The following is a 576,716-nucleotide window of genomic DNA, read 5'->3' on the forward strand; positions in this document are numbered from 1 at the left end:
CAGATGCAATGCAATGCCCCAAAAAATGAATCCAATTGCTACTCAGTGACAGCAGTGGATTTTAACTTCGAAATCGTTCACACCCGGAAAAAAATCCTTTTCAGAATTCCAGTTTCTCTTTTTTTTTGCGTTTTCCTGTGCAATTTGTCCGCTGCGTGTGTAAAGGCGGGTTCCTGTTTCCCCGGAGTGCGCTGGCCCCCTGCTCTGTATTCAGTCGCGCTCAGTCTCCTCCATAGTGTTTAAATGTGGCTGAGCCCACAGTGATTCGGCGCTGATTCGCCCAAGGATCAGCTCTGCGGGGACGATGCACGGCCCCGGCTACTGTCAATCACATCAAAACCAGCCAGTCAAGCAATCTTCTCCATTCCTATTGACCAATAGCGCAACATCTTGACCAATCACCGTGCAAACTGCTGATTCATTCACCAATGACCCTCATCCTTATCTGCGAATGTTGACCAATCGCAGGTAAGTGATTTTTAACGTTCACCAATTATCTGCAAGTTGTAGCGATACACGAGGCAGTCGTTTTGATAACTGGTTATCTCACGGTATATTCTGATAGGTCCATTCTCTTAAACCCTGCAGGAACGTCTCTCTATTAAAGAAATTCATTCAGATATCCAAAACGGAATCTAATTTTTCATTTGAATAATTTTAGACAATTATATTTCAAAGTAAACCCTTTTTTGCACTTTTTGTTTATAAAAATAAGTCATTCATTTTTTATTCTAAGTCAAGGAGTCTGTAAAATGCTAGTGCCTGACTTTAATGGCATTGCCAGTTAAAAAAGCAAAGTAAAACTTGATACTTACGGCTGAGCGACATTAGCTAGGTGAATGCAACGAAACAATTACGTTACAACAAAACTAAAGCATTATTGGAATAAAATATTTACAAAAATATTCTAAGAAACGACTACATGCAATATTGTTAATAATAAACTGTCGATTTGTATGCCACATTAAATTATAGGATGTTGAGTATTTTGATTAATCACTTCCCGCATTTAATAACCTTCTGTAGCACTTTAGCCAAAGAATCAGTTTTATAGTCAGTTAACAGGTGTCATTGTCATTTCGGTTGAATGTAAGGAAAATACACTAATAATTTGCTACGTATGTAACAGTGATAGAGTATAAAGTTACTTAGGAAACATCAACACCGAAGTCTGGGAATTATGAATAAGTCACCCCGTGATGAATTAATCGTGCATTGTAATTCCATCTTTATTATTTAAAATAAAAATTTAATGGTCATTCGCACATACTTAATTGTGATGTAGGTTAGTCTTACTCTGAAATGCACTTTTATTGTAGAATTTCCATCTGCAGGAGACTATCTGGGAGTTGTTCTTTTCCTGTTCTTGCACACATCTAGATAGACATGGTAGTTGTATTACACTTACATTTGCACTTACTTACATGGTGCACTTTTTATTGGAAGCTAATACACTTTGTGTGGAAACTACTGAAACATTTTGATCAAACTTGTCTTAATCAATAAGTACAATGCCGCCAATATTTCATAAATTATTGCATTTGTTAATTGGACATTTCAAATATTAGCACAAGCCCATCGATGCATGGAAAGCATGCTATTTATGTATGTATCTGCCAGTCAAAATTATGGAAGCAAGTCACTCTGGAGATCACCAGAAAATTTCAAGGGTTTCATAGTAATAGTCAGCAAATAAAAATATTTTAAAATATAATTTATATTTTAAATCAAAGTTAATTTGGGTTTGGCGGGCGGCTTTAATATTGGCATAAAAATCTGTCTATATATAAGATAATGGTGTTTAAAGTAACTCTTCATATAAATACGCTACGATATTACTCTAAGAGAAATGTCACCGGTACCAACCACGACCTGCTGGATAAGTTATTTTCTCATTCAAATATTTTCACAAATCTAATGCACCTGCGTAATCATAAACGAGATTTTTAATTCGTATTTTGTTTTAATTCAACGCTCCAGTTCTGTGGAGCATAATAATAAAAAAAACGAGAGAGTCAGCAAGGAGAGTGAATTGCATGGGGTTTTGGAAACTTTCAATTGAACTGGAGGAAGGTGGGAAAATGTTTGGCGCCTGGCTGTTGCTGAGCTGAGCGTGCGATAACCGGACGTACCCTTTCAAACAGGAATAAAATGTATTTGGTGTGACATTGCAATCCCTTTGCAGGTTCAGTGTATTTCCTTTATCTAGTTCAGCGTTCCTGAACCTAAGTCTTGAATAATTTTGATATTCTGGTGCGCCCTTCCCCCATTTTAGTGGTTTTGCTGAAGCAGTGTGTTATTACCTGCGGCTGTGCATAAATGATTTTCAAGATATGACTTTGTTTTCACATAAGCAAGCTCGCATTTTCCTCTCCAACAGCTACATAACGCCAAGCATGATGTGTTAGTGAACACAGTAAATATTTCGACAGGAGAGTGTCAATATAAACTTCTCTGAGGTTATATTTTTTCGAAGGTCTGTAAGCTTTTTTGCTATGATACAAGTAGTTGTGTTATTTCTAAATGTGAATGAGGCTTCATCCGAGGCCTTGTCAACTAGGCCAGCTTTCAAATGGGTCAAATTGGGACTACAAAAGGGCATTTATGCCTTTTTTTTCCCTGGACATTGAAACTCGGAAGATTTGGAATTGAGTCGCCAGCTCTTCATGCAAGGAATGGAAGAAAGCAGTCCGTTCCTCTCAGTAATTTTGAAACGCCTTGGTGTTACAAGCCATTAATGGTACCACCATCCAAGTAAAGCATTTAACGCCCTTCATAAAATTCTGCCTGCTATCAAAAGAGAACAAATCGAGACTAGCTGTTTTTTTTCTATTCCAGTTCGTAGCTGCTTGTATTGCTGCAGCTATGAAGAAACAGAGGCTCAATTTATGAGCATTTTAGCCCAACGCTCAAATTATTTGGCCAACGGGTACAGAGAGAATAGGCGGCAGGATGAAGAACTTCCTCGCTTGAATGCCTTTGGGTCTAGTCAAACCCTCTGTCTATAACTCCAGAAATTCAATGGGAGAGTTCCTCTGAGTCCGCATTTCCTTTTAGAGCCCGTCTGCCAGTATCGCGGGACGAAATTATCTAATTCGAGGGACAAACTAAATTTTGATTGAGATTTTTTTTACCATTTGTACTTGGAATAGGCAATGTGAGCGTGTTAGATTGTTGGTAATCTCGTCCCGACTTCAGTGGCAATGAATACCAGCTGCCTGTGTAGCTCTGAAAATTTTTATACCTCCACAGAATCCGCATTTTATAAGGCAAAGTGTCAAACTATTTTTCTAACATTTTCAACTGTCAAAAAAGATATTTAAAAAACCCCTATAATTGTCAGTTTAAATGATCAGACTAACTAATTTACATGGTGTTCAAGTAAATCGTCCGAGCTCTCTAAAGTACACAATAGTCTCTAGCTAGTAGCCTTTTCTAATTAGTGATTCAAACCTATAACTTCCGACATAAAAGCATCCCGAATAATATCATACGAGTGTTGAATCTTTGATAGCATAAAATTCAGAGGAATACAGCATTCTTCATTTTACGGGTTCAAATTTATCTCTTCAGATACCGCTCAAATTGGAAGTATTTTGGGAAACTCTTTGCATGATTTCATGGTAAAACAATAAATTACTCATCCCAGAACACGAGCTAAATACCCCAAATGCCTTACACAAAATTTAATTGATCGAGAAATATTCAATTCTAAGTGTCATCGAAGCAGCAGCAAAGAAATGCATCTGCCTGAAGTATATATATATTTTGTGGAGACGCAAAAGCAGCGGCAGCAAAAAAGGAGAGGTGGGGACAATCCTTTGTACTGCGGGAGGCCAATTAACGCCTATCGCGATGCTGGTTTAGCGGCAGATTTGGTGTGCCCCAGTATATGCACAGAATACCTGCCACGAATGATAGATAGATCACAAAGCACAACCAATGCCGCCAATGAGGAAATATTACAGTCCGTAACTACAAACTTTGTATATGTGCCTTGGCGTTTAGGACTGGCTCTGATTGTCAAAGGTCAGGGGCATGAGCTTATGTAAAGATCCCCATGCTCTTGAGGAGTTGAGTTTTTTATTTGTTTTCAGGATAAGGGGGTTGCTGACAAAACAAATTATTCCTCGAATAGAATAGCATTCTGGGTTAATAGGCAATTCGGGGGAGCGTTGCAGAGCTGCCCCATCCGCTCCACCTTGTTGAGTTCACATATAGACCGTACGGGAAGTGGAACTTGTTTATATCTTTAAAAAGGAAGTAATGAAGCAATTGCACATTATGACACGGACTGTTACCGAACACTTCTAATGATTGTTTATTACGAGAAATAAAAATTCTATTTTTAAAACAAGTGACAACTTTCTCCTGCCTTGGTTCCAGAAACGTGACTCCTGGTCACAGAATTATGAGCTTATAAAATAGGAGAAGGAGTTGTTACTGGGTTATTCCAGTCTAGTCCAGCATTCAATAAAATGGCTATACATCTGTCTCAATTCCACCTTCCCGCCCTCTCCCACATGCTTCGATACCACTTATGTCCGACTACTATTTCCCCACAAACCTACGGTAATCAAGAACTACAGAGCTGAAAAATCCACAGCAGACCAGATAGCATCTGTGGATAAAGAAACAGTTAACAGGATCAGGACGGCAGCTTGAAAGTCGTTGACCTCAAACGTTAGCTGATTCTTTCATCACAGATACTGCGTACTTCTGCAAAATTTCTATTGTGTCTTTGCGTGGAAGGGAGGCATTTTTGTTTTGTGTTTGCAATCCGGAAAAGCAGCAACGAGGCTCAGAACTCCAGCTGAATGAGGGGCTGTCAGATCGGCTCTCCTTTCCGAATGTCCACCCAAGACATATTTTACTCAACACTATTAATGATCCTTGGTTTACGTAGTGTATGGAGCTATCGCAGTCAACTTTCATCTTCATTCTGTCCCAATGGTAACCGTGTGCATTCACTGCTGAGTATGGATCAAATCGGAAGCATCTGAGGCCAGAAATATATAGCAAAATGTTAGCACCATGCGAGAAGTCACGTCAGCCTTGGTGGTAAAGTGCAACGTAACTTGGAAGTCAAATTGGCCATCTGGTTCCAAAAGCAAAAACTGAGCGTTTGGCTGAGACAGATTAGGCACAGAGGATGAACTATTTGCAAAAGTGCTTGCAATTCTTCTGGGGACATTTTAACTTTAGAAACTTTGCATTGGATTTTAATGCTGACATTTAACTTTCTCTCCCTCTCTCTCTCTCTCTCTCTCTCTTTATATATATAGGAGTGCCGCGCGTTACAATCTGCCAAACAGTTCTGAAAGATAATGCAGTGAGCAAATTGGTTTAAGAGAATATTTCTCGCTAGGATTTTCTGTGCGCGGAATATTTGAAACTCGAACCCACGCATTCCACGTAGGAGAACATCACCATCCTTAATTGAACATGGTCTTTTTCAATTTAATCCGCACCCTAATATAGCTCAAGCTCCCGTGTGAGGGAGACATGTCTTGCGACACTTCCGTTTCCAGTTTAGATGCACGGATCAAGACGGTACTCTCGACTTTTTCTTTACACTCCAGTGTAATCGCTGACACTGGGGGAGGGAGCGGGGTGAGAACGATGGGGAAGAATACAGCGTTTATGCAAAGTCGTACATTGGAACCTTCGACAGAGGGCACCAACATTCACCGACTACAGTTTGTCACTTTCTCTTCCCCGGCGCCACTTCCCTTCCTCGTGTTTCTCTACAGAGACATTCCATTCCTTCTGTCCTTGGGCACAATTTGCACTAGTTTTCTGTATCGATTCTATTACTCCCGCATAGTTTTAACATCCCCAGTTCATCCCAAATCATTGTTTTAATTGCATTTAACTGTTTGTTGTAGAAACGCTACTCGTTAGTATCTGGGGATGGTTTCTCTGACAGCAACCCAGTCGCTTCGCCACCTTCACTTAATAGCCTGAAGATTAGTGGCAATGACAGTGAGATCAGAGGAATGTTGCTGTTGTGGGCTAAGCAAAGGAGACATAATGTTGATCTTAATAATTTGTCATAATTTAAGATTATGAACATTTATGATCCTAAACGTTGAGCCAATCAATAATCAAATTGAGCACTACGCTGAAGTAATACATTAAATTTAGGCAACTATCCATAGAACACCACAAACCAAAATCTCTTAGCTTAAGTTTCCTTCCTAAATCAGCACATCCCGACATGTTGATGCAATTTTAATTAAACACAGATTGCATAGTGATGTAACCCGCATCCCAGGTCTACAGTGAATAGACGGAATCTAATCAAACACATGAGAACTTTTTTTCCGAAATTTTTCTGTACGAAAACACTTTGTGCAAAATTAATCGAGATGCGACATTTTCAATAACAAAACGCCAATTTAAAATGGGGATGCAGTGATAGTTGTGACGTTTAGGACAAAATTAACTCGCTATAACAACCAGGAATAGTTTGTAAAGAAATATTGCTAGTAAATAGGTTGGGGGCATTAATGAGTTCTTCCCTGTTATTAGGTATGGCGGTGATTCAAAACGAAGTTAAGGTTTTGATGATGGTCACGCACATTGCTTTCTTGGTTTATTTATTTGCATATTTCGCTATATCTGGAAAAAAAATCAAAATGATGCAGGAATTATCTTTAAGCAGTTGTCCTTTCAACTTTACCAGCGAAAATGACAAAAATCATTTTGAAAGGTAATGATTGGTTATTCACCTTTGACGGTGTCACTTGCCCTGAATTCACTCAGATCTACACGAAATGCAGGACGCGAATGACCAGTTGTATCAATCACCTTTATATAACCTTGTTGGCACTGTACTTTATAGGCCTGATGTTAGATCTCTGATGCGCTTTTCACTATTTACAATATTTCATATTAGGATTCAGTAGAACAGGTAAAGGGGATGAATTATAGAAAGAATTGTGACGAAATCTATCGATTCTTTGTGGATGATATAGATAGTACTTCGAAAGGTCTAGCTAACTCTTATGTTGTCTTGCAGACTGACAAGTGACTGACACTTGCCACCTCAAAAATCTAATCTTCGTACGTCAAGAAACATATATGACCATTGATTTAAAGGAGACATTGCAGAAGGAGCTGGGACCATGGTCAAAAAATGTGATTTTTGTCCGGACAGGGAGATATAGGCCTCGCTGGAAACTCCAAATGACGGTGTTTCCCTACAGCTTGTAACATCTGAATCTGCCCATGGTTAAACAGCAAAGAGAAAACTGCAGTATGCAGTACTCACTCTTTCTTTCATGCATCCTCCCTAGTCTGCTGGTTTTAGCTATAAAGGAGCAGAACGTAACCTTGTTCTCTTCAAGAAGTGAGGGTTAGCTTATTGCGCTTCTGTTGGAAGGAACCGCTGCTCATTTCTTTGGCACGTTTTCTGTTTTTTTTTTATTTTTGGTGCGGGGAGGGGTGAGTCAGAAAGGATAGTTCTGTGCTAAGTGGGCTTCATTTCACTGAATAGCTTTTCTCCTTGCGTCCTCTGGGGGACATTCCTGCTTCAGGTTTTCTGGGCCGGAAATCTGGCAGTCGACGGCCCACTGAGTCTAGTTTGACAGAACTGTGAGGGGTGTGTGTGTGTGTGTGTGTGTGTGTGTGTGTGTGTGTGTGTGGTGTGTGTGTGTGTGTGTGTGTGGTGTGTGTGTGGTGTGTGTGTGTGTGTGTCTGTGTGTGTGTGTGTGTGTGTGTGTGTGTGTGTGTGTGTGTGTGTGTGTGTGTGTGTGTGTGTGTCTGTGTGTGTGTGTGTGTGTGTGTGGTGTGTGTGTGTGTGTGTCTGTCTGTGTGTGTCTGTGTTTGTGTCTCTGTGTGTCTGTGTGTGTGTGGTGTGTGTGTGTCTGTGTGTGTGTGGTGTGTGTGTGTGTGTCTGTGTTTGTGTCTGTGTGTGTGTCTGTGTGTGTGTGTCTGTGTTTGTGTCTGTGTGTGTGTGTGTGTCTGTGTGTGTCTGTGTTTGTGTCTGTGTGTGTGTCTGTGTGTGTGTGTGTGTGTGTCTGTGTTGTGTGTGTCTGTGTGTCTGTGTTTGTGTCTCCGTGTGTGTGTGTGAGTGTGTGTGTGTGTCTCTGTGTGTGGTGTGTGTGTGTGTGTGTGTGTGTGTGTTTGCCTGTGTTTGTGTGTCTGTCTGTCTGTCTGTCTGTGTGTGTTTGTGTGTTTTCGCCGCAAATTCTCTAATAGGTATTGATCTCCAGTGTTTCGTGTAGGAATCTCAATTTTAAAGCAAGACCTGTCCCACGACATTAAACCAGACTAGGTTCATTCAAAGGCCATTTAGCTAGTTAAGTGTACACTTTCGGCATCTACTTCGATTTCAACATGTAGAAATCATGTTAACTATTTCCCAAGGATATCCTATTTGTTTAACTAAGGAACGAGTTCCATAAAGGAACATAATTATTCCATCCTAACTACTAACTTTATTTCCGATTTTTGTATATTACTATAAATAGATCATTTAATGCAGTTTCTCTGCAAGCTAACACCCTCTTTGTCTGTGAGCACAAATAGTGCAATGCCAGATACCCAGTTAGAGTTTATTTAATCTGCGATTATGCACGCGGATGTTGTAAAATTCATCATCAAAAGGACAACTAATTAACTAAAAGGCAGCACCTTAAAACAGGCCCGACCACACCGAACACGCGTGACTCGCACGTGCTGATACAAAGGCTTTCGACACTGTCATCTGTCAGCCAGAAAGCTGAAAGTAAACAATGATATAGATTATTTCACGGGTCACAGACAGGAAAAGCAGCTAATGTCCTAGAATGGCACAAATTCATTCCTGTGTCAGGCACGGCAACTAGTGCCCTTTATGATCGATAACTGGGCAGGATCCTTTGGAAAGTTGAACTGGGGAAGGGTGGCGGGGTCAGTCAGGGGGTGAAGGGGGCAGAATCCCAGATCCTGTTGCTTTGTTTTCGGTGATTCCACGTGAACCATGCGACAGATTTCAAATTAATACGCTGCGTAGTTGAGGTCAACATGTGGGGTGTTTGCCTTTATATTCAAACATTTTGGATCCAGCCTGTGAATCGTCCATTCTATGTCTTTTATTTTAACGCATTGTCATTGAAAGGAAGAGCAGTGCGTCCTGTTAAAAGAGCTCCCCGTAAATCATCTGACTACAGACAGCCTTGTGTTATTTTAAATAGAGGAAGTAGTGATGGGCAAACTGCGATTATAGGAATGCCATCGGTTAACGGCTTGGACTTCCTGCATTAAGAATTGGAGCTCGCGATTGAGTTTCTTTGAATTACTCGAACCTCCCGACATAAACTATCGCCTATTATCGGGAGTAAATATTGAAAAGACGCGAGGGCAGTGGGAGGCCGAGAGAGTGAATGGTAGAAGGCTGAGGGAAGATTCCCCAACCTGAACCATGACAAGTCAAGTAATGGACGTTTGGCCTTGACCCACAGAATGATGAAGAAACCTGTTGAATTTATGTTTAAATGAGAGAAAAACGGGTCATGAGATTCTCTATTTGCCATTTCACACGGTGACACATGCCCTGTTATTTATTGCTATGTACGCTGTAACTTCCTCATAGTTCACGGCAATAAGATCTCGGCGTCCGTTTTGTTTTGGCTCGGGTCTTTTAAAGCAATTGATATTGGTAACGATTTAACGCTATTCAATGGAGATGGCGTCGTCTTTTAGAATCAGTTGGGTCCACAGATGAGTTGGCATTTCGAAGGTAAAAACATTCTATTCTTTTACAGTTTAAACACAGGAGAAACAGCTCACAGATTTAACTTTCCGGTTTCAATATACGTGCAGCCCAATTTCCTAGACCTGTACTATACCAAGGCACGGGGGTTCGAACAGTTCCGTGGAAATAGCTTCTTACACATCAATATTTGCATTTCATTGTAATAGGAAATACCCACAAGCCATAAACGATGGGTTTACCGGAGGAAACGGGGATCGGCTAAGTACCGCGTTGACAAATTGATTCGAGGGCCGTGAAGGAACGTGATTTACCCCAAGGGTTCAGTACGCTATGGTGTTATGACGAAAGTTATTGGCAAATCCATTCACTTAGCCGAAAGCACACGGTTAGAAAGCTCGAATTGGCAGCTGCGTGGTTTAAAATTGCAGATGCAACTTTTAGAATTATTCAAACCACGAATATTGGCCAAAGAAAGTATGAACAAATGAAAATCCAACAGGCAATTTAATTCAGTATAATTTTCCTATAGAGGCACCCGTCTGTACAAAACAGGGGCGTGGATCTGAATGATCACAGGTCTTTAGAGGGAGACGGGCCCATAGATCTTCAGAGAAAAGGCTAAAGCATTCTTCAAGGACGGTTTAGTATTTTTTTCGAGTTTTGTCCTTTTGAGACGCTGCGACTTAAATGTTTATGCTAAAATTGATCTTCACATTTGAACGGAACCGGTTAGTTGTTAGCAAAGCCCTACGCCTTGATTTCACGTTTCGAGTTTTTGTTTTAGAAAGAATGTCGGTACTAACTAACTTAAGGACGGAATGGGGAAGTAGATATTCACCCACGGTCAGTCACAGCGATTCCCTAATAATCTCCCAAAGAGAATCAGAACGAGCAAATTCCATTCCCTCCCCACGCGATGAATTAATAGAACTGTACACAGATTCGAAAGAAGAATGCACAAAGCAAATAAGACAATGACGGGGCGCCGTATCAGCCATTAGACACACCGTAGCTATTTTTAAGTTGCGAAACAGCACAAAATAGAACTCGATAAACATTCTCAATCAACCAGCGCACATGGTCATACACACAATCGAGAGCTCAGCCCCATCCTTTCGCACTTGAAAGCAGCAGTTTGTGCCAATTGCAGTTTTTTTTATTCCTGGCACTTTCGGTTGCAGACCCGAATCCTACAGTTCTCTCTTGCACAGCGTGGCAACCAACATATCGTAAATATTCAACAAACAATTAATTTTGTTTTAAAATATAGTTAACTGATTGGACTTCAGAAACGACCTTGACTTAACCGCACTCGGAATCCCCCACAAAGGGTAAAAAAATGCAAAGCTCATTTTTGATGGGGAAACTAATCTGAATCCATTGTAAACCAGACGCCTTCTAAAAAGCATATGTTTTGTCAGCGCCGTCACCGTAATCCATAATATACTTCCCCTTTGCTACTGTTAAATGTCCATTTTAAGTTTTCGTAGAACATTAAATTTACTTTAAATGGTTTCCAAGACTTGAATGTATCTTAATGACTTAAGCGTATCTTGATCATTTTACTTTTTAAAAACAAATTGTCTTAAGTCTTCATAGTTTTTTAAACTACTGAGTACTATTTAAATGCACAAATAAACACTCGACTGTTGACAATGCAGCCACTTCGTGCTTTCAAATTACTTGTACATTTCACAGAAAGATCCATAAACCTACCGGATCGGATACTCCGGAGGGCGCTGCCGCTTTTTTCCATACTGGTTATGGTATTTCGAATCCTTTATGAAAAAAAAACTGGAAGAAAAGTTTCTCTTTTTCGCTGTGTGTGTGTGTGTGTGTGTGTGTGTGTGTGTGTGTGTTTTGTCGGCTCCGGATAATTTGACTCTTCCGCTACCCCGTCGCGTCTTTGGTGCTGTCCATTGATCCGAAACTAAACGTTTTAGGTGGAGAAAAGGCTCTGAACAAACCGTGAAATGATTAAGGAACTAAAAGAGCTCGCTACATGTGAGATCATGTCCTGTTCGCTTAAAAAAAAATCGCCAAGTCCCTCGACACAGCGTAAAGAAAGTAAAAGTCTCACATCTGCCGGACAAATCACTCCCACCTATGGCACTCGGTAACTTTTGGGTTGTCTCTTTCACCTCCTGAATCCACCCTATAGACAATGCCTGGCATTTGCAAATACTTGCACCAGAGGATCAGTAGGGACAGGGGTTCTGAAACAGCGCATCACACGCCGATCAAAGCATCACTAACATTCTGAATAATCAAAGCCTTTTCTCACCGCTTCACTCTCTGCCTACCCCCCTTCCTCAATTTACCACAAAAACACACACATACACACATCAGATGATTTCATATACAGTCAGGAGCAGAACTTTGCACTCCCAAGGCGAAACCCTAACCAGAAGCAATGCCGTACAGTGCACAGTTCGGTCAGGTTTCGGTTTTCTTCTTAAATACGACGCCACTGTTTACAAATTGTATCGAATTGTCTGGTAATGGGAGGGGGCACATTACCAAACGTCTGCTCATCCTCCAACCCCCATGCTCGTACGGTCACGGGAAATCGATTTTTTTTCCTAATATAAAATAATATTTGCACCCGTTATTACTACATTTTATAATAAACTACTATCTAATTCCTGCACCCACGGTTAGACATTGGAGAAGCGAACGCACTCGGCCATATTTCTGCCTGCAGCACAAACTGAAAAGGATTCAAAGTTGGAGTACGGAAAATATACAATTGTTAGCTCGGGAGTCATGCACTTGTTCCACAAGCAGTTCAGCCGTTCGGTTACTGCCGCACTTGATCTTTTACTGGTGACCGCAATACAACTTTAAGGAAGTTCTAAATACTGATTCATTAATGTCAATAGGAATGTCTCGCTGCAGTTCAAATACCAACAACTGCCCGTGAATTTACACGTCTATCTCCTATACAATAAATTCATTTTGGGCGTGTTTACATCGTACTGCAAAAACGCAAATGAGTTAATTAAAAAAATTCAAGTTACTGAAAGTCGGGTCGCTTTAACGACACTTGGAACTTTGATTTTACATACATAACACCAGAAAAACGCCAATTCAAACTCATCATGTACAGTATAAAGGCAATACTCAGACCACGCGTCCTAGCTGGGTATAACCTCATGGGAAAGATCAGAGCCTGATTTACAGCAACACCAGATTTCGATCCACATTAATTACTCTTAAAATGTTTATTTTATTATTTTACAGGACTAGAATAACCAGTAGAAGTGTTTATGATCAAAAAGACAATTTATGTCACAACCCTAACGATTTCAGCCCGAAACATGGATTATCGGTTTTGCAAAGATGTGCCGCACTTTCGCTTTTATGAGTTTCTGAAATACACTCAGATCAGAGATCCAATCAAGGAATATAAAGTGCCCAAATGTTATAGCAGTACATACAATTTAACCTAAGGGAATTAAGGTATCGCCAATATTTCGTCCTGTAATGAGAATATATTAAGATCTAAAATAAAATATTTCAGATGATTGTCTTAATCGTATATTTAAATATTCATTCATGGACTAAAACAGGTGGATTTCCACAGGATCGACGATCAAATCCTGATTATCTGAAATGTTTTTGCAAGAAAATTAATATTATCATGCAATCAAAAATAGTTATTGGACAATTAGCACAGGATTGAGCTGTTTGCAAGTGTGTGAAACAACTAAGTATTAACTGTAAAAATAGATGCAACAAATTAAAGAACATGCACACATTCACTGGATGTTTTGCAGAAGACTAATTTTGAAATGCTGATAAATGGGAAGCTTTATCTAAACTCACAATGTTAGAAATTGAAAATTTTCATTCTAAAAACATTAAAAGAATTTATATGCGATTTTGTTTAAGAGCGCAATTCAACTCAGAGTAACCTTAACAATAATGCTAACAGCTGAAGATCGCTAGTAGTTTGTTTTTGGGTAAGAGATAATTTAATGAAAGGAAGTGGATCGGGATGGTTGTTTACTTAAAGTTATACTGGAGCCCTCACAGCTAACTCGTAACATAAAAATTAAATGATCAAGCCTCATACTATGTTAAATGTGAAACAAATGCCACGTGTTTCTCCACAGTAAGACAGAGTACAAATAGATCCTGACCTTGAACAGTTTTAGACTTTTGGTTCTATTCGGGACACACGTTATTTACCGAGTAAACACATAGACTACCTCATTTTTTACAAACGCATTTTATACATGTATAAATATAATTACTATTATGACTTATTTAATTCCAAAATTCACATAGTTATTTTTAAAATTTGACATTCGGTATGTGAGTGCCATGTTTCTTCTTTGATTGTGATCACCTGTTTTAGCCAAATATTCAAAATGTTGCCGTATAAATATCTGGAATGTGATTGATAATAAGTCGTGTATAATTAGCCCGCATCGCATTAAAATGAATTGTGTATAATGACGCCCAAACTGATATCGGCTTGTAATAATTATATGAAACTATTGCCATCCCTGCTCCTTTCTATTCATTAAAATATATAGCGTGAAGCAGGATCATAACTAACCTTCATTTATCATTGTATTAATATAATTGGTTTCATTTATCATACCGGGTGTTCTATTATCTAAATATATTAAGTTTTATCCGTTTTTATATTCCTTAAGGGCAGCAGATTACGGTTTACAACTTTCATATTCTTGAAGTTCTTTTCACAACTTTCAACTGATGTCGGTGAGAATAATCCAAATTGTCTACATCTGACATCTGAGTGTTCGACGCTGGCTGTATTATTATTATCGTGTTCGATAAAGCCATGTGTATTTATCAGCAATCCAGGTTACAGTATTTCTTCGCTGGTGTGGTCTTAGTTTTCAATTCGTTACTAAGATCGCAGCTAGCAATGAAAGGATATGGAAGTATATGTAGCTGTTAATCCTTTCGATTATTTCGGTGTGTTCATATTTTGTCAGTGTCACCATTGGTAAAGTGAAAAAAAATCAAAATAACCAAGTATATTAAAAATTTACTCCAATGTGATGGCCTTTGTTGATTCAGAAAACGGATGATTGATAAAACTAAACTGGGCTTTAAGATTTCAGGATAGTTCATTTAGCATACAGGCAATCAAAGGGAAAATGTGACCAATCTGTATGAGTCTTTAAAATCCCAAATTCTGGGATAGACAAAGGTTGTTTTGCAGTTCAGCAACCTGATTTGCCACATTTATCCTCAGCTACTTCTCAAAATTGCATCAATGCCTGTTCTAGCACTTCCAGAGGACTTCTAGAAATATCACCCATCCACTGATTTAGGCACTGATGTGACCTTTGACCTGCTGCAGTGTTTCCAATGGAGTTTTTTTCCCCGTAGGTGTTATGAACGGAAACAGAGATGATGAATATAAGTGGAATATATAGATTTACATCGTCCTGGAAAGGGATCAATGAACCGAGGTCAGCCGAAGACACAACTTGAATAACCTCTTGCACTTAGTCAATAAGTAAACAGGGAAAATGGCAGTCTCATTGATGATTCTCAGTGCAGTGAAAGCAAATGGGCAGAATATACTGCCCAGGTTATTTTAATGTGAATACCCTTTGCAATTATAGATACTGGAATGTCTCTATTTTATTCTAGAAACAAGTACTGTATGTGTTTTTTTTTAAAGCTATAGAAATCTGAGCCGCCATGAAATATATAAACAGAACGAGTAGTAATTTGCAGTTTATCGCTCAACTATTTTGTTTTGGTCAAAATTTAAATGCCACATGGACAGATGTTCACATTGAATTTTCTATATTCGATGTATTTATTTCTACTGGTCCGGAAGGCTTTCACCTACACAACATATTTAGGTGTATGTACGTCTCAAAAGTACGATCAAAATTTTGTACCGGTCATCATTTCGCACCTTTAGCGATCAGAACTCAAAGTTGCAAGGAAAATTAGTCTTTGTATTAGAGCTCGGAACGTCTCAAAATCTACTATACCATATTCCAACGCTTGAAGATAGAATTTATTTTTTTTTATTGTTATATCAGAAGCAGCAAATTTAGCCATCCTGTTGCTTAGCCTCAAGTGACCTAGCGCAGGGGATCGCCTCGAGGAGATATTCAGCGTTCAGAATTCGTTATGTGGCAATCAATGACGAAGTCAACTCAAATGTTCATGTTTGAATTTGTTCCTTCTCCTTGATGACATTAATTAACACATACACATCGACTAGTCACTAATCTGCTGTATACGATATGTAACGGGATTGAAAAGTGAATTGCCAATCATAAACAGCTCCAAAATATAGCACAGTGTTGCGAGACAACTAAATTGTCTCTGTTAAAACCATCAATTCAAATGTAAATATAATGTGTTTTTAAAAAGGGTTTCCCTGTCCATCAAAGTTAAAAAAGGCCAACTGACAGCAGATCAAAATGCAAAAAAAATATAATTGCAGATGCAGATGTTTCTGTAAGAATTATTCGGACTTAGAAAGCAATACTACAGAAACTTAATAGGAAAAATCATATGAATTACCTTCTTGGGCAAATAATAAAATTTAAAAATAATTATCAAGTAGACAAGGAGACGAGCGTTCAGATCAAGGCATTTGATTAAATCGCGATCTGCCAATTAACTAACCATCAAAAGAAATCGTGCGAGGAACTAAAAAGAAAAAACTCATATTCTACACCGTAGCTGGAATAACGGACAATTAGTGTTAGTTCTGCGATATAAGTTTATATAATAAATACGGAAATAAACCTGACCGTCCCAAAATCATGAAAAGCCGAATCCTGTTCAGGGTGGAAAGTAAATTCACAATAAGAGGTCGTTCGAAACTTTGTCAAACTGGGCTTTCCTTTCTTTCCTCCTCATAAGAATCTCATAACCTCCGCTCAGTATCTCCCTACAGTGAGAATGGCCAAGTTGTTGAAAGTGAAGGCTCTTCTGTCCTTATGTGCAATCGTCACACTGTCAAATTATAATCCCAAATATAGTACTCAACTTTTTTTTATTTCTTCTTCTGTGACTGTCTTTTATTATGCTGATCCCTCAAGTTTTCTTTTACGGAAGTATCACCTTTCCATTAAATTAATGTTCTAATAGATGTTCAAGAACATTTACCAACCCAATACAGAAAAAGAGATGGTATATGAAATGCAGAGAAAGCCTCACATTTATATAGCACCTTTCACCTTCCTTTTCATCGCCATTCCCCTCGCCCAGCACTTTATAGCTAATTAAACGTTTTGTTTAACGAGTTAATACTGTGTAGGAAACCCGCCAGGTATTTTATTTTTGCTTTCGCCAATAGACAGCTATTATTTCTATTCGTTGTGATGTTGGTTGGAGAATAAATGCTGGCCGGGCACCGAGGAGAACTCCCCAGCCCTTTCTAACAAAAGGTATTATGGCATCTTTAATGTCTATTAGTAAGTCTCGGTGCCTCCGTTCACTGTATCGTCTGGGAGAAGCCACATCTAACAGTGCCACTTTTTCTCAGGGCTTCGATGCTCAAATACTCCCAAGTGCAAAAAAAATGCAAGATCTGGAATGCAGAAATAAGCAAAGAGCGAAAGGTGTGCTCTAACCTCTACTTTTTTTTGGCAAAACGCTAATTGAGTCGGACTTTCTTCAACACAATTTAAACTAATCTGACATTTAATTTATTAGAATACTGAATACTGATCGCGAAAGGAATCTCAAAGATTTTGTCGGGGTGGGACATATTGGCTTTCTGTTTTTCAAATATTTTCTCCACTTTTCCACTCTGCCATGAGTTATGATGATAAAAAAAACTAGGTCGGTTAGTGATTCCTAAGCCATTCCGAACCAACTGCTGGCAGATACTCAAACGTGACTTTCCTCTGATATTTTCTCTCTCCCTCCTTTCGTGCTGTCCAAATGACAAGTCCGACCTTCACTGTTTTGTGCAGCGTTAACGCCATGGGAATGGCGTTCTCGAATGACAGACGGACACTTCAGGACATTGATATTAATAATCCATCATGCCGTCTTCAGTTTCAATATGATAATATCTTAATAAAATGCAACGGAAATGAACAAAGGCAATATTTTCTTGGGGTCAGCACTAAAATCGTTAATATTCGCACATGTATACACAGATGACCAATGTCTATGCCCTTTACAAAATTCAAATAAACAAACATTGTGAAATCTTACCGACAAGGAATTTCAGTGGACTGTGCTATGATCTCATTCCAAGCCTGTAAGCTTCAATGAACACAGAAAGTATATTTCACAAATATTTATTATGTAACCGATTTGAATTGATTTGGGGGGAAAATGTTTTGTTAACTTCGAAGCATATTCCGTGCACGATTTGGCATATGTCACAAATGGCTGGAAAACTAAATCAAATAGTTCCAATGGTTGACTTTTGACCTGTGGGTGAAACGCATTTTTTGGCATTCTGTATTAAGACATACATAAACTTGATAAAATATAAAATTGACCGCAATTTACTATTCATCAAATTGCCATTAAAGAAGGACTATTTCTGTTTTACACACGAATGAAAGAGAACAAATAGCATTGGATGTGACAACAATCTTAACAAACTTGTTCAATTGTTTTCGTTTCTCTCCATTCTTCCCTTGGAAATAACCGTGATGTAGTGGGCTTCACTGGGTGATTGACAATCCGACAAGTAGCGAACTGAACACTCCTCATGCTACCGGATCCGCCTTTACAGCAGCCAGAGGGGTGGTTCGTCCTTTCCAGTGGGAAGGTTTACGAACTCTAACAGTCCACATCATAAGAAGCGTGCAAGGTGGGGGATTACCCAAATCCACTAATCAGAAGTATCCCACTGATTATAATGCAGCACTGCTCTCTTCTCACAGAGACCGCACCTTCAAGTTAAAGTCGGCGTCGAGTTTATTGTCAAATGCACAGGTACAGGTACATGTATACACAGGTGCAATGTACAACTTAACCGCAGCAGCATCACAGGCACGAAGCATCAGATGCTCAACACTCACAAACAAAACATTAATTGACCACATAAATTGGACAAGCAGAAACGCATTTAAAACAAAACTAAACCATCGCTTAGAGTTGTGCAGGTTGGTTCAAGAACGCTTCTAACTCAAGTGGAAATCAACGTTCAATCAAGAGGTCAGATGCTGCTGCAAACACTAGTCAAGATTGTGCTGTATAAATACCTGTATGGTTTGCTGAAGAAAAAGACAACATGTTAACTCAATATAATTGTAAAATCGTTCATCTTCCTATGTTTCCCTTTTCCTCATTCAACTTCTTAAATATAATTTCGCCCACTGGAGACACGTGTCGCCAGTGGGCGAAATTATATTTAAAAAGTTGAATTTGGATTTGGCCATGCTGTTCCATGGATCCACTGTATAAGAATAGCAATTATGTAGAGAGAGAAACAAAATATCCACAAACACTTTGCGTCCATGCTCAACTACCACTGCAAAATATTGTTAACGAAAGTACAGAAGAAGGAAGGGGGAAAACAAGTGGAGAGGTCTGGTAAAGAGTGGAAGTTTAAATAACAAAAGGAATCAAGGTAGAAGGCAAAAGAATGTTAAGGACATCCAAAGGAAGAAAAGGTGATCCAAGAGATACCTTAAGTGGTAGAGCTGTGAAAAATAATCCCTTATGATGCCATTTGCATTTTAAATTACAGATTCCATCTGCAAACTAATCTTATGTCTTTCATCCTCAAGGATATAGGGGTGTTTATTTTTAAAATAATTGAAATGCTAAGTTTACTGTTGTAATAGAGGGCAGGATTCAGGCAAAAGGGTGCTCAGGAGAGCTGTCAAGAATCATCTTTTTAGCAACCATCACAAAAAGCAAAATATTGCTAATGACAGAAATAAAATTAAATTTAAAAAGTTGCTGGAAATAGTAGGTCAGGCAGGGTCAGTGGACAGAAAAAAAAGGTAATATTTCAGGTTGATGACCTAATGTAAGAATATAATTTTGTTAGGATCTGGAACTATAGTTGGTTGATGTATCTAATAATTTGTATCTTTTCACTGTTTTTTCAAGAAACTCTTGCCTTATTGCTTGTGGCCATTTCTCTTACAGCCTGGTCCTCTATGCTGGAGGAGAAATACTTATGCACAAGTGGATCTAGGGATTCATCCAGGCCTCTCCTGAAATATTACATCCATTCAGGGCATGTTCACAGTGCAGAATGGATTTATGAGCACAGTAGAAGGGATGTGGAGAGACTAGAGAAGGTGGGGTGTTCACTTAATTTAACAGATGTGTTTAAAATCTAGAAGATTGTATTAGATTAAATGAGGAGAAACGGTTTCCAGTAGCAGATGGTTAGATAAACCAAATGGTACAGTATAAGAAATTGACAAGAAGCAGAGTAAAGGAGGAGGAACATTACAAATGGAACCTGATAAATATTGTAAAGAAGAAATGTTACAGGACCATTAAGAATGGGGAGGGCAGTGGGACTAATTGGATAGACCTTTCAAAGAGCAGTCAAAGGTGTCATGTTTCAAATTAGTTCTTTCTGTATTATGTAGTTGGAGAGATGAAAGTTTCAGTTTTAAACAAAGAAACAAAGAGAAGCCAGGGTTCTTTTTAACAAGATAACCTTTAGAAAGAGATTGGATAACACAGTCAAAATTTAAAGAGACACTGATAAAATAAATAAGGAGTAGCTATTTCAACTGTAATTGTATAAATAATTAGCCCATTCATAAAATGAAAAAAAAATGGAATTTAACTTCTCATTACAAAGAGTTGCAATGAATGCAAGGACAACTAGTTTCAGCTGTGCAACTATAAATGTATTTCAAATAGAGTCATACAGTCATAGAAACTACAGCACAGAAATAGGCCCTTTGGCCCATCTACTCCATGCTGAACCATATAAAATGCCTCGTTCCATTGATCTGCATCCAGACCATCGCCTTCCATTCCCCTACCATCCATGTACCTATCCAAACTTCTATTAAGTGTTAACACAAAATAATCTTAAGTGTTGAAGTCCAAATCACACCCACCACTTCCACTAGCAACCCTCCACATGGTTCCACACTCTCACCACCCTCTGAGTGAAGAGGTTTCCCCTCATGTTCCCATTAAACATTTCACCGTTTGCCCTTAACTCATGACCTCTATTTGTAGTCTCACCCAACCTCAGTGGAAAAAGCCTGCTTGCATTTACCCTATCTATATCTCCTCATCATTTTGCATACCTCTATCAAATCTCCCCTCAATCTCCTACGTTCTAGGGAATAAAGTTCTAACCTATTCAATCTTTCCTTATAAATCAGGTCCTCCAGGCCCAGCAAAATCCTTGTAAATTTTCTCTGCATTTTATCAATCTCATTTACATCATTCCTGTAGGTGAGTGACCAAAACTGCACACAATACTCCAAGTTAGGCCTCACCAACATCTTATTCAATTTCAACATAACATCCTAACTTCTGTACTCAAAACTTTGATCTATGAAGGCCAATGTGCTAAAAGCTTTATTTACAACCCTATATACCTGTGATGCCACTTTCAACAAATTATGGACTGTATTTCCAGAAACCTCTGTTCTACCACACTCCTCAGTGCCCTACCACTCACTGTATAAGACTTACCCTGGTTGATCCTCCCAAAGTGCAAAACCAAACACTTGCCTACATTAAATTCCATCTACCATTTTTCCATCTGGTGCAGATCCTGCAGCAAGCTTTGATAGTCTTCCTTGCTGGTCCATTACACCCCCAATCTTGGTGTCATCCACAAATTTGCTGATCCAGTTAGCCACATTATCATCTTGATTGTTGATATAGATGATAAACAACAACAGACCCAGCACTGATCCCTGCGGTACTTCAGAAGTCACAGGGCTCCAGTCAGAGAGGCAGTCAACTACTATCACTCTCTGACTTCTCCCGTATAGCCAATGTCTGATCCAATTTACCACCTCATTTTGAATGCCAAGTGACGGAACCTTCTTGACCAACCTCCCACACAGGACCTTGTCAAATGACTTGCTGATGTCCATGTAGACAACATCCACTGCCTCTCCTTCATCAACTTTCCTGGTTACTTCCTTGAAAAACTCTATAAGATTGGCTAGACATGATTTACCACATGCTAAGTCATGCTGACTATCCTTAACCAAACTCTGTCTATCCAAATGCTCATATATCTGGTCCCTTAGAATACCTTCCAATAGCTTTTCCACTACTGATGTTAGGCTCACCAGCCTATACTTTCCCAGTTTATTCCTAGAGCCTTTCTTAAACAGCAGAACAACATTATCTATCCTCCAATCCTCTGATATCTCACCTGTTGCTAAGGATGAATTAAATATCTCTGCTAGGACTTCTCCAACTTCTGCATTTTCCTCCCACGGGGTCCAATGGAATGCCTTGTCAAGCCCTGGGAATTTGTTTACCCTGATTGACCTCAGGACAGAAAACATTTCCTCCTGTGTAATCTGTATAGAGTCCATGACATCGCTGCTGCTTTGCCTCACTTCTATAGACTCTGTGCCCGTTTCCCGAGGAAATACAAAAAATCCATTTCAGATCTGCCCCATCTTCTTTTAGCTCTACTCATAGATTACCATACTGATCTTACAGAGGACTAACTTTGCCCCTTGCAATCCTTTTGCTCTTAACATATCTGTAAACATCCTTCATCTTGTCTGCTACAGCAACCTTCTAACTTCTTTTAGAAATCTTGATTTTTTTTCTCATGTTCTCTTGTATTTATTATACTCAAGTATCTCATTTGCTCCTGCCTGCTATGCTCCCCTTTTTTTCTTTACCAGGGCCTCAATATTTCTCAAAAACCAAGGTTATTGTTACATACCTCAAGGAGATCTTGTGACTTTCTTGTGAGAATGATGTAATGGTCTTTTGGAGGTCACCTGATGTAATTTTCCTGCCGATGTGAGGTCACGTGATGACATGTTCACCACGGGTATAAAAGGGAAGACCTCTGGTGACGCAGTTAGTTTTTTCCAGCTAGAACGTTCATCAGTGTCTCCATTCCGTTGTGTATTTGTTTTATGACACAGTTTCATTTTTACAATGGAGTGTTATGTTTTATTGGAAGGTACAATAGTGCTGGACTGGAAATTTCTGCTAGATTTGTTGATGTACCTTTTCAGTAGTATTGGAGAGTGAAGACTTTATCGAAGTACAGGAACTCAAGGATTAAGAGAAGTTGGTAATGTTTGGCAGTTTAACAAAGGATCGACTTTATTGAATCTTTGTTGAAGAAGTAGCGACCTGCAACGAAAATAACTCCTGCCAAAAGAGAAGGTAGTTCATGCAGGATTTGCTCTCTAGAAATTAAGGTCAGTTGTTTTAAGCCATTAATTTCCTTCATCGTGAATCCTTTGGACAGAACCAGCAGGAAAGTCACGTCTATGAAGAAATCCTTCTCCAGAGAAGTCTCTCCCAATTGAATGTATAAATCGGTTGGACTTTTGAATTTACTATTTTAAGAACTGTATTTGACTTTACCGCTTTAAGAACTGTTTTCGTATTTATCGCTTTAAGAACCAGTACCGAGTGACGGGTTGTTGAACGGTCGCATAGCAGTTAACTTCTGGCTAAGGTTTTTGCTTTTTTTAATTGTTTATCCATGTTTAATAAATGTTTGGTTGTTTTTATATAACCTGTCTCGATTGATATTCATTGTTGTCGGTTACATAATATTCTCTAAACCTGTCGTCCTTGCCTTTTATTCTGACAGGCACATATAAACTTTGTACTCTCAAAATTTCATTTTTGAAGGCCTCCCACTTACCAACTACAACTTTGGAAGGAAACAAAATATCCTAATCCACATTTGCCAGACCCTTTCTGATACCATCAAAGTTAGCCTTTCTCCAATTTAGAATCTCAACTCAAGGACCAGATTTATCCTTTTCCATAATTACCTCGAACTAATGGCATTATGATCAAAGTGTTTCCCTACACAAACATCTGTCACCTGCCCTGTCTCATTCCCTAATAGATCAAGTTAGGACTTCTATGTACTGATTAAGGAAACTTTCTTCAACACATTTGACAAACTCTATTCCATCTAGTCCTTTTACAGTATGGGAGTTCCAGTTAATATGTGGAAAGTTAAAATTACTTACTATCACAAACTCATGTTTCTTGCAACAGTCTGCGATCTCTCTACAAATTTGCTCCTCTAAATCCTGTATACTGTTGGGTGGTCTATGATATATCTTTCTTATTCCTCACTTCCACCTATAACGCTGCACTGGATGAATTCTCCAGTCTGTCCTGACTGAGCACTGCCATGACATTTGACCTGACTAGTATCGCCACCCCATCTCCTTTAACCCCTCCCACTCTGTCATGTCTAAAACAACAAAAACCCAGAGTATTGAGTTGGCAGTCCTCCAATAGCCTGCAACCTAGTCTCACTAATGGCTATAATAACATAGTTCCGTGTGTTGATCTATGATGTGAGCCCATCTGCCCTTCCTACAATACTTATTGTATTGAAATATATGCAACTCAGAACATTAGTCACCTTTTGATTCCTGACTTTGTTTGAGGTCTTAACAACATCTGTCTCCACAACCTCTCCACTATCTGTTCTGGCACTGGTTCACATCCCCCTGCATCTCTAGTTTAACCCCCCCCCCCACCGTACAGTAGAAACAAATGATGAGAGAGCAATACAAATAGCACTAATGTTGAGCATTTGCAGCCAAAGATGAATTTCTCCTCTAGGAATCCATAAATACTTATCCAAATCTGAGAGAACTTTAAAAAACGGTGAATTGCTCAAAATGATCTTTTGCAATATTCCAGGGAAGGGTAGTGTCAGGATTAAGCAACTGACTTTTCCGAGGTAGCATAGCCTCAAAGGACTAAATGATCTCCCCCTATGCCATAAAATTCAAATTCTTGCCACTTACAGGTATTCTTTATCATTAGAAGATGTTTGCATTCTTGTGAATAGGTAGAAAGTTTGCTAAAGGCTACTCTTTCTTTCTTTATGACAGTCAACTTAATAGTAACCTGAATAACATTTGACAGCCATTTGCAGTCTTATGGAGAGTGATCTCAACAAGTAGCAGAATAAATATAAACATTCTTTGCTATTGCTATTGCTATGGCAGTGACATCAAATTGATTAAAATCAAAGATGGAAGTAAAAGTACAAGGTCACAACAGTTTATATAGTCAAGAATTTTTTTGAACTTAGATTAAAGTCAAAGTAAAAGATGAATTGATGTCGAATGCACAAGTACAAGGTCGGCAGGGGTATAGGAACCAGAGTGTGAGGTCAGGTGATGGAGCAGATGGTGCAAAGGTAGATGAAATCTGCAGAAAGACTGTGAGGAAGGATAGGCAGTGGACAGAGCATAAATGCATTCTGCTGGATGGGTTGAAATGTGGTTATTTTAATGAGAGAAATATGAAGAAAAGAAGGAGATGAACAAAACATGGATTTGTGCATGGAATTATGATGTTGTGGTTATTACAGAGACTTGGCTGTTGCAAGGGCAGGATTGGCTGCTTGATGTTTCAGGGTTTAGGTGGTTCAGAGGGAGGTAAAAGAGTTATGGGAGGGGGGAGTGGCATTGCTAATTTCACAGCTGCAGAAAGGAAGGATGTCATGGAGGGATCATTGACAAGTTAGTGTGGGTGGAAGGCAAAAACAGGAACATAGAACAGTACAGTACAAGTCCTTTGACCCATGATGTTGTGCCAGTTCTTTAACATATCCCAAGATTAACCTAACTCTTCCCACTCACATATCCCTCCATTTTGCTTTCAGCCATATGCCTATCTAAGAGTCTTTTAAATATTCCTAATTTATCTGCCTATACCAACACCACTGGCAGCACATTCCACGCACCTTCAAATCTCTGTGTTAAAAACCTACCTCTGATATCCCCCCTATACTTTCTTCCCAACACCTTAAAGTTATGCCATCTTTGTTTTAGCCATTTCTGCTTTGGAATAAGTATCTGACTGTCCACTTGATCTAAACCCTTTATCATCTTGTATATCTCTATCAAGTTACCTCTCATCTTCCTTTGCTCCAAGGAGAAAAGCCCTATCTCACTCAACATATCCACCTAAAACATGCTTTCTAATCTGGGTATCATCCTGGTTAATCTCCTCTGCACCCTTTCTAAAGCTTCCACATCCTTCCTATAATGAGGAGACCAGAACTGAACACAGTATTCCAAGTGTGGTGTAACCAGAGTTTTATAGAGCTGCTAACATTATCTTGTGGCTTTTGAACTCATTCCCCGGACTAATGAAGGCCAACACACCTTACGTCTTCTTATCTATTCTAACAATTGGCACTGCATCTTTGAGGGACCTATCGACGTGAACTCCAAGATCCCTCTGCCCCTCCACACTGCTAAGAATCCTTCTATTAACCTTGATTTCTGCCTTCAGGTTCTATCTTCCAAAGAGAACTCCATCTGTCACTTCTCAGCCTAACTCTGCATCCTATCAATGTCCATTGTCACCTTCAACAACCTTCTAAATTATCCACAGCACCTCCAACCTTCCTGTCATCTGCACATTTACAAATCGACTCCTCCATTTTGTCATCTAAGTCATTTATAAAAATCACAAGGAGGGTCCCAGACCAGATTTGCATAAGAACATAAGAAATAGGAGCATGAGTGGCCATCTGGCCCGTCAAGCCTGCTCCGCCATTCAATAAGATCATGGCTTATCTGGCCATGGACTCATCTCTACCTACCTGCCTTTTCCCCATAACCCTCAATTCTCCTACTGTGCAAAAATCTATACAACCTTGTCTTAAGTATATTTACTGAGGTAGTCTCCACTACTTCAACGGGCAGAGAATTCCACAGATTCACCAGTTTCTGGGGAAAGTAGTTCCTCCTCATCTCGGTCTTAAATCTACTCCCCTGTATCTTGAGCTACGTCCCCTAGTTCTAGTCTCACCTACCAGCTTTGTTACATCTATCCCTTTCATACTTTTATATGATTCTATAAGATCTCTCATTCTTCCTTCAGAATACCACTGGCCACCAACCTCCAGGTCGGTGTTCCTCTGACTTCTGTAGGCAAGCCAATTCTGAATCCATGCAGCTAAATTTCTCCAGATCCTGTGCCTCCTGGGAGGACCAATCGCTCTATTGGAAGTATTTTACAGACCTCCTAATAACCACTGGGATACTAAAGAAGATAAGTAGGCAGATTTAGGAAAGTTGCAAAAATAGCAGGGCTGTTGTCGTGGTGACTTTAACTTCCCTAATACTGATGAGGATGTTCTTCATGCAAACGATTAAATGTGGAACCACAGTAGTGTGGCACTATTACAGCTCAGTGCCTCAGAGTTTGGATGTCAATTCTGATGTCCTTTGTAAGCGAGTTTGTATGTTCCTACCCATGTGCACCAAAGGCGTGCAGGTTAGCAAGTTAATTGGTCATTGTCCTATGATTAGGTGCGAATTAAATTGATGGGTTGCTGCGCGGTGCAGCTTGAAGCACCAGAAGGGCCTGCTCCACACTGTATTTCTAAATAAAATTTAATTGAATAAAAAATTTGTTCGAGGTGTCCACAATGGACGCCTGACACAGTACGTGGACAGGCAATTAGAGGAGAGGCCATACAGGATCTAGTTAGGCAATGAATCTGGTCGGGTGACAGATCTCTCAGTAGCGAGCATTTTGGAGATAGTGACAACTACTCCCTCACCTTTAGCATAGGCATGGACAAGGAAAAGAGCTGGTGATACGGGAAGTATTGAATTGGATGTGGACTAATTAAGATGGTATTAGACAGAAACTTGGGAGCATAAATTGGAAACAGAGGCTCTCAGGGAAATGCACAATAGAAGTGTGGAGGATGTTTAGGGACTACTTACATGGGGTTCTGGATAGGTTTGTCTCACTGAGACAGCGAAAGGATGGTCGAATGAAGGAACTGTGGTTGACAAGAGAAGTAGAATATTTAGTCAAGAGGAAGAAAGTAGCATTCTTAAGGCTCAGGAAGCAAAAGTTGGACAAAGCTCTTGAGAATTAAAAGGTAGCTAGAAAGGACCTAGCCGGCTGGTGGTATAGTGGCATCAGCGCCAGACTTCGGAGCAAAGGCTCCCAAGTTCGAATCCAGCGGCTCCCTTACACGCTTTCCATCCATGCTGGGTTGAGCATCAAGCTAGCAACTCAGCCTTGTAAAAATGAGAAAGCCTGCTAAAAAATCGCCGTCATGATGGTGTCCCAATGACTCCACTCGGAGTTAAGGGCTTTCTTCTTCCTCTACTAGGAAGGACCTTAAGAAGGAATCTAGGGGAGGTAGAAGTGGACATAAGATGGCTTGTAAAGAAGGATTGAGGAAAATCCCAAGGCATTCTACATACACATGAAGGACAGGAGGATAACTAGAATGAGGGTCAGAATAGTCAGGGATAAAGAGAGTTACGCGTGCCCGTAGGAAGAGAAGGTGGGGATTTCTTTGCTTCACTGTTTACCAGGGAGATGGACATTGACTGTGTAGAGCAGAGTAGGTCAGTGTAGTACAGGCTAACGTGCTGGAGCATGTTGCAGTTAAGAAAGAAGCAGTGTTAGAGATTCTGAAAAACATTAGGGTAGATGAGTCCCTGGGAAAAAAATGGTTACTAGGGGAATCTAGAAAAGAGGTTGCTGAGACATAGACGATAATGTTTATGTCTTTCCTGACCATACGAGTGGTACAAGAGGACTGGAGGATGGCAAATCTTGTTCTGGTGTTCAAGAAAGATAATAGGGATAATCCTGGGAATTATAGAGCAGTGGGTCTTATATCAGCAGTGGGCAAACCATTGGAGAGGATCTTTAGGGACAGGATTGATGAGCATTTAGAGAAACATAGTCTTATTAGCGATAGCATGTCTTTGCAAGGGGCAGGTTGTGTCTCACAAGAAGGCAGCAAAAGAATGGCAGAGCAGTGAATCAGAAACACAGGAGATTCTGCAGATTCTAGAGATCCAGTGCAACACAGACAAAATGCTGGAGGAACTCAGCAAGTCAGGTAGCATCTATGGAGAAGAACAGACTGTTGAAGTTTTGGGCAAAGACCCTTCAGCGGGACAGGAAAGGAAGAGAGAATAAGCCCAATAAAGAAGGTGAGCAAAAGGGAAGGAGTACAAGCTGGCAGGTGATCACTGGATGTGGTGTATATGGATTTTAGAAAGGCATTTGACAAAGTTCCCCATGCTAGCCTCATCCAGAATGATGTGAGCCATGGGATCCATGGAAGTTTGACTGAGTGGGTTTGAAACTGGCTTGCCCACAAAAGGTAGAGGTTGGTAGTAGATGGAGTGTATTCAGTGACTAGTCGTGTTCTGTGGGGATCTATTCCGGGACCCTTGCTTTTTGTGATTTTATAAATGATTTGGATGAGCAAGTGGAGGGGTGGATTGGTAAGTATACTGATGACATCAAGGTTTGAGGTGTTGTGGATAGGGAAGAATGTTATCATAGATTACAATGGGACACAGACAGGATGTAGAGTTGGGTGGAGAAGCGGCAGATGGAGTTCCATCTGGAAAAGTGTGAACTGATACACCCTGGAAGATTGAACTTTAAGTCGAAGTACAAAAGTGAACTGTACAGGGAAGAGAAAAAGATAAAAAGTCAAGTTTTAGTTTCAAAAAGGCCACCAATCTGCATGTTGTTAATGAAAAATCTGATAATGATACGAGTGACACAGGGCTGATTCGCCTTGAGGTTTACAATGTGAAAACTAACAAGAGACAAGCAATATGGCTCACACCAGAAGTAAATGGCAAATCACAGATACTGATCTGAAGCCTGCAGACATCCAACTAAGAATTTATACTGTCTAAGAACTTAGACAACATAGCTCCTGTTGGAATGACATTTATAACAGTGAATTACAACAACTAACAAGCCACATTGAACTTGTATGTTGTAAAAACAGAAGAGCCAACTTTGTGGGGCCATGACTGGCTGATACAACTACAACTTAATTGGAGATCCATCTGCCAATTGCTTGCCACATTCCTGCAAAAGTTAACTGACAGTGGATTAGAAAAAGGTACTGGATGATGCCACAGCAGTGTTCAAGAATGGCATTAGAAAACTCAAACATATCAAGAGTAAAAGAGTATTAAATGAAAGTGCCGGACCCATGTTTTACAAAGCTGGTCTGTTATTTATACGGCAAACAACAGGAATTCTGCAGATGCTGGAAATTCAAGCAACACACATAAAAGTTGCTGGTGAACGCAGCAGGCCAGGCAGCATCTCTAGGAAGAGGTACAGTCGACGTTTCAGGCCGAGACCCTTCGTCAGAACTAACTGAAGGAAGTTAGTAAGAGATTTGAAAGTGGGAGGGGGAGGGGGATATCCAAAATGATAGGAGAAGACAGGAGGGGGAGGGATGGAGCCAAGAGCTGGACAGGTGATTGGTAAAGGGGATACGAGAGGATCATGGGACAAGAGGCCCAGGGAGAAAGACAAGGCAGGGGGGAACCCAGAGGATTGGCAAGGGGTATAGTCAGAGGGACAGAGGGAGAAAAAGAAGAGTGAGAGAAAGAATGTGTGTATAAAAATAAATAACAGATGGGGTATGAGGGGGAGGTGGGGCATTAGTGGAAGTTAGAGAAGTCAATGTTCATGCCATCAGGTTGGAGGCTAAGGAGAGAACTGGACCACTTTCCTACACAGTGGAGATTTCGTCTGATGTCACCTGGAGACGACACGTCGATCAGTTGAGGAGAACAAAGTCAATTGTTAGAGAAGAAAGGTGTCCAGAGCTGTCAGAACCACTTCCTGCAGTCCCAGAGTCAATCCCTACAGCCACCACGGAGGAGGATCCAGAACCTGAGATTGTTTCACAGCCACAAGTCTCACCTGCGAAACAGAGTGACCCCAACACCCCATCAGGAAGGACATTGTCCTACAAGAGTAAGAAAGCCTTGACAGCGATTAAATCTTTAGGCCTGAATGGGCAATTTAAAATTTACTATGTTGTGGATGTCTACATATTAGATGTATCATATAGTATGTGTGTGTGCGCGCGCATGCGCGCGCGTGTCTGTGTCTGCGTGCGTGCGTGTGTGTGCATGCGTGTGTGTGTGCGTGCGTGTGTGTGTGTGTGCGTGCGTGCGCGTGCGTGCGCGTGCGTGTGTGTGTGTGTGTGTATGTGCATGTGTGTGTGTGTGTGTGGTGTGCGTGCGTGCGTGCGCGTGCGTGCGTGCGTGCGTGCGCGTGCGTGCGCGTGCGTGTGTGTGTGTATGTGCATGTGTGTGTGTGTGTGTGTGAGAGATTAACTCTATATCGAGTTGGAGTTGATAGCTAAGTAGGTAGGAATGTAGTGTTTTCAAAATTTCAGTAATATTGTAAACATATTGTTTGATTAAGCATTCTCTGTTTGTTTACGTAATTCATTATGGGTTATAAGTGAGAAGGAGGTGAATGCCATACATCATTATGCCATCATGTTATATGTGAGTGCGCTACTAAATACTAAGTAGATATAATGAATACTGAGTAGACAAATATCCCAGCTCCTGTGCTTTTCTTTCAATTAGTTTCTAGAGTTACAAAACATAATGATATTGTGCTCAGTTCTGGTCACCTCATTACAGGAAGGATATGGAAGAGAGGGTGGAGAAGAAGATTATCATGCTGCTGCTGAGATTAGAGAACACGTCCCATGAGGAAAGGCTGAGTGAGCTTGGGTCTTTCATTTTGGAGCTATGGAGGATGAGCAGTGACTTGATGAGAGGCATTGATAGAGTGGACAACCAACACCTTTTTTTCCGAGTATCAATTGCTACTACCAGAAGGCATCAGTTTAAGGTATAAGAAGGAAGGTTTCGCAGAAACGTCGGAAGTAGTTCCTTAACACAGAGAGTGGTGGGTGTCTGGAATACACTGCGGGAGAGGGTGGTGGAGGCTGATATAGTCATGAGCTTCAAAAGACACATGGATATAAGAAAAATGGCGGGTTCTGTCCAAAAGTGGAGGGCTATGTAGAAGGGAAGGTGTAGATTGTTTGTGAGTATGTTTATATTGGTTGGGCGAACGTCGTGGGTGGAAGAGCCCATACTGTACAGTACTGTTTTATGTTCTATGTACATATATGCACAGGTGCAATGAATAACTTGCAGCAGTATTACAGGCAGATTCATAAACAAAACAAAAAATAAACATTAATTAAACACAATTTTTATAAGAATAAAATACAATTGGAGTACAGAACACCAAGTCCATTTTAGTGTAAAATGTTCAAAATGGTCATGCTAAACTTTAATGTTCTCGTGCCAATTGGTTCAAGAGCCAAATGAGAGAAGTAACTGGTCTTAAACTTGGTGATGTGAAGCTTCAGGTTTCTGTACCTCTTGCCTGATGGTAGCTAAGAAAAGTTGGTATGTTTGAGATGGTGGGATCCTTGATGATTCACGTTGCATTACTAAGGCAGCACATCCTTTACGTACAACTGATGGTGCGGAGAGATGTGTTGCAATGTATTAAGGGCCTTATGATGCATCAAATAATTATGACATCTTATACAAATAAGATTCAATGACAGTTAAACTCAACAAACGTATCTTGCTTTCTTCATTGCCACTTGATTTTACAGAAAATTAGACCAGTTAAACTCTTATAATCTTTTACCAAGGAAGGGTAAATATACTTGGCAAATGAATAGGTAGTATATACATTGTTGTATTAATTGTATCTATGTGTGTTACATGTGTGTGATAACCACATCCATATTCTTAACATACTAGGTTAAGTACACCTGTATTTAAATTTAAATACAATAGTCCTTAACTTATAAGTTAAGAAATATGAATAAGAAAATTATATTTCAAAATCAAAATTTTAAAAAAATCTTAGAAGTTTTCTTGCAAAATTAATGTAGTTTAAAGGGACCATTAACTCCATCAAGTCTATGTTGGTGAAGTTACTAAACTAAAATCTTAGAAGTTTTCTTGCAAAATTAATATAGTTTAAAGGGGCCATTAACTCCATCAAGTCTCTGTTGGTGGAGTTACTAAACTCATAATTCCCACACCCCATACCGCTCAGTTTTACCTCCTCCCCAAGATCCACAAGCCTGACTGTCCCGGCAGACCCATAGTTTCTGCCTGCTCCTGCCCCACCGAACTTGTATCTGCCTACCTAGACTCCATTTTGTCACCCATAGGTCAGTCTCTCCCCACCTACATCCGGGATACATCCCATGCCCTCCATCTCTTCAATAACTTCCAGTTCCCCGGTCCCAACTGCTTCATTTTCACTGTGGATGTCCAATCCCTATACACCTCCATTCTCCATGAAGAAGGCCTCAAAGCCCTCCGCTACTTTCTGGATAATAGACCTCACCAGTTCCCCACCACCACTACCCTCCTCCGGTTGGCGGAACCGGTTCTCACACTCAATAACTTCTCTTTTGGCTCTTCCCACTTTCTTCAGACTAAGGGTGTAGCTATGGGAACTCCCATGGGCCCTAGCCATGCCTGCCCCTTCGTTGGTTATGTGGAACGGTCTGTGCTCCAAACCTATTCTGGTACTGCTCCCCAACTTTTCCTTTGCTACAATGCCGACTACATTGGTGCTGCTTCCTGCACCTATGCTGAGCTCATCAATTTCATCGACTTTACTTCTAACTTCCACCTAGCCCTCAAATTCACTTGGTCTGTCTCGGACACTTCTCTCCCCTTTCTCAATCTCTCAGTCTCCATCTCTGGAGACAGACTGTCAACTGACATCTTCTACAAGCCCACTGACTCTCATAACTACCTCGACTATACCTCTTCCCACCCCGCCACATGCAAAAATGCTATTCCCTATTCCCAGTTCTTCCGTCTCTGCCGCATCTGCTCCCAGGATGAGGCTTTCTGTTCCAGGACATCTCAAATGTCCTCTTTCTTTAAGAATCGTGGTTTCCCTTCTGCTGTCATCAATGATGCCCTCACCCACATCTCCTCCATTTCCCACACTTCGGCCCTCACCCCATCCTCCCACCACCACAACAGGGACAGAGTTCCCCTTGTCCTCACCTACCACCTCACTAGCCTCCGGATCCAACACATTATCCTCTGCAACTTCCGCCACCTTCAACAGAACCCCAACGCCAAGCACATCTTTCCCTCTCCACCCCTCTCCGCCTTCCGCAGGGATCGGTCCCTCCGCGACTCCCTGGTCCACACGTCCCTCCCCACGGATCTCCCACCTGGCACTTATCCCTGTAAGCGCAAGTGCTACACCTGTCCCTACACCTCCTCTCTTGCCACCATTCAGGGCCCTAAACAGTACTTCCAGGTGAGGCAACACTTCACTTGTGAGTCTGTTGGGGTCATCTATTGCATCCGGTGCTCCCGGTGCGGCCTCCTCTACATCGGTGAAACCCGACGCAGATTGGGGGACCGCTTCATTGAGCACCTCCGCTCCATCCGCCAAAACAGACAGGATCTCCCGGTAGCCACCCACTTCAACTCTGCTTCCCACTCCCATTCAGGTATGTCCATACATGGCCTCCTCTACTGCCATGATGAGGCTGAACTCAGGTTGGAGGAGCAACACCTCATATACCGTCTAGGTAGTCTCCAGCCCCTTGGTATGAACATAGAATTCTCCAACTTCTGGTAATTCCCTCCCCCTCCCTTCCTCTACCCCTATGTCACTCTGCCCCCTCCCCCAGCTGCCTACCACCTCCCTCATGGTTCCGCCTCCTTCTACTACCCATTGTGTTTTCCCCTATTCTTTCTTCACCTTTCCTGCCTATCCCCTCCCTGCCTCCCTTCCCCCACCCCTTTATCTTTCCCCTTACTGGTTTTTCACCTGGAACCTACCAGCCTTCTCCTTCCCACCCTCCCCCCACCTTCCTTATAGAGCCTCTGCCTCTTCGCCCTACAGACCTGACGAAGGGTTCCGGCCCGAAACGTCGACTGATCATTTCTACGGATGCTGCCCGACCTGCTGAGTTCCTCCAGCATGTTGTGAGTGAAGTCTATGTTGGTGCTTTACAAGAAAATCTAATACTAAACTGTGATCCATTTTCTTTACTTTTTCTGCATTTTTTATTGTTACAGTAATCAACTTTTGCATTCAAAGATGGATTTATTTACATCTCTCAACTCCATATAGGAAATCATTTGATATTCCAATATTCTTCTAACCCTCCTTACTCTCTAATTTGGTGATTTTATATTCTTCATCACTGTCTCCTCAAAACCGAGTCTATAATGCTTCTCCTTGAAAGTCTTTCGAATTGAAAAAAGCTCCATTATCTTCTCTATTCTAGTGGAAATGGTCCCATTACTTTAAATTCCCATTAATTTAGTTCTGTATTTTTTTTCATAGGACTGATCACTGCCAAAGGAAGCTAACAGAAAATATGTCTAAGTTTTGTCATGACAACACCACACATGATAGATTCATTGTTTTAGCAAAAAATAGTTCGTGAATTATCAATAGACTTAGAGTACATATTTATACTTATACTTTATTGTCGCCAAATAATTCATACTAGAGCGTACAGTCATCACAGCGATATTTGCTTCTGCTCTTCGTGCTCCCTGGAGTACAAATCGATAGTAAATATTAAAAATTTAAATTATAAATCATAAATAGAGAATAGAAAAGGGAAAGTAAGGTAGTGCAAAAAAACTGAGAGGCAGGTCCGTATATTTGGAGGGTACGGCCCAGATCCGGGTCAGGATCCATTCGGCAGTCTTATCACAGTTGGAAAGAAGCTGTTCTCAAATCTGGCCGTACGAGTCTTCAAACTCCTGAGCCTTCTCCCGGAGGGAAGAGGGATTAAAAGTGTGTTGGCTGGGTGGCTCGTGTCCTTGATTATCCTGGCAGCACTGCTCCAACAGCGTGCGGTGTAAAGTGAAATTTACACTTGGGATTTAATTTTGAGGAAACTTGTGACTTCATGAAAGGAGCTTAAACAGTTGTATTAAGGTGTGGCACTGTATACAAAATACTGATGGAAAAATTAAGGCAATTCAGAGGAAACCAGCAATAGGCTGGAACTGGAAAACAGCAAGGCCGAATTGCAGTGAGATAGAGCAAGGACAAAATGGATATGTAAAGGAACTTTAAAAGGTGAGAACTTGGTGATTAAATGGCTGGAGAGAAAGAAAGGGTTAGCATTAGAACTCAAAGTGGAAGAAGAGATGAAAGCAAATAACAGCATTGGAGAATGCAGAAGGGCAAATCAAAATCATGAATCACAATGAGTTTGCAAAAAAGAACAAGGATGGTGAAGGAAATTTATCAATGGGTGTGGGTGGGACTGGGAAGTACGTGGAAGTGAGTAAATAATGGGATTTAAAAGAAAACAGAATACCAATTTTCAGATGTTGGACTCATGCTAGGTGGAAGCTGAGAGATCACTGAGGACACTTTTTCAGTCTAATCCTGAATGAGATGTTCATTGAGGGAAATTGTAGAGCCAGCATGGTAGTGTAGTGGTTAGCAGTGACCTGGGTTCAATTCCCACTGCTGCCTGTAAGTTTGTACATTCTCCCTGTGACTGCATGGGCTTCCTCCCACAGTCCAAAGACATACTAGATGGTCATTGTAAATTGTCCCATGATTAGGCTAGAATTAAATTGGGGTTTGCTGGGTGGCACAGCTCAAAGGGCTAGAAGGGGTCTACTCCACGTTGTATTACAATAAATAGATAAATAAATAAATGCAAAACAAGTGGAGTTGCTAATAAGCTAAAGGTGATGTTTGCTTCTTAGCTGGTCAAATGATATAATCTGTGATGTCAAAGTGTAAAGCCAGTGGGTATAGTCTTAAAATAAGGCAAAACTATATTACACCTCCCAGACCATATCCCAACAGTCAGTTAACTATTTCTCAGTTGTAGTCACTAATAATGCTTTGTAGAGAAATGGACTCAACTTGCACACAACCCTTATCAGCAAATGACAATGTGGATCTGAAACTGGATTTGTGATCTGAAACAGAAGGTGACAGACAAGGATTGTTTTGCAAACGGTAGTTTGTCATCTGCAATGTATTGCAGGGATCAGTGCTGGGAATATTAATGTTATATATATTGATTACCTGGGATGTGAATGTCAGAGGTACAATTAACAAGTCTCCCGTAGGCATGGAATTGGGAATATTGTGAATAGTGACTAGGATAGCCCTTGTTCATGGAATACATTGAAACATTTGTAAGATAGGCAGAGTAATGGCAGGTAGGATTTAATCCTGAAACGTGTGTCCTGATGCATTTTTGGAGGATGTATATGATACATAGTTTGAATGGTAGCACCTTAGGGAGCAGTGGGAACAGAGGGACCTAGAAGGATCTGTCCAAAAATACTCCAAGGCAGCAGCACACGTAGATAAGGTGTGGGATTCTTGCCTTCATTTTGTGAGATATAGAGTTATAAGAGCATGGACAGTATTGGGGAATTTTATAAACCATTAGTGATCCATGGTTTATTGTATGCAATTCGAGTGGCCCTTCTGCAGGGAGGAGTTGATTGTACTGGAGTAGGTGCACCAGGATGTAATTTTCTGCTCTGATTAAAGACAAACCATTCCATGGAGTGGTTAATGCGGGAGAGATGTTCTAATTCAGTTATACAAAATCATATACGGTATTGTTCAGTAGTTATGAGAAATGTTCCCTTTAGCAAAGTTGGTTAAAACCAGAGACGTATGCGAAATTAATAGAAAATTTGAACCGTTTTTTTTCATCCTGAGCATGGTTAAAACCTAGAATGAGCTGCTTTCAGGAACCAAAAGTATTCTCATGTATTTAAGAACTATTGAGATAAGCATTTAAAACATGACGGAACAAGGGCTCGAAATTGGATTAGTTTAGATAGGTACCTAATGGCTTGCACGGACAGTGTGCGTTGAAAAACTAGTTTATGTGCTGACAATAGACTTTATGTTAAAATTGTCCTTCCATTTAATTGTACAATGAATGTACGCGACACGTATCTACACGATTGCACAACCAAGGAATATTTCATGGTTGGCTAGCTGCCTTAGAGACTGGCGGAAGCTCTTCTTGCCGGCACAAACGTCGGCGAGCACCATGGTCGGCCAGCTAGGATGGCAGCGTGAGTGATGGTAGAACTGCCGAGCGGCTTGTTCCTGATGTAAACAGGTTAGTGTCAGCCGTATAAACCATTCTTCAGACATTAGGTTGTTCCTCGCAGAGCGATGGCGCACGTAAAGCCGAAGAGAAAACGTGGGTGTCACAAATGTTGGGCCACGTGGGGAGTTTGCGCCGGTGTTAATGCTCGGGCCTGGCCCCCCAACTCCAACCCCTTCAGCGCAGCACGTGGGGGTTGGCCACGTTCCCGCGCGAGCGCCCCCCGCCCCCACGGCGCGCGCTCCGAGCCGCTGGGGACAGAGGCGCGCGCACGCTGGTGGCGCGTCCCTGAGTTGTGAGTAAAGATGCTGTCAGCCCGGAGTTGCTGCGAAGTTCATTGCAGATATGCACCTGGTTCGGGACATCACACAAAATCAGAGTTAGTTTTATTGTCACTGAATTGTACAGTGTAACATCATGTGTGGTCAGTGATGGGGAGGCTTGTGCCGATGATGGAACTGGCCGAGTCTATAACCCCCGTGAAGCCTCTGATGATCCTGTGCAGCGGTGCTTTCATACCAGATGGTGATGTAACCAGTCATAATGTACATCTGTAGAAATCTATCGTCTTTGGTAGCATACAAAACCTCCTCAGACTTCTAATGAAGCCTGGCCTCTGGTGTGCCCTTGTCGTGAGTGCATTGTTGTGCTGGGCCCAGGGTACATCATTTGGACGCTGACGCTCAGCGTCTTCAAACTGATCACCCTTTCCACTTCTGACCTCAGTGAGGATTGGTGTGTGGTGTCCAAACTTCCCCTTCCTCAAGTCCACATTCAATTCCTTGGTAATCACAGTTAGATGTTTCCCTTCTTGGGAAGAAGAATATATTCAATGGGATGGATTGCAAGAAGATTCTAAAGGGTTCAGGTTGCATTTTATAGCCAGATCTGACTTCAAATCCTCCATCAGGATTGGATTGGATCTTTTGGTTTGGAAGAAAGAGACCCTTTGTGTCTGTTGCACTAGGGTCACAATCAGGTTTAATGTCGCTGGCATATGCTGTGAAATTTGTTAAATTTGCGCAGCAGTACAATGATAATATAGAATAAAACTGATTTTCAATAAGTATGTATATTAACTAGGTAATTAAATAAGCAGTGCAAAAAAATGAAATAAAAAGTATTGGAAGTGTTCATGGGTTCAATATCCATTCAGAAATTGAATGACAGGGGCGAAAAAGCTACTGGTATTCCTGAATCATTGAGTGCGTGCTGCATTCAATAAGGTTATAATTGATTACCTCATAATTTCAGCAAGGTCTTTCTACTTTTGTACTCAAATCTTCTTGCGATAATGGTTATGGCTCCATTTTCCATTTCAGTTGCCTGGTATACCCAAATAATTTTGAGAGATTCTTCTATAAGGGCAGTCTGCTTTGAGCAACACCATATTTCAGTCTCTCACCATTTAAAATTAAATGCCCTGGCTTTCATTTTTTAAAATCAATGTAGATGACCTTGTGTTTGTCCACGTTGGACTCCATTTGCTGTGCTATTACTCAGTCATTTAACTTGTACTGACATAAAGTCCAAGCTTCAAGCTGAAAGGGGCCAATTTTAAAGGAGATTTTCATGGCAAGTTTTTCACACAGAGTAGTAGATGCCTAGAATCTGCTGCTAGGGGAACTAGTGGAGACAGATGATGTTTATTTAAGAGAAATTTCAGTAGGCCCACGACTAAGCAGGGAGTTGAGGGATATATATCATGTGCAACTGTCCAGATTAAATTGGCATTATGGTTGTTACAGACATCAGGGCCTGAGGGATTTTTTCCTGTGCTATACTGTTCTATGTTCATCTATAAACCTGACAACAAACGTATAACTTGCCTTTTGAGCAACACACATCAAAGTTGCTGGTGAACGCAGCAGGCCAAGCAGCATCTATAGGAAGAGGCGCAGTCGACGTTTCAGGCCGAGACCCTTCGTCCTGACGAAGGGTCTCGGCCTGAAACGTCGACTGCGCCTCTTCCTATAGATGCTGCTTGGCCTGCTGCGTTCACCAGCAACTTTGATGTGTGTTGCTTGAATTTCCAGCATCTGCAGAATTCCTGTTGTTAACATGCCTTTTGAATTAGACAGGCTTGTTCTAGGTGCTCTTGAGGTCGAGAGGAAATCATAAACCAATCCGTGGCTGCTGTGCTTTGTACCATTTGATCAAATGCTGAGATAAAATGGTACTATAAGTTGTACAACTGTCTCTCTCCTCCAGCAACTCCAGTTTGACTTCCGCCACTTGGGCTGTGTGTGGAGTTTGTGAGTTCTCCTGTGACCATGTGCATTTCTTCTGCATGCTTTGGTTTTCTCCCACATCTCGAAGGTATGCTGATTAATTGGTGTAAGCTAATACAAGAGCATTGGCAGAGAAGTGTTGTTAATGGGCATGTGTAAGAGCATGGGTCATAGTTTCTGATAAAGGAGTGGATAAAATGGGTGGATATTTCTGCATGGATGTCCAAGATGATACTGGGCTGATGGCACAGATGATTTGGACTGTGAAGTTAACAAAGTTAGAGGTATATTAAATGATGGTGCAGTGTGTTGGTGCTATTGACTCATCTGTTGATGGTTGTAATGTGTAATTTGTGACCAAGGCCATCCAAATGTAAAGGGATATGCTTGGCCTTGACTTTTTGTCACTGAGTTAAGAACTTGCTTTATATCACCTGAGTTTGAGTGGTTTCCTCATTGGTGCCTGAAGTTTGCCTTTGGAACCTTCACATCATGATTCAAAGTTCAAAGTAAAATTTATTATCAGAGTACATACATGTCACCACATACAACACTGAGGTTCTTTTTCCAGTGGGCATACCTAGCAAATCTATAGAATAGTAACTGTAAACAGGATCAATGAACAACAAACTCTGCAAATGCAAATATAAATAAATAGCGATAAATAACGAGCATGAAATAACAAGATAAAGAGTCCTTGAGGTGAGACCATCGGCTGTGGGAACACCAGAAATAAAATGAGTGTAGTTATTTGTTCAGGAGCCTGATGGTTGAGGGGTAGTAACTGTTCTTGAACCTGGTGGTGCGAGTCCTGAGGCTCTTGTACCTTCTACCTGCATGGCCTGAGTGGTGAGGATCTCTGATAGATGCTGCTTTCTACAGCAATATTTCATGTAGATGTGCTCAATGGTAGGATTTTCTGCTCCAAGGCATTGGTGTTTCCCATACCAGGCCATCATGCAGCCAGTCAGCACACTTTCCACTCTGGATTTGATGTACGCTAACGTTAAGGATGCACACAGCTCCTCTCCCCTCCCCTAATTGGGAAGATCAGATCACAACCTGGTGCATCTAAAACCCTGCTACATGCCTCTGGTGAAGAGTAAACCTGCAACCTCGAGGACAGTGAGGAAATGGTCGGAGGAGGCTTATGAGGCGCTCCAGGGTTGTTTTGAGGTGACAGACTGGCAGACACTCTGTGAGCCACATTGAGAGGATATTGATGGGCTCACAGAGTGCATCACTGATTGCATCAACTTCTGTGTGGACTGCAATGTTCCGACAAGAACTGTCCTTTGTTATTCAAATAACAAGCCATGGGTGACAAAGGACATTAAGGACATCATGAACACTAAAAAGAAGGCGTTTTGAGACGGAAATAGGGAGGAGCTGAGGGCAATATAGAGGGACCTGAAAGCCAGGATCAGGGAGGCTAAAGACAGGTACAGGAGGAAGCTTGAGTGGAAACTCCAGCAGAACAACATGAGAGAGGTCTGGAGTGGGATGAGGACCATCACTGGGTTCCGGCAAACTAGCAACAGAGGAGCTGAAGGCAGTGTGGACAGGGCCAATAAACTTAACCTGTTCTTTAACAGATTTGACATTGTGGCCCCTGCCCATCCCCCACATGAGCCATCTGTTGTCGTCCCCCAACCAACACATATTCCACTCTCCCCTCCTACCCCTCCTCACAGTCCCCCACCCTGCTCTCATGACTATACCCCTTCCCCACACAAAACCACCACGGTGGGCTTCACAGCTGAACAGGTGAGAAGATAGCTGAAATGTCTCAACCCAAGCAAGGCTGCAGGACCGGATGGTGTCAGTACCAGGGTGCTCAAAGCCTGTGCCCCTCAGTTATGTGGAGTACTTCGCCATGTCTTCAACCTGAGCCTGAGGCTCCGGAGGGTTCCTGTGCTATGGAAGACATCCTGCCTCATCCCTGTGCCGAAAACGCCGCGCCCCAGCGGCCTCAATGACTACAGACCGGTGGCATTGACTTCCCACATCATGAAGACCCTGGAGAGACTTGTTCTGGAGCTGCTCCGGCCTATGGTCAGGCCACACTTTGCTCCCCTCCAGTTCGCCTACCAGCCGTGACTAGGAGTTGAGGATGCCATCGTCTACCTGCTGAACCGTGTCTACGCCCACCTGGACAAGCCAGCGAGCACTATGAGGGTCATGTTTTTTTACTTCTCCAGTGCGTTCAACACCATCCGCCCTGCTCTGCTGGGGGAGAAGCTGACAGCGATGCAGGTGGATGCTTCCCTGGTATCATGGATTCTTGATTACCTGACTGGCAGACCACAGTACGTGTGCTTGCAACACTGGGTGTCCGACAGAGTGATCAGCAGCACTGGGGCTCCATAGGGGACTGTCTTGTCTCCCTTTCTCTTCATCATTTACACCTCAGACTTCAACTACTGCACAGAGTCTTGTCATCTTCAGAAGTTTTCTGATGACTCTGCCACAGTTGGATGCATCAGCAAGAGAGATGAGGCTGAGTACAGGGCTACGGTAGGAAAGTTTGTCACATGGTGTGAGCAGAATTATCTGCAACTTAATGTGAAAAAGGCTAAGGAGCTGGTGGTAGACCTGAGGAGAGCTAAGGTACTGGTGACCCCTGTTTCCATCCAGCGGGTCAGTGTGGACATGGTGGAGGATTACAAGTACCTGTGGATATGAATTGACAATAAACTGGACTGGTCAAAGAACACTGAGGCTGTCTACAAGAAGGGTCAGAGCTGTCTCTATTTCCTGAGGAGACTGAGGTCCTTTAACACATCTGCTGGACGATGCTGAGGATGTTCTACGAGTCTGTGGTGGCCAGTGCGATTATGCTTGCTGTTGTGTGCTGGGGCAGCAGGCTGAGGGTAGCAGACACCAACAGAATCAACAAACTCATTCATAAGGCCAATGATGTTGTGGGGATGGAACTGGACTCTCTGATGGTGGTGTCTGAAAAGAGGATGCTGTCCAAGTTGCATGCCATCTTGGATAATGTCTCTCATCCACTACATAATGTACTGGTTGGGCACAGGATTACATTCAGCCAGAGACTCATTCCACTGAGATGCAACACAGAGCGTCATAGGAAGTCATTCCTGCCTGTGGCCATCAAACTTTACAACTCCTCCCTTGGAGGGTCAGACACCCTGAGCCAATAGGCTGGTCCTGGACTTAATTCCTGGCATAATTTACATATTACTATTTAATTATTATGGTTTTATTACTATTTAATTATTTGTGGTGCAACTATAATGAAAACCCGGGATCAATAAAGTATGACTATGACTATGACTGTACATCTTTAGAGGTCTGTCAAGGTTTTTGATGACATGCCAAATCTCCGCAGACTTCTGAGGAATTGGAGGAGCTGTTGTGCTTTCTTTGCAATTATTTTTGTATGCTGTCTCCAGGACAGGTCCTCTGAGATAATGGTATCTAGGAATTTAAAGTTTCTGACCCTCTCCACCTCTGAGCCTCTGATGAGGACTGACTCATGGACCTCTGGTTTCCCTCTCCTGAAGTCTACAGTCAGTTCCTTGGTCTTACTGACATTGAGTGAGAGGTTGTTGTTATTACACCACTCAACCAAATTTTCAATCTCCCTCCTGTATGCTGATTCATCATCGCCTTTGTTACAGCCCACAACAGTGGTGTCATCAGCAAACTTGTATATGGTGTTGGAACTGTACTTAGCCACACAGTTGTAGGTTTAAAACGAAAAGAGCAGGGGGCTAGCCACACATCCCTGTGGTGCACCTGTGCTGATGGAGCTTGTGGAGGAGATGTTTTTGCCAATCTGAACTTACTGGGGCTTTACAAGTGAGGACATCTGGGATCCAATTGTATAAGGTGGTATTGGCCCAGGTCTTGGAGTTTACTGATTAGTTTTGAGGTGTTATTAAATGCTGAGCTGTAATCGATAAAGAGCATCCTGATGTATGCATCTTTGCTGCCCAGGTGTTCCAGGGTTATGTGAAGAGCAAATGAAATGGCATCTGCTGTGGACTAGTTGTTTTGGTAGGCATCCAAGTCTTCACTCAGGCAGGAGCTGATATGTTTCAACACCAGCCCGTCAAAACACTTAATCTCTGTAGATATAAGTGCCACTGGGCGATAGTCATTTAGCCAGGTTACCATGCTCTTCTCGGGCGCTGGTATGACTGAAGCCTGCTTGAAACAGGTGGGTACCACACATTACCGGAGTGAGAGGTTGAAGATATCTGTGAACACACCAGCCAGTTAGTCAACACAGTTCTTCAGTACTCGGCTAGATACTCCATCTGGACTAGATGCTTTCCTTGGATTTTCTCTCTTGAAGGCAAGGAAATCATGCCATCTTCAGATACTGAGACCAAAGGATCATCAGGAGATATAGGGGTGTGCAATGGTTCCTCCCTGTTCTGGTGGTCAACAGGAGCAGAGAAGGCATTGAACTCGTCTGGAAGCAAAGTTCTGCTGTCCCTTATGTCACTAGATTTAAATTTGTAGGATGTTATGGCGTTCAAACCCTCCCACAGCTGTCAAGCATCCCTCGTTGATTCCAGTCTAGTCCAGAATCTCCACATCGCCCATGAGGTGGCTTTCTGGAGATCATACCTGCACCTCTTGTAACATTCTTGATCTCTAGACTTGAATGCTTCTGATCTGGCCCTCAGCAAATTCTGGATTTCATGGTTCATCCGGACATCTGATTGGGGTAAACCCTGAAAGATTTCGTAGAGACACACTCATCTACAGCTGTTTTAATAAAGTCTGTTACGACCCTGGTGTAGTCATTCAGATCCTCAGATGGATGCTTGAACACAGCCCAGTACACTGAATCAAGACGATCGTGTAATCGTTCCTCTGTCTCCTGTGACCACCTCTTAGTTGTCCTGATCTTTGGAGCCTTGCTCTTTAGGCTCTGTCTGTATGCAGGTAGCAAGAGTACAGCCAAATGCCAAAATGTGGTCTCAGGAAAGAATAATAGGCATTCCTTATCGTAGTGTAGCAGTGGTCTAGTGTGTTAGGATCTCTGGTGCAACATGTTATGTGCTGGTGATAACTGGGCAGGTGTTTCTTCAAACTGGCCTGGTTAAAATCACTGTCTGTAATTTGAAGTGCATTGGGATGGGCTGTTCCTTGCCTGCAGACGACGTCATGCAGTTTCATGAGTGCTTGCTTATAATGAGCCACTGGTGGTATATAAACTGTGATCAGGATCACAGATGACAAAAACTCCTATGCTAAGAAAGAGGCTGTGTTAAGAAAGAGGATGTGTTGAAACTTTTGAAAAACATTAAGATAGATAAGTCCGGGGGGCAAGGGAAAAGTTACCACAGGAAACAAGGGAAAAGATTGCTGCACCTTTGGCAGTACTCATGTGTCCTCATAGTGCCAGAGTATTGGAGGGTGGCAAATATTGTTCTTTTGTTCAAGAAAGGTGATGGGCATAGCCCTGTGAATTATAGACCAGTGACACGTAAGTCAGTGGTGACCAAGCTATGGGAGACGATTTTTAGAGACAGTATTTATGAACATTTGGAGAAACATAGTCTGATTAGGGATAATCATCATGGCTTTGTGAGAGTCAGGTGATGCCACATGAGCCTCGTTGAACTCTTTGACGAAGTAAGAAAACATAATGATGAAGGCAGAGCAGTGGATGTGACATAATATGGATTTTTGTTAGGCATTTGACAAGAATCCCCATGGTAGGTTCATTCAGAAAGTTAGGATGTATGGGATCCTGGGAAACTTGGCGGTGTGGATTCAGAATTGGCTTGCCCACAGAAGGTAGAGGATGATAGTCGATGCAACATATTCTGCCTGGAGGTCGGTGATCAGTGGTGCTCCACAGGGATCTGTTCTGGGATCCCTATTCTTTGTGATTTTTATAATAGGCTTGGATGAGGAAATGGAAGGGTGGATTAATGAGTTTGCAGATGACATGAAGGTTTGGTGGTATTGTGGATAGTGTAGAAGGTTGTCAAGGGTTACAGTGGGACATTAATAGGATTCAGAGCTGTGCCAAGACATGGCAGATAGAGTTCAGTCCTGAAAAATATGAAGTGATTCACTTTGGAAGGTCGCATTTGAAGGCAGGATAAAGGGTTAATGGCAGAATTCTGTGGAGGAGCAGAGGGATCTTGTGTTCACATCCATAGACCCCTCAAAGTTGCCACACAAGTTGATATAGGGTGGTTAAGAAGGTGAATTGTGTGTTGGCCTTCATTAGTCGGGATTGAATTCGAGCTGTGAGGTAATGTTGTTCTATAAAACTCTGGTTAAACCACACATAGCTATAGAGTAACGTAGTATGGAAACAGGCCTTTTGGCCCAACTTGTCCAGATTTGGAGGATTGTGTTCAGTTCTGGTGGCCTTATTATAGGAAGGATGTGGAAGCTTTAGGGTGCAGAGGAAATTTACTAGAATGCTGCCTGGATTAGAGGATAGGTTGAGTGAGCTAGGGCTTTTCTGTTTGGACAGAAGAAGAATGAGAGGTGACTTGACAGAGGGGTACAAGATGATAAAGCTGAATAGATCAAGTTAAGTTTTTCCAGGACAGATATGGCTAATACGAGCTGGCTTAATTTAGTGCTTGGTGGAAGATCGGGGCGGCGGGGGGGGGGGGGGGAAATGTCAGAGGCATTTTTTTTTTTACTGAGCTCCACATGCATGGAATTACTACCAGGGCTGTTAGTAAAAGCAGATACTTTAGGGACGTTTGAGAGACTTTTAGATAGTCACATGGATGAAAGAGAAATGGAGGGTTATGTGGGAGGGAGGAGTTTGATTGATCTTGGAGTAGGTTAAAGGGTCAGCATAACATTGTGAGCTGAAGGGCCTGTACTGTGCTGTACTTTTCTATATTCCATGCTATTCCGTCCTGAGTGGATTTTGTTATAGTCTTCACTACTACGTCCTCTGCTCGTGACATTTCATAGGGGTGGAAGGATTGAAATGAAGACTCTCTGAGCAAGTTCTTCATGCCAGATCCACAAGTCTTCATTGAAGTGTGGTGTATGAATCAACATTTTATAACAATTTCATAAGGACATTGAAGGTGTCCCAAGCCAATATATTAATAGTGAGATTGCAGGCCTGATTCAGTTAGCTGCAAGAGCAGCCTTTGAAATTTTGATTAAATGAGTTCTGTTGTTTTTGGTCTTTACATGACCACTGCAGACCATCATGAGCAAAACACCGCAAGGCATTTCTCAGGATTGTTATTCAATGAGTTTAACTAAAGCCAGTTGGGAATATTTAGGGTAAATGACTAACAGCTTGGTAAAAGAATTAAGAGATAGCTTTAAAAAAGGAGCGGGGTTGTAAGGTGTGGGGAGAAATTTCCCTGCCATAGCAGCTGAGATCTCCCAGTGGCCAGCTGTTTTAATTTCATTCCTAATCCAATACCAACATGTCTGTCCAAATCTCCTCTGCCAGATTGAAGGTAAATGCAAATTAGAAAAATAGCACCACTAATTTCATCCAGGCAAATTTCCAACTTGATGGCATGAAAATCAAGTTCTTAAACTTACAGTAACTTTGCAACTTCACCTACAGCCCAGATTCGGCTGGCCAGCATCACATCACTGTACCATCTCCTTCTTCTCCCCCACCATCTCCACGTCCCCATCATCCACACACTTCTCCCACCTCCCTCCCTTTATTCTGTGCTCCACCATCTCCTGAAAGATTCCATCCTCTTCACCGCTTGTCACTTTCACCTATTACCTCCCAGCTTCTGACATCATTTCCACTTCTCCCTTTCTCATTTGCTTATCACCCCTCCCACTCCAACTGAATCCACCTATCACCTGCCAGCTCTTGCTCCACCTTTTTATACTTGCTCTTCACAAACCTTTTCTCCGCAGTCCAGATGAACAGTCTCAACCTGAAATGTCAACTGCATATTTCCCTCCTTAGATGCTGCCTGACTTACTATGTTCTTTCTCTTTGTTGCTCCAGAGTTATGGCATCTGCAGTGTCTTGTGTATCCATCTGAAATACCCTTTCTCACTTGAAGTCTTTTTCTAGTGTTTTGATATCATGTTCAAATCATCCTTCCACAATTATATCTCCCCCACTAATCCCTGTTCAATATGTCAGTGTAACTTTTGGTTCGGCTAGCAGCTTAATCTAGGGGATGGTAGACGCCCACCCCCCCCCCCCAGCCCGTCCAAACTTAAGAAATCTCGTTTGGGTGGATGCTGCATGATGTTTCCCCTGTTACAAGTCAGAACCACAAAATAACAAACAGTACACAATACGCGATTAAACAATTGAGCTTTATAATTCTTAATTTGACTATATGGTGAGTAAAGAAACAAAAAAAAGATAAAGACCTATTCTCATGAAACATTCTAATGTGCAAACGTTGGAGCTCACTGATAAGCCGTTCGTCCACCACCAACCTCCTCCGATCGTCACTGACGTTTGGACCCTTGCTCCAAGTCCAGTCCGTCCGACGGTCTACCAACTCTCCATCCACGTCTTCTCTCCTCATCCCACCCCCTGGCAAAAAAACACGAATTCCCGGCTCCCAGACGCACAAGAAAGAACAACATCCTGCTCATTGGCTAACATGCCCTGTTATCTCTAGTCATAACCCAAACATTGCTGCTACAGAGAAACCATTACCTCAACAGTGGAACATTACAGAGAGGCCATTACATTAGCAGTGAAACCTTACGGCATGTTACATCAGTTTCTATTTTCTGAGTAGGGGAACTGTTGAAGACAGAAGTCCAGTTTATTTCACATACGTCGTGACATTTGTTGTTTTGCAGCAGCAGTACATTGTAATGTGTAGTAATAAAAGCTATAAATTAAATAAGTACATATGCTACCATGCAAAAGTCTTGGTCTTAGGCACATATATACAGCAGTATGCAAAAGTTTGGGCGCCCCTGGTCAAAATTTCTGTTACTGTGAAGAGTTAAGTGAGTAGAAGATGAACTGATCTCCAAAAGTCAAAGTTAAAGATGAAACATTCTTTTCAACATTTTAAGCAAGATTATTATTTTTGTCTTGTACAATTTTAGAGTGGGGGAAAAAGGAAAGGAGCCTCATGCAAAAGTTTGGGCACCCCAGGAGATATGAGCTCTCAGATAACTTTTACCAAGGTCTCAGACCTTAATTAGCTTGTTAGGGCTATGGCTTGTTCACAGTCATCGTTAGGAAAGGCCAGGTGATGCAAATTTCAGAGCTTTCTAAATACCCTGACTCCTCAAACCTTGTCCCAACAATCAGCAGCCATGGGCTCCTCTAAGCAGCGGCCTAGCACTTTGAAAATTAAAATAAATGATGCCCATAAAGCAGGAGAAGGCTATAAGAAGATAGCAAAGTGTTTTCAAGTAGCCATTTTCTCAGTTCGTAATGTAATTAAAAATGACAGTTAACAGGAACGGTGGAGATCTAGTTGATGTCTGGAAGACCAAGAAAACTTTCCGAGAGAACTGCTCGTAGGATTGCTAGAAAGGCAAATCAAAACCCCCGTTTGACTGCAAAAGACTTTCAGGAAGATTTAGCAGACTCTGGAGTGGTGGTGCACTGTTCTACTGTGCAGCAACACTTGCACAAATATGACCTTCATGGAAGAGTCATCAGAAGAAAACCTTTCCTGCATCCTCACCACAAAATTCAGTGTCAGAAGTTTGCAAAGGAACTTCTAAACAAGCCTGATGCATTTTGGAAACAAGTCCTGTGGACTGATGAAGTTAAAATAGAACTTTTTGGCTACAATGAGCAAAGGTATGTTTGGAGAAAAAAGGGTGCAGAATTTCATGAAAAGAACACCTCTCCAACTGTTAAGCATGGGGGTGGATCGATTCATGCTTTGGGTTTGTGTTGCAGCCAACATTTCACTGGTAGAAGGAAGAATAAATTCAATTAAATACTGTACCAGCAAATTCTGGAAGCACACATCACACTGTCTGTAAAAAAGCTGAAGATGAAAAGAGGATGGCTTCTACAACAGGATAATGATCCTAAACACACCTCAAAATCCACAATGGACAACCTCAAGAGGCGCAAGCTGAAGGTTTTGCCATGGCCCTCATAGTTCCCTGACCGAAACATCATCAAAAATCTGTGGATAGACCTCAAAAGAGCAGTGCATGCAAGACAGCCCAAGAATCTCACAGAACGAAAAGCCTTTCACAAGGAAGAATGGGTGAATATCCCCCAAACAAGAATTACAAGACTCTTAGCTGGCTACAGAAAGCGTTTACAAGCTGTGATACTTGCCAAAGGGGGTGTTACTAAGTACTGACCATAAGGGTGCCCAAACTTTTACTTTGGGTTCTTTTCAGTTTTTGTTATTTTGAAACTGTAAAAGATAGAAATAAAAAAGTAATCTGCTTAAAATATTAAAGAAATGTGTCATCTTTAACTTTATGCCTTTTGGAAATCAGGTCATCTTTTACTTGCTTAGCTATTCATAGTAACAGAGATTTTGACTGGGGTGCCCAAACTTTTGCATGCCACTGTATAGCTAGGTTGCCGAAGGCTTTTGCACAGTGCTGTATATTATGTCTTTCCAGTTACCAAATAACACTGAACACTACTGAGTAAGAGCCTTTTTGCCCGCACCTCATGAGTTCCATGCCTGCCACGACGTTGGGCTCTTCTTCTGTTGCCTCTGACTCTGAGTCCACTTCTTTGACAAGGATTGCACTCCCTGAGCTGATGACCTCTTCTCCCATCTTCAACCCTCCTCCTCTTCTTAGACACTCCATTCTAGTTCTCTGCCAGCTCTGAATCTTTTCCTCTCTAATTGTCGATAAGACATCAACCGTCTTGATTTCAACACTCCTCTCTCCTCCTCAAATCTGATCCATAGAACCATAGAAACTACAGCACAGAAACAGGCCTTTTGGCCCTTCTTGGCTGTGCCAAACCATTTTCTGCCTAGTTCCACCGAGCCGCACACGGACCATATCCCTCCATACACCTCCCATCCATGTATCTGTCCAATTTATTCTTAAGTGTTAAAAAAGAACCCGCATTTACCACCTCGTCTGGCTGCTCATTCCATACTCCCACCACTCTCTGTGTGAAGAAGCCCCCCCTAATGTTCCCTTTAAACTTTTCCCCCCTCACCCTTAACCCATGTCCTCTTTTTTTTCTCCCCTTGCCTCAGTGGAAAAAGCCTGCTTGCATTCACTCTATCTATACCCATCATAATTTTATCTACCTCTATCAAATCTGCCCTCATTCTTCTACGCTTCAGGGAATAAAGTCCTAACCTATTCAACCTTTCTCTGTAACTGAGTTTCTTAAGTCCCGGCAACATCCTTGTAAACCTTCTCTGCACTCTTTCAACCTTATTTATATCCTTCCTGTAATTTGGTGACCAAAACTGAACACAATACTCCAGATTCGGCCTCACCAATGCCTTATACAACCTCATCATAACATTCCAGCTCTTATACTCAATACTTCGATTAATAAAGGCCAATGTACCAAAAGCTCTCTTTACGACCCTATCTACCTGTGACGCCACTTTTAGGGAATTTTGTATCTGTATTCCCAGATCCCTCTGTTCCACTGCACTCCTCAGTGCCTTACCATTAACCTGTATGTTCTACCTTGGTTTGTCCTTCCAACGTGCAATACCTCACACTTGTCTGTATTAAACTCCATCTGCCATTTTTCAGCCCATTTTTCCAGCTGGTCCAAGTCTACCTCTCCATGTATACCTAGCGACTGAATTTTCCTAACTAACCTCCCATGCGGGACCTTGTCAAAGGCCTTACTAAAGTCCATGTAGACAACATCCACTGCCTTCCCTTCATCCACTTTCCTGGTAACCTCCTCGAAAAACTCCAATAGATTGGTCAAACATGACCTACCACGCACAAAGCCATGTTGACTCTCCCTAATAAGTCCCTGTCTATCCAAATGCTTGTAGACTCTGTCTCTTAGTATTCCCTCCAATAACTTACCTACTACTGACGTTAAACTTACCGGCCTATAATTTCCTGGATTACTTTTCGATCCTTTTTTAAACAACGGATCAACATGAGCCACTCTCCAATCCTCCAGCACCTCAACCTGTAGACAGCGACATTTTAAATATTTGTGCCAGGGTCCCTGCAATTTCAACACTAGTCTCCTTCAAGGTCCGAGGGAACACCCTGTCAGGTCCCGGGGATTTATCCACTTTAACTTTCCTCAAGACAGCAAGGACCTCCTCCTTTTTGATCTGTACAGTTTCCATGATCTCACTACTTGTTTCCCTTAATTCCATAGACTTCATGCCAGTTTCCTTAGTAAATACAGATGCAAAAAACCTATTTAAGATCTCCCCCATTTCCTTTGGTTTCGCACATAGCCGACCAGTCTGATCTTCAAGAGGACCAATTTTATCCCTTACAATCCTTTTGGTCTTAATATACCTGTAAAAGCTCTTTGGATTATCCTTCGCTTTGACTGCCAAGGCAACCTCATGTCTTTTTTTAGCCCTCCTGATTTCTTTCTTAAGTATTTTCTTGCACTTCTTATACTCCTCAAGCACCTTATTTACTCCCTGCTTCCTATACATGTCATACAACTCCCTCTTCTTCTTTATCAGAATTGCAATATCCCTTGAGAACTAAGGTTCCTTATTCCTATTCACTTTGCCTTTAATCCTGACAGGAACATACAAATTCTGCACTCTCAAAATTTCTCCTTTGAAGGCTTCCCACCTACCGATCACATTCTTGCCAGAGAACAACCTGTCCCAATCCATGCTTTTTAGATCCTTTCTCATTTCTTCAAATTTGGCCTTCTTCCAGTTAAGAACCTCAACCCTAGGACCAGATCTGTCCTTGTCCATGATCAAGTTGAAACTAATGGTGTTATGATCACTGGAACCAAAGTGCTCCCCTACACAGACTTCTGTCACTTGTCCTAACTCTTTTCCTAACAGGAGATCCAATATTGCATTCCCTCTAGTTGGTCCCTCTATATATTGATTTAGAAAACTTTCCTGAACACATTTTACAAACTCAAAACCATCTAGACCCCTAACAGTGTGGGAGTCCCAATCAATATATGGAAAATTAAAATCCCCTACCACCACAACTTTATGTTTCCTGCAGTTGCCCGCTATCTCTCTGCAGATTTGCTCTTCCAAGTCTCGTTGACTATTGGGTGGTCTGTAATACAATCCCACTAATGTGGCCATACCTTTCCTGTTTCTCAGCTCCACCCATAAGGACTCAGTAGACATGCCCTCTAATCTGTCCTGCCTGAGCACTGCTGTAATATTTTCCCTAACAAGCAATGCTACTCCCCCACCTTTCATTCCTCTGCCTGGAACACATCTGAAACATCGGAACCCTGGAATATTAAGCTGCCAGTTCTGCCCCTCCTGTAGCCAAGTTTCACTAATTGCTATAATGTCATAATTCCACGTGTCAATCCACGCCCTCAACTCATCCGCCTTCCCCGCAATACTCCTAGCATTGAAATATATACACCTCAGAAGATTTTTACCACCACTCAACCTTTCTATTAGCGGATTTGCTTGAACTTTTAACATCATTTATTTTCACCCCAGCCACACTGTCAGCTCTGGCACTCTGGTTCCCATCCCCCTGCAAATCTAGTTGAAAGCCTCCCCAATAGCACTAACAAACCTCCCTGAAAGGATATTGGTACCCCTGTAGTTCAAGTGTAACCTGTCTCTCTTGTGCAGGTCCCACCTGCCCCAGAAGAGGTCCCAATAATCCTGAAATCTGAAACCCTGCCCCCTACACCAGTTCCTCAGCCACTTGTTCATCCTCCAGAGCATCCTATTCCTCCCCTCACTGGCATGTAGCACAGCAATCCTGAGATTACCACCCTCGAGGTCCTGCTTTTCAACTTCCTACCAAGCTCTCTATACTCACTCTCCAGGACCTCCTCACTCTTCCTTGCTATGTCATTGGTACCGATGTGCACCACGACATCTGGCTGATCACCCTCCCACTTCAGAATGTCATGCAATCGATCAGAGACATCCTTGATCCTGGCACCTGGGAGGCAACAAACCATCCTGGATTCTCTGTCACGACCACAGAACCTCCTATCTGCACCTCTAACTATCGAGTCCCCTATCACTACCACTGTCCTCTTTTTTTTCCCCCCTCCCTTCTGCACTGCAGAGCCAGACTCAGTGCCAGAGATCCGGCTACTGCAGCTTGTCCCAGGTAAGTCATCCCCCCCCCCAACAGTATCCAATGTGGTATACTTGTTGTTGAGGGGAATGGCTACAGGGGAACCCTGCTCTGCCTGCCCTTTCCTCTTCCCTTGCCTGACAGTGACCCAATTTCCCGTCCTCTGCTCCTTTGGCATAACTACCTCCCTGTAGCTACTATCTATAATCTCCTCATTCTCCCGAATGATCCGCAGGTCATCCAGCTCCTGCTCCAGTTCCCTAACGCGGTTTGTCAGCAGCTGCAGCTGGATGCACTTCTTGCAGTTGTCGTTGTCAGGGACATTGGAGGGCTCCCTGACTTCCCACATCCTGCAAGAGGAGCATTCCAACATCCTGCCTGGCATTCCCTCTGCACTGAATAATCTGAACAAAAAACTTACCGGAACCTACCCTGGCCTCTGCCTGTTCTCACCGAAGCCTGTTGAGCCAAAGCCGTCCCACTCTGACTCAGTCCACTCCGATGATGGCCGCTGTATATGGTGTTCTGCTTTTTAAACCTTGGCGTGCTATGTCACGCGCCTGCACAGATGAACTCCCTTCCAAATGAACTGCCCTCCACACTCTCTACACCAATCCCAACCTTACTATCAAACCCACAGACAAAGGGGGTGTTGTAGTTTCGCGCACTGACCTCTACTTTGCTGAGACTAGGTGGCAACTCTCGGACACCTCCTCATATCCACCCCTTGGGAAGGATCCCACTCTACATCATTAGAAAACTGTCTCCAACACCATTACTGACCTCATCCACTCTAGAGAACTTCCAACCATAGAACCATAGAACACTGCAGCACAGAAACAGGCCTTTTGGCCCTTTGTGGCTGTGCCGAACCATTTTTCTGCCTAGTCCTACTGACCTGCACCCGGACCATATACCTCCATACACTTCTCCTCCATGTACCTGTCCAAGTTTTTCTTAAATTTAAAAGTGAGCCCACATTTACCACTTCATCTGGCAGTTCATTCCACACTCCCATCACTCTCTGTGTGAAGAAGACCCCCCCCCCATGTTCCCTTTAAACTTTTCCCCCTTCACCCTTAACCCATGTCCTCTGTTTTTTTTCCCACCTAGCCTCAGTGGAAAAAGCCTGCTTGCATTCACTCTATCTATACCCATCATAATTTTATAACCCTCTATCAAATCTCCCCTCATTCTTCTACACTCCAGGGAATAAGTCCTAACCTATTCAACCTTTCTCTGTAACTCAGCTTCTCAAGTCCCGGCAACATCCTGGTAAACCTTCTCTGCGCTCTCTCAACCTTATTAATATCCTTCCTGTAATTTGGTGACCAAAACTGCACAGAATATTCCAGATTCAGCCTCACCAATGCCTTGTACAACCTCACCATAACATTACAATTCTTATACTCAATATATTCGGAGAAGGAAGTCTGAGAATCGGAGCGGGAGTGCAGAGGAAGCCATTTTTGAATTTTTCTTTTTTTTTTCCATCGGCGTTCAGAGAGGCGGGACTGCGCAGGCGTGTGTCGTCAGGCAGTGAAGCGCGGAAGATTTAAAAGGAACACAGACTCATACAGCGGGCAGCGTAGTTTGCGGGTGGCAGAGTGAGCCGGGAACAGAGTGAAGGCTTAAGGGCTTCGGCTCAACGGGCTTAGACAGAAACGGGCGAGGGTTTGGTATTCATTTTTTGTTGTTATTTGAGGAGAGGGGAAGTATGAGTGTGAGGGCAGCTTGTTGTTCTCGGTGCCAGATGTGGGAGGTCATGGAGTCTCCAGGCCTCCCGGATGTCCATATCTGCGCCAGGTGCGGCGAAATGCAGCTCCTAAGAGACCGCGTTAGGGAACTGGAGCTGCAGCTCGATGACCTTTGTTTTGTCAGGGAGAGTGAGGAGTTGATAGAGAGGAGTTACAGGCAGGTGGTCACACCGGGGTCACAGGAGTCAGACAAGTGGGTCACGGCTAGGAGGGGGAAGAGGAAGAGTCAGGTAATAGAGAGTACCCCAGTGGCTGTGACCCTTGACAATAGGTACTCGTGTCTGAGTACTGTTGGGGGGACAGCTTACCCGGGGGAAGCGACAGTGGCCGTGCCTCCGGCACATGGTCCGGCCCTGTAGCTCAGAAGGGTAGGGAAAGGAAGAGGAGGGCAGTAGTAATAGGGGACTTGATAGTAAGGGGGTCAGATAGGCGATTCTGTGGATGCAGTCCGGAGACCTGGATGGTAGTTTGCCTCCCTGGAGCCAGGGTCTGGGATATTACTGATCGCGCCCAAGATATCCTGAAGTGGGAGGGTGAGGAGCCAGAGGTCGTGGTACATATAGGTACCAACGACATAGGTGGGAAAAGGGGAGAGGTCCTGAAAGGAGAATATAGGGAGTTAGGAAGGGAGTTGAGATAAAGGACTGCAAAGGTAGTAATCTCGGGATTACTGCCTGTGCGAACCGACAGTGAGAGTAAGTATGCAGTGAGGTGGAGGATAAATGCGTGGCTGAGGGATTGGAGCAGGGATCAGGGATTCAAGTTTTTGGATCATTGGGACCTCTTTTGGTGCAGGTGTGACCTGTACAAAAGGGACGGGTTACACTTGAATCCTAGGGGGACCAATATCCTGGCGGGGAGATTTGCGAGGGCGACTGAGGTGACTTTAAACTAGAATGGTTGAGGGGTGGGAATCAAATTAAAGCGACTAGGAGAGAGGAGGTTAGTTCACAACAGGGGGCTGGGAACAAATGCAGAGAGACAGAGGGGTGTAAAATGAGGGTAGAAACAAAAAGTAGTAAGGTGAAAAGTAAAAGTGGCAGGCCGGCAAATCCAGGGCAAAAATCAAAAAGGGCCACTTTTCAACATAATTGTATAAGGTCTAAGAGTGTTGTAAAAGCAAGCCTGAAGGCTTTGTGTGTCAATGCAAGGAGCATTCGTAACAAGGTGGATGAATTAAAAGTGCAGATTGTTATTAATGAATATGATATAGTTGGGATCACAGAGACATGGCTCCAGGGTGACCAAGGATGGGAGCTCAACATTCAGGGATATTCAATATTCAGGAGGGATAGACATGAAAGAAATGGAGGTGGGGGTAGCATTGCTGGTTAGAGAGGAGATTAACACAATAGAAAGGAAGGACATTAGCCGGGAAGATGTGGAATCGATATGGGTAGAGCTGCATAACACTAAGGGGCAGAAGACGCTGGTGGGAGTTATGTACAGGCCACCTAACAGTAGTAGTGAGGTTGGGGATGGCATTAAACAGGAAATTAGAAATGCGTGCAATAAAGGAACAGCAGTTATAATGGGTGACTTCAATCTACATATAGGTTGGGTGAACCAAATTGGTAAGGGTGCTGAGGAAGAGGATTTCTTGGAATGTATGCGGGATGGTTTTTTGAACCAACATGTCGAGGAACCAACCAGAGAGCAGGCCATTCTAGACTGAGTATTGAGCAATGAGGAAGGGTTAATTAGCAATCTTGTCGTGAGACGCCCCTTTGGTAAGAGTGACCATAGTATGGTGGAATTCTTCATTAAGATGGAGAGTGACATAGTTAATTCAGAAACAAAGGTTCTGACCTTAAAGAAGGGTAACTTTGAAGGTATGAGACGTGAATTACCTAAGATAGACTGACAAATGATACTTAAAGGGTTGACGGTGGATATGCAATGGGAAGCATTTAAAGATTGCATGGATGAACTACAACAATTGTTCATCCCAATTTGGCAGAAGAATAAACCAGGGAAGGTAGTGGCTGACAAGGGAAATTAGGGACGGTATCAATTCCAAAGAAGAAACATACAAATTAGCCAGAAAAAGCGGCTCACCTGAGGACTGGGAGAAATTCAGAGTCCAGCAGAGGAGGACAAAGGGCTTAATTAGGAAAGGGAAAAAAGATTATGAGAGAAAACTGGCAGGGAACATAAAAACTGACTGTAAAAGCTTTTATAGATACTTGAAAAGAAAAAGATTGGTTAAGACAAATGTAGGTCCCTTACAGTCAGAAACAGGTGAATTGATCATGGGGAACAAGGACATGGCAGACCAATTGAATAACTACTTTGGTTCTGTCTTCACTGAGGAGGACATAAATAATCTTACGGAAATAGGAAGGGACCGAGGGTCTAGTGAGATGGAGGAACTGAGGGAAATACTTGTTAGTAGGGAAGTGGTGTTACATAAATTGAAGGGATTAAAGGCAGATAAATCCCCAGGGCCAGATGGTCTGCATCCCAGAGTGCTTAAGGAAGTAGCCCAAGAAATAGTGGATGCACTAGTGATAATTTTTCAAAACTCTTTAGATTCTGGACTAGTTCCTGAGGATTGGAGGGTGGCTAATGTAACCCCCCTTTTTAAAAAAGGAGGGAGAGAGAAACCGGGGAATTATAGACCGGTTAGCCTAACATAGGTGGTGGGGAAAATGCTAGAGTCAGTTATCAAAGATGTGATAACAGCACATTTGGAAAGCAATGAAATGATCGGACAAAGTCAGCATGGATTTGTGAAAGGAAAATCATGTCTGACGAATCTCATAGAATTTTTTGAGGATGTAACTAGTGGAGTGGATAGGGGAGAACCAGTGGATGTGGTATATTTGGATTTTCAAAAGGCTTTTGACAAGGTCCCACACAGGAGATTAGTGTGTAAACTTAAAGCACACGGTATTGGAGGTATGGTATTGAGGATAAAGAATTGGTTGGTAGACAGGAAGCAAAAAGTGGGAATAAACGGGACCTTTTCAGAATGGCAGACAGTGACTAGTGGGGTATCACAAGGCTCAGTGCTGGGACCCCAGTTGTTTACAATATATATTAATGACTTAGACGAGGGAATTAAATGCAGCATCTCCAAGTTTGCGGATGACACGAAGCTGGGTAGCCGTGTTAGCTGTGAGGAGGATGCAGGGTGACTTGGATAGGTTAGGTGAGTGGGCAAATTCATGGCAGATGCAATTTAATGTGGATAAATGTGAGGTTATCCACTTTGGTGGCAAAAACAGGAAAACAGATTATTATCTGAATGGTGGCCGATTAGGAAAAGGGGAGGTGCAACGAGACCTGGGTGTCATTATACACCAGTCATTGAAAGTGGGCATGCAGGTACAGCAGGCGGTGAAAAAGGCGAACGGTATGCTGGCATTCATAGCAAGAGGATTCGAGTACAGGAGCAGGGAGATACTACTGCAGTTGTACAAGGCCTTGGTGAGACCACACCTGGAGTATTGTGTGCAGTTTTGGTCCCCTAGTCTGAGGAAAGGCATCCTTGCCATAGAGGGAGTACAAAGAAGGTTCACCAGATTGATTCCTGGGATGGCAGGACTTTCATATGATGAAAGACTGGATCGACTAGGCTTATACTCGCGGAATTTAGAAGATTGAGGGGGCATCTTATTGAAACGTATAAAATCCTAAAGAGTTTGGACAGACTAGATGCAGGAGGATTGTTCCTAACGTTGGGGAAGTCCATAACGAGGGGTCACAGTCTGAGGATAAAGGGGAAGCCTTTTAGGACTGAGATGAGGAAAAGCTTCTTCACACAGAGAGTGGTGAATCTGTGGAATTCTCTGCCACAGGAAACAGTTGAGGCAGTTAAATATGCTTTGCGCATTTGGTTTCAATTCAGAAAATTTTTTGATCTTAATCAATTCGGATTAGCGATTCCTATTTTAGGTAACATATTTTTTCCTCCCTCTTTTACGGATCGCGCTTTTCAAACTTGGAAGACTGAGGGTATTTTACGGTTTTTGGATTTATTTTTAGATGGTTCCCTTATGTCTTTTGAACAATTATCTAATAAATATAACTTATCAAGAATACATTTTTTTAGATATTTACAAGTTAGAAATTTCCTAAGTACTATACTTTCTTCCTTTCCAATGCTTCCTCCTACATATATTTTAGATTCGATAATTAACCTTAATCCATGTCAGAAAGGTGCATCGGCTATGATTTATAATATTATTATGAAACTTAGGAAAGCTCCATTTGATAAGATTAGGGTAGATTGGGAACAGGAATTGGGGCTTACCATTTCTGTGGATGATTGGGGGCAGATTTTACAATTAGTTAATACTTCCTCTATTTGTGCTAAACATTCCCTAATTCAATTTAAAGTGGTTCATAGAGCACATATGTCCAAAGATAAGTTAGCGCGTTTTTACTCGCATATTAATCCTTTTTGTGATAGATGTTCGGGGCAGATAGCCTCTTTAACTCATATGTTTTGGTCTTGCCCTACTTTGGAAACTTTTTGGAGAGATATTTTTAATATTATTTCTAAGGTATTAAATATAGATATCTCTCCTCACCCTATTACTGCTATCTTTGGACTACCTAAAATCTCTAGTAATCTTTCCCCTTCAGCCCGTAGAATGATTGCATTTCTTACTTTAATGGCGAAAAGATGTATTTTACAACATTGGAAAGAGCTTAAGCTCCAACTACCTTTTTTTGGTTCTCTCAGACGATTTTATGTTTGAATCTGGAGAAAATTAGAAGTAACCTTTATGATTCTTCATTTAAATTTGAACAGATTTGGGGACCTTTTATTCGATATTTTCATTTAATGTAATATATACCCTTCTTGTTTTTTTTTCACTGTTTTTAATGGAGGTCGGGATTGAGGACGTGATTTTAAGTTTAACTCTGTTTGGTTTCAAGTTAGCCCATTGCTTTGCTTTGCTTTTAGTTAGTTGCACGGTGGGTTTTTTTTTGGTTTTTTTTTTCTTTTTTTTCTATTGATATATATAAAATTTAGTATACTATTATGTTATCTTGGTTTCTTATGTTTAAATTACATTGTTTGTAGTATTTTTTTTGGTATTGATACCTTCTGGAATTTTATTATAGTTTAACATTGTATTAATGTTTATATGGCTTACCTTTTTGTATACTTATTCAATAAAAAGATTTAAAAAGGGAACAGTTGAGGCCAGTTCATTGGCTATATTTAAGTGGGAGTTAGATATGGCCCTTGTGGCTAAAGGGATCGGGGGTATGGAGAGAAGGCAGGTACAGGGTTCTGAGTTGGATGATCAGCCGTGATCATACTGAATGACGATGCAGGCTCGAAGGGCCGAATGGCCTACTCCTGCACCTATTTTCTATGTTTCTATACTCAATACTATGATTAATAAAGGCCAATGTACCAAAAGCTCTCTTTATGACCCTATCTACCTGTGACGCCACTTTTAGGGAATTTTGTATCTGTATTCCCAGATCCCTCTGCTACTGAACTCCTCAGTGCCTTACCATTTACCTTGTATGTTCTACCTTGGTTTGTCCTTCCAAAGTGTAATACTTCACTTTGTATTAAAACTGTATTAAAACTCCATCTGCCATTTTTCCGCCCATTTTTCCAGCTGGTCCAAATCCCTCTACAAGCTTTGAAAACCTTCCTCACTGTCCACTACACCTCCAGGCTTTGTATCATCAACAAATTTGCTGATCCAATTTACCACATTATCATCCAGATCATTGGTATAGATGACAAATAACAATGGACCCAGCACTGATCCCTGTGGCACACCACTATTACCAAACTCATAGTTCCCTTACCCCACACTGCCGCTTCTACCTCCTACCCAAGATCCACAAACCAGACTGTCTGGGTAAGCCTATTGTCTCTGCCTGATCCTGCCCTATTGAACTGGAGTCCTCATATCTTGATTTCATTCTATCGCCTTAGTTCAGTCCCTTCCCACCTACATCCGCGACACTTCTCATCCCCTTGATCTCAGCAACTTTTAATTCCCTGGCTGTGACTGCTTCATCTTTACCATGGACGTTCAGTCCCTATACACTTCCTCCCCCATCGAGAAGACCTCAAAGCTCTGGGCTTCTTTCTTGACAAAAGAACCTCCACCACCCTTCTCCGTCTGGCACAACTGGTCATCACCCTGAACAATTGTTCCTTCTGCTCCTCCCATTTTCTCCAAACTCAAGTTGTAGCCATGGATATTCACATGGACCCAAGCTATGCCTGCCTCTTCAGTGGCTAAGTAGAACAGTCTATACTTGAAGCCTTCCCTGGCTATACTCCACTACTCTCTCTCCACTACATTGATGACTGCATTCGTGCTACTTCATGCACCCATGCTGCACAAGGCAATTTTATCAACTTTGCCTCTATCTTCCACACTGCCCTTAGTTTTATTTGGCTCGTCTCTAGCACCTCGCTTCCCTTTCTTGATCTCTGTCCACGTCTCTGGTCTACCCACATCTTTTATAAACTTATTGATTTCCGTGGTTATCTCGAGTACGCTCTTCCCACTCTATCTCCTGTAAAAACAGGGTTCCCCCCTCTCTCTACTATTTATGTTACCCTCATCCCCATCTCCTCCATTTCACATACATCTGTGCTCACCCCATTGTCCCACCACCATAATAGAGAGAGTCCTTGGCCTTGCCCATCAGCCTCTGCATTAAACACACTATCCTCTGCAACTTCTGCCATCTCTAAAGGGATCCTACCCCTAAACATATCTTTACCTTCCTCCGCCTCCTCCCCCCCCCACTTTCCCTGAGGATTGCTCCCTCTACAATTCCCGTGACAATTTGTCCCTCCTGGTACTGGCACTTTCCCTGCAATTGGCCTAAGTGCTACACCTGCTGATACACCTATCTCTTTCTCACCTCCATTTAGAGTCCCAAATAGTCCTTCCTGGTTGAAGGAACACTTCACCTGCAAATCTGCTGGGGTTGTCAATTGTGTCCAGTGCTCCCGATGAGACCCCCTCTACATGGTGAAATCCTTTGTAAATCGGGGGACTGCTTTGCCAAGGACCTCCGCAACATCTGCCACAAACAGGACTTCCTGATGGCCGAACGTTTTAGTTCTGATTCCCATTCCGTTCCGATGTGTTAATCCATGGGTGGAGGAGCAACATTTTATTTTCCATCTGGGTACCCTACAACCTGAACAAATTCCCCCCCTCACCTGTATTTCCTACTCTGACCTTTTACTACTTCTCATTTGTCTATTACTTCCCCTGGGTCCCCTCCTTCTCTTTCTCCTATTGACCACACTCTCCTTCAGATTCTTTTTTCTCCACCCTTGACCTTTCCCAACCACCTGGCTTCACTTATCACCTTCTAGCTAGACTCTTTCCCCTCCCCCCATCTTTTTATTCAGGCATTTTCCTCCTTCTCAGTCCGAAACATCGGTTGCTTACTCTTCTCCATAGATGCTACCTGACCTGCTGAGTTCCTCCAGCATTATGTGTGTGTTACAAAGCTAAGTACTCTTATTTCTGTTTCCCAACAACTTTCCTATTTTAACCAATAGTATGTGAAAAAGTCTTAGGCACCCTAGCTATATAATATGTGCTTAAAACTTTTGCATAGTATATATATAACAAAATTAAATAAGTAGTGCAAAAGGAGGGGGGGGGGAATACTGAGGAAGTGTTCATGGGTTCATTGTCTGTTCAGAAATCTGACGGTAGAGGGGAAGGAACTGTTCCTGAAACTTTGAGTGTCTCTCTTCAGGTTCCTGTATCACCAACTTGATGGTAGCAGTGAGAAGAGGGCACGTCCTGGGTGATGGGAATCCTTCATGACGGATGCTACTCCTTTGAGTTATCGTCTTTTAAATGTGTTTTAGGTGCTAGGGAAACCAGTGTCCATGCTGAAGCTGGCTGAGTTTACAAATTTCTGCAGCTCCTGTACAATGGTCACTCCTTGCTAGACGGTTATGCAACCAGTTAGAATGCTCTTCACGGTACATCTGAGGAAATTTGCAATTGTCTTTGGTTCTCCACAAACGCCTCATGAAATATAGCCGCTGTCGTGCCTTCTTTGTAATTGCATCAATATATTGGGCCCAGGATAGATCCTCAGAGGTGTTGATGCCCTGAAATTTGAAGCTGTTCACCCATTCCTCTTCTGATCCCTTGATGAGGACAGGTGTGTGTTCCCTCGACTTACTCTATCTGGAGTTCACAATCAATTTTTGTATTACTGATGTTGAGTGCAAGGTTCTGCTTTGAAACCACTCAACTAGCTGATCTATTTTACTCCTGTACTCCGTCTCGTTACCATCTGAAACTGCCAAAGGTAGCTGTGCCATCGGCAAAATTAGATGTTGTTTGTGGACCTATTGTGGTGATAGGCAAATTGCAGTGGGTCCCAGTCTTTCTTTAGGCAGGAGTTGATTCTAGCATTGACCAACCTCTCAAAACACTTTATTGCAGTAGACATGAGTAATTGAGGCAGATCACCCTGCTCTTCTTGGGCACTGGTATGATTGTTGCCCTTTTGAAGCAGGTGGGAACCTCCAGCTGCAGCAGGGAGAGATCTGAAGATGTCCATGAACACTCCTGCCAGTTGGTTGGCACAGGTTTTCAGAGCCCTACCAGGTGCACAAGCAGGGGCTGACACCTTGCAAGAGTTCACCCTCTTAAAAGATGTCTGAAGTTGGCCTCAGAGACAGAAATTACAGGTCACTGGATACTGCGGCGATTCTCAAAGATGCAGTTTTACTCTCTCTTTCAAAGCATGCATAAATGCCATTGAGCTCATCTGGGAGCCATTGATGTTAGGTTTCGCTTTATAGGAAGTAATGGCCTGCAAACCTTGTCATCGCTGATGTGCATCTGATTTCATCTCTTAACCTCAATCAAAATTGTTTTTTTAGCTCTTAAGATAACCTTCCGTAGGTCATATCTGGACTTGTATAGTTCTGGATCACTGGTCTTAAATGCCACAGATCTCGCCCTCAGCAGGCTATGAATCTCCTGGTACATCCATGGCTTTAAATTGGATATGTCAAGTATTCTGGAAGGCACTCAGTCATCCACACAGCTCTTGATGAAGTCAGTGACAACTATAGCAAGTTCATTCAGACTCAAAGATGAAACCCTGAATATTGGCTAGTCCCACAATTCAAAGCAGTCCTGTAAGCACTCCTTCGCCTCCACCATATTTTCTTGGTCCTCACCTCTGGTGCTGCGGTCTTTAGTCCCTGCCTATATTCTGGGAGTAGAAGTAGAGCCAGGTGATTGTTCTTTCCAAAGTGTGGGTATGGGATTGCATTGTAAGCATTCATGATATGGTATATTACTGCTTAAGTGTGTTGGCTCCTCTAGTTACACAAGTGATATGTTGGTGGTAGTTGTTCAGAGATTTCTTCAAGCTGGCCTGGTTGAAATCCCCCCACAATGGTAGGGAAGGTATCAAGGTGTGCTATCTTATGCTTGTTGATTATGGGGCTTAGCTCCTCCTGTGCCTGCCTAACGTTGGCCTGAGGTAGAATGTACACTGCTACCAGGATGATGGTGGAAAACTCCCTTGGCAGATAAAAAGGATGAAATTAGATTATGAGGACACGCAGTCCCCTTTTATTGTCATTTAGTAATGCATGCATTAAGAAATGATACAATGTTTTTCTAGAATGATATCACAAACACATGACAGACCGACTTAAAAACTAACAAAAACCGAATAATTATAACATATAGTTACAACAGTGCAAAACAATACCGTAATTTGATAAGAGCAGACCATGGCACGGTAAAAGTCTCAAAGTCTCTCGAAAGTCCCATCATCTCACGCAGATGGTAAACCTCCAGCGCCGCCAACTTGCCGATGCAGCATACTGGAAGCATCCGACCACAGTCCGACTCCGAGTCCATCCAAAAACTCCGAGCCTCCAGCCAGCTCTCCGACACCAAGCACCATCTCTGCCGAGTGCTTTGACCCTGGCCCCGGTAACAGGCAATAGGCAAAGCCGAGGATTTGGGGCCTTCGTCTCCGGAGATTCTCGATCGCGCAATAGCAGCGGCAGCGAAGCAGGCATTTTAGAAGTTACTCCAGGCGTTCCTCCGTGCTTCTCACGGCTGTCTCCATCAAATCCGGATTGTGCATGGCCCCCTAATTAACACATAATCGATATTTGGAATGGCCGTGCGCGCTGTGTCGCGCCGCCATGTTTGACTGCTAGATGTTCCAGCTTGGGTGACCAGGACTGAGATAGGACTGCCAGGTAGTGCGCCATGATGAGTTAATTATAAAGCATATTCCACCCTCTCTGCCTTTAAAGGACTGAGATGTTCTGTCTTTACTGTGAATGGAGAAGGTATCGAGCTGCAGTGTTGCATCCTAAATGGCAAGAGATAGCCATGTTTCCATGAAGCAAAGTATATGGCAGTCCCCGATGACCCTCTGGCACAGTAATTTTGCTCTGAGGTCTTTAGTTTTATTTTCCAGGGACTACATTCATCAGCTGGATAGTAGGGAGTGGGGGGAGGGAGTTTAAAGGTTCTGTGTTTCAATCTTACTTGCATCTCAGCACCCTTTTCCTCGCTTCATTTTTTTAAAAAGGAAACTGCACTCGTGACCTGAGCCAGCAGTCTGCAATCCATTGATTTTGAATATCGATAGATTTTTCAAAACATCTTAAAACGATGTTGTTTACTGAAGTACCAAAGGCTGTGACTGGATTTCAGCTGTAGTAGGGAATAATTGAACAGGAATATTTGATGATTCCCATCGGAGCTTCATGCATTGTTTAGCCCTTATCGGTGCCATCTTGGCTCATCTTGATTTTTCTGTTGGTTTACTTAAAAAAAAAAATCAGCTTTCTTTTAGTTACTTTCTGAGAAATATTTAGGAGATCTTGAGCTTTATCATTGGGGAAAATGGATTTTGTGCAGGAATTTCCATCGTCCAAAGTTAATGGACCAGAATTTCTGTCAATGATGAGATGCCTGTGCTCACAGTTGAATTAGATTGATTTGGGAGAAGCGGATTTGAATTCAAGAAACATCGGCACCGGTATTGGGTGTATTCTTTGTAATTGCATCAATATGTTGGGCCAAGAATAAATCTTCAGATTTTGGCACCCATGAACTTGAAGCTGTTTACCTTTTCCACTGCTAACTCCTTGATGAGAACTGCTGTGTGTTCTCCTGATTTCCCCTTCCTGAAGTCCACAGTCATTTCCTTGATTTTACTGATGTTGAGTGCAAGGCTGTTATTGTGACACTTCTCAACCAGCTGATCTGTCTCACCTCTGAAAGCTTCCTCATTACCACCTGAGATTCTCCCAACACCAGTTATGTCATCGACGATTTTGTAGATGGTGTTTGAACTGTGCATTGCCACACAGTCATGAGTAGTGGACTAAGCACACATCCTCTGTTGATTGACAGCACAGAGGAGATGATATTTCTGATATACAATGAGTGTGGTCTCAATGAGGAAGTCAGTGATCCAGTTTCAGAGGGAGGCACATAGGTCCAGGTTTTAAAACATGGATTAGTACTGAAGGAATGATGCTGTTAATTGCTAATGAATAAATAGCAGACTGATGCAGGTATTGCTGTTGTTCAGGTGATCCTGAGCCAAGTGGAGAGCCAGTGAGATTACATCTGCTGTAGCAAGTTGCAGTGGGTCCAGGTCCTTGCCCAGGCAGGAGTTAATTCTAGCTATGATCAACCTCTCAAGGCACTTCAGTACAGTTGATCTGTGTGCATCTGGGCAACAGACATTGAGGCAGCTCACTCTGCTCTTCTTGGGCACTGGTATGATTGATGCTCCTTTAAAGCAGGTGGGAACCTCTGATTACAGCAGTGAGAGATTGAAGGTGTCCTTGAACATTCCAGCCAGATCTTTGGTACAGGTTTTCAGTGCCCTGCCAGCTACGGTATTGGGGCCTGATGCCTTCAGAGGGTTCGTGAAAGATGTTCTGACGTTGGCCTCTGAGACAGATATCACAGGACTGCCAGATGCTGCAGGGATTTGCACAGGTATAATGTTATTCTCCCTTTCAAAGCATACATAAAAATTGTTCAGCTTATTGGGGAGTGAAGCATCACAGCCATTTACGATGTTTGGTTTGCCTTATAGGAATCAATGGCCTGCAAACCCTACCATAGCTGACGTGCATCTGATTTCACCTCAAACCTCACTAGGAGTTGTTTTTTTGTTCTTAAATTGACTTCCATAAGTCGCACCTGGATTTCTTGTAGAGTTCTGGGTTACCAATATTGACTGTTACAGATCTAGCCCTCAGCAGGCAGCGAATCTCGTGATTTATCCACAGCTTACTTTGCAAGATGGCGCTGGTGAATCATGGCAATGTTCTGCGGACTACATACAATACCTCTAAATATGCTTCTTTTAGATTACTCTCACTGTAATCTGCAGCATGCAATTTCCCTTTAAGCAATATATTTTTAAATCAACCTAATGAACTACAGATTCACAGACTTCTGAAGGATTCGGTGGACTTAACTCTCAAAGAAGCAGCTATGTCACCTTTAAGCTGACGAAGGTTCATCACTATGGCCAGGAGAGGGGACTCTAAGCCAGGCTGAAACGTAAGGGAATGGGCCCCCCTCTACCCTGTATCTTGTTAACAAATGTGCAGTCGCTGGAGAACAAAATTGAGGACCTGAGGGCAAGATTGCTGTATCGGAGGAAATGAGAGATTGTTGTATTATATATGAAATTGAGACATGGCTTACTCCCAGTCAAAGACTTCTCGATTCACAGGATGGACCAAACTGCTGATTTGGAAAAGGCAAAAGGTGGAGATGTGTGTTTCATGATAAACTCTTGGTGGTGTTCTGATGTGCTGGGACTATAGCCAGGTGATTAGGCTTGCCAAAGTGTGGGTGTGGAATGGCACAATAAGTATTCTTGATGGCGGTGTAACAGTGGTCAAGCGTGTTTGCTTCTCTGGTTCCACAAGTGACTTGTTGGTATTATTCGTTGAGAGATGCTTTCAAGCTGGCCTGTTTTAATTTCCCCCCGCAAAGATTGGGAAGATATCAGGGTGATCTATCTCCTGACTGCTATTCATGGTGTTCAGCTCCTTTAGTGCCAGTCTGATGATGGTCATGGGTGGAATGTACACTGCAACCAGGATAACAGTAGAAAACTTCCTTGGCAGGTAGATGGACGATGCTTGACTGCCAAAAGTTCCAGGTCAGGGGAGCAGGACTGAGGTACACCCACCATGTCTGTACACCATGATGAGTTAATCATGAAATGAACATAGCTGCTTTTGCTGAGCTGAGCACTTGTATTCCCAGCTCCCTCTGTTCCACAGTACTCATCAGAATAGGAATGGCAGGAGGTTCTGGGAGTAATTCAGAAGATGCAAGATCACGCCATCCTAAAGAAGAAGCATTCTTAAAGAGAAGATGAGGCAACCATGGTTGGCCTGCATAAAAGCAAAAGAGAGGGCATAAAGTATTGCAAAAACTAGCAGGAAACTAGAGGCAGTTTAAAACAAAAGCAATGAGGAGAAAAGATGAAATGTAAAAGATGAAATGCTTATCATATAAAAGAGGATACCAAAAGCTTTTTCAGATATACAATGAGTAAAAGACAGGCAAAAGTAGACATTGAACTGCAGAAGTAGTAATGGAGAGCAAAGAAATGGCAGATGAACTGAATAAGTATTTTACATCAGTATTCAAAGTAGAAGACACCAGCAATATGCTAGAAACTTGAGAGAATGGGGGGGGGGTGTAGGAATGAGTCACTGAGTCAGAGTGATACAGCAGGGATGAGTCATTGAGTCAGAGTGATATAGCAGGGATGAGTCACTGTCAGAGTGATACAGCAGGGATGAGTCACTGAGTCAGAGTGATACAGCAGGGATGAGTCACTGAGTCAGAGTGATACAGCAGGGATGAGTCACTGAGTCAGAGTGATACGGCAGGGATGGATCACTGAGTGAGAGTGATACAGCAGGGATGAGTCACTGAGTCAGAGTGATACAGCAGGGATGAGTCACTGAGTGAGAGTGATACAGCAGGGATGAGTCACTGAGTGAGAGTGATACAGCAGGGATGAGTCACTGAGTCAGAGTGATACAGCAGGGATGAGTCACTGAGTGAGAGTGATACAGCAGGGATGAGTCACTGAGTCAGAGTGATACAGCAGGGATGAGTCACTGAGTCAGAGTGATACAGCAGGGATGAGTCACTGAGTCAGAGTGATACAGCAGGGATGAGTCACTGAGTCAGAGTGATACGGCAGGGATGGATCACTGAGTGAGAGTGATACAGCAGGGATGAGTCACTGAGTCAGAGTGATACAGCAGGGATGAGTCACTGAGTCAGAGTGATACAGCAGGGATGAGTCACTGAGTCAGAGTGATACAGCAGGGATGAGTCACTGAGTGAGAGTGATACAGCAGGGATGAGTCACTGAGTGAGAGTGATACAGCAGGGATGAGTCACTGAGTGAGAGTGATACAGCAGGGATGAGTCACTGAGTCAGTGATACAGCAGGGATGAGTCACTGAGTCAGAGTGATACAGCAGGGATGTCACTGAGTCAGTGATACAGCAGAGATGAGTCACTGAGTCAGAGTGATACAGCAGGGATTAGTCACTGAGTCAGAGTGATACAGCAGGGATGAGTCACTGAGTCAGAGTGATACAGCAGGGATGCGTCACTGAGTCAGAGTGATACAGCAGGAATGAGTCACTGAGGCTACATCCACACTATCCCGGATAATTTTGAAAACGAAGCTTTTTCTGTTCGTTTTGACCTTCCGTCCACCCTGAAACGGCATATTCATCCCCCGAAAACGGAGATTTTCAGAAACCGTCTCCAGAGTGAATAAATCTGAAAACGCCTAATATCCGTTGCAATGTGTACGGGGTAACCGGAGCTTTTTAAAACCGCTGTCATGACGTGCCGGAACAGATGGCGACAGCGCGGCATTTCATTGTTTTCTTCTTCTTCTTCTTCTTCTTCTTATTATTATTACTTTATTGTCGCCAAACAATTGATACTAGAGCATACAATCATCACAGTGATATTTGATTCTGCGCTTTGCAGAACCTAACAATTTCAGAACAGAAGGCAACAAGACTGAAGCCAGAAGAGTTAGAAATGTACTCACCAAATACTTTGATCCATAGCTTACCGAATAAATAAGTATACTCACTTTGCCCTGTTTTCTGTCCTTGCTTGTATGAAGGTGGTTTACCTATTTATGCAAGTACTTCCCTGACAATAGATGTGTAACAACCTAATGTTACATTGTATGGAATTACAAGGTTACACTGATGCAGACATGTTTTATACATTTAACAAGGTGCTTTATTAATGCAACAGAGTTAGTCAGTTTTTCAATGTTCGTCGTCAGCCGGGTCATACTGTCTGTGAACTCCCTGTCGGTTGCCTCCATACGCTCCAGTATTTGTTTTTTTTTAGTTTTAAGTCCTCCTGCGCGAAAGCCAAGAGCAATTCCTTTTAAGTTTTTCTACTCTGTAACTGGACAAATGTGCACCAAGTATACTGTTTCCCCTTCGCTTGTTTTCTGTGTGTCCTGCGCATGCTCATTAGGAGGAGATTCGCCCAAATATCTGTCTAATGTGGACAGAGATATTTTGAAGAACGCTTAGTGTGGATGCCTGCCGTTTTTACTTGAAACTGGCGTTTTCAAAATTATCCGGCGGAGTGTGGACGTGGTATGAGTCAGCGTGATAAAGCAGGACTGAGTCACTGAGTCAGAGTGATACACAGTGGAAACGGGGCCTTCAGCCCAACTGGTCTATGTCAAGCATAACATCCTTCCTGCTGGTCCCAGTTGTCCGCATTTGGTCCATGACCCTCCAAACCCTTTCTGTAAATCTACCTATACAAATGCCTCTTCAGTATTGCAATTGTACCCGCCTCAACCACTTCCTATCACAGCTCATTCGAGGTACTCCCTAACCTAGTGTGAAGAAGTTACCCTTCAGGTCTCTTAGATCTCTTCCCTCTTGTAGATGTGCTTTATAGTTTTGGACTCCCCAACCATTCATCTTAAACTTCTTTGAGGTCACCTGTCGTTCTCCTGTACTACAAGGAATACAGTCGAGCATGGTCATTCTCTCCCTGTAACTCAGCCTTAATTCAGGCAGAATCTTTGTACCCCTCCAGCTTGACAATGTTCCTGTCCAGGGTAACCAGAACTTTACACAATACTCCAATTGCAATCTTACCTACAACTTCTATAACTGCAACATTATGTCTATACTCTTAAACTCAGTGCCCTGAGTGATGAAGGGCAGCATGCTGATTGCCTTCTTCACCAAACTGCACTCCCAGATGCCTCTGTTCCACAACACTCCTCAGTACCCTGCCATTCACTGTATAAGTCCTACCTTAATTTGAATGTCCAAAATGCATCATTTCACACTTATTTAAGTTGAAAATCACTTGTAGTTCCTCAGCCCATCTCCCTAACTGATCAAGATCTCTTTATAATTCATTGTAACCTGCTTCACTATCAACAAAATCCCCCAATTTAGTATCATCAGCAAACTTATTAATCGTGTCATGTGCATTCACATCCAAAATATTTACTTAAATAGTGAATGACAGGATATCCTCAACACTGATTCCTGAGGTAGTCCACAAGTCACAGACCTCCAGTCAGAGAATTGTGCTTCAGCCATCACCCTTTACTGCTTATCATTGAATCAATTCTGAATACACCTTGCTAGGTCCCCCAAATCTCATCCCAATCGACCTGCCTTGTCAAGCACTTTATTAAAATTCATATAGGCAACATCTTCAAAAGGTTCCATAAGATTGATTAGATATAACCTCCTATGCACAAAACCATGCTAACATGTTGATTAGTGCTGATCAGACCTTGTTTATCCAAGTGGTGAAGGATATTATCCCTTAGAATTCTCTTCAGTAAATTCCCTACAGCCGAAGTCAGGCTCTTCGGCCTGTAGTTCCCTGCCCTTGAACAAGTTTAGCTGCTGAGTGAAGTCAGCTTGGCTTCTTTAGAGGGAGCTCTTGCCTGACAAATCTGTCGGAATTCTTTAAGGAAGTACGAACAGAATAGATGGCCTATGACAAAGTAGCGCACGTAATGAATAACCTCTTCTCAGGCTTCCAGCCAAGTGCAGGCATCGGTTTTAGCCGACATTTCGATGACAAACTCTGCCATCTTCATCAGGGATGAAGGTCAGGCATGTCTAGTCCAGTGCTATACGTACCCCTGTTGTATGTCCCTCCTTGTTGTTTAGTCCTCATCCAATTGGATTTTTGCTGTCCCACCTTGTTTACAATCGAATTCCAGTTCTTACTTGGAGCAAGACATTCATATTTGGTAAAATTCTTTTCCTCGACTTTTATTTCAATGGCTTCCTTCATTAGGCAGTCCAAGCAGTCATTGGCGTGGCACAGTAGTTTTGTGCTGTCGAAATCAATCCTGTGGCCATTGCTTATGCAATGTTCTGTTACCGCTGATTTCTCCGGGTAACCCAAATAGATATACCTCCTATGCTCATTGATGCGGGTTTCCCTGTATAGCCAAATATATGCTGCTCTGCAGTCACAGGGAATCCTGTAAATGCCAGCTGTCATCTTTGACCCACATAAGCTGGGATTTGAGCTTCCTTATGGGTTTGTGGATGGTATTAATCCAGTATTTCTTCAGGATCCCGCGATCCTTCCAGAAACCTTTAACATACAGGGAAGGCAGGCAGTAGTGACAGATTCCTCCTCGTTTTTGGGTTTCCAGGTTTTTTCGTCTTCCCTTTTAAGGGCCAGATTGATTTCCTTCACCTTGTAGCCATTCTGTAGGAATGTCGTGTGTAATCATCTTATTTCATCATGAAAATACAGGATTAATACCATCCACAAACCTGTAAGGAAGTTCAAATCTCAGCTTATGTGGGTCAAAGATGACAGCTGGCATTTACAGGATTCCCTGTAAATGTGGAGCAGTGTATATTGGCCTTACAGTGAAAACCTGCATCACTGAGTATAGGATATGTATCTGGGTTACCAAGAGAAATTGGCAGTAGCAGAATATTGCATACACAATGGCCATAGGATTGACTTTGATGGCACAACACTACCGTGCTGCGCCAATGGCTTTTGGGACTGTCTGGTGAAAGGAAGCCATTGAAATTTCTGGAGAATAAGAATTTTTAACAAAAACCAAGGTCTCGTTCTAAGTCAGAACTGGAATACGATTGTAAACAAGGTGGAACAGCAGAAACCTGATTGGTTAAGGACTAACCAATCAGGATGGATGGATGACATGGATATGTATACCATCAAACTAGACTTGCCTCAGCATCATCCCTGATGAAGATGGCAGAGTATGTCATCGAAACGTTGGTTAAAATTGATACCTGTACCCAGCTGGAAGCCCGAGAAGAGTTTATTAGTCTATATGCTGAGAAAGCACTGGATCTTTTTAACACACACAAGACTGCTGAACAAAATAGAAGCCATTGAATTATGGGAAAGGTACTAGCATGAATAGAAAACAAGTGGAAGGCAAAGAGTGAGAAAAAAAGATCCTTTTCTGGTTGGCTGGTGCTCCCCAGGGATCAGTGTTGGGCTCTCTACTTCTTATGTTATGTTTTAATGATCTGGATGATGGAATTTATGGTTTTGTGGCCAAGTTTACAGGTGATATAAAGATAGGTGGAGGGGCAAGAAGTGTTGAGGTAGCAGGAAAGTATGCAGAAGGACTTGGATGAGTTGGGAGAATGGGCATAGAAGTGACAGATGGAATAGAGTGTATGGTCATGCACTGGTAGAAGGAAAAAGGCTTGGCTTATTTTCTAAATGGGGAATGAATTCAGAAATCGGAGGTGCAAAGGGACTTGGGAGTCATTGCAGGATTCCCTAAAGGTCAGTAGTAAGTTAGGCAACTGCAGGGTTAGCATTCATTTTGCGAGGACTGGAATATACAAACAAGGATATAATGCTGAGGATTAATAAGGCATTGGTCAGACCACATTTGGAGTTTTGTGGGCAGTTTTAGGCCCCATATCTCTGAAAAGATATTTTGGGCATATTTTAAGCAGTGGTTAATAGGTTCTTTATTAGTAAGGGTGTGAAAGATTATGGGAAGAAGGCAGAGAATACTAAATCAGCCATGATCGAATATTGAAGAAGACTCGATGGACCAAATTGCTTATTTCTGCTCAATATTTATTTATTTATCATGTGCACATTGATACAATAGTAAAATGCACTATTTGCGTTAACAGCCAACAGACCCAAGAGTGTGTTGATGACGCCAACATAACATGCCCATAATGCTCAGCAGAATAACACAGAACACAATGAGCAACAAAACAACAACAGCAATACAAGCCCCGTTTCCCCCCTCCTGCCCACATACATACACAGTTCCCTCAGGACTGGCTGTCTTCTTTAGCCTCCAGACTGCAGCGGAGGAGGACTCTGCTCAGAAACATCGGGCTTCAACTTTCCCAGTGGATTTGCAGAGATTTGCAAACTTGGGACTCTGGCTAACAGGCCTCGATTTCCAGACATCCGATTTGATCCTTGGGCTTTGATCCTCAGCATGGACCCCATGCCCTGGACTAAGCCTTGAATTCCTCTCACCGATTTGTAAACCCAGGGTGCCATCAGACCTTGTTCCTCCTGCCTACATGGAACACTGTATCCAGAACCTTAATGTTGCAAGCTACAGTTTCATCTGCATGCCATCAGCTGTGGATATCAGAGTTAAGGGCACCCAGAAGAAATTTTGTTTGCAAAACACTTGGGGGTGGGGGGGGAGATTAAATATCTGTCGAATTTTATAAAAAGGTATGAATAATTCTGAATATCCTGATCTGCCCTTGCTCATCCATTCTCACTCTTTATGTAAACAGATAAATGATCATTAAGAGATGGAGTCAGAACTGTAAGGTTTCATTTATTTTAAAACTTTGACCATTTGTGGAACCTAAAATATGTCTCTATGACATAATTGTTGGGAATGACATGCATAAAACTGGCAGAAATTAAATTACATGAAAGATAGCATTCATCATTACGCATGACATTGAACTGAATGGATTTGGAACATAGAGCAGCTTAAAACCAGAGCTTCCTTCTAATTTGTTTTAATGAAGGATGAGAGGAGATCTTATAGGAACATATAAAATTATGAAAGGGATAGATAAGGTATAGGCAGGTAAGTTGTTTCCACTGGTAGGTGAGACTAGAACTAGTCTCAAAGATTTGGGGGAGTAAATTTAGTTTAAGAAGAGAGGAACTGCTTTTCCCAAAGAGAAGTGAATCTGTGGAATTCTCTGCCCAATGAAACAATGGAGGCTACCTCAGTAAATATATTTAAGACAAGGTTGGATAGATTTTTGCATAGTTGGGGAATTAAGGCTTATGGGGAGAAGGCAGGTATGTGGAGATGAGTCCACGGTCAGATCAGCCATGATCTTATTGAATGGTGGAGCATGCTCAATGGGCCAGGTGGCTTACTGCTCCTATTTCTTATGTTCTTATGAAGGATCTTTTTGCTGCTGATTGTTCAATTCCATTTGCAGCTCAGCAAATAAGACAGTCCTTGCATGCGGAAGGCTTGTACAAAATTGAGTTGTCTATGATGAATGGTAAATGAGAGTTGCTGTAGCACTGTGCTATGCTTGACCATTACTGTGACCATCAGTGTTTCCAATGCTGAGTCTTTCTAAATCTGTTTTGCTTGACAGGGTGGGGGGTATATTGGGATGGGTGAGTAGTGGGAGAAGAGGGAACTCGGTATGGTCAGAGTTAATTAGAAAATTAATTGAATAAGTCACATAACTACTACGGCTACAAAAAGTTAAAATTTGGATTTCCAATGCTAAGTGTCTTGTCTTCCGATTTCTCCAGAGTCTTTCCGGTATTTGAGATATAAATCAGGAATGTAATGCTTTCTGCTTGCTGAAATAACTGCATCACCAATGCTTTCAAAGGTTGGCTTCCTTCAGGACAAAGCGGCATTGACAACTCAGCCACCAACCCAAAGATGCATTCAAAGCACAGCACGTCTCGGTTTCGTTACATCTATAAAGTGCACTGCAGAATCTTACTTAGGGTACTTGTATTTCCAGAACTCACGATGTCTGTACAGAAAAAGTACAGGGGCAGCAGACCCATTGGAAATGCTATCAGCAACAAGTTCTTCTCCAAGAAGCACGTTATTCAAACTGGCTTACTGTCTTTGATAGATATAAATCCTGGAACACCTTATGGAGTTGTAGGGGTATCTTTACCAAAAGAACTGCAGTACTTCAAAAAGATGGTTCATCTCCAGCATTGTTAAGAATTGACAGTAAAGGCTGATCTTCCCAGGAATGCTTACATTTTAAAATTGAGTTTTTGTGATGTGCAATGCATTGGTTGTTTTCATTCGTCATCTGAAATGGTTATGCCATTAATTTGTCTAGTTTCCACCTGAGGATATTAAAGGAAATAGCTGCAAGAATGCATTAATTAATTATAATTGTTCAAAATGTATTAATTTCAGTTATCAAAAGTAGTAGGAATTGTTTCAGATCATTAATTCCTTAGAACTATTAAATATAGATTAAAAAATGCTATGTAGAATACATTACTGAGCTACATGAACCTTGTGTTGATAGTGTAACTCTCGCTTCAGCTAGCGGTTTAATATAGGGGAAGATAGCCCCCGGCCTGGCCAAACTTAAGAAATCTTGTTTGGGTGGATGCTGCGCGGTGTCCCCAGTTACAAATCAGTACCACGAAATAACAAACAGTACACAATATGCGATTAAACGACTGAGCTTTATAATCCTTAATTTGACTATATGGTTAGTAAAAACAAAAGGGCCGCATTCTCATGAAACAGTCTATTGCACAAGATTGGAGCTCACTGATAAGCTGTTCGTCCACCATTGACCTCCTCCGATTGTTGCTGATCTTCGGACCCTTGCTCCAAGTCTACTCCGTCCGGTGGTCTACCAACTCTCTCCATTCGCGTCTTCTCTCCTCATCTCTCCATGGCAAAAGACCGCGAATTCCCGGCTCCCAGACACACAAGAAAGAACAACATCCTGCTCATTGGCTAGCATGTCCCGTTATCTCTAGTCATAACCCAAACATTGCTGCTACAGAGAAACCATTACCTCAGCAGTGGAACATGACAGAGAAGCCATTACATTAGCAGTGAAACCTTACAGCGTGTTACAATAATGAGAAAGTGTTTTGGAATACTTGAGAATAGTATGTGATTAGGGAGTAATGGCTTGCTTGACATAAGTAAAATCGCTGAAGTGGAGACACAAAAGACTGTAGATGCTGGAATCTGAAGTGAAAAACAATGCAGGAGGAACTCTGTAGGTCAAACAGCATCAATGGAGGCAAAGAGGTGGTTGATGTTTTGGGTCATACTGCTGACTTGTACTGAGTATAGAGGGAAGATAGCTAGTATAAAGATGTGAGAGGGAGGGATGAGCTAGGCAAAGTGAAGTTTGATTGGGGAGGGGATGGGGTTCAGAGGGAAGGTGATAAATGGAACCAGATAGAGAGGAGATGGTAGACAAATGGAACAAGATGGAGGAACGCAGAGGAAGGGTAGGTCGGGGTAGATTGGTATGTGAGTCATGGCAGCAGGAATTATGTCATTGTGTTTGGATTACCAAAGGGGACTATGGGGTTTTGTTCTTCTAGTTTACATTTTACCTGTGGCTATGGAGAAGGCAGAGGACAGACTGATCTTTACAGGAAGGGAATTGGAGTAATATGCAACCATAAGCTCGATGTCTATTGCAGACAGATCGCAGTGGTTCTTAAAATGATCAGTTTGCTTGTGCTTCATCTTGCTGATGTGGCCTTCTCTGCATCGAGAGCACTGAATGTAGCACATAAGGTTGGTGGAGGTGCAGCAGGCAAAGTCTAAGGAGATGCATGTGAATTTCTACCTCACTTGAAAGAGGTATTTAGGTCCCTGGATCGTGGTGAGGGAGACATGTAGTTCACCTTGACTTTCCCCTGCAACTATAGGAGGTGTAAAACTTGTAACTTCTCCTCTAACTTAATCTTACTATCCCCACCATACCACTACTTCCATTCCCCCAATCTGTTTCCATCTGCCCTTCATCCTTGTCTGGTTCCACATAACCTTTGAGCCTTTCTCTGGCTTTCCCTCCCCATAGCCTGGCTTAATCTGCCCATTTCTTCTTGTTCTGTTTATTTCCACTTATCATCTACCAGCTTGTATCTTAACTCTACCCTTCCCCTTTCCTGACTCTGCCTGCCCATCATCTCCCACCACAGTTGATTTCCGCAATATCTGCCAATGTAATTATGACCCTTTGTTCTCTCACATCCACATACAGCCTATCTTTCCTCTACACTCTCAGTCTTGATGCAGAAAATGACTGAAGTTTTGAATCAAAAATTTGAGGTTTTGAGTTCAACACATAGTTTCTTTTTAATCACTTGGTCGCTGAAAAAAATTACATTGATATCTTTTGGAAGAATCATAAGATTAAATGCTTGTTATCTTTTTGTAAGAGGTCTTAAATATTTTGAAAATGCCACCTTCTTATGGAACTTGCTGAAAAATGTGCAATGGTGAACAGTGAATTATCTTAAACTGGTTATTTTTTTGCTTGTATTTTGTACAGGATAACTTCGTTTTTTTCACAATGTTTTGTTATGATGACTTGGAAGCCTATGAAGATGACCTGTATCGTGATGAGTCTTCCAGTGAAGCAGAAGTTGATAGCGAAGTGGAGTTCCAGTTATACAGTCAAGTACACTATGCAAACAATATTACTGAAATGGATGAAAAGAGGAATACAGATAATGTAAATCTGGATACCACTTCAGTAAAAGATGATGAAAAGCAGTCAGCAAGAACCAGAAGACAAAATGTTTCCTCTGATGGTGATTTCATATTCATTTCAGATAGCTCTGATGTCATCATTTTGTCAGACTCTGAAGACGATGATAGTATTTATACACACAAGGATGCTAAATCCACAGAATGTTACTTTAAGCAAGGAAAAAATCTATCTTTAGGAGAGAATGCACCAAGATCAGGCACCGGTACAAATAACTCAACACCAGATGTGAATAGATCAAATGAAATGCAGAAATTGTATCAGTTGAAGGGCAGAACTTGTCCACAGATCCAAGAGAGTGGAAGTTCTGGAGCAGAGAGTGATGATGAAGAGATAAAAAGTTGGACAATTCTGGGAATTGATGGGGAGGAAAATGATGAAGACAATATCCAGCTCAATGTTATTAACTTTGAAGCACTGAAGACGAAAGGAGGTAATAAGTTTTTTTTAACAGCATGTCAGAATGTATAATTGAATGCAAGCAATGTTTCTAACCAGTTATACTAAGAATTCTACAAATCAACAGTTGAAATTGCGAGAGGAAAGATTTTGCGCTGGTGAGAATTCAAAAGTAAGCATTGATTTTTATGATGTTAAACTAAATATAATAATGAAACCATTTCTACATCAGTAACCACATGAAATGTAAAAACTAAAAATGTACAATACTATTAATGTGTTAATTGAGATAATCAGTGGAGTATGTTTAAAAACATTATTTTTAAGGTCATTTTGTTAAGTTGGACTAGATGTAGAAATGCTGTAGTAAACCAAAGTATGTGGATATAAATAGAATGTCTTGAAATAGTCACCTGTAGCTCAGTTCAATAATACCATTCTTGCTTTGAACCATGCCTCATTCAAGGACTTGAGTATAAATCAGTAAACCAAAATACTACAGATTCTGTAATTGTGAAAACAGGAATTGATGAATGTGCTCAGTAGTTATGTGCTTGACCAATCTGCTGTCCATACTCTATTCATTTAGCAGATCTGATTGGTGATTTCATAAAGTATATTTGTTGGGGGTGAGGGTAGAAATCAAAGGCAGCAGGAACTAAAACATAGGCTTGCTTCATTCTAATATCAGCATAGATGAAGGGTCTTGACCCGAAAAGTCAATCCTCCATTTCCCTGTACATATACTACCTGACTTGCTAAGTTTCTCTAGCCATTTGTTTTTTTTTCTTGCTCTGGATTCCAGTAACTGTAGTCTGTTGTGTCTCCCTGTCCTTCCTGTTGTACGACAACTAGAATGGTATGCAGTAATACCCATAAAAAATGCTGGTGAACGCAGCAGGCCAGGCAGCATCTATAGGAAGAGGTACAGTCGACGTTTTGGGCCGAGACCCATCGTCAGGACAGCAATAGAGAGATCCAGAGTTGGGTGTCTATGAAGAGGAGGAGGGTTGAAGATGGGAGAAGGGGTCATTGGTGGGGGTGGGAGTCCTTGCTGAAGAAGTAGGCTCGAAGACGGAGCCGGCAGAAGAAGAGTTCAGTGTCATGGCGAACGCGGAACTCGCTGAGGTGTGGGCGAAGGGAGACGAAGTTGAGGCCATTACTGAGGACAGAGCGCTCTGCCTCAGACAGTTGAAGGTCGGAGGGGATGGTAAAGATCCGGCATGGATGAGAGCTGGGATCAGAGGTGGGAGGGGGAGGGAGGCTGGTGGTGTCAGTGGAGAGGGAAGGGTTGGGGTGAGAGGAAGATGGAGCCTCTGAGGGCCCAGGAGTTGACCGTGGGATCTGAGGGAGACGGGGTTGCAGAGTGGTGGTGGAGGAAGGGGAGATGGGAGTCACAATAGCTGCACATGAAGACCCGGCCTGGAGTCGCAGTTGGTGGTTGTGCAATCGCTTTGAAGGTGTCCATGGTTGTTGCTGGAGTCCGGGTTTTGAATATGCCCTGAGGTGTTGGAGCCGGCGAGATCAATGGCAGAGGCCGCAATCTGAAGTTCATGCTTGCTAGCGTCCGGGCCAGCAGGCTCTGGGGTCTGCAGATGTAAGATCTTGCGATCCTTGCCTAACATGACAAAGTCAAAAAAATGACGATTGCAGGCATGGATCCGACGAAAGATGAAATAACGGGCAGGTCCATTACAGACAGCGAAGAAAGTGTCCCGAAGGTGTGGAAGGGTCTGGGATAGGGACATCAAGTACCTCCTCATGGCGGAGAAGGTCCTGACGAAGGGTCTCGGCCTGAAATGTTAACTGTACCTCTTCCTATAGATGCTGCCTGGCCTGCTGCGTTCACCAGCATTTTTTATGTGTGTTGCTTGAAATTGCAGCATCTGCAGATTTCCTTGTGTTTATGGTATGCAGTACTCCAGTTGTGGCCAAATCAGTGTTTCGTAACATTGTGCGCATTTTTTCTATGCCCTGGCTAATGATGACAATCATGCTGTATTTCACCTTATCTATCTGCATTGGCATTGTTGCATGGAGGTTCCTCTGTTCCTCGATACTCTTGGGCAGGGGTCCCCAACCTTTTTGGCACCGCGGACCGGTTTAATATTGACAATATCCTTGCAGACTGGCCGATGGCGGTGGGTGTTAATCACGACCGGAATATAGGTGAAACTGTAAGTCACCTATAAGTGACTAATAATACACTCAATTTCATTTCTAAAAGGGCTTATCTAATGAATTTAATATTAAACACACAGTGCATATTTTCCTCCCATGAATATAGTGATAAGTCAATTATAAGTCACTTATAACTCAATAGCATCATAATATTTTAAGTAACGTTTGGATGTTAAATACACAGCACATATTTTCCTTGTATGAACATATAAGATCATTGCAACACACCAATATTGCTGAATCAGTGGGAGCCCTGGGCTTGTTTCCCTGCAAAAAGACGGTGCCATTGAGGGGTGATGGGAGACAGCAATACTCGAAGGGGGTTCCTTATGTCCAGTCTATTCTGCAATTTAGTTTTCATTGCATTCATTACAGAAAATGCTGCTTCACAGAGATATGTTGGAAATGGAAGCAATGTTTTTAGTGCTTTTGTGGCTATCTCAGGATATTCAGCCTTGACTTTGATCCAGCATGCTGGCAGAGATGTTATGTCAAACATACTTTTCAGCCCGCCGTCATTTGCAAGCTCGAGTAGTTGATCTTCTTCCTGCGCTGATATGGATGATTCACCGGGGACATTCACAAATGGGTCATGGACCCATTCCTTTGCACGTCCTGGGTCATTTGCGGTTGGGAAGTAACGCTCGAAATCTGTTGACAGCCAAGATAGGTGATCGCACACCAGCTGTGAGAAAGACAGTGCAGCCTCAGTCTCTCCCAAAATCCCAACTAATGTTGGGAACATGACAGATATGATCCTGTCCACTGGCCATCCCCACATTTCCAGTTTGGCTTTGAAAGCAGACACTTTATCCGCCAACTTGAAGACAGTTGTGTCACTTCCCTGAAGTGACAAATTGAGTTCATTGAGCAGATTAAAGATGTCACACAGATAAGTGAGTTTTGCTATCCACTCCTCATCACTGAAGTGTGCTGCCAGTGGTGACTTTTTTTCCTGAAAGAAATCTTTGTAGCGATTAGACAGCTTGTCTCCACATATCACACACGGGGCTTGGAGTGTGCGAGTCACGGGTCGCAATAGAGCTATATTTTATGTACGACTTGTATTTTCTGTTGAAAGAAGCTCTTTTGTTTTGGCAGTCTCTGCCTCAGCTGCCTCTGCGTTATCATCATCGTTAGGCCTTTTATGTCCTCTTCCACCTCTTCCAAAGAAACTCTCAAGCGACGTTTGTTTTTTACTCATACCGACTGATGACCGCGTGGGTAATGACCTCACGTGCGTAATGACCTCGCCTGCGCTCACGCTCAACACTGGGCATGACAGGGAATGAGGAAAGGTGCAGCTGACCCATATCGATTCATATCGCCAAATCATATTGTTTCTTCGTGGCCCGGTAGCACATGCTTCGCGGCTCGGTGGTTGGGGACCACTGCTCTTGGGGATCCTACCAATTACCAATATCTTAATCTTATTAGTTTTCCAAATACGTGTCATCTTAAATTTGTCAGGTTGTTCTATCTGTTGTTGCTCTGTCTTTCTACCTAATTTATCAATATCATCCTGCAGCCTAAGATTACCTTCCTCAGTATCGACACCAAATTTTGTGTCATATGTGAACTGCTAGGAAATGAAACAGAAAATCCACTGTGCAAAGGGATGGGAACATAATCATGATGTTATGGAGAGGAATAGTTGATGGGTGTGCCAATGCCTATCAAATGCTTTTATTCTGTATTCCAACTGATCTGAAGAACACATTGGTGTACTGTCGTGATGCACTTAATAGAGGGCTGTGTAGAAGCACACATTTCACTTGATGTAGAGTACAGACTATTTGCCAGATATTCCAGTGCATTAAGTATTTGCTTCTGTATATGTTATATTTCTGCAGCTTGGTCCATCAAAATGGCTCAGAAATACAGAGGGGAGGGCAAATAGCCAGAATTCTGAAGTTAGTTTCAGGCAATGATGCAGAGTATGTGGAAGGGCATAATCGACAGTGTATTTTGTGATAATTATCATACTTCAATGACAATTAGAATAGTTTGAGAAAAGAAATTGATGGCGTAGGGTTGGATTGGCAGTGTTGCTGATGTTAAGGAGCATAGTCTTAAGCTACAGGATATTGAGGAGTGTTTAAGATGGGTAGAACATTGGCGGAAGGAATTTAATCCTAGTAATATCAGGTGGTTAATTAGCTGGTGGTGTAGTGCCATCAACTCTGGACTTTGAGGTGAGTTTGTTCTGGGTTCGAGTCCAGCCCGCTCCTTGCATGCTTTCCATCCGTGCTGGGTTGAGCATCAAGCTAGCAACTCATCCTCATTAAAAACAGACAAAATACTGCCCAAAGTTGCCGCCTGATGCACCATAAAGTGCGTGGAGGAATATCAGGTATAAGGTGGAACCCTTTGGGAAGAGTAATAAGGGTAGCACATACACTGTGAATAGTAGGGCAAAGGAAGCATTCCTAATTGATAAGTGTATGTGCATGTCAGTTTTAATGATTTACTGTATATACAAGGACACTTGGGTCTGTATGAACACCAATGCTTTTTAATCACCCACCATTTAAAAGAATTCTTGGATGACGTCTCATTTTGCCAACTTGTCTTATATCTTTTGGGTCCTAGCCCATTAATTTAGCTTCTTTTAGTGCTCATTTGAAGCTTCTCAGCATTCTCTTTGCACTGTTATCCAGCTTTGTATTATCTGAAAACTTGAATATATATGATTTGTTCCCCTCATCCAAATTGGGCGTGCAAATAAGGTGTAATGAACCTTTTGTAATACATTATTTCATTTTTGTAATTTAGTACTCAGTTGTGGAAACTACATTTTAGGAAGGGTATTGACTGTGATGAAGAAGTGGAAACTATTACCAGAAAGGGATTGGGCTGAAGAACTTAAGTTCTATAGAGCTATTTTAATGAAACTTTAATTATGGGATGACAAATCCTTGATTTAAAAAATAGTAAGGACCATTTGCAGATGGCCTAGTTATAGTCTTCTGTAGTTCTTTAGATTCAATAGGCATTTCAAATATGTTGCTCCACTACTTAAGAAGAGAAAAGAAGAAAACCAGGGTATTACAGAGTAATTTAGACCATCAGACAGAAGAGCAGAACTAGGCCTTTTGGCCCAACAAGTCTGCTTCGCCAGTTCATCATGGCTGATCCATTTCCCTCTCAACCACATTCTCTTGCTTTCTCTCCGTAACATTTCATGCCCTGACTGATCATGAACCTATCGACCTCTGCCTTAACTACTTCCAATGATCTGGCCTCCACATCAGACTGTGGCAGTGAATCCCACAGATTCACTACCCTCTGGCTAAAGAAATTTCTTTCCATCTCCATTCTAAGTGGACGTGTCTCTATTCTGAGGCTGTGCCCTCTAGTCCTAGACTCCTCCAACCTTAGGAAACATCCTCTCCACATTCACCCTATGTAGGCCTTTCAACATTCGATAGATTTCAATGAGCTCTCCCCACCTCATTCTTCTAAATTCCAGCGAGTAAAGCCTCAGAGCCATCAGTCGCTCCTCGTATGATAAGCCTTTCATTCCTGGATTCATTCTCGTGAATGTCCTCTGAACCCTCTCCAACGACAGCACGCCTTTCTTAAAATAAGGGGCCCAAAACTGCTTATAATACTCCAAGTGAGGCCTCACTCCAAGTACCTTATAAAGCCTCAGCATTACATCCTTGCTTTTATATTCTAGTCCTCAAGAAGTGAATGCGAACATTGCATTTGCTTTCCTCACTACCGAGTCAAACTGCAAATTAACCTACAGGGAATTTTGCACAAAGGCTCCCATGTCCCCTTGCACCTTGGATTTTTGAGTTTTCTCCTCTTTTAGAAAATAGTCTATGTTTTCATTTCTTCTACCAAAGTGCATGACTATACACTTCCCAACACTACTGTATTCCATTTGCCATTTCTTTGCCTTCTGCAGCCTCCTTGCTTCCTCAACACTACCTACCCTTCCACCTACCTTTGTATCATCTGCAAACTTGGCTGCAAAGCCATCAATTCCATCATCCAAATCATTGACAGACAGCATAAAAAGAAGCGGTCTCATCACTGACATCTGTGGAGCACCATCTGTCACCGGCAGCCATTCAAAAAAGGCTCCCTTTATTCCCATTCTTTTTCTCCTGCCAATCAGCCAATGCTCTATCCATGCTAGTATCTTTCTTGTAATAGCATGGTTTCTTGTTAAACAACCTCATGTGTGGCACCTTGTCAAAGGCCTTCTGAAACTCCCAAGTACACAACATCCACTGGTTCTCCTTTGTCTGTCCTGTTTGCTATTTCTTCAAAGAATTCTAACAGATTTGTCAGGCAAGATTTTCCCTTAAAGAAACCATGCTGACTTTGGCCTATTTTATCATGTGCCTCCAATTACCCCAAAACCACATCCTTAACAATTGATTCCAACATCTTCCCAACCACTGAGGTCAGACTAACTGCCCTACAATTTCCTTTCTTTGCAGTTAAGGGGCTGAGAATGACTGGGCATGGGGAGAGAGGACACAAGTGTGTCTCATGGACTTGGTGAGTGAGTGAGTGAGTGAGTCTACTCATTGCTCCCAGCTCTGCTTGGTTTGACGCAGTGCCTGATTGTTGTAGTTCTGGTAGGGTGTAGAGGTGACTGGCAGCCTGCTCCCACCTTCCCGAAGGTGCCCACTGGCCTGCAGTAGCTGGCAATTCCATGCTGACAGTATCTCAAAAGGTCATTCGTATGTATCGGTCTATAACTTGAGGAGGGTGTGTACTCAGAGCTGGTGATAACAGTATGAAATTCCCCTCTGCAAATAGCAATTAATGCAAAGTTTATTATCTTACATCAGAAGTGGATAGACAGAGAATAACCAGAGGTATTATGGGTTAAGATATATGGAGCTGGGTCACAGATCTGTTATGATTGCATTAAATGACAGAACGGTGTCAAGGCTAAATGTCTTAATATATTTTTAGGAGTTTAGAAATATGAAGTGTATTGATATTAGTGCTTGGCAGAAAAGAGAATGGAATTAATCAAATAGTTCTTTCAAAGAGTTAGCACAAATACAGTGGGTAGAATGAAAACACAAGAGACTTCAGGTGCTGGGATATGAAGCAACAAACAATGTGCTATAGGTCACACTGCATCTGTGGGAGAAAAGGAATTGTTGACGTCTTGGGTTGAAATCTTGTTTCGGGGCTGAGAATGGAGAGGCATAAAGAAGAGAAAGGGAGTAATGAGACAGGATTACAAGATGAATTGGACTGAGGTGGGATGTAAGATGACAGGTAAGATGATAGGCATAGCAGGTAAAAACTGCAGTTGGAAGACTGGCAGGTGAATGATAAATGGAAACAGGCAGATATGGGGGTGGGGACAGGGGACTGTGCAGATGGGGGACAGCTGCTGGAGGGCGATAAACAGGAACACAAAGCGCAACCAGTACTGGATTTGGATAAGCAAAGGGGATGTGGGAATGTGTAGAAAAGGATCCAAAATTTGGGAGACTAGAGGATCAGAAGGTGGTCATGAAAGGGAAGGGGGCTACCTAAAATCGGAGAACTCAATATTTGTACGATTGGATTGTGGACCACCCAGACAGCATATAAGGTATTGTTCCTCCAATTTGCCTTAGGCTTCATCATGGCAGTAGAGAAGGCCAAGGATGAACAGTGTGGGTATGGGGAGGGGAGTTGAAATGGTTCTGCAACTGGGAGGTCGGAACGGCCATTGTGGAATGAGCAAAGGTGTTCTGTGAGAAGGTTGCAAAGTCTGCATTTGATGTCACTGATGTAGTAGACAAGTTTGAAGGAGATGCATGTGAACCATTATCTCACTTCACCTGTGAGTTGGCTGGGGTGATATACTGCGTCCGGTGCTCCCGATGTGGTCTTTTATATATTGGCGAGACCTGACGCAGACTGGGAGACCGCTTTGCTGAACACCTACGCTCTGTCCGCCAGAGAAAGCAGGATCTCCCAGTGGCCACACGTTTTAATTCCACATCCCATTCCCATTCGGACATGTCTATCCACGGCCTCCTCTACTGTAAAGATGAAGCCACACTCAGGTTGGAGGAACAACACCTTATATTCCGTCTGGGTAGCCTCATGGATGGCATGAACATCGACTTCTCTAACTTCCGCTAATGCTCCAACTCCCCCTCGTACCCCATCTGTTACTTATTTTTATACACACATTCTTTCTCTCACTCTCCTTTTTCTCCCTCTGTCCCTCTGAATATACCCCTTGCCCATCCTCTGGGTCCCCCCCACCTCCTTGTCTTTCTTCCCGGACCTCCTGTCCCATGATCCTCTCGTATCCCTTTTGCCAATCACCTGTCCAGCTCTTGGCTCCATCCCTCCCCCTCCTGTCTTCTCCTATCATTTTGGATCTCCCCCTCCCCCTCCGACTTTCAAATCCCTTACTCACTCTTCCTTCAGTTAGTCCTGACGAAGGGTCTCGGCCTGAAACGTCGACTGTACCTCTTCCTAGAGATGCTGCCTGGCCTGCTGCGTTCACCAGCAACTTTTATGTGTGTTGCTCTCACCTGGAAGAACTGTTTAGGACCCAGTATGGTGGTGAGGGAGGAAGTGTTACATCTATTGTGAAGGCAGGGGATACTGTCAGGGGTGAGGGAAGGTTGGGTGAGGAACGATGAGTGGACCAGGAAGTCATGGAAGGAGTGATCTCTGCATAGGGCAGAAAGGGGTGGGGAGGAGAAGATGTGGGATTTTATTGCAGCTGGCAGAAATGTCAAACAATGATTGCCAGATATGGAGACTCATAACGTGAAAACTAAGGACCAGGGGACCTCTATCTCTATTCTGTGTGGGAGGAGATTGAGTGAGAGTAGAAGTACAAGAAAGGTAGGAGATGTGAGATTGGGCTGCATTGACAACAGCAGAAAGGAAGCCATGCTTCCTGAAGGGACATTCCAGGTTTCCTAGCATGGAAAACCTCAACTTGAGAGCAGATGTGGTGAAGCCAAATAAACTGGGAGAAAGAATGGCATCCTTGCAAAAGACAGGCTGGGAAAAGTTTCTCTCCTGAGATGGAGACTGAAATCTAGAAAAAAGAGAGGTATCAGAAATGATCCACTTTATTTGGAGAGCAGGGTGGAAGTTGATGGCAAAGGTGATAAAATTGATGAGTTCTGCAAACAGGTACAAGAAGCAGTTCGAATGTGGTCATCAGCGTAATGGAGGAAGTGTTGGGGAGTAGTACCACAGAAGGTTTGGAATAGGGACTGTTTCATTTAGCAACAGAAAGGCAGGCGTGGCTGGGGCCCATGTGAGTGCCTGTTGTGACTGTGATTCAACTCACCGGAGAGACACTGAAGCAGGTGATTCAATATAATTTCAATAGTTACAATGACATTGCTTACTTTTCTATACTTAGGGTTGACAAATGATTCTTTGCGATATGTATTTACAATGGAAGTGCATTGTAATTGATAAGACACCTCTGAAGGTTCAAACGTCTTTGCTGAGGGAAACTAATTAATACCAATATTCTAAAAACGTGACGACAGAGAGATAATACTTTATACTTTTTACTTTATTGTCGCCAAGCAATTGGTACTAGAACGTACAATCATCACAGCGACATTTGATTTTGAGCTTCACACTCCCTGGATTACAAATATTAAATATTAAAATATTAAAAATAGTTAAAATTAGTAAATATTAAAAATTTAAATTATAAATCTTAAATAGGAAATAGAAAAATGGGAAGTAAGGTAGTGCAAAAAAACCGAGAGGCAGGTCCGGATATTTGGAGGGTACGGCCCAGACCCGGGTCAGGATCCGTTCAGCAATCTTATCACAGTTGGGAAGAAGATGTTTCCAAATCTGGCCGTACAAGTCTTCAAGCTCCTGAACCTTGTCCCAGAGGGAAGAGGGGAGGAAAAGTCTGTTGGCTGGGTGGGTCATGTCCTTGATTATCCTGGCAGCACTGCTCCGACAGCGTGCGGTGTAAAGTGAGTCCACGGATGGAAGATTGGCTTGTGTGATGTGCTGCGCTGTGTACACGATCTTCTGCAGCTTCTTTGGGTCTTGGACAGGACAACTTCCATGCCAGGTTGTGATGCACCCTAGAAGAATGCTTTCTACGGTGCATCTATAAAAATTAGTGAGTGTTTTAGGGGACAGGCCAAATTTCTTTAGTTTTCTCAGGAAGTAAAGGCACTGGTGGGCCTTCTTGGCAGTGGACTCTGCTTGGTTGGACCAAGTCAGGTCATTTGTGATATTGACCCCGAGGAACTTAAAGTCTTTGACCTGTTCCACTTGCGCACCACCGATGTACATGGGGTCGTGTGGTCTGCTACTCCTTCTGAAGTCAACAACCAATTCCTTCGTCTTGCTGACGTTGACGGATGGGTTATTGTCTTCGCACCATGCCACCAGGTTCTTAATTTCCTCTCTGTGCTCAAACTCATCATTACCCGAGATACGGCCTACAATTGTTGTGTCATCAGCAAACTTGTATATTGAGTTTGATGGAAACTTGGCTACACAATCATGGGTGTACAGTGAGTACAGCAGGGGCTGAGTACACAGCCTTGTGGGGCACCAGTGCTCAGAGTGATTGTAGAGGAGAGCTTGTTCCCTATTTTTACAGCCTGGGTCCTGTCTGTGAGGAAGTTGAAGATCGAGCTACAGATCTGAGTGCTGAGGCCCAGGTTCCGGAGCTTAGGAATCGGTTTATTTGGAATGATGGTATTTAAGGCAGAGCTATAGTCAATGAAAAGGAGCCTTACATATGCGTCTTTATTCTCTAGGTGTTCTAAGGAGGAATGTAGGGCCAGAGAGATGGCATCTGCTGTTGACCTGTTGTTCCGGTAGGCGAATTGAAAAGCGTCGAGTGTGGTTGATGTGTGCCATAACCAATCTCTCGAAGCACTTCATAGCAATTGATGTCAGAGCCACAGTTGGATAGTCATTCAGGCATGCCACCTTCCTCTTCTTCGGCACTGGGATTATCGTTGCCTTCTTAAAACACAAGGGGATCTTAGACTGAAGCAAGGAGCAATTGAAGATGTCAGCAAACACTCCAGCTAGCTCGCTTGCACAGGCCAGAGAACCCGTCCTGGGATGCCATCTGGGCCTGTCGCCTTCCTTGGATTTATCTTCAGGAAGGCCCTTCTAACGTCCTCCTCGGTGACGATGAATCTCGATGCCACCAGGTCCGGTTCATCCAGAGGGAGCGGGACACTCCTCTTCTGTTCGAATCTTGCATGGAATACGTTAAGTTCGTCAGGAAGAGAAGCGCCACAGTTATTAATATTCCCAGCCTTTTCTTTGCGCCCAGTGATCTCATTTAGACCCTGCCATTGTCTACTGGCATCCCTTTAGTTAGCCTGGACTTCCAACTTGGCTCGATATTGCCTCTTGGTGCCCTTAATAGCTTTCCGGAGTTCACACTTGGATTCCGTGTAGCGACTGGTATCCCTGGACCTAAAAGCCGCAGCTCTAGCCTTTAAAAGGGGCTTGACCTCATAATTCATCCAAGGTTTCTGGTTAGGGAATACCCGGATCGTCTTGCGAGACACACAGTCCTCTGTGCGTTTCCAAATAAAGTCCGTGACAGCTGAGGCGTACTCATCGAGGTTAGCTGCTGAGTTCTTGAATACTGACCAGTCCACCGATTCAAAGCAGTCACGGAGGACCTCATCCGTTTCCTCCGTCCAACGCGACACTACTTTTGACACTGTGACCTCCCACTTCAGTTTCTGTTTTTAAGCCGGGAGGAGGAGTACGGCCTGATGGTCCGATTTTCCGAAGTGAGGTCGTGGGACGGAACGGTAGGCATCCTTGACTGCTGTGTAGCAGTGGTCAAATATATTCGGGCCTCTAGTGGGGCAGGAGATATGGTGGTATAACTTTGGCAGCGCCTTTCTGAGGTTGGCCTGGTTAAAGTCCCTGGCTGGCCTGGTGCTCGCAGTGTGGGTGCTCCCGGTTTGGCCTGCTGTATATCGGTGAGACCCAATGTATATTGGGAGACTGCTTCGCTGAGCACCTAGGCTCCGCCTGCCAGCAGAAGCCGGATCTCCCAATAGCCACCAATTTTAATTCCTCTTCTCATTTCCACTCCGAATTGCCAATCCATGGCCTCCTCTACTGTCGCAATGGGGACATACTCAGGTAGGAGGAACAACACCTTATATTCTGTCTGGGTAGCCTCCAACCTGATGGCATACGCATCTATTTCTAGAACTTTGGTAATCCCCCCCTTTCACCATTCCCCATCCCCTGTTTCCTCCCTCTCCTTATATCCTTGCCTGCCCATCGCCTCCCTCTGGTGCTCCTTCCCCCTTTTCTTTCTTCAGTGGACTTCTGTCCTTTCCTATCAGAGTCCCCTTCTCCAGCCCTGTATCTCTTTCACCAATCAACTTCCCAGCTCTTTACTCCACTCCTTCCCCTATGGATTTCACTTATTATCTTGTGTTTCTGCTTCCCCTCCCCCCACCTTTAAAATCTAATCCTTATCTTTTTTCCTCCAGTCCTCTTGAAGTGTCTTGGCCTGAAATGTTGACTGTACAGTACTCTTTTAACCATAGATGCTGCCTGGCCTGCTGAGTTCCTACAACATTTTGTGTGTGAAGCTAAGAGATAGTACCAGTCTGGCCTGCAAGCCTCCTTGAACTTGTTTACAAAGGTGCAAATTATTTAAACCCTTTACTCAAACCCCATGATGCATAGCAATTAGCACAACCCCATTGCTTTAACCTTTGGCTGATGCATATGCAAGCATCTGATGGTTACCATTTTGCCCCAACCGTATCTTTTGTGCTACACAGAGAGTATTGCTTATTTGCAAAGATGTGCTTTTAACTTCAGTTCACTGCTGGCAATTTACAGTTTACATTAAGAACTAAAGACTGGTTCTTGCTTGAATTAGCATCTGCTATATTTACATAATTCCAGAAAACTCACTAACATTGCCCATAGCTGCATCTCTGATTTGTAGAAAGTGAGAGGAGTCAGAAAGGAAGTTACTTTAAGGTAAGATTAAGTTCTGTGGGCAGATGAGAGTGTCGGTGGAGGAGAATATATTTTAAAATTGCAGGTGCAGGAAATCTGAAAATAAAACAAAATGTGCTAGATCTGCTAACTCTTCCCAGCATCTATGGAAAGAGAAATGATTACCATTTCAGATCCTTTGTCAGCATAGGGAAAGAGAAAACATTAGTTGTCAGTAGCAGAGAAGGTGGATGGAGATGGGTAGAACAAAGACAATAGCTCTCATGGGGTAACATTAAATGACTATGTTGCTTTGTCTATGTTACAAGTTCTAATAAGGCTCTGGGATGTGCCCACCAGGGCTGGCTGTATTCACTGATGGAGTGGGATGGGGTGGTGGTTGGAAATAAGCCAAAATGAAGGAGGCAGAAATGGCCAGTTTTGATATACATACACACATCAAAGTAAAATGGACTTCTAATTACTGCATTATCATTTAATGTCTTTCTGTCAGAAATATTCCACTTGTTTTGCCATCCTTCCCCATCATCTCTGCCACTGAAAACTGACTCGCTTCCTGCTTTTCCAGTTTTAATGAAGGGTCCTGGATATTAAATATTAACTGTTTCTCTGTCCACAGATGCAGTCGGGCTCACTGAATGTTTCCATCATTTTCTGATTTTTGCAATCAGTAAAGCTACTGTGTTTCATTTTATGATTAATTATGGTTGTAAATGTTGGTGTTTGTCATTTTATTGCTCGAAAGATGTTACTACTGAAAATTGCCTTTTCAAAAATGCAGAATCTTAATGAGAAAGTCTTAAAATTAATATTACTTTTAAAAAAATCTGATTTACTCTTCTCTTAAAGCAAAAAGTAAAATATGATTTTATGTTGAATCATGTTTGTATCCTGGTAAATTTTTAGACAAAGAAATCCCTTGGCTTCCCTGTTTAACACAATTTCCAAATCCCTGAAGAGGGCGCCACATTGTTTTAGATAGCTAATGACTCCAAGTTGTCACTCAAATGCCCACCAAAGTCTGGATACAAATACTGTTCTTTGCTGCTGACCACAAAATTCTGGCCTTCCCTATTTTAAAAATTCATATGCTTTGATGTAAAGCATTACAAATATTTGCTTTAATTATCATTGTACCAAATTCTGTAACAATTGTAAGAAGAAAGAAGTTAATTTTTAGAGATAATAAATTTGCCTGCCACCAGGAGAGAGAAGTCTAAGGCTAATTCTGAAGCTGCAACAGTACTTGTAACAAAGTATATTTGGCTATCAACTATTCTGTAGACTAAAGTAAAATTGTAGTTTTAGCTGGACTGCCAAAACTCTAAAACAAAATGAACAAATTGGAATTGTACGTTGGAGGCCATTTTTTTTGGAACATGAGTAAGCATCTCAGTTTCCTATACAGTTAAAAGTGCATCCATTTGATCCTTTTAGTAATGACTGCAGAATGGTTGTTCTTTCTGTGCTTATCCAGATCAAAGTTGTTACTAACCACAAATACAAATTTAATGAATTTCTAGAACGCGATCAAACTTTTCTAAATCAAAAGTAAGTTAATCTAAATAAATGTGAATCAGTCTTTAGCCTACTAAATAGACATTTCTTGAATAAGATTGCATATTAAGTGCTAATTCATGCTTAATGCTGGGTGTTTGTAGTGATTACTTGAAAACAAACGAAAACTACTGAGAGACTTGGCCAGGATACTCAACACTGTATGACACACTTCCAAATAACAAATTTCCAAATTGAAAAAGATAGGTTCGATCCTTTATTACAAAACCAGCAAAGACGAGTGATCTTGTGGTGATTTAAAAAAAACTAATGAAGATAAATTAGCAATAGAACAGTCTAACTTGCTGTCTGATAGCAATATTAGTGTTTGAATAGCATAACCAAATGTTCTAACATTGTTCCAATTAGCAATCTAGTTAGCAAAATAACAAAGTTAGTGTAACTGGTAAGTGTATTTAAGTGGTCAACATAAAAATATAATTTCCTGTAGCTCAAACCCTTTGCCAAACAACTAACTAACCCCAAGCGTGAATACATAACTATACTCATTTGCTTCTACCACACCCCAACCCACATGACAGATTTCCATAGTAAACGTGTCACAAAATACAATACAGTCAGAAAATAGAAGAATTATTGTCATTGCCATTAGTCATGAAATGTGTTGTTTTGTGGCAGCAGTACTGTGCAGGCGTAACAAATTACTGTCAAGTTAAAAATTTTTTTTAAAGTGCGAGAGGAATAGCATGGACCATTCAAAAACTGATGGCAGAGGGTGTGAAGCTTTTCCTAAAATGTTAAGTATGGGCCTTGTACTGCATTTTGAGTGCAAATTCACGTTGAGTTGTGTATGGCTGAAGCAAGGTAATGTAGCATCCTTGTACATTGAGCTCACTCTTCTGGTTGGCCCTTCAAAAGTAAAAAATGACTTACCTTATGCAATCTTCTGAGTGGTTTGACTGTGCAGCCAGCTTACTCAAGTGGCTGGCACTAAGCATCACCATAGGCTTGATACCCATTCCTCTTCAACCTTTTCCATTTCTTCAAACGTGTACAGCTGGGACACTTTGTTCTTTTGCATTCAAAGGTAATAATACAAATTGTACTACTGGTGCTACAAATGCTGAAAGGTATATGGAAAATATACTCTCTGTTTAAAAAAAAATCTACTATAAATCAAGGAGAGTATGAAAATAAAGATTGCACATTATTTTGCATGTTCTGAGCTGACAATAATACATTGCAAAATTTGATGAAGTAATGTTGGATTCCTTCATTGAAATGAAGAGAATATGGAAGTTGTTGCACTGTTACTTGAAATGTCCAAACAATGTTAAAGATTTTTTTCAATAAATAGCGATTTGTTATGCACAACACCCAGATATTTTCTTTTTTGAAAACAAAACAATTATCACTTATTGATCTACAAACGTACAAACAATGAATAACAGTAATGGAAGGTATCTTCAACAGTTCTGCATTAGATTATTGCTGAATTTTGTTCTGTGAGATGAATTTCAATTTGGGTTTCAATTGTGAGATGAATTGACTTAAGTAATCATTACAATTTTGGTCCAAGTGTTGAATTCATAAACTGAAGTGAAAGTGATAGTCCTCGATAGCAAAGCTGTATTATACCATATAGTGTCAAGAAGCCCAATAAGGAGTTAGTGAGGACTCAAACTGAAAATGCTCTGATGGTCAAAGTCTTACCTAGATTCTGGATGGTGATAGTGAATCATCATAGCCTCATAACATTTCTGCAAGGATTACTTAGAGTTGGGTCATGGATCAAATCATTGAATGAGGTAACAAATGGAAACATTTACTAATATACAATTGTTTTTACAGCTCCTTGCAGCAAGAGTTTGCCCAGCATTTAAGCAAGGTTTGAAAGATATCAAAGAATTTTGTTCTGCATGAGTGCTTGTCAATGAAATCTCCAACAAAATTAGTTAACTCTATTCAATTTCATTGCCATCATTGAATCACCACAGTTAAATATTTATGTGGCTGGCCCAGTTAAGTTTCTGGTCATTGAGAACTACCAGGTTGGGTTTATTTTTGGGCAAGTGACTTTCTGCCTTCCTAAAGCCTTTCCATGATTTAAAATGCACAAGTTATGGGATGGAATGCTCTCCTTTTGTTGGATATGTCCAACTCTAGCAGTACCTAGTAAGCTCAATTATATGGGAGAAAGATAATGCATCTTTCTTAACACTCTGCTTGATAAAACCTGTTTGAAAGCAACTCCTATTCCTGTGACCTCAACCACTTTGACTGTCATCACTTGCAGGAGTTCTTCAATTGCACACATCGTGAAATATGCGAATGTATTGCTTACACTATTTTTTTGGTTTAAAGTTAGGAACTTCCAGACTAAGAGCATTTTGAGAGTACCTTGAATCCCAGCACACTAGTGATTCAAGAACTGTAGACAATGGTCAATAAATGCTTCTTTGCCAGAGAGAAGCATAGGATAAGTAGACAGAATCTTTTTCCCAGGGGAAAAATGTCCAATAATAGAAAGCAAATATTTTGGGTGAGAGAGGGAATGTTTTAAAGACACGTGATACTGACGAAGGGTCTCGGCCTGAAACGTCGACTGCGCCTCTTCCTATAGATGCTGCCTGGCCTGCTGCGTTCACCAGCAACTTTGATGTGTGTACTCTTTTTCCATAGATCTGCATAGCATGCTGAGTTCCTCCAGCATTTTGTGTGCAGCATCTGCAGATTTTCTCTTGTTTGTGTGTGGTGCAAGTTTTTTAAAAATATACATGAATAGTTTGAAAGTTGAGTTAAAACTTTGTGCTGTATTTGTTTGAGGACTTAATAAATAACAAGAGTTGTAAAAGGATTTAAAGATCTTGAAATTTAGAAGTGTTCTAAATTATCTTAAAACTTTGATTTAATTTAAAAAGTCCAAAGCAAATAAGCAGTTGTAATTCGATGTGTGCCGAATCAATAAAATTATATAGAGAATATACTGGATTCACTCTGAATATGAATGATTTTGTCACACAATAGCAGAAAAAATAAGTTCAATTGTATCAGTGCCAAAGGAAGGAACGTACCAGAGGAGAACATTTTAATTTGCAGTATGTTAACATTGAAACGTGTAATTTTATGTGGACAAGTTCAAAAAATGTATTTATTTAATGTATCCTAAAGTGACTTGACTTGCACTACAGCCTGAATTGTCAGTTAATTCAAATGTCACATTCGATTATGGGAAAAGGAAAACTTAAGGTGTCATTTAACAGCTGCACATTTGGGAAAATGTTTTCAACAAAATAACTTGTTCAAAGCCAAATTCAAGTATGGCATAAGTGTGCTGTATGATTGAATTTTATTAAACAGCCTTTGATAAATTTAATCAGATATTTAAGGAACTGCTGGAGCATGTATGGATTATTTCTTCAGGACTTCCATGTGTATGACATGCATTCTAAGGGACATCACATCTTGTGTAATCTTTGAGTTTCTCTTGCCAGCAGACAGGATTTATTAAGTGGTTTATGGTGGTGAAGTCTGGGATACTCTCTGTAAGATAGAATTCTGTGAATGTGGCAAAGTTGAGCTTTTGCTTGAATTGTCTGTCCTAATTTGAAGCCAGTCATCATGTTCATATGGACGACTGCAAGGTAGATCAGGCTAGGGGCAACTTTGCCGTGATTGGATGTGGTACATAGTCTAAGATCGTTCGTCATCTGGTTTTATGTATTAGTGTGCTTTAGTTTTTTCAAAAAAAAACCAATCTGAATGGCTTTGCTAAGCTGTTTCTGAGGGTACTTGGTATCAACCACATAGCTGTAGGTCTAGAATAGGATACACTAGATAAATCCAACAGATTTCCTTGCCTGAAGGTCATTAATGAATTAGATGGAGTTTATGACATTTTGATAGTTTAATTGTCGCCATTACTGCAACTAGTGGTTTTAAAATTCCAGATTATTTAATTAACTAAATTTAAATTCTCTGGCTGTTGTAGTGGGATTTGAGCTAATTTGAACTACCAGTTAGATTGCTTGAGATGTTGTTCATGTTCAGCTGAAAGGGTACACATGGGAACTGTTAACGTGTCTTGTCTCAATATTTATCCTGATTGGTGTGTTGGATGCTTATGGCATTTTATATCTTGCTACACTTTTGGTCCTTGCTTCTGCTCCTTTTCTGGTCTTTAGGGAAAAATGTGAGGTTTGTGGGGTGCTCTTATTGCAAAAAAATGCCTCATTAAAATCATATATGCATGAGGATGTCCTTGTTTGGCAAACAAAAGAGAAAATTATTTGGGTTTTTGTTTACAGAGTTGCTGATCAAAAGCCAGTTGAAATTCCTGTGCAAGAAAAAATAGATGATTGCCAATATGATTGCGAGCATTTAAATTTCTCCACAAGAAAGCTGTCAACTTTCTGGAAAAGCGAACTTTTTTGGGGGATTTTGATTGGGTGGCCTAATATTGGGCAGGATAAAGGAGATAATTTGTTTTTAATCTGCATTTGTTTTTGAGCATTTCTTAAAGTTAAATGAAGGTAAGAAAAAGCTTTACTACTTAAGAATGAACTGAAACCCTTAATAATTATGTGAAGTTTTCTGTATCATATACAGTAGAGGTTGGAGTTCTGCTCTTGTACATTTCTGGCTATTACAGGTATCTCCTGCTTTTCGAACGTTCGCTTTACGACACCTCACTGTTACGAAAGACCTACATTAGTACCCTATTTTCGCTTTCAGAAGGTGTTTTCACTGTTACGAAAAAAAATCCAGCGCGCGATAAAAGGCAGCGCGCCCCGAGCAGCCGCTTTCCCCTGGATTCTCACCGGCGTTGCTTAAACACGTGCCTGTGAGCAGCCGTTTGCAAGATGAGTTCTATGGTATCGGAAGAGCCTGAAAGAGCTCGTAAGGGTGTTACACTTATGGTAAAACTGGACATAATTAAGCATTTTGATCGTAGTGAACGAAGTAAGGACAACGTGGGGTTGGCTTGTGGAAGTTGACGAAGATGATGTTGAAGAGGTTTTGGCATCCCATCACCAAGAACTGACAGATGAAGAGCTGATGCAATTGGAAGAAAAAAGGATAACGATCGAAACCGAATGAGTAATGATAAAGTACGGCTTTAATTTTGAAAAGGTACGTTGGTTTAGGAGATATTTGCAGGATGGTTTGAGTCCTTATTAAAGAACTGTGTGATAGAAAAATACGCGAGGCTCAGCAGTCAAGCAAGCCTTCCACATCAGCCACAGCAGATGACGAACCTCAACCTTCGACATCGAGGCGGGCAGTCATAGGAGAAGATGAGCTGCCTGTTCTAATGGAAACAGGCGACGAGATGACACCCCAGTGTCCCACCACCCCAACCCCCAGGCCACGGACAGATACCGATTCGCGGAGAATGCAAAGGTAGCCGGGAGGCACACAGCACATCTTTAAGAAAAAAGCCGAAATAAACATGCTAATTAATTAGGTGCCGCCGACACGTAATTGTCGGCCCAGATCAGAGACGACGCAATCGGAAATCGGCTCTGATCTGGGCCGACAATTACGGGCAGCACCTAATTAATTAGCACGTTTGTTTTGGCTTTTTTCTTAAAGATGTGCTGTGTACCCCCCGGCTACTGCTGGACCCCTGCGTTCTTCGCGGCAATGTATCGCTCAGCGGCCTGGAGGGTGGGGGGGGGGCCACTGCACCACCCAAATTCCGACGACTCAGTCCAACACACTATCATCAGTGTGCTCGGCGCTGTCCCGATTCCCGTAAGTGATACTACACTGTGCATGCATTAGTTCTACTTTATATCGGCTGTGTATTTTTACGTGTTATTTGATATGATTTGGAAGCTTCATAGTTTAAAGGTTACCGGAGAGCGCTAGCGCGTGTTTTTACCAACAGCGCTTGCGTGAGATTTTCTGCCGACGGCGCTTGCGTGAGACTTTCGCCCCGGAGAACAGTTCAGTAATGATTGTGGAAAAGTATTTCTACTTTATATAGGCTGTGTATTTATCATATCATTCCTGCTTTTAGTATATGTTACTGTTATTTTAGGTTTTATGTGTTATTTGGCATGATTTGGTAGGTAATTTTTGGGTCTGCGAACACTCACAAAATTTTCCCATATAAATAAATGGTAATTGCTTCTTTGCTTTACAACATTTCGGCTTACGAACTGTTTCATCGGAACGTTCTACCTTCGGATGGCAGGGGAAACCTGTACATGATATTAACTAGAGCAGAAACAAACAAAATAATTTGTTCGCAAATTTAATATGATAGAAATGCAGGTAATCAGGTCTATTGCAAAGGACTTCTGATTGTTCTGTACTCAATTTATTTGTTTGCTGATATATACAAAAGAGACATTAAAGCAACTCAACAAAAGGAACTTCATTTTTCAAGTTTTTAAATTATTGTAAAATTGATAATAATTAATATTTTGAAGTCTCATTGGGATAATTATCCAAAGCTGAAGTATATTGGTGATTGTTCATAGCTGTTGCATTAGTATAGCTATTAGAACATAGAACAGAACAGCACAGGAACAGGCCATTCGGCCCACAGTGTTGTACTGAACCAGCTAAAAAGCAATCAAAAATACCCAAACACTAATATTCCTATCTACACAATGTCTATATCCCTCCATCTTTCTTACACTCATGTGCCCATCCAAACATCTCTTAAAAGCCTCTAATGTATGCTATGCTATGCTAGATGTCCTTGCAAAAAAAGGGAGACTTTGAAATTCTGCTGTTTACATATCCAACACTTCTAAGTGTTTCCATGTGTAAAACAAAAGAATTTAAAAAACTAAATCATTAAAAAGTAAGTTTAGAACTAAAATATGAATTCTCTCAATATGCAGAATCGAGGTCACATGCATATATTAGATTACAACAATATGTCTGTCTTCATGGATTAATTTGCTGATATAAAGATAAAATTAATTCTGTCGTAGTTCCCATTAAAGTGTAACGTGTGATCTATTATTGATTAATTGATTTAATAACTTTAGAATAAACTGAAGAGATTCCTGATCTATATTGTGGATTCCTCTTTTTCACTTATTTATTAAGTACTTTTAAAGTGTAGATATTTCATGGACTACTATGAAATGAGTATGTGGTAATAATATTAATATTTGCATTGCAAACACCTGTTTTGTAACCTCAAGCATTGATGATTTTACTTAATTCATCTACGTATTAGCATATGGCTAAGTATTCTCTGCAGCACGAGTAAACAAAAAGGCATTGATAAATGTTAAAAAATTAATAGATCTTTGAAACAAGTAATTTTTCTTCTGACCAGTATTCAACCTACTATTATTCTGCTGCTGTATGATACCATGACTAACTAGAATGGAAGTGTTGGCTTATTTTGATTGTTTTTCAGCAAGTGTGTATTTCAGTATTTGATCCAGAGTGTTTTCACTTGTTGCATTGGGATATACAATTCCTTTTCTCTGTTTTGTTTTTGTTGTTTGAACCGGTTTAAGTTAAAGTTTGCAAGTATTGCTGCATCTATCCATGTTTAACAATCTGTTCACTGAAGAATTTGCTCTCCGCAAGGCAAATTGTATGTTGTGAGTTTCATTCTCGAATGCTAGGGGGAGTGTACAAAAAGTGACTAATATTCTCTGGCTTTGTATAATTTGTGCCTCCTGCTGTCCGATTGTTATTAGGGCATGGAGAATTGAACAGTCCAGACTAGTCCCACCTCCTGATTGGGGAAAAAAGATACATAGCAACAAGAGGTGCAATGAAGGTTAACAAGGAAAAAAGGATAATTAATGCAAAATATTTTAGAATGCACCACTGTGAACTTAGAATAAAGAATTTCTCTCCAGTGCATGTTCACATCTTTGGTTAGTTACTTTATCATGTAGATCAAGTAATATTTTGATATATGTTATTCATCAAAGGGATAATTACTTAACTTTCAGTGTGATCTGAGGTTGACTAAATTGCATTGATTACATCACAGCAAATAACTTTTTTCAGTGAAGATAACATTACACAACAATTGGATAAATTATTCTGGCTGTTAATAACAACATGGGTCCTCTGGCAGCTTGCTAAAAGAGGTAAAAATCAAACACCTTTGCTTTTAAGTATATTTGTTTTTAAATCTAGAATCATAGACTCCCTGGGAATGACTTCAAGGCTTTCCTGTCATGTTTCAATTTATCATGTATGCAATTAGATGTAACTATTCAGTAATCAACATGGGGTATCACATGGGGTGCAAACCCTCGATTGCAGGAATATAGATGGTTTGAAAATGAGCAAATAGATTGTAATTTTCTACTCCTTCATTCTCCCAACCTATGCAATGTTAAAGAGCAAATCCCTCTTGCATGTATTTAAGTGCAAGTTTTTAAACTGACCTTCACAGAAATAGTTCTGTTAATTGTTAATCAAGCCCTTTGGCAATAGTGAAGTAAATGTAAAGATTTGACTAAAATCTGGAGCTTCAGCTGTCTCTTTCATCTTTTTAAGATTGTTCAGTCCATTGTAGAGTGGGTTTATAGTAATTTAAATTCCCTATGGCTTTAGTTTGCTGACTAGTTTTCTGCAAGATTGCTCATGCTTACGTGGTCATATATGTTCTGCTACTTGCATTCCTTTTTTTGTCCCTTTCTAGCTTTATCGTTTATTTGGAACTTCATTTTAACTTAATGCCCTTGCACCTTCACATAGTCAGCAACATTTTTCATGTAGATTTTTCATATTACTTCTAAGGTGAGGTAAGACAGTCTTACCATGGAATTTTATAATCTATAATTACTTACTGTTTTTGATTTTCAAATGACAAATGTTACTTCCCTTTTAATGCCAAGAAATCTTCTACTTAACTGATGTGGTGAGGTTGGAGAAAGTTTGAACATCTGATGAGACCATTTGACTTGCATGGTAGTTGCCTTGTTGCCGTTGTTTTATTACATTGGTACAGTGACTATGACCCCTTCATTTTAAAAATGGTATGTAGGAACAATCTGTATTTCTTGCGAGAATTGAAAACTGCTCAAAAGATTGATTCAATTATTTTATTTAACGTTATAGATTCTTTATAGAGTTTACACTTTAGAAAATTAAAATACAGGATTTTTAATAAGGCTGTGCTTTCTGATTTTGTTCATCAGCATTTTGTTTTGCTGTGGGATATATCTGAACATGAGAAAATGCAATTCCAAAATTAAATGTTAGTTTACTTTTGCACTTAAAACATACATTGACACAATAAGACTTGCTAATTTAGTTAATTATCAACACTTTTACTTATACTTGTATTTGGGATTTTCAATTCATAAGCATACTTTATGCTGACTTAATCCTTGCTATTACAGCAACTCCTCCCCCCCCCCCCCCCAACCCAGCTTTGCCCAAGCCCAAAGTTTCTTTCAAGTTTGGCTCACTGAAGTGAGCACTGATTATGGATGAGTGTTCCCACTCTTTGCAGGGCTTTCTCAACCAACTGTAAAACTCGTGTCATGACAACCACTTGGGTCATTTGTGTCTATCTCAAAAAACTTGAAACCCGTAATTAATTAAGCAAGTGAGACGTGGAAGTCCTGTTAGTTTCCTGACTTTCAATTGTATCAGTTTTAGTTATCAAGGACTCCTATAAGGTAAGGCATAGAAGTTTGTTCAGATTGATTCAAGACAATCCTGAAAATGCCTTTTATTTCTTAACAAGGGTGAACCACTACAAATATTTTACAAGCAGATCCATGTTGTGTAACTCTAGTCTAAGCTCAATTAAAATTTCAGTTGAGAGCTTTATAATTTTGAATTAATCTAACAATATAACATTGTACACACTAGTGCTGTATATTGATCAGACTGTAAATGTTTTGTCAGATTTCTCTTCCTTTTTATCCTAAGCTTTGATGAATTTTGCTAAATTCCCCATTAAGTATTGTTTAAATTAAAATGAACACACATTTTTGAGAATGTCATCATAATTTTTATATACTGCTTAAAAATTAGTCTTGCAAACAAGTTGTTTCTCATTTGCCAAATTTCTTATGAAATACGAACTGCGTCTATTACATTGAAAGAATAAAAATATTTAAAATATGTTTATTTTTGGGTGTAAGATTTTCACCATGAAGTGTTTTCATGTCAAAATGAAGAGTTTAATTTGGTGTTCTAAATGGTTTAACAAGTGAGAGTGAGATGGCAACTGATACCTTTCATCTTCACCTATATTCACTTATTCTTGTTCTGTTTCTTTAAGAAGTTGAAATGTATATATTAAATTTCTTTTCAATAGAATTTTTAAAATGATATAGTATCTGTTATGGGTTAATTTGTATTAAAATCCATGAGGTTAACTGTCTGATTTATTATTTGAACTTGACCTTGTTTGAGAGCTGGTGCATGTTGAGTGAGAGTTCTCACTTCTGCTATTGACATCATTATGTCATTTTCAGTGATTGGCATTTAGTATGCAATAAATAATATTTTGCACTTGGTGCATATAAATTGTGGATAGTCAGATCTTTTTCGTTCGGCTGTCAATTTTCTGAATATGCAAATTTTAAAATGTGCCCTAATCTGCTTTATAGTGAAGGGATCCATTTTTAAGACTGTTCTAAAATCTTTTAACAGACTATTCTTACTGCAGAGAGTCAATTAAATGATGGGACATTAGCTTAGGTAGAGAGCTTTGTTAAAACATCTGTGGAGATTGTTGTCTGATTAAAAAAATTCTTCAGTTTCAGGTTTCTGTGTACTTTAATCAAAATCTCTAATCAGAATTAAGTGTCAGATTTCTTCATTTAAAAAAAAATCATTGTTTCAGACTATTCAGAATTTGTTTTGAAACTAGTCATCTTATATGAAAACTCTCCTTGGTTAAATTCTGCTGTGAGGTGGTCCAAGTCTTTAATACTTCAAATGTGGGCCAGGTACCTTGCCCACAGAACAAGCACCTATCTAGGTTCAGTGTTATTAGTAGACACATTTCTGTTTAGAAAGTATTTTTAAACCAAATCCGGAGAGAAAAAGATGAATAAATATTTAGCTAAGGAAATTTCAATTTATGTTGTTATTTATATTTCTGTATGTTACGTAATACATTATGCATCAATGTAAATAAATTTCATTTGTGATGTTCTGAACCGAATCCATCACTTGGGCACCTTGAAGTTACTGTTAGATCGCTAGCTTCCTGTGTGCATTTATCTAGCTGATGCTTCTGTTACAACTTATTACTTTTTTCAGACTATTTTTCAACCTAATAACAGCAAAATGTAAAATTAAACTTTTATTTAGAAAATTCAGATGTTCTTCAACAAGGCAAAGATTCTGGGACAATGAGGAAATTATAGTTGGAGTTTAATCATGCTTTACGTTCTAAACATATTACAGTGTATGCTGTATTGAAGTTGCAAAGACAGTATTTAATCAGATAATTGCTGAATCCAATGATAATAAAAATGTAAAGTCCAGGTAGGGTTTATAATTATTGAACATTTAATCAGTGAATCAACACAACAGCACTTTTACTCTATTTTGAATGGTGCATTTTTTTTAGAAAGCTGTACAGAGCAATCCAATTTTCTCAACAAAAATTACATGTACTATCCCTTTCCTCTTCAGGCATCATAATATTTATGCTAAATTATTGCATTCATTTATATCAAACTTTTGTGATGGGTCTTTACAGGTTAAATTATGCAGCAGGAAGATTGTTTTGTATAAAGGAGATAACAGTTGAATACAAGTCATTTCTGAGCTATGAAAGTGAGATTGTACATGGATGGGTCAGGTGAGGGTTTCTTTTTTTATGGGATTACTTCAACAAGAAATTCATGGTGTCTTTAAGTAATAGAGATATGGAATATTTTGTTTTAGTGTGGGCAAGTGCTCCTGAGCTTGAAAAAAACGAAGCAAATGTACTATAAATGGAAGATTTCTGGCCATTGTGCCTCGGACAGTGTCAGGTCCGTGATTGTAGACCTCGGATCCTTCTTGCTGAATCTTTTTATAATTATCCGTTTCAAATACTTAACCAATTCAGTTTTAATTTGCAGTTTGGCACTGGCACAGTAACAACATGTTCGGGCATCCCATATTCCTAAACGGTTGTGTAGAAGAAACAGATCATCTTCCAAACTCCAGTTGTGGTGTAATTAGAGATGACTGATACTTGTTGTCACCACAGGCTGTGCTATTAGACAAAAATAATATAAAATAATAAAGATCTTTTTCCAGAACTTGTGTGAAGGCTGCTACATATGTGTAGTAGTGCTGGGAGTGTGGATGGTAAGGAATTTCTGTGAAGAGTTTTAATTTTAAGCTTGTTTTAAGAAAGCTTTATTAACTGTCATCCTACAAAGCTAAGTGAACATGTTTTCACAAAATTAGAATTAAAAATTACTTTTAAATATAGTTTTAAAGCTATTTGACCAAATTTAAATAGCTGCTTTTCATATTGGTCTAAACGTGTACATGACAACAAAGCTAAAGCAGAGCAACGGACAATATGATCTATTAGTTGCTCTTGTGCTTATTTTTATGGTACTGCAGAAAACAATTTTTTTGGTTTTAAATGCAAGATAAAAGCATATTTTTCTGATTTTGGATCATAATTATACACAGAGAAGTTAATTGGAACAGTTAATGCCTATTCTTCAGTATTTATATTTGCCACTTAGTGAATGCAACTAGGAGAAACTTAACTTCAAATAGCAGCCTTAAAATAAAGTAGGAAAAAAAGATTTTTAAAAATCATTTCTATCAGGCTTGAATAAAACTATTTGTAATCAGCCAAGTAAAATATTTTAAATGAAAGGGGAATTCTTCATGCTTATTCTGCGTTGCCTCATTTTAGATTATAACTTTATTAAATTCCAGTTTTGTTTAGTGCTGCGACATATTCCCATTTACTTAGTATGTTTTCTCTGATTTGCTGAATGATTATACAAAAAGTTAAACACTAGGGTAGTGGGCAGAACAAAAATGATTTTTATCCACCTGTAAGTGATAAGGTTGGTGAAGCTCCCAGTAAATATAAGCGACCTCACATGTAGTGCTCTGCTATTGATTCTAACTCACTACCTTTACAGAGGAATGAATTTGAAATATCAACAGGTGAATGAATTATTTCATACTTCATTGCAGATGAGATGAACAGGACCGTAAATGTACAATTTTGGCACTGGTGTTCTGTGATTTCTGATTGCATTGCACTCAGAAGTATTATGTTAACATTTTAGCCCTTTGCTGTTTTGGCAAATCTACAAATTACCTATGGTTGCTGAGGAACTGATGGAAATTGAGTATTAGGTATAGTATTCTGTCAGGTGATGGCTGGAGTTCTGTGGAGTTGACTAATGAAAATTAGAATTGTCTCATTAATTAATGGGTTGCTGTTAATTTACTGCAAAATAAAGATCAGTAATCTTGTAGACTAGTATCTCCAATGTCCTTGAGCTCAATTTTCCAATTTTTGATGTTGAAGCTTAGAACTACGTTCAAGCCTTGTTTGTTATTTCCATTGTGTACTGTTTTTGACTGAAGGATGACATAACCAATTTGCGCAATGCCTTCACCATTTTGATGGTGATATTGTACTGTATACCAAAGAAGTGGGAAGGACCGGACAGCATTGATGTTCAAATCTTCTCCCTTGGGGGAGTACCTGGCATTTTAGAACTTTTTGAAGCAGTAGACAGAGATAAAAATTTCAGAACAGCTTGTGTTTTCATTAATTGATCTAAATGTTTATTGTGCTTACTTGCATCTTGGATTCAACAAATAAAGAAGCCACTAGAAAGAATTGCTAGTTGTAGGGTGAGGGAGTGGTGGTGGGGGAAGGGCTAATTTGCTTAACCTTGCTGGTGATGCGTATATGGAAGGAAACATTAGCAAAATAATATTATTTATGGATAGAGAATAGACGTTACGACTAGAAAAGCAAAGAATAAATCTGCAGTCTGGAATGGTCTGAAAGAATGAGTTCCTTGATGAGTTTTTTGAAAAGTAAAACTGTGCTGATTAACATCATAAAATTAAGAGATTCACCAGCAAATTAAAGAATGAAAACCAGCTGAAAGGATGGCGCAATTGCTCTGATATTAGCTTGTGTGGAAAAATGATAACTAATGCCCAGCACACTAGCCCATTTGTTATCAATGGACTATAATCTTTGGGGCTAGTCATGACGCAGGGTAATTGGTGCTTTCAGAATTCTGAATATTACAAACATTGTCTGAACGAAGTTAATTGTTACGTTGCTACGTTATTTATAAATGTGAAATTTGAGGATTATAAATTGGCTGGATTGGCAAGCTGAAAACTTTCACCCTATCAGTCTTTTTAAAGATCAGGAATGAATATAATGATTCATAGATTTCATGAAAAGCTACCTTGTGTCTTGTTTTCAAAAATAGAGGCAGGGTTGTCAATTCATATCCAGTAGCTAGGGAAATGGGGGATACTACTTTTCTACAACCTGAGAGAAGACCACCAATTATGCTCCTGATTGCAATAATTGCTGTATAGTGCAAACAGAGTTCTTTACATCACTTCATAAAACATTTCCACATTTGAGATAATAAAGATCCTTAAACTATTCTCATTTTAAAATGTAGAGCTTAAATTAATGCTTCTATTGGGGATGAGTACATAACACATTCAGGACTGATGTTACTTATGAGCTCTTGGAGCGCTCTTAGCAGGAACTAACTGTTCTTAGAAATGTTTTTATCTTGCTGTAATATGTATCATCTACAATACCCGCAGATGTTTTGACATTAGTTGAATTGAAAATGCACTTAGGAAGCCTTTAAATGTTTTATTGATCAGCATATTCAACAGCTGAAGGATTTTATCATAAGTGAAGTTGATTTTTATTAGATGAGTACCAATAAATTATTTCCAAACTGGGTGTCAGGCCCACAGTCGTCGTTATTTTCTCACGCATGAAATTCAAACAGAATTTGGGCTGACTGCCTGGCCATCTGCTGTAACAGTGTTAGTAAAGCAATATGTTATGAAGATGCTTATATGATTGGTCTCTTAATGTATGTATGACAAAATTGAGTTGAATTTTACTTTATGTTAGTGAGGTACATGAGTTAGTTACCATGCATTCAAATATCATATGTTTTGTAACATATGTTTGTTTATACAATATTTTGATTAGTCCTTGAATAAATTGGAGGAGAATAAATTAATTTTCATTAATTAACCTGTCTCAGCTATTTAATAATCCTTGCCGCATTTCATTGAAAATAATTGGTTAACTGCCATAACTATATTATAATTTGTTCAATAATATAAGTATTTTACTTTCTGTTATTATCAAATATTGAAATTATAACAAATCAAAATAGTTCTTGTGAAAGAGATTTATTTGAAGACACCTGCAAATAATTTAGAACCTTGAATAATGTGGCATAGGAAAAGACTGTTCAGCCCAAAATGTCTCTGCTGAACATGATGCCAAATGAAACTCATAGCTGCTGTGTAAACTATGCCCCAGTTACACCATTGCTATCAATTTTTAATAGCAATTCAGGTAAAGAATTGTCATTTTGTTATTTTGTGCTGTTGGAAGTAATATGGTTGGGAGATGTGTAAAATGTACGCCATGGATTGATTACAGTATAAATGCTATTTAGTGTCTACGTTGCTTTTTTTTTAGGTGGGCTTGTAATCAGAGATCTGTGAAAATTACTGCAGTTTTAAAACACACAGCATACTGATTTTCTCAAATTTTGATACCAAGTAGGAACATTGTAGACAACATTAGGTTTTTGCAGAATGCTCCATTGGCTTTTATTTACTTCACCGGGCAATGTAAAGTTGCATCTAATGATCTAAGCTGCTTCTATCTTCTGATAGCTGTTCAGATTGGCAGAGTTGGCGAATAATAAGATAGTCATGCCTTATCTTTGAAAACCGGAAAGATGCGTATATTCTAAAAACCTCTCAGACTGAATGTGGTTTGAATTTTCTAAGTCTGCCTTCCAAAAAGTATTTCTTTTACCGTACAATTGTAGAGGAGTATTTACCATGTGCAGAACAATAATTGCCTTTGTTTTTTGTCAATATTTAGATTATTGTACAATACTATTAACTGCATAATTCATGACTATAAAAATCAAAATACCTCTGTTTTGCCTTTTAAAGAGATCACATTTTGACTGCTTTATTCCTTATATTACAAGATGAAAAAAATCATTTAAAAAGTTTAAATATCTTCATCCTTTTTTATAGTTCGCTCTTTGTGAAATTTTAATCTGAAAACAATTGAGTCAAAAATAAACAGTCATGAATTTTATAGTAATTATGTGAGTTTTCTTGTGTGCAAGCATTTTTATTTGGGAATAATGAAGAAGCAATAAAACATTAATGTTGAACTACTTGATTTCAATTTCATAATTTTTTTTACTTCCTCTCCATCCCCAAAACCAGTGGGGGGGGGGCGGCGTTAAAAGAGATAACACAGGTACTTAATGAGTTGTTCAGTTTTTCAAATTAAGGTTTTGTTGGTTTGGAGCACTAAATGGTGCTGAATAGTCAGGTAATTCCCATCAGAAAGAACTAGAAAGTCTATGAGCAAGTAGTATGGTGCAGTCTTGTGCAACGTCTAGAGATTTGCTTTAAATATTCATTGCCAGAGTACTGGTAGCAGCTTGCTCTGTTGGATGGTAATGTTCTAGCTGGAGATTTTTCTCCTATTTAGAATGATTTAAAGTTGATTCTAACTGTTTTAAGCGTGCTGAGAGAATTAACTGAGGTCTTTAATTGCCCAAGTATGTTCTGTTTCAAAAAAGTCACTAAAATTATTGCTAAGCAAATATTAAGCCACATTTTTTCCATGATTCTTATTTCCAAAATAAGAGTGATGAATTTGTTCATCCTTAGTACATGGAGATAGGCATGCAAGAAAAAGAGCTCATTTGGAGGAATCAGTTATTTTAACTCTAATTGCACAAACAGAATTTTTTCCCACAGAATCATAGTTTGCCAAAGACAATAGAAATTGATTGTATCTTTATTCTAATTAATCATAAGTACATTTCGTAGTCATAAGTGCACTTCCAGAAGATTAGAAGGCAGATTGATGCACATGCTACATTAAGATTTGAAATTTTTAGAAAGATGTGCTTTCCAAACGTGTTTATTCTGGGCTTGTATCTGCTGCATGTTGCATTGTAAGTAGTATTGGAATTGTATATTAATACTGAAATGACAAGCAAGAGGTGTTGTTGATCAGAGCATAACAATGTATAAAAAGCCTCCTGGTACCAGAAATTCAAGCAAGGTATGCTAGCCCACAATTCTCCTCTTTTAAAATATATTAATTTTCAGAAAAGTTGAAAAGCACTCCGTCAGATAATCACAATCAAAATTTATAAAACTTGTTTTATGTATGTCAGTTTAAAAAAAAAAGTTTAATTGACTTTTACAATCATTTTGAAAAGAGGCATTCTGGAATCTAAGATTGATCTGCTATCTGTAAGTAAATGCCAGTGTGTCACCTTGGTAACTCCGAAATGCTTTCTTTTGATTTTCACTGAACTTGATGGGCAACTTCCTTTCTTTCAACTTGAGTTACTTTTGAAAATGAACATGCTGGGAACTGCCAGTCTGTTCGACTAATCCATGAATAATCATTTATCACCTCACATATTTCTTTTATTGCCGCAGAATTTTCTCTGGTTACCTGTGTGCTAAAAATAATTCTTATAAAGCCTTTGGACTGAATATTGAAGTAGTTTCTTTAAAGTGGATCTAAGAATAACCTTTGTTGATAGGAAAAGTACTGTGCAAGTGCTAATATTTGAAATTTGTGTAATTAAAATTGACTGATAAAATGATGGTAAGGTTGTATATATTAACCATATTAACTCAAATAATTTAACTTCTGTTGTCTATTGAAGTGTAATTTAGCTTATTCTGAATATTTTGAACTATTAATTACACTTTCATAGTGAAAATATTCTGAATGATTCAAAATAGTCAGAATTTGCTAAAGATGGGCATTGCACAATAAATGCTGTGTATAGAACTTGTTTCCTTTCTTACTCCACCGTGTCACATCACAAATGTGAATTGGAAATGAGACTATAGTTAAGGAAAAGATGAATGTTTCCCTTTAAAAAAACTTAGGTTTGGAAAAAGCAGCCCGTTATTTGAAATTTATAGTACTTAATTCTACCAGTTAATGTTATAACATATTAATTTCAGTTGCAGTGTGAAAGAAATATGTGAACCTAATGAGAAAGTCAACATTCAGTTCCATTTGATCTAATAAAAATAATGCAAATGGTAGTTGTGTGACTGAAAGCAAATGTACTGATCTAATGTAATACTGAAATGCAGGTTTGATATACCTCATGCTGGGATTCAGCTATGTCACATTGGGAAGATGCTGAATGGAACGTTGGTGATTTTCTAGGGCAGAAGAATTGAATTTGAAAGGAAAATCATTCCACCTGTGTTACTTAAGTAGCATTTACAATAACCTCAGCTAGAAAAAGTGAAGATAGACCGCAGTTTTCAATCTTGACAAGTCAGCAAGTGTTTCTTATTAATGATGTACCTAGCCTTCATGTTGTAATTTTGGCCATCAAAACTAGGCTGTCACAACTTCATTGCTTTTTCACTTTTCAGTGAGATGCATGGGCTTGGTGCAGTGATATCTTCTCAACATCAGAAGGAGTCTCAGATCCCTATGTTAAGTAATTTGTAGTCTGTTTCCTATCTTTGAAAGAAGTTGGGAGACTGCACTGAAACGTGCTCCACTGAAGATAATGGTGGAAAGCCAGTAAAGAACATATTGATCTTTTCCCACAATGCAGGAAAGCGTTCAGAGATTTCTTTCTGCAACCAAATGTCTTGATATGATTTTTTGAACCGCAGCTTAAGCTCTAAGTCATTTTGTAGTGAGATCAGTTCTCTCCATTCTTCCTGTTAATTTCTCATTACAGATGTCCGGGAATAGATTTTTTTTTAACGCAAACTGGAATTTGGATTGAGTGAAAATCTTGAAATTTCTCTGCCATATCTTTATGCAGCTCACCCAGGTGGGCACAAAAAATTTGAAGATCATCATGTGGTATTCTTTTTTTCTCTTCCGACTCAGAGAGGGATGGAAATTGGAAAAGGCTATGACAGCCAATTCTGCACCTGGACTAGGTTAACTTGGACAGAAATGTGGAGACGATTGATTTTATTTTGATAAAATTCACATCATTTCCTTGTAATTGATTTTCATTAAACTTTGCAAATAATTCTGACAAATAAGCAATGTCATGCCTAGTATTCTTGCGTTGATTACTGAATGATGTATTTAAGTCTTCAAAGAGTTTTATCACAGTTTCAAAAAGCACATAAGAGCATTTGAGGCAGTTTCTTTTTGCGAACCATCTGACTTCTGTGTGCAGCATCAAGCATTCAAACTATTCCATCATTCTCAATACAAAGCTCTCGAAATAATTGAGGGCCTGGGACTTGATCTTATTCACCACTGTGATAAAGTATTTAATGATTTGTCTTGGTTTTTTTTTGAGGCACGATTGTGAATTATACAGTGAATGTAAATATGTTAGCTACAGATTTTTTTTAAAGAAATTAATAACACCACAGTGGTGTTCTGTCATTTATGGTGCCCCATCTGTTGTATAAGCGAGAATGTTGGTAAGTGGAATAACCTTCCCTTTGAAAAATTGCTCAACAACCTGAAATATTGACTCCCCCTCTGTATCCATACTGCCCCTGCAGTGTGAGTATACAAAGCTACGCAGTGAGTTAAGCACCTTCTCAAAAATCACCAGAGATGGAAGCTTCCTTCAGAGTTTTGATGAGATCTTACTTGTGAAATTGCAGAAAGTTGCGTAAAATACATAATATATTCTATACAGAATCACCACGTGCCTGAATATACTAATACTGTCAATTATTCTTGCAATTGGTGTTAAGCAAGGTAATACATGCACACAACACTCCATAATTATGCCATGTAAACAAGAGTAAACTTGTGGCCCAACAATATCTTAATAGTGATAAGCAATAATATTTCCTTCAAAATATATCTACTAAATGTTTACCAATATTAACAAAACAATACTCACAGATATTGCTGTTCTAAGGGCAAATAAAGAGAGGGCGGAGATGGATGTCTTTCCATGTACTTCTTGTTGAATCCAAATTAACCCATGCAGAAAATTATATAAAAACAGCTTACAAATAGGAAGTGATATTCATACAAAAGAAACTGTATACGAAACAAATTGTGCCTCTTGAAGCCAGAACACTCCCTGTCTAGCATCCATAGGATGTCAAACTTAACTATGGAACCTAAAAGTCAAATGATTATTTCATTAAACCTTTGGTAAAAGAAGGATAGGCTCAAAGAGTAGTCTTGAAAACAGTCATACTGCACTGTCTTTAACTCTTCTCACTTCAAAATATCCCTAGTGGGATTCAGCCAGAATTACTAGGCCAGTTAATCAGAAGGAGTGGCGAACTGAGCATCTTGGAGCCCTCTTGTGGTATGACCAGCCAAGTTGAGATCAGTAAGAACATAGTTCCATTGGCTCTTCTGGGTTGACCACCTGATATGTTGGATCCTGTTACGTACAGAAACATGGAACATCCTTGCTTCATTAAATATATAACTGAGCACAACCTTGCTGTTGATAAAGAATCTGATATCTCATGCTGTGCCCAGCCCATCGGTTATCGTCTCTGCCATCTCAACTGCTAGAACAACTGCAGTGAGTGTGGTGAGATCTGGTCTGGGAGCAAGCTTTACTTTGCCCAGGACGAAACTAACTTCACTGTCTCCTGCAGCGTCTGTGAACTTCAGCTAAGCCACAGCAGTAATAGCTTTAGTTGACATGTCACAGAAGGTGCAGACCTCTTTTTTTTTGAAGTTCAAAGTTCTAAATGATATTTATTATCAGAGTACATACATGTCACCACATACAACCATGGGGTTCTTTTTCTTGTGACATAGCAAGTCTATAGCATAGTAACTGTAAACAGGATCAATGAACAACCAACTCTGCAAATGCAAATATAAATAAATAGCAATAAATAATGAGAGCATGGAATAACAAGATAAAGAGTCCTTAAAGTGAGACCATCAATTGTGGGAACACTAGAAATAAAATGAGTGTAGTTATCCCCATTTGTTCAAGAGCCTGATGGTTGAGGGCTAGTAACTGTTCTTGAGCCTAGTGGAGTGAGTCCGGAGGCTCTTGTACCTTCTACATGATGGCAGCAGCAAGAAAAGAGCATGGCCTGGGTGGTGACGATCTTTGATAATGGATGCTGCTTTTCAACGGCAACATTTCATATAGATGTGCTCCGTGGTTGGGAAGGTTTTACCTGTGATGTATTGGGCTGAATCCACTACCTTCTGTAGGATTTTCCACTCAAAGGCATGGGTGTTCCCATACCAGGCTGCAATGCAGCCAGTCAGCACACTTTCCACTACACATCTGTAGAAGTTTGTTGAGGCTTTTGATGACATGTTGAATTTCTACAGACTCCTAAAGAAGTAGAGGCACTGAAATGCTTTCTTTGCAGTTATATTTCTATGATATCACTTGATAGCTGTAGATAATGGAATTGTTGTGTAAGTTCTTGGAATTTTCAAGCCTTTAAATTCCTGAAGGGAAGAACACTACTGCTACTGTTCATGTTCGTCTATAGAGAGTGGGACAACACATCCATAAGTGTCCGAGTCAACTCTGTTAACGTGAAGCGTCCCTGTATACCGACTGAAGCACCAAATCCAAAAGGGTCAAATAGGCTGTTAGTAGTTGATAGCACACCATGATGTGTAAATGTTCTTTTGGTATTAGCGACCTGAAAAGTAAGGGTGTTGGTAACAAGATCCCATCCAAGGCTCATAATATGCTGCACAGGAGGGAGGTCCTGCCCGAGATCAAGATTCTATAGACCTTTGGCTAGATCTTCAGATGGGAAACATTCCATGACCTCAGCACTGTTGAATGCAGTCTTATGCAATCTGAGATTAGACTGTGCCAACATGTCTTGTGCTGCTTTCAGCAGGCTGACTGTGTCTTCTGCGCAAGAATATGTTTTGAGACCATCATCAACATAACAATGCCCCTCCGTGTACCTTGGTGCTTCTGTCCCGAATTCCTTCTGTCCCTTGATTACAGTTCTCTTAAGGTCATTGGTTGCCATGGATGACGAGGGGCAGTTTCCAAATATATGAACTCTCAAGCGACAGTCCAGGTTCTCATTGTCCATTTGGTGGTCATGAAACTATAAGAGTCTGAGGTTGTCTTGGTGATACTCTCCCAGTAGGAAGCTGTGGAACATTTGTTTGATGTCTGCCATCACTCCGACAGACTCAGTTCTGAAGCACTTGAGACCCTGGGCAGATTGTTATTGAGGAATGAGCATGTCGTTCAGTGATATGCCTTTGAAATGCGCACTTGAATTAAAGACAATTCATATTAGTGTAGGTTTCTGGGAATAATAAACATCAAAGTTAGTCAAATTTGTGCAGGTTTCTGGGAGTGATAAACATCAAAGTTGGTCAAGTATTTATTTGTTAGGATCTGGAGACAGTGTTAACTCAGTATGATTGTTCCTGAAGAATCTGTCCTTGAACTCCACATAATGATCTTTCATTTCAGGTTTCCTTCTCAATGAGTCTCTGAGGGACATGAGTCACCTAAGGGCCTGCGCTCTGTTGTTTGGCAGGAATTGTCATGGAGGTCAGAAAGGAAGGTACACTACCTAATTGTCTTGTCTTTGACTCATCTTTGCTAAACTTTTCCTTTGTGATTTGAAGGAAGACCTTATTTCTGATGGAAGGTGCAGCTTATAATTATCTTCTGAGTGATAGAAGATAAGCTTGCCCAAGTCTAGTTGAGCAGAGGTATGTCAGGGTTCTTGGGTTTGCTTATCTATAATCTTCTCTTTCGTACAGGTTCTACTCTCACAGTGTCTGAAGTGTCTTGTGTGCCTGTTCTCCAGGACATTAGTTGTAATTGTGCTGGGCTGATGAGCACCATTGAGATAGATTTTACCCACTATGACCCAACCGAGGTTCAGTCGTTCTGCATAAGGTCCATTGTGCCAACCATCGCGCTATTTGTGTACTTTATATGCATGGATGGTGTCTCTGCCAGGCAACAAGAGAACCAAGTAGTGGACTGTTGTCAGCTATGGGCTTGAGATGTGAATGACCACATGCAGCTTCAGAAGTTGGGAACATGGTCGCATGGTTGGGAACAATGAGGGTTGACAAATCTACTGGCTCTTATTCGGGAAATTTCTAATGTTCCAGAACATGTCCTTAGAGTGTATGGGGAAAACAGAACCTTGAATACTGAAGGTGTCAAAGAATGTTGACTTTCCCTATGGCACATTGCTTTGATCATCCAGTAATCACATATGCCTTTATTTTTTTTTTGCTCAGGATGTCCTTTTTAGGTGCTGCCTAGACATGCTTTTGAGCAGGATTTGCCTTGGAACTTTTTCCTGCATGCCTCTGTGTGTGAGGAACTAGCTACACCTCCAGTCCAATGGCAGTCTTTGAAGTCTAGTTACAGTATCTTTTACTTTACTGCCCTTGCAGTGCAGTTGTACAAAGCTACGCAGTGAGTTTAATGCCTTCTTAAAAATCACCTGAGACAGAAATTTCCTTCAGGGTTTTTAATGAGATCTTACTTACTGCGGAACTGCAGAAAATTAAGTAAAATAGAAACCCGATAGGAGTTTATTTGTCATATATGCCAGGAAAGCACTAAATCCTTTTTCACTTACCTCTATGGGGAGGAAGTTCACCACAATATTCGTCACTATGAATTATTACGTAAAAAGAAGGTGAGGCTTCTTTGTTCTTTAGACTTCTTTCTGTGATACCAGGGCAAGGATATCATCGAGGCATCATCCCTGATGAAGATGGTAGAGTTTGTCATCGAAACATTGGTTAAAATCGATACCTGCACCTGGCTGGAAGCCTGAGAAGAGTTTATTTGTCATATATGCCATGAAAGCATTGGATCCTATTTTTAAGTAAAATACATATTAAATTCAAAACAGAATCACCACGTGCCTGAATATACTAATACTGTTGATTATTCTCACAGACAATGTTAACCAAGGTAATACACACGTAGCCTTCCATGACTATGCCATGTAAACAAGAGTAAACTCGTGGCCCAATGATATCTTAATTGTGATGAGTGATAAACATAATATTTCCTTCAAAATATATCTACGAAATGTTTACCAATATTAACAAAACTTGAGACTCACAGATATTGCTGTTTTAAGGGCAAGTTAAGAGAGGATGGAGATGTATGTTTTTACACCATGTGGTTCTAGTTGAATCCAAACTAACACAATGCAGGGAATGATATAAAAACAGCTTACATACAGGAAGTGATGTTCATTTAAAAAACCTGCACCTCTAGAAGCTGGAACAGTATCTGTTTCTAGTCCCCTTGCAAATAACAACTCTTGAAGCAAGCTTTCATCTTTTATGAAGCCAGCATAACGAAGAAGCAAAGGTTTGTTGCCTAGCAAAGTTGACTGATTCAACTGTAGAGCATATTCTGTTGTTCTATGTTGCACAATATGTCTTCACACTTTCAGACATTTCATCTATCTGGCTTTGAACATAGTTGTTGCTGAGAGGAATTGTTTTAATTATTTGGTGTGATGACTTATGCAAAACTGTACTCAGAACCTCCATTACTGCTGGCAGAATCAGTTCTTCAATTGTATGAGTCTTTTCAGATTTAGCAATGAGCAATGAAATGTATGAAACAAACAAACCATCACTGTTTTATTGTGGAGTGCTGGCAAACTTGTTTTGCAGTGTTTCTCATTTCTGAAAGTTTTCACGAAGTGATTGCAAATAAGCCAAGCTCTTGTTTGCTGTATTAGAGTATATTCTGTTCAAATGGTCAAGGAGCCTGGACAGTTTCATTGTCTCACTTGAAGGAGGTTGCTGTTGGTTGCTTCGTAGCGATATCTCGGTTGGACTGTGGGCCAGAGAAATGTGGTCAAGACCAGTCATAAGGGCAGTTTCTGAACTTTACCCATTGCCTGACATATCCTAATTCACAGGAATTGTATCACTGCGTGATTAGAGTATGGGTATGGTACTACATGACACTGTACTGCAGTAGCGAACAGCGAAAGTAAAACTCACTCCTAGCTCCATAGAGAAAAGGACTCAATGAAATAAGACAGGAATCAACCACCAGAATTACTTAACAATATACGGTATGAGTGTTTTGACAAAGTGCGTGAGAGAGAGTGACGATAAAAATGATTTCTTCTAGTGCAGATTTCTCATGGAGCATTGACTCCAACTTGGACCCAGTGACGCACTGCCTCCAGTGGAGTGCACCAACTCCATTGCCTCTCTTCTGGGCAGCTGTAAATAGGCGACATTGTAGCTTGAGTCCTAGTCTCTGCTACGACTGATGCCACTCAGCTCTCCCGCCGTCCACACCTGCCATCTGGCAATAAGCCACTGAATTAGACTTGCAGCATTCTACATTAACACCTTGCAGGGTGAGAGCCATTTGAAAATTGCAAGGCTCCTGCCTTGCAAGATGTTGCTCTCTCACTTGCTACTATACTTCAAAACAGTGACTCACTCCTGACTAGGCTTACAGCTTTCAAATGGCTCCCACCCTACAAGATGTCGCTCTCTCTCACTCGCTTTGTCAAAATGCTCATATGGCATATTGTTAAGTAATTCTGGTGGTTGATTCCTGTCTTGTTTCATTGAGTCCTTTTTTCCTATGGAGATAGGAGTGAGTTTTATTTAAGTCAATAAACAAAAAGAGGTGTAAGCAGAGCAGCCACAGTTTGAATGGGCCAGTGTTGGAGTGGTCCAGCTTTGGCTCAACAGGCTTGGCTCCAAATAAGTTTCTAGTGTTTTTTTTTCTGTTGGTACATAGCTACTGTACTGAGAATGGTTCCAGAGTTAGTGGTATGTTCTTTGTATGAGATGTGGGAACTTCGGGAGACCTCCAGTCTCCAAGATAACTACATCTGCACAAAGTACACACAGCTGCAGCTCCTTAGAAACCATGTTAAAGAATGGGAGCTGCAGATCAATGACCTTAGGTTCATACGGGAGAATGAGGTGATAGTTAGGAGCTACAGGGAGGTAATCACCCCTCAGTCGCAGGAGGCAGGTACCTAGATGACTGTAAGGAGAGGGGCTGTCAGCCAGTGCAGAGTACCCCTGATGCCATTCCACAATAAAAAGTAAACCATTTTTGATACTGTTGGGGGATGACCAACCAGGGAGAAGCCGCAGTGAGCACTGAGTTTGGATCTGTTGCTCAGAAGAGAAAGGGGGGAGATTAGGCGAGTTGTAGTGTTAGGGGACTCGTTGGTTAGCGGAACAGAAAGGAGGGACTGTGGTCGAGAAAGAGAATCATGGATGGTTTGTTGGTCCTGGGTGCCAGCGTCAGGGACATTTTGATTTAGTCCACAGCATTGTTAATTGGAAGGGTAAGCAGCTAGAGGTTGTGCTCGGATTGCTACCCATGCCACATGCTTGTGATGCCAGAAATAGGAAGATCATACAGTTTTACACATGGCTAAAGAGATGGGCAGGAAGGGAGGACTTCAGATTTTTGGATCATTGGGCTCACTTCCAGGGAAGGTGGGAGCTGTACAGAATGGACAGTTTGCATCTGAACTGGAGGGGGGACTAATATCCTAGCAGGAAGGTTTGCTGGTGTTGCACAGGGGAGGGGTTAAACTCAAATTGCAGGGGGATGGGAGATAGAGTGCTAGAGCAGATAGAGTGATTAGGGAGAGAGGTGTTGTTAAACCTATATATGAGATCAGAATTCAGAAGGTTGAGCATAGTCGGACTAATGGTCTGAGCTGCATATATTTTAATGCAAGGAGTATTGTAGGAAAGACTTGGAGTGTGGATCAGCATATCAAATTAAGACATTACAGCCATAATTGAGATTTGGTTGCAGGAGGGGCAGGACTGGCAGGTCAATGTTCTGATGTTCCATTGTTTTAGACATGAAGGGATGGAAGGGATTTAGTGGAAGGGATTAAAATGGGAGAGGTGGCATTACTAGTCACGGAAAATGTCATGGCATTGCTCGATGAGGACAGACTGGAGAGTTTTTGTAGTAAAACTACAGGCTGTTGTAAGATAGTAGGTGATTTTAACTTACCACATATTGACTGGGACTTCCAAACTGTAAAAGGGCTGGTTGGAAAAGAGTTTGTCAAATGTGTTCAGGAAGGTTTCCTTAATCAGTACATAAAAGTCCTAATTAGAGAGAGTGTGATACTAAGTCAGCAAATTTACTAACCTATCCTTCCACTTTCCTCATCCAGGTCATTTATAAAAATCATGAAAAGAAGGGGTCCCAGAACACATCCCTGAAGCATACCACTGTTCACCGACCTCCATGCAGAATATGACCTGTCTACAACCACACTTTGCCTTCTGTGGGCAGGCCAGTTCTGGATCCACAAAGCAAAGTCCTCTTGGATCCCATGCCTGTTTACTTTCTCAATAAGCCTTGCATGGGGTACCTTACCAAATTGCTGAAATCCATGTACACTGCATCTACTGCTCTACCTTCATCAATGTCCCCTTCTGGCTCTCCTAATTTCATTCTTAAGCTCCTTCCCGCTGGCCTTAGAATCTTCTTGATCTCTATCATTACCTAGTTTTTTGAACCTTTCATAAGCTCTTTTCTTCTTGACTAGATTTTCAATAGCCTTTGTACACCATTGTTCCTGTTACCCTACCACCCTTTCCGTCTCATTGGAACGTACCTATGCAGAACGCCACACAAATATCCCCTGAACATTTGCCACATTCCTGCCGTACATTTCCCTGAGAACATCTGTTCCCAATTTATGCTTCCAAGTTCCTGACTGATAGCTTCATATTCCCTCTTACTCCAATTAAACGATGTCCTAACTTGTCTGTTCCTATCCCTCTCCAGTACTATGGTAAAGGAGATAGAATTGTGATCACTGTCTCCGAAATGCTCTCCCACTGAGAGACCTGACACCTGACCAGGTTTATTTCGCAGTACCAGATACAGCCTCTCCTCTTGTAGGCTTATCTCCTCTTGTGTCAATATCTACATATTGTGTCTGAACACACCTCATAAACTCCACCCCATCTGAACCCCTTGCTCGAGGGAGATGCCAGTTAATATTTGGGAAATTAAATCTCCTGCAATGAGAACCTGTTATTATTACACCTTTCCAGAATCTGTCTCCCTATCTGCTCCTCGATATCCCTGTTACTAGTGGGTGGTCTATAAAAAACTCCCAGTAGAGTTATTGACCTCTTCCTGTTCCTAACTTCCACCCACAGAAACTCCATAGACAATCCCTCCATGAATTCCTCCTTTTCTGCAGCCGTGACACTATCTCTGATCAGCAGTGCTAAGCCCCCATGTCTTTTATTTCCCTCCCTGTCTTTTCTGAAATGTCTCAAGCCTGGCACTCTAAGTAGCCATCCCTGCCCCTGAGCCATCCAAGTCTCTGTAATGGCGACAACATCATAGCTCCAAGTACTGATCTTCCTCTAAGCTCATCCGCATTGTTCATAATACTCCTTGCATTAAAATAGACACATCTCAAACCATCGGTCTGTGCACATCCCTTCTCTATCACCTGCCTATCCTCCCTCTCACACTGTCTACAAGCTTTCTTGAGCTGTGAGCCAACCGTCTCTTCCTCCATCTCTTCAGTTTGATTCCCATCCCCCAGCAATTCTAGTTTAAACTCTCCCCAATAGCCTTAGCAAACCTCCCTGCCAGGATATTGGTCCCCCTCGGATTCAAGTGCAACCCTCCTTTTTGTACAGGTCACACCTGCCCAAAAAGAGATCCCAATGATCCAGAAATCTGAATCCCTGCCCCCCAGTCCCTCAGCCATGCATTTATTCTCCAACGTACTCTATTCCTGTACTCACTGTCGCGTGGCACAGGCAGTAATCCCGAGATTACTACCTTTGAGGTCCTGCTTCTCAACTAACTTCCTTCCTAACTCCCTGTAGTCTGTGTTCAGGACCTCCTCCCTTTTCCTAACTATGTCGTTGGTACCAATATGTACCACACCCTCTGGCTTTTCTCCTTCCCACTTCAGGATATCGTGGATGCGATCAGAAACATCCTGGACCCTGGGAGGCAAACTACTATCTGTGTTTCTTTCCTGCATCCATATAATCGTCTGTCTGACCCCCTAACTATAGAGTCCCCTATTAGTACTGCCATCTTCCTTTCCCTACCCTTCTGAGCTTCAGGGCCGGACTCTTTGCCAGAGGCGCAGCCACTGTCACTTCCCCCAGGTAGGTCGTTTTCGCCCCCCCCCCCCCAACAACACTCAAATAGGATGAGTGGATGAGTTATTGTTAAGGGGAACAGCCACAGGGGTACTCTCTAGTATCTGACTCTTCCCCTTCCCTGTCTTGACTGTTACCCACTTAACTGTCTCCCGAGACCCCAGTGTCACTACTTGCCTATAGCTCCACACTTTCCCTGACCTCCACACTTTCCCTGACCAGATGAAGGTCATCGAGCTGTATCTCCTGTTTCCTAACGCAGTCCCTAAGGAGCTGCAGCTCGATGCACCTGGCGCAGATGTGGCCTTCTGGGAGTCTGGGAGTCTCCCAGACATCCCACATCCGACACCCAGTACAGAACACCGGCCTCACAGACATACTTCCTATTCCTATTCTTCACAAGTAACTTACTTCACCTGGACCCGTTATCGCCGAAACCTTTTACTCTGACTCTCTCAACTCCGTCGCCCGCTCCTCTGTTGCCTGCTCTATAAAGCTGTTTTCTTTTTAAATTCTTCATGCCGGTCTGACTCACTGACAGCCATGCGCCTGCGCAGCCATGCCTCGATCAAACTGCTGAAGAAAAAATTTGTTAATTTTGTGAAAAAAATGGGAATTACAGTAAGTATATATGTACATTAAATAGTTAAGATAAGTAGTGCAGGAACAGGAATTTTTAAAGAAGTAGTGAGGTAGTATTCATGAGTTCAATGTTCATTTGGAAATTGGATGGCAGAGGGGAAGAAGCTGTTCCTGAATATCTGAGTGTGTGCCTTCAGTACTTCATCCCTGATGGTAACTATAAGAAGGGGACATGTCCTAGGTGGTGGAGGGTCCTTGATGAAAGAAGCTACTTTTCTGAGACACAACTCCTTAAAGTTGTCTTAGTACCCATGCTGCAGCTTACTACAGTCCTGTGCAGTAGTTCTCTCTCCCCATACCATATGGTGATTCAGCCAGTCAGAATGCGCTCATGGTACATCTGTAGAAGTTTTTGAGTGTTTAAGATGACAAACCAAATTTCCTCAAACTCCTGATGAAGTATAGCCACTGCCTTGCCTTCTTTATAGCTCCAACAATATGTTGGAATCAGGTTAGGTCCTCAGAGATTTTGACACCCAGGAACTTGAAATTGCTTACTCTCTCCACTTGTGATTCCTCTATGAGGATTGGTTTGTGTTCCTTCGTCTTACTCTTCCTGGAATCCACTTTCAGCTCTTTGGTCTTACTGACATTGAATGCAAGATTGTTATTGTGACACCACTCAACTTACTTTTGTACGCCCTCTCGTCACCATCTGAGATTCTGCCAACAATGGTTGTATCATCAGCAAATTTATAGATGGCATTTGTGCTATGTCTAGCCACACAATCATGGGTATAGGGAGAGTAGTCTATGAACAGCATCCTGACATTGGTATTGGTATTGTCCAGGTGATCCAAGGTTGCATGGAGCGCCATTGAGATCACGCCCACTGTAGACCTATGCGGTTGGTGATAGGCAAATTGCAGTGTGTCCAGGTCCTTGCTGGGGCAGGAGCTGATTCTAGCCATGACTAAGCTCTCAAAGCATTTCATCACCATTGATGTGAGTGCTACTGAAATGAAAAGAGTATCAGGACACTTAAGAAGGAAATCAGGAGGGCTAAAAGAAGACATGAGTTCGCTCTAACAGACAGTGTGAAGGAGAATCCTAAGGGTTTCTACAGATATATTAAGGGTAAAAAGATTGCAAGAGATAAACTTGGTCCTCTGGATGATTTGAGTGGTAACCTATGCATAGGACCAAAAGAGATGGCGGGGGGGGGAGATCTTAAATGGTTTTTTGCACTTGCATTTATGTGGAAGACGGACACAGGGTGTAAAGAAGTGAGGAAATGCAGCAGCATGATCATGTACCCTATAGAGATTACAAATTAGGGTGGATAAATAACCCAAGGCCTGAAAAGACGTTCTCTCAGACCCCCGTGGGAGGCTAGTGTAGTAATTGCAGGGACTCTAGCTATGATATTTACAATGCCCTTAGCCACAGAAGGATTGGAAGAAAGCTCATGTTGCCTTGTTTAAGGAAGTCTCCTAGGACAAGCCAGGAAATCATAGGCCTGTGAGCCTGACATCAGTAGTGGGGAAGTTATTGGAAAGTATTCTAAGGGACGGAATATAAAAATATTTAGATTGACAGGGACTGAGTAGGGATAATTGTCATGGCTTTGTGCGTGGTAAGTTGTGTCAGACCAATCTTGTAGAGTTTTTTTTTGAGGAAGTTACCAGGAAAGTTTTTGAAGACAAGGCAGTGGATATTGTCTACATCGACCTTAGCAAGGCCGTTGACAAGGTTCCGCATGGGAGATTGGTCAAGAAGGTTCAGTCGCAAGGCGCTCAAGATGAGGATTAGATATTGGCTTCGTGGAAGAAGCCAGAGAGTGGCCTCTCTAACTGGAGGCCTGGGACTAGTGGTGTGCTGCAGGGATCAGTGTGGGGTCTGTTGAATCTCATCTATATCAATGATCTGGATGATAATGTGGTAAACTGAATCAGCAAATTTGTGAATGACATCAAGATTGGGGGTGTAGTGGATAGCGAGGAAGACTATCAAAGCTTTTAGCGGGATCTGGACTAGCTGGAAAAATAGGCAGAAGAGTGGTGGATGGTACTTTATGCAGACAAATGTAGGTGTTGCAATTTGGGAGGACCTATCAGGGTAGGTCTTAGAAACGTTTGTACATGGTGAGAGTTATAAAAACATAGAAACATAGAAAATAGGTGCAGGAGTAGGCCATTCGGCCATTATGGCACGGAGGAGTGCAGTAGAACAGAGAAACCTGGGAGCAGAGATCCATAATTTCTTGGAAGAGGTGTCACAGGTAGATAGGGTCCTAAAGAAAGCTTTTGGCATGTTGGCCTACATAAATCAATGTATTGAGTATAGGAGTTGGGAGTCTATTATTTTGACTTGGATGAAGATCAGGCCACATTTTATGAGTAATTAATGTAGAAAATCAGGTAATTGCAAGGGATTCACAGACTTTTTCTTGCAACTGTGTGTCTGTTTCATTCACTATATTGGGATCTACCTATGTGTGAACTCTTTACAACTCATGTTCTCAATATTGTTTCTTCTTTGCAGATTTGTCTTCTTTTGGACGTTGGTTGTTTGTCAGTCTTCATTTATGTTTGTAGTTTTTCATAAATTTTATTGTGCTGTATTTCTTTATTTTTCTGTAAATGCCTGCAAGAAAATGAATTTCGAGTTACTATATGGTAATATATACATACTTTGATAATAAATTTTAATTTGATCTCTGAACTCTGCTGCAGATCCTTCTCTACAAACATTTTGTAGTGTTAAGGAGTTACCTTCGCCAATAGTACAAAGTTCAACGTAAATTTATTCTCAAAGTACATGTATGTCACCATATGTAACCCTGAGAAACATTTTCTTGCGGGCATACTCAATAAATCCATAATAGAATAATAACTATAACAGAATCATTGAAAGTTTGCACCAACCAGTTTGCAAACAGCATCAAACTGTGCAAATGCAAAATAAATAAATAGATACAGAGATAAATATCGAGAACACAAAATGCATCCATATGTTGGGAACATTTCAAAGATGGGGCAAGTGAAGTTGAGTGAAGTTATCCCCTTTGGTTCAAGAGCCTGATGGTTGAGGGGTAATAACTATTGCTTACCTTGTGGTGTGAGTCCTGAAGCTCCTGTACCTTCTTCCTAATGGCAGTGGTGACAAGGGAATATATCCTGGGTGGTGGGAGTCTCTGATGATGGATGGTGCTTTCCTAGGACAGCGTTTAGTGTCAATGTACTCAGTGCTAGGGAAGGCTTTCCTTCTGCTGGTCCGGGCCATATCTATTAATTTTTGTACGATTTTCCGTTCAAGGGCATTGCTGTTTCCATACCAGCCTGTAATGCAACCAGTCAATATACTCTCCAACACACATCTATAGAAGTTTGTCAAATTTTTAGATGTCATGCTGAATCTTGCAAGCTTCTGAGGAAGTAGAGGCACTTTTGTGCTTTCTTCGTAATTGTATTTATGCGCCGTGCGCCAGGACAGGTCCTCTGAAATGAAGCTGAGTAATCAGCCATTGGATAATGTAGCATGGTGGAGACCTTTATAGACCTAGTGACCTGGGTTAATTCCTAACCTTGGATGTTGTCTATATAAAATGTATGTATTCTTAACCATGAACACATGGGGTTTCTCTAGGTGCTCTTGTTTCCCCATTTTCCAAAGATATGCTAGTGAGTTACCTGGCTTTTGTAAATTGTCCTTTATTGTAGGTTAATTGCAAACATAGTCAAGAGTTGTCATATGTTAGAGATGAACTTGCAGTGGTACAGGGAAAAAAGGAGGGGGTCAATGAGATTGTTCTGTTTGGAACTACCATAGACTTGATGGACCAATGAACTCACGTTGTCATCAGTATATAAAATAATTAGATCTGTCAATGCTGATGCAGAACTAGGCACCACTTCTTTGCTGGAAAGGATGGACTCTAGGCTCTATGTGCCTCTGCATGTCATCCATCTTGTGTCTTATTTCTCCTGGTGTTTTATGACTCAGTTGGTTAAGTGTATCCCTCCTTGTCACCTCTCCATACCACAGCCATACAGTATACCTTTACCTTTGTCTAGCTCCTATAGATTCTGGCTCTAACAATCCCTACTTTTTTGCTTATACATTACCTCCAGAGAGAGGGCTTTTACAACTTACCACTTTTCCTTCACTGTTTTTTAACTGGTGATGATATCTTTAAGGTGCCTTTCTGTACCATTTGTTATGTACTGAACATAACCAGAAAAATTTAGTAAACAAGGGGGAAAAAAAAATCACAATTGCTATTTATTTTGTTATAATTTGACATGCCAGCTGATCTTCATTGATGATGATATCACCTCAATGATTTTTAATTTATTAAAAACTATTATCTTTTCTGTACCTTGTGAAATGCCTAAGCATTAATTTTTGATACATGAGAGGATCTGTTGTTTCCTGTTGGAAGTATCTTCTTTGTCGTCGTCGTGGCTATCCCTCAAGGTTGAGGATGATGGTCTTCGTTCTGAGGTGGCCCACAGAGCGAAGACGCCTGTGTGTATTTGTTTAACGTGTACTTGATGTTGCACTCCAAGAAGCACATGATACTTGACAAATCAACCAACTGATTTCAATGGCATGGAAACCATGACGATCGGAGCTGATGGATTTGTTGCAGCCTTCATCCGCCTTCACAGCCGTTGAGTATGAAGTAACGTGGTCCGTCTGTTCCACCGTTGTCTTGGTTGGATTGTTCTTTGTCAGGGACCTCACCCTCGACCTTACCGCTATGGGTGACCCTACCAGGAGCATAGAGCTCCAGACGGCATTGCTCTCGGGATCACAGAACCACACAAGCTTCTCCACCACGACGGGTGACAATCCACGGAGAAGCTTCTTTGTGGACTTACTACTGTAGTACTAATAGTTAATATGTGCTAGTGAACACAACAATTGCACGTATCATGTTTTTTTTTCCAGTGTATATGAAAATATAACCAGTCTGAGGGAGTTCCATTAGTCAGGATGTCAGACAATTTCCAACTGTTTAATTAATTTAGTGAATGATTCCATTGTTATATATTCTGTTAATGTATTGACAGGTCCTAATTAAAAAAATATATTGCAGGAATTTGACAATGCTGCTGCAAAGTGCCATCTAAAGTTGTTACAACTTTTAGTTTTGGTTTACGTTCTTTCACCAAAGGCAAAAATGACATTTTTTGCTACTTGAAGAAAGTATTTGCTCTCCAAATTTCGAATTTAATATCAAAGTATGTATATGTTACTGTATACTACCTTGATTCATTTTCTTGCAGGAATTTTCAGGAAAATAAAGGATATAAGCAAAGACTGACGACCAATGTGCAAATAAAAAAAAATACTGAGAACACGAGTTGTAGAGTGCTTGAAAATGAGACTGTAGGTTGTGGAATCGGTTCAGAGTTGTGGTGAGTGATGTTATCCATGCTGGTTCAGGAGCCTAATGGTTGTAGGGTAATTACTGTTCCTGAACACGGTGATGTGGGATTTGAGACTCCTGTACCTTCAGCTTGATATTAGTAACGAGATGTAGTGGGAAGTTCCAACAACTTTTTTTCTTCCCACCCCTTACCCTCTCCCTCCCAATCCAGTCTTCACCTCCTATGGACTTCTATTTTTATTCTGATTATAAAGAATAATCTTGTATGAAATGCCCTTTATCCAGCTGCCCAATAATTTGAGCAGGTCCACTTGTACCATCAGTGAGAGCAGTAGTTACTGATGAGGTGCTTTTTTGCAGAGACCAATGAAACTCCATATAGTTTTGATTTCTAAATATCATTTGGACGTTCACTGAAAGCATGAGCCAAAACTGTAAAATGATACTTTTCGAACATAGAAAAATCTGTTCTGCACAGAATCAGTTTACCTCCCAAACTGCATAAATCTGAAAACTGTGGTACTTTTTTTTTGTGTTTTTTGGTGTTTCTAAGGGATGTATTGGTTAAGTTGCATATTCTCTCAGTGAATGTACTGTGGAGCTGTTGATAGCTGCAGAGCAGTTGTTTGGAACAAAAATATTCCTGGCAACCCTAAGTTTAATGGAATGCGGAGAAAGGATGTGAACATTTTGCATTGAAAGCGCACCGATGTTAATGCTTTCTACAGATTAGCTATGAAATTAACATAAATTTGTTTAAAAGATTTAATCCCAAATGGACGAGCAATGTCAATGTAAAACAATCTGTTTAAAAAAAAACAAAATAGAATACTTTTGAACTATATTATGTTTGCTCTTGGATTATTACTTCTGATGGGAGGCTAGATGGAAAATTGGAAAAATTATACATAATTGTATTTGTTGTAGTGTAATCTGTGTAGAGCCAACAGGAATTTGAAAGTCTGCAGTCTTATTGTATGGCTTTTGGTTGAAATTGGCATTTGAAATGCTGTGTCATTTATGGGTGCTCCAGTCCATACATACAAATGAGAGCTGGGAATCTGCAGAGTGAGTCAGTTGCTGCATGGTTGCAGCCATGTAGGAACTCTGTTTGTGGCTGTATGTCTAACTTGTAAACTAACCAAGTTACAAACACAATCCACTACTGCGAGCCTCTTCCGGTGATGCCTACACTGAAGAAGTTTAAATCTTCTCTTTGACGGGAGTTCAGTGAAACCATCTCTCACTGCTCCCCATCTGTAATTTCTTCGGCTCTTCAACCTTTTGACCACATTTTGACTCAGACTCGCTATCACAGCTGTATATCCTTTCTTGGAACGTGCCTCCGTCGCCAACTTACTCCAGTTGGCTTTAGGATTCGTTTCCGAGCCTCTCAATTTGGACCTTCTGAGGATCCCAGGTACTCACATTTTATTGACTCTGCCTCTTGTCGCTTCTCCCCACCTTCAGGACACTTTCTTCGCCATCTGTAGTGGTCCTACTTGTTATTTCATCCTCCGTCGGATCCATGCCTGTAATCGCCGTTTTTTTGACTTTGTCATTTTATGCAAAGATTGCAAGATCCTACATCTGCAGACCCCAGAGCCTGCTGGCCTTGAAGCTAGCAAGCAAGAACTTCAGATTGCGGCCTCTGCCATTGATCTCACCGGCTCCAACACCTCAGGGCATATTCAAAACCCGGACTCCAGCAACGACCATGGACACCTTCAAAGCGATTGCACAACCACCAACTGCGACTCCAGCTTTGAACTCCAGGCTGGGTCTTTATGTGCTGCTATTGTGACTCCCGTGTCCCTTTTCCCCCATCACCACTCTGCAACCCCGTCTCCCTCAAATCCCACTGTCAGCTCCTGAGTGCGGCTTCATCTTTACAGTAGAGGAGGCCGTGGATAGACATGTCAGAATGGGAATGGGATGTGGAATTAAAATGTGTGGCCACTGGGAGATCCTGCTTTCTCTGGCAGACAGAGCGTAGGTGTTCAGCAAAACGATCTCCCAGTCTGCGTCGGGTCTCGCCAATATATAGAAGGCCACATCGCGAGCACCGGACACAGGTGAAGTGTCGCCTCACCTGGAAGGACTGTTTGGGGCCCTGAATGGTGGTAAGGGAGGAAGTGTAAGGGCATGTGTAGCACTTGTTCCGCTTACAAGGATAAGTGCCAGGAGGGAGATCAGTGGGGAGGGATGGGGGGGACGAATGGACAAGGGAGTCACGTAGGGAGCGATCCCTGTGGAAAGCAGAGAGGGGGGGAGGGAAAGATGTGCTTAGTGGTGGGATCCTGTTGGAGGTGGCATTCTTTCTCTCTCTCTCCTTTTTCTCCCTCTGTCCCTCTGACTATACCCCTTGTCCATCCTCTGGGTTTCCGCCCCCCCCCACCACCTTTTCCTTCTCTCTGGGCCTCCTGTCCCATGATCCTGTCAAATCCTTTTTGCCAATCACCTGTCCAGCTCTTGGCTCCATCCCTCCCCCCCTGTCTTCTCCTATCATTTTGGATCTCCCCCCTCCCCCTCCAACTTTCAAATCTCTTACTCACTCTTCCTTCTGTTAGTCCTGACGAAGGGTCTCGGCCCGAAACGTCGACTGTACCTCTTCCTAGAGATGCTGCCTGGCCTGCTGCGTTCACCAGCAACTTTGATGTGTGTTGCTTGAATTTCCAGCATCTGCAGAATTCTTCATATTTGAGAATTTGCTACAGAATGTTGTGCTGAGGTGTATGGTGTTATTCACAGAAACCTTTAAATGCTGTTTCATAAACCACAGATTGAAGAATATGGCCTTATTTTTAAATGTTTTTGACAGGAAGGCAGTTCATGTTCATAATTTTAAGGCCATTTCTTTAATTTGCTGAAGAATATTTATGACTTGGTGCACATCTAAAATCTCATTTTCAAGGCATTTTTCAGTAAGGGTATTTCATTAGAGCGATGATTTTCCTTGAAGGGGGTTGCAAAACTGCATAACTAATGAAGGAGTGGTGAATTGCTGACAGCATCATAACAGTGCATGCGTGTATTGCGGGTGTCAGATGGGTGATTCTTTAATTAGGGTAACTTTTCTGTCCCTGGGGTAGATTTTCATTTTAAAATAGTTTTTAGAAAAACAAGTACTGTAGTTTTAAAAATTAGGTAATAGTAACTCTAAACATTTTTCAGTGTGTTTCATAAATAACGCTTTCTTAATTTTTTTTAAGTGAGTTTAAAATCTTGAATGTGCCAGAATCTCATTATTTTGGGCTTGTCCCCTACCCAGACTCTGTAACTTTGTGTTCAAAATAAAGTAATAATAAGTATTAAATTCATGAAACTTTTGGTTTGCATTTTCTCACAAGAACCTTTAATCTCACATTCATGTGGGTTATTTTTATACAATTTGTACATTTTTTTAATGATAAAAACGCTGTTCCCAACTCTTCTGTCATTACCAACATGCAACATATTTTTGAGACCAATCAAATTTTTTCAAACAACTGCTTATGTGGTTGCCATGGAAATGAGAAGTGATAGGGGAAGGTGTGGCTGTCATGGCAGAAGACTGACATTTTGATGTCCAGAAATGTGAGTAATTTAAAGATTTATACCTCCTGATCTGAGAGTATGTTTATTAAATGTCACTACCAAATGAGTTACTATTTGAGCGCTTTAACTGAGAAAAAAAAACCAGTTTATTTCTGTATATTTAAACAAGCTTGTTGTCCAGTTGAGTTAGCATGTGCGAGACTTAGCCAACTTTTTCTTTAAAAAGTGAGAAATGTCATTGCTATCACGTGTCATTATCATTGCACATCTGGCTGTGATGGTAAAGACAGTGGTGGCACAGCCAGCTCATTAGCTTATCAACTTCACTTCTATTAAAGTATAATTATAAGATGTAAGTATAATTTAAAATTACAGTGAATTTAATTAAATTCAGCAATTTTCCACTTGAGTATTATGGTTGAGCACACCCTGAAATAAACTTGTGTGATTTTTGTTTGAAGTTGTCAAGATGGTCCCAAAATCATCATCAGACTGATCAAAAAAATGCAGAGACACAATTAAAGAAGACCCAGTGAAATATCAACAGTACCTTGAAAGAGAAAATGGGAGATATAAAAAAAGAAAGATATAAAAAAAGAAAGGAGACAGGAAAACTTAAGATCATCTCACAATTACCACAGCAGAAACAAGGACTGAAAAGACAACAGTGGAGAGTTAATCAAACAAACAAAAGGGCAGCTGACAAGAAAAGAGAGGCAATATGAAGTTTTATAGCAAGGAATACACAGCCAGAATCTCCAGTAGGCCAGCAACAATAACAGAGTGATCACCATCTTTCTGAGGCTTTACCTATACATTCTGACAGGTCTAGTTGACTGGGAAATGCCTCACAGGAGAGGCCGGAGAAAAGTGAGAGCAAACAGAGCTTAAAGTATACCGTGATCTCCCTGAAGCTAATGTATAGCTTGATGATGCTTTGAAAAAGATGAAGAAGTACTAGAAAACATACGACAGGCTCTCCCAGAAGCTGAAGTGAACACTTTAGGATCCCCAAAAATGGTGAAGAAACAAATGCGTCTAAGTCCCAAGGCCCTAAGGAAAACACTGCACATCCACAATGTGGTGCTCGCTGAGTGTAACCCACAGGCAGTGGTCATTCATGGAGGTAAGCCAAATACACCCCAGGGAGAATTACCCGTGCATCTGCACCTACCAGAGATGGACCCACAGCCAACAGCCTTATTGCCAGTTTCAGAGGTCACAGATCAACTCATGGGACAGTGGTGTGTTGTCCAGTATGACTAGGATATATATCTTGGTATCATTCATGATGTAGATGCAAAACGTTGTTGCTTTGGCAAAACAATCAGCTGAATTGGGAAATTTACTTCTTTTGGCGTATAAGGATCTTCTCTGGTATTCGCCACAAGATCTACTGGGCCATGTCCCAGAGCCCCAACCAGTGACAAAAAGACACGTGATGCTTCCTGTGAATGTGTGGGAAAATGTGTGCTCCCTCAAGGACATTTGATTAATGAACTAATGGAGACTACAAGAAGGTGCTCTAAGTTTCAAGTGTTGCGTTTTTTCAGAGTTGTTCAGATTTCTGTGAGTGTTTCAGAAGTGTTACTGATTTAAAAAAAATGTGTGTAGAGGGTTGAGTAAATGTTTTGTCAGTGTTAAAAAGTGTTCTCTCTTATGGACAGTTGAAAAATAACGATCTCCATAATCTGTTAAAAATTTGAATGCTGCTTATTCCAGAGTTGGGGAGGGTTGGCAGATGTTTTATAAGCATTATTGCTTTTTTTAACAAGGCCTAGTTTAGCTGGGCTGCCTATGTTCATGTTTCACATGGATGTTTTTAACTGCCTAGCTGCCTACCTTGAAAACTGTGATCTTCAATGGAATTTTGATAAATAGTGCAGACTGTAAGGAGTTGCTTTTAATTGTAAGTGTTGCTTCTTGTAGTTGGACAGATGTTTTGTCAAGTTAATGTTAAACTAAAACCATTGTTTGTCAATGTCAAAAATATTTTGTCATTACATCACAGTGCATACTTCAATGGGAAGTAAAGTTTTGTTTAGTAATATTGGTCTGAACACATTTGCTGGAGTCAGTGCTTTGATGCCAAAATCGGCATTCTGTCAAAAAGGGTTAAAATTCCAATAGTCTAATTAATAAACATATGTTTCATTGTTTAGCCAAGAAAAATATTGACACACATAAGAAAATGTGTCTCAAAAATAAATTCTGAATGTACTTAAAAATGAGTTGAACTACATTTAGTAAAGGGCGTGTTTTTAATTTGCAGGATTGATTTTGAAATCTTTGTATGTCATTTCAATTTTAAATTAAATTCAGTATTTTGATGGTGTGATGGTAATGACACTGATCTGTGAAACTCTGCAAAAACGTCTTAAAATATAAGAGTTCTCTTAAAGGTTGATTAATGCCAAGATCCGGTCTTCATTCCAGAGCCTAAAGTAAAGGTTATAACATAAACAAAACAGAGTTTCAAGAAATTCCATTTTTCAGCATTTCAAGTAGTCAAAAGTGCCCCTTATTGAAGAATCACCCAGATATTGATGATGGTTTCAAGATATAATGATATAAGAGAACAGTTTGCCATCATCACTGTGCAAATTTCAGGCTCAATTTTGAATGTACTCTTCTGATTTGGAAATGTTCTGGACAAATAATGACAAACTATTCTTTAGCCATTTTAATTACACAACAATGGTAAAAACAGAAAGAATCTTGAATTTCCAGCATCTGCAGATTTCCTCGTGTCTGCGTTTTTAAAGAATATTGCCCTCTATGTTTTACTCGGAGTCTTGAATTTGTGCTATTCTTGGACACCTGAGTCAGTTTGCTAAAATGCTGGTTTGTTCTGTTCAGCTGCTGTCCAGTTGACTAACGGAATGGCCCCTGTGGAATTAGAGGAGGAAACAGTAGCAGATGAATTTATCATCTGTGTAGGTGGTAGATTGAAAGGGCTTTATTACCTACAGTAAAAACATTTACAGAGTGTTGTGGCATTAGATGCCTCCAATTAGTGTGTGTGACTGCATGGGTGAAATTTGTTTGTTACAAAAGATACTGCCTTGAGTCTCATGTTGGTATATTAAAAACAACAGTGTATTTTGGTATGTACTTTGTATCACTTGGAAATGAGTGGTTCATATGGACATCCTATCCCTGTAGCTATCCAGGGAAAACATAATTGTGAATAGCTAATCACCCACCTTGTCTCCTTTCTTACCTCTTTCCCAGAATTCTCTTTTCTTTTTTCTCGGCACCTCACACACCATAAATTCCTGGTTTGGTGATAATAGGCAGTCTGATTTAAGTAATGTGGTTATAGAATTAAATGAATGGGAGGTACAGATAAGGGAATCAAAATAAAAAGTCAGGCTACAAAATACAGTACATGGAAATATTTGCAAATTACAAATGATGAAATACTGTAAAGTAATATAATTATTGCATATGATATTACTTTATCAAAATGGCAGCAAATGTCATTCTCAACGAACTTTAGCTATATACGTAATTATACAGAAAGTTAGCTACCTGAGTTTGAATTCAGATATGGATTGTTTTAAGAATAAGCACCTTTCATTATAGATCAACTATCTGGAAGTATGACCTTCTGAATATTATTTGCATAATAAAGCATGGTGCATTATATCCACAGGAATCAATTTTCCAGAAGTGTGTTTTGATCAATATATCACTATGGATGTTGAATATGAAATTTAGTGAAAATAATTAAAACAGAACACAAAAACAACAGATGTCATATGTTTAAGATGTAGAATAAAGATGGTTGTTGCGGTACTAATGTTCAGTTTATGTTGTGATGACAGCTGTTCTGACAGAGGGGCTTTGCAAGGAAGTAAGAGTATGTTTATAAATAGACCCTCGTTTGCATGCTGGAAAACTGTCACATTCATATACAATTAACAGGTAACATTCTTTTTGCAGAACCACTATAAATAGAGATTGAATAACAATCCTTTCAGAAGATTAGTAGTATTCAAGTAACAAGAGAGCATAAATATAAATAGCAGAATGATAATGCTAGATTTCTTGTGTGGTGTATTTTGCCAAGCAAAAGTTCCACTAATTTAATCATTAGCAGTTTTGGATTTCAACCAAAGTTTCAACTAGCTGTGAGCAATTAAAATGTTTTTAAAATTATCACAGTCATGTTGAATTTATTGGTGCTCGATATTATGAGACATCTTTTCTGATGCAGTAGCTACTATTGGTCTCAGATAGCATTAATTCTGAATCCCAAAAGCAATCAAGCGGCTAAGCTGAGAATTTTCTCTCAAAAATGAAGTAGCTGTTTGAATGTGCAAGATCTTGCTACTCAAATGGCTGAACTGATAAAATGTGCAGTACTGGGCAACTGATGTTTTCATACTGAGCAAGATGCTTATGTGAATAGAGGCCTATGATTTGGGTGAATTTGGATTCTGTACTCTATTTACAGTTTAGCTTATTTTGTGTACTGAGTTGGTATGGTTTAGTCAACTATAAAGATAAATATTTTTCTGTAGCTTATGTATTTTAAAACTATTTGAAATATCAGTAGAGAACAAATCTATAAAATTTGCTGAAATAAAAACAAATGGATAGATCTTGAGGCTGTATGACAATTGACCAATAACCTGTTTTATATCCTGTTAGATATTTTTAATATATATTTAAGTAGCCATGTTTTACACTGGTCTCCTGGCTCTGAATTTTCCTTGTATGCTGTCATGCAAAGTCAGTGTTATTCACTCTACTCCAGAGTCATCAGAGAGAATTTTTAACCTCAAGTAATGATCAGGAGTCAGTTAATAGCTGAAATACATGATTTTTATTTAAAAGTAATGATGAATTTAATAGCTACATTTGGATGCAAAATATGCGACATTAACACATTTTTTCCTTTGGATTTCATTGATCTTTACAATTATCTCCAGAACAGTTTCAGAATTTGGCCAGAAAAACAAATGGGACAATGAACCACAGTCTGAGGGCTATTTTAAAGATGTGATTTTCCTCTTTGAATAAAAGCTCAGTTATTGTACCTCTGGTCTTTGGCACTGTGTACTTTGATTCACTTGAATTTTAAGCCAGGTTATAGCATTCTTGATAACCATGAACTCACTATTGGTCAGTAGGCATTCATCCACAATCCCTGTCATTATTTGGTTTGCATCCCAACTCTTGACTTCAGAACCTAAGGATGATGGTTTCCTGCAGAAAGTCTGAAGGTGGAAATAGAGGCAATAAAGAAATATCAGGTTGAAATTAGGTGAATGAGCATTAGGATCTGTGACAATCCACTATTTGTGGCATTGCCAGATGGCATAAACACTTCTGACAAGTCATACTGTGCAATCTCAATGACAAAGAGTATTACATTGCTTCTGGACTGAAAAATATTATTGAACAGAGTTAGGTTGTGTTGGTCCTACCTATTGAGCAACTTGCTTTTGTATTCTCAATCCCCGTGTAAGGAGGAACAATGTGGTTCAGAACTGAGAACTTCATAATCTGATGCACATTGACAAAAATTCATCATTACATTTTTCCAGTGGTCAGATTGCTATGTACAGACGTGGATGTAACACAGCTTGCCTTAAAGTTTTTCAAAAATGAATCTTTTTCAGAATAGTAAAGTCAGGATGGTAAATGGTTATGTTTGCCAATACATTGGAAGTGACAGACCATTGCCATCTGTCGTAGAGATTGGTTTGAGCATGTGTGCAGAAGCAAAGTGTGGAGAACAGTCCCTGTTAATAGAAGATAATATGCATAATATAACAGTGCATGTGTAGATTTTCTGCATTTTTGATCTATGCAAATTAGAGAGAGCCTTTCTCAGGCTGAGATTTTCATACTGGATAGAGCCAAGTACAGTTGCAACCCACATTTAAGTGGCATAAAGATCAGATTTTATGAGTAATTAATGCAGAAAACAAGGCAATTACAAAGCGTTCACAAACTTTTTCTTGCAACTGTATCTACAACCTTGTAAAAGTCTTTGTAACTGCTGGACCATTGGAGTTGGCTTTGAAATTCTCTGCTTCCTTTCATTATTTTGGTTTTCACTTTTGTTGTTGAACATCTCATTGTCTGCTGCACATAAATGCATATGAAGCTTAGAATATATTTGCCTAGGCTGGAGGGGATGTAAACTTGCATATAATGGAGAAAGTCAGAGTGTGTGAGCATGTTTGACAAACCAGGTGATGAATGTGGTAGACATAAGCACTTGTCCTGACCTGAATTCCAGCATCTACTGTCTCACAAGGCTCCGATCTTTCAGTTGACTTGATGCAGGTGCACACACAAACTCTTTGGCTGTACTATCACAGCATATCAGCTACTTCCATATATTAAAAATATCCCAATGTTTTCAGATAATATATTTCTTTTAATGTTAGGTGAATTATGTTAGAACAGATGATCGAAATCTTGGTTGAAGGTCTTTAGTGAGCAATTCTACAATTATCAAGATTTTTTTTGGCAGTTTTCAGTACTAACTGTATTTAACCCTTCAGGGTAAGATAAATGCTAACAGCTGGGCAGTAAAATGTGGCAAGATTCTTGTCTAAAGCACACAGAGCATAAGAGCCATTTTAGTACCAAGGAGCCATTTAGAGAACACCATTGTTGTTCATTATCACAGCTTCTGTTGTCTGGATCACTGTGGCTGGCCCCTGTCAAACTCAAAATAAAATGCTGTAATTACTCAGCAGGTCAAGCAGATAACAGGAGGCTAAAAAGAAACAAGAGTTAATGTTTCGGGTCATTGACCTTCCCTACAGTATTCCCTTCAATACTCAGCTGAGTATGTATGAGCGTTTACACTGATACACTGCACACCTGATTGTTGTGAGAGGATGTTTTTTCATACCACCTAAGCAAGAACTTGAGATGGCAGGGAGCTGAGGGGCATAAATTTATTTATTTTATTGAGATACAGCGCAGAGTAAACCCTTCCAGGCCTTCAAACCGCACCACCCAGCAGCCCCTGATTTAACCCTAGCCTAATCACGGGACAATGTACAATAATCGGTACGTCTTTGGACTGTGGGAAGAATTCCTCACATTCTACAGGAAGGACGTACAGACTCCTTACAGATGACATCAGAATTGAACTCGGAATTCTGTTGCACTAACCGCTACGCTAATGTGGTGCCCCAGCTCCGAACTCCAGAATGCCCCGAGCTGTAATAGCATTGTGCTGTCCACTACACTAACTATGACACCCATGTATATAAGGAAGAGAAGGAGAAAGTTGATAAATAAAAGGAGGGAACAGTGCAGTTTATGGAGTTTACCAACTTCTACATGATTGAGTAAATTTTATTGGTACTAACAATCCCACACCACCCCACTCACCAGCAATCCCACACCCATTACTAATCATCACAGTTATTGTCTAGATCAAGGGTTCCCAGTATTTTTTTATGCCATAGACCCCTATCATTAACTGAGGGGTCTGTGATCACTAGGTTGGGAACCCCTGGTCCAGATGAAACTAATGAAAATTTTAAAAAAATCAGTGCACACTTAAATCCAATTTGTAAACTAAATCATTTGTATAATGCATATAAAAATAAACTATTCACCTGTATTCTTTAGCCTCTGTAAGTGTGGTGACTTCAGTAAGATGGTGTTCATCTGTTTTGAAGAGTGCAGATAGCTTTGGAGCTACACACACACACACACACACACACACACACACACACACACGCTGAAAAAACTCAACAGGCCAAGCAGCATCTATGGAAAAGAGTAAATATTCGAAATTTTGGGCCGAGACGTTGAGTGTTTACTCTTTTCCATTGATGCTGCCTGGCCTACTGAGATCCTCCAGCATTTTGTGTGTGTGATGTTTAGATTTCCAGCATCTGCAGATTTTCTCTTGTTTGAGATAGCTTTGGAGGGTAGCTTAGAGAAGTTTGGGCCTGGAAACTTTCCTTTAGACTGCATGATTGTGCTTTGGGATAGCTGGGGTACTGAGAGCAACAAGGTTGAGAGGATCCTAAGGAAGCACACTGTGGACTACCTCCTGGGGATGTAGAGCAGCAAACGCATTAGAACACAGCACAGTACAGCACAAAGCAGGCCCTTTGGTTCACGATGTGTGTGCAGACCCTGATGCTAATCCAAACAAATCCTATTAGCCTGCTAATGGTTTATATTGCTCTTCCCTGCCTGTTTATGTAAATACTCCTTAACTATTGTAATTTTGTCCTGTTTTCATCATTTCTCCTGGCAGTATGTTCCAGACACTTTTCACTTTCAGTGTAAAATTTTTTTTAATAAACTTGTTTAGTAAATCTCCTTTAAAATTTCACTCCCCTCCCCCCTGCCCCCACCTTGTAGCTATGCCCACTTGTATTTGACACTCACATCCTGGGAAAAAGACTCTGACTGCCTACCATGTCTGTGCCTCTTGTAATTTACATGCTTCCCAGGTCACCCCTCAGCCTCTGATGCTCCAGAGGCTGCAACCTCTACTTACAGCTAATCCAGATTTGTCCAAGTTTGTGCAACCTAATGGCTTATTGATCTGTTGAACTGTTGCAGTCTAAAGCAATGCACAAGTTTCACTTTGGTGAGGGGATTTATGAATGTACACCAGTAGTTCTGCAGAGAACTTCAAAAGGATAAGCTTAAGAAGAAGGATAATGGTTTGGTGTACTGGAAAGCATTTGCTCAAGGTCAAGGAGCATGACAGTTTCTGACAGTGAACTGGCACATGGCATTGGATAGAATTTAGAGATCATGATTTACATCAGCACACCCACTGCTGTTCTTGTTACAGTTATAAAATAAAATTATCTGGATATGGGATCCATCAGCAAACTTGGCAGTTATCGCTTTTGCAGAGAGATCACCACCACTTTCTATCATCTATCTGCAGAAGCTGTTCTCACAATTTTTTTATATAGGAAATAACACTGAGTGTCATATCGGGGGATTTGATTTGGAGCAGTCCTTGAGAAAGATTATATTTCTATGTAGCACGCCTTTGTCTTCAGTACTTCAAATTTGATCAAAGAAGTGTAACTAGATTCTGTATTGCATCCTCAGGTTGCAACCTATTTCAGCCATAGGCCCTGGGAATCAGGATGCATATATAAGTTGATGGATGGGTGCTTTTGATTTCCTCAAGGATGTTGAATATTATTGCAAGTGCACCCATATGGAAAGTGAAGAATATTCTATCACCCTTGCAACTCATCACATGGATGTTGGAGCAGATATGTAAGTTGGGAGATGTGTCCCCTGTGGTGCAATGCACAGTAGTTCTGCAGTATTCAAAGGACATACATGGATTATTGGTGATTTCCATGGTGCTTATGGTTTAAAATGCGATTGGAATATCATTAGATATCTTGGGTACATAGGCATTCAGTTGCAGATGTTTGTTGCCTGGCATGAATATTGAATGGCCAATAACGCAAGAGCAATGAATAAACTATTTAAATTATATTTTAAAATGCATCAATGAAAATAATAATTACATAAACATTGCTGAAGGAAAGATGAATGTTAGCCTGGAACCAATCAATGTTACAATATTCTTTAGTGATAGTTTGAATCCAGCTGCATTGCCCTGCTGTTGTGGCCACTGATGAATGGAATCTAAATCAGAGCTTATCTGTTCCTTAGACCCATTGACCAGGAGTCGACCATTCGGATTCTTAAGTATGTATTGGCATTCAGTTAGGTCAGGAGTTCCCATCCTGGGGTCCACAGACCCCCTCAGTTAATGGTAGGAGTCCATGGCATAAAAAATGTTTGGGAATCTCTGAGTTAGATTATTTTGATCTGCTTAACCTGCCTTTGTTTCCATGGCCAATATTATCAACCTTTTGGAGAGTGTTGAAAATTTCAACAATCTGTAATTTCAGCATAAAGCTTTATGATGTCCCATGAGCATGCCCAACATGCACTTTAAAACTGTTTCCTTGTTCTAGATTAATTCACCAGAGTATGTAGTTTTTCCTTAAGTATTCCTTTTAATCAGTATTTTTTTGAATGCAGTTGGATCATCCATCAATATTCAAAACCTGCCATACAGACCAAATATCTTAATAATTTAATTTATTAGGTTTTGTTGTCAATCTGGTGTCTGTGTAATACCTCTTCCTAGGTTAATGTATCTTTCCTGAGGTGCCTGCTTGACAATTGAGTGGGACTGTGCTCAACTGAACTGAAGCATAACCTTACACTCTTGGTTTGTATCTCAAGGCATTTGTAATATAAGAATTCCATCAACTTCTTTGATTGCTTTTTGTACCTGTTGATTAGCTTCAGTGATTATCCAATTATCATTGCTCCTCTTAACTCAGAGTTTCTCTTCATTTAAGATATTCCTGAGATCACACTTCTAAAGAAATGGAGAGTGACCAGCTATTTACATTCCGTAGCATAAATTGAAGAGATGTAAAATACAGTGCCTTGAAAAAGTATTCAGCCCCCACAACTATTTTCATATTTTACTGTCTCATTTTCTAATTTAAAATATGTTGAAATTGGATTTTTGAGCTAATCTACAAAGCATTGTGCATTGTGTCAAATCAAAAGAAAAATTCCAAAACATGTCAACAATTTACAAAAAAAAACCAAAACTGTGAGGCTGAAAAAGTATTTATCTGCTTTGTGATTACTCTGCTAACTTGCCTCAGGTGCGATGTTACCTTACTAACACACCCAATTTGATGATGAAGAAAATTGGAGAATCACCTGCTTTCAATGAATACATAAGAATAAATACTCCCTCTCTCTGTGAAGTCCAGCAGTATGTTACTGTAGATTTTCAACAGACCAAACCAAAAGGAAGACACAAGAGCATTCAGGGCAAGTCAGGAAAATGATAATAGAGAAGTACAGATCTGGGAAGGGGTACAAAACCATCTTAAAGGCACTGAACATACCTTGGTGCTCAGTGCAGTCCATTGTGAAAAAGTGGAAAAAGTATGCAACTACAGCCACATTGCCTGGGTCAGGCTGCCCCTGTAAACTTAGTCGCCAAAGATGGACATCACTTGTTAGGGACTACTCTGCGGAAAAATTAGTTTAGTCAGAAGGTGGTAAATCTATAGAATTTGTTGCCACGAACAGCTGTGGAGGCCAAGTCATTGGGTGCATTTAAGGCAGAGATAGATAGATTCTTGATTAGCCAGGGCATCAATGTGTATGGGGAGAAGGCAGGGGGGTGGGGATGACTAGAAGAATTGGATCAGTCCATAATTTAATGGCGGAGCAAACTCGATAGACTGAATTGCCTACTTCTACTCCTATATCTTACGGTGATGACAACAGTCACTCTGAATGAGCTGCAGAAGTTAGTGGCAGAAACTGCAGATAAAGTTCATGGCTTCACAATCTTTAAGACCTTGCACAAAAGGGGTATTTATGGAACAGTAGCATGGTAGAAGCCCTAGCTAAAAAAGACACATCCTTTTCTGTAAAGACTTTGCAGAACATTGCTTAGAAGATACTGTAAAAATGTGGAATAAGGTCTTGTGGTTGGATAAGACTAAAGATAGATTGATAGATATTTTATTGATCCCAAAGGAAATTACAATGTCACGGTAGCATTACAAGTGCACAGATATAAATGTTAGAAGAGAAGTAGAAAGAATAAAAAATAAGTTACGACAAACAGTCTTAACAAGAGGGAGTCATCACTTCCCCTGCTGTAGGTTGACTCATTATATATAGAGCCTGGATACATAGAAATCTTGGATTAAAAACCTGCTAGCCTCTGGAGAAAGGTTAAACTCGGGAGGAGGTTTGTCCTTCAGCAGGACAATGACTTAAAACACACTGTCAGAGCAACTATGGAGTGGCCTCAAATTAAGAAAATTGATGTCCTCAAGTGGCCCAGTCAGAGTCCTGACTTTAACCCAATGGAATATCTCTGGCAAGACCTCACAGCTGCTGTCCACCACTGCTCCCCATCTAACCTGGAACAACTTGAACAATTTTGCAAGATGGAATGGGCAGATCTTGCTGCATCACGTTGTGGAAGCTAACAGTCTTATCCAAAAAGACTACTGACGGTAATAGCTGCAAAAGGTGGTTCAATTAAGTACTGAGCAAAGGAATGAATAATTTTGAACTGTTGACATTTCAGGTTTTGGATTTTTAGTTTTTCATGCTTTACAATTTTCGCTGTATTTTGGGCTCTACTCTGTAAAAAGGAGTATGTAATAAAAATTCTCAGTTAAATTGATCAAAATCCCTGTTGTAATACTCATTTATGTGAACTAAGTTTTGGGGGCTGAATACTTTTATAAGGCGCTACATATTATAAGGAACACTCCAATCTCCTTATTCATTTTAACTGAAGACCTTGTTATTTGGGCCATCAGTATATAGCAAAAAATCTATTGCATTAATAATATGAAATATTGTTTAGAAGTAATCTAAAAATGTAATATTTTCAATAACAATCCAACTTGTTAGCAATATTCCAAAAATCAACAAATAAAACAAAATCAGTTGACATTCTTTGTTAAAAATACAAGATTATAAATAGATTATACCCCATGATAGGTTAGTAGTCCAGGTGGCTGCTGAAGTCATATTGGAACTGATATCCAGGAAAGAGTCTCTTATCTTGCAAGAACTAATTGCTGTTAATGGACATCATAACAAGATGCACATGGGATTTTAGTTTCACTTCCTTTAAAACTGCAAAAGAGGAAGTCATTTTTTGAAACATATCAAAATTCATGCTATGTAGAATTGCAGTTGCTTATTTAAAGCTAACTTCATTTGAATTCTTATTTCTTAAAGATAATTTATCATTGCTTGTATTTGGTCTTGGCCCTGACAGTAGTTTTATTTGTTGCATCTCTAAAAGCAATAGAAGTTATTTCTTTTATAAAGTAACCTACCTCATTCCCCATCCATTCCAAATTGTTTCACAGGCAGTAGATTTTAAAAGTTCAAAACATGGACACAGCTGGTACCTTATGTCCTTTCCTGGTTGCTATGATTTGACACATCCCGATGGGATTGGCAGAGTGAACCAACGAAGGGGCTGTAAGAAGTCAACTACACAATGTAAAACTGGAGATGTATGTTGTGAATATTTAACCACTACCTAAGCTTTTAAATGTAGAGTCATTAATCCCCTGCCTTAAAATTTCTTAGGTTCCTTAACCTTAACTTCAGTTCTGAGTTAAGGAACTCAACCTTAAGTCCCTTAAGGTTGTCAAAGCTGGAGGAGGTCATGGGGATAAGCTCCCATTACCTATTAAATGCTCCCAAATCTGCATCTCAAATAGCCTCTGACAACCAAATCCAGCTCCTGGCCTTCACGTGTGGCTTAGCTACTGAGCCCAGTGGAGCCGTTTCTAATGACAGGAGAGGGGGCAAAGGCATGATACTGGCACCTTAAGGCAAATAGGGCTCTTCAGCTCGTCTAGCAGAAGGAAAACTCTGATCTCGGCTGCTTTTCGGCTACACCCACTCATGGGGAAGGCCACGGAAGTAAACCCTGATGAAACACCCAGACCTGGAGCCCCTAAAGCAGTCCTATGTTAAGTTCAATACTGACTGGCAACTCCTGCGACATCAATGGTGGCAAACTGTATTTGGTCTCGACTATTCCTTTGGATTCATCAGCTGCGTGAAGAGGGGGAGCCTGCTGCATGGGCAACAGCCTGCTCTCCATATCATACTGCCCTGTCTTGTGCATCACATAGATAGCTAGGATGCAACATCCATGGTCGACCTCAACTTTTGCAGTTGGTACTGTAACGTGGATCTACTAATTAAATTAGATAGCCCAGCCTTAACTCTGGTCACCTCTGGGTGTTACCATTTGTTCTATTTGTAGTTACTATTAATTGATCTGTCGATGTTAAGAATTGAAAAGTTTACCATGGAATTATTCACAGTATGTTGTTACATAACTTGTAAGCTACAAATCAACATAAGATTTCCTATAGTATTGGTTATATTGTCAATGAGTAATGAAACATTTATTGATCTTATAATACAAATTTGATATCAGGGTTTTCACCCAAATGTTCCAGTGCAAAGTGATTATGTGCAACAAGATCTCTCAAACAGAAAACTTAGCATAATATTACTTTTAATGGATAGGACAGCATCACTTTTCCCTGTAATGGAGTCATAGCCTGGGATATGCAACAGATCTGGAGTAAAGGCTGATTTATACTAGTGTCTCAAATGTACGCCGTTGGTACTGCGTACCTTATGCCGTAGGGTGATGTGCACCTCCCCAAAAATGTAACTCGTGCATCGCAGCGATGCAGACTGCAACAACTGTGATTGGTCCGCTTGGTAGCATCGCATTTCCTCATATGCATTTCCGGTTGCTTTTCTCCGCCATGTCTGTACACTGATGCAAAATAAATGGTTGGAGACGGTGAACCAAATCGTCAAATCTACCTGCCAACATCCGAAAATATTTGAAATGCATTTCTTCGTCCATGTCTCTCACGAAGAAACTCAACACAGTGGCATAGAAACCCCACCGCCAACTAGCGTTTTGGCAGTGAATTGCAGAGCGACGCAGACACAACTACGCATGCTTGCTATGGCGTAGGGCTACGCAAAAGTATAAATCAGGCCTATGGCATAGCCCGTTCGCACAAGTATAAATCAGCCTTAAGGCTTACGTGCCCAGTGTCTTAATTTAAATGCAGGAATGCATTTGCAAATGCTTATGATGTTGTAAGTCTGCAAACTTTCAAGTTTTTCCACTCTTTTTCTGCTCCTTGAGTTTCCTCTACTTTTCTCTTTCCAAGTATTTTCATAAGAACATAAGAAATAGGAGCAGGAGTAGGCCATCTGGCCCGTCACACCTACTCTCCCATTCAATAAGCTCATGGCTGATTTGGCCATGGACTCATCTCCACCTACCTTTTCCCCATAACCTTTTAATTCCCTTACTATGCAAAAATCTATCCAACCTTTTCTTAAATATATTTACTGAGGTAGCCTCTGGTGCTTCGGTGCTTCTTTGGGCAGAGAATTCCACAGATTCACCACTCTCTGGGAAAAGCAGTTCCTCCTCATCTCCGTCCTAATCTTGAAGCTATGCCCCCTAGTTCACTTTTCACTTTACATTGTAATCTTTTATCTGAGAATAATTAATAAAAATGTTGTTTCTGCATGACCATTGAGCTTCTCTTGGTTGTAACCAGCTGGGAATATTGCACAAGAAAATATGGATAATAGGATTTAATAGAACAATATAGAAGGCAATAGCTTTGTAGATAGTTGCTAAAGTCTCTGTATTTTCTTTAATCTTTAGTGGGATGACATTCTATGTAATTGAATAAGGTTCATTACAGTTACAATTTATACTCTGAGAATGGCCTGATTTAATTTGAAAGTGATGCAGTAGTTTGTTAAAGTTTACCTAGCCAACAATTTGCAAATGCTTATGAGGCTGTAAGTCTCCATAATGAAACTGACTAATTTCAGTTCCATAATATGACTTTGCTTTGTTGGAATGTCAGTCCATTGGTCACAGACCACAGTCAAAATAACACACTTCCACCACTGCTTTCTTCTATGAGCAGACTAATTCTGAATCCAAACTGCCAGGTCATATGAATCCCATGCATCTTAATCTTCTGGATCAGCCTAGTACAAGGGATCTTGTCAAATGCCTTACATTAGCATTTCTCCATCCAGGCAACATCTGGGAGCTGGGGGAGAAGGAGGAAGTGCTGATGCTCCAGGTTGGAAAACCGGATTAAAGGATTGCTTGTTGGATTGTGTAATCTATCTCTCCTTGTGGTTTGCAGAGAGAATTTCATTTTACTCTGCATCTTCACTTGTTTGCTCTTTCAGCTACTCTAGCTTTTCTGTTACTATTTTCAATGTTTACTAAAATTCCAAACCATTGTTGTCCACAAATTCAGAAATTTTGCACAGCCATATCCAAAAATGGACGCACAGTTTATCATCAGTCTGACAACCAAATGTTTCCTTCTACTTCCTCCTGCCTGTAAGCTAATATTCTAGCCAAGTTGTGATTAACCCTTCTATTTCAGGACACCAGTGTTGCTAACAAACCTTTCTTTGGGATTTTATCAGTTGGCTTCTGAAGATCTATGTAGGCTTCATTTATTTCATTCCCTTTATTGACCTTCTGTATTCCTCCCATGATAAAAAAAATTCGAAGTCCAACACAATTTGCTTGCCTTCCTTCATCAATTCAAATGAATGCTTTCCATGATTATTGTTTCCCCATAATCTAGTTTAAATTAACTGAGCCATGGTTGCTGGGCATGCTTGGCATTGGACAACAGCTGAAGGGCTATAGTTCATACAAAAGAAAAGTCTTCTATATTGATCTGACTTTCAGTCCTTTCCACTTACTAATTACAATTCATTTTAATAACTAATTTTCATATTGAGTTTAACTAAATTATTGTTACTTATCCTATTTGCTTTATTCAGTTATTTTTTTCATCTCCATTTCTCAAAACAAAGGCAAGGGAAACCTTGCTGGAAACCTGAATAAGTTCTGAGTATTTTCAGTATTTTGCACTTTCGTTGCTCTTTTTATAATCAAATCCATCCCCTTTCCATTTATATCATCATCTCTCTTAACTCTGCAAATCTTTCTCACTTATCTCATTTCAGTGTGCTCTCTTTGTGCTGTGGTACTTCCCTTCCAAACTTTATCTTGTCTCCTCTTACTACTTAACCCTGTCACTTTTAAATGCAACCTTGTAGAATTAATTTAATCTAAGATATTTTTTAAAAACTCAAAATTAGGCAGCTGAAGTTTCCAAAGTTCTAGTTTTGAAAAGATGATTTCCTGAACACTTGGTATGCAAACGGTATTTTCTGGTTGACTTATTTTTGATGCTAGTTCTTCTGATTTGTAACCATGTACTTGAATAGTATTTGTTATGGAAGGATGATAATAGCTTCACATCAGTTCACAAATGTGAGAAGTCTAATCTGCAGTAATGCAGAATAAAGACACTAAAAGAAACACCAATAAAATAAATTGATCCAATTAATTAGAAGGAAATAGAAGAAATAGATTTTTTTAGTTCTTTACATTAAATGTTTACAAGTGCAGAACAGCATCCCAGTGTCTCCCCTTGATGCATATACAACTCTGGAAGAGAAATGGGAACAAATGGGAACATATTATGAAGATGCTCATTTTATAATTGAATTATTTACCATTGCTGCATATCTGGTGAATCCACTCTGGAGTGACCTCTAGTGGCATCAACACTTACTTTATCCCACAGATGGGCTGCATTTGTGTTTTAAACATTTTACCTATGCTTTTTAACAGTTAGTTGAAAGAGCCTTGTCACATCACATAGGATGTACGTCACAGAAAAAGTCATACACAGAAAAATTCAGTCTATGATGGGTTAATAGTTCACTCATGCCTTCTACTTTTTTTTTCTTATTTAATAGTGTAATCCTCTATTCTTCCAGATTCTTCTTAAATGGATCGACATTTCCATGTTTCAGCCTGTCTCTGATTCTCACTGCTTTGGATAAAGAGCTACTCCTGAACTCCCTAAGGGATTATATCAAGCATCTGCAGGCAGCTAAAGCAAGATTATTTTTTTCCCCTGCCCCTCCCTTCCTAGGGTGCCAATGATTATGCACCTGCTATTTTCACTGCACCCTTTGAAGAAGAAACTCTGTTTCCTTCAGCTTCCCTTCATCCATATGAGAGAAGGGACGTTTGATTTGTCTCCTGTCCTCCTTCTCAGTGTGTGTATCCTATGGACTGAGATCATTGCATACCTGGCATTGCACTTCATTATAGGAAAAGTCTTGAAACAATTGTCCTCACATTATTGCTGCTTATATGTTAAATTTTATTGATGTGTCATTTGCTATTCCACTTCCACCCCTTTGACAAGCTCCTTAAATTAAAATCAATTTAATGGGAGAGGGGAAAATCATCATCCTTGATCAGGATAATTTGGTAAAATTGGCATGTTTGCATTCACCAAGTTTCGCTCTAAATTGTCTAGCATTACAACTTGAAAACTTAACACCTGTCCTATATGAATATTGAATGCAGTGCTGCATCACAGCAGAAGCCCCAAATGATCCTGTCTGTATAAATATTCAGCATAGCTTATATTAGATTTTCCCCTCTTCTTTTGACCCTACAGGAGCTGGAGTACATCAATAGATCTTTGAAGTTTTTTATATCATTCACTGCGGTCAGTTCAAAGATTTATATCTTGATCAGCCCCCCTAATATTTTGCAAACTTCAAACTAAATATTTACAATTACAGTTTATTGAATTTCTTTTCATATATTAACCTTTGAAATCTAGTTATTAATCTGATGAGCAGATACCAAGCACGGTACAATTGTTATTTTAACTTTCCTGAAGTATGCCATCCAGAACTGAGAAATTTAATCCAGTGGAAGTCCTAACCAGGCTTTCAATAACAGTTTAATTTCTTCTTTGTATACCAGCTTCCTAGGTATAAGACCTCTAGGCTTTTTGGTTATTTTCTATGTCAGGGACATTTTAATGATACCTGCCTGGATTCCAGTAACATTGCAGCCTTCTGTTTTAACTTCATACCTCTTAGAAAGTGTTCTGTTTTGTTTTTTGATTTAAAGTGGGTTAATACAGATTTGACTACATTTGACTATATGTTAACACTAGTCTAATGCTTCACTTGTAAAGCATTTTTAGAGAACATTTCAACTAGTTAAATCCAAACTTCCAGGATAAAATTCCAGAAAAAAATCCAATTAATCTGTAAACCTTTTACAATAGAATCAAATGTCCCTCTGTGTCCTTGAAATACCCCTACTTTGTATGAAGTCTGCACCACAGTCACTGATGGAGATTTTGGCTTCAAATTAATACATGCTGTTGTTCCATTTGTAGTGCATGCAGGAGTTTGTAACTGATGGCCAACACATTTTGCATCCTCTATGTCCTATCAGAAATGCTACACTTTACCAGTTCTTCCCTTAATCTAGGATCTGATATGAAGAGGAAAATTGTAGTTAGTTAACTTTTCATTGCCTGGTGTATTCCTGACTAATTTATTTGGAAGTCTTGAACTATCTGTTTGTTAATAAGTCCTTTTGTGGTTGCATTATTTGTTTGGGATCTGATTCCTCATTCCTTATGCTCAAAGTTTTTACTTTCTCACTGTTTAAAAATACCGTTTTCCCATTCTTTCTACCAAAATAAATAATGTGACATTTTCACATGTTATGCAGGTCATTTGCCATTAAGTAAAGGAATTTTCAAATGTTTACAAGAGAATTGTTCAATTATTGTGAGGCATATTTTGGCTCCTGAGTATTAGTAATATTTGCATTACTTCTTTGCATGATACTTAATCTTTTTTTTTGCTAAAACATTGGATTTAACCAATTTCCCCCGGGATCAATAAAGTATGACTATGACTATGTCTTTTTTACTTTGAAGTGCTTAATCTGGTTTGTTGTCATCATCTTAATAATTAATGACCTCTTTTCTCATCTGGTAGGTTGTTTGATTTTTCTACAGTTCATTTCTCTAAACAGACTAATGTTTACCATCAATCATGTCTTTACCTGAAATGATACTATTCTTGACATGTCTCTTGAAATCCATTTTTTTTTGTTTCTGTCTTCTCATTTTGCTAACAACTTCTTCAGTTCCTCATTTACCCCTACTATATAGATTAAGCCAACTGGCTTTTACGTAGCATGGGATTACATGGGAGATTTAATAATTGTACATAAAATGGTACTTTTGGAATATGTCCATCATATCTCTAAAATTCATACCTCAAGAACATAATAACTGATATTATAAACACTCATGCTTAATTAATTAAATGTTCATAAAACATTATGAAAATCACCATTGGGAAAAGTTCCAATCATAACAAGTAAAGAATTATGTTAGCAAGTTGCTACCAATCTAAGGGGGCAGAACCAATAAAATCACTCAGACTAATTCTTCAGTATCATTCGGGCCAGTTTTTGTTTAAGTTAGTTATGGAAAGCTAAGGGTAGAGAATAGCCTAATGCATTCTATTTAGTTCTTGTCATTGGCAAGTTTCAATCAGACATGCATTTTTGATACCTGTTACTTTTAGTTTTGATACTGCCTTTTCAGATGCTTCATCAATTTTTTCTGTTAATTTCATTTCATCTGCCTCAGTACTTGCCTGTGGTTGAAATATTCTAATACCTCTTGAGAAAGTCTATTTAAAATTTTCAGTTTTTTAAAATCTTGATAATCTTTAGTGTATGTCCCATTTTTCAATCAACAGAAACAACTTTCTGTAATTTTGAGAATCTCCATTGTTAGACTGAAAAATGCCACTGATTCTTGGTACTGTTTAATGAGTTTGCTATATCCTTTTCATTACCTTTAAAGTCAGCTGTGCCATTCAGTCAGATTACAGTTGACCAGTACCAAATCTCACTTTGTTCTATCACTGCTCCTTATTGCTGAACATCTTTACCAGTTAATAATTGTTGATTTCAGTTTTAGGATAAGTCTTCAATCTTTTGGGGTTAGAGAGTTTTTTGAATGGGGAAAATTGGCTTCTGATTATACTTGCATATTTCCTAAATTTATGTTTGCTTGTTCATCCTCACATGGAGAAAATTGTTTTCTACATGCCTTCCATATCGGTGCACTTCCAATGTTACTGTGACACTGTAATTTCCTTTGGGATCAATAAAATATCTATCTCTCTATCTTATCAAATCCTCTTAATATTTAGGCAACTCAATTAGCACACCTTCACTTTTTATGCTTTATGGAATAGAAACAAATTTACGTAACTAACGCTGACTGAAGTATTAAGTGTGCTGTTTTAAATATAATCTGATTCACTCATGGTTGATATTGGAGTTTTTGCTGTGTTTACAAAACTGCATGGCAGTACTAACTCAGTAGACTGTGGTGCGTTACTGATTTAACTGGTGTACTGTATTAACAGAACTATTATTCTCATTGGCAGACTGTATTGATACTGAGTGAAATATTTTAATGTAATATTGGACCCAACTATAGCATTGATTATAATGGCATTTTGTAAAGGTGATTAGACTCTAGTCTCTGGAATGCTGTTTGACATAATGTATAGTGTTAATGATCTAGTTACTGTATTTTGAAGTTTTTTTTTACTTATGAGAATTCCACAAACTGAACAACAAAATTATATTTACCTGTATATGTTATTTTACTTTTGAAATTAAAGCAAAGTACACTGAAAGTATTCAGAAAGTCTCAGACTGCATTTGCTAAGAGAAAATTAAATTAATGTATAGTCACTGAAATAATCGTTCAGATTTTATGCCAGTAATGATGAGGCAGTTTGATATTGTTGTGCTGTGAAATTGACAACAATTTTGGTCTTCTTGTGCTCCTAAAGCTTGACACAAAAATCCCAAATTGTTGATGATCCTGTGAATCTTCATAGGCTGCACCGTTTGCAACCATCTTGAGTTTTTTTAATAGCCTACTAAATGATACTTCCATTAATTTTAACATTTTTAAAATAGATTTTGGAAAAATGTTAGTTTGTAAAATATTTATATTTGAGAGCTTAATTGTTACTTCAGTGACATGCCTGTTCAGACCTAGCATCATGCTTTCCAATATTTGAGCAATTTTTGTGATGGGCTTTCCATATGGTTATGTGGTTTAATTACATCAGGGCTGTTGGTTTGGATACCACAGGGGAATTTGATCTGATGCTGGGGGTCTGGTGATGGGGGGAGAGTGGGTTTTTTCAAGGTCATTGGGATTATCACTGCCTGATCACTGATCCATATTCTTGGCTTTTAACCCTGTTTCACTCTCCGTAGATGCTGCTTTCTGTATATTTTAAAGATCTTTTGCTTTAATTCATGCTAGCAGCATTCATCAGTTTTTTGTTCCATTCTGGAAAAGTGTTGCCCCTCATTTCATTTGTAGTTGTTGGATTAGCTATCTTTCACTGTCAACTAAATGTAAATAACATGCAAAACAGCAGATACAAGTCACAGAATGAGTTTGAAACTTGGCACAATGCAGAGCATGCTTGCTTTGTACCACATTTTCCATTTTAACCATTTCAGTACCGTATCTCTACCATTTATGCATTGAATGCAATGTGTATTGGTTAAATGGCATCGCACAACTTGAACCCTAGTATCTGAACTTTCCAGGACTAGAGAAGCAGGTAATTGGAAACAAGTTTCACTCTATTTCGTGCACCATCCTGACCTGGACAAACATACTGCAATTCTTTCATTGTCAAAAGGTCACAGTCCAGGGCAACCTAAGTAGCAGCACCGTGTGAATAACCTCCCAACATGGATGAAATGGTTCAAGATGACAGCTGACTGTTTCCAGGAAATTAGGGATGGTCCATCATGGCAGTGATGCCAATATCCTGTATATAAATTTTTAATATTCAAGTGTATGCAAATATGTTAGACACTTTCTGTAGCTATATTGACATAATTTGAGTAGTGTTGTAACTAATACAATTTTTTATGTAACTGCATTTATATACCTCAGCAGATAAGAAAGCTAGAATATCTCCTCCTCTTCCCAAATCTTTTCACTGAAACTGTTCATCCACAAGATCGGCCACTCACCAAATGTATTTGGAGACTCTGGTCCTCTATCCTTACAAAACACTTAACCCTAATGTAAACGTCATTTCTTTTAGGATTATTGATTAGGTTATTCATTACCTTATGCAAATAGATAGGTCATCTAAACCAAAGTTTGATGTTTGGGCATCATTAGGTCAATTAAGATGTCCCATTTCCGCAATTTTCATCCACCCTCCTGGTATTTACATTTTTCTTATTTTAAGTGATAAGAAAATATGGAAGATATGACAGACGCCCTTTCAGCCTTAAGTTACATTTTGTTTGTCTAGAAAAATTTGGGCTAGTCAGGTAACACTTAAGTCTGAGTACATGTTTCTGAATATTTTTTCTGGAATACTTAAACTTTTTTTTTTACCTCTAGTTCAATTTCAAACACTTTTAGGATAGTTTTGAGTCCACAATAACAATTATGTAGGGCTGTATGGTTTGCAAAATTTATCAATCAGCTCATGTGGTTCAAAATTAGGTGCATGCCAGTTTCATTTATAGTCTATCTTACTTTAACATTTGGCAGAGCATCGGCTTATTATTTACAAAATAAATGTTTAAACATCCAAGTGTCATAGCATCAGATATATTGATTTGAGCAATAAAACCTTGTCTTTTATTTAGGGTTGGAAAATATTTTTTAAAAATCATATGGAGATTTTAAAAGTTCTGTTCTTTGATCATGGATATTTGAGTTGATGCAAGAAGTATTTCCTATTTGTAAGGATGGTTTGGGAAGAGGGAGCTCTAAGGATAGTCACTGGTCCTGAATAGTTGAGGCTGGATGATTTATCTTGTCCTGCCCTGGAACATCTTGGCCTAGAAATGTTCATGGATTGATATAGCTTTGCCTACAGCCCCAGTGACTGTTACATTATTTAGCTTGCTGCTGCTAATTTGCTACTGAACTGGTGTTACAAATCTTCCACTGTGTGATCCAGAGTGGGTGAAGGATTACATGCTAACAGAGGCATGGGTTTAAGAACTAATATTAGGGATAGGGGAGGTTGAGGGCTGGTTCATGCCTTGGTGTGGTATAATGTAGCATTGCATAGTGGGTATAAGACAGAAGAGGGAGATTTTTTGTGATTATAGGACCGGAGTATGGGAGGTTTGACAATTTGATTAGCAGTTGGTCAGCGATCAGAATGCAGGCCGGGAGAGTCTAGTGGAGTCAGAAGGTGACGACAGTGAATTGGTGGATTACATGGCAGGTTCTAGTCCTTGCACTGTGGTCACAGTCACTTGGAATTCAGCCTGTGGTTGTTATGGTTTTTCTCAAACAACCATGAAGAAGCTCAATGCAATTCACACCCAAGCAGTCCAATTAACTGCAATCCTATGTAAAGCATGGCATTGCTGCTGAATGGCCCCTGATTGACTTAATCAGCACACCTGTCAATTTGCTGGATTGATCAGATGGTAATTGGCGGAATTAGATGTCTTTGACGTTTAAGAATAACAAATTTCCCAGTGTGCAAGGTAGAAGCCAGTATAATATCTGTGTTAAACCAGCTTGGCTAATTCCGAACATAATTTTTCAGGAATATATAGCCAGAAAATTGTTGGGGCTTTTGTGTTTGCTGCGATGTTACTGGCTCATACTCAGCCATTCATTTAAACTACATAGAGAAAATCAAATTAACTGAAGACACTGGGTATTTCAGAGGAGACTGCGATAAATCATCTAATCTGGAATAAAGATGAATGCAAACATTTAAGCCTAACTGTTCTGCTATTTCTGAGAGTGGTAGTATTTCTGGTACCACTTGGTCCTGTTAAAACTGTAAAAATGTCAACTATTCACGATTGAAGGTAGCACCACTGCAGTGCTTTGACATTGGTTAGTTTCGAGATGCTTGACTCTGTTTACAGCAGGTGCTGTTGTCATTTTGTATACATGTATGCAGTCCTGTGTTATACTTTTTAGTTATGACTGCTGCTGCTTTGTTTACGATACTGTATGTGTAGTTAATCAAGACTCTATCTAAATAGTTTTTCCAAAAATATCCCTCAAGAAATAGATTTGAGTATTGTTTCCTTCTCTTTTAATGTTTATAACACTACTTTCTCTGTTTCAGTTTCCAGTTTGAACACTTCTTACTATAATTTACTGGCTTATATTTACCCTTGCTGGTGTCATTAGTTATATTAATATATGCAATTAACACAAAAGCAAATTAATATGTATTTAAAAAAACTAGAATATTTACGGACACCCTCACTAACACACATCTTCTCTCACTCTCACTTTTTTGTTAGCTTGATTTTGGATACCAGTATGGCAGTTGCCCTCTCTGTTGAATTGTGTGGTGCCCATGCCTGATTTATGAGGTTTCTTGGTGACAAAATATTTCCTGAAATTGTTCTAAATCCTCAGCTTGCTCTGCCCCTTCTTCCACTTTCTGCTGATGCCATTGGGTTAAAATAAGCTGCCTCTGCAGTGACTGGTGATTAAGTGGTGCTTCCATGGCTGTAAAATAATATCAAAATGCTGAATTTTTGCACTGAAAAATATTCTGAATTTTTTTAAGAAAATAATTAAAAGCTATAAAATTTCCATAGCTTTTAAATCTTTTCAAAATCAAACCCCTGAACTATTTAATTAAACTCAATCAGATGCAATGTAAGTTATTAGTATTCTATTATTATTTGTGCAATTAAAACTACAATTAGTTTGGGATATTGTAAATTACAGTTGTGATTTTTTTTATAATCACTCAACAACCCTAATCTAAATGGAAGTTAATTTCCCAATTACATGTACATTCCGCAAGTCTTTTAATATCCTCCCCTATTTTACCATAGTTGTCTTCTGAATTAACTGCAAGCCTCTGTTTGTTGTCATCTACATATTTTGCCTCTGATTCTTAAATTAGCATGCATAAACAACTTTGATTTAAGGATGGAAACAAGTCACAGGGCTGTTCCTTTAATTAGAGTAGCAGCACATAATGCAGACTTGAGGATGCTAGGAATTTTTGAAAAATTCCTCTGAAGGAGAACAAAGTACAAAAATATTGATCAAATTTGGATAATTTCCTGTTTACTGTTGCACATATTAAAATGAATCCATTGAAGAAACAACGTGAATGAATTGAAGATGCAAGTACAGTAATCCTTTTGGTAATTTCTAAATTCGCATAACATCTTTTAAAAATATCCTGGACTGTATGGCATTGTTGTGAAAGCAAACTGTTGTTTCTGATCTTTTAATAATTGGGAATGAACAGTTTCTGCAAAAAAGAAACAGTTTATGTTTCAAGCAACACACATAAAAGTTGCTGGTGAACGCAGCAGGCCTGGCAGCATCTCTAGGAAGAGGTGCAGTCGACGTTTCAGGCCGAGACCCTTCGTCAGTTTATGTTTCAGATTGATTCTTTTGCCCGTTACGCCACTGGTTTTTAAGGCAGTAATGAAGGTCCCCCATCTCTGGCAGCGTTCACAGCTTCCTTCATCGTGTCAGTAGCTTCCTCTTGGTTTACCGTCAGTCACGCAAGTCCTGTCGGAGACTCAAAAATACCATCACACTCAGATGAAGAAGGATTCTTCATTGAAGTTTCCATTACAGTTTTGTTTGACCAGGCAGGGTTGTTAGCCCTGAGCTAAACCCCTGAACCTGGAGGATCAGTGGACCACTCTTAGTCTGGCCTTTACCCTTTGACCTCTTTGGCATGAGTGACCCTACTAGGAGCCAAGGCATAAAACCTGACTCCAGCCAACTTAGCTCTCTGGGTCATTGAGGCACACAAGCTTCCAAACCACGACAAGGTTGTGGTTCTCTTGGATGTTCTATACATTTAGAATACCTTTAATTTTTTTTTCATTTGAAAATGTAACGTGGTGTATTTCAAGACATTAATATACAAAAGCCTCAACAGGTTGTTATTGAAGTTTGTCAAACTTCTTGGCCACTAACTGATAAACCTAGGAATCCTTAGTTCAAAGTAACACTCACAAAATGCTGGTGGAACTCAGCAAGTCTGGCTGCATCTATGGAAAGGAATAAAGAGTCAATGTTTCACTTTGATTTAACGATGGAAAGAAGTCACAGGGCTGTTCCTTTAATTAGAGAGCTGCACGTAATGTAGACTTGAGGAGGTTAGGAATTTAAAATATACCTTGGGGAAGGAGAACAAAGAAGGAAAATATTGATCATGTTTGGAATATTTCCTGTTCACTATTACACATAATAAAATGAATCCATTGAAAAAAAAACATGAATGAATTCAGGACACAAGTAATCCTTTTGGTAATTTCTAAATTTGCATAAAGCCTCCTAAAAATAATCTTGACTATGGCATTGCTGCAAAAGCTAGCTGTTGTTCCTGATTTTAAAAAAATGGGAATGGACAGTATCTGCAAAGAGGGAAACAGTCTTTGTTTCAGGTTGATGGTCTTTGCTCATTCTGCTTGGATCACCTCACCATACTGTATGTGGAGTAAATACACATTACCCATACGCCTTTTTGGGTTTAATTCTATTTACTAATTTTTTCCCAGATGATTAGATGTAATACTCTATGATGGACTATCCAACTGTGGTTCAGCATTGGGCATTTTGGTGCACCAGGTAACGTTTGCTGCACCCTGGAAAGCTAGAAACTAGAAATATAATGGACCACCTCTGCAATTTACCCATCGCCACAATAGGTCTACTGCAAATGTGATCTCTATGTTTCTGGTACCAAATTGTATTGGTCTGTGCCATTCCTTTGGGTTCATTAGATGTGTGGAGAGGGGGAACTTACTCTTTATATCATACTGCCCAGGCTTGAGAGCAAGGATGCAATATCCATGGTCAACTCTGATCGATGGAGACCAAAGACGAAGAAGAGTTTGTTTTTATGCAGTTATTACTGTAAGTGCTCTCTGTTCTGTTGACGTGTACACAGAGAATTATTGATTGCTATGTTGTTACTACCAGTTATTACTACAGATCATCTACAGATTATCTGACATTGATTAACTGACCTTCCTTTGTTGGTATTTATTGACTGGCACTTTTTTCAGTTTTCTTGAGCTGTATTTATGCCTCAGCTAACTTTGATTTTGGAAAGTATTGAGAAAGCAAAGATGCCAAAGCAAAAATTGCACCCAATAATGATTATTGTATGTAATCTTCATTCTTTTTCTCCCCCAAGTATTTAGGCTGCACAACTAACCAGCTTTCTTTTAAAATTTTAATGTCTTGAATTATAGTATGATGTGGCAGGGAGCAAAGAAAATTCAAAGAGAAATTTTTATATTTTATGGACTTTGAAAATTATTTGAATACTTGATCATATCAAATAGAGTTAAATTCTATTCATGCTTTTCTGCTGTAAGAGTTTATCATGTACACATGCTGCGGTGAAAATATTATCTATTTTCTATTTATTTATTTGTTTATTGAGATATAGTGCAGAATAGGCCCTTCCAGCCCTTGTGCAAGTAAACTAGGTCAGCATTCTATTGAAGAAATTCTGTTGTCTTTTGTTGATATTGTTTTATATTGCATGCCAGACCACTTATTACAACTTCATCAACTGGATTTGTGCAGCTTAAGTGTTTGATCATGCAAGTAAATCAAAAATAATCTTGCAAATTCTGACAGTGTTGGTTTCTCGCAATCATTAAAAATATCTTTAGCGATCTACAATTTTGTTATTATGGGAATGTTGGCTTTTAATGATAAGTAGTATATGCTGAATTAAAATTTTAATCATCATTTAGTTATCTAAATGACTTGAAGACCTATGAAAAGTCAGCTGGATTCTTTTTTACAAATTGTATAAAGATAAATGACATTATGGTGAATTCTACTTAATGACAAATTTTTAATTTTCAGAACACAGTCATTTCTTGGTAGTGACTAAAGAGCTAATTACATGAAGATCTGTACAAAAATAACTCCTCATTTTGAAAGATAATAGAAAAGAAATGTTGTCGATTAATGAAACTATTTATCTTTTTAAAATATTCTATCTTTCTTGATGAAAGCAGAGCTCCCCAAGGAAAATATTCATAAAATGAAATTAAAGTCGCAACTTAATAGGCTATTAAAATTGTTGAGCACATATTGCTTTGGTTTGCTGTAACTGTAAATTTAAATTAAAGGTTTGCAGTGTTTCTGAGCAGTGCATGTGGTTTTATGATGTTAAAATTGAGAGTGTGCATACATCTTGGTCAAAAGATAATTTTGAATTTGACTCTGATGGTGGCGTTAAAAAAGAATGAGCTGAAAGGAGAGCATTGACAGCAAACACAGCATGTTTGCTCATTCTCATTAGAGCAGTGCTGTTCACAAGGTTTTTCTTTTGTCAAATCTTTGGGTACTTTGTTGTAACACTCTTAGTCTGTGCCCTTTAGTGATTCTTTGTTGACTGGTACATCTATTTGATGGACCTAGTGACCCCCACTTTCAGCCTCAAAGCATTCAGTCTAATTTATGAAAACATAGTCTGATACTCATTTTTATCAAGTCATTCTTTAGCGAGCAGGACAAAAACTCTGCTGACTGCAAACTTTTTCTCTGTAAAGATTTCTACTTTATAATTGCATATTGCATTGCTGAAACACATTTCCCTTTGATAAAATCAATTAAATTTTTAATCTATTTTCTTGGTGTATGAATTGTTAGTTTTTATTGTTACCAGTTTTATAGAAATCTTGGTCAAGTTGCTGTGATAATTGAAATAAAGCTGAGTAATAGTAAGCGGCATCTTCAACAATATAAATTAAATTTGAAAATGATACTTAATTGTTTATTAGTGTGTTATTCAGACCATTTGGCATTATTATTCCATTTCAGCACTCTTATAGGAGAACACTTTGAACGATGTAGGGAGAGATATGATTAACATGAAAAATAATTGAAATTCAGCTACCTTTAATATGACTACACACACCAGCCAAGTGGTCTTGTAGATACTTTCGCCAAGAACCTGGCCTATTTTTTTTCCCAAGTCCTACTATGTGTTTAAAAATATGTCATCAGTAGGTGGTGAACCTTTGAATCTGCATTAATGTTATATAAATGTATGACATTTGATCTCTTTTGATAACTGTGGTGCTCATGCATTCAAATGGATATTTACCCTTGTCACACCATTTGCATACTGTGCTGAGAGTTAGGCACTCTGAAGTCACTAATTGCTATTATTTTGCATAATTCTATTAAAATCCATGATGGTAACTACAATGATTTTACATTAAAAGATATTTGAATAATTTGTATGTTTTCTTAGTTTTTACTTATTTTGGTATGAACTTATTTGTTTCAAACATGGAATGTACCTTTTTTCTCCAGTCCTGCTGAAGGGTCTTAGCCCAAAAGGCCGACTGTACTTTTTTCTATAGATGCTCCCTGGTCTGCTGAGTTCCTCCAGCATTTTGTGTGTGTTGCTCGGATTTCCAGTATCTCCAGATTTTCTCTTGTTTATGATTGTATCAAACACAGTAATGTTTCTCATATGCTCAATATTATTGCAGTTGAAATTCTTTTGCCCATTTATATCCCTGAAGTTGAGAATGTATCAAATTTTATTAAACTCTGCAATTCTCAAATAATTAATTTTCCTTATCAAAGCTATTTAGCAAAACTGAGTCTTCTGTTCTGTCTTCCATTTATGATAACTGTTGATTTTAAATGCATTACCTTTCTAATGAATGTATTTCATTTTTAAACTAGTAAATAGAAAAAAATTGTTCTATTTTGACCCACACTTGTAAGTGAAGTGCTAGATAATTATGTTGCCTCTGATACTATAGTAATTTTTTAAAAGTTATGATGCATTATATGATCAGTCCAACTCTCTGCTGGGCCATGAAAAGGAAAAAAAAATCAATAGTGTTAAGTTGCTTGTGCTTCTGTACAGGTGAAGCTTATGGCCTTACGACAGTTGAACGTAGTAATAATATTATATATTCTTATAATATAAGAATATTATTATATACTCTTCGTATTCAAGTAGGTATTATAAAGGGTATTTTAAGGGATTTGGTGGTACAGCATTGGAATATACCTTCCAAATAAATCTAAACTACCTTCTATTCTGTCCTACGTGGTATCTGGCATGACTATATTGATTTAATTTGCAAGCAACAGTGTCGGAAATGGTAAACTGTGAAAAAACGTAATTAAAGTACAAGTAAATCTCCAGCTGTACTTTGGCATCACTTCCCTCAAACCCTTTGCTGCCTCTTAACTTCAAACAAGTCACTTCCAAAGCCAGTATAAATATATAATAGAATGTCACTACCCTGGACAGTACCTTTTGCATTGTTACAGGTGACAGAGGCTTTTCCAACAACATGACAAATATTTGTAGGTTAGAATGGTAGAGATTTTTAGATCATCAGGTACCTATTCCAAGATACATCTTCATTGAAAACAGTTTTGAGCACTAAAGTGTTACTAGCCCCATTATTTTTATATTGAATGATCTTTGTGTCATTCCTTCCCAAATTGCATGGCTATCATTGAAGCCCAACTAAAAAACTTCAAATAAATAAATGCAGTGAATTTTGGTTAAGTGGGCCATTGGTTAACCGGGTCAGCCATTTATTTGGGACAACTCTTAACAAACAAAAACTAATCGAGAAAATAGCCAGGATTCCCTTTGTTTATTGGGATACTGTGCAGGAGACTGTTGCCAAACAGTTTCTAACTATCAAACAACACACATCAAAGTTGCTGGTGAACGCAGCAGGCCAAGCAGCATCTATAGGAAGAGGCGCAGTCGACGTTTCAGGCCGAGACCCTTCGTCAGGACTAACTATCGTTAGTTTCTAACTATCGTCAGTCGCATGCATGTTGTGTGGCCATTAGACACTACACCATACTTAGAGTCAGCAGTTTCTAAAAGTTGTTTGTTGCTTGTATTCATCTTCAAAAAGCAGCGATTTTTGTCATTGATAGTTGGTGAGAAATAAGCAGTAAGACAATTCAAAACTGTTTTGCTGACTGTGGTTTCGAGTATTCAGGCTTGGAGTTTCCAGAAATAGCCAGAAGGGAAAATGAAAAGATTTCACTACTTCAACAAGTTAGGAATTGACAATCATCTTAAATGTTACAATAAAAATAAAGATTTGGAAGATGCAACTGTCGATAGTACTGCATGAAGGTAGTCCATTATCTACACTAGGTGCCTGCGCTAATTTTGTTTGTTTACAATCTATCATAAGAATATGGCAACATACACTGGATGAACTATTATGAACTAATACACACTTTTATAATACTGTGGTAGTACTTACAGTGTTCTTATTTGTTCTGTATTTCATTTAAATATGTAGTTTGCTACTCAGTTAAGCAATAGTATGTCTTTTTTTTAATACCTTTTTAATTTTTCCATTAAACTGCGGCTAATTGGGGTAACTGCTTAATTGGGTCAAAATGTATTGGTCCCAATTAACTGGACTCCGCTGTATGTAACGAAGTTTGGAACATTAAGCCCTAAGGGTAATGGTCAGCTGTCTTTTAGGGACTGGTATGTTCTCCATTAATATTGGTAAGCTTTTTATCTGCAATTCCTTTATTTTAATGTCTTAGATTGAAGTGCATAGGGACCTGGAAATATACCAAATTATAGTTTTTTTCCTGTTTCTTAACATATTAAAACATATTAGGTGTATTTTTGTTTGTAGTTCTTGCACTTTATTTGAATATTTAGAACAGGGGTTCCCAGCCTTGTTTACGCCATGGATCCCTACCATTAACAGGTTAGGAACCCCTGATTTAGAGACATTGTCATGGAGATGTTCAACACAGAAATGGACCCTTTGTAGCCATACTATTCATGCTGAACTGTTTGCCTTTTACACAGTTTCCATTTCCATGCAGTGGGTCTGTATGCCTTGTCTATTAAAGTGGCAGTCAACATGTCTCTTAAACATAGTGATCAGAATCTGACTGTACAACCGCTCTGGCAGTGAGTTCCAGATATTAACTACAATGTGTAAAAGAGAACTTCCCACTCAATTATCCTTTAAAATTTCTTCCTCTCACCTTAAACCTATGTCCTCTTGTATTTGATACCACAACTATGGGGAAAAAGTTTCTGAGCATCTACTCTATCAATGCCCATTACAAATGTTTATACCTCTATCAGTTTAACTCCTTTGCTCCAGGGAAAACAAAGCCACCTTATTCAATCTCTCTCCACAATAAAAGTGCGTTAATTGAGGCAATATCATGGTGGATCTCAACTGTGCAATCTCACAACCACAGCCTTCCTAATGTGTGGTGTTTTGTAAAATTGCAACGTACTGTCTGCTGCTTGTGCCACGTACCAGTGAGGGTGAGAATAGGATGATTTGACAGGTGAATGTGTGGCTGATCGACTTGTGCGGGGGTAGAGGTTTAGATTTATGGATCATTGGGATCTCTTCTGGGGAAGGTATGACCTAAACAAAAAGGGCAGGTTAGACCTGAACCAGAGGGGGTCCAATATCCTTGTGGGCAGGTTGGCTAGACTTGTTCTGGAGGGTTTAAACTGATTTGGCAGGGGGATGGCAAATGGAGTGGTGATGCTGAGTTTGGTGACAAGTAGTACAAGTAGAGGCAATGTGTAGTGAGAGTTCTAGCAAGGAGAGGCAAAATTGCAGTCAACAGAATGAGTTGCAAAGTAAAAGATGGACAAAATCAAAAAGGTTGAATACTGGATTGAAGGTTTTATGTGTGAATGTGTGCAGTATACGGAATAAGGTAGATGAACTTGCAGCACAGTTGCAGATCGGCAGATATGATGTTGTAGGCATCACTGAATCATGGCTGAAATTAGATTATAGCTGGGAGCTTGATGTCCAAGGATACATATTGTATTGAAAAGATAGGCAGGAAGACAGAGGGGATGGTGTGGCTTTGTTGATTAAAAAATGTAATTAAATCATTAGAAAGGGGTGACATATGGTCAGAAGCTGTTGAATCATCGTGGATAGAGCTAAGGAACTGTAAGGGTAAAAAGACCCTGATGGGAGTTGTACACAGGCATCCATACAGTAAGAAGGATGTGGGCTACAAGTTACAATGGGAGATAGAAAATGCATACCAAAAGGGCAATATTAGAATGGTCATGGGGGATTTCAATACGCAAGTAGATTGGGAAAATCAGGTTGGTTCAGTATTCTAAAAGGAAGAATTTCTAGAATGCCTACGAGATGGCATTTTAGAGCAGTTCGTAGTTGAGCCCACTAGGGGATCAGCTATTCTGGATTGGGTGTTGAGCAATGAACTGGAATTGATTAGAGAGCTTAAGGTAAAAGAACCCTTAGGGGTAATGTGATCATAATATGATCAAATTCACCCTGAAATTTGAGAAGGAGAAGCTAAAATCAGATGTATTAGTATTACAATGGAATAAAGGAAATAACAGAGGCATGAGAAAGGAGTTGTCCAGAATTAATTGGAAAAGAACACTGGCAGGGATGACAGCAGAGCAGCAATGGCTGGAATTTTTGGAAGCAATCTGGAAGGTATAGGATATATACAACCCAAAGAGGTGTATTATAAAGGCAGGATGATACAACCGTGACCAGCAAGGGAAGTCAAAGCCAACATAAAAGCCAAAGAGAGGGCATATAATAGAGAGAAAAAAAAGTGGGAAGTTAGAGGATTGAAACGCAAACAACAGGAATTCTGCAGATGCTGGAAATTCAAGCAACACTCATCAAAGTTGCTGGTGAACGCAGCAGGCCAAGCAGCATCTGTAGGAGGAGGTGCAGTCGACGTTTCAGGCCGAGACCCTTCGTCAGTCCTGACGAAGGGTCTCGGCCTGAAACATCGACTACACCTCTTCCTACAGATGCTGCTTGGCCTGCTGCGTTCACCAGCAACTTTGATGTGTGTAGTTAGAGGATTGGGAAGCTTTTAAAAACCAACAGAAGGCAACTGAAAAAGGTAATAAAGATGGAATATGAAAGTAAGTTGGTCAATGATATTAAAGAGGATGTCAAAAGTTTCTTCAAATACATAAAGAGTGAAAGAGAGTCAAGAGTGGATATTGGACCACTGGAAAATGATGCTGGAAAGGTAATAATGGGGGACAAGGAAATGGCAGATGAACTGAATAAGTATTTTGCATCCGTCTTCACTGTGGAAGACACTAGCAGTATGGTGGATTCCATGTGTCAGGGGGCATGAAGTGTATGAAGTTACCATAACTAGGGAGAAGGTTCTTGGGAAACTGAAAGGTTTGAAGGTAGATAGTCACTTGGACCAGATGGTGTATACCCAAGGGTACTGAAAGAGGTGACTGAAGAGATTGTGGAGGCATTAGTAATGATTGTTCAAGAATCACTAGATTCTGGAATTCCGGAAGACTGGAAAATTTCAAATACCACTCCACTCTTCAAGAAGGGAAATAGGCAGAAGAAAGAAATTATAGGCCAGTTAGTCTGACCTCAGTGGTTAGGAAGATGTGAGAATCGATTATTAAGGATGAGGTCTCGGGATACTTGGAGGCATATGATAAAATAGGCTGTAGTCAGCATGGTTTCCTCAAGGGAAAGTCTTGATGAAAAATCTGTTGGAATTTTTTGAAGAAATAACAAGCATGATAGACAATGGAGATTCAGTTGATGTTGTGCACTTGGATTTTCAGAAGGCCTTTGACAAGATGCCACACAAGATGCTGCTTAACTAGCTGTCAGCCCATGGTATTACAGGAAAGAATCTAGCATGGACAAAGCAGTGGCTGATTGGCAGCAGGCAAAGAGTGGGAATAAAGGGAGCCTTTTCTGGCTAGTTGCCGGTGACTAATGGTGTTCCACAGTGATCTGTGTTGGGACCAATTCTTTTTATGTTCTATGCCATGATTTCGATGAAGGAATTGATGGCTTTGTTGCAAAGTTTACAGATGATATAAAGATATGTGGAGGGGCAGATAGTTTTGAGGAAGTAGAGAGGCTACAGAAGGACTTAGATTAGGAGACTGGGCAAAGAAGTGGCACATGGAATTCAGGGTCAGGAAGTATATGGTCATGTACTTTGGGAGAAGAAATTAAAGGGTTGACTATTTTCTAAATGGAGAGAAAATACAAAAATCTGAGCTGCAAAGGGATTTGGGAATCCTTGTGCACGATTCCTTAAAGGTTAATTTGCAGGTTGAGTCTGTGGTGAGGAAGGCAAATGCGATGTTAGAGAGGATTGGAATATAAAAGCAAGAATGTAATGTTGAGGCCTTATAAGGCACTGGTGAGGCCTCACTTGGAGTACCATGAGCAGTTTTTGGCTCTTATCTTAGAAAGGATGTGCTGAAGCTAGAGAAGGTTCAAAGGAGGATTAAACTGTGTGTCATATGAAGACCATTTGATGGCTCTGGGTCTGTATTCACTGAAATTCAGAAGAATGAGGGGTGCCCTAATTGAAACCCATTGAGTGGTGAAAGGCCTTGATCGAGTGGATGTGGAGAGGATGTTTCCTATGGTGGGCATGTCAAAGACAAAAGTATACAGCCTCAGAATAGAGGGGCGTCCTTTTGGAATGGAAATGAGGAATATCTTTAGCCAGTGGGTTGTGAATGTGTGGAATTTGTTGCCACAGACACCTGTGGAGGCCAAGTCTTTATGTATATTTAGGGAAGAAGTTGATAGATTCTTGATTGGTCAGGGCATGAAGGGATACGGGGGAAGGCGGGAGATTGAGGCTGAGAGGAAAAATGGATCAGCCATAATGAAATAGCGGAGCAGACTCAATGGGCCAAATGGCCTAATTCTGCTTCTATAACTTATGGTCTTGTACCATCCCATCTTTTAAATTCTATACCTGAGTAATGAAGGCAAATATGTCATATGTCTTCCTTACCAGATTATCAGCTTGTGTTGCCACTTCTGGGGAACCATGGACTGAACCCACAAGGTTTTTCTGTTTATCAGCGTTCTTTCATGCCCTACAATTTTAGGTATATGACCTACCCCAGAATAGTTATTTGGCTTCCCTTTGACTTGCCTTTTATTTGTCAGGATTCCAAGTTCCATCTGGCAACATTCTGTCAAATTCTTCATTTGACATTAATTGTATAGACAATCTTCCTCACTCTCTGCAACATCACCAACTGTTATATCATCTGCAGACTTACTGACCATACCTCCTACATTCCCATTCAAGTTGTTAATGTGTATCATAAACAGCAATGGTCCCAGAACCAATCCCTGAGGTTTACCACTGATTATAGCTTTTTAATCAGAAAAGCCTCCTTCAGCTGTTATCCTCTGCGTCTATCAGCAAACAGATTTGGATCTGGTTAGCTAGCTTGCCTTGGATCCTGTCCATCATAACCCTCTGGGCCAGCATACTAATGGCGCCTTATCAAACACTTTATTAAAATCCAGGTAGACAGTGCCCATTGCTCTGACTTTATGCATCTTCTTGGATACCACCTCAAAAACTCAAATTAATGAGGTAGGATTTTTCTTGACCAAAAACATGTTTGCTATCCTGATCAGCTTTCACTTTTCTATATGTATTTAAATACCATCCCTTTGAATTTTGTCTTAGAAAATTAATGTACAACTCACTGGCCTTACCAGGCCTATCCCTGCTGTCCTTCCTAAATATTAACTGTACTGCAACCTATTGTGACATCTCATCTCAGCCGAGGTTAACAAAAATGCAAGATTCTTGTCAGCACCCCAACTATATCCATTTTTGCATCCTATAGCAATGGGATTGATCTCATCTAGTCCTGGGGATTTATTAATCCTTGAATGTTCCATAACATCCAATGTCTGGGTTATATTCATAATTCTCCCTAAGCGCACCATCTTTCATTGAGGCACAACCGACTGCAGTTGCTGGAATTTGGAGCAACAAATAATGTATTAGGGAAACAATTTCTGGAATCTCACAGATGCTGCATGACTTGCTGAGTTCCTCCAGCACATTGTTTGTCACCATCTTCTATGTTCTCCTTTGGAGTAGAGTTGAGAAGTATTCATTTAGGACCTTGTCTGCATCTCCTGGTTCTGCATTTAGGTTAATCCTTTGGTTCCTAAGGGTACTCAGTCTTTTCCTGGTTACCCTCGTTGTTTCTGGTATACTTATGAAGTGTCTTGGACATTGCCAAGTATACTTCATGGCCCTTTTTGTCCTACTAATTTCTTTCTCAAGTTCTCTTCTACACTCTATTTCTTGAGAGTCCCTCAATCCCAGTTATCTATATCTTCTATGTGTTTCCACTTTTCAAGATCAAACCTTTAATATCCTTCATCATCCAAATCTTGAGATATTTAAACTTCACCTTTACCAAAGCGTATTGGCTTCCATTTGTCAGCTGTCATTTTATCTGAACGTGTTCTACTTTCACCATATCCTGTAGCATGCTATTGAAATTAGCCTTTCGCCAATCCAAACTTTAACTTACCCAAAGTGTTCCTCCACCAGCTGCCTAGTGTCATTTCTAAGATAATTTGGACTCCTATTTATTGATAATAGCCCTGCCTTCAACACCATAATTTCAAGCAATCTCATCTCCAAACTCCTGACCCTAGATCTACAACCTACTGTGCATCATGATCCTTCCTGATGTACAGATTACAGTCAGTAATGATAAGCAACAACATCTCCCCCATAGTTACAATACCAGTGCCTCGCAAGGCTGCATCCTCTGCCCCTTACTGTATTTCCTATGCACTGATGACTGGGTGGCCAAATTCTGCTCTAAGTCAATTTCTAAATTTGTAGATACCACCATTGTAGTGCTGGATCTCAAAATATCTGCTGTCAACAAACATTTTCATTGTAACCATTTCTTTTCTACACTCATTGCATTGCCTAACTCTATGTTTCTTCAATTAAAATAAACATTTTAATTAATTTTTTCAATGTACAAATAATTCCATTTTAGTTTTTATTGTTACCAATTTTATAGATAAACCTGGTCAAGTTACTATGGCAATTGCAGTTTTTATTGAAAAAATACCAAGTGGCAGCTTCAACAATATAGAATAGTAAGCTAAGTTTTAAAGAGTAAATTCTGTCCCCAAGAATTTTCTCCAATAAGTTCACTACCACTGATAATAGATTCATGGGTCTATAATTTCTCGGTGACTTTTGAAACAAAGAAACAACATTGGCTATTCTCCAGTCCTCTGGGACCTCTCCTGTAGCTAAAGAGGGTACAGAAATGTCTGTAAGGGCCCTAGCAATTGCCTCTCTTTTACCCTCAGAATATCAGCATCTCCCTCCCTGATTTCACTGTCCTCCATGATCTTCTCAGCAAAAACACATGCGATGTACTCATTTAGTATCTCATCCAGTTCCTCTGACTTCAGGTATAAATTCCTCTCTGTCCTTGAGTATTCATACCCTCTTCCTAACTACCTTCGTGTTTGTAATGTATGTGTAAAATGTCTTGTGATTCTCCTTAATCCTACTTTCCAAGATCCTTAATCCTACTTTCAAGGCCAATTTATCCCTCCTGATTTCCTGTTAAATTCTATCCTGCTTCCTTTATATTTCTCAATGGTCTGCCCAATTTCAGCTTCCTAAACATTATATATGCTTCCTCTTTCATTTTTGACTAAATTTATGATGTGTCTCATCATCAAAGATTCCCTTGTTTTTTTGCCTGACAGGAGCATATCGGTCCTGTATTTTGACCAGCACCCTTTAAAAACACCCATAAACAACTTAGCCCTTTCGTCTGAGCTCCTAGCTTATCCTTATCCAACTCTATATTAAAGCTTACAGAGTTATGATCCAATATTCTTCCCCCTTCCCCCCCCCCCCCGAAACTGATCACTGGGCCGGATAAAATAAAAGATTAGGGAGTCACAGAAAGAACTGTCTTTTCAGAATGCTGATAAAAGGGGTTGGGGTGGAGTAGTGTGTGTCCAATGGTGGAATCCTGAAGGTAACAGAAATTGGTGAAGATCCATTAAATGTAGGGGCCGGTGGAGTGGAAGCTGGGGATACAAAGGGAACTCCATCCTTCTGGCTGGAAGGTGAGAACCAAAGTGCAGGAAATAGATGTGATAGAGAGCCACATCAACTCTGATAGCTGGAAAGCTATAGTTATGATAAAGTGAAGTCATCTTCAAGGCACTGGTTTGGCAAGTCTTGTCATTTGAGCAGATACGACAAACAGATGGAAAAACTGTAGAATGAAAGAGAGTTGTTACAAGAAAGAGAGTGGGAAGAGGTTCATTGGAGATGCCTATGGACGTTGATGGTCTTACATTGGATTGGAAGTGTCAGGAAGGTGAGAGTCCAATTTGAAACTCATGAAAATACCAGCTGCAGTATTTACCAGCATTGATGATGAAATTTGCTAGTTCTGTATGAGTTCTAGGAGCAGCACTGGTACAGTCATCAACTAACGGAAAAATAGTCGAGGTAGGAGGCCTGAATATGATTGAAACAAAGGTTGTTCTATGTATCCGATAAAGACAAGCTAAACTTGGACACATGCAAACTCCCTTTGCTAAGTAAAAGACTTGAAGACATTGAGTGGTATTGAAAGAGATAAAGGTTAACTTTATTTGCCACGTGCATCGAAACTACAAAAGTGCTAGGCAGTAACCTTCTCCAGTATAAAAAATTCTTACCATGACTATGTGGATTTCCTCCAGGTGCTCTGGTTGTTACCAACTAAAGACATGCAGGTTAGTCTTTGGAAATAATGCATTCTAAATTTTTCACACGTCACCCTTTAGACTTTAATTGGTTGTTGTTGAAGTCTTAATAAATGTAGACACAAATTTCCTTTTTAATTGAAGATTTACAGATCCATTGAATGTGGTCCATGGATCTCAATTTTATCATTGTTTCTTTATGCCACATTCAGTCAAATCCATTATTGAAGGATCTTTATGTTCTCCTCACTCATCTTGTTTTCAGGTTAGCTCTTTCATCCGTGTTTTGAGCATGGTGGAACCCAAACAACTTTACAGTGAACAAATTATTCACTTGAATATGTTGATAAATAGAACTGTCAATTATACTTCAATAATCAGATTTGTCCTACTTTTTAAGGCCATGAAGTTTTTGGCAATTTCCCACTCTGTCTGGAGGGTGGTGTTGTTGAAGCAATACTAGAATAGCTTTGCTAAAGGTAATTCTGAATCTGTCTGATTTAACCAATTAACTTTGTGGAGCATGGCAATGTAAATATGGGATTTTACCACCAAAAAGACTATGCATATGGTCATTTCCACCAATGAGGTCACACAAAATATGATATACTGCTGAGAATGACATGAAGTAGGTTCATCTCTTTGAACAAAAATATGAAATAAAAATAGCTGCTGGAAGTCAAAAATGAAAACAGAATGCGAGGAGCATTCAGACGAGCAGCAGCATCTACAGAAGGAGAAACAGGATTAACATTTGGGGTTGAAGATCTCCTTCAGAACTATTTTTTAACCTCATTTTCTTTTCATGTGTGCTGCCTGACCACTGAGTGTTCCCAGTATTTTTTTGTTTTTTGTTCACTTTATCTATTTTATTAGTTCTATCATCACCTACTATGGATCCAGCATGAAGCTTTATTCTTTTGGACCTGGCCAGCTCAGTATACTGTAACATCCATCTTGGTGATGGATGTTAAAGTCCTTCATTCAGAATACACCAAGGTTATTCAACAACAAAAACAGAGTAAAATCTACAATTTCCAGAAAGTGTTACTTCATTTTACCATAGGAAATAGAATTCTTGATCCTGTTTTGTCTAGTTATCTCATGAAGAGATGCCAGTAATACTGGAGCTAAGTGAAAATGTTAATTTGATAGACAATACAGGGTTTGTTCATAATGGCTCAGTGTATGTAACATCAAGAAACACAAGGATGAACCTTGTATTGGAAAAAAATCTTGTTGCTAAATAGAGGATAATTAGTTTTGTAAATTTCTTTAGTTTATTTTTACATTATAGACATTAACTTAGGTCGAGTATACTAACATGAATTGGGATGCTGTTCCAGACTTATGATTGCTTAAAGTTTTCTTGCCCAATTTGAAATGGAGAGTGGAGAGAGATGGTTATGGAATTGGAAAAAACTAGTGGAGATGTAGAGTTGGCTGTTAAGAACATACGTAAGGGAATAGAGTCTCATGTTATCAAAATATGAATCAGGAGATGCATGTAAACGTAGATAACTTTGGCACCAGCGAGCAATGCTACCAAGGGCAACATCCTCAAGATGGACCACAAAACTGCTTCTTTCAGTTCTCTTACATCATCTTTTTCTTTCTGGTTCAGTTGGAGACTGGGATCGACAGTCTGATGGTGTGTTTTTGGGCTGTCTCCCAGGAGGTTTCTGGGAAGCGAGTGGCCTCCTCGAGCCCAAGAAACCTGTAGACAGGTGGCAAGCCTATGATTGACTGAATTTCTCGCTGATTAAAGCATCGAGGAAGATTAAAAACATTAGGACAAGAGCGGAAGGCAAGTGGGTGTTCAGCGACATCCACCAGCCTCTTGCTCGCTGCTCCCTGCGCTTGAATGACCTCTCTGTTCCTCGATACTGTCAGAGGATGGTGCTGGAGCAAGGTATAATCAACACAATTTGTGGATTACACTGTAGTTCACATTATGATGTGTTTTCTGGTTTCTTTTTCTTTTGCTATTCTGAGCAGCTTTGAATCGGGGCAGCCTGCAGATAATGAACACTGAGCTGATCTGAATATGGATTTATTTTTGTGTTTTATATTCTGTGTTTTCACTCATTCTGTTTTTGTTGCTGTTTGCATGTGTGGGGGTGATGTTTTTCTTTGAACGGGTTTCATGGCTTTCTTTGTTTTGTTGCTGTCTGTGGGAAGATGAATCTCAGGATTGTATACTGCATACATACTTTGAATCCTTTGAAAACAGCATTTGGGATACCTTTAGGTACATCGGAAATGATTGTATGGAGGTGGCCAGGGAAACCATTGCTTGAAAATCTGCTGATGATGATAGGATTTGCATTAGACAAAGCTATCCTAAGACGTTGGACCTTGGAAAATTGAATTGAACTGACTTTATTTCTTACATCCTTCACATACGTGAGGAGTAAAATTCTTTATGTTACGTCTATGTCTCAATGTGCATGTGCTATTTATAGTAATTTGTAATAAAAAAGTACGTACAACAGGACAGTCAATATAGCATAGAAATACAATTGTATCAGAGTGAATTAATCAGTCTGATGGCCTGGTGGAAGAAGCTGTCCTGGAGCCTGTTGGTCCTGGCTTTTATGCTGCGGTACCATTTCCCGGATGTTAGTAGCTGGAACAGTTTGTGGTTGGGGTGACTTGGGTCCTCAATGATCCTTCAGGCCCTTTTTACGCACCTGTCTTTGTAAGTGTCCTGAATCATGGGAAGTTCACATCTACAGATGCGCTGGGCTGTCTGCACCACTCTGCAGAGTCCTGCGATTGAGGGAGGTACAGTTCCCATACCAGGCAGTGATCCAGCCAGTCAGGTTGCTCTCAATTGTGCCCCTGTAGAAAGTCCATAGGATTTGGGGACTCATGCCAAACTACTTCAAACATCTGAGAAAGAAGTGCTGCGGTGCTTTTTTTCATTTCACAGCTGGCATGTACCGACCATGTGAGATCTGGTGATGTGTATGCCGAGGAACTTAAAGCTGTTCACCCTCTCAACCCCAGATCCATTCATGTCAATAGGGGTTAGCCTGTTTCCATTCCTCCAGTAATCCACAACCAGTTCCTTTGTTTTTGTGACATTGAGGGAGTGGTTGTTTTCTTGACAGCACTGTATCAGGATGATGACGAGTTCTCTGGAGGCTGCCTCATTATTATTTGAGATTAGACAGTGTAGTGTCATCAGCAAATTTAATTAACAGGTTGGAGCTGTGGATGGTGACACAGTCATGGGTATACAGAAAGTGAAGGAGGGGGCTTAGGACACAGCCCTGAGGGGCACCTGTGTTGAGAGTCAGAGGGGCAAAGGTGAGGGAGCCCACTCTTACCACCTGCGGGCGATCTGACAGGAAGTCCAGGATCCAGCTGCACAAGGCAGGGTGAAGCCCGAGGTCTCTGAGCTTCTTGTCGAGCCTGGAGGGAATTATGGTGTTGAATACTGAACTGTAGTCCAAGAACAACATTCTCACGTAAGCATCCCTCTTCAGATGTGTAAGGACAGTGTGTAGAGCTGTGGCTGTTGCACCATCTGTCAATCAGTTGTGTCGGTAGGTGAATTGTAGGGGGTCCAGTATGGGTGATAGCGTGCTGTAGATGTAGTCCTGATCAGCCCCTCGAAGGATTTGCTTATTATTGAGGTGAGTGCGACAGGACGCCAGTCATTCAGACATGTTACCTCGTTCTTCTTAGGTACTGGAACAATGGTGGATGTTTTGAAGCAGGAGGGCACTCTACACTGGGAGAGGGAGAGATTAAAATTGTCTGCAAACACACCTGCCAGTTGTGCCGCGCACACGCTGAGCACTCAACCCGGTCCCGCAGCCTTGCAGCTCTCCACCCGTTGGAAACACCCGCGTAATTCAGCCTTAGAGTTGACCAAGCTGCAGGTTGTTTCTGCAACTCTTCTTGGGGGCTCTGTGTTGGCAACATTGAACCAAGTGTAAAAAAGACTTAGCTTATCAGGGAGAGAGGCAGCGATGTTGGCAGCACCATTGCACTTAGTTTTGAAGTCTGCGATGGTGTGCAGACCTTGCCATTAGCTGTGTGTGTTGTTGGTGGAGAGATGTGTCTGGATCTTGTCCCTGTGTTGTTGTTTCGCTGCTTTGATGATTTTGTGTAGATCGTAGCTGTATTTTTTGAGTTCCGGTTGGTTACCAGCAATGTAAGCTTTCTCTCGCATGATAAGTGCTGCTCACAAGGAACTGTTGATGCATGGTTTCTGGTTTGGATAGACCCTGACCGATTTCTGGGGACAACATCCTTGATGCACTGTCCAATGTAGCTTGTGACCCCATCTGTGAACTCGGAGACATCCTCATCACAAAAGACATTCCGGTCGATGTCATCAAAGCAGTCCTGTAGCATGGAGACTAATTAGTCAGACCAACAGTGGACAGTTTTAACAATGGCCGCCTCTTGTTTCAGCTTCTGCCTGTACATTGGCAGCAGCAAGATGGAGGAGTGATCCGACTTTTCAAACAGCAGGTGGAGGAGTGCTTGTAAGCATTGTGGAAGGGGGAGTAGCGGTGGTCAAGTATGCTATCTCCCCATTTGCTCACCTGTACGTGTTGACAAAACTTTGGCGAGACTTTAGTCGGTGACACTCTATTAAAGTCTCCGGCGACGATAAAGGTGGCCTCTGGGTGTGCAGTCTCAAAGGTGCTGATGGTCTCGTACAGAGGTGGGTGGGTGGATTGTTGGCTGGATCCCATTGAAAACAGAGGACTGATTAAAGAGTATGTTGTATAATTATCAGAATTGCACAGATTAGTGTTGGAACAGGGCAGTTTCAAAGCTCTGAGCTGCTGGAAAAATGAACAAAGATTTTACACAGGGAACTGGAGAAATGAGGATCCTGAATTTGGGGGATAAACAATAAATTTAAGCTCATTGGACGTAAGATACTAATATAGAAAAGAATTACAAAAGTTAGGTACAAAACTTTTAAATGCTGTGTATAATTTTTCACCTTTCATTGTTGAAAGGAACATCAAGTTCCCTTATTGTGGTGGTGAGGTGTTTCCTTTTTAAAATCTTATTATTGAAGATGTTATTTTTGATATAATTTGCAGCAAAATTATTTTAAAATATGTTTTCTTAATTTCTTATTAAATACTTTAAGTTGGAATTGGGATTTCAGTTCCTTCTGCATTAACTAGCTTCAGTAATAAAATTCATTGTACCATGCCTTTATTGAAAAGACTGCATTGAAACTTTTTTTGCCTCGGTGGGTATCTAAGCTAAAAATTGAACATGATTCTCTGTTCTTTCGACTTACTAATTTCTCATACCCACTGCTCATATCAAACTGTTCTGGTTTTACTTTTGCAACTAATTTCAGTTTTTCCACCAGTGGCAGTTTTGACCTGATACTTTGATACTAATACTTTTGATTTAATACTCTATTGCAAATGCAAAGGCTCGAAGTTGGGTTTGGATTTATCCAGTTACCTTGTTGCTCCCTCTGTATAAACAAACAAACAAACAATCAAACACACATACATACACACACACACACACACACACACACACACACATACACACATACACACACACACACACACACACACACACACACATACACATACACACATACACACACACACACACACACACACACACACACACACACACACACTTACGAATTCTTTTGGTAGGTTGTGATAAGTGCACTGTGATTACTTCAGGTATTTGTATTTAGGCCATAAAAATTATCTCTATTTTTATAAGATGATATGACATTTTCCAATATGCAAAATGTTTTAATTACTAAAATCTATAATTTCCAAGCAAACACTTTATTACTTAAAGATGGTTGGGAATAATTTTTAGGAAAAATTTGATTTCAACAGAAATTATTATTAAATACGACACAAAATTAATCTTAACAATTTCACTAATATTCATCTTGATTAACGTAATGGTGAAAGCCTCCACTGGCCTTCCTTTTTCTGGATGAATGCGACAGGAAGCAAATTAGCCAAGGTTCCCTTCAAATTATAGCTTATCTTTAGACAGCACCTGCTGGAGTAGACACTAGATAATGCATTATTGAAGTTTATAATTCTTTTCTTTAAAGAATCCATGTGTAGTGCTAATTGCACATGGTATACTGTAACAGTAATTCATCCGATAGAGTCCATGAGCTGAAATGTTTGTTAATCTTATTTTGCCTTAATTTGAAAGGAATAAATTCTAATTATTTCTGACATGTGTACATCCACACAAAATGATGCTGTGTGTAAAAAAAAAAGAAACTATCCAGTATACAACAAATTCAAAGATAATGATCCATTCATTGTGACTGGAATAAATAACAAAATAATGTGATCATTATTGATGATCCTTCTTCAAGATAATGGATGAAGAAGTAAAGGAACGTTTAGAATTATGATAAACAATTATAATGTAACTATTGATTTTGTGTTTTGAGGATAACTTTATTTCCCCCAGGTAACTTTTATTTAGATCTGCAGAAACTCCCTGGTGCTCTTTCACAAATATGAGAACTTCACACCCAGATGATTTCAGGCACATATTTTGTGGTAAGGTACAAACGTTTGTAAATATCCAGCCAATGTTCACACAGCAAATTAGATAAATGTATTCCATCCATTTATTAAATTGAACATGAGTGCTTGCCAAGAAATAATTATGTGTAAGAAGTTCCACAGATTTGTTTGAACCATCTCAAAAGTTAGGTGGGACCTCAATGTAACTTCATATCTAAAATGCAGCACCCTCAAGTCTCTCCTTGAGGCATGGACCCACAACCTCTGACACACATATGTAGGTGGTACAACAGAGCCAGTCTGACATTTACTTTTGGAGTATCCTAGGGAAAAATCAAATTGATCAGATATGAAGTTAATATCTTGAAACTTAAATTGGGTTGTTGAGCTGCTATCAGCACTTCATTTCATTTCATTTCACATCATCTCATCCCTCATCCATTCCTACTCCTCTCTTCAAAAAAAAAATCCAAATGCCTCATTAAAAATAGATCTGAGTTTATTGTTTTTTGGAACTTGTTTCTTAGTTTTAAGAATTACTGCCTAGTTGACTGATTGAAACAGGTATGCATTGTATTCTTGAAGGAACTGGGTAAAACAATATTGTTCTATGCCACTGCATTTTGCTTCACATCTTTTGTTATGTATTAGTTTCCTAATCCTTGTGTTCAAATGTATCAGACACCACCTTTCTTGGGTGCAGTTAGCCCACTCTTCCGCTTTCTTTGTCAAAAGTTGCCTTAATAGGAGAAGTCAACAGGGAGGACAGAAATGCATTGAAAGTTCCATTTAGTCAGGGTCAGAGAGGTGGTGTTCGGAGTGACAGGCCCACAGGCAGGCCGTTCTTTGAAGCATGCCGACGCAGATGGTCCCCAAGCGTTTAGCTAGCTGAAGAGAAAGAAATCCAGAGAAAGCTATTGTACAGCAGCATTGTTACAGTTGAGGAGGGTTGCCAGGGGTAACTGTAGTGTATCAGTATTGTGTGATCACTAGTGTGTACCATCCCAAAAGCCTGGCTTGTGAAGTAGATTGCATTGTTTTCACTTTTTCTGTGTAAAACACAAAGCAAAACTGCTTTGTGTGTGTGTGTGCGCGCGCACGCGCGCACACACACGCACACTTTATCTACATAATATATAAATGGTCTTCTGGAATCATTTAAATCACATTTTTAAGAATGTACATGCTCAAGCACTTGATTAAGATTTGAATAAAAGTAAAGCAATACTGTGCCACGCAAAATCTGCCCTTTGCTTAACCTCATGATAAAATGCAAACAGAATACAGCAAAAACACAATGAAGGTTTTGACATTGTAAGATTTTATTGAAACATGCATGCATATTGCAATGGAACTGGGTAATTGTGCACTTTGAAACCCTTGCTTAATGAAGGAGGTGAAACAGTGCTCTATAATTATAATTTACTTTAGTGAAGTGATTATTTTCTTGCAAGTTTGCTCCGCTCTTGAAGTTGTCAGTTTCTTGGTGTAATTCTGTTCCATTAGAGCACCTTAAGTGGCATAGACAATGACTATCGCCTTCTCTTTGATTGTCTGATGCAGAGACAAATAACGTCACAGTTGAGTCCGATTCTGTCCTTTCTCTTTGTAAATGTATTCATATGTCCAGCTACAGACATTGAATTGAGATTAAGAGCAGGTAATCAGTCTTTTTTTCTCCATTAACTTAGGGTCGTTGCAAACACTTGCAGCATGCCTGTTATTATCCTATTAGAAATCAGTCTACACTTTGACCAACTCATTGCATACACTCCCTATTGATGGAACTGTCATGAATTTAGTGCATCTTACATAAATATTTTGAATTGAGTATTAAACAGGGGTTCTATAGGGTTCAGATGGCCAGTGTTTTACTTTGAGTTGGTTCCTATCATCCCTCTTTAAAACCCTTCTGTGGATTTTAATTCAGGATTTGTCTTCTACTTGCTGTTATAATTCCAGCATATACATGAAATAGGCTTCATTTCTCTAATACTTTGTAAATCTGTTTCTAGCTTCATAAAAATTTCAGTACTGAAATTGGTTGTTTGACCCTTGCACCCATCCAAATGTAGCACTAATCCCATTCCTTGCATGTTCCCTGATTTTCTTTACATTCTTTCTTTTTAATTACTTACACAGTTACATTTCAAAAGCTACAATACTCCCTGTTTTAATTATTAGGTAAGTAGTCTATATTTTAGTAACCCAGGTGAGATTAAAAATGATTGCATCGTTATACTGGTCTGTGTTTTCTTTCTGATATTCACCCAATCTAAAAACTATTTATCTTCTCAAAACATTTAAAATACTGAAAACCCTTGATGATTAAAAGCTATATTGTTCTTGCAGGAAAAAAATGATAACTCTCCGTTGTAAAATGCAGCCCCACTGGTTGGATCAATTATGTATCTATGGAAGGAAAATACAGACATCCAATTTACAATAATTAGGAGTTGGTTATTTCGGATTAGAAATTCTCTTCATTTTCTTGGGATTTTGAAACAAATCTAGTCTAGTACTTTGTACTTGACTGAAGTGATTCCATTTAGTAAGTTGAAGTTGCATATTTACATTCCATTGAGCTTATGTGGATTAATCTTAGAACTCAGCGTATATCTTGAGCAAAGTTCATTCTTAACAGTAATTCAGAAATTGTCTGTTTAAACTGTTAAGATGTAATTGCAACTTCATCCCAAGGAGGAGTTGTTGATCCACTAAGATGGTCTAGGCCTAGGGCTATATTAATAGGGCACATAGGAACATATAATGGGAGTACATAAAATGACAGAATGTGTTACATATTTAGAAATGGAAACAATTACATTTGTCCAGGTGTAAGTCTTGTAACTCCATTTTACTTTGAGTACGCTTGGTTTTGATCCTCTGTACAATGCGATGTTTAATCTTTCTACTTGTCCCTCTGTCTCCCTTTGATCAGTCTCTGTGTCTCTCTATCAGTCTGTCTGTATCTATCTATCTATCTGTCTATCTATCTATATGCTATCTATTTATAGACCTATATACCTATATTCTACCTCTACGTTTTTATGACAATGTAGATTGTAGCCAATCAGTTTTCCTGCTACTTTTACCTGAAGTGAGACTTCACATTAAAACTAAGAGTGACTTTGCAATTTAAGCGTTCGTGTATCTATGTACGTAGGCAGACTGACCATTCCACATACGAATTGTTCTGTTGATGTTCATTGAAGAAGATGCTCTGTTTTTCAAATGTAATATTAATTTTTAAGAGCAAGCCCACCCGGTCACTTCACTGTTTCGAAGTCACTATACGTTTTGGACATGATTGTACAATTCTGATGCCAAGGATATGTGATGTTTTGAAAAAGTGACAGGGAAAGTGGGAACTATATACTAATAGTTCTTTTCAATCTATTACCAAATGATAGAGGAAAAAAGTTGTTTGGAAATAAGATTTAATTTAGTTAAAATTAAAGGCTTAATTACTAAAAACCATGAATTAAAAAAAATTAACTAAGTCAGTTTATTTCTAAGGCATGTCACAACAGACAATTTACAAAGGCCTTAGTCATGTAATTAGAGCACATTAGAAAACTAAATTAATTCACTACACTTGTAGTTCCTTTGCTTAACTAACTTTTTCTGAGAAAACATAATATTACTTTTGTAAATAATTTAAAGAAAAGACTTGATTTTTACTGCATTTAGAAATCCTCAAATCTAGATGCTGGTCAAAGTGTTACATTTCAGACTAATTTATGTGGATCCAAAGTGAACATTGTCCCTGTTTACACAGTGCACTACATTGTCTTTTACACAGAGTCAGTGAATTGAATCAAATCCAAGCTGTGTGACCCTGACTCAGGAAATTACCCATGTGCATGTGTCATTGAGAAGTGCTAGGGGATTATTGCATTGTACCAAGAGGGTGGTATCGTCTTCATCTTTTTTTTAACGGAACCTCCTGTAAAGGAGCTTGTTATGTGATTGTCAGGTATGGTTGTGAGTGGACAAACCCATTCTCCTTAACAGAATTGTAGAAAAATGGATCATCAAAAGTAGTGTGTAGTTTACAATGAGGTAGGTACTAGGAGAGAAGTGATCTGATATTTTAAAATTGAGTGATATTTGGATTTTATTCCAATGAAACTGTGAATTTTCTCTTGCTTTTATAACATTTTGTGAAATGGGGCCACTAAGAGTTGAGCAATACTGCAAGATATTTCAGCATAGGTTAATAAAAATCCATTATCTAATAATCTCTAATAATCTGTGTTAAATTGTATGAAGTCTACTTCCAAACGCTGAAAATGTAATATGAGCACCTAGTATTTTACTGTAAAGAATGGGCCACAGTCCAGGAATGGATTTTGGCAATCTTGTATTAGCAAGACCTGTGGCAACTTCTTTATTGTGTTAGACTGAAGTCATTGCAAACGAAAGAAGTTGAGGGAGAGAAAAAGGGAAAATCCAGCATATAGTGAGCTGTATTCTACTCTTTAACCACTTTTTCGTGAATCGTGAATCTTGAATATGAGCAGAATTAAAATGTATGAGGCTGTAAGGAAATGTAATGACCATTACTGGTTAAACAATGCAGCAAATTGTTCTTTAGCATGGTACCGGTGAGTTTTGAATATAGTATTTACCATTTGATCAATTGCTTGTTTCAACCAAAACCTGAGTAATGAAGGCTATGATTATGGTTAGGTGCGAGGGAATTTCTTATATAGTTATTTCAGTACAAAATTTGGGCATGATCTGAGAACAGGAAGATGGCATATGGCACAAGATACAAATCATGAAAGAAGAGTATATGAAACATGGAAACTCATCTCTTTGTAAAATTAACAGTTGTAAAAAAGGTAATAATCCAGTAATAGAAGAAATGTGTTATAAAACTAAATCCAGCTGGGTAATATTCTTTCATCAACTGCATGATTCATTATTATTCCATATATAAGTGTACAGTAATGGTTAATAGAAACTTTTGTTAGGCATATATGTTATAAGCACACAAAGCTGTTTGATTTTAAAACTCAGTTGAAATATTCACTCCAAGCAGTACTATGTGCTATTAAAATCTTGAACTAAGATGATTGACAACAAGTGGTGGGGAGAACTTTGGTTTTGCTTACCATTTTTACTGACTATGATATGAAGCAGATATTTTGATATATAGATTTTTTTTACTTATTCTTAGCTACTGTTTTCTTTAATCACAGAAGAGTAATTATTAAGCGTAAAATTTCACAAGAGTATCTATTAATAATTTGGAGGGGGAGGAAGATTTTGTTGTTCATCACATATTGATATCTGGTCATGCCATGACAATAGGCAGTGATTCTTTAATTGTTATGTATGCAGTGGTTTTTGAAGTCTGATTCAATGTGCTTCATTAAGGATTAGTTCTGTAAAGAGTATTAGAACCATGAAACCTCACCTGCTGCAGTCATACTGGACACAAGATTTTCAAAACACTAATAGTTGGTACTTAGTTTCTGATAAGCATGTACTGTTATGTTAATTTTAGAAGCTTGTATGGCTGAGAAAGAGCTTCACTCCATGCTCATGTAGGCACATTTAGTTTTCTGAGAATATCTCTGTAGGGTTAAGAAGATGGGTGTAAGCAAGCTTTACAGAAACATGGAACAGGACAGATCAGATTTAACAGTTTTCAAAAACTATATTTTTAGAGCTCTTTACCCTATTATCATTATTTATTATGTAAAAAAATTGAAAATGCTGGAAATGTACCATTCAGTCTTGATTTTATGCATGCTGAACATTTCCACTCCATTTATTTACAGCATTCACATTTTTTTTCCTAATTCAAAGAACTCTGCACAAAATCCAGGCTGACGTTTCTGTGGAGTGAATAGGGAGTTGAAGGAGGATCACATGATACCATATTAGAGAAGACCAAAAGGTTGTCACCTATGTCATGACCACTATTAATGTCTCAGTCGATATCACAAAAGTATAAATTATCTAATCATCCTCTCATTTCTCGTTGCAGATGTTTGTGTGCTTTGCTGCCTCATTCCCTACATTATTCCCAATTATAAGTTTTGCCCTTAAATGCTTTAAAGCTAATTGAGGCCACATTTAAAAGTTGCTGGTGAACGCAGCAGGCCAGGCAGCATCTCTAGGAAGAGGTACAGTTGACGTTTCAGGCAGAGACCCTTCGTCAGGACTAACTGAAAAAAGAGCTAGTAAGAGATTTGCTCTCACGCCATCCTCCCGCCACCCCACTAGGAATAGGGTTCCCCTTCTCCTCACCTACCACCCCACAAAAAAAGGTCAAATCTCTTACTAGCTCTTCTTTCAGTTAGTCCTGATGAAGGGTCTCGGCCTGAAACGTCAACTGTACCTCTTCCTAGAGATGCTGCCTGGCCTGCTGCGTTCACCAGCAACATTTATGTGTGTTGCTTGAAATTCCAGCATCTGCAGATTTGCTCGTGTTTGAGGCCACATTTGGTCCCTTGTAAGTTAAACTCTTGATTTTTATTAATTGGTCAGAACTCTTAAAGTGGTCTGGTGACTGTTTTTTTACACCTTTACCATGAAGGCCAATTAAAACACAGATAATGCAGTCCAGTAAGGGAGCTATACCCTGAAAACTTTTAAAGAAGCACATAATGAAAAATGTCATAATGATTTTGTTATCCTTGATGTATATGTATTCAGTGGTGGAGGTGAGCGGGGGGTGGTTTGGTGAGCAGTTCCGTTACAGAAATAAACTCAGATGTTGTGGCATGCTGATGCATGTTATCTAAAGTTTGATCAATATATTTAAATTATTTTGTCATTATGGATGATAGATTGCAAACCATAGTTTCAAATAGTGAAATTGTGATCTGAATGCAGTACTGTAAATACAATAACATTAGATCATCCTAGGGTTAAAAGGTTCTTGAATTTGAAGAAATTGCCAAATCTACTACTATTTAGGAGCTTTTGGTTGGATATTTTTTTGAATATGATTTAGAATGGTTTAAGTTTATCCTGCTGTGCAGAAAATCAAATCATTTTCCAATTCTTAGCAAATGCCATTCAGAAAATTGGATCAAGCGCCACCATAGTCTTCCTAAATTGTTTAAGCTGACATCAAAAGAAGTATTAGGTGGATAACCATGATATATATCAGTTCCATTTGGCTTAATAAAGAGCAAAGCATAATGCACAGTAACTGTAAAACAAACTGTGACCAACTAGATTTATACCTTAAAATCAAACTTGGGTAGTCATCAGAATTGACTGTTTCTGAAGCACATGAAGATACATTATCATTTTGAGGCTTTGGAGCACAGAGTTTAATCTATTAGTGCAATATTTTTTGACTATATTAAAATAGAATTAAGATCATAACTTTCTACTGACATAACACTTAATGTATTACTTAAAATTGTAGAGGAGCTTTGTAGAATTCATAATAAGAACGCTGTCATTTTCTAGTCAATTTTCTGTAATTTTCTAGATACTACTCGTAAAAATGTCCTGAAAGTAGTTTGGAAGCAAATAATATGATATTTAGTGTTTTTTTTGGCAGTTTATTTCAAAAAATATGTACATAAATGTAAATTAAACAGTCATAGAAAAATATTGAAATGAAGCTAAAATTGCATTATTTCCGATTTTGATGCCATTTTTAATACTGCTGATGTTTAGATATTTGACACTTTCAAGGTAACTTGCACAACAGCCATTACTGCTGCAAATCATTAAATATTTACCATGCAAATAAGTATATCAAGAAAAATGTAAAATGATACTGTGTACACAATGCATGTGTGTTGCAGTATTGGTTTTTTGATGCATTCAATGTCACTTAACATTGGTTTAGCATTTGAAGAATTAAGGTGAATATAATGGCCTTGAAAGATTTTTTACAATCTCTAGTAAATATGAACAACTGCAAAAGGTCAGAGTGTAAATTAAACTTCATAAATTTCTTTAATGATCAATAACAATCCAAATTATGTAAAGATTAAAACATAGTATCTTGTTCTTTACTCCAGAGATTTTGTGATTGACAGTAGGTATTGTACAGTGCTTAAACATTCGGACACAGGCCGCATATATTGAGTACAGTAAAGCATTTTGCTGCATGCATCACTACAGAGGCAGAAAATTGCAGGAGCTATATATTAACTGTGCATTAAACATAATAATGGTACTGATTGAAACCTACTAAAAATATGAATGGTGGGCAAAAGTGTACAGGACCTTTGAAATAATTTATCAGCAAAATATAGTTGCACTGCATATCCATTTAAAATGAAATATTTTTACATTTGGAGATAAAAACACTTTTGCCAGTATAGGCCACCCCTGAGTAATGGACAGGTTCTGTTTTTACGGATGTCCATAAGTCAGTTTTGTAGGAAGATACATAAAAATCACTCAGAATGGTAATCATGCCTCAAAAGTATTGTAATGAATGGCATTAAATTGACATAAGAATAATAAGAACAATTACAATAAGTGGAGAGAATGGGGAAACTAGTACTGTGCTCTTGGAAGCTAAGTAGATAGATATGATGGACTTTGAATTTAATAATATTGTGGGAGCTGATTTGTATGTAAGAGTTGCCATAAATCAGCTGTTCATAACCCAGAGATGGTCTGTAGTTGCTCTAATGTAGATTTTTCTTTCTTTTTCATCTCAGCGTGTTCACCTTATTACATTCAATGATGTACGGTTCTGCACATTGAGTACTAGAAAGTACAACTTTAGTTTTGGTCTTCTGCACTTTTTTGAACTGATACCATTCACAGTCTTACAAATTATCCTTGCATACTGAAGATCTTCATGATCATATTAGGTAAAACACTGCAAAATTATTAATTAAATAATCAACTATAAAGATAGCAAGTACAGTATTTGATAAACAGACTGCATGATGCCTTCATAACAAAAGGGATGATATAATGTTAGAGTTGCAAATTCGTGCATGTGTTACAAGAATCCTGAGAAGCAGCACTGCAACTGGAGTTAGGCATTGTTGCTCTGCATATTTACCCAACGGACCAGAGAAATAGTTGAATGCTAATCCTCTTTGTCTTTTTATTTATGTTTGATTCTAATAATACAAGTATAGGCGCTAGTAAATGCATTATATGTAAAGGGTATGTAATATGTAAATTTTATATTGAAATCCTCCATTATAAAATAAACCCTATGCAGCCCAATGTTCCATCATGTCCTTAACAAAAATAAAGTGAGTTCAAGAAAAGGAGCAAGGTCATTCCAGTAAAGAGCATTAGGAGCATCTAACAGGGCCTGAACCTAGAAAAGGTGGGGCCAAAACAAATAAAGGCCATTTCTAAACAGAAACTGCGAAATGAAATGAATACGAGAGGAAGAAATCATTGGTGAGGATATTAGTTTATATGGTAATGCAAAATATGGGTCACAAAATATATCTGGATAATAATAATTTGCTGCTAACATTTAAATAGGTTTGCCACATTTTGGAAATCTGAGCTGTTTCTTAGTAAATGTTATCTGATAGTATTAAAACCTGCATCGGTTTACTGTCTTGAATCATATAGAATTTAAGTTAAAATTTAAAATATATTACTTTTAAAATTTACAGGCAAATATTGTATTAATTATATCTAGCTGTTACACGGATATGCTCCCTGTGTTACTTTAGAAGAAGGCAAATGCTAAAGCGTTGTTCAATTTCTATGATGTCTTGCGAGGCTAGGCTGAATATTTTGCGTCCTGAGCCACCTCAATCCACGTATCACTTACTTTTGTTTAAATACTGCTTCCCCCCCCTCTTTTGTCACTCAGTGGTGAGAATTGGTGGAAGTATACATTTACTATTATGTTTTTAATAATTCTCTTTTGGTGAAAATACTTGAGATTCAATACGTAGAGATTTGTGGTACTTTGTTAATCAACCTGTTTTAAGGGAAACTGGATTAATATCAGGACTCAGTCATAATCATTTTTTCATCCTTTTGTAGCAATTTAGGCTGGGAAAAGAAAGTTATACTGTTTTGCAAGAAAATACTGATATAGCTAGATGGATATGTTAGAGCTTTTTATTAGTAAATTTGTTTTTAATGTAGTTTTTAATTCAAGACTGATTTTGTGTGTAAAAGTTTATTGGAACACATTTGATGGTTGCTATTTACTTACATGGCATGAATAAAATAGCTGCAAATGGTCATTCTTCTGTTGAGGTGAGTACACCCATTAGAGAGCTATATCTAAATGAAAATTAAAGTTATTTAATATGCAATTTTATAGTTCCAGGGTGTAATAAGTGTACAAATTTGCAATGCCAGTGTCAATGCATGTTTCCATTCTTTTTCTACCTCACCATTTTTTGCAAACCCTAGCATATTATTAAAACATGATTATGTGATGGAAATTTTAGTAATTGCTGCATTTGCTGTATTGATGATAAATTTGCAATAACATTGCCAAATCGGTTAAAAAGACGATATAAATTACTCTCTTAATAATTTAACTTCACCAACTTCTAATGTTTGCCAGATGTCTCAGCAATTTAGGACCTTCCAGATATTTGAAATGGATGTATGGGTGCTGTTTATCACCCCATTCATCCTTGCAGCTTTATCAGCTGAAAATCGTAGAAATTCTGACTGCAGAAATCATTTGCTTTTGCTTTAGTTAACTCATACAACTCAGTATTTTCTACTGCACCTTTTAATGTTTTTCTAATTAATTATTATTGATGTTTGTGTTCCCAAGATATGTGTTTACTTAACTTTGTGAATTGTTTCTGATTACTGAAATTCTGTCTTCTGTATTTCATTTGAAATCTGCTGATTTGCAGGATAACTAGAAATTAACATTTTTATTAGAGAGTATGGTACAATAGTAATTCAGTTAATGTGATTAAGTTTATCCAATTAGTTAGACTTTACAATGCTGTGAGAGTTCAAACTTACAAGATATCTTTTAATATTACATGCCAGACATCCCACCTCTCCCGGAACTTCTGGGAGTTTCCTGCATATAAATAATGGCTCCCTGATACCCGCAAATTATATACAATATCACGGAAATCAATTTTTTTGAGAACGAGCGAGAGTGAAAGCAAGAGAGAGCGTGAGAGCGACCACGAGAGAGAGAGAGAGAGAGACCGCGTTTCAAAAAAATATAAAACGTACGTCACCCCAGACTACACTAAAGTGTACCCCTGCCTAATAGGGGTCACAATAATGACAGTGTTGCTCGCTGTACTGTTTCCAACAGTGACTTTTCTATTGCCCATGGTGGGTTAAGACTGTAAAAGACATGTTGAGGTGAGTTTAACAGGTGTCATTCATTCATTAGCATAGCTAACGTTATTTAAACTAGCTGGCTAGCTGCTAAGGAGCTACTCTATTGCAGACATCCCACCTCTCCCGGAAGTCTCCCGCAAATTGATGGTGCTACCTCCCTGAAATGAGTTCTTGCAGGGTGGGATGTCTGACATGCATAAAAATACTCCAGTCTTCTGTTTTAAATTAGTACCATAGTTTACTCTGTAGTCTTAGCTTCTGAAAAACATTGCAGATTCTGTGAATGTTGATGTATTGAGATAAGTATCAATGTTCATTTTTAAACTATGCTGAACACTGGACGGGACAAATCCTGCTAATTTTCAATCAAATTACAAACTTCTTATTAAAACTTGTTTTTGTTTTTCAGATAACCTTGATTCTCAATGGTTCCTCTGTGAAAAGGATCTACAGGTAGGATTTTCTAAAACAAGGGCATTATGGAATACAATGGCCTTTATCTCTTTAATGAAAAATCCTCTGAACTTTGTTAAACTTCTTAACTGAGGTAAAACTCATATAAATTTACCAAGTAAAGTTTTAACCTAGTATTCTTGAGTGCAAGGATGGGTTTTGTTGGATTTGACTTGTATTAAGTGCAAAGCAGTGATCTGAACTACCATTTTGAACTAACATTCTCACTAACTAGATACAAAAGAATTCTTAAACATGGTTAAAGCCTACAATAGTGAATTTGCATAGTGCTGAAGGCTAATCCATTCAAGTTACTATTACATTTTAAATCTGTTTGCCCTTGAGTTTTTAGTAGGATAATTTATTTTAAAGATTCAACACAAGCAACACACACAAAATGCTGGAAGAACTCAGCAGGTCAGGCAGCATCTATGGAGAGGAATAAATAGTTGCGCCGAGCTGAGACCCTTTATTAGGACTCATAAAGCATGTTTAATATAATATTAATGAGTTAGATTGAAATGTAGTGCGTGCCATAGGGAGATCTACAGTTGTTATGGAAATTGGCCAGCTGGTTAATGGTGAAAAAGATAGTTGTATATTATAGAAAGGTATAGATGGTGTATATATAGCGGTTGGTGGGGTAAAAATACGTTCCAGCGCTCCCTCCCTCCGCTAGCCTGCAGGTCACCCTCGGGCAAGGTGTAACAGCTGCTTAGCCCTCCCCCACTGATCAGGATGACATGAAGCCATGGGATCAGGTGCTGGGTGGTTGTATAAGCAGCTGATGCATATCACAAATCCTGGTTATGTGACCACTGACACCAGGCAGACAATCTCTGAAGAGTTTTGATAATAGCTGGTGTCACCTGTCTTGTAAAGACACTGCCCAAAAGAACGCAATGCCAAACCATTTCTGTAGAAAAATTTGCCAAGAACAATCATGGGTAAGACTGTAATCGCCCACATCATACAACATGGCCCATAATGATGATGATAGACGGTCTGGTCAATTGAACAGAAAAATGGCAAGTGGAACGTAAACAAGATAAGTGTGAAGTAATGCATTTAGGAAGATGCAAAAAGGCAAGGGAATCCAGAGTAAATGTTAGGATATTCAATGGTGTGGAGAGACAGAAGGACCTTGAACTGTGTATAACTACAGACCCTTGAAGGTGTCAGGATGTCAATGTGTTGGTTAAAAAGCAAAACACAATGTACTTCAAATTATTTTGATATGAATGTCTACACACTAGCTGCAGCCTTAACTGCTTGTTACATCTATATGTTTGCTTTCAGTGATTGATGTACAAGGGCACCAAATCTCTTTGTACATTATAATATATAGTCTTTCAATTTTTAGTACCAAAATGACTTACCTAATATTCATCCATATTACACATCATCTGCTGTTTTTTCTGCCCACTTGCTCAGTCTTGAAGCTATTTTGCATCTTCCTCACAATTCGTAATGTCACCCACTACATTATTGAAATATTATATTTTGTTACCTCAGCAATATTGTTATTGTATGCAATATATATTGACGCTCAAGCAATGATACCTAACATACCTGACTAGTTAGGTATCACCCAAAATAACTATTTCTTTCTATCCCCGTTTCCTGTTCATTAAACATTTTTCAATACATTCTGATACATTTGCTCCCTTAGCATACACATTAATTTTGTGACTAACCTTTCACATTGGCCTTTATCAAATGATTTCTGAAAATCCATATCCATCTATTGATTGTCCCTTATTTAGTTTTACAATTGTATTCTTAAAAAAAACTCCAGTAGGTTCATCAAACAAGATTTCTGTTTCAGAAATTCATGTTGACCTGTCTAATCCTGTTGATGTGTCCTGTAACCTAGTTTATAATAACCTACTGTGGTATCTCAGTTTCTAGCTGTTTTATTTTCTAGTTTTCCTTTCTATTTCTCTTTTACTATTTCATTGATAGATTGAACTAAGTACAATCACAACTATTTGGCAAGCAACTCTTTCATAGAAATAGCTGGACAAGTGGATAAAAGGACAGGAAAATGCCTACAGTAATAGTGCATGAAAGGGCTGAAGAGATGAGTACAGTATTAGTAAGCCTTTTACTGACAGGTGCTGAAAAAAATCCACATTCTGATCATTTTTATTCTTAAGCAATAATTTGTATTCCCTTCTAAGCATAAATTGTTATTTTTGCAATATTTTAGTAGGTACTTAATGTGCATTAACACCCTATTCCAAGCTATACTGAAGGCATTTGTCTTTTTAAGTTATTCAACAGCAAGTTACAGAAACAAACTGCACAAATAATATTTCCATAACTGCTTGATGTGCAGGTCTGAAGTGTGAATCATTAATAATATGAGCGCAGGTCAGTTTGTTTGGTCGGTATTGAATTATTTATATATTTTGAATTGTATATGTAGAATTATATCTGAAGCTTTAGCTCCCCCAGTGGTCTAGTGGATTAAAGTACTGCTAAGGAAAATATGCCACGAAGGTGGCAAGTTAAATCCTTGATTATTGATTAATTACAGATTGTGGGCAGGAAGACATTTAAATCTCCACAATTAGTCTCAGTACATTAGATTAGAAACCCTATTTCATATTCCTGATTATCGTATAAAGGATTTTTGTGCCTTTTGGGGAAGAGGTGCTATTCTGGTATGTTAATGAGTTAAGGAAATAGTAGTAATAAATTGACACACAGCAAGTCAGCCCAGATCTATGGAATGAATATTGTATATCATATGGGGCCCTAAAAAAGTGCAGCTGCAAGAAGTGTACACTCGGACAGATCACACGGCTAGCAGGTGGTTTTATTGAGAATCCGCAGTAGACGTCAGACCTCTCACTTCTTAAATTAAGGAGCTGATGGGGCATTTACACTTCATATCTAACTTACATAAAGCAGTGCCATCCTAAGGGGTATCAGCCTTAATTTAAAAAGTAAATGAAAATTTTAAAACTTCTTTACATATTTATATTTTAGTTAATGATTAGTTTAATACATTTCAAAACAATGTTAATTATTGAAATAAATAGTTGTCCAAAACTTTTAAAATGCAAAATAGGTCTTTGTCAGGCCAGTACTGGCAGTGTAGTGTAGCTTCAGGAAACGTTTTATTTTTGACCTGCAGCCTCATCTGCTCACACCCTTTAACTTGGAACTGTGCTGTTGTGCAAAGAAATTAAATGATAACACAAAGCAATTTTTCCTTTATTTCTTTTCAGAAGCCATCTGTGGATTATCGCAATCGTTATTATGCACAAAGTTTCAAGAATGTGGACTGCAGAAACTGTGGCAAGAAAGGACACCTATCCAAAAACTGCCCAGCTCCTAAGGTAGTTTGTTAACATTTAAGCAACACACATCAAAGTTGCTGGTGAACGCAGCAGGCCAGGCAGCACCTCTAGGAAGAGGTACAGTCGACGTTTCAGGCCGAGACCCTTTGACTTCTCTAACTTCCGCTAATGCCCCACCTCCCCGTCATACCCCATCCGTTATTTATTTTTATACACACATTCTTTCTCTCTCTCTCCTTTTTCTCCCTCTGTCCCTCTGACTATACCCCTTGCCCATCCTCTGGGTTCTCCCCCCCCACCTTGTCTTTCTCCCCGGACCTCCTGTCCCATGATCCTCTCGTATCCCCTTTTGCCTATCACCTGTCCAGCTCTTGGCTCCATCCCTCCCCCTCCTGTCTTCTCCTATCATTTTGGATCTCCCCCTCCCCCTCCCACTTTCAAATCTCTTACTCACTCTTCCTTCAGTTAGTCCTGATGAAGGGTCTTGGCCTGAAACGTCGACTGTACCTCTTCCTAGAGATGCTGCCTGGCCTGCTGCATTCACCAGCAACTTTGATGTGTGTTGTTAACATTTAATGCAGTTCTTTCTACTATTTCAAACATATGCTGTTAAATATACAATTTGATTCTTTTTGCTTGTTCATTCCAGTAAACCATTCATTTTATGCTTTGTCCGTGACTTTTACCAATTCCACCTTTGTGTGCTGAGAGATTCTGTTGGTTAAAGATGAAGGCCCAAACTGTAATGGGCCAATTTACTGTGTTGACTAAATTGCTTTTTAATAGAGGACATCCAGTTTAGTCCATGTGTGCTTTCTGGATCTTTGGCCAGTTATACGGAACATAAATAATCCCATTGCACTGTTTGAAGTTGAGTGGGATCCTCTTCTACTATACCGACCAATTTTTATCTCTCAAACAACATTAAAACAAATCAGTTCTCATTTATCCCATTAATATTTGTGGGAGCTATTGGTGTACAAAGAAGAGATAGGAAAGAAAAGCTCTTGGCAACATGCTACATCCAGTGGTGTTCAAAGAACAACCCTCCAACCTAAAACTCAGTGAGGAATACTGTGCAAGACACCTGTGCTTCAGTAAGGGCACCTTCACTGATAGCTGTGCACTGCTGCAACCTCACTACAGGCTAGGATTGCCTTACCTCTGACTATCGGTATGACGGTTGAGGTATTTGCAACATCTCACAGTTTGTCCGTCATCCGCAATTACATAACAGACCTTCTCTGTTCAGGGTTGACTGTATTTCATTCTTCGTTGCCAAAATCTAGCAGGCTGGGAGAGGATGTGAATTTGTGAGGAATAAATACTTGTTTTCCATTTGCGTCAGATGACAATAACTCAAACACATAATTTTGCAGTAGTTGTCAGCGATGGGTTGTACTGCAATGTAGGAGATCGGGGAGAGTGACATGATAGAGGTATATAAGATCAAGAGGGGCATAGATAGGATATGCAGTCTACGACCCTAGCTAAGTAGCCACAATGTACAGGCATTACCTTTAGCAAGCAGTGGTGTTGCCTCAGAACTTCAGGGACCCAGGCTGCTACTTGTGTGGAGACTGCATGTTCCCACTATTTAGGTTTTTTCAAGGTATTTGGTCCCCCCCCCCCATGTTCTAAACACATTTAGAAATGTTGATTGCCTGCTGCAAATTGTCAATAAATGAAGTTAATGGCAGAAAAATTAATCAAAGTGGAATTCATAGACATCTTGAGAGAATAAGTTGCAGGGTTCAGGGAAATAAAAGGTAGGGATTGGGACTACTGAAATTGCTCCTCTGTGAGGCAAATGGCCTCCTTTTAATATATCCTTTCAAATAAATCCTTTCTAAGCCGAACAATATGTGGGGTGCAGCCTAGCAGTTACAGCGACACCTTTACAGCTCAAGGTGTTGGAGTTCAGAGTTCAGTTCCAGTGCTGTCTACAACGCATTTGTTCATTCACCCCGTGACCACACCGGTTTCCCCTGGCTGCTCCACTTTGCTCTCAGTCCAAAGATGTACTGATTAATAGGTGAATAGGTCGTTGTAAATTGTCCTCCGATTAGGCTAGGGTTAAATGGGTTGCTAGGTAGCGCAGCTCAGTGGCTGGAAGGGCCAGTCCCGCATTGTATCTTAAAATGAAATAAAAATGTATGTGTGTTTTTAGAGGGGTCAGTTGATTGCTCTGTTTCCAATCAGAAATACATTTACTAGAACAATGTTGACTAGCACGTCTTTGCTTGAGTTGTGTATAGATGTGTATTTTTAGTTAAGTAAGATATTTTGTGAAAAGAAAGACATACTTGTAACTCTTAACTTGTATTTGCCCTTCCTATCTTTTAGGGTTTGTTCCAAAGTAATTTACAACCCATGAAGTGCTTTTCGAAATGTGGCCAGAGCAGTAATTTTTGAACCCAGTTTATGCACAGTAACATGATAATCTAATTTTAATTATACTAATTGGAGAAAAAAATATTGTGCAGAATGATTTCCTGGCTTCTCCTCAGAATTGTCCAGTAGAAGATTAAGATAAACTTCCTTGTACTGACTGAAGTTAGAATGTTGGAACTTGCTGTCTCAAGAAACTGATTTAAAGTAATAAAAACAAAGGTATACTTGACAGGATTAGATAGAACAAAACTGATACTGATGAGAAAAAACAGCATTGGCTTGTCACAGTTTCTTTTCTGTGCTATAATCTAATCAGTCAGGTAGAGGAATAGTTGACTTTATTGATGTAGCTTACTGTAACAGCTATGGAATATGTGATAAATTCTGTGGTAAATACTTAATTATATTTCAGAACTTATAAGAACGTGAACTAAGAAAGGAATACTATGCCACCCCTTCAAATCTTAGTCTCTTCTCCATCTCTGCATGTTATATTTCTGGATTCCTTCAAGAGCCAATTTGTTAGCCCAGGTCTTGAACTTATTTAAGACTGACTATCCATAGTGCTCTACGTTTGAGAATTTCAAAATATCTCAATTATCTGACTGATTTGCTCCTCATCTTAAAGGGCTATCCCTCATCCTAAGAATACACCCCCCCCCCAAACTCCTAATTGGAGATATCCAATCAGGGCAGTCGCTTTTCAGCATCAATCACATCAGCCTTTCAATATCCTGAACATCATTAATCTGACCTGCCTCTCCTTGTGGAACAACATTAATTCTCTTTCCTTTCCGGGCTCTTTGCTGCTTAGTTTATAAAGATAGCAATGTTATGAGTGCACTACTGTAAATTCTATCTGGTTGACCTTTTATAGGACCATAAGGACATAGCAGCAGAATTAGACCAATACTTTCCAAATTTTACTTTCTGTGTGTACATTTATGCTATTAGAAGGGAAAAGTGAAAGGACTTGCATGAGTCAATGTTAAGATTGCCATGGAGATTTTTTTCCAAGTTGACATGTGCAAAACAAATTGCTTTCAATGGCAGTAAAATTTATCTTCGGCTGAGCTACGCCATTTCATTGATTAAAAACAACTATGTTTATGGTAGATAGTTAGGTATCACATTGACCATTTATGCTGAAGTTTTAGATTAAGTTAAATGATTGAAAGCTTTAAAATTCAGGATTCAATGTTAACTATGGTATGTGATTCCTGCCTTAAGCTGGAGTCTTGGAATATGAATGGAATCCAAAATACAGTCAAACATTATTTTATATAGGTTACTGATTTAGGAAGGGAGTGTCCTTAAAACATCATATTGATCTATTATTAAATATTAAGGAAACAAGTGAAATGGGTTTAGTACAGTAAAGTAGCAGAGAGGTAAAAGAAATCACAATCATGTTGAATGGCAGAGTCAGCAACAGCAACCAACTAGCCATCCTTTTCCAATTTTTAGAAAAAAGTGTAAGAGCATTGATTTATGTACAAATAATAAATGACATATGTGAAGAGTTCCAAGGCCTGTGGTTAGTAACTGGAGGGATGCCTACAAGACGTAGGCAAACTTCAATTGATAATTAAGTAATTAAACTAGGAGAGTGAAATGACTCATTTAAGGTTAAATAGATGGACTAGTAGTGGTATGTAGTTTTAAATACGTGATATTGTGACTATTATTATAACATACCTGTAAACTAGAAACCAAATATGCACGTTACAAGGAAAGATGAGGAATATAGGAGACAATTTTGGCAATGAAGGCTTACACAGAAAATATGATCACTAGTGTGTAGAATCTGGGCCACGTTGATGGGAATGTAGAGAGCATAGGTTACAGGGGAAATGAATGTGGAATTGCATTGACCTGTGAGTTGAAATTAGCAGTGTCTGGGGAAGGAGGGAAATTCTAAAGAAGTACTTACCAGAGTTATGTGAGCAATAGATTCTTCGTGTGAAGAATTAAGAAATAGCAAAGGAATTATGTCTGTAGTGGCAGTTATGCACAGGGCATATCATGATAAGTATGTAATGGGCACATCTAGAAAAGCAGATTAGATAAGCATGCAATAAAAGGCAGTCTTTTTTAAGATTTGTATTAGCTATTATTTGTATTAGGATAAACAGAATCTCTTCTAAGAGGAAAATGTGTTTTCAGCATAGTTTTCTGGGACTCTTTGTACTAAAACAATAGAGCAGACTGTTTTATGAACATGTACAAGCTCAAATCTGTGACGTTGAAAAAATAAAATGACAAAAACAGAATTTTTAGATGCAAGTAAAACTGACATCTCTGGGACAAAACTTCTCAGAGTAAACTTGTCAAACATGTCAATGAGTAAAAGGACAAAAGTTCATAGATGGGGCATAAGATCATTCCTTTAAATTATTAGAATCTGTATTTAAAAAGTACGGACACTGTACACTTTGAAGAAGTAAAGCTAATTGGATTACCAATATGGGTTTATAAAGGCGGCGTTTAGTGAGCCAGGTAGCAAAAGTGGAATATGTGAATGGTGGTCTTCCACAACAAGGTCCCAGCAATACACTGTACTTTATAATAGGATAGAAAGCTTCAGGTCCAAGTTTGCTAGTGACACAAAGATGAATGACATTATAAGTGGGTAGAGTGAATGATAAACTTCCAATTTAAAAAAAACTATTATAACATGAATGGGAAAATTTAAGCAGATGGAGTTCATTATAGGCAGATATTTTTCTGGATAGTGAAAAGGTAGAAGTTCAAAGAGATTAAGGATTGGAGCTCAAAGATCATTAAAATATCAATGGTAGAATGAGGAAATAATTTGAAACCTTGTATAGAGGAATGCTGCCCATTGCAACGAAAAAGATTGCTGGAGGATCTCAGTAGGTCAGGCAGCATCCACAGAAATGAATAGATAGCTGATGTTTCGAGCCGAGACCCTTCCTTGCACATGGATGAGTAGGGACATGTATCAATTTTTATCATTACCAATTTTTATTGATGCACCGCAGAAAGCAGTCTATCTGGATGCATAGTGGTTTGTTATGGCAACTGCTCTGTGCGGTTGAAAGGTTACAGAATGATTCGGTCAACATTGTCAAGATATCCAGACAAACTGATGGGCTAAGTAGAAAGAATTTACATTCTTTGGTAACTGTTGGAGTAGAGGACAGGGTCTTCCAGAAGTGAAGTTAACAAATAGTTCTGTGTGCAAAGGAAAAACTATACTGCTTTTATCTACAGATGGCATTCAATAATACATCTCAGGTTAATGTTAAAACTCGAGAGGGGTTACAGATCAGTTATCTCATGGGACTAAATCGCCAACTGCTTTTCCTTTAGATGAGCCTTAAATTTTGTTGTCCAGAGTTGTTTTTGAGAATGCTATGACAAATTGAGGAGGTAAAGATATTCAATGATATGATAAATAAATGGAAATAACCGACCCCTTCTGGTTTTGCCTACAATATTATTCACCATGCCTACATAAACTCCTGAAATGACAGTTGTATCAGAAAAAAATTGACATTGTGACTTTATACAGATTCTGAGCAAATGTTAGTCATTATGGTTAGCTTTCATTTGTTCTTTCCTCTTAAACCTGTAAAATCCCAGTGGAGAATGAACAATAGTTTGCTGTTAAGCACTTGCCCTATCAACCCCCTCCCCCAATATTAGTCCTGAGGTAGCTTCTCAAATCACTTTATAAACTGTGCCCCAGCCAATGAAAAAGGATGGTCGGCAGGAGCTTCAAGTCCACTTGCTGGTAATTCAAAGCTTCCTATTTTAAATGGACTTGCAGGATTAATAAAGGCTAAATGTAGTTTTGCTTTCTGCCAACAACATTCTAAATGTATCAGACTGCACAATAATTGTTTGACAGGGAATGGGAGATGGTGTGAAAGAATTAAAGGGGCACCAATTAAGATGAGAGTGATAATGAAAGATCACATTAAAATTATATAGTATGCCTATGAATTTTGCATGTCTGTGTACCAGTCGGAATAATGAAGGAGTAGGTTGGCACAGTTCTCTACGGTTCAAATTTTTCTATTGATAAACCAATTCCTGTAATTGGTTAAGGCACATAGTAGCTCTGGTGTATGAGTGCTAAAAATCCAATCATAAGGTAATAATAGAATTATCTGAAAATAGTTCCAGCTGAAAGACTTCTAACACCATACAATATCCTAAAGCACCCTAAGGAGCAAGGTCTTACTCAGTGTTCTAGCTGTAAGCTCACTTTAATAGTTTGCAAGCAAAATTTAACGTTAATGACAATACTTGTATGTGTAATGAAATTTTTTGGGAATATTGAAGAGATTCAAGATTGTTTCATGTCATTTCCTTTGCACAAATAAATGACAAACAAAATAATTGTTACTCCGGATCCGATGCAGCACAAAAAGCAACACAAAAGGTAAATAAAACACACATAATAAATATAAATGCATACATATCTATACATAGATCAATTGTATGTGCATAAAGTAATGGTAGGCTGTACATAAAGTAATTAATGGGACATAATAAAGTAGTGGTGGAGTTAGTGGGTGGAGGTGTTGATCATACTTGTAGCTTGGGGAAAGTAACTGTTTTTTAAATCTGCTATGTATGTGTAGCCTCCTTCCTGATGGGAGCAGGGTATGTGGGATCCTTCATGATGTTATTAGTCGGCACCTTTCTGTATGTATGTCCTCAATGGCGGGTAGGCTGTGCCAGTGATACGCTGGGCAGTTTTGATTTCCTGTCCATTGCAGTGCTGTTTCCATACCAAGCAGTGATGCAGCTTGTTAGGATGCTCTCTACTGTACATCTGTAGAATGGTGTGAGTATGGATGTGCAAAATCCAGTTCTTTTCAACCTCCTCAGAAAGTAGAGATGTTAGTGATCTTTCTTGACTGTGTAGGATGTGTTCAGTGACCATGAGAGGTTGTGTGTGATATGCAGTCCCAGGAGTTTGAAACTGCTTACAGTTTCCACTATCGTGTTGTCAATGTAAAGAGAGGTGTGAGTGGTGCAAGTTTTCCTGAAGTCTATAACCATCTCCTTTGTCTTGTTGACATGAAGGAAAGGGTTATTTGCCTAGCACCAAGCCTCCAGCTCTTCCACCTCTTCTCTCTAGGCAGTCTCATCGCTGTTGGTGTTGAGGCCCACCACTGTCATGTCATCAGTCCTTGTTTTTCTAGGTGTGTCAGGGCCAGTCGCATGCCAAATGCTGTGGCAACTGACATAGAGTTGGTTCTGTCAGTGAGTGTATTGGTGAGTGTCCAATGTGGCAGGAATGGAGTTTCTGATGTGTGCCATTATCAGCAGGTCAAAGCATTTCGTGATGATTGGTGTCAGTGCCACGTGGGCATAATCATTTGGATCTGAAAGTGTAGAGTTCTTTGGTTCAGGGATGATGGTGGCTGATTTGAAGTAAGTGGGGGCAGAAGCCTGGAAGTGTTGAAGATGTCCATGCAGACGTCAGTGAGCTGTGGTGCACGTTTCCTGAGTACTTGGTCTGGAATGTTGTCTGGCCCACCTACCTTATGGGGGTTGACTTCCTCCAGGGTCCTTCTCACATTTCCTGCTCTATTAGGCAGTGGCTGTGCACCTGGGAGGGGCCAGTTTTCATGGCCAGCATTGTGTTGCATACCTCAAAGTATGCATAAGAGTTGTAAGAGCATCAGGAAGAGAGGAGTCATGGTACAGTTGATGCTGTTTTTCCTTGTGTGGCCAGTAATGCCCTTGATGCCCAGCCACATACACTGATGATCAGATAGGTATTCCTGAATTTTTTGTGCGTAGGCCATCTTTGTTGTCTTGATGCCTAAGATGAGGTTTTCCTGACTGTTCAGAGAGCTGACTTGAAGGCGACATCCCAGGCTTTTAGTTGGGAGCGCACCTCTGCGTTCAGCCAGGGCCTCTGGTTGGACCGTGAGATGACCATTCGTGAGGTACTTTCAGATGCTTTGAGATTGTTAGTTTGTCAGTGATCAATAGCACACTATTTTATCTTGTGCAGTCCACGGTGCACAGTCTACTGCTGAAAGGTCACTTCCCAGCACATCGGTGTGGCCTAGGTTATCTTAGCACAAGTTGCTTGCTAAACTAGAAGGACAATCTTGACAGCTAGTGAGCTCCCACACTTAAATTTTTACTCTTTTAAGGCTTTCTTCAATATTCAGAGACATTCAGAGTTAATTAAGGGCCAATTTTGATCTTCAAAAAACTTAAAATATCCTGATGCTACTCTTATTCTTCTGACTCACTCCTTCCTCAGAAATCAGTGGGTTACAGTAGCCTATTGTTTGCTCTTTTGAATAATTTTCTTTCTTTCTTCCTGCTTTTTCCAGCTGTCTTAGGTGTACACTTTCCCACTGTCATTCTTTTGGAAGTCTTGTCCTATTTCCTTAGTAATTTGCTTAACTTCTTTCTATCCTTTTCTTTCTTTGATAAAGAAGATTTACATGCTGTAGCTGCACCAGTATCCATTCTACTTGAGTAACTTGGAATTTTTTTTTCAAACAAACTTAATTAGAGCCAAACAACAGGAATTCTGCAGATGCTGGAAATTCAAGCAACATACATCAAAGTTGCTGGTGAACGCAGCAGGCCAAGCAGCATCTATAGGAAGAGGTGCAGTCGACGTTTCAGGCCGAGACCCTCCTTCAGTTAGTCCTGACGAAGGGTCTCGGCCTGAAACGTCGACTGCACCTCTTCCTATAGATGCTGCTTGGCCTGCTGCGTTCACCAGCAACTTTGATGTATGTTAATTAGAGCCAGTTAACTTCTGTTAATGGAAATACACTTATTGAAATTAAAGTCCAGGTTTTTATTTGGAATTGAGAAAAACATTGAGGGAATTTGTGGATAGGGAATTTTAAAGTTGCAATTTTCTTAAAAATTTACTGACAAGGTAGTTTCCAATATTAGGTTTCTCACTTGTCAGCAGGTCACATTTACAAGCTTTCTTTGTGTCGGAAGAATGCAGCTTGGAAAGGGGCTGGTGGGAGGGGGGTCGATTTTGTTGGGATGGTTGAATGTGCAATCGGCTGAGATGCATACCAGGGAAAGAGGGATATGGCAGCATGAGTTGGAGATACTGGAACATAGGAGTGAGGATTGGAACTGAGGGGCAGCAAACAATTCAGAACCACGGGGCCTTTTAATTGTTGTGACAAATAAACATGACTTTGTGGTGTGTTAGCCGCTTGTTATCTCTGAAAAGAAAATGCTTCTATTGACCTTCAAGTACACACAAAATCCATGTCCTGAAAATTGAGTTCAAGGGGGATAGCACTTTTCTTAAAAGGTCTGTTGACTAGTCTCTTCTGAGATTTCATTGGTGTTGTACACACCTCTTGTATGACCTGAAAATTGGTGGATTAGGATGGAGAATGCAAGTTAAAAATGAATTTCTTCCTTGGGAGTTGCAAATATTGTTGCTTTCCCACCCCTGAGCATGCATCTTAAAATGCAACCACAAAATGATTAGAGCTGTCAATATAATATGTGATCTGTGGGACCCATTTCTAAAGCTTTGTGGGCATTATTGGCTCTGTCTCAGCTCACTTTCAGTTTTGTCAATGATTTTTAATTGCCTTAAAGTTGGCCATTCAAGATGCCCAATTTTTATATTTGTATATTTTTCTAGTCCTGAATTATTTGCCAATTCATATTGCCCCCTTTATCCTCATTTCTCTGAGAAATGTTTTTCTTTTGAAAATCAGGGCAATGCTCATACACCATTGTTCCAGTCTTTCAGTGATTCTTTTTTTTCCTTTCCACATATTTTCATGGTAATTCTATGTCATAAAACTCCATATCCTAAGTCATAGCATAGGAGCTGTTCCAGTTAAATATATTATTCATCTGTTTGCAGATATAAAATGAAATAATCGCTTATATCAACAATAAAGCTTTAATCCCATTATTTGCCATTTTGGCAAAACGCAAAACAATAGGCTGTACCGGTGAAAGATAATTCTTAAAAGAGCCCATGGTTTAAATTTATTGAATATACTTTTTAAGTTTATAGCATTTTATTTGCATTTATATAGTCTAAATTTATAAACACAAAATTACATTGTTCCTTGTCTTTGACATTTTTACATCTATATTTATGTTTGAATTTTCAAGAACAGTCACCAAGTAACTCAAACTAAAGCTAAAGGAAATGAATGGTGAATGGCAGTTCTCAGCTCTGATGTCTGTTTACAGAGTAGTATTTTATCATCTGTTTTATTTAATTTGTTAAACGTGGTAATTTCTTTTCCTTACAGAAATTGCCTTCTTGCTGTCTGTGTGGAGTTAGAGGTCACCTTCAGCGATGTTGCCCAGAGAGATATTGTACAAACTGCAATATGCCTGGTCATTGGTTTAAGAACTGCATTGAAAGGGCATACTGGAAAAAACAGTGTCATCGTTGTAGTATGACCGGACACTATGCTGATGTAAGTATTTTAATTCAATTAAGACACAAAGATTGACGATGGTACAGCTATTTAAAATGAGATGAGAAAATATAGTTATGAAATCAGTTTGGTCATATATCTTTGTTATAGTTGTGTTCTTTTTGTTTACTAATTGCAATATTTTTAAAATTCCGACCTGCTGTTCATGGGGAATGCTTTGATGCAACATTCAGATTTATTCTTCCACATTGCAATGCTTTTAAAAATATGAACACGGGTATAGCACAAAATAACTTTAAAGGTATTTAGATTTTAAGGGTATGGGTTGATTAGATGTTTTGCAGCACTGAAGTGTAAAACAAATTCACTGATTCCCATAGAGCAACTTCCAGAGGGCTTGACCTTGCTGTGTTGAGCTGACTTACAGCATGCAGTGGGGCATTCTGAACAAAAAGCAAGCTGACAAAACACCAGAGATTGCAGTAAAAATAGAAATGTAAGTTGTCTACAGTGATTGTAGTCCTGGTGCCATGCCACAGATCAGTTAGTGCTGCAAGACTTTTTCTGAGTGGAACGGATGTAGCTGCAGGGTCCCAAGTCTCCTGGGCAAGTCGCTCACTCATTAGGACCTGCCATTACCAATACCAATGTTATGCATGTATGTGACGTGCATTCTGTTATTGTAAGCTCTGCATGTCAGTGTGCCGTTTCCTGACACTCACTTATGTCACTCTTTATTCAGAAAGGAAGAAGCTTTTGATAATTTGACAAGACAAGCTCTTAAACGATCTAGGTCATGGCCTTCACTGTCTGTGATTGTGAACATATTTTCTGAAAGCCCTGTCAGTCATCACAGCAATGTTTTCTTCCACAGTCCTACTGGCAAATTAGAATTTTTGCTAATTTATCTATTTGCAGTTACAAGTAATAAAGTTCGCTTGTTTGTATATGAATTTAGGAATTTCCTTTTCCTGCAAGTCACAAAACAGTGGGTTAAGATTTCCTCTGTTCTTTTCCCAGCAGGATTTTGTATAAAGGTCCTCTAGTACAAGACAGACGACTGTCTAAGGATAGCTGGATGAAGGAAAGGCCATTTAGTGCTGTTTTGTGTTTGTTCATTGTTGTGGAAATATGCGAACTGGTGGCAAGGGCCCTGTCTATTGAGCACTCAAGTCTCTGTCAGCTGTCGGGGCCTGTTCAAAATTGTGTTTTTTATTTTCTTTGATGTTCACATTTGAGAGAAGGGAAGTAGGAATTAAACAGCAGATGAAAAGGCTGTATTTTATTTTTTTTAAGAATTGTAATTCATACCTAATGAATTATACAGAGAAAATGTGAGCTGAGGCAAAAAGGAATTTTTCTGCAGAGATATCTTAAAAACTTTCAAATGTACTCATCCTGCCGAAGATACAAAAATAAATACTTAGCACACACCAAAAGAACAGAAAATGCAAATTGAGTGAACACAGTTGTGTTTAACTGTAAGGGAAAAAAATAAGGGAGAATTGACAAAATCAACAATTTTGTGTTTATATAAAGACAATATTTAGATGGAAAGCAGATGAAGCACCCCTTATTTATCTCAGGTATGATCTGCTGTCACTGTACAAGAAAATGGAAGGAAATTTTGATCGTGATTCAAGTGTTACATACTATTTAAATTAACCTCCAGCAAGTCAGTATGTCCTTTATTACTTTGTTTTTTTATTCTAGCTTCACTTGTAAGGCCAGCATTTATTATCCTTCTGTTAATAGCTAATGATAATGAATACAGTTAGAGGGTAGTTTAACCAATGCATCTTCTTCAAAGCCGGCCTGCAGTAAAGACAAATCCATGGTTTTTTAAAATGGGTTCCATTTACAATAAGGATAACATATGTATATTCTGCATTTTTGTAGTGAAGCAGATGATGTCATGTTGAATGTCTGAAATGCACTAAACAGAAGGTTTACTTCATTTTTTGAAAAATTTGAATAATTTCATCATTCAATTCATAAATCTATGTTAAAGATTAAAATTGGGATGAAAGTCAAATAGTATTTTGGGAAATCTGTTGATCTATTTCTCATAGAAATGGAAATATTTTCTATTTTATGATCAGAGAAAACCAGATCAACTTCTGAAATCACGAAGCAAAGTTCAATATAGTAATTGATTCAATGTAAATTAAAGCTTTTGTTCCTGTCTAATTAGGGTATAGGTGTTCCCCTAGAGGATTCATTTTTCTTATCCATTGTTGCTTTTAAAAAAACAAAATTTGAAGTTTTGTTGTAAGAAATTTAAAATGAATTTTATCAGCAATGTCTTACTAAAGGAGTTCCTAATCTCCATACATGTTCTACATTTTGCACAATAAGTGGATGCTGTTTCGATCAGGAGTAAAATTGAATGCTTCAAATAATCCTTTGGAATATTTGAGTTTAATAATGTAAAATATCGTTTAAGTAATTTGTTTTTACTTAAGCAGTTAACTTAAAATAGTTTCAAAATACACTAGGTCATTCCATTAGTTTGAAGATACACAGAATTCTTAATGAAACACTCATTTTTAGGATCTTTAAACTATTTTTAATGACTTGTTGCTGTTCATTAGAAGGTTACTACTTGTTATCCTTTTGATGGGATTCAGAGCAAAGTTCACTGCAAGTATTATATTTGTCTGTATCTGATGGTCATTTGACCAGTATTGACAGTTTTTTTAATTTTCCCTTTGTCTAGACACTCCACTAAATATATCAAAGAACTCCTGTTAATTTCCATAGACTACCTTAGATCCTTGATATATTAACAATTGTTACCAGAAATGATATTAAACTGTTAACTGCACAGAAATGTTTGCATTTCTAAAGCTCCAATGAAATCTTTTTCTGTCAGACCATTTTCAAATAAAGATCAGTGGCTGTTTATTAGACAAAAACATCTGCCCTGATAAACTGGTGTATCTGTTGCCCTGAGCTGATGGTATTTTTCCCCTTTTTCTTATAGGCTTGTCCTGAAATCTGGAGACAGTACCACTTAACGGTAACCTTTTTTAATACCACATCCTCATTTTAATTTCACTGTCATTAAAATATGTGACAGTATTTTCAGTTTTAACCATTTTTTCAGTTTTTACGGGCAAAGTTAGTGATTTTATATTTATATGCTATGACTTGGTGTTAAAGTAGTTATAATATTGTGAGAATGAATGGCATTACGCTGATGGAGCAGCAACCATGTGTATTTTTTTCAGGCAATGACTATTTGAGGTGAACCCATAGACTAAAATGGACATACGTTAGGACCGCTCATTATATAACAAGGTGGCATGTGTGTCTATGATGTATCTTTGATTTGGGATGAAATTAATTTTATCTTGTGTTAAGAGAAAATTCCTTCTTGCATGTACACATATTTTCAATTGGATTGTTCAAGAACTCAATTCTGCCTGTGGTTCTTTTACCATACTAGAGTACGTGCCTTGGTGATACACCTATTTTCTGTCCCTTATTTTATTCAGCATGTCATAACTTGTATGATCTATGTTTAATGGTATTCAAATGACTATGCTAAAGGGTTAAAGGGAAGGAATTATGTTTATTCTATGTCCATGTTAACTTCTATGGCCCGAATTATGGATTTTATTTTATGTTATTTATTGGCTGACTGAACTTAATTGTTGCAAGTGAATAAAGAGTCTTGGCCTAGGTCAAAACAGTAATATCCCAAAGCAAAGTAAGCCCTATAATGAAGTTTCTTCGCAAAATTGTTTCTCATCAAAACAACCATGCCTTTTATTCATGCAAAATGTGAAGAATTGTTTTTGTTTTTTAAATTTAAACCTACTTAATTTAATAACTATTACAATTAAATCATATGGAGGAAGTAGCAAAAATGTATTTCATCTATATGCAAAATCATTTCAAACCAACATGATACTTTTAAGAATTCGAATTCTGGTATACTTCGTCTTGAAGGGTTTCCTGAAACTTAACTTGATCTAAGATTTTAAATAATGAAGGTTGATTGGTTACATTAATGGTTTGGCTGATAAAGCAAGAAAGCACAGTGAAGGAATAACCAGACCAGTAGAAATTATGTGTTAATTGTATTTTTTTACTGTAGCATACAAACTAAACTAGTCCATAAATGTTGAAAAATGTTTAATATATCTATACATTCATTTTTATGAAAAGGGATTTTTAATGTGTTGTTTTGATGTTTTTAATTGAGGCAGATTTATAGAGCTTTAATGTTCAGGGAAAATACAAATAATGAAATGCATCCTTTTATTGGAGATGGTGAAGTCTGAGGTGTTGATCACATCTTCTACACATAGAATTAATGGCATAGTCAATACCTCATGACTTGAAACTGATTTGTAGTAGATACACTGTAAATGCCTACTGCAAAAGTAATGCGTTAAAATAATTGGGAATTGGTTAGATTTGTCTTAGTGACTGACCTTTAACACTGATTCCTGTGATTTTTGTTTTAGCCCAGGATCTATCCTGCTAATCTATTAGCATCCTAGCAGCAGCAGGTAAATTAGACCCTCAAGTAAGCCCTCCAATCTCTCTTAAAGATGGCAATTTAAATGACTAGTATTTAAGCAAAACAAAAAAAAAAAATTGAGAGCCTGCAGCATATTAGATAAAAGAGAGAATAGCATGGTTAAGCTCCCATAATAAGTAAGATCCTCCTACTGGACATGTTTACATACTAAAGCTTACTGAAAACCAGGGTCTGAATTAACATTCTGAAAGCATAGAGGTCTTCCACAGATTCTGATGTCTGTACTTCCGGATATTTACTATAAATTTAAAGTATAAACAACAGATTTTTAGTAGAATTCATAGTTCTAGATCTTATGAATAGATAGAACTTACACAGTTTCTGACAAGTCTGTATTTCTATTGATTTAATGTAAATGTAAAATATAAACAATAGACTATTAGTGGAATTCAGAATTCCAGATCTTATGAATAGATCCACAATATTTTGCTCTGAATAAACAGAAACAACTGATATTTGTATTTGTGTAAACATGGGTTATCAATTCTCAGAGAACTCAGTTTTTTCTTTATCTTACCTTTATTGAAATACTGAACTGCAACTTATCTATTTTTGTACTCTAAATTAATTTTGTTTTCTGAAGCTATATTTAAACAGGTGATGTGTAAAATTCCTATATGAAATTCATTAACTTCAATTGTTAAACATATTAATATTGTTTTCTGTATTCAGTGTCAGACCATGTGAATTTGATTTTCTTCCTTTCTCTAAGTTAAGCAGTCAACCAGAATGTTTATTCAATGGTTTATTTAAAATGTTACTGTGGTATCAATAATTGCGTAAGAAGGTGCATTAAGATTACATTTTTTTCACAAACAAATGTTAAATAGTTGTACACAATGTATTTCAACATTTGCATGGTATCCAAGCTTTATGAGTTCAATTTGCTACTGTGAACTTGGTCTGTTTTAATTCCAGCCAATTACTACAAATCAATAGAAAACAAAAGTAAAAATGGCTGTAAGTAAATGCTGATTTGCACATTACAGTATTAACCCATATTTTAACTTGTTTCATAAGGTATTTTGTGCAACACTATCCATTAGAAACACATTTCATTCAACATTAATGTTAAACTATTTTCACATAAAACAGAGATTTTCATGAATTACTTCCACATTATCCAGTTTACATAAATGTGCCTAATCCATATGAGCATGTTGCATTGCTGAAACTATATGATAAAAATTGCCACAGAGCTTTTTTCTCTCAGAAAGCAAAAGGAACAGCTTTTTTCGGGAGGAAATTCAGAATTTCCATGACCCATTATGTGACAAAGTCCTCTCACTCAATGTCAGCAGGGCCAAGGAGCTGATTATTGACATCAGGAGGACAATACCAGAAGTCCATTTGCTAGTCCTCGTCAGAAGATTGAAGATAGAGAGTGGCAACAACTTTAAACTCCTTGGTGTTATCATTTCAAAGGACCTGTCCTGAGTCCAGCACAGAAGTGAAATTACGAAGAAAGCACGACAGCGCCTTTGCTTTCTTGGAGGTTTGCGAAGATTCGGCATGACATCTAATACTTTGACAAACTTCTGTAAGTGTGCAGTGGAGAGTATATTGACTGGTTGCATTACAGCCTGGTATGGAAACACCAATGCCCTTGAATGGAAAATCCTGCACAAAGTAGCAGATACAGTCCAGTCCATCATGCGTAAAGTCTTCCCCTCAGTTGAGCATATCTAGGTGGAGCGCCGTCACAGAAAAGCAGCATCCATCATCAGGAACCCCCATTTCTCACTGCTGCCATCAGGAAGAACGTACCGGAGCCTCATGACTCAGTGCCAGATTTATGAACTGTTATTACCCCTCAACCATCAGGCTTTGGAACCAGTGGAATAACTTCACTCAACTTCACTTGACCCATCACTGAGCTGTTCCCACAACCTATGGACTTGCTTTCAAGCACATTTCATCTCATGTTCTCAATATTTATTGCTTATTTATTTATTATTTTCTCTCCCTTTTGTATTTGCGCAGTTTGTGGTCTTTTTGCATACTGGTTGTTTGTCCGCCTTGTTGGGTGTGGTCTTTTGTTTATTCTATTATGGTTCTTTGGTTTACTGAGTATGCCCACAAGAAAACAAACCTCAGGGTTGTATATGGTGATGTATATGATCTTTGATAAAGCAAACTCAAAGTTCAAAGTAAATTTATTATCGCCTTGGTGTGTACACAATCTTAGAGCATAAAGCATAGGAGCAGAAATAGGCTATTTTTCCCATCATCTGACCCACCATTCAATCATGGCTGTTTTATTATTCCTTTTAACCCTATTCTTCTGCCTTCTCCCCCTAACTTTTGACACCCTTACCAATCAAGAAACTCTCAACCTCTGCTTTAAATAGACCCATTGTCTTGGCCTTCACAGACGTCTGTTGCAACAAATTCCACAGATTCACCACCCTCTGACTAAGACTATTGATCTATTTATTTATTGAGATGTGCAGCTTTGTAACAGCCTGTTTCTGGCCCAATGAGTATGTGCCACCCTATTACACCCATGTGACTAATTAACCTCTGGGAGGAAACTGGAGCACCTGGAGAAAACTCACTTGATCACAGAGTGAACATACAAACTTCTTAAGGTCATAGGTGGGGATTGAACCTGGGTCACTGGCACTGTAATAGCTTTACGCTAATTGCTATCACCCTTTAACCTTGGTGTCCATATCTAAGGCAATCTTCATGTTGGGTGTTAACAAGACTTTATAAATAAGGATTACTTTCTTGTGACTTGTTGATTTTGAAAAGGGTAGAAAATGTTAAAAGTTAACTCATGAGATACAAAATTAACTGGCTTCTGCAGCTGAGGTAAAATCTGACTTCAGGTTATGTTGAAGAAAGTCTCAATGCTTAGATTAAGATTAATGTAGCTGTTGGAGGCATGCATTGTATGTGGTACTTTCATATGCAGTCAGATTTCACTCCAGTGACATCAATATGTGCAGTGTGTGCCTTGTTGTTTTATGCATATGTGTTATGTACAATGATGTGACTGTAAGTACAGAATTTGTTTTTGTATGGCAGATAAAAGCACTGAAGTTCTACAGCATTTATGTGCATCATAATTATGTAAAATAATCTAAAATCCTTAGAAGGGGCACAGAAGAGGCATACCAAAATACACTGTGGGATGGGAGACATCACTTAGGAGGTGAGGTTGGAAAATAAGACCTATTCTCATAGGAAGAAGGCAGGTTAAAATTTAACCTGATGACAGAAGTTTTGATAGTGGGGAGAGGATAGTAGTTTTGAACAGCTATTTGACAATGATTAGTTATAGAATTACAATAAAAGAGATGTGGCTTAAGCATAACTGCTCTTTTGAAGAGCCAGCAGGCGGACTAAGGGTTGAATAGCTTCCTTCAGTCCTTGACTTCCTGTGATTCCATGATGTGTTAACATGAATTACAAGAAGGCACAACATTCCATTATCCCTTATTTTTTCTATTTGCTTACTAGCTTTTGGTAATTTCTGTGCATGGTTCTTTTCAGTCTTTCAAAGCTCCTTATTTCTTTCTTGAGTAAATATTTCAATATCTCTTTCAGAACAAGTCAATGACATTCTGTTGCACCTGTCCCAGCATATCCAGTTCATAGCATCTAAGTATGTTTCGTTATAAATTCCCACTTCTTTTCCATACACTTAGAATACCATCTTTTCTTTTTTGAAAATATAACATGGTGTAATTCAAGACATTAATATCCAAAAGTCTCAACAGTTTGTTGTTGATTTATCCAACTTCTTGGCCACTGTAACTGATAAACCTGGGAATCCGTAGTTCAAAGTAACACTCACAAAATGCTGGCAGGACTCAGCAGATTCAGCAGCATCTATGGAAATGAATAAAGAGACAAAGTTTCACAGATATAGTCTGTAAAAGAGTGGTGTGGTCCTGTTATGAAGTGCCTTCGACTGCTTATGCCTTTCCATAGATGCTGCCTGACCTGCTGAGTTCCTACACAACTTTCTGTGTGTTTCTCTGGATTTCCAGCATCTGTAGAATCTGTTGCACTTACGATCTGTAGTTCAGTGTTTCTCTTTTGTTCTTTCAGATTGTATGAGTGACATCTGCAGTTTTCCAAAAATCTAATGAGTATGGGAAATTATAGCTAATATATCTGCAATCTGTTTATTTCCACTTGAAGTAATGAAAGAACCAAGGTGTAAAGATCAGCCATCTTAAGTCTCATTATATTCTCCATGATCACGTTTTCATGTTCTATTAAGTTACTCTTCTCGACATATTTGAGGTAGTGTTATTTTAATATCATCCTAACTCGCACATTCCAAAGACATAATGGCTGGTGGATAAATTGCTCACTGTAAATTTCCCCTGTAGTGTAAGTGAGTAGAAAAACCTGGGAATTAAAGGAATTGCGGGAGCATATAGATGGGATTACTGTAAGATTGTTGTAAATGGGAATTTGTTGGTGTGCTGAAGTGTCTGTGTCTGTCTGTACTGTATATCTCCATGATTCTGTTGACAGAGCATCGACTAATTTTTTTTACTGTACTTTTTAACATAAAAGCTGCACTAGTGTTCTATGCTGGCACTTCAGGCTAGCACAAGAATGAATGCTTCATAATTTAGATATTCTCTGCCACCTGCTGGAGAAAAGATTCCTTGCATTCAGGCAAAGAAATTTCGAGGCTTTGTTGACGTCTTGTCTGAACCAATTCCAAATATGTCCTTTAAAGATCATTTTTGTTCATTGTTTCTGTAATAATTGAAGATATGCATTACTAAATGGCGTCTGTGTTACATATATTATCTTTAAATTCTTATTGTTTGTATGCATCAAATGCTGCTCATTTTTAGATGAATATTTTATCTTTCATATTCTGAACCTCGTGTAATTGTAACCCTGTTGTTAGGTTACAATGAATGTGGTGTAGTTTTGTTCGTCTTGTTTGCTTTCTGAAGATTAACCTGATTACATTAGAGCTAATATTGCTTCCAAGTAAATATCTGTCAACAGTGAGAAGCGACCTTTAGTCTTGGGCCTGTAAGTAAAACTCTTTTGATTTCCCTTTAATAAAAGTAATATAGAGCAGTTAGATTGATATCACCAGTGTTAGAATCATGGATTTGCTTTTTTTCTATAGAAATAGAATGCAATCAGATAAAACTGGGGCTCATTACAATAACCTGTAAGGGTCAATACAGTCATAGGTCACCCTTCCCTTAAAGAGATAGTGCCTTCTGTATTATGTCTCAGCTTTCTGGGATGGTCTTGAACCCACAATCTTTTAAATGAGTACAAGGACTAACATTAGAGCATGCTCCTTAAAGTTCCATCCTTAAATCACTTACTATTTTTTCCTCTACCTCTTTATAAACCTCATCACCACTTCAAAGCTTTTAGTCAACTTTGTAATCTTTACTTATTGGTCAAGAATCCACTTTCCTAAGAATTTCTTCTTATCCTTTATGTTAAAACTGGAACATAACTGCAAGATGTTGCTGTTGTTGTTGTGACAAAGTGCACATCAGAGTGTGGTGACTTAAATTGATATAATCATTAAAATTATTTGAACTACGGACTTTGTAGATCTACAGTAGAATTAAGAATTAAGGTTTTCATGGGATTTAAGTAAAGGATGTATTCTGACTCCAGGTTGCTAGATCTTTTATATGTGTGTTGGAAAGTTGGTTTATATTTGCAATCAGAAGTTATTTTCACGGAAATAGACGATCCCATCACTTTGATAAAAATGAGTAGGAAAATAATGCTCATGCCTTTGGCAATTTTGACTTCTCCATCGGGAGGAGAAGATGGCAGCGCACCGTGCATGCGCAATTCTCCGGTGAAAAATGATGTCGTATCTGTTAAATAGGGGCCGTGGACAATTCTGATTTGATGGAGAATGGACGTGAAAGCACAGAGGAACATCTGGAGAAATTTCTGAAACGCCCGTCCGCTGCTGTCGTTACTGTGTGGTCGGGAATCTTTCGGAGGGTAGGCCTCAAAATCCCTGGCCTTGCCTGCTTTTGGCGACCGAGGAGGAGGTCGAATCATTCAGACAGAGATGGCGTTCAGTACTCGGTGTCCGAGAGCTGATCAGAGTTCGGATGACTCAGAGTCGGATTGTGGTCGGCATGGCGGGGAGAGTTTTTCTTCCTTCTCCCGTCTGTGTGAGATGTGGGACATTTGAGAAACTTTGAACTTTACTGTGCTCACGGACTTTCTTCATCAAGTTATGGTATTGTTACACTGTTTGTAACTATATGTATAATTATGTGGTTTTGTCAGTTTTTTCAGTCTTGGTTTGTCCTGTGTTTTCTGATATCACACCAGAGGAAATAATGTATCATTTCTTAATGCATGCATTACTAAATGACAATAAAAGGGGTCTATGTGTCTTCATAATCTAATTATTGGTAGGACCATGTGCTGAAGGAGATGCATATCCTCGGAGCCGAATGGGATATACCCCAGGTTACTATGAGAAGCAAGAGAAGAGGTTGCTGTGCCTTTGACAATGATCTTTGCATCCTCACCTGCCACAGGTGTAGTACTAGTTGATTGGAGGGTGGCAAATGTTATTCTTTTGTTCAAGAAAGGGAGTAGGGATAATCCTGAGAATTGTAGACCAGAGAGTTTTACTTCAGTAGTGAGCAAATTATTGGACAAGATTCTTAGAGACAGGATTTATAAGCAGTTGGAAAAGCATGATCTGATTAGGGACGGTCTGCATGGCTTTGTGAGGGGCTGGTCATGCCTCATGTGCCTGCTTGAATTCTTTGAGGATGTGGCAAAGCATATTGATGAAGGTAGAGCAGTGGGTGTGGTGCATATGGATATTAAAAAGACAATTTGATACGGTTCCCCATGGTAGGCTTATTCATAAAATTAGGAAAGCCTGGCTGTGTGGATTCAGAATTAGGCTTGCCCACAGAAGGCAAGGTGGTTGTAGATGTAGCAGATTCTTCCTGGAGGTCAGTGATAAGTAGTGTTTCGCAGGAATCTGTTCTGGGACTCCTGATCTTAGTGATTTTTGTAAATGACCTGGATGAGGAAGTGGAAGGGTGAGTTAGTAAGTTTGCAGATGACACAAAGGTTGGTGGAGTTACAGATAGTGTAGAAGGTTGTTGTAGGCTACAACAGGACATCAACAGGATGCAGATCTGGGCTGAGAAGTGCTAGATGGAATTCAACCTGGAAAAGTGTGAAGTGATTCACTTTGGAAGGTTGAATGTGAAGGTCGAATTCAGGGTTAATTGTAAGATTCTTAGTAGTGTTATGGAACAGAGTGATTTTGGGGTCCATGTCCATAGATCCCTCAAAGTTGTCCCGCAAGTTGATGGGGTTGTTAAGAAGTTGAATGGTATGTTGGCCTTCATTAGTTGGGAGATTGAGTTCAAGTTGCAGCTCTGTAAAACCCTGTTTAGACTACAGTTGAAATTTTGTGTTCAATTCTGGTCACCTCATTATAGGAAGAATGTAGAAGCTTTAGAGAGGGTGCAGAAGAGATTTACCATGGTGCTTCCTGGATTAGGGAGCATGCCTTATGAGGATAGTTAGAGCAAACTCTGGAGCTTTTCTTTTTGGAGTGAAGAGGTAATTTGATAGAGGTACACAAGATGATAGAGGCATAGATTGAGTGGATAGACAGAGACGTTTTCCTAGGGTGGCAATGGCTAATACAAGGAGGCATAGTTTTAAGGTGCTTAGAAGAAAGTATAGTGGGGGACGTCAGATCTTGTGGTAGTTTGCTTTCTTTTCCTTTTGGAGTTTTGCCTGAACATATACAATGATGGTGCTTAGGCTCAATCTGTATTTGGGTGTTTGAAGATATTATAATTGTACTGTTGTAAATATACTGTGGTCTGATAATTATATTCTAATAGTATAGTATTTGTGCTTCTCAGTGGGATTAGATATTTGAGTATGTTCTTCACAGTTTTTTTTTGTTTATCTAAATACTTGTTCAGGTGCTAGTGAGGCCTACTCTGCTGTCAGTACACAGTGCTCCAGAAGTGTTATATGGAAACTAGATAGACGGATGATGAGAGCATTTTGGTTTAGCAACTTCCAGGAAGCTAGTTGTGGTTATGTGATTCTTGTGTACAAACAATAAATTAACTATTTCATAAAGACGCTATTGCAAATAATTACATTGACCACTTGATTGTTTTCTGGAAGTCCCTCACAGAAGGTGTAAGATGAAAGCTGCTGCCTTTATGTATGAGAGTATTTTCAAGGAAGAAGAAAATTACCTTGCAGCTGACAATACTTCCAACATTCAATGTTACAGTGAATAATGAACATTGTGACCTCTGGTGGCAAAGTCTTGAGTCTTGACACTTCACACTGATAAATTTCTGTTTTCAGCTGAGTGCAATAAGTGAGGCTGAAGAAGATTCCTATCGTGAGTGGAAGTTGCCACAGTTGTTACTCCGTGACTAGTCTTCTTTAATTTCTGACTACTAGCTTGCTGTGAAGTAGGCAACCCCTAAAAGCAACCATTTAGGTGAAGGAGTTGGATTGAGACAGAAGTTGTATATTGAGTGAGCAGCCAGTTGAATAGCATGCAAGCAGTCCATTATAGTTAGCTTCATGAGGTATGAGGAATTAAAAATGTGCTGCTCTTTCATTACCTTTCGCTGCAGTAAGAAATTGACTCTGTATAAAGAGCAATCTATTGATTGATTGAATGTGTGAGCATGGTGTGTAAATAGACAAGATCAGTTAAGAAGATGCAGTGGTTCTATTTTAAAGCCTGAGCATAGGAGAATCTGTCCTAGAATTGTCCTCAATCAACACCTGAGAACGTAGAACCATAAGAGCTGTACAGCACAGAAGTACAGCCCTTCAGCCCCAATCATCCATGCTGAACAGGATACCTATCTATGCTAATCCAATTTGTCTGCATTAGGCACGTATCCCTTTAGAGTCATAGAGTTACACAAGTTAATACTATTTGCCAGCATTTGACCCATAACTTTCTAAAGCTTTTCTATCCATGTGCCTGTCCAACTGTTTATTAAACATTGCAGCTGTATCTGTCTCTACCACATCCTCTGCCAGATCATTCCATATAACTACTACCCTCAGTGTGCGAAAATTAGCCCCATGATCTCCTTTCAATTACTCTTTTCTCACTTTAAACCTATACCCTGTAGTTTTAGACATACCAACCTTGGGAAAAAGACTGTCTGCACTTCAAAATCTTATAAACTTCTCTATAAAGTCACCACCAAGCCCCTGACATCATCATCATCAGGTGTCATGCCCAGTTTGAGCTTTGACTGCCATGGCCCACACCCTCCAGTTTCAGGTCACGTGGATCAATTCATTGGTATTCATTTCCAATTCTTTGGCTGCTGTCTCCAACATCATTTGTCTTTGCCTTCCTTTTGCTTTCTTCCCTTCAATCTTTCCCATAATTACCGTCCATTCTAACTCTTCTTTCTTAGTCACATGTCCAATGAAGTTACGTTGCCTTCTCATGATCTCATACATTATTATTTCTCTTTTTGTACTTGCTCTGTTCATGACATCCTCGTTAAATATTCGTTTCGTCCATGATATTCTGTTCATGACATCCTCGTTAGATATTCATTTCATCCATGATATTCTTTGCATCCTCCTCAAAAACCACATCTCTGCTGCTTCAATTTGTTTCCTCATGTTACTAGATATTGTCCAACATTCTGATCCATATAACATAACTGGATTTTTATAGGCATCCGTTAGTCTCATGAGACCATGGATTTGCACCTTAGAAGGTTTACAGGGCGCAGACCTGGGCAAGGTTGTATGGAAGACCAGCAGTTGCCCATGCTGCAAGTCTCCCTTCTCCACACCACCGATGTTGTCCAAGGGAAGGGCATTAGGACCCATGTAGCTTGGCACCAGTGTCATCGTTGAGCAATGTGTGGTTAAATGCCTTGCTCAAGGACACACATGCTGCCTCAGCCAAGGCTCAAAATAGCGACCTTCAAATCACTAGACGAATGCCTTAACCACTTGGCCACACGCCAACACAACCTAGCTGGATAAACATAACATTTCAGTACTCTGAGGCGGGTTGTCATGCCTAGTTTAGTATTGGTCAGTATACTCTTCATTCTCATAAAGGTGTCTTTTGCCATCCCTATTCTTCTTTTGATGTCCATGTCGCACCTGCCATCTGATGTCACCCAGCTTCCTAAGTAGCAAAAGTTCTGTAATTGTTTTATGTCTTCCCCTTTTATACTCAGCTGCAGATAGGATTCTCCTTCTTTTTGGATATCACCATACATTTTGTCTTTTTGCAGTTGATAGATAGATCCATTTTTGCACTTTCTTCACAACTATATCAATTAAGTTTTGTAGTTCTTCCTCCGTACTTGCAATTAACACAGTGTCATCCGCATATCTGAAATTATTGATGTTTTCACTGCCAGCTTTGATTCCCAAGATGTCTCTTATTTTTTGTAATATTGTTTCGCTGTACACATTAAACTAATCAGGGGAGAAAACACACCCTTGTCTAACGCTTCTCTTGATTTTCGTAAACTGACTCACTTCTCCATCTATTCTTACAGCGGCCGTTTGTTCCCAGTACAGATTTCTGATTAGGCAGAGCTCTTTCAAATCTAGATCTAGAGTTTTCTGTAATATTTCAAATAACTTATTGTGCTTCACTTTATCAAATGCTTTTGTGTAGTCAATAAAACAAACAAACAAATCTTTTTGCACTTGAACAGCTCGTTCTAATAGTATCCTTAACATCGATATTGCGTTTCTTGTACCTTTGTCTTTCACAAAACCACATTGTTCTTTACCTATTTCAGCTTGTATCTTACTTTTAGCTCTTGTCATCAAAATTCTTAGAAGTACCTTAGTGATAGGACTCGTTAAATTTATGGTCCTATGTAATTCACATTCTATTTCTCCAGGTTTCTTAGGAAGAGTGATAAATACTGATTTTTTTCATCTCTTCTGGTATTATTCCAATCTCATAAATGTCATTGATTAAATCAGTAAGTTTTTCAATTCCATAATCTTCAAGAGCGATAATTTGTTCTATTACTAATTCATCAGGACCTGCTGCCTTTCCTTTCTTCATCTTATTTATTGCATTATGAACTTCAGATTTTAAAATACTTGGACCTTCAATGTTCTTCTTAATTTCTGGTTTTTCACCTCGATCATCTTCAAATAATTCCTGAATATACTCAGTCCATCTGTTCATAATCTCATCTTTTTCCATTACAATAATACCGTCCTTTGCTTTCAGACATCCACCTGAAGAACAGAGGGGCTTTTTACCAGTGATATTCTTGATTTGTTCATGCACCCTTTTTGGATCAGTAATAGGGATTCTTTCTAGTTGTTCACATTCCTGGTTTAACCATTCTTCTTTGGCTTTTTGACATAAGCTTTTAACTTTCAGAATTTTGTTTATTATCACTGATCTACAGTATGTCATGACATTTGTTGTTTTGTGGCAGCAATACAGTGCAAGACATATGTAATAAATAGTGCGAAAGAGGTATCGTGAAGTAATGTTTATAGACCATTCAGAAATCCAGTGGTAGAGGGGAAGAGCTGTTCCAAAAATGTTGTTGATCTCCAAGCTCATGTACCTGTTCCCTGATGGTAGTAACAAGAAGCGGACTTGTCCCAGATGGTGAGGATCCTTAATGATAATCAAACTCAGCCTATCCTATTTCACCAGAACTGTACATGGTATTCCATGTGTGACTGAACAGAGTTTTGTAAGCCTGCAACATGTTGTTATACTCTATGCCTTGGCCTTTAAAGACAAGTATATCAAGTGCCTACAGCCCATTTCTAAAACACAAAGGAGAAAGGATTTCCTAAACACAGGTACAATTCCTATAAACTAAAAAGACATACCAACAATGCAGACAAACGAATTTCCCATTGCAGAAGCCAAAGCCAGAAGAATAGATTTTAGTTCAGCACATCTCTTTCATGTTCCTTGATGTTCCTTATCCTATTCCTAACAAGCCAGAACTGCTTTCTATATTTAAACCCTCTTTCTTTGCCACTGGGTAATTCCACATCTGTACGATATTTTCTCACATACCCTTTTTCCACAAAAGATCTAAAAGCATCTTGAAGATATAGTTCCCACCTTTCCACAATTAATGCTGTAAAGCTAACTTCCTTGACTACATAAAACTCCCAATGTTAATAGATCAGTTATTTGATATACTAAATGATATTATCCATCTGGTTTGAAAGCTTCCTCGAACTAAGCAACTTAGCTTTGTCTGTTTTGAAACAACCCAAGTTAAATAACCTATTCTCTCATACTGCACTCTTGAGCTGCAATAAAGCAAGTGTTGTGGGCTATATCTTACTTTCCACAGACAGAATGTCTGCTATATACAGAGCTTGTTTACAAAGCTGTATTTTGAAACTTAAAACTGATTACTGCTTGCCATTTACATTTTAAAAACTGAAGACTGGCTCCCATTTAGAACTAGAAGCTAAACAAAGCAATATGAATTGAAAGCAATACACATAAAAGTTGCTGGTGAACGCAGGCAGCATCTATAGGAAGAGGTACAGTCGATGTTTTGGGCCAAGACCCTTCGTCAGGACTAACTGAAAGAAGAGCTAGTAAGAGATTTGAAAGTGGGAGGGGGAGGGGAGATCCAAAATGATAGGAGAAGACAGGAGGGGGAGGGATGGAGCCAAGAGCTGGACAGTTGATTGGCAAAAGGGATATAAGAGAATCATGGGATAGGAGGCCTAGGGAGAAAGAAAGAGGGAGGGGGGAAGCCCAGAGGATGGGCAATAACGGATGAGGTACGAGGAGGAGGTGGGGCATTAATGGAAGTTAGAGAAGTCAATGTTCATGCCATCAGGTTGGAGGCTACCCAGACGGATATAAGGTGTTGTTCCTCCAACCTGAGTGTGGCTTCATCTTGACAGTAGAGGAGGCCGTGGATAGACATAGCAGAATGGGAATGGGACATGCAATTAAAATGTGTGGCCACTGGGAGATCCTGCTTTCTCTGGCGGACAGAGCGTAGGTGTTCAGTGAAACGGTCTCCCAGTCTGCGTCGGGTCTCGCCAATATATAGAAGGCCGCATTGGGAGCACCAGATGCAGTATATCACCCCAGCCGACTCACAGGTGAAGTGTCGCCTCACCTGGAAGGACTGTCTGGGACTCTGAATGGTGGTGAGGGAGGAAGTGTAAGGGCATGTGTAACACTTGTTCCGCTTACAAGGATAAGTGCCGGGAGGGAGATCGGTGGGAAGAGATGGGGGGGACGAATGGACAAGGGAGTCGGGTAGGGAGCGATCCCTGTGGAAAGCAGAGAGGGGCGGGGGGGGGAGAGAGAATTGAATTGACAGTTTTCTTTCAAGTGTCAGGTGCTGTCTTTAGAAAGTGTGCTTGGCAAAACATGAGCTAGGATGCAAATATCCATCACAACTATGGAATAATATATATACATGACTACTTGCTTTTCCGTATATAAGTAATGCTCTGTTTGATTAAAAAAAATCTCTGTTTATGCAGCACTTGTACATATTCCAAATATGCAACATTTCATGGCCTTTGATTTGTGCACCCAGCTGTGCATAAAGGAAATATAGCAATTATTTGGCAAATAGGAAGCCACTTTTGATCCCCATATATAAACAGTGTAGTGACTTACCAGTTAATTTATGTTGGTAATGTTAACTGTTTAATGTTGGTCAGCACAGCAGAAGAACTTGGCTTGTGTTTTTTTGACTAATTTCATCTAAAGGATCTTTGCTGTCTACCTGAGCAGGAAAGTATTTAACCAGATTATCTGAGAGTTGGGTTTTGCTCTGAAATATAGCTTGTCCCATGACCTCCTGAATGAAATGTGAGAGTCCCAGCTGAGTAGTGACTCTCTCACTAGCTTGACTGGATGGTCTTCTCTACCAGTGGATAAGAGGGAAATTAACCAATATGTAGATTAGTTTACCGCTTATCCACTTGTACTGAGCATAACTTAAGTGAAACCAAGGGAAACTCTGTATTAGAGGTGGCATATTCATTCCTATTTACTCCAAATACTCATGTTTGAAAAATGCCTTGGATGTTGCCTCGGTTAGAGATTATTAGTTATAAGGAGAGCATGAACAAACATATTTTCTCTGGATCGTTCATTAGCAGCTGATAAAGGTTTATAAAGTTATGAAAGACTTGGATAGGGGAGTTAGCCAGAATGCTTTTCCAGTGGGTAGTAAAGTCAAATACTTGAGGACATACCTTTAAAGTGAGAGGGGAAAAGTTCAAAGAATGTGTATCAGGTGATTTTATTTACAAAATAAGTGGTAGTGGATGGAATAAGCTGCCCTGGGTGGTGTTTGAGATATTTAAGAGTGGAGAGATATGGATCATGTGCAGGAAGATAGGTTCAGTTGAATTTGTCATCATCAGCACAGTCAACATGGTCGGAAGTGCCTGTTGCTGTGTTGCACTGCCTATTTTCTGTGTAAAGGCCAATGCCTCCCTTCTTAACTTGGTTCTGATGAAAAGAATAAACAGTGTCCTTACAGATCTAATATATGAGGAAGAAGGGCTTGGGGAGAATATAGTCTTGAAGTTCCAGAACAAAGCAGAAAAATAATCTAACAGCAATGATATATTAGGCACTGCTGGTTAAAAGAAAACTAGGGAATGTGAAAGAATGAACCAAGAAAGAGAAATATTTTTGATCCAAGGTTCTTTTTAAGTCAATAAAGAGGCATAAAATCTGTTGCTCCAGAGTAAGCACTAAGAGAACAAAGGAATTGGAAACATAGAATAGCAAAGTATAATAGCTAAGAACAAAGAACAGAAATAGACTAAGGATGGCAGGCCAAAATGCTTAGCTCTTCTTGTATCATAAATAAGAGACTTTCCATTCAGATTTGTAGATTGAGTTAGCCAATCAGATAGCGCCTATTCAAATAGTGTGATACCAAAAGAGCTTCCAGAATAATACAAAGAATATAAATGCTAGAGGCACAATGAATAATTGCATTTATGTGCTGTGAACACATGGAAACACAATGAGCATATTGTGCAGGCAATTACATAAAATACAAGCAGGCATGAGAAGTTAAACTGCAAAGGAAATAACAATTATATGTTCTAATCCAACATTTCCCCCTTTTGATTCTAAATCGCACATTTAAAATTATTACATCTGAAAATTCAGAGGCAGAAAAATGTGGTGTCTATGTTAACTGTAAAATGATCAAAAATTACCTATTATGGAAATATCAAAGGATATTTAGGGGATTATGTCACAGTTTGATAGATTACTAGGCACACGTATGAACTACTCCATTAATAATCACCCTTGTACAGGTAAAAAATTGTAAATTATGATAAACCATATCTGAACAGATATTAGTACTCATTGTAAGTAGGGCAAAAATATAACAATAGCAACTAATATTAGAATAAACTTCATAATATCCAGTAGCTGTCGACTCTGTTGGAAGTCTTCTAGCTGCTTAGTGATTTGCTTATTGTAGCCCAGAACCTTGGGCACTGAGTCAGCAGAAGTCTTCTAGCTTATCTTCATCGGGTACCACTTTAGCCCACTTGCAGTGGCTAGTGTGTATCCACTTACTTTTACCTTCTTCTTTTGCCAGTGAGTTAGTAACTAACGGGACTTGATAAGGACCTTTCCATCGAGCTTCCAGTAGCTTCTTTTGCAGTTTCTTAATCACAGACCATTCAGGAATCACTCGCCAGGAAAGAGTGTGTCCTCTCTCTGTTGGATCACTCCAAGCAGCAGAAACCTGTTGAAAATAGACTGGACAGCTTGAGTTAACTTCACACAATCGTTAGCGAAACTCTCTTCTATAATATGTATATCAGCCTCTCTGAGATCAGGAGCTCCTGGCAGTGACATAGGATGGATGCTCTTACCACCTCAAATGAACTTAATTTGGTTTTCTTGTATAGGGTTACTCTGAGGCCTCACATGACCATAGGAAGAGCCACAAGCCATGACACGCCTTCCTCATGATACTTCCAGTCAATATGGCGGGAGCAAACAATGATTCTTCAGGCGACATCTTTCAGATAGCAAATTTCTCCAATTATTTCACTTTTTCTAAGCCCCCTGCTTGTTCTTTTTGTCTTGTTTGTGTTCCGGAAACTGTGGGAGCCTGTGACGTACAGTTTGGAACCTGATCAAAGGATGGAGCACTCTGCTGTGTCCGGAGAGCTGCCTCGTGGAAATCAGAGACAGATGGGGTTGGGCGGGGCGGGGAGGTCACGCAAAAAGGACTGAGAGCACGAGCTGCCTTGTGGAAAAGACCAGAGACAAGGCACAGGGTTTTGAATGACTCCACCTTAAAGTGGCGAGGGTGATTGAAGCAGCAAGGTGAATGAGGAGGGGATCAGCGATGGGGCGATGATGGTCAGCTGTAATTGGACCCAGGTCGGCAGTCACTCTTTACAGAAGGACTGAGTTCATGCAGCTGCTCTCCTCAGTGCAGACAAAAGATGTTAACAAGATTCTGCGATTTATGTGATTATTGGACTGTACTTTATATTGGTTTTCCTTCAGTTTCTCAGTGTTCTCTTTCTTGTGGCCAATTGGCAGTTGGGTGATCTGTTAATTTTTTGTGTGGGGGGGTTGGGGGTTTTGATGCTATTGCCACTGTTCTTTTCTGAAGTTGAGGGATTCAGGGATTGCTATCATTGCTGTGTTTTTCTCTGCAGTGAGGGAGTCATGGATTGTTGTTGCTGGGGTTTTTTCTGCGAATGAGAGGTTGGGATTGTTACTATTGCTTGCGGGAGGGGGGAGGACTGAGGGATTTTGGGATCTGCGAGTTTTGTTTTTTTTTTCGTGCCAGGGAAGGGGTAAGCTGATGTCTTTTTTTTCATTGACTACCATGGTCTTTCAGTATTTCATGGCTATCTGGAGACGACTAATATCAGAGTTGTAACACACATAAAAATTGCTGGTGAACGCAGCAGGCCAGGCAGCATCTCTAGGAAGAGGTACAGTTGACATTTCGGGCTGAGACCCTTTGTCAGGACTAACTGAAAGAAGAGCTAGTAAGAGATTTGAAAGTGGGAGGGGGGAGGGGGAGGGGGAGATCCAAAATGATAGAGGAAGACAGGAGGGATAGAGCCAAGAGCTAGACAGGTGATTGGAAAAAGGGATATGAGAGGATCATGGGACAGGAGGCCCAGGGAGAAAGAAAGGGGGAGGGGGGAATCTCAGAGGATGGACAAGAGGTAGAGTGCGAGGGACAGAGGGAGAAAAAGGAGAGAGAGAGAGAAAAAAATATATATATATATAAATATATATAAGTAAATAACTGATGGGGTACAAAGGGGAGGTGGGGCATTAACGGAAGTTAGAGAAGTCAGTGTTCATGCCATCAGGTTGGAGGCTACCCAGACAGAATATAAGGTGTTGTTCCTCCAACCTGAGTGTGGCTTCATCTTGACAGTAAAGGAGGCCGTAGATAGACATATCAGAATGGGAATGGGACGTGGAATTAAAATGTGTGGCCACTGGGAGATCCTGCTTTCCCTGGCGGACAGAGTGTAGGTGTTCAGCAAAATGGTCTCCCAGCCTGCGTTGGGTGTCACCAATAAATAGAAGGCCACATCGGGAGGACCAGACGCAGTATATCACCCCAGCCAACTCACAGGTGAAGTGTCGCCTCACTTGGAAGGACTGTCTGGGACCCTGAATGGTGGTGAGAGAGGAAGTGTAAGGGTATGTGTAGCACTTGTTCCGCTTACAAGGATAAGTTCCGGGAGGGAGATCGGTGGGAAGGGATGGGGGGGACGAATGGACAAGGGAGTCGCGTAGGGAGAGATCCCTGCGGAAAGCAGAGGGAGGGAGGGAGGGAAAGATGTGCTTAGTGGCGGGATCCCATTGGAGGTGGCGGAAGTTACGGAGAATTATATGTTGGACCCAGAGGCTGGTGGGGTGGTAGGTGAGGACAAGGGGAACCCTATTCCTAGTGGGGTGGCGGGAGGATGGGGTGAGATCAGACGTGTGTGAAATGGGAGAGATGCATTTGAGAGCAGGGTTGATGGTGGAGGAAGGGAAGCCCCTTTCTTTACAAAAGGAGGACATCTCCTTCGTCCTGGATCAGGTTGGAGAAACAACACCTTATATTCCGTCTGGGTAGCCTCCAACCTGATGGCATGAACATTGACTTCTCTAACTTCTGCTTTTGCCCCTCCTCCCTCTCCTACCCCATCTTTTATCTCTCTCTCTCTCTCTCTCTCTGTCTCTGTCTCTGTCTCTCTCTCTCTCTCTGTCTGTCTCTCTCTCTCTCTCTCTCTCTCTGTCTCTCTCTCTCTCTCTCTCTCTCTCTCCTTTTTCTCCCTCTGTCCCTCTGATTATACTCCTTGCCCATCCTCAAGGCTTCCCACCCCCTTTCTTTCTCCCTAGGCCTCCCGTCCCATGATCCTCTCATATCCCTTTTACCAATCAACTGTCCAGCTCTTGGCTCTATCCCTCCCCCTCCTGTCTTCTCCTATCATTTCGGATCTCCCCCTCTCCCTCACACTTTCAAATCTCTTACTAGCTCTTCTTTCAGTTAGTCCTGATGAAGGGTCTCGGCCTGAAACGTCGAATGTACCTTTTCCTATAGATGCTGCCTGGCCTGCTGCATTCACCAGCAATTTCTATGTGTGTTGCTTGAAATTCCAGCATCTGCAGATTTGCTTGTGTTTGCGTTTTTAAATATCGGAGTTGTATTGAACATGCATACTTTGACAATAAAATGAACCTTTGAACCTTTTTAGCCATTGATTGATAGTTCCATTCATCCATTCAACTTGTCCTGATGACTCTGGGTGATATGAATGTGAAAAGACCATTCAATGTTCATCAGTCAACATAATTCCTGACAAACACTCCTAGTGAAGTGTGTTCCTTGGTCAGAGTGGATGTGACATGGCAATCCCCATCCAGGAATATAGTATTTGATCACAGTTTCTGCTGTGTAAGTGGCAATGGCTTTCCTTGCTGGATTAGCTTCAACCCATCTTGAAAACTTGTCCACGTTTGCCAGTATTGTACGCCTGAGTATCATTGACACTGTGGTAAAGTAATGTAATCCACTTGTAAATGTAAAAATAGATCAGATGAGGCAGGAGCTCTTAATTGTGGTAGCTTGATCACTGCTCCAGGAATAGTTCTCTGGCATGTTATGCATCTTTCAAGAGTTTGTCAAGCTTGCGCCCTGAACTTCCACCACCATTAGACAAATCTGTAATTCATCTTTTCCTAGGAAATATATCTGCTGGGCCAGATAAAGAAGCAACATAGTTGGAGTTACTCATCTGTGATTAGTGCCATATCTCTACCCTTCATCACTTTTTAACTTCTCACAATTATCCATCCAGGACCAGTTTTCCTGGTTAGACCATAGGGCTTCCATCTTGTGAATATCTTGTATGTTCATCTGTGATACAGAGACCAACTTCACTTCCATATTTCAGTTGTCATGTTCACTGCATTTGTTCTCCATACTGATTTAATTCTTTGATCTTTTTAACATCTTTTACTACTTTTATTTTTTTCCTCCTGCCCATGCTGCCCTTTGTGCAATTTCATCCATGAATGCATTTCCGTTGTAATCATTGTGGATTGGCTTTTACATTTTAATATAACAACTTCTGATAGCAACTATGTGACATTCATGAATTAGTGTACTAGTTGGCCATTCTTGATTGGGGTTCCTCCAGCTATAAGAAATCCCCTTCGTCTCCATAAGTTTCCAAAATTCTAAACAACCCCAAAAGCATATCAAGAATCAATGTAGATATTAGCTTATCTTCCTTCTGCCAATTTACAGACTTCAATCATAGCTTTCAGTTCTGCCTGTTGTGCAGAGGAACCAGACGCACTTCAGTTTCAGAAACAACAGCCGATCCAGCCATTCAAATTCCTCTCTCAATCTCTGAGAAACCATCCGTGTATAGAATCAGATATAGATTCAGTAGTGTGTTTCCTTCTAATAACTTGCATCTTCATGGCAGGTTATTGTTCTTGCACAGTCATGATCATCATAGTCTTCCATGTTCAATGGTAAAGGTGTAGTTGGATTCACTGGACCCATTCAAAGACTACTTGGACCATGGAGTAGCTGTTACTTGAGAGGCCCTAATCATAAAATGTACTGAGTGTGGACATTTAGAATTTGATCAAGTACAATGCTAGAAACAGATATGACTGCTAGATTGGTTCCCTGTACTGCTTGTAAACATGGGTCCTATTCTAATGCTACATTACCCAACTTAACAGGAGGTTGTCAGCCTCCATGTTGAGTTAATCTGCCATCATATAGCTATGTCTTTCATTGACATACAGAGTAAATGGTTTACCTGTATCATGGATTCCTAATACAGGTGCTGTACACAGTGTTCCCTTTAAAGTTTCAAACACTTTCAGTTGTTCTTCATTAAGAGTCACAGGGTTGTCTGAAAAATTACTATCCTTCAGCAAATTGTTCAGTAGTTGGTCAATTTCAGCATACAAATTGACCAATGCTCTGTTGTAGTTATCGTAGTTAACACAAATCCAGAAATGATCATAGTTGCTGGACTGTTATAGGTAGTTTTGCTGACTTAACAACTTTTGCACGATCCTTAGTGATTTCCCACTTACCTTGAGAAATTTTCTGTCCCAAGTAAATTACTACTTGTTGCAATTGTGTCTTATTTAGATTTGCTTTGAGACCCTTGCAGGATAGATAATTGAGCAAATAAAGCATATCATATTCATGCTGGTCTGCAGCTTTGGATGCAATCAGGACATCATCCACATATTTTTGTATGATAGTCAAATCAATGGCTGGTAAGTCCCTCAAATGTGGTCTCAAGGTCATGTGATAGATCTTTTTCTAGATAGATCTATAGATATAGACAGGTTCTTAGGGTCTTACTATATTTAAAGTAGTGGTTGATAGGTTCTTAGTGAGGCTGTCAAAGGTTACAGGGAAAATATAGGAGAATGAGATTGAGAGGGATAATACATCAGCTGTAACAAAATGGTGGATCAGACCCAATGGGCCAAATTGCCTAATTCTGCTCCTATGTCTTATTGTCACCTGATGGTGAGTCTGTTGTGGTGCGCTTGTGGTAGCCTCATCCACTGGTATTGTTGCCATCAACTGTGAAAGCCAACCATGATTGACACTCAGTCACCAGTGATATGGACCAGAATCTACTGGCCGTATCAATAACTGCAAACCACTTAAGTGATGGCTATTGACAAATTGCCCCCCACCCCAGTGGTATATCCATCACCACATATGTGGTGGATCTGTGACTAGAGGGGTAAGCTTGTCTGTCAATACATTACTTAGCAACCTGGCAATCTACTGTCAGTCTCCAGGCACTGTTCATTTTCTTAACAGGCCAGATTGGACTTTATGACGACAGTGAGTATTAAAGAAGAATCCCTTGCTCCTCCAGCTGGTTAGCAATAGGTTAAATACCTTCTGTAGATGTTCTAGTCAGAGGATATTGCTTAGTACAAGGTGGAATTTTATCAGTAAACTCAACAGGATTCATTTCCAGCAGACCACAGTCATTTTTGTCTTTCGACCATATGAAATGTTTGATTAATTCAGATTTGGCAAACTGCATGAGATTCTAAAAGACTTTACCTTCCACACACTTAAGAGTAGAGTTTAAAATTAAAGACATTCATTCCGAGAAGAGTTTGTGAGAATTTTATTTCTTGTTGGTGAGGATAAAATTGTACAACAACAAATTGCTTTTGATTAGTGCAATTCTTTGTCCTCCTGCACTATATGCATACAGTGGCATGCAAAAGTTTGGGCACCCTGGTCAAAATTTCTGTTACTGTGAATAGCTAAGCGAGTAAAAGATGAACTGATTTCCAAAAGGCATAAAGCTAAAGATGACACATTTCTTTAATATTTTAAGCAAGAAACCTTTTTTATTTCCATCTTTTACAGTTTCAAAATAACAAAAAAGGAAAAGGGCCCGAAGCAAATGTTTGGGCACTCTGCATGGCAGTACTTAGTAAGACCCCCTTTGGCAAGTATCACAGTTTGTAAACGCTTTTTGTAGCCAGCTAAGAGTCTTTCAGTTCTGGTTTGGGGGATTTTCACCCATTCTTCCTTGCAAAAGGCTTCTAGTTCTGTGAGATTCTTGGGCCGTCTTGTATACACTGCTCTTTTGAGGTCTATCCACAGATTCTCGATGATGTTTAGGTCAGGGGACTGTGAGGGCCATGGCAAAACCTTCAGCTTGCACCTCTTTAGGTAGTCCATTGTGGATTTTGAGGTGTGTTTAGGTTCATTATCCTGTTGTAGAAGCCATCCTCTTTTCATCTTCGGCTTTTTTACAGACAGTGTGATGTTTGCTTCCAGAATCTGCTGGTATTAAATTTAATTCATTCTTCCCTCTACCAGTAAATGTTCCCCGTGCCACTGGCTGCAACACAAGCCCAAAGCATGATCAATCCGCCCCTGTGCTTAACAGTTGAAGAGGTGTTCTTTTCATGAAATTCTGCACCCTTTTTTTTCCAAACATACCTTTGCTCATTGCGGCCAAAAGGTTCTATTTTAACTTCATCAGTCCACAGGACTTGTTTCCGAAATGCATCAGGCTTGTTTAGATGTTCCTTTGAACCTTTTGAATAGAACTTTTTGGCCGCAATGAGCAAAGGTACATTTGCAACATCTGGTTTCAAGCCATCCATAAAAGTTCACTTCAAGGGACCATATGCAGAGTTTTCTATGTTATCTTTTAAGTCTGGAACTTTTGAATAGTTTAACCACACTGTCCTGTAGGGTTCTTCATATTATGAAACATACTCAGAAATCTTTTGCTTGCCATTTCCCACTTTCCTCCAATCAGTCCGCATTGGGGTCTTTTCTTCCAGCCACGTCTTAGTAGCATTCTAACCACCATGTGAATTTTGTTTACCATCTCCCGTGCTGCTGTCAGCTCTACAACTCAACTGTCTGGTTTGCTGAGAAGACTATATAGTAGTTAAAATTTGGATGCCGTCATATGGATGCACTTTGGATATGCCATTAATATGTTGAAATTCAGTCAAGATCCTTAAACTTCTTTTTATAGGAGGTGGAATTTCCTTGGCCCGCTTATTAATCTTTTCTACTTCAGGTGGTGGATGGTAAATCACCTATATCTATTTGTAGGTTCCATCTCCATGCTAACATGTCTTCACTCTCTTTGATCTTTTTATAGCTGCCGATCCTGTCGTTTCATCACTGTCATTCTCGTTTGGGTTGTTGGAGGTTGCTGTAGAGTCCGTGTCATGTCCAGGCTGTAATTTCTTGGGGTTCTCATGATAGTGCTGTCTCAGGGAAATTTTCAATATAGGGAGTGTTTTCCAGGAAGAAGCATCAGAAGAATCACTGGCAAGACCACCAACCTGAAGCTCCTGCTGTGCTTTCTCATATCATATCACTTCATTTTGAAGTTCTATATACAGTACTTTGATTCAATTACACTTACCATGTTTTTTCACTTAACAGTTAATACAGAAATTTGCTTAGTCTTATTGTCTATATCATAGTATTTTTATAATTTATCACATATTTCTTTCTCTTTTCCTAATTGGTCAATTAATTCATTTACTTGCCTAGTTAACTCATAAATTCAGTTCCCAAGCTGACCGTATGTAGTTTAAGCTGTTCTTCTAATACAGCGCAATTGTACCTTCTTAACTGTGATAAAACTGCCATTGCTCAGGTGGTCTTTTTTAAAATTTTGCTTGAAGTCATTTTCTGGACCTTATCCCATACTTTTCAAGTATAATTTAAAAGCCATGTCAACATCAATGGTATATCTTGTCTGGATTTCTCATTAACTTTACCAAACTGAAATGTCTTATTCAAGTAAGAGCTCAAACCCTCGGTCATCCGTTTACAAGTAACTGGAGATTCTGTAATTGGCTTCACAACTTAGGTTATTGTCTTAATTCAATCGCGTGTAGCACTTGTACATACTTTGACCACAATCTGAAATATTAATAGATTGCAGCTGACCTGCAACCAAAGTATTGTTCCGTTCACCACTGGCTTGAATGGCCGAGCATGACATTAATTTTAGTACTCTGTTGTTTTTACAGATCTGGTTTTTTTTTTCAGAGTAGTAACTACAGTGGTTTCCTCACTCCCACACTTACACCAGATGGTGAATTGAAGCAAAACTAGGTGTTTTTGTTTCTCAGACAATTTGAAATTGAGGATGCTTTTAAGTTTAGGCGCCGAAAATTTCCACTTTGTCTGGGATTCTTCTGAGTTCTTAAACCTTTGCACCTATCCTGTTGTCTATGCCAGATTGCTGGATTCTGATGTTTTTGGTTCAAAGTTCTTTCAGAAGTCAAGAAAGAAGCATAAAACTTATTGCTTCACAATCATTTTATTAAGAGCTAAGAAAACAAAAGAATCTCTGTTAGTAACGGAGGTCTGTTAGCCAGGAATAAAGAACAGAAATGACTGAAGATGGTGGGCCGATGTGCTCAGCTCTTCTTGTACCATAGATATGAGACATTCCATTCAAATTTGTAGATAAGAGTTAACCAATCAAATAGACTCTTTTCAAATAATCCGATACTAAAGAAGCTTCCATTATAATACAAAGAATGTAACCACTATGGGGCATACTGAACAATTGCATATACATACTATGACCACTAGGAAACATACTGAACAGTTAGATGTATATAGGTAGTTATATAAAATACAAGCAGGCGTAAAAAGGAAGTAACAGTTATACACTCAAATCCAACAATCCTGATGGCTATTATTGAGCCATTACTTACTGTTAAATCTGGCGAATAAATATACCAGATTATAAAATAGCAGGACAAACAGATAGTGAAAATGGCAGATGTGGGTAACTTATAATTAATGAAATATTATCAATGATAAAAAAAAGTTAGTTGGCAGCAGGACTCTTGATAGAACCAATCCATAGAATATAATTTAAAATTTAAGTGAGCAGTGCTCTAGTACCACAGATGAAGTGACAAAATATACACATGCAGGAGTTAATAAATAAATCTAATTTTAAATCTTCAGGTAAGCTCATGTGTGAAACTTCTAGAATGTGTTTAAGATGGCTTCTGCAGCAATGCGCCGTAAAAGAAGCGAGCCAAATTAGATTTAGTAAAAAGCGTTAAGCCAGATTTTGTTAACAGCCCAAAGCACTATAACCATTTAACTCATCATTGAATCCAATTCAATGCAATGTACAAAATGGAGAAGTTTTAAATGATTTACTAAGATTCCAAGTTTGGCTGCAAGGTGAGAGCTCCAAATAAAGCCAGCTATGGATTATGAGATGAGAGGCAACATAAACCTAAGAGAGAGAAGGCATTAAAAAGGTAAAAACTTACAAAGGCATGATCTAATCTGTACAAATTCTTGGTGGTTCTTTCCCTGATCAACTGAAAATTCTGTAAGTGTTCAGCTACTTTATCCTTTAATTGAATCGGGTAATTTCCAAACAACAAATGTTAAGTTAACTGATTTAAAGTTCTCAGTTGCTCCTCAGTCACATTTCTAAAATAGATGCTGTGACATACACAGAAATCCAATCTTAAGAGCCACGTTCAAAATCAAGATAACTTTGGAAATTATAGTGAGGGGATCTCAACTAAATGTTCTAGGATAGCCTAATGACTCAACTAGATGCACATACTAGTAGGCCAACAGCCATTTCAACTATCAGCTCTTGGCTTAAAAATATATTTCCCTTTACCCTTCCACTTTTATTTTGGGTTGAAACAAAATATATTTTGAGTTGAAGTGGAAGGGTAGAGTTAAATCTTAATAGTGGTGATAAGCCTAATTTAGCATATGTTAAAGCAGATCAGTGGGAAAATCGGAGATCATTTTTTGGGTGAATGAATGGGAAAAGAGAAGAATTGTGACCATCTTTATGAAAAGTTTGAGCACCATGTCTTTTAGAGAAATAGTTTCTGGAAAATGAACAAAGTTCTGATTGGCAGGACACACAGGGATCTGAATAAAGCCTGCAATAGTCACCATGTTTAAAACTACTTAGATGACAAGGTAAAAGACCTCATGGTTGTATATTTTAAGATGGAACAGTAGGTGACAGCTAAATGTAAGTGAATGAATGAGTGAAAACCTGGAGGACAGGAAATGGAAGTTATGCAAAGCCTTAAAATGGCCTTTGGTCAGTGCAATGTATTTAAATTATAAAGCAAAACTACACGATCTGAGATTGTAATGGGTAAGATCGTGCAGATCTTTAGTTTGAATTTTTCAATGTGTCGAGGAAACCGAAAGGAAATATTATCAGCCGGAGTAAGCCACTTGGAATGGCTCCACCATTTAACACTACCGTGCCTGATCTGATTGTAACCTCAAATCCGCATGTAGTTCTTCCGACCTTTGCTAACGTTTCACCCTCTATCTTACCAAGTATTTATTTATCCCTGCCTTGAAAATGATCAATTTTACCTCCAGCATCTGACTTTGGTCAGCCCATGGCCAACTAATATTTGTCTTAAATTATTTTGTCCCTTATTTTTAAATAGAGACCTTTCGACCCAGCTTCTCCATTAGAGGAATCAATCTCTCCATCTCCACACACCAGACATAAACCTAGTTATCCAACTTTTCCTTGAAAAACAACTTGTTCATGCTGAGTCTGGTAAGCCTCCAAACTGCTCCCATGTATTAACATTCTATCTAAAATAGGACTAATTCTGCCTACACACATAAAAGTTGCTGGTGAACGCAGCAGTCCAGGCAGCATCCCTAGGAAGAGGTACAGTCGACATTTCGGGCCGAGACCCTTCGTCAGGACTAACTGAAGGAAGAGCTAGTAAGAGATTTGGGAGGGGGAGGGGGAGATCCAAAATGATAGGAGAAGACAGGAGGGAGAGGGATGGAGCCAAGAGCTGGGCAGGTGATTGGCAAAAGGGATATGAGAGGAAAATGGGACAGGAGGCCTAGGGAGAAAGACGGGGGGGGGGTTGCTTGCAGTCCTACAGATATAGACTCAACAGTAATCTGTACAACTGAGCATGATCTCACTACTTTTTCCTACTTCTGTTTTAGTTTTCTTCACAGTAAACATTCTACAGGCAACCCTTTCTTATGGGTTGGGTAGGAGTGTTTGCATGCCAAGAAAATAGTCGATATTCTGATTTTCCAGAATGTGAAGCCATATTATCTGCAAGTATGTGAAGAAACACAAATTGGAAAAAATGTGTTGGCTTATTTACTTTTTTTCCACATAGACCCGGGGTTAGATTTATTATCACTGACTTGGATGATGAGAAACATGTTGTTTTGTGACAGCAGTACAGTTACAAACACAAAATTATTATAAATTACAAAATCATGCAAAGAGGAGAAATAATAAGCTCTTGTACATATGTTTATGTGCTGTTCCTGTACATCCTTTTCAATGGTAGTAATGAAAAGAGGGCATGTTCTGGATGGTGAGAGTCCTTTGTGATGGATGCTGTCAGATATCTTCAGTGGTGGAGAAAGTTGTGCCCATGATGGGCATTGGATCCTCCACACGAGGCTGTGATGCAACCAATCAGAATGCCCTTCACCATACATCTAAAGAGGTTTGTAAAAGTCTTTGGCGACATCAAATCTATTCAAACTCCCAATGAAGTAGAGCCATGATCATGCCTTCTTCATAATTGCATCAACGTTTTCAGCTCAGGATAGATCACCTTAGGTGTTGACGCCCAGGAACTTGAAGCTGCTCACCCTTTCCACCACTGACTCCTCAATGAGAACTGGTGTGTGTTCTTCTGACTTCCCCCTTCCTGAAGTTCACAATCAATTCTTTAGTCTTGCTGAAGTTGAGTTGGAGGTATTGCTGCAACACCACTCAACCGGCCAATCTATCTCAGTCCTGCACACTTCCTCAACCATTTGAGGCTTACTAACAACAGAAGTGTCATGGCAAATTTATGGATGGTGGTTGAGCTGTACTTAGCCATACAGTCATGATTATAGAGAGAGTAGAGTAGTGGGCTGACAACACATTCTCGAGGTCCACCTGTGTTGATTGTCAGCAAGGAGAACACTGAATTATTCCATAACTTAAATGTTTGGGTTATGATTTGTGAGCATTGTAAGGGTAAATTTCCGTAACCCAAATGGATGTAACTTTCCTAACCACTTACTATCTCTGCACAGTAACTTTTGAAAATATTTCATTAAGACACCCAGAGCCGCCACCACAGAATTCTGAAATCTCTCACCATTTAGGCAACATGGTTTGATTTTACATTCCTTACTAAAATGTCCAATTTCAAAATTTTTCACATTCTTCATTTGCCAGATCTTTACTTCTACGCATAGACTGTCAAGAATCCAGTTGTGGCCTCCTTATGTCTTCTCCACAATTTCCTTTCCTTTTTACTTTTTTGCGTCATCAGTAAACTTAGTAGCCATACCTTCAAGCCTTCAACCAAGTATAAGTTGTAAAAAGTTGACATCCTTATGACATACCTTAGCAACTTGAAAATAGAACCATTTATGCCAACTCTATTTTCTTGTTATCCAATCAAATTTTTTTCTCACACCATGAAATTTAATTTTCCACAATAAACCTTTAAATACTTTTAATATGGCAGCTTTTTGGATGCCTTTTGGAAATGTCCATTCCCATTTTTCCATGGAACCTGTTACCTCAGGAAATTTAATGAATTGGTCAAGTATGATTTCCTCTTCATAAAACTAATTTTTGACTTTGCCTAATTACTTTTGGTTTTTTTCAGGTCCCATGCTATAAATTATTTCTTAAAAACTTACAGCATTTTCCTGGGACAAATGTTAAGCTAACTTGTCCTGCTTTTGATCTTCCTCCCATCTTGAGCAATTGTCAATAGAATTTTTTTTTAAATGTGATTATCTGGCTGATGGTGGATTTGAAAGGTGTCGATTAATCAGCTGTGCTGATTAACCCCATGATCAGCCTGGGGCTCCCTAAGTCCTGTTCCAATGTCAGCTCTGTTGTACTTCTTACCAGAACATGAGACTGAAAAGCCAGGTAACCAGGCCTTTAGTGTGCTTGCCTGGGCAAGAAGCAAGACCATTTGGTACCAAGGACACATGGTGCCATCAAAGACTACCTATCAAATGGAAGCATTAGTAATGATCTTTCAACAATCAGTAGATTTTGTAATGGTTTCAGAGGACGAGAAAATTGCAAATGTCACTCCACTTTTTAAGAAAAGACAGGAAATTACAGGCGATTTAGCCTGACTTCAGTGGTAGGGAAATAGTTGGAGTCCATTATTAAGGATGAGGTTTTGGGGTACTTGGAAGCACATGATAAACTAGACCAAAGTTAGCATGGTTTCCTTAAGGGGAAATCTTGCCTGACAAATCTGTTGGAGTTCTTTGAAAAAATAACAGGCAGGATAGACAGAGGAGAGCCAATAGATGCTGTTTTCTTGGATTTTCAGAAGGCCTTTGACAAGGTGCTGCTCACAAGGCTGCTAAACAAGATAAGAGCCCATGGTATTACAGGAAGGATACTTCCATGGATAGAAGAATGGTTGACTGACAGGAGGCTGAGAGTGGAAATAAAGGGGGCCTTTTCTGGTTTGCTGCTGGTGTTCCACGAGGGTCGTTGTTGGGTCCGCTTCTTTTCATGTTACATGTCAGTGATTTGGATGATGGAATTGACAGGTTTGTGGCCAAGTTTGTGGGCAATACAGAGGTAGGTGCCGGGGCAGGTAGTATTGAGGAAGCATGGGTCTGCAGGACTTAGACGGATTAGAAGAATGGGCAAAGAAGTGGCAGGTGGAAGACTGTGTAGGGAAGTGTATGTTCATGCACTTTGGTAGAAGGAATAAAACCATAGAGTATTTTCTAAAGATGGAGACAATTCAGAACTCTGAGGTGCAAAGGGGCTTGGGAGTCCTCATGCAGGATTCCCTAAAGATTAACTTGCAGGTTGAGTTGGTGGTAAGGAAGGCAAATGCAATGTTAGCATTCACCTTGAGAGGACTAGAATATAAAAGCAAGAATCTAATACAAGGCCTATATAAGGCACTTGGGAGTATTGTGACATAAAAGGTACCACAGATGCTGGAAATCTAGAGTAATACACACAGTGTGCTGGAGGAGCACAGTAGGTCAGGCAGCATCTATGGATGGGAATAAACAGTTGATGTTTCGGACCCAGACCGACATTTCTGCAGTCCTGATGAAGGGTCTTGGCCCAAAAAGTTGGCTGCTTATTCCCATCGATAGATGCTGCCTGACCTGCTGAGTTCTGGCACATTGTGTGTATTGCTGGAATATTGTGAGCAGTTTCGAGCTCTTTAAATAAGAAAGAATGTGCTGGTGTTAGAGAGGGTCCAGAGGAGGTTCACGAGAATGATCCTGGGAATGGAAGAGTTAGCATATGAGCAGTGTTTGATGGCTCTAGGCCTGTACTTACCCAAGTTTAGAAGAAGGAGGGGGGGGGAGGATCTCATTGAAACCTGTTGAATATTGAAAGGCATAGACAGAGTGGATGTGGGGAGGATGTTTCCTATATTGGGTGAGTCTAAGACCAGAGGGCACAGCCTCTGAATAGAGGGATGTCAATTTAGAACCGAGATAAGAAGGAATTTCTTTAGTCAGAGATTGGTGAATCTGTGGAATTCATTGCCCCAAACAACTAGAAGCTAAGTCATTCGGTATATTTGAAGTGGAGGTTGATGGGTTCCTTATCAGTAAGCATGTCAAAGGTTACAAGGAGAAGGCAGGAGAATGATGTTAAGAGGGATAATAAATCAGACATTATGGAATGATGGAGCAGACACAATGGGCCAAATGGCCTAATTTGCTCCTATATCTTTTGATAATAGTCAAGTAGGGGAGAGTTGCTCAGATGCACCATTAATTGTCATTTGCAGAATCATGGTTCCTAAGTATCGCAATGGGAAAGGGAAATTTATCATTAACTATTTGGATGTCTAGCCTTGTTAAATGTCTAAATGTTCAGCTTTATTTAGTGTTCTATCTTATAACAGCAACAAACGAGAATTAAGAAATAGGCCAACAGTAATGACTAGTTGTGGATCTGTAATTTAAGTTTTTGCTTTCCTTTTAAACTTCTTAATATCTGAATTATTTACTTTATTGGGTTGCACTGAGATATAATTTTTTATATTCGTCATGCTGAGATTTATTTCAGGAAATGCAATCCATGGGAGTTTTTACTATTTTAATTATCTTTTAATTACTGATTAATGATACTTCAATAGCTGTGAAGTTGGTCTGTACAAATAAAATGTGTGTAGAAGTTTCACGTCTCCTATAGAATTATTTAATATTTTTTCTTCATCTTCTGCTTTATCTTTTTGTGGTATTAGAACACTTCGTTCATTTAAAGCACAAAATAAACCTTCTGCTACTTATTTCAAGTGAATTCTGTCAGAGTCATCCACTTGTCCATCATTGTTTGTGGTCAAAACAGTGAAAAATATTCTGTCAGTGATCCAGAGTGTTTGAATGACTGTGCCTTCCCCGACAATCAGCAGAGTTGCTGAGAAATATTCCTGAGAGGATTATTTAACCTTTCAATTTAGAGGGCACAAAGCCACAGTGATTAATGAACTTTCTGATTGCAGCCGATAAGAGGATCTATTTCTTTATTTCCTACAAAAGGATTCCTTCCACACTCTGATATTACTATAATCTTAAACATAAAATGTGGCAAACAGATTAAAAAAAAGCACTAAAGAGTTTATCTCACCAGCAAACTGAAGCAGCAAATTAAAATTGGTAATGAAAGCAGCCTTGAAAGTGGCTGAGCTGCTGTATGTGGTTTTAAATGCATCCTGTATTTGAAGAGACTTATTCCTTCTCTGCCTGGTAATGACTGCTTTGGTGCACAGTCAGACCAGGCTTCTGTTATCCAAAAATTAGTTGTGTTATCTGGATGACTGCAGACACATATGCATTCCCTTTTCTTACTGCATGGGCAGACAAGGTCGATAGCATTACAAAGTATTTGTGGCAGTGCTTGTTTCAGTTTTCATAGCTGCCAGTTTCTGGCCAGATTTGAATTACAAAGGAAGAAGCTGGCATGGAAATTGAAGAGGGTTATCGGTGGTCTGTAGCCTCAGAGTAATGTGCTTATTTATGCAGTCCATCTGCTCCCGTAAGTCTGAAAAGGAATCACAAGCCCAATGTAAGGCCACAAAGACCAAGATGTATTTAGGAAGATAAATCTTTTTAATATTATAGAAATAGACCCTTTTTAATCTATTAAGGAGTGCTCTGAAAAGTTGCTTATATTTTTGTGTGTGTTTAAGTGTGTGTCTTGTCAATTGAAAATTACAACTTGAAAGTAAAATACCAAAGTGTGTACACTGTAGTGATACTTGCAGGACTTGGTAAATTTATAACTTCAAATTCATGAATTATTTGCTGAGGAGATGATTGAGTATGTCAGCTGAAGTTACGTTAATTGAATATGGATATTTTTTACATATCTATAATACAATACTTTATTTGTTAGGTTGCCGGCTGGTGGCGTAGTGGCATCAGCGCCGGACTTTGGAGCGAAGGCTCCCGAGTTCGAATCCAGCCGGCTCCCTTGCACGCTTTCCATCTGTGCTAGGTTGAGTGTCGAGCTAGCAACTCGGCCTCGTAAAAATAAGAAAGCCTGCTAAAAAAAAAACGCCATCATGATGGCGTCCCGATGACTCCACTCGGAGTTAAGGGCTTTCTTCTTACTATTATTATTTGTTAGGTTACTTATTATCTAGAGGGGTAGCAAGCTCTTCAGTTTGACAAACTCCAACACCAAATGACATCTTCCATATTCATCCTGTTGCTGAGGGTACAGACTATATATTAAAGCAGATGTCATTATGGTACTGCAGTTAGTGTGACTATTGCATGAGTGCTTGAATATTTAAATCATGTTACCACTTCTTTGACCCTTAAAGGGTCAACAATTGTTTTGTTCCTACCATTTATTCTGCCTTTAAAAATAAAATTGATGGACACAATATTTTTAAATGCACAAGGATGAGGTGTCCGAAATTTCAGTTGCAGTGACTAGTGAGGTACTGCAAGGCTCGGTGCTGGGACCGCAGCTATTTACAATATACAATAATGATTTAGATGAAGGGATTAAAAGTAACATTAGCAAATTTGCAGATGACACAAAGCTGGGTGACAGTGTGAAATGTGAGGAGGATGTTATGAGAATGCAGGGTGACTTGGGCAGGTTGGGTGAATGGGCAGATGCATGGCAGATGCAGTTTAATGTGGATAAATGTGAGGTTATCCACTTTGGTGGCAAGAACAGGAAGGCAGATTACTATTTGAATGGTGTCAAGTTAGGAAAAGGGGAAGTACAACGAGATCTAGGTGTCCTTGTACATCAGTCACTGAAAGTAAGTATACAGGTACAGCAGGCAGTGAAGAAAGCTGTTGGCCTTCATAACAAGGGGAGTTGAGTATAGGAGCAAAGAGGTCCTTCTGCAGTTATACTGGGCCCTGGTGAGACCACACCTGGAGATTGTGTGCAGTTTTGGTCTCCAAATTTGAGGAAGGATATTTCTTGCTATTGGGGGAGTGCGTTGAGGTTCACGAGGTTAATTCCCAGGATGGTGGGACTGTCATATGTTGAAAGATTGGAGCGACTGGGCTTGTATACACTAGAACTTAGAAGGATGAGAGGGGATCCGATTGAAACATATAAGATTATTAAGGGATTGGACACGCTAGAGGCAGGAAACATGTTCCCAATGTTGGGGGAGTCCAGAACCAGAGGCCACAGTTTAAGAATAAGGGGTAGCCCATTTAGAATGGAGTTGAGGAAAAACTTTTTCACCCAGAGAGTTGTAGATCTGTGGAATGCTCTGCCTCAGAAGGTAGTGGAGGCCAATTCCCTGGATGCTTTCAAGAAAAAGTTATATAGAGCTCTTAAAGATAGTGGAGTCGGGATATGGGGAGAAGGCAGGAACGGGGTACTGATTGTGGATAATCAGCCATGATCACAGTGAATGGCGGTGCTGGCTTGAGGGGCCGAATGGCCTACTCCTGCACCTATTGTCTATTATTTCATTTATTTAGTGATACAGCACGGTGTAGGCCCTTTTGACCCTTCGAACCATGTTACCTTAGCAACCCCACAACCCTGATTAACCCTAGCCTAATCATGGGGCAATTTACAATGACCAGTTAACCTACTGGTGTGTCTTTGGATTGTGGGAGGAAACCAGAGCACCTGGGGAAAAGCCACATACTCCATGAGGAGGACTTACAGAATGGCACCGGAATTGAACTCTAGACCAGAGCACCTGGGGAAAAGCCACAAATTCCACGAGGAGGACTTACAGAATGGCACCAGAATTGAACTCTAGACTGTGGAACCCTCTGAGCGGTGACAGTGTGCTAACCACTCCACACTACCATGGTGCCCAAGGTGCCATATATTCACAGCCGATTCAGTACATTCAAATGGATTATCTTTTTTTGGAGTTTTAGCACCTTATCACCTTTTTGGACTCTACCATCGCCTTATTTTGGACAGAAGTGTGAACAGAAACTACTTATTAGCATTACAAAATTAAAGCAGGCAAAAAAAAAATCTGAGATTACCAAGAACTCAACAAGGTAAGTCTACTGCATATTTTGCTGAAAGGAGATTGTTAATTAGGTGGGAAGGTAGTCTGGCTGTGTTACCATTCTGTTAGGATAATTAAAAATTGAAAGTTGGGAATGTTGATACCTGCTTTAAGATTTCTTTTTAATTTGGACAACTGACACATCCTAAATGCAACATTATCAACACACACACGCAAGCACGCACGAATGCACACACACGTACAGACGCACCTTGATTTAATCAAGATTGCATTTCTAATTCACATTCTCTACACCCTAGTTAACACACATACACTCATAAACATCACAATTTGCAGAATACACAGGTACACAATTAAAGTCAATTTAACACTCCCTTTCAACTCTAATCATTCAAATCAATCAAAAGGGCAATCTGTCATACTTACTTTCTTATTGCTTTTATCCAAGTAATATCAAGAGTTCAACAATAAAGTTCTGAGATTATTTAGAATGATGGTGTGAGCAGGGCGATTTGAAGGAGATGGAAACTCCAACTTCTATCTTTAGAAGATAGAATTTTATGCTGATATTTATGAAGCATAATGTCACAAGCCATATTGAGTTCAACAAACCAGGTTAAGTGGGACTTTACAAGGTTATAATAGTCAGATGAAAGATTCTGTATCTCCTGCACAATGCTCTGTGCCTACGCTGTCGAAATAACAATGTAAAGCTTTTATTGTTTATTATAGATATGAAAGATACGTGGTAAGCAGAGAGAGCAATGAGTACTCAATACATATTCACAAACTTTGTACGGTATCACAGAAAGATCCAGTTGCTTTTTTTCCCCAAATCATGTTGTGGGACCTTCTATATATTTGTTCTGACAAATTATACTCCAGTTTGTTATCTCATCAAAAGGTTTCTAATACCACTTGCTGTGCTGGTCTGTTAACCTGGATTATATGCTCATCTAATAATATTTGAACTCAAAACATTTTACTAGTGGTGAGGGTCTTGCCACTGAAGAGCTTGACATAAAAATACATTGTACACTTCATATAAATGCCTTGTATGGTAGTTTTAATGTAAGTCTGGGTCTAATCTTGGATCTTCATGTACCAAGTGTAGAAGCTTTACTGCAGCAAGAAAAATTGGTTCATGCTGATCTGTAACATAATTTTTGCTTGGGATCTTTTCTGATTTTGATGTACTTCAGGTGTCATATTTGTGTTTTAATACAGCCTCACACAAGGCAGTAGGGGTCTGTATCTTGTGCTCCTTTATTGGAAAGAAAGAGAATTAAACTGAAATTTTTTTTCTAATTTTTATTTTTCTTAAAAAGATTTTTACTCATATGACTCAAGATTTTTGATTTTACTTTTTTTAGAGCTAATTAATCTTATTAAATGTCGTATTTGTTGATTCCTTCAATGGAGCAGGCTGTGAAATTATGTCTTCGTTTTAAAGAGAGCAAAAGGATCCAGGGACCAAATATATCATTTAAAGCTATTATGGCTAATATAAGCACAAGGCAAAAGAAACAAAAGACAGATAATGGGGACAAAGAACTAAGGCTTTCCTTGCCCAAAGGCCACTCATCCATAGAAATATAACAAATACAACTAATTCAACACAGGCCAAGATTTGATGAGGTCTTCTTCCAAGACTGAAGCAGTAGTTTCACGATTCATTCAGCCAAGAGCTAAATATACTTCCAGAGCGCTATAGCCTTCTGTGCAAATATTTAATGTCACTCAGAAAAGCTGGTTGTTACTAGTTGTACATTATAAGGTACTTGTAGAACTTGTGACTACACTAACATTTTCAGCATTCCATGCTCTTGAATAGTAACTCAATAGTAAAAAGAAGTAACAATAGCAAAATGAACTAGTTTATTTGAGCTGGTAAGCAATTAAAGTGACCTTTGATCCGAAGCCAAGGAAAAAGATTGTCAGTATATTCAAATACCTAGGCAACAATTCTGTTTGCTGGTATGGCAAACACACAGCAGCTTTCTAATTAGCTCCCACTCTTGTGTATTAGATTACTTTAACTGTATTTTGCAAGAGTAGACTGGGTTCAAACAGTTGAGCTGAATTTGTGGAATTACTGTTTGATTGCTATCATACAAGACAAAATCCCCAAAGAACTCAGAATAATAGAGATAGGGAATACAAGATACCTAAAGCTATACATTTTGAAATAATTCTTCACACAACTTTATCAACCACTACCTTGGCCTGCCAAGCTGGATCTGTCATATAACTGAACCTACGGTTATACAGTAGTCACTCCTAAATTGCAGATGGCAGTACCTGGGTGACTGCCAGGAGAGAGAAAGGAAATTGGCAGCTAGTGCAGAGCAGCCCTGTGCCATTCCCCTCAAGTACTGTATACCACTTTGGATACTGTTGAAAGGGATGAGCTATCGCAGCACCCAGGTCGCTGGCACGGTAGCTCAGAAGAGAAGCAGAGTGGGGGCAGGGGAGAAGAGGACTGCAGAAGTATAGAGGATTCCATAGTTAAAGGAGTAGATACGAGATTTTGTGAACATGAAAGAGATACCTGGATGTATGTCGCATCCCAGGTGCCAGGGTCGGATTGGGTCCACTGCATTCTAAAAGGGGAGGGTGAGCAGCTAGAGGTCTTGGTACATATTGTCGCCAATGATGTATGTAGGAAAGGGGAGGAGGTCCTGAAGACAGAATTTGAGGAGTTAGGTAGAAAGTTGAAAAGTGGGACCTCCATGGTAGGAATCTCTGGAAAGCTGCCTGTGCCACTTGGCAAGGTAGAAAGCTGAAAAGCGGGACCTCCAGGGTAGTAATCTCTGGATTGCTGCTTGTGCCATGCGCCGGTGAGGGTAAGAATAGGATGATTTGGCAGATAAATGCATGGCTGAGGAACTGGTGCAGGGGGCTGGACTTCAGATTTCTGGATCATTGGGATCTCTTCTGGGGAAGTTATGACCTGTACAAAAGGGACACGTTATACCTGAACCCAAGAAGGACCAATATACTTGCAGGCAGGTTTGCTAGAGCTGTTGGGGATGGTTTAAGTTAACTTGGCAAAAGGATGGAAACCAGAGTGATTGGGCTGTGCATGGGGCAGTTGATATACAACCAGAGGCAGCGTATAATGAGACTGTCATGATGGACAGACTGATAATAGGGCAAAATTGCAGTTAGTGGGATGAATCGAAAACAGTGACAAATGCAGGACTGAAAGCGTTATATTTGAATGTACGCAGCGTACAAAATAAGGTAGATGATCTTGTAGTGCATTTATAGATTGGCAGGTATGGTGTTGTGGGCATCACTGAGTCGTGGCAGAAAGGAGATTATAGTTGGAAGCTTAACATCCAAGGATATACTACGAGTACAGGTCCAGAGCCATCAAATTCTCCTCTCACAATAACCCTTACATTCTTGGAATCAGTTTCATGAACTTCCAATGTCAGCACATCCTTTCTTGGAAGGGTGTGCTGACAATGCTCCAAGAGAGGCCTCACCAGTGCCTTATAAAGCCTCAGCATTACATCCTGCCTTTATATCCTAGTCATCTTGAAATGAATGCTAGCATTCCATTTGCCTTCCTTATCACCGACTCAAACTGTAAATTAACCTTTAGGGAATTCTGCATGAGGACTCCCAAGTCCCTTTGTGCCTCAAATTATGAATTGTTTCATAGAAACATAGAAACATAGAAAATAGGTGCAGGAGTAGGCCATTTGGCCCTTCGAGCCTGCACCGCCATTTATTATGATCATGGCTGATCATCCAACTCAGAACCCTGCCCCAGCCTTCCCTCCATACCCCCTGACCCCCGTAACCACAAGGGCCATATCTAGCTCCCTCTTAAATATAGCCAATGAACTGGCCTCAACTGTTTCCTGTGGCAGAGAATTCCACAGATTCACCACTCTCTGTGTGAAGAAGTTTTTCCTAATCTCGGTCCTAAAAGGCTTCCCCTCTATCCTCAAACTGTGGCCCCTCGTTTCCCCATCTACAGTATTATTCCTTCTACCAAGGTGTATGACCGTACACTTCCCGACACTATATTCCATCTGCCACTTCTTTGCCAATTCTTCTAATCTGTTTAAGTCCTTCTGCAGCTTCCCTGATTCCTCACTTACTACCTGCTCCTCTACCTATCTTTGTTTCATTTGCAAACTTGGCCACAAAGCCATCAGTTTCATCATTGACATATAACATAAAAAGTATCGGTCCCAACACCAACCCCTGAAGAATCCCACTAGGCACCAACAGCCAACCAGAAAAGGCTCCTTTTATTCCCTCTCTGTGCCTCCTGCCAATCAGCCAGTCCTCTATCCATGCTAGTATCTTTCCTGTAATACCATGGGCTCTTCTCTTGTTCAGCAGCCTCACGTGCAACACTTAGGCTATGTCCACACTAGACTGGATAATTTTGAAAATGCCGTTTTTGAGTAAAAACGACAGGTGTCCACACTAGGCGTTTTTCAAAATATCTCTGTCCACATTAAAACGGATATTTGGGCAAATCTACTCCTACTAGGTATGCGCAGACACATCTACAGAAAACAAGTGAAGAGGAAACAGTGTAATATTTACGTTTCTGTGGCGGTGTTGTGCTATTTCCATTGGTCAAAAACTAGAGTACCAACAAACAACAGTGAAAGAAAAAATTTTCAACAATGTCCTCGAGGAATACAAAGAAAATCTCCGCTGGAAAAAGCAGACCGGACTTCTTTGTTTAGACAGACAATGAAGTCGAGCTGTTTCTGCGAGTTACAAACGACTACAAAGTCAGCAAAGCAGTGGAGAACGTGGAGATGTTTAACTCCAAACAAGCTATTAATGTAGACAGTAAAGTAAACAACACACGCGTGAAGCCGTCCTATGCCCAAGATCATCAAGAGAATAGAATCTTCTGCCGCCAGACCTGCGCACTATTTCTGATATTAATATTTTTAAAGATAGACTCAATCAAATCGATTTAGGGAATCTAGTCAAAAGAGCTCACTTTACAATTTAACTCTCACGCCGTTCACACCGACTGCGCAAAATCAGAAAAAGCATTTTTGTTGTGGTGTTGTCATGACAGCATTTTAAAATCTCTCCGTTTACCCCGTCCACACTACAACACGCAACAATCGTTTTCAAGTGTACACACTCTAGAGAGTGTTTTAGAAAAAGTCCATTTTCGGGGGATGAAAACGCCGTTTCAGTGTGGATGGAGGGTCAAAACGAAGAGAAAAAGCTTTGTTTTCAAAATTATCTGGCGTAGTGTGGACGTAGCCTTAGTCAAAGGCCTTCTGAAAATCCAAGTACATGACATCCTCAGATTCTCCTTTTTCCCTCCTGCTTGATATTTCCTCAAAGAATTCAACAGATTTGCTGGGAAAGATTTTCCCTTAAGGAAATCATGCTGAGTTTGGCCTTTTTTATCATGTGTCTCCAAGTACCCTGAGATCTCATCCTTAACAATTGACTCCAACATCTTCCCAACCACTGAGGTCAGCCTGACTAGCCTATAATTTCCTTTCTCTGCCTCCCCCCCCCCACCCCATCCGAAGAGTAGAGTGACATTTACAATTTTCCAGTCCTTTGGAAACATGCCAGAATCTAGTGATTCTTGAAAGATCAATACTAATACCTCCATAATTACTTCAACTACCTCTTTCAGAAATCAAGGGTATAATCTATTTGGCCTAGTTGACATATCTACCTTCAGACCTTTTAGCTTCCCAAGCATCATCTCCTTAGTAATAGCAACTGCATCACTTCTGTGGCCTGACACTCTTCCGGCATACTGCTGGTGTCTTCCACAGTGAAGACTGATGCAAAATGCATATTCAGTTCATTCATTTCCTTGTTTACCATAATTACCTATCCAGTTGTATAATAGTGTGTCAAATGTCCCTGCTCCAAGTTCTGCTGCAGGCAAAGTATCTTCTGTATCTAATACCTCCTCCACCTGCATTAAAACAGAGGCTGATTTAGCTGAATTAATCACACATCTACTGTTATTGAAGAACAAACATGCACTAGGAGAGCAAGAGGAGCAGAAGGAAGAGCAGCTACAGAAAAGGAAGCTTAAGTTGTAGGAAAAAAGTTGCCGTACAGATGGCCAAAGTTAATGTGCTGAGAGTTTCAAGTGAAGTAAGTGCTCCAGTAGGACAGTCCTATGGTGAGAGTTCCCATATTGCTAAGACACAGAGAAAACCCAACACACTCAATGTCAATGTTGATTAATTTATTCCTCAGCTGTCTGTGAAACATGTTAGACCCCCCCCCCCAAGAGGTAGTTCAGGGTGTTCATCACATTTTATCTTTGCCTGAAAGGGAGATTCAAATCTTTGGGGGCAATCCATTGCAGTTTCATGCATTCACAAGGGCTTTTGAAAATAGTGTTGAAGTTAAGACTGATTGCCATGGTGACTGCCTCTAATTCCTTGAATATTACACTGGGGGTCATTCTAGAGAGCATGTCAGAAGTTGTCAGCATGTCAACCCTAAGGAAGGATATTTAAAGGCTAAGGCTCTACGACAGGAACATTTTGGTACTGAACAAAAAATTACATCCACCTACATGCAAGAGGCTCTTTCTTGAGTGCCTATCAAATCTGAAGATGTGAAATCTCTTCAAGGCTAGTCTTTTTTCTTAGACACTGTTGTAATACCATGGGAAAAATGTAGTACATGCGAGAACTGGACATGCCTGCCAGTATGTCAGTTCTCGTAAAGAAATTGTCCTATATGCTTCGGGATAAATGGAGAATGGTGGTCTGTGAACTGCGAGAAAGACACAACTGTGAGACTACTTTCCCTGACATTGCTGATTTTATTGAAAGGAAAGTCAAGATTACGTCACACCTGGTGTATGGGAATATACAGGATGCTACATCACCGGCAATAAGAAAAGCTGTGAACAAAACTAAGTCACAACTTCATTCTAAGGCTAAAGGAAGGAGCTTTGCCACAGATGTTGTCTCTGTGAGAAGTAAAGCTAAAACCAAACCTGGAACTAATGAAAGGGAAATGGCCTCATCAGCCAAGGGGGTTTGCCTGTTTTGCAAGAGTGAACATACATTGGATTCATGCCCTAGGCTGGAGAAAAGGGCTCATGGTGAGAAGGTAGCCTAAAGGAAAATGGTTCCTGCTTTGGTTGTTTTTGTACAGCACACATCAGCAAGGATTGCAGAAAGCATCTTTCACGCAAAGTATGCAGTGGCAAACATCCCAACATACTTCATATTCACTCTCATGAAAAGGATACAGAATCAAAACAAACCGTGAAAGAATCAGGTGCAGCAGTGAGAAGTGCCCTGGTGTGTAATGGCCTTCTAGGGGATGGCAATCATGATTGTAAACTTCCCATAGTTCCAATAAAAGTGAAGTCTAAAAAGGGTTAAAAGATGGTGGTTACTTACACTTTCCAAGATAAAGGAAGTACAGCAGTGTTATTTACTGTGGGCCTCATGAACAAGCTCAACCTCACAGGAAAAAGGAGACATATTCTCTAATACACCATGGATCAAGAGAAGGTGATGAGTAGCTACATTGTTTCAGGATTGAAAATAGCCTGCTTAGATCGTGAAAACTATTGTGAATTACCTAACATCCATAAACAGGAAAGTATGCCTGACTACAAAGGGAACATTCCACGGCAGAAGGATCCCTAGGGATGGTCTCACATGAAACCTGTCCATTTGCCAGAGATTGATTTAGAAATTGAGCTGCTGATAGGGACAAATGTGCATAAAGCATTGGAGCCATTACAAGTGATTCACGGTATTAATGATCGACCCGATGCAATTAGAACAATGTTGGGTTGGACTGTGAATGGACCACTGAAAGGAGACCATGGTGTTGGAAGAAACTGTACTCAGCCTGAGCTGACAGTAAACAAGATCTCAGTTTTGAACTTGGATTAGCAAAGCAGTCTTTCCTGAATGCAGATAGTATGGACAACCTGGTTTGTCAAGTTCATGGAGTTGGTTATAAATTCTACAAAATTGGTGGATGGCCACTACCAGATTAGTTTACCTTTGAGAAAGAAGGAGGTTAACATGCCTAATAATAGGAAGATTGCTGAACAGTGTGCTCTAAATCTAAGGAATAGGTTTAAGGAAGATTTGACATTTCACACTGACTACACAGCTTTCATGAAGAATGTCATCTCCAAAGGTTATATTTAAAAAAAAGAGTCAGTAGAGGATCTGGAATGTAGTCATTGGAAAGTCTGGTATATTCCATGTCCATGGTGTTTACCAGCTCAGAAAAGAGAAATTTGTGTTGTGTTTGACTGTGGAGTGAATTTTCAGGGAATATCATTTAATACTCAGCTCTTACAGGGACCAGATCTTACTAGCCCACAGATGTGAATCATAGCCAGATTCAGAAAAGAACCAGTAGTGATCATGGCAGATGGTGAATCAATGTTTCATCAGGTTAAAGTACCAATGGAAGATGCAGATCTGCTGTGGTTTCTCTGGTGGCCTGATGGTGACCTCAGCCAAGGTATGGTGGACTTTAGAATGGTGGTACACCTCTTTGGAGCAACTTCATCACCAAGCTGTGCCAACTTTGCTCTTAGGAAATGCGCAGGAGACATTGAAGAACAGTTTAGTCACAAGATGGTGGATAAGATTTTGCCTTGCTTCTATGTTGACGACTGCCTTGTTTCGTCTGAGGAAGAAGCGATGTCTCTCTATCGTGACCTTGTATCCATTTGTGCTAAAGGAAGTTTTCAACTAAAGTGGATAAGTAACAAACGTAGTGTGCTAGCTGTAATTCCCAAAGAACAAAGAGCGAAAGACATTGGATTTGGATCAAGATATTCCTTCAGTGCAGAGAGTACTGGGTGAACAAGATCTCAGTTTTGAGATCTTGTCCATTCAGTCTGATATTTTCAAGTTGAAGATCACGACCCAAGATAGACTACTCACAAGAAAGGGGGATCCTCTCCACAGTTAGTTTCTTGTATGATTCCTTAGCAGTCTTTAGTCTGGTTGTCTTATCTGCTAAGAAGATCCTACAAGGTCCATGTAAGAAAGGATTTGGCTGGGATGACACTATACCAATATCAGTTGCTCGTGAGTGGATAAGCTGGCTGGAAGAACTGTGTCAGTTGGAAGACTTCAAGGTTGTTAGATGTTTGAAACCCTTGGAGTTTAGAGAAGTTCCTGGTGCACTGTTACACCACTTTACAGGCGCAAGCTGTGGAGCGGTGACGTCCCTATTATTGCAGGACACACGTTCTCAAGTGAACAGTGCTTTTATTATGGGAACGTCTGCAACAGTTCCGTTCAAGTCAGTTTCCCTATTATTGCAGGACACATGTTCTCAAGTGAACAGTGCTTTTATCATGGGAACATCTGCAACAGTTCCATTCAAGTCAGTTTCCATCGCTCTGATGGAGCTTAGCACTGCTACAATGGTAAGATATATGGACAAATTGCGGAGGAAGAAGTTGCACATGCAGCATCAGGGCTCAGTGTTTTGGACTGATAGTACTTCTGTGTTAAAGTATAACAAGAGTGAAATTTACGGATTCCAAACCTTCATTGCTAACAGAGTTTCAGCAATTCTTAAGGTCTCACAAGCATCTCAATGGAGGTCTGTGAACACTTCAAGCAACCCTATAGATGTGGCCTCTAGAGAGTTGAAAGTGAAGTCTTTGCTGAAGAATAAGACACAGGTGTCAGGGCCTCAGTATCTTCTTCAGCCTGAAGGTGGAAGGCCTGTGAATGCCAATTATTCTGGAGAACTTCTGCTAGATGATCCGGAAGTCAAGAGGAGTGTTACAATAAATGTCATGCAGATTGAAGAGGAGGTGGACATGGTAACACATCACTTCTCATCTTGGACCAGTTTGAGGAAGACAGTGGCCTGGATTCTAGGACTTAAGATCCTGCCCTTGTTTCTTAATCGGAAGAGGAAGCAATTGAATATCGTTCCTGCTCGAACTGACTTGAGTGAAGAACTACAAGGGTATTCCTTAGGGAGAGAGACTGAGAAAGCCGAAGGTCATATTGGCCAAGGTAGTCTCTCAGCTCAAAAAGGATGAAATGGAGGTTGTTGGTTTTTGCCAAAAATATTTTCAGATGAATTCTCAAATTTGCAAAGGGGAGCTATTGTGAAAAGGAGTAGCCATATCTTCAAGCTCAATCCAGTACTTAAAGATGGTTTCTTGGGAGTTGTTCGACTGCTTAGTAGGGCAGCCATGTCTGAAAAGTCTAAACATTTTGTTATACTGGCAAAGGATTTTCATATCTCAGACATTATTCTAAGGCATGTACAGTACATCAGGGGGTAAGACACAGTGGGTGTGACCACGTTATCCAGTTTGTGTCAAAAATACTGGATTCCCAGTGCTAGTACAGATATAAGAAGATTCCTGATTAAGTGTGTTGTTTGTCGACAGTTGCCTGTAGTTCCAGGCTGCCAGCACATGGCAGATCTATCTCCGGATGGGGTCTGTCCAGGTGAACCGCCGTTTACATGTGTAGGGGTGGACTACTTTGGACCTTTGGAGATGAAGAGCAGAAGGACTTCAGTGAAGAGGTCTAGATCCATATTTACCTCTGTAGCTATGTGAACTGTTCATATTGAAGCAACATCTTCTTTAGACACATATTCCTTTGTTAATGCATTTTGACACTTTATCGTGTGAACTCCGCTCTGATATTGCAACAAGCTTTGTTGGAGCTGAGCATGCATTGAGAGAAGCCAGTGAAAAATTGAATCATTCACAGATCAGTGATGTCCTGTTCAAAAAGAAATTAAGTGGATTTTTAACCCCCCCCCCCCCGGCTGGTTCATATCATGGAGCTACATGGGAGAGATTGATCATGTCTCTGTGAAAAGTTTTCAATTGCACCCTGAAGATACAAAATCCTGACGGAGGGTTTCCACACAGTTCTTTGTGAAGTAGAGGCTATTCAAAGTTCAAAGTACATTTATTATTAAAGTTTGTATACATTATACAACCTTGAGATTCGTCTCCTTACAGGCAGCCACAAACAAAGAAACACAAAAGAACCCATTGCAAAAGTCTGTCAAACACCCTAATTGCAGAGAAAAAAACAACAAATCGTGCAGACAATAAAAACAAGCAAAGAGCATTCCAAGCTGATGTCCGTGAAAGGGAGTCCATCCACAGCCTCAGTTCAGCACAGAGCCGAGTAAACACTGTGGAGCAGCAAGCTGAACACCAGCCTGTCCCTCATCTCAGTGGCTGTTGAATTACTAAAGCCTCATCTAATCCCAATGACTTGGAAGCATTGACACCAAACTGTCTCTTGCTTCTGAAGACCTCACCATCCTTAGAACCAGGAGAGCTCCAATATGCAGGTAGATTGGGAAAATCAGGTTGCTGCTGCATTCCTGGAGGGGCAATGTCTAGAGTGCCTACAAGATGGCTTTTTAGAGCAGCTCATGTTTGAGCCTACGAGAAGATCAACCATTCTGGATTGGGTGTTGTGTGATGAACCGAAATTGATTAGAGAGCTTAAGGTAGAAGAACCTTTAGGAGAAAGTGATCATAATATGATTGAAAAACGCAAAACACGAGGAAATCTGCAGATGCTGGAATTTCAAGCAACACACATAAAAGTTGCTGGTGAATGCAGCAGGCCAGGCAGCATCTCTAGGAAGAGGTATAGTCGACGTTTCGGGCCGAGACCCTTCGTCAGGACTAACTGAAAGAAGAGATAGTAAGAGATTTGAGAGAGGGAGGGGGAGATCCAAAATGATAGGAGAAGACAGGAGGTGGAAGGGATGGAGCCAAGAGCTGGAAAGTTGATTGGCAAAGGGGATATGAAAGGATCATGGGACAGGAGGCCTAGGGAGAAAGAAAGGGAGAGGGGGGAATCCCAGAGGATGGGCAAGGAGTTTCGTGAGAGGGACAGAGGGAGAAAAAAGAGAGAGAGAAAAAAAAATATATATATATATATATATAATAAATAAATAACGGATGGGGTACGAAGGGGAGGTGGGGCATTAACAGAAGTTAGAGAAGTCAATGTTCATACCATCAGGTTGGAGGCTACTCAGACGAAATATAAGGTGTTGTTCCTCCAACCTGAGTGTGGCTTCATCTTGACAGTAGAGGAGGCCGTGGATAGACTTATCAGAATGAGAATGGGACGTGGAATTAAAATGTGTGGCCACTGGGAGATCCTGCTTTCTCTGGTAGACAGAGCATAGGTGTCCAGTGAAACAGTCTCCCAGCCTGCTTTGGGTCTCGCCAATATATAGAAGGCCGCATCTGGAGCACCGGATGCAGTATATCACCCCAGCCGTCTCACAGGTGAAGTATCACCTCACCTGGAAGGACTGTCTGGGGCCCTGAATGGTGGTGAGGGAGGAAGTGTAAGGGCATGTGTAACACTTGTTCCGCTTACAAGGATAAGTGCCAGGAGGGAGATGGGTGGGAAGGGCTAACCCTCCTCTTCATGGACACCCTGGTCTGGTCTTCTGCCTGCTCTGGATCTCTTTATTGCTAACAACCCCATCTCCCTCACATTCCATCATCTGCTCCTAGGCCCTCGGAGGCTCCTTCTTCCTCTCACCCCAACCTTCCCCTCTCCACTGACACCACCACCCTCCCTCCCCCTCCCCCCTCTGATCCCACTTCTCATCTATGCCAGATCTTTACCATCCCCTCCAGCCTTCAACTCTCTGAGGCAGAGCACTTTGTCCTCAGTAAGGGCCTCACCTTTGTCCCTCTTTGCCCACATCTCAGTGAGTTCCGAGTTCGCCATGACGCTGAACTCTTCTTCTGCTGGCTCCGTCTTCGAGCCTATTTCTTCGGCAAGGACTCTCCCACCCCCACCGATGACCCCTTCTCCCGTCTTCAACCCTCCTCCTCTTCATGGACACCCCTCTCTGGTCTTCTGCCTGCTCTGGATCTCTTTATCGCTAACTGCCGACGGGACATCAACCGTCTCGACTTCACCGCACCTTGTCCCCATTCCAATCTCACTCCTTCGGAACGCTCTGCTCTCCACTCCCTCCGCACTAATCCTAACCTTATTATTAAACCTGCCGATAAGGGGGGTGCTGTTGTAGTCTGGCGTACTGACCTCTACCTTGCCGAGGCACAGCGTCAACTCGCGGATACCTCCTCTTATTTACCCCTCGATCATGACCCCACTAAGGAGCACCAGGCCATTGTCTCCCACACTATCACCAGCTTTATCCGCTCAGGGGATCTCCCATCCAACCTTATAGTTCCCACATCGCACTTCCCGTTTCTACCTCCTACCCAAGATCCACAAACCTGCCTGTCCATGTAGACCCATTGTCTCAGCTTGCTCCTGCCCCACCGAACTCATTTCTGCATACCTCAATACTGTTTTATCCCCCCTTGTTCAATCCCTTCCTACCTATGTTCGTGACACTTCTCACGCTCTGAAATTTTTCGATGATTTTAAGTTCCCTGGCTGCCACCGCTTTTATTTTCACCATGGATGTCCAGTCCCTATATACTTCCATCCCCAATCAGGAAGGTCTCAAAGCTCTTCGCTTCTTTTTGGATTCCAGACCTAACCAGTTCCCCTCTACCACCACTCTCCTCCGTCTAGTGGAATTGGTCCTTACTCTTAATAATTTCTCCTTTGGCTCCTCCCACTTCCTCCAAACTAAAGGTGTAGCCATGGGCACCCGTATGGGTCCCAGCTATGCCTGCCTTTTTGTTGGCTTTGTGGAACAATCCATGTTCTAAGCCTCTACTGGTATCTGTCCCCCACTTTTCCTTCGCTACATCCACGACTGCATTGGCACTGCTTCCTGCATACATGCTGAGCTCGTTGACTTTATTAACTTTGCCTCCAATTTTCACCCTGCCCTCAAGTTTACCTGGTCCATTTCCGACACCTCCCTCCGCTTTCTGGATCTTTCTGTCTCTATCTCTGGAGACAGCTTATCTACTGATGTCTACTATAAGCCTATGGACTCTCACAGCTACCTGGACTATTCCTCTTCTCACCCTGTCTCTTGCAAAAATGCCATCCCCTACTCGCAATTCCTCCGTCTCCGCCGCATCTGCTCTCAGGATGAGGCTTTTCTTTCCAGGACAAAGGAGATGTCCTCCTTTTTTAAAGAAAGGGGCTTCCCTTCCTCCACTATCAACTCTGCTCTTAAACGCATCTCTCCCATTTCATGCACATCTGCTCTCACCCCATCCTCCCGCCACCCCACGAGGGATAGGGTTCCCCTTGTCCTCACCTACCACTCCACCAGCCTGCTGGTCCAACATATAATTCTCTGTAACTTCTGCCACCTCCAACGGGATCCCGTCACTAAGCACATCTTTCCCTCCCCCCCCCCACTTTCCGCAGGGATCGCTCCCTACGCGACTCCCTTGTCCGTTCGTCCCCCCCATCCCTTCCCACCAATCTCCCTCCTGGCACTTATCCTTATCTACTTTTGAGGAAGTAGGGAGGCTACAGAAGGACTTAGATGAGGAGAATGGGCAAAGAAATGGCAGATGGATGCAGTGTTGGGAAGTGTATGGTCATGCACTTTGGTAGAAGAAATGAAAGGGTTGACTATTTTCTAAATGGAGAGAAAATGGAAAAAACTAAGGTGCAAGGGGATTTGGGAGTACTTGTGCAGGATTCCCTGAGGGTTAATTTGCAGGTTGAGTCTGTCGTGAGAAAGGCAAATGCAATGTTATCATTCATTTCGAGAGGACTAGAATGCAAAAGCAAGGATGTAATGTTGAGGCTTTATAAAGCACTGGAGAGGCCTCACTCGGAGTATTGTGAGCAGTTTTGGGCCCCTTAGAAAGAATGTGCTGAAACTGGAGAGGCTTCAAAGCAGGCTCACAAAAATGATTCCAGGACTGAATGGCTTGTCAGAGCATTTGATGACTCTGGGCCTGTATTCACTCGAATTCAGAAGAATGGGAGGTGACCTCATTGAAACCTATCTAATGGTGAAAGGCCTTGATAGAGTGGATGTGGAGAGGGTGTTCCCTATCGTGGGAGAGTCTAAAACCAGAGGACACAGTCTCAAAATAGAGGGGCGTCCTTTTGAAATGGAAATGAGGAAGAATATCTTTAGCTAGAGAATGGTGAATCTCTGGAATTCTTTGCCACAGGCAGCTGTGGAGGCCAAGTCTTTACATATACTTAAGACGGAGGTTGATAGATACTTGATTGGTCAGGGCATGAAGGCATACAGGGTGAAGGCAGCAGATAAGAGTTGAGAGGAAAATTTGATCAGCCATGATGAAATGGCATATTAAGAAGTATATTAAGAGCAAAAGGATTGTAAGCGATAAAATTGGTCCTCTTGAAGATCAGAGTGGTCGGCTTTGTGTGGAACCAAAGGAAATGGGGGAGATCTTAAATAGGTTTTTTGTGTCTGTATTTACTAAGGAAGCTGGCATGAAATCTATGGAATTGAGTAGTGAGACCATGGAAACTGTACAGATTGAAAAGGAGGAGGTGCTTGCTGTCTTGAGGAAAATTAAAGTGGATAAATCCCCGGGACCTGACAGAGTGTTCCCTCGGACCTTGAAGGAGACTAGTGTTGAAATTGCGGGGGCCCTGGCAGAAATATTTAAAATGTCGCTGTCTACGGGTGAAGTGCCGGAGGATTGGAGAGTGGCTCATGTTGTTCCGTTGTTTAAAAAAGGATCGAAAAGTAATCCGGGAAATTATAGGCCGGTGAGTTTAACGTCAGTAGTAGGTAAGTTATTGGAGGGAGTACTAAGAGACAGAATCTACAAGCATTTGGATAGACAGGGGCTTATTAGGGAGAGTCAACATGGCTTTGTGTGTGGTAGGTCATGTTTGACCAATCTGTTGGAGTTTTTCAAGGAGGTTACCAGGAAAGTGGATGAAGGGAAGGCAGTGGATATTGTCTACATGGACTTCAGTAAGGCCTTTGACAAGGTCCCGCATGGGAGGTTAGTTAGGAAAATTCAGTCGCTAGGTATACATGGAGAGGTGGTAAATTGGATTAGACATTGGCTCGATGGAAGAAGCCAGAGAGTGGTGGTAGAGAATTGCTTCTCTGAGTGGAGGCCTGTGACTAGTGGTGTGCCACAGGGATCAGTGCTGGGTCCATTGTTATTTGTCATCTATATCAATGATCTGGATGATAATGTGGTAAATTGGATCAGCAAGTTTGCTGATGATACAAAGATTGGAGGTGTAGTAGACAGTGAGGAAGGTTTTCAGAGCCTGCTGAGGGACTTGGACCAGCTGGAAAAATGGGCTGAAAAATGGCAATTGGAGTTTAATACTGACAAGTGTGAGGTATTGCACGTTGGAAGGACAAACCAACGTTGAACATACAGGGTTAATGGTAAGGCACTGAGGAGTGCGGTGGAACAGAGGGATCTGGGAATACAGATACAAAATTCCCTAAAAGTGTCGTCACAGGTAGATAGGATCGTAAAGAGAGCTTTTGGTACATTGGCCATTATTAATCGAAGTATTGAGTATAAGAGCTGGAATGTTATGATGAGGTTGTATAAGGCATTGGTGAGGCCGAATCTGGAGTATTGTGTTCAGTTTTGGTCACCAAATTACAGGAAGGATATAAATAAGGTTGAAAGAGTGCAGAGAAGGTTTACAAGGATGTTGCTGGGACTTGAGAAACTCAGTTACAGAGAAAGGTTGAATAGGTTAGGACTTTATTCCCTGGAGCGTAGAAGAATGAGGGGAGATTTGATAGAGGTATATAAAATTATAATGGGTATAGATAGAGTGAATGCAAGCAGGCTTTTTCCACTGAGGCAAGGGGAGAAAAAAACCAGAGGACATGGGTTAAGGGTGAGGGGGGAAAAGTTTAAAGGGAACATTAGGAGGGGCTTCTTCACACAGAGAGTGGTGGGAGTATGGAATGAGCTGCCAGACGAGGTGGTAAATGCAGGTTCTTTTTTAACATTTAAGAATAAATTGGACCGATACATGGATGGGAGGTGTATGGAGGGATATGGTCCGTGTGCAGGTCAGTGGGACTAGGCAGAAAATGGTTCGGCACAGCCAAGAAGGGCCAAAGGGCCTGTTCCTGTGCTGTAGTTTCTATGGTTCTATGGCAGAGCCAAATAGCCCAATTCTGCTCCTACAGTGCCTATAAAAAGTGTTCAACCTGCCCCCCCCAGAAGTTTTCATGTTTTATTGTTTTACAACATTGAATCAGAGTGATTTTATTTGTTTTTTGACTCTGATCAACAGAAAAAGACTTCCATGTCAAAGTGAAAACAGATCTCTATAAAGTGAAGGTTTTGCCAGGATACTGTCTCGCCAGCAGATGGACCTTTGTAGAAATCTGTTTTCATTTTGACATGAAAGAGTCCTTTTTCGTTCATCAGTGTTCAGAAAAGCCAAATTACATCTACTGTGATTAGAACATGAAAACCTCTGAGGGGGTTGAATACTTTTCATAGGCACCGTATACATAGAACACAGAATAGTACAGCACAGTACAGGCCCTTCGGCCCACAATGTTGTGCTGACCCTCAAACCCTGCCTCCCATTTAACTCCCCACCTTAAATTCCTCTATATACCTGTCTAGTAGTCTCTTAAACTTCACTAGTGTATCTGCCTCCACCACTGACTCAGGCAGTGCATTCCATGAACCAACCACTCTGAGTGAAAAACCTTCCTCTAATATCCCCCTTGAACTTCCCACCCCTTACCTTAAAGCCGTGTCCTCTTGTATTGAGCAGTGGTGCCCTGGGAAAGAGGCGCTGGCTATCCACTCTATCTATTCCTCTTAATATCTTGTATACCTCTATCATGTCTCCTCTCATCCTCCTTCTCTCCAAAGAGTAAAGCCCTAGCTCCCTTAATCTCTGATCATAATCCATGCTCTCTAAACCAGGCAGCATTCTGGTAAATCTCCTCTGTACCCTTTCCAATGCTTCCACATCCTTCCTATACTGAGGCGACCAGAACTGGACACAGTACTCCAAGTGTGGCCTAACCAGAGTTTTATAGAGCTGCATCATTACCTCGCAACTCTTAAACTCTCTCCCTCGACTTATGAAAGCTAACACCCCATAAGCTTTCTTAACTACCCTATCCACCTGTGAGGCAACTTTCAGGGATCTGTGGACATGTACACCCAGATCCCTCTGCTCCTCCACACTACCAAGTATCCTGCCATTTACTTTGTACTCTGCCTTGGAGTTTGTCCTTCCATAATGTACCACCTCACACTTCTTGTGGTTGAACTCCATCTGCCACTTCTCAGCCCACTTCTGCACCTTATGGTGCAGAAGACATTTATGCTCATTGTAGCTAAAAACAGGTCCAACACATGTCAAACTTGTTTTGGAAACTGGGTTAAGGTATATTTACCACAGCTGCAGGAACGTCAGAAATAAGTATAAAACACAATTTCCTCCCAGGAGACATTGTGCTGATAGTTGATGACATAGTGCCTCAAAACTCATGAATCATGGGAAAAGCCATTCAAGTCTTTCCAAACAGAAGAGGATTTGTGGGGCACATCAAGACCAAGACTAGCTGCCTGGATTGGCCTATAACCAAGATCTCTCTTCTACAGGAGACAGAGGTTTGAGGAGCTACAGTTCTAGAAGTTTCATGATTGTGACTTGACTTCTGACCCATCAAAGAATGGTGGTAAAGGTCACGGTATACTGGCCTATGGACTGGTAACCTCTGACCCAGATGATTGTGTGTGACTTGTCTGGAAGAAGAAAGAGAACATTTGTATAAATGTTAAGTAGTTTATCCTCAAAGGTTCCATATCTCCTATTTTGTACTATGTAGTTGTAATTATTATAGTATAATAATTAGGGGCTGGGATGTAGGAGGCTTCTATCTATTTTCTGTCTGTCTGTACTGTATTTTGTGTTGTGTGTTTATTATGGGTATTCTGTGACGTGGTAGAAGTGAATGAGTATAGTTACATATTCATGCACTGTCGAAGTTCAGATTAGTCTGGTTAGAGCCAGGGAGTAGGCCGAGGGTAACTTTTGTTTTTGCTGACCGCTTAAGTATGCTAAGATCGCTAACACTATCGTTTAGACTGCTTATTCCATTTTATTGCTAGCTTTAGTTTCTTAGTTTTTTTTTATCATTACCAGAGTGTCCGTCTTTGCTGGGTTCTTAGTAAAGGATCAACTTTGGAACTTCGTTATTTTGGAGCACATCATACAATGGTTTTGGTTTGTTTTCAAGTAACCGCTACACAAATTATGGTTAATCTGTGGAATTCATTGCTACAGGCTGCTGTGGCGGCCAGTTCATTGCTTGTATTTACAGTGGAGGTTTTAAAGTTCCAGATTTGTCAGGTCATGAATGGTTATGGGTAGAAGGCAGGACAATGAGGTTGAGAGGGACAATGGATCAACCATGATGAAATTGCGGAGCAGACTTAATGGGCCAAATGGCCTAATTCTGCCCCTATGTCTTGTGGTCTTATGGTCTTAAAAGCTCCATACATGATCAAAATTAACTGCACTTCAAACTTTATTTATTTATTGATTGATTGATTGGGATGCAGCGTGGAGTAGACCCTTTGAGCTGCACCTACAGCAACCAATTTATCTCTGACCTAATCACGGGACAACTTACAATAACCAATTAACCTACCAACTAGAATGTCTTTGGACTGTGGGATGAAGCCAGAGCACCCAAAGAAAACCCATGCCTTCACGGGGAGTACATACAAACTTCTTACAGGCAGCATTGAGAATTGAAAGCTGGTCACTTGTATTGTAAAGCGTTATGCTAACCGCTATGCCACTGTGCTGTAGTTTGGATACAAAGCAGACTGAGATTTTAACAGGGCAGCAGAAATACAGCTTTCTTTTCTCGGTTACTTAAAGCAAATGGAAAGGTCTCAATGTTTGTCAAGTTAGTAAATTCCTTCTGGAATAGCGGTATCAACAAACAATCTCAGACCAAATATAAACTTGGGAAAACAAAGGAGCACTTTTGGAATGGAATACAGATACATAAATGATTATATAATTTTCAGGGTCTTAATTTAAAACGAAGGTATAGAAATAAATGACACTTTTTCAGCAATTTCCACATATGTTTCATGTGAGAAAAGCATGATTTTGTTTAAAGTTGTGTGTTTAAAATGATTCAAGAATTATCTCAGTTTTTAATTTTTGCCAAGGAGATGGCACCAGAGTAAAACTGGATGTGATCCAAGGCTACTGGAGTTCTGCTGAATATAACTGACCTCAAACATGAACTGTGCTCTGTCTTCACAGATATTGTGATGAGGATAATTGTACTGTGTTACCAGGATGTAGGTGGGCTGAGTGAGTGGGCAAAAACTTGGCATATGGACTTTGATATGGGAAAGGGTGAACTCATGCACTTTGGTAAGAGAAGTTATAACCTAGATAGTCAGAAAGATTGCATATGAGTGAAGTACAGAAAGACTTGGGTGCTCTTGTCCATAAATCATTAAAAAATGGCATTCAGGTGCAGCAAGTGGTTCGGAAGGCAAAGATGTTATGTTTGTGATACTGGGAAGTCAGATGGCCATTAAAACCTCACAACAGAGACAGAAGTGAGGAAGAAACATGCACCCACCCAGAATACCCTCTCGTATTACATTCAGTATGTAATACACAGGGAAACCACCGGTAAGGGTCAAAGTATACTTGAATACATAACATATTCCTCCCCCCCCTTATTTTAAAGGTTTCTCCCCGCTCCCATACACAGACTAGCTGCTGAAATATTAACATTCAATTGAGTAATCATCAAATTCAACCAACAACAACAAAAAAATTTTTTTCTTAAACCAGGGAAAGATAGTAGAGGTCCTCTATTCCCAGACATAACCCTGGGGCTTATTCTGCCCAGTGTGCTGAGGGTTAGTCACTAAACTAGAGATTTATTCTGTCTGGAGGCCACCTGTTTCTGTGAGGGTACTGACGACCCAGAAATGTTGCCAAAGTCATTTTGTCTCTTGGTGTGTGTATAGATGTTTGCTGGGGTACTGCATTGTCAGTAGGAGGCACCTCAGAAAGCTCAGGTGATGGGGGAGCGCTGGCTGTGTCACTTGATCTTAACAGTCGCTGACTCAGAATCCTGTCCCATTTCTACAACTGGATCCTGCTGAAGGGCCTCGGCCCGAAACGTTGACTGTACTCTTTTCCATAGATGCTGCCTGGCCTGCTGAGTTCTTCCAGCATTTTGTGTGTGTTGCTTGGATTTCTAGCATCTGCAGATTTTCTCTTGTTTGTGACTGGATTGGGCAGGTTGTGTTGGTTTTCAAGTAGCCTCAGAGGTAGGCAACAGCTGATCAACATGCCTTTTCCAGATGTGCTTACATGTTTCCACTGTGTACAACACAGGACTAGTTCGTGCCACCACTGTTCACAGCTATCCACTTTGCACCAGAGATGTAGTTCCAGGCTCTCTCTCCTACTGTGAAACCAATGCACTTCGCTTTGGCATATTTCTCTGCTTGGGTTCTCTGTTCATTTAGCACAATCTGTTTTGTGTTTGGGGATCTAAACAGGGCAAGCTGAGTACAATGCTGTTATCGTCAGTATAGTGGCTGGAGCCAGTTTAGTGGTGGTCTGAGGTGTATTGCTGTATAGAGAGATAGAAATAGATACTTTATTTATCCCAAAGGAAATTACGGTGACACAGTAGCATTACAAGTGTGCAGATATATAAATATACAAATATTAGAAGGGAAGTAATAAAGAATCAAAATAAGTTAGCTTAAAATAAGGTGTACAAGATTTATAACTCAAAGACTACAAGATCGCTTCCCCGGTTACAGGAGGATTCTTTATAGAGCCTGATGGCTGAGGGTCAGAACGATCTCATATACAGACATCCTACCCTGCAAAAACTCATTTCAGGGAGATATCACCACCATTTCGGGGAGGTTAGCACCCCCCCGCCGTCGACCCCCAAGGGTGTATGTAATACTTTGTTTAGTGATTTTGTCTAATCTGTAACCCAAGTTCGGTATATGCAGCAAATGTGACATTAAAATATGTGCTTATATTATATTATCACGTTTATTCTATTACAACTTTAAGCAAGTCTACAGGGAGTTTGGCCTCATCACGTAGGACATCAATAGCGTAGCTCCTTAGCAGCTAGCCAGCTAGTTTAAATAATGTTGGCTGTACTGTAATGACACCTGTTAAACTCACCTCAACATGTCCTTTACATTTTAACCCACCATGGGCAATAGAAAAGTCACTGTTGCAAACAGTGCAGTGGGCAACACTGTCATTATTTTTGAGGTCGACTGTAAAGCCCGCCCACAGAGAAAACTGATAGGTCTACTTAGCAGGGGTCCCCAACATTTTTTGCACCGCAGACCAGTTTAATATTGAAAATATTCTTGCGGACTGGCTGACCGGGGGGGGGGGGGGGCGGGGTGGTGTTAATCACGACCGGAATATAGGTGATAAGTCAATAGCATCATAACATTTTAAGTAACGTTTGGATATTAAACACACAGCGCATACTTTCCCAGTATGAGCATATAAAATCATTGCAACACACTAATATCGCTGAATCAGTGCAAGCCCTGGGCTTGTTTTCCTGCAACAAGATGGTGCCATCGCAGGGTGATGGGAGACAGTGATACTCAAAGGGGGTTCCTTATGTCCAGTCTATTCCGCAATTTAGTTGCATTCATTGCAGAAAACTCTGCTTCGCAGCAATACGATGTTGGAAATGGAAGCAACGTTTTCAGTGCTTTCGTGGCTATCCAGAATGCTGGCAGAGATGTCATGTCAAACAAACTTTTCAGCCCGCCATCATTTACAAGCTCGAGGAGTTGATCTTCTTCCCACGCTGACATGGATGATGCGCACGTGATAATCTTGTGTGTGTTCAAGTTCAACAGTGCGTGACAGGGAATGAGGAAAGGTGCAAATGACTCATATCATTACATATCGCCAAATCATACTGTTTCCTCACGGCCCGGTGGTTGGGGACCACTTTTAGAACGAAGAGAGACCAATCAGGATGCTCGCTCTCCCTCTCCCTCTCAAAAAAATCTATTTCCGGGATATTGTATATAATTTCCAGGCGTCAGGGAGCCACTATAGATATGCGGGAGACTCCCGGATCTTCCAGGAGAGGTGGGATGTGTGCATATAGCGCTCTTTGGAGCAGCACAGTTGTCTTAGTCTGTTACTGAAAGTGTTCCATTGATGACATGCAGGGGGTGAGAAACATTGTCCAGAATTGCCAGGATTTTCTAGAGGGTCCTTTGTTCTTCCACAGCCTCCAGTATGTCCAGTTTGACTCCTATAACAGAGTCAGCCTTTCTAATCAGTCTATGGAGCCTCTTGGCATCACCCGTGTTGATGCCATTGCAACAGCACACCACCATATAGAAGATGACAACAGATTGGTAGAACCTGTGAAGGAGAGCCCTGCATACTCCAAAGGGCCTCAGTCTCCTCAGGAAGTAGAGGCGACTTTGGCCCTTCTTGTACACAGCCTCTGTGTTCGTGCTCCACTCAAGTCTGTTGTCCAGGTGCACCCCCAAGTACTTGTAGGTCCTCACCGCATCGATGTCCTCACCATTAATAGTAACAGGGACCAGTGCAGGCTTGGTGTTCCTAAAGTCCATCACCATTCGACAAATTTCTCCACCAGGACTCGGTATTCATCCTGCTGTCATCCCTTTATACACCCAACTATTGCTGAGTCATCAGAAAAATTCTGCAGATGACATAACTCAGTGTCGTATTTAAAGTACGAGATATTCAGGGTAAACAGGAAGGGAGCCAATATATACCCTGTGGGGCCCAGTGCCAGTGCTGCTTACAGCCATGTCTGATACACAGCTCTGAAGCCATACAAATGGTGGTCTGTCACTCGGGTAGTCCATTATCCAGGATACAATGGAAGTGCCAACCTGCATTGAATGGAGCTTTCCCCCCAGCAATGAAGGCTATATGATATTGAAGGCAAAAGAAAAATCAAAAAACATGATCCTCACGGTGCTGCCCTGCTTATCCATACGGGAGTAGGCTCTGTTCAGCAGGTGGATGACAGCATCATCGACTCCAATGTGCTCCTGGTAAGGCAAACTGCAGGCGTTCAAGGGCTGATCTGAAAAGGGGCTGGAAGTGAGTCAGGACCAGCCGCTCTCGGGTCATCATGATGTGTGAGGTCATGTCCACTAGATGGTAATTATTCAAGACTTTTGGTTGGCCCTTCTTGGGTACTGCGACCACACATGATATTTTCCACGCAGTCGGGACCGTTTCCAGTCTGAGACCCAGATAGAAAATGCGCTGGAGAACTCCACAAAGCTGCTCAGCACCCTCCTTCAGGACCCTGGGGTTCACACCATCCGGTCCCAATGCTTTGCAGTGTTTGTGTTTCCCCAGAGCCCTTCTCACCTGCTCAGTAATGAAGGTGAGTCCATGATGACTGGGGAGTTGGTGGACAGTGGAATCTGGGGGAGGTGAAGATCAGGACAATAGGAGTTGGTATGTGGAGGTGTGCATAGTAGGTGCAGGGGAAGGAAGGGATGTAGACAGTGGTAGCCTGTGTTGTTCATCCATGTGTTGAACTGAAGGGGGAGGAGGGAGGAGGGGAGGTGTTGGTGTTGAGGGAGCATCGGCACCCGGGCTGGTGTGCTGACTGGGGTGTGAACAGGAAAGCAATTGTCAAACCTGTTGAAGAATTGGTTTAATTCATTAGCCCATTCATGGCTGCATTCCATATTCCAAGGCTCTACAGCTGGGCTGATTGAAGCCAGTGATGTTCTTCACGCCTCTCCACACCTCCCTTGTGCTACTCTGTCTAAGCTTGTTCTCCAGCTCTCTCCTGTATTCCTCTTCAGCCACCTTGATCTTCTCCTTTAGCTCCCTCTGCACATGTTTTAATTCCTCCCTGTCTCCTGACCTAAAGGCTCTATTTCTGTGGTTGAGAAGAGCCTTCAGATCGTAGTAACTAGTTGTTGCCTTACTTTGGGCTTGTACAAGGGCATGAGGTGAACCAGCTTGATCTTCCAATTGGGTGCAGAGCTGTGGAGCTGTATGCATCTTTAACATTTGCATACAAGAGATCCAGTGTTTTATTTTCTCTTGTATGACACTTGACAAACTGATCAAGGGTGAGTAGGGTTGTTGAGAGAGAAACATGGTTGAAGTCTCCCCATAATGCAGTGAATGCTTTGGGGTGTAGAGTCTACAGAGTCTCACGATGGTAGTGTGTATGATGTCACACGTGGCATTGGGACTGCGTTGGGAAGCCAACATGTTGACATCAAGCAATATGGTGTGGCTGAACTCGCGGTAGATAAAATGGAGGCAACTCACAGCAAGCACTTCAATATCTGGACTGCAGATTTGTTTTTTCACAAAAATGTGACTGGATTACACTATATGTTGTGCACAAGCACAGCAAGCCCGCCTCCCTTCCTCTTACCATGCTATAGATTAACCCTGTCTGCTCGTTTCATTGAAAACCCACCCACAGGAGCATTGGAATGCGGGATTTGCTTGTGTAGCCATGTCTCAGTATAACACATAACGCTGCATTCCTAGTATTCCTTCAGTGTCCTCGTGAGTATTGCCTGTTCCTCCATCTTATTTGCCAATGATCTTATGTTCCCCATAATGATAGACGGGAGATATGGTTTATATCTCTGTCTCATGTTGTGCCGCTTTTTACCCGATCTGCAGCCTTAGTATCGCCATCTCAACCTGTCTAGAATATCAAGCTTTTGCTGGCCAAACAAAGGCTGTTTCCCAGTTGCTAGTAGCTGCTTCCTTGTATATAGAATATTGCCTCCACTCCTGTAGTCACAGCACTCGATGGAATAATGTATCCTAAGAGCCAGAAGGATGATGAAAATGTTTTTAAATAGATTAATGTCCATTGTTATTTTGCAGTGTTGCCTGCCAGTACAAAAACAAATGAAAGAAACACTAAATAACATTCAAACATTGTATGTCAGCAAGAGAGTCCCAAGACACTGGTTGAGGGATTCACTTCCCAATGAAGTCTTGAGAGCTTGTTTCATTGTTTGTATGAATTGCTCACAGGGCCATTATGGCTTGATGATATGGTGCTGACTTGATGTGCCGAATACTGTTTGCTTCCATATATGTCTTGAACTCTTCAGACAGGAATTGTGGGCCTTTGTCACTTACAAGCTGTTGAGGAAGCCCAAAATGGCTAAAGATGCAACGTAGTCCCTCAATGCATTGTTCAGATGTCATGCTCTGCGTGATTATGATCAAGAACACGTGACCTTCTACAGATCCTGCAAAATCTATGTGAATCCTCTGCCATGGTTCTTCAGGCCATTCCCATGTATGCAAAGGAGCACATTGAGGAACATTTCTCACTTGCTGACAATGCGGGTATGCTTTGGCCTTTAGATATTGAATCAATTGATTTAGCACTTCATATGCCAGTATTAGTTGTTATAGATCATCATATGTTAACAGAATGTATGAAAATAATGTCCTTTTTTTCTTAAGAGTTCTTAATCTGTCATGAAAACCAACACTGAAAAGCAAAAATGCTATTATGAAATAAAAGCAGTAAATGCGAGAATTACTCAGCATTTTACGCATAATTTGAGGATAGAGGAACATAATTAACAATTCAGTTTTGATGTTAGGTTATCAACCTGAAACATTAAATCTATTCTCTCTCCAAAGATTTTGTCTGACCTAGTTATTTCCAGTATTTTCTGTTTTTATTAGTTTTTTTTCCAGGTTTCTTCTCCACCCCTATGATCATGTCCTGGAGATACAGATATCTATTTTATGCATTAGTCCATGTAACTATTAATGGATAACTCCTTTTTGCTGGTTTATAAGATGTTTATAAAATATGGGGGATTCAAATCATAATTATTTAAAGATAGTCATCAATTAACCAGTTTAACAAACTATGAATGATGCTGAATTAAACATAAAGCACTATCAATATGTCAGATTCCTGGAATTCCCTGTTTGACAGTGTGAGGATCATAGTGATAGAAAACATAATGCCCAGTAACCATACCATAGAGCATCTGTTGTTTAGACCAATGTTGTATTTCTGGTGTCATTAAGTTTGAGAGCAAAATGAAGTAATCCCAAATACACCACAGAATAGAACAACCACTTCCCTTTACATAGCTCTTTTGACATGATAAAAAGATTACAAAGCATTTTGAAGAAGCGTTATCAAAAATAAAACTGGTGCCCATCCACTCACAAAGTGTCTGTTCTGATGAAGTGTATTCAAGGAGAAAAGAAAGGGCTGAGATATTTAGGGGGGTGATTCAAAGACTTAAATTCTAGATGGCAGAAGGTGCTCCTGCTAATGATGCAGCAATTAAATTTGGGCATGCAAGAGTCCAGAATTGGAGAAGTGAAGTATTACAAAGGAGTATGAGTGAAGGAGGGAGAGTAGGGAAAGCTGAAATTTTGGAATGAGTCTGAGATTTTAAAAATGGGGTTCCTCCTTAAGCAGGAGCTAGTGAGAGTAATGGGTAAAGAAGCCAGTGTAAAAACTAATGTGTAGGAAGCAAGGTTGAATGTATAGAGTGCAGAATGTGGAAAGCCAGTTAGGATCACTTCCAAGTATTCCAATAGAGGATTTAGAAAAGCATGAATAAGGATTTTCTCAGCAGATAAAACTGAGATGGGACTTGAGATAGTTAATGCTGTGGGGCTGGCAATAGGTGGTCTTACGATACGACTAAGATACTCGGTCTTAATGAGATTCATTCAATATTGTACAATTTTTTTTCTATTCCAGTTGTAGATTTTGGACAAACAGTCTGAAAGCTTAGAGATAATGGTAGGGTCAAAGCAGCTGATAGTGAAGTACAGTCATATTATCAGAATGCATGTGATTCCGAGTTACTTGGATGAGTTGATATGGTGTAATATGTAGGTTAGAAGTAAGAGGTCATGGTTAGAACTTACGTGATGTGGACCATGGGATTAGCTGACAGGGCTATGCCCAAAAACATGAAGGCAGAACCAAGTTAGTTCAATCCAGTCAGGTGCTGGAAGTGGTTCACTTGACAACAATGTCAGAGGTGCATTGGAGACAAGGTGGAAAGAACAGGGAGGCATGGATTACCTTTATCACAGTCACACTGGATGTCATTCCAGACTCTGATCAGAGCTGATTCTGAACTATGCAGGCTAGAAACCAAATTTGAGAGATTTGGCAGCAAGTTCCAGATAAGATGCAAATCCTCAGTAACACACACACACAAAATGCTGCAGGAACTCGGCATGGCAGTATCTATGGAAGGAATCCCCTGCAGAGATTCTGCCTGACTTGCTGGGTTCCTCCAGCATTTTCTAGGTGTTGCACAATATCACTTTTAGTTGTTAACCAATTCCATCCTTAGTCAGTTCTTAATTTCTCCATCTGCTTTCGCAAGGTTCTGGCATAAGACATAGGAACAGAATTGGGCCACTCAGCCCAGTGAGTTGCTCCGCCATTCCATCATGGCTGATTTATTATCCCTCTCAACCCTATTCATTCTGCTGCCTTATCCCTGTAACCTTTGACGCCCTGAGTAACCAAGAACCTATCAATTTACGAAATGGCTTGCCTCCACAGATATCCATGGTAATGAATTCCACAGATTCACCAACCTCTGGCTAAAGAAATTCTTCCTCATCTCTGTTCTAAATGGACATCCCTCTATTCTGAGTCTGTGTCCTCTGGTCCTAGACTCACCCACTATAGGAAACATCCTCTCCTCATACACTTTGTCCAGGTCTTTCGATATTCAATAGGTTTCAATGAGATCCCCTCCCCCATTCTTCTAAATTCTAGCAAGTACAGGCCCAGAGCCATCAGACGCTCCTCATACATGAACCCTTACAATCTCATGAACTTCCTCTGGATCCTCTCCAATGCCAGCACATCTTTTCTTAGATAAGGGGCCCAAAACTGCACACAATACTGCAAGTGCGGTCTGACCAATGCCTTATAAAACCTCAGCATCACATCCTTGCTCTTATAGGTATATTCTAGTCCTCTCAAAATGAACGTTAACGTTACATTTGGCTTCCCTACCACTGACTCAACCTTTAAGTTAACCTTCAGGGGATCTTGCACAAGGACTCCCAAGTCCCTTTGCAACTCTGATTTTTGAATCTTCTCCCCATTTAGAAAATAATCTATGCTTCCTTCTACCAAAGTGCATGACCGTACAATTCCCTACACTATATTCTATCTGCCATTTCTTTGCCTGTTCTCCCAATCTGTCCAAGTCCTTCTGCAGACTTCCTGCTTCCTCAACACTACCTGTCCCTCGGCCTAGCTTTGTTTCATCTGCAAACTTTGCCACAAAGCCATCAATTCCATCATGCAAATTGTTGACATATAACGTGAAAAGAAGTGATCCCAGCATCAACCGAGTGGAACACTACTTGTCACCGGCAGCCAACCAGAAAAGGCCCTCTTCATTCCAACTATTTCCCTTCTGCCAATCAGCCAATCTTCTATCCTTCCTAGTACCTTTCCTGTAACACCATGTGCTCTTACTTTGTTAAGTTGCCTCATGTGTGACACCTTGTTAAAGGCCTTCTGAAAATCCATGTAAACAGCATCTACTGACTTTCCTTTGTCTATCCTGGCTGTTATTTCCTTAAAGAATTCTCACAGATTTGTCAGACAGGAGTTCCCCTTAAGGAATCCTTGCTGACTTTGGCTTACTTTATCATGCTCCTCCAAGTATCCTGAAACCTCATCCTAAATAATGAACTCTAGCATCTGCCCAACCACTGTAGTCAGGCCAATTGGTCTATAATTTCCTATTCTTCTCCCTCTCTCCCTTCTTAAAGAGTGAAGTGACATTTGCAATTTTCTAGTCTACCAGAGCCATTTCAGGATCTACTGATTCTTGAAAGATCACTATTATTGCCTCCACAATCTCTTCAGCTATCTCTTTCAGAACTCTTGGGTGTAGTCCATCTAATCTATGTGACTTACCTACCTTCAGACCTTTCAGCTTCCCGAGCACCTTCTCCTTAGCAATGGCAACTATACTCACTTCTACCCCATAGTATTCTCAAATTTCTGATATACTGCTAGTGTCTTTCACAGTGAAGACTGATGAAAAATACTTAAGTTTGTCTGTTGTTTCTTTGTTATCCCATTTCTACCTTTCCAGCCATCATTTTCTAGTGATTCAATATCCACTCTTGCCTTTCTTTTACACTTTTTATATCTGAAAAAACTTATACATAAATCTTCTCACCAGTTTGCTTATTTCAAAGATGAGCCAATCTTTCATTCTAATCAACTCTGAGCTGAGCTTACAAGCACGTATCCTCTCTTTCACAAAGATCCCGGTTTCTGACAACATAACCACCTGTCTTTCTTCAGCAGCTAGCCTAACTTTAAGGATCTTTTGTTCTGGGGTCATGCATGCTACCCTTCCACCCAAAAGACTTTTTAAGTTGAACATCCAAAATCCTGTATACTTACTTGCCATTCTCTCCAATTCTGACTTCCTAGCTGGTTCCATTCCCTAATATCTCAAATTTAATATTCTTGACATTTTAACTCTAAAATGTTTATGAGGTCATTTGGAGTTGGAACTGCCTTTGTAACCGTTCATTGCATCAATTTCATTGATGGGAAGATATATACAATGCAACAAATTTCCAAAAACTGTTTCCATTATACCTGTGCATGTAGGCATTTATAAGCAATACAAAAAAGTGTAATACTTCAAATTAGAGATCAGGGTTGTGTCATGTCTACTAATCATGCACTAACTATTCCTACTCTCTAATTCTGTCTTCAATGAAAATCCACTATTCTAAGGAAGATTTTAAAGATAAAAGAATCACTATTGTGGTTACATGTTGCAAATCATTTGATGGTGGTATTTCCTGTAATAACGGGTATACATTTGTGGTCAAGCGATCATTTTAAACATACAAACAAGGCAAATATTCGATACTGCAATTTAAATTTGTCAGCCATTGTTTATTCAGCTTTGTTAAGCTACTAATATGAATTGTATACTTGTCAATGTACAGTGGGCAAGGAGTTGATTCATAGTTATTTGTTCTTGTTAATGTATTCAACACTTATACCCATACTGAAACAATGGCTGCGTGTTAACTGAAGATCAAGGTGATCATACATTTTGTTGCACAAATTCAATGGCTAGTTGCAAGACGAGGAAAGATTAGTTGTTTTTTTATTTTCCCACTCTTTAATCATTAACTATGTATAATTGTATTACCTACACATGCAAATTAAAGATTAAAAACATTTGCAGGTGGTAAATTAAATTTATAGAGAAATTAATCCTTTAACTGGATGCAGATTACTAGTTTAAACTGAGAATACAGGGAGTAAATATCAAGTCATTCAGTATCAGGAAAGGAAAAAAAAAGTCATGGCATTTAATATTATCCTGCTTAAATTTTCGATGGAATAGTGTTTATCAAAAGTTTTTAATGAGACTCTGGCCCTGGTGAAGATAGATGTATCTATACTTATTTCTGATGTTCAAGCAAAATTGTGCCCTCTGGTTTTAGGTTTTATTTTTATTCATTCAGAAAGCCATGGTGACTGTAGTCTTCTAATTCCAACATTTACTGTTTCTTCAAGATTTCATTGGCTTTAGACCAAATAATTGTCAGCACAGCATTCTTGTACCAGTGCACCAATGGAAAGTAAGACCTCAAACTCCATTTACTCTTGAAATCATTTATTAAATAGTGGTCCATTAAGAATTCTGTATGCTCAAACTGGAGAATTTAAATTTTTGGTCTAAAGAAAGGCAGGAGCACCATGCCTGATCCCCAAAACAGAATTGTGTATAAAATGATTACCCCCTAAATGATATTATATGCCTCTTGTTAAAGGTACCTGCTGGCAATCATGAGTTTTATTTGAAGAGAACGCTTATCGAATTGAAGTCAGTTTTGATATGAATAGCTCAAGGTCACCCAGGGAACTGCCCGACTAGAGCATTTACATAAAAAATTACTTGCAAAGATGGGTTGCCCAGACAGCCCGTGCATTTTGTCCCCTAGTTCTTTGTCATGGAGATTCCAATGTGAGAGAAGGAGGGAGGCTAGTGTCGCAAGATAATGATTAACTGTTTTAATGACATTCATTCAATCCGTAGTAACTACTCATGCAGAAAAAGGGTTATGTAAAATGACATTAGGAGAAAATCATTTGTAATCGCATCGGGCTGCACTTTCAGGAGACATTAGAAGCAAATCCATGGCGTAGTTGGCTTACGCTTTATCTTCTGATATTTACTGAGTTTACTGGTGCATGAAAAGCTTTCACCAAGGATAGCAGATGGGATGAATCGTTTATAGGTATTGCTATCTACTGACTTATTACTTTTATATTTTGATAGTGTGGTAATCTGCAAGATATCAGTCTGCAAGTACAGATTATTTAAATGTTTGTTAAAATTATGACATGGAGGTATTTTCACCAATAGATTCTTGTTTTATCTGTGCCTAGAGATAAATTTTGAAATGCATTGTTCTCCAATGGGAAACAAAATCAAAACAAATAATTTTATTACTATTTTGACATGCATAATTATGGACACAAAAATTTGCTGTTTTCATGTATTATGTAAATTAATGCATATATCTGGTTATTTTATTGTTTTAATTTTGTTAATATTGACAGTATTCTTAAAGATTTATATTTACTTAGCATCTACCTTGATCACAGGGCATCTCAAAATGCTTCGTACCAATGAAGTACTTTTGAAGTATAATTACTACAATGTACTTGAGATAGGAAAGTTGGCCTTGGCTTAACGTCTCAGTTCAAGGGTGTTTCAGGAATGAGACTTCATCACATGACTTACTGGCTGGTGAGAGTACTGTCATGGTTGGTAAGATGCTTGTAACATGACATCCTTACAAAACAATTTCTTGCAATATTGCAAGAGAAAAGCAGGCATACATAGCTCCCCCCAACCCCAGCAACCTGCAAGGAATTGTCATAGAAACTAACTTTCAACAGAAGGTGCATTCATTTCAGTATAAGATCAAAAGTTCCAGCCACTAAACACCAAATGATTATATCTCAACTTGAAATTCTTTCATTCTAGCATAAATGAGAAATATTGTTACAGTGGTGCTAGAAAGTTTGTGAACCTTGTAGAATTATCTCTATTTCTTCATAAATATGACCTAAAATGCGATCGAATCTTCACCTAAGTCCTAAAACTAGATAAAGGGAACCCAATTAAATAAATAGAAAACAGACATTATACTTGTTCATTTATTTATTGAGAAAAATTGATTGATCCAATATTACATGTATTTGTTGGAAGAAGTATGTGAACCCCTGGGGTAATGCCTTCTACAAAAGCTTTTTGGAGTCAGGTGTTCCAATCAATGAGATGAGATTGAAGGTGTGGGTTGTAGAGGTGCCCTGCCCTATAAAAAAAAGACACACAAAGTCAGCTTACTGCTTTTCTCAAGAAAGATCTGTTTATGTGCACCATGCCTCGACTAAAATATATTTCAGAGGCCTTGAGGAGAAGAATTGTAGAGATGCATGAAGCTTGAAGCTCGAAAAGGCTACAAAAGCATTTCTAAAGACCTGACTGTTTATCAGTCCAAGTAAGAGAAATTGTTTATGAATGGAGGAATTCCAGTACTGTTGCTGCTCTCCTTGGGAGTGGGCATCCTGCAAAGATCACACCAAGAGCACAACATGCATTGCTGAAGGAGGTGCAAAAGGACTCAAGGATAACAGCAAAAGACCTGCAGAAATTTCTAGAACTTGCTAAAGTCTCAGTTTATGTGCACACGATAAGAAAAACACTGGACAAGAATAGTGTTCATGGAAGGACACCACAGCAAAAACCACTGCTTTCCAAAAAAAAAATTCCTACACCTCTCAAGTTTGTAAAAGACCACCTGGATGTTGTACTATGCTTCTGGGACAATGTTCTGTGGACAGATGAGACGAAAGTTGTACTTTTTGGCAGAAATATACTATGCTTGGAGGAAAAACGGCACCACACACCAACACCAAAACCTCATCCCAACTGTGAAGCATAATTGAAGGAGCATCATGGTTCAGAGCTGCTTGGCTGCCTCGGAGTCTGGACAGCTTGCATCGTTGAGGGAACAATAAATTCAAAATTGTATCAAGACATTTTGCTGGAGAATGTCAGGGTAGCAGTCTGGCGTCTGAAGCTTAACAGAAGTTGGATAATGCAACAAGACAATGATATGAAAGAAGAAAATTCATGTTTTGGAATGGCTGAGTCAAAGTCCTGACCTTAATCTTATAGAAATGTTGTGGAACAACCTGAAACAAGCAGTTCATGTAAGGAGAAGTGGGCTAAAATTCCTCCAAGCTGACGTGCAGAACTAATCAACAGTTACCAGTAACATTTAGTTGGTTATTGCTATACAAGAGGGTCACACCAGTTACTGATAGCAAAGGTTCACATACTTCTTCCAACAAATACATGAATATTGGATCATTTTTCTCAACAAATAAATGAACTATTATGTTTTTTGTGTTATTTATTTAATTGGGTTCCCTTTTATCTACTTTTAGGATTTACATGAGGATCTGATCACAATTTAGATCACATTTATGCAAAAATATATAAACTTCTAAAGGACTTACAAACTTTCTAGCACCACAGAGCTATATTATATAAATATATGTACTTTTTAGTTCTTTTCCTCAGTATCTGCAGCTCAGTAATATGTTGTAGCCATTAGAGATAGTTTTGTTAGCAACAGTGTCTTTCAGAAATGAAGGTGTTTCGTATCAGTTATTTGGTTTACTTCTTCATCCAGGTATACTTTTTTTTAAACTGGATTATCGTGAAATGTTTATTGGTTTGGAAATTCAATCTGGGGTACTTTGGATATTTCTGTTTTGTGCTAATCATAAATGCAATATGCATTTTGTTCCATTTCCTTGATGGCTTTTGAGTGAAAATGATCCAGGTTTTCACATAACCAAGCATGACATCGTTTGTTGGTTTCACCTCTTAAAAGCCAATCTCAAACTTGTTCTCTTATTTTTACTCTGATTAGTAGATACAAAGAGTGTATGTACTATTCTAGATTTTATCACTAGATAGATAATTTGTATGCATCTCATGAATACAAGTTCTTTTAATTTTAAACACCTTAAAATTATTTTTCTTCAAAATTCTGAAATCCAAGAGAATGCAAGCCCAGTTTATGCATTCTTACCTTATAATTTAAAATCCTTTTAATCTGGCATTGTTCCAGTGAATCCTTCCTTTACTATTCCATGGACAATCTATCATGAGGTCTGATGTTCAAATCTAATTGCAGGTATCCAAAAGATAATCTGACCAAGGCTTTTTGCTACTTTGTGCATGAATTGCTGAACTTCCCAACAGAATAAATAGCACACTTGAAGATATAATTCTGTTGTCCATCTAACTGATTACTGCACATGATGAAAAGCTGAAGGTGACACTTGATTCCTAGGTATCATCATTTCTCATCTCTTGTCAGTTGGAGAACATATCCTTTATCCCTGCTCTCTTCATTCCACATTCTAACAAATTACAGTGTCTTTTCACAAGATGTCTCTTGCTGCAAATTGTTGACCAGTTTTCTTTTGGCACTTGGCCTCCCTTGTTGCTTCCTAAACATGTTGTTTCAAAAACCCTGCCTCCAAAATATGCCAGGAATCTCTAGGTTATATTCATTGAGCATCTGCTATCTAAGTAACAAACAAAATTTCCCATTAGAACCACATTATTTCTTCTACATCCCTTAAATTTCTATTTGCACATTACCGTATTTCTGCTCAAAGGTTCATTTGTTATCAAAGTATACAATTTCTTTTTTGGGTAACCATGAAACCAAGTAAAGAAAGGCAGCACAATCATCAACCTCAAAACCTTCTCTCTCCACACAAAAAAAAACAAACAAAACTTGATCAGGCACACTAGCCCCCAAATCCCTCCTCCCACACAAAAAAACAAAACAGAACAGGCACCTTAACCTCCAAGTCCCTCCACCTACGCAAAACAAATGAACAAAACAGAACAGGCACATGGACCCGCAAATCTCCATCACTGCACTAAAAAAAATGAGAAGGATCAAGTGAAAAACACAGAATATAAAAAACTATAAAACTGAAAAAAAGAGTCTATAGTCCAAGTCCACATCCAAAATACAGAAAAACCTAGGGGACACTCTCCGGGCCCAGTGGCAGAACCCCTCCTCTCTGTAGCAGATTGATTGAAAGACAGGCAGCTGGTGCTCATCCACTGAACTTGCCTTGATGCTTCAATCTCCCTCAAACTTTAATTGGCGAAATGAAGTCAAAAAACAACTTGTACCTCATCCCACAGCCTTCTCACCATGAAGTTTGCGCACGCTGTCTTTGTCTCCCGGAATCCTCTCGGAGACTGCAGAGCGCTGAAGCACCCAAATGATCTCCAAGTTTCCTCATTCGCCTTGATGTTTCATTCTCCCTCATTGCTCTAATTGCCAAACAATGGAAGCTTTAATCGGCTCTCAGTGCTCTGTAGATTATTCATTTGTCCACTGTGTACGCATCATAGCTTGGTATGCTAACTGTTCTGCCTGAAATTGAAGAAACTGTAGAAAGTTGTAAACACAATTCAGCACATCACTGAAACCAGCCTCCCCTCCATGAACTCAGTCTATACTTCTCACTGCCTCAGTAGAAGAGCCAATGTCATTAAAACCCTCTTCCACACCATACATATAAAAGTTGCTGGTGAACGCAGCAGGCCAGGCAGCATCTCTAGGAAGAGGTGCAGTTGACGTTTCAGGCCGAGACCCTTCGTCAGGACTAACTGAAGGAAGAGTGAGTAAGTGAAAATCCCTTACTCACTCTTCCTTCAGTTAGTCCTGACGAAGGGTCTCGGCCTGAAACGCCGACTGTACCTCTTCCTAGAGATGCTGCCTGGCCTGCTGCGTTCACCAGCAACTTTTATGTGTGTTGCTTGAATTTCCAGCATCTGCAGAATTCCTGTTGTCCACACCATACATTCTCTCTTCTCCCCCATCCCATCAGGCAGAAGATACAAAAGCCTGAAAGCATGTACCAAAGGGTTAACACATGAAATATAGACTATAAAGGAGGTTAAGATTTGGCAGCCTTCAGGGATGTGGGTGCTTAGAGTCACAGAACACTACAGCACAGAAACAGGCCCTTTGGCCCATCTAGTCTATGCCAACCATTACTCTGCCTAGACCATCAACCTGCATGTGGACCATAGCCCTCCCATCCATGTACTTATCTAAATTTCTCTTAAATGTTGAAGTCAACTCTGCATCCACCACTTGCGCTGGCAGTTCGTTCCACACTCTCACCACCCTGAGTGAAGACATTCCCCTTCATGTTCACCTTTCACCCTGAACCCATGACCTCTAGTTATAGTTTCACCCAACCTCAGTGAAAAAAGCCTGCTTGCATTTACCCTATCTATACCCCTCATAATTTTGTATAGCTCAATCAAATCTTCCCTCGATCTTCTACATTCTAGGGAATAAAGTTCTAACCTATTGAACCTTTTGCTATAACACAGTTCCTCAAGTCCCAGCAATATCCTTGTAAATTTTCTCTGCACTGTTTAAAACTTATGCACATCTTTCCTGTAGGTAGACCAAAATTGGACTCAATACTCCAAGTTAGGCCTCCCCAACATCTTATACAGTTTCCTGTACTCAGTACACTGATATATGAAGGCCACTGTGCTAAAAGCTTTCCTTACAAACCTGTCTACCTGTGACACCACTTTCATGAAATTATCCTATCTATATTCCTAGATCCCTCCATTCTCCCACACTCCTCAGTGCCCTACCATTCACTTTTTAAGACCTGGTTGGTCCTCAAAAGTCCAACATCTCACACTTGTCTACCTTAAGTTCCATCTGCCATTTTTCATCCCATTTTTGCAGCTGATCCCGTTCCCGCTGCCAGCTTTGACAGTCTTCCTCATTGTCCACTACACCTCCAATCTTGGTGGCATCTTCATATTTGCTGATCCAATTTACCACATTATCATCCGGATCATTGATATGGACCCAGCACCAATCCATGCAGCACACCACTAGTCGCAGGCTTCCACTCAGAGAAGCAAATATTTACATCACTCTCTGGCTTCTTCCATGAAGCCAATGTCTAGTCCAATTTACTACCCCATCTTGAATGCTAAGCAACTGAACCTTCTTGAGCAACCTCCCATGCGGAACCTTGTCAAGGGCCTTGCTAAAGTTCATGTGGACAACATCCACTGCCTTACCTTCATTGGCTTTACTGGTAACCTCCTTGAAAAACTGTGTAAGATTAGTTAAACACAACTTATCGTGCACAAAGCCATGTTGACTATCCCTAACCAGTGGCTGTCTATTCAAATACTTATATATCTGGTTCCTTAAAATACTACTTTCCAATAAATTACCCACTCCAGATGTCAGGCTCACTGGCCTATAATTTCCTTGCTTATTCTTAGAGCTTATTTTAAACAATGGAACAACATTAACTGTCCTCCAACCCTCCGGCACCTCATCCATGCCAAGAATATTTTAAATATTCTGCTTGAGCCCCTACAATTTCTGCACCAGCCTCCTACAGGATCCCAGGGAACACATTGTCAGGCCCTGGGGATTTATCCACCCTAATATGCCTCAACACAAAAAATATCTGTGATCTGTAATCTGTATAGGGTCCATGACTTTGCTGCTGCATTGCCTCACATCTATACACTGTGTTCCTCTCCTGAGTAAATACAGATGCAAAAAATCCATTTAAGATCTCCCCCCATCGCTTTCAGCTCCACTCATGAGATTACCATTCTGATCTTCCATAGGATTAATTTTGTCCTTTGCTATTCTTTTGCTTTTAATACATCGTAGAACCCCTTAGGATTCTCCTTCACCTTGTCTACTAGATCAACCTTGTCTTCTTTTAGCCCTCCTGATTTCCTTCTTTAAGTGTTTTCTTACATTTCTCATACTCTTCAAGTACCTTATTTGTTCCTGCCTGACTATACCTACTATGCACCACCTTTTTCTCTCAAAAACCAAGGTTCCCTGTACCTGTTATCCTTGCCTTTGATTCTGACAGAGACATATAAACTCTGTACTCTGAAGATTCTACTTTTGAATGCCTTCCACTTACCAAGTGTACCTTTGCCAGAAAACAAACTGTCCCACGTGTCAGATCCTTTGTTTAACTTTCTGTCTATATAAGTGTGCATGTGTGTTTGTATCATGCAACAGAACCAAGTCTCCAGTTGTCCCTATCACTGGAGGCTTGACATTGCTTCATGATACTAACATACAGATCATTTCTTTTCCCCAGCCTTTGCACCTTTTTAAATGCACAGAAATCGACTGCTCAAAATGACTTTCAAGACCTTCATGCACAGCCATTGTGATAGCAAATCTGTACCTTTGTCTAGCACAGAAGTAATGATATTTTAACAATATCATCATCACTTTGAAACGTCTCAGGCAAGAGATCACCAGCTCAAAGAACATGTTAGGTAACACCATTTTCTGGAAAGGCAAACTAGAAGAAGAATACCATCTTCATGTGTCGTGAGCTTGGTCATCAAGAATGGAAAAATTCCGGCATCTCAGCAACTCTTGTGACCCTCCTACTCACTCCAACATAGAACCAGCATATACACCAACCTGTATCCCAAAGAGCATCAGTCCAATTCTTTGACTCATCCTTCTCAAATGTGGCTGCAATAGAAGTTCATCACCATCTTGCATCCTATTATATGATGATTTTAAGTACTGCATTCAGAGTGACCTAATCTTGTTGCAGAGTGGTACCAATCAAGTCTGCATCATTTCCTCAAAGCCCCACTCTTAATATTGCACTTCACTCTAATAAGCTTACTGCTGAAGTGAAGATAATGTTGGGGAAAAATGATCAACCTAGTTCAGCACCATGGACGCAACAAGCCCCTTCACCAGAGGTGTCATTATCCCTCTCACCTCACCACACCACAGGAACAAAATCACCCTAACTCCAGTCATCAAGCTGCAATATGCAAATAACATTTATATATGTGTCTGCTTGACGGCTGAACAGCAGGTAATCATTGACTCATTAACAGAAACTAATGAGACAATTGATGTTGCACTGAAATCTGCAAAATAAAGGTCCTCTATTTGCGTCCATGGTGCTGAACTAGGTTGATCATTTTTCCCCAACATTATCTTCACTTCAGCAGTAAGCTTATTAGAGTGAAGTGCAATATTAAGAGTGGGGCTTTGAGGAAATGATGCAGACTTGATTGGTACCACTCTGTAACAAGATTAGGTCACTCTGGATGCAGTACTTAAAATCATCATATAATAGGATGCAAGATGGTGATGAACTTCTATTGCAGCCACATTTGAGAAGGATGAGTCAAAGAATTGGACTGATGCTCTTTGGGATACAGGTTGGTGTATATGCTGGTTCTATGTTGGAGTGAGTAGGAGGGTCACAAGAGTTGCTGAGATGCCGGAATTTTTCCATTCTTGATGACCAAGCTCACAACACATGAAGATGGCATTCTTCTTCTAGTTTGCCTTTCCAGAAAATGGTGTTACCTAACATGTTCTTTGAGCTGGTGATCCTCCTCTTCTTCATGGACACCCCGCTCTGGTCTTCTGCCTGCTCTGGATCTCTTTATCGCTAACTGCCGACGGGACATCAACCTTCTCAACTTTACCGCACCTGGTCCCCATTCCAACCTCACTCCTTCGGAACGCTCTGCTCTCCACTCCCTCCGCACTAATCCTAACCTTATTATTAAACCCGCCGATAAGGGGGGTCTGTTGTAGTCTGGCGTACTGACCTCTACCTTGCCGAGGCACAGCGACAACTCGCGGATACCTCCTCTTATTTACCCCTCGATCGTGACCCCACTAAGGAGCACCAGGCCATTGTCTCCCACACCATCACCGACTTTATCCGCTCAGGGGATCTCCCATCCACTGCTACCAACCTTATAGTTCCCACACCCCGCACTTCCCGTTTCTACCTCCTACCCAAGATCCACAAACCTGCCTGTCCTGGCCGACCTATTGTCTCAGCGTGCTCCTGCCCCACTGAACTCATTTCTGCATACCTCGACACTGTTTTATCACCCCTTGTTCAATCCCTTCTGACCTATGTTCGTGACACTTCTCACGCTCTTAAACTTTTCGATGATTTTAAGTTCCCTGGCCCCCACCGCTTTATTTTCACCATGGATGTCCAGTCCTTATATACTTCCATCCCCCATCAGGAAGGTCTCAAAGCTCTACGCTTCTTTTTGGATTCCAGACCTAATCAGTTCCCCTCTACCACCACTCTGCTCCGTCTAGCGGAGTTAGTCCTTACTCTTAATAATTTCTCCTTTGGCTCCTCCCACTTCCTCCAAACTAAAGGTGTAGCTATGGGCACCCATATGGGTCCTAGCTATGCCTGCCTTTTTGTTGGGTTTGTGGAACAATCTATGTTCCGTGCCTATTCTGGTATCTGTCCCCCACTTTTCCTTCGCTACATCGACGACTGCATTGGCGCTGCTTCCTGCACGCATGCAGAACTCGTTGACTTTATTAACTTTGCCTCCAACTTTCACCCTGCCCTCAAGTTTACCTGGTCCATTTCCGACACCTCCCTCCCCTTTCTAGATCTTTCTGTCTCTGTCTCTGGAGACAGCTTATCCACTGATGTCTACTATAAGCCTACTGACTCTCACAGCAATCTGGACTATTCCTCTTCTCACCCTGTCTCTTGCAAAAACGCCATCCCCTTCTCGCAATTCCTCCGTCTCCGCCGCATCTGCTCTCAGGATGAGGCTTTTCATTCTAGGACGAGGGAGATGTCTTCCTTTTTTAAAGAAAGGGGCTTCCACTATCAACTCTGCTCTTAAACGCATCTCCCCCATTTCACGTACATCTGCTCTCACTCCATCCTCCCGCCACCCCACTAAGAATAGGGCTCCCCTGGTCCTCACCTACCACCCCACCAGCCTCCGGGTCCAACATATTATTCTCTGTAACTTCCGCCACCTCCAACGGGATCCCACCACTAAGCATATCTTTCCCTCCCCCCCCCTGCATTCCGCAGGGATCGCTCCCTACACAACTCCCTTGTCCATTCGTCCCCCCCATCCCTCCCCACTGATCTCCCTCCTGGCACTTATCCGTGTAAGCGGAACAACTGCTACACATGCCCTTACATTTCCTCCCTTACCACCATTCAGGGCCCCAAACAGTCCTTCCAGGTGAGGCAACACTTCACCTGTGAGTCGACTGGGGTGATATACTGCATCTGGTGCTCCCGATGTGGCCTTTTATATATTGGCGAGACCCAACGCAGACTGGGAGACCGCTTTGCTGAACATCTACGCTCTGTCCGCCAGAGAAAGCAGGATCTCCCAGTGGCCACACATTTTAATTCCACATCCCATTCCCATTCTGACATGTCTATCCACGGCCTCCTCTACTGTAAAGATGAAGCCACACTCAGGTTGGAGGAACAACACCTTATATTCCGTCTGGGTAGCCTCCAACCTGATGGCATGAACATCGACTTCTCTAACTTCCGCTAAGGCCCCACCTCCCCCTCGTACCCCATCTGTTACTCATTTTTATGCACACATTCTTTCTCTCACTCTCCTTTTTCTCCCTCTGTCCCTCTGAATATACCTCTTGCCCATCCTCTGGGTCCCCCCCCCCTTGTCTTTCTTCCCGGACCTCCTGTCCCATGATCCTCTCGTATCCCCTTTTGCCTATCACCTGTCCAGCTCTTGGCTCTATCCCTCCCCCTCCTGTCTTCTCCTATCATTTTGGATCTCCCCCTCCCCCTCCAACTTTCAAATCCCTTACTCACTCTTCCTTCAGTTAGTCCTGACGAAGGGTCTCGGCCTGAAACATCGACTGCACCTCTTCCTACAGATGCTGCTTGGCCTGCTGCGTTCACCAGCAACTTTGATGTGTGTTCCTCTATCTGTCTGTCCCTTTTGTACAACACTGCTTTCTGAGAATAAATATCCACTAAGAACCCTTAGTCAGTGAAGGAAATGAAGGAAAAAGGAAATGAGCACCATGCAAAAGTTTGGGCAGCCCAAGAGATTTGAGCTCTCAGATAACTTTTACCAAGGTCTCAGACCATTAATTTAGCTTGTTAGGGCTATAGCTTGTTCACAGTCATCGTTGGACCACAGATTGTTGCGGAACAGTTTCAGTCATTCCTGAATATAAATGGAATAAGACATATTACATCTGCACCATATCACCCAAGGGTAAGATTTGTTCAGAATCTAAAGAACACACTGCAAGCAATGTTAGCAGAACACAGTACCCTAACACTGAATCAGAAGCTCACCAATTTTCCTTTTTGCATATTGCAATGAAACACACTCCACAGCCAACAATTCATCAGCTCTGCTGTTCCACACAGTGGCATGCAAAAGTTTGGGCACCCCGGTCAAAATTTCTGTTACTGTGATTAGTTAAGTGAATAGAAGATGAACTGATTTCCAAAAGTCATAAAGTTAAAGATGAAACATTCTTTTCAATATTTTAAGCAAGATTAGTGTATTGTTTTTGTTTTGTACAAATTTAGAGTGGAAAAAGGAAATGAGCACCATGCAAAAGTTTGGGCAGCCCAAGAGATTTGAGCTCTCAGATAACTTTTACCAAGGTCTCAGACCATTAATTTAGCTTGTTAGGGCTATAGCTTGTTCACAGTCATCGTTAGGAAAGGCCAGGTGATGCAAATTTCAAAGCTTTATAAATACCCTGACTCCTGAAACCTTGTCCCAACAATCAGCAGTCATGGGCTCCTCTGAGCAGTGGCCTACCACTCTAAAAATTAAAATAAATGATGCACGCAAAGCAGGAGAAGGCTATAAGAAGATAGCAAAGCATTTTCAGGTAGCCTTTTCCTCAATTTGTAATGTAATTAAGAAACGGCAGTTAACAGGAAGGTGGAGGTCAAGTTGAGGTCTGGAAGACCAAGAAAACTTTCCGAGTGAACTGTTCGTAGGATTGCTAGAAAGGCAAATCAAAACCCCCGTTTGACTGCAAAAGACCTTCAGAAAGATTTAGCAGACTCTGGAGTGGTGGTGCACTGTTCCACTGTGCAGTGACACCTGCACAAGTATGACCTTCATGGAAGAGTCATCAGAAGAAAACCTTTCCTGTGTCCTCACCACAAAATTCAGCATCAGAAGTTTGCAAAGGAACATCTAAACAAGCCTGATGCATTTTGGAAACAAGTCCTGTGGACTGATGAAGTTAAAATAGAACTTTTTGACTGCAATGAGAAAAGGTATGTTTGGAGAAAAAAGGGTGCAGAATTTCATGAAAAGAACACTCCAACTGTTAAGCACAGGGGTGGATCGATCATGCTTTGGTTTTGTGTTGCAGCCGGTGGCACAGGGAACATTTACTGGTAGAGGGAAGAATGAATTCAATTAAATAACAGCAAATTCTGGAAGCAAACATCACACCATCTGTAAAAAAGCTGAAGATGAAAAGAGATGGCTTCTACAACAGGATAATGACCCAAACACACCTCAAAATCCACAATGGACTACCTCAAGAGGCGCAAGCTGAAGGTTTTGCCATGGCCCTTACAGTCCCCTGACCGAAACGTAATCGAAAATCTGTGGATAGACCTCAAAAGAGCAGTGTATGCAGGACAGCCCAAGAGTCTCACAGAACTAGAAGCCTTTTGCAAGGAAGAAAGGGCGAAAATCCCCCAAACAAGAATTGAAAGACTCTTAGCTGGCTACAGAAAGCGTTTACAAGCTGTGATACTTGCCAAAGGGGGTGTTACTAAGTATTGACCATGCAGGGTGCCCAAACTTTTGCTTTGGGCCCTTTTCCTTTTTTTTTATTTTGAAACTGTAAGAGATGGAAAAAAAAAGTAATCTTGCTTAAAATATTAAAGAAATGTGTCATCTTTAACTTTATGGCTTTTGGAAATCAGTTCATCTTTTACTCGCTTAGCTATTCACAGTAACAGAAATTTTGACCGAGATGCCCAAACTTTTGCACGCCACTGTGTATGTGTGTGTTTGTGTATATGTATGTGTATATATATATATTAGAGAGCAATATGTTACATTTTTGAATTGAGATCCATTCTATATTAAGTTGGAGTGTATAGCTAAGCAGGAAGGAGTGTATTGTATTTAATATTAGAGTAATATTGTAAATATATTGTATGATTAATTTTTCTGTTGGTTACATAATTCATTATGGAGTATATGTAAGAATATGCATGAATGGCATATGCCATTATGCCACCACAACATGTGTGCGCGCCTTGCTCAAAGAAAATCTGAGTAGGCAAAATATATCATGGCTCCTGTGTTTTTCTTTCAATTAGTTTCTAGAGTTGCAAAACGTAATACAAGGTACTTCTGCATTTCTCATTAATAATGAATGCCATAACGTAGCAGTTAGCACAATACTATTAAAGCTTGGGGCGTCAGAGTTCAGAGTGCTATTCTGATGCCATTTGTAAGGAGTCTGTATGTCCTTCCTGTGGAATGTGTGGGTTTTCTCCAGGTGCTCAGGTTTCCTCCCACACACTAAAGATTAATTGGTCATTGTAAATTGTCCCGTGATTAGGGTAGGGTTGATTCAGGGGCTCTAGGGTGGCACAGTTCAAAGGGCCTACTCTGCACAGTATCTCTAAATACAATACTGTTTTCTGTGATATTTGGAATGATTCCACAACTACTTCAAAAAAACTTGCTTCCAAATTGAATTTTATTAACCCAGCTTATCTTTAAAGTTGCCCCATGCTTTGACTGAAGATAGACAGACAGCACAGTGACACAGCTAATGCAGCTGCTGTATACAGTACTGTGCAAAATTCTTTGGCACATTATTTAGAGATACTGCGTGGAATTGGCCCTTCTGGACCTTTGAAAAAGGCTTTTGCATAGTGCTGTATTTTGGTTAAAATCGGAAGGTGGAAGGTGGTGGGGAAACAGAAAGAAGAGTACCTAGCTTTGTATTAATGCGGTAGTATTTAGTATTATTTGGTAATTATATGTGCCTAAGACTTTTGCTCAGATCTGCAGGTGAAATTTGGACATTCTGCTTGTGATCATATGGGTTTCCTCTGGATGCTCTGGTTTCTCCCAGATGGCACATTGATGAGTTAATTGGCCACTATAAATGGCTTCTAGTGTGTAGGTGGTAGCATCCTGAGGGTGAACGAGGGAGGTGACAGTTGATGGCAGTGTGGGGAGAATATAGTAAGATATGATAGGATTAATGTAAAAATAGTTGTTTCATGATTGATATTAATGTTAATGACCTATGAAAAAAATGTTTATTCCCTCACAGCATTGTTAAATTTGCCATTAAATATTCATTAAGAATCTTGTCCATGTGTTCCACCTCCAGGCATATATTATCTTTTTGGAATCTCTATTGGCCGTATTCGCTCATTAGTCATGGGCCAGAGCCTATATTTTTTTAAATTCTACTTTCCAGTGAATTGTCTTTGAATTTTCTTTTCAGCCTTCAATTATCCTAATCCTGAAGAGCTCCTTGACCCCTATGGTGAAGGAATTCAGGATGCCAGCTGTCTTCTCTTTTGCGATGCGCTGTGCCAGCTTTCATAATGCATATACTATATATACAGCTGCAACATGACATAATAATTCTTATAATCATTGCCTAGGTTGGAGAAGCCAAAAATACCAAGTGCCTTTTTCACTACCCTATGCAACTGTGTTGCCATTTTCAGCAAGCTTCGGACTTGCTTTCCAAGGTCTCTGCTATTTACTCTTCACTTCCTACCAGAATGTGACTTACTATTTTCTCACTTTCCTGGTTCTAATGAAATGGTTCTTGACCTGAAACATGTTTCTCTTCCCTCTGATGCTGACTGACCTGCTGAATGCCTTCATATTTTTTGCTTTTATTATCACAACATGTAGATAGAGGCTAAAGCAATAAACAGCATGACTAGCAGTACCTGGTGGCTAAAGGAAATTTTGACATATCAACTGCATATTTTCTGCATTGTTTAATGTCATTCCTCACCTTCACCTGCTCCTTGATCACTCTAATGATAACAACTTGCAAAAATGAAAAGTACCTTTGATATAGATGAGCCCAAAAATGCAATCCTTTTACATTCAATGACAACAAATTTTATTTAAATGTCTTGTGGTATCATAATCTTGTTGCTGGTTTCTGAATGATTATAAAAATTGCTGTTTTCCATGTTGCAGACCAATCAAGGACCAATAATAACTGGATCTAACCAGCCTGCTGCAAAGAAACCTATGTATTGCTACAATTGTGCAAAAAGAGGGCATTATGGTTATGTAAGTGTCAATCATTAACCTATAGAGTATCATTTTTGTGCTTCAAGTACAATGTAGTTAAAACAAACAATTATTGTCAAGTTGTATTAAAGTCAAAATGTATGATCTGAAAAATTAGTCTAGAAAATTAAATTTCTCAATTTATTTACTGTAATGTTGTTGCATATTTGTAACACAGAAATCAAAGTGTCAGCCACTAATGGCGTCCATTGCACTAATACCTGGAAGACAAAGTTAACAGGGTAAATTTGTGCAAACCAACAAATCCTGTGTCCTGGATCGAGAATATATTTTATGATTTTCTTTATACTAAAGAGCTACGGTTTGGTCATTTGTAGGAATGTTCAAGCAGTTGGATGCATAGGCACACCTTTCCTGCATCACCACATGTGAAATACTATGATACTGGGAAGGACATAAAAAAAAGAGAATGGCGGATTCAGAGGAAAGTTGAAGGTTGGTTATTTTTAATGTTGGAGATGAAACTTGTATTATTCTCTGTAAAGAAACTGATCTTTTTTTAAATTTGTAATGTAATTTGTACATTAGATTTCTGTGGAACGCAGGGACATAAGTTGAGCCACCAATTGCAGAAGCACTACTTGATAGGAGACAAGATAAAGAGAACCAACAATGGGCCATTGTCACCAGACTGAAATCAACCAGCTGATGAACAGCATCAATGGAGCACTGGGAGACTAGTGTAGCCATTGATTAAAATCTATCAAATTCTATATTGAATATTTTAATTAAACTGGTCTCCACTGCATTTTGAAAGTGACTTACTAGATTTCAGTTAGCTCCTGGGTGGGGACAATATCCTATCTGAATTCAATCCTGAATGACCTGACATTAATTTTGGTTGTTCTGAATTTTCTGTTAAATGAAATAGTTTTCTTGTACTTTTTCAGTAGGATCCATGGAATCCCTTTCAAACACCTCAACTGGACTGTTTGTGTATTTCAAGGAATACAAACCAAGGCTTATGCTGCCTCTCACAACTGATAATTGGCTCACAATCAATTAAATTATCCTGATATCCCAGTGGTCTTGATCCCTGATCCCACTGTTGCATATTGGAGTGCTGAGTACATTCCATTGGGTAACACTCACTACAAATCCAGAACCTTGTGACTCAAAATCTAGACATTGGAGTGCAGAATTCTAGACTGGCAGCTCTGTATCAGTCTTCTGAATTAGCTCATAAACCAAGATTCCTTGCAATCCACTAAATTGGTGAGTTATTTTTGATGCCTTGATCAACATCACTAAAAATGGATCATCTGTTTTGCACAAGCTAGCTTCTTCCACTTCCTGTCTTGCAGAAGCACTCTATTGACTGTAAAATGTTATGGGCATTTAATGTGAGATGCGAAAGACACTATAACTTCAGATCATTTCCTTTCAAATGTGATACTAGATTTATTCAGTAAAATTTACAATCTATGGGCTTTTTCCAGAACACTTCTGCACCGCCATTAGATAGTTGCTTCAGTAAAGTCCTCTACAGAAAGGAATCTGACTTCTTGGTTAATTCATAATTCCCAAGGCATACTAGGGATGGCCCCATCCCAACAGCAAATTAGAAAGAATTTTTTTGAACCAAATGTTCTTCAATTAGTTTAAACCTAATAATAATTATAAGTACTATGGCTCATGGTTGAAAATATCACAATCCCGGCATGATCACTGCATAGATGAAAAGTAATGGAAGTTAAGTTTATTAACTTGACTGTTTCTCCTGTAGAGCTTCAAGAAGCCGGACTTCTTGAAATCAGCTTTCCTGCTAAGAAACAGTGCAAGGAGTCTGCAAGCAAGGATTGCCTTTCAAAGAAAGAAAAGAAAAAACAGAAGAAAGAGTTGCTGAAGAAAAGACGTAGGGAACGAGAACGAGGAGAGATCACCAGAAACAGTATGATGACAAAACGCAAAACAAAACTGCACCATCGTTTTCCCCCTATTCCACAAAGGCTCGATGGTGATGAGGAAGATTTTCCAAGGGGACGTGGAGTGAGGTTAACAGCATCCGATACTGCTCACCACAGAAATCACCAAAGTTTTCTGTTTGTACACGGTAATCCACCACAGTCTGATGGACTACTGGATCAAATGAAGAATAAGAAGAACAAGATAAGGAAAAAGAAAAAACACTTAACTGCTTCTTTAAAGCAGATAAAGAAAGGGTGGAAAAAGGCTAAAAAAACAAAAGTATCTGTTGTAGATAGTACAACATCCCCCATCCCAAATAATGCTTAAATGATGTCAGGAAAAAAAGCGCAAGAAGCCCTCAATTGCAGGAAGTATAGACTAGTCAAACTAGTAAATAGTTGCATTTGTTTCTGGGAAAGTAGGTGTCACATGGCAACAAAATAATGTAAACACTGTTGGTGTTAATTTAATTTGACATGGCATTCATGAACACATATCCACAGAATTCTGTGTATCACCAAGCCACTAGTGATGCTAACCAAAAAATGTGTGGATGAATAATTTGACAATCTTCCCAGGACTGCATTTGCATGTTCTGAGAAGAGGCACCAAAACCAAAATGAAGCAGTCCACATAATGGTTAAACAAAAGCCTAAATTATTGTATAGGAAAGGAGAAACTTGTTATTTTTTAACTGGATTAGTAGTTTCATTTAATAAAGATTTGAAATTTTTTCATTACAATTACATGCTGTGAGGTTATATTATATATTGTTCTTAAAGTTATAACCTCAGGAATGACATATGGCTTGTGCTATCACTTTACAAGTTATTAAATACTTAAGTATTCCTTGTTTAATAAATTTCTTCAAGCGGAATTTTCAGCTTCACCATAAGGTTTATTGTCTTTTCCTGTTTATCCTGAGGAAAAATCTTCAAGATCCTGATTTTTACTTTACATCCTAATTCCACATAAAAGATGTTTTATGAATGTTACTTGTCGAGAATGTATGAGAGGGAACATTATAGAAATTGAATGTTGAAGAAATGAATGCTATGGAATTAGTCACATTTGGTCCAATTAGCCTGTGGGAAGCTTATCATCATCTACTCACAGTACCAATTCTATCACCTTCCCTGGCTAAATCTGCATTAAGTCAGATCCTTGACAATTTTGGCATCTTTTCTGAACCAGAGGTGAACCTGTAAACACAAATCTGGAACAACATTTAAGATCCTGGAGAAACTCTGGCTCAGACAGCAACTATAGAGGGAAATGAAAAGTCATTGTTTCCCCCTAAAGATGCTATCTGACCTGCTGTATTCCTCCAGCATCTTGTGTGTTGCTTCATAGGCAAGCTTGACCTCATTTAGACCTTCCTTTAAATCAGGGGTAGGCAACCTTAAGCACAAATGATTTTCTAGCATGCATTATTCATTAATTTGAGGCAAAAACATAACTAGATGTACAGTTTGTATTTAAATGGATAATTCCCATATTTCAAATTTTTTATGGCATTTATCTGGCCCACCGTTCGTTCATTAATACACGATCTGGCCCTCAGAGGCAAAAAGGTTGCCGACCCCTGCTTTAAATTCAGCTCTTGACAAAGCTTTTGATTACATCCCCCTTAGCACCTCCACTCTTGGTCCATAATGCTTCTAAAAAGCACTTGTCACTGACTTGCTCTCACCTTCTGTAAGAGAATTTGGGAGAAGATTCTGCTTTCATACTTACCAACGCCCCTCTCATAATATACTTACCGGTACCCCCATAGTGTAAAAACAAGTCCACCATATGCCTTGCCTTACCTTGCCTTACCTTGCCTTGCACCCTAAACTCCTGGTGGAGTCATTGGGGCGCCATCATGACAAGCTTTGCACCAGTCTGTTCCATCTGTCGTGGTTGTGTGCCAGAGCCTGGGTCACCGCAAATGTTTTCCCTGTCCATTCTTTAATGTTGTCCATCTATCTTTTCCTCTGTCTACCTCTCCTTCTTTTCCCCTCCACATTTCCTTGTAGAATGGTCTTTGCAAGGCCACTGGATCTTGCTACATGGCTGTACCATCTCAGCTTTCTTTTCTTCACCGTTGTGAGAAGGTCTTCATGGGGACCAATGCGGTGCTGGATGGTCTTGCGGATCTGCTCGTTTGTGATGTGGCCCAAGTATGAGATGCCCAAGATGTTGTGATAGCATCTCATTTCCAATGCCTGTATCTTCCTCTGTAGCTCTGCTGTGAGGGTCCATGTCTCACATGCGTACAGGAAGATGGAGAATACCAATGCACGCAGGAGTCTGATCTTGTACTTTATAGTGATGTTGCTGTCCCTCCATATTGTCTTGAGTTCTACCTTATGCTAACATGAGAAAAATAATTCTGTTTTAAATTTTTATTTGTCTTTAAACCTAGCTTACACAGTACCTGTGCGCTGTACAGCAGCTTTGATATCAATGTGATCCTTGATGGTTTTTCGCAAGAGTTGAAATATCTGGTTCAAGCTGTGTCAGCAAAAGCCTTAAGTCCCCACAAATAAGAATGTCTAAGTGGTTTCTGTTTTTGTGAGTATGTGGTTCACTGCACTGAAACCTCTTTTAACAAGGTAGGAGAATGGAAATGCAATGAAGAGTGGTTTGGCTCTTCTCCAAAGACCTGGAAACTTCGTATGACAGTCTAGCCACATACCACAAAAGCCGACTTTTCGAAAAGCATTTTTGGTATTTTCATCATTCTGAATTTTAATAATATCTTCGTGTAAGCCCTCTTCCTGTTCTTTCACCTTACAGAGAAATGGGTTAATTACCCAGTCTGGAATTTCCAGATTGTTCAAATCCTTGAATTGATTCTGAAAATCCTTCTTCAGTGACTGAAGGAGTAAGTAGTACTCTTGCAGATCACTGTCTGTGAAAGAGAATGCCATACTTCACATGCAAGGAAACTGTGAACATTCTTCTCCTGATATTTTGCTTATATATTTCCAATAAAAGTGCATTTTTTACTTGGATTAAATTGAAATTCTCACCCTGCAGTTTCATATTTAGAATGTTCATTTTGTCATACAGATCGGGTAGGTATGCCAAATATCCACATAGAATTTCAATCTTGTTTCCCAAGCTCTTGTCAACTTTGAGCAAAAGTTCAACCACAGTGTCAAAAAAGATCAAAGAAACGTTTTAAGCAGCAGCCTTTTCACAGCCAATACACTTCAGTGTGAAGAAGCAAGCTTTCAAACTCTTCATCGTTATCATGGCATAACTGGTGAAATATTCTGCTATTAAAAGATGTTAGCAGATATTCCAAGAGTCATGCTTGAAAAAAAGTCACCTGCTGAGGTTTTTGGATGCGAGATGTTAACAATGAATTATACAATGGATTACAAACAGACTTTTTTCATAAATGCCACTAAACCAGCATGGCGACTTGACATATATGGTGCTCCATTTGTTGTACAAGAAATCATGTTCCTGAACGGAATATTTTTATCCTCAATATACATTTTGAGCTAGTTGTAGATTGATTCTCCTATGATATTTGTTTTTAGCTTATTACAAAAGAGAATCCCTTCATAAACTTTTCCTTTTTTGATCAACTGTACATATGCCATTAGCAATGTCTTGTCTCGTATAGTTGACTCATCCAGTTGTATCCTAATTTCTGTTTTTTGTAGCTCTGTGCATAGTTGATACTCAATGTCTTCACTCATTTCGTCAATATGACGAGCTACAGAGTTATTACTCAGATTAATTGATTTTAAAATATTGGTATCTATTTTGAGAACAGTGGTGAGCACTTCTGATATAACAGGCATTATTAATCTTTCACTAGTTGTTTGAGACTTTCCACACTTCGTTATCATTGTAGAAATATTATAAGCAGCAATTAGACCACTATCAAGGTCATTTTTAGCTTTCTTGGCAAATAACTCGAGTGTGCAAGGCTTTTCAAATGCTTCTTTCATTTTCTGGAACTGAGTAATCTATACGTAGTCTTTTCAGGGTGTCTTTTATGGAAGTGTTCCTGCAATCTTGATGTTTTCAGGCTTCATTAGACGGTACAGTATTACAAATAAGACACATGGGGCATCGCTGATCTGACGGAAATGGAATAAAACCATACCCCAGGTATGTAATATGGTATTGATGCACTTTCTGTTTCTTAGCAGGATTAGAATTCAAGGCTTTGCCGCCTTCAGACTCACTGCTTGGTTCTGGCCAGCACTGTATCGTTGTGCAACCTGTTTTCCATAGATCTGTGGAGAAAGTTGAGAGGTGTACTTGACTTACCAACTGTTAAATTGCATGAACTCACTCCATGCTGCAAGTCAAGGGGAACTGTTGGGGACCCTTGTTGCTATTTTATGCATCCCTAATAATGTCTGTTTGGTTGGTAAGGTTGGATAAGACTGCTGAATTTCAAACACGTGACGATGAATGCTCACTGTCTGTAGAGCCATGGTTCTTCCTCTGTTCCAATGCCTCATTCTTTTATTTTGGAAGTGGCTGCTCTACTAACAGTCACTCAGGTCTCATGCCTCAAGTCAAGAAGCTTAACAACCCCCCCCCCCCCAAGAACCTTGAATGCCCGTCAATGACTTCTATTTCCCCTAATGCCCCCTTAGGACACGTAACCATCCCATTGGGAATCACTGATCTAATTACTCCTTCTGAACATAATGGAGTCATGTTTAAAAATACATTTGCATTATGCATGCCCTTAACTGTAGGCATTTTGCAGTAGGCTTCAGTATGAATTGATAGGTCACATCCATCTTATAAGATTTAAATGGCAGCTGAGAGATTTCTTGAAGAGAATTTCAGTAAGAATTTACAGATCCGTCGTATAGGATTTGATGGCTTCTCTTCTAAAACATTTGTTGAGTTTGGAGAACCTTTTGTACAGATTTCAAGTAGGAGCTAGCAGATCCTTTGTAAAGTAAGGCTGCACAATGGTGCACTGCTCCCTTGTAGCTCTAAGGCAAAGGATTCAATCTGAGTGCCATGTGCTCCAATTTCTTCTCACATCCCCTAGCTGATCATTGCAATTACCTCAGGTAATTTGCAATGAGATGAGAAGAGTAGGACTACTGGAATTAAGCAGCGTGGACTCGGCCAGATGAAATACCAGAACATTGTGGAAGATTTTAAAGGAGGAAAGAGACGGAGAGGTTTAGAGAGAGTATTCTAGACCTAGGGGTTTAGGTGGCTAAAGAAAATTATAATGGGGATGCAGAAGAGCTGAAATTGAAAAGTTGGGAGCTGGGGATTGGCTACAGATTTTAGAAGTTGCAGCAGTTAGAGGAACACATCCAACAATCTTTTTGCATCAATATTGGTGCAAATATTGCTACTACAGTTTGGGGAAAGGTTGCTATTTGTATCTAAGAGAAGATTAGGGGTGTATAGAATGGCACATTGCTGGGGGCGGGGGGAGGTGAATGGAGGTGATTTATCACTATAGCTGATTATCCTAAGGGTACCCGGTGCCAGTCCCAGGGCAATATGGCTCAAAGGTAATGTCATCTACGAGGAATTACTCAGATGAAATTTCTGAGCTGTGGAATTCAGGAATCAATTTAAATCAGCTAGTACAAGAATATGAGTGAATGGGATGAGGCACTATATGGGCAGTAGTTTTGGATGAGCTCATGTCTGAGGGAGTGTGGTGAGAGAGGTAGCAAAGGGTAATGATTTCAGCCACAGAGTGCTGAGTTTGACAATGACATGGAGCCAGAAGTAATTGGTCATGGTAGTAGAGTAGATATAGAGGCACAAGGGAGTAGTTTGCAGGATTCAGATATGACACCATGTTTATAAATGGTCTTGACATAGACTGATACAAGAATGCAGAGGATAAATGGAAATTGTAGCTCTTGTAGAGCTCTGGGAATGAAAGGATCTTATACTGAGTTCCAGGTGGTTAACAAAATTCTTATGGAGGACCGCATTTAGCTGTTTTACAGATGAACAAGAAACTTTATACTTTAAAGCCATATGTTACTTATGTAAGAGTTTGTTATAAACTAATAGAGCCCCGTCTACTTCTATGGCAGAAAGCCAGTGGCTTACACAATTCCTGTCAAGTTGCTCTTATTCGCTAATTAATGCTTAAGTTAGGAAAATTGGCTTACCGGTATATAAATTATAGAGTCATTATATTATCGAAGAACATTCAGTCAATGCTGACTGTTGAGAAGAATCCAATCAGTACCAGCTTGCTGTAGACCAATTAAATTAGGCCCAGTCCATGGTCCTGCAAATGATTCTTTTGTTCAATTATCTTTAACAGTTCCTGACTGACTTGCTTGTTTCTAACACCTTCATAAGCAGTGAGTTCCAGATCATAATCCCTCAAAGCATAAAATTTGGCCCTTGCTTCCACCCTGTTCTTTTTCCTGTCAATTTGATTATGTGTTTTCTGGTCCCTAGCCCAGTTACTAATGGAAATAGCTTCTATTCATCCTGAGGGTGACAAGGAAACGTACACAATGTGATAGTTCAGCTGGTTGAGTGGTGTCATAACAACAGCCTTGCACTCAATATTAGTAAAACCAAGGAGTTGATTGTGGGCTTCAGGAAAGAGAAGTGGGGAACACACATCAGTCTTCATTGAGGAGTCAGCAGTGGAAAGGGTGAGCAGCTTGATCACAGAGGATCAATCCTGGGTCCAGCATATTGATGCAATCACGAAGCAGGCATGCCAGCATGTATACTAAATAAGGAGTTTAGAAAACATAGAAAATAGGTGCAGGAGTAGGCCATTTGGCCCTTTGAGCCTGCACCGCCATTCAGTATGATCATGGCTGATCATCCAACTCAGAACCCTGTACCTGCCTTCTCTCCATACCCCCGATCCCTTTAGCCACAAGGGCCATATCTAACTCCCTCTTAAACATAGCCAATGAACTGGCCTCAACTGTTTCCTGTGGCAGAGAATTCCACAGATTCACTACTCTCTGTGTGAAGAAGTTTTTCCTCATCTCAGTCCTAAAAGGCTTCCCCTCTATCCTCAAACTGTGACCCCTTGTTCTGGACTTCCCCAACATTAGGAACAATCTTCCTGCATCTAGCCTGTCCAATCCCTTTAGGATTTTATACATTTCAATAAGATCCCCCCTCAATCTTCTAAATTCCAACGAGTATAAGTCTAGTCAATCCAGTCTTTCATCATATGAAAGTCCTGCCATCCCAGGATCAATCTAGTGAACCTTCTTTGTACTCCCTCTATGGCAAGAATGTCTTTCCTCAGATTAGGGGACCAAAACTGCACACTGAGTTTGAGGAGATTCGATAAGTAATGTCACCAAGGGTTCTTACAAATGTCTATAGATGTATAGTGAGAGCATTCTGACTGGCTGCGTCACAGCCTGGTTTGGAGACTCCGATGTCACCAAAGATTCTAGCAAATTTCTAGATATACTATGGAGAGTATTCTGACTGGTTGAATCGCTGTCTATTATGGAGGTACCAGTGCACAGGATTGGAAGAGGCTTCAGAGGATTGTAGCCTCAGCCTGTTCTATCATGGACGTGAGCATCCCTGCTATTGGGGACATCTTCAAAAGGCAGTACCTCGAGAAAGTGAAAACTATTTTTAAGGAACCTCACCATCGAGGACATGCCTCTTCTCATTACTACCATTAGGAAGGAAGTAAAAGAGCCTGAAGACACACATTCAACATTTTAAGAACAGCTTCTTCCTGTTTGCCATCGGATTACCGAATGGTCCAAGAATCCTATCTCAACGATTTTGCTCTCCTTTTGCACTGACAGTAATTTCTTATGTATTGCACTGCTGCTGCTGCAGAACAACGTTCACATGTCAGTGATAATAAACTGGATTCTGATTCTGTCCAAGCCTATCATGAATTTGTACATTTCTCATTCTGACTTTTTCCAGCATAATACTGTAGGTGAAATCCATTATCACAGGACAATTCTATTTCTCTCAGAATCTGCACACTTCCCATTTTCTATAATTTCCTTAATCAAGTAAAAGTTTGAGTTTTTTAAAATATTTTTTCAAGGAACATGGGCTTGGCAGACCGACCCAGTGTTTAATTGTCCATCATAGTTGTCCTTGAGAAGGTAGTAGTGAACTTTTTTTTTTGAACTGCTACTATCCTTGTGGGCACAATGCTGTTCAGGAGAGAGTTCCAGGAGTTTGATGCAGCAGCAAAGAAATGGCAATACACTTTCAAATCATATAGCCTGAATGATATGATTTGGAGGCCAATTTCCAGGTGGTGGTATTTCCACGCTTTTGCTGCCCTGACATAATGTCAAAGGCAATTGCTCTTACTTCACCTCTAGTATTCAACTCTTTTGACCAAGGCTGTAATGTGATTAGGAGCTGAGTGCATTTAGCAGAACCCATACTAAGCTTCTGTGAGCAGGTCATTGATAAGCAAGTGCCACTTGATAGCACTATTGATTGTCACTTTGTTGACGATCAACAGTAGACAAATGGGGAATAACTGGCTGGTTTGGATTTGTCCTTTCTGTTGAGGACAGGATATACAGTACCTGGACAACTTTCCACATGTCAGGGAGGTGCCAGTGTTGTTGCTGGAACAGCTTAGTCAAGAGACCATGACAAGTTTTGGAGTACAAGTCCTTAGTGCTATGCTGCAGTGTCATCAGAGGTCATGGTTTTTGCTATAACCAATGCCTTTAGCCATTTCTTGGTATCACATAATGTGAATTGAATTGGCTGAATTCTGGCATCTTCTCTGGAGAAGGCCATGAAGATGTGCAGCGTTTTTCTTTTGCACCGATTGGATGTGATCGAAAGGGGTGTGTGCACCAAGCTGTTCCTTAAAATCAGCCTGACATAATTGGAAATATTTGGAATATGCACTGCAGTCCAAATACCATAGACTTGGAGGCAACACACACAAAATGCTGGAGGAACTCAGCAGGCCAGGCAGCAACTATAGAAAAGAGTACTGGTGATGTTTCAGGCCAAGACCCTTCGGCAGGACTCCAGCATTTTGTGTGTGTTGCTTGGATTTCCAGCATCTGCAGATTTTCTCTTGTCTGTGATGAGATTTGGAGGCACTCCCTTTGATATTAATTTGGGTATTCCATCAGCTTTTCCCTCATGGTTGGTTGGCAGGATTTAGCTCTGTAAGAAGAAGAGTTAGCCTTTAAATATAAATATCAAAAAAACAGCAAACACTAGAAACTTGTAGTAAAAAAGCAGTGCTTGAAATATCCCATCAGACAACATTCTGTAGAGAAAGGAACAGTAACTTTAAATGTTAAATGTTCTGACCTTTAGTCAGAACTGGAGAAATGGGGAAAACAACTGTGTTTAAGTTGCAAAGAGAGTAGTAGACCATAAAATACAGGAGCAGAATTAGGCCATTTGGCCCATTGAGTCTGCTCCACTATTTCAACGTGACTGATCCAATTTTACTCTCGGCTCCAATCTCCTGTCTTCTCCCCGCATCCCTTCATGCCATGACCAATCAAGAATGTATCAACTTCTGCCTTTAAATATACATAAAGATTTGGCCTCCACAGCTGCCTGTGGCAAAGAATTCCACAGATTCACTCTCTCTGGCCCCTCTATTCTGAGACTGTGTCCTCCGGTCTTAAACACACCCTCAAAAAGGAAACGTCCTTTCCACATCCACTCCATCAAGGTTTCAATGAGGTCACCCCTCATTCTTCTGAATTCCAGTGAATCGAGGTCCAGAGCCATTAGATGCTCTTCATATGACTAGCCGTTCAACCCTGTAATCGTTGTCGTGAACCGCCTTTGAATCCTCTCCAATTTAAGCAAACATGCTGGCTCGAAGGGAACAAACTTATTCTTTCTCACACACGGCCATCAAGTCTGTCGTAATTCTTTTTGTCACTGAAAATACTGCAGTAGTTAAATTAACAAGCAGCAAATCTTTAGGATTATGGGAGGAAAGCGGAGCATGACGTCTGTATTGCAGCAAAATGGTTCATTTCTACCGCACGCCCCGAACTCCAGGTGCTGCTTTCGGTTCATGTGGACAGAGGTCAAGCTGAGCGACTGGCCGGTGCCAGTTTCGAACGGAGGGGCGGTTGGGAGCGCCGCCTGACCTAATGGTCTAGCGAGTCGCTGCCGCCGGGTCGGCTCGCACCAATTCTCTACGGCAATGAGCTAGGCCGATTTGGCGGCACAGGAGAACAGGAGGTCGCAGCTGAAAGGGAACTCCTTGGCTCCTTCCAGCACACCAGGGACGACGGCCGCGGAGGTTGCACATTCCCCCCTCCCCCGACGGCGCCCTCCTCTCGATGAAGTGGAGGCTGTACCGTGAGCACCAAGTGCAATACGCAGGGGGAACAAGTGCAGGTGAATCACAGCTGCATCTGGATTTGTGAAAGGGCTGGCGTTGTTACTCGTGTGGTTGGGAAGTCCTATGACTAAGGAAATGGTCAGTGAAAACGAAAAAAAAACTAGTAAAATCCAACGGCTCTTCCTCATTTGAGTGGATTTGGTATATCGCCGAAAACTAGCAGATTTCTACAGATATACAGTGGAGAGCATTCTGACTGGTTACATCACAGCCTCTAATGCACAGCATCCATCACATGCCCTTCCCACCGTCAAGGACATCTTCAAGAGGCAGTTCCTTGAGAAGATGGCATCTACTAATAAGGACGCTAACTATTTGTCACATCTCTTCTCATTACTATAATCTCTGAGGAGGTACGGGAGCCTAAAGACCCACACACATTTTAGGAACAGCTTTTTCCCCTCTGCCATTAGATTTCTGAACAGTCTGTGAAAACTATTATACCTCTTTTACACTATTTTTGTGGCTTTTATGTCTTGCAAAGTACTGCTGACGAAAAACAACAGATTTTATATTAACAGCTAACTTCATATGCCAGTCTTAATAAGCCTGATTCTGATTCATCTACCCAGATAATTGACATCCAATATCCACCGTGTCATCTGTCAACCCTTAGTCTCCATTCTGTTGGACGTGCCCTTTGTTTATTCCACTCGTCCCGCACCGCAACTTTTATATCGATTTGTTTCCCACTTCTCCAGTTCTGGTGAAGGATCATTGATCTGAAATATTAGTTCTGTTTCTGCCATACAGAATGCTGCCTGAACTGATGAAAAAATCCAGCAATTGTTTTTCAAGCTTTTAAATATGGCCAGACTTTATCATTGATAAAGACTTACACTTGAAGATGTTTTTACCAACTCACCTTCCAGGTACAACAAAAATGAGCAGTGGCTTATATTAATGAGAAGTGTAACTGTAGAATATCTTTCAAGTGACTTTTTGAGGACCATTGGACAAATGATACACAAAGCTCAATAAATTAGTTCACACAAATGCTCGAAAAGTGCCATTATTACTTGCATCTGGATTTACAATTGTGTATATAAATTGCACAGAAGATGCATTGCTAAAATTGCTTGAGAAAAGTCAGGAACTCCACCCCTTTATTTGGGAAAAACATCCCACTGATTGGACTTATACTTGAAGAACTACAATAATCCCTTCTGATAGAATCCTACACGTGCAAATCCCCCAACCAGGAGTCACTCTAAAACTTCTTTTTTAACTCTAAGATGTAGTTGTGTTCTGCACTTAAGGCAGAACTTGAGCAAGGATATTCTGGGTAGACTGTGCAGTGAGGATCTCAAAAGTAAGGGAGTGATCACTTTGATGGGATTGTACTATACAGACACCCCACAATGGTCAGCAAGAAATAAAGGAAGTCATAGAAAGCTGTAAGAATAACAGGGCTGTCATAGTAAGTGATTTTAGCTTCACTGACTGAAGCTGCCGTAGTGCTGAGTATGGATGGTGCAGAAGTGCATCCAAGAATTTTTTTTCTATCAATCTGTAAATGGCCTTACTAGAGAGGGGCCATACTGGACCTCTAAATGGGAAATGAGGCAGGGCAAGTGACTGAAGTGTCAGTGGAGGAGCACTTTGAGACCCGTGACCATAATTCTATCAGTTTTAAAACAGGACTGCAAGTCAAAATCCTAAATTGGGGCATGGCTAATTTTCATATCAATAGGCTGGAACTTGCAAAGGTTGATTGGGAGAAGCTGTTTGCAGGTATAAAGATATTTGGCAATTGGGAGGCTTTTTGGAGTGATGTAAGAAGAGTTCAAACCAAGTATACCCCTTTTAGAGTGAAGGGTAAAGATGGCAGAATTAGGGAACTTTGGTTGACATGGGATATTGAAGTTTGGGCAGCTGGGATCAAGCAAATCCAATCAGAAGTATAATGGATCTAAGAGAGAAATCAGAAGGGGAAAAAAAGAGGACATGGGATAGGTTTGGAAGGCAAGGTAAAAGATTTCTTATAGATTCTATAAGTATATTAAGAACAATAGAGTAACTAGGGGGAGAATACAGCCCCTTAAGCGTCTATGTGTGGAGCCACAAGAGATGGCCAAGGGCTTAAATTAACATTTCTTGTTATTTAAGAAAGATAAGATCATGGAAGGTAGGGAATAGTGATGCCTTGAATCATAGCCATGTTACAAAAGGGGAGATGATAGTAGTCTTAAAGTGCATAAAGGTGGACCTCCAATTGGGAAATCAGTCAGGACATAACCTGACCAAGTATATCCTTGGGAGGGTAGGGAAGAAGTTGCTGGGGTCTGGTAGTTATTTTTATCAGTTGCCAACGTATGGGGTGCTGGAAGGCTGGAGTATAGCTAAGATTGTGCCTTTATTTAAAAAGGGTTGCAAGAATAAGCCAGGGAACTGCTGGCCAGTGGGCCGAACTAATTTGGCAAGGGGGTGGGCACCATCGTGAAAGGGCTGAGGAAGGGGCAGTAGGTATACAAGTAGATACAGTGTGCAGTGAGACTGTGAGGAAGGTTAGGCAGATGGTAGGGCAAGACTGCAGTCAATGGGATGAGTTGAAGTGTAACATTGAGACAAAATGGAAAAGGGTAATGAATATAGGACTGAAGCTGCTAAGTTGAATGCACACAGTATATGTGATAAGGTAAATGATCTTGTAGTACAGTTAAGAGATTTGGAGGTATGAAGTTATGGGCATCACTGAGTCGTGGCTATAAGATCATAGTTGAGAGGTTAACATCCAAGGATACACATTGTATTAAAAGAACAAGCAGCTAGGCAAAGGGTGGCTCTGTTGGTAAAGATGAAATCAAATCCTTAGAAAGAAGTGACATAGAGTAGGAAGATGTAGAATCCTTGTGGGTAGAGTTAAGAAACTACAAGGGTAAAATTACCCTAATGAGAGTTATCTGCAGTCCTCCAAACAGTAGCCAGAATGTGGGATACAAATTATAATAAGAGATAGAAAAGGCATGTATAAAGGCAATGTTACAATAGTCTTTGGGGATTTCAACACACAGGTAGCTTGGGAAAATTAGATTGGTGCTGGATCCCAAGAGAAGGAATTTTGTAGAATGTCTGAGATGGCTTTTTAGAGCAACATGTGGTTGAGCCCACTAGGGAAAAAGAAATTCTGGATTGGGTGTTGTGCAATGAACCAGTTTTAATTAGGGAGTTTAATGTAAAGGAACCCTTATGAGGAGGTGTTCATAATATGATAGAATTCACCCTGCAGTTTGAGAGGGAGAAACTGAAATCAGATGTATCAATATTGCAATGGAGTAATGAGAATTACAGAAGTATGAGAGAGGAGCTGGACAAAGTTAATTGGAAGGGCACACTAGCAGGGATGACAGCTAATTTCTGGGATCAATCCAGAAGGTGCAGGATAGGTACATCCCAAAGAAGAAGAAATATTCTAAAGGGAGGATGAGACAGCTGTGCCTGACATGGGAAGTGAAAGCGAGCATAAAAGCAAAAGAAAAGGGCATATAATATAGCAAAAATTGTGTTAATTTAAAGGAGTTGTTAGAAGTTAGAGGTTTTTTAAAAAAAACCACCAGAAAGCAACTAATAAAGCAACAAGGAGAGAAAGATTAAATATGAAGGGAAGCTAACCAGTAATAAAAAAGGATACCAAAAGTAGTATTGTTTTCTAGATATATAAAGGGTAAAAGAGAGGCGAGAGTAGATATCAGAATGCTAGAGAATGACACTGGACATGTAGTAATGGAGGACAAAGAAATGGCAGGCAAACTTAATAAGTATTGTGCTTCAGTCTTCACTGTAGAAGACACAAGGAGTATGCCAAAAATTTGAGAATATCAAAGGAGAGAAGTGAGTGTAGTTGTTATTACTAGGGAGGTGCTTAGAAAGCTGAAAGTAGATAAGTCAGATGGACTACACTGCAGGTTTCTGAAAGTTAGCTAAAGAGGTTGTGGAGGCATTAGTAGTGATCTTTCAAGAATCATTATATTCTGGAATGGTTGTGGAAGACACTTTTCTCTTTAAGATAAGTGGGAGACAGAAGAAAGGAAGTTACAGGTGAGTTAAAATGCAAACGCAAGGAAATCTGCAGATGCTGGAATTTCACATCAAAGTTGCTGGTGAACGCAGCAGGCCAGGCAGCATCGCTAGGAAGAGGTACAGTCGACGTTTTGGGCCAAGACCTTTCGTCAGGACTAACTGAAAGAAGAACTAGTAAGAGAGTTGGAAGTGGGAGGGGGAGTGGGAGATACAAAATGATAGGTGAAGACAGGAGGGGGAGGGATGGAGCCAAGAGCTGGACAGTTGATTGGCAAAAGGGATATGAGAGGATCATGGGACAGGAGACCTAGGGAGAAAGAAAAGGGGGAGGGGGAAGCCCAGAGGATAGGCAAGGGGTATAGTGAGAGGGACAGAGGGAGAAAAAGGAGAGAGAGAAAAAGAATGTGTGTATATAAATAAATAATGGGATGGGGTACAAGGGGGAAGTGGGGCATTAGCGGAAGTTTGAGAAGTCAATGTTCATGCCATCAGGTTGGAGGCTACACAGACGAAATATAAGGTGTTCCTCCAACCTGAGTGTGGCTGCATCTTTACAGTAGAGGAGGCCGTGGATAGACATATCAGAATGGGAATGGGACGTGGAATTAAAATGTGTGGCCACTGGGTCACTGGCCACAGGTGAGTTAGCCTGATTTCAGGCTAAGATGATATTGGAGTCTATTAGGACATAGTTTCAGGATACTTGGAAGCAAGTGATGAAATAGATCAAAGTCAGCATGATTTCCTTTGAGGATAAATCTTGCCTGACAACTCCATTGGAATTCTTTGAGGAAATTAGAGGCAGGGTAGACAGAGGAGAGACAGTGGATGTTCACTTGGATTTTCAGAAGGCCTTTGACAAGGTGCCACATATAAGGCTGCTAAACAAGAGCCCATTGTATTACAGGAAACATACTAGCATGGATAGAAGTTTGTTTGACTGGTAGGAAGCAAAGAGTGATAGATAGATAGATACTTTATTGATCCCAAAGGAAATTACAGTGTCACAGTAGCATTTTAAGTGCATAGATATACAAGTATTAGAAGAGAAATAAGAAAGAATAAAAAATATTACCTCAAACAGTCTAACAGGAGGTGCATTACTTCCCTGGCTATAGATTGACCCATTATAGAGCCTAATGGCCGAGGCTAAGAATAACCTTATATAGCACTCCTTGGAGTAACACAGTTGTCATAGTCTAGTACTAAAAGTGCTCTTGTGTTCAGCCAAGGTTATGTGCAGAGGGTGAGAAACATTGTCCAGAATTACCACAGGGTATTTTTGGCCTACCACAGCCTCCAGTGTGTCCAGTTTGACTCCTTTTAACAGAGCCAGCCTTTCTAATCAGTTTATTAGCCTGGTGGCATCACTCATGTTGATGCCATTGCCCCAGCACACCATCGCATAGAAGATTGTACTGGCGACAACAGACTGGTAGAGCATATGAAGGAGATGGCTGTATACTCCACATCCTCATCATCAACAGTAACAGGGAACAGTGCAGTCTTAGTCTTCCTAAAGTCCACCACCAGCACCCTATATTCATCCTCCCATCTTCCCTTTATACACCCAACTATTGCAGAGTCATCATAGAATTTCTGCAGACGACATGACTCTGTTGTATCTAAAGTCAAAAGGTTACAGGGTAAACAGGAAGGGAGCCAATACAGTCCTCTGTGGTGCCCCAGTACTGCTTATAGCCATGTCTGACACACAGCTCTGAAGCCACACAAACTGTGGTTGCCAGTCAGGTAGTCTATTATCCAGGATACAATGGAAGTGCCAATCTGCATTGAATGGAGCTTTTCCCCCAGCGATGAGGGCTGTATGTTGTTGAAGGCACGTGAGAGGTCAAAAAACAAGACTTGCACAGTGCACCCCTGCTTATCCAAATAGGAGAGGCTCTGTTCAGCAGGTAGATGACAGCATCGTTGACTCCAATGTGCTCCTGGTAGGCAAACTGCAGGGGATCAAGGACTGATCAGACCAGGGGCCAGAGGTGAACCAAGACCAGCCTCTCTAGGGTATTCATGATGTGTGAGGTCAGGGCCACTGGACGGTAGTCATTCAAGACTTTCAGTTGGCCCTTCTTGGATACTGGGACCATGCATGTTTTCCACACAGTCAGAACCCTTTCCAGGCTGAGACTCAGATTGAAAATGCGCTGAAGAACTCCACACAGCTGCTCAACACACTCCTTCAGGACCTTGGGGTTCATAACATTCGGTCCAAACGCTTTGCAATGTCTGAGTCTCCCCAGACCCCTTCTTATCTACTCAGTAATGAAGGTGAATCCATGATGACTGGGGAGTTGGTGGAAAGTGGGGGCTGGGGGAGATGAAGATTGGGACAACAGCAGCTGGTGCAGGGCAAGGAGGGCATGTAGACAGTGGTACCCTGTGTTGTTCATCCATGTGTTGAACTGGAGGGGAATAAAAGCAGCCTTTTCTGATTTTTCTGCTGGTGACTAGTATTCTGCAGGGGTCAGTGTTGGGACCACTTTTTTCATGTTATATGTTAATAACTTGGATGATGAAATTGATGGGTTTGTGGCCAAGTTTGTGGACAATATGAAGATAGGTGAAGGGGCAGGTAGTGTTGAAGCAGCATGGAGCCTGCAAAAGGACTTGCACAGATTCGGATAATGGGCAAAGAAGCGGCAGATGGAATATGGTGTAGGGAAGTGTATAGTTATGCTCTTTGGTAGAAGGAATAAAGTTCAAATTTTCATTCAACCACACATGAATTTGGCCAAATGAAACAGTGTTCCTCCAGGGCCAAGGTGCAAAACATATTACCAACGGCACACAGCCTACTGCACATAGCACATACGGTTACAATTTCAGAGAAAAAGTCACAAGAAGGAAAACCCAAGTCCCTATGTGGCATGACTAGATTGATGTACGTTGTCCTGGTCCAGTTTGTTCTTCCACCGAGCAGACACTGGAGGGCAGCACCACCTCCGCGTCTCCTCCCCTGTGCAACTGCCACGGGCAATCCTGTGACCTCGGCCTAGGACTCGTCCTCACCATGACCGAGGCAACCCAGCTCCCCCACCATCAGTCTTTCCAATGAAACAGTGAACCAGACTTGCAGTATTGTATGTTACTAATGTTAAATAGAATCTGCGATCACAATAAAAATGTCCTTAACAATCACCTGCACTGCACGTATTCTTGGCACAACAGTACACAAGTTCAGGTGACAACACGACAACAGTACTCAAAAAATACAGCTCCATCACTATCCAGCAACTCGCTGTTGGGAGAGTCCTGTAATGCTTGATCGTCTTAGTATCCAGCAGTGACTTGCAATCATAAAAATGACATACAGAGTGAACAAAGCATCTTTGATTAGACCCAGAGTGGCCCCTGCTTCTGACCAGTCAGCATCTTACCATCTCAAAAAGCGTAGACTATTTTCTAAATGGAGAAGAAAATCAGAAGTACAAAGGGGCTTGGGAGTTCTTGTGCGGAATTCCCTAAAGGTTACCTTGCAGACTGAGTTTGTGGTAAAGAAGGCAAATGCAATGTTAGCATTCATTTCAAGAGGACTAGTGTACACTCGGCCACTTTATTAGGTACTTCTGTCCACCTATGCAAGAAAGTTATTCATTAATGCAAATATCTAATCAGCAATTCAATGCATATATAGAAATACAGGCATGGTCCAGAGGTTCTGTTTTTATTCAAAACGAATAGCAGAATGAGGAAGAAAAGTGATCTGTGGAATGAATGTTAGTGCCAGACAGAGCACTTTGAGTATCTCAGAAACTGCTGATCTGAGATTTTCACACACAACAGTCCCCAGAGTTTACAGAGAATGGAGCGAAAAACAAAAAACCATTAGTGAGTGGCAGTTCTGTGGATGAGAACACCTTGTTCATGAGAGAGCTCAGAGGAGAATAACGAGATTGGTTCAAGCTGACAGGAAGGCAAAAGTAATTCTAACCACATGTCACAACAGTGGTGTGCAGAAGACCACACTGGGTTCCACTCCTTTGGCGGCTTTATTAGGTTCACTCCTGTACCTAATAAAGTAGCCACTGAGTGACTGTTCATGGTCTTCTCCTGCTATAGCCCATCCATTTCATGGTTCAATGTGTTGTGTGAGGGGAAAGGGAGAGAGGAATCAAAACACTCTAATGTTGACAAGTCCCCTTGACCTATTGGGATGAATCCAAGGGTCTTAAAAGCAGAAAAAGTGAATGCATAAGTTGTGAGCCCTAGGTTCAGGAAAGGTCCCAGAAAATTGGAAAATTGCAAATGTGATGGAAAAAAATCCAAGTAAACAGCAAGAAGCTATAGGTGGAAACAGGCATGAAGATGCATCTCAAGGGTCAGATTACATCAGCCATGATCTTATTGAGAGACAGAGCAGGTTCAACTGACCATACGAAGTAATCCTTTGTCCTATATTCCTCTGTTATTAATTAATAACAGCCATCCTACTACCAAATTTATCCAATAAAAAGGTTACAGTAATTTATTCTAATGACTTAATATATTTACCATGTTTTCCGCGAAAACAATTAGAGATAAAATGTACTAAAAAGTTGCATTTCCTATGTGAGGATTTAAAAAAAGTATACTTAAAACAAAATCTTTTAAAAAATAGCAAGCTATCTTGCATGTAGCAATCCTGCACATTCTTTCTTTAGGGCTGTGGGGAAAGAGGACTAAGAAACAGCAACCCTGAAATGAAATACATGCAGTAATTGCACCTTGTGAAGAGGCATTTTTAAAATCTAACTCATGATGGAGAGGGGTAGGAGTTGCAGAAGGATGAAACAGATTCAGTAGTTTAGTATCTTCAGTGTTTTGGTTTGTATAATATACACCATGTCTGCAAACGTCCAAGATCAATTATGCTTGATTATTAGAGTGGCTGATAAAAATAAGGGGGAAAATAATGCACTATATACATCTCGAATAAAGAAGGGAAGAAAGAGGATTCCAGAGAAATATCCCTCAACATGTGGAACAATATATTCAAAAATACCAATGTCCATTGAATCACATCAAGATAAACTTTACCAACATTTCTTAAACTGGAGGTATTGAGATGGGTGGGATAGAAATGAGATGGGGATGATGTAGTTGAGGCACACGAAAGACAGTCATTGTCAAGTTGATCACTAAGTTTGCCTTTTGGGCACCTTTTTGAATTAATTTCTATATCAACCAGCATGAAAAATTCATACTGTAAAAGATGCAAGGAAAATTGCAAACTGTTACAAGAAAATATTTGAAGTAGAAAAATTTGATATATCAGGTGCATTTGAAGGCAACATCAGACTAATTGTTCTGACAGAATGCCATCAGTATGTGAGCAGAACACATAGAAACATAGAAAATAGGTGCAGGAGTAGGCCATTCGGCCCTTTGAGCCTGCACCGCCATTTATTATGATCATGGCTGATCATCCAACTCAGAACCCCGCCCCAGCCTTCCCTCCATACCCCCTGACCCCTGTAGCCACAAGGGCCATATCTAACTCCCTCTTAAACATAGCCAATGAACTGGCCTCAACAGTTTGCTGTGGCAGAGAATTCCACAGATTCACCACTCTCTGTGTGAAGAAGTTTTTCCTAATCTCGGTCCTAAAAGGCTTCCCCTCTATCCTCAAACTGTGACCCCTCGTTCTGGACTTCCCCAACATCGGGAACAATCTTCCTGCATCTAGCCTGTCCAATCTCTTTAGGATCTTATACATTTCAATCAGATCCCCCCTCAACCTTCTAAATTCCAACGAGTACAAGCCCAGTTCATCCAGTCTTTCTTCATATGAAAGTCCTGCCATCCCAGGAATCAATCTGGTGAACCTTCTTTGTACTCCCTCTATGGCAAAGATGTCTTTCCTCAGATTAGGGGACCAAAACTGCACACAATACTCCAGGTGTGGTCTCACCAAGGCCTTGTACAAGTGCAGTAGTACCTCCCTGCTCCTGTACTCGAATCCTCTCGCTATAAATGCCAGCATACCATTCGCCTTTTTCACCGCCTGCTGTACCTGCATGCCCACTTTCAATGACTGGTGTATAATGACACCCAGGTCTCGTTGCACCTCCCCTTTTCCTAATCGGCCATTGCATTAATGTAAGGAAAATACACTTGACCAGCTAGTCTATAGCTGCTGTGTAATTTCACGTTGTGCAATGCGTTCTCCACAGATTATGGGTCAATATGTAAAGTTACAGGAGCTTCTATTCTCAGGTTGTTTTCTGATTAAAGGAATCCTGCAGCAAATCCACATGGGGAATGGTCAGGAGGGACTTGAAAGATGGGAGTGGACTTGCCACTTTGCGATGTTGTAAGGTAGTGGGCAAGCTCGTGTGCGTAGATGGGATGGCAGCACTGGAATCAACAGGAGCAGTGCAGAGTGATTGTGACATGCCAAGTACTGTCATAGATTTCTACAGCAGTTGTAAAAGAGGATTTTGTAGAAGGCGTTGAACCACAGAACTGAGCACTAAATTCAGTTATATTCAAAAAACTGCCATTCCCGAATTCCATTCTTCCCATATTCAGCTGACTACTCTCTATTTCTTGAGGTAGAAAGCCTTTCAGAAGCTTAGGAGAAGCATGCTCCTTGTCAATCTGCACTCTGATCTCCTCTTCATTTACTGTTCTTATATGCTTCTTCGGGTTACTGGGATGGTAGCAATGTTTTCCACTTACCTACTGTAAAAATAGAATACTTGGAGTTAATGTAGGAACACTGTAGCTAAGCTAAAAATACGCAAGCAGTACAGGTAGGGGATGATAGGAAATGAAATTAAGATTACTGCAGTGAAAATACAAGACTAGATAAAAAAATTAGTCATTTAATTAGTATTTCACTTCTTATCACTACAGAATTGGTAACCTTTATTAAAATCTCCCTTTCCTATAATTAAATTTGTAAGAAATTACGAATCAATTATTTATTTATTAAGATACAGCATAGAGTAGGCCCTTTGAGTCACACCGCAAGAGGGCAATTTACAATGACCAATTGACTACCAACCGATACGTTGTTGGACCGTGGGAGGAAACCCATGAGGTCACTGGGAGAATGTACAAACTCCTTACAGACAGCGGCAGAAATTGAACCCATGTCACTGGTACTGTAAAGCATTGTGCTAACCTCTAACCTTAACAATGAAAGTTTTGTGAATGTCAACCTTTCCTGCCAAAGTACAGGTGACTGAGCACCAATGCCACATTTAACAAAGCAACTGAAGATTTGTTATTAATTTATGAAAAGACATGAGAGAAAAGCCCATCAACCCTCAAATCTTAACCTTGCCTAATCTGCAGTTTTAAGCTCCATAATTTGCCAATCATCAAGAATATGAAGAAGTAAATTTTTAAAAAGGGGAATGGCTGAACTAGTCAGAAAAATGCCATCTTAACTCCTTGTGGCAAAAAAAAGCAAACTCCAACAAACAACAGTTTTCAAATAATATGAGATGGGAAAAGATCACCTCCTTCTGGGAAACTGGTTTCAAAATGGTCAGAGAATTCCTTACCTACTAACTTTGATAACCTCCTGCTCCTTGACTAACAACAACCCATTTTTCTTTCAGATAGATGTCTCTCTGTGCTAGGTGAAACCAGCAAGTCTTTAGATGCTGGAATCTCAAACAAAAATATATGTTGTAAGAACTCAGCAGGTCAAGCAACATTTGGAAAGTCAAAGGCTTATGTTGACATTTCAGATCAAGACCCTCCATCAGGACTGAAGTGGGAAAAGCAAATGGTGCCAGCTCCAGAGGGACCCCACCAGCATTCACATCTTACCCTCCCATCAGGACAACTCTCCACTAGGACCACTCTCTTTGGGACTCTCTGGTCTGCTTATCACCCCCACCCAACCCTCCCGTGATTGGACCTTCCTCTGCAGCCATTACTATAACATCTGTCTGTTTATTTTCTCCATCACCACAAACATAGCCCTTCCAATTGAGGCAGAGGTTCACCTCTTCCAACCTAGTCTACTCAGGTGCTCAGCAGGTGCCTCCTCTACACTGACGGAACCAACTTCTCATATTCTGTTTGGGTAGCTTACCTCCCAATGATACAAATATTTTCATCTCCTTTCCCTATCCCCATGTGGTTCCATCATTCCCTGCCCATCTGGTTCCACCTACCAACCTCTGTCCCAGCCCTCCCTTATACCGTGAATATTGGCAATTTTTTCTCTTCGCTCTCTATCCCGATGCAGGGTTTCAACCTGATGCATCAGCATATACTTTTTGGCTCCACAGATGCTGTTTGATTGGCTGAGTTCAGATACTGTCCTGTTCTTTGTTCTCAGTGCAAAACTTCATGTCCTGTCAAAAATCAAGCGTGTCAAAAATATCACAAGACTTTAACAGAAGCATTCTTTCTTTTATTACATTACTCAAGCTGAAAAGTATATGACAAAGTACTCATATATTTCATAAAGTTGTATCACGTTATTTCAACATATTAGAATAACTCCAGCTCAGGTTAGTCCCTCTCAAACAAGGAAATCCTTTGTATTGGAAGACGTGTATTGGATCACAGAAGACATATGCTGGCCCAGTTTGGTACTGCAGCTGAACCTCAGAACTATTATTAAATCTACGAATACGTATAATTTGTGCACCAGTTCAGTTCAAACCAAAAAAAATCACCAAAATATAAACCACTGTACATCATCTTGAAAAAGAAAGGAAAAATACATACTGGAGAAGGAATGCAACCACGAGTAATACACATTTTATCTCACTCAAACTCTATTTGCACTGGAAAACGAATATTTTGCTTCCTGAATATTTTTGGGTGTATCTTCTGGATTTTGGGCTGATGATCATGAAAATCACCATGAAATTTCCCTATCATGCACCAATTTTTTTTATAATCACCTAATTTCAATTCATGATTCCAGTCAATTAAAATGTTGCCCACAATGTAAGCTGAAAAGTTTTCTATCTTGTCCAGGCATGCCTAGTCATGCTTAGGCAGGGCGGATGCTGCATGGTAGAACAGGTTTTAGAAAGGCTATAAAAGCATCACGCGCACACACACTGTTCTGTGCATTGTGCTTACATATATATTGGTTTGCTATCACATTGATGCACATGCTCTACACACGTAGCATATTATGTGTACTCATTATAATAAAGTATTTTCACAAGTATTTCTGATAGCAAAATGTCTCGCCAACATTGCAACAGCCTCGGTACATTCTGTTATATTTGTGGTGAGTATACGCTTGAATTTCAAAGACAGAGCATTACTCCTCTTATTAAGAAAATCTATGAGATCTGCTTTGGGTGTATGATTGGCGACCAAGACAAAGTCTGGGCTCCCCACATTTGTTGCATTCTCATTTAGACTTCTCCTCTGCAATCTTGGTGCTGTCAGTGATGAGCATAGTGAAAGGTTTCACCGGGACGTTGCAGTCATGGAGAAACAATATCAGGGCAACTGGAATCCATCAATGTTGGCTGATTATTGTTGAACGCAAGTGAGAAACCTCAGACACTGATACGAACAAAAATCATCAACAAAGCATTTTTAGCTCAGTTGAACTATTGCAAAGTGTCAGCACTGTTATGCAATTAAATGCATTATATTCTATAAAAGTTCATTTCTTGTTTCTCTAAATTCCTACGTGATACAAGTGATTTGAAATTATATTTGTCTTCAGCTTTAAGCAGTCTATCATAACCACAAAAAAAAATTCTGAGGGAGCAACACTTTAAAAAAAAATTTCCAGTGTTGTTGTAGGCAAGATCACCATTGCAAATCTAACTGTTTATAATAATTACCCGGCACTGATAAGGTTAACTCCCCTGTATGGGTCCACATATGCCTCTTCTGCTCAAACAAGTAATAGAACGCTTGCAGACAGAATTTACACTGGAACTGTAAACAAAGAACGGAAAAGTTATCATAGTAGCATAGAGTTAAAGAGTAATATAGCACATTAACAGGCCCTTTAGCTCATGCCAACTTCAGCATCCTCCCCACTAGTCCCAGTTCCCTGCATTGAGCCTATAACCCTCCAAACCCCTTCCCTCCATGCACCTATCCATAAGCCTCTCAAACGTTGCAGTTGTACATGCCTCAACCATTTCCTTTGGCAGATCATTCCAGGCACTCACTAACCTCTGCATAAATAAGCTACCTCTCAAGTCTGTTTTTAATCTCTCCCCTCTGATCTTGCATCTGTACCCTCTAATTTTGGACTCCCAACCCTGGGGAAAAAACTATGACCTTATTCATACCCCTCATGATTTTATAAATTGCTATAAAGTTACCCCTCATTCTCCTATACTTCAAGGAATAAAGATCCTGCATAGCCAACCTCTCCCTATAACTCAGGCCCTCCAGTCCAGACAGCATCCTCATGATCTCTCCAGCATGACAATGTCTTTCCTATAACAGGAGGGCCAAAACTTTACACAATACTCCAAGTGCAATCTCACCAATGAATTATGTAAGTGCAACATAATCTCCCTACTTACAAACTCAATGCCCTGAGTGATGACGAGCAGCATGCTGAATGCCTACTTCACCACTCTGCGAACTTGTGCTGCTACTTTCAGAAAATTGTGCACTTGTACTCCCAAGTCCCGCTGTTTGACAACACTCGTCAATGACCTGCCTTCACTGTGTAGGTCCTACCCCGGTTTGAATGTCCAATGCATCACCTCACACTTATCCACTCCTTAACTGATCAAGATCTCTTTCCAATTCATTGTAATCCACTTCACTATCAATAAGCAAATCTGCTAATCATAGCATATACACTCACATACAGATCATTTACATAATAAATCCCGAAGGTCCCAACACTGATCCCTGAGGCACCTCACTAGTCACAGGCCTCCAGTCAGAGAATCCACCTCTAACTGTCATCCTCTGTTTCCAATTATTCAGCCACATTTGAATCCACCTCGCTAGCTCCCCCTGAATGCCACATGGCCTAACCTTCCAGATCAGCTTGCCATGCAGATCTTTATCAAAAGCCTGACTTGAAGTCTAGAAGTCAACATCCACAGCCTTACTTTCAACTATACCCTTAGTCACATCTTCAAAACGCTCCAAAAAATTCATCAGAGATTACTTCCAATGCAGAGTCAAGTTGACTATTCCTGATCAAGCTGTGACTGATCTTGTCCTTCAGAATTCCCTCCAGTAACTTCCCTACAACTGAAGTCAGACTCATTGGCCTATAGTTGCCCGACTTGTCCTTGCTACTCTTCTTGAACAATGGAACAGCATTAGCCACCATGCAATCTTCTGGAATCTCACCAGTGACTAACAACAAAGCAAGTAACTCTACAAGCCCCACTGTGATTTCTTCCCTGACTTCCCCTAAGGTTTAGGGGTGCACTTAGTCGGGTCTGGGGATTTGCCCACCTTGATGCACTTCTAGGATGCAAGCACCTCTTCCTCATGATATGCGTATGTTTTAAGACCTCACTATTTACTAGCCTTACTTCTTTGGCATTTATGATATTCTCCTTAGTAAACACAGGAAAAATACACATTAAAAATCTTGGCAACCTCTTGTGACTCTACACATAGGCAACTTTGATGGTCTTAAGAGGACCTAGTCTCTCCCAATTCGCCCTTTTACTGTTAATATGTATAACTAAACAACCTCTCAGGATTACCTTCAACTCTGCCTGCCAAACCCATTTCGCATCCTCTTTTCGCTCTTCAGATAATCCTCTTAATCCCACTCTTAAACTTCTAATATTCGGTGTGGAATTCATTTGTATCCAGCTGCCTAAAAGCGATGTACATTTTCTTCTCTTTTCCTGACCAGAACTTGAATATCTCTCATCAGCCAGGGAACACTGAATTAAATATGTATATGTCTACCCTTCATCCTAACAGGAATATGCTGCCCCTGGACTTTTGATATGACCCTTTTCAAAGCCTCACACTTGCCAATTGTTTATCTGGGTTTAGGGTCATCCTGTCTGATGCTCAAAGTTGGCCCTGCTCCAGTTCAGAACTTTAACCTGTGGACCTATTCTATCTTTTACCACAGGGGTCCCCAACCTTTTTCGCACTGCGGACCGGTTTCATATTGACAATATTCTTGCGGACCGGCCGACCAGGGGTGGTGGTGGTAGGGGTAGGGTTGCCAACGGACAAATACGCTGGGTTTACCCCGAGAAAGACTACAATGACCATGAAGCCTTGCGCGGGCACTAGCGCGCATGCATGACTTGCGCATGCGTGTAAGGATTTTTTCTACAAACCGTTTTTGGCGATTCTGTACGGGGGGGGGGTTAATCACGACCGGAATATCGGTGATAAGTGGCTAATACACTCAATTTCCTTTCTAAAAGGGTTTATCTAACGAATTTAATATTAAACGCACAGCGCATATTTTCCTCGCATGAATATAGTGATAAGTCAATTATCAGGAGAGCTTGAAGTAAGTGTTGAACGAACTTCCAGTGGAAGTGGCAGAGGCAGGTTCGGTATCATTTAATGAAAAATTGGACAGCTATATGGACAGGAAAGGAATGGAGGGTTATGGGCTGAGTGCAGGTCGGTGGGACGAGGTGAGAGTAGCGTTCGGCACGGACTAGAAGGGCAGAGATCGCCTGTTTCCGTGCTGTAATTGTTATATGGTTATATAAGTCAACAGCATCATAACATTTTAAGTAACATTTGGATATTAAACACGCAGCGCATATTTTCCCCGTATGAACATATAAAATCATTGCAATGCACCAATATCGCTGAATCGGTGGGAGCTCTGGGCTTGTTTCCCTGCAACAAGACGGTCCCATTGAGGGGTGATGGGAGACAGTGATACTCGAAGGGGGTTCCTTGTGTCCAGTCTATTCCGCAATTTAGTTTTCGTCGCATTCATTGCAGAGATATGTTGGAAATGGAAGCAACGTTTTCAGTGCTTTCGTGGCTATCTCAGGATTTTTAGCCTTGACTTTGATCCAGAATGCCGGCAGAGATGTTATGTCAAACATACTTTTCAGCCCGTCGTCATTTGCCAGCTCGAGGAGTTGATCTCCTTCCCGCGATGACATGGATGGCGCGCGGGTAATAATCTCGCATGCGCAGTGGCTCAACAGTGGGCGTGACAGGACATGAGGAAAGGTGCAGCTGACTCCTATCGCCAAATCATATCGTTTCCTCGCGGCCCGGTGGTTGGGGACCGCTGTTTTACCATAACTATTTTAAAATATGGGCATGTGATGAATAACATCCAGAGTCTAGCCTTCACTGCGTTTGAAGGCCAGCAACATGGACGTGTGATGAAGGGCATCTGTGAATATCGGGCTGGCAAGTGCAATGGGCAAGGACCAATGAGGATGAGGGATAGTGGGGCACTGGGTTAGCTAGTGTCTTCAAGTTGGTGGGTCCCAGATATCCATACGAGCAAGGAACACAAGAGCCGATGACCCCCTAAGTCCACTAACTCCAACTCAGCGAGTGAGGAGTTCAATGCCTGGAGTTTGGGATCTCACCATCAACAAGACTGAAGATCAAAGCCCAATGCCCTTAAATCCAGAAGTCGAAGCTCAATGGCTGAAACCCTGGGACTATGAGCCCAGTCCACTGAGGAAATTGGGTGTGCCTGATAACAGGATTAACAATTGGTTTAGGCATAAGAAAAGGGGGTGCAGATCCAAGAAGTGTGGAGGTGGAGAAATTCTTAATAGAGTTCAGCTCCATTGCCACCCATATTGGGCAGTCAGAATGGTTGTAAAAATGAGACCAAAAGATGAGACAGTGTATGTTAGCTGCCCAGTAATGTAAGTGGAAATTGGGCAAAGCCAAGCCTCCAACACTTTTAGATTTTTGAAGATGGACTTTATTCAGTCGGGGACGCTTGCCTTTCCATAAATAGGATGATATGACTGAGTCTAGCGAGTCAAAGAAGGCTTCAGGAATGAAAGTTGGTATGGATTGAAAAAGGTATAAGAATTTAGGAAGGATGTTCATTTTGACAACATTAACTCAGCCCATCAGGGACATGGACAGAGGTGACCACTGTGCTTGGCTTTGTTTTGTATGATTTAACAAATTAATGAAATTTTCTCCAAAAAGATGCTTATGTTTCCTTGTTACTGTGACGCTAAGGAAAGTAAATTGGTTATTCACTACCTTAAAAGGGAGGTTATGGAACTCTGACGCCTGTGCTTCTCCATTTATTGGGAAAAGTTCTCTCTTGTGTAAATTAAGTTTGTATCCTGAAAACTGGCTAAATTTGTTAAGGAGTGAGAATATGGGGGGTAAGGAGGTGATTGGGTTTGATATAAAAAGTAAAAGATTGTCAGCATAAAGGGAGACTGTGCTCAACTCCCTCCCTCCAAATCCCCGTCAGATCCGCACAACTGCGGAGCACAATCTCCAGTAGCTCTGTGGTCAGATTGAAAAGTAGATGGCTTAAAGGGCACCCTTGGTGGGTTCCACATTTGAGGTTGAAAGTTTGGGGTTGCTGAGAGTTGGTCAAAACAGAAGCGGTGAGACGTGAATATAACAGTTTAATCCATGTGATAAATCTTGGTCCGAAATCAAATTTTTCTAAAACAGCAAAGAGGTAATTCTATTCCACACGGTTGAACGCTTTCTCTGCATCTAAGGAGAAGACACATTCAGGGATCCCAACCGAAGGTGAATATAAAATATTTAATAGATGGTGTATGTTAAAAATGGGGAGGCGGTTTTTGACAAAACTGGTTTGGTCTTCAGAAATAATTGAGGGTAGGATGTTCTCCAGTCTACAGGCAAAAACATTAGCTAAGATTTTGACATCGACATTTAACAGAGAGATTGCCCTGTATGAGGAGCACTCTGTTGGATCTTTGCCTCTCTTCGCTAAAAGAATGATGCATGCCTCATTAAATGATGCTGGCAGTTTACCTTGTTTAAATGAATCAGATAGAACCAAGGTTAATTGAGGTAAGAGCAGTGATGAAAATGATTTAAAGAATTCTACAGGGAACCCATCGGGTCCTGGAGATTTACCAGTCTGCTGTAACGAGATGGCTGAGGATATTTCCTCTAAGGATATTGGCTCAATGTAGTCTCATTTTGAGATCAGGAGAAAGTGTAGGGATATTTAAGCTGTTTAAAAAATTCTCGACCGAAATGTTATCATTTGGGGATTCAGAAGTGTAAAGTCAGGAGTAAAAATTCTTGAATGTGTTGTTGATTTCAGAATGATTCAAGGTGATGCTTTCATTTCCAATTCGAATTTTTGTAATGTGTTACTTGGCTTTGAGGCCACTTAATTGGTTGGTTAAAATTTATCAGATTTGTCACCATGGATATAGAACTGGCTCTTGCTCTTCAAAAGTAGGCATTCAGTTGGGTGAGTGGAAATCAAATTTAGTTTGAAGTTCCACTTGTTTTTTGTACAGCTCTGGATTTTTAATTTGGGCATATTGTTGGTCTATTTCTTTAATTTGATTGGCCAGATCTAGTTGCTCTTTATGGGTCTTTCTTTTCATGTTCGCAGTGTAGGAAATTATTTGATCCCTGAGGTACGCTTTCAAAGCGTCCCAAACCCAACCAGGCTTGAGGTTTCAGGTGAAGTATTGGTATTAAGGAAAAAGATTACCTGGTCCTCCATAAATTTTACAAAATCATTATCTAACAGTAAGGTCGAATTAAAACACCAATGCTTATTTATTTGAGGAAGGCCAGGAAGAATTATAGACAGGACAACCAGAGCGTGGTCTGATATCACTATACTCTGATAAACACAGGAACGGACAGATGGAATCAGCTGGTTATCAATTAGAAAGCAGTCAATTCTGGAAAAGGTGTGATGGATGTGTGAGAAGAAAGAATATTCTCTCTTATTTGGGTGGAGAAAGCCACATACATCAGAGATGCCATAGTTGGAGCGGAAGGACTGAACTAATGAGACAGATTTGCTTAGTACTCTAGGAATAGGAGACGATCGATACAGCATTGGATCTAACCAACAGTTGAAGTCTCCACCTAGTATGAGAGACTATGAACTCAGATCAGGCAGTGCAGAAAAAAAAATGTTCGAAGAAGTCCACATCATCCAAGTTAGGAACATATATGTTAGCCAACAATATAATTTCCCCGAGACAATGACAAAACAGCTGTTTGTATCTGATATTGTATTGTGGAGCTCAAAGGGAACATTTTGATTTATGAGAATTGAGACTCCCCTAGCTTTAGCCTGAAAAGTGGAGTGGAAATGTTATTCCACCCATCGTAACATAAGACTGGAATAATCCGAACTGCGAATATATGTTTCTTGTAGAAATGCAATTGCTGTATTAAACTGCTTAAGGTGTGAGAACACCTTCCTTCTTTTAACAGGGTGATTCAGCCCCTTGACGTTCCAGCTTACAAAATTTAATAGACTAACCATTCTCCTTTAAAAGAGATATAGGTTAATAGGCATAAGTGGTGTCAAGATTTCAGGTATCAGCTCTGAGGTAAAAGTGTAAAAGAAACAGGGCAGAAATAAATCCTGTATAACAAGGACTTCTAAGGGTTCTTAAAACAGTACTGGCATTGGAGTTTCCCCCCCCCCACCCCGCCCCCAACCCACAACAAGACAGCTGCCAAAGAACATAGCAACAAGCTCTTAAGAACAATAATCATCCAATAGTACAACTTCGTGTCACTCAGAGTGTCATCTTCAGCTCCATTATTGATATTTAAAGGAAACAGTAAGCATTCAACACTCCTAAACTGGCATTGTGCTTAGTGAGAGACAAAACAAATCCCCCAAGGTTTATTAAGCATGGGTCTGAAAAATTAACCATAAAATAGAAATATAAACTAATATTTGAAGAAAATAAAAAATAAACAGACTTTACCCAGTGCTCTTCCCACGAAAGGTTGTAGAGTTCACTGAATTGAAGGTAAAAGGAAATACTCTCTCAAGAGAGCAGTCTGAGTGAATATTGTTCCACCGATCGTGGTAGTCAGTACCTAACCCAGCCAAGCCAGACCAGACCTAACTGTCCAAGCACTGCTGATGTTACCTGGCAGAGGGTATGGGAGAAAAGTATTTTATGAAGAATCTGGTGTAGTGGGGAGGCTGTTGATGCATTTCCGTGCTTCGTCTACCGAACGTAGCCACTTCTTGTCACCGCTGGGAAGTGTGATACAGAGCCGTGCAGGGTATAGTAGGGAAGACCTGAGTCCTCGGTTGTATAGCTCCATCATCACTTCTCTGTACTCAGGTCGCAGGCTCAAAACTTCGGGAGAGTAGTCCTCCACAACCCGAATCTGCTGGTGGTGTTCTAGCTTCCCTCTCCGCCGGGCCTCTCTAACCAGGAGATCTTTAATCTGGAAGCGGTGCAGGCGAAGAATGACCGGGCATGGTCTCTGTCCTGGGGCTGATTTAGCTGCTAGTGAACGCTGGGCTCTATCAATCTCCAGCAGGGATGGGAGTGTCTCCTTCCCGAAAATCTCACAAAGCAGACTGGGAAAAAATTCAGTAGGACGCCCGCCTTCAATAGAGTTGGGCAGGCCCAGGATGCATAGGTTCTGCCGTCTGCTCCGGCCCTCCAGGTCAGTAACTTTGGCCATTAGCTTGATATTGTTTTCACGTAAGCTGGAGCAGATGTTTTCCAGCTCACTGACGTGCTGGCTCAGATCGTCCGTAGCGAGCTCGAGAGAGGGTAGGCGTTGGCTGTGGTCCTCCACTTTGCATTGGATTTGGTTGAGCTTTGTTTCCAGCAGACTGAAAAAAGATTTAAATTCGGCCACTAACGCCTCACGGTGTTGGTCTAGTAGTGTGGAGATAGCCTCTACAGTCAAGCCAGCTGCTGAATCGTCTTTTTCCCCAGATTTAGTACTCTTTGAGGTCATTGTGAAGCGAGCGTAGTCACAGGCAGGGGGAAGAGCAAAAAGTCCAACAGTTTGGTATGAGAAAAGGGGGAAGAAGGAGTGTGGAAATAAAAAGTAGGATGGAGCGCCTGTTCTCTGCGACTACTCCATGTGGCTGTCAACCGGAAGTCAGGGAAGATTTAAAGGGATGTTGGTCAAATGTAGGCAGATGGACTTAATGTAGCTAGCACCTTGATCATCTTGAATAAACTGGGCTGCAAGGGCCTGTTTCTATGCTGTATAACTATGAATCCATAATGATCTTTTTTACATTCTCCGGGTTTTGAGCCGTCTAGAAGATTTGAAGATGGCACTGCTGTTAAAGAAAGGCGAGATCAAAATAGAAGCATCTGGATCTAGCAACCCTTCTGTACGGATTTCTTGGAGACACAGACATTTGCTGTATGTGTAGCCCGCAGCTCAAAGCACTGAAGAGGTTACTCTACAGCTGTCTCCAAGAAATCCTCCAGACTGCCAAGCAAATGAATGGTCTCTCTTAGGCCAACAAGGCAGAGAATACATTGAATCAGGTGCACCAAGTGGGACATATTCATGTGCCAAATTCTCATTCCTCTATTCAAACATGTGTTATATGGCAGAGATCTCCAGAATGGAGAGAACACTAGAAAGTATTTTCAAACTCTCCCTGAAAAAAGTGCAATGTCAACATTAATTCAGGGGAACTTCTGTCCCAAAACTGTTCAAACTCCTCTAAGGGACCAGATATACAAGTACTTGGATAATCAGGGGCTGATTAGAAATTCTTAACATGGCTTTGTGCATGATAATTCTAATAGAACTTTGAGGAAATTACCAGGAAACTTGACGAAGGAAAGGCAGTGGATGTTATCTACATGGACTTTATCAAGGCCATTGACAGAGTCCCCCCAATGGAGGTTTTTCCAAGAAGGTTCTGTCGCTTGGCATTCAAGATGAGGTATAATAGTAAAAGAGTGCTAGTAGAGTTGCTTCTCTGACTGGAGGCCTGTGACCAGTGGTGTGGCTACAGGGATGGGTGCTGGGTCTGTTGGTGTTTGTCATCCGTATCAACGATTTGAATGATAATGTGATAAACTGAATCAGCAAATTTACAGGTGACACCAAGATCAGTGAGGAAGACTATCAAGCTTGCAGCAGGATCTGGACCAGCTGGAAAAATGTGCTGAAAAAAGGCAGATGGAACTTAATGCTGCCAAGTGTAAGCAGTTGCATTCTGGAAGGACAAACTAGGATAGGACTTAAGCGTTGAGCAGTAAGGCACTCAGGAGCGCAGTAGAAAAGAAGGATCTGGGACTACAGATCCATAATTCACTGAAAGTGGTAGCACAGGTTGTAATGAAACATAGTTGTAAAGAAAGCTTTTGGAACATTGGCCTTCATAAATAAAAGTATTGAGTACAGGGGATGGGATGTTATGTTAAAGCTGTATAAGACATTTATGAGGCCTAATTTTGAGTATATGTCCAGTTTTGGTCACCTACCTACAGGAAAGATGTCAATAAGATTGAAAGAATTCACAGAAAATTTACAAGGATGTTGCCAGGACTTGAGGAGCTGAGTTATGGGGAAAAGTTGTGTAGGTTAGAACCTTATTCCCTAGAGCATAGAAGAATAAAAATTATGAGGGGCTTAGATAGGCATTTTCAACTGAGGCTGGGTGAGACTAGTACTAGAAATCACGGATTAAGGGTGAAAGGTGAAATGTTTAAGAAGAATGTGAGGGGGAATTTCTTCACTCAGAGGGTGGTAAGAGTGTGGAATGAGCTGTAGGTGGAAGTTTTGAATGTGGGTTCGATTTCCTAATGTAAAAGAAATTTAGATAGGTACATGGATGGGAGGGGTATGGGGACAATGGTCTGGGTTGATGGTTCTAGGCACATTAATAGTTTGGCACTGACTAGATGGGCCAAAGGGCCTGTTTCTGTGCTGTAGAATTCTATGACTCTATAACCCCGCACACCATTCTCCAGGTACCAGCTATGACTCTATGACTGGGGGAACAGGAGAGTGATGAATTTGGAAAGACACTTAAGTACTTCAATTTTCTCTGATATGAGCAGAAGGAACCCACAGCAGTTTAAACTATCACCTACATCTCATGTGAAGCACCACCTTGCGCCTTGTGGCCGAGTCTGTAGATCTCATCAGTGACCTCAGCACGCTCAAGAACTCAAGTGGAAGCAAGTAATTATTACAGGACCCTTATCCTGAAGTCTGAACTATACATCGACTAACTCAAACTCAAATCTCAGCAGCTGGAGAAATTAAATTCAAGTAAAAATCTATCTTATTTTAATGTCCATATGTACTCTGGCCTTTATTAGGACTTCAGGCTAATCGATGTGGTTAACCTTAACTAACCTGTGAAATAACTTACCAAGTCACTCATTTCAGGAAGCAAAAATTGAAGTCAATAGATGACTTTCACTGCAATGATGCACTATGCGGTGAAATATAATTGTAAAAACACCACTACAGATTCACCTGAAAGATAAGTGAGCAGCCAGGTGTCCGTACTTACTTTTTACTTTGTACGCCTTGTCACACAGATTGCATTGATGAGGCCTGGCTCTCCATGGTAGGCCACATGACCACGCAGCTTCTCGTGGATTTCAGCTGTTTGCCACACTGGTCACATTGATCTAACTTCTTGCTGTGCTGTGGCAACCAGAGAAATAGTAACTTTCATTAGGCACTTTATTAAACAAAAGAATGGTTAGTAACAAAATATCACTACGTGTGCTCAGGGAACTCAGGGAAACAATGGGACAGCTATGAAAAATTAACAATTCTTTCATTCAGAGGCAATTAAGCTGTGTACAGAGAAAGAGGAACAATAAAAAAGAAAATGGGAGGTAATATAGTCTCAAAATTGCCAGTAAGTCCATGACCTGACTGCAACTTAATTAACGCAGACAAAATGCTGGAGGAACTCAGCAGGCCAGGCAGCGTCTATGCAAAGAGTAAACAGTCAACATTTCGGGCTGAGACCCTTCCTCAGGTCCTGATGAAGGGTTTCAGCCTGAAATGTCAACTGTTTACTATTTTCCGTAGAGGCTACCCGGCCTGCTGAGTTCCTCCAGCATTTTGTCTGTGTTGTTTTGGATTTCCAACATCTGCAGATTTTCTCATTTGTGCAACTTAATTATGTGTGCTCAGTAGTTGTGTTCGAAAGCAAATCATCTGAAAAATGAAAATCATATTAAGTATCCAGAAAACATTTAATCCTTTTTCAATTTGATGTTCTCTTTTAAAAATAAAAAATCCATACCATTTGGCCCAATACTCTCAATTCCTCTCCAAACTTATATTGCTACTTTTTAAAAAGCCCAGAAATATTATAACCAATTTACATTGTTACTGTTCAGACTTAACTGGATACTACATCACAAACATGAGGAAGTCTGAAGATGCTGGAAATCCAAAGCAACACACACAAAATGCTGGAGCAACTCAGCAGGTCAGGCAGCATCTATGGAAAAGAGTAAACAGTTGACATTTTGGGCCAAGACCTTTCTTCAGGACAGGTCTTGGCCCAAAAAACACTGACTATTTACTCATTTCCACAGATGCTGCCTGGCCTGCTGAGTTCCTCCAGCATTTTGTGTGTGTTTAGTTGGATACTGTTCAGATTTACTTGGACATTACTTTAAAATGCTTTCCTGAACCATTTTATCCAGAAATAAACAGGTTAGCAAAATGATATGTGACCAATACACAGGACTGGGAATTGTATACTGCTCACTCCTATTCCTATTTAATAATAGGAAATATTAACTCACTGGGATTCCCTGCCTATGTTTGACCTAATGCAATGTGACACCATGGAATCCGGGGTCAATGTGGAGTAATGTGTCCCTCCTATCCAGCTAACTTTGCCACCATCTTTGGTGGTCCATCTCACCAGATGTACAACTCAATTGCTCTCACAATATCTGGGAAAACCAACGTAAAGGTACAGAAGGCACAGAATTCCTAAATACTATTCAGAACTATTTCTAACCAATTATCATCAAACCCAACAAAGGATAGGGAGCCATTCTGAATCTATTTTAGGGAATGGAAATGGGACCAAGGACATTTAACTCAGTTACATTTAGCAAAAATATGATTTTTTTAAACTGGGATAAAGCCAAAACTTTATAAGGCCAAGAAGTGATTCCTCAAAAATGGACTGGAGTCTGCTACTTTAAATTTAATTTTTTAAGTTTAAACTAAGATTCAACATTGGATTCCCCTAGGATACAAGTTGCAAAAACAATAACATAAAGCAAGAGGGAAGCTTTCGTTAAATACTGAGAGCTTAATACTGCAGAAAAGCCTGGAAGTTGTAAAAACTGGAAGACCTTCTTGGCCCGAAACATCGACTCTTCATTCCTCTCCACAGATGCTGCTTGACCTGCTGAGTTCCTCCAGAATTTTGTGCCTGTTACGTTGGATTTCTAGCATCTGCAGAATCTCTTGTGGTTATCAGGTGGATAAAGTTCTTAACTTTAAATAATTTGATAAATCGGTTTATTATTCTGCGGTACCAAGGTACAGTGAGAAACTGTTTTGCATGCCATCCCTACTTAACACTTCACCACATCAGTACTGTACCTCAATGCAGTACAAGAGAAATCCAGTGCAGAAAATGGTGTTGTGAGGTCATCCTAATGTATAAAAGATTTGTTCAGTAGTCTTACAACAGCAGATTAGAAGCTGTTTTTGAGCCTGGTGGTTGCACTTTCAGGCTTTTGTATCTTCTGCTTGACAGGATGAGAAGGGTCTTTGACTAAACTGAGGAAGTGAAAAGCGCTGGATGAACACTGCGCTGCTTTCTTTACAATGGAGTGGTGATGCCAGTTAAGGAGGCAGAATATAAAGTACTGTATCGGATTAACATGCCAGGAAGGAACTATTATTGGATTTAGGAACTTTGAATTTATTTATATAAATTGACAGACCCATATGAAATATATTTCAGGCTGTTAAGGAGAAAATTGCAGAATCTAACCATCAGTTTTCAGTCCTCTATGACTACAGGAGTAATGCCAGTCGACTAGAGATTGGTAAAGATGCACAATATTTAAAAAGGGAGGAAGGAATAAACTGCGTAATTACATAACAATTTAACTTTGTAGTGAGCAAATGCTGCAATCCACTTTAAGGGACAGCACAAAAAAGCACAAGGAGAGCAATGAGTTACCTTGATAGTAGCAAGGGGAAATTACGCAAAGAATTTTCATTCAGTGGGATATGGAAATCAATGTCTGACACAGTTATAAATGGCAGAAGTTCTTAACTCAGTCAAATGGTATTTGAATGTTTACTTGAAGGGTCATGATCTACAAGACTACAAACAAAGGCTTTTTCAATTAGCACAGATACAGGAGTGAAATGATTTTTTCTAACTCATGAACGTTCAATGATCCTCCGCTGTCCAGAGATAGTGATTGAGCAATCTACAAGTTGTCCTGTCCAAGACCGAAAGAAGCTGCAGAAGATCACGAACACGGCGCAGCACATCACACAAACCAATCTTCCGTCCATGGACTACTTTACACTGCATGCTGTCGGAGCAGTGCTGCCAGGATAATCAAGGACACGACCCACCCAGCCAACACACTTTTTGTCCCTCTTCCCTCCAGGAGAAGGCTCAGGAGCTTGAAGACTTGTACGGCCAGATTTGGGAACAGCTTCTTTCCAACTGTGATAAGACTGCTGAACGGATCCTGACCAGGATCTGGGCCGTACCCTCCAAATATCCGGACCTGCCTCTCAGTTTTTTTGCACTATCTTACTTTCCATTTTTCTATTTTCTATTTATGATTTATAATTTAATTTTTTAATATTTACTAATTTTTACTATTTAAGTATTTAATACTTGTAATCCAGGGAGTGGAAAACGCAGAATCAAATATCGCTGTGATGATTGTACATTCTAGTATCAATTGTTTGGCGACAATAAAGTATAAAGTACAATGTAACTCTGTGTACAAAACTCAGGTTATTAATTGACTAGTGTACAGAACAGTTCTCAAGAATCCAAGTATTCTTGAGATATTCTTACTAGTATAAACCTCGTGGGACTGTCTTTGTGACTTCCAGATCCAGTACCTAGTTTGAAAATGAATGGTGGGTTTAATTTTATTCTCATTATGTTTAAACACAGGTGTTTGATATAACTGAAAATCATTTCAGAGGATAACTACGAGTCATCCACATTGCTATATACTGTTGAATCTATGTGATTAAGCCTGGCTGAGTTTGCATGTGTGTCCAGGCGACAGTATCCACTTCTTGATTTTTTTGAAAGAAAATAGCATCCACAAGGTGCAAACAAGAATAAAACAGGAAATTTAATGTTTCACTGATGGACAAGTAATTCAGAAAACATATTCAAACTTCATCGTATCAGTTTAAGAATCTAATTTTTTTTGTTTTCAAATGTTGTTATTGTGAAGCAACATCAGCTTAACCACAACCGACAATGTCCTAAAGTACAATGCTTCTTTTTCTTTTCTTTCTGATAACAACATAATGAAAGTCAAATGAACGTATGTATAGTAAACAGGCAAAAAGCAAAGGAAACCCTACCACCCCGTCTCCTTCCCCCTTCCCAGCCCTCCCCTTCCCTCACCCCTCCCGTATGTGCTGTTTAGGTCCTACCACCCCTAACACTTAGTTCAGCTGTCGGTCATGGTTGTCAGATTTTTTTCAAATTCCTTGAGTCGGTCCTTGATAGCGTATCTTATCCTCTCTAGATGCAGAGTATCCATTAATGCAGCCAGCCATTGTCTGAGTGATGGAGTTTCCTCCTTTTTCCAGAACATCAGTATGAGTTTCTTTCCATTAAGTATGCCATAGGTCAGGTGTTGTTGCTGGGTAGCCTGGAATTTATTTGACCTCACAGAAGTTCCAAAAATTATTAAAATAGGGTCTGGTATTATCTGAACCTTTAGTACCTTTGATAGGACCTCAGATATTTGCTTCCAATACTCTTGTATCCTGGGACATAAAGCATAACTATGTAACAAATTTGCCTCCAAGGACTTGCATTTCTCACACATTGGGGAAACCTCTGGGAATATTTTATGAATCCTTACTTTTGAGTAATGTAGTCTATGTAGGATTTTAAATTGTATTAAACAATGCCTGGCATTGATGGAACGGGAGTTAACATACTCCAAAGCCTCATTCCATATAACCTCCTCTATCTCTGTCCCCAACTCCTTTTCTAAATTTATTTTTCAAAAATCTGAAAGCATCATATCTGTACTTAGAGAACATATCCTGGAAGATCCAACAAGGCCAAGTGGGTAGAACTTAGAGGAAGAAAGTTGCAATAACTGTTGGGGTTATGCTATAGATCTGCAAATAGTCAGTGGGAATTAGATGAACAGATATGTAAGAAAATTGCAGAATTGGGTAAGAGCAAAGGGTTATAGTAGTGGTGGGACCCTAACTTAACCAATATTGATGGCTAATGCCTTACTGCAGAGGCTTACCTAGATAGAGCAACTTGGGTTTCATAAATTTGATTCACGTGATTCATAAATTTGTGGGTGACACAAAAACTGGTGATGTCATGGATCTGAAAGAAAATTGTCTAAGGCCACAACAAGATATAGATCCATTGAGAAGTTGGGCAGAGCTATGGCTGAATATGGCATTTGGCACAATTGTCTTTATAGGTTACGGCATTCAATATAAGAGTCGGGACATCATGTTGCAATTTTACACAGCACTGGTTAAGTTGCTGTTAGAGTGTTGTGTACAGTTCTGGTTGCCACACTGGTTTTTTTCTTTACACAGAGAGTGATTGATATCTGGAACTTAGTACCAGAGGTAGTGGTGGAAGTATATAAGAGGCTTTAGACAAGCAGTTCAATAGGCAAAAACACAGATGTAATACAGCTAAATGGAAATAGTGTACCTTGGCAAAACAGTCAGCATGGATGTGGTAAACCTTAGGGTTCTTATACAACTCTATGACTCTTAAAAAGTTTTATTGGTAGAAGTGTAAATTAAGTGGCAGGATAAAATCCAGTTTTGTTGCCTCTCACCATTCTTACCTATTATACCACATGGTGAACCTCTAACAATCTGCTTTGAGGAGTTGTCCTCTAACATCCTAAAAAATACATCCCAGTGATACCTGTGTAAACTAGAAAATAGCAAACTGTCTGCAAAGAGAGAGACATCCTTATCAATAGGAATGCGAGGGCCTATACCACAATAAACCTGGATTCCATAAAGGCAAAAATCTCACCTGTAATTGAAAAATTTCTCACAGATATCACAGCTGAAAGACACCTCACCAGCAGAAACTTGATGAGAAAGAAAGTGAGTGTAAATCAGTAACTTCTTTCCTTCATACCTTCTGTGTTTCCTTTCCAGAATACTATCTCCAGCTCCTGCGAGGTCTTGAGTTATCAATGCAGAGGCTTCCAATGTTCTGGGCCAGTTACTCTCCACTGCTGGTGAATATTCCACATTTAAGGATGTTGGAAGATTCCTGATAATCCTGGCATTATTATGTATTTCAAAGCTCAGGTCTATTGCCTGCAGGGGCATGTTCAATGTTCCAGATGCAGACTTTTGCTGAGAACCATTTGTTTTTACTTAGCCCACAAACATGGAACTATGCAATGATCAGACTTTACATCTTTCTCTTGCCTTTTCTTCCTCTCATTTACATGAACTAGTCTGGCCTGAGGATGGGACAATTTTCTACTAAAAGTGATTGCACAAGATAATCTGACTCTACATTCGGGTTTTGATTTTAGTCAAGCAAGTTTCATTTAACTTTTTTGCTCACAACTGATCCATTTTCCACATCATTTGTGCACTCCAGGCTCATTGTCTCTACAGGATTCTCCTTCTTTGTTCTGTTAAACAGCTCCAGATCTTCTAAATTTAACTCCACTTCCTGGTTATTTATGGAAATATTCCGTATTTTACAAACCTCTTGGTTTGATCTTAATCCATTCTCGTTAATATCATCAGTATCAATGTGAAGCTTTGTTGGTACACAGACATTCAGACTCTGAGCAGCAGAGAGAAAGTCGTTCATGTGACAGCCTGGGACCTGAGAAGTACTCTAACAAATGAGTAAAACGGTCCAAGCTGGCTGTTTCCAAAAATACGGTGCATTCTTTGTTGTTCTTGTTAAAGGCTCTGTAAAAGTAACTGCTACATGCAAACAAGATATTTTTATGAGCATGAAAATTCTTTCCCTCTATATCAACAGCTATTTCACAAAACAAGCCCATGTTTCGCAGTTCATAAAGTTATTGAAGTACAGCTTGACAGTGATTGTAAGATTCCTTGATGCAGGGCGGGTAATCCATTTTTACCCAGGAAACATTCAATTGATCCAGATTTTCATCAACTCTTATTAAGACACATCACTAAAGTTTGAAAACAGCCAAGTACTTGAAAAGACATTTTTATTGTTCCAATGTGCACACCATTCCTTAGAGAATACAGCTCATTCATAACCTATGTTCCGAAAGTAAACCATGAAAAATAGCCATGTATAATTATATGTAATACTCATTACTTTAAATTCCTCTGGGTAAACAACATCTTAAATCATATTTGTGCATCCACATCTGATTTACTTTTAATGGTACAGGAGGTTATACAACCCATCAGTTCTGTGCCTGCTTCTGAGGTGCAATTAGAGTCCAGGGACTCTATTCTCTGTCGTCTTCAAACTTATTCTATCTCTCATAAACACATCAGATCCTGTTTGATTATTTTCGCCATTAACCTATTCATGATAGCCAATAAACCTTTGGGCTCTGAGAGGAAACCAGAGTATCTGGAAAATAACCCACATGAGCACAAAGAGAAAGTATAAATTCCACAAAGATACACCTGTGGTCGGGATTGACCCTGTATCCCTGGAGTTGCAAGGCGTCAGTATTCCTGCAGTTGCACTGCACTATGCTCGAGTACTTGTGCTTAGAGTTCCTTAAATGACTACTGCAGCACTGGCACACTAGGGTCTTAGCCTCAAAGTTTTATTCAACCTCTTATTGTCATGTTTTCCTTGAATTTGAACAATAAGACTTAAATCTTAGGTACTCAGAAGTTTGCTGGTTGAAAATAGTCTAGCCCATTATTCCCCTCAAAAGTATCACATCTTCTGGATGTTTGGAAACTTTATTACCAATAGTTTGCAAGTGCCAACAGAGGCTTATGAAACAAGATTGGTAGTCATATTTAAGAGCCAGGTTTTTAGCATTTTAGATGTAAGTGAATTTCCAATATTTCCCAGAAACACCAGAATCAGGTCCAATATCACCAGCATATGTCATGAAATTTGTTGTTTTGCGATAGCAGTGCATTGCAATACATAATAATCAAAAATCTATAAATTACAGTAAGTATATAAAAATTAAATAAATAGAGAAAAAGAGAGGAAAAATGAGGTAGTTTTCATGGGTTCATTGTCCATTCCAAAATCTGATGGAAGAGGGAAGGAGGCTGTTCCTGAAACACTCGATGATAGCAATGAGAAGAGGCAGATCCTGGTTGATGGGGTCCTTAATAATGGATGTCACCTTTTTGAGGTATCGCCTTTAGAAGGTGTCCTCAGTGCTGGGGAGGCTAGTGTCCTGGATAGAGATTGCTGAGTTTACAACTTTCTGCAGCTATTTTGCAGAACACCACTCCTACATTGCAACGTTACAATCATACCCTCTCCACGGGTAATCCAGGAATTGCGCTCAGTTAGAAAGCTCATGCAAGCATAGTCCACAGTCACTTAATTGTCTTTACAGCAGAAGGAAATCTGTTTTTTTCCCTTTCAAATTAAAAGAGATATTGGTTCACATAGGTCTCAAACTTTGTGTAGTCTTCTCTGCAGTGGCATAAGGTATTTTAATAGTGAGGAGGTTGCTTTTAATCAATAATTAATTTGAGAGGTAATCTTCCTATTCTCTAGTTTCAGTTCATAATTGTTGAGGTCTGGAATATTTCATAAACTAATGTGAGGAAAAATATTCAGTATCTTGGGGGGGGGGGGTGCTGACGCTCACGTGTCGGCTGTACTTGATTCCCTGGCTCTGGGTCATTGGGTAATGGCGAAAAGCAAACATGAGGTGAAGTGACCATGGGACTTCCTCATCAGACTACTCATGGGCCGACAGAGAGGCCATCCACAGGTCCAAGCTGCCGCTGTTGAGTTCAGTATCTGTCCTTTCGCCTAATTCCAGCCCTCTGTAAAAGACTGCCAATGTGCAAGAGATCTGCGACCGTCTACAAGGTCTGGAGGGCATCCTGGATGCTACAATTATGTTTCAATTGCAGTTCTTTTATTGTAAAATACAGATATTAAAAACTGCTATTTCCTTGTTTCTCGTTAAATTATATTTTATTAACAACTCGGTGTTTCAACTATGCAGCAAATTTCCACACATTTTTTTCTCGAGAATGACACTTTAACCGAATTTGGGCTAACAAACTGCAGCGAAGCTGCGCTGGCCCGGAGCGCAGGGGTCCCAACCCGTCCGTGCCCAGAGGTCCTAGGCACGGCCCCCGGAGGTGCGCTTGGCGGCGAGCCGAAACAGACCCACGGGCCGCTAAGGGTTGGTTTTGGTGCCTCCACGTTCGCCCGCCCCTGAATTATCCGCTGACCTCTACGCGGAGAATGAGAGGCCGGGTACACGGTGGGGTAGCGGTTGCTAGGATGCAGGATCTGCGGTTGCTAGGAAACTGGGATGTTGCCGTGAGAGGAACTCGGTGCCGCCACGGGACCCGCGGGGGAAGGAAGTGGATTCGCCACACTGGCGGTCGCGGGGGTTAATTAGTTGGCAGCGGAGCGCATGTTTGGACGGAAGGAAGGAAGAGCGGTTGCTAAGTGCGAACTGTTGCTCGGGCACCGGATCCACGGTGGCTGATGGTTGCAGGGCGACCCATTGAGACAGAGGGTAGTTGCTGTGATAGTTGTCAGGTGACGGCCCGCAGGAGAAGGGGTGGTTGCTTTGTGACCGGATATACTGAGTGATAATTAGAAGAGCACTTCAAACTGACTGCTGGGAAAATACTTTACAACCTGTGCGCAGTGAGACTGTGGTGATTGATTTCTCAGATCAAGCACCTTAGTAGAGCTGTTGATGAGAACAGGTAGATACAAGGACGCAGAAAGAAAGAGTAAGCGCCGTATTGCTTCAATTTTAACCACTTCAGTAACTATGTTGATTAGTCTCTGCAAATAATGTCTATTAATTAGCCTGCAACATGTTTTAATGATGTTAATTGAGGAGGAAAGTTAACGAGAACATTACATTTTTAAACTAGATGCAAGTTTGCAGGGGTGTAGTGGTCAATTTACAACCTTACACAAAAGAAGCATTAATCAGAATGCTCACTACCTCTCTAAATACTACATTATACAAATAATATGACTTCAGGAGGAGGAGACTGCAGGTCCATGAGCCAGTGGTCACTGCGGACCGGAGGTGGAGAGGGGCAGCAACTTTAAAATCTTCGGTGTTATCATTTCAGAGGACCTGTCCTGGGCCTGGCACATATGTGCAATTACAAAGAAAGCACAACAGCGCCTCTACTTAGGAGTTTGTGAAGATTTGGCATGACATCTAAAATTTTGACAAATTTTATAGATGTATGTTGGAGAGTATATTGACTGGGCTGCATACCCTACTTTGGAGGATTTTCTATTTATGGGTATCTAATACCAGACTGTGACACAACAGCTGTGTCACAGTCTGGTATTAGATACCCTTAAATAGAAAACCCTCCAAAGTAGTGTATGCAGCCCACTCCATCACGGGTAAAGCCCTCCCCACTATTGAGCACACCTATATGCATTGTTGTCGCAGGAAAGCAGCATCCATCTTCAGGGACCCCCACCACCCAGGTCATTCTATCTCGCTGCTGCCTTCAGGAAGAAGGTACAGGAGCCTCAGGACTCACACCGCCAGGTTCAGGGATAGTTATTACCCCTCAACCATCAGGGCATAACTTAACTTACTCCATCACTGAACTGTTCCCACAACCTATGGACTCACTTTCAAGAATTCTTCATCTCATGTTCTCGATATTTATTATTATTATTTCTTTATTTTTGTATCTGCACAATTTGTTATCTTTTGCACTCTGGTTGTCCACCTTGTTGGTGCATCTTTCACTGATTCTATTACAGGTAATGGATTTATGGAATATGCCCACAAGAAAATGAATCTCGGCATTGTATATGGTGACATATACACACTTCGATAATAAATTTACTTTGAACTTTCAACATCAAAGTACCAACAAATTATGGCAATGCTGAAGGAGGAGAATGAATCCAGGATCTGCTGGCTCGAAGGAAAGCTTACTACAAATTGAACCAAGCTAATAAAAATTAAAATAAGAGTTTGCCATTTGTCTTTTCTTGCCGCTTTGCTAGTCAATAAGGTCATGTATGGCCTATTACCTCAGTGACACTTTCTTGTACTAATCTCTCATACTTTAAATCACTTAATATCTAAAATTCTATCAATCTGTCTTTTAGATGAATCAGCAACTAGATAGTCACAAATATTGCCATTCCAAATTATACCTCTGATATACTGTCATGGTCCGGTCCGTGAAGTCTGCATTCCAGTTCACAGTCTGGTTCGTGGACTCAGGACTCCGGGTCTTCCAGCTGTCTCTCGTCTGGTTGAGTTAATCATAGGCACCTGATTCCCATCTTTGGGCTTGGAATATAAGTAGCCATGGGGTTGAGTGTGGGCTCCTGGTTTGTCTTGTCAGTCCCCTTTGGAGCAACCTGTTGATGGAAGGCTAGTGAAATCATTTGTGATCTCTAGGCCTGGTTGGAGGACCACCACTTCATGGAGCCTTGTTGCCACTCATTGGAGTAGTCTTTGTGGTATGGATTCGGCTGTTTCCCGGGCTAGCTGAGTGGCTGTCAGTCACTGCGAGCTAGGTAGGGATCTGGCTGTTTCCGTAGCCAGCGGAGGTGGCTGGCTGTAACCGCGACTCAGAGCAACCCCGAAGCAGAGATGGAACTGTCTGTTGTTCTTTGGTGTTTGTCTGTTCTTGTCCTTGCTTCCGTGGGGTAAGTCAGGCTGTTTTGCCGTTGCCCTGCAGGGAGATCTGTCTTGTCCTTGCCTCCATGGGGTAAGTCAGGCCGTTCTGCCATTGCCCTGTGGGGGGGCAGGGTCATGTCTTGTCTTGTCTTTGCCTCTGCCTCTGTTGGGTAAGTCCAGCCGTTCTGCTGTTACCCAACAGGTGGACCTGTCCCACCTTGGTGTGGAGAGGTTGAGTCCCGGCTTGTCTAAGTATAAGGCTCGGCTTTATGTCTATGAACTGTCCTGTCTCATGTTGGTCTATTCTTGTGTGATTTTTTGTTCTCTCGTCCACTTAGAACTGTTGGTTCTAAGTTTAGTTCCAAGTTCTGCTCTGGTTTCAAGATAGTCCCTGTAGATCCCGTCTCCTTGTCAAGATTCCTCCGGTTTGCTGTTCTACGTTCACGTCTATGCCAGCATCCCCAACTCAGTCGACGTGCCGGTGTCCTGCCCTTGAGTTCTCCTCAGTCGCCCTGTGCAACATATACACTCAGTGACCACATTATAATGTACCTAATAAGGAGACTGTGTGTATCTTCCTTGTTTACTGCTGCTGTAACCCATCCACTTCAAGGTTCAATGTGTTATGCATTCAGCGATTGTCTTCTAAACGCTATTATTGTAAAGCATGGTTATTTGAGTTACTGTCACCTTCCTGTCAGCTTGAACTAGTCTGACCATTCTCCTCTAATATGTCTCATTAGCAAACTGTTTTGCCCACAGAAATGTCACTCACTAGATTTTTTTTTGCACTATTCTCTGTAAACTCTAGAGTCTGTTATTCATGAAAATCCCAGGAGATTAGCAGTTTCTGAGAGACTCAAATCATTCCATGGTCAAGGTCACTTAGATCACATTTCTTCCCCCTTCTGATGTTTGGTCTGAACCTCTTGACCATGCTTTTATGCATTGAGTTGCTGCCACATGATTGGCTCATTAGATTATCAATTATCAAGCAGGTGTACCTAATAAGGACAGAATAAAATATACACATCTGGAACCATCATGTACATAAACTTGTTTCTCATAATTACTTTCTGTTGGTTTTGTGAGAAACAATGTGTATTCCACCTGAATAGAGAAGCTAACTTTGGAACTAAGACTGTGGATTTGTTTATTAATTCTTGAATGGATGTGGACATTTTACTACCTGTAATATTCGGCAACTATAACGAACATTCTGATTATGGAAACTCTTAACAGATTCCAAACATACAGAAACATAGAAACTAAATGGAAATTGAAATGTCCCAGTGATATTCATTTCTAGAAAAAAAATTGCATGCCTGTATGACCAAGTTAAATTAGCTCACCAGTGGGATCCTGGGTTTGTCTGGTCTATAACACTGTGGCATAAGGCCAGAATGTGTAACTCTCAGCCAGAGATTGACATATGATCTAGAAATGGTTAGAGATGCGGAGTGACAGAGAGATAAGTTTGAATTATTGTGGTGTTAAAACAGTCAAGGACATCAGAAGTAAAAGGAAGATAGTTTGCTAGATTACTAGTTTAGAAGGACTGGGAAAATGGATAGGTCTCTTTTTGAAGATTGAATTTATTGTTCTGGCCTCTAGAGGCACAGTTCATTTTGTATGAGGCAAACAACAGGAATTCTGCAGATGCTGGAAATTCAAGCAACACACATCAAAGTTGCTGGGGAACGCAGCAGGCCAGGCAGCATCTCTAGGAAGACTTTGTATGAGCATCACTTCCTACACGGGTAGATTTTTATTCTGATTTGAACTGTTCAGTGGAAAGACGTGCATCACCATCCACTCTTTATTTGCCCTTGCAACAGCGATACTTTTTCAAAAAAATAAATCTCTTTGAAAAAGCCTGAATGACAACTTTTATGTCAGGTGATTTTTGAGAATTTGTTCAGCTTGCATTGTGTTGCTGTGTCTGCACACGCTGTGAGGGCAGTAGAGTCTTTAAAGGCATCACCTCAGACTTGAGACACGAGCCGGTACTAAAGCTAAAGCAGCAAGAATGAGGGAAGCACATGTGAAGCTTGAGATGCAAATGGAGGAAGTACATATAGAACACAAATAACGGTAACATTAAGTATGCGCAGGGCAGAGTGTGAAGCTGAGCCTGCATCAGAAGAGGCAAATCTGTTTGAAGCAGTAGTTGACTTAGGCAATTGTGAGTCTATAACTGGTATCAATCATGACTTGCCAACACAACAGCCTATGCATCTTAGCAAAGAATATGTCCAAACACACAAGGTTTACAGCAGCAAAGACCCATAACACCCCATCTGCAGTTCCACCATCCATGCACTTTAGGGTAAGTGAACAGTGCAAAGATCAACACCATGCCCCTCATGCCCATTGATGACCTCGGCTGGGTCATAGTGGGTGAAGTCTGCCTCGATGGTGCTCATCAGCCCACTGTCAACTCATTTAAGACTAAGTTATTTTGGATCCTGGAGTAGAATCTGTATGAGAGGGAATACTGTAGGTAAGCAGATCAGGTGCTCTGATATACTTACCTCTGCTCAACCAGATTTAGGCAAACCGGTCTTCTGTCACTTGGAAGATGATTATAAGTTGGCACCTTCCATCGAAGACAATCTCTTTCTTTGAGCCATGAACAAGAGTTAAGTAAAGACAAGACAAACTGTAGCTTCCCTTCCTTTCTGCTCTCTACACCAGATCCTACCAAACAACAGAGGGCAGGCCTTTAGCTGGTTCATGTCCCTCAGTCACACATGGGGAAGGAAACATGAAAGGTCATTACGCTGAGTTTATGGAGAGACTCTAAAGGAACAAACATGCTGAGCTAGCTCCTCCACCAGATCCCAACAAAGAAACCTGGTATTTGCCCGACTTCGGAGTTTACTACCCACAGAAATCTGCACAAATATGAATTGTCTTTGATTCGGATACATCGTTCAAAGGCATACATTGAACAATGGGCCTAGACCTCAGTAACAGTCTGCTCGGGTCTCAGGCACTTCAGAACTGAATCCTTCCCAATGATGGCAGACATAGAACAAATGTTCTACAGCTTCTTTCTGAGAGATGGTTATTGTGGTTTCATGACCACCAACTGGACAACGAGATTCTGGACTAGCGCATGAGAGTTCATGTATTTGGCAACTGTCTCTCACCAGCTGTGGCAAGCCATGCCCGTAGGAGGACAACTATTGAGGGACAGAAGGAATCTGGGACTGAAGCAAAGAGGTACATAGAGAAACGTTTCTATGTTGATGATGGTCTTAAATTATTTTCTATTGGAGAGAAAGCAGTCAGTGTGCTGAAAGCAGTGCAAGACATGTTAGCACAGTCTAATAGGCTGCATAAGATTGCATCCAAAGATGCTGAGGTCATGAAAAGTTTCGCATCTGAAGATCTGGCCAGAGGTTTACAGAATCTTGATCTTGGAATGCACTCCTGTGCAGCGCAATCTTAGCCTTACATGAGACGTCATGACAAATACCCTTCCTTTCCAGATCCCTGATACAGAAAGACCATTTACATATCATGGCTTGCTATTGACTATCAATAGTCTATTTGATGCGCTTGGATTTGCTGGTCCAGTCAGTATCCAGCAACGCTCCATGTTAAGAGAATTGACATTGGATACTTATGGACGGGATGTCCCACTCCCTAAAGGGAAACGTGAGGAGTAGCAGTAGTGTTCTTCCCTTCAGAATCTTAAAGGCTTGAAAATTCCAAGAACTGAACAACAATTCCACTATCTACAGTCCAAAAGAAAGAGGTCTGCACCTTCTGCGATTTGTCCACAAAAGTTATTACTGCTGGTGCATACCTGAAGGTCACAGATGCAGCTGGATATAATGAAGTTGGTTACATCTTGGGCAAGGCAAAGCTTGCTCCCAGACCAGATCTCACCATACCAAGGCTTGAGCTCAGTGCAGCTGTTATTGCACTTGAGATGACAGAGTTGATAACTGACGAGCTGGACACAGAACTAGATGATATCAAGTTCTTTACCAACAGCAAGGTTGTTCTTTGTTATATATTTCAAGATTCAAGATTCAAAAAACTTTATTGTCATTCTAACTATACATCAGCTCTGCAGGGCAGAATGAGACAGCGTTTCTCAGGGGCAGTGCAATCATAAAATAACAAACACAACACTAAATAATAACATAACAATAAATAGGAAAACACAACAGCCACATGTCAGTTAAAATCAGTTTTAAGTGTCCAGTGTAAGTGTCCAAAGCAGAGTCAGGTGGAGCAGCTATTTAGCAGTCTGACTGCCTGTGGGAGGAAGCTGTTTAGTAGCCTTGTGGTTTTAGTTTTGATGCTCCTGTAATGTTTGCCTGATGGCAGAAGAACAAACAGTTCATGGAGAGGGTGTGAGGGGTCTTTAATGATGCACCGTGGCTTCTGGAGGCATTGACTCTGAAAGAGGTCTTGGACAGAAGGTAGGGAGACCCCAATAACCTTCTCTGCTCCCCTCACCACCCTCTGCAAGGCTTTTTTGTCAACAGCACTGCAGCTAGAGTACCAGGTTGTGATGCAAAAGGTCAGCACACTCTCAACCACGCCTCTGTAGAATGTAGTTAAGATGTTAGTGGGGAGTGATGCTTGTTTAAGCTTCCTCAGAAAGTGCAATCTCTGCTGGGCCCGTTTCACAATCCCAGTGATGTTTCTGGACCAGGTGAGATTGTCGGAGATCTGCACCCCAAGGAACTTGATGTTTTCCACTCTCTCCACTGTGGAGCCGCTGATGCTGAGGGGTGTGTGCTCAGGCTGAGACCGTCTGAAATCGACGATCATCTCCTTGGTTTTGGTGACATTAAGCATCAAGTTGTTATCCCAGCACCAGCGTGTTTGACCTCCTCCCTGTACATAGTTTCATCATTTTTGCTGGGGAGCCCCACCACCGTGGTATCATCTGCAAATTTAATGATCAGGTTCTCCTTGAATCTGGCCGCACAGTCATGTGTTAGTGGTGTAAACAGCAATGGGCTAAGCACACAGCCTTGTGGGGATCCAGTGCTCAGTGTGACGGAGTCAGAGATGTTCCTGCCAACATGGACTGACTGTGGTCTCTCTGTCAAGAAATCCAGAATCTAGCGACACACGGCAGTGTTAAGGCCAAGCAGCGACAGTTTCTCCACTAGTCTCTGCGGGATGACGGTATTGAAGGCTGAACTGAAATCAATGTACAGGATTCTGGCATAAGTGTCTTTGTTGTCCAAGTGAGAGAGAACTGTGTGCAGTGTGGAGGATATTGCCTCCTCCGTAGAGCCATTTGGACGATAAGCAAACTGCAGAGGATCCAGCGATGAGGGGAGGCTGGCTGTGATATGAAGCTTGACAAGCCGTTCAAAACATTTCATCACTATGGGGGTCAGGGCAACGGGACGGTAATCATTCAGACAGGCTACAACTGATTTCTTTGCTACAGGGATGATTGTGGAGGTTTTGAAGCATCTGGGGACAATAGCTTGACTAAGGGAGATGTTGAAAATGTCTGTCAGGACATCTGCTAATACATCAGCACATTCCTTGAGCACACGTTATAATGAAACAATGTTCTCACTGATCTAAACCCTGCTGATCATGCCACACGAGGACTCCAAACTAATCTACTTACCTTCTCCTCTTGGTTAACTAGCCTGGCATTTCTTGCTGATCCTCCACAGGAGCACAGTCAGCAGGAAACTTTCGACTTGACTGAGTCTGAGGCAGAAGTAGAAATCCTTAAGTGTCAACCAACAGAACTCATTTATCGCCGCTCCAACTTGGCAGTGCACACTTTGAGTGTTTTTCAAGCCGTAAGCCATTGCCGGCTCTCACATATAGCTCATTCCCTTGCGGAAGTAGCCAAAGACAGCCATTGCAGTGGTTGGCATATATGTAAGCAATCTCTCAGTGTAGAGTAACCGAATCAGGCAAAAGTTAGAATCTTCCTTCTTGTTCAAAGACAGGTTTATGCAGAGGAAGTGCAGTTCGTCGCAAAACAGGAACCTCTCCAAAAACAAAGCCCCCTGAATAAACTCTGCCCCTTTCTTGACTCTGAGAGGCTACTGTGAGTCGGAGGATGTATAAAGAAGTCACAGCTCACTTCAGAGGTAACTCACCCAATGGTCATTCTGGATAAACTCTATGTCACCTATCTGCTCATTAGGCATTACCATGAGTAAGTATATCGTCAAGGCTGGCAGTTTACTTTTATTTAGTTTCTTTAGAGATACCACACAGAACAGGCCCTTCCGGCCCAGTGAACTGCAATCCATCTATTTAGTCCTGGCATAATCACAGGACAATTTACAATGACCAATTATCCTACGAAACCGAAACACGAGGAAATCTGCAGATACTGGAAATTCAAGGAACACACACAAAATGCTGGTGGAACGCAGCAGGCCAGGCAGCATTTCTAGGAAGAGGTACAGTCGACGTTTCGGGCTGAGACCCTTCGTCAGGACTAACTGAAGGAAGAGATAGTAAGAGATTTGAAAGTGGGAGGGGGAGGGCAAGATCTGAAATGATAGGAGAAGACAGGAGGGGGAGGGATGGAGCCAAGAGCTGGACAGGTAATTGGCAAAGGAGATATGAGAGGATCATGGGACAGGAGGCCTGGGGAGAAGGAAAGGCTCTCAGGATGAGGCCTTTCATTCCAGGATGAGGGAGATGTCCTCCTTTTTTAAAGAAAGAGGCTTCCCTTCCTCCACCATCAACTCTGCTCTCAAACACATCTCTCCCATTTCACGCACATCTGCTCTCACCCCATCCTCCCACCACCCCACTAGGAATAGGGTTCCCCTTGTCCTCACCTACCAGCCCACCAGCCTCCGGGTCCAACATATAATTCTCCATAACTACTGCTGTCTCCAGCGGGATCCCACCAATAAGCACATCTTTCGGCCCCCCCCCCCACTTTCCACAGGGATCGCTCCCTACGCGACTCCCTTGTCCTTTCGTTCCCCCCATCCCTTCCCACCGATCTCCCTCCTGGCACTTATCCTTGTAAGCGGAACAAGTGCTACACATGCCCTTATACTTCCTCCCTTACCACCATTCAGGGCTCCAGACAGTCCTTCCAGGTGAGGCGACATTTCACCTGTGAGTTGGCTGGGGTGATATACTGCGTCCGGTGCTCCCGGTGCGGCCTTCTATATATTGGCGAGACCCGACGCAGACTGGAAGACTGTTTCGCTGAACACCTACACTCTGTCCGCCAGAGAAAGCAGGATCTCCCAGTGGCCACACATTTTAATCCCACGTCCCATTCCCATTCTGTTATGTCTATCCATGGCCTCCTCTACTGTCGAGATGAAGCCACACTCAGGTTGGAGGAACAACACCTTATATTCCGTCTGGGTAGCCTCCAACCTGATGGCATGAACATTGACTTCTCTAACTTCTGTTAAAGCCCCTCCTCCCCTTCTTACCCCATCCCTTATTTATTTATTTATTATTCTCTCTTCCCCCCCCCCCTTTCTCTCTCTCTCTCTCTCTCTCTCTCTCTCTCTCTCTCTCCTGTCTCTCTTTCCCTCTCACAATAACTGCTTGCCTGCTCTCCATCTTCCTCTAGTGCTCCCCTCCCCCTTTCTTTCCCCCTGGGCCTCCTGTCCCATGATCCTCTCATATCCCTTTTGCCAATCAACTGTCCAGCTCTTGGCTCCATACCTCCCCCTCCTGTCTTCTCCTATCATTTCAGATCTTGCCCTCCCCCTCCCCCTCCCACTTTCAAATCTCTTACTAGCTCTTCTTTCAGTTAGTCCTGACAAAGGGTCTCGGCCCGAAACGTCGACTGTGCTTCTTCCTATGGATGCCGTCTGGCCTGTTGCGTTCCACCAGCATTTTGTGTGTGATCCTACTAAACGATATGTTTTTGGACTGTGGGAGGAAACCAGAGCATCTTCCTGAAGGAAGCCAACGTGCACACAGGAAAAATGCCCAAACTTTCTTGCAGGGTACGCTGGAATTGAACTCAGAACTCCAACTCTCCAAGCTGTAATACCATCGTGTTAATTGCAAGGCTACTGTGGCACCCCAATTCTCCAATTTTAAAGTAGGAAAAATTCACTGCTTTTGAAGTGAGAACCATCAGTATAGTAAGGCTTCTTTTAAGACTAGTCTCTGAGATTATCCTTATTTTGCCAAAGACTTAGTGAAATGATCATGTGACCTTTAATTTCCGTAGTTAAGGGTGACATCCTATGGATGCTAGACAGGGAATGTTCTAGCCTCTAGAGGTGCAATTTATTTTGTATGAGCATCACTTTCTCTACATAAACTATTATTTTTTAAATTCTGATTTGAAGCACACATTGAAGACATTCATCTCCATCCACTCTTTATTTGCCCTTGAAACAGCAATATCTTTTAAAAAAGAGAAATATCATTAAAAGCACTGAAAAAAAGCAAACATCTTGGGGAATTTTAAGAAGTTGTTTAGTTCGCTGCATAGCTGTGTCCAGAGCGAGGACAGTAGATTTATGTTTGGGCTTTTTGTGAGAAAGCAACAGTGCTCGAGGGGAATGTAACATTTCATCAGTCATGTGGCATAGAACAGGATGATTATTTATTTGCTGGCGATTGAGTCAAAGGTACAAGTTGTGATTCCCATAGACAAAAGTAGGTTTTAAAAGTGAAGGGTCTGATAAAGAAGCTATAGAAAGACAAGAAGGTAAGGGTCAGAGCAGGAATACAATCATTGGGAAAAGTTTGGATTGGTGGGTAAAGATGAGGGGACTTAGCGAAGGTAGCTGAAGTAATCGACACCCTTGATCACACAAAGGGGACCATGGGCTCTTCATACCTTTGGCTGGAGTTGTAAGTGAAAGGTATGAATGTAAATAGTTAAAAAGGGTGATTAGTTCTCCATGATTATTTGGAGGATAGGTGACTTTGATGAAAGAAACTTTTACCCAATATTGTTGATGTAATCCTCAGATCCAATAATGGATGGTGAAACCATTTATTTTCCAGACATAATCAAGTCTGTCACTCTTGAGATGTGAGGGACTAAATGGGGTGGAGGAAGGAAGTTGAGAAGCGATGGGGAAGTGACCAAAAGTTCAACATGATTTATTTTGGTACCAAGATTGATGGAAAATCATATAAATTAAATGGCAACATTTTAAAGAGGATGCAGGAACAGAGGGACACATGGTACACAAAGGGAGTAGACAAGCTAAGGAGGCGGTAGGAAGTATTAGGGGCAAGTAGACTTATAAACAGATAATTGTCCTAAGCATTCATAAAATATTGGCACCAGCTGCAATAGTGTAACCATCTCCAGGCACTGTATTATGAAGTGTACCAAGGCCCTACAAGAAGTGTGGTGGATATTTACAGGAAGTGTATCAGGCATGTTAGACTTCAAATACAAGAAGAGCCCAGAGGATCTGAACTTGTTTGGGTCAAAATGAGAAAATATTTGGTAAAGCTATTCAAAATATCAATTATCTATTTGGATGAAGTAAATAAGGAGAAACTATTTTACATTACAAAAGGGTAACCAGAAGATGTAGATTTGAAGTAATTACAAAAGCATTTGATAGCATGAGAAGTATTTTTGATTAATAGATTGTTATGGCCTGGCTTTATTGTGCCTAAAACACTGAGGCAAGAAAACAAAAATGAATATTTGTAGTTAGCATGGAGAGAACTTTTCTAGGCTTCTCCAGAAAAGGGGTAGTTGTGGGGCTAGGTTAAGTGGATCGTGGAATTACAAGAAATTATAAAAAATGTCCCATTGAAGTAGAAAAGCCACGTGTGCTGTTGGAGATAATTGAGGATCCAGAGGAAATTTTAAATGAAAAAAACACAGATACTGGAAATCTAAAATAAAAAAACAGAAAATGTTGGGATTTCTCTGCCAGTCAGATTGCATGTGTGGGAAGAGAAGCAGGGTTAACATTTGAGGCTAAGTATTTGCAGCTTTTTCTGTTTTTATTAAAGGACTCAGAGGGGTTGGGCTGGATAATGGGAGACTTCTTTCAGCTACAGTATGAATAATAGTATAGTACATTAAGGGCAATTGTCTGTTTCTATGTTATATTCATATAGCTCAAAATTTTCTTTTTTGCAGAATATTTATTAATTCCATGACAGCATGCTAGTTAGAGGTGGTGAAATATACAACTCACAGCAAGCAGTCTATTATGCACCAAGCAAAGTCAATTTGCTCAGTAAACAGAGTGGCCTAGAGATTCATTTGCATAATATTTTGGCTTTGTTGAATGTCTCCACAATACAGTTTTAATAAGTTCTTTATGATATTCGACAGCATCATTGTAAACCACCCTATGGAGCTTCCTTGTTATATGTCATGCTGCTTTAGAAACAACAGGCGTTACTGGCAAGCTCTAATCAAATTTTTCCCTACTGCTAGTGCTTAGATTTGTACATGACAAATTATCAGCTAGTCCTTAAAGACACACAAAGACAATACCATTTGCACTCTTCCAGCTACTGGAGAATGAAGTTTAGTTACAGATAGCAGACATCATGTTCCTAAATTGACTGGGAAGATGCAAATAGATTGCCCTACTTAACTAACTAATCTAACTAAGATGATTCTGGAGAGGGGCAACTTTTTGTGTGCTGCTCCCGAAAGAGTTATGAAATGCCCCTGTTTACAAGCACTGCAGCTGACATCGCATTTCACTTGCATTGAGAATGTGTGTCTTCAAGAACATACTGAATCTTCCCAAGCCAGAAGTCCTGGAGATCTGCAGTCTGATGAGGCTAGATCTGTGGCATTCAAGACCAGCAATATAGAACTCTATAAGTCCAGGTAGGACCATTGTGAGAGCAAGAGGCAATTCCATGTGAAATTAACCCCACCATCAGATGCATGACTGCTGTGGCAGGTTTTGCATTCCAAAACTTTCTATAAGGTGAAACCTAACAACATAAATGGATGCAGTCCTTCAATCCTTGATGCGCTCAATGCCTTTTATGCATGCTTTGAGGAGAGGATAATGCTACGTTTGTGTGAATCCCTGCATCATCTGGTGACCCTGTAATCTCTGTCTCGGAGGCTGATTTGAGAACATCTTTCGAGAGGGTGAACCCTCACATGCCATTAGGCTCTGGTGGTGTGTTTGGCAGGGTAGCGAAAATCTGGGCCAGACAACTGGCTAGAGTGTTCCACAACATCTTCCACTTCTCACTGCTATGGTATGGAGATGCCACTTGTTTAGATTATGAGGACACACAGTCCTCTTTTATTGTCATTTAGTAATGCATACTTTAAGAAATGATACAATGTTTTTCCAGAATGATATCACAGAAACACATGACAAACTGACTTAAAAACTGACAAAAACCACATAATTATAACATATAGTTACAACAGTGCAAAGCAATACAGTACCGTAATTTGATAAGAACAGACCATGGGCACAATAAAAGTCTCAAAGTCTCTCGAAAGGGCATCAGTCATTCCAGTGCTCAAGAAGCACCTCGACTATGGCAAAACATATGTCAGATTGCCGTTTATCGATCACATCATCCCTTCAGTACTAATCAACAAGTTCCAAAGCCTGGGCCTCTGTACCTCTCTCTAAAACTGGATCTTTGACTTATCAGGAAATCACAGTCAGTGCAGATAGGTTCCTTCTTGCTGACAATCAACACTGGTGCACCTTAAGGATGCATGCTTATCCCACTTCTCTACTCTCTCTATACTCAATACTGTGTGACAATTGTCATCCATAAATCCGCTGATGACACCACTCGAAGGAAGTTGCGATCTCGACACTCAAGCCGGCACGGATGGAAAGTGTACTCGGGAGTGGACCCGAATGGGTTCGAACCCAGGAACCTCCGTTCCAGAGTCTGGCGCCACCAGCCGGCCCTTTTTAGACACTTTTGAGTACTGTGCAAATGTTTTAGATGCATACGTATATATCTAGATTGCCTAAAAATTTTACACAGTTCTGTTGTAATTTTATGTATTGCACTGTGCTCCTGCCACAAAAATAAAGAAACCATGACTTCTCTGAGTGATGATAAACGTGATTCTGATATGGGTCTCTATTGTGGGCTGAGAGTGGGAAGGAGGCAGAAAGAGGGGAATCATGGTTGGGGAAAGGGGAAAGGAGAAGGAAGGAAGTGGGAAGTACCAGAGGGACATTCTGTAATGATCAATAAACCATTTATTTGGAATCAGGTGACCTTGGCTGATGTCTCAGGACAAGGTGTGTCTGCACGCTCACCACCCCCTGCCCCTGGCACTCTTTCTCTGCCACCTGTCCCACATCCCTCTTTCAGCACTCCACCCTCGCCATTCCCGACACCCTTTGCCCCCTCAGATTTACACACTCTCTCTCCATGTTGACAAATACTGGAGCTAGCTATGTGTATGTGCCTAAGACTTTTGCGCAGTACTGTAGATGGTGTTTGATCTGTGTCCAGCCCACAGGAAATGAGTATAGACAGAATAGAGTAGTGGGCTAAGCACACCGCCTTGAGATGTGCCTGTTTTGATCATCAGCAAGGGCAAGTGCTGTGTCCTTGTATTTGGAAAAGGCGTTACGCTTGGAAAAGGGGGTAATCTGATAGCTCAAGTAGCTAAGTTCTTGAATCACATCTAAAATGTTTTCTGATTATTTCTTGGGGTTGGCTGTCAGTCACATTGACCTGTTTCAATGTTACCAAGCTGTTAGCTTGAATCCTGAGCAGCAGTCAAATGTTCCATTTGAGGTGTAGATTGTCACACTTAACTTTCACTTTCAGAAAGCAGACCAAAGGTAAAATGGTATAGAAAACATACAGGGAGATAAAAGAGAAGTTATATATTTTAAATTATCAAAGTGTGATTTAAATAGTCTGCACAATGCAGCCAAAATGTTAACAGGGCAGAAAGCTAACCATCTATTAACAATAATGTTACTGATTAAACAAAGTCAAATTTGAAAAGGCTGCATGTTTACATAAACCCGGACCAATGTACAGAAATCGTTGGATGTTCAAAATTCAAAGTACATGTATTATCAAAGTATATATGTCACCATATACTCCCCTGAGATTTATATTCTTGTGGGCATTCACAGTAAATGCAAAGAAACACAACAGAATTAATGAAAAACTGTACATTGCAAAGACACACAATGTGCAAAAGACAACAAACTGTCCAAATACAAAAAGAAAGAAAACAAAATAATAATAATAACAACAACAAATAAATAAATAAATAAGCAAAAAATATTGAGAAAATGAGTTTTCGATTTCTTTAAAGTGAGCGTTGTTTATGAAATCAGTCCAGTTTTGGGGTAAATTAAGTCATCCCTTCTTTTTCAAGATTCGGATGGTTGAGGTGAATTAACTTTTCCTGAAGCTGGTGGTAGCGTGGATCCCGAGGCTCCTGTACCTTCTTCCGGATGGCAGCAGTGAGAGGAGAGCATGTCCTGGGTGGTGGGTGTCCCCGATGATGGATGCTGCTTTCCTGCGACAGCGTTTTATGTAGATGTGCTCAGTGGTGGGGTGGGCTTTACCTGTGATGTACTAGGCTGCATCCACTACTTTTCCTCAGCTTTTCTGTTCTTGGGCAATGAGTGTCTCCGTATCAGACCGTGATGCAGCCAGTCAGGATACTCTCCAGTGCGGATCTATAGAAGTTTGTCAATGTTTTAGATGACATGCTGAATCTTTGCAAAATTTTAAGAAAGTAAAGGGGCTGCGGTGCTTTCTTTGCAATGACAGTTACGTACCAAACCCAGAACAGATCCTCTGAAATGATAATGCTGAGGAATTTAAAGTTACTGACCCTCTCCACCTCTGATCCCTGATGAGAACTGGCTCATGGACCTCTGGTTTCCCCCTCCTGTAGTCCATAATCAGCTCCTTGGTTTTGCTGGCATATGAGAGGTTGTTGCTGTGGCACCACTCAGCCAGATTTTCAATCTCCCTCCTATATGCTGATTTGTCACCACCTTTGATCCAGCAAACTGAAATATTGCACTGGAGCTGTACCTAGCCTCACAGTCATAAATATAAAGTGAATAGAGCAGAGCAAGGGGTTAAAGCACACAGACTTGTGGTCACTTGTGCAGATGGTGTTTGTGGAGGAGATTCGTTGCCAACCCAGAATGACTGCGGTCTGCAAGTGAGGAATTAGACAATAGGCAATAGGTGCAGGCGTAGGCCATTCGGCCCTTCAAGCCAGCACCGCCATTCACTGTGATCATGGCTGATCATCCACAATCAGTACCCTGTTCCTGCCTTCTCCCCATATCCCTTGACTCCGCTATCTTTAAGAGCTCTACCTAACTCTTTCTTGAAAGAATCCAGAGAATTGGCCTCCACTGCCTTCTGAGACAGAGCATTCCACAGAACCACAACCCTCTGTGTGAAAAAATTTTCTTCAACTCCGTTCTAAATGGTCTACCCCTTATTCTTAAACTGTGGCCTCTGGTTCTGGACTCCCCCCAACATCGGGAACGTGTTTCCTGCCTCTAGGGTGTCCAATACGTTTATAATATTATATATTTTAATCAGATCCCCTCTCACCCTTCTAAATTCCAGTGTATACAAGCCCAGTCGCTCCAATCTTTCAACATATGACATTCCCACCATCCCTAGAATTAACCTAGTGAACCTACGCTGCACTCCCTCCATAGCAAGAATGTCCTTCCTCAAATTTGGAGACCAAAACTGCACACAATACTCCAGGTGGGGTCTCACCAGGGCCTTGTACAGCTGCAGAAGGACCTCTTTGCTCCTATACTCAACTCCCCTTGTTATGAAGGCCAACATGCCATTAGCTTTCTTCACTGCCTGCTGTACCTGCTGTGACGCCAAACCAAACTATCGGATGATTGATGCTAATAAGAGAGATAAGAGAGACAATGGAGAAACATTCAAAATGCTAATAACAGAGGAGAGAGGGATTAACAGAAAAGAAACACAATTCAGGATATTGACAGACTGGTTGCTTTGAACCTGAACTGTTTGAAGTTTGATGGACAGGTGATACCCCAGCAGGGGGATAAAAAGAGCAGGTTCGCTGAGGCACGGGACACCACGAGACCACGAGACAACGAGACCCTGGAAAGAGTGGTGTGCCCCCACAAGTGGTGGGAGTTTGGAGGTCCGTTTCGTGGGAACCGACCATAGGCTCACAGGGTGTAAAGGTACGATCGGTGGGAACCTGGCGTGTGTGTCCACCCTTACCTGGGTGCCGAGTTCACCGCGGAAGAACGATTGTATCTGGAATGGAGGGGTCACAGTCAGTGACCACAGTGGGATAGAAGACATCAAAAAGGGTCTGCCTGAAACCAACTGCAAAGACATTAAAGGTCTGCCTGAACCAAATTGCATCCCCCCTCTCTCTCTCTCTCTCTCTCTCTCTCTCCAACAGTACAACAGCGATTACTGTGAACTGCACTAAACTGAACTGAACTCTGCCTCACTTAAGACTGATCATCTTACCCCTAGACTGCGATAGAGCTTGGTTGATTCTTATTACCCTAGTTCTGTGTATATGTGTGTATTATCATTGCTAAGCTGTCACATTTATATCCTTGCGATTAGAGTACTGTATTACTTAGTTCTTTAATAAAACTTTATTAGTTCCAAGTAATCCAGACTCCAACGAGTGTTCCATTTCTGCTGGTTTGGCAACCCAGTTACAGGGTACGTAACATAAGTGGGGATCTCGTCCGGGATTTTGAACGTCAAAATTGGGACAGGGTAAACTGATTGGGTTAAAATTCCTGAAAGAAAGAAATGGCAAACAGCAAAAATGGAGATTGAGGAATTTTATAAGGCGCCAACCTTGGAGGCATTAGAGGAAGCCAGGAAATCAGAATTGGTGACTGTTGCCAAACAGTTGAATCTTTTTAAGGGGAAGCCGACAATGAGGAGAACGGAGATGCACAGAGCTATCATTGAGCATTATGTATCTAAAGGTGTGTTTCCCCACGGGGAGCTGGAGGTGATGTCTTTGAGCAAACCTGGTGGAGAAGCAGTGCAGCTGCAGATGGAAAAGGGCAGATGGAAAAATTGAGACTTGAGCACGAGTTCCAGGTAAAACAGCTGGAACGAGAAGAGAGAGACAGGCAGTTAGAACGAGAAGAGAGAATAAAGCAGCTGGAACGAGAAGAGAGAGACAGGCTGTTAGAACGAGAAGAGAGAGAGAAGCAGAAGGACAGGGAATTTGAGCTGGAGAAGTTAAGGATGACGCTAGAGCAGGGCCCCATGCCGAACCAAGGTGGAGGGTTCAGGGCGACCCAGGAGGTTAGGCTGGTTCCCCCATTTGAGGAGGCCAATGTTGATCAGTACTTTCTACATTTTGAAAAAGTCGCTGCAAGTCAGGACTGGCCGAGGGATAAGTGGGCTGTTTTGCTTCAGAGCGTACTTAAAGGGAAGGCTCAGCAAGCTTACTTGGCATTGTCCGCAGAAGATGCCCAGAGGTATAATGTGGTGAAAGAGGCTATACTCAGGATTTATGAGTTGGTCCCAGAGGCATACCAGCAAAGTTTCCGGAATGTGAGGAAGCAGTGGGGCCACACGTATTTAGAGTTTATCCACGAGATGCAGATGTATTGTGAGCGTTGGTGCGCCTCAAAACGGGTCAATGGGGATTATGACAGACTGCTACAGCTAATACTGATTGAGCAGTTTAAAGGTTGTGTCCCTGAAGGTATGAGGCCCTATCTAGATGAGAAAGAGGCAGAAACCTTAGCCGCAACTGCTAAGTTAGCAGATGCGTACGCGTTAACACACAAAGTGAAGTTTACCCCGAGTAAAATCTACCAGAAGGGTAGTCGAGAGGGCAGAGGAAGTCCGCCAGAAAAGCCAGAAAGTAAGCTGTGGACCAGTGAGAAGGATAAGGAAGACAGGAAGCAATTTGGTAGGAAGTCTCCTGGGGTCGTATGCTATAATTGTGGGAAAGCCGGTCACTTTGCGTCCAGGTGCTTTGCCCCAAAGAAGGAGACGGAGAAAGGAAAAACGACGACTCTGACTGGCTGTATTGAGCTGGTAAACAAACTGCTAGGGGAGAAGAGGTCTGATAGAGTTCAGGAAGGGCGCGAGAAGTTTATTTCGGCCGGATTGGTGTCGGTGAAGGAGGGGTCAAACCCAGTTCCCGTACGGATCTGGAGAGACACTGGGGCTTGTCAATCATTGATCTTAAGGAGGGTGTTAGACTTTAGTTCAGAGACCGATACTGGGGAGGCCAGTGTGATAAAAGGCATTGGGAAAGGGACTGAAGCAGTACCTTTGCACCAGATACACCTAAAAAGTGACTTGGTCTCCGGACCGGTCACGATAGGGGTGAGGCCTGAACTACCGATGGAAGACGTGGAGGTCTTACTTGGTAATGACCTTGCAGGCGGAGATGTGTACCCAGCAGTAAAGCTGACAAGCCAGCCTGCCAGGACTGAGGCCCCGCCCATGGACTCACAGGTTTATCCCGTTTGCGCAGTGACTCGGCACATGTCCAGAAAGGCTGCCGAAGCGAATGTAGATTTAGCTGAGATGTTTTTACCAGCCTTGTACCAGGAGGGGTTAGAAAGTGAGAAGAAGGAGCATAGTGGAGCAGAAGGAAGTGAGGGAGTTGAGGTAGATTTATTATTAGTGAGGAAGGAATTTATACAGGCACAGGAACGAGACGAGGAGCTGATGGTTTTGGCGGAGACAGCTCTCTCTGAAGCAGAATTAAAAAGGGAGCCAGTGGGCTATTATGTGAAGGAGGGAGTACTAATGAGGAAATGGAGACCAAGTACCGTGCCCACAGATGAGGAATGGGGGATGGTGCACCAGGTGGTAGTGCCGAAAATTTATAGCGACGAAGCAGCCGGGACGGTGCTGTTGCAGACAGACAAAGTAGAGATTAACCACCCAGTGGCTTATTTTTCTCAGAAATTTAATGTCCATCAGAGAAATTATTCCACTGTGGAGAAGGAATTACTGGCAATCATACTGGCATTACAACATTTTGAGGTTTATATTTGTCCGTCACGGAAACCACTGATAATTTACACTGATCGCAACCCATTAGTGTTTTTGGCCACAATGAAGGATAAAAACAAAAGGTTACTAAGTTGGAGCCTGGTCTTACAGGAATTTGATATTAAAATAAAACATATAAAAGGAACGGATAATGTTGATTGCTGAATGTCTGTCAAGGTGTTGAAATTTAAAAGTTAGTGTGTATCTAATAATGTGCATTCATGCCCATGATTTTTACCCCAGTAAAAATCCTTTGAAGGGTAGGGGTGTGATGCTAAACCAAGCTATCGGATGATTGATGCTAATGAGAGAGATAAGAGAGACAATGGAGAAACATTCAAAATGCTAATAAGAGAGGAGAGAGGGATTAACGGAAAAGAAACTCAATTCAGAATATTGACAGACTGGTTGCTTTGAACCTGAACTGTTTGAAGTTTGATGGACAGGTGATACCCCAGCAGGGGGATAAAAAGAGCAGGTTCGCTAAGGCACGGGACACCACAAGACCACGAGACAATGAGACCCTGGAAAGAGCAGTGTGCCCCCACAAGTGGTGGGAGTTTGAAGGTCCATTTCGCGGGAACCGACCATAGGCTCACAAGGTGCAGAGGTACGATCGGTGGGAAACTGGTGTGTGTGTCCGCCCTTGCCTGGGTGCCGGGTTCACCGTGGAAGAACGATCGTATCCGGAACAGAGGGGTCACAGTCGGTGACCACAGTGGGATAGAAGACATCAAAAAGGGTCTGCCTGAAACCAACTGCAAAGACATTAAAGGTCTGCCTGAACCAAATTGCATCCCCCCTCTCTCTCTCTCTCCAACAGTACAACAGCGATTACTGTGAACTGCACTAAACAGAACTGAACTCTGCATCACTTAAGACTGATCATTTTACCCCTAGACTGCAATAGATCTTGGTTGATTCCTATTACCCTAGTTCTGTGTACATGTGTGTATTATCATTGCTAACCTGTCACATTTATATCCTTACGATTAGAGTACTGTGTTACTTATTTCTTTAATAAAATTTTATTAGTTCCTAGTAATCCAGACTCCAACGAGTGTTCCATTTCTGCTGGTCTGGCAACCCAGTTACGGGGTACGTAACACTGTATGCTTACTTACAGTGACTGATGAACAAGGACACCCAGATCTCGTTTTACTTCCCCTTTTCCTAACTTGACACCATTCAGATAGTAATCTGCCTTCACGTTCTTGCCACCAAAGTGAATAACCTCACATTCATCCACATTAAACTGAATCTGCCAAGCATCTGCCCACTCACCCAACCTGTCCAAGTCTCCCTGTATTCTCATAACGTCCTCCTCACATTTCACACTGTCACCCAGCTTTGTGTCATCTGCAAATTTGCTAATGTTACTTTTAATCCCTTCATCTAAATCATTAATGTATATTGTAAATAGCTGCGGTCCCAGCACCGAGCCTTGCGGTACCCCACTAGTCACTGCCTGCCATTCTGAAAAGAACCCGTTTATCCCTACTCTTTGTTTCCTGTCTGCCAACCAATTTTCTATCCATGTCAGTACCCTACCTCCAATACCATGTGTTCTAATTTTGCCCACTAACCTCCTAAGTGGGACCTTATCAAAGGCTTTCTGAAAGTCCGGGTACACTACATCCACTGACTTTCCCATGTCCATTTTCATAGTTATATCCTCAAAAGATTTCAGAAGATTAGTCAAGCATGATTTCCCCTTCATAAATCCATGCTGACTCGGACCTATCCTGCTACTGCTATCCAAATATGCCGCTATTTCATCTTTTATAATTGACTCCAGCATCTTCTCCACCACTGATGTCAGACTAACTGGTCTACAATTGCCCGTTTTCTCTCTCCCTCCTTTCTTAAAAAGTGGGATAACATTAGCTACCCTCCAATCCGCAGGAACTGATCCTGAATCTATAGAACATTGGAAAATGATTACCAATGAGTCCACGATTTCTAGAGCCACCTCCTTAAGTACCCTGGGATGCAGACCATCAGGCCCTGGGGATTTATCACCCTTCAGTCCCATCAGTCTATCCAATACCATTTTCTGCCTAATGCAAATTTCCTTCAGTTCTTCTGTTACCCTAGGTCCTTTGGCCACTATTACATCTGGGAGATTGTTTGTGTCTTCCCTAGTGAAGACAGATCCAAAGTATCTGTTCAACTCATCTGCCATTTCCTTGTTCCCCATAATAATTTCACCCGTTTCTGTCTTTAAGGGCCCAAATTTGGTCTTAACTAATTTTTTTCTCTTCACATACCTAAAGAAGCTTTTACTCTCAAACAACAGGAATTCTGCAGATGCTGGAAATTCAAGCAACATACATCAAAGTTGCTGGTGAACGCAGCAGGCCAAGCAGCATCTATAGGAAGAGGTGCAGTCTCTTCCTATAGATGCTGCTTGGCCTGCTGCGTTCACCAGCAACTTTGATGTATGAAGCTTTTACTCTCCTCCTTTATATGCTTGGCTAGCTTACCTTTGTACCTCATCTCCCCACCCCACCGTATTGCCTTTTTAGTTATCTTCTGTTGCTCCTTAAAAGTCTCCCAATCCTCTGGCTTCCTGCTCATCCTTGCTATGTTATACTACCTCTCTTTTATTTTTATACTGTCCTTGACTTCCCTTCATCCACAGTCTCCCCTTACTCCCCTTAGAATCTTTCTTCCTCTTTGGAATGAACTGACCCTGCACCTTCTGTATTATTCCCAGAAATACCTGCCATTGTTGTTCCACTATCATCCCTGCTAGGGTATCTTTCCAGTCAACTTTGGCCAGCTCCTCCCTCATGGTCCATAGTTCCCTTTGTTCAACTGTAATACTGACACTTCCAATCTTCCCTTCTCCCTCTCAAATTGTAGATTAAAACTTATCATATTATGGTCACTACCTCCTAATGGCTCCTTTACCTCGAGTTCCCTTATCAAATCTGGCTCATTACACAACACTAAATCTAGAATTGCCTTCTCCCTGGTGGGCTCTAATACAAGCTGCTCTAAGAATCCATCTCCCTTTCTTGGAGTCCAGTACCAACCTGATTTTCCCAGTCTACCTGCATGTTGAAATCCCCCATAACAACTGTAGAATTACCTTTGTGACATGCCAATTTTAACTCTTGATTTAACTTGCACCCTATATCCAGGCTACTGTTTGGGGGCCTGTAGATAACTCCCATTAGTGTCTTTTTGCCCTTACAGTTCCTCAGTTCTATCCATACTGACTCTACGTCTCCTGATTCTATGTCCCCCGTTGCAAGTGACTGAATTTCATTCCTCACCAACAGAGCCACCCCACCCCCTCTACCAACCTGTCTGTCCTTTCAATAGGATGTTAACCCTGAATATTCATTTCCCAGCCCTAGTCCTCTTGAAGCCATGTCTCTGTTATTCCCACAACATCATACTTGCCAATTTCCAACTGAGCCTCAAGCTCATCCACTTTATTTCTTATACTCCGTGCATTCATATATAATACTTTTAATCCATTTAAAGTACTACTTTTACTCCCCTCACCTTACACATCGATTCCTATTGCACTTGGCCATACTCTCCGATCCCTTCCTGAGCTCTCTGCCCCGTTAATTCTGTTGTCTTTCTTAACTTTTCTTATTCTCTCTTTCCCTTTAACTCCATCCTTATATTTCCAGTTCGTGCCCTCCCCCCACTACTTAGTTTAAACACACCCGTACAGCAGTGGCAAACCTGCCTGCCGGAATGCTGGTCCCCCATCTGTTAAGATGCAACCCGTCCCTTCTGTACAATTCATCCTTACCCCAAAACAGATCCCAGTGGTCCAAGAATCTAAATCCCTGCTCCCCGCACCAGCTCCTCAGCCACAAATTCAGATCCCCTATCTCCCTGTTCCTGCCCTCACCAGCACGAGGAACTGGAAGCAAACCGGAGATAACCGCCCTGGAGGTCCTGCTTTTCAGCCTTCCGAGTTCTCTGAAGTCACGCTGCAGAATTTCTTTCCTCCTCTTCCCAATGTATTTTGTGCTGACATGCACCACCACTTCCGGCTGTTCACCTTCACCCATGCCTGCAATCGGTCTGTGACGTCCTGGATCCTGGCACCAGGGAGGCAACACACCATCCTTAAATCCTGCCTGTTGCTACAGAAACCCCATTCCGTACCTCTCACTATTAGGTATCCAGTTTCACAAGGAGATACTGAGGTCTGGGTCTTGGAGCCTCTTGATTAGTTTTGAGGGGATAATAGTGTTGAGTGCTGAGTTGTATCAATGAAGAGCATCCTGATTTATGCATCTTCACTCTCCAGAAGTTCCAGGGTAGAATGAAGAACCAGTGAAATGGCATGTTCTGGTGACCTGTTGTGATTGTTGACAAATCAGAGTGGGTTCCAGTCATGCCTCAGGCAGGAGTTGATATGTTTCGTCATCACCCTGTCAAGATACTTCATCACGGTGGATGTAAATGCTACTGGACAATAGTCACTGAGGCAGGTTACCATGTTCTTATTGGTAAAATTGAAGCCTGCTTAAAGCAGATGGATACTACACACTGCCAAAGCAAGAGATTAAAGATATCAATGAACACTCCAGCCAGTTGATTAGAACAGGTCTACAGTACTCGGCCAGGTACCCCATCTGGATGCTTTCCATGGGTTCACCCTTCTGAAGGTTGCCTGAGAGACTCAAATCATAGGGTTGTTGGGGGCTGTGGGAGCTTTTGAAGCTGCCTTCATATTCTGTCAGTCAAAGCAAACATAAAATGAGCTTGTCTAGGAGCGAAACCTTGTTTTCACATATATCGCTTGGTTTTATCTTGTAGGAGGTGTTAACATTCAAGTCCTGCCACAGCTGTTAAGCATCCTTCTTCAATTCAAGATTGGTCTGGAATTGCCACTTTGCATGTGAGATGGCTTTCCAGAGGTCATACCTGTATTTTACTTGGTCGCCAGATCTGAACGCCACTGCTTTGGCCCTCAGTCGATAGCGGATCACTCATCCATGATGGACTTTATAAAGTCCGTGACAACCATGGAGTATTCGTTCAGGTCCTCTAATGAGTCCTTGAGGGCCAGAGGATGTCACTATATAACTAAGATAAGCCATGCTAAATGCAAGATTTAATCTATGACTTGTTTCTTAATCAAACTGACAACATTCTTTTACCTCTACTTGTTTTTTTAATTTATATTCTCAGTGTATTAAATATGTCGTAAAACAGAAATGAACTCGAGAGTTTGAATCTAAAGTGATGATAGCTGGCAAGTAGATGTAATTCTAAGTACAGTATCCCACATGAATGATGGCCATAATTATAGCTTTTCAAATACTTTTGAATTGCTCAATCTGAGGACAGATCATACGCAAAATTTCAATAGCTGGAAAACTAGAACTATCACAAAACTTATCTTCCACTGTATTTCTCTCATATCACTCAGATTCGCCAGTCATGCACATGCAGAGAAAAGGAGCTGTCATGATGTATTAGTACATCTCTTTCACATTTAATATTCCATTCAGTTATCACAGAATCAAGATACCTTCAGCTGGTGGAATTTCAACCCACCCGCTGTGATTGAAAGCAGGATGGTGGGTAAGTGAAAAATGAAGCACTAGAAGAACTTAGTGGATCAAGCAATCAAACACACAGAGACGCTGCATGGGAGATCCAAAGTGTAAGAAGACGTAGCTCACTCAGGTTTGCCAATTGATCACATAAGGCATTAGAAACATAGAAACATAGAAAGTAGGTGCAGGAGTAGGCCATTCGGCCCTTCGAGCCTGCACCGCCATTTATTATGATCATGGCTGATCATTCAACTCAGAACCCCGCCCCAGCCTTCCCTCCATACCCCCGATCCCCGTAGCCACAAGGGCCATATCTAACTCCCTCTTAAACATAGCCAATGAACTGGCCTCAACTGTTTCCTGTGGCAGAGAATTCCACAGATTCACCACTCTCTGTGTGAAGAAGTTTTTCCTAATCTCGGTCCTAAAAAGCTTCCCCTTTATCCTCAAACTGTGACCCCTCGTTCTGGACTTCCCCAACATCGGGAACAATCTTCCTGCATCTAGCCTGTCCAATCCCTTTAGGATTTTATACGTTTCAATCAGATCCCCCCTCAATCTTCTAAATTCCAACGAGTATAAGCCTAGTTCATCCAGTCTTTCATCATATGAAAGTTCTGCCATCCCAGGAATCAATCTGGTGAACCTTCTTTGTACTCCTTCTATGGCAAGGATGTCTTTCCTCAGATTAGGGGACCAAAACTGCACACAATACTCCAAGTGTGGTCTCACCAAGGTCTTGTACAACTGCAGTAGTACCTCCCCGCTCCTGTACTCGAATCCTCTTGCTATAAATGCCAGCATACCATTCGCCTTTTTCACCGCCTGCTGTACCTGCATGCCCACTTTCAATGACTGGTGTATAATGACACCCAGGTCTCATTGCACCTCCCCTTTTCCTAATCGGCCACCATTCAGATAATAATCTGTTTTCCTATTTTTGCCACCAAAGTGGATAACTTCACATTTATCCACATTAAATTGCATCTGCCATGAATTTGCCCACTCACCCAACCTATCCAAGTCACCCTGCATCCTCTTAGCATCCTCCTCACAGCTAACACTGCCACCCAGCTTCATGTCATCCGCAAACTTGGAGATGCTGCATTTAATCCTCATCCAAGTCATTAATATATATTGTAAACAACTGGGGTCCCAGCACTGAGCCTTGTGGTACCCCACTAGTCACCGCCTGCCATTCTGAAAAGGTCCCGTTTATTCCCACTCTTTGCTTCCTGTCTGCTAACCAATTCTCCACCCACACCAATACCTTACCCCCAATACCCCCATTGACTCGGGGTAGTTTGGTGTGTTGAACAGTGACCAATCAGAGATCAGGATTGATAGGCAAGAACAAATGAAAATAAGGCAGGAGCAGGTGGAATGGGCCATTGTTGGAGTGGACAGTGCTGGAGTGGGGATCTTGAGACTTTACCTACTCGAGGCTTCAGCGAGAATAGACAATAGACAATAGGTGCAGGAGTAGGCCATTCGGCCCTTTGAGTCACCACCGCCATTCACTGTGATCATGGCTGATCATCCACAATCAGTATCCAGTTCCTGCCTTATCCTCATAACCTTTGATTCCACTATATTTAAGAGCTCTATCCATCTCTTTCTTGAAAGCATCCAAAGAATTGGCCTCCACTGCCTTCTGGGGCAGAGCAGTCCATGTATCCACCACTCTCTGGGTGAAAAAGTTTTTCCTCAACTCTGTTCTAAATGGCCTACCCCTTATTCTTAAACTGTGGCCTCTGGTTCTGGACTCACCCATCAGCGGGAACATGCTTTCTGCCTCCAGCATGTCCAATCCCTTAATAATCTTACATGTTTCAATCAGATCCCCTCTCATCCTTCTAAATTCCAGTGTATATAAGCGTGGTCCCAGCACTGAACCCTGCGGTACCCCACTGGTCACCACCTGCCATTCCGAAAGGGACCCAAGAAGAGGCTTGAAAGCTGTGGGTAGATTTTTCCCCACAGCTTATTTATTGTTTTTTTAAAATTTCCTCAGTTAGAACAGTATGGATTCCAGGCAGGTTAGTTGAATGCTCCTCTTGTGGGATGTGGGAAGGCAGGGAGACCTCCAGTGTCTCTGACAACTACAACTGCGAGAAGTGTATCCAGTTGCAGCTTCTAACACTCCGTGTTAAGGAATTGGAGCTGGAACTGGATGAACTCCAGGTCATTTGGGAGGCGCGGGGTGGGGAAGGCGGTGGTGGTGATAGATAGGACATAGAGTCACCCAAGGTGCAGGACACAGGAAACTGGGTGACAGTCAGGAAGGGGACATAGGTTAAACAGCCAGTGCAGAGCCCCCCTGCGGCCATCCCTCTCAACAACAGGTACCACTTTGGATACTGATGACCTGGCAGAGAGAAGTCACAGTGGTCAGGTTTCTGGCACTGAGGCTGGCTCTGTGACTCTGAAAGGAAGGGGGAGAAGAGACAAGCTGTAGTGATAGGGGATTCATTAATCAAGGGAACAGAAAGAAGGTTCTGTGGAGGGAACAAGATTCCCGGATGATATATTGCCTTCTGAGTGCTTGAGTCCAGGACATCCCATATCAAATCTTCAGCATTCTTCAGTGGGAGGATGAATAGCCAGTGGTCGTGGTCCACTGGTTGTGGTCTCTTAGTCGGGACAGACTGGAGAACTTGTCTAGTGAGGCATTATGGGTGGAACTGAGGACTATGAAAGGTATGACCACATTACTGGGGCTATATCACAGACCACCCACCAGTCCAAGGGATTTAGAGGAACAAATTTGTAGGGAAATTGTATATTGTTGCTAGAAACATAAGATTGTTATAGTAGGTGATTTTAACTTTCCACATACTGTATTGACTGGGACTCCCATACTGTAAAGGACTAGATGGGATAGTTTGTCGGTGGTGTGGAACCTGAGGCTCCAGTACCCCTTCCTGATGGCACAGTGAGAAAAGAGCATGGCCTGGATGGCGGTCATCCTTGATGAAGGATGTTGCTTTCCTGTAACATCGCTCCTTACAGATGTGCTCAGTGGTAACAGGGCTTTAGTCCAAAGTGATGGACTGGGCTGTATCCACTACTTTTTGCAGGCTTTTCCATTCAAGGATGCTGGTGTTTCCATACCAGGCCATGATGCAAACAGTCAATATACTCTCCACTGAGCATCTATAAAAGTTTGTCAAAGTTTTAGATGACATGCTGAACCTTCACAAACTTCGAAGAAAGTGGTGACGCTGCCATGAATTCTTTGTAATTGTCCTCACCCAGGACAGATCCTCTGAAATGAAAATGCCGAAGAGTTTAAAGTTGCTGACCCTCTCACCTCTGATCCCCTGATGAAGACCGGCACATGGGTGGCCAGTTTCCGCCTCCTGTAGTCAATAATCAGCTCCTTGGTTTGCTGGCATTGAGAGAGGGGTTGTTGTTGATTAACATTTCAGTGCTGCTGGGGGAGATGAAATAGAAAAGCTCCTTCATTTACTGGTTAGGAATCATTTAGTTCAATTGCAGTGAGAAGTGCTATGGGAGGCACAGTCTGTATTGAAGAGTCTACTAATGCTCCCTTTGGCATGCCAAAGGGAAGGTATGTTCCAAATCGCAAACACGAAGAAATCTGCAGATGCTGGAAATTCAAGCAACACACACAAAATGCTGGTGGAACACAGCAGGCCAGGCAGCATCTACAGGAAGAGGTACAGTCGACATTTCGAGCTAAGACCCTTCGTCAGGACTAGCTGAAAGAAGAGATAGCAAGAGATTTGAAAGTGGGAGGGGGAGGGGGAGATCCGAAATGATAGGAGAAGACAGGAGAGGGAAGGATGGAGCCAAGAGCTGGAAAGTTGATTGCAAAAGGGATACAAGGCTGGAGAAGGGAGAGGATCATGGGGTGGGAGGCCTAGGGAGAAAGAAAGGGGGAGGGGAGCCCAGACGAAGATGGAGAGCAGGCAAGGAGTAATTGTGAGAGGGACAGAGAAAGAAAAAAGAGGGAAAAAAGGAATAACAAACAAACAAACAAATAAATAAATAAATAAAGGATGGGGTAAGAAGGGGAGGAGGGGCATTAATGGAAGTTAGAGAAGTCGATGTTCATGCCATCAGGTTGGAGGCTACCCAGACGGAATATAAGGTGTTATTCCTCCAACCTGAGTGTGGCTTCATCTTGACGGTAGAGGAGGCCGTGGAGAGACCTATCAGAATGGAAATGGGACATGGAATTAAAATGCATGACCACTGGGAGATCCTGCTTTCTCTGGCGGACAGAGCATAGGTGTTCAGGAAAACGGTCTCCCAGTCTGCGTCCAGTCTCGCCAATATATAGAAGGCCTCACTGGGAGAACCGGACACAGTATGTCACCCCAGCCAACTCACAGGTGAAGTGTCACCTCACCTGGAAGGACTGTCTGGGGCCCTGAATGGTGGTTCCAAATGCTTCATTAGGAGCTGTCAGATGTTTGGAACGATGAGCCATTGGATGTGGAAACTGTTGGGATGGAGAGTGTGGAGAACTTTATCATTGCTCCGTTTGGGTGGGGAGGGATGAAGATAGATGTGCGAGAAAGATGCGGTTGCATTTGAGAGCTTGCAGGGGGGTGCTAAAAGAAGCGTTGGGAAACACTGTGGTAATGTTTGACCCCGGGAGACCAGAGTCCATTGCAAATCGACTAACGCATTTAGTGACGACATGACCTCCATCAAATATTGGTCAGTTCGCAAGACTCCCCTTGTTTGAATTAATTCAAAGAGGAGAGGTCTCAAAGTCCTTGTTTGCTTTGGCGATACACGTTGGCAGGATGTGGCTGAGGAGCAGAGCGAGGGGTCTGAGCTGCCGTGTGTTGTCACAGCTGAGCCGAGCTGCAAGCGGGGAGCCGGGACAGAGCATGCAGGGCAACCAGGAGCTGGCGCGGGTCTACCTGACCCGGCGCATCCCACACAAAGCCTTGCAGCTGCTCCGGGACTCGGGCATGTAAGTAAGGAATAGCTGGGGAAAGAGTCATGTGTCGAGCAGTATCAGTGTCTTCCTGCCTGTCACATTGCAAAACGAACTTTGTACCCGGGGGTGTTTGATCGGTTGGGCAGTGCGTGGAGGACACGCTTTCAATAACACGGAGAGAAATTGATCCCGGCTTGAAGATGTTCTGCATTTTCAACCCGTTGAAGAAAATTCGTTAGACTTCTGTGTATTTTTCCGTTCTGACATTTACTGTATCTCCCAGAATCTCCGCTTTCCCCGGGCTTGTCTTTTGCTCAATGTTCCAGGTGCTGAACCTCTAGTCGAGCTAAGCGTACATAAAGTGAGCGCCGCTTCAGTAAAGAAATGTAACAAACGTTGGAAACGATTAGTGAGCAAAGGTGTGGAAAAGATTAATGATGATTGTCGCTGAAGGCTCTCCCAGTACTTCATTCATCTGATCACCTGCAAATTTGAGCGGAATGCTGACGGAGCGAAGAGATCTTACCCCAGCATTGCCCCCCACCCTCTCCCCAACACACCTGTACATACAAACAGGCATAAATATTTGCCTTCTTGGCAGGGATCTGTGTTAATTGACCTCTGTTAATACCTGAGCCATGCAGAACAAGGTATTACGCAACTGGTGAATGCACTGCTCTTGTACGTGGGGGAAAATTAACTTCTTAAGGTGCCCCGCCAGGGATCCTTGCTGGAAGGAAGCACTTTTGATTTTGCCATGAAGACGGATTGAGATAGTCTTTGGGAATCATTTAAAATTGTGGATGCTGGAACTCCGATGAAGGGTCTCCAAACTCTACCTGTCCCTGAGTGCCCAGAGCATCTCCTGGTTTTATTGGAACTTGCCTTTGATATTTCATGTTCATGTAGGAAGAAAGGTCAGTAGGGCAGATATCAAAAACTAGTCAGAGCAGCTGGGCTTCTGTGAGGAGAGCCAATACCTTCAGCGATGAAGGAGAATCACAAATTTATAGTATAAAGAAAAGCAGTAATTGTTGAGTTTCAATTACCCTGTAAAATGTCTGGGGAATGGGAGAAGTCTTCTTGGTTACTTTGTAAGTCCGCACTTGATTTATTCTATCTAAATAGTTTAACATTCATCTACTTTCAAAGATGATGGGCAAAAAAGAGCAAGTAAGCTCCAATAATTTACTTGAACTATAATTTTAAAATAATATAATATAGAATTGATTAGCGCTCCCAAACATATTGTTGAGAGGCAAATATTGAATGCTGTCTTCCATTAATGTGTACTGAAGCTGGCAGAAGTACGTCAGCACTGATCTGTGGATTTGTTAATTCACAATACTATACAATATATTAAGGGCAGATCCAAATAATACCTTCAAAATGTTTCAACGTATTAGAGATGCTTTGGTGTGGTTCTGATTGATATGAGAATGTAGAACGTGGAGCTAGGTGGGACTTTGAATGCAAAGGTAATCAATTCCATGCAAAGGATAACATTGTCAAATTGCTCCTTAAAAATAAACATCAATTAGCCTTTAATTTTGTTGCTAGACAGTATTAATGTGGAGCTGTCATTTATATAATAGTTTGTGGATGAGTAGAGAGCTGTGTATGGTTCAGTCTCATTATATTTCCTACAGAAAGGAGCTCTCTGTTAGCTCAAGTTACGATGTTGTGATTATAAGACATGAGATATGTTTCAAAGATCTTAATCATTCCCTCCCTCAAGGTATGTGTTACAATCAGTAGAAACCCTGCTTACAAGTAATGAAGTCTTGGGGAAACAAAGTACCATGAGAATTCCCAGCATGTGTTTAAAAAATCAGAACTTTGGTTCATTAAAAGGCAATATCTAATGTGACTCATTCACTTTCAATATGGCATATGTTGGCTTCAGCAACAAATCAGCTTTTGACCACTTGTGCAGTAGAGGGTACAAGGTAATTGCCAAAATGTTAGAAACTCTGATTTTGCAACTGAGTAATTTTTAAAAAAATGAACTTACTCCCAAATTTTGTTAGTTGAATAGGAGAAACTTAAAAGAATGCACTCGCCCCTTCTTAATTTTTTCCCCTAATCTTTATCCACTTATCATCATTATGTGCTATGTCGTATGACAGGGTTTGCATTGCATTCTGAGTGGTGTCTTTAAAGATAGGTGACCCAAACCGATATCAATACTCTTCAGAGATTGGCTGCCTGGCGTCAGGACTTGTGATGTGCACCAGCTGCTCATACGACCATCCAACATCTTCTCCCATGGCTTCACATGACCCTGACCCCGGGGGGGGGGCGTGCGGGTGTTACACTTTGATCATATGTGGCCTGCTGGCTAGCGGAGGGAAGGAGAGCCTCACGCCTCCTTTGGTAAGACGTATCTCCACTTTCCACCCACCCTTAGCCACTAGATGACTAAAACCCAATTTCCTCAATTAAATGCATCACCAAAAAAGTGCAAGAGATAAATTATTTTGTGGTGCAGTGGTCATTGCTACATTAGCTGCTGTAAAAAGTTCTTGGTGTCTTCTTAAGTTTTTACTTTAAAATAGTGCAAGAATTTAGTTGCATTTCACAATTGCAAAGTATTCAGCCGATCACCTAGTAGTGATAACACGTTGCTTTAATTTCAGTTTTAAAACAGATGTAATTATTTGCTTTTACTTTTAAAGTTATAAGGGATCAGGAAACCCTGGGAGTCATGTAGAACTTGAAGTTGGGGGAGGGAAGAGTGGGATTGGAGAGTGTATGTTGTTGAACTGTGCTGTTTGGTTTGTAACGTGATTGACTGTTGCTCAATTTCTTCATTGTTCTTTTTTTAATTAGTGAGGAATGCAAATTGTAGGATTGAGATGGAGTGAAAAGATATGAAAGAAAGTGATTAAATTGGGCAAACAACAGGAATTCTGCAGATGCTGGAAATTCAAGCAACATACATCAAAGTTGCTGCTGAACGCAGCAGGCCAAGCAGCATCTATAGGAAGAGGCGCAGTCGACGTTTCAGGCCGAGACCCTTCGTCAGGACTTAAATTAAATTGGGCAGTTAGTTTTAATACTGTATGAAGAAGCCAACACTGAGGAGATTAAGAGTGAAGCGAATAGTTGTGTTCTGAGAATAAGTAGATTAGATTAGGAAACAATGTCAGTGGCATTTTCAACACAGCAGAGAGGGCATACAAGAGATACGTTTGGAGATGGGTTTAGACTTTGTTCTTTATGAAATGTAAATAATTACTACAAAACAGTCACCAACCACAGATTAAAAAATAGGCAATGATAAGATAATCAAGATCCCAAAACATTTTAGCTGAAGGCCATCACAAAATCCTTCATGCTGTGCAAATGAATTTTAATCCAAACCATTCCCTCTTTGTTATCTCTAAACACTTATCAAGCCTTCCATGAGCAGCTGTTTACAGATTTGAACCCCCCCCCATCAACGTAGTAAGCCGATATTGTAATCTCAAATCTAAGTTCGCTATCTGATTCAATTGCACCAGTACAGAAAATTATGGAAAACAATTGCATAGCCTTCACTATTCGAAGTCTCAAGAGGAGATTTCCCCAAATGTGACACAATGTCAGAGAGTCCTGTTGAAAAGATCCTTCATTTACTTTACATCATTCTCTCAGTGCTGTCCTGAAAATCCTGCCTACATTATATGCTCTCTCTCTCCTTTTTCTCCCTCTGTCCCTCTGACTATACCCCAGTAATACACCCCTTATCATTAGATAGTGTTCATCCTCTGGACTTGCCCATCCTCTGGGTTTTCCCCCCTCCCCCTTTTGCTTCTCCCTGGGCCTCGTGTCCCATGATCCTCTCATATCCCTTTTGCCAATCACCTGTCCAGCTCTTGGCTCCATCCCTCCCCCTCCTGTCTGGATCTCCCCCTCTCCCTCCCACTTTCAAATCTCTTACTGGCTTTTCCTTCAGTTAGTCCTGACGAAGGGTCTCGTACAATTGAGCTTCTCTTGACAGTTTCAATGAAAACAAGGTGGCGTGGGGCTTGGTTTTAGATGCACAAATAGACAGATATGGAATAACTTTACTTGGATTCAGTCTTTATTCATTGAAAACAGTAGTTTCTGATTATTACTGTGCCTGCTTTGCCTGTTCTTACAATGTATATTATCTGCTCTTACATATTTGTCACATGGGCTATTGAAATAGTCTTCTCAGCCATAGGAAATGACGGTAACCTTAATCAGTAAATAATTCACAGCTATTTCCCAGTATGTTTATTGGAGCAGAACTGGTGGTCTCTATAAGGAATGACCCAAGCAACTCCCTGGATGTCCAACATTGATGTGGGTTAAAGTAAATATCATCACACATTAACTATATAAAGCTGGAGTAGAAACCCCTTTGGTATGAAAAGCAGAGATTTTCATGAGTTCTTTAAACAGTACAAGTTCCATTGATTTTTTTTTGTTGTCTTTCTGGTAAGCCACTGTCCATCCAATGAACAAGAGTACTTTCTGTCTTTGTTTCTCCGATTTCTCTGGTACATGATTCCCCTCCCCTTCTTCATCATGCCCCCATTCCTGTTCCCTTTCTCACCTCATTTGATCAGCACCTCCCTCTGGTGCTCCTTCCCCTTCCCTTTCTTCCATGGTCTTCTGTCCTGTCCTACCACGTTCCCCCTTCTCCAGCCCTTCATCTCTTCCACCAATCAACTTCTCAGCCCTTCATCTCTTCCACCAATCAACTTCTCAGCCCTTCATCTCTTCCACCAATCAACTTCTCAGCCCTTCATCTCTTTCACCAATCAACTTCCCAGCCCTTCATCTCTGTCACCAATCAACTTCCCAGCCCTTCATCTCCTTCACCAATCAACTTCCCAGCCCTTCATCTCTTCCACCAATCAACTTCCTATTCCTTCATCTCTTTCACCAATCAACTTCCCAGCCCTTCTTCTCCTTCACCAATCAACTTCCTAGTCCTTCATCTCTTTCCCCAATCAACTTCCCAGCCCTTCATCTCTTCCACCAATCAACTTCTCAGCCCTTCATCTCTTTCACCAATCAACTTCTCAGCCCTTCATCTCTTTCACCAATCAACTTCCCAGCCCTTCATCTCTTCCGCCAATCAACTTCCCAGCCCTTCATCTCTTTCACCAATCAACTTCTCAGCCCTTCATCTCTTTCACCAATCAACTTCCCAGACCTTCATCTCCTTCACCAATCAACTTCCCAGCCCTTCATCTCTTTCACCAATCAACTTCCTAGTCCTTCATCTTTCCCCAATCAACTTCCCAGCCCTTCATCTCTTTCACCAATCAACTTCCCAGCTCTTCATCTCTTTCACCAATCAACTTCCTACCCCTTTATCTCATTCCCCAATCAACTTCCCAGCTCTTCTTCTCTTTCACCAATCAACTTTTCCAGCTCTTCATCTCATTCACCAATCAACTTCCCAGCCCTTCATCTCTTTCACCAATCAACTTCCCAGCCCTTCATCTCTTTCACCAATCAACTTCCCAGCCCTTCATCTATTTCACCAATCAACTTCCCAGCCCTTCATCTCTTTCACCATTCAACTTCCCAGTTCTTTTTCTCTTTCACCAATCAACTTCCCAGCTCTTTACTTCACCCTTCCCCCTCTCCTGGTTTTGTCTATCACCTTGCCTATCATTGTACTTCTTCCTCCCCTCCCCCCCCCCACCCACCCTCTTACTCCCGCTCTTCCTTTCCAGTCCTTTTGAAAGGTCTCGGCCCGAAACATTGACTGTTTACTCTTTTCCATAGATGCTGCCTGGCCTGCTGAATTCCCCTAACCCAGGAGTTCCCAATCTTTTTTTATACCATGGGCACTTACCATTAACTGAGGGGTCCATAGACCCCAGGTTGGGAACCCCTACCCTAACCTATTCAACGTTTCCCTATAACTGAGGACCTCAAGTCCCGGCAACATCCTTGTAAATTTTCTCTGTACTTATTCAATCTTTTTGATATCTTTCCTGTAGATATGTGATCAGAACTGCACACAGTGCTCCAGATTAGGCCTCACCATTGTTTTATACAGCTAAATTTGTAACGTAGATTCTGATAGCTAGGACCAAGCACTCTGTGTTAATTCACTGCCAGAGTTTGCCAATCTGGAAAGACACGTGTATTCCTGAAAGACGTTCAGGTCTCGACCTGAAACGTCGACTGTACCTCTTCCTAGAGATGCTGCCTGGCCTGCTGCGTTCACCAGCAACTTTGATGTGTGTTGCTTGAATTTCCAGCATCTGCAGAATTCCTCTTGTTTGTATTCCTACTCTTTGCTTTCTGTCTGGAACTGATTCTCCTTACTGGCTGTACATCATCTCGTTTGTGTGCTTTAAGCTTGCTCACCTACCTTCGATGTGGGAACCCCTCTGAAAATATGTCATATCCACGGATTCTCCTTTGTGTATTCTGCTAATTATAACTTCAAAAAACTCCGGTAGATTTGTTAAATGATTTTCCTTTTATAAATTCATGTCAACTTTGTTTAATCTTATTATTTTTGAGACTGTAAAGCTAAAGATCATGGATCCTGAAAATCTGAAATAAAAATAGATGTATCTTTATCATTTGTTTTTCTAGATATTCCAGTTTTTCTCCTAGATATTCTGCTCCTTCTCTCGTCATTATGGATTTTATCATTTCCCACCCGCTGATAGATTAGTAACTTTCTCCCTTCCTCTATTTTTACATAATGACAAGAGTTGTCGTTCCGTTGAACTTGGGCACATTTGCAACCTTCCATAGGAACCATTCCAGAATCTAGAATTTCAAATAACAAATGTATCCATTAATGTTCTTCTCTCCTCTTTCAAAACTCTGAGAAGTAGATCGTCAGGCCATGGGATTTGTCAATATTCAGACTGAAGAACACCTCTAATTTATTTTAACTGGAACTGATTTTGTTCACTTTCTCATTCTCAATGCTCTTCTGGTGTTTCTGACAGGTTTTTTCAGCCACCTTCCACAAAGACAGATACAAATTGTTTAATTTTCTCTGTTATTTCCTTATTTACCATCATAATTTCTTTGAATTTTGTCTGTAAGGACCCATTTTTTCCTTTGCTGTTTTCTCCTTTTTACATACCTTTAAAAGTTCTGACTGAGGGGGCCAAATGTATTATCTTCAAGTTTTCAACTAAATGGGAATGGGATCTGTGATGAAGATACAAAGAAGCTTCAAAGGATGTAGACAGGCTAAGTGAGTAGAGAAAAATATGACTGCCAGAATATCACGTGCCAAAAAATATGTAGTTATCAACTTTGGTCAGAAAATTAAAACGTCAGTGTACAGTTATTCAAGATTTAGGGTTCTGGATGTTAAATGAATTGAGGGATAAAGGAATAGGGTATGTAAATTGCCTTGGAGGTAAAAGTAAAAGATCTACCGTGATGGTGTTGAATGTTGGGGAAGGCTTCAGGGATGTCTGGCCCAGTACTGATGCTATTTCTTGCTCTTGCGTTTTCAGAAAATGTTGAAAACATTCAGAAAGTTTTGCACTATTTATGGAAAGAGATATCCAGGTCAGATATCTTTGGTCTAAACGAACAAACATGGATAAGTAAATATGGACACATGGTAAATGATACCAAATGTAGTTAAGTATGACATTATGCATTTTCAGAGTACAATAGACAACATAAAAACCAAACTGTATTTTAAGTGGGTCCATGTACAAATACATAAGGGAATAGGTAACTAATTTTTGAATGTTGCAATCTAAGTCAAAAAAACAGCATAAAGCAAAGTACAGGACCTTGGGTTTATAACTGTCGTATAGCATACAAAGGTAAGGAAATTAATGCTAAGTCTAGGCCTTATGTAGAGTATTTCCCCAATTTTGGTGCATTCCTTCAGGAAACATTGCAAGAGCTTCCTCTCTGGGGAGAGGAATCTTGCTAGTAGCAGGGGTGGAAAAGCTTTAATTTTGTGCAGGTGTTGGAGAACCTGCGTTAGTTTCTTGGGGAACCTGTGGTGCTTTCCTTTCAGGTAGAAAGTTAAGAAGATTTGTGGAGTTGAAAGGCTTGAACTCATGATCATCTGACACTAGTGAAAAAAAGTGGTAGAACTAATTGGCCCAAATCCATTTTCCTTTTTAAATTTTGTTTCAGCTGTGATATTAAGCAGTGGGATTCCGATGAACCTGTTCCTCGTTCCGAATTACTCAAACAGGTTGCTGGAGTACATGGACTATATTGTTTACTGACAGATAAAATTGACAAGGAACTTTTAGATGCTGCAGGTATGATAAAAATGCTTTGTGCTTGTTTAAAATTAGAAAACTTGAGCTTTTGCACATTATTGTCTGTCTGCACTGCACTTTGTCACTAACTGTAAATTCCATTCTGCATTCTGTTGTTGTTTTCCATCAGTGCACTGTTGTAGTGGAATTATCTGTCTGGATGGCATCTGAAACAAAGATTTTCACTGTACCTTGGTACACATGACAATAATAAACCAATTTACTAATTTATTTCAACAAATCAGCAAGTCCTTTTTTGTTAATTATCATTTTTCAGTAAAGCTGCACAAGGTGACAAAATAGATCAACAAGAATTTTTATTTTTTGCTGTTCTAGAACATTTTAAATTGTCACGATAAGCCAATGGTCCCACGATGCATCAATGTGAGCTTAGACTGATTCTGCTATGTTTCAGGATGTGGGTAACACAAGAGTGTCATCAATGATATCCACCCTCATTCATCTTTAGGTACTGTGTTTGAATCAGCAAGGGGCACTGACAACCAGCAGTCAGGGTTTCATTCCTGTCACTATCTGTGAGGAGTTTGTACATGTTTCCTACTTTCTCTGGGTGCTGTGGTTCTATCCCACATTCCAAAGGCACGCGGGTTAGGGTTACTGAGTTGTGGGCGTGCTACGTTGCTGCCAGAAACAAGATGACACTTCCGGGATGCCCCGGCACATCCATGGATTGTGTTGGTCATTGACGCAAATGATACGTTTTACTGTATGTTTCTGTTTTGATGTACATGTGGCAAATAAAGCAAACCTTTAGCTTGCTAGATTACTTCAAATAGCAGTTCAGCATCAACCATGTTGATGCAGGAATGATTTAATGTATAGGCCAATCCTGTTACAAAGTTTGTTCCAGAGGACAATAACGAACCAGTTATATCTTGACAGTATTCTCTTAGTTTCATGGTCATTTGTTTTTTGTTTACCACTTTTTTTTACTTAGGAAAAAACCCCCATTGAATTCAACACTTTTGTCTTTGGGGGAAGAGTAGCCGTGTCAAGTTAATCGATACTTCTTTCAGAGTTGACGTGGACATAATAGCTTGAATAACATCATCTATAAGATTTTATGATCTTATTGTGGTGGAAATAGAACTGGTTTTCTCTGTATTACTAATCCAAAAACACAATTATGAAACCATAATCCAATTAAGCCAATCACATGATGCGACGTATTGGATCAGATGAGTTTGAAGTGCCAATATACTCTGTGTTCACCAATTAAACTTGTACACCAATCTGATGGTTTTCACTATCATCCAGCCCAATAACCCTGGTTCTAGTACAGAGATTACCAATCTATTAAGTTCACCTTGCTACAGGTTGCTTGTTCTGTGTATAACTATCAAGTTACTTGTACTACAGTTATGAACATTGCCTTGTATTGAGTAAATTAAGTTAAATTTTGCATGGAAGTATGGGAAATGTGATATTTTTGCAACTTGTTATTTTTAATATTGAAGAATATTTTAAAATTTAAAATGTGTAGTCCTTTCACATTGCCTGTCCAGCAGGATTCAGTTAGTGTCACTCTTTTCCGCTATGCCCTCTCTGAAACAATAATTCCCTCAGTTGCATTTGCCTCTGTCCAGCGGACAATTCAACAGAGTTACTGAAATAAAATCGAGATTGATGATTCTAATGGATGATCATAACTCGAAATGTTGACTCAGATGCTGCTTAACCTGATAGGTTTTCCCAGCAGGTTCTACTTTATTTTAGATTTCCCACATGTGCAGTATTTTGAGCCAGATCTCAACTATAACATTTGCAGGACTTTCAGTATGTCTCACTGGATGGAGCTCAACAGCTGAATTTGTTCCAAATTCTTCTTGTTCTCTTACGGAGAGTGGCTACTGGGAATGGGCCCCAGAACCATGTAGTCTGAATTCTTTGGTGATATAGGCTTCACCAATTGGGGAAAGTTATTGATTATAGTAACGACACTGTAGTTTTAGTAATCTGCTATCATCAAAATGAAATGTCACTGAACGTGACCTTGCTTTCCGTAGGACTTCCCAGTGTCTAATGATGCAGGAGCCAACTATTTTCCCCACTCCTTTCAGAGATTGAGATGTAATAACACTTTTTTTTTTAGTGAACTTCTATATAATAGAACTTGAAAACTCTTTAATTCTGAAGTTAATGCTGTTCATTAAGAACTTCAAGCACTCTAGGTCTACTCCATCAGTGAGTTGATTGCAAGACCCTGTTGGACGTGGGTAATGTGAAATACTGCAAGTCTGGCTCACTGGTTTACTGGAGAGACCGACAGCGGGCGAGTTGTCTGGTTGCAGTTGTAGCAAGGATTAAGTCTCATGCTGTAGGCTTGCCTGCTACAGCAGTCCAGGAGGGGAGATGCCAGAGGCAGAGTGGCGCAGTGTCTATGCTGGACCCTCTTGTTGGTGCTGCTCTTCTGTGTCTCTCAGTGGAAGACAAACTGGATTGTGTGCGTGTGTTCATCTGCAGAGTGCTGAGAACTGCTCGTTCTTTCCAACAGCACCCATGCACCACCAATTTACGGGACATGTCACAGCGGCTTGGGCTAGGGTGCTAGTGGGGATAAGCTCCCACTACCTTTTAAACTCTCCCAATGGTGTGCTTCTCAAATAGCCTCTCACAAGCAAGTTCATCCCCTGGCCTTTTCGTGTGGCTAAGCTACGAAGCCCATCAGAACCGTTTCTACTGACAGGAGAAGGGGCAAAGGCGGGTTACTGCCGCCTTAAAACCAGTTTGCTTTGGGCAGACGGGGCTCGTCAGCTGCAGTTGGCAGCTTATCTCGGAGAAGGAAAGTTCTGATCTCAAACCTCCGCTGCCTTACAGCTATACTCACTCATGGGGAAGGCTTCGGGAGTGAACTCCGAGGAAAAATCTGGAGCTGGAGTCCCTAAGGCAGTCCTGGGTTGAGTTCAGTGCTGACTCCTGCGACGCCACTGGTGTCAAACTGTATCGGTCTCTGCTGTTACTTTGGATTGATCAGCTGCGTGGAGAGGGGGAGTTTGCTGGATGGACCACAACTTGCTCTCCACATCATACTGCCCTGGCTTGTGTACCATGTAAACAGCTAGGATACAACGTCCATGGTCAACCCCAACCAATGGAGGACCTCATGCTTACTACTATCTTATATGTACTGTATGTGCCTTGTGCTGTGTGTGACTTTTGTTCCATAACTATTCGTGTATGGGTCCATGAAAATTAAATGTGAATTTCAAGTTAAGGTCAATAATGTACAGAAATGCTAAGTTAATGCTATATTTTAACATTGTTCTTGATAAAGGACCTAACCTGAAAGTTATCAGCACTATGTCTGTGGGATTTGATCATCTCTCTTTAGAAGAAGTCAAAAAAAGGTAAAGCTTTTTTTTCGTAATTTATTTTTTTTATTGAAGTTCATCATCAAACAAAACTTTCCATAAGATGTACTTCAGATACTGTGCGTATATATCATATAGTCATATTTGTCATAAATCTCCACGTAATATTTATCTGAGGTATATACTTATAGAAAGGAAAGGAAAGAAAGAACAATCAAAAGAAGAAAACTATGTACAAAATAGGGAGTGATTTTTTTTTACAACCTATTCATTGACTTGTGAGAATAAAATCAGGCCTATGAGGTGTTATGTAGTTAAAACATTTTTTCTAGTATGAATCAAATTGTTCCAACTTATGATTAACAGATGCTGTTATCTTCTCCATTTTGTAAATGTCCATTGTAATTTCCATCCATGTGTCTAAAGTTGGGCTCTCCTGAGATAACCATTACCTGGTAAGGGTCTTTTTACCAGCCACCAGCAGTACATTCATTAAATATTTATCTCTTTTCAACCATTCTTGAGGTATATACCCAAAATATATGGTCTTACTCTGAGGGTATTTCACATTTAAAGATGTCTTGTAGGGCATTATGTATCCCACTCCAGTAGTCTTTGATAACAGGGCATCCCCAGAAAATATGATAATGGTTTGCACTTTGATTTCCACAATTTCTCCAGCAAACAGGGAGGTTACTATCATAATGGGATTTCTGAGAGGGTGTAATACAATATCTTATTAAGTTTTTCCACCCGAACTCCCTCCATTTCTGTGAACTGGTACACTTCCATTAATACCTCCATGTTATTGTCCAGTCTTCCTCAGATATTATTATCCCTCCTTCCTTCTCCCATTTTGTTTTAATGTACGAAGTCGAATGTGTTTTAAGATTTGACAAACCCTTATACACGCTTGAAATTATTCTACTACCGTTGTCTGAATTATATGCTCTACCAGGCATGTACTTGCCTTGGTTACATTTTTAACTGTCCTATTAACATACTGTCGCATTTGTAAATACCGGTAAAAGTCTTGTTTTTCTAATAAGTGTTTCTCTTTGAGCATTTCAAAACTGAACAGTGTAAGGTAAAGCATTTTAATGTCAATATTACAGATTTTGACCTGAATGTTGGATTTGTGCAATAAGTGACAGTTAGAGTCTTCAGTTCCAAGTATTTTGTTAGCTTTCCTCTGCATCTGACTAGATTGTCCGTGGAAGTTTTGAGACAGCGTTTTGTATCTGATCCGTGCTGTACCTGTCCTGGGAGCATTTGGTGGGACAAGACACTAAGTTCTTTACTCTGCATGTAACATGAGATGTACGTGGAGGTGTCCAATGCAAGTTGCCAGGCATTGGAAGAGGTGCACAGGCTGCTTCCTTATTGATAAAGTAAATAATGAGATCTAAAAAATCAAGATGAGCATCTTGAATTTCCAGATATGAAGATCAACCCTTCTTTCAATTTTAATATGAAAGATACTATATACATATTAATTTTAAACAGACTTGACCAAGGAAGAATATTGATTTCAATAAATTATCCAGTTGATATCTCTCTAATTACCTGATGGGTTGCTCTGGAAAATGATCTTTAAAATGATTTTCTCCATCATAAGCCTATGTACCACCTCCCTGTTGGGAGTCACATGAAGAAAGCATGTCCCAGATAGTCAGGGTCCTTAATGATGGATGTCCCCTTCTTGAGGCACTGCCTTATAAAGATGTCCTCCACGGTGGGGAGGTTTGTGCCCAGTATGCAGTGTACATCCCTAGAGGTGTTAGAACCTAACACTAATGTTACACTATTGTGTATTGACTATAGCTCTGCCTTCAATACTATAATTCCAAACAAACTCATCTTCAGACTCCTATTCCTGGGAAAGCAACACCTCCCTTTGCAACTGGATCCTTGACTTAGAACATAGAACATAGAAATCTACAGCACATTACAGGCCCTTTGGCCCACAACATGTAACCTACTCTAGAAACTGTCTAGAATTTCCCTACTGCATAGCCCTCTATTTTTCTAAGCTCCATGTACCTATCTAAGAGTCTCTTAAAAGACCCTATTGTATTCACCTCTACCACTGTTGCAGGCAGTGCATTCCACACACCCACCATTCTCTGTGTGAAAAACTTACCTCTGACATCCCCCCATACCTACTTTCAAGCACCTTAAAAAAACTATGCTCCCTTGTGTTAGCCATTTCCGCCCGTGAAATGTATGCAGTTTAATTTTGACCACTGAGACAGTTTTAACACACACGGTTTAATTTTGACCACTGAGACAGTTATAAAATAACTTCTGTACTCTCTTTGTCTGAAGGGGAATTCGAGTGGGCTACACTCCTGATGTCCTGACCAATGCCACTGCTGAACTCACTATAGCCTTGCTCCTGGCTACATCTCGTCGACTGATGGAAGCAGTGGCTGAAGTCAAAAAGTAAGCATGTTTTTTTTTAAAAAAAGAACTGATGTCTCCTGAAATTTTCCATTTTTATGTGAAGCAAACATGATCACATTCAGCCATATCCAGTTGCACCACATCTATCAAATTCCGATTCACTTTTCTTGTCTTTCAATGTAGAGGTGATCCCCTACATTACACAGTGAGCTGTTTGTATTGTGGTGATCCATAGCACAATGTCTGGTCATGTGTCAAGAATTGCAAGTTGAATAAGAGTGTTTATTTGTTTACGTATTTGTTCACATAAATTCTGTCTGAACAAGTTTAATTCAGTACCTCAGATTTATTGATTTGTGATTTGTGAATTCTGTAACTCAAATAGCCATAATGTAAGAGTTGTCTTTGTTTAGTTCTTAAACAGATAAATGCTCTGAATATTAAACTTTTCAATTTTTTGAATACATGAAGACTCGAATGTATTGAAGGATTGCCTTTAGCAGAGCACCTTCCATTTATTAAGGACCTGGGTACAGGCTGGGGTTTTTGTCTCTGAACGATGAATGCAGATTTGAAAGGAAAATCTAATTTGGGCGAATATGACTAATTTTTCATTGTTGCCTGGTCGAAGTCGTGGAGCTCCCCGGCCAACAGCAGCTTAATGGGAGAACCCTCATCAGATCACTTTGATTGGAATGGTTTAGGAAGACTGTTCTATGGGCAACTGTGAGTGAGGAATAAAACACTGCTCGGGGACTGATATCCACTCCACCTCACCCCGCCCAGCCCAACTCTGCTGCTCCAGAGAAAACAGCCCATGTTAGTCCAGCACATCCCATCTAATCCAGGCAGCGCCATCTTCAGCACCCGCTCCGAACCCTGCACATCCTTCTTGGAATTGAACTCAATGCTTCAGATATGGCCTATCTAGAGTTTTTATAAAGCTGCATTTGAAACTTCCTGACTCCTGAACTCAGTTTGAACACTAATAAGGGCAAGCATGCCATATGCCTTCTTTACCATCCCATCAACCTGCGTTTCCAGTTTCAGCGAGCTGTGGACTTGGACCCCACGATCCCACAGTACATCAGCACCATTAAGGGTGTTTCCATCAGCAGTGTCGTGTCCCTTTACACTTAATCTCCCAAAGCTGAACACCACATTTGGCTGGGTTAAACTCCATCTGTCATTTCTCCACCTATACCTGCAACTGATCTATTCCCGCTGTATCCTTCTCCAGTCTTCTACACTATCCACAACTCCACCAATATTCATATCTTCTGTAAACTTGCTAACTTACCCATCTATGTTTACATCCAGCTATTTCATATTTATCACAAACAGCAGAGGTCCCAGTATGGATCCCTGCAGAACACCACTAGTCACAGATCTCCAGCAACCACTACCCTCTGTCTTCTGTGGGCACGCTAATACTGAAACCAAATGGACAATTTATCATGGATCCCATGCATCTTAATTTTCTGGATGAGCCTCCTATGAAGGATCTTGTCAAATACCTTACTAAATTCCACGTAGACAACATCCACGGCTCTACCTTCATCTATCACCATCACCTCCTCAAGAAACTCAGTCATGTCAACTTGTCCTGTCTTGGGATCCAGCACCAACCTGATTTTCCCAATCTACCTGCCATCGTAACTTTGCCCTTTTTACATGCCTTCTCCCATTGTAATATTTATCCTACATCTTGGCTACCATATGCGGTCATGCATATAACTCCCATCAGGGTCGTTTTACCTTTGCAGTTTTTTAACTCTACCTACGAGAACTCTACATCTTCTGATCCGATGTCACCTCCCTCTAAAGAGTTGATTTCAATTTTACCAAGAGAGCCACCCCATCCCCTCTGCCTACCTACCTGTCCTTTTGATACAAAGTGTACCCTTGGACGTTAAGCTCCGAACCATGACCTTTTTCAGCCATGATGCAGTGATGCCCACATCATACCTGCCAATCTCTTAAGTTCTACCTTATTCTATATACTGCGCGCATTCACATATAACACCTTCAGTCCTGTATTGATCACCCTTTTTGATTTAGCCCCCATGTTACACTTCAACTCACCCCACTGCTCTATCATCTGCCTGTGCATCCATCGACTTGTGAAGCTGGTTTTGAAGCTCCTATAAATGAGCTAGGTCTTTGCTTAATTATTGTGACTCTGAATGAGGTCATTCAGCCCATCAGCTCCCATTCCTCCTCTTCATATTCCTGTAGCCCAGCAAATTATTCTCTCTCACATACTTACCTTTGATCCATTTGTCACGTATCTTCTCAAAGTGGTAAAAGTTGCCGTTGACAATTAACCTCTCAGAATGTTTTTGGAGTGTGGGTTTCCCCAGAGGAAACCTACATGATTACAGGGAGAACAAGCAAACTCCACACAGACAACATTCAAAGTCAGGAACAAACTCGTGTCCTTGGAAATATGAATCAACAGAACTCACTACTGCATTGCCATGGGTGCCTGATTCTTTGACATTTTGATTAAATGCTGCAAATTTGCCCAACGCCAGCCCCCTAGGCCTAAGTCGACGTAGTAGTAGTAGTGCAACTGAGGTCTAAGTTGTGAGCGTGAATTGCCCACAAGACGCCTGGCTGAGTCAATGCCCGCAATCAACTTCTGCAAGTACTTCTTAAAAATCTACAGGTTTATATTGTACATAAAATTGTTCTTTCATCTATGTTTTTAAATAGCCAGTTTTGATAGTGGATTTAAATTGTTTTAGTTAAAGCTGTGGTGATGTTGTAACCTGAAAGCTTTCTGCTTCCAGTGGTGGCTGGGGCACATGGAAACCCTTGTGGCTTTGCGGCTTTGAACTGTCCAACAGCACCGTGGGGATTGTGGGGCTGGGAAGAATAGGTGAGTCATTAGTTAAGGTCTCAACGTACTGTAATTGTGAACTGAAAGAGCATTTGAACCAACTTTAATCTGTTCTCCCAGAGATCATCTTATAGAAAGGTGGGTCACCTTGGGCTTTTGATTGAACCGAAGCAGATAGGATCATTAAGGACCTGCATAAGGATAGGAGGAAAAAAACAGACATATAATTGCAATCTTGAAGGTCTGAAATAAATGATAAACTTTAAAATGGGGACAAAATTATCCTTTTACACACAGATGGAAAAGTTTTACAGCTCTGTAACCCCACATCATCTTAACTGGTCCTGGAAGCATAAAAGATTAGAAAAGAGTTTCATAGCCCTGTTCGTCTCATTGTCACTGACTCTATATACTTCTATCCCCCACTGGGAGGGCCATAAAGCTCTACGCTTTTTTCTAGACACCAGACCTAACCAGTTCCTCTCCACCTTCCTGTCTGGCAGAACTGATCCTCACCCTCAACAATTTTTCTTTCAGTTCCTCTCACTCACTCCAAACCCAAGGAGGAGCCAAAGCACTCATGTGGGCCCCAGTTATGTCTGCCTTTTTGCCAGCTACATGAAACAGTCCATGCTCCAAACCTAGACCTGAAACACTTCCCAACTCTTTCTGTACTGCATCGATGACTGCATTGGTGCTGCTTCCCGCACCCATGCAGCGCTCGTCAATTCCATTAACTTTGCCTCCAACTTCCATCCTGCCCTCAAATTTATGTGGTCCATCTCAGACACCTCTATCCCGTTTCTCAATCTCTTTTTCCATCTCTGGAGACAGAGTGTCTACTGATATATCTTGTAAACCTACTGACCCTCACAACTCTCTTGACTATATCTCTTCCCATCCTGCCACTAGTGAAAAGGCTATTCTCCTCTCTCAGGTCCTCCGTCTGTGCCACATCTGTTCCCAGGATGAAGTTTTCCATTCCAGAATATCTGAGGTGTCCTCCTTCTTTAAAGAACGGGGTTTCCCTTCCTCTACCATCGATCCTGCCCTCACCTGCATCTCCTTCATTTCTCAGACTTTTGGCTTTGCCCCATCTCCCTACCGCCATAACAGGAATAGAGCTCAATATTTCCATTTAATGTCAGAGAATGTATACAGTGTACAACATGAAATTCTTACTCTTTGCAGGCATCATCGAAACAGAAGGAAACGCCCAAAGAATGGATTACGGAAAAACGTTAGAAACCCAAAGCCCCCTCCCCCTCCCCCTGCCACGCACAAGCAGCAGTAAAGCCTCGACCCACCCACCCACCATGCTGGCAACAGCAGAGCCCCAAAGAGATGTCCACCAAAAAACCACCATTCACCCAAAACTTCAACATGCCACAGGCTGTCTCTTTCACTACTGAGAGAGAGAGGACGATCGCTCCTCCCACAGCGAGAGGGGAGACCAACAGCTCTCGCTATTTCAGTATCACAGTCTGCAGCATCAATTATTCGACAGCAGTGTGCGCTGCTGTCTTGATGTTCCTCTCTCCCAGCAAGCCTCAGTCGGGACACCAGCGAGGAACCGGGTGGCCCACAGGGCCGCACCCGAAGGTACACGAGTCCCGGCCGCTCCTGGAGGTATTGAAAACGCTAGGCCGCTTGGCGAGCTGTGAGAGTGGGAAGCCATCGTGGAGAAGAACCACAGTTTGGGTGCAGCTCTAGATCACAGACTCTGACAGGACCCCAACCACTTTGAAAAGGAAAGTGGAGCGTTAGGGTGAAGTATTTAAACTGTTTCACAGATGAACAGGAGGAAGTCGTACTCTGGTGTCATCTTTAGTTCTCCTCGTCCTTACCTACCACTCCATGAGCCTCCGCATCCAGCACATCATTCTTTGTAACTTCCACCATTTTCAATGGATCCTACCACGAAACACATCTTTGCCTCCTCTTCTCCCACCCCCACTTTCCAATTTCCATAGGTATCACTCTCTTTGAGACTCCATTGCCCATTTGTCCTTCCCCACTGATCTCTCTCCTGGCATTTACTTCTACAACTGGGACTAGTGCTACCCCAGCCCTTGCACCTCCTTCCTCACCACCATTCAGTGCCCCAACTGGTCCTTCTGGGAGAAGTGACACTTCACCGGCAGTCAGTCGAAGTCATCCACTGTATCCAGTGCTCCCGCTGTGGCCGCCGAGGCGGCAGTGAGACGCAATGCAGATTGGGGTCTGCTTCGTCGAGCAGCTTCACTCCATCCACCACAGTAGATGGGCTTTCCTGGTGGCCGCCAACCTCTGCAGTTGTACGTTCCATTCCCATTCCAACGTGCATGTCCATGGCCTTCTCCTGACCTCACCTAGTTTCACCCATCCCTTGCCAGCTTGTACTCTTACCCGTCCCCCACCTTCTCATTCTGACTTTCTCCCACTTCCTTTCCAGCCCCGATGAAGGGTCTCTGACTGTTCATCCCTCCCCGTAGATGCTGCCTGGCCTGCTGAGTTCCTCCAGCGTTCTCTGGATTTCCAGCATCTGTGGAATCTCTTGTGTTTGTATAAAATATCTGTTCACGTTTGAGAGGGTTTTAAGGGAAAGAAGAGTGAATATTTGTGCTTATTTTGTCTGACCCAAAGGTTTGGCTGTGGCACAGCGACTGAAACCATTTGGTGTGAAGAAGTTTCTGTACACGGATTTTGAGCCAAAGCCGGTGGTTGCAGCCAAGATACAGGCGGAGTATGGTGAGGACAATCACTGGGGTAACCGTGAAAATAATAATAGTGAGGGAATATTGGTGGAGTGGGTGAATCAGGTTACAGTGATGAATTTGCCTTGCAGTAAAATTTCAGCCGACTTCCTTACGTACTTTCCGGAAGGAAGTGACCCTGTGACTCCAATCCTGGATCACGTCCTAGCAACCCGCTTCGCCCATAGTTCAGATTCAGATTACGCTAGTTATCACAAGTATGTTGGAACATCCATTATTTGTGTTTAACAACCAGTACAGCCAAAGGGTGGGGTCGGGCGGGGAGGTGAGGGGTGTGCGGACAGCCTGCCAATGTCACCACACATTCTGGCACCAACATAACATCCCCAGCTCACTTGCAGAAAACAAGCAACAAAAACAATGCTTGAACAGCAAAACAACAACAGCAAAACAAACCCCGTTCCACACACACACGCACACACACACGGCACCGAACTGCTGTCTCTGTCAATGTCTTGGCTCAGACGTAGTTGATTTTTAGTTTTGTAGGGATGGTTTTGGGGACAGGGAGGGGAACTAGGGGTTAGGGTAGGGTTTAGGGACAGTGATATGGGGGAGTTTGCAATCTTGACCTCCGCTCCATGTTGAAGTCAGCGACGTGGATGTGGGATGATAGACGTCCGTGGTCAAAGTTCAAAGTAGATTTAATATCGAAGTACGTACACCACATACAGCCTTGAGATTCACCTTCTTACAGTCACCCACAAAACAAAGATAAAGGTAAAGGCATCCGTTAGTCTTGCAAGACCATGGATCTGCGCCTGGAAAGTCTTCAATCTCCAGGGCACAGGCCTGGGCAAGGTTGTATGGAAGACCAGCAGTTGCCCATGCTGCAAGTCTCCCCTCTCCACGACACCAATGTTGTCTAAGGGAAGGGCATTAGGACCCATACAGCTTGGCACCAGTGTCGTCGCAGAGCAATGTGTGATTAAGGGCCTTGCTCAAGAACACAATACGTTGCCTTGGCTGGGGCTCGAACTCACGACCTCCAGGTTGCCAGCCCAATGCCTTAACCACTTGGCCACATGCCCACAAAACAAAGAAAACCATAGAATTTGCGAAAAACCCCACACCATGAAGACAGTCACACATCCAGTGTGTGAAAAGGAAAGAATAAATTGTGCAAACAAACTTTGCGCAGAACATGAACCGCAGGGTCCCCGAAAGTAAGCCTACAGCCACGTGTCCAGTTCAGTGCGGCAGACACCCCAGGAGCCTGATGGCTGTAGCCGCACACTGGCACGGAGCCAGGTTCAGCACTGGGACAAGTGCCGGTGGCTGCAGACTGCAGCTGTAGTGTCTGTTCAGCACTGAGGCAAGTAAAGCCTCCCAGAGTAGTGAGCTGAACCCTGGTTTGTCCTCCACCCTCAATCTCAACACCTTAATCTTTTTAATCTGGCTCGGTGCTTAAATTGTCCAAATATCAGTTCATTATCCGCACTCGGCCCTGGGCACCGTTGCTTCATGCAGCTGTACAGGCATTGTTGAGAGTCCAGTTCACCACAAAAACACTGAGTCATACAGACCATTCAAACGCACAGGCTGTGGCTGCAGAGATCGCAGTCCCAGAAAAGTGTATTTATTAGAATTGTTGATAGTTTTGTTTGCTATCTGCAAAACACCACCGTGATTTGCCAGTACCATCTTTGGATGCCAGGCTGGCATACCAGCAAGGATGGTGCTGTCAAGGTCAGTGTTAGGTGAAGAAACAACCTACACGTTCTCATCAAAAGCAATGTGCAGTGGGACCAAATACTTGCCTTGTCGGGAATTCTAACAGATTGGGAATCAGTTTTTGCCTACAAATTGCAGCAGTTTTAGGCATCAAAAGATCTTTTTATTGTTCTAAGTCAAACATTAACTTCAGGGTTTTTATTAACGTTGATCTCATTCCAAGACAAGGTTCTATTGAGTTCATAAGAACATAAGAAATCGGAGCAGGAGTCGGCCGTCTGGCCCATCGAGCCTGTCTGCCATCCAATAAGATCATGGCTGATCTGGCCATGGACTCATCTCCACCTACCTTCCTTTCCCCATAACCCTTCATTCCTCTTACTCCACTCCTTGCTGTAACGTTGTCTGCGTGATGGTGGCCCCTCCGATGAACATCGCTGAGATCAGGAACCCTCGGACTGGGCAGCAGCAAATGCAAACCAATATTCAGCAATTTCATTAATAATTGAAAATGAAAAAATCCACAATAACCCTTCTGTCTCCTTTATCTAAGTCTAACCCTTTTGTAGATTTGTTGCATTCTGAGTAACACTGCACGAATATGCTTTGATTGAAAAATAAAGAAGTCTGTGCACCATCTGGATGTGCATGCCAATGCAAAACACCACCCTCTGTGCAGATTTAAAAAACAAACAGAGCAGTAACTCCTCTAGTCTGAAGCTATCACTCAGTCATGGCTAATTTCTGATTCGCCTCAGTGATTTGGAATGGAACAACAGTGAAGTGGATTCTTCTTTTAAAAGTCAAGCTCCAAAGTCCAAAGGCTAGATTAGGAAATAAATATAACAACTGTGTTACATATTACTGTGTATCTAACCCCTTCTACAGGTCTAAACGATCTTACTGGCCAGGGGAGTCCTTGGTCTCTCCACACGCATTCCCCCTGTTACGTCTCCTTACCACATACATGAATTTTGACCACTCTTCGTGCCTTCATGTTTCCTTGCTAGTTGGTGGCCAGAATTAGACAGGGTTATTCAGTTGTGTAAAGATTTGTCTTGCTTCTGCATCAATGGTGATGAACACTGGTCTTCATTATGAAGCACTTACTGTGATGCTTGTGGCCAACTGGGAATGGCAGTCTAATATCCCATAGATAAAGAAGTTCCCTATCAGAGAGTGTACTGGTTACTGAATATCACTTCATTGACATGGAGTAGGTGATACTGATCTGATTGGATTTGTTCTTTGTTTTTGTGGATCAAACATGCTTGAGCAACTTTCTACCAAGACGTGGTATGGTAAGCTTTTTTTTTCCATTGTAGATTTAAGCCACTAATTTCTAATAAGATAGCATTACCAATCTGGCTGTATAATTGGTCTTTTCAAATGGTTGACGTGAAGTTTAGAAGGTTACTCAACCCAGGCAACTCAGCAATGGATGTTCTACCTGGTTATAAATTTTATTATCGATAAGGTGCTCAGCTCATTGTGGGCAAGGTAAATTATAGCAAAGGAGCAAAATATCAATTCCATAGTATAAAGTTGCAGAGGCAGGAAGACATAAATAACTTAATTTGGAACTAGTAGACAAAGTCATGCTGACAGCTTTATATTTCAAAACTATTTGTATAAACAATACATATGTGTGTGTATAGGGAAAACAACAGAATTAGTATATATCTTCCTCTCCATTCATGGTGCTGTTGAATCAATACTTCACAAGCTAAGAAACTCTGAAAGCTGGAAGCCAAGCTGAAGAGCTTAAGGTGTTAAAAGCAGTAGATTCATTACTTTCAGCCAATAAAAGTTGGCTCTTTCTTTGCAGTGTCTTTGGATAAACTAGCAGAGGAATCAGACTTTGTGACAGTGCACTGTGCTTTGACACCTGAGACAAAAGGCATCTGCAACAAAAAGTTGTTTTCAAAAATGAAAAAGACAGCAATATTCATCAACACAAGCAGGTAAGAAGTGAAGGCAGGAATTTATTAATTCCAAGTTTACTGAGGTACTCTCAAGAAGAGGTGTGTGTGTGTGTATATAGCATTCTTCATTTAAATAATTAATTAGTTACATGTATAAATATGTTAATTGCATTTGTCATTGTGCTACCATATGATACGTGTGGGCCTCACTTAAAGTAAACGAACTTCACTTGTATTTTCGGACTCCCGTGAGTTTCTTTGAATTAGTTTAATGTTTTGGAGTTAGGAGACTAGCTGGGATCCAGGGTGAGCTTGCCAGCTGGATACAGGAGTTGGATTGGTAGAAGGAGGCAGAAGATGATAGTGGACAGTTGTTTTTCAGCTCGGAGGCCTTTGACCAATGGAATGCCTTAGGGATCAGTGCTGGTCTCTGTTGATTGCCGTGTAAACAATTGCAATGAGAATTTGGTGGCATATTTGCAGACAACACCAAACTTGCTGTGAGGTGGACAGTAAAGAAGGTTTCCTAAGGTTACAACAGGATCCAGATTAATTACGAAAGTGTGCAAAGCAATGGCCATTGGAATTTAACTCGGGCAGGTGGACAGCAATGCACTTTGGGAAGTTAAACCAGGGCAGTAAGTGTTAGGGTCCTTCGGAGCGTTGTAGACTGTGACACGGGCGTATAGGTACATAGTTCACTGAAAGTTCCCTTAACATTGCCCCTTTATTTCTTAAATTGCAAACTTCATTTATTTTGTGATTTTTGTCTTAGCACTGCACTGTTGAGACATAGCAGCAAATTTCACATTATGTACAACAATGATAATGATTGTGATTCTGAAACTGGCAACACAGGTAGATAAAGTGTTAAGAAGGCAAGGGGTAGCCTTGCCTTCATAGGACAGGGCATTGAGTACAAGTGCAGGGATGTCGTATATCGCAGCAAGAGGCCGAGAGTGAAGGAGTAAGGAATCTCGGTGAGAAGTGTTTTTTTTTCCCCCACTGTCTGGGGAAAAGAGGCTAGACTGCACAGGCGCATGACATAGAGTGCGAAAGATTTAAAAAAAAGACCACCATATACAGTGGGCTACGGAGTGAGAGGGAGCAGAGTGGGACGGCTTTGGCTCAACAGGCTTTGGCGTGAACAGGCAGAGGTGAGGGTAGGTTCCGGTAAGTTTTGTTTTGTTTGTTTAGAGTAGAGAGAATGCCAGGCAGGATGTTGGAATGCTCCTCTTGCAGGATGTGGGAAGTCAGGGAGACCTCCGGTGTCCCTGACAACGACACCTGCAAGAAGTGCATCCAGCTGCAGCTCCTGACAAACCGCGTTAGGGAACTGGAGCAGGAGCTGGATGACCTGCGGATCATTCGGGAGAATGAGTTTGTAGATGGTAGTTTCAGGGAGGTAGTCACGCCAAAGGAGCAGTGTACAGGTAATTGGGTTCACAAAATAATCTGCAGATGCTGTGATCAAAGTAACACTTTCAGTACACTGGAGGAACTCAGCAGGTCGGGCAGCATCAGTCAGAAATGATGAGTCGACGTTTCGGGCCGGAACCCTTCGTCAGGACTGAAGAATGAAAGATAGGGAAGGATTTGAAGAATGCTTGTAGCTTCAGTTGAAAGACCAGTAATTTGAAAGACAAAGGGGTGGGGGAGGGGAAGCATTGACATCAAAGCCCTGAAAACAATGTGTAGTAGAAGAAGCAGGCGGAACCATGAGGGAGCTGGGGGAGGGGGCAGAGTGAAATAGGGATAGGGGAAGGGAGGAGGAGGGAATTACCTGAAGCTGGAGAATTCTGTGTTCATACCAAGGGGCTGGAGACTACCAAGGCAGTATATGAGGTGTTGCTCCTCCAAGCTGAGTTTAGCCTCATCATGGCAGTAGAGGAGGCCATGTATGGACATATCTGAATGGGAGTGGGAAGCAGAGCTGAAGTGGGTGGCTACCGGGAGATCCTGTCTGTTGTTCCTCCGCAACTTCAGCCACCTTCTACAGGATCCCACCACTAAGCACATCTTTCCCTCCGCACCCCTCTCCGCTTTCCGCAGGGATCGGTCCCTCCATGACTCCCTTATTCACACGTCCATCCCCACTGATCTCCCACCCAGCACTTATCCCTGTAAGTGTAAGTGCTACACCTGTCCCTACACCTCATCTCTTGCCACCATTCAGGGCCCCAAACAGTCCTTCCAGGTGAGGCAACACTTCACTTGTGAGTCTGTTGGGGTCATCTATAGCATCCGGTGCTCCCGCTGCAGCCTCCTCTACATCAATGAAACCCGACGCAGATTGGGGGACTGCTTCGTCGAGCACCTCTGCTCCATCCGCCAAAACAGACAGGATCTTCCGGTTGCCATCCACTTCAACTCTGCTTCCCACTCCCATTCAGATATGTCCATACATGGCCTCCTCTACTGCCATGATGAGGCTAAACTCAGGTTGGAGGAGCAACACCTCATATACCGTCTAGGTAGTCTCCAGCCCCTTGGTATGAACATAGAATTCTCCAACTTCAGGTAATTCCCTCCTCCTCCCTTCCTCTATCCCTATTTCACTCTGCCCCCTCCCCCAGCTCCCTCATGGTTCCGCCTGCTTCTTCTACTACCCATTGTTTTCAGGGCTATGATATCAATGCTTCCCCTCCCCCACCCCTTTGTCTTTCAAATTACTGGTCTTTCAACTGAAGCTACAAGCATTCTTCAAATCCTTCCCCATTTTTCATTCTTCAGTCCTGACGAAGGGTTCCGGCCCGAAACGTCAACGCATCATTTCTGACTGATGCTGCCCGACCTGCTGAGTTCATCCAGTGTACTGAAAGTGTTGCAGGTATTTGGGTTACCGTCAGGCGAGGGAAGAGGAAAGGGCAGGCAGAGCAGGGTTCCCCTGTGGCCATTCCCCTCAACAAGTATACCGATTTGGATACTGTTGGGGGGGATGACTTACCTGGGACAGGCTACAGCAGCCAGATCTCTGGCACTGAGTCTGGTTCTGCAGTGCAGAGGGAAGGTGGAAGAAGAGGAGAGTGGTAGTGATAGGGGACTCGATAGTTAGAGGTGCAGATAGGAAGTTCTGTGGTCGTGACTGAGAATCCAGGATGGTTTGTTGCCTCCCGGATACCAGGGTCAAGGATGTCTCTGATCGATTGCATGACATTCTGAAGTGGAAGGGTGACCAGCCAGATGTCGTGGTGCACATCGGTACCAATGACATAGCAAGGAAGAGTGAGGAGGTCCTGGACAGTGAGTATAAGAGAGCTTGGTAGGAAGTTGAAAAGCAGGACCTCGAGGGTAGTAATCTCAGGATTGCTACCTGTGCTAGGTGCCAGTGACGGGTAAGAATAGGATACTCTGGAGGATGAACAAGTGGCTGAGGAACTGGTGTAGGGGGCAGGGTTTCAGATTTTTGGATCTTTAGGACCTTCTGGGGCAGGTGGGACCTGTACAAGAGAGACGGGTTACACCTGAACTACAGGGGGACCAATATCCTTGCAGGGAGGTTTGCTAGTGCTGTTGGGGAGGGTTTAAACTAGATTTGCAGGGGGATGGGAACCAGAGTGCCAGAGCAGATAGTGGAGCGGGGGTGAAAATAAATGATATTAAAAGTTCGTGCAAAGTCACGAATAGAAGAGTTGTGTGTGGTGGTGATAATCTTCTGAAGTGTGTCCATTTCAGTGCGAGCGGTACTGTGGGGAAGGCTGATGAGCTGAGGGCGTGGATTGACACATGGAATTATGACATTATAGCCATTAGTGAAACTTGGCTACAGGAGGAGCAGGACTGGCAGCTTAATGTTCCAGGGTTCCGATGTTTCAGACGTGATAGAAGCAGAGGGATGAAGGGTGGGGGGGTGGGGTGGCATTGCTAGTCAGGGAAAGTGTTACAGCAGTGCTCAGGCAGGACAGATTAGAGGGCTTGTCTACCGAGCCCATATGGGTGGAGTTGAGAAGCAGGAAAGGTATGACCATGTTAATGGGGTTGTATTATAGACCACCCAATAGTCTGCAAGAATTGGAGGAGCAAATCTGCAGAGAGATAGCAGACAATTGCAGGAAACATAAAGTTGTGATAGTAGGGGATTTTAATTTTCCACATGTTGATTGAGACTCCCATACTGTTAAAGGTCTAGACGGGTTAGAGTTTGTAAAATGTGTTCAGGAAAGTTTTCTAAATCAGTATATAGAGGTACCAACTAGAAAGGATGCAATATTAGATCTCCTATTAGGAAACTAGTTAGGACAGGTGACGGAAGTGTGTGTAGGGGAACATTTTGGTTCCAGTGATCATAACACCATTAGTTTCAACTTGATCATGGATAAAGATAGATCTGGTCCTCGGGTTGAGGTTCTAAACTGGAAAAAGGCCAAATTTGAAGAAATGAGAAGGGATCTAAAAAGTGTGGATTGGGACAGTTTGTTCTCTGGCAAGGATGTGATTGGTAAGTGGGAGGCCTTCAAAGGAGAAATTTTGAGAGTGCAGAGTTTGTATGTTCCTGTCAGGATTAAAGACAAAGTGAGTAAGAATAAGGAAAGCAAACACGAGGAATTCTGCAGATGCTGGAAATTCAAGCAACACACATCAAAGTTGCTGGTGAATGCAACAGGCCAGGCAGCATCTCTAGGAAGAGGTACAGTCGACGTTTCGGGCCGCGAAGTCGACTGTACCTCTTCCTAGAGATGCTGCCTGGCCTGCTGCATTCACCAGCAACTTTGATGTGTGTTGTAAGAATAAGGAACCTTGGTTCTCCAGGGATATTGGAACTCGGATAAAGAAGAAAAGAGAGATGTATGACATGTATAGGAAACAGGGAGCAAATAAGGTGCTTGAGGAGTATAAAAAGTGCAAAAAAAAAACTTAAGAAAGAAATCAGGAGGGCTAAAAGAGGACATGAGATTGCTTTGGCAGCCAAGGTGAGGGATAATCCAAAGAGCTTCTACAGGTATATTAAGAGCAAAAGGATAGTAAGGGATAAAATTGGTCCTTTTGAAGATCAGAGTGGTCAGCTGTGTATGGAACCAAAGGAAATGAGGGAGATCTTAAATGGTTTTTTTGTGTCTGCAGTTACTAAGGAAACTGGCATGAAGTCTATGGAAATAAGGCAAACAAGTGAGATCATAGAACCTATACAGATTGAAGAGGAGGTGGTGCTTGCTGTCTTGAGGCAAATCAGAGTAGATAAATCCCCAGGAACTGACAGGGTATTCCCTCGGACCTTGAAGGAGACTAGGGTTGAAATTGCAGGGGCCCTGGCAGATATATTTAAAATGTCGTTATCTACGGGTGAGGTGCTGGAGGATTGGAGAATAGCTCATGTTGTTCTGTTGTTTAAAAAAGGCTCCAAAAGTAATCCAGGAAATTATAGGCCGGTAAATTTGACGTCGGTAGTAGGTAAATTATTGGGAGGAGTACTAAGAGATAGGATCTACGAGTATTTGGATAGACAGGGACTTATTAGGGAGAGTCAACATGGCTTTGTGCATGGTAAATATGTTTGACAAATCTATTAGAGTTTTTCGAGGAGGTTACCAGGACAGTAGATGAAGGGAAGGCAGTGGATATTGTCTACATGGACTTCAGTAAGGCCTTTGACAAGGTCCCACATGGGAGGTTAGTTAGGAAGATTCAGTCACTAGGTATACATGGAGAGGTAGTAAATTGGATTAGACATTGGCTCAATGGAAGAAGCCAAAGAGTGGTAGTGGAGAATTGCTTCTCCGAGTGGAGGCCTGTGACTAGTGGTGTGCCACAGGGATCAGTGCTGGGTCCATTGTTATTTGTCATCTATATCAATGATCTGGATGATAATGTGGGAAGTTGGATCAGCAAATTTGTTGATGATACAAAGACTGGAGGTGTAGTGGACAGTGAGGAAGGTTTTCAAAGCTTGCAGAGGGATTTGGACCAGCTGGAAAAATTGGCTGAAAAATGGCAGATGGAATTTAATACAGACAAGTGTTGCACTTTGGAAGGACAAACCAAGGTAGAACATACAGAGTAAATGGTAAGGCACTGAAGAGTGCAGTAGAACAGAGGGATCTGGGAATACAGATACAAAATTCCCTAAAAGTGGCGTAGATAGGGTCGTAAAGAGAGCTTTTGGTACATTGACCTTTATAAATCAAAGTATTGAGTATAAGAGTTGGAATGTTATGGAGAGGTTGTACAAGACATTGGTGAGGCTGAATTTGGAGTATTGTGTGCAGTTTTGGTCACCAAATTACAGGAAGGATATTAATAAGGTTGAAAGAGTGCAGAGAAGGTTTACAAGGATGTTGCCGGGACTTGAGAAACTCAGTTACAGAGAAAGGTTGAATAGGTTAGGACTTTATTCCCTGGAGCGTAGAAGAATGAGGGGAGATTTGATAGAGGTATATAAAATTATGATGGGTATAGATGGAGTGAATGCAATCAGGCTTTTTCCACTGAGGCAAGGGGAGAAAAAAACAGAGGGCATGGGTTAAGGGTGAAGGGGGTAAAGTTTAAAGGCAACATTAGTGGAGGCTTCTTCACACAGAGAGTGGAGGGAGTGTGGAATGAGCTGCCAGATGAAGTGGTAAATGTGTGGTCACTTTTAACATTTAAGAAAAACTTGGACAGGTACATGGATGAGAGGTGTTTGGAGGGATATGGTCCAGGTGCAGGTCAGTGGGACTAGGCAGAAAAATGGTTTGGCACAGCCAGGAAGGGCCAAAAGGCCTGTTTCTGTGCTGTAATGTTCTATGGTTCTATGGACTGGGATTAGGGTTCTGCTATTCTGCTCACTGTGCTATAATAAGGATGTGTTTATGCTTGGAACGATGCAGATTGATTCACAAAGATATTGCCACATCTGGAGAGTTTGAGTTTTGAGGAGAGATTGTACTTTCTCTGAGAACAGGAGGGGTGACTTATTAGAGGTTTATAAAATGTGCAGCGCAAGGTGATGAAAATAATCGACGGGGCTTTAAGGTGAGAGGGGAAAGATTTAAAAGAGACCCGAGAGGCATGTGTTTGAAACTGTGGTGTGTGGGTGGATGGAATGAGCTGCCAGAGGAAGTGGTAGAGGAGGGTAAGATTATAATGTTTAAAAGACGTTTGGACATGTTCTTGCCTAGGAAAGGTTTAGAGGGATGGAGTTGGTTGTCATATGTGAGCTGGTCTGAATGGTCATCTGGACTGATGAGGTGTGAGTACAGGAGTGTACTGAGGTGTTCCCAGCTGTAACACCGGCGCAATGGGTTATTAAAGAACTTCAGACGCATTTTTAAAAGCTTTATGAATTCTGTTGACTGGCTAAAAATTCTCAGCTTTTAAAGGAAAGCCAAGTACGGTATTGCCAAATGTATATTGATTAGGGTCTGATTAGGAACAGTCAACATGGATTTGTGCGTGGAAGGTCATGTTTGACAAATCTTATTGAATTTTTTGATGACGTTACTAGGAAAGTTGACAAGGGTAAAGTGGTGGATGTTGTCTATATGGACTTCAGTAAGGCCTTTGACAAGGTTCCACATGGAAGGTTAGTTAGGAAGGTTCAATCGTTAGGTATTAATATTGAAGTAGTAAAATGGATTCAACAGTGGCTGGATGGGAGATGCCTGAGAGTAGTGGTGGATAACTGTTTGTCAGTTTGGAGGCCGGTGACTAGTGGTGTGCCTCAGGGATCTGTACTGGGTCCAATGTTGTTTGTCATATACATTAATGATCTGGATGATGGGGTGGTAAATTAGATTAGTAAGTATGCAGATGATACTAAGATAGGTGGTGTTGTGGATGATGAAGTAAGTTTTCAAAGCTTGCAGAGAGATTTAGGCGGGTTAGAAGAGTGGGCTGAAAGATGGCAGATGGAGTTTAATGCTGAAAAATGTGAGGTGCTACATTTTGGTAGGACTAATCAAAATAGGACATACATGGTAAATGGTAGGGCATTGAAGAATGCTGTAGAACAGAGAGATCTAGGAATAATGGTGCATAGTTCCCTGAAGTTGGAATCTCACGTGGATAGGGTGGTGAAGAAAGCTTTTGGTATGCTGGCCTTTATAAATCAGAGCATTGAGTATAGTAGTTGGGATGTAATGTTGAAATTGTACAAGGCATTGGTAAGGCCAAATTTGGAGTATTGTGTACAGTTCTGGTCACCGAATTATAGGAAAGATGTCAATAAAATTGAGAGAGTACAGAGGAGGTTTACTAAAATGTTGCCTGAGTTTCATCTCCTAAGTTACAGAGAAAGGTTGAACAAGTTAGATCTTTATTCTTTGGAGCGTAGAAGGTTGAGGGGGGACTTGACAGAGGTGTTTAAAATTATGAGGGGGATTGATAGAGTTGATGTGGATAGGCTTTTTCCATTGAGAATGGGGAAGATTCAAACAAGAGGATATGAGTTGAGAGTTAAAGGGCAAAAGTTTAGGGGTAACATGAGGGGGAACTTCTTTACTCAGAGAGTGGTAGCTATGTGGAACGAGCTTCCAGCAGAAGTGGTTGAGGCAGGTTCGATGTTGTCATTTAAAGTTAAATTGGATAGGTATATGGACAGGAAAGGAATGGAGGATTATGGACTGAGTGCAGGTTGGTGGGACTAGGTGAGACCAGAAGGGCCGAGATGGCCTGTTTCCGTGCTGTAATTGTTATATGGTTATATTGTGATGCTTTGAATGAATAAATATAGGAAAAGGGGAGGTGCAACGAGACCTGGGTGTTATTGTACACCAGTCATTGAAAGTGGGCATGCAGGTACAGCAGGCGGTGAAAAAGGCGAATGGTATGCTGGCATCCTTAGCAAGAGGATTCGTGTACAGGAGCAGGGAGGTACTACTGCAGTTGTACAAGGCCTTGGTGAGACCACACCTGGAGTATTGTGTGCAGTTTTGGTCCCCTAATCTGAGGAAAGACATTCTTGCCATAGAGGGAGTACAAAGAAGGTTCACTAGATTGATTCCTGGGATGGCAGGACTTTCATATGATGAAAGACTGGATTGACTAGGCTTATACTCTCTGGAATTTAGAAGATTGAGGGGGGATCTTATTGAATCGTATAAAATCCTAAAGGGATTGGACAGGCTAGATGCAGGAAGATTGTTCCCGATGTTGGGAAAGTCCAGAACAAGGGGTCACAGTTTGAGGATAAAGGGGAAGCCTTTTAGGACCGAGGTTAGGAAAAACTTCTTCACACAGAGAGTGGTGAATCTGTGGAATTCTCTGCCACAGGAAACAGTTGAGGCCAGTTCATTGGCTATATTTAAGAGGGAGTTAGATATGGCCCTTGTGGCTAAAGGGATCGGGGGTATGGAGGGAAGGCTGGTACAGGGTTCTGAGTTGGATGATCAGCCATGGTCATACTGAATGGCGGTGCAGGCTCGAAGGGCCGAATGGCCTACTCCTGCACCTATTTTCTATGTTTCTATTATTCCTAGATCCCTCTGTTCTACTGCATTCTTCAATGCCCTACCATTTACCATGTATGCCCTATTTTGATTAGTCCTACCAAAATGTAGCACCTCACATTTATCAGCATTAAACTCCGTCTGCCATCTTTCAGCCCGCTCTTCTAACTGGCCTAAATCTCTCTGCAAACTTTGAGAACCTACTTCATTATCCACAACTCCACCTATCTTAGTATCATCTGCATACTTACTAATCCAATTTACCACCCCATCATCCAGATCATTAATATATATGACAAACAACACTGGACCCAGTACAGATCCCTGAGGTACACCACTAGACACCGGCCTCCAATCTGACAAATAGTTATCCACCACTACTCTCTGGTATCTCCCATCCAGCCACTGCTGAATCCATTTTACTACTTCGATATTAATGCCCAATGATTGAACCTTCCGTGTGGAACCTTGTCAAAGGCCTTACTGAAGTCCATATAGACAACATCCACTGCTTTACCCTCATCAACTTTCCTAGTAACCTGTTCAAAAAATTCAATAAGATTAAGATTATCTTAATTTATGAATGAATATCTAGCATTACCATGAATAAATATCTTCCTTATTGGAGAATTTTATTTCTCCAAAGCTGTTTTCAAGTGTATTGATAAATGATAAAGGTACTGAGATGTGCCTCTGTCTGCAGGCACCTTGATAAAATATCATCTCCAAGTCTATTCTTTCAATGTATATAAAATGGGTTCTGGCTTCCTGTAGACTCTGTGTGTGACTTTACACATCGACATGTGGGACCTCAGGACGAAGTTGTATCATTTCCTCAAAATCAAAGTGGTGGTGCTCTGAGACACAGCGGCTTCTCGCAACCACCAGACTTTCCCCAAGCAGTCAGGCTGATCAACACCTACACCCTCCACACCCCCAACCACCACTACGTTATCCTTTCCTGTCAGAGTCAGACACTCCTGTGCCGAGCGTCACTTTACGGACAATTTATGTACATAAACTATCTTACGCATTTATATTTATTGTTTTGTTTATTATTGTGTTTTTTTTTATTTGTGCTGCATCAGGTCTGGAGTTACAATTATTTTGCTCTCTCTTACACTTGTGTGCTGGAAATGATATTAAACAATCTTGAACCTTGAATCTTTTTTTTCCATCCACGACAACAATAGGTATTACAGGTTGTTTACTGTCTTTGTTTGCGATATAACATTTCCTCTACTCTGTATCTATAAATGGTCTTGATCTCTTTCTCTTAACTTCCCACAACAATCATTCTTTGTGAATAATCTGATTTCTCCTGGAACCTACCAGCCTTCTCCTTCCCACCTTCCCCCCACCTTTTTTATAGGGCCTCTGCCCCTTCCCTCTTCAGTTCTGACGAAGGGTTCCGGCCCGAAATATTGACTGATCGTTTCCACGGATGCTGCCTGACCTGCTGAGTTCCTCCAGCATGTTGTGAGTGTTGCTTTGACCCCAGCATCTGCAGAGTATTTTGTATTTTTGAATCTGATTTCAATCTTGAATTTCATTCCATTTTTACTCTAAGGCTGGGCCAGGTGATGCTAGATTAGTTTCCACTAGCTGCATGCGATGTGGTTAAGAATCTGGGTGTGATTAAGTTGCTACTGAAGGGTATTGGACAGTTTCACTGAGTGTGCGATCTAATCTATTTGGATTGTATACAGTATTGTAAAAACCTGTTTGCATTGTATATAGTGCATATTTTATATGTGCAACTTGAACCTCTGTGCATTTCTCGATGAGATGAGAAACTGTGTGCAAGTGTTGGTTGTTTACTGTTTATTGTGTTGAGTATAGAGCAAATTTAGTTGCTTGAAAAGCATTTAGGTTTACATTGTTATTGGACAAATCCTGCTGTAGACTAGTTAGTCTAAAACTAGGTATGATTTGTGAAGGGCTATTTCAAGGATCACGAGACAATTTCAAATGAGGTTGGAGGCGACATTGAATGCACGACAGCTCTGGCAGGGTCTGCAAGACATTACATCCTACAAAGCGAAATTCAATACCATAACTGGCAGTGAACTCAATGAGTTCTATGCCCGCTTTGAAATGGAGAATATAACGACAGCTGTGATGACTCCTGCTGCAGCCAGTCACCCTGTGATCTCTGCCTCAGGGGCCAATACTAGGCTGTCTTTAAAGAGAGTGAACCCTCACAAGGTGGAAGGTCCCGATGGAGTACCTGGTAAGGCTCTGAAAACTTGTGCCAACCAACTGGTGGGAGTATTCAAGGACATTTTCAACCTCTCACTGCTACGGGCAGAAGTTCCCACTTGTTTCAAAAAGGCAACAATTACACCAGTGCCTAAGAAGAATAATGTGAACTGCCTTAATGACTATCGCCCGGTAGCACTCACATCGACAGTGATGAAATGCTTTAAGAGGTTGGTTATGACTAGATTGAACTCCTGCCTCAGCAAGGACCTGGACCCACTGCAATTTGCCTATCGTCACAGTAGGTCATCAGCAGATGCAATGTCAGTGGCTCTTCACATGGCCTTAGACCATCTCGCCAATACAAATACCTATGTCAGGATGCTGTTCATCAACTATAGCTCAGCATTTAATATCAGTGCTGGGCCCTAGGTTGGTATGAGCAAGGTCAAACCAGTGAATACAAAGCCTTAAACAAGTCTGACACTGTCCCTGCATCAGCTTGACTTCCAGCCTGCAAGTTGTAATGTAAGATAATGGCCCAATTCAGATCATGTGAGTAATGCTTTGGAAAACGTCAGATCCGTTGAATTTTAAGTCATCTTGTCTTCCACAGGGGAGCAACGGTAAATCAGGATGACCTTTACGAGGCTCTGGCCACTGGCCAGATTGCCGCAGCAGGGCTAGATGTCACCGTCCCTGAGCCGTTGCCCACCGACCATCGTCTGTTGTCACTGAAAAATTGTGGTATGTTACTGGCTCATTAACGTTCGGTGCTGTTTTCAGTCTGCTTCACCGCAATATCAAAAATGTAGTTATAGTTCAATATTCCCAGGCTCCTGCATAATTTCTAAACAGCTTCGAGTTAATTATGGACGAAGTCTAAGGATTGTTTATTTTGTCTTTCAGTTATTCTACCACACATTGCAAGTGGCACCATTGCCACTCGCACGGCCATGGCTGTGTTGACAGCTGATAACCTCCTGGCGGCTCTGAAAGATGAACCGATGCTAAAAGAGCTGGTCCTGTGATGTGGAAGGCACCTTGTAGCTGCTGTGTCCTGTGCCTGACCAGAGCCCTGACACTCTGACTCCATCGGCTGTACAATTATCAAAATGCAATGTCAGTTCAGCCGCTTTGGATCAAAAATTGTTTTTTCAATAAAGTGGAAGTCCTCATAGCAAGCCCATTTATTTCGTCACTAAAATTCTTATTTTGTGCAGTATAATTTTTCCAAATATTTTAAAGGCAAGGCTAAATATCCTGAGACAGCCATTCTGAACCTGACTGACGACCTGCCGTGATCTTGTAATTATCAGGTTACTGGTGCCTCGGCCTGAACTGCAGCTCACATTTAATATCTGCATTTTTTTCCTTCTTTTTTTGTTTGAATCCTTTTGCGATCATTGGATGTTTTGATGACAGTCCTCTGTATGAAAAGATGGCATAACTTTCCCAAATGCAATGAATATCGACTTCTCCAGTAAACAAAGTCCCCCCCTCCATTCCCATTTTTATTTATTGAGACACAGTGTAGAGTTGGGCCTTCCAGCCCTTTGAACAGAACACCCAACAATTCTCCGATTTGTCTAATCACGGGACAATTTACAGTGACAAATTAACCTGCCAATCGGTACAGCTTTGGACTGTGGGAGGAAACCAGAGCACCGGAGGAAACCCACGCGATTATGGGGAGAACGTAAAAACTCCTTACTGGCAGCTGCGGGAATTGAACCCATGTTCCTGTACTGTAAAGCGTTGTGCTAACCACTACGCTACCATGCTGCCCCAACTTTGACTTTTAACCTCTTCCCACCTGCCTTGAGTCCCCTCATCCTTCCCTTTCTCCTGTGGTCCACTCTCCTCTCCTTTCAGAGCCCTTCATCTCCAGCCCTTGACCTTTCCCACCCACCTGGCTTCACCTATCACCGTCCGGCTAACCTCATTCCCCTCCCCTCAGCGTTTTATTCTGGCAGCTTCCACCTTCCTTCCCAGTCCTGAAGAAGGGTCTTGGCCTAAAATGTTGACTATTCATTTCCATGGATGCTGCCTGACCTGCTGAGTTCCTTCAGCATTTTGTGTGTGTTGCTCTGGATTTCCGGCATCTACAGAACCTCTTGTGTTTATCATCACATCCCCTTGTTCTACCCCGGGGCCAATCCCTGTGCCTTTGACATTTCTCCACCCATTTCTTTCTTAAAGTCAGGAGACAGATTTAACTTTAATTAATCCGCTGGCAAGTTACCTTTTGGTAACATCAGCCCTCGACCTCTCACTACATTGTTCCAGATTTCTTAAATTGCATTCCCTGTACTATGTGAAAAGATGCCACGTAAATGGGAAGGGGGCAGGGTCATCATAGTTAGGAAGGCACCTTACATTCACTCTTCATAAGTATGTCTTCTGTAGAAGTTGTCTGGGTTGCTTGCACAACACCCCTTCCTTAACCCCTCTGTACCCTTCCCCAGCACACAAACTGAACACACTGACCTAAGCAAGTAGCACATCAACTTGTGTATGTGTGTGTTGCTCCCCACTCAGTGTCTCTAACAGCCACACCGAGCTCCTAATTACCGCTAACAGCCAAATATTCCACCGTAGTGTGTGCAGTAAGGAGGCAATGGTTCAAGTTACTGGGCCAGGTGTAAATCTAGAAAACCTGAAAACATTGTGCAATTTTAATCCAGTAACCACACAACTATCAGATTATTATCCAGTTCACTAATGTGATTTAATGGAAGAAGCTTGCCTCTTTTTACACTACGAGACCCAAACCTGCAACAATCTGCCCTCCAAAATGGCCTAGCAGGCCTCTCAGTTGTATCAGAAATTCTGTGTGAAAGACAGATTTTCAGGCAATGGTCGGCTCTGCTTCACCGCTCAGTAGTATGGCTATTGTCTACACTTGCCGTCTCTTTGCACCTGGACTCGGTTTTTCTTTCAGGAATACAATAACTATAAGGTAGTGGAAAGAGAATTGATTCAAGCCTTCAGAAAGAATTAGATAGATATTTATGATAGAAGAATTTGCAGGGCTATGGAGAAAGAGGTGGAATGGGACTGAATGGATTTCTTTACCTTCATGAAGACAACACAGCCCGATAATCTCCAGGGTTGGGTCAGGCGCTCTTCCTGACATTGGAAAATTGGTGTGGCAGCTGATGGCTTCTGTCAGACACTGTGAACCATGAGCAGCAGCTGAAATGTGCAATGAGAGACACTTCAAAGAGTTATAGATTATAGATTCTACTGAGATCAGCTTAACCCTCTTCAAAATTCATATACAGATCTTGTACCCTTGGTGTGTTAGGCAGATATATCACATGTAAGAAGAAAGTTCAGAGAATCCACTTTAACATTAATTGGAAGGACCAATATGGGCAATATTGAGTAAAGTTCCAACTACATTTTCTCTTCAAATATGTGGAGCGTAGATGCAGCATGGACCCAGAAGGTACAAATTAAAGATGCCAAAATAGGTACAAAGCCCTTTCCCCTTCTCTCTTTTTCCATTCTCAATTATGGTTCCTCGCTCAAGCCTTCCTGTTTGAAAGGGAAACCCTCTCCTCAACTGCCCATCACCTCCCTCCTCCTTTCCTCTCTTCCACAGTCTACTGTCCTCTCCGATCAGATTCCCTCTTCAGCCCTCTACCTTTTCCATCTAACTCCTCGCAGTGTCTCACTTCGCTCTCCCCTCCCCCATTCGCAAACTTTCCCCTCACTTGGTCTCACATATCACCCAGCAGCTTGTGCTCCCTTCCACTTCCCCCCTTCTCATTCCGGCTTCTGCTCCCTTCCTTTCCAGTCCTGATGAAGGATCTCAGCTCAAAACATCGACTGTTTGTTCCCCTCCATAGATGCTGCCGGACCTCCCGCATTCTGAGTGTGTTGCTCAAACTAAAGTCCACTCTAAGTTGTGCTATGAAAAATGCAAAGGTTCATGAAAGCATGGGGTGAATAATGGCAGAAATTTATAGAGTCAATAGATATAAATTCCGATAATCTTCACCGAAGAATATTAGCAAAGGTACAGAAAAACAATCCACATAAATTCCATCTGCACGTAGGTGAGATAGAAGATTGCTTTAAATACAAATTAGTCTATGCAAATGTTGTATTCAAGGCTGACTGGTTTTGACAGGAGACCTACAACTCTTGCAGTGTTTGTTTAGAATAGTCCAATGGGAATCTCAGCAAAGTCCCTCCAAGTCAGAGTCACTGATGTGTGTTGTTCTACTCTCTCCTTGAAAGTGGGACCTTTGGAGGAAGCACCGTGCAGATCCAGTGGAAATTCTCCAGTCCCATTCACAGTGGCAATGATTCAGATTTCCCCCTCAGTTTCTTCCTTGGACACTGCTCATCAGCATTGTTTAGTATAAAACAATGACTGTCTCATTAAAAAATCTTTGTGTCTCAGCAGCGATTTATCAGTGGAGACAGCTATCGATGCTGGAATTCACCCCTGCGTTCAGTGGGTCAGCATGGTTTCAGCTCAAATCAGGAAGAGGATATTCGATGAGCAAATTCCTCAGACATGGTACAAAACTCGTGATCCAATGGGCAGCAGTGATCCTACTCTCCTCCCTGCTCCGAGACCCGGGCTTTCACCAGCAGGAGCCTCATGACTCTGAACAAGGGTTGCCAATGTTCAAGTCAACGTTGGTGCTCCTGCGATGAGACTCCCAAAGCTCATCACAGGGAGAGACTATATTACCAGGGAGACAGAGTTAAAGGGTGTTCGAGGACTTATCCTCCTGTCTTAGTGCCACAATCATGCGTAATTAATTTCCTTCAATGCTTCCTTTTAATTCTTCTCATGAGTCTAGGATCCTTAACGTTTCTGGGAAGTTTTGTACTTTCCCAGTAGCTCTGTAAATTATATTCTCTCATGTTTCAAAGAACATTTATTATCAAGGAATGTATAAACCATACAACCTTGAGATTTGTTTGATTACAGGCAATGAAAAGCAAGAAACCCAAAAGAACACAATAAAAAAATAAAATAAAGACCAATACTCAATGCGCAGAGAAAGGGAAAAAAATCACAAATGACGAAGGGTAGAAGCAAGCAACAATATTCTGAACCAAAATGAATCCGTAGATCTGAACCCTGGAGCAGCCCGGAGTAGGCCCAAAGCCTCGGTATCAGGCACAGAGCACAGCAGCCAGGGCAGTCCTCATAGCCTCAGCGCCATGGAGAAAGGAGTGAACATTGTGGGAGAACGAGTGAAATCGGCTTTTACCTCCGATCCTGACACCATCATTGCAATCTATCTGGTCTGCCATTTAAATTGTCCAAACAGCATTTCGTACCTCACACTAGGACCTGGGCAGTGTGACAGCGAAAGGCTCCAGGCCTAGACCACACCACCCAGATTTCGCCACCCAACTGAAGCTGCTGTCGATTTCCCTAAATCGGCTCAGCACCCGGAGTCATCCAACCTCGCACCCAGGCGAGTTGTATGGGTATCGAAACTCCTCTGCCTCAACTTTTCCACTCTAAATCTGCCTGTCCAATTGCCTTTTGAAGCCACTTTTTCATCTATACAGTGAATTCCAAATCAAAACTAATTTCTGCATAAACTTTATCTTTATATCACCCTGGTTTATCTTGCTGACGTTTTAATTCTCTCTGTCCTGTCGTTAAATTACAGTAACAGGCTGATGCTGAAATGTTAACTCTGTTTCTCACTAAGAATCTCCAGCATTTTCTGAGCTGCTGAGTTCCTCCAGTATTCTATGTGTGTTGCTCTGTATTTCACGTATCTGCAGAATCTCTTGTGCCTCAGGATTGAGGGTGACTTGTTTCTCCTCCTGTTGTCTGGCTGATGAGGTCAATCATGGGAGATGTGGTCTCTTCCACAGATGGAGCAGACCAAACCCGCAGGACAATCTGTGACAAAGAGCTCTCCTCTGCAATCTTTACTGGGCTCTTTCAGAAGTAATGACATAGAAATTAATGACTATGGATTTGTACTGGATCTCCATGAACCTTTTCCACTTCTGTAGGCATTAACGGAAGTCCACGAGCATCATAATTAATTCAGCAAACTCTGTGTCTTTCATTATTCCATTGCAGGTTTTCCTTTCCATTTGTGATATGGAACTCCCTCTTTTACCAGTAAATGAAAATTAGGAAAAATAAATTGCGGGAGTTGGAAGCGTTCTGATGAAGTGTCTTAATCTGAAACCTTTAGATAGCTGTTACTCTTGCGACAGACGCTGCCTGCTGACCTTTCCTCTGTCAATAGATGGCAGCAGCGGGCACGGCGCGGTCTCGTCACACTGCCATTCCCCGCCAGGGGGCGGCTTTGAGCCGAGTTTATCGCAGTGAGGCCGCTTCCGCCAGGGGGTGGCCTCGAGCCGGGCCGGTTGCCATGCCTGCGTTCGCCGCCAGGGGGCAGCCGCTGTCCAAAGTTGGCGGCGGACGGCGGAAGACGATGGCGACGCCGAAGCTGATGAAGGTGTTTGTGACCCGTCGAATCCCGGAGGCCGGATTGAAGATATTGACCGAGTCCGGAATGTGAGTTCTTAGTGATGGCGGAAGTCCGCCGTGGTTCTGAGGAAAAATAAAGTTTAAAGCGGAATGTATGCGCGGGAGTGGGGATGACCTCGGCAGGAGAATAAAGCTCCGTCTTGGCGTGAGGAGACCTTGTCCGAGCCGAGTGCGGGCGTTCTCCGGACGCCGAGTGTGGCGGCTTCAGTGAGACCCCTCTCTCACCCCGTCTCTCCCCCTCACCCCCTCACCCTCCCTCACCCCCTCTCACCCCCCCTTACCCCCTCACCCTCCCTCACCCCCTCTCACCCCCCCCTTACCCCCTCACCCTCCCTCACCCCCTCACCCTCCCTCACCCCCTCTCACCCCCCCTTACCCCCTCACCCGTCTCTCCCCCCCACCCCCTCTCTCACCCCCCCTTACCCCCTCACCCCCCACCCTCCCTCACCCCCCCTTACCCCCTCACCCTCCCTCACCCCCTCTCACCCCCCTCCCCCCCTCTCACCCCCCTACCCCCTCACCCCCTCTCACCCCCCTTACCCCCTCTCACCCCCCTTACCCCCTCACCCCTCTCACCCCCTCTCACCTCCTTCACCCCCTCTCACCCCCCCTTACCCCCTCACCCTCCCTCACCCCCTCTCACCCCCCTCACCCCCCTTACCCCCTCACCCCTCTCTCACCCCCCTTACCCCCTCACCCTCCCTCACCCCCTCTCATCCCCCTCACCCCCCTTACCCCCTCACCCTCCCTCACCCTCTCTCCCCCCTCACCCCCCCTCACCCCCTCTCACCCCCTTACCCCCTCACCCCTCTCTCACCCCCTCTCACCCCCTTACCCCCTCACCCCCCACCCCCTCTCACCCCCCTCACCCTCCCTTACCCTCTCTCCCCCTCACCCTCTCTCCCCCTCACCCCCCCTCACCCTCTCACCCCCTCACCCCCTCTCTCACCCCCTCACCCCCTCTCACCCCATCAACCAGTGGGTCCTGCTGGAGAATAACACGTTGGGTGCACGCTGCACTGTTGTGGGAGCGGCTCTGTACAAGGTTAACAAATGACAGTCGTCTGTGGCATTTAGAGTGTCTTCTAAACAAGTCTGTCAAAGCGTACACTGTTTTCTAAACGGAGAGAAAATTCAAAAGGGATATTGTATGTGGTCTTTGTGTCAGATTCCCTCAAGGTTAACTTGCAGGTTGAGTCGATGGTGAGGAAGGCAAATGCAATTTTAGCATTCATTTCGAGTGGACGAGAATACAAAAGCTGAGTTATTATAAGGTATCGGTCAGACCGCATTTGGAGTTTTGTGGGCAATTTTGGGCCCCTTATCTTAGAAAGGATGTGTTGACAGTGGAGCGTGTTCATGAAAATGATTCTGGAATTGGAAGGCTTGAAGAGCTCTAGGCAGCACTCACTAAAAGTCAGAAGAATGAATGGGGTTGGGGGCAGAGCTTGCTGAAACTTATCGTTTGTTGAAAGGCCTTGATAGAGTGGATGTGGAGAGGATGTTTCCTGTGCTGCCGAAGTGTAAGACCAGAGGGAACAGCCTGAGAATAGAAGTCCGTCCATTTAGAATGGAGATGAGGAACAACTTTAGCTGAAAAGTGGCGAATCTGTGGAATTCGTTGCCACAGGCAGCTGTGGAGGCCAAATTGCTGGGTATTTTCAAGGCAGAGGTTTGTGATCAGTCAGAGCATGAAGGGTTACTGATTGCGGGGCGTGGAGAGACAGGACATTGGGGCTGAGAGGGAAATGGACCAGCCATAATGAAATGGCAGGGCAGTAGTAATGCTCCTATATGTTATGGTCTAGTATAGCAGGATATAGATTGATGAGAAATGACAGATTGAATTTAATCCAGGCGAGTGGGAGGTGTATAGCCAGCTGGTGGTATAGTGGCATCAGCCCCAGACTTCGAGGTGAGCGGGTGAATCCAGCTTTCTATCCGTGCTGGGTTGTGCATAACTTGGTCTCGTAAGAAACAGACCAAATTAATGAAACGGCAGGGTTGCTGTCTGATGCTCCACAAGGCGGAAGGGGAATTACAACAAGTAAGTGGGAGGTGTAGCAGTTTGGGAGGTCATATAAAGCTGAGGGATCATGAGGTGCAATTCCATCGCTCCCAGAAGTGGTAAGGAACATGCACAGCCTGTTTGTCTCCACTGGTCAGGGCCTTCAGTAGTTGAGAAGTTCAGCAGTTAGGCCACATTTGGAGTGTTGTTCTAGTTGCCAACTTATGGGCAGGAGGTGCAGGGTTTGGGGAGAATCACCAGGATGTTGCCTGGATTAGAGAGTGTGTGCTATAAGGAATGGGTGAACAAATTCATCTGTTTTACTGGAGTGTTAAAGGCCAAGGGCCAACCTGACAGAAAGGTCTAAAATAGTAGATAGAAGAGGCAAACATAGGGCAGACAGAGTTTATTTCTTGGGATAGACAGTGTCAAATACTAGGGAGCATAGCGTTAAGGTGAGGGGGCAATGTTTGAAGAGGCAAGTTTTTTTTAAACACAGTAGCAGGGAGGAACGATCTGCCTGGGAAGATGCAGATACAATCACAGTGTTTAGGAGGCATCTAGACAGACACATGGACAGGCAGAGTGTGGAGGAGCACACATGGTGTGCAGGCAGATGGGGTTAGTTCAGATTGCCGCAGACATGCCTTTCTTGACTGGCCTTTTCCTGCACTGGTGTATGTACATAGAGAGTGAGGCTCTCATGTGAACAACGAACTGCAGTCTAACTCCTTTTGGAAATAGTACACAGCTATTAAGAGACAGATGTGACCTTGTTGATTTCCCTTAAGCAAACCATGCTGATTTTGTACTACCTGTGTATTTGTTTGCGTTGGATAAGAATTTTAATGTTCCCTTTCAATGAAAATTATTTCTGTGGTTACAATCAACGTTTGGTTTCTCTTTCAGATTTACAGCATTCCCATTTCCTGACTTGTCAATTTCCAGTCTTAATCCAATTTACATTTTAAGTAGCATCTTGGAATAAAAACGGAGTGAATTAAGATTTTCTCCGTTCAGACTCTCCTTGATTGACCACAGTGATGTGCGAACATTCCTGCCATTTGCTCTCTCCGGTGCACTTTGCCCTGCAATACCTGAAGCACGGTCATCATTTTTATCAATCTTTTTCTTGTTTCTTGATCTTCATTCCATCATGTTTCAAAATGTTAGTTTAAGACTTTCAGTAAATTGGAAAATGAAAAAAGAATATTGTAAATCTGTAACTTTAAAAAATCCTGAATATACATGGGAGGTCAGAAAGCATCTGAGCAGATTGAGTAAAACATTTACTCCTGATATCTCCTCTGTATCTGCTTCTAAGCACCTTAAAACTATGCCCTTTCATGTTAGCCATTTCAGCCCTGGGAAAAAGCCTCTGACTATCCACACGATCAATGCCTCTCATTATCTTGTACACCTCTATCAAGTCACCTCTCATCCTTCATCACTCCAAGGAGAAAAGGCCAAGTTCACTCAACCTATCCTCATAAGGCATGTTCCCCAATCCAGGCAACATCCTTGTAAATCTCCTCTGCACCCTTTCTATGGCTTCCACATCCTTCCTGTAGTGAGGCGACCAGAACTGAGCACAGTACTCTAAGTGGGGTCTGACCAGGGTCCTATATAGCTGCAACATTACCTCTCAGCTCCTAAACTCAATCCCACGATTGATGAAGGCCAATAGACAGTACGCTTTCTTAACCACAGAGTCAACCTGGGCAGCAACCTTGAGTGTCCTATGGACTCAGACCCCAAGACCCCTCTGATCCTCCACACGCCAAGAGTCTTACCATTGGTACCCGTGTCAAGTCCCATGTCAAAAACCTTGGTGTGATATTTGATTCCACCTTTAAGTCTGACAAGCAAGTTAATGCAGTAGTTTGACAAGCAAGTTATTGCCAGTTTTTTCCAGCTTCGTACTGTTGCCAAGATCAAGTTGTTTCTGTCTTTCAAAGATCTCGAGAAAGTCATCCACACCCTTATATCCTCCCGCTTGGACTACTCCAACTCCCTGTATACTGGGATTAGTCAGTCGTCCCTGTCCCATCTGTAGCTGGTCCAGAACGCCGCAGCCAGGCTCCCGACAGGTGCCCAGAAGAGGGACCATATTACTCCTATCCTGGCCTCCCTCCATTGGCTGCCAGCATGGTTTAGAATTGATTTTAAGGTTTTTCTGTTGGTTTATAAAGCCCCCTCCTATATCGCAGACCTTCTAACCCCTTATTCTACTTCCAGGTCCCTCAGATCGGCTGACTTGGGGCTCCTGGCTGTCCCGCGATCTAAACTTAAGCTCAGGGGTGACCACACGTTTGCAGTTGTAGCCCCTAGACTGTGGAACAGCATTCCCCTCCCTATCAGATCTACCCCCTCCATTGACTCTTTTAAGTCCAGGCTAAAAACTTACCTTTATTCACTAGCGTTTGAATCTTCCTGAAGTCGCTGATTTTTGGCTTGTGCCTAGTGTTACGTACCCCGTAACTGGGTTGCCAAACCAGCAGAAATGGATCACTCAGTTGGAGTCTGGATTACTAGAACTAAGAAAGTTTTATTAAAGAAACAAGCAACACAGTAATCGAACGGATAATAAATGCAACAGTTCAGCAATGATAAACACACGTGCACAGAATTAAGATAACAGGATCAATCAAGCTCTATCGTTGTCTAGGGGTAAATGACCAATTTCAAAGTGACACAAAGTTCAGTCCAATTTAGTTCAGTTCGCAGTAATCGTTGCCATGGCGATGGACAATGTGGGGGGAGAGAGAGAGAGAACGGGAACGAATGATCATTCAGAACGGCTTCCACACACAGACCGGCGATATTGCTCACAAGCAGCTTCCGGGCGGGTCCTTTGTGATGTCACCTGAGGTCACCGACTGTGACCCCTCCTCCAGATGTGGTCGATCCTCTGCAGTGAACCCGGCACCCAAGCGAGGGTGGACACACACCGGGTTCCCGCTGATCGTACCTTTCCACCCTGTGCGTTTAAGGTCCGGTTCTTCCCACCGACTTGTGAGAGGCGCACCGCTTCCAGGGTCTCGTTACCTCGGGGGTCGTGTGTGTCCTGCCTTAGCGAACCTGTCCCTTTTTATCCCCCTGCTGGGGTATCGCCTGTCCATCACTTCAAACAGTTCAGGGTTCAAAGGGGGAGCCACTCTTGACAATACCCAGACTGATGGCTCCTTCATTAACACCTCCAAATGCTGCTTCATTGTTCCTTATCTCTCCCTCCCCTGAGGGCAGGTGGCAGACCAACTGCTGATGCTACTGGTGCTAGCCCAGGCCACCAAACATCTTAATTTATGTGTATTCTCGTCACACTAGGCTCATGTGTTGTTTATTTTGTGCCTATAAGCAGTGTGCCTTGTTGTTTATATCTGTGTTTCTAGAATTTGTGATTTTAGCTGCCTGTTATGGTTTGTACAGCACTTTGGTCAACATGGGTTGTTTTTAAATGTGCTTTATGAATAAATTTGACTTGACTATATTCTGTCATCATATTTGACCTACCAGAATGAACCACCTCGCATTTACATCACAGTTACAGTAACCTTACAGCAATCTCAAACAAGACAGATTCTGCAGATGCTGGAAATCTGAAAAATACACACAAAATGCTGGAGGAACTCAGCAGGCCAGGCAGCATGTCTGGGGAGAAAGGTACAGTCAAGTGGTGATAGACGGGCAAAGAGATAAGGTGTGTGAGAGGGAAAAGAGGGGGGGGGTGAAGGGAGGGGTGGGGGACATTACCAGAATTTTGAGAAATCGATGTTCATGCCATCAGGTTGGGGGCTACCCAGACAGAATATAAGGTATTGTTCCTCCAACCTGAGTGTGTCCTCATTATGCTGTGGACTGACATGTCAGAATGGGAATTGGAAGTAGAATTGAAATGGGTGGCCACTGGGAGATTCCGCTTGTTCTGGTGGATGGAGCGTAGATTCCCGGCAAAACGGTCTCCCGATCTATGTCGGGTCTCACCAATATGATCAGCCATGATCATACTGAATGGCAGTGCAGGCTCAAAGGGCCGAATGGCCTACTCCTGCATCTATTTTCTATGTTTCTATGATATACAGGAGGCCACACCAGGAGCACCGGACATAGTATATGACCACAATAGACTCACAGATGAAGTGTTGTCTCACTTGGAAGGATTGCGGCCCTGTGAGGGAGGGAGGGAGGAGGTATAGCAGTTGTTCCGCTTTCAAGCATAAGTGCCAGGAGGGAGATCAGTGGGGAGGGACAGAGGGACAAATGGACAAGGGAGTCACATAGGGAGTAACCACTGCGGAAAGCAGAAAGTGAGGGGGAGGGAAGATGTGGTTGGTGGTGGGATCCCATTTGGGGTGGATATTAATCCCTTTAGATTTTGTCTACCTTCCCATCAACTCCCCCAAAGTGCTACCTGTTCACCTACATGCTGGGAGCAATTTAGTGTGATCAGTTCACCACCAATTCCACATGTCCTTGGAATGTGGGAGGAAAGCAGCCAAGTTTCAGATCCACGAAAGGCTGGCCATTGATTCTGTTCTCCTTTCCACAGATGCACCCCAACTTGCTAGGTATATGCAGCATTTTCTGCTCTTATTTAAGGTTATAATAAAGTAACGTTTTTCATTCTTAAATCACTGGTTTGATGAATAAACTGAAAACTTTGTAAAAGTGTTTACATTAAAGCTTAGCTGTTCCACTTATTTAAGCAATTTGGTTGATCATTTAGCCTGACTAGGCAGTGCCAATCCTCTGAAGGAGCTGTCAGTGTCTCTCTTGTTCCTCTGCTCTGGCGATGTCCTTCTTCAAACATTTATCAAATTTCTGTTTTATGGGTTGGCATTCCATGTCCTAATAATCCTCTGTATCCAAAATAAATTGGAGAATCATCTACCTTAATCTTGTTGGGGTAGTTTTACTTTTTTGTGAAATATTTGCTTGACTCATTGAAACAGCTCTTTAGGAGATTGCTAAATTAGATAATGTAAACTTTTTTCTAATAATCAAGACAACACAATGAGATATTGGGACACCACCACCAAGAGCTGGCACATGAGTTGTGTTTCACTAGCACACCAGTCAGGGGTAGGTGCTGAGTCAGACTATGCCAGCTGATGATCGACTGTCAGCCCCATGCAGCTCAGGACACCTTGGACGTGGTGTGTGGGTGACTCAGTGCAGCAGAGGAGACTGGCTAAAGGCCAGGTGTCGCTGTGCTCACTGACCAGCTCAGGAAAGGGTCCGGATACACTTTCTACCTCCAGTTGTCTGTCAGAGGTATAGTGATTCCTTCCTCAGAACTGAGCCGCTGTTCCCGTTGACAAAATTACTCCTTTATTTAAGTTATCTTTTTGTTAATTGTTTAATGTGTTTTAATGAAATTGATCATTAAACATTTTTGTTAACTTTTATATTATTAACTTAAGACTTGGTTTACCAAAGATGTTTAAAAATCCCTCACAAGCTGAGCTGTCAAAATTCATCATGCTGAGTTTGTCCTGCAGCTCCATCCCTGTCCTGTGTCGGCAGAAGCCTGTCAGGAATGAGGGATCAATTGTTCAGCCCTTTGCATCATGAGAAAAGGCAGATGTAGGCTGTATGATTCAGTTTGATAGACCAATCCCTTATCTCCTGTGGTCTTTTAAGCAGCAATTGAGGTGTCCTGAAGAGATATGATGTTACTTTATGTACGTTATGTGACATCATCACCTCTGATGCTGGGCGTAAATAGAATTCTCCACTGGCAAAAACAGTGTTATAGTGTTAGACTAAGATCTCATCTGCCAGTTAATATGAGATTCAATGTGCAGTTTTTGGGAACAGCATTTTGAGTGTTCCCTTAAGAAAGGGATGTGGCCTTTTGACTGTCTACCTCTGCTGTGTTTCAGCTGCAACATTCAGCAATGGGACTCAGACGAGCCTATTCCCAGGGACAAGCTGCTGAAGGGAGTTGTGGGTGTTCATGGCCTCTACTGTATGTTGACGGACAAGATCGACAGCGATATTTTGCAAGCGGCAGGTATACCACTGCAGTTGTGTCGCAGAGTGGAACTTGGGGTTTGCACAGGAGAGTAATGTTATGTTTTGTAACTCCAAACCATAAAACTAATGGAAAGAAAAACATGGAAGTTGGGGTGTGTACGGTTAATTTCAGATTATTTTCAGTGAGGTGCGCAAATACAACAAGGTGGCGTAATGACATGTTGCCATTTACATATTATCCTAAATGAATTATGTAAACAACAAATAATGCTTAATCAAACAATATATTTACAATATTTCTGAAATATTAAATGCACAACACTTCCCTGCTTAGCTATAAAACCAACTTAATATAGAATGCATCTCATTTCAAATATATACTAAATTTTAAATTGTCCCATTCAGGCCTAAAGATTTAATTGCTGTGGAGGATTTCATTACTCCTGCGTGATGAGGTCCTTCCTGATGGGGTTTTAGGGTCACTCTGCGTGACAGGTGAGGCTTGTGGCTGTGAAATAATCTCAGGTTCTGGGCCTCCTCCATGGTGATTGTAGGACTTGACTCTGGGACTTCAGGAAGTGGTTCTGACAGTTCTAGACACCTTTCTTCTCTAACAAGTGACTCTGCTCTCCTCCGCTGATCAATGTGTTGTCTCCAGATGACAACAGGTGTAAGATGTAAGATCCTTAATCTTTCCTAGTATCCACTTTTGATCACCCCTCACCAGAACTGCTTGTCCAGGAGTGAAACATTGAACCTCCTTGTGTGAGGAGCCCTCAATTTGTCTCAGGTGTTGGTCCTGCATAGTCCTTCTGGAATTGGGTTTGAGGAGATCAAGCATGAGTACAAGGGACAACCCAGGAACGGTGTAGCTGTTCAGTAGTTGGTTGTGGAATGTGCTGCATTGCAAAATGCAGGGAGGAAATTGGTGAGCTTCTGGTTCAGTGTCAGTGTCGTGTGTTCTGCTGACGTTGCATGCAGTGTGTTTAGACGTTGGACAAAACTTTCCAACAAGCCATTTGTAGCTGGGTGGTACGGTGCAGATGTCATATGTCTGATTCCATTCATTTTCAGAAATAACTGAAACTGTTCCATAACAAACTGGTCCATTGTCACTGACTAACTGTTCTGAAACACCAGTCCTTGAGAAGAGGCTTCTCAACACATCAACAGTGAGTGAGGCTGCAGTGGAGGCTATTGGGAACACTTCTGGCCACTTTGTAACTGCATCCACTACTACCAAGAAATTTGTGCCTATGAATGGTCTGGCAAAACCCACATGAATCCTTTGCCAGGGCAATGCAAGGCATTCTCGGGGATGGAGAGGCACTGTTCTTGGCGTTTTCTGGACGTATTGGCATCCTGAACAGTGCATGGCGAGCTGCCCAATCTGCTGACACATCCCAGGCCACCAGACAGAGCTTCGAGCCAACACACTCATTTTAACCTCACCTGGATAACCGGCATATAGCCTCTCCAACACTTCCGCTCTCAGCTGGGATGGTACAACAACTCTCAGTCCCCATGTAAGGCAACCCCTGTCAAGGGCAAGTTCATCACAGCGCTGGTACAAATGGGGGAGCTGGGATTTCCACTGCACACTCCGGCCATTTTGTGTGGCCATGTAGACCTGAGACAGTGTGGGGTCTTTTCTGATTTCCCTTGTATCATCTCTGCTGTAATAGCTAAATTGATTTGCATTAGGGAGAATATGTCTGGAGGAGTGTCCTCCTTTGTAATTTGTAATTTTTTTTTGTTGTTTCCTTTTCCAATGATAACTGAACAGCCCTTCCATATTTCCATGATCAGCTGTCCTCTCAAATTCTATCTTGTAGCTTTCTCTTCCGAGAAACAGGGTCCGTCTCTGCATTTGTGCTGCTTCTGTGGATTGAAAATGGACACGAGTGGTTGATGATCAGTACAAGTACTGGTTGAAACATTTTATACCCCAGACCAGATTCGAGGCCTCTGTGCATAAATTTTCTCTGTGGCAGTAAGGGAACGTGATACAAAGGCTGTGGAAGGTCACTCATACCATGTGACATGACTACACCTATACCATAAGGAGAGGCGTTACAGGCAAGATTCACTGATGATGTGGATCATAATGTGTGGGTACAGTGTCTGACGTCACCATTTCCTTTATCTTTTGGAAAGCCACCTCATACTGCTTTGTCCATTGCTATTTCTTCCCTATCTGTGGTAATGAATTCAAGGGGTGGAGCACAGTAGCCAGGTTTCGCAGGAACCTGTTATGGTAATTGACAAATTCTAAAAAGTACTGCAACTGTGAGATGTCCTTTGGCCTTGGGGATCCACCCCTGCTTAAATTTTCTCAGCACACTTGTGTAAACTTGTGCATCAATCGTGTGACCACAATAAGTGATGCTTGGTTTAAAGAATTCACACTTGTTGCATCGTGCTCTGAACTCACAATCTTCTAATCTTTTTAACACCATCTTGAGATTTTAGGGATGTTCCTTGTCATCCTTGCTGGTAACAATGATGTCATCCAGGTAACACTGAATGCCTGGGCAGCCTTGTAGTACCTGGTCCATAGCTTTCTGCTAGTGTACGGATGCAGATGCCTACTACAAAAATAAGCCTATTCTAACAATAAAGCCCTTTGTGAGAAACTCTTCTTCCATCTCCATCTATAGGTAGGTCTCAGCCAAGTCCACTTGCTCCAGAAAGGTTTGCAAAGATACCCTCTATCCTGGGCAAAGGGTATTGATCCACTTTGAGTACTGGGTTGATGGTGATCGTAAAATCGCCACAGATCCTGATACTCATTCTTCTTGGCTACTGGGACCACTGGTGTTGTCCATGAGCTTCAGTTAACCTTGGAAAGATTTCCCCTTCAGATCTAGCTCACTGGCTACTTTATCACAGATGGTATCAGTAACCAGACAGTTTTGTAAAACTTGGGAGTGGCATTTTCATTTGGCAGTATGCTGTATTACCTTTGATATGTTTGAGATTTCCAGTGTCTTCCATGAACACTGTTGTGGCATCATCTGGTACCTCTCTTTATTCGCTTCCATTTTATCTACTACAAGGGATGTGTTATGCAAATGGTGGATGGATTTCCAATCAAGTTGTAGTTGTCTCAGCTAATCACACCACCATAATGCTGCCCCTCCTGTTGTGACTTGTTGGCTGTTGTATTTCACAGTTATGAATTTCATTCCCACAGAAGTTATCTTTTCTCCAGTATAAGTTCTTAGTTGGATATCTGCTTCAGTATCTTTGAAATGCCGTTCAAACTCATTTTGTGGAACTGAGCCAGAGTCCAATTCCATTTTATTTAATTTGCTGTTCACTTCTGATGTAAGCCATATTGTTAGTTTTCTCATTGTAAATCTCAAGGCTACTCAGTCCTGTGTCACTCTCATCATTATCAGGTTTTCATCAACAGCGTGCAGATTAGTGCTCTTTTTGAAACTACAACTTAACTTTTTTGCTTTTTCTCTTTCTTGTGCTCTCCATTTATTTTTGTCTGCCTAACACACTCTTTGTATGTGTGCTATGTTGTAACATTTCCTGCAAATTCACCCTTAAACCTGCATTGATCTGGTGTATGTGAGCTCCTGCTACAACAGTAACAATTTATCTGGCCAGGCCGGTTTCTGTTTCAACACTGCAAATTTTGTTCTTGCTCACTTTCTTTCCTGACTGCAATTCAATTGTGTCTCTGGCTGTGGTTTCCATTGATACAGCAATTTCAGCTGGCTCTTTTAAATGTGAATTGTGCTTCAGTTAGGAGCAATTGTTGACTGCTTTATTTGTGAGATTCCACAAACTAAGTGATCTCTCAGTGCATCATTAAACCCTCACTGGTCTGACAGTCTCTTCAATTCAGCAACATAAGTTGAAATGGACTCCCCTTCCTTTTGGTTCCACTTACGAAACCTAAAACATTCTGCCATTAACAATGGTTTTGGCTCTAAGTGTTCCTCATTAGTTTCATGATATCAGCAAAGCTCATTTCAGCTGGTTTGGATGGAGCAGTTCTAAGCTGAATGTTCTTGCATCAATGGCACTCAGCACTCCTTTTGCTTTAAAATACTGCTCAACTCATTCATATTCCTGTTATCTCTTGTGGAATCAAACATGTTTATCTTTCTGATATAGTAATTTCTGCTTCTTTAAGTTTATTATTGTTATCACCCAGTACTTACTGTTGTAACTCCAAAACATAAAACTAATTGAAAGAAAACATGGAGTTGCGAGGTGTGTGCTTAGTTTCCTTCTAATTTTAGTGAGATGCGCACACATCACATGGTGGAATGACATTTACCGTTCATGTACTTTGTGTCTTAAAGAAGTATTCAGCCCCCACAACTATTTTCATATTTTACTGTCTCATTTTTGAAATTTAAGATATATTGAAGTAGGATTTTTGAGCTAATCCACAAAAGCTTGTGCATCATGTCAAATCAAAAGAAAGATTCCAGAAACTGTCAACAACTTACTAAAAATTGAAAATCAAAATTGTTCATCCCCTTTGTAATTACTATGCTAACTTTCCTCAGGTGAAATACTGTATATTACTGTACTAAGTCATCCAATTTGTTCATGTAGAAAATTGAAGGATCACCTGAATAAATATCCCCTCTCTGTAAGGTCCAACAGACCAAAATGAAGACAAAAATGTGTTCAAGATAGTCAGGGAAATGATAACAGAGCAGCACAGGTCTGGGGAAACGGTACAAGACCATCTCAAAGACACAGAACATATCATGGAGCTCAGTGCAGTCGATTGTGAAAAAGTGTGCAACTACAGCCACACTGCCTCGGTCAGGCAGCCCCTGGAAACTTAGTTGCCAGAGAAAAAGGCACTTGTAAGGGTGACGCCAACAGTCACTCTGCGTGAGCTGCAGAAATCAGTGGCTGCAACTGGCAATAACGTTCATAGCTTCACAATCTGTAAGAGCTTGCACAAAAAGGGTATTTATGGAAAAGTGGCAAGGAAGAAGCCCTGGCTAAAAAAAAACATACCCTTTTCTGTAAAGACTTTGCAATGCATCACTTAGAGGATACTGTAGAGATATGGAAGAAGGTCTTGTGGATGGAGAGATAAAGTGGAACTTCTTGGCCTCAACACTAAACAGTACATGTGGTGTAAATCTAATACAATCAGTCAAGTAACTTTGTCCCTACTATAAAGTATGGTGGAGGGAGCATCACGCTTTGGGGATGCCTTTTAGCAGCAGAAGCTGGAAATCTGCTCAGGACTGATGGGAAGACAAATGCTGCTAAATACAGAGAGATCCTGGATAAAAAACCTGCTAGCCTCTGCCAGAAAACTTCAAACTGGGGAGGAGGTACATCTCTCGGTGGGAGAGCATTTTGGAGACAGTGATCACAATTCTATCTCCTTTACCATAACATTGGAGAGGGATAGGAACAGACAAGTTAGGAAAGCGTTCAATTGGAGTAAGGGGAAATATGAGGCTATCAGGCAGGAACTTGGAAGCATAATTTGAGAACAGATGTTCTCAGGGAAATGTACGGAATAAATGTGGCAAATGTTCAGGGGATATTTGAGTGGTGTTCTGCATCGGTACGTTCCAATGACACAGGGAAAGGATGGTAGGGAACAGGAACATGGTGCACAAAGGCTGTTGTAAATCTCGTCAAGAAGAAAAGAAGAGCTTATGTAAGGTACAAAAAAACTAGGTAATGATGGAGATCTAGAAAATTATAAGGCTGGCAGGAAGGAGCTTAAGAAAGAAATTAGGAGAGCCAGAAGGGACCATGAGAAGGCCTTGGCGAACGGGATTAAGGAAAACCCCACGGCATTCTACAAATATGTGAAGAGCAAGAGGATAAGACATGAGAGAATAGGACCTATCAAGTGTGACAATGGAAAAGTGTGTATGGAACCGAAGGAGATAGCAGAGGTACTTGAATACTTTGCTTCAGTATTCTCTGTTGAAAAGGATCTTGGCGATTGTAGGGATGAATTACAGTAGCCTGAAAAGCTTGAGCATGTAGATATTAAGAAAGAGGATGTGCTGGAGTATTAAGTTCGATAAGTCACTGGGACCGGACGAGATACACCTCAGGCTACTGTGGGGGTGGGGGGGTGGGGGAAGATTGCTGAGCTTCTGGCGATGATCTTTGAATCATCAATGGGGACGGGAGAGGTTCCAGAGGATTGGAGGGTTGCAAATGTTGTTCCCTTATTCAAGAAAGGGAGTAAAGATAGCCCAGGAAATTATAGACCAGTGAGTCTTACTTCAGTGGTTAGTAAGCTGATGGAGAAGATCCTGAGGGGCAGGATTTATGAACATTTGGAGAGGCACAATACGATTAGGAATAGTCAGCATGGCTTTGTCAAGGGCAGGTTGTACCTTACGAGCCTGATTGAATTTTTTGAGGATGTAACTAAACACATCGATGAAGGTAGAGCAGTAGATGTAGTGTATATGAATTTCAGCAAGGCATTTGATAAGGTACTCCATGCAAGGCTTATTGAGAAAGTAAGGAGGCATGGGATCCAAGAGGACACATTGCTTTGTGGATCCAGAACTGGCTTGCACACAGAAGGCAAAGAGTGGTTGTAGACGGGTCATATTCTGCATGGAGGTCAATCACCAGTGGAGTGTCTCAGGGATCTGTTCTGGGACCCTTACTCTTCATGATTTTTATAAATTACCTGGATGAAGAAGTGGAGGGATGGGTTAGTAAGTTTGCTGATGACACAAAGGTTGAGGGTGTTGTGGACAGTGTGGAGGGCTGTCAGAGGTTACAGCAGGACATCGAAAGGATGCAAAACTGGGTTGAGAAGTGGCAGATGGAGTTCAACCCGGATAAGTGTGAAGTGGTTCATTTTGGTAGGTCAAATATGATGGCAGAATATCGTATTAATGGTAAGACTCTTGGCAGTGTGGAGGATCAGAGGGATCTTGGGGTCCAAATCCATAGGACACTCAAAGCTGCTGCGCAGGTTGACTCTGTGGTTAAGAAGGCATATGGTGCATTGGCCTTCATCAATCATGGCATTGAGTTTAAGAGCCGAGAGGTAATGTTACGGCTATATAGGCCCCTGGTCAGACCCCACCTGGAGTACTGTGCTCAGTTCTGGTCGCCTCACTACAGGAAGGATGTGGAAACCATAGAAAGGATGCAGAGGAGATTTACAAGGATATTGCCTGAATTGGGGAGCATGCCTTATGAGAATAGGTTGAGTGAACTCAGCCTTTTCTCTTTGGAGTGACAGAGGATGAGAGGTGACCTGATAGAGGTGTATAAGATGATGAGAGGCATTGATCGTGTGGATAGTCAGAGGCTTTTTCCCAGGGCTGAAATGGCTAGCACAAGAGGGCACAGTTTTAAAGTGCTTGGAAGTTATTGGTCAGGGGTAAGTTTTTTATGCAAAGAGGTGAGTATGTGGAATGGGCTGCTGGCGATGGTGGTGGAGGCAGATACGATAGGGTCTCTTAAGGGACACCTGGATAGGTACATGGAGCTTAGAAAAATAGAGGACTATGGGTTACCCTAGGTAATTTCTAAGGTAAGGACATGTTCGGCACAGCTTTGTGGGCCGAAGGGCCTGTATTCTGCTGTAGGTTTTCTATGTTTCTAATGACTGAAAGTATACTGTCAGATCAACCATGGAGTGGCTTCAAATAAAGAAAATTAATGTCCTTGAGTGGCCCAGTCAGGGTCCTGACCTTAACCCAATCAAACATCTCTGGCAAGACCTCAAGATTGCTGTCCACTGAAGCACCCTAACTAACCTGGTAGAAGTTAAGCAATTTTGCAAGGAGGAATGGGTAAATCTTGCTTCATCTCGTTTTACAAAACTACAAACGTTTGTAATAGAGACTTATCCAAAAAGACAACTGCCTGTGATAGCTGGAAGAGGTGGTTCAACTAAGTACTGAGCAAAGGAGAATTAATGCTTTTGAAATACCAACACTTCAGACTTTGAATTTTTAGATTTTCATGCTTTACAATATTACCTGGTTTTTGGGCTCTACTGCGGGGGAGAAAAGGCACATGTGATTCACAAATAAAAATTCTCAGTTAAATTGATCAAAATTCCTGTTTGTAATAGTCATGAGAACAATTGGTTAGGGGCTGAGTACTTTTACAAGGCATAATGAATTATTTAAACAAGAAAGTATACTCAAACAATATATTTACAATATCATTGAAGTATTAAATACACAAGTAACATCTTTATTCTGAGTTTAATAGTCCATGAAAATGCCTGTATTAATCTGTCTACATCTTCAGCAGAACAGTAATGGACATACTTAACCCAGTGATTAAATAATAATTGTTCCTGTGTTTCTTCCCTTAAGGAATTTGCAGGGCCGTTCTTTTTTTCCCAAGGAAATGCCAGAAATGGTGGGAAAGATAATGCCTGTGCAGATCCTATGATTTACCACCGACGTGCCCAGCAGCAGGGTCAGTTTGCTGCTTGCCGGTGAAAGTCAGAGAGGTGCTGGTGAATGGCTAAGATTGTGGTGCACATCTGAGGAGTTGGTTCTTGCTGTGTTACAGGGCCGTGTTTGAAAGTCATCAGCACGCTTTCTGTTGGATTTGACCATCTCTCGCTGGGAGAAATTAAAAACCGGTAAAACAGCTTTTTATTGTTCAACATGAAAATGAGCAAGGTCATGTTGTTACCAAGCCTTAGAATAAGACAGTGTCAGTGTCACAACCTTCCAGCAGAAGTGACTTGCTGTTGTCAAGTTCCACGCTCACTTCACCTTGCACTACCCTTTTTTAAAAACTTAATCTTTCCTGCCTTCTCATTCTTTCCCTCTATGTTCTTTCTCTGCATGTCAAATCCTGTCTTTTTTCATAATTTTTCCCATTTCTGGCAGAAGGTCATTGACTTGAAATGTTAACTCCCTGACCTGCGGAGAATTTCCAGCATTGGCAATATTTCTGTCACATCCAGCCCACTGATTTTGTAATTTAAGCAACCAGTATGTATTGATGGTCGTGTCACAGACTGAAACCTGAGAGGTTCACAGGTTAAAGTGGCTCCTAATATCTGTAAGCGAAGTTCCAGTCTTGGAAGTGATCAGCTGCAAGTTATCTTATTCACCTTCTGAAACTACTTCTCATCCAGTTTAGATATATGACACAGTTAAACCTTATAACAATTACAGCATGGAAGCAGGCCATCTCGGCCCTTCTAGTCCATGCCGAACTCCTACTCTCACCTAGTCCCACCAACCTGCACTTAGTCCATGTCCCTCCATTCCTTTCCTGTCCATATATCTATCCAATTTTACTTTAAACGACAACATCGAACCTGCCTCAACCACTTCTGCTGGAAGCTCGTTCCACACAGCTACCACTCTCTGAGTAAAAAAGTTCCCCCTCATGTTACCCCTAAACTTTTTCCGTTTAACTCTCAACTCATGTCCTCTTGTTTGAATCTCCCCCACTCTCAATGGAAAAAGCCTATCCATGTCAACTCTATCAATCCCCCTCATAATTTTAAACACCTCTATCAAGTCTCCTCTCAACCTTCTATGCTCCAAAGAATAAAGACCTAACTTTTTCAGCCTTTCTCTGTAACTTAGGAGATGAAACCCAGGCAATATTTTAGTAAACCTCCTCTGTACTCTCTCAATTTTATTGATATCTTTCCTATAATTTGGTGACCAGAACTGTACACAATACTCCAAATTTGGCCTTACCAATGCCTTATACAATTTCAACATTACATCCCAACTCCTATACTCAATGCTCTGATTAATAAAGGCCAGCATACCAAAAGCTTTCTTCACCACCCTATCCACATGAGATTCCACCTTCAGGGAACTATGCACCATTATTCCTAGATCCCTTTGTTCTACTGCATTCTTCAATGCCCTACCATTTACCATGTATGTCCTATTTTGATTAGTCCTACCAAAATGTAGCACCTCACATTTTTCAGCATTAAACTCCATCTGCCATCTTTCAGCCCACTCTTCTAACTGGCCTAAATCTCTCTGCAAGCTTTGAAAACCTACTTCGTTATCCACAACACCACCTATCTTAGCATCATCTGCATATTTACTAATCCAATTTACCACCCCATCATCCAGATCATTAATATATATGACAAACAACATTGGACCCAAACAGATCCCTGAGGCACACCACTACACACCGTCCTCCAACCTGACAAACAGTTATCCATCACTACTCTCAGGCGTCTCCCATCTAGCCACTGCTGAATCCATTTTACTACTTCAATATTAATGCCTAACGATTGAACTTTCCTAACTAATCTTCCATGTGGAACCTTGTCAAAGGCCTTACTGAAGTCCATATAGACAATATCCACCCTCGTCAACTTTCCTAGTAACCTCATCAAAAAATTCAATAAGATTTGTCAAACATGACCTTCCACGCACAAATCCATGTTGACTGTTCCTAATCAGACCCTGTCTATCCAGATAATTATATATACCATCTCTGAGAATACTTTCCATCAATTTACCCACCACTGATGTCAAACTCACAGGCCGATAATTGCTAGGTTTACTCTTAGAACCCTTTTTAAACAATGGAACCACATGAGCAATACGCCAATCCTCCAGCACCATCCCGGTTTCTAATGCCATTTGAAAAATTTCTGTCAGAGCCCCTGCTATTTCCACACTAACTTCCCTCAAGGTCCTAGGGAATATCTTGTCCAGACCCGGAGACTTACCCACTTTTATGTTCCCTAAAAGCGCCAGTACTTCCTCTTCTTTAATCTTCATACTTTCCATAACTACCCTTCTTGTTTCCTGTACCTCACACAATTCAATATCCTTCTCCTTAGTGAATACCAAAGAAATTGTTCAAAATCTCCCCCATCTCTTTTGGCTCCGCACATAGCAGTCCACTCTGATTCTCTAAGGGACCAATTTTATCCCTCACTATCCTTTTGCCACTAATATAACTGTAGAAACCCTTTGGATTTATTTTCACCTTACTTGCTAAGGCTGCCTCGTATCTTCTTTTAGCTTTTCTTATTTCTTTTTTAAGATTCTTTTTACATTTTTTATATTCCTCAAACACCTCATTAACTCCAAGCTGCCTATATTTATTGTAAATCCCTCTCTTTTTCCGAACCAAGTTTCCTATATCCCTTGAAAATCATGGCTCTCTCAAACTTTTAACCTTTCCTTTCAACCTAACAGGAACATAAAGATCCTGTACCCTCAAAATTTCACCTTTAAACGACCTCCATTTCTCTATTACATCCTTCCCATAAAACAAATTGTCCCAATGCACTCCTCCTAAATCCCTTTGCATCTCCTCAAAGTTAGCCTTTCTCCAATCAAAAATCTCAACCCTGGGTCCAGTCCTATCCTTCTCCATAATTATATTGAAACTAATGGTATTGTGATCACTGGACCTGAAGTGCTCCCCAACACATACCCTGGTCACCTGCCCTGTCTATTCCTTAACAGGAGATCCAACACTGCCCCTTCTCTAGTTGGTTCCTCTATGTATTGCTGCAAAAAACTATCTTGCACACATTTGACAAACTCCAAACCATCCAGCCCTTTTACAGATTGGGCTTCCCAGTCTATGTGTTGAAAATTAAAATCTCCCACAATCACAACCTTGTGCTTACTACAAATATCTGCTATCTCCTTACAAATTTGCTGCTCCAGTTCTCTACCCCAATAGGTGGTCTATAATACACCCCTATAAGCGTCACAACACCTTTCCCATTCCTCAATTCCACCCAAATAGCCTCCCTGGACGAGTCCACTAATCTATCCTGCCAGAGGACCGCTGTTATATTTTCTCTGACAAGCAATGCAACACTTCCCCCTCTTGCCCCTCCTGTTCCATCACACCTGAAGCAACAAAATCCTGGAATATTTAGTTGCCAACCACACCCCTCCTGCAACCACGTTTCACTAATAGCTACAACCTCGTATTTCCAGGTATCAATCCATGCTCTAAGCTCATCCACCTTTCTTACAATGCTCCTAGCATTAAGATAGATGCATTTAAGAAACTCTCCACCTCTTACTCTCTTTTTATCCTTAATGGAGCAAACAACTTTATTATCTTTTCCTTCCTTGTCCCCTACATCTTTGGTCTGAGTGCTCCTGATCTCTGTCCCCTGCCTATCCTCCCTCACACACTGTCTACTAGCTTTCTCTATTTGTGAACTAGCCTCCTCTCTCCTAGTCTCTTTAACTTGATTACCACCCCCCAACCATTCTAGTTTAAAGTCACCTCAGTAGCCCTCACAAATCTCCCCGCCAGGATATTGGTCTCCCTAGGATTCAAGTGTAACCCGTCCTTTTTGTACAGGTCACACCTGAGCCAAAAGAGGTCCCAATGATCCAAAAACTTGAATCCCTGCCCCCTGCTCCAATCCCTCAGCCACGCATTTATCCTCCACCTCATTGCATTCCTACTCTCACTGTCACGTGGCACAGGCAGTAATCCCGAGATTGCTACCTTTGCGGTCCTTTTTCTCAACTCCCTTCCTAACTCCCTATATTCTTCTTTCAGGACCTCTCCCCTTTTCCTACCTATGTCATTGGTACCTATATGTACCACGACCTCTGGCTCCTCACACTCCTACTTCAGGATATCTTGAACACGATCAGAAACATCCCAGACCCTGGCTCCAGGGAGGCAGACTACCAGCTGGGTCTCCAGACTACGTCCACAGAATCGCCTATCTGACCCCTTACTATCGAGTCCCCTATTACTACTGCCCTCCTCTTCCTTTCCCTACCCTTCTGAGCTACAAGGCCGGACTCTGGGCCGGAGGCATGGCCACTGTTGCTTCCCCCAGGTAAGCTGTCCCCCCCAACAGTACTCAAACAGGAGTACTTATTGTCAAGGGGCACAGCCACCAGGGTACTCTCTATTACCTGACTCTTCCTCTTCCTCCTCCTAACCGTGACCCACTTGCCTGCCTCGCGTGGCCCCGGTGTGACCACCTGCCTGTAGCTCCTCTCTATCAACTCCTCACTCTCCTTGACCAGACGAAGGTCATCGAGCTGTAGCTCCAGTTCCCTAACGCAGTCTCTTAGGAGCTGCATCTCAGCGCACCTGGCGCAGATATGGACATCCGGGAGGCCTGGAGACTCCATGACCTCCCACATCTGGCACCAAGAACAACAAGCTGCCCTCACACTCATACTGCCCCTCTCCTCAAATAACAACAAAAAATGAATACCAAACCCTCGCCTGTTTCCGTCTAAGCCCGTTGAGCCGAAGCCCTTAAGCCTTTATTCTGCTCCTGGCTCACTCCGCAGCCCGCAAACTATGCTGCCCGCTGTATAAGGCCCTGTTCCTTTTAAATCTTCCACACTTCACTCCCCGACGACACGTGCCTGTGCAGTCCTGCCTCTCTGAATGCTGACGGGAAAAAAAACCAAAAAATTCAAAAATGGCTTCCTCCACACTCCCGCTCCAATTCTCAGACTTCCTTCTCCGAAGTTGTTGACTTTATTTTTTGGTTAGAGTAAGAGATGAGGTGAGAAGTAGAGTAAAACAGCCTGTTTTGCTCCTTAAACCTCCCAGAACAGGAAACACTGTGGTTCTGTTAAATAATGGTGCCAGGTGGGAGTATGGAGATTTCCACTACCCTATAATATTCTATAATGTCAGTCTTGGATCAATACTCTGTTAAACTGTTTGTCCAGCACTTTTCAACATATTGCTCCAAAATCCCTTCCCTTTTCCTGAGTGAGATGGTCTTTTATTTTTGCTAGTTGTTCCTGAATGGCCAGTTTCATAGGTAATGGATGAGGGGTGGCTGCAGCAGGTCAGGAAATGACAGCAAAGGTTGTAGAAAAGCAACAACACACCAACTAGAACAACGTAATGAGTCGCTGCATCCACGCGACCATCAAGCACACTGTAATTTTGTAATTCAAAAATGGCATTCCACGGTTATTCTTCTGTGCACAGTTTCAAAGCCTGGCCTCAGAGCAGAGGAGCTGGCACAGATTTGTGATCAGGTATCATGTAGTGTAAGGTTACCTGGAGATCTGAATGCCTCTACAGTGGTGCATGATGACTTTCTTCACTTTGTCACTGATGGTGGCTTACCAGATTCTTTACAAAGAACTCTGCTTTGACAATACTTTACGATCCAGTAATACACCCCTTATCATTAGATAGTGTTCATCCTTTGGACTTGCCCATCCTCTGGTCTTTTTCTCCCCCTCCCCCTTTTCCTTCTCCCTGGGCCTCCTGTCCCATGATCCTCTCATACCCCTTTTGCCAATCACTTGTCCAGCTCTTGGCTCCATCCCTCCCCCTCCTGTCTTCTCCTATCATTTCGGATCTCCCCCTCCCACTTTTAAATCTCTTGCTAGCTCTTCAGTTAGTCCTGACAAAGGGTCTCGGCCTGAAACGTCGACTGTACCTCTTCCTAGAGATGCTGCCTGGCCTGCTGCGTTCACCAGCAACTTTGATGTGTGTTGCTTGAATTTTCAGCATCTGCAGAATTCCTCGTGATAGTGTTCTCTTTGCTTTTCCTAGTTGCCTTGCATTTATGCCCTCTGTACCACAGTTACTTGAGCAGTTTTAATGTTGTCCTCTATATAAAGGGGAATCCGTGTGGGCTACACTCCTGATGTTCTGACTGACTCCACCGCTGAACTCACCGTGGCGTTGCTCTTGGCTACGTCTCGCCGACTGATGGAAGCAGCAGAAGAAGTTAAAAAGTAAGTGGCAGTCAGAGGAAGTGCAGTGTTATTGGGATGTCTGACTGGTTACATTCAGGGGCTCACCAGTGTGTTTGTCTCTTTCAGTGGAGGATGGACTGCGTGGAAGCCCCTGTGGATGTGTGGTCATGGATTAGCTGGAAGCACCGTGGGAATAGTAGGCCTAGGACGAATAGGTACAACCAGAAAGTGTTTTCTGAGGTCATAGGTTCAACAGTCTTGCATGTTGTAACAAGAAAGAAATAATAATGCATAGAATTTTTCAGTTGTCGAGTAAAACCATTTTTTAGTTCAGTTAGTGTTTAGTATCCTTACACTGCTTAAATCAATTGAAACATTGTCCAGACACTTTTTTTCTCTAACTTAGCTTTCATTTACTAAATAACCAAAGACTTTACTAAATGATGTGTGTGAATTTATACATTTGGTAGGACTTTAGTGCATTGTTATGATTTTAGGTTATACAGTGGTAGGAAAATTGTATCCTGAAGTGCAGTTGCTTCAGAAATAAAAATTGACTATCCTGTCTATGGAGTGAATTCTTGGGCAGTGAGGTGCATGAGGACTTAAAAGATTCTGTAGATGCTGGAAATCTTGAGCAACACACATGAAATGTTGGGACTCAGCAAGTCGGCAATTCTAGCTAAGACCCAAGATCTAGATGAAGGGTCTCAGCCCAAAACATCGACTGTTTATTCCCCACTACAGATGCTGCCTGACTTGCTGAGTTCGTCTAGCATTTTGTTATGTGATGAACTCTCTGATCAGCTGATGAGGTTTAAAGGATATAATACCCTGGACTAACAATGATGACACCTTCCTTTATGAATCATCCCATCTTGTTCCTTCCCCCAGCCAAATATTTGCAAATTCTGAAAACCTCAAACAGTAGCAGAAAAGTTAGAAATGTTCAGTAGGCCAGTTACCATCTGCGTGGAGAGGAAAGTGTAAAAGTTCACTAGGTACTGCGTGTCCTTATCACTTCCAGGTTTCAACGCCTCCCTTTCAGTTCTAACTATACACTGCTTCCAGGAACAGGTTGTATGCAAAACACGTGATAAATTCTGACAATAATTTCTTTTTAGGTGAACTGCCTACCTTTTCCACAAAGCACAGACAGTTCAGAGTGATGTACAACAAGTCTGTGCTCCAGAGAGACAAGTCCTTTTTATCACCTGTTTTTCTTTTTCTCTTCCAATTCCACTGAGTAACTAAATTTAGGACCTGATTAGATGATGTAGCCTGACACTGGTGATGGTCATTGGAGCAGATCCTAACCCTCGTCTTCCTTGTTACATAATTCAAATCCCAGGGTCAGTCTTAAACACAGAGGCAATATTCCTGATGTTTATCCTTGAAACTATAATGTGTTATTTAGTTTTCTGATCTTTCTCTACGTAACTTGGTAACTATAGTTGTCTGCATTGCAATTACATCTCTGATGGTAAGGTGTATTGTAGCTTTTGTTTCAAGCACTCTTTGTTTTAGGCCTTGCAATTGCTCAGAGACTGATGCCATTTGGAGTGAAGAGATTCCTATACACCGGACGACAGCCAAGGCCAGAAGCTGCTGCCAAAATACGTGGTGAATATGGTAAGAAGCAGTCTGGGAAGTTCTAATCGGTCTCATGGCTTTGAATCATAACCTCTCCACTAGTTTTAAGCTAACTTTGCCTCGTATTTGCATCCATCAGGATTTCCCTTTCTATTTTATCCAAGATCTTGCCACTCACGTGTTTTAGGAATTACATCTCACACAGATTCTCAATTTCCTCCAGTGTTGGACAGATACATTTATAGAATCACTCCCTCCTTACTACAATCCTAATATTTGTTAAGACAAATCAGTTACTTGGATAATGAGATCCTATCCCATGCCAAAACTCCAAGAGGTTTCAAAATTCCAGTAACCATACTTACCAGTAAGGGTGAAGTTCTTTAAGCCAAACAGCCTGTGGCCTTCTGTCCTCAGGAATCTGACATTGTTTATACAATGCCTATAAAAAGTATTCACCCCCTCGCTTGGAAGTTTTCATGTTTTATTGTATTACAACATTGAATCACAGTGGATTTAATTTGGCTTTTTTGACACTTATCAATAGAAAAAGACTCTTTCGTGTCAAAGTGAAAACAGATCTCTACAAAGTAATTAAATTATTTACAAATATAAAACACAAAATAATTGATTGCATAAGTATTCACCCCCCCCCCTTTTAATATGACACACCAATTCATCACTGGTGCAGCCAAATGGTTTTAGAAGTCACATAATTAGTTAAATAGTGATCTGTGTTTGGAGATCACTGTGTGCAGTCAAGGTGTTTCAATTGATTGTAGTAAAAATACACCTCTATCTGGAAGGTCCACCTGCTGGTGAGTCAGTATCCTGGCAAATCCACACCATGCAGACAGAAGAACACTCCAAGCAACTCTGCAAAAAGGTTATTGAAAGGCACAAGTCAGGAGATGGAGACAAGAAAATTTCCAAGCCACTGCATATCCCTCAGAGTACTGTTAAGTCAATCATCAAGAAATGGAAAGAATATGGCAGAGCTGTATATCTGCCGAGAGCAGGCTGTCCTCTAAAAACTGAATGACCATGCAAAGAGGGGACTAGTGAGTGAGGCCATGAAGAGACTTATGACAACTCAGGAGGAATTACAAGCATTAGTGGCTGAGATGGGAGAGACAGTGCATACAACAACCTTTACAGACGAGAGAAAATCTGCAGATACTGGAAATCGGAGCTACACACATAAAATGCTGGAGGAACAGCAGGCCAGCTGAGTTCCTTCAGCAGTTTGTGTCTGATACAACAACTGTAGCCCGGGTGCTTCACCAGGCACAGCTTTATGGGAGAGTGGCAAAGAGAAAGCCACTGTTGAAAAAAACTCACATGAAATCTCATCTAGAGTTTGCCAGAAGGCACGTGGGAGACTCTGACTCAGATGGAAAAAGTTTCTATGGTCTGATGAAACCAAAATTGAGCTGCTTGGCCATCAGACTAAAGTTTAGTCACTAAACGCTATGTTTGGTGTAAGCCAAACATCTCACATACTCAAAAACACACCACCCCTACCATGAAGCATGGTGGTGGCTGCATCATGCTGTGGGGATGTTTCACTGCCGCAGGCCCTGGAAGGCTTGTTTAAGGTAGAGGGTAAATTGAATCCAGTGATGCAGTCTGCAAGAGAACTGTGACTTAGATTTGTTTTCCAGCAAGAAAATGACTCCAAGTATAAAGACAAAGCTACACAGGAATGGCTTAAAAACAACGAAGTTAAATGTTCTGGAGTGGCCAAGTCAGAGTCCAGACCGCAATCCAATTGAGAATTTGTGGCTGGACTTGAAAAGGGCTGTTTACTCACGATCCCCATGCAGTCTGACAGAACTTGAGCAGTTTTGTAAAGAAGAATGGGGAAAAATTACTGTGTCCAGATGTGCGAAGCTGATAGAAAACTTTCCACACAGACTCAAGGCTGCAATTGCTGCTTAAGGGTCATGCATCTACTAGATACTGACTTGAAGGGGTGAATGAATACTTATGCAATCAATTATTTTTTGTTTTATATTTTAATTAATTTAGATCTGGTTTCACTTTGTCACGAAAGCCTTTTCCTGTTGATCGGTGTCAAAAAAGCCAAATTAAATCCACTGTGATTCAATGTTGTAAAACAATTAAGCGTGAAAACTTCCATGGGGGGTGGGGGAGGTGAATACTTTTTATAGGCACTGTAACTAGAGCCACTGATAATGAATACTTTGCCTTACGCAAGGGAAAGTCATTCCAAATAACTGAACGTTGCATGCTTTCCTAATCATAGTCAACCTAATTTGCAGAGAGCAGCCCAAGTTGGAGGGCCATTTTGTGGCTTTTTTTAATGTCTGCTGTGGGGAAAACGTGATCTTCAAATGTACTGAACCCTCCCGTAGCTTTGATTTTATAGATTTGAGCAATACTTGTTAAAAGCATGTTTACTTTCTCTTTTACGCTACTTTGAAGGGCTTCTTGTGGTATGTGCCTCTTGCCATCTTCTTATTACTGCATTTAGATATGTTAGCTAGTCCAAAGCTCGTTAAATTTTGTGATGGAGCTTTCCTTTCTTCATTTCACCATTAGATTATTGGTGTGCAGTCGATGTATTGCATAATATCAACTGAACAAGAAGTTATTGCAGGAAACAATGTCCAATTTTATGTAATCCTGTTAAAGGATACTGAATGTCACAGATGAATCTGTGTTCCCATCTTTCACAGTGCCTCTGAATGAATTGGCTGAAGAATCAGACTTCATTGTTGTATCGTGTTCCTTCAGTCCTGAAACCAAGGGAATGTGTAACATGGATCTGTTTTCCAAAATGAAGAAGACAGCAGTATTTATTAACACCAGCAGGTAGGTGAATGACAAAATGGCCCAGCCCTGCAAAATGGTCTCATGTCTTTATCACGGAAGCTAATTTAAAGGCATCTTTACAGCGCTGTGTGTATTTAGTTTTTAAGGACAATTTCCTGTTCAAAGTTGATCTGCAGAAACATTCATTCACTGAGTGTCCATCTCCTGTGCTTTTCACTAAGGTCTCTGCTACGGGTTTTTCTCAGCTCACATCTGGACCTGTTAGAGGATAATTGAGAAATCGTTAGTTGTCATTAGTCCAATTTCCACTATTATTCTATCGTGAAGCTAAGTCATTGGGTGTATTTAAGGCAGAGATTGATAGGTATCTGAGTAGCCAGGGCATCAAAGGTTATGGTGAGAGGGCGGGGGAGTGGGACTAAATGGGAGAATGGATCAGCTCATGATAAAACGGCGGAGCAGACTCGATGGGCCCAATGGCTGACTTCTGCTCCTTCGTCTTATGGCCAAAATGTCAGAAAGACTTCAGTCTGTTTCATCTAGTAATCCCTATAGACCTATCTGAGGCAAACAGGTGCTGCCTGAGAATGAAGGTTAAGCAGTTGGTATTTGTAATTTAGTTCAGTGTAGGGAAAACTGTTAAGAGGTTTGATGATACAAAAATTGGCAATGTGTTTGAAATCCTAACCTGTGGGAAGTTATCAATGGACTATACGCTCCTGAGAAGTGACGTAATGCTGTTATTAATCTCGTATAAGACATTGCTTAGGCCAAAGCTGGAGTTCTTTAAGAGCCTATGGATGACATTTATATGGATATTATCGGCTGGGAGTTATATTTACGTGGAAGAACTGGCTAAGAAGTTATTGTTTTCATTGGGACAAAGGAGACAGTTGAACATGAATGGTCTATTTCCCATAGTAGAGGGAGTGGTAACAAACAGACGGAAGTTTAAATTAATTCCTGGCAAGATTAGAATAGCGTTGGGATAAACATGAGATTGTGGGAGGCTGAGATTGATTGCTTGAAGGGTCAAGGAGATGGAAACCCTCTCCTCATTAGTAATTACTCAAGTAGCTGTAATCTACCAAGAGCAGATAATAACCGTGAAGCACAAGTGAAATAAACACATTTCATTTAGTCCAGCACAGCACAATGGGCTGAATGGCCTCATGTGTCATATATTATATATATTTGTTAGATACTTGTTTGCAGCAGTAAGTGACTTATAAATTGAACCATTGGAGTTCAAGTTTTGATTTACCAAACTCTTGCCATAAATGTCTTGCCCCTTTAAGTCTCAGAACATGCCATGGCGGTATTGCTCTTTGGATTTCTACTTTAGTATTAACACCCCCATGGCTCGTACATTGTGAATTAGCTAATCTTGGTGCAGGAGAGAATGACAGAGCTGTTACTTCGAACACTGCTGAAGACAGGAAACATTCATCAAAGGTTTCTGTTCACAATACTATCAGCTGCTAGAAATGCCTTCTACAGCATACAGGTGTAGTCAAATCTAGACTTTCTTTAATGACCTCCCCCTGAACAGCTTAACAACAATCACTATCAGAAAGGTAGTGACAGACTGTGTGCCACTAAAAGTCAGTACTTGACAGACAGAGAACAAAGTGAGTGGTTAAAGTTAATGAATGTATCTAAGATGCAACTACTAACACATCAGTGAGTGGCAAAATGTCGGTTAAAATAGAAAGGGAAACACTGATACTGACCAGTATGAAAAATGATTATCATTCTGACTGAAAGCCACAGGGAAAAACATACAAATTTGGCCAAACTGAAAGGTTTCCTTAAAACACAGCCTCCATTTCTGATAATGTCTCTGCCCTACAGGGGACCAGTGGTAAACCAGGATGATCTTTACAAGGCTTTGACCACTGGACAGATTGCTGCCGCAGGGCTGGATGTCACTGATCCAGAGCCATTACCCACCAGTCATCCTCTGTTGTCACTGAAAAACTGCGGTAAATTTTAATTAATGTTATTTGAATTTGAATGAGCAATCATCCACATAAACATAGCAAGTTACCTTAATATGGACAACATACTTTTTTTAATTGTGGCCATTTTTGCCAGTATATTTTTCTTCCATGTTGACATTGCTCTAGGGATGTAATTACGTTTGCACATGACACAGAAATGTGCTGCAAGATAGACTGCAGAAAAATCTCAATGGATTGAGCAAGTGGACAGAAAAATGACAAATAAATTTACTGTAAAGTGTGAGGGAATTGACAGGTGCAGAGCTAATGAGGCAACAGAACACAGTAAATAGCTTGTTGAGAAGTGACAAGGTACACACGAGTAATATTGGTGTTTTATATGTACATGCCTGAAGGCAGGTGGGGAAGGCATCTAGAAAAATGTACATATACTTACCTTAATGAATAAGACACAAATATTTCTCTTATTTTCTGAAGATATGCAAGGCCATTCAGAGCATCAAGTCTATCCTAGCTCTCAGTACAATCTCATTTAGTCTCATTCTACCATTTGTTTTCTTTGTAACCTACCCTCTCTCATTTGCTTTTCAACTCCACGCTGATGTTCCTATCACTGACTGACATCACAGTAATTAAGACCATAAGATGTAGGACAGAATTAGGCCATTTGGCCCATCTGAATTTTCCCTCCCAGCCCCAATCTCCTGCCTTCTCCCTGACCAATCAAGAATCTATGAACCTCTGCCTGCTGAGGCAATGATTTCCACTGATTCCCTGGCTGAAGAAATTCCTCATCTCCATTCTAAAAGAACATCCCTCTGCTCCAGGTATTTGGAGCAGAGACGACTGAAGGAAGGTTTAATATAGAGTCCAAGATAGGAAGATCAGACTTATTTTATCCAACAGAGAGGCCGATAATATAATGTAATTGGAAGATTGTTTAGAGCACAATCTCAGAGGATTTCATTTATCCAGATGTTAAAGGCCTAAAGCTCCCAAATGGTTGATGGATGCAGAAAACATTATCATCTTTAAGTAGTACTTGGATGACTACCTTACGTATACAATAAAATGGGATTAACAGATTTTTTTCCCACGTCAGGGGTATGGTCTCAATAGCATCTTTTTTTGTATATTTCAGTAATTCTGTGTAAAGTGTAATTACTGTAAAGAACCTTTTAATGACCTGGTATGATATAAAACTCTCACCCTTGTCACCCATGACCAAATGCACTTCATGCTTAATGTGACTTCTAACTTCAGATTAAAGACTGTGTATCAGTAAAATTTTCAGTTGTCAAAGTTTTAGAATATGTATTTCGTGGTGTAAACTTGAAAGCTGACGTGGTGATGATTTTCTTTCAGTTATACTGCCCCACATTGGAAGTGCCACTTATGCAACTAGAAGCACCATGTCTGTACTGACAGCCAACAACATCCTGGCTGGTCTAAAAGGAGAGCCGATGCCAAGTGAAGTCAAACTGTAACTGGAAAGATTTGTTCATGTGCACACAGAAAAAAATATTCTTTCAAAATTATATGTGAATTTAGTTTGGAATACTTGAACAATTAGTTTATTAACATTTGAATTAAAAAAATTGAAAACTTGTAATTGAATTAAAATATAGGCAAGTAAGAATGGAGAAGTCAGGCTTTGCTTACATTTGAAACTAGAAAGTGTGATCAAGTAAAATGAAGCTCAGAAGCATGGTGTAATGCAGGCCACTTAGTTCCTTGAACCTGGAGATTGTGATTCATCTCTGTCCCAGTTCCATATACATGCATTTTCTAAATTCGCATAATAAGATTTTAAATAATTGACCCAGAGTCAGTTGCTGTTTGTGGAAGGGCCTTCTAATTTTTTTTTCCATACTTTATATCCTGGAAGCCATTCTAAATTTTGAGACATGGCCTTCTAGTATATCTTCAACATTCAAAAATGTCAGCCTGTAATTAAACCTTTGAAAAAGTGCAGTGTGGATAATGATATGTGAGCTCAAACACCAGTATATCTATCCTCAAGATACTGCTGTCTGAGTTCTGGGTATAATATCAAGGCCAGCACTCCATTAGCCTTTTAATTACATCTTGTACTTATTTTATTTTTGGGCCTCCACTGTTCCAAACTTATGTACCTTTATAGTCTTTTCAATCACTGAGGTGAAGCCGTTGATGCTGTTTTCCACTTCCAGAAGGCAATGCTGACATTACAGAACATCATTTTCATTCTCAAAGAATTGAAGTATTAACTAAGTTAAAGGACATGTTAATGGAATTTCAATAATGAACCACAACGGTCAGTTCAAAAGTAACATGTTACACGTGGTCCAGTGTTGGATTTGTTATGCCCAGACCCAGGAATGTACATAAGCCAAGCTTTAACTTTAGATGGACTTGCAGCTGGGGAATATTTCCAATTTTATTTGCACTCCAATCTCAGTTTTACAGTCCCCAGACCTCATCAAGTAAATAAATTCAAAGTCAATATAAATTCAGCAGTTTGGAGATCGTTGGGATCATCATCAGATCTAACATTATTGTTGGGAGCAATGAAAGGGTTTATTTTTTGTCAGTAATTAGGAATCATTTATAAAATTGACATCTTCGTAATACTTTTTTTGTTTATTTTCCAAAGTTCTACTTGCACTCCTATTAATTCTGTTTACTGAGACACTATCTGTAGTGTAAACATGCCAGAATGTTAATAATAAAAGTTCAGATTGAAAATCTGGTATCATTTATTTCAGAATATTAATACAGTTTTTGCACATGTGGCTAATGCATGTTGGTTATATTGTACCAAATCTAATTGCATTTCATTTCAGAATTTAGTCCATAAGAATTATTTTCTTTAATTTCCAAAGAGTACCATTGAAGCTGTTCTTTAGTCAATGTGGCCTGAGTGTGACTTTAACTCCACACCACTCAAGTGTGTGACAGACCACTGAAATGGCTGAACAAACCAATCAGTACTAGTATTTTTAAAGGAGATTATTAATTTCTCCAGATGAGTAGAAATGGGCAATAAACCCCTACTTTACAACATTCTGAAAATAAATTGGATGTTGCTTTTGGCCCCTATGTAGTTTGTACATGGCACTGCTAAGGAGAAAATGTGGCATGCACTGCTTGGAGTTAAATGGCTCCCTTTTAACAGGAAATTGTATAGTAATGAAAAATAAAGACAAAAAATGCAGTTTGCAGAAAGAAACAGTTAAGTTTAGTTCAATGACTTTTCATCAGAAGATGCCCACAAACTTGCTTTTCCATAAAATTAAGAGTGCTCACTGTGGCATGAATCCACATTACTAAAAAGCAGGTTTACCGCTACCTTTAGCTTTCAAAAAAGTACATTATCCACGCAAAATTTGCAGTGATAGTTTTTACAAAAAATGAGTTGATGGAATGGTATTACATACAAGCAAGTTTTATAATTTTCAATTTTAACTTTCAAAATAATCAGTACAGTAGTGATTGGGATGTTAAAATAGTAATACATTTGTTAAAATACCAACTGGTTGGACATGCAGAAACTCAACGTACAGGTTGTATGGCATTACTAATGAACTGCATCCAACTAGTCATATGCCATAGTTCAATATTCACAAAATTGTCTTAAGTTCCTTGAAAAAGGATAACTTCCTTCCATTCTATTTCTCTGGTTTTATCTTGTTTCTATCCTTAGAACCCAATCTGGGACATGCAGCCTCTGCCACAAGTAGGGCAGGTGTTTGATGTGGTGCATGGAGGGATCATTTGGGGACAGAGTGTGCCCCTCCACCATTTATGTATCGCTCAATGAATAGACCCGAGGTGTCCAATACCATCCTAAATGCTTCTCCATTTCAGGCAGTCACAGGACAGGGACTTGCATGAGCTGGTATTTCTATGAAGATTCTAGACCATATCTGAATGGTTTCCTCAGACCATCCTGCTGTCTTCATGATTTCGCAGAGCTTGGAGTGTCCATTTGAAGAATCTGGTGCCTGACTGAACATACTTTGGAGCTCAAGGAAGGTGCTGACTTTAGTCACCTTAACTTGAATTTGAAGTACTCTGAGGAGACAGTATTAATGGTACCTTTCCAGAGCTCTGAATGCTAATGGAGGGTGACACATGAATCACTGCTGGATGGTACACCATGAACTTTTCGCCATACTTCATTACACGACTGGCCAAACACTGTGAAGGCATCAGGAAATTTCAATCAATGTACATCTTCGTTCTAATTCTTAAGATACAAGTAGTAGTCCGTGTTTTCCTGTGGACCTTTTAAGTGATGGGTACAGTGTTGTTCTGCAGAGTTGAATAGGTAAAGAACTTTATTTTGAAAATGTTAAGTGTTGGGCCCATTCTCTTTCCTTTAGTGAACAAATCGACAATGACTTGGTGCTGGGACTCCAAGTATACAGCTTGATGACTAAACACCAGGTGATTAGTTCTGGAATGGAGGCAACATGGGTTGAATAGTTTCCTATTTATCCTGCAAATTAGCCACATTCCAGTGACAAACCTTGTTGGCAAGATGTAACACTGTGGAAAGGTAAATTGAGGGAAGTGCTAGGACTTGACACCAGTTGGATTGTCAATGAACTCCATGGTCCCTCTCAAATGACAGAGTTTAATGGTTAGAAAAGCACAGAAATTCAATTCACTTTATTCTCCAATGTAGCAGAGAATTAAATTTAAACTCAAGTTTTTGCTTGAATGATTCTTCCACCCTCAAGGGCTGATCTGATTACAGCTAAGTCATTCTGAACCATCCTGTGTTTGTTTAAAAATAGTATGATTATCTAAATTATTCCATAGCAGATCATAAATAATATACATAAAGTTAATGTCATCAGAATTATTTCATATGGAGTAAACTGGCCTTTTACAGAGATCAGGTCGTTTGTACTACTGTGAATATGATTTTCCAAAGATTTTTTAAAAAATTTTTTCACCATTATTCTTTAAATCTCAATCAGGAAGAGTTTTTTTAGCGTATTTATTTCAGCAGAAAGTTCTTCATTACTTATAACCATTTAACAATTACAGCATGGAAACAGGCCATCTCGGCCCTTCTAGTCCGTGCCGAACTCTTACTCTCACCTTGTCCCACCGACCTGCACTCGCCCATAACCCTCCATTCCTTTCCTGTCCATATAGCTATCCAACTTAACTTTAAATGACAACATCAAACCCGCCTCCACTACTTCTACTGGAAGCTTGTTCCACACAGCTACCACTCTCTGAGTAAAGAAGTTCCCCCTCATGTTACCCCAAAACTTTTGCCCTTTAACTCTCAACTCATGTCCTGTTTAAATCTCCTCCACTCTCAATGGAAAAAGCCTATCCATGTTAACTCTATCTATCCCCCTCATAATTTTAAACACCTCTATCAAGTCCCCCCTCAAGCTTCTACGTTCCAAAGAATGAAGACCCAACTTGTTCAACCTTTCCCTGGAACTTAGGAGATGAAACCCAGGCAACATTCTAGTACATCTCCTCTGTACTATCCCAATTTTGTTGACATCCTTCCTATAATTCGGTGACCAGAACTGTACACAATACTCCAAATTTCAACATTACATCCCAACTCCTATACTCAATGCTCTGATTAATAAAGGCCAGCATACCAAAAGCTTTCTTCACCACCCCATCCACATGAGATTCCACCCTCAATTGATTTGTAATATGATTTTCAATTGACTTGTAATATGATTAACAACCATTTCCCAATGCTTCAAACACCAATTCCGTGTTTAGCTGAATCTTTGGATCAACTGAAAAAAGGAACTCCTACTTAGTTCAGGACTCTCAGCATAATGGCAGGCTGCAATCTCTTAATACTGATATCAGCAACATGAGTCTTTTGAAAACTCAAGAATCCCACAAATTTACCTTGTTTCTCTTTCAGCATTTAAGGTAAAGAAAAATAACATTTAAGATGCAAATGTGTATCAGGGAATTTTGTGCGAATTATTGTCAGTCTTCAATTGAACTGTAACAGTTGTCAGAAACCCGCAAATACAGTACAGGCATCTGTTGAACCATTGAAATAATAGTCTGCAAAGCACTTCAAAATCAAAAGCATACTGTGAAATTTGGATTAGAAGTGACATTATTAGTCACTTTCTTATTTGAATGATAAATTTCACCTGATGGAAACACTATAACATTACAACTTAACACTCTTTTTGAACAGTCTGATTTTGTAGTTTCGAGGACAGGACTGGTCATTCAGTGGCCACTTTATTAGGCACATCATTGTTAATGCAAATATCTAATCAGCCAATCATGTGGCAGCAACTCAATGCATAAAAGCATGCAGACATGGTTAAGAGGTTCAGTTGTTGTTCAGACCAAACATCAGAATGAGGAAGAAATGTGAACAAAGTGACTTTGATCATGGAATAATTAATGGTGCCAGACAGGGTGGTTTGAGTATCTCAGAAATTGCTGATTTTTTGGGATTTTCACACCCAACAGTCTCTAGAGTTTACAGAGAATGGTAAGAAAAACAAAAAACATCCAGTGAGCAGTAGTTCTGTGGGTGAAAATGCCTTGTTGATAAGAGAGGTCAGAGGATAATGGCTACACTGGCTCAAACTGACAGGATAGCTACAGTAACTCAATAACCATGTGTTACAACAGTGGTGTGCAGAAAAGCATCTCTGAACACAGAAAATATCAAACCTTGAAGTGGATGGCCTACAGCAGCAGAAAACCACGAGCGTACACTCAGTGGCCACTTTATTAGTTACAGGTCACTGAGTGGATAAAATGAACATTGAAAAGGATTACAATGAATGGAAATTCTCTATTCAAGTTTCTAAGACAGAAACAGAAAATATTTTACCTACCTCTAATATTCCAACAAATTCATGTCATTTATAACAAATTGATCCACACAAAGTGCTAGCTGTATTTTGAAAAGGACTACTATTATCTCAAATATGGAGAACAAGAGAGCTTTAGAGTAGTAGGAACAACTATGCACACAGGAATTAAGAATCTGTACCAAGAGATCAAGGTCCCATTGAAACAACTTTTATTTTGTAGCCAATTACCTTAATTTACATATATACACATCTTCAACTAAGCAAGGATGTAAATTGTCTCTCCCGCAAACTATTCCGCCCAATCCCCGATTCATGCTCCAATGCACTAGGATTTAGCACCCAGTGCTTTGTTCTCTGGCCTGCCCCTTTCTGTGACAGGGCTTCATTGTTCAGGTGGTGCTTTCTCTTCACTGGCACGCTACTCATCCTCTCCATGTCCTACATTTAAGGGAACACTAGGACAAGGGCTAATAAATAATGTCTGAAAAAGTCAGATAAGTGTTTGTTATCCATGGAGAAAGTTAATGTATGCCATTAGTATAAAACAAATCGGTTCTAGAAAGAAAATAATCCTTTTGCGCATTCCATATATTTAATGGTTCACCCTACAATCTAGTCAAATCATGTCTGCTTTAAATGAATACCCTGAATTATCAGCACAGAATGGCACTTTCTTTGCATCTCCACATTCCAAGAGCTTTAGCTGTATATCTATCCATGACAATTACTGTCAAATTCGGGCTGTCAACCAGAGCCCCACCAGGTACTGGGTTCATTTCACCCCATCAAAACAATTCCACAAGCAATTCTCTTCATTCATAACATAGCTTTCACAATATTAAATCTTTATGATGGTACCTTTAATCATTCTTCCAGATTGCCAACTATTGTTAACTGGATGGCAAATGGCGCAAAGTGTCTTTCTCTTTTCGCAGAAACTACCTGGCCTGCTGAGTATTTCCAGCACTTTGTGGTTTTTCATTTTTCCAGCATCTGGAGTATTTCACTTTTGGATCAGAATGTCTTTTATGGATTTGTAAGAGCAACATATGGTCAATGCTGATTTTTTGTCCTCCTGCACAGTGATATAATTAGTAAAGGCTTATTCACTAGCAGATAGTGAGAATCAAACCTTCCTTTCTCCTCTCCCAACCCTCCCATCAGACCACATAAATACACAGATAATCAATGGTCAATATATTCACCCTACAGGTCTCCTTTGCTCCTCGATTTATACATCATCCAGATAATACATGAGCTATACATTCAGGAAATACACAAACAGACTATTCTGTGCTAATCACTTTGCAGGTTTTGGTTAGTCAGCAACTACTGAAATAAAATAGCTGAACAGCATAAAAAATTGCAGTATATATATATTATACAGTTACTAAATTCTACAAAATTTAATTTGCCCTGAACTCGGCACCTTACTGACATTTTGCTATTAATTGCAAGTGAAACATCTATTTTCATCATTTTCACCTTACAAGAGCTCTTTTTTCTAAAATAAAAAGAGGTCAGCACCCTTCAAAGCAGCAAATACAAATATGGAGAATGTCCATCTCAGAGCAGAGTACTTGGCAAATTGCCACCATGCCATCTCAAGCAGGTGGTCTTAGAATGCTTGTATAAGTGACTCGACTGACTGAATCTTTTACCACATTTTAAACATGCATAGGGCTTCTCTCCAGTGTGAACACGAATATGTTTCTTGCAATCTGTTAATGTTAAGAATGTCTTGCAGCAAATTTTACAAGCATATTTGCGGGCACCTTCCACCACCAACACATTGTGTTCTGACATGGCTTTCTTACACTTTGAAAGTACATCTGCAGATGCCCGTGTCAGCTGTGGAGGGCCAGACTGTAAAGAATGGTTATTTTCAAACGTGGAAGAGGTACTGTTTAATATTCGGACCTGAGAATTAGAGCCATTGTCTTGTGATCCAGAACCTCCATCTCCAACAGAAGTCACTATGGGCATTTTTGGGGCAATGCGGCGATAACCCGGAAAATTAGTGGCTCCTCCTCGTGATGAAATGATTGACTGCCTAGAAAGTGAATGCAATCCAGAACTAGGCCTGGGAAATTCCAATCTGAATGGTTCTCCCCCAGTTTTGTACTCTGAAGACTGCCCACATGACAGGCCCAGCAAGTCCTGCATAGGTCGCATGAAATGAGAATCAGCACTGTCATTAAAGGGATTCTCCATTCGCGTTGCTACCATTGTTGAATTGACACCCGCAGACACACTGGATGTTGGGCTCATTAAGTAAGTAGCTTCACTCTCCATTCTGCCATCACTCGTTGTGTTCGGGAGGTTGTCATCTGCATTTTGGCCTCCACTGAAACTGCTTGATCGGTTCTTATTCAAAAAGGTGGAAATATGAAAGGGGGCTTTTGTGTCTGTGTTTGCAGATTCCAGAATGTGTATGTCGGTGACTCTGTCTGTGCTAGACTGAGGATCAGAAAAACTTCGGTCACTGCTCTCTGGACTAAGCTCCAGTTTTTCTGCACTAGGCATTCCTCCTTCCACCTCCACTGACTCACTGCCTTCAGCCTGTGAGGCAGCATCACTCGTCTCATCTTGAGGATCAGGCGAGCTCAGTGGTTCAGCCTTTACAACAATGCGGACCTGTTCCTCACTTCCATTTATGTGAAGCTCTGTAGTCTCAGTATGAAAATCTGATTTCTCATTTGCAGAATCTTGGTTGAAACTAGTTTCGATGTGGGTTGCTTGAGAAACCACGGATACTTGTGAATGGCTGACTCCTTTGTCTGACTGACTGGATACCTGGTTATCCTCTGGTGTGCTAAAGGCTTGCTCAAAAATCATAGCATTTTCCACTTGATTTTCAACACTCGCATCAGTTTTTGAGCCATCTCCCAATTTCAGGGAGTCTGGTGTAAACAGTTCCTCACAAGTATGCACCACAGCTTGTCCATTGTCTGATGTACCTTCAGTGATGATAGATTCATCCATGGAAGGTCTTATCCTTTGCTTTGATCTTTCATCAGGAATGGCTTTCCTTTTCTGCAGACGCCTGACAGGAAATGCAGGCGACTGATCCTCCAAGTGGTGGCGCAGTGACGAGTTCACACCAACTTGCTCATCCATTGTTTGACTGGAGCTGAGGGCAGAATTTACTAAACTCAGACCCAGCTGCTGAAGCAGAAATGACCTCTGCATACGAGCATTTTGTTCTTGAAGCCTTTCACTTGTAGGGGACATGGGTACAGTTCTGGTTGTTAAGTAATGTTTGCAAGCCTTCACCACAGAATTCAGGTGGAGGTGGGAAGCTGCTAAAAGCACGTCCATTACATTGCTCTCTCCCAGCATTAGAGTGGATGTATACATCATTTCAACAAGGGCTGCAAAAGCCTCTGCCGTGACTACTTCACTGTCAAGCTGAACCATGTTCATTGATTGATCAGTCTCAGGGACAGTAAAGAGAGCTCGAAAGTGGGTGCTACATGCTGCAAGCACAGAGCGATGAGCTTTGAAATGTCGGCTCCCAACAACAATCACACAGTCACAGAGTTGTCCATGTAGCCGCTGATAGTTCAGCTGCTGAAACACTTGCTCAAAGTGCCCTGGAAAATCCATAATCCTATTAAAAGGGAAGAAAAAAAAGAGGGTATGATAGATTCTTTCAACTGCAAAATCCTGATTTCCGAAGAAATTACATTTTCTAAGCTGCAATTAAAACGGTAGGCATCATCTACCTACTTGCAATTCACAAATAACAATGTGAAACAATTTAAAGAATGGTTTTCTAAAGTATTCCTTATACAAACACAAATTATAGCATTTACTTAACAATTCCATTCATGCACTGTTTTAAAAACTATTCCATTATTGACAGTAGCCATTATGTACAAAAGCGAGACAAAGACTGACAGCAGATTTCGGACATCTGATCAATCGTTAATTGAAATGCTAAAAGAAATACATCGTCCTGTTCTCCTTTTCACGGAAAAGAATTTCAGAATCTGCACAAGTAAGACTGTGTCTATGAATGCTAACTTTAAAAAGCTAGATCTTCACATGGATACTTCCCCAGTGGGCCGAAAGATCCGTGCTAAATCACTCGATGACCAAATAACATTGCACAAGGTGACTTGGACGTTTCTAACAGAATTCTGTACAAGTAGCTCACATTCAGGTAGTTTCACACCTATGCGTTAGAAAGATTTTAATTTCTATCCGGAGGTTACAAATCTAAATGCAAACCATATATCATATCTTTTTAATTAAAATTTAGCATTTTAAACTTATAATACAGTCAATGGATGCAAAGAAGGCATTCGACAGGATAGAACCTACCTTCCTTTTGCAAACTTCTAAAGCAATGAATCTTGGACAGAGATTTATTCAATACATTGAAGCATTTTTTGCTGGTCCCAAAGCTCAAATTCTAACTAATGGAGTCCTGTCGGGTACCTTCCCACTATCCAGAGGAGTCCGCCAAGGTTGTCCAAGAGCTCCACTGCTGTTCTTAATAGCCATTGAGCTGCTGACTATTGCTATTCGTACTAATCCCACCATTACTGGCATTAAATTTGGCTCAATCTCTTAGTTTTCCTGTCTGATTCAGAAAAGTCATTACCCTCCCTTCTACAATGCTTCCAACAATTCAGTGCTGCTTCTGGATATAAATTAAACCTTTCAAAAAGTGAAGTCATGTCTTTTAATATACAGGATAACAACATTAAGAACAATCCTTGCAATGATGCTCCAATGGATTTAAATATTTAGGCATAGAAATTAGGAGATCCGCAGACAAAATCCTTAAAGATAATTACATTAATTCATTGAATCGGGTTAAGTTAGATCTACAGAAATGGAGGGAGCTGCCATTATCTTTAATTGGAAGAGTGAACTTAATTAAAATGAATATACTCCCCAAATTTCTATATTTATTCCAATGTGTGCCAATTAAAATTCCCAAAAGTCTATTTAATGATTTAAACAAATCAATGTCCAGCTTTTTATGGAAAGGTAAAGTCCCTAGAGTCAAGCTCTCAACCCTTCAGGCCCCTTACGCCAAGGGAGGATTAAATCTTCCTCATTTTAAATGTTATTACCTTGCAGCTCAATTCCGTCCAATATGGTGTTGGTTGCACTCTGAGAACAATGAGACTAGATGGCTTCCTATTGAACATCAATTTAAAGATGTTCCCTTAAAAGTCCTTCCTTCTAAAGCTTTAAAAATTAATTTACAACCTAATAAAATTGACAGTTTTGTTTGGTATAATTCCTCAATATATTCATGGTATTTCTATATAAGACCAATATGTAATTGCATTTGTTACATTACTGGCTAGAAGGGCTATTTTATTAAAATGGAAAGATGCTTCTGTTCCCATTTTGATACAATGGTTCTCTCAGGTGATGTTATGTCTTAGTTTGGAAAAAATCAGAAGTCGAACTTTTGATCCTCGATTTGACTTTGAGAAAAGGCAGGGCTCTTTTGCCTGCAACTACCATTTGATTTGACTTAATTAAGATGGTTCCCTTCTGATTCTTGAGTAAATGGATTTGGTTGGCGATTGATGTCTTTTTTTTATATATAGAAGCTTGTATGGTGTATAGCTCTGGGTTTGTGCTCCAAATGGGTTTTTTTCCTCGTTCTTTTTTGTTTGTTAGCTGGGGTGTTTTTTTTTGTTTTAGTTAGCAGGGGTTCTTTTTTCCTTCTTTCTTTTTTCAAAAAAAATAGCTTTAACATTTTGTTTTTTAATTATTATTATTGATATACGGTTTAGTTTGGTTAATAATTTGACTTATACGTATTGATATATTGACTTGATTATTTTAATGGTTTTTTTTGTTGTCAATTTTCAATAATAATTAATAAAAAGATTTTAAAATGAAATAAAAGTTCTTCCTTTTTTAACATCTAAGAAAGCACTTTTAAAGATTACTAAGAACCCTATAATTTTAAATTCTTTTGCAGCATGGCAAGAAGCTCATGCAGTTATTGGTATAAATACCTCATTATTTCCGAAAACTCCTCTGTGGAATAACTCCAATATCACCCACCCGATTGCAGATGGAATTCTAAAAAATTGGGTTAATAGTGGTATAAAAACAGTTGAAGATTTATATAGCCAACATAACTTTGCCAGTTTTCAACAACTGTCCGGTAAATTTAATCTACCAAATCATAAGTTATTTAAGTATTTTCAGATTAGACACTGGGTCCGTAACAGTTACACAGGCTATCCACAAATTCTAAGGGAATCCCCGTTTGAAAAGCACTTGCTTAGTGAAGTCCTGTACACTACAAAGAGCCTTGCGTCATCTATTTATATTATTTTAAACAGTAACTTGTCAATCTATACTAAGAGTGATATTAAAAATAAGTGGGAATCAGATCTTGAATGCAATTACAATGATGCCTATTGGTGTAATATCCTTCAAGTGTCTCAAACTGTATTAATTTCAACTAAACATAGACAAATACAGTTTAATATTTTTAACAGGACCTACTACACTCCACATAGACTGCACAACATATATCATAACGCCTCTCCTAATTGTCAGAGATGTAAATCTTGTGACTGAGACTTACTTCATGTGTTTTGGAAATACGTTGTTAGAATAACCTCAGATATTATAAAAACCAAAATTTCATTTGATCCGAGGTCTAGATTTTGGGAGATCTATAAGGTCTTAATGTGAACTACAATAAAAAATACTTTATATTGCTCACAGCTACAGCCAGGAAAAAGTGTATCCTACAAAACTGGAAATCTGAATTTCCTCCCTCACTCAGGCAGTGGTTAAGTGAGTTAACATCCCGTAGTAAACCTGAAAAGATCTTGTATAGTGTGAGGAGGAAACCAGCAACATTTGAAAAAATATGGGGCTCCTTATTACCATCATTACACCTCCTCGGTCACTGGATACCCGTCTTCCTGTGCTTCTACTATGTGCTTAGTGTAGTACAGTGTAATATAGTGTAATATACTTCATTAATACACATTGTGGGCACGTGGCCAAATGGTTAAGGCATTGGACTTGCAACCTGAAGGTTGTGAGTTCGAGCTCCACCCAAGGCAATGTGTTGTGTTCTTGAGCAAGGCCCTTAACCACACATTGCTCTGCGACGACACTGTTGCCAAGCTGTATGGGTCCTAATGCCCTTCCCTTGGACAACATTGGTGTCGTGTAGAGGGGAGATTTGCAGCATGGGCAACTGCTGGTCTTCCACACAACCTTGCCCAGGCCTGCGACCTGGAGAGTGAAGACTTTCCAGGCGCAGATCCATGGTCTCGCAAGACTAACGGATGCCTTATTAATACACATTAGGACCTCAATACCTTACTTGATCGAATTTTATTTTTGCTATTTTTCCAATTGTGAACGAGGAAGAAATTTTTACCATAACCAACTGATGACTTGTGTGAAGCATGCGTTGCTATTGAGCATAATGCAGATCATAGAATTCATCATGCCAGTAACTCACTTTGAAATGTTGTCCAAATAACTCTGCTACTGAATACCCGTTCATATTTGTTTATTTACAATTATGCTCTAGCTTCCACAGCCTTCCTACGCAGAGATTCCAGAGATTCACAACTAACGGCGGGAGGAGAGACATATCGTATCCGTTAAATAGGGGCCATGGCCAATTCTGATTTGATGGAGACGGACGTGAAAGCACAGAGGAACATCTGGAAAAATATCTGAAAAACCAGTTCGCTGCTGTGGTTACTGCGTGATCGGGACTCTTTCGGAGGGAAGGCCTCAAAATCCCCGGCTTTGCCTGCTGTTGGCCACCGAGATGGAGGTCGAATTGTTCGGATAGAGATGGACCTCAGTACTCGGTGTCAGAGAGCTGATCAGAGCTCGAAGTTTTTGGATGACTCAGAGTCGGACCGTGGTCGGGTATGGCAGGGAGAGTTTTTCTTCCTTCTCCCATCTGCGTGAGATGTGGGACAGTTGAGCGACTTTGAACATTTTACTGTGCTCATGGACTTCTTCATCAAGTTATGGTACTGTTGCACTGTTGTAACTATATGTTATAATGATGTGGTTTTGTTAGTTTTTTTCAGTCTTGGTTTGTCCTGTGTTTTGTGATATCACACCGGACGAAATATTGTATCATTTCTTAATGCATGCAATAATAAATGACAATAAAAGAGGACTATGTGTCTTCATAATCTGAAGAAAAAATTCTGAAAGAAAAATTTCTCCTTTATCTTGCAACTATTGACCCTTGTTAGAAACTCTTAGGCTTGTATTCATATACCTTTCAATAAGGTCATCCTTCGCTGTTTTCTAAACTACAAAGAACAGATCCAATCTCAGCCACTCATTTAGTGCAACCTTCTCATCTCATAAAACAGCCTAATGATCCTCTTCCGGGCTGCCTCCATCTTTAACTAAAATAAAACCCAAAGCCATATGTAGCACTTCCGTTCGGTCTCATCAATGCCCATACAAATGTAACAATACTTTTCTATTTTAGAATTCCAATCCCCAGCAATACAGGCTAATATGCCTTTACACTTCTCAGTTACTTGACAACTACATGCTAACTTTGTTTCATGCACAAGAACAAAGATTTTCTGCACTTCACTCATTTGCAGTTTCTCCGACTTATTTAAATTTACTTTTCTTAAACTGCTCCTACCAAAGAGCATGACATCACACATTAAACAACTTACCAAGTTTTTGCCCAGTCACTCAATCTATATACACTCAGTGGCCACTTTACTGGGTACATCAGTACTCCTGCTCATTAATGTAAATATCTAATCAGCCTATCATGTGGCAACTTTTCAATGCATAAAAGCATGCAGACATGGTCGAGAGGTTCAGTTGTTGTTCAGACCAAACATCAGAATGGGAAAGAAATGGGATCTAAGTGACTTTGACTGTGGAATGCTTGTTGGTGCCTGCTGGAATGATTTAAGTGTCTCTGAAAGTGCTGATCTTGTGGGATTTTCACACACAACAGTCTCCAGGGTTTATAGAGAATGGAGCGAGCAAAACAAAAACATCCAGTAACCAGCAATTCAATGAGCAAAGTAATGAGAGAAGACAGAGGAGAATGGCCAGATTGGTTCAAGCTGACAGGAAGACAACACTAACTCAAATAATCACTCCTTACAACAGTGGTGTGCAGAAGAGCATCTCTGAATGCACAACACATTGAACCTCAAAGTGGATGGACCGCAGCAATATAAAACCACAAGTATATACAGTGGCCACTTTATTAGGTATAGGAGATTTCCTTACTGGAGTCCTAACACCCTACACCCTCCTCTAACTGCCCATTATTTTCCCTTTATTTAGACCCCCATTTCGAACAAGGGCATTGCGTTTTCAAATCTGCTGCTACTCTCCCAGAGTTCTGAATTATGAAAAACTTCAAACAATGGCTCTATTATCTTTGCAACTACTTCATTTAAACCCCACCTATGCAGGCCATTACAGCCAGATGACTTGTCTGCCTTTGGTCCCAACAGTTGTTTCTATACTTTCTTCCTCAGGATAGGAATTGAAGCAAGTTCATCCTAAGAACAATTGTGATCATGGATAAGACCATGATTGTCCACATCATACGACATGGCACATAATGGTGGTGATGCTAACCTGGGAATATTTATAGCATCCACAAAGACGAGGTGGGTATTAATTTATCTGCCATCTTCTTGTTTCCCATTATTAATTCCCCAGTCTCCCACCTACTTCCTTTTACTGAGACTACAAAAGCTCTCTTACAGTTCATTGTGATATTATTTTCACTTTACACAATTAATTTTCCCACTATAGCTATACAGTCATCTGCTACTGATTTCTAAAAAAAAATAAGTTCTCATCATCAGGTCCATCATTAGCTTTTGCCAATTGGTGTCTCCAGTATTTTTTAATTTAGTGTTACTTTTGATCTTTGTTAATAAAGGATTGTTCCATCTTTCTAATTGGGATAAACTTTACTGAGAACTATGAAGTAGCTGCTTATGTGTCTTTCACAACTCACTAACTGACCTTTCCTTTTATTTATTTTCCCAATCCACTCTAGACAATACTTTCTTCAAACCATTGTCATTGTTTATATTTAGTTCAGGATGCTACATTCAGATCAAAGGTATTGTACCTTAAAACGTACTATGTTCTGATTATTACTCCCCAGAAATTCCTCAACTACAAGATTTCTCGGCATGAGGAACCGGGGATGTAAAAAAATCATTTTGAACCTATGTAACCTCTGGCTAAAAGAATAATTGGGACTGAATATGAATTTTTGAACTGAAGTAAAGTCTGCCTTCAGCAGTCAGCTAAGACAGGCTCATACCAGTTCTCCCTAGCTTGCAGAGAGACACTGAGAGTTTGATAACATTGTACACTCGTTTGAGTAGGGGGAGGAGGGCTCACCGAAAAGGACAGGAATGAACATCCATCTGTAATTAAATCAGGGCCTAGCAAGGGAATAACTGGTAAGGACTGGACAGCACATCCACCTGTAATTGAGCCTTGATCTAGCACACTCTCTTATCTGTAACTAAGTTTTGCACCAACAGATTAAGCCTTGATCTAGCGGACTCTCTTGTCTGTAACTAAGTTTCGCACCAACAGACTTGGTGGGTGTGCCAGTTCAAATAACATCTTGCAACAGTAATGTATGGGACTTACTATGTATAAATATATGGCTGTAACTGGAGAGAGGGGGCCCACTTGTCCGATGGTGGCAGTACTTACCTGCCTTCCCTTTGACAACTAGGTCTCAAACTCCCGCAGGAGGGTACACAATAAACTGTGGTGATGATAAGAAACTGGTCTCCCAAGTTTTATTCAGATTCAACTTTAACAGGCGTTCTACCTCATGACACATAATTAAATATAAACGTGATTAAAAGAGATGGGGTAGCAATGTTAATCAAGAGAGGGATATGCACACTGGTGAGAAATGACGTAGATCATGATATGGTATCTGTTCCTGGGTAGATTCTGTAACACATTTCTCTTTTAAGAAACCATTACTGAAGCATTCTGCAGATTCCTTTTCCACAAGACCCTTATCAGTCTAATTACTACAATCAAATACAGGTGTCCCCCGCTTTTCCAACGTTCGCTTTACGAAACCTCACTGTTACGAAAGACCTACATTAGTACCCTGTTTTCGCTTTCAGAAGGTGTTTTCACTGTTACGAAAAAAAATCAGCGCGGGAAAAAAAAGGCAGAGCACACCCCGAGCAGCCACTCCCCCCGGATTGGGAACTGCTTTGCTTTAACACGTGCCTGTGAGCAACCGTTTGCAAGATGAGTTCTATGGTATCGGAAAAGCCTGAAAGAGCTCGTAAGGGTGTTACACTTACGGTAAAATGAGACATAATTAAGCATTTTGATCATGGTGAATGAAGTAAGGACAACGTGAGTTTGGCTTGCGAAAGCTGACGAACATGATGCTGAAGAGGTTTTGGCATCCCATCATCAAGAACTGACAGATGAAGAGCTAATGCAATTGGAAGAAAAAAGGATAACAATCGAAACCGAATGAGTAATGATAAAGTACGACTTTAATTTTGAAAGGGTACGTCGGTTTAGGGGATAATTGCAGGATGGTTGAGTCCTTATTAAAGAACTGTGTGATAGAAAAATGCGCAGGGCTCAGCAGTCAAGCAAGCCTTCCACATCAGCCATAGCAGACGACGAACCTCGACCTTCGACATCGAGGCGGGCAGAGATAGAAGAAGGTGAGCTGCCTGCTCTAATGGAAACAGACGACGAGATGACACCCCAGTGTCCCACCACCCCAACCCCCAGGCCACGGACAGATACCGATTCGCAGAAAATGCAACCGTAGCCGGGACGCACACAGCACATCTTTAAGAAAAAAGCCGAAATAAACATGCTAATTAATTAGGTGCCGCTGACACGTAATTGTTGGCCCAGATCAGAGACGACGCAATCGGAAATTGGCACTGATCTGGGCCAACAAATACGTGTCGGGCGGCACCTAATTAATTAGCATGTTTATTTCGGCTTTTTTCTTAAAGATGTGCTGTGTACCTCCCGGCTACCGCTGGACCCCCGCGTGCTTCGCGGCAATGTATCCCTCGGCGGCCTCCAGGGTGGGGACCACTGCACTATCCCAAACTGCGACGACTCAGTCTAACACACCATCATCAGTGTGCTCTGCGCTGTCTTCCCGATTCCCGTGACACTACACTGTACATACATTATTTCTACTTTATATAGGCTGTGTATTTTTACGTGTTATTTGGTATGATTTGGCAGCTTCATAGCTTAAAGGTTACTGGAGAGAATGTTCTTGCCAACAGCGCTTGCATGAGATTTTTGCTACGGAGAACAGTTCAGTAATGATTGTGGATAAGTATTTCTACCTTATATAGGCTGTGTATTTATCATTTCATTCCTGCTTTTACTATATGTTACTGTTATTTTAGGTTTTATGTGTTACTTGGCATGATTTGATAGGTTATTTTTGGGTCTGCGAACGCTCACAAAATTTTCCCATATAAATAAATGGTAATTGCTTCTTCGCGTTACATCATTTCGGCTTACGAACCGTTTCATAGGAATGCTCTACCTTCGGATGCCAGGGGAAACCTGTAGCAGATTAAAGTTACCCAAAGTTGCAAATCCTTTCTTATATTTTTCTCTATTTGAATTTTCTCCAATTATGTTTTGCCCTCATTAGGCAAAACTTTGGGGGCCAATAGACCACTCCCACCTGTGTCTTTTTATTCCCTTGCTATTCTTTATTTCCACCAAAACAGATACCACATCATGATCTACATCATTACACACCACATACAGATCCCTTTCTTAATTAATATTGCTACCCCTTCTCTCCTCTTTTCAAACTGTCAAATAACTTTGGAGTTTGAATTTGTGTTCTGGGTTCCAGTCAACCTACAACAATGTGTCTATCAGAAGAAGCAAGACACAAAATGCTGGGGAAGTCAGCAGGCCAGACCTGCCCAGCTGAGTTCCTCCAGCATTTTGGGTCTGTTGCTTGGATTTCCAGCATCTGCAGGTTTTCTCCTGTTTGTGATTGGTCTACTACAACAAATTCATCTGTTACTATTTCCATCAACTCATCCATCTTGTTACAAAAATGCTATGTACACTCAGATAAAGTGTTGTAAACCTCAATTTTTAAAAAAATAGCTTGGTTTCAGTTTCTAGAGCACTTTTCCATACAGTTTTCTGCTTTCCAGTAGTACTGATTTTCATTCATTACCTCACCTCCCTGTGCCACTACTTCCTCTTTTTTTGATTCATTAAACTTCCTGTTACTTGCACCCTCCCTCCCATTCTAACTAGCCTAAAGCCCATCCACAGCTCTTGTACTGTGAACCAAAAGTCTGTTGAAAATAAAATCCATCCCAAAGGAAGAGCTCACCTTTCCAATAACATTTATATCCGTGCTCCATGAATCTGAATACATCTCTCTCACAGCCTTTGAACTATGCATTTACTTCTCCAATCTTCAAATGTGCAGAGGATAAATAAGATTATCAACACTGTGGTCTTACTTTTCAAATGTTGCCCCAAACTGCACCTAATCCCTTAGCTAAACCACCTTCCTCATTCTAGCTATAAGTGCCGACCTGGACCATAGTAACTGGACCCTGCCCCTTTTATCTTGTTCCCAAAAAAACAGCCTCAACTGTGGAACTCTCCTTGCAATACAATCTACAGACCCTTGTCTTTACTGCATACAACAGATACTATGGTGGGTGAAAGGGGACCATTTTTGAATCTGCAGCAAACATCACTTGTTTTTTTAACAATAATCCTAATTTTATTCTCCCCACATTCCCATCAGTTCCCCTCCCCAGGTTCTACTACACACTGGCGTTAATTTACAGTTATTAATTAACCTACCAACCTGCTACTTTGAGTGGGAGTACACCAGCGCACCAAGGAAGACCCTTACCATTGCAGAAAGCACCTGAGCATGAGGATTGAAAAGCAGGTCACCATGCTATGAGGCAGCAACTCTACTGGTGTATGCTCCTTATCTATGTTATCCCTGCAATGACTATATTTCCCTCTCCCTCCTTTCCCCCAACTTGAATGGGTCCTGGTACCATGAACAGTTGGTGCTAACACCTGGTACTATGTACAGTCGGCACGTACTGTCCCCATTATGTCTAAACAGACAGCAAGAATCTTGCATCTGTTAAGTGAGAGGAGGCCAAGGCTCCTCAAGCTACCCTCCGATCACTCGATGTGCCCCTTTTGCATTTGCACTTTAGTGTCCTTGACCACTGCAATATGCAGGTAGATATGGAAGATTAAGTTGGTGCTGGATCCCAAGAGAAAGAATTTGTAAAATGCCTATATACGAGCTGTTTTTTTTTTAAAAGAGCAGCTTGTGGTCAAGCCCACAGGAGAAAATGTAACTCTGGATTGGGTTTTGTGTGATGAACTAGATTTGATTAGTGAGCTTGAAGTAAAAGAACCTTTAGGAGGCAGTGAACGTAACACGATAGAATGCACTCTGCAGTTCGAGAGGGGGAAGCTCAAAATTGAACATATTCATATTGCAGCTGCTTAAAGGGAACTGCAGAGGCATCAGAGAGGAGCTGGCCAAGATGATTGCAAGGGAACACTAGCAGGGATAACAGAGCAGTGATGGCAAGAATTTCTGCGAGTAATTCAGAAGACTCAGGATCAGTTCATCCCAAAGAAACAGCGGCATTGTAAAGGGAGGATGAAGCAACCATGGCTAGTAAGGGAAGTCAAAAGCAGCATAAAAGCAAAAGAGAGGGCATACAACATAGCAAAAATTAGAGGGAAGCTAGAAGATCGGGAAACCTTTAAAAACTAACTGAAGGCAACTGAAAAAGCAATAGGGAGAAAAGTAATGAAATATGATGGTAATATAAAAGAGAATATCAAATTTTTTTTTAGATATATAAAGAGCAAAAGAAAGGCAAGAGTAAACACTGACCTGCTGGAAAATTACACTTATGAGATAGCAATAGGGAACAAAGAAATGGCAAACAAACTTAAGTATTTTGCCTCAGTCTTCACTTTGGAAACACCAGCACCACAGCAGAAATTCAAGGGTGTCAGGGGCAGATGTGAATTACTAAGGAAAAGGTGCTTGGGAAGCTGACAGGTCTGAAGGTAGGCAAGTCACTTGGACCATATAGACCAGGAGTCCCCAACCCTTTTTTGTACTGCGGACCGGTTTAATATGGACAATATTCTTGCGGACCGGCCGACCCAGGGGGGTGTTCAATTAGGGTTAAACTCACCTCAACATGTCTTTTACAGTTAGGGTTGCCAACTTTCTCACTCCCAAATAAGGGACAAAAGTAGCAGCCAAATCCCGGGACACTTCACCCCAGGAAAAACTACCATGACCATGAAGCCTTGCGCGGGCACCTGTGTGTGCATGCATGACGTGCACATGTGATGTGCGCATGCGCGCACTTGCCGATTTTCCCCCCACAAATCGGTTTTGCCTTCATCTTCCCGACTATACTGTACATACATTATTTCTACTTTATATAGGCTGTGTATTTATCATATTATTCCTGATTTTACTATATGTTAGTGTTATTTATTTTAGGTTTTATGTGTTATTTGGTAGGTTATTTTTTGGGTCTGGGAATGCTCAAAAACTTTTCCCATATAAATTAATGGTGATTGCTTCTTCGCTTCACACCATTTCGGCACGAAAGGTTTCATAGGAATGCTCTATCTTAGCGGGGAAATACGGGACAAGGGCGGTCCCGTATGGGACAAACCAATTTAGCCCAATATACGGGATGTCCCGGCAAATACGGGACAGTTGGCAACCCTATGTTCAAGTTCAACAGTGCGTGACAGGGAATGAGGAAAGGTGCAGCTGACTCATACCGTTTCCTTGCATGGTAGCACATGCTTTGCAGCCCGGTACTGGTCTGCGGCCTGGTCGTTGGGGACCGCTGATACAGACAACACTGAGGTTCTGAAAGAAGTAGCTGAACAGATTGGGGAAGCCTTTGTACTGAGCGAAATACATGTTAGTAGGGAAGTGGTGTTAGGTAAATTGAAGGGATTGAAGGCAGATAAATCCCCAGGGCCAGATGGTCTGCATCCCAGAGTGCTTAAGGAAGTAGCCCAAGAAATAGTGGATGCATTAGTGATAATTTTTCAAAACTCGTTAGATTCTGGACTAGTTCCTGAGGATTGGAGGGTGGCTAATGTAACCCCACTTTTTAAAAAAGGAGGGAGAGAGAAACCGGGGAATTATAGGCCGGTTAGCCTAACGTCGGTGGTGGGGAAACTGCTGGAGTCAGTTATCAAGGATGTGATAACAGCACATTTGGAAAGCGGTGAAATGATTGGACAAAGTCAGCATGGATTTGTGAAAGGAAAATCATGTCTGACGAATCTCATGGAATTTTTTGAGGATGTAACTAGTAGAGTGGATAGGGGAGAACCAGTGGATGTGGTATATTTGGATTTTCAAAAGGCTTTTGACAAGGTCCCACACAGGAGATTAGTGTGCAAACTTAAAGCACACGGTATTGGGGGTAAGGTATTGGTGTGGGTGGAGAATTGGTTAGCAGACAGGAAGCAAAGAGTGGGAATAAACGGGACCTTTTCAGAATGGCAGGCGGTGACTAGTGGGGTACCGCAAGGCTCAGTGCTGGGACCCCAGTTGTTTACAATATATATTAATGACTTGGATGAGGGAATTAAATGCAGCATCTCCAAGTTTGCGGATGACACGAAGCTGGGTGGCAGTGTTAGCAGTGAGGAGGATGCTAAGAGGATGCAGGGTGACTTGGATAGGTTGGGTGAGTGGGCAAACTCATGGCAGATGCAATTTAATGTGGATAAATGTGAAGTTATCCACTTTGGTGGCAAAAATAGGAAAACAGATTATTATCTGAATGGTGGCCGATTAGGAAAAGGGGAGGTGCAACGAGACCTGGGTGTCATTATACACCAGTCATTGAAAGTGGGCATGCAGGTACAGCAGGCGGTGAAAAAGGCGAACGGTATGCTGGCATTTATAGCGAGAGGATTCGAGTACAGGAGCAGGGAGGTACTACTGCAGTTGTACAAGGCCTTGGTGAGACCACACCTGGAGTATTGACTGCGCTTCTTCCTATAGATGCTGCCTGGCCTGCTGCGTTCACCAGCAACTTTGATGTATGTTGCTGGAGTATTGTGTGCAGTTTTGGTCCCCTAATCTGAGGAAAGACATCTTTGCCATAGAGGGAGTACAAAGAAGGTTCACCAGATTGATTCCTGGGATGGCAGGTCTTTCATATGAAGAAAGACTGGATGAACTGGGCTTGTACTCGTTGGAATTTAGAAGATTGAGGGGGGAATCTGATTGAAACGTATAAGATCCTAAAGGGATTGGACAGGCTAGATGCGGGAAGATTGTTCCCGATGTTGGGGAGGTCCAGAACGAGGGGTCACAGTTTGAGGATAGAGGGGAAGCCTTTTCGGACCGAGATTAGGAAAAACTTCTTCACACAGAGAGTGGTGAATCTGTGGAATTCTCTGCCACAGCAAACTGTTGAGGCCAGTTCATTAGCTATGTTTAAAAGGAAGTTAGATATGGCCCTTGTGGCTACAGGGGTCAGGGGGTATGGAGGGAAGGCTGGGTTCTGAGTTGGATGATCAGCCATGATCATAATAAATGGCGGTGCAGGCTCGAAGGGCCGAATGGCCTACTCCTGCACCTATTTTCTATGTTTCTATGTTTCTATGTTAGATTCTTGAATGGTTCTGGAGGACCGAAAAATCACAAATGTCAGAGTGGGATGCAAAAGAATGGAAATTATAGGCCAGTTAGCCTGACTTCAGTGATTGGCAGGATGTTGGAGTCCATTATTAAGGATGTGGTTTCAAGGCATCTGGAGGCACATGATAAAATAGGCTGAAATCAACATGGTTTCCTTAAGAGGAAATCTCAACTGACAAACGTGTTGAAATTCTTTAATGAAATAACAGGCAGGATAGACAAAGAAGAGTCAGTACAGGTTGCTTACTTGGATTTTCAGAAGGTGCCACACATGAGGCTGTTAAACAAAGAGCCCACAGTATTTCAGGAAAGATAACAGAATGAACAGAAGATTACTAACCGGAACAAGGAAAAAGTGGGAATAAAGAGGAACTTTTCTGGTTGGCTCCCAGTGACTAGTGGTGTCCTGCAAGGTTTGGTGGGTCCACCGTTATAGGTCAATGATCTAGATGACGGAATTGATGATTTGGTGGCCAAGTTTCCAGATGATAGGGAACGAAAGGGTTAACATATGGGGACTGTTTGATGGCTCCTAGCCTGTACTCGCTGGAGTTCAGAAGAATGAGGAGGATCTCATTAAAACCTACCAAATATTTTAAAGCTGAGAGTGGATGCTAAGAGAATGTTTTCAATAGTAGGAGAGTCTAGGAGGAACAGAGAGCTCAGCCTCAGAATAGCAGGACATCACTATAGAACAGCAATGAGGGTGGTGAACTTGTGGAATTCACTACCACAGAAAGCTGTGGAAACACATTAATGAGTATATATAAAGTACAAGTTGACAGGTTCTTAATTAGTAAGGGTGTCAAAAGTTACAGGGAGAAGGCAGGAGAATAGCATTGAGAGGAAAAATAAATAAGCCATAGTTGAATGGTGGAGCAGGCTCAATGGGCCAAATGGCTTTAATCTGCTCTTACATCTTATATCTCTGATTAAACTCAAAGATAATTAATCTAAAGGGTTAACTGTCTCCTGGAACACAGGACAGGAAACAATCCCACTCCCTGATGCATCACATTGTCATAAGGACTGGACATCAACTCATCAATTTGGAGTTGAAGCTCTTGAGATAGGAAACACCGTCTAAGGATAGGTCAGTCTGAATACAGCGGGACCCACATGTTGAGACTACAACACACGGCTTGCCCAGCCTGTTAAATTTTGTTTTTAATTAATCAGTTTGCATTTAATTATGTATTAACATCCTCCAATCAAAAGGACCTGGCAGAAATACTCACCAATCACACATTTGCTGTCCTGTGATGTCACAATTGGCACTGATTGGCAGGAACAGGTAATGGCTAGGCCTGTGCTGCTCCCCTCACTCAGAATCCCTTTTTTTTTACACAACCACACAGCCCCTCAATCTTTTCAGAATATTTAAGCACCCCACATAAAAGTTGCTGGTGAACACAGCAGGCCAGGCAGCATCTATAAGAAGAGGTACAGTCGACGTTTCTGGCATCCTACTCATTTCCAATATGCAAAAGGAAAAAAAAACAACTTGATCAGTCTTCATTATTATACACCTCCTCAAATTCTCCAAGTCTTCAATATGAACTTCAATATTTACACTTTTGTACATGTACAAATATTGTACCGACCTAATGTTATCTTATAGCTTTTTAAAATTTGTCTGTCATCTTCAAAGATCTGTGTGCAACAAATTACAAGAAAGTTGTCAATGAATTATTCACACAAATCTACATTCTGCATGTCATAAGTTTATGTTGATGTCAAAAGGCAAGATAATTGCAATTTTAAAAATAACTACAAAGTTTCCAAAAAGACCAGTTTTGAATACTTATTCTAGACTGTTCTCTCACATTTTCTTTTTAAAACTTGTAATTCAACCTCTGACTTATTCTGTTCAAACTGAAGCCTGCATTCTGCCTTTCAGAATGTCCCTCACAGCAGAAGCACTGGCTTTTGCCACTTCTACCAGTGTTTAAGTCCACTTTTAATTTCACACTTGAAGATGGCTATATGGGGAAGTGTTCAATGGGAACTGTTGATGAAACTATCCTGTGCAATTACATTGTGCACTGATAATCTATTTCCATCACCATTCCCTTCGTATATCAACTTTGACACAGCTGACACCACCATGATTGTGCAGCTAAATGGGACCAAACCTGATTACTCTCATCCAATTATTACTCAAAAATTATCTGGAATGCTTGATTGGAAGCAAATTCCAGTGTTTGTCATCTCTAGGATCATTTAAAGATTGAACTTTGCATTACAGTACCACCCTCGGTGCCTTCCAATTCCTCATCTACATGCCAGCTTCTAGAATATTAAACAACACAAGTTCTAAACACAATCTGGCAACACCCAGATCTATCCCAATACTGTCTTGTTTAATAGCTTCAACACTTGCGATTTGTCACAATGCTTCTTTTGTATCCATAGTATGAGAAACAGAAATTTACTCTGTCCAAATATTGGAGCAGAAAAGCAATTATTTCTGGTACCAGAACTCTGCCTCTTGCCTCTCACTATTCCACATTCCATCTCCATAATATGGTCAAATCTGCTTCTGCCCTGGCTTGTCTGTGCAACACCTTCTGAATAAAAATCTCCAATCTTAGTTTATTTCAAGATGCAAGAGTATGTACCATGTACAAAATTAAAGGTGACAAACCAACTGCAGCTTCTGATTGATATTATTTATCAGCTTCTGACAATTATAATTATCCTCTTACACCTAATATACAAGTTAACTCTAGCTCTCCTTCACTTTTGGAGAATGATGTTTCATTTTATTTTGCCTCTCTGGTATTATTTATTTTTTGTGCCCTTGTTAGCAACTATTTTCCAAATTAAATTTTGAGCTGGGGAAGTTCAACTTCAGTGAAGGCAACCACTCTTCAATGCTAAACAACTTTTCTAATTCAAAGTTAAGTCTTGAGGACTTGTAGTTGGCCTAGGTAGAAGATGTAATGCTATGCCTTGAACATCCTTCTGCAAAAATTTTCATGTTTGTTCTGCTCTTTCCACTTTAAATTACCAAACATCATGTTTGGTTCCTATAGAGGCCTCCTCCCATTAGATTGACGATCACATTGGTGCTGCTTCCTGCTCTTGTGCAAAACTCTTATAGAGTTTCTTGATCTAGGCTGACAATTCCATGCTACTCTCATCTTCACATGGTCAATTACTGTCTCCTCCCTTCCTTGCCTTTCTGTCTGCAATACAGGGCACGATCAAGAACCATTATCCATTAGAAGCCCTCTATCCCCACAGTTATCTTGACTACACTTCCTATGATGGTTCCTGCAAGAACTCCATTCCAATCTTCTATTGTTCCTAGCTCTGTTACATCTGTTCAGATGAAGACACCCTCCACATCTTCAGTGCTTCTGAGATATCTCCCTTCTCCTTTACGTGCACTTTCCTCTTCATCACAGATGAAGGGTTCTCAACCACACCGACACCATTGCTTCATTTCTGCTCTCACCCCATCTCTTTCCACCCAGATAAAAAAAAGTGTTCTTGTCCTTGCCAACCCCACATTCAATGGGTCACCCTGTATAATTTCCACTACTTCCAAAAAGTTTATATCCTCAAATAGATCTTCCCCTCTCCTATCTGTATTCCAGACTGGTCCCTCCACAATTTCATGCTTCACTGTCTTATTTCCAGCCACTTCATTGTTCATTGCACTAAGCAGACTTTATAACTGTCCTCTTGGCATGTCCCTTCCATAAACCCAAGGACCTAAACAATTCCATGTATTTCTTCCTAATTAGTGATCACACCATAGTCTCAGCTATATTTGCAAAAAAAAACAAATATGAAATGGATATATGCAATGCAGAACATCTCTGTCCAGTCCACAAGAACAATCTTGAACTTCCAGTTTCCTGTCACTTTAATTCTCCATCTCATTCCCACTCTGACCTTTCTGTCTTTAGCCCTTGATATTGTTCCGGTGATGTTCAAGGCACAGCATCTCATTTTCTACCAAGGCCTGCTACTAGTCCTCAAGACTCAACTTTGAATTAGAAAAGTTGTTTAGCATTGAAAAGTGGTTGCCTTCACTGAAGCTGAACTTCCCATCTCAAAATTTAATTTGGAAAATGGTTACTGACAAGGGCACAGAAATAAATAACACCAGAGAGGCAAGCCCAGAATTATAGAAAAGGGGAGAGAATTATTGAAAATATGAAAGACAAATTTAGCTCGAACATCAGGAAGATCTGCATATTTATTGTCCCAAATTACAGCTACAAAGGTTCATGGGGAAAACATTTCCAGCAGAAGTTATTCCAAATAACAATGAATAAGAAGCAGTGTAATGCTCGACATTTTGCTTCAATGAAATAAGCCACTCTTTTGACAGGAGAACAAAGGAAATCCAAGGATAACCATGTGCTCTAACATTACTCTGAATGGAAGGCAATTGAATTGGAAAAATATCCGTATCCCGATTAGCAAACTGTAATATCAATAACAAAGCCACTCCATGGCATCGAACAGGTTTTATGCCAAACTAGTAGTGAAAAGCAGCCTCTAACCATTACTTTTAAATTGTCTGTAAAGGAGACTTTAAGGAACTGAGAGAAAGTAACTTGAGTGTTCCATGGACAAATCCACCTGGACAAATTTAGATTGACTCTACAAATTTTTCCTTAACATATGAGTCAAAATATGTTGACCACAGCAAATAAATCAGAACATAAATACTGTTCTAAAGCAACTGTAACTACCATGACCTCAACAACATAGAACATAGAGTAGTACAGCACAGTACAGGCCCTTCGGCCCACAATGTTGTGCCGACCCTCAAACCCTGCCTCCCATATAAGCCCCCACCTTAGATTCCTCCATATACCTGTCTAGCAGTCTCTTAAACTTCACTAGTGTATCTGCCTCCACCACTGACTCAGGCAGTGCATTCCACGCACCAACCACTCTCTGAGTAAAAAACCTTCCTCTAATATCCCCCTTGAACTTCCCACCCCTTACCTTAAAGCCATGTCCTCTTGTATTGAGCAGTGGTGCCCTGGGGAAGAGGCGCTGGCTATCCACTCTATCTATTCCTCTTAATATATTGTACACTTCTATCATGTCTCCTCTCATCCTCCTTCTCTCCAAAGAGTAAAGCCCTAGCTCCCTTAATCTCTGATTATAATGCATACTCTCTAAACCAGGCAGCATCCTGGTAAATCTCCTCTGTACCCTTTCCAATACTTCCACATCCTTCCTATAGTGAGGCGACCAGAACTGGACACAGTACTCCAAGTGTGGCCTAACCAGAGTTTTACAGAGCTGCATCATTGCCTCGCGACTCTTAAACTCTATCCCTCGACTTATGAAAGCTAACACCCCATAAGCTTTCTTAACTACCCTATCCACCTGTGAGGCAACTTTCAGGGATCTGTGGACATGTACCCCCAGATCCCTCTGCTCCACCACACTACCAAGATCCTGCCATTTACTTTGTACTCTGCCTTGGAGTTTGTCCTTCCAAAGTGTACCACCTCACACTTCTCCGGGTTGAACTCCATCTGCCACTTCTCAGCCCACTTCTGAATCCTATCAATGTCTTTCTGCAATCTTCGACAATCCTCTACACTAACTACAACACCACCAACCTTTGCGTCGTCTGCAAACTTGCCAACTCACCCTTCTGCCCTCACATCCAGGTCATTAATAAAAATCACGAGAAGTAGAGGTCCCAGAACAGATCCTTGTGGGACACCACTAGTCACAATCATCCAATCTGAATGTACTCCCTCCACCATGACCCTCTGCCTTCTGCAGGCAAGCCAATTCTGCCACCTGGCCAAACTTCCCTGGATCCCATGCCTTCTGACTTTCTGAATAAGCCTACCGTGTGGAACCTTGTCAAATGCCTTAGGAGTTGTTAGACATGATCTGCCCTTCACAAAGCCATGCTGACTGTCCCTGATCAGACCATGATTCTCTAAATGCCCATAGATCCTATCTCTAAGAATCCTTTCCAACGGCTTTCCCACCACAGACATAAGGCTCACTGGTCTATAATTACCCAGACTATCCCCAATACCTTTTCTGAACAAGGGGACAACATTTGCCTCCCTCCAATCCTTTTTTTCTTCACATAATTGACGAATGCCTTGGGGTTTTCCTTTACCCTACTCGCCAAGGCCTTCTCGTGCCCCCTTCTTGCTCTTCTCAGCCCCTTCTTAAGCTCCTTTCTTGCTTCCCTATATTCCTAATAGACCCACCTGATCCTTGCTTCCTAAACCTCATGTATGCTGCCTTCTTCCACCTGAATAGATTTTCCACCTCACTTGTCACCCATGGTTCCCTCACCCTACCATTCTTTATCTTCCTCACCGGGACAAATTTATCCCTATCATCCTGCAAGAGATCTCTAAACATCGACCACATGTCCATAGTACATTGCCCTGCAAGACCATCATCCCAATTCACACCTGCAAGTTCTAGCCTTATAGCCTCATAATTTGTCCTTCCCCAATTAAAAATGTTCCTGTTCTCTCTGATTCTATCCTTTTCCATGATAATGCTAAAGGCAAGGGAGCGGTGGTTACTGTCCCTCAGATGCTCACCCACTGAGAGATCTGTGACCTGACCCAGTTCATTACCTAGTACTAGATCTAGTATGGCATTCCCCCTGGTCGGCCTGTCCACATACCGTGACAGGAATCCGTCCTGGACACACTTAACAAACTCTGCCCCATCTAAACCCTTGGAACTAATCAGGTGCCAATCAATATTAGGGAAGTTAAAGTCATCCATGATAACAACCCTGTTATTTTTGCACCTTTCCAAAATCTGCCTCCCAATCTGCTCCTCTGGATCTCTGCTGCTACCAGAGGGCCTATAGAATACCCCTTATAGAGTAACTGCTCCCTTCCTGTTCCTGACTTCCACCCATACTGACTCAAAAGAGGATCCTGCTACATTACCCACCCTTTCTGTAGCTATAATAGTATCCCTGACCAGTAATGCCACCCCTCCTCCCCTCCCCCCCCATCCCTTTTAAAGCACTGAAATCCAGGAATATTGAGAATCCATTCCTGCCCTGGTGCCAGCCAAGTCTCTGTAATGGCCACTACTCATAATTCCATGTATGTATCCAAGCTCTCAGTTCATCACCTTTGTTCCTGATGCTTCTTGCATTGAGGTACAAACACTTCAGCCCTTCTACCTTACTGTCTTTACACCGTTTATTCTGCTTCTCTTTCCTCAAACCTCTCTATATGTTAGATCTGGCTTTACTCCATGCACTTCTTTCACTGCTCTATCGCTCTGGGTCCCATCCCCCTTGCAAATTAGTTTAAACCTTCCCAAACCATGCTAGCAAACCTACCTGCAAGGATATTGCTCCCCCTCGAGTTCGGGTGCAACCCATCCAACCTGTACAGGTCCCACCTTCCCCAGAAGAGATCCCAATGATCCAAAAATCTAAAACCCTGCTCCCTGCACCAACTCCTCAGTAAATATATTGTTTGATTAAGCAAGATTTGTTATTTATATAATAGTTTGTGGGTTATATATAAAAGTAATTAAATGGCATACGTCATTATGCCAGTACATATTGGACACTTACAGTGATTCCACAAAATGAGTTTGAACGGCATTTCAAAGATGCTAAACTGATGTCTACTGATATCCAACTTACACTGGAGAAGAGCTGACATTTGTAACAGAGAAATACAACAACCAACAAGCCACATTGGGCTTGTATGTGGTAAAAACATGGGGGGGCGGGCAGCATTGTGGGGTCATGATTGACTGAGTCAACTACAACTTGATTGGAGATCCATCCACCATTAGCATACCACACCCCCTGCAGCAGAATCAACTGAAAGTCAATTAAGAAAGGTATCAGATGATGTCACAGCAATGTTCATGGATAGCTTTGGAAAACTCAAACATACCAAGAGTAAAATAGTGTTAAATGAAAATGCCACATGTAAGTTTTGCAATATCCATTTGGTTCCTCATACCAGCTGTGATAAAGCAGCCAGTGAGCTAAACTGCATGGAAACTGAAGGAATTCTTTCCAAGGTTGAGTGAAGCCCATGGGCAATCCCATGGTCCCAGTAGCCAAGAAAGAGTCTGCCAGAATCTGTGGTGATTTTAAGGTCACCATCAACCCAGTACTGAAAGTAGATCAATGTCCTCTGCCCAGAGTAGAGGATATCTTAGCAAACCATCCAGGAGGGAAACACTTCAGTAAAGTGGACTTAGCTGGGGCCTACCTACAGATGTAGATGGAAGAAGGATCCCATTTGTTTTTCACCAAAAACACTCACAAAGGGTTTTATCGCTATTATAGGCTTATTTTTGGAGTAGCATCTGCACCTGCACTCTGGCACAAAGCTATGGATCAGGTGCTGCAAGGCTGGATGACATTACTGTTGCTGGAAAGGATGACAAGGAACATCTCCTAAATCTCAAAACAGTGTTAAGAAGATTAGAAGATTATGGGTTTAGAGCATGACACAACAAGTGTAAGTTCTTTAAATCAAGCATCACTTACTGTGGTCATACCATTGACACACAAGGATTACACAAACGTGCTGAGAAAATTCAAGCAGTGGTAGATACTCCAAGGCCAAAGTCACAGTTACGGTACTTTTTTGGGATGTGTCAAGTTCTATAACTAGTTCATGTCAAACTTGCCTACTGTGCCCCAACCCTTGAATTCACTACTAGAGATTGGGAAGAAATGGCAATGCGCAAAGCAGTGTGAGGTGGCTTTCCAAAAAGACAAAGGAAATGGTGAAATCAAACACCATACTGACACATCATGATCCACATCATCCAGTGAAGCTTATCATACACTGTTTGGGATGCCAATACATTTAAAAGAAAGGTGTCCAGATCAATCAGAACCACTTTTTGCAGTCCCAGAGTCAACTCATTCAACCACCATGGAGTTTACTTCACAGCCACAAGTCTCTCCTAGCAAGCAGAGTAACTTCCACCTGCCTTGTCAGGAAAGACATCATCCACAAGAGTAAGAAATCCTCCATAATGATTAAATCTTTAGGTCTGAATGAGACAATTTAAAATTTACTCGGTTGTGGCTGCCTATATATTGTGGATGTATATTATACCCTGTTGTGTATTTAACATTTCAGTAATATTTGAGTACTGTAAATATATTGCTTGATTAAACATTTATTACTTACATAATGCATTGCAGTTTATATGTAAAAGACATACGTCATCAAGCCTCACCCATTCTGGGTTCCTATCTTTTGCTTATGGTTTGGAAGTACAAAACATAACGCTTCCACCGGTGCTGACATTTGACCAACCATCTGAACAATTTTGTCTTTCTTTCACCTCCTTTTCTTAATTAGTAGGCTACCACTTGCTGCAGCCTTCCAATCTCTGGGAATTGTTTAAGAACCCATGTTCAATAACTGATGCATCCACTAACACCAGGGAATTCTCTTTCAAAACCTGCAGATGCAAGTTATTAGGTCCCGGGGATGTATTACTTAGCAATCTCATCAATGTTCCACGACTAATTTTTCACTAATACACATTCCTGAGAGCTCTTCATTGTGCAGTGGGGGGCAGGGAGCTGTGACGGGGAGACGTGGGTTCGGACAGAGGAGTGGTGGCGGGTACACGGCGTGGGGGTGGCAGTGAATAGGGAGTGGACAGGTGAGGGTGCCGGGTTCGGGGCAGGACAATTCCCGCACCCCTCATTGTGCCCTCAACCTCCCCCCCCCCGCCCCTCACCGCGCAGGCGCACCCCCGACCACCTCTACCTGTGCCGCGCACCGCTGCCAGTGCCTCCCCCGTTCCTGCACAAAGCGGCCGAAGCGCGACAGCCCAGCGATCGGCTGAGTGCGACCGGGCCGGGACGTTACCCTGGAGCCCGCGGATCGCATGCAACAGGCCCGAGCTCCGGCGTCCGTGCTGCTATGAATGAGGACGGCAACGGCCACCGCTTTCTCCTCCCCATCGGCCTCTGACAAACTGTCACCTCTCACCCGGAAACGGAAGCAGCCTTCTGCCGGATTGACATGTGCCGGTTGGCGCCCTTCTCAACTCGTGTGGAGAAGGGGGGAGGCTTCTCCTCATGGCGCACGAAACTTTAACCGAGTTTTTGAAATGATGGCCAAGAGCAACAAATTAAATATCGTATTGTAAAGAAGAAACTTACACATCACTTCCACAATATCAAAACGCACCAGTTTCTGAGTAGGTTTTACAGAATCAATTAAATTGCAAAGAATAAAACCACAACATACATTAAATGAACCGGGCTAATTTAGTAATGCTAATTAAAGAACGGTTAGGAAACATTTAACAATGCATTCAAATAGTGACTAAGATCTTTTGCATTCCCATTTTAAATTTACTTTCATGGGATGTGATTGTGACCAAACACTGGTTTAGCCATTATTTATTTGTCTATCTTCAATTACCCGGTGGTGGAACTGCTTTTAAGAGCTACTTAAGTTGTGGTGAAGGTGGTCCCATAAAGTTCTTGCAATATGCTTGAGGAACTTAGAGGGTCAGGCAGCATCTGTGCAGGGAAATGAACAGTCAACATTTGGGTCGATTTTGGACAAACAAAGACTGCCTATTTTCCTCCACAGATGCTGCCTGGCACACAGAGCATCTTTTTTACATCTGCAGTCTCGTGTGTCCTTGAAATCAATGGTTGTGTAGGGTAATATAATCGGTGGAAACGTACATAATTCACAGCCGCGGACATTGAGTTGGGGTTCACTTTAAGAGGCTGGCTTGACGTAATGACATAATTATGTAAAGTACTTTTACCATGCTTTGTGTTCAGTGTTTGGAGTACAATAATTGTGTTACTGTGGTTTTGCTTAAACATAACACCTTTGTCATTTTTTAAGCAAAAACCTGATGCTCTAGGACGATTGCAGAATTATTGAACATCTTAGCCAATGCAGTCGCTTCGAAACTTGCCAGAGTTGTAGGAGCAAAATGCCATCGCTTGGTTTTTACAAGCCGAGGCCTAATTCGTGCTGCAGGAAATCACCGTCTACAACATCAATTATTTCTATTTGGCAAAATCGCTCAGCAATTCCACAGCTGTGAGAGTGGTGAGTCTGCTTGAACACCCACCTGAACACAATAAATACTGAAAGCTGAAAACTCGCCTTTTACAGACTTTCGGACTATCGGAGTCTGAGTGCGGCAAACAGTTGCTCTCCTTGCCGTCCCTCGGTGATGCCAAGCTAATGAACCACGTGCCATCTTTCCTGGGAAATCATCCTTGTTCTATTTTTAAAGAACTCTTCATGTAGCAAATGCCTGATCAAGTCTGCATAGCCCTCACTAATGCACCCTTGAAGGACAACAGGGAGCTTGCTAAAATGGCTGACAGTCTACGTTCAGCTAGGCCTTGATGCATCATTCCTCCTCCTTTCCCTGCCTCGATAAGCCCAGTCAGCAAGGCCCCCAACATACGGACACCAGTGGCTGCGAAACGGACGGCAATGGACCACACTCGCTTTGGTACAAAAATTAGGAAGTGCCCACCGCCTTGCAGCTACGACAGTGCCAGTGCATCAGGACATCAGAGGTCTGTGAACACCATGGGTTCCAGATGCCAGGGTCTTCTACTGTTCATTATAGACACCCTTTCAGGGCAACGCTTCTCGTGTGACACGGGTGCTCAAGTGGGTGTGTGCTGCCAGCATTGCCTGTTGATGAGAAGGCAAAGAACGATGAAATCTCGCTGGAGGCCGCCAGCGACAGCAGGATCCAGACTTATGGGACACGACAGGTGACACTCTGCTTCAGTGGGCAACGTTACACATGGGACTTTGTCCTGGCTAAAGTGGCTAGACTTCTGCTTGATGCAGATTTCCTGTGTGCCCAAGGCTATTAGTCAATCTTAGGAACTGCTGGCTTGTGGATGTCAAGGACTTTGGGTTGTTACCCCACTCCCCCAGTAAGTTCCCCACAGCGACTCTGCCAAGCATAATCATCACCACATTGAGTTTACTCAACTGCTGGGTGAATTCCCAAACCTCACCGAGCCCACACTCTCCACTACAGTCACAACACATGGGGTTGAACACCACTTTCACACAACTGGCCCACCCGTCCATGCCCGTGCACGTAGACTGGAACCAGAAAAGCTGGCAACCATGAAGGTTGAGTTTGCCAACATGGAAAGACTTGACATCGTACGCTGGTTAAATAGCCCTGTGCTTCACCCCTCCATATGGTCCCTAAATCCGATGGCAGTTGCGGCCCATGTGGTGATTACTGATGCCTTAATGAGGCCACCAGCCCTGATCGTTACCCAGCCACACACATCCAAGGCTTTTCGGTGACTTTAGCCAGAAAGTTAATTTTTTCCAAAGTTAATCTAGTTAGGGTCTGTGTGCTCAGAGGACATTCCCAAAACAGCCCATTTGGCCTCTTTGAGTTTGTGCATACCATTTGGACTGAAAACTGCAGCACAGACATTCCAACGGCTGATGGACTCTGTATTAAAACACTTAGATTTTCCTTTTGTTTACCTGGATAACATATTTGTCACCAGTGCATCCAAATCCGAACACATATCTCATCTCCGCACACTTTTCGAGTGCTTAAGCCAACACAGGTTGATTATTAACCTTGCTAAATGCCAATTTAGGTTGTCAACCACTGATTTTCTCATTCATCGCATCTTTGCAGAAGGTGCGAAACCCCTCCCATCAAAAGTAGCCGCAGGTATAGATTTCCCATCACCCCGAACTGCTAAAAACCTACAGGAGTTTTTAGGCATGGTGAATTTATATCACCACCTCATTCTGCGAGCTCCTGAACTTATGCTTCCCTCTATGGTGCACTTAAAGTTAATGACTTTAATATGTTGGCATGTGGCCAAGTGGTTAAGGCATCAGTATAGTGTTCTGAAGGTCACTAGTTCGAGCCTCAGCTGAGGCAGCGTGTTGTGTCCTTGAGCAAGGCACTTAACCACACATTGCTCTGCGACGACACCGGTGCCAAGCTGTATTGGCCCTAGTGCCCTTTCCTTGGATAACATCAGTGTCGTGGAGAGAGGAGACTTGCAGCATGGGCAACTGCCCGTCTTCCATACAACCTTGCCCAGGCCTGCGCCCTGGAAACCTTCAAAGGCGCAAATCCATGGTCTCACGAGACTAATGGATGCCTCTATATATAAAGTTAAGAGTCAAGCGCTTGACTGGCAACGGACATGACTGGGCCATTTGATTATACCAAACAAGCTTTTTCCAATGCAACCCCACCGGTGCACCCACTCCCCAACTCATTTATGGCCATTACTACTGATGGTTCAGACTGTGCTGTGGGCGCTGTGCACGAACAGTTGGTTGGAGCCCTTTGGCAGCCGCTCACCCTCAGCTGGCAGCTCTGTCCCCGCCCCCAAAAGGAAGTAGAGTGGAAAAATCATGCTGTGGTTGATTGCCTCTCACGGTCAGCCGTTGAGGCCGTACACATTGCTGGCATGACAGCCAACCAAGCTACTGACCCAGAGGTCAAGGCTTACTCAACAGCAGTCACGGGCCTTTAGTTTGTTGACATTAAGTTTGGGAAGGCTGGAATTTCTCTCCAGTGTGAGCAGTCAACTGGTCACTCTCGCCCCCATAGTGCCCGCAAGCTATAGAGGCAGAGTATTTTTGACTCCGTACATGGCCTCTCACATCCGGACTGGAAGGCCTCACAGAAAGTGGTTGTACTAAAGTTTGTGTGGCACGGCCTTTGAAAGGATGTATGTGATTGGACTGCAGCTTGTGTGGAGTGTCAGCTGGCAAAAATTAACCGTCATGTTCAGGTGCCATTGGCACCTTTTGAGGTCCCTGTGCGACGGTTTGACCATGTCAATGCGGAGCTTGTTGGTCCTCTTCCCCCCCCCCAACTCCTGTGGTTTCACACACCTCCCTACCATGGCGGACCGTACCACCAAGTGGTCAGAGGTTGTCCCTCTAGAATCAACACCGGCTGCAGACGTGGCTCGGGCGTTCATCAACACTGGATTTGCTTGGTTTAGTGCCCCATCTGGTATTTCCTCAGACTGCAGTCCCCAGTTCACATCAGACCTATTGGCTGTGATGGAGCAGATCTTCAGCGTTGGGCTACATCACACCACGGCGTATCACCCGCTGTCCAATGGCCTATGTGAGCGCTTTCTCTGCTCCTTAAAGGCAATTCTGAGGGCTTCCCTGACTGATGAGTGCTGGCATAATTGTCTCCTGTGGGTCCTGCTGGGGCTCAGAACAGCTCCAAAAGAGAACCTGCAGTTGTCCGTGGCCGAGCTGGTATACAGGCAGCTGGTACGAGTGCCAATTGATTTCATTCCTGATGCCATGACCGCCTGCTCGGCCTCTCAACAGCGTTCCACCCTCCTCAGTAAATTCAATTCCTCTGCACCTATTCCTACCTCCCATCATGGCGTACAGCACTCTTAACCTACATTCCACCTCGTTTGTTTTTGTCTGCCACGACACACAACAACGTTCCCGTAGGCCCCTTATGATGGCCCATTCCATGTTTTGGAACGGGGAGAAAGGACCTTTATCAGAGATAGGAGGGGTAAACCTGAACGTATTTCAGTAGATCACCTTCAACCGGCCCACCAAGATTTGGAACTTTCCACTGCCATGTCCCTGACATCGCGACATGACCGTGAGCGTGTCAACACATCTCTGGGTGAGCCAGCGGCACCTGCTGTTCCTCCACCCATGGGATACAGGACCTGAGCCAGGGGGCTCGTCCAGACAGGATCATAATGCCAGTTCTAGTGAATTCTGGTGGGGCGGGGCATGTGCAGGGTAATGTAATTGGTGGAAATGTACAGAATTCACAACCACCAACATTGAGTTGGGGTTCACTTTAAGAGGCTGGTCTGACGTGATGATGTAATTATGTAACCACACTTTGTGTTCAACACTTGGGGTACAATAAAAGAGTTATTAGGTTTCTTTTAACCATAAAATGCCTCTGCTGCTTTTATTTGTGAAAACTTACAGTTGTAGGTCCAATGGTTTAGACAGCAATGGTGAAGGGAAGAATTATTTTAATGTAAAGGCAAAGGTTTTCAGAATGAACATAGTGTAAAAGAACTGAGTGAAAAATGGGCCTGTAAAATCAACAACACATTTCATTTCATATAACTTGGTTCGATATTCCAGTCTTTTCATAGTATTGTCATCAAGTAAGTTTCAGAGGCTCATACACAGGTCACTAAAATGCAAACTGGTAGAGTTTAAAAACATCTCAAAGAAAAAAAGATATGGGTTAACAGTTGAGGAGATCTAGCAAACTTGGTAATTAATTATAAACGCTGTGTCGCAGGATCAGCTCAAATTGTGTTATCAAGTTTGTGGATGACACAACAGTGGTTGGCCTCTTCAAGAACAATGATAAAGAGTTTAGAGAGAAAGTGGAGCCGTGGTGGATTGGTGTTATAGGAACAACCTAAACCTGAATGTGGAGAAGACAAAGGAAATCACTGTGGACTTCAGGAAGGTGCAAATGAACCATCCCTTTCTGCGAATACATGGCTTCTCCAGAGAGCGAGTTAAGTGCAGAAGTTCCTGGGAGTTCACATCACCGATAACCTCTGTCTGGTCCCTTAGCATTACTTCCTTGAACAAGACACAGCAGCGCCTCCATTTCCTAAGAAGATTGAGAGGCAAGCAAGACTCTTCACCAAACCCCCATCTTAACTGTGTTTTACAGGAGCACCATTGAAAACACCCCAATATGTTGCATCTCCATCTGGTATGGGAGCAGTCAAACATCAGACCAGAAGTCCCTACAAAATACTGTGGGAACAACTGAGAGGATCACAGGGAGCTCCCCAACATCCATCAGGGACATTGATCAGGAGTGCTGTGTACACAGGGCCCTTAGTATTATCAAGGATCCCACCCATCCATCCAGCACCCTCTTTGACTTTCTACCATCAGGCAGCAGACTCTGATGCATAAAAACAAGAATGGTCAGGATGACAAAGTTTCTTCCCCTGGCCATTAAGCTTCTGAACACTCCGCCGTGAAGTGTTACTGGTGAATCTGTTCCGGTACAATATGTAATATTAATGCACTTTAGTTTGCTATTTATGTGTGATTCATCTGCAGATTTTATCCCTACCTTATCATGTGTTATGTGATCTGCTATGCTTTACAACCCGGTTCAGAGAAACATTGTCCTGTTTCTACATACAGTACACGATATGGTTATATATGTTATATACATGTTATGAAGTTAAATGACAATAAACCTGACTTGTCTCGACTTGACCTGAGAAAGACTGCAGGTGCTGGAAATCCAAAATGCTGGAGAAACTCAGCAGGTCAGGCACATCTATGAAAATGAATAAACAGCTGACATTTTGGGCTGAGATCCTTCTTCAGGACTGAAAAGGAAGGGGAAAGATGCCAGAATTAAAGGGTGGGGAAGGGGGAAGGAGGCTAGCTGGAAGGGGATAGGTGAAGCCAGGGAAAGGAAAGGTACTGTAAAGGGCTGGAGAAGAAGGAATCTGAGAGAAGTGGAAAGTGGACCACAAAGGAAAGGGAGGGAGGAGGGGATCTCGACAAAACTGATAGGCGGGTGAGAAGAGGTAAGAGGCCAGAGTGGGGAATTCAAGAAGAAGAGAGGAGGGAGAGCATTTTATTTTACCGGAAAGAAAATTCAATATTCATGCCAACAGGTTGGGGGCTTGACTGCTCCCAGAATATAAAGTGTTGCTCCTCCACCCTGAGGGTGGCCTTGTTCTGACATAAGAGGAAGCCACGGACCGACATGTCAGAACAGGAATGGGAATGGGAATTAAAATGTTTGGTCACCAAGAGGTTCTGCTTTTGGTGGATGGAGCAGAGGTGCTCGACAAAGCAGACCCCCATTTACGACGGTTCTTGTCAATGTAGAGAAGGCAACATTGGGAGCACTGGACACAATAGACAACCCCAGCAGGTTCGCAGGTGAAGTGTTGACCCACCTGGGAGGACTGTTTGAGGCCCTAAATGGAGGTGAGGGAGGAGGTGTATGGGTAGGTGTAGCACTTAGGCAGCTTGAAGGGGTAAGTACCGGGAGGGAGGTTAGTGGGGAGGGGCAAGTGGACAAGACAATCGGGGAGGGAGTGATCCTTGCAGAAAGTGGAGGGGGTGGGGGGGAAGGTAACGATATGTTTAGTGGTAGGATCCCTTTGGAGATGTGGAGGATGATGTGTTGGATATGGAGGCTCATGGAGTGATAGGTAAGAACAAGTGGAATTCTGTCACTGTGAAGGTGGCGGGAAGATGGGGTGAACGCGGATATACAGGAAATGGAGGAGATCCAGGTGAGGGCAGCATCAATTGTGGATGAAGAGAAAGCCACATTCTGGGAACAGATGCAATGGAGACGAAGGAACTGAGAAAAGGGAATAACATTTTTACAGGAGACAGAGTGCGAAGAGGTGTAATCAAAATAACCATGGGAATCGGCAGGTTCATAAAAGATGTCAGTTTGTCTCCAGAGAGGGAGACAGAGAGATCAAGAAAGGGAAAAGAGGTATCAAAAAGGGAGCAAGTGAATTTAAGGGCAGGGTGGAAGTTAGAGGCAAAGTTGATGAAATTGATGAGCTCATCACAGGTGTATGAAGAAGCACCAATGCAGTCACCAATGTAGTGGAGGAAGAATTTGGCAGTATTACTGGAGAAGGCTTCAAATATGGACTGTTCTATGCAGTCAACAAAAAGGTAGGCATAGCCGGGGCCTATCTGGATGCCCATGCCTATCCCTCAGGTCTAGAGAAAGGGGGAGGAGTCAGAGGAAAAATTTTTGAGGGTGAGGACCAGTTCTGTCTGACAAGGGAAGGTGGTGGTGGAGGGGCATTGGTTGGTTCTTTCGTTAAGAAAGAAATGAAGAGCTTTGAGGCCTTCTTGACGGGGTATAGAAGTGTTTAGGGATTGAAGATCCATGGCGACCTCATTTTTACCATGGAAGTTACTGAGGAGATTGAGACCATAACTGGTAATGAAGACATCTTGCTAATGATGATGTGATACAATTCAAGGACATTCCAGAGATCAGAATTAGAGTGAAGATACTTATGGCTTGAGGTAAGGCCAGGTGAGGCCATGAAGAAATTTGAAAATGAAGATGAGCAATGTAAAATTAAAGCTCTGTTTAAGCAGAAGTAAGTGATGACAAAGAAGCAACTGGTGTGAATGGTGAACAGCATTAAACCATAACATTTCCTCTCCACTGATGCTGCAGATTTCCAGCATTTTCTTGCCAGCATCTGTAGCACTTTGCTTTCAACTAATATTGAAACATTTTTTATGAGAATTTCTTTCCTCCTCATGATCAGGGCGAAACAATGTTACCTTATAAAAATTTGTAAAACGTAGATATTAATCTACAATCAGATGAGTTTATTTTAGATGACAAAGCACTGGAAAAGGGTACCTGAGATTTTATTATGCGACTTAAAGGAGTGGTCAGAGTTGGAAATGCAAGGCCACAGTGTCACCAGGAGCTCGCCTTACCTGGACACCACACTCATACCCTCCCCCTGACAATGAGCACAGGTGTACCTCCAGGATGCGTGCTTAGCCATCGCTCTATTCCTCTCCATTTGTAACTGTGTGGCAGGGCACTGATCACAGAATTGTCCATAAATTCATTCCTGTAGAATTAGATAGCATGCTTGTAGGGTTAGTGCTTTGTTCAGGGTGTCAGATGTGGGAATCCTGAGAGACCTCCAGCCTCCCTGATGGCCACATCTGTGCCAGGTGCACCGAGATGCTGCTCCTCAGAGACCGTGTTAGGGATCTGGAGCTGCAGCTTGATGACGTACTGCTTATCAGGGAAAGTGAAGAGGTGATAGACAGGAGCTACAGGGAGGTAGTCATCCCTAGGCTACAGGAGTCAGAAAACTGGGTCACTGTCAAGAGAGGGAAGGGAAATGCCCGGATAGTGGAGAACACACCTGTGGCTGTCCCCCTCAGCAACAAATATCTTGTTCTGGATGCTGTTGAGGGGGATGACCTGACAGGGGACGCCCACGGTGACCGGGTCTCTGGCACTGAGCCTGGCACTGTTGTGCAGGAGAGAAGGAGGGAGAAGAGAAATGCGGTAGTCGTGGGGGATTCCATAGTCAGGGGAACAGACAGGAGATTCTGTGAGCCTGACAGAGATGCCCGCATGGTGTGTTGCCTCCCGGGTGCCAGGGTACGGGATGTCTCGGATTGGGTCCTGAATATTCTAAAGGGGGAGGGTGAGCAGCCAGTTGTCTTGGTACGTGTTGGTACCAATGACATAGATAGGATAAGAAAGGAGGTCCTGAAGAGAGATTTCCAGGAGTTAGGAAGGAAGCTGAGAAGCAGGACCTCCAGGGTAGTAATCTCGGGATTGCTACCTGTGCCACGTGCTAGCGAGGGCAAGAATAGTCGGATCAGGCAGATGAATGCGTGGCTGAGAGACTGGTGCAGGGGGCAGGGCTTCAGATTCTTGGATCATTGGAATCTCTTCTGGGGGAAGTATGACCTGTTCAAAAAGGACAGGTTACACCTGAACCCAAAGGGGACCAATATCCTGGCGGGAAAGTTTAATAGAGCTGTTAGGGAGAGTTTAAACTAATTTGGCAGGGGGATGGGAACCGGAATGATAGAGCGGAGGAAGGAGAAAACAGAAATAAATCTAAGATAGTGAGCAGTAAAGATGTCAGGAAAGACAGGCAGGTGATGGGGAAAATTTGTAGCCATTAGGATGAGTTGCAGTGCAATAAAGTTGCAGTGAAATCAAAGCAAAAAGTATCAAATACTGGTCTTAAGGTGTTGTACTTAAATGCACGCAGCATAAGGAATAAGGTGGATGATCTTGTTGTACAGCTACAGATTGGCAGGTATGATATTGTGGCCATCACTGAGACCTGGCTAAAGGATGCATGTCTCTGGGAGCTGAACATCCAAGGATACACAGTGTATCGGAAGGATAGGAAGGTAGGCAGAGGGGGAGGTGTGGCTTTATTGGTAAGAAATGATATTAAATCATTAGAAAGAGGTGATATAGGATCGGAAGGTGCAGAATCTTTATGGGTTGAGCTAAGAAATAACAGGGGTAAAAGGACCCTGATGGCAGTTATTTATAGGCCTCCAAACAGCTGCAGGGATGTGGACTACAAATTACAACTGGAAATAGAAAAGGCTTGTCAGAAGGGCAGTGTTATGATAATTGTGGGGGATTTTAACATGCGAGTAGATTGGGAAAATCAGGTCAGCACTGGATCTCAAGAGAGAGAATTTGTAGAATGTCTGCGAGATGGCTTTTTAGAACAGCTTGTTGTTGAGCCCACTAGGGGATCGGCTGTACTGGATTGGGTATTGTGTAATGAACCGGAGGTGATTGAAGAGATTGAGGTGAAGGAACCCTTAGGAGGCAGTGATCATAACATGATTGAGTTCACTGTGAAATTAGAAAAAGAGAAGCCGAAATCTGATGTGTCGGTATTTCAGTGGAGTAAAGGAAATTACAGTGGCATGAGAGAGGAACTGGCCAAAGTTGACTGGAAAGAGACACTGGCGGGAAAGGCAGCAGAGCAGCAGTGGCTGGAATTTATGCGAGAAATGAGGAATGTGCAAGACAGGTATATTCCAAAAAAGAAGAAATTTTCGAGTGGAAAAAGGATGCAACCATGGTTGACAAGAGAAGTCAAAGCCAAAGTTAAAGCAAAGGAGAGGGCATACAAGGAAACAAAAATTAGTGGGAAGACAGAGGATTGGGAAGTTTTTAAAACCTTACAAAAGGAAACCAAGAAGGTCATTAAGAAAGAAAAGATTAACTATGAAAGGAAGCTAGCAAATAATATCAAAGAGGATACGAAAAGCTTTTTCAAGTATATAAAGAGTAAAAGACAGGTGAGAGTAGATATAGGACTGATAGAAAATGATGCTGGAGAAATTGTAATAGGAGAAAAGGAGATGGCAGAGGAACTGAACGAGTATTTTGCATCAGTCTTCACTGAGGAAGACATCAGCAGTATACTGGACACTCAAGGGTGGCAGGGAAGAGAAGTGTGCGCAGTCACAATTACGACAGAGAAAGTACTCAGGAAGCTGAATAGTCTAAAGGTAGATAAATCTCCTGGACCAGATGGAATGCACCCTCGTGTTCTGAAGGAAGTAGCTGTGGAGATTGCGGAGGCATTAGCGATGATCTTTCAAAAGTCGATAGATTCTGGCATGGTTCCGGAGGACTGGAAGATTGCAAGTGTCACTTTGCTATTTAAGAAGGGGGCAAGGAAGCAAAAAGGAAATTATAGACCTGTTAGCTTGACATCGGTGGTTGGGAAGTTGTTGGAGTCAATTGTCAAGGATGGGGTTACAGAGTACCTGGAGGCATATGACAAGATAGGCAGAATTCAGCATGGATTCCTTAAAGGAAAATCGTGCCTACAAACCTATTACAATTTTTTGAGGAAATTACCAGTAGGCTAGACAAGGGAGATGCAGTAGATGTTGTATATTTGGATTTTCAGAAGGCCTTTGACAAGGTGCCACACATGAGGCTACTTAACAAGATAAGAGCCCATGGAATTACGGGAAAGTTACATACGTGGATAGAGCTTTGGCTGATTGGCAGGAAACAGAGAGTGGGAATAAAGAGATCCTACTCTGGTTGGCTGCCGGTTACCAGTGGTGTTCCACAGGGGTCCATGTTGGGGCCGCTTCTTTTTACGTTATACATCAACAATTTGGATTATGGAATAGATGGCTTTGTGGCTAAGTTTGCTGACGATACGAAGATAGGTGGAGGGGCCGGTAGTGCTGAGGAAACGGAGAGTCTGCAGAGGGACTTGGATAGATTGGAAGAATGGGCAGAGAAGTGGCAAATGAAGTACAATGTTGGAAAGTGTATGGTTATGCACTTCGGCAGAAAAAATAAACGGGCAGATTATTATTTAAATGGAGAAAGAATTCAAAGATCTGAGATGCAACGGGACTTGGGAGTCCTCGTACAGGATACCCTTAAAGTTAACCTCCAGGTTGAGTCAGTACTGAAGAAGGCGAATGCAATGTTGGCATTCATTTCTAGAGGAATAGAGTATAGGAGCAGGGATGTGATGTTGAGGCTATATAAGGCGCTGGTGAGACCTCACTTGGAGTACTGTGGGCAGTTTTGGTCTCCTTATTTAAGAAACGTTGGAGAGGGTACAGAGAAGATTCACTAGAATGATTCCGGGAATGAGAGGGTTAACATATGAGGAACGTTTGTCCGCTCTTGGACTATATTCCTTGGAGTTTAGAAGAATGAGGGGAGACCTCATAGAAACATTTCGAATGTTGAAAGGCATGGACAGAGTGGATGTGGCAAAGTTGTTTCCCATGATGGGGTAGTCTCGTACGAGAGGGCATGACTTAAGGATTGAAGGGCGCCCTTTCAGAACAGAAATGCGAAGAAATTTTTTTAGTCAGAGGGTGGTGAATCTATGGAATTTGTTGCCACGGGCAGCAGTGGAGGCCAAGTCATTGGGTGTATTTAAGGCAGAGATTGATAGGTATCTGAGTAGCCAGGGCATCAAAGGTTATGGTGAGAAGGCGGGGGAGTGGGACTAAATAGGAGAATGGATCAGCTCATGATAAAATGTGAGAGCAGACTTGATGGGCCAAATGGCCTACTTCTGTTCCTTTGTCTTATGGTCTTATGGTCTTATGGTCTAAGTTCCCTGATGACACCGCGGCATGGTGTGTAGTGGTTAGCGCCAGTGATCTGGGTTCAGTTCTCACCACCGTCTGTACGGAGTTTGTGCATTCTCCCCGAGATCGCTCGGGTTTCCTCCAGATGCTCTGGTTTCCTCCGCATTTCAAAGACGTATGGTTTAGTCGGGGCTTGTAAGTTGTGGAATGCTATGCTGGTGCCAGAAGCATGGTGACGGTTACAGACTGCCTCCAGCACATCCTTAGACTATATTGGTTGTTGACACAAAGGACACATTTCGTTGTATGTTTTCGTGTACATGTGACAAATAAAGTCAATCTTTGTTGGCAGAATCTCAGATGGTGACAAAGAGGCATAGAGGAGCAAAACAGATCCACCAGCCGAGCTAGCTGCAATAACACCTTCCACTCCTATCAGCAAGACCAATGAACTGATTGTAGACTTCAGGAAGGGGAAGTGGGAAGAATGCACATCAGTCCTCATTGATAGTGGAAGGTGTGAGCAGTTTCAAGTTCCTGGGTGTTAACATCTCAGAGGCTCTATCCTGGGACAGCAGATTGATGCTTTCAAGCAGAAGGCATGCCAGTGTCTCCACTTCATTAGGCGTTTGAGGAGACTTGGTGTGTTACCAAAGACACTAGTAAATTTCTATAGGTGTATCATGGAGAGCATTCTGACTGGCTGCATTACCGTCTAGAATGGAGCACCAATGTACATGATCAGAGGGGCTTCAGAGGATTGTAGACCCAGCCATTTCCATCACTGGCTCAAGCCTCCCAACCATGAAGAGACATCTTCAAGAAGCAGCATCTCAAGAAGGTGGCTTCCATCACGAAGGACCCTTACCATCTGGGACATGCCCTCTTCTCAGTACTAACATCAGGGAGGAAGTACAGGAGCCTGGAGACCCACTCTCAGTGTTTTAGGAAAAGTTTCTTCTCTTCTGCCAACAGATTCTGACTCATGAATAGTACTCCACTATTCCTCTTTTGTACTAATTATTTAATTCTTCATTGTCACGTGCAGCAATTTGTCATGCCTGCACTGTACAAAACAACATATTTCATGATGAATGTCAGTGACAACAGCTGACTCTGATTCCAAACATGTGCAACATATAAAAAGCTGGAGGAATCCAGTGGGTCAGGCAGCATTAATTTAGGGAAATGGACAAGCGGCAATTCTCATTAATACCCTTCATCGGGGCAGGAAGAAAGAGGGGATACAGCCAGTATAGAAAGATGGAGGTAAGGAGTGGAGCTGGCAGGTGATAAGTGAGGAGGGAATGGGAGCCCAGTGAGGGGGCTGATGGGCAGGTAAGTAGGGGGAGAGTAGGAAAGATGTACAAAGCTGGGAGGTGATAGGTGGAAGTGACAAAAGATTGAACAATGTATCATGTGGTAAAGCTAAATAGGGAAACAGTACAGCTGCTGATTGCAAAGGGTTGATGATACTTTAGCACGAACACAGGAAATTAAAAAAAAATAAGAACTGAGAAGTTGATATTGGAAACCTGTAATAAAAGCACAGTACTGGAAATATTTATCAGAGTGGGCAGCACTATGAAGGCAAAAGCAGCTAATGTTTCAATATGGTGGCCACTTCTTTCCCTGCAAATTACATTATAACCTATTTAACTTCTAACTCCAGTTCTGATGAGAAGCCATCCATGTGAAATCTTAACTCTTTTTCTCTCTTCAGACATGTTGAATAACATGCTGAGTATTTCAAGATTTTCTTATTACATTGCTAACTAAGATCAAGTAAGTTGAGTGCGAATTAAAAACAATGACTATCTGATGGTTAACAATGAAGCTGCATTTACTGTTCACACTAATTCACAGAAGGAAATTGTGTTGCCATTAAAACTTCGGCTACTTAACACAATATAAATGTATGTTAAACAGATTATTTCTGAAAGGAGATGTTGCCATAACAAAGTCTCGGTGAATCAGAATTTTCAATTAGGTTTAAATGTATTAAGACATCGAGAAGAAATACACACATGAGCATAAGCTAACATGGAATAAATCTAACAATAATTGTGTTTTAGGTTAATAACAATAGAACTTCTACAGTCTTAGGCAACACATACAAAATACATGCAGAGGTGGAGGAGTATGCCTCATGATCAACTCTTCTTGGTGCACAAATATATCAGTGCTGTCCCAATTCTGCTCACCAGACCTGGAATATCTAGCAGTAAAGTGCTGTCCTTTTTACCTACCACAGGAGTTCTCTGGGGTCATTCGGGTAGCGGTACACATTCCACCTCAGGCCAATGTCAAGCAGGCTTTAGATGATCTGGGTAATGGGATCAACATGCACGAAACAGCGCACCCTAACGTCTTCACCATTGTTCTGGGAGATTTTAACAAGGCCAATCTGAAAAAAATCACCAAGCAATTACCATCAGCAAATCACTTGCAATACTAGAGGAAACTAGTCCATTGCTACAACACCATCAAGAATGCCTGCCGTGCTATTCCACGCCCTCACTTTGGGAAGTCTGATCACCTGGCTGTACTTCTACTCCCTGAGTATAGGCAGAGACTGAAGACTGCAGCACCAGCAGTGAGGACCAAGAAGGAATGGACAAGGGAAGCACAGGAGCGCCTACAGGACTGCTTTGAATCGGTGGACTGGACTGTATTCAGGGATTCATCTTTGAATCTGGATGAGTGTGCTGCAGTTGTTACTGACTTCATTACAACCTGTGTGAATGAGTGTGTGCCGACAAAGGTGTACTGTACATTCCCAAACTAAAAGCTGTGGATGAACCGGGAGGTACGTCGTCTGCTGAAGGCCAGATCAGTGGCATTCAAGTCTGGTGACCCAGGCCTGAGCCAGAAAACCAGGTATGATTTGCAGAGGGCTATTTCAAGGGCAAAGAGACAATTTTGAACGAGGTTGGAGGCGACTTCAGATGCACGGCAACTCTGGCAGGGTCTGCAAAACATTACTTCTTACAAAGCGAAACCCAATAGCATGAGTGGCAGCGATGCTTCACTACCAGATGAACTCAATGCCTTCTATGCACACTTTGAAAGGGAGAACACAACTACAGCTGTGAAGATCCCTGCTGCACCTGATGACCCTGTGATCTCTGTCTCAGAGGCCGAGGTCAGACTGTCATTAAAGAGAGTGAACCCTCGCAAGGCAGAAGGTCCCGATGGAGTACCTGGTAAGGCTCTGAAAACCTGTGCCAACCAACTAGCAGGAGTATTCAAGGACATTTTCAACCTCTCACTGCTATGGGCAGAAGTTCCCATTTGCTTCAAAAAGGCAACAATCATACTAGTGCCTAAAAAGAATAATGTGGGCTGCCTTAAAGAATAATGCCCGGTAGCACTCACATCGACAGTGATGAAATGCTTTGAGAGGTTGTTATGACTAGACTGAACTCCTGCCTCAGCAAGGACCTGGACCGATTGCAATTTGCCTATCGCCACAATAGGTCAACGGCAGACACAATCTCAATGGCTCTCCACACGGCTTTAGATCACCAGGACAACACAAACACCTTTCGTCAGGATGCTGTTCATTGACTATAGCTCAGCATCTAATACCATCATTCTCACTATCCTGATTGAGAAGTTGCAGAACCTGGGCCTCTGTACCTCCCTCTGCAATTGGATCCTTGAATTCCTAACCGGAAGACCACTATCTGTGCGGATTGGTGATAACATCTCCTCCTCGCTGATGATCAACACTGGTGCACCTCAGGGGTGTGTGCTTAGCCCACTGCTCTACTCTCTATATACCCATGACTGTGTGGCTAGGTATAGCTCAAATACCATCTATAAATTTGCTGACGACACAACCATTGTTGGTAGAATCTCAGGTGGTGACGAGAGGGCGTACAGGAGTGAGATATGCCAACTAGTGGAGTGGTGTCACAGCAACAACCTGGCACTCAACGTCAGTAACACGAAAGAGCTAATTGTGGACTTCAGGAAGGGTAAGATGAAGGAGCACATAACAATCTTCTTAGAGGGATCAGAAGTGGAGAGAGTGAGCAGCTTCAAGTTCCTGGGTGTCAAGATCCCTGAGGATCTAACCTGGTCCCAACATATTGATGTAGTTATAAAGAAGGTAAGACAGCAGCTATATTTTATTAGGAGTTTGAAGAGATTTGGCATGTCAACAAATGTACCCAAAAACTTCTATAGTTGTATCGTGGAGAGCATTCTGACAGGCTGCATCACTGTCTGGTATGGAGGGGCTACTGCACAGGACTGAAAGAAGCTGCAGAAGGTTGTAAATTGAGTCGGTTCCATCTTGGGTACTAGCCTACAAAGTACCCAGGACATCTTTAGGGAGCGGCGTCTCAGAAAGGCAGCATCCATTATTAAGGACCTCCAGCACCCAGGGCATGCCCTTTTCTCACTATTACCATCAGGTAGGAGATACAGAAGCCTGAAGAGACACACTCAGCGATTCAGGAACAGCTTCTTCCCCTCTGCCATCTGATTCCTAAATGGACTTTGAAGCTTTGGACATTACCTCACTTTTTTTAATATACAGTATTTCTGTTTTTGCACATTTTTAAAGATCTATTCAATATATGTAATTGATTTACTTGTTTATTTATTACTATGTTTTATTTTATTTATTATTATTATTTTTTTCTCTCTCTCTGCTGGATTATGTATCACATTGAACTGCTGCTGCTAAGTTAACAAATTTCACATCACATGCCGGTGATAATAAACCTGATTGTGATTCTGCTGGAGGTACTCAGCAGGTCAGTCAGCATCAATGGAAATTAATAAACAGTGCAGATTAGTTATTTCCATAGATCCTGTCTGACCTGCTGAGTTCCTCCAGCATTTTGTATGTTTTACTTTGGATTTCCAGCATCTGCAGAATCTATTGCGTTCGTGCTTTTCTACAACCTTAAATTATTTGAACAAAATGAGCACTAATTGAGAGTATGTTCCAGGAATCTGTTACAATATTAACCCAGGAGTTGTATACATTGGAAAGAGTATATATTTATACTGTACTGTATGTTGGTAAGTAACTCACAGCATCATATTCCCAACTCAAGCACTCACTGATCTCACCAGTGTCGACATGTCATTCCATGGCCTCCTCTACTGTCACAATGAGGCCACACTCATGCTGGAGGAGCATCATCTTATATTTTGTCTTAGTAGCCGCCAACCTAATGTCATGAACATCGACTTACGTTAATGGCCCCACCACCACTCCTTCACCATTCCCCATTCCCTTTTCCCTCTCTCACCTTATCTCCTTACATCACCTCCCTCTGGTGCTCCTCCCCCTTCCCTTTCTTCCCTGGCCTTCTGTCCTCTCCTATCAGATTCTCCTTCTCTAGCCCTTTATCTCTTTCACCAATCGACTTCTCAGCTCTTTACTTCACCCCTCCCACCTGCTGGTTCCACCTATCACCTACCACCTTGTACTTCTTCCTCCCCTCCTCCACCTTCTTACTCTGACTTCTCATCTCTTTTCTCCAGTTCTGTTGAAGGGTCTCGGCCTGAAACATCGACTGTTTAGACTTTTCCATAGATGCTGCCTGGCCTGCTGAGTTCCTCCAGCATCTTGTGTGTGTCAAAATACTAACTCCACCAAGCAAACCTTGATCATATAGAACACACTTTCAGTGTTTTTATTGTGGAAGTTGTGTAGAGTTCTCTTAAAATACCTCTTGTCACAAATCTGGTTGGGCAGCATCCATTAGTGTTGATGTATTTATTGATATAGCACGCAATGTGTATGTCTACATATGTGTTGGACAAGTCACATTGTCAGGCTTTATTGGGAAAGCCCCAGCATTTGATGCGAAATAGATAGATCATGTGCAGTGCTAATTTATTGCCATTTCTACAATCAAAGTGCAATCATATGTGAAATGCATATGGGAAATCAGAGCAACACACATAAAAGTTGCTGGTGAACACAGCAGGTCAGGCAGCATCTATAGGAAGAGGTACAGTCGACGTTTCGGGCCGAGACCCTTCGTCAGGACTAACTGAAGGAAGAGCTAGTAAGAGATTTGAAAGTGGGAGGGGGAGGGGGAGATCCAAAATGATAGGAGAAGACAGGAGGGGGAGGGATGGAGCCAAGAGCTGGACAGGTGATTGGCAAAAGGGATATGAGAGGATCATGGGACGGGAGGCCCAGGGAGAAAGAAAGGGGGAAGGGGGAAGCCCAGAGGATGGGCAATAACAGATGGGGTACGAGGGGGAGGTGGGGCATTAACGGAAGTTAGAGAAATCAATGTTCATGCCATCATGAACTTTTATGGCATGTTCTGGAGGGAAGGAGAAGATGGCGGCGCGACGCAGTGCACGCGGCCGCTCCGAAATGATATCGTATTTGCTAAGTAGGGGCCGTGCACAATCCTGATTTGATGGAGACAGATGTGAGGAGCACGGAGGAACATCTGGAGAAACTTCTGAAATGCCTGCTTCACTGCCGCTGCTACTGTGCGATCGAGAATCTCCGGAGGGGAAGGATCCAAATCCTCGGCTTTGCCTATTACCTGTTGCTGGGGAGGGGTTGAAGCGCTCGGCAGAGATGGTGCTCGGTGCTCGGTGTCGGAGGGCTGGTCAGAGGCTCAAACTCAAGAGTCGGCTGTGGTCGGGTGCTTCCAGGGTGCTGCATCGGCAAGTTTGCGGCGCTGGAGGTTTAGGGCAGAGAGTTTTTTTCTTCCTTCTACCATCTGCGTGAGATGATGGGACTTTCGAGAGACTTTGAGACTTTTTTTTTTACCATGCCCATGGTCCGTTCTTTATCAAATTATGGTACTGCTTTGCACTGTTGTAACTATATGTTATAATTATGTGGTTTTTGTCAGTTTTTCAGTCTTGATTTGTCTTGTGCTTCTGTGATATCATTCTGGAGGAACATTGTATCATTTCTTAATGCATGTGTTACTAAATGACAATAAAAGAGGACTGTGTGTCCTCATAATCTAATCTAATCAGATTTTCAGACCATTCATAGCTTTTTAGACAGAACGTCAAGTACAGGAGAGTCTGCTGTAGTTTGCTTTTCACTGAACGTTGGTTTGAGTCAATCAATACTTCGGGCTGCTAAAAACAGCAGGTAGTGGTTTATCAGGAGGTTAATGTAGATTTTATTGTTCCTGTTTCTTCTGTTGCTGACTCCGAAGCATGGGCACTTTATTGGCCAACTCTCTTGGAGTTCAGCATATGAAGTAGAATGAATAGAGGACATGCAGGACAATCTGTGGAAAAAAGCACGAGGAGCAGAAAGAGTGTTGTGAGCTGGACGCTATGTCCACCGAGGATTTTCGGAGAGAAATTCAGCTACATATTGTGACGTTCTGGCTGGGGTCGTGGTCGACAGCCCACCCCTGCATTTCTACTGACCAGCACTGTTTATTGTTCTTGTGTTAAAATGCTTTTGTGGGATTATGGTGGGAAGTTCCAGTTCATTTATTGTTACATTTTAGCTCGGGTTCTTAAGTGATTTGCTTGTGTATTTGTGGGTCACCCTGACTGTAACCGAGGTGTGTGATGGTCACCTCCCCCGTCGGTGTGAGACTGGCGGGGGGGGGGGGTTCACTCTCCCGGTCATGGTGCCTGGTCTTTTGTAAAACTGTTGTTGAGCTAAAGAGCTTCCTCGCCTGTCATTATGGACCAAATGCTCGCCACAATATATCTCAACAACTTGTGCCAAATCTTCATTTCCAGAAGGGTATTACTCCAAGGATATCATACAGTATCTTATAATTCTGTCCAAGTGAAATGCAGAGTGCCACACTTCATCTGGTGCCCATTAGGTTATTACCATCAAATCCTACAGGTACACTCATTGGTGGCTGCAGGTAACTCTGTGATGTATACAGCACATTGCTTAAGGGAGGTCAAGGACCCCTTCTATTCAAGAGAGCTGAATACGTTTCTCTCTCTTTCCCCAGAAAGCAACAGGCAGAGTAAACTTTTCAGGATTTGAATGCCTTGCATGAGCATAATGGGACCCACTCCTTCATGTCTAGTCCAGGAGTGATAAAACCCAGTGCACCAATTATATACATAAACAACAGGAATTCTGCAGATGCTGGAAATTCAAGCAACACACATCAAAGTTGCTGGTGAACGCAGCAGGCCAGGCAGCATCTCCAGGAAGAGGTACAGTCGACGTTTCGGGCCGAGACCCTTCGTCAGGACTAACTGAAGGAAGAGTTAGTAAGAGATTTGAAAGTGGGAGGGGGAGGGGGAGATCCAAAATGATAGGAGAAGACAGGAGGGGGAGGGATGGAGCCAAGAGCTGGACAGGTGATAGGCAAAAGGGGATACGAGAGGATCATGGGACAGGAGGTCCAGGTATGTTGACTGTACCTCTTCCTAGAGATGCTGCCTGGCCTGCTGCGTTCACCAGCAACTTTTATGTGTGTTGCATCATTTACATGGCTGCTGTCCTGACAGCAGTCTTGATGCCATCATTCTGCATCTGGATTTAGGCATCAAAGGTTATCTACTAATCACACGAGTCCTGACTCTGCTGAGCAACCCAAACCCTTCAGAGAAATGTGCATGATCAACAATGGTGTGCTGCCCCCTGCAGGCTGCTAAAAGCAGTCATCGGTGTGCTCCAGGAAAAAGCCAATTCCCTGGACAAATCAGTAAGCACTCAACAAGGTGAGAGATTGAAAGGTGTTGGTCTTCAGAAAGAATAGGGTATCTTTGTACACAAAGCTGGTCTGATATTCTAACCTAAAGAAAAATAAACTTGTGTTAGAGGGAGTGCAATAAATCTTGGGATTAGGAACTCTTCTAAGAAGATGAATTATGCAGACTACCAATCAACACAACCCTTTTAGCAACATTCCCATCTATTGCTGACTATTACAACATGTGCATGAGCTCTATTCTAAACTGCCTGATATACAGTTATGGAGTTATGTCTTGTAACTGCAGAGCATAAAACTAATTGAATGAAAAACATGGACCAGGGATAACTCATGTATGTTTAGTTTTTACTTTAGTGAGGCACACTAATATGACATGGAGGCATACAACTACTATATAGACATCCACAGAATAGTAAATATTAAATTGTCCCATTCAAGCCTAAAAATGTAATTGCTGTGGAGGATCTCTTACTTTTGTGGGATAATATCTTTTCTGACAAGGAGGGTCACTCTGCTTGGCAAAAGAGACTTGTGGATGTGAAGCAACCTCAGGTTCTGGGCTGCCTCTTTGATAATCACAGGAGTTGACTCTGGGACTGCAGGAAATGTTTCTCACTGTTCTGGACACCTTTCTTCTCCAAGATTCTTTTAGCATCTTCTGGATGTGTTGACATCTGCAAACAGTACATGGCAAATTGCTCGATCTGCTGATCTATCCCTGGCCACCAGACAAAGCTTCGAGCCAACACTTTCATTTTGACCATGCCTAGATGACTGGCATGTAGCTGCTCCAAAACTTCAGCTATCAGCTTGGATGGTACAGAAACTCTTGATCCCCACATAGGGCAAACCCCGTCGAGGGCATATTTCATCCCAGCGCTGTAAAATGGAGAACTGGAGTCTCTGCTGCACATTCCAGTCACCTTGGGTGCCATGTGGACCTGAGACAGTGAGGGGTCTTTTCTAGTTTCCTTTTTGATCAGCTCCGCCATAATAAGGAGACTTACAAGTTCATTAGGGAGAACACGTCAAGACGAGTGTCCTCTTTTGTAATTGTTTAAGTATTTCCTTTTTCAATGGCAAATGGGACAATCCATCAGCATTTCCATGATTAGTCATCCTCTTTGAATTCAGCCCTGTAATTGTGACCTCCACGAAACACAGCCCGTATCTGCAATCGTGCTGCTGCTGATAGTGGAACCCCCTTCTGTGGACTGAACATGGACACCACTAGGTTGATGGTTAGTAATGAGGGTGAACTCTCTCACATAAAACTACTGGTTGAAACGTTTTACACCTCAAACCAGACATAAGGCCTCTCTGTGTGTAATTTTTCTCTGCAGTGTTAAGGGAATGTGATGCAAGGGATACTGGTGTTTTCTTCCATCACTCATAACATGTGACACGACTACACCTATACCACAAGGCAGGGGTCCCCAAACTTCTTTACACTGCGGACCAGTTTATTATTGACAATATTCTTGCGGACCGGCCAACAGTGGTGGGGGGGGGGGTAGGACTGCCAACGGACAAGAGTAGCAGTCAAATACATTGTGTTTACCCCGAGAAAGACTACCACGACCATGAAGCCTTGCGGGAGCACCAGTGCGCATGTGTGTACGTGCTGATTTGTTTCTTCAAATCGTTTCTGGTGATTCTGTTTGCGGTGGGGGGGGTGTTAATTACGACCGGAATATAGGTGATAAGTGGCTAAATCACTCAATTTCGTTTCTAAAAGGGTTTATCTAACGAATTTAATATTAAACACACAGTGCATATTTTCCTCGCATGAATATAGTGATAAGTCAATTATAAGTCACTTATAAGTCAATAGCATCATAACATTTTAAGTAACATTTGGATATTAAACACACAGCACATATTTTTCCTGTATGAACATATAAAATCATTGCAACACACCAATATCGCTGAATCAGTTGGAGCCCTGGGCTTGTTTTCCTGCAACAAGACAGTGCCATTGAGGGGTGATGGGAGACGGCGATACTCGAAGGGGGTTCCTTATGTCCAGTCTATTCCGCAATTTAGTTTTCGTTGCATTCATTGCAGAGATATGTCGGAAATGAAAGCAACGTTTTCAGTGCTTTCGTGGCTATCTCAGGATATTTAGCCTTGGCTTTGATCCAGAATGCCGGCAGAGATGTTATGTCAAACATACTTTTCAGCCTGCCGTCATTTGCAAGCTAGAGGAGTTGATCTCCTTCCTGCGCTGACATGGATGACGCGCGGGTAATGACCTCGCATGCGTAATGGCTCAACAGTGGGCGTGACAGGGAATGAGGAAAGGTGCAGCTGACTCCTATCGCCAAATCATATTGTATCCTCGCGGCCCGGTGGTTGGGGACCGCTGCCTTAAATATACCCAAAGACTTGGTCTCCACACCATCTGTGGCAATGAATTCCATAAGTTCACCATCCTCTGACTGAAAAAAATTCCTCTTCATCTCAATTTTAAAGGAGTGTCCCTTTATTCTGAGGCTGAGCCCTTTGATCTTAGCTCTTGCACTAATAGAAACAGATCGTCTATGGATCTTGGAATCTTCCACAGATGGAAACATCCGTCCTCGATTCTTAGACTCTTCTACTGATGGCAGCATCCTCGCCACTCTATCCAGACCTTTCAGTATTTAACGAGATCCCCCACCCCAACTGCCTGAACATGAAACTTGTGTTCAAGGGGGCAGAGCGGCAGCAGTGTGGTGTGTCATTTAAAATTGGCACCATGACAGTGTGGCGTGCCTTCAGGGCACGACTTGAATATCCACTGAGATATTTGAACGTGGTTCAAAGCTCAAAGTAACTTTATTATCAAGGTATGAATATGTTACCATACACTACCTTGAGATTAATTTTCCTGCAGGCATTTACAAGAAAAAAGAAGTACAACAGAATTTGACAGAAAACTATACATAATTATGGGTCTCAGACTTGAGGCATAAATCCAGAACCTTCTTTTTCGGGTTTGAGGGTGTATCCCTGGCAGAAAAAACAGAATAGGGTTAAACATAGACCAGAGAGCAGTACAACACTGTACAAGCCCTTTCTTCCACATAGCCCTCCCCTTTTCTTTCATCCATGTGCCTATGTAAGATTCTTTTGCGTCCCTAGTGTATCTGCCTCCAACACCACCCCTAGCAGTGTGTTCCATGCACCTGCTGCTCTCTGTGGACATTGCCCTCCAACCCCCCAATACATTCTTCCGAATACCTTGCAAAATTATGTCCCTCAATTTGGTCATTTCCACTCTGGGAAAAGGTCTCTGGCTGTCCACTCAATTTATGTCTTTTATTATCTTTTACACCTCTATCCAGTCATCTCTCATCTCTCATCCTCTTTGCTCTAAAGAAGAATGCCCTATCCCAGGGGTCCCAACCTTTTTTGCATGGCAGACCAGTTTAATATTGACAATATTCTCGTGGACCAGCCGACCGGGGGGCGGGGGGGGGCGCGGTAGGATTGCCAACGGACAAGAGTAGCAGTCAAATACGTTTACCCCGAGAAAGACTACTATGACCATGAAGCCTTGCACGGGCACCTGTGAACATGCGTGTACGTGCCGATTTTTTTCTACAAATTGTTTTTGGTGATTCTGTTCGGGGTGGGGGGGTGTGAATCACAATCAGAATATAGGTGGTAAGTGGCTAATACACTCAATTTTGTGTCTAAAAGGGTTTATCTAACAAATTAAATATTAAACACACAGTGCATATTTTCCTCGCATGAATATAGTGATAAATCAACTATAAGTCACTTATAAGTCAATAGCATCATAACATTTTAAGTAACATTTGAATATTAAACACAGCACATATTTTCCCCGTATGAACATATAAAATCATTTCAACACACCAGTATTGCTGAATCGGTGGGAGCCCTGGGCTTGTTTCGCTGCAACAAGACGGTGCCATCGAGGGGTGATTGGAGACAGCGATACTCGAAGGGGTTCCTTGTGTCCAGTCTATTCTGCAATTTAGTTTTCGTTGCATTCATTGCAGAGATATGTTGGAAATGGAAGCAACGTTTTCAGTGCTTTCGTGGCTATCTCAGGATATTCAGCCTTGACTTTGATCCAGAATGCCAGCAGAGATGTTATGTCAAACATACTTTTCAGCCCGCCATCATTTGCAAGCTCGAGGAGTTGATCTCCTTCCCACGCTGACATGGATGACGCGTGCATAATGACCTCGCATGCGTTCAAGCTCAACAGTGCGTGACAGGGAATGAGGAAAGGTGCAGCTGACTCATATCGCCAAATCATACCGTTTCCTCGCGGCTCGGTAGCACATGCTTTGCGGCCCGGTGGTTGGGGACCGCTGCCATAAGGCATGGTGGTCACAGGCAAGCTTCAATAGACCATGTGGTTCATATTGTGTGTTAGTACAGTGTCTGACGTCACTATTTCCTTTGTCTCTTGGAAAGCAACCTCACACTGCTTCGCCTATTACCATTTCTTCCCGTACTGTAGTAATGAGTTCAAGGGGTGGGGCAGAGTAGCGAAGTTTGGCAGGAACCTGTTATAATAATTGACAAATCTTAACAAGTACCACAACTGTGAGATGTCCTTTGACCTTGGAGCATCCACCACTGCTTGAATTTTCTTAGCACACTTGTGTACTCCTTATGCATCAATAGTGTGACCGCATTAAGTGATGCTTGGCGAAAAGAATTCACACTTGTTGTGTCGTGCTCTGAGCCCATAACATTCTAATCTTTTTAACATTGTCTTGAGATTTTGGAGATGTTCCTTGTCATCCTTACCGGGAACAATGATGTCATCCAGGTAACACTGAGTGCCTGGGCAGCCTTGCAGTACCTGGTCCAAAACTTTCCAACAGCATGAAGGTATGGATGCTACTCTAAACATAAGCCTATTATAGCAATAAAGCCTGTTGTGAGTGTTTATGGTGAGAAACACTTTGGTCTCTTCTTCCATCTTCTTCTGTAGGTAGGCCTCAGCTAAGTCCACTTTGTTGAGGTGTTTCCCTGCAGAAAGGTTTGCAAAGGTATCCTCTATCCTGGGTAGAGGGTATTGATCTACTTTCAGTACTGGGTTGATGGCAACCTTAAAATCACCACAGACCCTGACCGACCCGTTCTTCTTGGCTACTGGGACCACTAGCATTACTGATGGGCTCCATTCAAGCTGGGAAAGAATTCCTTCAGCCTCCATGTGATCTAGCTCACTGACTACGTTATAACAAATGGTATAAGGAACTGGATAGGCTTTACAAAACTTCAGTGTGGCATTTTCATTTAACACTATTTTACCCTTGATATGTTTGAGTTTTCCAGTACCATCCTTGAACTCTGCAGTTGCATGAACCAGTACCTTTCTTAATACACTTTCAGTTGAATCTATTACAGGGGATGTAGCATGCAAATGATGGACGGATCTTCAATCAAGTTGTAGTTGTCTCAGCCAATCACCATCCTACAGTGCTGGCCCTCCTGTTTTTAACCATGTACATGGCCAATGTGGCTTCTTGATCATTATATCTCACCATTAATGTCATTCCCACAGGAGTTAACTTTTCTTAGTTCGGTATGTGCTGGCTTCAGTTCAGTATCTTTGAAATTCCATTCAAACTCATTTTGTGGAATGACTGAAACAGCTGAGCCAGTGTCCAAATTTCATTTTTAATTAATTTGCTGTTCACTTCTGGTGTAAGCCATATTGCTTGTCTCATGTTAATTTTCACATAGTAAATCTCAAGTTTACTCAGTCCCGTGAACACTCTGCAACTCACACAAAATGCTGGAGGAACTCAGTAGGCCAGGCAGCATCTATGGGAAAATGATGAGAAGTTAGACCAAGAACTATCATCCACACCTCGCTATCAGGTGTGGGTAAGCGTGCCCGCTGAGGGTCACCAGTTGAAAAAACACACAGATAGTAAGCCACCACAGCTCAGGGTTTTATTTGGTGCCAGGTGAAAAAACTGTTAAAGCTGCCTGAAAATTGTGAAGAAAAATATTTACAAACGGACAAATTTTAAAAAACATGTATGTACACAAATTTACAAATATACAGAGGCTTTCTGCATGACACACTTTGTCTTTAATTTTTCAATATAAATCAACCATTATTCTTGCTCTAACTTCTCATCATTTTCTCCAGTCCTGATGAATGGTCTCAGCCTGAAACGTCAACTGTTTACCCTTTTCCATAGATGCTGCCTGGCCTGCTGAGTTCCTCCAGCATTTTGTGTGTGTTGCTCGGATTTCCAGCATCTGCAGATTTTCTCTTGCCTGTGAACACTCTCATCATTATCAGATTTTTCATCAACAGAATGCACATGAGCTTAGATTAGATTATGAGGACACTCAGTCCTCGTTTATTGTCATTTAGAAATGCATGCATTAAAAAATGATACAACGTTCCTCCAGAATGATATCACAAGAAACACAGGACAAACCAAGACTAAAACTGACAAAACCACATAATTAAAACATATAGTTACAACAGTGCAAAGCAATACCATAATTTGATAAAGAGCAGACCATGGGCACGGTAAAAAAAAGTCTCAAAGTCCCGATAGCCTCATCATGTCACGCAGACGGTAGAAGGGAGAAAGTCTCCCTGTCATGAACCTCCAAGCGCCGCAAACTTGCCGATGCAGCACCATTGGAAGCACCCGACCGCAGCAGACTCTGAGTCCGTCCGAAAACTTTGAGCCTCTGACCAGCCCTCCGACGCAGCCTCTCTGAGCACCATCCTCTGCCGAACGCTTCGACCCCGCCCCGGCCGCCGAGCAACAAGCAAAGCCGAGGATTCGGGGCCTTCCCCTCCGGAGATTCTGGATCACACAGTAGCAGCGGCAGCGAAGCAGGCATTTCAGAAGTTTTACCAGATGTTCCTCCGTGCTCTCACGTCCGTCTCCATCAATTCAGGATTGTGCATGTCACCCTACCTGACAAATAACAGACATCACCACCGGAGTGGCTGCTGCGAGCTGCGTCGCGCCGCCATCTTCTCCTCCCTCCTTTTGAAACTACAACTTGACTTTTTATCTTTTTCTCTTCTCTATGCAGTCCATTTATTTCTGTCTGCACAACACGTTTTTTCTATGTGTCCTACTGGCAAGTCTATGTCAGACATGTGCAGGGTGTTTAAAGATCAATAACACAGAGAACAGGAAAGGCATGCTTCTGTTAGAAGCAAGGACAGGTATGGAAAGATAAGAGAACCATGGTTGTCCAGTGTCATGGTCCAGATCGGGTTCCCTTTAAATTTACTTTGTTTGTGATACGATCCGGACCGTTGACTCTATTTCCCTTTGGTTCCCTGTTTTCCCGTGTCCCTCAGGCTTGGTGATTAGAGGCAATTTACTCTCGGCTGAACCGGCAGCTTATAAGTCTCCGGCTTTCAGCCGTTCGGTGCGGGAGCATTAACAAAGTCACTGAAGGTACTGCGAGCCAATGTCATCTGGCCGGAGCAAGCCTAGTCTCCTCCCAAAGCAAGGGCCAGCAAGCCACCTTCCCTTGCCAGAGTGGGTCAGTCAAAGTTAACCCGCTGGGATGAGTCAGCTGCTTGGAGCGTACTTGTGCCCAATTATAGTACTGTCCATCGTTGTGTTGTCCCCATATCCATGTCCTGCGTCTAAACCAGCACAATCCATATGTACCAGCACAGTCAGCACAATCTTTTTGTTAGTTTCAGTATCATATACATTACAGAAAAATAGATACAGAGAAATTGGGATTACATTACTGAAAAAATAGTTTATACAAATATAACTTCAATTGACACATAATTCACAAGCCTCCCAAAATCTCAAAAAGTACAGCTCTAATATAGGGAAATATAAGGTAAAAGTGGAAAAAATATCATGAAAAAGAGAGAAAAAAAGAAGAAAAAAACTACCCCCAAAAAAGAAAAAAAACTAAACTAATAAAAACAAAAAGAATGGGCTATTATAATACCTCAGATAAGACCATTAGTGTCGTTAACTCCGCTCCTCTCCCCGTAGATAACGGATGTTTTATATCCTGTGTCTGAGTCTGTCCCGTGAATAGGAAGAGTCCCTGGCTCTGGAGGTTTCAAGTATCAAGTCCTGGCTCTGGAGGTTTCAAGTATCAAGTCCTGGCTCTGGGTTCTGTGTTCCGAGCCCTGGCCCAGACCCTTAGTCCCAGCCTAGTCCAGGGCCTGTCCCTGTCTATTACGTTATTCCCGCTTCTGCTTTGCTCTCCTTGTAACGAGCAATAAACTCAATTTAGTTAACCTCACAAGACGTGTTTGTGTCTTGCATTTGGGTCCGCCACCAGTGCACCCCATGTGACATCCAGAGGGGTGATGAACAGTCAAGAAAGAAAAGGAAAAGTATGTAAAGCTTTGTAAATCAGGATCAATCAAAGCACATGAGGAGATAAAGAAGCCAGAAGAGATCTAAAGAAGGGAATTAGGAAAGCCAGGAGGGACCATGAAAAGCCATTGGCAAGTGGATTAAGGTGAATCCCAATGCACTTTACACCAAGACCAAGAGAATGACTAGGGAGAAGGTGTGACCACTCAAGGATAAAGGAGGGAACATTTGCTTGGATGTGGAGAATGTGAGTGAGGTACTTAATGAGTACTTTGCTTCAGTATTTACCAAGAAAAAGGACATGGAGGACCAGGAGATCAGTGCTGAGTGTATAAATACATTAAGGTGTTTAGAGGTTGAGGAGGAGGAAGTGTTGGACCTCCTGATGAATATTAAGGTGGATAAGTCCCCAGGGCCTGATTGTGCTTACCCCAGGTTATTCAAGGAGGCAAGAGACAAGACTGCTGGGGTCTTGACCAATATTTTAATTTCCTCTCTAGGCACAGGCAGGGGCTCAGTGGACTGATGAGTGGCTAACATTATACTTTTATTTAAGAAGGGACCAAGGGAAGATCCTGGGAACTATAGACCAGTGAGTGTCATGTCAGGTGTAGGGAAATTGCTGGAGAAAATTCTTAGGGATAGGATATATGAGCATTTGGAAACCCATGGTCTAATTGGGAGAGTCAGCATGGCTTTGTGTGGGTCAGGTCATGTCTTAAAAACTTGATTGAATTTTTTGACAAGTTGACGAGAGAAATTGATAAAGGTCAGACGGTGGATATTGTCTATGTGGATTTTAGTAAGGTGTTTGACAAAGTCCTTCATGGGAGGCTAATCCAGCAGATCAAGGTGCATGGGGTCTGCAACGAATTGGCGGTTTGGATTCAGAACTGGCTTGAGCATAGATGACAGAGGGTAGTGGTTGAAGGGACTTATTCGAGCTGGAATCTGTAATTAGTGGTGTTCCACAGGGATCTGTGCTGGGACCTCCGCTGTTTGTGATGTTTATAAACAACCTGGATGAAAATGTAGATGGGTGGGTTAGTAAGTTTGAGGATGATACCAAGATTGGTGGAGTTATGGATAGTGTAGAAGACTGGCAAAGAATGCAGCATGGTGTAGATCAGTTGCCGATATGGGTAGAGAAATGGCAGGTGGAGTTTAACCCAGATAAATGTGAGGTGTTGCTGCTTGGTGGGGCAAATGCAAGGAGACAGTACACTGTTATGGGCAAGGTCCTCAACAGTTGCTCAGCAGAGAGATCTTGGGATCAAGTTCATAGCTTCTTGAAAGTGGCTACTCAGGTCGATAAGATGGTTAAGAAGGCTTATGGAATGCTTGCTTTTATTAGTTGAGGCACTGAGTTCAAAAGTCAGGAAGTCATGTTGCAACTTTATAAAACTCTGGTTAGGCCAAATCTGTGGTATTGTTCTGGTTCTGATCGCCACACTATATGAAGGATGTTGAGGCTTTGGAGAGGATGCAGAAGAGGTTTATCAGAATGCTGTCTGGATTAGAGGGCGTGTGCTAGCATAAGAGACTGGAAAAACTTGGGTTGTTTTCCCTGAAGTGCCAGAGGCTGATGGGAGATCAGATTATGAGAGGCATAGATAGAGAGGACAGAGTGTATCTATAGATAGAGAGGACAGAGTGTATCTATAGATAGAGAGGACAGAGTGTATCTATAGATAGAGTGGACAGAGTGTATCTATATATAGAGTGGACAGAGTGTATCCATAGATAGAGTGGACAGAGTGTATCTATTTCCCAGGGTTGAGATGTCAGATGGCATGCATTGAAGGGGAGAGGGGGTAGGTTCAAGGGAGATGTGAGGGGTAAGGTTTTACTCAGAGTGTGGTGAATGCCTGAAATATATGATGGTAGAGGCGAATACATTGGAGGCTTCTAAGAGACATTTGGATAGGCACATGGATGTAAGGAAGATGAAAGGATGTGGACATGGTGTAGGTAGGAGGGTGTTTGGGTGCTTTTGATTTGCTTTTTAGCTGGTTCAGCACAACATTGAATATGCTGTGCTGTACTGTTCTATGTTCTATTTACTTTGTTGAATTTTCAGCGAGTTTCTCCTTCAAACCTTCTGCCACAATGGTAACACAATTTGTTCTGCAAGGCAGGTTTCTGTTCAGATGTTGAAATGTTGTTCATGCTCACTTTCATTCCTGACTGCAATTTACTTGTATCTCCCACTGCTGTTTCCATTGATACAGCTATTTCAACTGTTCTTTTAAATGTGAGTTGTGCTTCAGTTCGGAGCCATTTTCAAATACTTTCTCGTAAGATTCTACAATCTAAATGACCTATCAGTGCATTATTAAGCCCATGAAAATGATCAGACAATCCTTTCAATTCAGCCACCTGAGCTGAAGTGGATTCCCCTTCCTTTTGATGCCAGTTATGAAACCTAAAGTATTCTGCAATCAACAATGGCTTTGGTTCTGAGTGTTCCAGCACTACTTTCACAATAGCAGCAAAACTCATTTCTGATAGTTTGATAGGAACAGTCAAACTTCAAAGCAAATTATATGATTTAAACTCAATGCACTTAGCAAAATTGGCACTTGCTTCTCATTGGTTATTTCATTTGCTTCAAAATACTATTCCAACAGCTCAATGTACATGAACCAATTACATTGTGTAATGAAACTCATCAATCTTTCCAATGTAGCCAGCTTTTTTTATGATTATTATCACCTGGTTCTCTCTTTGTGAACCTGAATTCTTCCGTTTACAGCCTTTTGGAGGAGGAGAAGATGGCGGTGCGAAGGCAGTGCGTGCAGCCACTTCGGTGGTGATGTCTGTCATCTGTCAAGTCGGGGACCATGCACAATTCTGATTTGATGGAGACGGACGTGAGAGTACGGAGGAACATCTGGAAAACTTCTGAAATGCCCGCTTCACTGCCGCTAGTACTGTGTGGTAACCGGAACCTCCGGAGCAGAGGGCCCCGAATCCTCGGCTTTGCATGTTTCAGCGGCCAGGGTGAGGTCGAAGGCACTCAGCAGAGGATGGTGCTCGGGAGGCTGTATCGGAGAGGCTAGTCGGAAGCTCGAAGTTTTTGGACAGATGGACTCAGTGTCGGCTGTGGTCAGCTGCTTCCAAGGCATCGGCAAGTTGACAGTGCCTGGAGGTTTATGGCAGGGAGTTTCTCCCTTTGCCATCTGCTATCCGGGACTTGGGGACTTTTGAGACTTTATTTACCGTGCCCATGGTTTGTTCTTCATCAAATTATGGTATTGCTTTGCACTGTTGTAACTGTATGTTATAATTATGTGGTTCTGTCAGTGTTAGTCTTTGGTTTGTCCTGTTTTCTGTGATATCACTCCGGAGAAACATTGTATCATTCTTAATGCATGTATGCATTTCTAAATGACAATAAAAGAGGACTGAGTGTTCTCATAATCTAAAAAACTCAGTCATGTATTCCCTTTCAAAGACCACGTTGCTGCCCTGTTTCGCTGTTCCTCTCTGCGTTTTCTTTTAGTTCAAATGTCTTGCTGCACTTTAACAGGTCGTTAGCTGTGTTGGGTTTATTTAAAAACAGCCTCATCACCAGTGTTAATGTTTTTACATTACAAAACATAAATTAACTCACAGAGAGACACGACTGTCCGAAATGTAGGTCTAACTTACTCTATGAGGCATGCATGTATCACGTGGTAGCATGATGATGTTGTAACAATGGTGGGGCATTGGGAGCAAGGGTGGACCCAAATGCAAGACACATCTTGTGAGGTTAATTAAATTTAGTTTATTGTTCGATACCAGGAGAGCAAGGCAGGAGCAGGAGTAGCAAACTGGACAAGGACTGAGGACTACGACCAGGCTGAGACCAAGGGTCTGGGCTAGGACTCGGAATCGGCTCCCAGAACTAGAGGAGACATGAAGAGGCTAGGGTATGGACTCCGAGCCCGAGACTGGGCAAGGACCCAGTACCTGGGTCTTGCCTCGGGCTCAGACCCCAGAACCCAGGCATGGACATGACATGGGCTAGGGAGAGGAGGAACATGGGAACACAGATCCTCGGTCTCGGGAGAGCAGGTACATGGAACCATGGACACATACACAGAACACAGAGTCGGGACCCTTCCTTGGGTACAGGACATAGGGCCAGGACTCATGACCCTCCGCAGGGCAACAGCAAGATGGCCTGATTTACCCCACGGAGGTGAGGACAAGACAAGACAAGACCAACACGAATGAACACCAGACAGTACCTATCTAGCTCCGGTGATGGAACTAGACCAAAGTGCAGGCGGGGGCTGCAGACCAGGGCTAGAGGCGAGAGGGGCAGAGAAGGGATTCAGACAAGGGGGTAGGACAGGAATCACAGACGCCAGGGCCAGGGCCAGGACTTGACTCAGAACTGGGAAGCCGCCAGGGCCAGGACAACTTGGTGCTAGAATGCCACCAGAGCCAGGACGTGACTTGGAGCCTCCGGGTAGTGGCGAGCTCTCGACTCGGCCCGGGAACAGTAGACGGCGGTTCTTGATTCCTTCCGGCGGGTTAACTGACGGACCCACCTCGGTGAGGAAACTTTGCAGGCTCGCTTTGGCGAGGTAACTTGACAGGGTTGCTCCGGTGAGGAAAGGTGAATTACCGGCACTCGCTTCGGGCAGAGACTAGGCTTGCTACGGCCAGATGACATTGGCACGCCGTACCTTTAGTGACTTTGCAGACGCTCCTGCCCTGAACAGCTGAAAGCCAGAGACTATAAACTACCGGTTCAGCCGAGTGTAAATTGCCTCTAATCACCAAAATCGAGGGACACGGGAAAACAGGGAATCAACGGTCCGGATCGTAACATAAACAAGCTAAATTTAAAGGGACCCCGATCCGGACCATGACAGATGTAGGCAATTAACATATTTTTACATATAACTCATAATAAATTATTTAAACAAACAAGAACACTTTATCAACCAATACAGTACCTATAAAAAGTAGTCAACCACCCCCCCCACCAGAGGTTTTCATGTTTTATTGTTTTACAACACTGAGTCACAGTGGATTTAATTTGGCTTTTTTTGACACTGATCAACAGAAAAAGACTCTTTTGTGTCAAAGTGAAAATAGATCTCTACAAAGTAATTAGAACTATAAAACAGAAAATAATCGATTGCATAAGTGTTCACCTACCCCCGCCCCCCTTAATATGACACACCAAATCATCACTGACACAGCCAATTGGTTTTAATTAGTTATTAGTTAGTTACATAATTAGTTAAATGGAGATCACTGTGTGCAGTCAAGGTGTTTCAATTGATTGTAGTAAAAATACACCTGTATCTGGAAGGTCCAACTGCTGGTGAGTCAGTATCCCGGCAAAAACTACACCGTGAAGACAAAAGAATACTCTAAGCATCTCTGCGAAAAGATTACTGAAAAACACAGGTCAGGAAATGGATACAAGCAAATTTCCAAGTTACTGAATATCCTTACAGTTAAGTCAATCATCAAGAAATGGAAAGAATATGACACAGCTGTAAATCTGCCTAGAGCAGGCCATCCTCAAAAACTGAGTGACCGTGTACGAAGGGGACTAGTGAGGGAGGCTACCAAGAGACCGATGACAACTCTGGAGGAGCTACAAGCTTCAGTGCCTTCCCAATCTACGTCGGGTCTCACTGATATACAGGAGGCCACCCTGGGAGCACCGAACACGTTATATGACCCCAACAGACTCACAGGTGAAGTGTCGCCTCACCTGGAAGGACTGGTTGGGGCCCGGAATGGTAGTGAGGGAGGAAGTGTAGGGGCAGGTATAGCACTTGTTCTACTTCAAGGATAAATGCCAGGAGGAAGATCAATGGGGAGGAACGAATGAACAAGGGAGTCACATATTCAGTGATCCCTCACCACCAAGCACGTCTTTCTCTCCCCCTCCCCCACTTTCTACTTTCTGCTCTCTACACGACTCCCTTGTCCATTCATAGATTGGGAGACCACTTCGCCGAGCATCTACACTCCGACCACCAGAACAAATGGGATCTCCCAGTGGCCATCCATTTTAATTCCACTACCCATTCCCATTCCAATATGTCCATCCATGGCCTCCTCCACTGTTGTGATGAGGCCACACTTAGGGTGGAGGAACAAGACCTTATATTCCGTTTGGGCAGCCTCCAACCTGATGGCATGAACATCGATTTCTCAAATTTCCAGTAATGCCCCCCAACAGCCCCCCTCCATTTCCCATCCTCTTTTCCCTCACTCATCTCATCTCTTTGCCCGCCCATCACCTCCCCCTGGTGCTCCTCCCCCCTTTTTCTTTCTTCCATGTCCTTCTGTCTCTTTCACTAATCAACTTCCCAGCTCTTGACTTCATCCGTTCCCCTCCAGGTTTCACCTATCACCTGTTGTTTCTCTCTCCCCTTCCCCCACCTTTTAAATCTACTCCTCAGCTTTTTTTCTTCAGTCCCACTTAAGGGTTTCAGTCCAAAACATCAACTGTACTTATATCCAAAGATGCTGCCTGGCCTGCTGAGTTCCTCCAGCATTTTGTGTGTGTTGCTCGGATTTCCAGTACCTGCAGATTTTCTCTTGATAGAGACCTATCCACACAGACTGAAGGCTGTAATTGCTGCCAAAGGTGCACCTACTAAATACTGACTTGAAGGGGTGAGTAATTAATGCAATCAATCATTTTGTGCCTAATAATTGTAATAAATTTAGACCAATTTGTAGGAATTTGTTTTTACTTCGACACGAAGTCAGTGGCTTCCTCTCCTGCCACGACGATGCCAGACTCAGACACAGCAGAAAGGAAATGGGTGGCCAGCAGGAGATCCCACTGTCTGTGGCAGACAGAGTGAAGGTGCTCAGCGAAGCAGAAACTGTATCCAGTGTGGCCTCCTGCGAGACCCGACGTAGACTGGAAGGCTGCTTTGCTGGGCGGTTCATGGTCTCCTCGACTGATGAAGCCACACTCGGCTTGGAGGAACAACACCTTATATTCCGTCTGGGTAGCCCCCAACCTGATGGCATGAACATCTATCTCTCTAAGTACCCCTCCCCTATCCACCATTCCCCACTCCTGTTTCCCTCTCTCACCTTATCTCCTCACCTGTCCTTCACCTCCCCCTGGTGCTCCTCCCCCTTCCCTTTCTTCCATGGTCTTCTGTCCTCTCCTATCAGCTTCCCCCTTCTCCAGCCCTTTATCTCTTTCACCAATCAACTTCCCAGCTCTTTACTTCACCCCCCCCTCCTGGTTTCACCTTTGACCCACCATCCTGCACTTTTTCCTCCCCTCCCCCCCCACTCTGACTCCTCCCCTTCGTCTCCAGGCCCTGATGAAGGGTCTTGGCCCAAAATGGTGTCTGTTTATTCCTTTCCATAGAGGCTGAATTCCTCCAGTATTTTGTGTGTGTTGCTTTGGATTTACAGCATCTGCAGGTTTTCTCCTGTCTCTGGTATAACATGGCTAATTTTGCATGAATGGCTTGTTTGCCATCATGATTGTGTTTTAGGGAGCTAGGAGATAAATTAAAACGTAGGACTGCAGAGGTAACAATCTCCGATTGCTCCCTGTACCACATGGCACTGTTAGGATGATTATGTGGCTTGCTGGAGGGAGGGTTTCAGATTCCTGGGGCATTGGTACTGGATCTGGGGGAGGTGGGACCAGTACAACCCAGATGGTCTATATCTGGGCAGGACTGGGATCAATATTATGGTGGGATGGGGGATTGTTTGCTAGTGCTGTGGGGGGTGAGGGAGGTTTAAACTAAAATTTCGGGGGAATGGGAATCCAAGCAGAATAACAGAGGGAAGCAAAATTTAGAAAAGGGACAAGTCATAGTGGAGTGCATAAAAGTCAAATGCAAAGAGCACCAAATTACTAGAGTCTAAAAGGGCAATGAATTGGGTTGAGTCCATTTGGGTTGAGATTAGGAACAGTAAAGGGAAAAGAGTCAACTGGTGCAAGTTGTCTATAGGCCACCAAATTATAACGTTAGAGTGGCATGGTCAATAAACCAAGAAATACCTGATGCATATAAGAATAGAATGGCACTTGTCATGGGGGACGTTAACTTGCAATTAGTTTGGGCAAGTCAAGTTGGTCACGGCAGTCTTAAGGAAGACTTCATAGAGTTCATCCATGATAGCTTTCATGAACAGAACGTTATAAATGAACGTGCTATCTTACGCTGTCCTGCACAGTGAGACGGCTAAAATTAATGATCTTGTAGTTCAGATCCTCTTGGAAAGAGTGATCACAGTGTGATTGAACTTCTTCCACAAATGGAGGGTGCAATAGTTCGATACAAATCCAGTGTATTATACCTAAATAAAGGAGACTACAACGGGATGAGGGAGGATTTGGCTAGTGTAGAATGGGAACACAGGCTGTATGGTGGGGCAGTTGAGGAACAGCAAAAGATTTTCAAAGAGATTTTTCATGGTCTCAATAAAAGTATATTCCAGTTAAAAGCAAGGACAGTAAGATGGAGAGAGCCATCAAACTAAAAGATCATGCATACAAAGTTGCCATGAGTCATGGAAAACAGTAGGATTGGAAAAATTTTATAAAGAAACAAAGAGCCACTAAGGAAAGGGAAGATCGATTATGAAAATAAACTAGCAGAAAATCTAAAAACAGGTAGTAAAAACATTTATAATTTAATAAATGGAAAAGAATGGCTAAGATAAATGTAAGGCCCTTGGAAGATGAGAAGGGAGAATTAATATTGGGAAATGTGGAAATGGTCAAGGCCATGAACAATTATTTTATGTCTGCCTTCACAGTGGAGGATTTATCTAACATGCCAAGGAGAGATGTTATGGATGGATGGGAGGTGATGACAAACTAGTGAGCTTCAAGATATTCATGTCCCCTCATCCTGATTGGATGCTCCCAGGGTACTGAAAGAAATGGCAGAGGTTATAGCAGATATGCATGTGATAATTTACCAAATTTTCCGGATTCTGGGCAAGTCCTGGTAGATTGGAGGGCAGTGAATGTCGCCTCACTGTTTAAAAAAGGACGTAGGCATAACGCAAATAACTACAGGCCAGTTAGCTTGATGATATGGTGATCCAATGATCTCAGTCTGAGAGGACGATGTCAGAATATCCGCAAGGTGACAGGCTCTGATACTGTAGCTAATAAGGCTCTGAAAACCTGTGCCAACCAGCTGTGTGTTCAAAGACTTCTTCAATCTCTCATGGTTACAGTCAGAAGTTCCCATCTGCTTCAGTGCCCCATCACCAGGACATGCCTTCATATATATATGTTCTTTGAGGATATAGTGAGCACAGTGGATATAGGGGAACAGGTGGACGTTGTCTATCTACCTAGATTTCCAGGATATGCTCAATAAGGTGCCATGAAAAAGACTTATCCATAAGATAAGGATGCATGGAGTTGGGGGTAATGTTTTGGCATGGATAGAAGATTGGCTAACCAAAAGAAGGCAGAGGATTGGGATAAATGGGTATTTCTCTGATTGGCAATCAGTGGTGAGCAGAGTGCCCCAGGGGTCAGTGCTGGACCTGCAACTATTCACAATATACCTTAACGGTCTGGAAGAGGGACTGAGTTTAGTGTGTCTCAGTGTAACCCTCAGGCGCGGCCAGCACTGTTCGTCTACAGGGAAACAACTCCTGGCCCCGCCAAACTGAGAAATCTCCTCTGTGTGGATGCTGCGTGATGTGTTGCTTGGTTCCAAATCTGCACCGCAAAATATCAGACAGTACACAGTATGCAATTAAATGACTGAACTTTATAAATCTTAATCTGGATAGAGGGTTAGTGAAGAAAATAAAAAGAAAAAGGGCCCATTTTAAGGAAAAAAGTCAGAAGTGCACGTTGGAGCTCACGGATACGGCTATTCATCAACCATTGACCTCCGAGCGTAGCCGGCCCTCAGACCCTTACTCCTCAACCCACTCGGTCCGGTGGTCTTCCGACTCTCTCCATTCGCGTCCTCTCTCTCCATCGCTCCCCGACGAAGGACCGCGAAAAACCCAGCTTCCAGACACACAAGAAAGAACACCATTTCTCCCGTTGGATAATATACCTTCCAAAGCCCCGTTATCTGTAGCCATAACCCAAACATTCCTGCTACAGAGAAACCAAGACATTAACAGTGAAACATTGCAGAGAAACCATTACATTAGCAGTGAAACCTTACATCAGGCTGCTGACGACTGGAAAAGCCAAGTTGATGGGAAAAGCAAATAGTGCCGAGGATGTGGAGAGTCGGCAGAGAGAGTGCAGGTTACGTGAGTGGGCAAGGGTCTGATAGATGGAGTAAAATGTTGATAAATGCGAGCTCATCCCCTTTGGGAGGAAAAATTGAAGGTCAGATTATTATTTAGACAGTGAAAGGTTGCAGCATGCTGTTGTGTAGAGGGGCTTGTGGATGGACGGCAAGAGGTAGTTTTGCAGGTGTAACAGGTTATGGAGAAAGGAAATGGAACGAGCCTTCTCTGCGAGAGGGATTGACTTTAAGCACAGGACGGTTATGTTGCAACTGTAAAGGGTACTGGCGAGGCTGTATCTGAGATACTGCACGCAGTTCTGATCAACTTACTTAATGAAGCATAAATGGCTTTGGAGCCGGTGTAGCGGAGGCTCACCGGGTAGATTCCAGAGATGAGAGAGCAGAGATTGAGTCACCTGGAACGATATGTGCTGGAATTTAGAACAATGAGAGGGGTCTCATAGAAACATATAGCACACAACTATGAAAGATAGGACAGAGGCAGATGATGGAGAACCTTTCAGAATTTTTCTCTCACATAATGGAGGAAGTTTTTGCCCCTTTCGTTGTGTGCCAAAATTCCTTATTTTATCTTCAAGTGTCACAAATTTTAAACTTTGTAATTTCAATCCCGTTGCCAACTATGCCACTTGATGGATTTTGGTGTTTAAATCCAAGGTTCTTTTAGAAGTTAGGAACAAGGCACACTTGTTGCTTCCTGATTATTTTATTAAGTCATAGTCATAGTCATAGTCATACTTTATTGATCCCGGAGGAAATTGGTTTTCGTTACAGTTGCACCATAAATAATAAATAGCAATAGAACCATAAATAGTTAAATAGTAATATGTAAATTATGCCGGTAAATTATGAAGTCCAGGACCAGCCTATTGGCTCAGGGTGTCTGACCCTCCAAGGGAGGAGTTGTAAAGTTTGATGGCCACAGGCAGGAATGACTTCCTATGACGCTCTGTGTTGTATCTCGGTGGAATGAGTCTCTGGCTGTATGTACTCCTGTGCCCACCCAGTACATTATGTAGTGGATGGGAGACATTGACCAAGAAGGCATGCAACTTAGACAGCATCCTCTTTTCAGACACCACCGTCAGAGAGTCCAGTTCCATCCCCACAACATCACTGGCTTTATGAATGAGTTTGTTGATTCTGTTGGTGTCTGCTACCCTCAGCCTGCTGCCCCAGCACACTACAGCAAACATGATAGCACTGGCCACCACAGACTCATAGAACATCCTCAGCATCGTCTGGCAGATGTTAAAGGACCTCAGTCTCCTCAGGAAATAGAGACGGCTCCGACCCTTCTTGTAGACAGCCTCAGCATTCTTAGACCAGTCCAGTTTATTGTCAATTTGTATCCCCAGGTATTTGTAATCCTCCACCATGTCCACACTGACCCCCTGGATGGAAACAGGGGTCACCGGTACCTTAGCTCTCCTCAGGTCTACCACCAGCTCCTTAGTCTTTTTCACATTAAGCTGCAGATAATTCTGCTCACACCATGTGACAAAGTTTCCTACTCTAGCCCTGTACTCAACCTCATCTCCCTTGCTGATGCATCCAACTATGGCAGAGTCATCCGAAAACTTCTGAAGATGACAAGACTCTGTGCGGTAGTTGTAGTCCGAGGTGTAAATGGTGAAGAGAAAGGGAGACAAGACAGTCCCCTGTGGAGCCCCAGTGCTGCTGATCACTCTGTCGGACACAGTGTTGCAAGCACACGTACTGTGGTCTGCCAGTCAGGTAATCAAGAATCCATGATACCAGGGAAGCATCCACCTACATCGCTGTCAGCTTCTTCACCCAGCAGAGCAGGGCGGATGGCGTTGAACGCACTGGAGAAGTCAAAAAACATGACCCTCACAGTGCTCGCTGGCTTGTCCAGGTGGGCGTAGACACGGTTCAGCAGGTAGACGATGGCATCCTCAACTCCTAGTCGGGGCTGGTAGGTGAACTGGAGAGGATCTAAGTGTGGCCTGACCATAGGCCGGAGCAGCTCCAGAACAAGTCTCTCCAGGGTCTTCATGATGTGGGAGGTCAATGCCACCGATCTGTAGTCATTGAGGCCGCTGGGGCGCGGTGTCTTCGGCACAGGGACGAGGCAGGACGTCTTCCACAGTACAGGAACCCTCCGGAGCCTCAGGCCCAGGTTGAATACATGGCGAAGTACTCCACATAGCTGAGGGGCACAGGCTTTGAGCACCCTGGTACTGACACATCTGGTCTTGCAGCCTTGCTTGGGTTGGGATGTTTCAGCTGTCTTCTCACCTGTTCAGCTGTGAAGCCCACCGTGGTGGTTTTGTGTGGGGAAGGGGTATAGTCATGAGAGCAGGGTGGGGGACTGTGAGGAGGGATAGGAGGGGAGAGTGGAATATGTGTTGGTTGGGGGCCAACAACAGATGACTCATGTGGGGGATGGGCAGGGGTCACAATGTCAAATCTGTTAAAGAACAGGTTAAGTTCATTGGCCCTGTCCACACTGCCTTCAGCTCCTCTGTTGCTAGTTTGCCGGAACCCAGTGATGGTCCTCATCCCCCTCCAGACCTCTCTCTTGTTGTTCTGCTGGAGTTTCCACTCAAGCTTCCTCCTGTACTTGTCTTTAGCCTCCCTGATCCTGGCTTTCAGGTCCCTCTATATTGCCCTCAGCTCCTCCCTATTTCCGTCTCAAAACGCCTTCTTTTTAGTGTTCATGATGTCCTTAATGTCCTTTGTCACCCATGGCTTGTTATTTGAATAACAAAGGACAGTTCTTGTCGGAACACTGCAGTCCACACAGAAGTTGATGCAATCAGTGATGCACTCTGTGAGCCCATCAATATCCTCTCCATGTGGCTCACAGAGTGCCTGCCAGTCTGTCACCTCAAAACAACCCTGGAGCGCCTCGTAAGCCTCCTCCAACCATTTCCTCACTGTCCTCGAGGTTGCAGGTTTACTCTTCACCAGATGCATGTAGCAGGGTTTTAGATGCACCAGGTTGTGATCTGACCTTCCCAGTGGGGGGAGGGGAGAGGAGCTGTGTGCATCCTTAACATTAGCGTACATCAAATCCAGGGTCCTCTCCCCTCTGGTTGTACAGCTCACATACAGCGTGAAGTTGGGCAGTGTTCTAGCCATGGTAACCTGGTTGAAGTCACCCGAGATGGTAATGAGGGCACTCGGATGCTGGGTTTGTAATCTGGCTATGACGGTGTAAATGATGTTACAGGCCGACGTCGGGTTGGCAGAGGGAGGGATGTACACAACAACCACAATTGCATGCGAGATTTCCCTTGGCAAATAACATGACCGGAGTCCAACAGCAGAAAGTTCAATATCCGGGCTACAGACCTGTTCCTTGATCGTAATATGCCCAGGATTGCACCATCTGTTATTTACCAGAATCGCCAGCCCCCCTCCTTTGCGCTTACCGCTCTCAGTGCAATTCCGGTCAGCTTGAATGGTCTGGAAGCCCTCTATGGAAACGCTTTGATCGAGTATGTCCTCGTGCAGCCACGTCTCAGTGAAGCACATGACACTGCTCTCCCGAAATGTTCTCTGACTCCTGACAAGCGCAGTCAGTTCATCGATTTTATTCCCCAGCGATCTCACATTTCCCATGACGAGAGAGGGGAGACACGGCTTATAATCTCTCTTCTCCATAAGCCTCTGTGGTCTCGACCCAGTCCTCTTCCCTCGCCTTTTAGATCCCCCTCTGCATCCTCTGTGTGTTGATAGAACAAAGGAAACAGGTGCAGAATCTAGTAACAGAAGGCTTTCAGACAAGAGACTAAGAAGAATATTAAGATGGTGTTGCATTGTGATGACCTATCTTATACCCACAGGGATAAGAAAAATTCTATTCAAACCTATGGATAGGAGACATCAGTTAGAAATGGGGTGACACGGTCGCACAGTGGTCAGCACAACGCTTTTACCATAATGGCGAATCGGGTTCAATTCTCGCTGCTGCTGTAAGTAGTTTGTATGTTCTCCCCATGACCATGTGGGTTTCCTCTGGGTATTCTGGTTTCCTCCCACATTCCAAAACGTACTGATTGGTAGGTTAATTGGTCATTGTAAATTGCCCCGTGATTACGCCAGGGTTAAATTGGGGGAATACTGAGCAGCACAGCTTGAAGAGTGGGAAGGGTCTACTTCATACTGTGTGTCAATAAAAAACTTATTCACTTAATGCAGGCCAAAGAAGCTCCAGAATTATATTTTGTAAAACCACTAGAGTGAATATTAAACTGTTATGCATATAAAGAATACTTAAAATACAAGCAGCTAATTAATTGTTAAACTGCAAAGAAAATGACAATTAAACAGTCAGATACATGCCCCACAATTCTAAATCACACGTTTAGAATCATTACATCTGAAAATTCAGAGGCAGAAAAATGTGTGGTATCCACACAGCATATAAAATAACCAAAAAACTACTTGCGTTAAGTATCAAAGGGTATATATATTCTTCAAAGTATTCATAAGATTGTGTTGTGGTGTGGTAAATTAGTGGGCACACTTTTGCAAGTTTGAACTATTCTATTAATGATCACCTTTAAACAAGTATAAAAGACGTAAGTTATGATAAGGCATTCTAGTATGACTAATATGATTGTAATATTGAGTATCCCAGCTGCTGAGACTTGAATGAATCCAATCAGAGAATCCCATCCATCTGATTGATATATTTTAGCTGCTTCTTTACAAATGTGTTATGTCTTCAGACACGTCAGGTATGTGAGTACAACGTTCTTTGCCTATAACTGCACGTATTCCCCACTTAACTGCAGAGAGAAGGTGTAATGCCATACGATTTTGAAGGACTATCTTGCTTATGGCAATCATTTCTGTTGAATTGTAATATCTCCGATTGTCAATAATACAAATATAGATTATGAGTCATTTCAATTGGCACATTGTGAGGAGGGAAAATTCGCAAAAATATGACAATAACAAATAACATTAGAATAAACTCCATAATATCCAGTAGTTGTCGACTTTGCTTGAAGTCTCCTGGCTGGTTAGTGATTTGCTCACTGTTACCCCAGCAGCATAGGCAATGTGACCAAGAGCTTACAGCACTTACTGTGCTCTTGGGCCCCACTTTAGCTCACTTGCAGTGGCTGGCGCGTATCCACTTACTTTTACCTCTTACGTTTGATTTGCTAACTGACAGTACTTGATAAGATCTTCCCTTTAGGAGGCTGAAGATATAGATGCTGCGCCTGCAGATGGCGGTAGAGCGAGCGGCTGATGATAGAGATGCCGCGCCTGCAGATGGCGGTAGTGCGGGCGGCGGTCAATAGAGATGCCGCGCCTGCAGATGGCGGTAGAGCGAGCGGCTGATGATAGAGATGCCGCGCCTGCAGATGGCGGTAGTGCGGGCGGCGGTCAATAGAGATGCCTCGCCTGCAGATGGCGGTAGAGCGAGCGGCTGATGATAGAGATGCCGCGCCTGCAGATGGCGGTAGAGCGGGCGGCGGTCAATAGAGATGCCGCGCCTGCAGATGGCGGTAGAGCGAGCGGCTGATGATAGAGATGCCGCGCCTGCAGATGGCGGTAGTGCGGGCGGCGGTCAATAGAGATGCCTCGCCTGCAGATGGCGGTAGAGCGGGCGGCGGTCAATAGAGATGCCGCGCCTGCAGATGGCGGTATAGCGAGCGGCTGATGATAGAGATGCCTCGCCTGCAGATGGCGGTAGAGCGGGCGGCGGTCAATAGAGATGCCTCGCCTGCAGAAGGCGGTAGAGCGGGCGGCGGTCAATAGAGATGCCGCGCCTGCAGATGGCGGTATAGCGAGCGGCTGATGATAGAGATGCCGCGCCTGCAGATGGCGGTAGAGCGGGCGGCGGTTAATAGAGATGCCGCGCCTGCAGATGTGGCGGTAGTGCGGGCAGCGGTTAATAGAGATGCTGCTCCTGCAGATGGCGGTAGAGCGAGCGGCTGATGATAGAGATGCCGCGCCTGCAGATGGCGGTAGAGCGAGCGGCTGATGATAGAGATGCCGCGCCTGCAGATGGCGGTAGAGCGGGCAGCGGTCAATAGAGATGCCTTGCCTGTAGATGGCGGTAGAGCGGGCGGCTGATGATAGAGATGCCGCGCCTGTAGATGGCGGTAGAGCGGGCGGCGGCCCCATAGCGATGTGGAAGGCACGGACTGGGTTGCGTTGCGTCTCGCCTCGTTGGCGGAGAGCTGGCGATTGCCGCAATGGCGGCCCACGTTGTGTGGAAGTACCGGGACAACACAGAGCAGGGATCGGAGCAGTGGGCCACCCTCGGTAGGGCCTGTGATATCGATGCGGCGGGATGGGAATATTTATTCTTCCTTGAGGCAGTATTGGGGAAAGCGGGACAAGCAGAGGATAGAAAGTGTTCCTGTGGTGTGTCTGTGAATATGTCGTTCCATTTATTATACATAACAAAATTGTTGCTAAATGATCTGATTGTGAGGCAGCTTCTTATGAAAAGCAAAGAGTCATAGAGTAATACAGCACAAAACGGACCATTCGGCCCATCTAGTCCATGCCCGTCTGCTCTGCCTAGTCCCTTATATCCTCCATTGGGACCATGTCCCTTCAAACCCCTCCGATCCATGTACTTGTACTGTACAAACTTCTCTTAAATGTTACCTTTGAACCTGCATTACCACTTCCACTGGCTGCTGATTCCACACCAGCAACGCTCTCTGAGTGAAGAAAAATTCCCTCTTAAACGTTTCACCTTTGACCTTAAACCTATGATCAAAAAGGGCCACCTTTCAACATAATTCTATGTTTCTATGATCTCTTGTTCTAGTCTCAGCTGACCTGAGGGCAAAATGCCCACATGCATTTACCCCATCTATATCTCTTATAATTTTGTATGCCTCAAAAAGATCTCACCTTGTTCTCCTGCAATGCAGGGAATATAGTCCAACCCTATTCATCCCTTCCCTGTAACATAATTCTCAACTCCTGGCAGCTCCTTGCAAATTTTCTCTGCACTCTTTAATAACCTTTCCTGTAGGTAGATGACCAGAACTGCAAACAATATTCTAAATACAGCCTCACAAACATCTTGTACAACTTTAACATAGTGACCCAACTTCTGTATTCAGTGCTCTGATATATGAAGATCAGTGTGTTAAAAAGCTCTGTTTATGACCCTATCTACCGTGATGCCACATTTAAGGGATTATGGATCGGTTTTCTGAGGTCTCTCAGTTCTCAGTGCATCCAAGAGCCATCAGTACAATAGATTTCCTCAAGATAGGTTCTGGAAAGAGCAAGTTGGATGAAACTGGTGACAAACAAGATACAGGAGAAGGTCAGCAAGCAGCAACTACAGATGGAAATGGACAGTTGATGTCCAAGTGAAGGATCTAAATGTCCATTTCTCTCCACACATGCTGCCTGACCCTGTCATTTTCTCCAGAACCTTGTTTGGTTGAAACTGGAGCAATGTACCAGTTAAACTGATGTTTGATAGAAGTTTAAATTGGACTTGATTAATTCAAATTATTTGAATTAAAATGTTTAAAAGTAAGCATTCTATACATTTATTAAGGGTTCTGTGGTTTTATTTCTGCTGTGAAAGGTGTTTTGAATTAGCTCAGTACTTTCAGAATGGACTGGATTGAATCCAAATCCCACCAATGCTAAACGTACAGCTCATTTTCAGCTTAAGTAATTTATGAGGTAATCATGTTAAAATATCAAAGGTAACAGGCAATTATAAAAAAGACTTGTTTGTTTAATGAATATCCTTTCAGAAAAGGAGATCTGCCACTTTGACCCATTGTGGTCTGGCCTTGACTCCATTCCTAACCAGATGGTTGACCAATTACCTTGGCAACTCAAGAAAACAGTGCAATGATTATCCTAATCAAGACCTGGGGAGAGTGAAGGGATGAATAGGAAGTGGGGGAGCAGGGCTGGAGTGGGAGAGAGAAAGTGTATGATGGTAGTGTATGTTTGAGAAAGGAAAAGACTTTGTGGAGATGAGGGTATTGCAACCTGACACATGGATGACTGGAAGTGTTTCATGATTAGATCAAAATTCAAAGTAAAACTTATTATCAGAATACATACATGTCACCTCATACAACCCTGAGATTCTTTTTTCTGCAGGCATACTCAGCAAGTCTATAGAACAGTAACTGTAAACAGGATCAATGAACAACAAACTGTGCAAAGGCAAATGCAAGTAAATTGTCTTGTTAGAAATTTGTATGACCATGGTAATGGTCAGTGGTGTGGCAATGCCTTCAAGTCAGCACAGAACCAGGCCCTATGGCACATTTAGTCCATACCGAACCATTATTCTGCCTAGTTACAGCCCTCCCATCCATGTATTTATCCAAATTTCTCTTAAATGCTAAAATCAAAGTGCAACTATCACATTCTCCGGCAGCTCATTCCACGCGCTAACCAGCCTCTGATTAAAGAGGTTCCCCTTAAATACTTCACCTTTCACTCTTAACCCATGACCTCTAGTTCTGGTCTCACCCAACTTCAGTGGAGAAACGTGTGCCTTCATTCGCCCTAACTATAACATTAATAAATCTCCACTCATTATCCTACACTCCAGGGACGATAGTCCTAACCTATTCAACCTTTCCCTTAGGTCCGTCAGTCTCAGCAACATCCTTGTAAATTTTCTCCAAACTCTTTCAATCTTATTGTTATCTTAATGCTAGAGTCAGTTATCAAAGATGTGATAACAGCACATTTGGAAAGCGGTGAAATCATCAGACGAAGTCAGCATGGATTTGTGAAAGGAAAATCATGTCTGACGAATCTCATAGAATTTTTTGCGGATGTAACTAGTAGAGTGGATGGGGGAGAACCAGTGGATGTGGTATATTTGGATTTTCAAAAGGCTTTTGACAAGGTCCCACACAGGAGATTAGTGTGCAAACTTAAAGCACACGGTATTGGGGGTAAGGTATTGGTGTGGGTGGAGAATTGGTTGGCAGACAGGAAGCAAAGAGTGGGAATAAACGGGACCTTTTCAGAATGGCAGGCAGTGACTGGTGGGGTACCGTAAGGCTCAGTGCTGGGACCCCAGTTGTTTACAATATATATTAATAAATTAGATGAGGGAATTAAATGCAGCATCTCCAAGTTTGCGGATTACACAAAGCTGGGCGGCAGTGTTAGCTGTGAGGAGGATGCTAAGAGGATGCAGGGTGACTTGGATAGGTTAGGTGAGTGGGCAAATTCATGGCAGATGCAATTTAATGTGGATAAATGTGAGGTTATCCACTTTGGTGGCAAAAGCAGGAAAAGAGATTATTATCTGAATGGTGGCCGATTAGGAAAAGGGGAGGTGCAACGAGACCTGGGTGTCATTATACACCAGTCATTGAAAGTGGGCATGCAGGTACAGCAGGCGGTGAAAAAAGCAAATGGTATGCTGGCATTCATAGCAAGAGGACTCGAGTACAGGAGCAGGGAGGTACTACTGCAGTTGTACAAGGCCTTGGTGAGACCACACCTGGAGTATTGTGTGCAGTTTTGGTCCCCTAATCTGAGGAAAGACATCCTTGCCATAGAGGGAGTACAAAGAAGGTTCACCAGATTGATTCCTGGGATGGCAGGACTTTCATATGATGAAGGGCTGGATCGACTAGGCTTATACTCACTGGAATTTAGAAGATTGAGGGGGGATCTTATTGAAACGTATAAAATCCTAAAGGGATTGGACAGGCTAGATGCAGGAAGATTGTTCCCGATGTTGGGGAAGTCCAGAACGAGGGGTCACAGTTTGAGGATAAAGGGGAAGCCTTTTAGGACCGACATTAGGAAAAACTTCTTCACACAGAGTGGTGAATCTCTGGAATTCTCTGCCACAGGAAACAGTTGAGGTCAGTTCATTGGCTATATTTAAGAGGGAGTTAGATATGGCCCTTGTGGCTAAAGGGATCAGCAGGTATGGAGGGAAGGCTGGTACAGGGTTCGGAGTTGGATGATCAGCCATGATCATATTGAATGGCAGTGCAGGCTCGAAGGGCCGAATGGCCTACTCCTGCACCTATTTTCTATGTTTCTATGTTTCTTGTGGGTAGGTTACCAGAATTGCACACAATAATCCAAATTTAGCTTCACCAATGACTTATGCAACTTCTTCATAATTCTCCAACTCCTGTGCTCAATACTTTGATTATAGGTGCCAACGTGGCAGAAGCTCTCTTTTGTGACCCTACCTGTGCCACCACTTTCAGGGAATTATGGATCTGTATTCCCAGATCCCTCTGCTTTATTGCACTCCTCAGTGCCTTACCGTTCATTGTGTAAGTCCTACCCCAGGTCGTCTTCCCAAAGTGCAAAACCTCGCACTTGGTGTCTGCATTAAATTCCCGCTGCAAGATTTGAAAGCCTTTCTCGCCGTTCACTTCGTATCCTCCCGCCCCCGGTCATGGTGTCATCTGCGAATTTGCTATCCAGTTTACCACACTCATCTAGATTGCTGATATAGATGACAAGCAACAACAGACCCAGCACTGATCCTCGTGGGACGTCGCTAGTCATAGTGGGCAACCATCTACTACCACTCTCTGGCTTCTCCCACAAAGCCAATGTCCAGTCCAATTTACTACCTCATCTTGGGTGCAAGTGCTCGACCTTCTTGACGATCTCCATGTGGGACTGGTCAAAGGCCTTGCTCAAGTCAATGTTGGAAACAGCTGTTTTTTTAAAAAAATACTACCTTTTATCAAATTTGTAGTTTTCAACAAACACATGTATTTTTCACAGCGTAAACATGAGGAATTCTGCAGATGCTGGAAATTCAAGCAACACACACAAAGTGCTGGTGAATGCAGCAGGCTGGGCAGCACGTGTAGGAAAGAGTACAGTCGACGTTTCGGGCCGAGACCCTTCGTCAGGACTAACTGAAAGAAAAGCTAGTAAGAGATTTGAAAGTTGGAGGGGGAGGGGGAGATCCAAAATGATAGGAGAAGACAGGAGGGGGAGGGATGGAGCCAAGAGCTGGGCAGTTGATTGGCAAAAGGGATATGAGAGGATCATGGGACAGGAGGCCCAAGGAGAAAGAAAGGGGGAGGGGGGGGAAACCCAGATGGGCAAGGGGTATAGTCAGAAGGGGGGAGAGAGAGAGAGAGAGAGAGAGACCATTATTTATTTATATACACACATTCTTTCTCTCTCTCTCCTTTTTCTCCCTCTGTCCCTCTCACTATACCCCTTGCCCATCCTCTGGGTTTTCCCCCCCTCCCCCTTTTCTTTCTCCCTGGGCCTCCTGTCCCATGATCCTCTGGTATCCCTTTTGCCAATCACCTATCCAGCTCTTGGCTCCATCCCTCCCCCTCTCAAATCTCTTACTAGCTCTTCCTTCAGTTCATCCTGACGAAGGGCTCGGCCCGAAACGTCGACTGTTCCTCCTCCTAGAGATGCTGCCTGGCCTGCTGCGTTCACCTGTATTTTTCACAGTATGTGATGGCTCATCCCCACTCACTGGTAGAAAGGGGTATAGCAGCTAAACTAAACGTTTATCACCTTTCTCATTTTTCATTGGCTAAGTGTTAACGCATTACCCATGTGATGTAATTGTTTTAATTATGTAGCCTATTAGCTAGTTTATTCCTATCTAAGGTACTTCCCTTATCTATGAAAGTGATGGATTTTTCAGAGGCTCCAGCTTGGCTTCTTTCATCCTTTGTTTGTACACCACTTGGCATTGTTGGTTGCGTTGCAATGGGTGCAGAAAGCCAGACAAGCCAAAGCATTGATATGTTCAGATTCATCCTCAGTTCTAGCAAGTTTAAGGTCTTTTCACACAAACAGTCGGCAAGATGTACTTTATGAAGTCCTTCAGTTCGTTACAGGAATTGCAAATCAGGAAGGTCAGGTAAAATTTCTATGGGTTACAGCACATGTACGGGTGAAGGGGAATGAGAGGGTGGATGAGTTGGCAAAGAGGGTGTTAAAGAAAGAAAATGTGGAAATGCACATTAGTATCAGTAAAGCAGAGGTTAAGTGTGTAATCTGGGAAAAAGTCAACCGAATGTGGCAAGAAAGATGGGACAGGGAGGGGAAAGGGAGGCATTTATATCAAATACAAAAGAGTGTTGCAGTTACTAGGGTAGGTAATGGAAACAGAAGAGAGGAAACTGTGTGGACTAGGTTAAGGCTGGGGCATTGTGCATTAAACAAGCCATTGAAAATGATAGGGAAACATCAGACAGGATTGTGTGAGGAATGTCAGGAAGAGGAGTCAGTAGAACATGTAATTTTGTGTTGCAGGAAATGTGGGATACAGAGAGAGATGATGAGAATTAATCTAAGGGAATTGGTGCAGGAATTCACATTGAAGGGTTGCTGGGCATGGGTGAGAGAGCACAAGTCCGGGTAGTTTTAGCATTTTTAAGGGGTACAGGGGTTTTTTATAGGATATGATGGATAAACAGGAATAGGGTACTAGGGTGGTCAAAGATGGGAGGGTGAAGTGTAGGTTTGTGTGTGTGTGTGTGTGTGATTGGGTGAAGGGATTTAGAATGTATGTCTAGTGCTCATTCTGGAGCAGAGGGTGGCGGTAATGCACCATTAAGCTGGATGCCAACCGCCGTAAAACAAGATACAGACAGACAGGCATTGTTTCTCAGCTTTTTATTTGGTTAGCTTAGTATTTGTATGTTTGTACTGTAGAATAAATAGAAATCTTGGAATTAAGACTGCTTGTCATTCCCGACTCCTGGAAGAACCCTGAGGATCAGGAAATAAACAGACCTCCAACAACACCCACTACCTTTCCTTAAACAACCTTCTGGGTAACCTCGTCGAAAAATTCTTTAGGATTAGACACAACCTACCACAGACAGAGCCATGTTGACTATTCCTAATCCTGTCTATCCAGATATTTATATAAAATAACCCCTTAGAATATCTTACAATAATTTATCCTACTGTTATCAAGTTCAGCAGCCTATACATAGCCTTTCTTGAACAATGGAACATGAGAACTGCTTTAAGAAATATATACTAATGTTGTGTAACAAAAAGAAATGCATTAGTCCAGAGAAATTTACCCAGTACCGTGTATAAGGATTTTTTTCATACATATTTAGTACCTGGGCCTCTATATTTTAAAATACTATCTTCTTTTGCAGTTCAGTTTTCCAATGGAAAGCTTACAAATTCAGAAAATGTGGGATTTCGACTACATAAAAATATTCATAAAAATAATCCCCGGAAGAAGCATCAACTGATCTTGGTAAGTGTTTTGTGATAGTGATTTGTAAAGAGTGACAACTACACTTTTCTACTTCCACAGGATTTTGTATTATGATTAATAGCAATGTTGCTCATCATTCAGACGGTGTCAGTTCTCTAAACTGTAAACAGCATAGTTCTGTTTGTTCAGATAGTTTTTCTTTTTCATTCCCCCTGCAGTCTGCTGAAACAGACAGGCTGACGTACGTTGGAAATAATTTTGGACAAAGCGCTCTCAAGTGTAACTCACTATGCAAGTAAGTGTGTAAATCTGTCTCAGGTGTAGTACAACAGTGTCGTCCATAAAAAGTGACCTTAACACACAGTTGCTATCAAAGAAGGTGATTAACTGTAATGGTCCAAGAGCTGAAACACAAAGTGGATGGTTTCAGCATTTTTTCTTTCAATTAATTTGAATGGTCTCCCTGTTTGACCTCACTTTTATTATGTTTGTAAACTTGATGAACTCTGATTACAACTTTTCTCTTGTGTGTCAGAGGATATTTTAATTACTGGTGTGGAAATGGGGCATAATATGGGAATGTGTGATGTACATTGAATTATTTCTGCTCGCTGCGCTATGTTGATTTATTATTGTCACTTAGAGCAGTGCAGGCTCCTTGATCCACGATGTTGTGCTGACCTACTCTGTTTATCTAATCCGTTCCTCCTACACCCTCAATTTTTCATTCATCCGTACGCTACCCAAGATCCTCTTAAATGTCCCCATTGAATCCGTCTCTTCCACCATCCCCAGTGGAGTGGCCCAGGCACCTGGCACTCTGGATGCAACATACTACAGTGTCCAGCGCTGACGTGGCACCCGACATCTGACCAACTCTTCATGATTCTGATTGAATCTCCTCAATGGGAATTTTAGAGAAAACACTTTTAACCATCCCCATGAGTGACAGCTGAGCTTGTTTTTGGTATTGGTGCTGGGTACAAACCCTCCGTGGGACTGGATCCTTGGGTTGCTGAGTTGGTGCAGATGCATATCCGAGATACACTGGGAAAACTCTTGCCTTGCATATCAGTCATTTCATTATGACAGTGCGTTGGGGTCGTACAATGTGCAATAACAGAATTCCATACACAGTGTACAGTTACAGAGGAGGTGCAGGATGACTGTAAGGCACAAGGCCATAATGAGTTCATCTTCTGATATGAGAGGTCCTTGTGCCTGGTAGTATGTGCTTTCAGGGTTTTTTACTTTTTGCCCAATGGGAGGGGAGGGAAGAAAGAATGTCTGGGGTGGGTCGTGTCTTTGCTTATGTTGGCTGCTTTTACCAAGGCAGTGAGAAGTGTAGACCGAGTCCAAGAAGAGGCGGCTAGTTTCTGTGAAGTGCTGAGCTTTGTCTGCAGCTGCTCTGCCTGAGGTTCGAGCAGTCTTGGGCAGCAGGCAGATCATTTGCCATACCAAGTTCTCTGTGGTGCAGTGATAAAAATCGGTGATGTTTAAAGGGGGGGGATGCCGTGTTTCTGTAATATTCTGAGGAAGAAGAGGTGCTAGTCAGCTCTCAGCTGTGGTTGGACCAGCGCGGCCACAAGGAACTCGGAGCTCTCAACCTCAGTACCGTTGATATAAGTGGGGCATGTGGACTGCCCATACTCGAAATCTTTGACCAGCTCTTTGTTTTGCTGACATTGAGGGAAAAGTTGTTGTCATGCCACCGTGTCACTAGGTTCTCCATCCATATAATCATATAACCATTACAGCACGGAAACAGGCCATCTCGGCCCTTCTAGTCCGTGCCAAACGCTTGCTCTCACCTAATCCCACCGACCTGCACTCAGCCCATAACCCTCCATTCCTTTCCTGTCCATATGTCTATCCAATTTAACTTTAAATGACAACATCGAACCTGCCACAACCACTTCTGCTGGAAGCTCGTTCCACACAGCTACCACTCTCTGTGAGTAAAGAAGTTCCCCCTCGTGTTACCCCTAAACTTTTGCCCTTTAACTCTCAACTCATTCCTCTTGTTTGAATCTCCCCCATTCTCAATGGAAAAAGCCTATCCACGTCAACTCTATCTATCCCCCTCATAATTTTAAATACCTCCATCAAGTCCCCCCTCAACCTTCCACGCTCCAAAGAATAAAGACCTAACTTGTTCAACCTTTCTCTGTAACTCAGGAGATTAAACCCAGGTAATATTCTAGTAAATCTTCTCTGTACTCTCTCAATTTTGTTGACGTCTTTCCTATAATTCGGTGACCAGAACTCTACACAATACTTCAAATTTGGCCTCACCAATGCCTTATACAATTTCAACATTACATCCCAACTACTATACTCAATGCTCTGATTTATAAGGGCCAGCATACCAAAAGCTTTCTTCACCACCCTATCCATATGAGATTCCACCTTCAGGGAACTATGCACCATTATTCCTAGATCCCTCTGTTCTACTGCATTCTTCAATGCCCTACCATTTACCATGTATGACCTATTTTGATTAGTCCTACCAAAATGTAGCATCTTACATTTATCAGCATTAAACTCCATCTGCCATCTTTCAGCCCACACTTCTAAGTGGTCTAAATCTCTCTGCAAGCTTTGAAAACCTACTTCATTATCCACAACTCCACCTATCTTAGTATCATCTGCATACTTACTAATCCAATTTACCACCCCATCATCCAGATCATTAATATATATGACAAACAACACTGGACCCAGTACAGATCCCTAAGGCACACCACCAGACACCGTCCTCCAATCGGACACAAAGTTATCCACCACTACTCTCTGGCATCTCCCAGCCACTGCTGAATCCATTTTACTACTTCAATATTAATACCTAACAATTGAACCTTCCTAACTAACCTTCCATGCGGAATGTTGTCAAAGGCCTTACTGAAGTCCATATAGACAACATGCACCGCTTTACCCTCGTCAACTTTCCTAGTAACCTCATCAAAAAATTCAATAAGATTTGTTAAACATGACCTTCCACAAATCCATGTTGACTGTAACTAATCAGACCCTGTCTATCCAGAAAATTAAATATACCATCTCTAAGAATACTTTCCATTAATTTACCCACCACTGACGTCAAACTCACAGGCTGATAATTGCTAGGTTTACTCTTAGAACCCTTTTTAAACAGTGGAACAACATGAACAATACACCAATCCTCCGGCACCATCCCGTTTCTAATGACATTTGAAATATTTCTGTCAGAGCCCCTGCTATTTCCACACTAACTTCCCTCAAGGTTCTAGGGAATATCCTGTCCGGACCCGGAGACTTATCCACTTTTATATTCCTTAAAAGCGCCAGTACTTCCTCTTCTTTAATCATCATACTTTGCATATCTACCCTTCTTGTTTCCCTTACTTTACACAATTCAATATCCTTCTCCTTAGTGAATACTGAAGAAAAGAAATTGTTCAAAATCTCCACCATCTCTTTTGGCTCCGCACATAGCCATCCACTTTGATTCTCTAAGGGACCAATTTTATCCCTCACTATCCTTTTGCTATTAATATAACTGTAGAAACCCTTTGGATTTATTTTCAAAGCTCTGTCGCTCTGTCCGCCAGAGAAAGCAGGATCTGTCAGTGGCAAACATTTTAATTCCATGTCCCATTCCCATTCTGATATATCTATCCACGACCTCTACTGCAAAGCTGAAGCCACACTCAGGTTGGAGGAACAACACTTTATATTCCGTCTGGGTAACCTCTGTGATGAGAATACACATAGATTAAGATGTTAGCTGGCCTGTGCTCGCACCAGTGGGATCAGCAGTTGGTCTGCCACCTGTCTTCAGGAGAGAGAGAGATAAGGAAAACAATGGAGCAGGATTTGGAGATGTTAATGAAGGGGAAGGAGAGCTGTCAAGATCGGCTCCCCCTTTGAACCCCGAACTGTTTGAAGTGATGGACAGGCGATACCCCAGCAGGGGGATAAAAAGGGACAGGTTTGCTAAGGCAAGACACACGACACCCGAGGTAATGAGACCCTGGAAGCGGTGCGTCTCTCACAAGTCGGTGGGAAGTTTTGGAAGGCCGGGTGCGGGACCAGGCCATAGACGCACAGGGTGGAAAGGCACGATCGGTGGGAACCTGCTGTGTGTCCACCCTTGCCTGGGTGCCAGGTTCACCGCAGAGAAACGATTGTATCTGGAAACGGAGGGGTCACGGTCGGTGACCTCAGATGACATCACAAAGGACTCGCCCGACAGCTGACTGCGAAGGTCTGTGTGGAAGCCGTTTGAATATTCATTAGTTTTGCGCTCTCTCTCTCCTTCCCCCCACACTGTCCATCTCCCACGGCAGCGATTACTGCGAACTGAACTGAACTAAATTGAACTGAACTTTTCGTCACTTTGAAACTGGTCATTTACCCCTAGACAACGATAGAGCTTGATTGATCCTGTTATCTTAATTCTGTGTACATGTATGTTTATCATTGCTGAACTGTTGCGTTCATTATCCTTTTGATTAGAGTACTGTGTTGCTTGTTTCTTTAATAAAACTTGCTTAGTTCTAGTAATCCAGACTCCAACTGAGTGATCCATTTCTGCTGGTTTGGCAACCCAGTTACGGGGTACGTAATACCTCTAACCTAATGGCATGAACAGTGACTTCTCAAACTTCCGCTAATGCCCCACCTCCCCCTCGTATCCCATCCGTTATTTATTTATATGCACACATTCTTTCTCTCTCTCTCTTTTTTCTCCCACATTCAAATCTCTTACTAGCTCTTCTTTCAGTTAGTCCTGACAAAGGGTCTCGGCCCGAAGCGTTGACTGTACCTCTTCCTAGAGATGCTGCCTGGCCTGCTGCGTTCACCAGCAACTTTTATGTGTGTTGCTTGAAATCCCAGCATCTGCAGATTTCCTCGTGTTTGCAGATTTATTTTCACCCTACTTGCCAAAGCAGCCTCATATCTTCTTTTAGCTTTTCTAATTTCTTTCTTAAGGTTCTTTTTACATTCTTTATATTCTTCGAGCACCTCATTTACTCCAAACTTCCTATATTTATTGTAGATTCCTCTCTTTTTCCAAACCAAGTTTCCAATATCCCTTGAAAATCATGGCTCTCTCAAACTTTTAACCTTTCCTTTGAACCTAACAGGAACATAAAGATCCTGTACCCTCAAAATTTCACCTTTAAATGACTTCCATTTCTCTATTACATCCTTCCCATAAAACAAATTGTCCCAATCCACTCCTTCTAAATCCCTTCGCATCTCCTCAAAATTAGCCTTTCTCCAATCAAAAATCTCAACCCTGGGTCCAGTCCTATCCTTCTCCATAATTATATTGAAACTAATGGTACTGTGATCACTGGACCTGAAGTGCTCCCCAACACATACCTCCGTCACCTGTCTATCTCATTCCCTAAAAGGAGATCCAACACTGCCCCTTCTCTAGTTGGTATCTCTATGTATTGCTGCAAAAAACTATCCTGCACACATTTGACAAACTCCAAACCATCCAGCCCTTTTACAGAATGGGCTTCCAAGTCAGTGTGTGGAAAATTAAATCTCCCTCAATCAAAATCTTGTGCTTACTACAAATATCTGCTATCTCCTTACAAATTTGCTCCCCCAATTCTCGCTCCCCATTAGATGGTCTATAATACACCCCTATAAGCATCACTACACCTTTCCCATTCCTCAATTCCACCCAAAATAGCCTCCCTAGATGAGTCCTCTAATCTATCCTGCCAAAGCACCGCTGTAATAGTTTCTCTGACAAGTAATGTAACACCTCCCCCTCTTGTCCCTCTGATTCTATCAAACCTGAAGCAACGAAATCCAGGAATATTTAGTTGCCAACCACACCCCTCCTGCAACCATGTTTCACTAATAGCTACAACATCATAATTCCAGGTATCAATCCATGCTCTAAGCTCATCCACCTTTCTTACAATGCACCTAGCATTAAAATAGATGCATTTAAGAACCTCTCCAACTCTTACTCTCTGTTTATCCCTAATGGAGCAAACAACTTTGTTATCTTTTTCTTCCTTCTCCCCTACATCTTTGGTCTGAGTGCTTCCGTTCTCTGTCCCCTGCCTATCCTCCCTCACACACTGTCTACTAGCTTTCTCTATTTGTGAACTAACCTCCTCTCTCCTAGTCTCTTCAATTTGATTCCCACCCCCCAACCATTCTAGTTTAAAGTCTCCTCATTAGCCTTTGCAAACCTCCCTGCCAGGATATTGGTCTCCCTAGGATTCAAGTGTAACCCGTCATTTTTGTACAGGTCACACCTGCGCCAAAAGAGGTCCCAATGATTCTAAAACTTGAATCCCTGCCCCCTGCTCCTATCCCTTCTACTCCAACTCATCATTGTTTGAATTATGGTCTACTACAGTGGTATCACCTGCAAACTTGTAGATTGAGTTAGGGCAGAATCAGGCCACACAGTCATGAATTGCGGGACTGAGAACGAGTCTTGTTGGTCTATAGTGTTGAGAATAAATGTGAACGGAGGTGTTGCCTCTCCTTATTGACTGTTGTCTGGTGTCAGTTATTAAATGAGGTGTTGTGTCTCAGCTTCAGGAGTCTGGAGATGAATTTGCTGGAATTACAGTACTGAAGGGGGAGCTGTAGTCAGTAAGCAACCTAACGCCAGAATCTTTAGTGTCTTTGCTGTCTAGATGGTCGGGAGCTGAGGGTAGAACCAATGAGATGGTGTCCGCTGCTTTAAATCTGCCAGATTCAAAAGGTGACCTAGCAGATAGTGATTTAAAAACATAGTTTACCAACATTGACAAATTTTCAAGATGTGAGAGTGTTTGCATTCTTGTATCATCTGTCTAAAATTTAAAAAAAACAAATAGTTGGCATTTAGTGTCTGTAAGAAACTATTAAACTTCAATTAAGTGAAAATTTCTCTTGTATTCAGGTATTTTGTTGGCGTGTTAAATAAAAGTACTGGGAAGATGGAAGTGCACAACGCTCAGCTGTTTAACATGCAGCCCTTCTTTCCTGGTAAAGTATCCGTTATAAAGTCTTACACTACTCTGATCAAAATTATTCATGGCAAGATCGTAGAAAAAATAATTGCTAGAAATATTTAGGTCATGCAGCATCTTTAGAGAGAAAGTCAACCTTTTAGGTTGATAGCCTTTTTAAAATATGGAAACATTTTTGATGTTTCTCTTTTACAATTCCAATATTTGTAGTATTTTGCTTTTGTACTTCGTGTAAGGATCTTTGGCTAAAATTGGGTGCTAAATAAGACAATGTGACTAAGCCTAGCGGAAGAGATGGCCCCAAAGAACAGTCGGGAAGTGCAAGAAGCCTAGAAATGCTTTTGCTATGTTCAGATGCTAATAGTGATCCAAATGAGGACTGAGGATATGTTTCAAGGAATTTCCTTTAGTTCCAAACTGATCCTGTATTTACTGTCTAGATGGTCTGGAGTGGAGGGTAAAACCAATAAGATGGCATCCGCTGCTTTAAATCTGCCAGATTCAAAAGGTGACTAAGCAGATAGTGATTAAAAACAGTGGGCAATGGAATAGAAGTCCATCTGTTGTTCTGGTCCTGCCAGATCTGACAATGGAGTGAGTGAAAGCTGGGAATCATACAAGAGGACTGGAACAGGATGTGAGAGATTTTTCCCCTAGGAACAGGAGCATTCCGTCAAAGCTTAAAATAAAAAGATGTGAGCATCGAGGATTGTGATTGTCTGAAGAAACATCCAGAGAAATCTATTTGTGATCATTGGTGTGGTAATAGAGGGCACGGGAGGTGAAGGAACTTGTTGAATTTAGCTCTGAGAGAGTGTGATGAGCAAGAAATCTGACAAATGAGGTGGATGGAACAAGCAAGTGATCAGCTGGCTGTAAAGATCTGTTAAAGGAGAAGCACAAATATGATAGCTACGGGTTTATCCAAAACTGAGCCGAAGCCATTTAAATAAGAGCTCAGATATGTTAGTCAGGTTATAATACAGAAATGTATGAAGTAATACATTTTGGTAGCAGAAAAAAATAAAGGGAGGGTAGTTATTTTTTTCAAGGCCAGAGACTGAAAGATGTCCTCAGAGGAATTTGGGTTCCCTTTCACATCAGTTGTTGAAAGTTAACATGCTGATACAGCAACCAATTAGGAAGGTGAATTATATTTTGACTTTTTTCGCAAGAAGATTTCAGTACCACAGAGATGTCTTGTTACAATTATTGGCCTTGGTGTGACTGCATCTGGAATATTGTGTATTGATTTGGTCTCCCAGATTAAGAAAGTGTAAACTTGTGAAAGAGCTAATACAGTCAGGCTTTACCAGTTGATTCCTGAGATGGTGGGAGAAGAGATTAGGTAGGCTGGACCTCCATATTCCACAGTTTGGAAGGTAATATTAAAATGTGCAAATTGTTCCAGGGTTTGACAGGATAGATGCTTTCCCGTGCTTGCATGACTAGGGCAACAGTCTCAAATTAACGGTGTGAGCCATTCAGGTTAGAGGCAGGGTTGAGAAGCATTGGAATTTTCTACCCAAGCTTTAGATGCTGTTTTGCTAAGTATATTGACGACTGGTAGTGATATAGGAGGCAAGATGATTGACTGTCAAATGTATGGCAAATACATTATGAGTGAAATAAGGTATTACAGAGTTGGGGCATAGTTATGGTTGTAGGAGGTTACAAAGATAAAGAAGGGCAATGTATAGGGGCTATTTAAACATACAGAGAAAGATTTTAAATTTGAGTTGTTGAAAGACCAGGAGTAAATAAAACTTAGTGCAAGGTGTAGAATAGGCGAATGAGTGTCCATGCAACAATTCTTAGATTGATCATAATCACAATTGGTGAACATGTAATCAAATCTTTTTATGTTTGATTTTATCTTTGATTGCATGCAAAGGTATTTTATTTGGACAAAAAACCTAGAGTGTGATCATCTGTGACAACATTTGTGTGGTGTGTCCTGTTAGAACTGCAGCTTAACCTGACAACATGTCCATTGAATCAGAGCGATATATAAAAGTTCATATTTTCTCTTCAGGTGAATCTGTGACTGAAGAAAATACCAATGAGAAGCAATTCTCTTATCGTGAGAAGGTAAATATTCTATTGTAGCATTTAACTCTTTCTCCCATGCCATACAATTAAGAGTACTTTGGTTTTGCCTGGTTATTGCAGAATAGTATTCCCTTCCCCCAATACTGGGTTCTCACAGCTGCAATTTTGCTGGTTTGCCCCAATTTTGTGCTATTCATTGATGTCAGGGCTGTCAGTACTGAGCACGTGGATATGTTGTCAGCCTGCTGCATTATAAGAAAGAACAACCATTTGCAACCTTGGCTAAGAGGCTGTTCTGCTGACCTACTGAGGACTTCTTGGTAACGTAGAATCATGTCCACACAAAGGCACTGGTAAACAGCAGTCTAGTGATTCTTGTCATCCCACTATTGGTGAAGGTAGTGTAAGTATTCTCACTGGTCCCTTGCTGAACTGATTAATTTGGCACAGAGCTGTCTTAAACTGTTTGCTGTATGACGTATTGCATAGATATATTGTAAAGCATTACGATCTCAAACTCTCCTTATGGGAAAACAAAGTCAATTCATTAACAAAACAGATTCGGCAGATGCTGGAAATCTAGAGCAACACACAGAAAGTGCTGGAAGAACTTTTCAATTCATTAACTCAACCTCCAGAAGCCTTGTGAAACCTGGCACACTTATTGGAGAATTTCTTCTGTATAAAACTGCTGTTTTATACACATGGTCTACTTGACATATGAGTTGTAATAAAGATAGGATTTTCCTTAATCCTGTCTGCCAGGGCCTTCTCGTGGCCCTTTCTGGCTCTCCTAATTTCATTCTTAAGCTCTTCCCTGCTAGCCTTATAATCTTCTAGATCTCTATCATTTTTTGAACCTTTTGTAAGCTTTTTTTTTCTGCTTTCGAGTTACACCAGCCTTTATACACCATGGTTTCTGTACTCTACCATCCTTTCCCTGTCTCATTGGAACGTACCTATGCAGAACTCCATGCAAATATCCTCTGAACATTTGCCACATTTCTTCTGTACATTACCCTGAGAACATCTGTTCCCAATTTATGCTTCCAAGTTCCTGCCTGATAGCCTCATATTTCTCCTTATTCTAATTAAACGCTCTCCTAACTTGTCTGTTCCTATCCCTCTTCAATGCTATGGTAGAGGAGATAGAATTGTGATCACTATCTCCAAAATGCTCTCCCACTGAGAGATCTGACACCCGACCAAGTTCATTTCCCAATACCAGATCAAGTACAGTCTCTCCTCTTGTAGGCTTATCTACATATTGTGTCAAGAAACCTTCCTGAACACACCTAACAAACTCCACCCCATCTAAACCGCTTGCTCTAGGGAGATGCTAATTAATATCTGGGAAATTAAAATCTCCCACCATGACAACCCTGTTTTACACCTTTCCAGTATCTGTCTCCCTATCTACTCCTCGTAGTAACTCCCTGTTACTATTGGGTGATCTATAAAAAACACCCAGTAGAGTTATTGACCCCTTCCTGTTCCTAACTCCCACCCACAGAGACTCCGTAGACAATCCCTCCATGACTCCCTCCTTTTCTGCAGTCGTGACACTATCTCTGATCAATAGTGCCATACCCCCACCTCTTTTGCCTCCCTCCCTGTCCTTTCTGAAACATCTCAAGCCTGACACTCAAAGTAACCACTCCTGCCCCTGAGCCATCCAAGTCTCTGTAATGGCCACAATATCATAGTTCCAAGTACTGATCCACGCTCTGAGCTCATCCGTTTTGTTCATAATACTCCTTGCATTAAAATAGACACATCTCAAACCATCGGTCTGAGCACGTCCCTTCTCTATCACCTGCCTATCCTCCGTCTCGCGCTGTCTCCAAGCTTTCTCTATTTGTGAGCCAACCATCTCTTCCATCGTCTCTTCAGTTCGGTTCCCACCCCCTCGCAATTTCAGTTTAAACTCTCCCCAATAGCCTTAGCAAACCTCCTCGCCAGGATATTGGTCGCCTTGGGATTCAAATGCAACCCGTCCTTTTTGTACAGGTCACAGCTGCCCCAAAAAAGGTCCCAATTATCCTCCACCTCATTCAATTCCTGTACTCACTGTCACGTGGCACAGGCAGTAATCCCGAGCTTACTACCTTTGAGGTTCTGCTTCTCAGCTTCCTTCTTAACTCCCTATAGTCTGTTTTCAGGACCTCCTCCCTTTTCCTACCTATGTCGTTAGTACCAATATGTTCCATGACCTCTGACTGTTCTCCTTCCCACTACAGGATATCGTGGACGCAATCAGAAACATCCCAGACTCTGGCACCTGGGAGGCAGACTTCTTTCCTGTGTCCACAGAATCGCCTGTTTGACCCCCCCCCCCAACTGTAGAGTCCCCTATCACTGCTGCCATCCTCTTCCTTCCCCTACCCTTCTGAGCCACAGTGTCAGACTCTGTGCTGATTGTTAAGGGGGACTGCCACAGGGGCACTCTCAAGCATCTGACTCTTGACCTTCCCTCTCCTGACTCTTACCCATGTATCTATCTCCCGTGGCCCCGGTGTGACTACCTGCCTGTAGCTCCTCTCTATCACTGCCTCACTCTCCCTGACCAGACAAAGGTCATCAAGCTGTATCTCCAGTTCCCTAAGGAGCTGAAGCTCAACGCACCTGGGCAGATATGGCCATTTAGGAGGCTGGGAGTCTCCAGGACTTCCCACATCTGACACTGAGCACACATACTTCCTGTCTGTATTCTACACAGGCAACCTACCTCGCCTTGACCCATTATCGCCTAAGCCCCGTTGAGCCAAAGCCTTCCTACTCTGACTCCCTTTACTCTGTCTCCCACTCTATAAAGCTGTCTCCTTTTAAAGTCTTCTTGCTGTTCTAACTGGCTGATGTCCACGCGCTTGCACAGTCGTGCCCTGATCAAACTACAGAAGGACTTGGACAGATTAGGGGAATGGGTAAAGAAGTGTCAGATGGAATATAATGTTGGATAGAGTATGGTCATGCACTTTGGTAGAGGGAATAAAGATGTGAACTGTTTTCCAAATGGGGTGCCAATTCAGAAATCAGAAGTGCAAAGAGACTTGGGAGTCCTAGTGCAGGATTCCCTAAAGGTTGACTCATAGGGTGAGTCAGTGATGGGGAAGGCAAATGCGATGTTAGCTTTCGTTTCAAGAGAACTGAAATATAAAAGCAAGGATGTTTTGCTGAGGCTTTATAATGCATTGGTCAGACAGCGTTTGGGATATCGTGAGCAGTTTTGGGCCCCGTATCTAAGAAAGAAGGTGCTGGCATTGGAAAGGGTCTGGAGGTGGGTCATGAGAATGATCTTAGGAATGAACCATTTAATGTTTGAGGAGTTTTTGATAGCTCTGGGCCTGTACTTACTGGAATTTGGAAGAGTGTTAGGGGGGATCTCATTGAATATTGAAAGGCTTAGATAGGGTGGACATGGAGAGGATGTTTCGAATAGTAGGGGAGACGAGGACCAGAGGGCACTGCCTCAGAATACAGGGATGTCCCTTTAGAACAGAAATGTGGAGGGATATCTTTAGCTAGAGGGAGGAGAATTCATTGCCATAGGTGGCTGTGGAGGCCAAGTCATTGGGTATATTTAAAGTGGAGGTTGATAGTCCAGAACGTCAGAACTTCAAAATCGGGCTTCATATCACCGCATATTGTGAAATTTGCTGTTTTATAGCAGTACACTGTAATATAATGTAGTAAAAACTATAAATCACAGTAAGAAGCATAGTAAATTTAGTAGTGTAAAAAGAGAGAGGAAAAGTACTGAGGAAGTGTCATGGGTTCATTGTCCATTCAGAAATCTGGTGGAGGGGAAGAAGCTGTTCCTGAAATGTTGAGTGTGTGTCTTCAGGCTTCTGTACCTCCTCCTTGATGGTAGCAATGAGAATAGGGCGTGTCCTGGTTGATGGGGGTCCTTAATGATGCATTCAGCCTTTTTGAGGCATTGTCTTTTGAAGGTACTGTGGAGGCTAATGCCCATGATGGAGCTGGCTGAGTTTACAACTACTTGCAGCTTTTTCTGATCCTGTGCATTAGCCCCTCCATACCAGATGGTGATTCAACCAGTTAGAATGCTCTCCATGGTACATCTGTAGAAATTTGTCATTGAGATGGATCTGTTGTTTAAAGGACAATTACGGGCTGCGGATTGCAGTGAGAGTAATTCAGAAGAGATGTATTTAGAAGTTTAGTAAGCAGCCTGCAGCATGTCGCTGTGGTTCATTGGTATCAACTCTCCCTCATTTCTGCCTAATGTTCTATTAATTTGCCCTGCTCCAGTTTAGTACTTTCCCATGAGGTCCATATTTATCCTTATCTATAGGTATCTTGTTCCCTAACTGTTGTCCCACTGAAGGATCACTCGCCTTGCCAGGCACATTTCCCAATACCAGGTCCACTATGGCTTTTCTTCTTATTGGACTACCTACATACTGATTTAAGAAGCCCTCATGGATGCACCTAATAAAGTCTGCCCCATCTAAACCTTTTGCACGAAGAGGTTACAGTCTATATCAGGGAAGTTGAAGTCATGCATGACAACAAGCCCTTTGTGTTACAGTTTTCCCTAATGTGCCTACATATCTGTTCCTCAATGTCCTAGTAACTATTGGGGTATTTATAGTATAATCCCATCAGAGTGATTAGACCTTTCTTATTTTTGAGTTCTACATATATAGAAGGTGGTTGAACTCTCCATTATGTTCGTCTGAGTGCTGTTGTAACACCACTCAACCTGCTGATTGATCTCGCTCCTGTACGCCACTTCATCATCATCTGAAATTCTGCCAACCATAGTTATGTCATTGGCAAATTCATAGATGGTGTTTGAGCTGTGCCTAGCCACACGATCGTGGTGTAGAGAGAGTAGAGCAGTGGGCTAAGCATGCGTCATTGAGGTGCACCAGTGTTGTTTGTCAGCGAGGATGAGATGTTATTTCCAATCTGCACAGACTGTGGTCAAGGATGCAGTTGCAGAGGAAAGTACAGAGGCCCAGATATTGGATCTTGTTGGTTAAAACTGAAGGTGTGATTGTGTTGTTGATTAATGGGGTTGTCCAAGGTTACAGGCATAAGGCCGGAGAATGGGGTTGAAAGGGACAATAAATGAGCCATGATGGAATGGCGGAGCTGTCTCAGTGGCCTAACTCTGCTCCTATTTCCTACGGTTATGCTAACTGCTGTGCCACCGTGCCATCTACAGAGTCAGCAGCTTTAAATGTATCAGATGACCTCTCGTGAGCCCGGCAGAACCCTAAGGAAAGCCTACCAGCATCTTTCTTATCAGCTTAAGGAAGTTCAGCTTGTCGTTGAGCACTAACAAACACATAAAAATATCCGGACTAGTTGCATCATGTCTGTAACATAATTAGCTGCTGAGAGTAGTGGGTCTCCCAGCACATAACAGGCACGTCCCTCCTAATCATTGGAAGAAGGCAAAGTTGATCCCCAGAATCTGGGTCATAGCATATGTTTGCAGCTATCATCAGGCAGGAGGTACAGAAGCTTGAAGTCCCACACCACCAGGTTGAAAAACAACCATTTCTGTTCAACCATTTGGATTTTGAACCAACTTGAAAGACCCTCATCACTGCAGTTTGGCAACAATGTGACTACTTTGATCAATCCGCACTAAAATGGGCTTATTTTTTTCTAACCGTGTTCTTGTAAAAGTTGTGTATAATTAGTTTTTTCGGTGTGAATGCTGCTTGTATACTCTATGCCTGTAATGCTGCTGCGAGTTTTTCATTGCACCTGCTCATACGTGTACTTGTGCATATGAAAGTAAACTCAAGTTTGACTTTAAATGCACACACTTAATGGTAACCTGGTTGCAAGTTAAAATCTCTTAATACAGGGGTCCCCAACCTTTTTTGCACTGCAGACCGGTTTATTATTGACAATATTCTTGCAGACTGGCCAATGCGGGGGGTGGGGGGTGGTGGTAGGGTTGCCAACGGACAAGAGTAGCAGTCAAATACGTTGTGTTTACCCTGAGGAAGACTACAATGACCATGAAGCCTTGCGCGGGCACCAGTGCGTATGCGTAAAGGTGCTGATTTTTTTTTCTACAAATCTTCTTCGGTAATTCCGTTCCTGGGGGGGGGGGGTGTTAATCACGACCGGAATATAGGTGATAAGTGGCTAATACACTCAATTTTATTTCTAAAAGGGTTTATCTAACGAATTTAATATTAAACACACAGCGCATATTTTCCTCGCATGAATATAGTGATAAGTCAATTATCAGGGGAGGACAGGGGAGCTTGAAGTAAGTGTTGAACGATCTTCCAGTAGAAGTGGTAGGGGCAGGTTCGATATCATTTAGTGAAAAATTGGATAGGTATATGGACAGGAAAGGAATGGAGGGTTATGGGCTGAGTGCAGGTTGTTGGGACTAGGTGAGAGTAGCGTTCGGCACGGACCAGAAGGGCCAAGATGGCCTGTTTCCATGCTGTAATTGTTATATGGTTATATAAGTCAATAGCATCATAACATTTTAAGTAACGTTTAGATATTAAACACACAGCACATATTTCCCCCGTATGAACATATAAAATCATTGCAACACACCAATATCACTGAATCAGTGGGAGCCCTGGGCTTGTTCCCTGCAACAAGTCAGTGCCATCGAGGAGTGATGGGAGACAGTGATACTCGAAGGGGTTCCTTATGTCCAGTCTATTCTGCAATTTAGTTTTCTTTGCATTCATCGCAGAGATATGTTGGAAATGGAAGCAACGTTTTCAGTGCTTTCGTGGCTATCTCAGGATATTTAGCCTTGACTTTGATCCGGAATGCCGGCAGAGATGTTATGTCAAACATACTTTTCAGCCCGCTGTCATTTGCAAGCTCGAAGAGTTGATCTCCTTCCTGCCCTGACATGGATAACGCGTGGGTAATGACTTCGCGTGCGTTCAAGCTCAACAGTGGGCATGACAGGGAATGAGGAAAGGTGCAGCTGACTCATATCGCCAAATCATATCGTTTCCTCGCGGCCCGGTAGCGCATGCCTTGCGGCCCAGCACCGGTCTGCGGCCCTGTGGTTGGGGACCGCTGTCTTAATGAATATAAATGTTTGACAGAAGTACAACACAATGTATTTTGATGTTCTGATGGTAGAGATGAGGAATGAATGTGAAGGGATGCATGAACTTATTACATCTGCTATTTCGATGTGTTTGGAGAAGTTACTTCTTTCCTCCACCTCATCCGACCCCCGCCCCCAGATCTTACACCTTTACCCATTTAAGCATAGCATCATTTTCTCATCATAAATAAAAACAAAAACTGATGTAAAAACTCAGCAGGTGATATAATCTTATATAATCTTACTATCATGGAAAGAGAAATAGTGAATGCTTCAGGTATGCGACCTCTCTTTGGAACTTTTTTTTCTGTCAACCTTCAGTGAAGATTTGCTTTGCAGCTAAATCACAGTGATAACAAGAGGCGTTGTGGATGAAATAACTGGTACAGCCATTTTCCAGTGCTTCACAAGTCCTACTCTGGTCTTTTTATGGTCTGGAAAACTGTATGAGTAGAGGAGACCAACTTGATTGGTGGTGCTGCATCTAATTCTCATAGTGCCTTTCAGCTTAATGTGCAAGAATTTCCCAGTACCTTAATGCAGGAGGCAGTGTAAAACTGTGGTGATTTGCAGTCACATTTTATCCCACATGGCATTCTGTGTTTATAAAACAAGCAAGTCCAATGAAATATATTTCAATTCATGCAAACAAAAGGAAAAAGAAAGGGAAGTAAGTGGAAGCTTGAAGATTATGCAACCATTAGGTCACAATTGAGAATTGAAATATTAAAGTCGTAACACTTTGGTTTAATTAGCCTGTATCTCTAAGTAGAAAGTAAGCAATTTATTGCAATTAAAAGTATTTTAACTGCTGATTTCCAGGTGGACTCCCTTATTGAAGCGTTTGGTACCATCAAGCAGAAACATGCCCTGAACTCTCGCAGATTGAATCAGGTTGGGAATGAGACATTGCAGGAGGCTGTGGCCAAAGCAGCAGAAAACATCATTGATAAAAAAGGAATCTCAGGTAAAAGCATCAAATACTGTGTTACTTGGAGTACTGTGTTCAGTTCTGGTCACCTCATTACAAGAAGGATGTGGTTACTATACAGAGTGCAAAGCAGATTTACAAGGATGTTGCCTGGATTGGGGGGCATGCCTTATGAGAATAGGTTGAGTGAACTTAGCCTTTTCTCCTTGGAGCGACGGAGGATGAGAGGTGACCTGATAGCGGTATATAAGATGATGAGAGGCATTGATCGTGTAGATAGCCAGAGACCTTTTCCCAAGCTTGAAATGGCTAACACGAGGGGGCATAGTTTTAAGGTGCTTGGAAGTGGGTACAAAGGGGATGTCAGAGATAAGTTTTTCACACAGAGAGTGCTGGGTGCGTGGAATGGGCTGCTGGTGGCGGTGGTGGAGGCGGATACGATATGGTCTTTTAAGAAATTCTGAGATACATAGAGTTTAGCAAAATAGAGGGCTATGCAGTAGGGAAATTCTAGGCAGTTTCTAGAGTAGGTTATGTGGTCGACACAACATTGTGAGCCAAAGGGCCTGTAACATGCTGTAGATTTCTATGTTTCTTAAGTTATGGGGCAGTGACTACATAATTATGTAAAGAGTATGCAGTATTCATGGAAATACATTAGCATCACTACAATCTAAATTACTGAGTGGAAAAAAGATACAAAAGGGAGCAGAATGAAGGTTTAATCTATATTTGAGAGGTTATGTGAATAAATCATGCACATATGCATTATAAAACAAACTGCCATGATAATTGGCCAGTGTTAAGCTTTGATATTCATTTGGCACTGATTCAGCAGTTGGGAGTAAAAAAAAAGGAATTTCCTGCTAACATTAATAACGCCCATTATATACATGCTGAATGAAAGAATCTGCATTGACCAAGACACTTGTCATTATGGATCTCTGCACTTCTGTGTGCTATTAAGTTGTGTCAGGAGGTGTACAATATCAATTCTTAGTCTTCCCATGAAAACATTCAAACCCCAGTCTATCCCATTATGTTGTTCTTTAAGAGATGTGCATAATAAATCAAGCTTTGTCACTGAGGCTGAGAAAAAAGGAAATAATATTTTTGAGGCTGGGAGCAACTATTATGAATTTGTGATTTTCACATGCTTACTTTTTATATTTTAAATATGACTAATGTCCACTAAAGTCGTATCAAGCGGCAGTATCTTTTGATGCCTATGTCATTGTTTTTGTGTTCTGTAATAGCCCAGTATCCACAATACATTTGACAGGCCACAATTAGACTTCATTGGCTGAATCATTGTTTTGCTGGTTTTAAAATGTCGATTGGACAACTCAGTGTGCTATCTGATTTTGTTCCTCTGTCCTGCAGGAAATGGTTAAAAAAAAAGTAACTATTTATACTCTGTGTTACATAGAAACTTAGAAACATAGAAAATAGGTGCAGGAGTAGGCCATTCAGCCCATCGAACCTGCACCGCCATTTATTATGATCATGGCTGATCATCCAACTCAGAACCCCGCCCCAGCCTTCCCTCCATACCCCCTGATCCCCGTAGCCACAAGGGCCATATCTAACTGTTAGGTTGGGAGTTGATAGGGCGGGGATGATTCCAGCAGGGATGCAAGGCCCATTGCTAACACACACAACTTGCAGCTAGAGGCACCCAGGAAAAAGCTTACGTGTCCCAGTTCTCGGTTATTCCTCCATCACTGACTGAGAAGCTGAAGATATCATTTTATATTGATGAGAGTTTTATCAAAAGCTTTGAGCTTCAGAGGAAAACATTATTGTAATCCACTTTCTTGTATTGCATCTCTAAATAAAGCAGCAGAGCACTAAAGAATATGTAGGTATTGCTAGTGTCGTGTTGAGAACAGTAACTTCCAGAAGAAATAAATAGAAGTTGGAAGATCAGTGGATTCTTGCATAATAAAATTAATCAGATTACATACATTTGAATGCATTGTAAAATATCTATGAGACTTTCTACTAAAGTTTTGTATTTAATCTGTAAATAACTAACTAGCACATTTAATCTATAAAGTCTAGTTTTGTGGTGTTTTATGATGTAGTGAGAATCCCATGTAATCTTCAGTAAGCAATGTACTTTTATGCAGTATTCTAAATTATGGCAGTTCAGTTAATGGAAATTTCTCCTTATGGATCGCCATCAAAAAAACTTAAGGTGTGCAATTTAAGTGAAAAATAAGCAATTTAGTTGAATTCCTTGTGTATATTTTGTACTTGTTTACCAAAGATGAGCCTCTCAATAGATTTGCTTAGGAAATTGATTAGGTAATTTCAGCATCCATTTTAGTTAATTAATATTTTGCCTATTTGATTATCCTTGCTTGGAAATACTGCCTCAAATTTTACTTTTAAGTGTCATACCTTTAATTTTAAAAATATACTTTGTTTCAATTCCTTCATTAGAGGAACTAATTTCCTTGTATCTATCCGACTGAATTATTTAACAGAAAAACGCTTGAGATCACTTTTCAGCTTTTTAAACCCAAGGAAATCATATTTATTAGCCTGATCCATGCGGCCAGGTATAATCCGTTTGAACTGGTGAATAGTGAATCTTTGTCATTTCCTTATTTATCATCAATATTCTTCTGCTCTTGGTGCCCTAAAATGTAATCCTGACCAAGTTCTGTATAACATGCTCATGAATGCATTGGCAGAGACTTGAAAGTAAAGGGTAGTTGTCGTACTCACAGGAGTCATAGAGAACTGCAGCACAGAAACAGGCCCTTCGGCCCATCTAGTCCATACTGGCCTGATGTTCTGCCTAGTCCCATTGGCCTGCACCCAGACCATAGCCCTCCAGTCCACGAGTAACAGAAGCAAGTTGTGAACTTCACTAATTTTCATCAGGGTGATATTCAGTCTGGTCTACTATACAATGGATTCCAGTTAACTGGGGACACTGGGACATGAATTTTAGCCCAATTAAGCAGCTGCCCCATTTAGTGAAGTTTGTTGGGAATTGTTAAAAAGGCATTAAAAGGACAAACTATCATTTAACTGAGTAACAAATTATGTATTTGAATGAAATACAGAATAAATTAGAACACTACCAAAACTACAGCACTATAAAACTGTGTATTAGTTCCTGATAGTTACCAGTGGAGGAACTTATTAAGCATATGTTGATGTGTTCTTTTGATTGACAGTGTGACCATCTAGTGCAGATAGTGAACTGCCTTCAAATAGTGCTTTCAATAATTGCATGATGATTGGCAATATGTTCAAATTCCTTGTAGTTTCTAATTTGTTGAAGAAGGGAGATCTTTACTCATTATTACTCCTGAGCACTTCTGGCATCTCCAAGCCTGAATGATTGAAAACGCAATGAGCAAAGCAGTTAATGAGTTGTCCTACTATTTATTACTTGCAGTTATCTCGGGGAAAAAAAACAACTGCTTTTTGAGCACAAACACTTAAGTGACGCTATTTAAGGTGGTTTGCTCCAGCACAGTGTTGTGTCTAAGCTACCTGAAGTGCGTGCAGCTGACACTAGTTAGAAAACGTTTAGCAATAGTCTCATGTCCCAGTTAAGCAGCATAGTGTCCCAAATAAACGAAGGGAATCCAGCTATTTTTTCTCTTTGGTTTTGTTCTTTAAGAGTTGTCCCAAATAATTGGCTGCCTCGATTAACTAATGGCCCGATTAACTGGAATCCCCTGTATATGGTTTGTTTGTAATGACCTTAATTGCTCTCTGTCACCTTCTCGTGGCTACTAAGATAATTGCCATCCACCTTTTAGGGTTAAGCTTCAGACTATTTCATCACAATTTAAAAAAAATGCTATAGAAATAGTTACAGATTTTTGTTCAATCCTACTCAAAATGAATACCTGTGAGAAAACAGTCACTTTTTTGTGTTTATTGAATGTGGTGGAGCACTGTTTTGATTGTACTATATTTCTGCCCTTCTGTTTTCTGAAAGCTTTGGCCAATGAATCATCTCAGTTTGAGTCACAGGACACATCAGTCTTTCTTCCGCCTTGCCATGCCGATGCAGACAAGCCTGAGGATGTTTACAGGTTTGAGGACAGTATCCTTTTTGAAAATTAAGCATGCATGTGGATAATTTATAATCATAGTGGATTGTGTTTCCCTAAAGTTGTGCATCTTGTCTTTCTGATTTATAGATAAAGTATACAATTTTGTTTTGTATCATATAATATGATTGCTCAGAGACCAGAGATATTCAGTGTTTCAAATGTGGTCTAATTCTATGTTAAATTCTGTGGTTTCCAATTCCATCTTTTGAGAGAAGGTCACAGCCGCTTTGCTGTTTTAATTATTTTATTAATTTGCATTTCTACTTATGGTGGGTTATCTGTACTTTCATAACTGCCTCTTTACCAGTTCATTGAGGGATGTTTTCCAAAGAATTCCTTTCAAACTATCCCTGTGTGTGTTTGCCAGTGCAGGCTTATCCTTGGTCATTGACTTGCAAAAACATAGTGCCACCTGCTAATGTTGACACTTCACAAGCTTCTCAAAACTGACCCTTTTGTGTAATTAGTGAACTACAGTCATACACTTTTTTGCCAATTGAGTAACTGCATTCTTTAGTTTTATGGCCAATTTTCTATCCATTGTGGCACTTGTGCTCTGGTCTGAGTTATAGGAAATACACAGAAAAAGCCATACACTACACTTTGGAAATTGTAAATTAATTCATTAAGGCATGTGAGAATTTAAATAAAAGCAGGAGTCATGTACATAAACGATTAGCAAAAAGAACTAAGCTGTAATGGACTACAAGTAGAAAATATATAATTGTGCGCAGCCTATGCTTAGATTTTTTTCCGATTAAAAGAATAATGAGAATGTTTCTTATACCAGAGGTATATAAACAATGATCCAGTTGTCAGTGTTGGGACATAAGAGCAGGAGTACAAAATTCTTGTTACATTCACTAAAAATGCCATGCATGCCTTACTTTAGGAATGATCGAATGGTTAGAAACGCATTTATAGAACACAGAGGTTTAGATCACAGGAATAGGCCCTATAGCCCACATGCCAAAGTAATTAAACTAGTAAGTTAAGTACCTAACTAAACTAATCCCTTCTTCCTACAGAATGTCCATATCCCTTCATTCTCTGTATATTCTGATTTCTAGCTAAGAACCCCTTGAACACCTCCACTGTATTTATCTGAACGACCACTTTTGGCAGATTATTTCAGGCACACACCAGTCTTTGTGAAGGAGAAAGAAAGAATTTACCCCTGCCTCATTGATCTTGCACCCTCTCACCTTATACGCATGCAGTCTGGTATTAATTATTTCAACCCTGAGAAAAAGATACTGGCTGTCTGCTGTATCTCTACCTCTCATAACCTTATAACTCTCAGTCAGATCTCCCCTAAGCCACTGCTGCTCCAGAGAAAGCAGCCCAGGTTTGTTTCACCTCACCTTATAGCACGTGCACTCTAATCCATGGAGCGTACTGGTAAAACTCTTCTGCACTTGCTCCAGAGCCTCCTTGTCCTTCCTATAATGGGATGACCAAATGTGAATGCAGTACTCCAAGTGCAGCTAATGAGAGAGTTTTATAAGGCTGTAACATAATTTCCGGACTCTTGAACTCAATACTAATAAAGGCAATTATGCTAAATGCCACCTTTACCACCCTATCAACCTGTGCAGCCACTTTCAGGGAGCCCTATGAACTTGGACCCCAGATCCCTCTGTAATGGGTCTTGCCGTTAACAGTGTACTGACGCTTCACATTAAATCTTCCAAAGTGAAATGGATAACATTTGGTTGCGTTAAACTCCATCTGCCTTTTGTCTGCTCGATATTTGCAACTAATCTATATCCTGCTACAACCTTTGATAATATTCTACATTATCCACAACACCACCAATCTTTGTATGATCAGCGAAATTACTAACCCACCCATCTACATTTTCATTTAGGTCACGCGTATACGTTTGTATTTCACACACAGCAGAGGTCCCAGTAGAGATCCACGCAGAATGCCAGAAATCACATATCTCCAGCCAGAATAAGTCCCATCAACCACTGTCCTGTTTTTGATGGGCAAGCCAATTCTGAATCCAAATTGCCAATTTACCATGGATCCAATGCATTTTACTCATCTGGATGAGCCTCCCATGAAGGACCTAGTCAAATATCTTCTAACAGTCCATGTAGATAAGATCTACAGCTCTCGTTTCATCAGTCACCTTTGTCACCACCTTGAAAAACTCAATCAAGTTATGAAGAACAGACTTGCTTCTCGCACAGCCATGTTGACTGCCCTTAATGCTCATGAATCCTATTAGTAGCTTTCTTATCACTGATCTGAGACTCATCAACAGAAATATCCCTATTTCCCTTGAATTATGAAATAATATTAGCTTCTCACCAGTCCCCTGTGATGTCCCCTGAGGCTAGAGAGGACACAAAGATCTTGGTCAAGTCTCCAGAAATTTCATCTTGCTTCTCCCAACAACCTGGAGTATATCCCATCTGGCCCTGGGGACTTATCTACCTTAATGTTCTTTAAGAGAACTAACACTACCTCCTCCTTTATCTCAAAATTCCCTAGAATATTAACACGCTCCATACTGATCCTCCACTTCCTCCTTGGTAAATACTGATGCAAACTACTCATTTAGGACCTCTTCTACTTCCTCTACAATCAAGTAAATGTCCCCTCTTTTATCCTATAGCAGTCCTATCTCCTCTGCAGTTATCTTCTTGTTCTCAATATATGTCATAGGATTCTCTTTAATCCTACTTGTCAAGGACTTTTCATGGCCCCTTCTGGCTCTCCAAATTCCCTTAAGTTTGCTTTTAACATTTTATAATCCTTAAGGGCTTCATTTGATTTTTAACTTCCTAAGCTTTACATAGGCTTCCTTTGTCTTTACTAAATTCATCACCCCTCTTGTTATCTACAGTCCCTGTCTTTGCCATCCTGTGCTCCATGCCACTAATCTTTAAACACCTAACAGATGTGGACTTGCCCAAAAGTAGCTGTTCCCAATTAAGTTCAAAGTTAATTTATTATCAAAATACATATGTGTCATCATAAACAACCCTGAGATTCATTATCTTGGGTGCTATCACAGTAAATACACAAAACATAATAGAATCAATGAAAGACCACAGGATAGATAAACCACCTGTGTGCAAAAGACAAACAAACTGCAAGTACAGAAGAGAAATAATAATAAATAAGCAATAAATAATGAGAACACGAGATGAAGAATCCTTGAAAGTGGGTCCATAGGTTGTGGGAACAGTTCAGTGATGAGGCAGGTGAAGTTATCAACTCTGGTTCAAGAGCCTGATTGTTGTGGAGTGGTAACTGTTCCTAACCTGGTGGTGTGGATCCTGGGGCTTCTGCGCCTTCTTCCTGATGGCAATGGCTAGAAGAGAGCATGGCTTGGGTCATGGGGGGTCTATGATGATGGATGCGTGTAGATGAGCTCAGTGGTGGAGAGAGAGCACATCTGGGTTATATCCACTACTTTTTGTAGGAGTTCTTGTTCATGGGCATTGGGGTTTCTATACCAGGCTGTGATGCAACCAGTCAATATACAATACTCTTCATCACACCCCTAGAAGTTTGTCAAAGTTTCAGATGTCAAGGAAGTAGAGGTGCTGCTGTGTTTTCTTCATAATCGTGTTTGCATGCTGGGTCCTGGACAGATCCTTTGCAATTATAACACCGAGGAGTTTAAAGTTGCTGACTCTCCACCTCTGATTCCCCCAATGAGGACTGGCTCGTGAACCTCCAGTTTCCTCCTTCTGTCTATCATCAGCTCCTTGTTCTTGCTGACATTGAGTAAGAGATTGTTGTTGTGGCACCACTAAACCAGATTTTCAGTCTCCCTCTTATATACTGATTCGTCACCATCTTTGATTAGGCCATTGTCAGTGGTGTCATCAGCAAACTTAAATTTGGCATTAGAGTTGTGCTTAGCCTCATATTATAAATTGAGTAGAGCGGGGAGCTATGCACACAGCCTTTTGTGTACCTGTGCTGTTGGAGATTGTGAAGGAGATGTTACCATTCTGAACTAACTGGGGTCTGCAAGTGAAGAAACTGAGGATCCTGTTGCACAAGGAGGTGTGGATACCAAGGTCTTAAAGTTTATTGATTAGTTTCGAGGGAATTTTGATATTGAATGCTGAGCTGTAGTCGATAAAGAGCATCCTGATGTATGCCTCTTTACTGACCAGATGTTCCAGGACATGAGTGAAAAGCCAATGAAGTGGTATCTGCTGTGGACCTGGCAAACTGCAGTAGATCCATGTCACTTCTTGGGCAAGAGTTGATACATTTCATCACTATGAACTGTCTACATACTGATTTAAGAAGCCCTCATGGATGCACCTAATAAATTCTGCCCCATCTAAACCTTTTGCACGAAGAGGTTCCTATCTATATCAGGGAAGTTGAAGTCATGCATGACAACAAGCCCTTTGTGTTACAGTTTTCCCTAATGTGCCTACACGTCTGTTCCTCAATGTCCCAGTAACTATTGGGGTATTTATAGTATAATCCCATCAGAGTGATTAGACCTTGCTTACTTTTTGAGTTCTACCCATATAGACTCAGTGGTTGAACCCCCTCCCCCACCCCATTATTTCCTCTGAGTGCAGTCGTGAAACTGTGCTTGATTAATAGTGCATCTCCTCTCCCCAGTTTAGTTGTCTAAGATTGTATCGTGGAACTGGTGCAGCTGTTGCACTTTACATTAAAATCGAGAAGGTGAAGAGAAGACTGAGTTAATCACAGGAAGATTTAAAATAAACTAAAGAATTGGAGATTAGAAGAGTTTTTTTTTAAGTTTGTTTATGGTAGGGAGTTCCCTATCAGAAATGATGGCATAGGTATTCTGATGGTTTTTAAAAGTCAGTTTTGTGAAAAGACAGGGCATAATGCTCTGTAAAATTCTAAGATTGTGATAGCACACAGAAATTGTGATGAAATATCATGCATAATGTTCCAGTAGAACTCTGATAATTTGGTGGTGCCAGACTAGCAGAAATTTTGGACTACATCTCAACACTCTTCTAATTCAGTTTTTTTAGATATTGCTCAGTAGCAAACATTTCCCGTGAAGCAGGTGAATTTAACGGATGCACAGGAAGTAGTCCTGGTGAGTTTTTTTTTGAGGGAGGGGAGGGAACGTCGACTCAGACCATGAGAGGCCTGCGTCAGGCATTTTCATGCCTTACAAGGCGCAGATTGGAAGTCTGTGTGGGGCGCCACACAGTGTGGAGTTTTTTGAAGTCTTCGGCAACTCCAGTCCTGATGACTTAAAAGAGAGCATGGGAAAAGGGGCCCAGTCATTTTAAAAGGGGAATGAAAAGCAACTCTGGTCAGTTTAAAGGAATCATAAAAAATTGAACCTTCATCAGTTTAAAATGAGCATGGGAAACAGGTCCCATGTTAGGTCCCAGTCAGTGAGTGGAAACGGGTCCCTGTCAGATTAAAGGGAGCACAGCAAATGAAGCCCTGGTATGTTTAAATGGAGGGTGAGAGTTGGCTGCCAGTGAACTAGAAATGAATTGAGATTTCTACACAATCTGATAGTGGGATATTATTAGAATTTTACTGTAATCTGTATCCAGTTGGATTGATTGGTGTTGAAAAAGTAGGCATAGATCATGTGATTCTAGTTTCTGTAAATTTCATGAGGTTTTCAATTTTCTTGTGTGATTCCTTAATTTATGTTAAGTCATTTCAACTACTGAGTATCAAGCAATCAAGCCATACTGCGAACCACTGAAGGTTAGCACTGCAGAAGAAATTCATCAGTTGACACAAACTGGCAAGTAAGTTTATAAAAATTCTTTTGGGATAAACCAGCCAACAGTGATAGATGATGTGCAATGGGGCAGCTTTGGTATTTTTAGCCTTAATTGCGTATTTGAGGAGTGGATTTTAAAGCTTTATTCTTTATTTTCAGCTACTCAACTTTTATTCTGGAATCACTTAAATCATTACCTCAAGATGAGGAAAGTCGTGATCATAAGATTCACTGCCTGTTTTATCTTCAGATTCTGATCAAATTACACAACTTTAAAAAGCATGAATTCAAGCACAAAGGTAAAGCTCTTGGTACCTTGTATATTTGTAAAGATGTAACTAATAATTGCAATAAATTAGAACGAGGTGTTGGGGATTTTAACAGAGTTCTGCAAAGTGTCTCTCTGAAATCTGGGTAGATACCGAATCAAATCCAAGCAAAAGGACTTGTCCAGAAACGTCAGCTATCCATTTTCCTCTACAGATGCTGCTTGACCTACTGAGCTCTTTCAGCAGTTGTGTTTCACAGAAGCACAGTATTTTATTTGTGTTACATGGAAAGCGAGCATAAGCTCTCTGGTTGAAAGGTCAGGCTATTGATAAAGTTCTGGATGCCACCAGAAGAAACAATGGATCAGATCATGAATGTCTGATTTCCCCTGGCCTGGAATGCCCCCACCCCCCCCCCCATTACAAACAAGGCCCTCAAAGATTTCCTGAAAGCTGTTAACCGGCAAATTTCCCACAGGTTCCGTGGTTTTTGTGATGTTTACTGATGAGACATCATTGACCTGAAAGTTTAACGCTTTTCCTCCAAAGGTGGTCTTCCAGTATTTTTAGTTCTTATTTCTGATTTTAAGTATCCCTTAAACTGTTTGCATTGCCTCAGTCACAAAAAATTGTAGTGATATAGATAACAAGCTTTAATATCACCGCCATATGTCGTGAAATTTGTTCATTTTACGGCAGCAGTACAATGCAATACATGATGAATATAGAAAAAAAATGGATTAAACTAACTGTATGTATGTATATTTATAGTTAAATTAAAAATAGTGCATAAACAGAAATAATAAAGTGAGGCCGTGTTCAAGGGCTCAATTTCCATTTAGGAATCGAATGGCAGAGGGGAAGAAGCTGTTCCTGAATCTCTGAGTGTGTGTCTTCAGGCTTCTGTACCTCCTACCTGACCATAACAATGAGAAGAGGGCAGGTCCTGGATGCTGAGGATCCTTAATAATGACACCGCCTTTCTGAGGCACCACTCCGTGAAAATGTCTTGGATACTATGGAGGCTAGTACCCATGATGGAGCTGGCTAATTTTACAACTTTAGACCATAAGATATAGGAACAGAATTAGACCATTTGGCCCATCAAATCTGCTCCGCCATTTCATCATGGCTGATCTAATTTTCCTCTCAGCCCCAATCTCCTGCGTTCTCCCCATATCCCTTCATGCCCCAACCAATCAAGAATCTATCAACCTCTGCTGTAAATATACAGGTAGACTTGGCCTCCACAGATTCACCACTCTCTTGCTAAAGAAATTCCTCCTCAACTCTATTCCAAAAGGCCACCCCCCTATTTTAGGGCTGTGTTCTTTGGTCTTAGACTCTCTCACCATAGGAAACATCCTCTCCACATCCACTTTTATCAAGCCCAGAGCCATCAATTGCTCTTCATATGACCAGCTATCAATCCTGAAATCATTTGTCGTGAACTTCCTTTGAACCCTCTCCAGTTTCAACACCTTTAAGGCAAGGGGCCCAAAACTGCTCACCAAGTGAGGCCTCACCAGTGCTTTATAAAGTCTCAACATTACATTCTTGCTTTTACATTCTAGTCCTCTTGAAATGAATGCTGACATTGCATTTGCCTTCCTCATCACAGACTCAACCTGCAAATTAACCTTTCGGGAATCCTGCGCAAGGACTCCCAAGTCCCTTTGCACCTCAGTTTTTTTTCATTTTCTCTCCATTTAGAAAATAGTCAACCCTTTCATTTCTTCTACCAAAGTGCATGACCATACACTTCCCAACACTGTATTCCATCTGCCATTTCTTTGCACATTCTCATCATGTCGATAAGTCCTTTTGTAGCTTCTCTACTTCCTCAAAACTACCTGCCCCTCCACCTATTTTCATATCGTCTGCAAACTTTACACCAAAGCCATCAATTCCATCACCCAAATCATTAGCATATGACGTAAAAAGAACTGGTCCCAACACAGACCCCTGTAGAACAATGCCAGTCACTGGCAGTCAGCCGGAAAAGGCTCCTTTTATTCCCACTCTTTACCTCCTGCCGATCGGTCACTGCATATCCATGCTAGAATCTTTCCTGTAATAACATAGGCTCGTAGCTTGTTGAGAGGCCTCGTGTGGCACCTTCTCAAAGGCCTTCTGAAAATCCAAGTACAAAACATCAACCAATTCTCCATTGTCCACCCTGCTTGTTATTTCTTCAAATAATTCCAACAGATTTGTTAGGCAAGATTTTCCCTTGAGGAAACCATGCTGACTGTGGCACAAGTGCCTCCAAGTACCCTGAGACCTCATCCTTAATAATCAACTCCAACATCTTCCCAACCACTGAGGTCAGACTAACTTGCCTTTCTTCTGCCTCTCTCCCTTTTTGAAAAGCGGAGTGACATTTGCAATTTTTCAGTCTTCTGGAACTATTCCAGAATCTAGTGATTCTTGAAAGGTCATTGCTAATGCCTCCATGATCTTTTCGGTTACCTCTTTCAGAACTCCGGGGTGTACACCATCTGGTCCAGGTGACTATCTACCTTCAGATCTTTCAGTTTCCCAAGAACCTTCTCTCTAGTTGTGGTAATTTCACACACTTCACGCTTCCTGACTCTTGGAACTTCCACCATACTGCTAGTGTATCCCACAGTGAAGACTGATGCAAGATACTTATTCAGTTCGTCTGCTATTTCTTTTTTTTTAAATTTTTATTTTTATTTGGATAAGGAGTTCACACTTATCATGTACTTTTTTCACACTTATAACCTTTTCCATTTTTTTATATGTATAAAACTACAATTATTTATACATTCTTAAGTACACATTGAGATGATATAAAAGCAAAATAAACATTTAAATAGATAATTATGTACTGTGGTAAATCTAACCTATTAGGCTAAGTAATGAAATTAGTTGTTAAGAAAAATGGTAATAATAGTTTCCATACAACCCTTCTGGACCATTTCCACTGGTCCAAAATGTTGCATACAAGCCTATATACCAACCATTGTAGGTGTTTATATCCCAATTTGTTCGTGCTTGTTCCTGCCCGCAGACATAATTATCCAATCCCTATGTACTTATTTACTTAATTTTTTCATTTTTTTTTATCCCTTTCCCAAATCTTTTCCTTTACTTGTGTTAATTCTCTATTTTCCAAAAGAAAACAAAAACAGTAAACATTTAGACTAGGGGTGCTTACGTTAGCAATATTACTGTGTTGATGAGAAGAGCAATATAAATCATTAGGAGAGTCATCTAAAGTCTGCTCGCTTTGGGGTTATATATTCAATCCATTTATTCCAGATTTGATAAAATGTTTCTTTTTGAGTTCTCAGGGAGTAGGTCAACTTTTCCATTTTAAATATTTCCAAGATAATTTCGTACCAATCTTCTAATGTAGGTGGTATTGGATTTAGCCATTTTCTAGTGATTGATTTCTTACTTGCCGCTAAGAGGGCCTGCAGCAACTTTATATCTTCCTTCTGTTCAAGGAACAATACATGCCCCAAATAGAGCGTCTCAAAGTTCAGAGGTATCTGGGACCTAAGTACCTTAACTAATGTTCTATGAATACCTTCCCAAAATAGACTTAATTTAGGGCAATCCCAGAAAATATGAAAATGATTTGCCTCCTTAGAGCCGCACCTTCTCCAACACATCACATTTGTATCTTTATATTTTTCCTGATATGGGGTCTTGAAGTATCTTATAATGTTTTTCCAACAATGTTCTCTCCAAGTCAAAGAATTAGTCGAGGACCATTGAAAGCTGCAGATTTTCCCCCAAGCCTCCTCTGAAAGTACCAACCCCGCTTCGTTCTCCCACTTCTCTTTAATATACAGTGTATTTACATTTTTAGCATGGGAGAGTGCATTATATAGGCGAGAAACTGATTTACTAGGTATTGAACTGCAAGCCGAATTCAGAATCTTGAAAAATTCTAATTCTACTGTTGATAGGTCTGTATATCTACAACTCTGGTTAACATAGTTTCGTATTTGAAGGTACCTAAAAAAAGTCATTATGTTCTAGGCCATGTTTGTCCTGCAGGATTTGGAAACTTTGTAATACTCTTTTATCTATAAATGAGAGGTAGGTTGTAAGACCTTTCTTTATCCATAGCTCAAATCTTTTATCTCCTCTGTTGGGAAGGAATTCGGTATCATATGCACACCATCTAAAGAGTTTTAGCGTGTTATTAATTCCACATGAATTAACCACCTTCTGCCATACTTTTAATGTAAGATTTATCCAAGCATTATTAAATTTTTCCAACTGGGCCATCAATCCTTTGTCAGCTATTGAGGCCTGAAGAGGAAAACTGTCAACTAATCCAAATTCTATTTCCTTCCATCTAGCCTTATATTCCCTATTACACCAATATAACAGAGGGGTTATCTGTGAGGCATAAAAATAATTTCTCAGGCAAGGAAGAACCATACCTCCTCTTTCCTTCCCTAACTGTAAAGTGTTATATCGAATTCTAGGTTTCCTTCCTTGCCAAATGAAGCGGGAAATCCATTTGTCCCATTCCCTGAATTGATTATCATCCACCTCCACTGGTAAAGTACGGAAAAGATATAATAACCGAGGAAGAATATTCATTTTTATAGTATTTATCCTTGAATTTAAACTTAAAAAGGGGATAAGATTCCATCTATGCATATCTGCTTTTATCTCTGAGATTAATGGCCCATAATTTACCTGTGACAGTGTTGAAAGATCCTTCGGCAGGGTTATTCCCAAATATTTTAATGCTTTAGCTTCCCACTTAAGATCGTATGTATCCTGCAATTTTTTGGATGGTGTATAATTTAGGGACATAACCTGTGTTTTCTTTGCATTTATTTTATAACCTGATATTTTCCCAAAGTCATCCAACAGTGTAAACAATCCTATAAATGATTTTTCTGGTTCACTCAGATAGACCAAAACATCATCTGCGAATAACGCCACTTTCTGTTCAATCCCTGCCACCTTGATACCTTTTACGATTTCGCTCTGTCTTATTAGTTGGGCAAGTGGTTCAATATATAGCGCAAAAAGGAGAGGAGAAATTGGGCATCCCTGTCTAGTGCCTCTCTCTAAAATGAAGGAGTCAGAGAGGTCCCCATTTATCTTAATTCGGGCTGTTGGGATGTCATACGGAGTCTGAATTACTTTAATAAACCTTTCTTGAAAGCCGAATCTTCCTAACACTCTGTATAGGAATGCCCAACTAACCGAATCAAAAGCTTTCTCAGCGTCCAATCCTACTACCATTGTCTCTGTCTCGTTCTTATTAACCTGTTCTAATATGTGCAGAGTTCTCCTTATGTTGTCCTGTGTTTGTCTTTGTTGAATAAATCCAGTCTGGTCTAAATGGATTAGGCCAGCTAAAAGCTTTTCCAATCTGCGCGCTAATATAGATGTAAATAGTTTGTAATCTAAATTAAGAACACTAATTGGCCGATAATTGCCACATTCTAGTTTATCTTTACCCTCTTTAGGAATAACTGAAATAATCGCTTCTCTCCAGGAAGGTGGAGTTTCTCCTCTCTGCAAGATCCAATTAAAGGTGTTAAGTAGTAATGGGGCTAACTATGTCTTCAGGGACTTGTACCACTCTGAGGTAAACCCATCAGAACCCGGGGACTTTCCAGCCTTTAACCTAGAGATGGCCACGTTCAGTTCTTTGACAGTTACTGGTTCTAATAAACTTTCATTTTGTAAATCTGTAAGTTTAGGTAGATCTAAAAAATTCAATACACTGTCTATATAGGGCTCATTGGGGGCCCGGGGTTGGGAGTACAGCTCTCGATAATACGTTTCAAAACTCTCTTGAATTTTCCCTATTGTACTCTCCACAAGCTTTGTCTTTGGATTCTTTATTTTATGAATTGTATTGTCTGCTTGTTGTTTTCGTAATTTATATGCTAATAATCTAGCTGATTTACCTCCTACTTCATAATTCTTTTATCTCAGGTAAAGAAAATTTCTTTGAGTTTCCAACGTATAAATATCATCAATTTCACTTTGCAATTTCCTAATTTCCTGTTTTCGATTTGAATTACTTTTGTTGCTATCTCCAACTTGAAGTTGTTTTAATTTTCCTTGAAGGTCTGCTAATTTTTGTGCATTGATTTTTTTCATGTGAGTAGTAATGGAAATAATTTTCCCTCTCAGTACAGCTTTCAATGTATCCCATAAAATCACTGGTGATGTTTCTCCCGTGTCATTAAGGTCTAGATATTCTTTGATTTCTCCCCTTAATCTCTCCATTACTTTTGGGTTATTAAGTATATGTGAGTTTAGCCTCCATAGTGTTTTCCTCATTTTCCTTTCCAGGATTAGAGACATAGAGACTGGGCTATGATCCGACAGATCAATTGTTGCAATATTACAGTTTTTTATCCTGAGTCTATCTGTATTAAAGATAAAGAAATAGTCTATCCTTGAATAGGCTGAATGAGGGAAAGAGTAATATGTATAATATAGAAACATAGAAACATAGAAAATAGGTGCGGGAGTAGGCCATTCGGCCCTTCGAGCCTGCACCGCCATTTATTATGATCATGGCTGATCATCCAACTCAGAACCCAGCCTTCCCTCCATACCCCCTGACCCCTGTAGCCACAAGGGCCATATCTAACTTCCTTTTAAACATAGCTAATGAACTGGCCTCAACAGTTTGCTGTGGCAGAGAATTCCACAGATTCACCACTCTCTGTGTGAAGAAGTTTTTCCTAATCTCGGTCCTAAAAGGCTTCCCCTCTATCCTCAAACTGTGACCCCTCGTTCTGGACCTCCCCAACATCGGGAACAATCTTCCCGCATCTAGCCTGTCCAATCCCTTTAGGATCTTATACGTTTCAATCAGATCCCCCCTCAATCTTCTAAATTCCAACGAGTACAAGCCCAGTTCATCCAGTCTTTCTTCATATGAAAGACCTGCCATCCCAGGAATCAATCTGGTGAACCTTCTTTGTACTCCCTCTATGGCAAAGATGTCTTTCCTCAGATTAGGGGACCAAAACTGCACACAATACTCCAGGTGTGGTCTCACCAAGGCCTTGTACAACTGCAGTAGTACCTCCCTGCTCCTGTACTCGAATCCTCTCGCTATAAATGCCAGCATACCATTCGCCTTTTTCACCGCCTGCTGTACCTGCATGCCCACTTTCAATGACTGGTGTATAATGACACCCAGGTCTCGTTGCACCTCCCCTTTTCCTAATCGGCCACCATTCAGATAATCTTTACTAGTAGGGTGTAATTCCCTCCAGACATCTATAATTCCCAATTCCTCCATCAATGAATTCACTTCCCGAGTCAGAGGTTTATTCTGAGTAACTATTCTTGAAGAATCTAATATAGGATTTAATCTAATATTAAAATCCCCTCCACAAATTACTACCCCTCGAGAACTGACCATTAGGTCAAAAATGTGTCTATAAAATGACCATTCACAACCAGGAGGAGCATAAACATTCAGCAATGTTATTTCTGTACCTTCTATTCTTCCTGTGATTTTTACAAACCATCCTTCTTTGTCTCTAGTCTCTGAAATATGTTCATAATTAAGAGTACTTGATATTAAAGTAGCTACCCCTCTTTTGTGACTCAATTTATATGATGAATAAAATACATGCTTAAAGCCCATTCTTTTTAATTTTCCATGTTCAGATTGGCTCATATGTGTTTCCTGGAGGAAAGCTATTTGTGCCCTCTCTTTTTTCAATTTAGACATAATCTTATTTCTTTTAATTGGATTCAAAACCCCATTAACATTATAGGAAATTATTTTTACCAATTCAGTTTGCATTTTTCTCTAGTAGAAAAAAAGCACTCTCCTTTTCTAACCAAACAGTAAGCAATCCCTTCTCAACAGTAAACCAAGACATATAACCACACCCTAGACATTTCTGAACGTATAACATTTGAAAATTTTCCCCGACTTCCCACAGTGAGGCCTGACCACCGACCCGCCTCAGTTCAGAGGGCTAACCTCTATCTTCACCCTGTGTTAGAGGGCCCTCAGCAGTTTGAATAATCATAGAGAATTTTCTCCTATTTATGTCTCGACCATATTGCTATCATTCAAGTTATTCCGCCTAGATTATTTTCAATTACCAGTTTTCATTTTACTTTTAAGTCCGATTTACTCTTTTCAGTCATTTCTCTTAATTAATCTGTATTCTCTGTACATTCGCGTCTGAATATTTGCAGCTTTTCCTTGTAGTTTGACACTCTGTTTCGAGTGGAGCGTCCTCGCCCCACTGACTGCCACGACTTCTGCCGAATCCTCTCCAGTAGCGACTCCGGTTGGGTGATAACTTTAATAGGTAGTCCCCGGTCCGCCAGGTCCGACGTTGCCTCCTCCACCGTAGCGTAAGTTTTTGTCCCTTCGTCGTAAAAGACTCTCAGCCGAGCTGGATACAGGGTCTGGAATCTGATGTTGTTTTCCTTCAGGACTCTCCGTGTTTCCGTATATTCCTTCCGTCTGGCAAGAATCCCCGGTGCGTAGTCGTGGTCTAAACTGATTTTACAGTTGTTCCACATGAAACCTTTCTTTTGTCATGCTCTTTTAAGCACCTCTTCCTTCGTTCTGTAACTGAGAAAGCTGATCAGAATCGATCTGGGCTGGGCGCCTGCCGGAGGCTGTGGTGCCAACGCGCGGTGAGCCCTTTCTATCTGTAGGTCTTTTGCGGCCGGTATATCAAGGTTCTCTCTAAGCAGCTTCTCCACGAAGGGAATCATCAATCCGGGTTTACCTTCGGTTCCTTCGGGAACTCCGTAGATCCTCACATTTTCCCTTCTCAAGCGGCCTTCTTGATCTATTAGTTTCTACTGGAGTTGGTCTTGTAGCTTCAGCATTTCTGCTATCACTTCCTCAGCATTTTGTAGCTTCTCTTCAATTCCAACAATCCTCGCTTCGGCTTCATCTATCCGTGAGTTAGTTTTTACTATTTCTCCTTTAATATCTTCCAGCTGTTTGCTGTTATCTTGTCGGAACTCGCGAATCTCTCCGAGAATCAAAGACAGAGTCACCGATTCCCCCTCATTATCTCCGTCCTGGCTTGCCGTGGGGGAGCTAGGCCCTTCGCCTTGCTGCATCTCTTTATGTTTATCAGCCTTCGAAGCGGACTTTTTATTCTTGTTCTTAGACATCATCCTTGCCCCTTTTATTAATATAATTATGCAATATTAAGTATTTGTCTAAATTCGATTTTGGGGCAGTTTACCTTTTTTGTCGAGAGACCTTTTCCTTACGCCGCCATTCCCTTGATGACCCGGAAGTCTCCCCCCCCCCCCCCAAAAAGTCAATATCTTAATTAATATTCTGCCTTTTACCACTAGAACAATACTGGTCCATCCATTTCATTGGTTCCTATGTGGACCAGAGCCACCGGCTCCGTCCCTTTCCTGCTCCAAGATTTTTCCCGCCCTGAGCAAGTCTTTAACCTTGGCCCTGGGAATAGTTGTTGGGTGTTTTCAGAACCTCCTTTTTTAAAAAAAACTTTTACTATGACCTTCTGGTTTCCATCATTTTGTGTGCTGTGATGTCATGGTTCATTTGCCTTTCCTCCTTGTAGAGTTTCATTTCCCCAAATTGATAACAGAATTTCATACCTGTTGAAAAGTGGCCAAAACTGTTCCTCAACTGCATCTATGATCTTTTGAGGCAGCTCTATCTGTCCCTTACCAGTAGACAAACCTTGCACTTGTAGTTAAGCAGAAGAAAATGTCATACTTCTGAGGATGTAATGCTGTGTAATTTTCAACTGCACTTTGGTGGAGGAAAGTGATTTTAGTAACCTGATAAATGTAATTACTTTGCATATTTCAGTTATCATCTTTAGCCAATTGACATGTATGTTATCAGGAAAGAATCACTACTGGAATAAATCCAATTTATTTACATGTACTTAAAATGCATATATTAAAATTATTACCCTGCAAAATTTTGGAATGATAATCATGTCCCAAGTTCAGATGGTAATTATGTACAATAAAGACCTTCCATCTGTCTGCCAATCATTGATCAGATTCCTGCCTTCAAGGAGTCATGGGGAACTACTGCACAGAAACAATCCCATCAGTCCATCTAGTTACTTCTTAGTATAAACTGCCTTCTGCAAAACAGAATGACTAATAATTTTCAACATAAAAATATAACGTGTAAGTAGTTTGTTTAGATATCTGTTGACAGATAAATACATTTCAAAAACCAATACACATAATACAACATCCTGTTCTAAGTTCTCATTTAGATTTTTTTCAAAGTAAGTGTACTCAACACTACTTCTAAAATGTGAGCTATCTTTTGCTAATTAAACTTACTACTTGTATAATTTTTGAAAACTTTGTTACAGATTCCCTTGGGAGTGATGTTGCAGATGTTGTAAAAAACAGTTTGATGAAAAATTTCACCGTATTGACTTACAACAATGGACGGTAAATATGCACCTATTATGAGGTTATTCTCAAAGAGAAAGGCAAGAGTGCTGGAGTAACATTTACAGCATTTCCTATTTCATTTGCGGTTGGGAATGTGCCAATTGACTTTAATGTGATTTAAAGTGAATTTTATTGTTTTATGAAGTTAGAATATTTGAGTGCTTTATTAAACAGTTCATTTGAATTGCCCTAGAGTCATACAGTATGGAAATGGGACCTTCATGTCCACCAACGATCATGCACCCAACAATGCTAATCCCATCAACAACTCCCCTGATTCACCCATCTATATAGGCATCCGTTAGTCTCATGAGACCATGGATTTGCGCCTTGGAAGGTTTCCAGGGTGCAGGCCTGGGCAAGGTTGTATGGAAGACCAGCAGTTGCCCATGCTGCAAGTCTCCCCTCTCCATGACACCGATGTTGTCCAAGGGAAGGGCACTAGGGCCGATACAGCTTGGCACCAGTGTCATCGCAGAACAATGTGTGGTTAAGTGCCTTGCTCAAGGACACACACGCAGCCTCAGCCAAGGCTCGAACTAGTGACCTTCAAATCACTAGACGAACGCCTTAACCACTTGGCCACGCGCCCAACACTTCACCCATCACCACCTGCATTAAGGGCAGTGGTCAACTAACGTGCCAGCCAGCAGATCTTTGACATGTGGGAGGAAGGTAGACCATCTGTGGAAACCCACAAGGGTCACTGGAGAATATATAAACTCCACATGCCAAGCACCCAAGGTCAGAATTGAACCCAGGTCACTAGAGCTGTGCCACTGTGTTGGCCAAATGATTCTTATTTTGTTTTTAATGTCACAAGTTCTGATCAATGGCCTTTGATTAAATGTCATATAATAGAATTAGGAGCAAAATTTAAGTTAGTGAAGTAGTGGTAGAATGGACTCAAAGTTAATAAAATCAGAAATCAAAGTATACATTACTATCTATTGGGGTCCATGTTAGGAGCACTGCTTTTTATAAATATATGGATGAGCACAGAGGAATATCTCCTCTGCAATAAATATTGCTCTACCTCTTTTCATTGATTATTTTTGGATTGTATTTTGTCATCACCTTTGCCATATTAAATGCTGAAATAAGGGTGAATTGTTGGCCTTTATAAGCATCCTAAAAACTACTTAACTCAATATATATATTTTTTTGGAATTGTTAGGAAAGCATAACTGCTAGAGGAATGGCTGTTTTGGAAAGACTGATGATATTAGAAAAAAAGCACGCCCTTTCCATGGGTCAGTGCTGCCGAGATTGTAATGAGTGTTCAGCTTTTGAATCTATTTCGTTCAGCATCAGACTGAGTTGTGAAAATAGACCACCAGGGTTTTTGGATTCTCTGGGTCTGCTACTTACCACAGAACATTTTTAGTGATATTAATTATGATAGATCATTGTATCTAGCTGCCTTTGTTTATAAATGGAGTCTCAGATCATCATTTGCATTTGAGGAACAATCTGTTATTTAGAGCAGAGAGAAAGAAAGCAAATTAGAAAAAAAGTGGAAAATCCATTGGGCCATCTAAAGCAAAGTCTTGAAAATCAAAGAAACTGCAGGTTAGAAATCGGAAATTAAAAAACTGGTCATGTCAGGCAGCATCTGTGTAAAGAATAACGGTTAATATTTTGGTTAAGTGTCTTCAACCTGAAACATTGACTGAATACTTGGTATTTATGTGAATCTGTACAAATGGATTCGGCACCTTGTGGATGCAATGTGGAATATATTGTGTTTTTGGCTTGAGTGATTTATAAATTTATTTTGAGTTAGGAGTTAGGACTCCATGTTGTAGCTTTGAAGGTTGGGGAAAAAAACTGCAGCATTGCTTGTGTAAACTGTGCTCTCAAACCTGAATCTAATTAACTCTCTTATTGTCTTTCAGTGTGAAAAATACAATCCCAGTCTCCATGAAAGCTAAGATAGTAGCATATATTATTGCATTGGCTTTACACATTCACAATTTTCAAATTGACCTCACGCTCCTGCAGCAAGATTTGAAAATCAGTGAGAACAAGTAAGTTTTTAAAAAAATCTATTTTTGTAGTGATTTGGTTACCTTTAATTTGTTACTGTCAAAGCAGCAGGTATCTGATCCTGATGGGTTATTTGGCAACCAACTTATAGGTAAGGGTAACCAGTGCCAATTTCTTCCAGCTTCTCATTTTGATCAATCTTTCCTCACTTAATGAAAAGGGTGTGAGGGCTTGCAAATGTATCATGTGATTGAGTTTGTCACATCAATTTCTTATGTCCATAAGACCATAAGGCATAGGAGCAGAAATAGGCCATTCAGCCTATCGAGTCTGTTTTGCCATTCCACCATGGCTGATATGTTATCCCTCTCTACCCAATTCCCCTGCCTTCTCCCTGAAACCTAACTAACCAAGCACCCACCAACCTCTGCTTTAAATATACTCAATAACGGTCTCCACAGCTGTCTCTGGCAATGAATTCCACATATTCACCACCCTCTGGCTAAAGAAATTCTTTCTCATCTCTGTTCTAAGTGGACGTCCCTCTATTCTGAAGCAATGCCCTCTGGTCTTAGACTCACCCACTGAGGGAAACATCCTCTCCATTTGATTTCCTTACCACTGATTCAACCTGCAAGTTAACATTTAGGGAATCCTGCACAAGGACTCCCAAGTCACTTTGCACCTCTGATTTTTGAATGTGCTCCTTGTTTAGAAAATAATCTGCACCTTAGGTAGAAGAAATAAAGTCCATGACCATACACTTCCCTACACAATATTCCATCTGTCACTTGTTTGCCCATTCTCCCAATCTGTCCAAGTCCTTCTGCATACTCCCCAACACCACCTGCTCCTCCACCTATCTTTGTATCATCTGCAAACTTGCCACAATGCCAACAATTCTGTGATCCAAATCGCTAATATGAAAAAAGCAGTCCCAACAGTGACCCCTCTGGAACTCTACTCGTCACTGGCAGCCAACCAGAAGCCCCCTTTATTCCCATTCTTTTCCTCCTGCCAATCAGCCAGTCTTCTATCCATGCTAGTGCCTTGCCTGTAAAACCATGGGCTGTTGGTAAGCAGCCGCATGTGTAGCATCTTATCAAGGGCTTTCTGAGAATCCAAGTAAGCAACATCCATTGACTCTTTTGTCTATCCTGCCTGTCATTTCCTCAAAGAATTCCAACAGATTTGTCAGGCAAGATTTCCCCTTAAGGAAACAATGCTGACTTTGGCCCACTTTACATGTGCCTCCAAGCACCCTGAAACCTCATCATTAATAATCTTCCCCATCGCTGAATTATTGGCTAAATTGCCTATAATTTATTTTCTTCTGCCTCCTTCCCTTCTTAAAGAGTGAAGTGACTTTTGCAATTTTTCATTCCCTCATGTCCATTCCAGAATCTTGTGATTCTTGAAAGATCATTACTAATACCTCTACAATCTCTTCAACTACCACTTTCAGAACTTTTAGTCCATCTGGTTCACTGGTAACTTCTCTACCTTCAGCTTTCTAAGTGCCTTCTCCAGAGTAAGAGCATCTACATTCAATTTTGCCCCCTGACACTCTCGAATTTCTGGCATACTGCTAGTGCCTTCCATAGTGAATGCTGACGCAAAATACTTGCTCAGTTTATCTGCCATTTCTTTATTCCCAATTACTACCTCTTCAGCATAATTTTCCAGTGGTTCAATATCTGCTCTTGCCTCTGTTTTACTTTATATACCTGAAAAAACTTTTGGTATCCTCTTTGATATTGGCTAGCTTACCTTCATATTTCATCCTTTCTCTCCATATGGTATTTTTAGTTGCCTTCTGGTGGTTTATAAAAACTTCCCAATCCTCTAACTTCTCATTAATTTTTCCTGTATTGTATGCTCTCTCGTTTGCTTTTATGTTGGCTTTGTCTTCACTTGTCAGCTACGGTTGCCTCATCTTCCCTTAAGAATGTTTCATTTTTGGGATGTGTCTATCCTATGCTTTGAATTGCTCCCATAAGCTCCGGCCATGGTTGTTCTGTCGTCATCACTGCTATTGTCCCCTTCCAGTCAGTTTTGGCCAGCCCCTCTCTCCCTTTACTCCACTGTAATACGAATACTTCTGACTTTATCTTCTCTCTCCCAGACTGCAGGGTGAATTCTAACATATTCTGATTACCAAACGTTCCTTTACCTTAAGCTTTCTAATCAAATGTGGTTCATTACACTGCACTCAATGCAGAATTGCCTTTCCCCTATTGGGGTCAATCACAGGCTGTTCTGAAGATCCATCTTGTAGGCATTTCTACTGCTTCCTTCTCTTGGGATCCAGCACAAACCTGATTTTTACAATCTAGCTGCATATTGAAATCCCCATGACTATCATAACATTGCCCTGATGACAAGGCTCTTCTATTTCCTGTTGAAATTATATCCCCATCCTGGCTTCTTTTTGAAGGCCTGTATATATCTCCTATCTGGGCCATTTACCCTTACAGTTTCTTATCACTATCCATAAGAATTCAATACCTTCTGATCCTATATCACCTCACTCTAAGGATTTGCTTTCATTTTTTTTTACCAGCAGAGTCACAGTGTGTATCCTTGGATATTAGGCTCCCAACTATGATCATCTTTCAGCCACATCTCAGTGAGGCCCATGTCATGCCTGCCGATCTCTAACTGTGCTACAAGACCATTGCATTCAAATATAACACATGCAGTCCTGTATTCATCACCCTTTTTGATTTTTGCCTCCATGTTACACTGCACCTCATCCCACTGACTACAATTTTGCCCTCTCATCTGCCTGTCCTTCCTCACAGTCTCACTGCACACTGCATCGGAGTGTATACCATTATATCATTATGTCACTACAATATATTTGACTCAAGAAACCCAGTGGATCTCAGGAGTGTTATAAGTTAACCAAGGCCCACATTTGCTTTCCCTTATTAACTGGAAAATTATGTATTGTCTGATTTTGCAGATGAACCCGATTTGAGGGTGGAGTATTTATATTTTGCCTAGCTTTAGATTGACAGGATGCAGTGAAGCTTGGCAAGAGTAGACCACTTCATTGTGAGCAGTGCTTGTATGGAGGAGAGCAGTTTATTGAGTAATTTACCTTTGCTGAATCGTCCTTCAGTATTTCTAGTATTGACCAGATACTTTGCCTGAAAAGCTGCATAAATTCTTTGGCTACAAGGGCCAATCAGGGGTTGAGCATCTTCCATTGAATGATCCACTTTCTGATTCCCCCCGATGAAGTGCAAATCAAGATTGTGGTGTAATACTGTCCTTTGTGAAATGGTACCAGTATCATTCAAGAAGCTTTACAGTATCCAAGACCAAGTTACCCTCTTAATTGGCACCCCAGTTTCTGCATCAGCCATTCACTCCCTTCATTGCAGGTGCATTGTAGCTGCTGTTTATACTTTGAACATGATGCATTACCATGAGTTGCCAAGACTGCTTCTTTTGCTCCTAACAAATGTGCAGCCTACACCGTATGTGAATATTGTACAACTCAGAAGGACAGGAGCTACAATCAAACAGGAATACTACTCTGTAAGCTCTGTCCAAATCACATGCCATCTGATAGACCTAAATGAGACTTCATCTGCAGATCAAAGTCCTGAAACTCTCCTGCATTGAAGTATCTTCATCACACAGACCTCGGTGATTCAAGATCACTTGCCTTGGACATTCAGTGTATTGATGCTGAAACCCTTTGTAGAACTAAAAGTGCCAATGAATCAAAACAATATCAAAATACAAAATTAAGCTGATTCAATACTCAAGGTTCCATCTTTTCTGGCTATTTAATGCACAAGAGCAGAAGCATGTTATTAAATGAACATAAGAATAGGTAGGCATCTGTATTCACCGTCTCAAACCTGTTCACCCATGTAGTTGGATTACGGGTGAACTGCACCTTGTGACTAACAGATTATCTTTAGTCAGCACTCCCCTTGCATATATCATGAATTTTATCACATGTAAATGTAGAGAATAAATCTAAACACATTCGTTTATCAATACTTGTTTTGTTATACTTTGCAGAATTTTGGACATTGCAAGAGCGATGGGTTTAAAAGTTGGAAAGACAAAAGTGAATATTTCTGGTGGTGTTGCAAAGGACCATAAAATGGCTTCTCTTTCATTACCATTGGTGGTGCAAAGTAGAACTCGTAGGAAAAGAAAGAAAATGACGTAAAAAAAAAACCAATATAATTCAATTTGGAAACACGAGGGAATCTGCAGATGCTGGAAATTCAAGCAATACACACAAAAATGCTGGTGAACACAGCAGGCCAGGCAGCATCTATAGGAAGAGGTACCGTCGACGTTTCGGGCCAAGACCCTTCGCCAGGACTAACTGACTTCTTTCAGTTAGTCCTGACAAAGGGTCTCAGCCCGAAATGTCGACAGTACCTCTTCCTATAGATGCTGCCTGGCCTGCTGTGTTCACCAGCATTTTTTGTGTGTGTTGCTTATAATTCAGTTTGGATCTGCGTTTGACAAACTCTTCAAATTTCTGTTTTATAAGAAAGAATCTTGGTATTATCACTGTCTGATGGAGATGTAATTGGTGCATTACATTGAATTATTCATGACTGTTTTTAAAACTACAAGGAATATTTCAGAACTTTAGAGTCGTTTATTTATTCAGTTGATCTTCACTGGACTTTGTATAATTTATCATCAAAAGCACCACGGGTGAGCATTTCTACAGACTGATCTTGATATGTAGTTCAGCAAAATGTTCCTTTATATTTGTTTACCAATTCAGTGATAGATCAGTTTGGTGATATTGAAACAATTGTTTTTAATGAAACATTATGTTACATAGAATATTAAGTTTCAATTTATTCTATGTCTGTCGGGGATTGAGGGCGAAATATGCGGACTCTCAGGCTTTGAATATACTGTACTTTGTCAATTTGGGTGATTGATATAAATGAGATAGCACAAATAAAATCACCCATCTATCTGAGTGTTTAAATATGTATTTAAAATAAATTCACAACTTTTTCAAATTAACTTGTAGATGTGTTGTGTACTTTCTTTTCCTAGCTATGAATTGGAGAAGTTTTTCCAAATTCACAATTTCTGTATGTTGTCAATTGTATATCAGTTAGTTACACTTCTACGTCCCACTCAGACTTGAGACATACAGTATTCCTGGGAAACACCTTTGTGGAATACAAACAAATACAGCACTTGGTGGTGCTTGTTTTCATACAAGGTATTAAACATGGCCCAATTCACAAGCCGAGGTCGTTACTAGTAGTTTCTTGTATAGCAGCAAAGACATTCTTCTCCTTTTTCCTTCCTAATGTCTGTCCTTCAGTCAACATATGAACAAATGGAATGGAATCTTCGGAGCAAAGGTGGTACCACTGATACCACTCTGCCTTCTGCTAAGGTCATGGCTCCAAATCCACATTGTTACTTGTTCCTCAAAAGCTCTGGACTCGCATCAAACCAAATAACTACCTTAGCCTTGATTCAGCATACACAACTCTCCTGGGGTTGGCAATTTCTGAGAGTCATTACCTTCAACAGAGCAGTAATTCCCATTCATCTGCTTTCAAATGGTAATTCCTTATTCTGAAACTCTCCCCTAATTTCCAAGTTCTTTTATATATAAATATATAAGCAAAAAAAGTAGTGAGGTAGTGTTCATGGGTTCATTCACCATTCAGAATCTGTACGACAGAGGGGAAGAAGCTGTTCCTGGTTCATTGAGTGTGTGCCTTCAGACTTCTGTACCTCCTACCTGATGGTAACAGTGAGAAGGGGGCATGTCCTGGGTGACAGGCACTGCACCTTGAAGATACCTGGATCTTATGGAGGCTAGTGCCCATGATGGATCTGGCTAATTTTACATCTCTCTGCAGCTTACTTCCATCCTGTCAACACCTACTTTGTCACTTCCCCTCAATCCTCAAGATGGAGGAGGAGAAGATGGTGCGACACAGCGGCCACTCCGGTGTATGATATCTGTAATCTGTCAAGTAGGGTGCCGTGCACAATCCTGATTTGATGGAGACAGACGTGAGAGAACGGAGGAACATCTGGAAAAACCTCTGAAATGCCTTTTTTGCTGCCGCTGCTATTGTGTGATCCAGAATCTTCGGAGGGGAAGACCCCGAGTCCTCGGCTTTGCTTGTTGCTCAGCGGCCGGGGCGGAGTCGAAGTGCTTGGCAGAGTTGGTGCTCAGTGTCGGAGGGCTAGTCGGAGGCTTGAAGTTTTCGGACGGACTCAGAGTCGGCTGGGGTCGGGTGCTTCCAACACATCAGCAGTTGTCGGTGCCTGGAGGTTTATGGCAGGGAGAGTTTCTCCCTTCTGCCGCCTGCTATTAGGGACTATCGGGAGTTGATCGGAACTTTTTTTTACAGTGCCCATGGTCTGCTCTTTATCGAATTATGGTATTGCTTTGCACTGCTGTAACTATATGGTATAATTATGTGGTCTTGTCAGTGTTAGTCTTTGGTTTGTCGTGTTTTTTTTGTGATATCACTCTGGAGGAACATTGTATCATTTCTTAATGCATGCATTTCTAAATGACAATAAATGAAGACTGAGTGTCCTCATAATCTAATCTAATCCTGTATATTTCAGGAAGATTGTTGTCTGTTTTTAAATACCAAAGAAATATGTGCAATTATTCCTTGTTGAGCATATTTATTCCAGGAATCAATCTAATGAACCTTCGCTTCAAAAGAGGAACAGTTTGATCATGGAACTAATGTATTGATGGTGACTGTTGACTCAAGGCATTGTTTGACCTGGTGTGGTTTGGACTTGATAGCCCTTGGAGTGGCTTCGGTGAGGGAGTGGTGGTTTGTGAGGTCTGTAGAAGTAACTCCACATGGCCCTTTGGCTGCATGGAGTGAAGTTGGTACAAGTCAGGTTGATGGTGAGTAATTGGTGATAAATTTATTCTACCTTGTAAGTTATTTGTGTAGGGAGTATGAACAGCTATACTTGGAATGTAGATTCTGACCCATGAGGGATCTCCAGCAGTTTGTGTCCCTGGTTTTGTACCTGGAGTAGCAACTGGAGTCTGTGATACTCTGATGTATCCTTAAGACTGAGAACATTGTAGATTTAAGAAAATTGTCACACCACAGCTTAAGTATGCAGGTCAAGCGGATGGGTGACTATCAGGCTGACTAGTGGTCCCAGTGTTAACCTTGATCACCAACAGGTTTTCTGTTCTTGATAATGCTAGGGTGCTGTTTCTCAGGAGTGCAGTCAGGGCAGAAACGCAAGCAAATGAGTTGCTCTGCACTGTGAGTGGAGGAAGAAAAGTGGGATAGCAGTGGTGATGGGGGATACAACAGATAGAATGGACAGGTATTTCTGTGGCCACGGGCAGTACCCTGGGCTGGTAAGTTGTCTCTTTGGTGTCTGGAAGTTATTGAACAGCTGCACCAAATGCTGAAAAAGGAGGGTGATGAACCAGAGGAGTTGTCCATATTGATAGCAACTACTCGGTAGATAAAGGGTCCTGCAAGGAGATTTTTAAGAATCTGAGAAAAAAAAGATTAAAAAGCAGGATTTCAAAAATAGCTGCCTTGGGATTACTACCAAGTGCAAGTTCAGTTTATTGTCATTGGCATGCATACCTAGGGTATACATGCCATTAAAAATTAGCTTTTTGCTGCTGCGCAATTTGTTAAATTGTGTTGAGGCAGAGTTAAGAGTCTTTCAAGTCAGTTTGAGAACTCAATAACAGTGGAGAAGCCGTTGTCGAATCTTAACATGTGGGTCTTCAGGCTCCTGGACCTCTTGTATGATGGCAGGATTGAGAAAAGGGTATTACCTGGATGGGTGATTTCAATAAAGGATGTGGCCATCCCAAGACATCACCTCTTGATCGTTGATGTTCTCAATGGTAAGGAGTGCTGTAACTGTAATGGAACTGGCTGAGTCCATTATTTGCTGTAGCCTCTTGCATTCCAGAACCGTGGAAGCATTGACAAGCATTGAAATAGGTGGGGCAGAATGGATGAATGCTTGGCTGGAGGAGTGGCTGTGGATTGCTGAGTCTTTGGGACTCTTTATGGAAGAGCAAACATCTGAACAAATCTGACTGGCAAGACCTGAACCAATATCCCTGCAGTATGTTTGCTACTGCTGTTGGGAGCACTTAGAGCAGCTTGTCATGTTTCAACTCCAATAGGATGGGAACCCCAAACTGAAACGAAGCAGCAAGTTAGAAAAGTAATTAAGTAGCAGCAGAAACAAAAGTGAACAGCGTGTTGGGTGAAAGTGCAAAAAATGTTAATAGCATAGCATTTACAGCCGAAGTAAGTGGGTATGACCTTAGTGTCTATGAAAATTTGACTGGCTTACGAAAGCTGAATATTGAAGGATGTTTTGACATTGAGGAAGTTGAGGCACGCAGAAAGGGGCGATGGGATCTTGGTAATAAAATCAGTACAGTGGTGTGAAATGGCCTTAGCTTAGCAGATCATGATGTCCAGTCATTATCAGTCCGGGTTGATTTCGGAAACAGCAAAGGACAGAAAACAATGGACGGGCCTATTTATAGGCTACCAAATACTAGCTGTAATATTTGGTACAACGTAGTTTTGCAAGGGGCTGGGAACCGGAGCCCCAGATCGATAAGGGAAGGATCAGACCAGAACGTAGATGTCAGGGAAAGTATTGAAAGGCAAAATCGAAATAACAGGAATGATGGGTTGGATAGTTTGAAGTGCCTATATTTTAATGCTAGGGTGATGAATTTAGAGCATGGATCAGTACATGGAACTATGATATTGTGGCCATTACTGAAACTTGGTTGAGAGAGGGGCAGGAATGGGTGATTAATGTACCAGGTTTTTGAAGTTTTAGAGAAGATGGGGGGGGGGGTAGAGTTGCACTATTAATCAGGTTCAATATCACAGCTGCGCTCAGGGGAGGCATAATGGAGGGTTCAGACACTGAGTCCATTTGGGTGGAGCTCAGGAATAGGAAGGGTGCAATCACACTGATGGGGTTGTACTACAGACTCCCTAATAGACATTGAGGAACAGATATGTAATCAGATTAAGAAAAGCTATAAAAATAATGGGGTTGTTGTTATAGGGGTTTCAACTTCCTTAGTATAAACTGGGACCCTCTTAGTGCAAGGAGATTAAATGGGGCTGAATTTATTAAGTGTATCCGGGAAGGTTTCTTAAATCATTATGTGTATGGTCTAATGAGAGGAGGGGCTGTTCTGGACCTGGTGTTGGGTAATGAACCTGGCCAGGTGACTGACCTTTCAGGGGTGGACAGTTACAGAACAATGACCACTCCTCCTTAACTTTCAAGATAGCTATACATAAGGATAGGTAGAGTTTTAAATTGGAGCAGGGCTAAATACGACAGCATTAGGCAGGAACTAAGAGTTAATGGGAACACTTTTCATTCTGGCAAGTCCACATCAGACATGTGGATGGTGTTTAACGGTCAATTGCACAGATACAGGAAAGGGATGATACTGTGAGAAGGAAGGACAGGGATGGAAAGATGACAGAACCTTTGATGTCCAGAGAGGTGATGAACTTAGTCACAAAGAAAAAGGAAAAGTATGTAAAGCTTTGGAAGTTAGGATCAAATGGAGCACATGAGGAGATAAAGAAGCCAAAAAAGAACTAAAGAAGAGAATTAGGAAAGCCAGGAGGGACCATGAAAAGTCCTTGGCGAGTAGGATTCAGGTGAATCCCAAGGAACTTTACACCAAGACCAAGAGAATAACTAGGGAGAAGGTGGGGCCACTCAAGGAACATTTGCTTGGACGTGGAGAATGTGAGTGAGGTACTTAATGAGAACTTTGTTTCTGTATTTACCAAGGAAAAGGATATGGAGGACCAGGAGATCAGTGCTGAGTGTATAAATACGCTAAGGTATTTAGAGGTCAAGGAGGAGGAAGTGTTGGGCCTCCTAATGAGTATTAAGGTGGATAAGTCCCCAGGGCCTGAGGAGGTTTTCCCCAGGTGATTGAAGGAGGCAATAGATGAGATTGCTGGGGCCCTGACCAGTACCTCTGTGTCCTCTCTAGCCACAGGCAAAGTCTCGGAGGAGTGGCCAGTGGCTAATGTGGTACCTCTGTTTAATAAGGGAACAAGGGAAAATCCTGGAAATTATGGACTGAGTGTCTCATGTCAGTTGTAGGGAAATTGCTGGAGAAAATTCTTGGGAATAGGATACATGAGCATTTGGAAACTCCATGGCAGAATTAGCGAGAGCCAGCATGGCTTTATGCGGGGCATTAGGGTTTTACAAACTTGATTGAGTTTTTTGACAAAGTGACGAGAGAGATTGATGAGGCTAGGACAGTGGATGTTGTCTACATGTCTTAGATTTATTTCTGTTTTCCCCTTCCTCTGCTC

The 576,716-nt window shown here is 41.4% G+C and overlaps 5 protein-coding genes across 10 annotated transcripts; 4 read left to right on the top strand and 1 right to left on the bottom strand.

Moving 5' to 3' along the window:
• Positions 1–37,737: 37,737 nt before the first annotated feature.
• zcchc7 (zinc finger, CCHC domain containing 7) lies at positions 37,738–295,268 on the top strand. Its single transcript, XM_063069052.1, has 9 exons — positions 37,738–37,802; positions 79,520–80,171; positions 191,972–192,015; positions 195,255–195,365; positions 205,985–206,155; positions 209,103–209,138; positions 292,373–292,468; positions 292,807–292,924; positions 294,216–295,268. The coding sequence occupies exons 2-9, from the start codon at positions 79,541–79,543 to the stop codon at positions 294,722–294,724; spliced, it is 1,716 nt and encodes a 571-aa protein (XP_062925122.1). The 5' UTR covers positions 37,738–37,802; positions 79,520–79,540; the 3' UTR covers positions 294,725–295,268.
• Positions 295,269–368,816: 73,548 nt separating this feature from the next.
• Positions 368,817–404,941, top strand: LOC134357455 (glyoxylate reductase/hydroxypyruvate reductase-like). 4 transcript variants are annotated; one of them, XM_063069054.1, is made up of 10 exons: positions 369,736–369,936; positions 376,486–376,540; positions 377,129–377,259; positions 380,555–380,627; positions 382,920–383,036; positions 385,793–385,881; positions 388,468–388,572; positions 392,101–392,236; positions 404,378–404,508; positions 404,671–404,941. In XM_063069054.1, the coding sequence occupies exons 1-10, from the start codon at positions 369,837–369,839 to the stop codon at positions 404,790–404,792; spliced, it is 1,059 nt and encodes a 352-aa protein (XP_062925124.1). In that variant the 5' UTR covers positions 369,736–369,836; the 3' UTR covers positions 404,793–404,941. The 4 variants fall into 4 exon arrangements, with proteins under 4 accessions (XP_062925123.1, XP_062925124.1, XP_062925125.1 ...); XM_063069053.1 differs by lacking the exons at positions 369,736–369,936; positions 376,486–376,540 and adding an exon at positions 368,817–369,052; XM_063069055.1 differs by lacking the exons at positions 369,736–369,936; positions 376,486–376,540 and adding an exon at positions 369,983–370,113.
• A 5,230-nt stretch (positions 404,942–410,171) lies between these two features.
• On the top strand, positions 410,172–441,941 carry LOC134357457 (glyoxylate reductase/hydroxypyruvate reductase-like). Of its 2 annotated transcripts, XM_063069059.1 has the most exons (10): positions 410,187–410,284; positions 415,782–415,928; positions 418,151–418,281; positions 426,765–426,837; positions 432,794–432,910; positions 432,998–433,086; positions 434,399–434,503; positions 437,167–437,302; positions 439,118–439,248; positions 440,593–441,941. In XM_063069059.1, exons 3-10 carry the CDS (start codon positions 418,239–418,241, stop codon positions 440,712–440,714), a joined length of 816 nt encoding a protein of 271 aa, XP_062925129.1. In that variant the 5' UTR covers positions 410,187–410,284; positions 415,782–415,928; positions 418,151–418,238; the 3' UTR covers positions 440,715–441,941. The 2 variants fall into 2 exon arrangements, with proteins under 2 accessions (XP_062925128.1, XP_062925129.1); XM_063069058.1 differs by lacking the exon at positions 415,782–415,928 and having other exon boundaries at positions 410,172–410,284.
• LOC134357456 (zinc finger and BTB domain-containing protein 5) lies at positions 437,318–473,754 on the bottom strand. Of its 2 annotated transcripts, none has more exons than XR_010020630.1 (2): positions 473,553–473,754; positions 437,318–437,521 (listed from the first exon to the last, which is right to left on the bottom strand). XR_010020630.1 is itself a non-coding variant. In XM_063069057.1 (2 exons), exon 2 carries the CDS (start codon positions 449,661–449,663, stop codon positions 447,621–447,623), a length of 2,043 nt encoding a protein of 680 aa, XP_062925127.1. In that variant the 5' UTR covers positions 449,664–449,667; positions 473,553–473,754; the 3' UTR covers positions 442,074–447,620. The 2 variants fall into 2 exon arrangements, 1 of the variants encoding a protein (XP_062925127.1); XM_063069057.1 differs by lacking the exon at positions 437,318–437,521 and adding an exon at positions 442,074–449,667.
• A 46,024-nt stretch (positions 473,755–519,778) lies between these two features.
• Positions 519,779–570,642, top strand: polr1e (RNA polymerase I subunit E; the record flags this gene model as incomplete). Its single annotated transcript, XM_063069121.1, has 12 exons — positions 519,779–519,908; positions 526,736–526,839; positions 527,019–527,095; positions 533,711–533,796; positions 535,816–535,871; positions 543,736–543,880; positions 547,815–547,922; positions 553,586–553,682; positions 553,817–553,956; positions 564,267–564,348; positions 566,250–566,381; positions 570,385–570,642. Coding segments are annotated over 12 exons (1,311 nt in total), but the record flags the coding sequence as incomplete, so codon positions are not given.
• Between the last annotated feature and the right edge of the window lie 6,074 nt (positions 570,643–576,716).

The sequence above is a fragment of the Mobula hypostoma genome, chromosome 16 (assembly GCF_963921235.1).
Source record: "Mobula hypostoma chromosome 16, sMobHyp1.1, whole genome shotgun sequence".
In the NCBI taxonomy this organism is placed as follows: domain Eukaryota; kingdom Metazoa; phylum Chordata; class Chondrichthyes; order Myliobatiformes; family Myliobatidae; genus Mobula; species Mobula hypostoma.

Bases quoted from the DNA above. Each gene is read 5' to 3' on its own strand.
- LOC134357457 (XM_063069058.1), top strand. From the start codon at position 410,202: ATGGCGACGCCGAAGCTGATGAAGGTGTTTGTGACCCGTCGAATCCCG. The intron at 418,282-426,764 runs GTATACCACTGC...GCTGTGTTACAG, and splicing joins CGATATTTTGCAAGCGGCAG to GGCCGTGTTTGAAAGTCATC. The intron at 433,087-434,398 runs GTACAACCAGAA...TCTTTGTTTTAG, and splicing joins AGTAGGCCTAGGACGAATAG to GCCTTGCAATTGCTCAGAGA.
- LOC134357456 (XM_063069057.1), bottom strand. From the start codon at position 449,663: ATGGATTTTCCAGGGCACTTTGAGCAAGTGTTTCAGCAGCTGAACTAT.
- LOC134357455 (XM_063069053.1), top strand. From the start codon at position 368,880: ATGTGGCTGAGGAGCAGAGCGAGGGGTCTGAGCTGCCGTGTGTTGTCA. The intron at 385,882-388,467 runs GTGAGTCATTAG...TCTGACCCAAAG, and splicing joins TGTGGGGCTGGGAAGAATAG to GTTTGGCTGTGGCACAGCGA. The intron at 388,573-392,100 runs GTGAGGACAATC...CTTTCTTTGCAG, and splicing joins CAAGATACAGGCGGAGTATG to TGTCTTTGGATAAACTAGCA.
- zcchc7 (XM_063069052.1), top strand. From the start codon at position 79,541: ATGTTTTGTTATGATGACTTGGAAGCCTATGAAGATGACCTGTATCGT. The intron at 209,139-292,372 runs GTAACCTTTTTT...TCCATGTTGCAG, and splicing joins GGAGACAGTACCACTTAACG to ACCAATCAAGGACCAATAAT. The intron at 292,925-294,215 runs GTTGGTTATTTT...TTTCTCCTGTAG, and splicing joins GATTCAGAGGAAAGTTGAAG to AGCTTCAAGAAGCCGGACTT.